The sequence below is a fragment of the Sparus aurata genome, chromosome 5, assembly GCF_900880675.1.
Source record: "Sparus aurata chromosome 5, fSpaAur1.1, whole genome shotgun sequence".
NCBI classification, from domain to species: Eukaryota; Metazoa; Chordata; class Actinopteri; order Spariformes; family Sparidae; genus Sparus; species Sparus aurata.
In genome coordinates this window covers 15915235-16488611 of record NC_044191.1, presented here as the reverse complement: position 1 = coordinate 16488611, position 573377 = coordinate 15915235, and the positions used below count along the sequence as shown (strand labels likewise).

The 573377-nt window shown below is 43.1% G+C and overlaps 8 protein-coding genes and 1 non-coding gene across 29 annotated transcripts; 5 read left to right on the top strand and 4 right to left on the bottom strand.

Moving 5' to 3' along the window:
• The first annotated feature begins 124448 nt into the window (after positions 1–124448).
• On the top strand, positions 124449–414699 carry fbrsl1 (fibrosin-like 1). 13 transcript variants are annotated; one of them, XM_030416270.1, is made up of 21 exons: positions 124451–124978; positions 125744–126054; positions 210589–210813; positions 256017–256118; positions 260728–260763; positions 308654–308683; positions 321793–321822; positions 377138–377186; positions 396834–397251; positions 397954–398213; positions 400344–400573; positions 403979–404029; positions 404231–404326; positions 405930–406001; positions 406282–406311; positions 406613–406684; positions 407461–407593; positions 409008–409091; positions 410326–410409; positions 411221–411497; positions 412202–414699. In XM_030416270.1, the coding sequence occupies exons 2-21, from the start codon at positions 125752–125754 to the stop codon at positions 413502–413504; spliced, it is 3885 nt and encodes a 1294-aa protein (XP_030272130.1). In that variant the 5' UTR covers positions 124451–124978; positions 125744–125751; the 3' UTR covers positions 413505–414699. The 13 variants fall into 13 exon arrangements, with proteins under 13 accessions (XP_030272134.1, XP_030272138.1, XP_030272130.1 ...); XM_030416269.1 differs by having other exon boundaries at positions 400344–400594; positions 409008–409085; XM_030416267.1 differs by having other exon boundaries at positions 400344–400594.
• A 13285-nt stretch (positions 414700–427984) lies between these two features.
• On the top strand, positions 427985–441175 carry chfr (checkpoint with forkhead and ring finger domains, E3 ubiquitin protein ligase). Of its 3 annotated transcripts, none has more exons than XM_030417931.1 (18): positions 427985–428138; positions 429052–429167; positions 430326–430425; positions 430653–430762; positions 430849–430908; positions 431007–431204; positions 432117–432200; positions 433226–433358; positions 433485–433639; positions 433779–433941; positions 434129–434334; positions 434573–434689; positions 435413–435496; positions 436040–436110; positions 436697–436784; positions 437740–437847; positions 437959–438031; positions 438259–441175. In XM_030417931.1, exons 2-18 carry the CDS (start codon positions 429062–429064, stop codon positions 438299–438301), a joined length of 1899 nt encoding a protein of 632 aa, XP_030273791.1. In that variant the 5' UTR covers positions 427985–428138; positions 429052–429061; the 3' UTR covers positions 438302–441175. The 3 variants fall into 3 exon arrangements, with proteins under 3 accessions (XP_030273791.1, XP_030273790.1, XP_030273793.1); XM_030417930.1 differs by having other exon boundaries at positions 433184–433358; XM_030417933.1 differs by lacking the exon at positions 427985–428138 and having other exon boundaries at positions 429070–429166; positions 430324–430425; positions 433184–433358.
• A 921-nt stretch (positions 441176–442096) lies between these two features.
• Positions 442097–464491, bottom strand: LOC115582447 (uncharacterized). 2 transcript variants are annotated; one of them, XM_030418424.1, is made up of 7 exons: positions 464286–464491; positions 453094–454070; positions 450563–450614; positions 448661–448784; positions 447181–447323; positions 444394–444627; positions 442097–443587 (listed from the first exon to the last, which is right to left on the bottom strand). In XM_030418424.1, exons 1-7 carry the CDS (start codon positions 464364–464366, stop codon positions 442901–442903), a joined length of 2298 nt encoding a protein of 765 aa, XP_030274284.1. In that variant the 5' UTR covers positions 464367–464491; the 3' UTR covers positions 442097–442900. The 2 variants fall into 2 exon arrangements, with proteins under 2 accessions (XP_030274284.1, XP_030274283.1); XM_030418423.1 differs by having other exon boundaries at positions 444394–444630; positions 464286–464490.
• Positions 464492–466536: 2045 nt separating this feature from the next.
• golga3 (golgin A3) lies at positions 466537–483160 on the top strand. Of its 2 annotated transcripts, none has more exons than XM_030417605.1 (24): positions 466537–466654; positions 467831–468131; positions 469479–469634; positions 471318–471430; positions 471854–472581; positions 472751–472859; positions 473190–473496; positions 473646–473848; positions 473942–474079; positions 474260–474421; positions 474527–474895; positions 475163–475240; positions 476385–476648; positions 476790–476884; positions 477239–477455; positions 478179–478322; positions 478531–478728; positions 478897–479013; positions 479271–479410; positions 479538–479670; positions 479943–480065; positions 480321–480485; positions 480950–481116; positions 481238–483160. In XM_030417605.1, exons 2-24 carry the CDS (start codon positions 467960–467962, stop codon positions 481428–481430), a joined length of 4491 nt encoding a protein of 1496 aa, XP_030273465.1. In that variant the 5' UTR covers positions 466537–466654; positions 467831–467959; the 3' UTR covers positions 481431–483160. The 2 variants fall into 2 exon arrangements, with proteins under 2 accessions (XP_030273465.1, XP_030273464.1); XM_030417604.1 differs by having other exon boundaries at positions 469479–469760.
• A 72-nt stretch (positions 483161–483232) lies between these two features.
• ankle2 (ankyrin repeat and LEM domain containing 2) lies at positions 483233–495789 on the top strand. Of its 2 annotated transcripts, none has more exons than XM_030417607.1 (13): positions 483233–483364; positions 485871–486383; positions 487743–487937; positions 488399–488583; positions 489158–489346; positions 489443–489565; positions 489921–489984; positions 490495–490670; positions 490767–490873; positions 490994–491184; positions 491457–492330; positions 492680–492811; positions 493728–495715. In XM_030417607.1, exons 2-13 carry the CDS (start codon positions 485882–485884, stop codon positions 493921–493923), a joined length of 2934 nt encoding a protein of 977 aa, XP_030273467.1. In that variant the 5' UTR covers positions 483233–483364; positions 485871–485881; the 3' UTR covers positions 493924–495715. The 2 variants fall into 2 exon arrangements, with proteins under 2 accessions (XP_030273467.1, XP_030273466.1); XM_030417606.1 differs by lacking the exon at positions 483233–483364 and adding an exon at positions 484476–484614 and having other exon boundaries at positions 493728–495789.
• A 74-nt stretch (positions 495790–495863) lies between these two features.
• pgam5 (PGAM family member 5, serine/threonine protein phosphatase, mitochondrial) lies at positions 495864–499603 on the bottom strand. Of its 4 annotated transcripts, none has more exons than XM_030417609.1 (6): positions 499093–499603; positions 498505–498677; positions 498176–498301; positions 497867–497961; positions 496796–496929; positions 495864–496409 (listed from the first exon to the last, which is right to left on the bottom strand). In XM_030417609.1, exons 1-6 carry the CDS (start codon positions 499320–499322, stop codon positions 496259–496261), a joined length of 909 nt encoding a protein of 302 aa, XP_030273469.1. In that variant the 5' UTR covers positions 499323–499603; the 3' UTR covers positions 495864–496258. The 4 variants fall into 4 exon arrangements, with proteins under 4 accessions (XP_030273469.1, XP_030273470.1, XP_030273471.1 ...); XM_030417610.1 differs by having other exon boundaries at positions 496796–496926; XM_030417611.1 differs by having other exon boundaries at positions 497867–497955.
• An 820-nt stretch (positions 499604–500423) lies between these two features.
• On the top strand, positions 500424–566922 carry zdhhc8b (zDHHC palmitoyltransferase 8b). The gene is made up of 11 exons (XM_030417608.1): positions 500424–500766; positions 552613–552734; positions 556284–556441; positions 557281–557453; positions 557618–557720; positions 558202–558293; positions 559567–559699; positions 560947–561052; positions 562150–562256; positions 562413–563479; positions 564012–566922. Exons 1-11 carry the CDS (start codon positions 500663–500665, stop codon positions 564142–564144), a joined length of 2298 nt encoding a protein of 765 aa, XP_030273468.1. The 5' UTR covers positions 500424–500662; the 3' UTR covers positions 564145–566922.
• Positions 566923–567430: 508 nt separating this feature from the next.
• On the bottom strand, positions 567431–572975 carry ranbp1 (RAN binding protein 1). Its single transcript, XM_030418010.1, has 6 exons — positions 572819–572975; positions 571199–571323; positions 570890–571047; positions 569784–569912; positions 569492–569560; positions 567431–568915 (listed from the first exon to the last, which is right to left on the bottom strand). Exons 1-6 carry the CDS (start codon positions 572831–572833, stop codon positions 568764–568766), a joined length of 648 nt encoding a protein of 215 aa, XP_030273870.1. The 5' UTR covers positions 572834–572975; the 3' UTR covers positions 567431–568763.
• Positions 569124–569252, bottom strand: LOC115582484 (small nucleolar RNA SNORA77). Its single transcript, XR_003984179.1, has one exon. It is a non-coding gene; the product is annotated as a small nucleolar RNA SNORA77 (small nucleolar RNA).
• Positions 572976–573377: the final 402 nt, after the last annotated feature.

Here is a 573377-nt window from a genome sequence, read left to right as displayed (position 1 = left end):
GACGCAGCCGCATCTCCTTCAGTCTGGGTGTCTTGCTACTCTGCAGGAGGGGTGGAAGGCTTTTGTGTCCTGGGGCCTGCTGTCCATGTAATCTGTCTATGGTTATAAGATGTTCACAGTTACAAATAGCTGCTTTTATTGGCATTCAAAATAGCTTATAAGGCATTAATTTGTTACACTTGGTAAATACTGCCACTATCAATGAAAGTTTTCCATTGCCAGGCCTTTACATATGAGATAATCCACTCTTTATCTGTTGTGAGTCTCCCTGGTCTGATCTTGATGGCAACTAAGAGGTCAAAAAGGTGCAATAAACAGGCGTGTCACTTCCTGCTCTGTTATTTCTGTAGCCCTGCCAAGTAGGGCGGTGTGGACATAGGTGTTATTTACACTGAGGACGTTGGGGACATGTCCCCACAGCTTTTTTTAAATGGGCAGTTTTGTCGCCATCATTGTTTGAAAGCATGAAAAACGTTAAACATTTTAAATGTCCTGCACCTCAAAGTTAACGTACAACTAACTTTTGTACACATGTAACTTTTACATTTAAAAAAAAAAATATTTAAGGGCATTTAGCAGACGCTTTTGTCCAAAGTGACTTACAGTAATTCATACATACACTGATGGTAGTGGCTGCCATGCAAGGTGCCAAGCAGCACATCAGGAGCAGTTTGGGGTTCAACATGCAGACCAGGGGAATCGAACCAGTGACCCTCCAATAACAAGACGCTGGCTCTACCCCTGAGACACAGCAGCCTACAGCACCTCAAAAACTAGCTGGTGCAGATTCCGGTGTGAAATAATGACAAAAATGTATTCCAGGACCTGGTACGGGCAGTACACTATTGACAAAAAGTAAGCAGTAGCCTGCAACATGTGAATGAAAACTCTAGTTGCTGTTCATTAGATAACAGATGTGATCAGCGTTTGCTTTAAAATCACATGATGATACATCAGATGGACGGATTGACAGGTTGACAGATGGTGAGATCTGATTGCGTGGCAATTAATTGCAGAGAATTTTTAAAGAATTATACAAAATGATTCATTGTGTTTGTTTTAGAATCAATAATTACGCACAAAATGCCAATTTCTACATAATGTTGCTTTAAAGATTCATTAATTACAAAGTAGCTCCTGATTCACTCAGTACCCGCCTCTTCCACACAATGTGATAAACATCTGACTTCGAAATAAACAACTCAAGCAGAAAAAATATATACATATTTGAACTACATTTTAGATGCATAATAAATGTGTACGTAAATGTGCGTAAACCTTTTCTTTCTTTGGAAAGTGGATCAGCTCGGGCCAGAGAATCAGGTAACCAAACGCGTTATCTCCTCCAGAGCGAACTTAAGGTGCCGTGTATTGTATTGGCTTGGGGTGATGCAGCACCTCCCACACGAGGACATCAGTTTCCTTTTTGGTGGAGCTTCAGTGACAGATCTGCTCTGCACTGTCTTCTCTCTGAGCAAATTGTCAGAACGCTGCTCTGATGCAGGGACATTCTGATAGGTACTGTATCGAGTCCTGTGCACCCACACTGTGCGCAGCTGACTGAGCTTTGCACCATGCACCAAAATAAGTGCTCTACCTGTTGGCATTAACTGCTTTTTCTTTCCAGAGAATGGGATTTTAAAATTGCAAATTTCCATTAAATATATTCAGCACCATTAACAAGCTTGTGAGCTCGAATTACTTTAAGCATTTATTCTGTCCCTAACACATACAGCAGTCTAATCCCAATGTTTGTAATGTCTCTTTTCATGAATGTATTTAGCACTGCAAACTGCTAGAACACACTTGGGACAAAAATAGCAGTGGATGTGGAACTAAAACGAATTACCCCGAAGCTCTACTGTGTAAAATCAGAATAAGCAATAGTGAAATGACTGCTGAGCCAGTGCTTTTAAATCCCGTGTTAATGGACAGTTTTGTGTGTTTTCCAACAAAACAGAAATGTTAACATTTATATTTCAGGTGTTTGCAGCTCATGTTTGTCATGGCAAAGGCAAATTATTCAAACTGTGGACTGTGAGTTAGAAAGCACATGTTCTGGCACATTAACGTCTGATCCACTTTATTGACATTGTACAAACATATATTGAACATCGCTACAATAAAACATTGTACTTGATTTGATGATACAATCTATGCTTACACGACACAATTGACAATGCTCATTCTTCAGTCAAAACAAGGATGATTTGTAGCCATCCACCATCTGTAATGTAAAACAAGGAAGGCGAGAAATCAGCTCAACCCATCAATAGTGTGTATAACTGCAAGCTTTCTCACACCTGACAAGTGCGGCGACTGACTTAATTGTCTCTTGTCAGTTAGGAGTTATAATTCAATTTAATAATTCAGTAATGTTGAGGGCTGCAAATCAAAACAATGAGCTGAAAGTTGCTAAAAGGCTTCATGTTCACAGAGATGGGTGACGATTACTTTTGGTTATGGCACTATAAGCAACCCTTTTCCAAATAAATATACTCAATTGATCCATTGTTAATATATAACAACATTTATTGGTGCAACTTACTTTACTGTCCATGAAGGTTCCCCTGGAAAGTGTGAAAATATAAAAGTTAATCATGTACAGGGACAAATTGTCACCATGCTGCCCAGTGGCCAGAATTAAATTTTACAGGATAGTTTCTGCAAAACAGCGATCTGTATACATACACTATTGACATTTCTGCAGTAAGTTTCATATTTGAATTACATGTATTTTAGCTTGCTTTAATGTCCAGAGGTGGAGGGGATAGTGGGCCAGTTACAAGGCTGCCAAACCAGTGACTGCAGTTCAAGACTGTGTTTTAAGATTTGTACATGTGAAACCGTTGGATGTTTTTAACGACGGACAACAGCTTAGCATTGGACATTTAGCATTTTGTCAAAAAATTATCTTTTCCTAACCCTTACCAGACTATTCACACAGCACTGTAACAACACAAATAACAAATGTAACCTAAAGAAATGTAAGTTGCGACATACAGTTTCGTCAAGTCTCTTTGTACATTGCTGACATTATTCTGCCGATTGGGTTGCTCCAGGGAGCTGAGCAGTATGAGCTGTGTTTCCTCAGTAAGTCTGTTAGTACACAGTCACAGGCCGCTCTGCTTTAGCTGGACAACAGCCTGTAATATCTGTCCCCAACAGACCCCTGCGAGTCACCAAGGTAGCAATTGAAACAGCAGTTGTGTGCCCTCTCAAGCTGATTGAGTAAAGCTCATTATCTTCAGCTGTCACAATGAATTCATTTCATCAGCGCAGCAGCTCTCTATATCAACTGTCTCAACTCATCTCATCCAATTGAATTCCAACCAGGTCCTATTTTTTTCTTTTTTTTTTTCTTTAATCGCTGACAACCTTGATGTTGCCGCCGTCTCTTTTAAGTAGATTAACTTAACATTCTCATGAAACCTGTTATGTCCTTCCCGCTGTGGCCAGTGTTGATTAACCGACTGTAAAGAGTACGTAACGTCAACAACCTAAGGAATATGACCTTTGAGGGAACAATTTCCAATATCCAATGCATAAATAACTCCAAAGTGACACAAGTCAATTGGTGTAAAAGCAACGATTTATCTTGCAGTCTGGTAACATAGGGAGGCTGCCAACACACACAACTACAGCTGTATATAGCATTTTTTTTTATTGTCTGTGCAAGATAACGCGGCGCATGTGAAACAAAAGTTGTTGCATTGTGCTTCAATCCTGAAAATGCCATCAATCCATCCACCCATCCATCCATCCACCCATCCATCCATCCATCCAACCAACCATCCATTATTCCTTCCATCTATCCATCTATCCATCCATCCAACCATCCAACCATCCAACTTTCCATCCATCCATCCATCCATCCATCCATTCATCCAACCATCCTTCCATCCGTCCATCCATCCATCCTTCGAACCATCCATTTTTGCTGCTTGAAAAAGTCTGGGTTATCGTGGCAGCTAAGTGCTGACATTCTGGAGGTTCCCATAGCATCTCCAAGCTGCTAGAGATATATTTAGTCTCCTGTGTGTTTTGGGTCTTCCCTGGTGTCTCCTCTCAATTCGGTATTCCCAGAATATCTCCACAATGAGGCAGCTTAATCGGATGCCCAAGCCGGCACTTTTTTATGCAAAAGAGCAGCGGCTCCCTTTTGAACAATTCTGTGCTAACCAAGGTCCTCCCACGTAGCTACTGACAGAACATGACATTGATAAAAGCCGAACATTTCCACTGCTTGTATGATTGATGTTTCCTTTGCAGTCACTGCCCAAATGTTGCGACCATATGGCGAAAGTGGGAAAATGTGGTTTCACGTTGAGTTGCAGCTTCCTCCTCACTACCATATGGTTGATCTACATTACAACACCTACACACCTGCAGTGACTGTTCAAATCTGCCTGCCTGCCTGTCTGACACTGCATCTCACTTATACTCACTGTATTTTAAGTGCTGATCTCCTGCCAACTGATTCAAATTTAGGAGGCGGGTCAGCACTTTGAAAGTAAAATGTTGATGAAGCCTGAAGTATGTCATCCGCCTATAGCAGAGGCCACCAAACAGGACAAAGGTCCTTGTATGATTTTAATCAATTAATTAAGTGATTTTTTTTATTCATTCTTTTATTTCAAGCAGACAAAGTTGAAAAGCTACTGTCCAAAGCAAAAATAACCGAAACAATCCCAATCTGATCTTAGTGCTACTTGAGTGAATGCAACATTGTTCACTCCTATGTTTCCACAGTTACTCTCGTTGTTCCAATGTTACCTGGGGATAGCGACCGGGTAAAACAGTCCCTCTCTCATGTTTTGGTTGTGCAATGTCAGATTTACTTCCTTTGTGCCATAAGCAGTCTTTAATTGCTCCCAGAAAACTCAAATGGCACAGTGAAAGTGGTTTATATGGGATACTGTAAATCCATATGCGGATAGGGTCATTTTTTCCACAGCCATTACACTGTGCAATCATTACTTGCTTCAGAATGATAAGTTAAACCAAAAGGGGTGTCTATTACCAGTTTTAAAAGGTAGCCTCATTGAGATCTGGATGTCTTTTTAATGAGAGAGCTGTGTACAAAATTGAGCATGAGCAGTTTAAGCTTAAAAAGACACAGATAGTTCCCAAACACACATCATACATTTTCATGTTCACGAAAAATCTTTACAAGTGTGATGATAAATATATAAGCACACCCTTTAAAATGTTAAAATGCAATCAGAGAATTTTACTTCATATTCCATTCATGCACCATAGTATTTGAACCTTTGAATCTCACATAATGGGCACTGGTGAATGAGAAATGTATCACCTGTGATGAAGTGCACCGCACTGTGATACATGGAGTCACGAGGCTGTTCTGTGGGGTAAGAAGCATGCATATATACAATATCATTATAGCCAAGCAAGGAAGGTTTTTTGACGAGCAGAAGAAAAACATGATTTGTTTATAAACAGAGATACAATTTTGACTTTCAGTTTGCTTAGTCCCCTGTATAACTATGGCCCAAATTTAAATACAGTTAACGTACAGGGTAAAAAGCCCGCTGACACCAGAAAGTGGCACAACGAACTTTAACTGGATGGTGCAACAGAGCTAATAAGCTATTATAACTTCCTGTTTTGAACCCTCCTGCTCTTTGTTACCTCAGAGGTCAACATTGTCATACTAGCTTGCTGATAGGCCAACGGGGCAAATGTGCATGTCAAGGTTCACCAAAGTTTAGCTCAACCTGATTTTGTCATTTTAAATGGTGGTGTGGTGCTGTCTTAGGAACCTATGTAAGTTATACTTAAGTGCACTATGTCTCTATGAACATGTAAAGGAACCCGGTGAGGGTATGGCTATTTCTTTTTTTTTTTTTTTCGCTTGCTACATTAGTGAGAAAACTGTAAAAAATGTTTGTAGGATTCAAGTCCTCAAGGGCATTCTGCATTAAACCTTTTTCATCAATATATAATGAACTATGGTGACACATTCAGGAGACAGCACACCTATTATTTGATTTGCATTAGTGGATATAACTGTTTAAACGGATGAACTGTGTCCTTGGCCAAAGGAACCACTACGTTGAAATGCTTTTTTCATAGAATCATAAACAGATAAACATTGATCTGTGGACGAGAGTGCGGCCAAAACCAAATATAGACGTTGTTGCCCTTGATCGATCCCCTCCCCCTACCCCCGAGTATCACAGTCTGCAAAGAGGTGCTCGTCTTTGCTTATCGCTTTGCCTTTTGTCACGGTGACATTGTCCTCACAGGAATGTGCCGGGAACGTGTGGGCGCTGCCTGCTAAGACATTTGTCACACCGAAACCAGGATCCATTTACGCTTTGATAACGACATACCCCTGCAGTGCTCAGAATGATGCAGAGAGGCAGCTCAGGTCTCCTTAAAATTCATGTATCATCAGTTTGAGCAGGGAAGAAGCATAATGGCTCTCAGACTATATCATACATCATTTCTCTTGAAAATAGCAAATGGGTGTCATTGGGGTTATGACTATTTCTAAAGTGCTTGATCTGTAAATGATGTGTCTACTGTCTCGCTTGCACACATAGCTTCGTGGTAAAGAAAGGAAGCAGAATAAATAGAAGGAATTTAAAAATCTCAAACAGGCCAAACTCGCACTATAGCTGAGCAATGAAAGAGCTTATGTTTGGGACATAATAAAACAAAACAAATCCACTAATTACACATTTTCAAATAACCACAATGACATGATCCAATGATAATTCTCAGCCATGTTTTATAATTACCAAAATTCTCACAATTTGCATTTTTACAGCTCTGATTTGATTCCTCTTGTCCGGAAGACAAAGCATGGTTTATTTTTAAATGTAGCAAAGACTTAAAGCATGTGTCTTGAAGGCGGTGTAATTCCTTTTCTTTGCTTTCCTCATCTCTTGTAGTTAAATGCTCTCCAACCAAACAGAGACTGGAAGCATTAGGAGAGAATACATAATGAAAAGCAGCCTAGGATTCCTTGATAGCTGTGGAACAAATGCCCCTGCTGGGCTTGCTAATGAGTTTAACTTGAGTGCTCAGCCATTTTCTTCCACCATCCACATATTAATTTCATGCAAATGGGTATTCGCCATGGAGGCCCCTGTGAGTAAGAACACAACATGCTTTCTTCAATTCCAATTTGCTGTTATCACACGGAAACATCCGGAGCATGTTTATTGGCCGTCCATATGTCACTTGGCATGTGGCGATGATTTCCCCCGGATGCATTAGTTATAGACGGACAGCCAAATGGTCTTCATAGCTTTTCTGCAGGCCGACTATATTCTGACCAATGACATGTTTTGACAGACAGCCAGCTTTCGTTTCCCTCAGACTTGAGGAGGTCTCAAACTGGCCAAATCCAGATTGCTGCAGGCTCACGCAGAGCTGCATGACCCCTCTTATGGGCTAATAATCACCAGGTAATTCATGCCTCTTAAAGAGGGAAGCAGCTCTGTTCAAATCAATGTCATTTCTTTTTCTCTTATCAGCGTAGTGTGTCTATCTCTCTTGTAAAGCCTCCGAGCAATAGAAAATGCTTTGGCTCTGGAGGGCGAGATCAATAGCCCAGGAAAGCCATTGGATTTCTCTAAACCCCGGTGTTGTGCCGGGCTTTTGATTGGTTTGTTTTATGGGTTTAGCTGGATAAGGGGTTGTAAACTAAAAGCTCCAAGCTGCTAAATATTACTGGGAAAGGCCAGCATAAAGACTCAATGCTCCAGAGTGCAGAATCAGCTGCAGATGGCAGATGTCCACTCAGCATCCAGGGGGTTAACAGTGACACTCGTGGAGGGGAGAAACAGACGGCATCAGCAACAATCTGGAGGAAATTATATCCATGGAAACTCATGTTATTGATTGGCAAGGAATGTTTTACTGCACACACGAGCCGTGACAGTGTCGCCTTTGGCATTAAAGTACCACTAACCTTGTAGAGGTTTTTTCCTTCAGAATGTGTGTGTGTGTGTGTGTGTGTGTGTGTGTGTGTGTGTGTGTGTGTGTGATGTGCGTGGAGGGGGAGATAATGACTGTGGTTGTTAGAAAATGAATCCATTTGCTCCGAAGGTGTGAGGAGAGGAGGCTTGATCAGTTACTCGACGCTTGTCTCTGTCTATTTCTTTCCTGAGCTATACTTATATTCATTCCCTTTTTGTGTCATATATACACAGGAGATGGTCAGGCGAGTGTACCTTACTATCTATTTTTAAAGCTATAACATATTTCTGCTCCTTCCATTATAGTGTAGATTAAAACTACATTTGTGCTACATGTTAAATTCACATTTATTTATTCATATAATAAAACACGTTGTTACCAATACTTTTCAGGTTTTCAATGAGCGAACATACAATATTTCCATAGAATAGTAGCATTTTCTTGGACAACTTTTCAAACTGTTGGCAACGCAAAGACAGCGTTAGCAGCATGGCTTCTGTCCTAAGCAAAACAAAAAAACAATTGCAGAATCTGTTTCAGTGGTTGTTCCACCATTACTTGGGGCTAGCAATCGCATATAACAATACCTGTTTTTTTACTGACATACTCTTGTGGTTTCTTTACCTTTAGATGTTAGATAATATCTTATCTTATATAACAACACCTTTCAAATCACCAAGGCTTGAGACACACTGGGGACACAGAGATTCCTACCTAGCCAGGTGTGATTTTGACTGATCATCATCATCATCATGTCTCTTTTACAAACATGTCTTGACAAGCCTGTTCTCACTCCCAGTGCTCCAAATACAGCTGTTTTTGTCAGTGGCCCTTTGCTTTTAACCCGTTTTGCCCCACTGGCAACAATTGTTGCCGAAGTGTATCACTGTCATTTTCTACTCATAATGAAAAATCTCTTATGCAACTTTTTCCACTTATATGCTAGTAGACAACTTAGACAAAAGTTTTGTTTTATAAAAAATTGTTTCCAAGTGCTTCCTATCACATGACATCATCTGCTTCCTGCTACTTCTGACTGAAGACATGGTTGATGCAAATCCTCCTGGAAAGAGGCAATTTTAATAAATTTCTTATGATTTTCCCCCCAAACATGTTTATAATTATTTAATCATTTAAGTCTCTAGAGTAACCCTCCCCCAAAAAATTTTACCTGGGATGAATATTTTTTTGTTCATGGGCTTATTTCTGTGAGTGGCAACAAAAGTTGCCAGTGGGCACATAGCTTGTCGCTAACTAAAGGAAAACACTGTCTGTAGGATTGCTCATAATTAACTTATTTCAAATTGAAGAATGATGTACAACGGCTCATTTTAGTCCTCTTGGAATACTCTTCCTAGCTAAATAAATTCACAGGTATTCAAGGCATGTGTCTATAGGATTTTTAGGCGGTCGCCACCCCCCTCATGGCCCAATTGTTGAAAAACGCGTGCTAAAGTGCCCTTTTGGGAGCCAAAACGCACGCTAAAGTGCCCTCTTGGGAGCCAAAACGAGCACTAAAGTGACCTCTTGGGAGCCAAAACGCATGCTAAAGTGCCCTCTTGCTAGGCAGAACACACTAAACTGCCACCTTGGCTGGTTTAAACATGATAAACTGCCCTCTTAGGTGGCAAAAATGTGCGCTAAACTGCCCTCTTGGGAGCAAAAACGCACACTAAAGTGTCCTCTTGGGAGCCAAAACAAGCACTAAAGTGACCTCTTGGGAGCCAAAACGCATGCTAAAGTGTCCTCTTGCTTGGCAAAACACAATAAACTGCCCCCTTGGCTGGTTAAAACGTGATAAACTGCCCTCTTGGGTGGCAAGAATGCGGGCAAAAGTGCCCTCTTGGGAGCCAAAACGCACACTAAAGTGTCCTCTTGGGAGCCAAAACAAGCACTAAAGTGACCTCTTGGGAGCCAAAACGCATGCTAAAGTGTCCTCTTGCTTGGCAAAACACAATAAACTGCCCCCTTGGCTGGTTAAAACATGATAAACTGCCCTCTTGGGTGGCAAGAATGCGGGCAAAAGTGCCCTCTTGGGAGCCAAAACGCACGCTAAAGTGCCCTCTTCAGTGGCGAGAACGCGCTGTATTTTCGCCCCTGCCCTTTGAAAAGTCTGTGCACGCCACTGCTGAGATGTATATCTGATAAAAAGGTTATTTTAAATAAAGAAATTAGTTCAAATTGTTTTGTTTTGAATTTTATACAGGGGGAACCAAGGTTTGAACCATGATCATTAGCTACCTTCCTGGGATGGTAATATCCATTGGTATCCATGTACAGTTTTATATATATATTTTTTGTTTTACACCCCCCACCCCCCTCCCTCTTTTTGTTATTATTCATTATGACTATATTATTATTTTGTTATTACTATATTATCATTATTATTATTATTATTATTATTATTATTATTATTATTATTATTATTATTATTTCTACGTTATTATTACGTGACATTTGACCTAGTGACAAGCTGTGTGCCCACTGGCAACAATTGTTGCCAGTTATAAAAATGCTATTTTCTTCAAAACTAAGTACAAAATGGAAAAAATAAATACATAACATGATTCAGAGGGACACTACTGATAGAATGATATGCCTTACAAATCTGGAAAAAATCTGGGCACAAATGGTTTAAGTTTGATGCTGTAGGTAACCCTCTGGCATCCCTCCTTGAAGTGCCCCACTCATACAGTAGAACAAAAAAGCAAGACAAATGTGAGTGAGGGTTGGTGTGGTTGGTTGGGTCATACATTTGACTTGCAGGCCGGGCTTTGCGTCCCGTGTGTGACCAATAGCCAAATTACATTTGTTTTTAAGTTATGTTATGTAAGTGATTTAACGTATGTTAAAATTATATTCTTAGTCACTTAAGTGAGGCGACTGGATGTAGATATTTTACGCCAAAGTATTATCCTTTCCCCAACCAAGTATTTTTTGTGCCTTAACCTCACCAAAGTCATGATATGTCATAATGTGTGAACCTTTTGTCAGCAAGCTTTATTTTGAAAGTCTCACTGAACATTGCGTGTACCCTTCACAAGCAAAACTGACTTGAGTAAGAGTGGTGTAGTTTGAAGCTTGAGGCCACTGACCAAGCTAATGTGTTTGATGAGTTTGGAGTGAGTTTCTTGAGAAGTCCTCACAGACAGATTCGTAATGTGAAATATTCTACCGTCCCCAAGTGACTGGTGACTTGAGCTGCAGAGGAGTGTTTTGCCACTTGTAGCTCCCACTACATTCAAAAGAGTGCTGTCATTTACTGAACTCATCATGGGCTGGTATCACAGCCAAGTTCACCGCTGACAGCAGTGGCTGAGTGCAGCGCTGTGCTCTTAAAGATACTGTATGTTAAGAGCTTCGCCTGTCAGCCAGAGTTAGGCCTCTATTGTCTTTTGGGTTACAGTGGAGAAAACTAAAGTCCACCATCAAATGTATTCAAATAATTCATCAAGCCCAACAGACACAGGCAGTTGTTTGTGAAGTTGACTGTAACTGACCCATTTAAAGGAATAGTTGAACATTTTGGAAAACACATTTATTAACTTAAGCAACTTAACTTAAGCAAGCTGCCAGCATGTCATTTTGGCATATCTGTCGGTGTAGGGATTAAAGGTCTCATATTATACTGTTTTTCATCAATTTCACACAGTTATCAAAGGTCCAACAACACTGTATTCGAAATTTACTGCCCCAAACCCATCCCTTGTCCTGAATTTCAGCTGTCTAAAAGTCACTCAAGTGAGCTCTACTGAGAGCAGGCTGTTTCTGTGCCTGCACCTTTAAATGCTAATGAGCTCTGTCTGTCAACGCCTGCCTTGCCTACTACATGCCTCTCTCAGGGAGAGGATGCGCCTTACGCTAGCGGTAGCATGCACTAATGTTTACGGTGGATGTATCGCTATGGCTCGCCGAGATGCTGTCGTTCAACCATACCAGTTTGACCCAGAATCGGACCCAGAAGGAGAGGCTCCTGAAGAAATCCAGACTCTGCGGCTGCAGCAGGACATCTCAGAATGGTTAGTGTGTCTGAATAATGTTACTTTGTTTGGTTGTATGTGTTCTTACAGTTACTACCATGTAGCTAATGCTAGCTCCTGCTAATGGTAAAGGTAACTTATAGTTCTTGTAAATACTATCAAAACATGGCAACACTTACCTATGGCTCGGGTGCACTTGCTGGGTCCCATATGGTTGCGACTGATCCTTTTACGAGGGTCACTCATCTCTTCTGTTCTTCTGTAGCTGGGACAGAATATAGGCCCTGATGTTGATTTATACAACCAACAACAGAGCAAATTGCGTGTCTAGCTCTGAGCAACGGCATTGAAACACTGCTATCTTACCACTGGACACACCGAACTCCACCTCGGGGATGAATGCCCCCCTCTTGGATATCTCAGGGGAGAGGGGGAAGTGTTTTCACACCGCATCTGACATTTCTTATCTTTCTTATTTCTTTTCTTATCTGACATTTCTGGTGTGCCTATTCTGTGTGTTGCATTGCTAGCTTCTTTGATATCTAACCAACAGCAATGTCTTGGACTTCTTTTCTTTGGGGTAATCTCAGGCTGTTCCAGCCTCCCAGCAGGTAAATTCACCTTAGTAAAAGTTATGTTATTAATGACAGATGAGGCAGATGTAAACACTTTGACATAACATCATGAAAAAGTTCAATTGTATCTACTTCAAAACTTTGCATTTTTTTATGCTGAAACTTTATGTTTCTTCAGGTTCAATTTTCAATTTCTCTCTCGCCACAACACTATGCATATGCTCTGGTTGGGTTTTGGCACGAAAGCAACTTGGTTAGGGTTAGGAAAACATAATGTTTCGGTCCCCACAAGCACACTGGAGAAGTCCTGAGGTAACGTTTAAATCACCACGTTGTGTCCCCACAAACAGGCATGTTTACAACTGTGAAACACTGTGGCCCTTCTACAAAATTGTGGAAATTCAGACACTAATTGCGGTCACCTGTTTGACATCGCAGTCACATTGTGGTGACGGGTGTCTGTAGCTTGTCACAAATGTTTGTCTGTTCTTCTTTTTGGCTTTTTGTTGTGATCAAAGTGTGATCAAAGTGTTAAGTCAACAGCTGATCACTGTTGAATATTTCATTGTTTTCAACGTTGTTGTTGAGCACCCTGTTGTTAAATGTCTGTCTTTATCTGTGAAATCTTTTTGCCCATTTGTCTTGTTTTACCATTTGTTGCAAGGACGTAGGTTTGGTTTTGATATTGGCGGGGTCAGAGAAAATCACAGATATCGAAATGCAAAGCGTTTGCAAACTACGCCCTGCTGGTAAGTTTGTAGTTTTCTGTTGGCACCAGAAGGGCAGGCAGAGAGTGAGGAGAGCAATTACACTCATGCACGTGCCCAGCAATTAATTCACATAGACTACCGGCATCTTTTAAAGTGGAAAATTTTCTTGCGTGCAGGGCTGTCACCATGATTACATAAATACTGAGGTCATGCATACTAGGAGAAGCAACTTCAAAAGGAATTAGAAAATATTGTTATTAAAAGCTTTAGCTGCCCAATGACCCAGTTAATTTATGAAAAAGTCCTGAGTTAGAAAGTGAAAATCATTTAACTTTTAATTTCATATTCATGATTATGGCTGTTTCTCTCAAAATAACGACTTACCATGGGAATATTTATTCATCAAGCTTATTTTTCATCTTATTCTTCTCTTTAACGGGCGGTAATGGGTAGTGTGACTGCAGCAGGTGGGCTGATTTTTTATTCAAAGCTGCTGCCGTGAACTGTAACTATTGTCATGATGATTGTCCCACTGTGAATATTTCCTGATTGACTCTGTGCGCAAAGCCTGGATAGGTCACATTTTAAATGACTATAGGTTCATAGTTGACTCAAGTCTTAAATGCAGTTGTTTGTGCAGTACTGTTTCTTGTTTTAAGCGTGTAGGTCAGGTGAAATGCAGCCCTGCAGCCCTCGCACACAGAGTGAATGACAGGAGAATGCTATGCATGTCCAGCTCATCCCATAAGCCTACTGTAACGAGTTGCGCAAGCAGAGCTATTCAGCTTTGCTAATGAGAAGATGTCAAACTTGGTTGAAAGCATGCCATACAACTAAGTAGTTTTTGGCAATTTGTAACTTTAATATTTTAACATTTAACTAGATTATGCAAACTGTGAACATTTTATATCCTAAGTTGGAGGAAAAAGTGGGGGAGACGTGCTCTGGTGTGCTCCATGAGATGCTCTTCTGACATTATTTGTCCCGCGGTGCGTAGAAGAGTTTTGGCGCAAATAAATTCAACCAGGATGTTGCTAGCTTTACAGCACGTCCACATTCATGAGCCAGTTTATCACATGTTAGCAAGAAAATGCAAAGCCAATGCTATTGTGGATTTTGGTTTAGGAAGGCGGGAACAAGATCTGTTAACAGTTTGTGTAACAAATTATTGCTGGGGACAATTTTTCACTCACTGGATATCGCCGGGGACATGTCCCTAGCGTCCCTGCCCCAATCCGACACCCATGATTTGTGGTTTTTGCCAAGGACACAAATGGAATTTCTGAAAGGAGAATTAATGAAACTAACCTTTAAAATCTCTCGTTCCTTCAACTTCTATGCCTCTTCCTTATCTTTTTCATTTCCAGCGTTTTCTCGGTATCTCTGTGTGTCTGTGTGTGCACGTTCATCCTCTTCATTTACTCCAGACTGTTGCATTTACTCTTACACAGCTCTGTGCACGAACACACATACTCACTGACGTGCACACACTCCTGCTCTCTTCCTTATGTTCCATGTTTTCATACATGGGAAACGCCTGATGCCCATTACTGGTTCGATATGAAGTTAACTAAATCACAAAAGCTTCATTCACCTCATGACTTCAAGAATTTGTCTTGATGATCATAGTCTGAACACACACACACACACACACACACACACACACAGACACACACATACAGAGCACAAGTGTAACATGACCTCAAAAACAAGTGGAGCAAATAAAGCAATAAAATCAGTGATGTAAGTGAATTGAATGCTGAGCATCATGCGCTCTGATACTTATCCTTTGTTGGTTACTGAGAGTCTAGTAGATTGAAGTTCATCCCAATGCCTCTCAACTTTTATTATTTCACGATGTTCACATCTGTCTGTCATCATGTCCAAAATAATGAATAATATACAAAATGCTTTTACATCTAAAGATTAATATCAGCCCAAAAAAAAACATGATTCAATTTTTAATTTCCATCCCTCCACTCCACACCTGCAGGTGATAGACAGCAGACTATCAGTATCCCTCCACACATATACCCCCATGGGATAAATGGGCAGCCTTGGACCTGCTGGCGGACTTTGTTCAGTGATGCGAGAATTCATTTTTGCAGCTTAGCATCGCAACGTGTTGATCGATTTCAGATGCCAACGTTGTCAAGGGCCAAGCTATGGAGTGGCTTGACAAGTGATACAAATACCTGGACATGTTTATTGATGACAAATTGAGCTTTGACCACAAGACAGAAGATTTGTGGGAATGGACACCACATATTGTTTATATTACAGAGGCTCGTCCGGGTCGATAGCAGCTTTCTGACTCACATGTTTTATTGAATGCAATTCTTTCCCGTCAGCTGCGGTTTGTAAACAAAAAGAGCCTCAAATAGTTGATCAAACTCAGAAGAGAAACTAGATGGACAGCAGAGTGCTTCATGTGATCCTGACACCAGCACGGTCATCAGTTATATAAAGTCAGTTATTTGTAAACAGACCTTCAGTCAAAACTATCAAAGAAGGAAGGCTGAATAGCAGCAGAAGAAGACTAATGTATTCAGTCGGCGGTCGATTTATTTTTTCAATCTTTCATTTTGATTCGATGGCAGAGGAGGAGTATAGAGGCGGTGTAGTAAATGTGTTGTTCGTTTTTAAAGTCATAATTTCACTCTATTCACCAAATGTCACACAGCACAACATGACGACAAAACCTGTGGAATATGATGCATGGAAGGGCGGTTTGAGATGCACCATTTAAAAGGGGCAATACGTAACATTTTTAGTTGAGTATATATAATTAGCAACAGAATGTGAATAAAAACAGCTCTTTTGACATTATGATGTCTATATAGTTTACTGCAGAGAGATCTACAAAAGTTAGCATGCTAACCAGCTAGCCCCAACCCATTCTGGAGGGCAGCTACAGTCAGCAGCAGTTAGCAGTTACTATGATTTTGAGAATGTTATTTGACAGGTGACCAGCTCTTACATATTGCACCTTTAAGCAGGGAAACATTTGTAGGTGTACACATACATGTATGTACAAGTGCTGAGTACCAGTATATATGTATGTGCAAGCGCAGCATTCCATTTTGGCCCAGGTGGCATCTCATAGAATGACAATGGTTATTTTTTTTAAAGCTATTTCACCTTGTGTCATTCACAGGATTTATTCCTATGCATGGAAAATCCATCAGATATCCCTTTGACAGACATATTTGCCTGTACAAAGCAATTTGTCATCACCCACCATTTAGTAATGTTTGCTTTCAGCGGAGAGACTGTGTTTGTTATTTTCAGTGAGCTGAACAAAATAAATCATTTCATCAGTCACTTGTCATTTCTTTGTGATTTGGTGAACGTCATGTATCATGTGAACATTGTTCATCTAGCCAGAAGACAAATTGCTGTCAACTATTGTGCTGCATTTGACTGGGTTATTTTGTTTATTTGTCTGAGGACGAGAAAAACATATTACAATTCTGGGTAACCACATTTTGTGTTTATACTCTCTTCTGCTACTCACTTTTTTACTCACTCTCATTTTCTAAATTGAAAAAACCCAAAGAAGTCAGAATGAACTCTCAAATCATCTGATTTTCTAGAATGCCAACATTTTCTAAAAAAAAAAGCTTTCCTTGGTCAACATTTTTAAATGGCTACTGTGGTGTGGGGACATATTGGGGTTGTGGCAAATAAAAAACCATGACAGTGGTTGATGGTGACTAAAACACCAACCACCATCCTGACCTCCCCTTTCCACCTGGCTACATGAGGGTCATGCCACTTCCTGCATTAGCAATGTGGATGTCATTTCTGGGATACTGGGACGATTCCTCACTTGCTCTCTTGTCATGGTGGAAACAGCATTTTAATAATCCTCAGACAGCTAAAACTGGATTTGTGGATTTTGCTGTTGTTGTTTGTTTGTTTGTTTGTTGTTGCCTTAATATCTATTTATTTGTTTTTTTTAAAGGGTCATTATCCTGTGTGCCAAATAAACGTGCCATTGTGTGCTGTCTGAGTGTTTGTGGCAGTTAATGAAATTTAAAACTGCTAATGAAATCTGCAGCCTGACTTAAAATGTAACCCTCCTTTAATACATTAAACTGTCTGCCTGGCAAAATTTTTAACTTCACCTTCAGTGTCACCTCATTTCTCTTTCTTTCTCTCTCTCTATTTTTGCGTGTGTATGTGTCTGTGCATGCATGTGCGCTGACCAGTCTCCCATTCATCTTGCAAGATGTTCCAGTCACTCAAATAAAATATACAGACATTGCTAAGTCACTATAAATCACAGGAGTAATCATAGAAAGTGATGAAATGGGGAAATCCAGGCACATCTAATCGATACCAATCGGTGATGGGGGGTGGGGGCATATCATTCTGGTTCATGGGATCTATTATGTGTGTGACATGAAAAATAGATATTATTTACCCCCTGTGGCCTCTGTGGTGTTATGCCCCTGATCTAGGGGAATCAGAGACATAGCATGATGTGCTGTTCCCCATTCTTCCCACTCCCAAGAAGGCCAGTGTCACAGGAACTTTTAAATTAAAGGTAGCGTTTTATTCTTGCTTCAGAGGGAGTGAAGGCCAAAACAACAAACACAATCATTCATCTCCCTGCCTTCCCTATACAAATAAAAGTATTAACCAAAAGACAAAATCTTAACTAACTCCTAAATTAGGGAAAACAGGAGAAAAAAGGGTTAAAGAAAAGGCTTCTCCCTCCTTCTGGCTACCACACACAATTCTCTCTTTTCACAAGTTACCAAAATACTCGGATCAAAAGTTTCACAAGGTTTCACAAGATGCAAAGACAGAATCCTAATCTAACTAAACACTGGTCCCAGTTGGATGTAGGAGAATGGTTGGAGAGGGAGACTGCAGTCAGCCGGTGGTTCAAAAAGGGCTCCTCTCCCGCCTCTGGCCAATCTTGGAGCAGCAATCAAGCGTCTCCAGCCAATCAGCAAGTCCAATCTGCTATCAATCATTCACACACACTCAGAGCAGACTGCTCACACACTTGGAGGAGGAGGGACAGAGCAGCATCATATATATACACACACAAAATAATAATGACCCAGGGTCATAACTGACATTCGCATCACTACTGACCTCAGCCTTTTTAAATCGAAGCTGAAGACACACTTTTTTAGATTGGCATTTAACTCTGACTACGATAGTCCTGCTCTTAGGTGTACTTATTTTGCCAGTTTTTTACTTTATGCACTTTTAGAGGGCCTTTAACACCCTGCAGCACTAGTAGAACTTTCTTGTGTTTTCTTGCAGCACTGTAGCACTTTCTTGTGTTTTTATGTATTGTTTTTATGTATTATTTTATTGCTTTGATGTAAAGCACTTTGGGTACCGTCTGGCTATTGTAAGGGGCTATACAAATAAAAGTTGATTGATTGATTGATAACAGTGGGCACATTATTAATGTGGGGGCACAACTCAGTGTATGCCGGGATGTGAATATACAGTATGAGTGAGATCTTTGAAGTGTGTTGCCAACAATTTGGTCCATTGTCTATTCTTTAAAAGAGACCAAGATGATTTTTTGCTTTGTTTTCTTTTTACTTTCCTTCAGTGTTTTACACATTTTCGTGCGCATGTAAAACATCTTGAAAACCAAAAAAGGTGACTGCACTACTAGAGGCTCCTCTTTCCCACTGGAAACACTGCTCCTGAAATGTCTCGTCAGTAGTCTTGCCTTTAATTCCATGACTTTGTGACATCACACCGCATCACAGAGACACACCATTTCATAATTCATGCCTTAGTTATGCATAGTCTGGAATGTAAGAATTAGTTAAGCCCATCTGCTCCGCTGTTGTCAGCAGAGCTGGGTCAGGCATGTGTGAACTGACCAATCAGAGGAGACATGGGGCTTTAAAGGGAAAGGAGCTTAAATGAGTGTTTCAGGCAGAGTGCTACATAAAGTGCTGTATTACTGGGTGTGTTTTTTGAGCATTTAAGCTAAAAAACGTATTCTAATAGTAACCTAAAAAAACTATGAACCTGAAAATGTGCATGTGTTTATTTTAAAACACGATTTTTAACAGTACAGAGCATTACACTCCTGCTGTGTATTGTAAGCCCAACATGATACTTAAGTATGTTGGGTATGATGTTCAGTAAAGTTGGTTCATCTTGTTCATGCTTTGATCTCCTACCTTACAAGTCATGTGAAGCAGAACTGAAGAGTACACTGAAAACAAAACTGGCTGACAGATCTCACCTTGTATTTTTCATGTTCCTGCAGTTACTGGATTCTCGTCTTGATCGAACATTCTCATCATGGAAAATGACATGCGATTCACACGTTATTCTCCAGGTGCCCATGTGGTCAGGGAATGCTTTCAGCACATACAGGCGTGAGAGTGGCGGTGTGAATGACCGGCTCGCAGGCTGCCGTGTCAGATGGACCATGGAGTCTGAGAGCAGAACGCAATTCTCACTGACAGCTTCTGGGATTGACAGGTCAGTGCTCCGGGGAGCACACGTCTGTGCATGTGCAGGCACATATATATGGCAAATCAATAGCACACAAGAATACATATAGACACACAGACGCACACACATGCACGCTCTCGTACTTATACACATAGGTGTACACACAGACCTGATGCTGGGGCCTTCAAATGAAAGACAACATGTCTGACTGGTGTAGACAGATGGCGACAAACAAAATGGACCCTTCACAGCGGCCTGGCGCTGTGAGACAGGGTGTTTGGCCACTGGGAGGCTGCTCAGCGAAGAAAAGGGAAGTGAGGTTGACATTTCAGCCAGTGTGACTCTCAAATTCATCAGACTATCTGAAATTCACAAAAAAATAAATGTCACAATATTTTAGCCTCAAACATTTTCAAAAGCCTTATCACCTCCGCCAAGGAGGTTATGTATTCACTAGCGTCTGTTTGGTGATTGTTTGGTTGGTTGGTTTGTCAGTAGGATTACACATTAACTGTGGAACAGATTTCCATGACATGGGTTTCAGACCAGAATAGAGCCACTTCACTTTTGATGTGGATCCCCACTAAAGGGATTTTTTCAGATGTTCTTTAACATTCCAAGATAAGTTGTTTTTCTGAACTGTTTTGCGCTGATATTCTGCATTATTTCAAATATCAGTATTGGTGGGATTTTCTTCTGATTACCAAAATATAATAATATAATTGACTTATTGTAACAACAAATAATATAATTATAATATATGATTAATAAAATGATATAAAATAATTATTTAACAGCTCCCTTTCTCTATCTGTAGTCACCCCCCCTCACTTAATGATCGGATCTTTGAAACTGACATAACATCATACGTGTAGTTGATGGCACAATTAAACAGGATCAAAGAAAATGATTTGTCTCTTCCCTTCACAGACACTTCTTTGTGGAAATAAATCCATGTGGGTCCATCTGAATAGACATGGCTCGCCTGTCCATTGTATTAAGGACTGACATGGAGAAACTGAATGGATGACTCGACAATAACTGAACAAAAAGACTGGACCTAAATAATAAAAGCCTATTGAATAAGGTGATGAGGTGCAGGTGGAGTGAGGTGGAGAAACACAGGTGTGGGGAATGAACGGAACAACAGGAGATACAGTGCAGGTGTGGAGTGAAAGCACAGCAGGGAGGAAGCACCTGGGTAAGAAATTGTAAAAATTGTGAATAACTAGACAGGTCATGTTAGCCGCCTTCTCATTTCTCATCACGCATTGTGTCTGAGGAGTGCTTCAGTGTAAACTGTAGGAAATGCAGTGTAATGTTGTAGCCCCCTTCTGGCTTGGACTTGTCAAACACAAGTGAAGCTAATACTGTTTAAAGGCATGCATTTAAAGAGCAAACTGATGTTACAGTCAACCTATTGTGTCTGCGCAGGTCCTGTACAGTCACCCTATTGATAATACTGCCTTTAAATGCATTATATCAGTTCATTAATAATCAATTTACTGGTTCAAAATGGGTGTGAGCTTATGTGACAGACTTTTGGAAAATTACACCTGAGAATTTTGGGAGATTGGCAGAGGTGGAGGAGTAGTTTGAGAAAATCATTGCATGTTGTATTTCCCTGTTCATTAAGTATTTGTAGCTGCACTGTATTTAGTGACATTGCTCTAAATCTTGCTTGTCTATCCATTTTTAAAATGGCAGCACCGGTTCGACCATATATCTAGTGCAGAGATTAAGGACGTGTGTGGCGATAAATACGGTCGCCTGCTTGTTAAAACATCCCTAATGTGGCTGGCCATGAATGTAAAGATGTGCATGTGTTAAAAAAGGCGTATTTCGTGGGGTGGGTTACAGCGTGTGCTGGTTGTCAGAAATCTCTCTCATCGCCTGAGCTTATTATCGCACATGACTCGGAGCTACTGGTAAAATCCTGTTACAGAATAATTATATTCATCACGGTGCTCTATGAGTAAATCTGGCTTCCATTAAAAACAGTGTTCCTGCAGCTGCTCACTGCGCAGTCGTGACCTGTCACAGTGGCACCGCGAGTCTCTAAAAGGTATCATTAACAAGGACATCTGTAATTTTTGTCAAAACCAACACATGGAAATTAACTCAGACTAGCAAAAAGAAATGCCTATGCCCCATATTTACTTTGACTCACTGAATAAATGTATGAATAGTCTGTGTACTAATGTTGTGGAGTTCACTAGAAAATTCAGTCTTTTCTGTTTGAATTGAGTCTAATCAGTTCAGGTTTAAGTAAGGAGGCATCATTTCCCCTGAGTGTCCTTTGGTGAATGCTGCTTAAAATCCATGCTAAGAATTTAAAAAATCAGATTTACTTGTCATCTTTTCCTTTTGGAAGTCGTACTGCCACTGGGCTCAGTCTAGAACAACGTTGCTTCAAAGAACAAACGCAGCACAGAGTTGACCTTTTCATACTCAGCCTGCTCAGCCAAGTAAAGTAGTGATTAAGTGTGCCATCAAAAAACACGACCCCTCATCTCTTTCTGTCGTTGATAGTGCGAGCGGTGACTTTGAAGCCTCCCTGTGAGTTCCCACTGAGCAATGTACCTGCTTCTGCAGAAGGTCATAAAAATCCTTAAATATAGATCAGATTAATTTGGGGCCGTGGCGGCGGCGAACATCAGCAATGTGACGTATTATCAGGAAGTAGGTCAGCTAATCAGGGAGCTGCAGGACTTTGTGGATGAAGTGAGGAGGGTGTTAATGCTGTCTGACGTGTGGAGTTTAAATTAGGGAAAAAGAAATGCATTTAAAGGAAGTAAATGTTTTAATTATCAGTGGCAAATGTGTCGTATTGACACCGGTTAAAGGCTGCAACTAATGATCATTTTCATTATTGATTGATCTTTAACATTTTCGACATTAAAGGGGCTCTGGGGACCCTCTGTGCTGGACTGGAAGCCATTCGTTCATGTTAGTGGACTAACATTAGCTGCTGTTGCTCTCTGCTAGTGGTCGCAGTGGGCACTTGAGATGAGGCACTCCAGAACAGGCATAAAGCCTCATCCCTTGGACTGTCGCGGTAAATCCAACCTGAGTCCATTAATCTACATTCCAGCAGCACTGAACACCTTAAACAAATGTCCACAGGCTTGAATGGACAACCGAGAGAGACGGTGAAGGTGTCATTTTCTACGTCACGTTATAATCTGCTTACTTGTGGTCAATAACGCAGTGATTGATGCACGTAAAATGCTACAAATAGTTACATAAAGCCCCTTTAATCAAATAGTAATCTTATTGAAAAAGATGACCTTACAGTTATTTTTGTTAAAAGACAAAGACTTGTCTCAGCACTACAATGCTTTTTTGCCACACATGGAAATTTGATAAATTTTTACTAGTGGATGTATAAACTTGAAGATAGTGGAGAAGAAAATCGAAAATGTCAACAGTTTGGCTTTTCAGCGGTGGCAGTGATAATCTGCTGTCGCTCTTTAGCCACGTGGCAGCATCCATCCCCCTTGTCTCTCCATCCCTTCCCACTAATAAAACTCAGTCACTGGCAGGGCAGGCAGCCAGTCCACACGGACCACCATGCGGCTGAATAAACCCCGGCTTATTGATTTGGTGGGGAAATTGTATTTTTCCAGGCCTATTGAGGGGCTGACTATGGAAGCCGCCACTGGATTAGAGGTGGCAGAGGGGGCTGTGAGAGTGAGAAATGAAATCCGATTTCCTGCACTGTTCAGGGCTGACTATCAGGAATATTTCAAGCTACGAGAAACAATCTATCTATCCGGTGTGGCGGATCCTTTTTCAAGATGAAAACGAGGTGTTTCTCTCAAGATTTGTTGCCTATCAGTGGCATAATTCAAGGTTCAAGTCTTGCTGTCGGAGGGTTAAGGAATCAATTTGTGTAAGAGTTCAGATGCTATTTGATTTGGAATCTCAAGGGCAGGCTACGGGGCTTGTTCCATCTCCACTGCACATTACCCAGAGTGCATCAGCGCGTCATTATGCCTTACAAGGATAGGAAAGAGGATAGGAAAAAACCTGAAAGAGACAAAGAAAGAGGGGGAAACAGCGATGGGAGAGCAATTGCGGGGTCTAGAATAGGCTCCAGTAATGGCGCCGTGCTTGCAATTGTAAATCCATTCTCCTTGGAATTCAATCACCATGAAACTCTGAGCTCATAGAGGAGGAGAGCAGAAAGGAGAGAGAATAGTTTTCCATCTCCATCTCACAATCACTGGACCACTAAAATAAAGCGGCTGGTTTTTTCTCTCCCGCCTCCCACCAGCCCGGCCTCAGGTGTCCAGACGTGAGGGGCTGTCGAGGTCAGAGCAGGGGGGCAGAGAGGGAGATGGGTGGGAGGTACATGGGTGATGAGGTGAGCGACCAGGGCAGGGGCCGAAAGGCACGGGTCGAGAGAAGGTCGGTTGGATCACAGAAAAATCCTGTTACACCTGACTGCTTCACCCTCCCCCCGCCTCGACCCCGCCCACCCAACTCCGCTTGTCCTTCATGGCTTCACGCATGGCTGACCAGTGCACAATGGGAGGCCAATATTGTGGCAGGTGGTAGGCTCAGGAATCATGGATCCCAAGGACAGATGTCACCTCTGTTTTCCGGTTGTCAGCGAAGGAGGAAGGTGCTGAAGTGGGGAGACAAGCATACATCAGACAGGCACGCATGCATTTGTATGTACAGTCGTCAATTTGCAAATCTTGAACAGGAGTTAACACAGGAGTGTTAGTGGCTGTGTTTGCTCAGAAGAGGCTGCGTGCTTCAGTTTGCCGCTTTTAATAACCACCGCTGTCTGTGAGACGTACTGGTTTTTGAAATGCCCACGGGAAGAGCGAGCACATAAGCGCCTGTTCATTGTTGAATATAAGCTCTGTACTCTGTCTACTTTTTTCATTCTACAGTGAAATGACTTTTTCTCTGACTCATCCAGGCTCTTTATCCCAACTGCTCTCTCTTCTCTCCCTGTGGTTTTCCATCACAGTTGGATTGGCTGAGTAAAGTCACATGAGATGATTTACGACACAATGGCAAGTTAACACAGGGGACACATTTTGGTCATTTTGCCAACAGGCTGGATGGCTTCGCTCTTCACCCCTCCTGTTTAATCGTTTCTCTTCTGCTGCATTTCCCCCTTAATTGTAAGTTTTATATTAATGAAATTGAATTATTAATACGGTTTAATCCAAAATGCAACTTTAGTAGTGCGGTGTGATATCCTGTCTGATGTGATTCATTCTTCACCAGGCCCAGCACCTACTGGTTACTGTCGCAGTAACTAAGCTTTCTCTTAACACAAATTACACAAATTACACAATTAACAATAATAACTGTGGAATACAGACCCCAGGGTTTAAATATGACCTGTCGCCCTTTGCTACTTATCCCCTCTCATTCTCCTCCTGAATACTGACACTTTTGAGCTGAAAAAGCCCCCCAAAAACTCTCTGACAATCATTAAAACAGTGGATCTATGATTACACACAGAGGCAAACAAAAGCATCTTTTTTCCAGACAGCTGTTAATTTTGTTTTCTTAAATGACAATTGTTGTTAGAAGATTTAAAAGTAGCAGTCTTCAAGATGTCAGTCCTGGTTGATCTGGCGACACCTTTAGTTACAGGTTTACACTACAGGTGACACAATTTTTGGGGCAGCAAAACAAATTAATTCAACTTATAGGGGAAGCCGTTCAATAATTTTCCTTTTCCCATCACTCAGTGAGCATGATGTCACGACGTGCGAAAGCAATGTGATTTGACTTAATACTGCACACAACACGGGTCTGTGAACTGCAGGACGTAGTGAAAGGAATTGCCTCGCTGAGAGGTTGAAGGTGTAGCCTGTCGCCTGTAGCTCTTCATCGAACGGCTCCGTGGCTTCTCCGTCTCTTTCCACTCCTCGTCAAACTGATCCACTGCCAACCAAAGCAGAATGAGACTGCTGTCTTGTTTTGTAGACATATGTATTCTTAATTAACGAGAGCAGTAAGTACATGACAGTCCTGTGACTTTTTCATCATAAAGTCAACGTGCGTTTCGCCAGTTGAGCGCTCTTTTTGCATTACAGTTCTTTCATCAGTGGACCAAAGGCTATAATAACCATTGTGTTACCTTCGCGACTTAACAGTCATTTTTTTTTAAATGTGCAATCTTTGATACTGTCTTTCTAAAAGTAGCTAAAAACTTAATGTGGTTAATGGCCTGTCCGTGATCTTTAAAAAAAAGTGTAAGCAGTAAGTTAGTTAGCTGGTTGTGCTAAAGACTGCATCTTCAATTAAAGCAGCCAAAGCACAGTTTAATCTTACATTCGTGCTCTTGCTTTTGGTTCTGTATAGTGAACAAAGACAACAGCCACCAAACTATTAAACAAACAACAAACACGTAGTCCAACCCACTGCACATAAACAGTATCAGTAACCCTGTCCCTGTGCTCCTGATATGCCCATTAACTTTAAAGGACAATGCCACGCAAATTAAACTCACCTCTAGGTAAGTTTTACAAATATAAAACCTCCAAGCATTAAAAATTCATAAAACATTGGTTGAGGTTTAGCCAACATTCAATTAAACATCACATTTGATCAAATGGTCTGTGTTGTTTCCTGTCTAGCACAAAAAAAACCACATACGGTCACCAAAACCTCACTGAACACAGACAAAATAGACACACACACCAGAGGAGGAATGCAGCCCACCCGCACCTGGTAAATAAAAGGTATTACGAACTGTTGACTCTGATTCAGAAAACCACACAAAGTGTATATTGTTTACTGAGGTAATTCTTAAAGTATGGTAATAAATAGTATCTATTTAGTTTTTATGGCATTCGGGTGCATGAGGTGAGATACGTAGTCAACAGCTCAGCCTTCAGTTACAGGGTTTGTACATCTTATCACATCTCGGCTTGTGTGCAGCTGGAAGGATGTCTCCAAGTTGCATCAGTGCTCTTTGTAGCGAGCGCGGGACTCTTGTAGGAGACGCCGAGGAATTTCTCAGATCTACTTAGATTCAGATTCGGCGCAGCTAAATGACAATAACAATAAAAAGAGCGGTAGTTTTCTCGAAACGCGGTTGCAGCAGAGGCTGCTTTGCAACGTAGGGATAAAGCAATGCAATGTAAAACCAAGGTAGCGGATGTAAGAAAAAAACAAGGGCAGCAACATAAAAGCCAAGCATCAAAGCAGGGTGAGAAAGGATCGTTACATGAAAGGAAATCTGCTAAAGGATGTATATGTGTATAGCTGTGGGGACAATACATAAAGCAACCTCTCTTTTTACGGAGAATTTGCCACCTTTTTCTATACGCAGTCGTAACCTCCTAATTGCTTGAGTGCCTGGTTGTTGACTATTACTTGATGTCCTTGTTTATTCCCTTTCACTGTTTCCACATTACATTATACGCAAAAGGTTAGATTGCTTTCACTTTTACTATATCATGAGCGAGTTATTGCAATAAGTCTTTAGATTGAGTTTCCACGAGGTTATTGAGTACAAGCGTATTGACCATGATTTGATATTTATTAAAAGCTGTCCCTGAATGTCTGTGATATTAAGGACAGCCTTCGGGGGCCTTTCAGAGTAAAAAAGACTAAATGGCATTTTGTTTTCACTCCGTGTCGATTTGCAGAACCGCAGGCCACAAAACACCATCATCGTTTTTGTTTTATTCCGTGAGAGGGGGCGGCAGGTTTGATGCAGCTAAGCATTTTTCTTCACACCTGAAGAGCAAATGAGTAAACAGGGTTTTTCAATTTGCTGATGCCATTGTACTTGTATTGCACTTTTCTGCTTTCAAAAGTGGTCGATTGATGAATTTTCATGCTGACTGAATGTAATATGTGCTCAAACTTCAAATCATTCTGTGTTTTGAGAAACTTTTGACAGTTTTGCGTTGTCTGGAGGCAGTGAGCCGATGCCGTGCGAGGACCTTGAGTTAATATTATGTCTCTTAACGTCACCACAGATCAATAATGTGAAGGACTAGCATTTACCATGGCATTAAATCTCTCCAGAGATTAGTAGGATCTTCCTGTCCTCTCGTTCATGGACGCCGATCTTCAATCCCAGCAACGGTTATTATCCCGTCACTGCTGATCTGATCTATAAATTGTATCCGAGCGGTTTCCTCAGGGCCGCCCCCCTTGCCTTTCAGCAGTACATAATAACACAAAGTACATAACGCCCCATATTAGAATATTAGAATCAAAATTGAACTAAAAAGGGGTGGTAGTAATAAAGCTACATCTCCCGCTGCGGTATATTTTTCCTTTGTTATCCATGCATCAGTGGGTTCTGCTCCTTCATTAGCATAAAAAAATCAAATCAGAACAAGTTGGAAAGAATATCAAAGCCTGGTAGCAGTGCAGAGATGACCAGTATGTACGGAAATTCAGGGAAGATTATACAATTATATTTATAAGTTAGTTATAAGTAGCCCTATGTACCGGCTGATAAACAGTTTGTGCAAAATGTGGCTCAGATGAAACGCTTTGCTATTAGATGGCGACTTTTGAAATCGCCTCACCGACTTTCACCAAGACGCCGACACCGAAACACGACCGTTTAGCATGTTTGGCATCAGGAAATGCTGCAGTCTGTTTTTAACTACCTAGATATCATGAAAACACATACAAAATCATTCAAAGACAACAAAAAAGACTAATCAAGCACACATGAGATGGTCAAACTATCACTGTAACAGCTATCACTGTCTTCGCAGCCCCAGATCTTGCCAGAACCAGCTCATCTGTATCTTCCACAAGCTGGTGCGGGTCCATAGTTTCTCAACTTAAGACTTACCATGGTCTCTCACATCCTTTTCCTGATGAAATTGCATAGCAAGGCCTTTCCTGGAAGACTTTGCTCATTGCATTGCTCTCGCAAAAGCTCCTTGAAAACTTTTTGCCCATCAAATCTATGCTGATGTGCTGCACAACAATAATTGCACTTAGGCTGTAACACTGCCGATGGTTCTTCCAGCATGAGAGGATACTTACAGCACTCAGTATCCAACCCTCTGCAGTAAATGCATGTCCTTTTGTTCTCCTGCATTATGGAAGGCAATTTGAATTCTGTTATGGCTGCAGAAAAGAACAGCATTTCCCCCCCAGGGTCGTCACGTTCGTTAACATTTCCACCATCACAACTGTCACGCAGATACCCCGTTCTTATCTGACACCAACTGCGACAAAATAGATTATCACGTTACTGTTACTGGCCGCACTTCTAGCTGCTTTTCGTCTCATTCTGGTTGTTATCGCTGCTTTGGGCTTTCTCTGCACACCGCTGTTTTTATTACCATATTGCTGGTGCAAACTCATTGCAATGCGGTGCCTGTAGAGGAAAAGTGCCGCCACAGAATGTAGTATGCGTCACCTGAACTGTGTCTATGGAAGAAACCTCAGGAAGAGCCACAGAGGAGGGATCCCTCTCCCAGGACAGGATAGATGTTGCACGTACAGAAAACAACAACACAATCCCAGTTTACAAGCTGCAATGACAAAATGTCTGGTACAAATTATAATATATGTAAAATGTGTGGACCCAGGAGACGACTGAGAGGGCCAAGGCATCGCCAAGTGGTGCCCGAGCAAAACAACCTCCTCTCCGCCATGGTGACCTGGAAGACAGCAGGCCACACAAGATGATCAGCAGTAAAACAGAAAACATCAGAGTGAAGAGGCATCGCATTTGACGGCCCTGGTTGGCAAGTAAAGCTGTAAAGTTATGTCGCTGTCTCGTAGGCAAACATTTGGCCAACGAGATATCGCAGAAAAAGGAAGACATCAAAATAAACAAAATAACGCACCCGGTATTATGAAAGTGGACATCTGAGCACATTTTCTGTTTTTATCAACTTTCTTGGAGGATTGAACTGGACAAGACACAAGCTGTGTGTAAAATCTGCCTCACAACAAGCCCGAACAACATTCAGTTAGCCGTTTTCACCTGAAGCTCTCGTCTGCAACTGTAAAGAAGAGAGGAAGCCCAGCTGATCAACCAAGAACTGTGGAGGCGCTGTCAACTTTGGCGGACAACTCTGAAGGAAGTGTGTGTGCAGCAGAGTCATGTTTGTGATGTTTACATGATTACAGCAAACTTTAGGCGGTTTCTTGAAATGATTGTCAGCTGCCTTAATCGATTATTGGTCATAATCATTAATAATACTGTATGAAATATATCGGATGTTTTTCTATTAACAGCTGTTTCAACCACTGACACGATCCGTCCTCAGCACAAAATGAGAGTAGGTTACATCAGGACTTAGAAGAGCAGATAAAGTAAACGCCAACTTGAATGATGAACTAAATAAACACAAACATAATGAATTGATTTTAATTGCGCTTTTGAACAACTGGCCCCACAAAATCAAACCAATAAGACTACCAAATGGCTACAATGTTATCAGTTGCTATAAAATGTATGTTTGTATCATATTCATTATATACGTATATTATAGATTCATTTTCTCTTGACAGTATTTTACATTTACATTGTATTTGTTTCCATGTCTGACTGTCGGTTTATACGTTTTTAATCAGTAAATTCTGAGCAGCGATTAATCGAGGAATGAGTCATCATCAGCATTCCTACCTATCCTACACCCTAGATGGATTTGTGTTTAGTTTTGGAATGTTTATGCACCGAGGTTGGACACAGAGATACGGTTGGTGAAAATATGCAACTGTATATATTGAAATAAAGAGAAAACATGTGCTAAAATTATATATATATATATATGTATATATATATATATATATATATATATATAATTATATGGTACTGGTGTAACTATCAAGACATTTGCCGTCAAAATACTTTTTCTTATGATGGTTTCTTTACCTATACGTCCGACACATCTCTAAAAACAGAATCCCTCCAATGCTAATAAAGGAATCTTGAATGTTATGTTTGTCAGGCTCGGCTGTCCTCCCTCCTCACCTGACTCATTCGGTGCTCCCTCTTACCCTCCGTCTGACATCGCTGGCAAGACCTTGACAGCTTTTTTCTCTGCCTCTCTCTTCCTTTGGCCACTGGAAATATGCTGGGAGTGGGGCCTCAGGGGTTCAGACACGGGGGTACACTGACAGAAACTCACCTGGAAAGACTTTGTTTGTGTGAACCGCAGTCGGTGCAAAAGGCTTTTTCTGGTCAGATGTCACCACACACACCTTCTCTCTGGAGACAGCGGGATGAAAGGAGACAGGGGGAGACAGAGACATTGAAAGGAAAGTGCGATCTGGCATTTACCTCCTTCAGATCAGAGGGTCTGTGATCGTCCTCCCACGCAGGCACACACACACACACACACACACCCAAACAGCAAATAAACTGAGAGGAACCTGTGCATCACAACATGACACACAGTGCCTCAAAGACACAAGCAGATGCGTAAAAACCCACACAACTCAACACAAACCCACACAGACAGAAATCACACACAAGTACACGAGCCACCTAACAACACCTTGGAATTTTAGGGCTAGGGTTGGTAACTTCTTTCAGAAGCATTTTTTGTTATATTTGTAAAAAATCTATGAACATCCCGACAGCAAACAATAAATCAAATGCTCTGACAAGAAAAATGAAAAAAAGAGTCCAGTAACTGTGGCTGCTGCAGGCCTTGAACAAGCCCATCCAGCCTGACTGAAAAGACTGAAGAGGTTACCTGTCTGTCTACAAGCACTCTGCACTCAATGTGGATGACTCCACTTAAGGCTATGTGGATATATTGCTAAAGCTATTAGCGAGCTAGTGGCACAAGATTGGCAGAGAAAATGCAGCAAACATTTTTCAGTACTACTGAAGTACTACTACTTTAACATAGCAAACTGGCTACTAACAAAGCTCACAGCTGGTGTTAGATAGTCATTGTCCTCAGCTTGTTAGCATTGTCGTCAAGGCTGAGCGAGCACTTGGCTGAACTAAATATCCAGTACAGGTAATATAGTCATTTGAGCAAAACGTGTCATTAATCCATACTCGAAATTATGGAGATCATCCTTGGACAGCTGACTGAAGTCTTTTCACTCCGAAACACACCTGAAACTCAATTCTGAAGCTGTTCTGTAAATAGTTTTCTAACAAATAATAAATGTAATAATTTGGGATTAAACCGGAATTAACAACTTCTGGTTAGTCCCACACAGCTCTTTAAGCCCTGCCCAGGTTACAAATATAGATGATTTAGTTGCTTGGACAGATAGTGATATTATCACTCATCCCTTATTGTTGCTGATGTTGGCATTGTGCCTAGGTATCTGTAAACCCAGTCTTGTTATCAATTCATTTTTGTTATTTTTTTTGTGAAAAATGGGCATTAAAACAATGAGACTTCCTATTGTTAGTTCTACTTTATAATCATTTTCAGGAAAAATGTCCTCGCGACAGATATTTTCATAAAACTAGTCGTCTGTCAGGAAACAGTCCGCACAGGTAAGTCTAAACCGGGGCCTTGATACACACATACACAGTCTGTTTGTTTCACACCTGCCTCCCTCCCCTCTCCCCCCCTCTCTCACCCCTCTCCCAAAACCCATCAGCTCAGTGTAAGCCCTTCTCCAGCATGGAGCCAAAGAGTCCAGTGATGCCAAGCTGAGCCCCTTAATAACCCCACAGCTCTCTTGCCTGTTCACAGTGCCAACCCTGCTGCGAATGACAACTAATATGATGGTGGGCCCCGCCGAGACATGTGGTCCACTTCCTGTAAGACTGGTCAGATGTCTATCAGCTTTACCTGTGGTGAGGAGGGTCACATGGAGAAGACTAGAGTCTATTAGAGCACTGCAGCACAAAATGACCGTTTTGTGTACCATATATTTGCCTATGACAACTTCGCAATGTAGTGCAACGAGCAGCCAGCATCACATATAGTTTCTTCTCAAACCTAGAATGCACCAAAATAGTTCATAATATAATATATCAAAGTTATTTTGCAGTGAGAATCTGTGAAAAAAAGAAGAATCCAGTTAGAAACCCAAGCACTGATCACTTCACACAAAGATGGCACCAAAATAAAAAAAAAGACTTAAACTCAAGGTTCATCACTTTGGAAATCATGTCCATTTGTCAGCACTGCGCAAAAAAAACTGCTGTTATTTTATAAAAGTGACTATATATTGAATATCTGCCTGCAGAGCGGGAGGGATTTACTCATCAGCTTCAAGGTCGGGTTCGTTCTGCAAAACCTGGAATAACGTGCCTCATCTCGCCTTAGTGGTTTTCGAACATGCCTGAAAGAATGTCATTAGTATGTCTGTCCTACAAGTAAAGCTTGTACGTCCTGAGGAAAGGATGAAAGTATGAAATGGGTTCAAATTTTTGACTTATTGTTGCTGAGTCTCGGCTGTGGGCAGATACAAAAGTTAAAAACAAACACAAAATAAAAACAAACAAAAAAACACAAACCTTAGGCTCTGTACAGTAGGAGTGAGGAGTAGGAGCATCTCTCCTCCATGTCCTCCTCCTTCCTAAACATCCTGTAAAGCAGCAGGGCTTGCGTGGTGATGGATAAGGCCGGAGTGCCTTAAAGGCTCTGTGGGGGCTGATGAATTCACCTCTCCTCCTCTGAGTGTGATCCGACCCCGGGCTCCGCGTGAACTGCTGCATCTCCACAGCCCACAGCGCTGCAGCCCTGTACACAGGGAACACGCAGCCCTTTGGCCGGTACACATGCACCTCCAGGCTAAATGCAGCCTTCACTTCACCACCAGGCAGTCACTCTGAGATTAAAAGTTTGTGTTTTTAGAAAACTTGCATGCACAGTATTTCTCATGCACAGTTGTTTTGAACTTTCCTCTTGATTTTCATTCAAGTTCTGTGACCGTGTGCCTGGTAATATGAAAAACTTCAATTACCTTGCAAGATGCCATGAGTTCAAAAAAACTGTTTAGTGTTTAGTGTCGGTGCTGCCAAGGTTATTAAATCAAAGTGAATTAAAAGAGTCTGCGGTCAGCGTTTTGTTCTCTGAAATCAGCTATCCTCAAAAAGAGTTTTATATCTTGTAACAATCAAAGTATAATCTATACATTTTTTTTTCTTTTACATGCTCCAGTTAAACATGAGACCTTGACTGTCGGAATTTTTCACCTTTGTAACAGGTTAACCCCCCCAAGCCTCCTTTCAGGAAGCCGTAAGCGTCTTCTTTCTTTAGGGGGCCACACAAAGGTCTCACTGGTTTTATAGGTTTCTTTTAATTAGCCGCTAATGAAGACAGGACAGAAATTGTTCCACTGATCATTTGTGCACATAATTAGATCAGGGGTTTTTATAGTGAGAAGCAGAAGGGAGGCGGGTAGCAGAGAGAGGATGGCTACATGCAAACAGACGTGTGCTGGAAGCCTATAAGCCGTCACGTGGTGCATTCAAGTGCTTCTCTTCAGCTGTCCAACAGTTACAAATAAAAAAGTTTATAGGAAAATCGGAACCAAATTGAATCTATCGAAAACAGATTTCTGTAGAAAGATGTTGCAGAAAAGGAAAAAGGTTTGGAAAATCAGTTGCTGGCTTCCATGCTCACCGCCACCTAAATATCATGTCCGAGCAAGTCAGCTATCATAGGAAATCCAGATTTTTCCCAGTCCCACCTTGTGTGTTGATTCATGTGGATCGCAAGATTAATGCAATATTTCAGACAGCGCCTGAAGGCAGCCACGCTCAGCAGTCTGCCCATTGTTGCATGACGATGGCAGAGCTCGCACAGCAACAGAGAACAGTGAGGCTGATATGAGGCTAGCTGACCCACGGGGTGGAGAGATGCTGCCCCCTGCTGACGTGGGCCGATATTGTTTATCCTCCTACATTTAATAATAATTGACAACACTCGCCCTGAAAAGCTGCTTATGTCAGAGACATTCCCGGGGACGGACAGTAAATGCCTCACTTTAATCAGCTGACGCTCGAGCTTGTGTGGTGGTTCTTCTGTTTAAAATGGAGAGCCGAAATGAAACTGGAAATATTTGGCACTCTGTGAAGAATGGCGGCAAATGACAGACTTTCAACTGTAATTTGACGGCATTTACATCTGTATCTGTACTAATAACCCCTATGCTGTATTCCCTTATCAGAGACAAAATAACCCCAATTGTGATATTATGCAACTGTTGTACTGATCTACAACAATATCTGCCATCAGTGAGTACTCACTTTGACCTTTACAGATCAGTTTGTCTGGAACTTAAATGGCACCGTATTGTAATATAAGTATTTGTTTAATACAGTTTTCATTGGGTCCAATAAGGAGGATACTGTATTGTTAGGTAAGTGATAGCAGATACCAGTTAATTTAATGTATATGATAGTAGACACCAGTACAGAAACCATCACTTATCCACAAGACATTACAAGACTTGTTTACCTCAAATTAACTTTATGGTAGGCACAATACTACTGACGTGATTTGATTTTGTCTGGCCGTATTGATTTGATTTATTTCTTGTTAGTTTTAGAGCTGATGATGAGTGTCGGAGTGCCCCTTTATCTTCCTCTTTATGTGCTTGTTTAAATATCATTATGGTCATTTCTTTATTCTAGTTTGATTTCCCCACGTTCATTTCCTCACTTTTACACCCGAGCATCAATTTAAAAATGAAAAAGTGTGTCTCAAAGAGCTTATCCTCGAGCTCAACATGTTTGAAAATGGAAGAACATTCATTCATTTTGTTAAACAGAGCGTCCTCAGCAGCTCCTAAAAGTATGCTCAGTGGCGCAGTCAGTGTTGTGTAACCACACCACCACTTGAGGTCAGTGTTTCCTTAAAAAACTGTTGGACATGTTTAGAGGTCGACAAGGAGTGCAGTTCACAATCTCAGTCAGGTATATTTAGTGGGTATTGTAATGGATTTAAAATTGAGGTAGGCCAGTCAGCTGAGGGTTTTGGATGTCTGTTCTGATAGATGCTGATACATATTTGCTTTAACGGCTGATGCTGATCACCTTTAAAGCTAAAATGATTGATATCATCAAAAACATCATTTGGAAACTATTCGGATTCACTAGATTTTTAGTCGATAGATGGATAGACAACTTCAACATTAAGAGGTGTGTGACTTTTAAAAATGAGAGTAACCTGAAAGGTCAGGGCCATACGTGACTCAAAACTAACCGCTGCACACACAGTTTGTTCTTTGCTTAGTCATAAAGAGGTCTGAGGATAACGTCACAGACACCACGGGAAAACATTCAGAATTGTTCATATTACATTCCGTACGACATCTGATTGTCTTTTCATTATCGTTGGCCCTAGACAAGGAAAAACATCCGTAACTGTGCTGCGCTCACTGAGCTTCACACAGCCACACGAATTCCACCAAAATTGAAATTCTAACAGATGGAGCCGAGTTGAACAGAATCACTGGATGTCACGAGTCTTTACAACAAACCAAACAAACAAAACGTAGGCGGCGAGTAAATGATCTCTCCTGTCCTATTTGTTTGTCTGCATGTGAGTCTTGCAGATGACAGACAGCGAGGGTTGTGGATGAAACGTTCTCATTCCCAGCCTCATTAAATCGCCCAGGAAGTGTGCGCTGCAACCCTGTGATACACCTCCACCTTGCAGCTCACCCAGCCTCCCCCCCCGCCTAAATCCTTCCACCCACAACCAAGCATGCAGCCGAAATGTTTTATTCAGTGTCATGTTCAACGGTGGCAGGATCTGCCTACCTGTCTGATGTTGAATTTGAATACACTTGACACTGCATTTTCAATGACATAGTTTTTAAACGAGATTAGGTTTGTGATGCCGTGTGTTTCCTCTCTGTGTTGCATTTAATAGCTTAACTAAACAGGGGAAAAAAAACACTGCTTCACAATTGATTTACATGCCAGTAAGGTGAGAGGATGTTTCACTCCGGCGTGGGAGAGGGCTAGTGACGGCTCGCTCGCAATGCTAATATGGCTCATCCTGGGCTGAAGCTGCTGAGTCCGTGTGCTTTTGTCAAGCTTTTACTGTGCTGCGCTTGTGCCAGCGCTGGAACTAGATGGACATTTTGGGATGGTGGAAAACCCCTGTTGTGCATTTTCTGGTCTGGCTGCATGTGCACGTCTGCCAGAAAAGACCACTTGGACAGAATCGCGTCCAAAACCTGGAAACTCTGCGGTGATGCGAGGCTGCAGGGACCATCTGGTGCTCGGAGGCCTCCCCTTGATATTTTAAATTAGAGGGGTTTAGTTACATTACCATGACACCGCAGTGTGCTCCTGCGGCCTGTGATTGCGGTGTGTCCTCACATCGGCGCTTCATGTTTGGCTCATATTAGCCCTGTGCTAACACACGCGGACACTTATACAGCATTGGCAGCCACACAAACACGGGGAGAGGCTCACCCACAGCCACAGGATGTTGTTCTTTCCAGTCAGTGATGATTTCCTGGAAGCCTAAGCGGCTGTGCAGCATCTGTGCAGTGTAACAGAACTTTACAGGACATCGGGGAGAGGGAGAAAGAGACATGCTCGACTTACTCTTCCTGACGCCCGCGTTCGCCGTGGTTCAAATGCAATCACGGGCCGTGGAGAGATGGCACAGAAACACAAACAAGCGGCCACTCATGATTTGCTGGCACGACGGGGTCGGCCGCACAACGCAAGTCAGCAGCTGCGGTCTCCTTGAATTGTGTAAGCGCGCTGTTTGGGTAATGTTCAGCAGCAGGGGCGACAGCGGGCGCGGCCAAATCAGCGCGGGTCTGCTGGAAGGAGAGCTGAAGCATGAAACCCCAAACAGCCCCATGTTCCCAGCAAACACATTTCACATTTGCATTTAAAGTGTTTGGACGAGGCTTTCTGCTCAAAAGAAACTTGCCCGAAAGTAACTTGATCAACAGCATCACTGGGAAACAGTAGCAGGGAGAACGAGGGTCAGCGCCACCTTACCCAGGCGGCAGCATTCTGAAATATCCCCGTAATCCTTCGGTCGTTATGTGGATACACACTACAGTTTTATTTTGCAATGCTTTACTCACCGGTTTTCTTTTTTTTTTTTTTTTCTTCATGCGGACCAAATCAACAGTCATATAGCCACAGTTTCAGTCTCACACCGGAAAACCACATTCATCACAGAATCAGGAAGTGGAAAGCAGCTCCCAGCATCCCTCTCTGTCTCGGAGAGGAAGTGGGTCAGACATACACTACAGTATGACCAGAGTCTGTTTGTGGCTGCTGCACAGAGAGTAGACACGCCGCTGACTCTGTTTCTCGGTAAGCTGTATAATCACGTGTGTAGATTTTTAAATGTTCGTTGGCCTAGTTTGGATAAGATACATACGTTCCAGAATAGAGCAAGTAAGATGCCCGATCCACCTCAAGGCTGTCACTTAAAATCTCCATTAAGGAGTCATTCAATTATTTGTCCATTATTGGCTCCTGAAAGGCTTATTTTCTCTAATATGCTGCAGCAGTTAGAATATTTTAATACAAATGAGCTTGCTGAGAGACTTTTTAGAATGAGTGCCAGTTCAGTGATTCACAACAGAGTAAAACAATTTGTTGCACCAGCAGCAGGAAAAACTAAAACGACACCAGACTAAGTTTCCCAATACACGCTCAGACTAATTGATCACTGCCTCTTTTTTTGTTTTTTTTTGTTTTTGAAGTTTTCAGAGGACGTTTTTTTTTTCTTCAACTCTGTGGGCCTGGTTCAGCGAAGCTCCTTAATGAAACAGGAAGAGAGGTTTTTTTTAAGTATTCGAGACATATTCAGGCTTGAGCTGGCACATCTCTGGCCTTCCAATGCACTGGCAGAAACCTTGCTTACTTGAGCTAAATTAAAGCTGCTGTAAATTATTATTATCTTTTTTTGATTTGATAGAATAAATGGTAAATAGCTAGCTGGATATTTCCAACAGTAAGCGCTGTTATATAGTGTTTGGCAGGTAACCCGTGTCTCCTCTCCCCCCTGCTCATGCAGTAAAAGAGAAAATACATTGTATGGTGTCCATTCAGGTCAGAGCACTCCATAAAGAAGCAGTGAGAGGACAGTGTGTTAACCAACTATATATAACTACCTGCGTGTGCCTATAAACTCTGGTGCTTCTCCACTTGAAAATACAGCATGTGAAATGTGTTTAATTCAACCCATGAGTTTTTTTTGTTGTTGTTCCAGGGCAGCTCTGCCTTTAGGAGACGATGTAGAAAACACTTAGACCTGAACATCACCTCACTCCACTACAGGATTCGTAAACACGCAACCTTCCGACTTCCTTGAATTCCCTTTATTTTACTTTTTTACCCCGCCAAATATTTCCCTCTCGTATTACACTGATTCGATTCTGTTCCCCCTGTAGTGAACATTTGCAGTTGCACAGTTATCCCTCCCCGCGTCTCATGTCACGGAGCAAAGCGGAGTGAACAGCAGCGATTTGAGTTTAAAGGGGGCCAGGGCAGAGCAGAGCATATAGAGTCATCACGGCACCAATGAATCTCTGCGCTCCGCCGGCCCTCGCAAACAGGGAGCAGCAGAGTGGAAAGGACAGCTCTTTTTCCCCACGCCTGGAACACACCACTGTGCGGTGAGATGCATGGCCTCCCGCGGTCCGCTACAGCTCCATTACTTAGCCGGAGAGTTTGCCGGGACACGACGTCTCCACACAGCATGTAGACACTCTCATTCCGACCCTATAAACCCGTGGAGAGGAGTCATCAGCGCACAGAGAGATTTACAATGGTCTAGCCCCGGGGCCCCAGACAGTTATAGATCCCTTTACCTTTCGAGAGCAATTTCACCGCAAATAGGATTAAAACTAATGGCGTTTGACACCAGCAGGTCCAGCACATTGAATCCATCGGGTTTTATCGCGCTGACATTTCAAAAGGTTGGCCTGTGTGTGCGGCAGGGGTGCTAGGAGATGCAGAGCTGGGTGACATATAGAGGACCCTTGGGACTCAGGCTTCTACAGCCAGCTCAGAGATGCTGACCCCCCCCCCCCCCCAATTGTGCCCCCTACCCAACCTGTTCCATTACAGCAACTTCACAGATATTAAAAACCCTACAAGACTACAACTCATAACACACCGGCGCACATTTTCCACTATAGTTTAAAGATGGGAGATGTTCTTCTTTGTCTGAGGGGTCGGGGCCCTTTGGCGTGACCACCACGCACTGAATATGGAAGCGGTCCCGTCAGCGGAATAACACTCATTATCTTGGTCGCGGGCTAAGTAATATTCTCCCCGTGTGATCTGTTTACTTCCTGACGGTAAATTAAACCGGGGGAATGATTTTCTTCCTCTTTGCCGTTTAATTTCAATTTGTATAAACAAGACTCTTCAAGGTCAGTAAATGAAACCGCCGTGTTTGGAATGTGAATGGAGTTTTGTTACCTCGGGGGATGCGGCGCTATTAAAATGTGCTCATTCAGTAGCATAGTACAGTGCTTGACCTGAATAACAATTTTCGGCGCCGCCTCACTTCATGCTATGACTGAGCGCACTCTTCTGAACTTCGTCTCTTTGTTTTTGGTTTTTAAACCGCGATGTGAAAGGAAAAACAAAACCCCGTCTCACGCTGTGATGTTGCATCAGCTATTTAAATACAATTCAGCCACGTCCTCGAAAATATCTCCACATTTATCCTCTCTTTATTTAAACAGGGTTCCCTTTCTTCAACTCTGCAAGCTTTTGCGCAGTAAATCAATTAAATTGTGGGTCAATCTTGAAACAGATCCCATACAAGAGGTTGTGAAGGAATGGAGAGCACCAGTCACACTCTATTCAGCTGAACAGGGTATATATTATACTAATAATTCCCTTAATTTGTGGCTACGTCTGCTGTAAAGCATTAAATCACGCTGCAGTCGTCTTTATTAGGATGTCCGGGCTGAAAAAGGGGAACAGAAATCACCAGCCGAGATTGAAAACCTAATTAAATTTACGAACAGCTCCGAGGCCTCCCTCACTCTGCTTTCGGCGCTCCTGTTCAAGCCTGTAAACACCACTTTTCAGAAATCATTACTTCAGCACACTAAACACTTTCCTCCCCGAGAACAAAGCGAGCCGGGGAAAAAAAAAGCGGGAATACATTAGCAGCAGAAATGAGATCATAAGCAGCGTTGGCGAGGTGGCTGTGAAATCACAAAGCAAGGATGAAATATCTCTGCCTGTGGAGTGTTCGGAGCTGGCAGAGCTGGCAGTTAGCTGCTGTGAATGATTGAACTAATATTTGGAGATATTAGTTCTGCTACATTTTCTTTGAGAATGAGCAGTGTGGCAGGTCCAGGATGACATAGTTTATGCGGCTGCTGGGATCTCTCAACCAGCGAGCGCTTCAAAAAATATCAAAGTGATGAAAATCACTTCAAAACCGCTCTTGTGTATTCAAGAGACGATTTTGCTTTTACATTTCAGACTCGGGCTCAGTGCAGGGCTGTGGACCCCGTGAATTTAAAATGTTATTAGCTTAAGTATTGCTGTAGGCTCGATGGCCCAAATATGTTGACACCCCGAATGTATTTTATCATTTCCTGTGGCACAACACACACACACACAAAAAACATTTTTACTTAAGTTTTCCTGGTCCAGCAGATCATTGTGGTTTTATTAGCTCTGGTTTTAATGTGTATTTTGTTAACTTTCTGCCTCCACCTCAATATTTTGCCATTAAGAATAGCATTCTCATCATGGCTGCTGTTGCATTAGTGTATTTTCTGATTTCTTTGCAGAAATATTTTCCTATATAGTCTGATGATTCCGTCATCTCTCTAATTTCCGCTATTTCATCTTGTATTCGCATGTTTTTTTGTGTTTTCCTTACCCCACAGCGTGTCTCTTGTGCTGCTCCAACTTGTGCTGCGTGACTTTGGCATTATCGTATTTTTCAATGAATATGAGCGGAAGAACATCCAGACCACTTGACTGCTACAAGATGTAAATGTGTTAAAAATACATTACCGCGCTATGAAAGACGAGCTCAGCCAAACACTGAGATAGAAGTCTGTTTGGCTCAACAAGTGTCAGTCAGCATTACAAGACATCAGTTTATTCAGTTTTCAGCTCACTAATGTGCCATACACATCTGAATGTAATGCCGTGAAATTGATCCAACATACCGCTCGTGTTTTTCTCTTTGAGACATGGCGGTGGATATCTGACTTGCCACAGGAGCCAAATGATTAGTAGGTAGGAGAAAAACAGGCCCCATGCTTCTGTGGCAGAGTGCCTCTCATGCACTCACACCAAGGTGGCAGTCGAAGGCTCTGAAGCCCATTTTGCTGTTAGTTTGTAAGTGCCATTAAGAGGCTCTTCGGAGATTTGCTCCCGATTTGGCTGCAAACAAACACAAAGCTGGGAATATGTGAAACATGCTTCCGTCTTAGCACTAGACAAGGCCCGACGGCTCCTTCGTGGCTGCGCACTGCAGGCTCTTCAGAGATGCGTCGACTTGAAAGAGGAGTTTTAATCCCCGAGTAATGACTAGCGGCGAACACGGGGCCTCCGCGTCATTATGCCGCAGCTCTGCAAATACCACGCAGCTGTCTAATGGCATCCTGGCAATGGCAACGCTTCAGCGAGAGTGAGGGTGTGTGGATGGCGGGCGAGCACCATTTACCATGCCTTCACATGGAAAACCATGGCTGCCGCTCTTCCCCCACGTGTACGGACACTTTCCTGTTTCATCTAGCGTAGAGGAGCCGCGCTGCTGGTAATTCATGCAGCACGTCTGGGAGAACAAGTGTTCCCATTCAGCTGCACCCACAGGGAGCTTTGTTTCAACACTGGTGGTTTCCTATCAGAGGCGGGTGCAGTTGGTACAATAGACACCAGGTGGCAGTCCAAGTCTTCTCTTGCCAGCCCCCCACCTACATCCCAAACGATGATGTAATCCTTTTCAGACCATTATATCACATGGCACAAACAGGCTCCCTGCTCCCCTCCATGTGGATACACTTTGATTTTCCAACGATCGCTGATACCATTATTGCGGTTATCTCGTATTCATAAGAAGGCTCACGGTGTCTCTTTAATGAAATCAAAGTCAGAGCTGATTCCGCTGCACAGCGCCGAGACAACCTCTCCCATCTGGCCACATACCCACCGACGCCACTCTCTCATGGATTTTTAAATATGGCTGTGACCTTAACAGTAATAAAAAGCAATTCTCACAGCACTAATCCTCTCCTCCGGTCTCACTAGCTCTTAACCTTTTCTGCCACAGAATAAGTGAACTGAGCTGTGAAGATGTGAATATGCAAACCCCCCACCACCACCACCACCCTCACTCCCCATCCTCCCCCCACCCCCCTGTAAAAAAAAAAAATCAGCACCTAATAATATTGGATCAGCGGCAGACAGATTACAGCAGGAGGAGAGCATCTGCTGGAGGGAGAAACAATATGACGGCTTCCTCCCCGGGGAGCAGTGGCTGTAAAAGACAATCAGAAAGAGACAGAGGGATGGAAACAACCGGGCTTTCATGGAGAAGCGTGTAAGCATCAAAACCACAAGTCCCGCGGGGAGGCTGCAGAGAGTGACGGGAGGGGTGTTTGTGTACCCATTTAATATGTATGCAACTCATTTACCTCAACAACACCAATGGAACAATGTCGTTTAGTCCCTATTCATTTGATATGAAAGGGACGAGACGAGGAAGACAAAGTGCAGAAGGAAGAGAAAAAAAGGAGGCAGCTCCAAGAGTAAAGGAAAGTTCTTGACTTTGGGTTACAAATCCACAAATCTAACCTGAACAAAACCCAAGAAGGAACACGGCGGAACACTGCTGAAAGAGAACATTTTGTCCTTTTCGTGTTGCTCGCGTTGAAGAACTGCGGCAGACATTTCCTATATAGAAAAGGGATGGGAAATAAGCCAGTTGCTTTTCATAAGAGGTCAAAGGTCAGAAGTGAGAAGAGGTTCCTGTTTCTGCTTGGCCCGGTGTGGTGGGAGGACGGTGCGAGGCTGAGAACCAGGGCATGACGCCAGCTGGTAATGGAGCATGTGATGTCAGAGCCGCGGCGAATGCACTTCACACGCTTTTTTTTTTTTTTTTCACTACTATTGTGCCGCAGAGGCGATCAGTATGAATGTGTGTCTGTTCAGAGTCACTCAGAGCAAGGGAGAAAAAATAGGGAACAATGTGTGGAACAGCAAGATGTTCAAGATTGTTTATGTAACAAAATGACTAAATTGTGCAGAAAGCTGCAGAGACTGTCTGATCCGAGGCTGCAGAACAGTACATGCCCGACTCGTACTTCAAGTTGTTTTTGAGGATGTGTCTTGTGGTTTGCACTTCTCTCTGAAGCTAAGAATATTCTCTCTTCTGGGTTCGTGCTGTAGAATAACAGATAAAGGCTGTCTGAGGACTGACTGGCACCAACTTCTACTTTTTGTTTGACCGGAGAATGACAGCAATCTCACTCTCTTGTCGACTTCCCGCTTGTTTCTAAACAGACTGAGAACAGTCCACTGTTCAGCAGATATGAAACTAATATACTGCATAATTTAGACGTGGAGTCCCTGACTATTACTTATTTAATCAGGGTTGAACCTGGATTCTTTCTGGACAGTTGACTTTTTTCGATAGCAACCTCCTCCAGCCAGCTATAGTGTGGCAGCTGTAATAAGGCGATGCACGCCTCTCAATATTTAGATTTCTACACACGTATAATGTCTTTATCCAAGACAGCGGGATATTCCCCGAACAGGACTACATCTAATCTCTCGTAAAAGTGAAAACATGCAGTTTTGAAAGCATGAACCTAACCCTCACACTTGAGCTAACAAGCTCTACAACGCAACTCATCTCCGGCTGCTGAGGCTAGGACGTGAACTTTTAGCCTCAGTCTTTAAGGATGATTTTATGCAAGTGAATATCCTGTGCATACAATAAAAACACTTTTTTACAAGATTCTGGGCCTGAAACAAGTCGGCAGGAAATATGAAAAGTCGCTTGAGACATGTTTTTTTAACCTGATGTTAGCGTAATTAGCTAGCTAGCTGCTGCTGATCATATCTGCCAGTGACAGTTGTCGGCCGCCGTCAAAATGGACGGTCACCAGCAAATCACACTGTGTTTGGGCTTACGTTTAACACTAAGAGTAACTGTAAGGCGAAATCAAGTCTCTGTGTAAAGCGCGCAGTAGCCTGAGGCGTTTATGATGTAATGTCGTTTATTTCCATTTCCAACTCAAGTTGTTTTGAAGCTTTTTATTTGATCAACAAATGAAGACGCTTTTCAGATTCCCGGCGTTTAAGAGCAATGAGTGATGGAGTCCTCGTGTCCCCATACCTTAAGCTGTCGAGTATTTGTAAATGCAATTTGCAGAATGCTAATAAGTTTACCTCAAAGTGTTTGAAGTGTAGAAAACCTCCCTTTATATATATCAGTGTCTGTGTATCAATGGCTTTCCCTCTCAGTGGGACTCACCACCCACAAAGGTTAATGAGCTTAAACACAGCTCAGAGTGAGCTCATTAAACAGACCACAGAGACCGGAGAGGGGAGCGGAGAGGGAAGACGGCTGAGGGAATAGGAATAAGCAAGAAGGTGGATTGTTGCTGCCACAGTGGCCAACTGGGAGGAAGTCGCTCTGTCGGCTAAAGTGATCTACAATGCAGCCAAAATGAAAGCCGAGACGAAAATGAACTGGCGTTTTCTTTGGGATGACTTCTACCTCAAACAGAACATAATCTGAGGGGGACTCATTCATAAGTAGGCAGGTTGTACCATCACAAACACGGAGAGTGACTCAGAAGAACTGGGTGCCGGCCTACTTGTCTCCTCTTGACTGTTCTGGCGCCACTGACATCAGAGCAGGAAGTGGAGGAGGAAGAAGTAAACTCTTTGTCCCTCACGATGACACGTCCAAAGCGGTTGAAGCTCAAACTATTTCATAAATAGAACAAAAACATGGTTAGTTGGTTGGATTCCACATAAAGCAAAGCACTCAAATCTACATTTCTCAGGACAGAATTTTTAAAGGGTGACAACGCACCAAAAAATAGTTATAAGTTGACATGCATTAGCAGAGGTGGATAATAATGTGCTTGTCGTTCATTGGATTCTTCTCAGTCCTTAAATGGAAGGATTAAAGATTGTGAAAACTGTTCATCACAATTTTTTCCAGAGCCCAGCATGACATCTTCAAATTGCTTTTTTTTTTCTCCAGCTAACAGCCTGAAGCCTCTTAATGTACTGTCAGTGATAACAAAGAAAAGAAGCAAACCATTCAGCAGAGGAATCAGCAAATTGCGGATATTTTTGATTCAATTAATCAACTTACGCTGCAGCTCTAGTGTCCACGCTTGCCTTTGTGCGTGCGTGTGTGGACAGCACACCTATAAAGACATACTGTGAAAATGCACATACAAGGTAAGATAGTAGCAGACTTAATTTTGTGCTGAGAGGACGGATTTGAAAATAATTAGTTCCAAAGAATAGTTTGACTTGGACTTACCAAAGGCTTACCGAAATAAAACTGTGATGAACTGTACTTTAATAATGCACCTGTTTGAAGAATTCTATTACTATTTCTGTATTGCATTTGCATGCAGATCGCAGCAGGGAACTGATCACACTGAATCATGTGACGCCATGGATGTAGAACTTCCTTCTGATTCAGGTCGCGACACGTACCGTATTAACGGACATGGATTTCAAGCAAGTAGCATGAAAGAGTGTGCAACCTATTCTAAACACACACTCTATAAAACGACTCCAAACCACTCACAGTATGTAAACCGAGGAGGCTGGGGATCTAATTATTGTTGCACTGTAGGAGAGGCTTTGTCCAATAATCATGGACTGCTGAGCAAATCAAACGAAAGAGTCGTTAGCTTGTAAATACAAGGTTGTCACTAATCGTTTTGGCTCCGTGTTGTTGCACAGCGCACTTTACAACTCCTCCGTGGAAGTGCAGAATAGTGGCTTCTGTTCATACCATCTGCAATACTGCTGCTTTTTGTTTATGGACTAATTAATTCTTTTTTATATTCATATTGACTTTTTCTACACAGCAGCTGACAGAATGTGACAGCTAGGCACTGCAGTGTGTCAGTGGTGGTGAAACAGGATGTTAAACAGACCCGATTTACAATGACTGTAAAAAGAAAAAAAAGAAAAGAAAAAGTTGTTAAGATCAAAATCTTCAAGCGACGTATCAAATGACAATGTGAAAACAGTGAGACAATGTGAGGCAGGCTGCCTGTAGAGACTGAGTCTGCAGCCCTCCATGGCTCACTGCAGTTTTACAGCAAGTTTTAGCTCGTTTTTTAACCATCCGGACTGCGACTTAATTGCTCTGGTTCACTTTCACTGCTCTCCTACGGTAGCAATATGGACTTTGTTTCATCAGGAGGTAGCATCAGTGTTCACAACTTGCTGCCGCAGCCCCAAAGTAACCAAGAAGCAGCCCAGTCGCTAGAATTAAATGTGTAATAACAATTAGAACATGTCGTGTGTACCATATTAACATTTCTACAAAACGTGTCAAATCAGATCTAACAACCCATACTTCTGCTCATGACCTGACTTACATATCGAGAGGTGGAAGGGGATGGTGGTGCAGTTACAGGTGAGACAGCCAGCGAGCCAGGGACTGCCGTACGAGGCTGCGTTTCAAAATCTGTGAGCGTGGAAACAATGGATAACTTTTGACAAGGGAGCACAGCGCTTTAACATTAGTAAGTGTGACACCACTGGGTAATTTTAAGGAGACCTCGGGACAGCCGTGTTCGTGGCAACCAAAAAAGGTATTTTATTCATTGCATATTGTATTTTCCAAACCCTAACCAAGTGGCTTTGAGCCTAAACCTAACCGGATCATAGGCACAGCATTGACACAAGTAGCAAGATATCGGTGGTGTGTAGAAGCGTACACTGCCAACATTTATTCTGGTAATTAGGTTGCCAAAAAATATTTTAGATTTAAAGGCTTATTGCTTGTTAAAGTCAACAACTGAAGTTCCTATTAACATTGAAATTACAAGTTCTTTAATCGTGAAATACTGTTTCTTGTATTATTCCTATTATGCAACTGCAGTGCATGTGTGATCTGAAAGAATAAAAGAAAAGTGAAAAGAATAACATTCTCCTGTTCCTCCTCATCACGTATCAGGGAGTAGAACTTGAGCAAGGTACTGAAACTCCAGAGGCACGAGGATGTGCGTCTCCCAGTTGTTGTTGTGGGAAAGCTGTATGAATCAGCCGAGAAATTAGCTGAAAAGGCTATACATAGCATTAAAAGAGCTGATTCTTTTTGGCTAAATGAAGGTCCTCAAACCAGCAATTAGCCCAGTGAACCCAATGAGGAATTTAAAACGGAGTAACACTCGACTCATTCCCTACGACGGACCCACACGAGCAGCAGCTGCGACCTTTCTTGTCCGGCCAGTACAGAGATAAATATGTTTCTAAAGACAGATTTGTTGAGCTATCCAGGCAGATACTCTATTGACAGATAGAGCTCAGTCATTAGCGGTATTCTGTTCAATGTCATGCTGAGCTGCAAATGAGATATTCTCTCAGCCTGATACTTTGACAGGATGAAGTTAATTAATAGGATCATTTCTGCTTTAATTTGAATTCTTTGACAGTGTGCTTCAAACTGAAGGGGTTCAAAGCGGTCGTCTAAATTGCCGAGAAAAGAGAAGACTTTATTTCACCGGTACAACAAATTGGCTGTTCAGGAGACATGATTCAGTATTGAGTCATAATCTTGTGGTTTTTATAGGATAGTTTTATGGTTTTTGACAGTTTTACCGTCCCATGGTGGCCTAAATATTATTAATTGACTGTGTTTATGCAGATATTCACTTGTTAAATGATTATCTGTATGTAGGGCACTGGTGTTACAGAACTGATGACGGTCCAACATCAGGACATCTCGCTCTAACTAGCATAAAAGCTCATGGCTAAACAATAACCACATGCAGACATATGCGCACGCCGTGACAGGCAGTGACCTTCCACGTGGGTGAAAAAGCAATGCAGCAGGTGAACAATGTCAAAGCCGGCGGGTGGCCGTCCGCCAGGGGTCAAAGGTCGCACTGTTTACTCATCACAGAGATAACCTGCGATGTGATGGCAGCTTAGGGCGCCTTGCTGACACAACAATAACAAAAGAAAAACATTAATGGCATGTGTCAAGCACTTTCCACACGTCAGAATGTTCCCTGTGGTGAAGAGCTCCCTCGCTGTGGGTTTTTCAGGAGACAAAAACAACATGCTCAACAATTTGGATGCAAAAAAGTGACTTTTCTTTTTTTTTCATTTCCTAAATTTATCCAAATTGGATTGGAGCCGCTTTTGTCAAAAGCAGCAGATTGGCTGAAACAGATAATTTACCGATGCTTGTCTCCGCTCATGTCACAGAACTTGTGTACTCTTAGTGCCTTGAAGTGATTAAAAAAGCATCTCCAGACAAGCAGAACTCTGAGTGTGTACACTGCAAGTTGTTTTTGTTCATGTTTTGCGCTAGTCTTTAGAATTCATAATGAATGCAGACAAAGTCGTAGCTTTGTAATAGAAACAGCAATGATAAAGCAAAAATGAATAAATGTAAGGAGTTTGGCCTCGGTGACATCAGACTGAGCTGTGGTATTAATAGTGTGGGCTGCACATCAGACTGTTGAACTTGTGTATGTACAGGACCATGGTTGGCCTTTTTGTTGGAAATCAAATATGATACATTGTGATGCAGGTTTGTTGATTTCCTGTATGTCTGGTAATCGATTACAGTACTGCAAGGCAGGGCTGCAACTAATATGTATTTCATTATCTATTCATCTAGAGACTATTTCATAATTCTTGTTGATTGTTTAGTCTATAAAATGAAACAGCTAATCAAACAGTTAGCTACTAATTTTCTTTAATCAACTAATCCATTCATCGACAAATCGGATTGATGATGGGATGCCCTAAGCCTACATTTTTGGTTTAACTGTGATAAAGTGTAAAAAAAAAACAGCTATCAGGAGCGCAGGTAGTCACGTGGTTAGAGCACATGCCACGAACGCAGTGGACCCCGGTTCAACAGCTATCACAAACTTTAGTGCTCCATAAATTTCATTTCTATCCTGTCCTGTGAACTATAAAGTAAACGTATCAACGTAAAGACATACATGGAACCAGGATAGCAGAATGTTGCTCTAAAATCATCCGCTCAGTAGGATACGGAAACTTCTCAACGGATTTCCATGGAGGATGCTTCTCTGCCCAGAACAGACCTCATCAACTTGTTTAAGTTTATTGAGGTGACTGCTGTCTGTGAATAAGTACAAGTTGACGAGGATCCCAGCTCTGGTGAGCTGTGGAGTTTGATATCGGATTAAGCTTGATTGCATTAAAGGGGATTGTTTGGCCTTGGCGGAGGTATGAGCTCTACTGAGTGCCTTCCCGTTGTTCAATCACTTACAGAAACTTACAGAAATGAAACCGTTCTCAGATCAAACAGCAACAATGTTCCGTACAGGAAGACAATCCCACCTGTTAAACTCTCGCTGCCCTTCCTCCCGTCTGTGGAACAGTTCACGCAGGTACGACATCAAAGCGGGAAACAGAGATGACGAGCAGAAACGGTCAGGGGGGGAAACCTTTGTTAAGCTGAGCGAAACTCAAACCAAAACCCTTACATATGTATTAGTGATCACTCCAACACAAGCACAAAGAGCTTTTCATGACTTCATATTCCAGGCATGCCTCAGTGGGTGGAAAACAAGGAGGAATCCAACCAGAGCGCAATCAATACCGCAGCTTTTATATGTTGCTGGGGTTTTTGTAGGGTAGTAATCTCTTTATGGATTCATCAGCTGTTGCCGAAAAGCCCCCCGAACCCCTGTCGGTCCGGTGTCCAAACTGCGGCCAACGGTAGGATGAAGACAAAGGGGGAAGGGGGAGGGGGGAGCACGAGGGAGGGCGCTGTGACTGAACTCGAAGCTGCAGCACTCCCCAGCTGTAACACAAACATCAGCACTTCTCCTGGGTTCAACTCCTAGGTGGTCCGAGGAGAGCCTTAAATCAAGTCTCCTCCGACAGACTTACGACGTCGACGGCGGAGGTATTTCACTCACGGGCTGAAGCTTGGATGTTGACTTTGCAATAGAGGGAGCTGTTAACAACCATCGACATAAGGACCGCAGACTCAAGGAATAGCTCCCTGGAAAGCCGCACTTAGCTCCACTTGCCCATTTTTCAAGTGCAGACTGAATTCTGTCATCTATAAATTTCCCCAGAAAGGAGCTGTTGTGTGTCTGTTTGTGTGTGTGTGCATGCGCTTTGGCATTTGCAGCAACTAGGAGGCGCATGCCTTTAACATACAGGATAATATATTCATAGGTCTATTTTACTCTCATGCATAACACAATAGAGATCCTCAGGGCTTCATTAGATGAAGACCAGCTGAACACACATTTACACACACAGGGCAGCATGTTCCGTAAACTGCCAGGAGAGCTCCACCAGCATCCACGCGCAGTCCAAAGACGCCGTGCGCCTTTGTTACCGCTCACACTGTTAAAGCTACGGGGAGAGAGGGGAGTTCAAAGTTGTCCGGTCTCTGCGGGGATGAAAGCGGCTGTCATGAAAGCACTGAGAGGACCTCATCCATAATGGATACAGGGAGGAGGTGAATTAACCAATGGGGAGAGGTTCTGCAGGCGCACGGTAACTTTTACAGATTTCAACCTTGGCCCATGTTTTTGCTGTCGTTCTCCACCATGGCGATTGAGTCAGAGCCATTATTTCAATACTTCCTCCTCTGTGTTTACCGCATTACCGTTCCTTTATACTTTTATCTCACTAATTACAACTGGCTCTGATTTTTACCCTGCAGATGCGCACAGAAAACTTGATGAATGGTGAGAAAGTGACCATTCTCATTTACACTGAGGTGGAAGAGTGTATCAATACAAGCAAAATACAACACGTAATGGAGACAGATTTAGTAAGTCAGTCAGAATGTATATGGAGCAGGTGATTTAAACAGCCTCTGAAGCCTTCACTCCACTAAAGAGATTGAAAAAGCAGCACACTTAAACATCCGGTCCATGCTGAGTGATGTGAAGACTGTAACATTCATTAAATTGATCCATGAAACAAACAGAAATACCCTGTTTGTCATGATTTCTGCATTGTTTTTGCACTGTTTGTACATTTGTCTTCTGCAATTTCATAATCCCACCTGATCTTCGATTGAATCAACACCTAATCATCGCATAATGGTAACGGAAAGTCTGTCGAGATTTGCACTACATCTGGATGGAAACCGCTGAGCAGCATGCACGAGAACCCAGAGACCGATTATTTGCACCTGCTGCGACATGTCAAAATGTCTTCTGTCAAATAGCTGTGTTGTTCCTACTATAATCACTTTTATACATCAGGGTTTCCTGCCAGGTATATCAGAGGCAGGCCACCTCGCCTTAAATAAGGAATACCTTAGCTAACATGATAAAGATTGGTACATTTTGTGAATCAGTTTGCTTTTTAGGGAAATCGCAAGAGAAGGCATACAAGGATCTGGCTGAAAATCAAAATACCCTGACCTCTGAAGCCCTTTTCAGCGCTTTATTTAATGACAGGATGTTAGCTCACATCTCATATGAATAAAAATGAATAACATAAGGAGAGTCTTAGATTATCACTGTGATTGTGCGATTGTAGTTCCCTATACACAGATATGATGTGACAACAATCTCCTTTGCATCTTCTAAATGGCTCATTCATGGCAGGTGATTAAACTGAGCACTATTGTGCATTGAGAAACTGCATGTATTACAGTGTCTAAGAAGGACCTAAGATTTAAGATTTGTGCAGAGTTGAACAGTGATTGGAAATGATACCAAGCCCAACCAGGGCCAGATGTTTAAATGGTGTTAAATTGCAGTCACATCAATGCAAAGAGGGGCATTTATTCGAACCAGGAGCCAATCACTCAGTCAAAATCAGCATTGGTTATGTGAAGAACATTTGTTCTAAGGTTGTTAAAGTTTGATTGTGGAGTTTAACGGAGATGGATTCAAATATTACTGTCAAAATGTCCATGTTGAATGCACAAGTAACTACGGTCAGGGAGTGTGCTCCTCGACTTACGACCCAGTTAGAGTACAGGGAGCTGCCCATCTGTATCTGAACATGACAGTCGTTCGATTATAGTTCTGGATAATGTCTATTTATCGCTTGATTCAGACCAGCAGTATCATTATTTCGATGTGCATGATCATAAACATTGTACAAGACCACATTTTTTAAATAAAAGTAATGATTCCTAAACTCAAAGTCAGTGTTTTTAATATGGCTGCTGGTCTCTGTTGCCCACACTATGATTCTGAGATCTTAAAATGAGTGTTATTTAGTTTTTTTTAAATAAAAATGTCCCTAGTGTGCCCTTCAGAAATGATAAGAGGAAGCGAAAGTACCACAAGTACTGTTTAGAGGGAATAACATATTCGGATGAGAGGTTTGCTCTGCCTACAGCTTGCAGCCTGTTTTTTTTTTCTAATCCACTGTTTCCACTTTCAAACTTAAAGGCATCTGCCAACGAGCCTCTCCAGGCGGATGAGTTGAGGTGCATTTGCTACCCTCATTATTTAGCCACAATTCCCCTAAAAGGTTATTATTAGCCGCAGGAAGGATGATTATGAAAATATGTTATTGTAGGGCAGGAAAGCCCTTAGGTCCTGTCAGTCAGTAGCAGGCCTGATGTTGTGCTGGCTGGAGTGCTGCTCTGGGTCCACAGCTGTGTCTTGTCTGTTGGCAGGATGTGTGTGTGTGTATGTGTGTGTGTGCGCGCGTGCATGTTTTCTGGTGTGTGTATTCTTAGTACGCGTGAGCGTGTCAACAATTTCTCTTGATCGTCCTCAGTATTTTTGAGTTGCACTCGTGTAAAAGGGTGTTAATGTGCTAGTTTGCGCATGGCTAAATGCATTGGGTTGATTGCATACGCTCGGCTTGTGCATGTGAATACCGTATTGTAGGAATGTGTCTGCGCTCTAATTTGGGTTGGAGATATTTCAGAGAGAAGGCCCAGCTGATTGGCTGCCTCTGCGCTGACATCACCAAAGGCTCTGAGGAGCAACAAGCTCGCCAGGATTTGTCTGTGACTCACGCTCAGTCTACAATCTGTAATGTGCCAGTTTACAGCACACAGTCAACAAACACTGGGCTTATATTATGTGGCACAATGAAGGAACACATGGATGAGGCTACAAAAGGGCCTGTGTGCCCATCTGTACATGGGAAATCATTTAATTGGCTGAGTTTATCCTCAGTGGGAGGAGCCAAGAAATTACTTTTCAGAGGGATAGGGATTAAAGGATAAATCTGGCATTCTTCCATATATTTCTTATTGATAAAAACTCCCATGAAAACATTAAAAATGCTCAGATTGTCTCTTAATAGTCTCAAAGTTTCATACCAAGTCTGTGCCTCTCTGCTCCAACTGAAGATATACATCTGTAGTTCTGTAGTTTTAAGAGATGACGTCAAAATCAGTTTTGTTGTTACCCTATTTTATAATGGGTGTCTGCTGATCTTATAAATACATTTAATGAAATGTTTATTAAATACGTATCTGACACAGATACATATTACGTTGTGATCTTGACGACAGGGATGAAAGATTAACCTTGAGAATGTGATTCCTGAAACGTGACACAATTAGCAGATGACTCACTCTGTTGGAGACATGCAACCCCATGTGAGTGCTCCTTTTACGTCATAAACAATCTTTGGCAGAGATGCACAGAGGCTCCCTGGATCGTTTTATTGGACAGTGATAGAGTTCTATGGCACAGAGAAATAAAGTAAATTTCTGTAACAAATAGGTGTCAGCATTTTGTTACTTTCATCTTTTTCTATCATTAATCATGTAGTTTGAAAGTCACTAACAGGCTACCTGGCCAAAAACACCACATTCTTGTGAAAAATACAGTATAGTTATGTAGATTTTACATACAGTAATCACAGAAAAGCACCCGTTAAAATGTACTTTCAGAAAGTGAATCAGCCTTAATAAAGATTGTAGACCAGGGATGCCCAATGTGGGGCACGCCAGATGTTTTGGGGTTTTTTTCTCAGCCCACTTTTTTTGTGTGAAAAATGCTCTTTAAATATGTAGGATCCTAATTAATGTTCATAATGAGAACGGTTCACACTTTGAGCAGGGAACTTCCAATCCAAAGAGCATTGTGCGTCTTAAAAGTACAGTGGGTGTTTGGCCCTCTGAGTAAAAAACTTTGGGCAGATTGAATACAGCATGGCTTTTTAAAACATGTTTTCACGACCATGAAACTCGTCTTGAATGACTCAGCAGCTACTGTATATACTGTAGTGCCTTCATCAAGCTTGATTGTCTGAAATTCTTACACCTACTCGGGCAATTATAGTTAAACAAAACCATTATTTCTGCTTCATGAACTGCTTTATCTCTGCAGTGGAAAGTGGAACTGCAGGAAAAACATTTTGTGATTATTTTTAGCTGTTCAGTCTAGCTCAGAATGTGTCTCTGTGCGTGCTCCCCACTGTATGTGCAGCACCATCTGCCCGCAGTATATGAGACGTCCTCATCGGCCGTTTTGAAACTTGGGAAGTTGGTTGCATGCCCCAGCACGGATACAAATATCTGCACATTTGTTTTATGTAGTGATAAAAGCGGCGATGCAGAAGAAGCCAAATTGTGTGCAGTAACTGCATGATGTGAATTTTCATCTCCCCTTTAGTCGACAAAAGACTGACTCAGTACCGTCGTACACAACCTGAGATACAAGAGTTGCAGCCGAATACTCTAAAAGGGTGATTTCAAAGTTCAAAACATTTCTGTGAAGCTGCAGAAATATTTTCCAGACTACATTACTCCACTTGACTTTCCATCAGCTTGAGGGTGACTTGATAATGACTGAATCTAAATTGTTCTGTCGAGCTTCCTTTCATGGGGAAGCAACAGATTGTTTATGTAGTTATGTCTTCATCTCCGCAGAAATAAAAAACGAGGGTAATTCAGGACTCACACACACGAGGCCGTGTCATTTCCACGCAGATTCGATTATGCTTTGGCGTAATAAGATGTAAACAGAACAAACCGAGATGACATAAAAAGCCTCAGACGCTCCAAAAATAATTTGTACAGATCGGTTTGCGAGTGTTTTAACTGAATGTCAAGCCTCATAGCGTCTCCTAATTTGCTACATAAGTAATCTGCTACTGTGCTTCAGTGCCAAGAGAGAGATGATTGAGCGGCTGTAATGATTTGTTCACATTCCACAGTTAGAAATCAAAAGCGGCAAAGGCTGGTTAAGTAACAGCAGTGAAAACCACAGTCTGTCAGCTGTTTGATACTTCAGAACGATGGTTTCATTTCCCCTCTCATTTATTGTTGTTGATGTTCATTATTCCTGGTAGATGTTGCAATATGTCGAGTGTGTCTCTCAAGGTCTTGGGTGTCACAGTGCCAGATGTATGACTGAATGCTGTTGATGGTGAAAAGGAAATTCCTCTGCCTTTTATGCATCTGCTGGACAAATTAACTTTGCAGACAGTGTTTTCTTATTGCAAGTTTTGCTTATGAATTTCAAAAAATCCTCTCAATCACTGTTCATGTACAAGTGGATTTTTTTTGGTTCCGTCCCTCGCAGCTACATACTACAGACAAAGGCTCTTTTGCCACTTATTGATGGCATGGAGTGGTTACAGTCATGTTCGCGTTTTGTTTTGTGTGTGGTCAGCTGCGTGTTGTTGTCGTCGCTTTTGCCGTGGCGCTGCTTGATAATGAGCCTCTGGCACAGAGCTGCTGTCAGTCTGGCAGACAGACAGGCCTTCACCCCGGTCACTGCCGCCTCATGCCATCTGGGTCCCTGCACTGACGGGGGAGGACAGGGACATGCCAGTGGGAGGACATGGGATAAGGTCATATGCACACTGGCCTACTGACTGGCTGACAGTTTGAGTGACTGACTGACTTGGTTTTCTGTCTCAGGGCTGGATCGGACAGGTTCGGTCAGGTCTGAGTGCTTTGAGTAATGCCAAAATGCATCAGGGGAGATAAGATCAGATACTTGGTGTCTGAGGTGTTGCTCATGACATGAAGATAAATCAACGAGACTAAGAGTCAACGGTCATGCTGGAGGCCCTGTGAGGCTCGACTCATGTGCATTGGAACTTTTGAGCTGAACGCTAATGTCACCATGGTAATATGCTCTAAATAACGATGCTTATGTGACAGTGTAACCACTATAGTGGTTAAAGAATGCTAACATTTTTCCATCAGAGCAAAACGCTAAGTATAGATTAAGGCTAATGGAGATGCTGATGATGATGGTGAAATGGGGAAAATGAATGTGTGTAGCAAATTTGATGGTCAGGCACTGATACAAATGAAAATAATCCATTGACAGTTATCCCTTTGTTTTCTCCTTCTTTTAACTAAGACTGGTGTTTGTTTATTTTTTAGGACTGACTAACCGGTAGAAGCAGGTACTTAGCGTAACAACGTCCTGCCAACAGCGGAGGCAACAACAATTCATTGCTCTCCGCTGACTTTGAAAAAGTGTTTTGGTGCTTCCTTTTCACTTTTGCCTGCTAGCAAACGACAGACAAATGCCCAAAACCTGCTGTGTGGTGGGAAGTACTTCCATGAAAGTAAAGAACTGGGGACTGCCTTTTCACAAGCTGCCATAAGCATAAGTATGGCTACATGCAGCTAAATACCTAACGAGCTTTGTTACTAGTTAACAAAATAACCAAGGGAAAGGGACACTGAGTGAGACCAACTATACTGAGTTTGCCTTTATACTGTAAAATGACCCTTTGAAATGATGAAATCTTCTGGTTTTAGGTAGCCACAGACATTTTTGCCAGCATTTTAACCTTTGGTTGTGTGCAGCGGTGCTGGTTGTCCCCCCCCCTCCAGTTAGCTCGGCTGTCAGATTATGATACATTGCACTCTTGCCCTATAGATTTGAAAAAAGAAAAGGAAGAAAAACAAAAGAAAAGTGAACTCCCTGGCTCTGATGAATGTCAGGGTTTGGTGTTGGCTGTGTGCAGTCTACTGTGTGCGGTGGGAAGTTAAAATATTAAATTGCCGAACGACAGCAGTGGGGACCAATACAGTAAGCTGTGTCCCATTGACTAATAAGGCTTTAAACAACTCCATCTGTGATAATCTACTAAGTTTCCACTAATGCGAACCATATGGAGCCATAAATCCTGCCGGAGACACTCAGCCTTATTTTGGACTGCATATTTGCTGACAACATACCACAGCACCGACAAGACACTCCGCAGCACGGCCCCCTCCACATCCACACTTCTCAGATCATTATGCAGCCACTCATGTAAACAGGCTTGTCCATGTAGAAATACTGCACAAGCACCGACGAGCTGACCTCAGATCTGTCATTAAACAGGGCTCTCCCCCTCAAGCCGAACCCCCACCTCTGCTTAATTATGCATGTGGGCTGAGCAATCAGTCTCCCTGTACGGTACTGTACACTCCATCGTGCTGCTTCCTTGAGCTCGCGAGCTGATTATGAAGCTTTGGCAGTCCAAGCACTTTGAATTATTTAAATCTCTGTTAAGCCTGCCGTACATACTGTATATCAATGGAAGAAATGGATTATGGGTTGACATGTTTTTCCTCTGGCTTTGCCCCCCACTTGCCTCTTCCCTTCGAGTCTGACAAACACTCCGTGCGAATCATAATTCAGTGCCTTTCAAGGAAATGGCAATTTTTCTAATTCCCCACTGAAGCATGTTTCACAGTGGATGTTGCTTTTAGCTGTATTGGGGTTGAGATTACGCTGTTGGATTAAGGATTGTTTTTTGTGTGTGTGCAGAGTCCTCACTCTGTGGAAAGGTCCAGTGGGAGACGTGGAGAGGGTTTTTGTGCACCCAGAAGGGCCCACCCTGGAGAACAGGGCTTTTTCCAGGAGGAGCCTTCACATGGGTGGGCCGCGGAGAGGTGATGGATCCCCTTTTCACACAAACCCCTCGGGTAAAGCGCACAATCAATATCCTGCTGTCTGCCTCCGGTGCCAATAAATGAAAACACGGTGGTGGAAAGAGATGAATAAATAAAGGGGGGGGGCACTCTTTTTTACATTAGGGGCGGGCTCGCACACAAAGCCGAGCAGATACTGCATTTAGAAAGACCATAATAGACTCTCCGTCTCTCAGCGGGACGCCTGCTGCAAATTTATGTTTGCAGCTAACAGATTTGTTCACGGAGCAAGAAACAAGCAGCATTTATTCAGTGGCGCGCAAGCTGGCTCAGATTTGTATAAATGTTTCAATTAAGCCTTGAGAAAATCAATGCCGTAACATTTCCTCGCCTGTTCCCTCCGTGTGCAGGTTTGCCCCGCTTGACAGCCGCAGCTTAGGTGTCAAGATCGGGTGTTAAATTTGTAAATAGGTCTTTTTCCTGTCAACTGACATGAAATTACAGTTGGGGCTGGGGGGGGGGGGGGGGGGGAGATGGGGGTAATAGAACAGAGGAGCTGTCTGTCAGGTGGGGAAGAGAGGGAGGAGGAGAGGCCAGAGGAGAGCGACGTGCCCATCAGGGTGGATGAGTGACAGGGGATGAGAGAAGCTCTTCAGTCCTCTGCCACAGAAATGAATTCACATCTCCTCAATTGCACCATTACTGGAGAGGGAGCAAAAGGAAAGGCTTTATGCGCCGTACGAGCAGTCAAGGGAAACCATGTGGGGCTTGCTGTGTTTTACTTATCCTTAAGTGCTTCATAATGGCGATAATACTGTATGTCTGCTCCGTTGTATGACTATGCTAATCCTGTAAGTAAGATTTCCCCTGTGGCAAAGTAAGTCTGGCAATAACTGTATTCACACACTTGTACTCTCGATCTGACAAAGAGACTCAACATTGTGCACAGTATTAGCACTTGAGTCTTCAGCAGTTATGTGGCAATATATCTATCGCTGTCAGATGCTAATGTGAAAAGAGTCGGAGCAGACAGATAGCAGTCGATGGAATGTTCCGACATTTTGATGTGCAGATACTTTGCACAAAAATATGAGATTTGTTATCGCCAGGGATCTGGCCGACACCCACCCGCTAGCATTCCGAGGCAGTGTGAACACGCAGAAGTTATTTGGTTTCTGTCGCCTCCATTATGACTCCCAATTTCAGCATATGAAATTAAGTCATTTCTCTGCCATCACTGGCACTCTGCCCAAAGCCACTGACAGTTTTCTGTCCTTTTGTGCCACGGAGCTCCGACAAGTGACAGGTGATCTATGGCTGCTTGAAGGCTGGGATCTAAATCTGAAACGAGCTTAGCCGCGGCTCGCGAAATGAGAATTGATAATCGAATGATGCTGAATGAGGGGGCCTGTCAGTACATTGTAAGGGAGCTGACGGATTTAGTTAAGGGAGAAGGAAGGCATGGCGGATGAATTTTGGCAGGATAAAGAATTGCTCAGCGCGCAGAGAGAAACTGATCCCCCTACAGCTATTTCTGATTTTCTTTGAGTGTAAACATGTTGGTAGTGTTCTAGACGGATAACTGAAGGGAGGACTGAGCATATTACGATCACATCTTTATAAAACACAACTAGACGGGTTAATTGTTGGCTGACCCAACCTCGAGGCCTGTCTGGTTCATGACTTTAACAGTAGAGTGTAGAGTGACAGCGATGATGAGAGACAGAGACATAGAGAAGGGAGATTTTACACAACCAAGGTCACGATCCAGGGTCAAACCCATAATGGTTGATGTGAACAGTTTGTGATTTAGCCCCTTTTATGTCGGTGAACCTCCACATTAACATTTCTCTTTGCTTACACTGTCTTTGATGCAGTCGGAGTATTAATCTCGATCTGTTGTTGTTTGCATGATTCTTCACAACAGTCAAAGGTACAATATGTGATGTTTCCTGTTGAGTTGTGTACTTACATTACCTTAAATCTTACAAATGTTTGAGCCAAGACAAATCCATAAAATTGTTCAAGGTGATTCATTAGGTCGCCTGTGAGGAAGTCAGTAAAAGTACCATAAAACTTAAATTCATCAACTCTTTCATGAAAATGTCTGCCTGAGGTAGCTTTTCATCGGATTGAATGGTTGTTTAACAATGAGGACAACAACTCCCATGATTCAGTGCTACTTCACGACATCATCCAACTACGTCCTTTGTTTGTTTTCTTTGATTGAGAGGCTACCTAGATGTGGACATTCCATACTGTGTTTAATACCAGGGTGACCATGAAAGTGCCTCTTTATGTGAGGAAGAAAACGTATTCCCATTTGGAGACAAACTCTTGACGCCCATGAATTAATTATAATTAAATATTAATACAAACAAAATTAATTAGCTTTTACAATGATTAAACCGCGAGTCAGTGAGAGTTTCTTACATTCTGACTGAGTCTAAATTGGCACGATGTCCACAGGGATTAAAGTTTTCTCAAATAAAAACAACTCAATAAATAAATAAAGGAAGATAAAGGGACAAACACTTATACTTAATTACTTTTTGAATGCGGCGTTATTTCTCATGACTGGTAAAAAAAAAAACTATTCTAGACCAGCCAATAACACCAACCTGCCTTTAGCTGCTTGACATGTTGCTTTTCAGTAACAACACGTCCCTGACAAAGATATTTGCTAACGTCAAACCATGAAACGAGGTTAATGTAACGTTAGGAAGGCCTGAGGATGTTAACTTCGTTCTCGCAGAATTGTGTGCAGGAATATCAAATTACAGTAAATTTTCCTGTTGTGGGAGGAATTTGCCTTAATGTCATCAATGACTTATCTGCTCAGTCAGTAAATTAGTATTAAGTATTTAATTAGTATTAAATAGTAGTAAGTATTTTACTGAACAAATTAGTAAAAACAGCTTAAATGCTTGAAATGTATAAAAAAAAAACACTAACTTGCCTTAGTAACTAAATCTAAAGCACATTTTCATTAAAAGACTAAAAATAAGTTGTGGCGAGGTTCCAAAATTAACAGTGCACTCAGATCTATCCATCATTTAATATAATTAAATAAATAATGATGTTAGATGTTTGACTTATGATGACCTCCTCTTCTTTTTTACTCACTGCTGGTCGTAATCATCATGAGCTCGGTTGATGACACCCACAACTGTCTCACGTTGCATTACAACACTCCGAAGACACTCATGACTCATGACACACTGTGGATATCATGACTGCCAAGGGGATGCGATATGACAGCTCCTAGTGCTAAAGATATTTTTGCTTTTCTTGGACCACGTCTCCCAGTGCCTCTCAGCGTCATACTATCTGCACTGTAGAGCGTTTTGCAGTGGTCAGGGAATTAATTGGAGTCCGTGTCTGTGCAGTTTTGTGAAGTCACATTTGAGCCTCGTAAAATCCCTCAAACTCCGGCGGAGAATGGAAACTCTTGAAATATTGCTCATGATAGTTGTGGGAGGTTTTTTCTCCCAAGTCTGTCAGAGAGCTGACCTCTCAATATCAGTTTACTGGTTTTCTAAACTTTTCTTTGGCAGGAAACCCCTCATTGAGGTCAGAAAATTCCCCATGAAAACTGTTTATACTATGTTTGAGAGTTTACAGTGGTTTACGGGATAATAAGGCAATGCTTCACAAATCACGGTCCCACTCTTAGCTGTTTAAACGACTTCTCATGCAGATACAGTGAAGTGTTGTAGTTTAAGCAGACCAAAAGCTGCTGGAAGCAGTTATGTCAGTCAGATATAATTACATTTATCTTGTCTGGTTTGGGCTTTTAGAGGGTTTTCATATTTAGGAGACTGTACTTAAGTCTGTTGATGTATCCCTTAATTCGAGAGTTTTGAAATCAGACTGCAGTTTGAATTATACTTTTTGTGCAAGGAAACATAAACTATGGAATAAAGAAACTACATCTATTGCATATTTTTTCGATATTCCATACGGGGAGAAGGCAGTTTTGGGACATATTTGTGGTTTGTTTCCCGTGGCAGTGGTTGACAGACATTTGAGAGCTGGCGTTGTTACGGTACGGGCAGCCAACCTCCACGATGCACCACCGGCTGCGCCACATCAATGGCCTGTATGTCCTCTGAAGATGACACTGCGTCTGTAAATTACTTTTGAAAAGCACAAGAAGAAACTTTTAACTGGTCAGGAAAAAGTCGTAATTTAATACTGATGACCTACATAAGCAAACAAAACCAACGTTTGCCAATGAAGATTTATTTTTTCTGTGTTCTTAATTATGTCTGGTTCAGGTAAGTCAGAAAAGTCTCAACATTTTTTATTTTTTATAGAACAAAGAAGTGTTACAAGACAGAGCAAAGTTTGCTTCGTTTGACCATTGTCACGTCATACTTATTCTTATGTGGTAACAAACAGATACATTACCTCATTACTATGCATCCTTTAAACAGTTGTGTTATAGTACTGTCGTTGCATCTTTCCTTTCCAGTCGGATCAAGATTTTTGTGACATGAGGCGATGGTGTGCATACCACTCTTGTCCTCAGGAGGCCACCTGAATCTCCAAAAAATGAAGGTCACTCATAGTGGCTTTGAATTTAGAAGGCGGCTAGATAGGCCAATTAGCCTCCGCTTGGAAAGTATCAGCACTTCTGGCATTTCTTCGACATCGGTCCTGCACACTTTGTTTCTATAATCATCCTGCATTGTACATAAGAGAGGTTTCCATTGTAATGTTAACGGGTCAGATTGTGGTGATAGGAGATGGGAGATAAGGCTACATACACAGATATACAAGATGTGTTTAATATCATTCAGCTCAAACTACTAAAAACTCACTTTCCAAATAAAAACAGGACAGTGCAGTAATACTTCCCATAAAGCCTTTCCAAACAGAGCTCTCGGGCAAAACCCCTCTTGCATTATCATCTTGTTTTATTGCTGCTTAAAGTGTTATGAGTATGCAGTGTCCATTCAAAACAACACACATACCACAGCTGTGTGAATCATAAGAATTGCAGAGCTCCTAAGTGACTGTAGCAATTCACAGCAGTGATTTCAGAAGAACCAAAGCAGTAATTGTGCAAATCTCTTTCCCTGGAAATAGATAAGGGTGGAATGATAAACGAAGTCGTTATTAATGCCTGTAAAGTGAGGCCATAGATTCCTATTATAGATATAATTTTCATATGAAGTGTTACCCGAGATAGTTATAATGTTCGCCGCAGTGATGTTCAGTGCAGTTCAGTGCCATTATCTTCCCCCATCATTCCCCTTCCCCTGAAGTACCTGCCCTTATCAGACGGCTGGATACGGTCCTGTCCTCCTCTGCAGTGTCGTTAACAGCACCCCTGTGAACGTCCGATCAATCCACCGGGGCTAGGAGGCTACTCCTGCTAATGGCTAATGAAAGGTGTAATTACAGCAGGTCAGCGGAGGCATTCAGACACAGAGGAGAGAGACAGTGACGAGTTCATTTAGATCATTAGAGCTGAAAAGTGTCTGCCTCGTTAGACGGCGAGTCACCCGCATTATCCCGATGATCGTCCTTTGTTTCTATTAGAACTGAGTGGGTGGCATTTGATGGTGCGGTAGATTGTAGAATTATGAGCGGAGAAAGGTGAGTTGATTTAATTAAAGCGAGTCTGCGGCGGAACAGGATTGTCAAGAGGATATGGAATAAATTCAGGTGTCAGATTCATAATGTTAGTTTCTTTTCCACATTTCTATGATTTCTTTTTTTGGCTACGGCTCGGAAAAGATCATTTGTGTCTAATTTATGTTTTTCACTGCTAATCCCCTAACACATGTGGCAAATGACATTCAAGCCGCATAATTGCTCATATTTGTCTCCTCACGGTTGTCTTCCAACGAGGGTTGCACTTTCCAGCAATTTCAAATGCCGCTAACAGCAGGAACACCTTGCCTCTGAGGGCCCCTGGAAATAGACCTGCAGCTGTATTTTTAGAAGGCTATTAATACCTCCAGCTAATTCATTTCAGCTCTCCAGGCACCTAGCATGGCCTCTCAATTATGGATGAGGGGAAAGTCATTGGATTCTCTGCGCTGAGAGGAAGCTGACGGTAGTGACAGGGCGCTCTCTGCAGACGCATGACAAACAGGCAGACAGCTGAAGGACGGGCAAGAGGATGAGAGGAGATCTGTGGCGCAGTTAAAAAGCCGGAGCTATGTTTAGATGATAACTATTTACCAAGTTAAAGCCGTGATTTTGAGACCGGATTGTCTTTGTGGGGGTCCAGTGGGCCCAGCAGTTGTTTTCCAGGGGGAATATAAACCATACTGTGACTACTGCACACCCACTAGTTCAACTAAACTATGTTAAAGTACTACAAAAACAAGATGTTATAAGATTATCTAATATAGGACAATATTATAAAATCATGTGGATGACAAATAGGGTGAGGAAGCGTTCTTCTTTCATCAAGGCTCAGACTCATATTTCATCTGTATTTTAACTGAGGTCCTTTTTCAAAGTTAATTTGTAGTCCCGAAAAATGTAGTTCCTGTTCAGTGATAATGCCTCTTTTGCAACTGAGATTCCTCAAAATACCTCATTATTCAAACTAATCCATTTAATAGTGGCGTTTACGGATCACTGCTATGTAACATGTCATGTTGCTTGCTGGTTATTTACCCTCAAACAGCCAAGACTGTCCTGTACATTGTAAGCTATGGGGTAACGCCAGCGATCAAGGCCGTCTGTGTGTTTGTTTGAATTCAGTTTAGCCTCTCAGTGAACTCAGCACTCACCAGAGACTCTGGATTTCCCTCAAATCAGCTGCAGTCAACATAAACAGTGGAGGTCACCTCTGTGGATTGCTGCTACAGTCAGGCTGATAAACAGGAGTGAGGATAAATCCCAGAAGGCAGACCAGCACGCTGCTGCTCATCTACAAATGTATGGTAATCCCTACAAAGGTGATCAAAATACTAAAGTGAATCTACTGTTTTCCTTTCTCCCAGCCCTTTCTGTTTGTTATTTTCCAACTGCTGTTTGGCTAAAGCATTCCAAATATGATGTCTGCCGGCAGCTAACACAAGATTGTATATTGACTGACACACTCCTCACTTTGTTGGTCTTTGTGAAGCTCAAACACTTTGTAAACATCAAAATGATGCAGAGGGTCCTGACAGCTTCTCATTTACTGGGAGGTAAAAGCAAACAGCTCATTGTGCTTGGCTAACTCAGATTATGAATGTTGATAGAGCTTATAAAACTTGAAAATGAAAAAGCCTTCTAGCAGCATTGATCCGTCCCTTAATGCAATGGGGGACAATTGTGTTTTGGGCAGCTGTAGTGACACTTTATTATTTGTGGCTGCGGTGCACTCTGGCTCACACGCTGAGATTAAATATATCTTTCTGCACTTTTTTAAGCTTACAAGGCAGTCTACAACGGTCTGCAGTCAGGTTGTAACTGCAGATAAAAGCATTCTACGAGAATAAAGAGCATTCGCCATGTGTGCCCTAACTAGCTGCTGGGTGTCATTATATATATCACTATATCATATATACAGTAACTGACATTCATATTACAGATGCCAGCTTCTTTTACTGATATCATGTAACAACAAAGCGTGTAGCTTGTGCATTCTGTCTGCTTTTGATGAATATTTAAGCCTCCAGACTTCACGGAGCAGTTTTATGTTTCTGTAACATCAAACCAAATCAGAGGGGGGTTATATTTACTCTATATTCACTTTCATCTCCTCCGCTTTATGAGGAATACAAAGGCAAAAGAGTACAGGAAGCTAAGTGCAGAATAACGCTGCCTCTCTCCCTCCTGGGAAAGAGTCGGCTGCAGATGAACCATGTTACATTTTTCACAAAGACTAAATCCCTCTGAACGGTTTCTCAGCTGGGCTCCGTCTGGTTCGCCACCAACATATTCATTACTCTTGTGAGCGACAAGGAGAGCACGCGGGTAAATTGGGTTTAGCTCCTGACCTTTGGGGTTTGATTAATGGGCCCTCTGTTCTGCAGCTCTATAGCAGCGGTCCGGGGAGCTGCCGGGTGCTGAAGGGGTGAAGTGACAGGCGAAGAAACCCGGCACAAGCCCATACATCCTCTATCCAGTTATTCATCTCGAGCTGAAAGGGCCGGACCTAGTCAAGGGCTACTGACCCGATCTGAGGGATTGCCCTTGCCTTTAGAATTCATCAAACTGGCCAACAAGGCTTTGGCAGTATTTTTATACGCCTATCTCAGCTTGTAATCTATGACAACATGTTCCAGAATGATTATTTCCCCGCACGATTCAGTTTTTTTGAGTGACAAATCAAGTAGCAAACCTCGGTGGCATTTCACGCGTTTTGATGGATGCGCAGATTATTTTTACATCACAAATTGTCGGCTTGATCGCCATTTAAAATATGTTGTTTGTGGCGTTGTTAAATTTTTTCCACGAGGTGTTCAGGGACATGCACACATCAGAATTCGACTGGAGGGAAAATGTGATTAGCCACGGTGCAATTTTCAAATCGAATTCATCTGACAGCATAGAGCAGAAAAAGGCAGCAGGCCCCCTTTAAATAACCCGGCTTGGCTTCAAATTGTATCTGCCACACATGAGGAATCAGAGACCAAGAGCCAGATAATCAGGTTTGCTTCCTCTGCCCTCATATTATGACAAATTAAAGAGGTCTGGAAGCCACATTTTTCCGAGCAGCGGGTTCTTAGCTTGTCATTAGCTAACAGACTGACAAATTGATTAGTATTGATCGCAGCCAAAGCCTTGCAGCAGCCTGCCTTGTCTGTGGTATTCTGCAAGGACCTGCAGCAAAGGTCATAACACATTCAGTGCAGACGAAAGGATTTCATGTGGCTTTGGGGCCAGGGAGGAAAATCTGCATGAAGATGTCATGAACTATTGGCTGAGGCAGTAAGTGAGGGAAAGAGGCTGTTTAGGCATTAGATGTAACAAATGTAGCTCAGATTCTGTTGATGCATTAAGTCGATCAGCTTTTTGTGCTCTACGTACGGCAGTAACGATTTTGTGTTCAAGTGAAGCTAGCTGTTTTTCCCTTAAAACGATCGATTTGCTTAAAATCCAATATGAATAATTCTAGTGCATCAATATATTTTGTGAATTCTGTCCATCCCTGTCTCTTTTGGGGGGAATTATTTGAATTAAACTATCCATCTGAATGTAGTTAGAGTGGATGCTCCAGTGGATAGTTTCATTTCAGCCTTGTACCGCGGCAACAAGATTATTTGTTAACTGTTGGAATTGTTTTACATGAAACGCATCGAGCGAGGCACAAGAGCCGGAATGCATAATGAGAAGCAACCAACGGGTCAAACGTACAAGTCTGCACACTAGCAAATGCGTGTTTGAGCCTTGTAACTGCACATTAACGTCAAACTCATGCGTGCAGTGCCTCAAGACCCCGCCAGTTAACAAAAAAACACTGAGGAACGGCTGTACATCTTTTTTCTCGACATGAACGGACCTAAGAGTAAAGACAATAGCTCGACAAGAGATATTTATTCTAAGTCTGTTGCCTTTTTAAAGAATAACTACAATCAGTGGTGGAGTGTTTTTTAGGTAAGTGGGTACACTGCTGCTTCTAAGAGCCTCCACCCACCTCCCCAATATGTGCTGTCAAGCCCTCTCAAATTTCGCTCTACTTTATATTTAATATGACTTCAAACTTCTCCTCAAACGCAAATACTGTGCTTTATACTCCACTACATGTATTTGGCAGCTTTAGTCGTTCCTCACTTGCCAAAGAAATGATTTGAGATTCAATACTTTTATTATTGCCATGTAGACACAGTTGATTGGAATTATTCTCAGTGACAAAACACAGACAAGAAAATCAGACAGTCTTTAAAGACATTAAAAGAGTATGAACACCATGTATCTGTAATAGGTCCAAATGATGATTTGATTGAACAGTGCACTCTCTCCACGTTCAAATGCAAAAAAACAGACACACACGAGTACATACAGTACATACAGTATACCTTAATGATCCTATCATGACTCTCACTGATTGTACAAACCCCACTTTCCTAAGTCAGAGTCCTATAATTAACCCACTCAGCCCAGACAGCTTACTCCACATGTGGTCTTTGTTGCCGTTACGTAAGATGAAATGACGGTCCCGGGGCGAGATTAATTATGATGTTCCAGAAAACAACGTTAGCACGAGTCGCAAAAGCCATGACATCACAACAGCATTATGGGGCCGGTTTGAATGATAATCCTAGAGCAACATTAATCATGATGTTCTAAGAATAACACCAACACGGCAAGATCAGACACACCAGACCTGCAGAGCTATATCTGCACTGTGCACTCAGCGATCCGCACAGCTATGTTTTCCTCACCTTGTGTAGTTCTGTACAGAGCCACATAGTCACGTGTCACATAGATACCACAACTACAGCTGTTAGAGATCCATTGTGGCACGAGGACATCACGACAGATATAAATGTGCATGTGCTGTGGAGTGCCGCTCACGGTTACTCTGCCAAGTGCCTCTTCAGATTGAACTCGTACAAAGTTCTTGGAAAGCAGATACTGCTAAACAGATTTATGGAGGAACAATCCTCCAGTCTGGCAAAATACTTGTTGTTGTAGCGTGTTAGATTCACCAATACATTCAGACTGCACTTTCTCCGGTAAACAGCGAGAGCAGCCCCGCTGGCTTGTTGCAGGTGCAGCTTTCATCGAGCTGATGATGAGGTTCGCTGGGCAGGTTAAAAAAAACGAGGGAGGCATTTTGGACCAGGCCTTTTTTTTTCTTTTTTTTTTCTCCCAGGTTGTCATGGTAACAGCAGCAGCAGGGCATTTTAGGACGTCGTCTCTGGCCAGAAAAGCATCTCCAGGGCTTGGTGTAATACAAGAGCCCAGAATGGGAATATTGAGACGCGTAAACACACAGAAGGAAGAAGAGGGCCTCAGAGAGGAGTGAGGCTAAACTACATATGAATGGCCATTTTCTGCCATCATTACCATTTATGACACACACCGTGAGTTTTATGAGCGGGCAATCATAGCATGCGCTGCACTGTTTGTGTATTTGTGTGGAAGAGAGAGTCTCGCAGAGAGTGTGTAGCGAGAGCGAGAGGCAGTCGACGAAATAATAATAAGAAAAACAGATCATTAAATTCTCGATTCAAATTTATATGCAGCACTTTTTTTCCCGCTGTATTAGCAGTCATGGAAACTGCGAAGAATTGTTTTACCAATTACGACAAAAAAATATTTCTCTGTTCTTTGAAAATATTTATTTATTCAATTAACTTCCAATTTATTTTGAGAGTACACAGCCGGCCAAGAACTCAGAGTCCCCCAGACCTGGATTATGCCAGATGGCAATTCTGGGCTAAGTGAGACAGTAAGAGACGAGAGAGAAAACAGAGAGAAAGATTCTGGCTCTCACCTTTATTCCTCAGATGAAGTTCATAATTCTGAACTAAATAGTGGCAGCTGCATGTTTGCATGTAGAATCCAGTTTCTTCTTCCCAAATAACTAATTTTAGAAGTTTTCTAATGTCTCCTTCTGGATCACTTTGAGGACTAATTACGGGTGTATCAAGGGAAGCCGCTGTCTGGAATACAGCTGTTGTTCATTTCAATTTGGCCAACACACACGGCACAGTTAGTCGCAGACGGACCAACTATTCAGATGAGACGCTAAAAATGAGCTTCCTCTTAGAAATGCAAGGAAAAATTTAAGGAACGATTGAATTTTCTATCATTGTGTCCTGCATATAACTATGCCAAGCACGCATGGGCTTATGAGAGGCCATAAATTCATACGAGACGGAGCCAGAGTGCAGCATACACACTTTCAGACAACAGACAGTCCTGAAAAAGAAAAACAGCTTCAGTACAGCATCTTTCACAATCAATCTTCAGACCATCATTGAGTCCGACAGAATTCATGCATCACTGACAGAAGCGTTTACCTTGTAGTGGGGGTGAGCAAGTACTTGGCAAAAATGAGTATCAGGGAATATATATAATGTACCTATTACAAGCATGAGTATCATCTGAGTAAAATGTGTCAATAGTCATACTCACTATAAAGGGAAATAGTAGCTGAAGCCAGCTGAAGTTAAACAATAACTGAGACTGTTCTTTTCCAGCTCTTTGAAACAAAAGTTAGCACATTTGAAACACATCAAAGCCAGCCACTTTGACGTTTGCTTGTCTGTATACCAGAATAATTCAAGGATTTGTTGAATCATTTCATGGAACATCAACTCTCTTAAGTTATCATAATTCGAGTGGTACGAAAGAAAAGAAATACACAACTAAAGACTTCTGGCTTCTAGTTAAACAAGATATTGAGACTCAGGCATTTTTTAATCCTGTCCTCAAACATGACATGAAATGACATCATTTACCAAGCATTTTTCACATTTGTATAAATGCTTCATCATACTGGTGATGACATTCCCAAGGTGTCCCAACTGTTCAAGACGTCGATCCAACGTTCACCTGATGCATAAACCAGGTCAGAAGTCCTTGGTGTCATATACAAGTGTGTTATCTACTACTTTCATGACATGAGAAGATCCTATTCAAGAGTTTACAACTTGTCTTTACAGCATTACGTTGATCAACCTAATTCTGATTTAATACCCAAATATATTTTACTCCAACTGCAACATAACATGCAGTTGATTGTGTGTTCAGATGTTCGTCAGCGCAACTTTAACCTTGTGGTTAATGTTAATCCTCCTGCAGTGTCGAGAACTTCCTCCTTTACTCGCCCAGTGATTTGCTGCCAAATTCTTTTTGGCTCCAAGTCAAACTTTGCTGAACCTGTTCCTACATTCAGCAACTGTTCTTCTTAGACCAGAGCCACGCTGTGACTACAAGAGTAATTTCTCTCTTGAAAAAGGAAGGAAAAAGTGATTTGATAGGTCATGATTAAATCCAGGCCCTCCCACAGAGATAATGTATTCCGCTTTGTTGTGAGCTGCGCTTCTGATCTCTAAATAGCCCAAAACCACACCACCACACAATGTTTGCCCTTTGCTATGCACCACCGATAATGGAAATACAGTAGCTCATATGTCGGAAAGTGACCACCAACAGAGGAAGACATCCCAACAGAATTTGAAATCTGAACCACGACTGCTCGACTGTAACATAAACAGTCTTTGTTTCTCAGCATGTTGTTATAAACGTTTATCAGCCAGCTTGTAGTAACCACTCTGAAGTTCACGATCATTGATCGTCAGCATTAATCATGTTGCAACTCTAATTCGTCCTATAGACTTTAATGCAGGGAGATAAAGAGATAAGTCGCTCTACAAATTGTTGTTAAACCCTTAGAGGAGATTATCCGTGTAAATCTGTCACCCGTAATGCCATCAGTATTCTCGGCTTGTTGTCAAACCGCATCACAATAGTAAACCCAAGTAATCCTGAAACAGAAAGGAAGAGTCTGTTAATCCCCATAATCACAATATTTACTGAGAAATTACAGCATGCTGAAACTCAAGAGCTGAAGCGTGTACCATTCTTGGCCATTGAAACCTTTCACCCAGTCTGTTGCTGTATATTCTGTAAGGCACAATGATGCCATCTCTTGAACAGCATCATCTAATAGAATACAGCAAAGCATAAAATGTAAGAGGATAGTGTCAGGCAACATGAAGGATGTATTTGGAAATGGTGTCATGAAGTTAACACAATCTGAAAGCATGCCTATACTACGGGAGACGTACTGAGACGGAAGGGAGATTCGCTAAAATTGAGGTTATATTTGTTCTCATATGAAATCATTCATCTCAACAGTAATTTGACAATCTGAACAAGTCTCTGCTGAGCTCCATTGTAGTGGCGGTGTCATTCAGAGACTGAACCGGGAGCTGCAAGAGAGATGGCTATGATAAAAAAATGACTTTAATGAGATGTGGGCAGAGTTTCTGATTCACTGCGTATTGCCTGACATTCAGATAAAAACCCATTTGACTGCAATACCTCAAACTACATTTTTACAAGCTCACTGAGTCACAAATTTTGGTGCAGGTGGAGTAGCTCCAGAAAGTGTTCCACCTGCATCGCATCATCAGTTCCAACTGTCTGGGTGAGAAAGAGAGCTGACCTTCTTCGTATGTACTGACTTTTCTTTCCGAGCTCATTGAAGAAGAACAATGTCTAATTTGTAACTGATTTGTTTAAGATCACCACACTGGTTTTATCCCGCTGATCTACAGGGGGAAAAAAACAGTCAAAAATGAGCGTAAAACATTGAGGCAGAGGCAAATGCTTTTACAGCAACCCACAGAGAGGCCACTATAAATGGTGTGGAAATAGGAAGACGTTCACAGTATTACAGAGGTCACCAGCATGACCACATAGAGGAGGAAACCTCTGCAGGGCAGATACAGAGGCTAATGTTGTAAGAGCTGAGCTGTGCAGTGTTTGGTGCCTGATAAACCCTCAAACTTCTGGATCGTATTCCAGCATCTGACTGGGACCAGAGTTTGCACTGGGCCGTTAATATTAATATGAGTTCTGGCCATACAGAACAACTGTGTGTTTCAAATGGCCATATGTAGCCTACATTTAACAGCAATAAAATGTGTGCAAAAAATCTGATATGATATGATTCGTCCTTCTTGCCATCTCACATACAATGCAGAACATATTGACTATTGGTGTGTGTTTAGAGCCCTTGAGGAACAGGGTGGCCTAGGATGCCTAGGCCAAGTACAACAACAAGCCATGCGACTCCGTGACTCGTGCTGAAAGGTTGAGAAAATTTGAACTTTTATGCCAAAACCGCCACCGAAACACAACATGGAGCGCAATAGAGGAGCGCATACCAGACGCAGTGTACCATACCAGGAAAACAATGTTTTTGCTGGCGACACATCTCTAGCGACGGGTCTCGTTGGGATCGGCCACCCAGCTGAACTCCTCCTGCCATTCTGGCTGTTGTCACGTCTTCTATTTCTTGAGGAGAGTCAGCTTGACACTTTTATGTGGTCTTTCTGGACTCGACTGCAGTGCGTGGTGCACCACAGCCTCATAAAACTGGCACAGAGACGTCTGCTTTCAACAGTTCGGAGTTGTGATAACTGCTTTCAAGCTGAAGGGCGGGGCCGTTGGTGGAGTATGTGGCTTTTGCATCTTAGGGCCATGCGAAGGACCCTTGTCCATCTATTTTCTTTTGTCAGACAGAAATTGCTGCCGGCTTGCTGGGATGAAGTCCTTGTGCAGTGAGAGAAAAAAAATGCTGCACAACTTAACACTCAGCTCAGCGCTTCAGCGTCTTAACAGCAGAGGTAAAACCAGACTTTGCCAACATCTTCACACAGGTCACACACAATGTGTTGATTCAATATGCTACAATTGAATTAATTTAATTATCTGGCATATTCCCTCCAAAATAATTAGGCAGCTGACATTTCCAACTGCTTGACAACTACACCAAGGACTGGGCAATATAAAGATGTTTTATTCTTTATATGTATATGTCATAAATGGTCTTTTCCTGGTTTTAAAGGCTGCATTTTCTGAACTTATAAACTGTTTTTCATGTTTTAATACTTACTCGCATGGCCATTATGACCGCATTATAGATGATTATCTATCAAAAATCTTGTTGTGTTGATATTTGTGAAAGAACCAATAGTCATCCTTACAATATTGTTGCATCAGAGGGTATTTGGTCAAAATATTGTAATGTTTGATTTTGTGTCCCAGTCCAAGCATTAATAAAGTGCTTTTGAGGAGTTTTAAAAACATGGAGATATATATCATTTGTCAAGATAGTGTTGAAATATCACAATTACATTTTCAGGCCATGTCTCCCAGCCCCAAGCACACGTGATATCATTATAAAGCAGGTACACACCCCATTTGAATAAATGCTAACTTAATGCTAATTGAGGCAAAGTTGTAGACGTCTTAATATGTAACATTCACAGATGGACAGGCAGACAATATTCACAGACATAAGTACACATAAGACATCAGGCAGTCAGAGCGTGTGTTGAGCACGTACGTGTGCCAGCAATCTAGCCGGGGAAGAGTTTCCTCACGATGGATAAATAAATGAATGTCCCCAGAGACTCTCCAAGGTCACCCAGAGAGCTCGGTCTGTGTCCCAGCTTTAAACTGAGACCTGCGGCTGCTGCTGCTGCTTGGGACATATCTGGACCAAACACTGCGTACAATACAAACTGCCAACCAGGCACTGTGACTGTGTGTGTCTATGTGTGTGTGTGGCACTTTTTTTCCACAGCTAAATAAACAAATCTGTGGAGTCAGTTCCCAGACTCATTAGCTCCAATCCTATTGGCCTCCCTGGGTCAGCAGCTATTATCTCAGTGGCTCGTCTGTAACATATTTTTTTACAGCACACGCTGTACAGTGTGTGTTTAGCTGGAGAAATTGGGGAGCAGAAGGCAGTTGAGGGCACACTTACAATAAACACTGAAGCAGCATTTTGCAAGTCATGTTTGAATGCCTGTAAACACTGAGTCAGCGTTGCCCTTTGTATTTACTGTTGTTGGATGTGTGTTAGTCGGAGATAGACCGGCCGCCTCACATTTGCCTCCAGTCAAGTCTGTTGAATCTATCTGGTGGAGATTAAAGCACTTCGGATTGACTAACAACAAATAATCAGTGGTGATTGAGGCATCACTGATCTGTTTATCTGTTAGCCTCCACTTCAGTTTTTTCACCACAGACGTCACCCACTCATTTCCAGCGCCTGAAAAATAAACACTACATCATTTTGCTTTGGTTAACCTTTATTGTTCACTCCAATCAAATTAGCCTAGCCTAGACTTTTTTTTTTCCCCATAATTAGCCCTCATTTCCATACGTGCCAGAGGCTGATCTCGCACCAAACGGAGGCTCAGAACAGACACTTGTGGAAGGAATGTATCAAGGAGAGAGGCGCCGCAGCCTTCGGCAATTAGCGAGGACCCTTCTGCTGGTCTGGATGGGAATGTTAAGACAGCACTTGATGAGACATTGCCACCGCACGGAGCTATTCACAAGTGAGACACCTCCCTGCGGGCATGTACACCACCAAGACAATCAACTGGGGGCTAATTCTCCTTATTTATCATCAACACAACAGTCGTCGGGCCTGAGAGCACGCTGTCCTCCTCGGGGGATTAGTGGTTGCAACTGAAGTAACACAAAAACATCAGCATCAATTAGTCCCGCTCTCCTCTCTGATCTGAAGCCGCATCTCTCGCAACAAGATGAAGCAGGTGATCCAGCTGATGTGTGTTTCTGTGTGTGTAAGCACGCATGCTTAAGCGTCCACCTGCCTCCCAACGAAGCCCCTCTCTCGGCAAGGCCACGCTAAAGTCCGTGCACACGCGCACACACGTATGCTGCGTCTGGTTTAATCCAAAACGGCACATCGACCCAAATGGCCGTGTTTTTGTTTCCCCGCGGCCCTCTTTGATGTTAATGTCCCCGTGAATTATTTATCTGTGTGTTCTCTTTGCCTTCTCCTCATGCTCTCTGAAGGAATAAATCAAAAGAGCGGGGCGCACACAGAGAGCAGACAGGAGGATTTATCACGGGGAGTATTGTTTACCGTGCTGACCTCCAGGCCCTGCTATATACACATATCTGCGCTTTGGAATCAAACAAGCACCTCTTCTCACGGGGGATGAAACAGACAACGCACGCACACACTGCGCTGCTCTCTTGGTGATTAAGATAAATAAATAAAAGACCTCTATTGTTTTTGCCTGTGGCTCCTATGATCGTTCTGAGGACACAATGTGTACGTTGTGTGACGACTATGGGTTATATGGAGATCTACTTCCTCTGTATATTTTATCAACACAGTTTGCTCTACATATTATTCATGGTGGAGATAATCATCGGAAACATTTTTGTCCTTTATATAATACCTGCAGATTTACACAAATACCAGGACATGCACACATGCACTGTCCCCATTTGACCTTTCAAGCATGATTCAAAAGCTGTTTGAGGGGGAAAAAAACATCTGCTTAACCTGCTTTGTACACAAATACAGGAAATATTAAAATAGTCTCTTCATGCCTGTTGCAGTGTAAAATGTTCTCTGCATTGCAGAGCATGTACCTGTTTGAATTCCATCAATCATCTATCTGCAATAGCAATCGAGATGAGAGTGCAACAATGGATTTTTCCAATAAAAATGTTATTTTCCAATAGAGCATTTTGTTGCTTGTCCCAACAGTTTGTTTTAGATGTCTGTACATAAATCCATCCTGACACAGCATGCTGTTTTCTTGTAAACACAAGCTATTTCCCATTATGCTCACAGTGATCACTGACAGCTCACTGGTATTAGAAATTTTTTTTTCCAGATTGGAAGATTGCAATTTCAAGCTCTGATGTAGTTTTACTGTTTTTTTCACAGTAATTTGGGGGGATTACTGGTCAGAAGAAGCAGGTATAGATTTAGTGCTCTTCCTACCATTGCCTGCATGCTTAAAGGCAAATTTCTATTATACAACACAGTTGTTCAATGAAATGTAAGCTGTAGTGCCTTTAGGCTACGTGAGAAAAAAAAAAAACATGGATTTTTTATACGGTGGATGGTTGAAGAAGAGTTCAGAAGTCTCACAGCCTGAGGAAAGAAGCTGTTTTGTAGTCTGGTGGTATGGCAGCAGATACTTCTGTATCTTTTGCAAGATGGCGGAAGGGCAAATAGACTGTAGATGGGATGGGTGTTGACTTGAAATGTCCTTATTTTTAAAGTTAAGTAGACATGTATTGTTATTATTATTTACTTTGGAAAATGTATTGTGAAGTCACTGATTTGTCTCAGCCTACTTCTGTTCCCACTCATCCTCTCTGCTATGATGTTTATGCTGTCATTACGGTGCAAAAGTCGATGACAATGTTTAGTTTGTTATTACTTCTATGAAGTTCATGAAGCATAATACCTCAAATATCCCTGTAATTTGATTGTCTTGCAATGTTTAATCGGCATTGCATCTCTGTTTTCATTGCTTTACAGCTGTAATGTCTGTAAATACTTTGTTTCAGTAATTAGCTCGTTCAGACATTAGCCTTGCTAAGTGTTAAGCTAACTGGCTTGCCTAGCTAGCTTGCCCTGTATTACTCTAAAAATGGACAAAGTGTAGTTGAGAAGAGACGGCTGAGGTCAAGATTACATTACATAAGTTTATGACAGTTGATTACGTTGGCGAAAATACAATACAACTTTGCTTGGGGACTAAATGCAGTTGAGGGCTAATTGATGTATTTAGGACACACAACACTACATCAGCTAACATTGGCTGCAGTTGAGTGTAAACTCCCCTGAAAACAAAGCGAATGATAAAGCTGCTAATGTTAACCCAAAATCAAGTTGTATCCAGTACCGATTTGCACACAGAAAGGAAGATGAACTACTACACATTCACAGGAAATGCTAACAATGGCAGCTGGCTTTTCAATAGATACACACCATTCAATCAATCCCTTTTGTGTGTAAATAAATAAAAACGACACCACCCCTTCAAACCCGTTAAATGTAGAGTATCACTTTTTCTACAGCTCAATGTACACCACTCCAACATGTAGACAAATCCAAAGCTTAATAGGCCAGCTGCGCCTACTTATGGATGCTAATCCTTGATAGGACTTGCGGAGGCTCGCAGTGACAACCCGACATGTTTTACCATTCCCTGAATCTCTTAAAAAGAGGTAATAGCCAGGTTGAAAAATACTGAAATGTCCCTTAGATATGATGGTTTGCACTTGACACGGCACATAGTATTATTTTTTTTGGAAAGCAGGAAGCTGTAGGTGATAAGAGACGAGAATCAAGATGAGGAAAGACGAAGTGAGCCTTGCTGAGATAAAACAAAATATATATGTTGTATATGTATGTATATAAAGCTCATATATGCTGATATGGTCTTTTATCACACTTTAGTAACATCATTGATCAGTTACCCCCCATCCCATCAGTTTGTGTGATAAACAGAGGGGAAACAACCTTTCCACGATAAGGGACCTCTCAGGCATTGCACGTTATTTAATGACATATCTAGAACAGCACTCTGTGGGGCGGTGAAACCTCCAGGTCTGTGGTCGTGACGCTACAGATGTGCCAGGCGGGCTCTGCCAGCAGAGTGGAGGAGAATAGCGGCTCATCATCTCACGTCCTGGCCTCCTTTCCGCAGCTCGATCTCAGACCAGCCGATCCCCACAGTCTAATTGGCCTACTTTAACACTTACCTTCCTGTGGTAGCCACTGTGTTGCTGTGTGCACAGTTCAGCTCCTGCGGGGCGTCGCTCAAGAATGGTTGATCCCAAAATGAGGCTTATAGACTTGACATAACCCTGTAGTTGCTTCTTTCTGTTATTTATGAATGGATTGGTGGCCTATACATATTTGTCCGCTGTCTGTATCATCTCTTCCTCAACTGTTAAATGTTTCCAAAAAGTCTCACATTTTGCAGGTTGGACAGAGATGAACTCTATTTCTGAATGAACTTTAGCTGTAGGAGAGACACAGAAAAAAGATGATGCTTCCCCGAGGCGACGTGCAGTGTAACTGTGTGTGTCTGTGTGTATATCTGCCACGCTGCCAGCTGCTGCTTGAGATGAGCTAGATCGCAGTAATTGGTCTGGTCCTTTTTGATATGTGCTTCTAGTATTTTTAGTCATGTATCAAGCTTGTCTCCTGACATCTTACAGTAGATCTTGAAGCTCTGCTTGAGAAATTCGTACTGCTCTTAAAACATTTCCATCCTCAGAGATTCATCGCTGCTTTAGAGCAGCATTTATTTTAAAAAATGCCAAGTAATCTGCAAGTAATCAGTACTTAATAAAAAAAAAAGACAAGTATCATGCTACATGCAACACATTTTTCAGATAACATTGAAATAAAAATGCATGTTATCAAATGAGAGTTAAGAATGCTACTTGGACGGCTCCAGAGATGGTGATGCCGGCCCGTTGGTAGATCCACCATTTAGGTCCAGTCTGAAACATCTGACAACTGTAGGATAAATGTCATAGATGATGTCATTTTGGTGACTGCCTGACAATTGAAAGTGCCATTATCAAAATCTGAGTTTGTCCAATACTTTACTTTGCACTGTACTATGTTTTGATTGTTATTGATCACATATTATCATGCTAACAAACTTTTCATGCTAGTAAACAGCATGTTAGTGTTGTCATGTTGAGCCTGAATCACGGCAATAGCATTAAGCACCACTGTGCTAAGTACAGCCTCACAAAGCTGCTAGTAGGGTTCGGCTAATGAACGATGGCGTCGTCCATTGCAGATGGCTAGGGTTAGGGTCCCTGACCATCGTGACATGGTGATTCAAAAGCCTCCCCACCGGAGAGCACAATTAAGCGGCCTGTCCCATTCGACTGGCTGTAAGGCAAGAGTTGTTGTTGTTGTTGTTGTTGTTGTTGTATGTGTTATGTGGAGAGAGGAAATGAAAGGAAATATGTTGCTGCTCAATGCACATGTCTCCATGTCACTTATAAACAATATTTTCTTATTGAACCAGCACATTTAGGCGAACCCAAGACACAAAGTTAAATTTGTGGCGGCAGTGTTTCTTGGCAGAGACGGTTTCCTGTGCTGGGGGAGACAGTTTGAGGTTTGCCGCAGAGCGATGGTGGGAAACAGTAGCGATACAATGGCGAACTCATGAACAGCTGCTGCCCTATGACAACACACTTTCTCAAAATCGGAATCGGAAAAATCGGAATCAACAACATCATCGTCCATCACTATGTTTCACTGTGGACTTCGTCATATGCCAATTCGGCAAACATCGCCCAACCCTAGCTGCTAGCGTGGCTGTGGACTCTTGGACCCAATCGCTTAAGGCCTAAGTCCTGAGCCCTCAATGAATTAGCATCACCTAGAAAGAGTTTGATAGCAAAAACATGCTATGCCCAATTGTGGGTTTGGGACTTCTTATTTTATGTTTTTTACTTGCCAAGGCACTTGAAGGATTGGCTGCCTGATTTGTATTTCTCACAGGTTCTTACCTTTCAGAATGAAGAGGTAACTGTCTATAAAACAACAAACATTGTTCACAGTTTTTTCATCCACTCTTGGGCTGCGTCTGGTTGTTTAATATCCAAAAACACTATGCAAATATGAATGATTCAATTCATGTGTGGTAATGTCTGCAAACCAAAAAAGTGCATAAAGGGCTCAAGAATCTGTGAGGTTAGCCCTAATGCACTTGTGTATCAGTGTTTGTTGACATAGACAGTAGCCTATTGTCTTGTTGACCTTGGTATGCAGTCCTTTAAAGAGTAAGACTGGTAATATTTTTCTTATTGTCAACAAATTCCATTCACAGACCAGAGCCAACAATGTATTAATCCAGCTCTAAATATGTTCTTAGTTCTTTACTCTTACTTTCCCGCAAGCAAATAGAACTCTCCTGATGGAGTTCAGCAGGCACATAGCCAAACTTAAAGTAGGTGTGGTTCATAAGAACATACGGAGCAGATTTTTCATTTTCTAAACACTTGTTAGGCCCTGGCTCACCCCGTGACACGCTTGTCCCCATAGAAAGGCACACTGGAGTTAGGTCAAAGACCAGGCCCGGTGCCCGGGGCCAAATTGAATTACTATGATTGCCTAGTCTTTTATAATTAATTTGCGAAGGGCTTAAGGGCCTTAATAGCTGTGAGGAGCACAGGCTTGAAGGACAAACACTAATTAAAAGTTGCCAAGGATCAGGAGTGTGCCGCGGTGCAGCATGACTTTTCTGTTGGAAAAGAGCTGATTATAATTCTGAACCGGGCCTCCACTGACTCTGCTATCATGAGAGTTCACACTTCCCCCCCATAGAAAACAGGGTGTGTATCACGAGTCAGCCGGTCATAATGCCAGTTCAGTGCAGGTTTTGACCAACAGTGCTGGTGTGGAAGGAGCTCCGGTTCGGAGCTCGTACATGTGATTACCTCATGTGGCAGATGCTGCCAATGTGGCACTTAACAACGCACCAGCTTGCCTTTAACAGGAGGCCTTTAGCAAATGCTCTTGTGCTGCTGAAATGAGCTCAGCACTGGAATTAGCATAACTTCCTGGATAACATTGACACCTACTAAGAGTTCGAGTGTTGTAAAACCAGGGTGACCCTTGGAAAAACGTACTGCCTTGTCCTCGTCTTTTTTGCCTTGTTTGATTGGTACATGCCTGACAGACCACATTAACATAGGTTGAAATAAGTGAGAACAAACACAGGTTATACACAGGTTGTACATCCATCTCTTCCACTGGATGGCTGCAGTATATTTCTAAAAAAGTCAGGAGGATGTAAAGGTTTAGGGGAGCTGTTGGTCCGGTTAAATGCTCCCATATTTATTCTCGCTGCGACTCACTGTCTCAGAGCTCACAGTTATAAAATATAACTTAGCTTACATCTTCACCGCAGGAACAGATTGCCGAGCTAATGAAAAACTCCCCCGGCAGTCTAGATTAACTTCTTCCAGGGTTTTGTGGAAGTCAAGTCCTCAATTGCCTTTCTGCCGCTGGCACTCTATCTCTTTCTTTTCCTCCTCTCTCTATTTCCTTTTCTCTTTTTTTTTCTCCCCCTTGCTTTCACCTGTAGAGTAGCGGCTGCTGTCTCCAAGGGGAGAAGGAAAAAAAAAAAAAGCTTATTGAGTCAATTGAGGCAAAGAGGAAATTAACAACTACTGGCTGGCTGGTTTTATTGTTTTGTTTGGAGACAAATGTGGCTATATCCTTGCCGGAGAAGGGAGGCAGTGCTCTCCCCGGGCGTTCTCTGTATTGCTTTGTTTTTTATGTGTACGTTGTTGTTGTTTTTTTCGTTTCTAATTGCTGTAGTTGCATTGAGTGCAAGCCAGAGCTTCAGACCTCCTCCTTCACACTTTTAAAAAAAGGTATAATGTAGTGTTTATATGACCACACAGGCATTCGGGATGGATTTCAAAAGCTTAAGGAGTTGAGGTGGAGGTGAGAATTAGAGTGGCAGTGTATCTGAGAAAATTGTTTTCTTTAAAATGTTGGTATCTACTATCTGCATCCTGCACACTGCAAATATCCACAAGTATGTTCTCATTTAATGACTCAATAATTACCTTAAACCTGAAGTGCACTGTGAACTTCCTACGCTGTCATTGAGACACTGAGCGAAGCAGCAAATTCCAAGATGAGGCCAGCTGACGCTGCAGATCTCAAATAACTTGAGCCAACCCAATAATTCAGTTATTAACAAAGTCAGTGTTTTTTATTTAAAACCATTACTCCAACCTGCCAGTTATGTTCTGGCTTTGAATCGAGATTTGGTTCTGAATTAAATAGCATGCAGGTATTGAATCAGGAGGTGAACACGTCACCCCAGACCTAATTTGTTTTCTTCTTATTATTATTTTTCAGCCTTTTCGTTGGCTTTATTTGATAGCATGGCTGGAAAGAGGCAGGAAACGGGATGAGAGAGGTGGGGATGACGTGCGACAAAGGGCCACAGGTTGGATTCCAACCCTGGGCCACTTCAGCTAGGACACTGCCTATGCACAAAAAAGACCCTTGAGGCGCCCATGAATTGATACCCACCAGCAAGCTGTTTGAATTCTGTTTGAGGAACCATTTTAACCCAGCATACTGTATCTCATCACCTTCTTGTACTTGTGCAGGCCAAACATCACCTTACCTGAAATTAATTAAACATTGGGAACTAGAGTTGGAAGTTTTCGTGGCCAGCAGCACAAGCAGGATCAGCAGCATTACGTTGTGTAGAAGTTTTTATGAGGTTATTCTATCTGCCCTATCCTGTAACACACTGCTCCTCACACAGTGTTGATGCTACACTGGCTTGTTTTTTGGTAGAAGCACACATGCCAACTTGTAACATAGTACAAAACTGTCAAACCTTAAACAATCTAAATGGGATACATTGGTCTTAATAATGTCTGTTAAAGCTAATGTTATCTTTTACATTCCTTATATATTTTGTTTTCTACAGAATATCGGGACTGTTTTTGTTCTCTTGATTGGTGCCCACACGTTATTAAAGGGGAGTCTTGGTTTTAGACCTACTCATTATGGTGAAAACAGTTATATCTTCTGTGGGGGCTGAGGAGAATTTAGCGGTTTGTGGACCCCGCATTAACAACCCCTGAGTGTAAAGGCACACATTTCTGGAGTGAATTACCATACTCCCTAAAACAGAGGTAAAGTTCTCATGGAGAGCTCTATAAAACTATCAGACATATAGGTCAGAGCTGCAAATAGCATATAATGTAATGAACCTTGTTTCGTTTTTCTTTTGCTGTCTATCTCACACGATCAGTTTATTAGATATCTGAACTCTATCGACAAACTCCAACAGCCATGCAAAAAAATCAGTCCTACCCATGTACTGCCCAATCAATTTTCAATAAGACAGCAATGCTTCTACATGGACAGGATGAAACTAGTTGTGGTCATGGTTTTGAATAGACTTAAATCTGGGTTGTCATCGAATGTCGCAGCTCCAGCTGGGCTGACACAAAATCAAATTGTGGTGCTTCAGTGCACTCATGCTCCACATCAACAACCCTGAGACATTTATCATTTACCAGCCTGCTGTTGACATATTAATCAACTGGTTTTTCATCAATATCCCTTATTGGATGTTGCCTGTCATGACTGTCATCTGAACATGAGGAGGCGTCAGCCACAGGAAGGCTTATTCGCAGTCTAATTGACTGAAGCCAGTTGAGATCATTTGAGGCTAACCACACTTTCTCACAATGAGGTTTTGATGAGCTCAAATCAATGGTGGGCTGTGGGAGAGTGTTGCATGTAGTGCTCATTAATTCAATCTTCATACATCCCAGATGCTTGAGTCAGAAGAAGAGGAACGGGAAGACTATTGATCTTTCTCTGGCGTTTGGCCAGACAACACAGTCAGTCTGTATTTCCAGTATTTAAAAAAACAAAAAAAAAACAACAACATAAAAATACATAATGACCCTCTCTAAAGAGCATGATGCATTTTCATCATCTGCAGGCCTGGTCGGCTCTAATACTGGCAACGTAATAGGAACTCCACCTCGCATTGAAATAATCTGCATAACTCGGGGGAAAATAAGTATTCATATTACTGTACAATGGGTTGAGAGATTTGGAAAGGCCATAATTTAGATCTTGTTTGTGCTCTCAAAATAGCATGCAGATGACTTTGTAAACACAGAGCCAAACCAGGAAGGAACAAATACCCCTCTCTGCCAACAGCTCACAGGAAGACTTCATTTTAGAAATGCTACTCATTTGTCGTGAGAGAAAATCATTACTGGAAGTTCATTATTTTTTAGCTTTTGAAATACAGGGCTTCCAGTCTGTAATGGCATTAGCACAGTCTTAGGACAACAATGGAGTGTCTTTTCTTTCTGTCCACAGTGAGCGTATCTTTCTGTTGTACAATAATCTGGCTCCTTGAGGCTTTCTTTCCTGGCTCTTCACACATCTGCACAAGGCGATGCCAGCAAGTGGAACTGTTTAAATTACCAAGGGCCTTAAGATAATATTTACAAAAGCAGTGTTGAAAGGAAACCTTGCAAGCCCTCAGGTTATTAACGGTAATTATGCTTCATAAACCCATGCCCTTCCCTTGCCAAACATACTTAAGGACCCTGCGGCTCTTATTTGAAGTTTGCGAGCTTGATCACAGTGAAGGGAACCATGTAGATATACAGATTAAGAGTCAGCAACATCCACCCACTTACCGGCTTAAAAGAGGACAGTGTTACTGGGTGTATTCAGGCACATCAAAGCCCGGTTGTGCCGTGAATGGAGTGATACATTGTCTGAGCGATGGGATGTGACAGCGCAGATACAGACTGTCGCTGACATGCCTTCCATCCTGGATTAACAGTGAGTCAGGCTGCGAGGAGTCTGCCTCTTCAATGTGCCTCTGGAAGCAAGCCAAGCTAGAATAACTTGTCCCACCCCGCACACTCCCACCCTTACAACATACTTCACTCTTTATTTGCATGAGGTTTCATAACTGGGAGAAGGATATGTTCCTCTTATAGTTCAGGTTTTGTATATTAATATGTTTGCTTGGAATGCATGAAAGTGAGAGCTAGGGCTCCTTAAAATGCTGGATGGTGTCTCTTGGATTCAGCTTAGAAAAAACTACCTTTACTGTGCTGCACATAAACCCCTTTTTCTTATGGTAAGAAAAACAAAATGGACCCAGTGACTGAAGAAACTAACAAGGACATCTTCAGTTTGGCGCTGATATGCTGGTGTTTAGAGGGTGATATTTACCCCCACATTTTCAGGTACCGCTGCAACCGCTGCTGTAAATGTCAATAGTCTTGCAGATATTTGGTCCTCAAACAAAGTAAAGGACAAATACAAATGTTGACCCCATGGTTGTCAAAAAGTCAGAGACAAACCAGTGTCTTCAGAATGTATCCCCTAGAGAAAAGACCAATCTCCAGAACATTGTGCTAATGCACATGTCTGGCTGCACCTGTTATCATTGCCCCAACACCCCTGCTTCATATGAACTGGTCATTGTCAGCCGACAGAGAAACGTCAGCAATACCAAGTACCAATTCCGATGAAATCGATCGGCTGGCTGCGCCTGAAATTCCCCACCAACATGTTGTTCAGTTTACTAAACCTGTTGTTTTGAAACCTCTGTAGTATGTGAATATCACACTATCCATTCTTTGATTTCTGAATCGATTTTGTATAACAAGCGCTTAACCAGCAAGCTCTAGGCTAAAGCATAATGAGAATTCCCATTAAGGAGGGGGGCCACCACAGCTGTGAGAATTCATACTCTGGGAATCATGAATGTCTGAATAAAATTCAATGCCAATCCATCCAATAGTTTTGGAGATATTTGAACCAAAGAGGTTGACTGACCCCAAAATGTTCTCATACCAAGATCCCTGATGCAAGCGTGGATAAAAATACTTAATAGAAACCTCAAATACTGTAACATTGAGTTAATTAAGTTAATCTCAACCGCAGTATTAAAAACAACATAGTTAAGAGTGAAAGTGCAGGTATATCTGTGAATGTGTGTGCACCTGGTCACATGCAGCTGGTATTTATCGACACCCTGTGAAAGAACAGTACACGTGGTTGTAGCCTCTCCTTGATCGCAAGTCATAAGTCAGGAACACTGCTACTGTAGATCTTTCTGTGCTGCGAGTGTAAAGCCTTGAATTGAGAGCTGATGAATAGGCAGGGAAGGTTCTTATCAGGGGCAGCTGCCAGAGTCATTTATCAGTGGAGAATAATGGAAGCGAAAGGAGATGAGTGGAGCAGTCGGCCTATTGCTCCGCAGTATAATAGGCCTACATATCCTCAGTGTCCTGGAATAACTCTGTATTTCCATTTCTGTCACTGCTGGCATTGTGTGCCACTTGCAGAACAGGTATCAAGAGCCAAGAATCTGCCATAAGAGAAAAAAAAAATGTCTCAGAACTCCAGGGAGAGTGTGTGAAAAGGGTAATTATGCACTTTCCACTGTGGTTGTTGTTGGAACAATGAATATTGTCTGAGGGGCAGTTTCAGAAGCACAGTCAGGTCATTGTGTCTGTGAGTTATGACATACGGTCAGGAATGTAGCCCGACTACGCATTCACACCCTAGAACAAAAACTGACTTAGAGATATACTTGAAATTATATGAGGAAAATATGTATAATAAGCAGGAAATGTAACCTGTGGCTAGCTTGATTGTGGACGTTGCTACCACAGAAAAAAGACCATGTAAAAAGACAATCAAATAAGGAGTCTCTGTCTGGTAAATAAAAACGTCCACTGGCACTCACTGAGCCGTTTTTTACAAACACATTTTTATACCATTTTGTTAATAATTTCATCCGACACCTCTGAGCGTTCCAAGTGCACAACAGTGAGTCTCATTCATCATCCAAACCCATTCGCGTGTGAATCATTAGTCGAAGGAAATTTACACACTTTGGAGGTGTTCGTCAAACTATAAGGAGCTCTGGTCTGCTCTCTGCAAACACGATTTATTCCTGACTCAGCAGTGACTCAGAACTGTCCCAGTGGTAAAGCCACAGTCTGACAAGTCCCTGCTCCTTGAGCTCAGTGAGTAGCTTCAGCAGCGAGCAAGATTTTTCTCTGTGTGCTCTTGGAACAAAGCTACCGACACATCCCCAGTGATCGCAGAGACATGCTTTGTGGTTTACATGTCCCCATGGCAGGCCTCAGGTGTGGATCCAGCTGCTCTCTGGTAACTTCTTGCTCAGCTCTCTCTGAGGCTGCCCTCACCTGCTCTGTGGTCTCCTATACATAATCCTATTAGTGACTTATGTTATACTTCTCATACACTTTCTCAATTTGCAATGGCACCTCTGATTTGGGGCGGTTCTGGATTGAAGTAGACCACCAAACCCGAAACCAAGGCAAGCTGAGACCAAGTCAAGACCTTTACCAGACCAGTGTCCAAACTCTCTGACCTCACTTGAAACTAACAATAAAATGTGGAGCATGCAAAGCATAAGCACCCCTCAAACTGATCTGAAACATCTGCATTAATATAAAAACACCCACAGAGGACTAAAAGATTTCTAAGTTCACCATTAGGAGCGTCTTCATAAAATGACCAACAGACACTGCAAAAAAGAAGCTAAAATCTTTTCTTCCAAACAAAACCAACAATAAACACAGAATGTATAGAACAATTATTCAGTACAGTATTATTAGACTGTTGCTTTTGTATATTGATTCATGATAAATAAGGTCCGCTGATAGTACTGAACATTATGTGCATTTTGGAATCAGAAACACATGCAGATTTTGAAGGTGTGTGATCGAAGGACCAGGCATTAGGTTGCTGACTTAATTAGTCCCTGTGTTTAATGTGTGCAGATGTGCTGACAGGTAGACAAACCATTTCATGGAGATCTACTGAGGGTTCGTGGTCCCAGAGAGAATCAAACTCCCATATCAGTGTTTGCACCACTCAGTGAGTACAGTTCAGCTGCACAACACTACAGACATGTCCTCTCATGAACTCTACTCTGAACTGAAATATTCCTGCAGAACAAAAGACGACTAGATCCCAAAGCCTCTTATCAGCGAACTTGCTGCCAGTCATGAGTTATTGCCTTGCGTCAAGAACGGACGCTATTGCTGTAAAAGATAATGAACACAGCCCAGTTTATATTTGATGGATTCATGGCTCCAGACTCCTGATGACGCCTGTCTGCACGAGAGTTCAGTCGCTGGCTTGTGATTTGAGATGTACTGCTTACAACTCAAGACGCACCGCACCCAATGGGAGAAAAGATGCCATCGGCTTATAGTCTTTGTTCTATCTTGCTTTGATTAGTTCGTCAGATGCTGTACAGCTGCGCAAAGCAATTTTGCTACATGGGAGGTTTCAAAGAAGAAGAAGGAACTAAATTAAAGTTTGAATTGTGAAGACAGCTGTGCAAAGAATTGTTGTGATGTGAATTGCTAAAGATATCAGAGAACATTTCTCCAAAAAAAAAGAAAATACCCTGATCGCATTCCTACTTCACTTTTCACTTTTAACGATGCCTGTTAAACCTGCAATTTTAGTTTTTCCTGTTGTGCAGTTGAACACTGAAGAACATACTCTTGTGTACATGTACCTGCAAGTGAGGCCATTAGTATTTTCCCGTAGTTTGCTTAATAAACTCTCCTCTGCCATATGATTTAGTGTAGCGAACCCACCAAGGCAGTCTACCTAAACACCATTAATCAAGTTCCTATGCACTAGCAGGGCAGCTATAAGTGCCCACTTATGGCTTTTCTATAGGAGGCAGAGTGGGCCGGGGACTGCTCTTTTGTAAGGAGACGACGGTCAGCTGGAGACTGCAAATGTGAACACAATAAATGGAACATAAACAACAATTGCGCACAAACACATTTCTAAGTGCACAGCAAAACACACACATACTCTCGCTCCCTCCTCCCGGATGTGATAACACAATGCTTTGAGATAATGGCCGCCGGCTGCTGCCGTCGTGGGCCTGCTGCTGCTTCATTGTTGCAGCCTCAGCAGCTCGCGCACGGGAGCCCCCTCAGAGGAACGGCCCATCGGAAGAGGGTCGGCTTTTCAGAGAGGCGAAGGCGACAGGCAGAGAGCTATAAATTAATGTATACTACACAATTCACTTATATTTCTCTTTCACACACATTTTTATCTTGCAGAACTCTGTAGGGGTTGTAAAGTATACCAGCATCAGTCATGTTGAGATGAATTAATAAAGTTGGAAGGTGAAGAAGGTAAATAAAACTCATCAAATGTCCCAGTTAGAGCTGCTATGTCAATATGCATTGTTCTTTTCTAAAATACGATATAAGTTATACATCTTACCTGCTGCCGGTAAGCAACTTAAGCAAGTTATTTTAGTGCAAATGCCCGCTCGTATTATCCCTTTCATAGCTTACCTTCTTACCTGTTAACATTTATGTTTCATAAACTGTGTCAGAAAGATTTGCTGTCAGGGTCGATAGAGCAGCATTACCATGGCATTAAACAATGACCAGCTACTAGCCATCATGCGTTTGAAATATTTAAGTGGCTGGTAGATATGCTTCACTCACCAGCCAAGAACCAAAGGTAAGCTACACATTATTAAATTCCCCATTCATTCGGCTGAAAGACAAAAAAAGTTCACCTTGCACCCTAAGTGTTTCACCGGTTTTCTCTCTAGAGGGTCGTGTGTTGGATTTGTTTTCAGGGACAAGTCTTAAAAGTTTGTATAAGTACAGGCAACCAGCTCAGTCAGTCATGATCAGTTGGAGATGTGTGAGGAAAAATGAGTGTTTCATTTCAGGTGACAACTATGACCTGAGGACATTGATTGATTTCTGTTTAGCTATGACTGATGAAGTCTTCATGGAAGTGATCGGTATTCATATTAAACCATTTGATTTGATTTTGAACTGCATTTTAATAATCATTTAATTGAGTTATTGTCCGGACACTTGATGTTCATCCAGTCATGGCCATTTATTTATGTATAATTTACAATGAGAGGTACTCCAGAGGCTCGATGTTAGTGATGGGAGGTGTTCAAATAGCTTTGATAGCTGTATTACTTTTATAACATGTCTGTTGAAATGGCTGGATTGGGCCGTCACAGATCCAAGAAGTCAGAAAAATACAGTTATGTTAGAAGCGATATTTTATGATGTTGTACAGAAAATTGAAAAAGGAAGGAGCTAAATAAGAGGAGTTTAAATTATCTTATGCAGCGGCAAATTGGTGTTTAAGTTTTTCAATTTCCCATGCCTTTCTAAATTGCAGCTGTACACTTTTCTGTCACTATTTTTGTTTTCAGATAAATGCCAAATTTGTGTGTTATTAACATCTCCTGCATCTCTCTGGTAGCCAGATCTACAACTTGAAGCTGCTGAAGATATTTATAAAGTGGACATCACACTAAAGAGCGTTACGGCAGCTGTGGGTCACGCAAGAATGAATACTGAAAGTCTAACAAAACTCGGTACCACCTGGACTACATGGTGAGTCTAACATTCAGTTTTTTTTTAAGCTCTAAAACATCCTCAAAACAAAGCAGTCGACCAGTCATAATGGGTTAGTTCTGGCAACGGTCTATAGGTAAGACCAGTGTGTCACATTCCTGGTCCTTTGGGAAGCCCCATAGAAACACATTGGTTTAAATCAGGTGTGTTTGAGCAGGTACACATCTGAAACATGCAGGGCAGAGGGCCACCAGGACCAGGATTGAAAAATACTGGGACCAGACCATTTGATTTTTCTCCAGAGCGTCGTGGGTTAGCTTTGTTTTTACTGACAGGTCTTACAAGTTTTTACAAGTACAGGCAACCAGCTCAGTTAGTCACAATCTATTGGAGATGTGTGAGGACAAATGAGTGTTTCATTTCAGACTGCAGAGGCTGCAAAGGTTTTACAATGATGACATTTGATTTTCTTTTTTATTTCTATATAGATATTGGGTGTTCCTCCAGCTGAGGGCCTTGATTGCCTTCTGCTTTGTTTCAACCAATGATCCAAAGTCTTCATGGAAGTGTGGAGTATTCATATTAAATCACTTTATTTTATTTTTAACTGCATTTTAACATGGTTGAATAATCACTTTAATCGTTGAGCAGTTTAGATATTCATTTTTTAAAAAAGCATTGAACATTGGTTACATATTTATACATACAGGATCATCTATGGTATCTATATTCTATCATATATGCATCGATGGATACTAAAACCGTCAAGGTGTTCATGAGATACTGCTTTCACAAGAATGAGGCATGTGTGAGGTCACTGTGACTTTGACCTTTGACCTCATGTGCGTTTCATTATGTGAATCAAACCAAAGAGCAGTCTGCCAGAGAATTAACCAGCCGACATGTCCTCAAGGGCAGAATTGTGAAGAACTGCAGTTGCCGCTGTCATCGTGTTTGAGCCTCAGCTCAATGCTGATAGTCAGCTGACATCTGTAAACAGTGAACCGGATCGTTGTTAATCCACAACATGTTTCATTCTCTGTAAATACTTAAGATATGAGGTGTGGGTTTTGCGGCTTCGGAACTTTAATGCACATAATTACTTTTTTCTGATGATCAGTTACTTATTCTTTTAGATAATGAGTAAGTGATTGACAACATGACTTGCACAATTCTATTGAAATGTGTGTATTACAATGTGACCTACATAAGGGAGTTAGAAAACCAGCATGCAGCCAGCATGAGCTAAAAACATGAAAGCCAAACTCGAAACTGTGCTTTTTGCCCCTGTTTTTAACTAGAAAACAAAGTTTGTTATACTGGGCTGACAAGATAATTAATATGTGATCACAAGGAAAGAGCTTGTTATCTTGAGATTACAAGATAATTAAGTTGTGATTCAGAGTTAACAGGGTTTAGACAATCTGTCCAGCCGTGACAGCTCTTGGCTTCTTGCAGTTTTGAAAGTTTCTCGTAATTGTGTTGTTCAAAAAAGGGAACAATGGATCAAAGCAGACTTATTAGAGGATCTCTTGGTTACAAACACACGAGAGATGAACCATACCCTATGTATGCCCTGTCTGATATGTGAAGGTGTGACTTGCCATTTATTCAAGATACCCTCTGAAAGAATTTACAAATGGGCTGTTTAAAAGCCCAAACACTCTTGCAGGAGAGTTTCTGTGAATAATGGCTGCAGCACTCAGGTTAAGTGTTCTTCTGTAGCTTGTTGTCTCTCAGGAGGTCGGGGCAGAATATTTTGTGTTTACCGTTATGCTTTCTACAGCTCTGCATTTCAAGCAGGCCTGTTTGGTCTATTTATTTATCTGAGAGAAGGCTGTTCAAATATATATTCACACACAGTGGTGCCTGGAGCTTTCACCAGAGCCATGTTGGGAGGGGATGTGCGCTGGGATCAAGGACAGCTCCTCAGCAGTTGTTGACGAAAGAGTGATTGTTATTGTTTCACTTTCTCCAATTAAATTTCAAAAGCCGACTGGAGGAATCAAACCATTGGCCTTCTGATCGGCAGTCTGCTTAAAACGATGGCGGTGTTCGAAAAATGAATCGTCGAGAGCTTTTTTTGAAGTGATTGCACAGCCTTTTGTTGAGACACCAGACACTCTGAACCACATGAGGCCCACTCATCCATGAACCGGTAACAGCTCTACATCATGAATACAATATGAACACTACAAAGGACAAACAAGTGTCTGCATCCGCTTACAACGCGGCTCAACAAACCGTGACAGTTCCAGAGGATGGATATCAGTCCACACGGTTGACACTAATAGAGAGCAGCGTATTTAATGGCGGCTATTAGACAAACCTTCTCTGTTTTCATCATAATGGATACTTTTTGGTTTTGCACAGATATTCTTCAAATAACAGGTTTGTTTTACAGATTTGTTCTGTTTCTCATTAAAGGGTAACACCACCAAATTTGTGTCTGCAGAGGAAGTTGCTTGTAATCTGATATATTGCTTCTGGTGATGTCACTCAATGGATAATTGCATTGTGGGTCAACTCGGTTCCAGTTTTTAAAACTTTCCGTAGTGTGTCGAACAGTGTTATAGGAGTGCAATGTTAGATCAGTGGACTTTAAAAAAAAAAAAAAACGGGTGCCTACATAACCCACAATGCAACTTAGCCACTCAGTGACATCACTGGAAGCAATTTATCAGATTACGTGCTGCTCGCTTTGGAGCCAAAAAAGATTTTTTACTACTTTTTTCCACATATACAGTTGTACTCCCCAAGACATGTCAACACACTCATGTGAAACTAGCGAAGTTGCCCTTTAAATATTCTGCTTTGATCGCTTGCTGTGTGACCTCTTCTGACTGGCAGAGACTTTTTGGACAAGATTGGGCACTTTTTCATTATAAGCACTTTTCTATCTTTCATATGGCTTCATAATAATGTGCTTTACAAATAACATTACCAGAGACACTCAATAAAACACCAAGTACAGATAAAGGTAAATGAAAAGAAAGGCAGAGAGGCAACTGAGAAAATGTAATAAAAAGGAATAATGCTTTAGAGAAGGAATTTGAAAAGCACCACAATGCATTAAGGAGATAAAAAATAATACAAGTAAAAAACTAATGCAATAAAGCCACAGTCTGTGTCATGTTAGGCTTAAAAAGAACTAAATCAGTTGTACAGGTAGCTGTGAGGCCAGGTGAGAGAAACTGAAACAGCTCTCATATTTTCATATCCGTTTGATCCAGTTATGTTTCACAGCATGTTGCTGGAGGGAAGTTCAGACGAAGGCAGGTGGGTGGGAAAGAAGTAACAATACTCCTGCGACCACTTTACTGAGAAGCTGCACAGCTCAATGTTAATGTAATCTATCTCACATTTAAAATGCGATCCCGACTCCGACTCCTGCTTAGGCTTGCGTCTCACTTGATAACGTCTGGAGATGTTTGTCATGCTTGAACTGCTGCTGCTCACTGCATCACCACCGATGCTGCTCACATACTGCCAACAAGGGCCCCATTTATAAAAACATGCTTGGATTCCTACTTGAACTTGGTTTTGAGATGATATGACCATTGTGCTGATGTTGATAAGTAAAAGATGGCCTAGCTTAAGCTTGTTATTAGAATCCCATTTGTAACTTACACATCTGTGATCTTCTTGTGACAATACCTGTCAGGGGATTCTTCCCCTTATATAATACCAGCATAGATGAAGGTTCAGCCAAAAATAGCCATGGACCAAAAGAGAAAATGAAACCTTATGGAAGACAAGATCACTACAATTGTAGAGGAGATGGAAGACAGGCAACACCTATTATTTAGTGGACTAAATAGTGGGCTGTCAAACGAAGCCAAACAAGCAGCTAAGGAGTGTGTCGCCAAACTGCATCACCCTCACATCATCGCTGACGTCAAGTCTCAGCTTTGCTTAGAGATAAGATCATTTCCATGGCAGTTTTACAAACATTTGGTTTTCTGCATTAGTCAAAATTAATTATAAGTCTCAGTTTCACGAATAACCCCTGAAAGTCTGGATGCAGGATGACATTATGTAAGACACCTTGTGTTTTTTTTTGTTGTTGTTTAGTCACCTGAATGTGAATGATGGCCATCTATGAAACACCAGGACCTTAGTTTCATAAACTATATTCAAATTTAGGAGTGTCATGGTGTCACGTTATGGACGTCATGGTTTGGTGCATGCAGTCACACGAAGAATACACCTGACTGTTACAATATGGCGAAAGCGTAAACCGATTGGCAAGAGTCAAATTGTTCTGATGGAAGTGGCTGTCATACACCTGAAAGCTGTTTTCCAACAGCTGTAGAACAACGAAAGCAAAAGACTCAATAAAACAAGTGGAAACACTATGACCTAATATGACCTATCTTAGCGTGTACATTCATGGTTTATTGCCTAATGCACCACCAAGCAAGGTAGAGCAGCTTTAAGCTTCTACGCTACGTACCTGTGAAGCGAGCTCCTGAATACCTGTGGTCAGCTCATTTAAAACGACACTTAAACCAGAACTGTTTATCTTCAGCTTTTTGCTAAATGCGATGTTCTCTCAGGTGGAACTAGGGGAAACAAACCCTGACTTCTGTCAGTGGTTATAAATAAAAGAACCACGTTATGTATTTGGCATCAATACATATATGTATTTTTTTCCTTTTTCCCCATCAACCAAACCCTCATACTGACTGCATATCTGCCTGTGTGGTTGTCATGGTGTTCCCATTTTAATTTCATCCTGTGCACTTTTGTGCAAAATTAATTAGGAATTAATTACATGCGTTTGACTTCACTGTTGGCTGTTGTTGGCTGCACATGCTGGTGTGCTCCTGGCTCCTATAGCAGAGAGATAAGAGTACTCGTGTTTTTTCTATCGACACAATGCACGACTCATTCTCTCCACATAGTGAACCTCATCTTCAGCTCAGCATTCAGGAAACATACAGTACATAATTCCAGACATTTAGTTATTTGATAGTTTGGCTACCTCATCTCATAGATTAGAACCACATGCCAAAACCCTTTGCAATTTCAGTTCATTTGCTGCTGGACATCAGTCGCATACAAATGCACCTAAATATTAAATTACATTTCAAACAGCTGTTTTTCCAGCTAAGGCCGTGATAGTGGGGTTTAAAATACCCATATATTCATACAAAAAAAAAAAAAAAAAGTATGTTTGTGCATGGCTCTAACAAAAGTTCTTGCAAACATTAACCAGCTAAATCAGTTTTAAACAGGCTTCCCTTTCTGCCCCCTTCCTGTTTTATAAGGCACACGGAGGATCTGGTTTGAGACAAGGAGAGAAAGAAAGTCCCCACAGTGTCAGTGTCAGAGAGGACGGACAGAGCGAGCCGGTGGCATCGCCAGGAATAATAGATGTGCTAAACTCCTCGCTGTCGCCTGTGCTCTGGAAGCCTTCTGATTCATAATCTCAATCATCATCATTATCGCTATCATCACCACTCTACTCTGACTGAGCTGAGGAAGATTCCTCACGGCTCTCTTTTTTCTCATTCACGGCCCTCAGAGTGCCAGAACTCTGCAGGCCGGACCTCTCCAGCTGATCAGAGGGCTGCGGCGCGACAGAGGTTTGCCGAATTAGCGGACTTCACTCCATTGTTCATCTGCAATTGACTGAGACCATAAAAGCTATTGGTCTTCTGGTGCTGCACCCTCAGCAGTGAAGGCTCTCCTGGTCTGAGGTTATGTGAGTTATAGATAATTGCGGTTTAAAATAAGTGCAAGATATATAAGTTCACATTAAGAATTGTATCGTATCAGTAAATAGCAAGTGTGGTATCTCTTCTGTGTGTTGAAGAGGCCACATTTTGCATCAGTTTAGGTAGGACTGTTTCTGAAGTCACTGAATCGAAACTGGAGGAGAGAAGAGTCAAACAGAAAGACAGAACACGAAGAACCCCTGACCTCCTCGGTTTATCCTCGCTCTGTCTCACAAGTGGCGTTTCAAAGTCATCCGTTTCTCTCTCTGCAGTCTCAGCTCGTCCCTGTGAAGAGCTGCAGAAACGCAGCAGTGTATGAATAAAAGAGTGGGAGATAAGCGAGAGGTCTTACTCCAACACTTTGAGGCCTTATCTGGAAACTACAAAACTCCGGCGCACTCTCGCTCAATTTTTCCTGCCATTAAAACACTCCAGTCGCTCGAGGACTAATATTCTGTGACAGTTCGTAAATTGTGGGCTGCAGTGATGGCTTTAATGTCCATAAAAGCTCTCGCAGTATTCAGGAACGATTTACATGCCACAGTTTAATGTGGAACTTATTATCTGCTTCCTCCCAGGAAGGACTTTTTACGCATTTGTTTGTTGCAATTTAAGAAAACAAGTTAAGGGAGGGAGAAATTGGAGAATAGACAAATAATCTGCATGGTGTCCTTGCGTTTTGTGTGTGTGACTCAAAGAGGATGTTTGGGAGGAGTAACTTGATGATTAGGAGAACAATAGATAAACACATACATATTTCTTCCTGTGAGCCTTTAAAGGATAAGTTCACCCAAAAGATGACATTTCAGACATTATATGCTCACTTTCATTCTGCCTGAAATTGAGTAGAAAAGTTGTAATTTACGCCCTGGACACACGATCAAACTCATTCACCACACGCTAAAGGTTGATAAAGGGTATAATTAATTTAGACTCAAAAATCTACGTTTCTTACAAATAACACCTTTGAAACAAGTCCCCATCTACTTCAGCTGTTATAGTGTGAATTTCTAGAAATGTTTCGTCGACTATGGAATTCCAATTTTTTGATTGAACTTATCCTTTGACATGAGAATTTGCACTGAATGCAAGCCTGCATGTGTACATATGATCAAAGATTAGCGAACATGTGTCATGTATGGGCAAAAACATGCGTCTAGCACGCGTATATACAGTACAAGGACACACTTACAGCACTTGCACACGGACATGCTCGGCTCTCCCATCATGATAAATACTCCCCTTCAAATAAAAAAGCAGGTAAATGCTGATTTTATGGTCTACATTCCTACAAGTTTCACACACATGTTTAAAACACATGATTCATCACACATCACGTGCGCACTCAGCCTTTTGAAGTGAGGCCATTGGATTGCAATGGAGACGCATTAAATTTGCAAGCAGGCAACTAATAATTCATTGGGATATTAAACAGATATACTGCATTCCCCTGCTTAACCCCTCCACCCCTCCATGACTGAACGTCATTACCGGAGCGACAGACCACCACAGCACCTCCCTCCCTCCCAGCCGGATGAAACCTTTTTTTCATTTTCCTCTCACTTCTCGTTGCAGGGGTTACATGCTCAGAGAGCAGGGGTAACAGGACCGGGTGTCAATGTGGTTTTTTTAATGGCGACCGACTGACCAGGACGCCAGTACACACACTTCTCATGACGCCAATTATGCCACCCCGAAGTCTTGAATGATGAAGTGATGGTGAGTTGTCAGTCTGAGTTGTTTACCCACATTTTCCTGACTGCTGACTGAGAGCGAGAAAGCCAGAGAAAAGCGCTGAGAGAGATGTATGCCTAAGCGCTGCACGTTTAAGCACACGATCCCCTTTTTGCAGTGAATAAAGAGCAGGCCGGTCAGCAGGCCGGGCTGCATTTTAATGGATCTCAAGCTGACGTTTTATACAGCTCATACACAATGGGTCCAGTGTGGCTGTAATACGCCCACAGTGTGCTATTTTTCAGCACTGGCGATGCTCAGCGGTGTGTACATTGGGGCACTGTGTATTGCGAGATTAAAATAAGCGTGTTCTGGTCTGCGGTCGTTCCTGCTACATCTGTATATATTATGCTACGTTCCCCCACAACGGGATGTTACCCAACCGCAGCAACAAACTGCAGGACATAGAGTGGTTTAACAGCGCACAATAAAAACTCATCCAGGATCATTTCACTGAGCGTTTTATTTCATGTTAAAATGTTTCAGACGGTGAAGCCACTCGTCCACTACACTGCCATAGCATTGGCGGCCGGGCAGGGAGTAGGAATACCTCAGAGTAATTGCACTTTCCTGTCCCTCTGGGGAAGTTGTGCTTTTGTTTATACACTACTTTGTTCACTGGAAGAAGACGAACGTTAAGATGAGGTTGAGGCAGAATAACAGGCCAGGTTCTGTCCGTGGATCCACCACCAACAGCTGGACAGATTGCCGGGTAATTCTCGTTTTCTGGGGACGTTCGTGGTCGCAGAATATGAAGATTACTGAGTGCAGTGCATCTCAGACCACAGAATTGTGGCTCTTTATATTATATTTCACCTGACTTCCTCCTTTGCTGCCTTAATAACTACCATGGCCACTAGAGGTCACCGCCTTACAAGAAAGGTAATGAATAAATAAGCTGCTTTTACATTTGACATATATGGTGTTTTTTTCTGATGAGGACTACTTGAAAATGTAATATGCATACTATTTTTATCATATTATAATACATTTAGACTTTTGTCAGCGTTTTTTCTTATGTTTAGACCGGTCAACTAGACTAAGTTCAAACTTCAGTTCAAACATCAGGGAAATTAGTTGTTAGGGACATCCCCAATGCTGAGACTAGCACCACTATGCCTAAGTACAGCCTCACAGAGCTGCTAGCTTGATGTCTTCAGCAGCACGGGCGAACAAAAATGCAGCGGGGAACACTTTTTGTCACAACCGGTTGAATATGTTCCGCCACTAAAAACAAAAGCTCCGCAGTCTGAGCTCAGCATCAGGCTGTGATAAATCAGGGTGGCTTTTTGAACGCAGCTGTAGACACTTTTGCCAGCCTGGAGGGTTGGGTGCTTGATTTAATGGCTTTACAGACTCAAAGTCTTTTATCAGAGGCTACAGTATATTATCAATGTGTCGATTCCTAAAGCATTTACTGTCAAATCTCTGCAGCAACCCACTTCACATTTAGTGTGCTATAGCGCTGCCCAGATGTCTCCACACTGAGCACATCTCATCATTAGGCTGCACATTACGTCAATACATGGAGAGAGGTTGGTGATAAAATATGAATGATAAGTGGAGGGAAGCAGTGTTTACTTAACTACATCTCTTCAGCGTCTCGTTAAAGGCAAATTACACAATTTCTTACTTTCTGTTTTACATACAGCACACTGTATGTTTGTCCTTTCAATTCTGTTATATAAGATCTGGTTTTAATTAGGTAGTTACACAACAACACCTGTAATCTCTTGTTCACGTCCTTGTTGCTACCGTCGCTCACAGCTGTGCTTTGTATCTTAACAGCTAAAAGCACATCTGATTACAGTAATCCACCCAGTATGGCATTAATATACATATAAGACTGGACAGCAGGCCAGGCTGTGATCTGTGCCCCGAGAAGGGCTCAGGGTTTCATATTTGTCTCTGGCACCAGACACCAGAGAACAGCTGCCAAGAGCTGCGTTGGCCTCATTGTAAATATTAAGAGGTAATTCCCTCGGTAAAAGGCAGCTGTAAACCATCTGCACTGCTGTTAATCACAGAGAAATCGCCCCGCCAACAATCTCAACATGCCTTATTCAAATTGCAGCACACGCAAGCTGAAAGTATTCACAGGTTTTTGCGAGCGCATACGGACATGGAGACAAAGTGCAGATTCACTACTTAATGCCTTTGGAAGGGAACAGTGAGCGTTTCTCCAGCTCCGTCGGCTTTATTTTTTACAGGTATACACACACACACAGAAGCACAGAAGTCAGGAGCGGTGTATTTATGATGTGTGATTTAATTTGCTGGCTCTCAAAGCAAGTAGATAATACACGGGGTTGGACTTTGGAGAGAGAGAGAGAGACAGAGAGGAGGGCAGGGAGGGAGAGAGCGAGCGAGGGAGAGGGAGATACTCAGGGGGTGTGGAAGTCCATTGTGTCAGCATTTTATCACAGCTGAGTAGCTGGAGGTTCAAAGGTCAATCCCATTCTGCTTTCAGCCACAGTCACCTTGCCATACTGACAGAGCTATCTAAAGCAACATTGACTGAATCAGACATCAGCCAACACTGCAGAAGCTCTTAAATGGCTAATGGAGCCGACAGACCGGCTGGGAATACAAACCAATGGATTTATTGTACATTGGGCATCGCATTGCCAGCAACACAAACTTTACACACTGTTTTACTCCGTGGTTTTCATGAAGTGTCCACAGTTTTTGAATGTATTTACATAGGTTTAGACTTTGTAACCCTTTAAACACGCAAGAAACAACAAACCTTGACAAAAAAACCAAACATATTATTTGTGGTGGTGGCCGCACATATATTTGGCTAAAAGTAAAAAAAAACACTAAGCAGTGTGGCTCTATGGATGGCTATGTTTGTTGTTTAGTTTGTAGTCATTATGACCATGATAGTATGTCATAGACCTGAATACTTACAGAGAGACAAAGTCCCACCACTTCTATTGCGCCCCATGGGACCTTACTTTTGAACTTCTGTACAGTAGTCAAAGGCACGAGACAAATATGCTTTTGATCCTGTTTCAATTGTGCCCCCATTTGGCTTGGCAATTCCAAAGATAATATTGCTAGTAAAGAAAGTTTGTCATGGTATCATTTAGTTAAGTGTAGAAAAGCGCTCAGTGAACAACATCGTCTCACTCAAAATACATCACCAACACCAACATGGCCGACGCCTTAGACGACTGACTGGTGGCTGTGAAGTCCTGCTGATTATGTGTTTTAACAGTCTTATACATCACTAGTTTCATGAAACTGCACCTTTCTTGAATTGAAATATCAACTTGTGAATTGACTAATCATATGTGTCAGTTATGGCACAGTTCAAACGTACATTCCCGTCCCATCAGTTTCGGCTGTACTTTGAGTTCGATGCTACTCGGTAAGTGCTCTTGCTGACACACTAAACTAAGATGTTGAACATGGTAAATATTTTACCTGCCTAAAATCAGCATTTTATCATTTTTTTGCCATGCTCATGTTTATCTTTAATTGAGTCCACAGCCTCATCAAGCAGCTACCTCTGAGTACTAATCTTGTTTCAGGCAGTAGTCTGAAGATATGCTAAATGGTAAGAATATCCTATCCAACCGGCGTTATAGGAGCTGTATTAATTTTTAAGAGGGGCTGTTATTCGATCCATTAGACAGTCATTGCTTTGAAGGTAAGGCCCAACATACACTATTCATTCATGTAGAGTAGTTATGATGAGTCGATTAAGTGATTAGTCGATTGAAAAAATATTAATCATCTTGTGTTTTGATAATCAGTTAATACTTGCATCATCTGAGCAAAAACTGCAAATGAAAAACTAAATGAGTTGGTTCCAGCTTCCTAAACGTAAGGACTTGTTACTTTTTTGTCATCCATATTAGTAGATGTCTTTGCTTTTTTTGTCATACCAACAGACGAAACTTAAATTGAAGATGTTTAGGCACTGGGAAAATTGAACTAATAAATTAATAACAAAAAAAAAGACTAAGAGCAAATGATTAATTGATTAATCCTGAACAAAAAAAGTACAAAAAAGTACAAAAAAAAGAATCATACATTGCAGCCCTACTACCATGAGTTTGGCTGATTCTTGTAAAAACTGAGGAATAATGTAATTTACAGTTACCAGTGTATATCTTTAAGGTTCAATAAAGTGCAATAAACAGTCTTTGTGGATGAAGCCATTAAAGAACATTAACAATGAAGTATGACTGCAACTACTGCTAAAAATAAAACACACACACAAGAAGAACTCGCGCAGGATCGAAAAGACAATACTGCAGGCCAATGTGAAATATTTATACACTGTCACTGTACTGAAGCTTCCAGTCTGCACATAACACAGAGATCAGCACATCGCACGCTGTACGCTTTCCATCTTTATCGCGCTGAAAGGTATCACTGCACTCATTCCATAATGGCCTTCATGCCTGACACATGAACAGCCCTTTTCCCAGCTAAGGTGTCCGCGCTGTCTTTTTACAGTACAGGGCGTACTCTGTAAGGTCCCTCCGGTCCCACAAACCTGCATGAGTAGAAAACCCCGGAGTTGTCATGGCAGCTGAACTGACGCAGGAATGCACATTACCATATTAGAGAGACAGAGAGAGAGAGAGCGAGAGAGAGAGAGAGAGAGAGAGAGAGAGAGACGGAGAGAGGGAGAGAAATGTATTCAAATGATATCATTTTTGCTTTGACGGGAGCTGCTTTGAGCTTTTATTGGCACAGCATTAAATCAAATTAAGGACTGAATTCAGACTTGTGAGTGACATGATAAAGGCAGAGAGAAATGTTGGCGTTGACTAATAATAAACACCAGAATTGATAGCGGGATTGATAGTTGGTTTGTTAACTTAATGTTTGCTTTTCAATAGCTTCTTTATAATATCACATCATTTCGTAAACATATTGCTTTGGCAGCAGAGGTCTCCGATGAAATACGCAACAATTGACGCGCACTTACATAGAATTGAAATTAAATGAACTGAATTGAACCGAGTGGAAGAGAGAGAGCGAGGGAGAGGCGGAGAGGCAGGAAGATGTGTGAGTACACTGAGGAGTCTGTTATGCTGAGGGCTTGTGCAGGGGAGGGCCCGAGCTGTGAATGCGGAGGAATGACAGGCAGGGATTAGAGGGGAGGTGGTGCCATTGAAAGGCGAGCTGATCCAGGGAGCCGAGCTGACACTTGAACACAGCCCAGCTGACAAGACCAGCCAGCCCTGCTGCAGTTCTTCTGCAGAGGCTTCTCCCCCACCACCAACCCTCCACCTCCCTCCAGGGACCAGCTGGGTTTGCGTTGGTTCATTAGTCGTCACTGTAGAGACCGATGACGCAATAAAACAGGATTGAAGATTACGACTTTGTCAGTCAAAGGTTATGAATCAGAATCCCAAGTAGAAAAATGTAAATCTTGGTGCATTGTTTTGACTTCGGACTGCGTGATTGGTCAGTGGAATCCAAAATGTTCCCCTATCTTCTCACGCAGTAAATGTATTCAAGTATGTTGAGAATGAGGCAACAGCCTCAACTTTAGAGGGTAGATGTATACCTTTATTACATTAAAATTAGCATGTATATGGTTTTTTTTTTTTAAATGTGAGTAAACCCACTCACAAAGGAATGGTTGACTCATTTCCCATTCCCTGTCAACTAGTTTGCCCTGCTGTTTTTTTCAAAAATGCAGCTGAAAATAGGGAGAAGGCAGTAGAAGTCAGCATATCATATTCCTGATCAGACCACTTCTAGAAGACATCACAACTTGTTTTTAAAGAGTCTTCAACATCTTTAATCAAACACAATTCGGCACTGACTGAACATTGTTCAAGCGCTACTTCAGCAGAGACAGATGCAAAAGTATTCATGTGGCAACAGCTTTAATTTCAGTGCGCATCATTGTAACGTGCCAGGAAACGTGGGAAAAGTAGCGTGTCCACCCTGGTGTCATGATTCCATCACAGCAAGGCACTGAGCCGATGAGTACAAGTGACTGCTGCAGAATCATTTGGAGTGCAAATGGATGTGTAACCTTTACCACTGAAGGAAAAAGGCAGATGTAAGTAGGTCATTGTCCTGTGTATGGAAGAGTTTAAAGGTGCAGTAAACGATTCCCGGGAAAGATGGCCGATTGAGTCTCATTGCCAGGTCGCCACGTAGTATTCACTTTGGTTGGTGAATGAGACTTGATTGAGAGCGTCAGTCATCTCTCTCCAGAACAAGGTAAAAGAACATTACAGCTGCTGCTGCATCTGACAAAAATAAAATCACAAAGACAACATCTTTGATGTGGTTAATGTGTTTCCTGCTGAAACAGGATGTTGAGGTGGCGCTCACATAAATGTCACCTGTGATACATTCTGTTTAGCTGTGTTTTTGCATGCCAACATGATGAAGAGCCAGCTGTATGTAATGCGTGAGAAGGACCGGGGTAACTTGTAACTAAATGCCCCTATAAGGCAAAGAAGAAAAAAAAAAAATGACGTTGCCAGTTGAAAGTGTTGACTGGACCGTCAAGCGGTAATGCCCTGCAAACTGCAGAGAGAAACTAGACATGTGTGCAGAAGAGGTGTCTGAAATCTACAGCATCATCAAGACAAGAAATGGAATAACCTTGTGGGGTGGGGGGGTGGGGCCAACCCACTCACTAGACAGGATGTTGACTAAAAGCGCAGCCTGGCAAACACCATCTCCAGATCCTTACTTTCTGCTTTCCCGCGATGTGAACATCATACTGTTTCCTGAGCTGGCACTTTATGTTATTTTGTTGGATGTAGATCATTCATTTGGATATATTTGTCTCTGAACTGGTCATTTTTAATAGTGTTATAGATAACTCTTCCAGTCTAGAGGCTAATGCGTGCCTGGCATCTTTCGATTTATGCTGGCAAAGATAGCGAGACATAACAAGAGACATTGATTGTAGAGTTAATGGTTCATTAATGCGATTGCCGCACATTTTATTAAATCGTCCATGTAGTGAAGAATCCTGAGACAATTACACAAAACAGTAAGTGGACACAATTTGCTACCATTACTATCGATAATTTACAACAAAATATATTCTGAGTTCATATTCTACACATCAGCTGTATTCTGCACTGCATTAGTCTCTCCTCTTGTACCCGATCCAATCTCTTTTTCAAAGGGGACCTGCAGTAGGCGGCATGATATGTTGGTAAATGGCGGGTACGCAAGCTGTTTCGGATCTGTGAGGTCAAGGGCTGGCTGTGCTGACGCCTGTCACACTCACAGACAGAACAGCTGGAACATGCTGCAGTCTCTCCATTACTTCAGAGTGTTCACGCAGGCATAATTGCTTAACTATCTGATCTCGGGGGCCTCAGCTCATAATGCCGCCGGTACTTTAATCAGATATGCGGCTCTTGAATGCTCGGCTCCCCACAAGGCTCACAGAAGCCTCTGCTTTCCGGGAGTTCCTTTGATTAATAATCCTGACAAGTCAGCCCATTACTATGAATTAAACCAGCACAACTGTATGTGTCATATTATCTCCAGAAGCAGAGGGGACATGAGACAAAGCCAGTGTCTTTTTTGCGCAGGAGGCTGATTAGGAAGCACAAACACCTCTCGCCTCCTGCTGCGCTGCACTGGAGATTGGCTTGACACTTTGATCCAAGGGCTTTCTCAAACACATAAACACACATACACACAGGCGTATACACACGTCACTGTGCAGGCCTTTGTTATGGTTGAGGTTTGATGAGAATCAAATGGGTGTTGCACTCAAAACACAAATACAAAACCACGGACATGTGCACGAAACCTTGCTTTATTCACAGTGTGTTTATCACAGTGTATGCATGCTATCCAAATTTGTACTAAAACTAGAGGCTGCATGCATATGTATACCTGTGGTGCATTAGTAAATATGTGCATCTAACTGAAGTGCACACACACACACACACACACACACACACACGCACACACCTATACACACACACACACACACAAACACACACACACACACACACACACTTGAAACCCCACAGTAACCACAGCTGCACATTGTATAAAAACAAGTGCAACATACAGGAAGAAAGGAGCACCTCCAATGATCCATCAATTCCCATCGGTTTGGTGAGAGGGGGATTTATTGACTGGCAGAGTAAATTCAAGGCTTACTCACTGTCAACACAACCCAAGAGGCAGTCTGCTGGAAAATCTAGTGCTATGGTGCCAGGTCGCTCCACATAATTCCCCTGTAGGGCTGCTGTCTGTGATGAGCCATGCTCAGTGTGGTTGTGTGGCTGCTGAAAGGCCTGTCATTACAGCTGCACCCTGTGGCAAGGCAGCCAGGTCCAATCCAAATAAGATCCCCTCCAACAACCCACCTTAACCCACTTATCAGGATAGAGGGAGTTGGTTCATATATCTGGACTGGATTTGGTTAATGTCTGTAACTGTAGCTATATACCAGCACTGCTTTGACCCGATATTAGATATCTTACATCCTCAGAAAGCACTGCTTGGATCTGAAGTTATAGATATGGTTCGGTTTCTAAATGTAAACTTTATGTTGGAGTCCTTTGGTATTGTAAGTAGTATCAGTCACATTGTTATTATAATTTTTTTTTTATCTGATTAAAGCTAGGGTCTGTAATGTTGTTCAGAAACACATTTTGTTTTACTGGGTGAAATGATCCTGCTATCCTGAGAGTAGTCAATACATTATGTATTCAGAAAAAGGAACGAAAATAGTCGGACCTCTGTGGCAGCTGTAGGACTGAGAAAAAGCTGACCAATCCGTGCCGTCCGACCCAGACAGTACGGATTGGTCAGATGCCTTCATGTCTTGTTCTGTCCCTCCCTCCTCCGGGCGTGCACACGTTACATTTCACTGATGCCGGAAATATTCAGCACACTCCTCTGCAGAAATACGGAGTTGCAGGAGAAGACGTTCATTTGGTTACAATGGCAGAGAAAAGGCAGCCAGGGTTACTTGTAACAGCTCACCCCGCTAAAAAGGCAAGGAAAAGAAAGCTTGAGGCAGACAAGGCTGTGACGAAAAAGGCTCTGGATAAAGAAAGAAGTCGGACCGAGTCAACATCGGTGCGGTGTTTGAGCGGTGGAGACAACTGGGGCATGTGAAGGGCTTGAAAAGTGATGCAGAGGTTGCTCTCTTTCTGTTGGACAGGTAATTATTTGTTTTGTTTCAGGGGGATTTGTTATTTTCCTGAAATATGTGAGGTTTGCCAACTTAGCTCGTATTAGCCCAATGCTAACGTTAGCTTCTTTGTGTGTTGTTTTTAGCCATGAGAATGGCTAATGAGTCGGCCCAATTTCCACTGGATAGGGGTCCGCTGCGTTGCGGCTCCGATCCAGTTTTGCTCCGCCTTCTGGCAATCCCCACTGGTTGCGGTTGAACTTAGAGGAGGTGCCACTTTCAAATCTTGCTAGCTCTCTTGCTAGCTCTCCAGGATTGTAGACCCTAGCTTTAATGCGTGCGATAAACTGCTGTATAGATGTCTACAGGTTGAGAGGCTTGTTACCAAAAAAATTAGCAAAACTCAAATGCATTTTTATTTTCACATGCAATTTACATTCAATCATCCATCCAAATGTACATTCACTCTCTCTTTTGGCCAATAACTGTATCTTTTGATGAATGTCAGCATTTTTCTGTATGATTTAGGCTTCCAAATGTCCGGCTAATATTGATCTGTCTGCTCCTATCTGACAAACAGAGATTAAACAGCCACACCAACATCTGCGTAGCTTTGTAAATGTAAATTTGGATTGTGCCAGACTCTGACAGTAGCATTTTGACTTGATGATGGTTATAGGAGTGACTGCTTGAGTAGCTTCTCACGAAACGCCTTTCTCTGCCAACAGTATGTCTGTGTGCATGTCTGCTTGGATATGAATAGATTTTTATGTATTTACGCAGAGTAAAACCATCTGTCACATACAGTTCTTTTTTCAATATTATCATCTTCATGCATCTCGTCGTCGTACCGTGCATGCATATTTTTCTCGCTTGCTCGGTAGGATAGTCGATCATATCATCGTGTTTTGTCCGCTTGGGATGGTCAACAGGTTTGTTGTAACCATGTGATGATGGTAGGAACGAAAATATGCCTGTTTGATGACTGGAGCTGCATCCCATCTGTTAGCGAATTGTACATTCAAACTCGGTGTGTTTGCATGCGGCATTACATAACCCCGTCGCTCATGCTGCGTTTCACGGGCCTCAGCTCGCTACTCGTCTCATTTGACTGCTTTTATGTTTGCCTCTATTCCTATTCTCCAAATGTTCCAGCGTAGCAAAGTACCAAAGTAACAAAGTGTCACACCAACACTGTAGGATGAGGCTTCCAGGTCGGCTGACTCAGACTACTGGGGAGATTTGACTTGCGTAAACAAACCTGTTATTCTCCCTTCCTCTGTCTCTTTCTCTCTCACACTCCCTCTCTCTTTGAAATCAATCAGCGATGGTCCCTCCACCCCCCCACTGATGGATCTATTATTAATGAGGGCCCTTAGCACTAAACTAAATTTAGTGCATAAACTCTACTCGGCGAGCTAGAGAGGGGGATCAATAGGATGGCAGGGGCCACAGCAAGAGTCTCATTTAGCTCTTTGGAAATGCAGGATGTGCGAGGCCTGACCCTGAGTGCAAATGTGCTTCCCGAGCCCGAGAGAGAGAGCAATAAAAAGAGCAAGAGGTTTTGACAATACAAGGAAAATTTCAGTGGGTCATTACCCTCCAATTGTTACCTTGTCGCTAATCTATATAAGAGATAGTGGATCATTGATGGGGTAATGTTTGCTGTAATTAGGTTTATACAAGCTCTGGGTTATTGCCTATTCAGCATAGCACTTATGCTGCATGAATCACATCTGATTTGTCAGTCCGTGTGACATTGATAGCGCTTGTCTCCTGTCAGGGCTGCGATTACTCTCTTTCAATATCACCGTGCTGTTCAATATTTAATCATACAACCATCTGAGCGGAAACGTGTGCATGATTTTCTCCATTAGATGCTCGCTGAGGAACCGCGTGTGTGGTGTTCTTGAAGGCCCCTGGGAACAAGTCAAAACACTGCAATTACAAATAGGCGCTTATTAGAGAAAACAAATGGGGATCCAAAGAATAAAAGAATAATTTGCCTCTTTAGGTAAAGAGAGAGCCAGCCTCATTATCTTGTGAGTTTGTCAGACTTCTTCAAGGGGAATGTCGTTGGAACGTAGCCACCAACCACGACAGTGCGGTTAGTAGCGCCGTGCTCGATGTAAGTTCAACAAATCTGCGCAAAACACCCTCACCAGCACAAGGGGGATCTGAGGTGACTGTGTGCTGGACAGCTCCCAGCTGCGTAAGTCAGTGACTACAACGCAGGACATTGCTGATAAAGGTGTATGCACATAATAGAGGCATGCTTGCTCAGCACGTCCACAACTCCCTGGGTAAATAATATTGTAAAGGTCCAGTGTGTAGGTTTGAGTGGCAGTCAGTGCTGTCATTGTAGATTGCAACCAAAGAGAACACCCTACATCTAACCTCTCCACTACAGTGGCTGCTAAAAACACAAAAAATGCAAAAGGTGCAACATGGTGGACAAGGCCACGCTCCCTCTTCGGATGTAAAAGGCTCATTCTAGAAACACAACTACTCCTGGATTCAGTTGATTATACACTCATGAAAACACAATTATGAATATTATATACATTTTTTGCCCATAGATCCTCCTGAGTCTTTCATACGGGACCTTTCACATAAGGATTTAGTTATTCTTAAAGCAAATGCTTGGGTGTAATCCTATATATCATTGGAGCATGCACAGGCCTTTTGACATGCTGCAAATATATAAATACCCCAAAACACAAATAAAGAGCACCATTAACAATTATGGTATGATAAGAGCAGCATAAAAAAAGGAAAAAAAAACAACTGTAATCCAGACGCAGAGACAGAGAAACATTAGATGAAAAGATAAAACTAGCAGACGGCTCGTGAGAATAATCACTTAACTGATCAAAAACAAGATTAAACAGAATGTGGTGACAAGGCTGTTGGTGGCCCTCTGCGAACAACCAGGCGCCTATTAGCTAGTCAGTAAAAATACTTTGTAAACTGTGTTTTGATGATTTAAATATATTGCCAGCAGCCTAAATACTTAATAGAAGACTGTCTCAAAGCCAAGGTGCTGCAAAAGCTTGATTTTAACCAGGACTCTGGCCTGGCTCTTGTTCGGTCTGCTGGGACTGTGGATACTTAAAAGCTCAGTGATGTAATCCAGCACCTGGCCATGTAAAACCTTGTATGCGGTAAGTACGTGGGTTAAAATGGATTCCAAGAGAAAATTGGCAACCGGTCCAGAGAAACTAAAATCAGGGTGTTATATGGGAAAAGTGTTTGTTTTTAGTGGTCTGGCTTCAGACTAATGCACAGTTTGAAGCGGAGCTACGTCTCTAACATACGGCAAGGTGTTACATTATACCAAGCATAATGGCAGTATTATGTTGTTAGTGTTTCTGAGGGACAACACTGCTCTGCTCTTGAAACATAAGAAATGAACCAATGCTGTCTTTGTCTTTTCATTTATTTAGGTGTTTTTATTTAGTTTTAGCTTCATGAGCTCTCGACTAAAGCTAAATCACGGTTCTCTACTCCACTTTGTTCTTGACGATCTGACTTCTGTCCTGTTGATCGTTATGACATTTTTTTTTTTTTTCATGAAAGGCCATCAAGACTTCATCTTTGTCAACTGATCGTCAAGAATCTAAAGCCCCTTCATCTGGTCATGAAAGTCATAAAGTGTATCTTGGCTTTTGAGCAGTGAAGCAAAATGCATGTCACAACAGGCTTGATGCGATGGAAAAGAGAGTGGGACAGAGTGAGTGGGTTAAATGGCACGTCTCCACTTCCTCATATTCAGACAGACAAACCAGCCTTGCCTTCTGCCCACGGGGCTGGCAGTAATTACAATGGCAAAATGCATCGCACAACCAGGACCAAAACGTGAAAAAAAAAAAACCCTGCAAGTTTTACTGCAAGTCAGTCTTGGGAGAGGAAAGCCTGGAACAAACTGTAAAAAAAAAAAAAAAAAAAAAGGAGACGGGGGACGACTGAGGGAGGTGGGTGGGGATGGGGGAGAGAAGTGATGATGGGGTAGTGAGGGGAGGGAAAAGAACCAAAGGAAAAGATTCATTTACCTGGCAGTGTATAAAACAGACGCAACGTGGGGACTGATAGTGACTGAAATATCAAAGCTAGTAGTCTGCTGGGTAGGCTGGAAAGTGGCTGCTGCTGCTGTTTGATCCATCGCACAGCCGCTTGTTTTTTCACTAAAAGCTTTGGAGAAGCCTCTGGGTGCCAGGAGAGAATTGAAGCAAGGTGGAGAATACATTCAGTATCTCTCTGCCTCTCTCTTTCTCTCTCTCTCTGTCAGTTTGTCTCCCCCCTTTCTCTCCCTCTCTGCCTCTCATCTTCGCACAAATTGTAAGAACTCCTTTAGGCGCAGCGGGATGAGAAAGTATGCATTGCTGGGACAGGATGCGTGAAAGCATTTTGCTCTGTCTATGAATGCACGTCTACCTGTTTTTCCTCTCAGATGCAAGTTTGATCTTAATCCCGCCCCGCCGTATCACAGACAAACTAGGGCTTCCTTTTAAAGGGGGAGGGGGTGCAGAAGAAAGAGGAGAAAACGATTTCTCCGTGGCAGATCTCTTGTGCTCGGAGGTGAATCGCATCTCAGGAGAGAGGAGATCAGTGAGCAGAGCCCACAGCCGAACAGCCCAGCTTTGTCAGCGTGTTTGCCAACCTGGAAGCCCACCAAATGGAGACATCACCGCAAACGGAAGCCGACGCCTCAATCTGTTGGACTCTATGCTTGTTGACTGACTTTGAGGCTGTCTTCGTCTGACGGACACGCCGCCGGACAAGCCGCAGGTCTTTTCTGCATCTGAGCAGCTCAAAATCAACCATCTTGATATGAAACACTCACTAAAAGCTGACCCATTATTGATTCTTTTCTGTCCGGTTAACTTTAATCACAAGGACGCGATGCACTGAAAAGAAAAGAGGCTCTCAATGTGAAGCTCCGAGGAAGCTAAAAACCATGGATTGGGCAACAGCAACATTTTTATGGATTTGTACTACTGATGCTTTAAAGCAGTCAGATTTAATGAAACCCATTAACTCCCTGCTGCTCAGTGGGTAGTCCGCTAGATATTGAGGCTGAAACATCTAAAAGCGCAAAGAGTGTATTTCAGTCCGTAATTAAACACTGAACATGAGCACAGGCATGTAAACACACACTCCAACCATATTCACTTGAGTCAGGGAAGTTTTGCTGGGGTTTTGGACATTTGAGCACTCCCCGGGGAGCCTTAGCTTAGGGAAGCTCATCGGGCTGCGGCTCAGAGTGTCTCTTTTTTCTCCGTCTTTCTCTTCCACCCTTCATCGTTTCCTCCCACCGGAGACCTCTGAGAGATTAACTACAGATCAGCTGGGAGATAGCACTGCAGAGACAGTGACTCACTAAACAGCAACAGAGAGAGGCACGGCGTGGATGACGTGCACTGTATGTGTGTTTGTGTGTCAGACAGACTAGGTTTGACATGTTAGAATAAATGAGTTTAGGATACACACAAAAGAGATCTTGTTGGATTTAGGGAACACACACACGATGCCTTGTTGGATTTAGGGAACACACATGATACATTGTGGGAGTGAGAGAACACATATGATGCCTTGTTGGATTTAGGAAACACACAAACACACACACACACACACACACACACACACACACACATTGTCTTGTTGTACTAAGGGAACACACATAATGTGTTGTTTTATTTAGGGAACACACACACAGTGTCTTGTTGTGTTTAGAGAATACATGCATAGTGTCTTGTTGGATTTAGGGAACACACACATTGCCTTGTTGCATTCAGGGAACACACACATTGCCTTGTTGTATTTAGGGAACACACACATTGCCTTGTTGTATTTAGGGAACACACATAATGTCTTGTTGGATTTAGGGAACACACACAACACCTAGTTTGATTGTGGAAACACATCTTTGACACCCAGTTAGATTTTGGGGGACACAATTTTAAAAAGTAAAATGTCACTGAAATGACTAAAAAAGAACACTTCGTATGTTCAGGTGTGCCTGCTGCAGTTGATCGGCTGCTCATCACTGAGTAAAGCTCAACTGTGTCACTTCACGTTATCACAAAAATAGACTACCCAGGAACAAAAAAGTATGATTGTTTCTTTCAGACTACTTTCAGAGCTGTAAGGAGATCCAAACTTATGAAGACTTCATTGCCTTTTGCAAATTTGTTACTTGCGCTGAAATCATCATACATTGTTCACACATGCAGCCTCCCCGGATCACACCAGTGTGATATTGTGCACCTTGAATATTTTCTACTTCCACAATCCAGTACATGAAGAGAAATGTCACACCAGCTTTGTCTGAAAGGCTACAGAAGTTTAGGTCCTGATTCGCTGTAGAATCTATCATTTATTCACTCACTCTGTTCAAGTGGAGATGAGGTACATTGCTACTTCAGCAGGTTGCCCGCCGCTCAGCCAATACATATTTAACAAGCTGTCTGCACCAATCTTGAGCTAAGGCTCCTCAAAATTCCTGTGGAAAATGGATTTGGTGTGCTGTGTAGGAAAAGTTAAACAAGCATGAAAAATGGATGAAAGGTTTTGACCATATCCTTCCTTGTATTTGGTATCATTAGAGAATGACTTTGCTTTACTCCGGGGCTGTAAATCCAGTTCTATTCAAAAATGAGATTCAATCGTTTGCAAAGAAGTAGCATTTACTCTTTACTCAAAAAAATGGGAGTAGAACAAAATCAGCTTAGCTTCTACAGACTGGATCCTCTATATTTTAGAGGGATTAAATGATGACCCCAAAGTAATGATTTATAATGGATGCATGCATAGCATTGCGGAAGAAAATCCTCCAGCGTTATCCAATCGGGCAAGAGGATAAACACTTTTTTTTTCCCAATTCACAAAAGAAAGCTGCTTAGCATAAGCATGCTGTTAGAAACTCCCTCCATCTGTAACGATGAAAATCTACTGTCACACATAATCAGAGATATTACATTTTGGGCCTACATAATTAATCAGCAAGTCAGTGAATAACTTATGATTCGAGCCATAAATTATATTTAGCCAAGTCATTACTAAGGGTGAACTCAAGAAGCGACTGCTTCTCTCACATGAAAGTAATATGCCGGATTGCCTCAGCATGTCTTCATTTATAAATCAAATTATCCATGTACTCGCGCACAATGTCTCACAGTTTATGCAAATCTTCCTGAGGTACTTTTTAATCATCTCTTCCGGTTTTTTTACAAACATCGTGTCTGAGTACACAGGGCGATAAAAGCCGAGGACTGAAATGTCTTGCGGCGTCTGTTTGCCTTGTACATGACCTCCTGTTGTTTGCACGCGACCTGTGAATGCCTCTAGCCCCGCGTGTGAATGCTCAGGAACGCGTTATGAATTAATGCAAATCCAGCTTGTGCAAATATTAATTTACAAGCTTAAAAAAACATATTCAGAATAACGCAAACGTTTATTTAGGTACACTTATCGCTCATGCGCCATGTGCATCTGCACTCCTAACGTGACCTGTCGGTACCAATAAGCCACAAGTGTAACTGCTGCAATATGTCGAGAGAAGAGCATGCTAAGGGCAACTGCTGATTTTATAGCCCCCAGATAAACACACAAGCATAAAACGTATATATGTCAGAGTTGTTTATATCCGCACCTTGTCAAGTGTAAGGATTAGGTTAAATTGACCCACAAGGACACAAAACAGAAGAGGGACTCAGATGTCTTCCTGATAGAAGTAGCGGCATCTAAAGCATCATGTTCTCTAATTTGCCTGCAGTGGATACATGCATGAAAAGCTCCAAGTCTCTTTACATGCAAATCCAGTCCGTGTCTATGAGTGTGTTTTATCTCGGGGGCTGCTGTTTGCTAATCAAGGAGCCTTGTGAAAGCCAAGGGAGCGTTATAAGAAGCCGGGCATAATACGCCCGCTCACAGCCCCTCGTTCCCCCTCCGTTTGAACACACGCTCATTTTACAGCCTTTTAACTTTCAATCTGCCCGCCGTTGATTTTCCATTCTTCCCACTCATTTGTTATTCAGCAAGACTCTCGGTTGCTCTTTGAATGGTTGCCCTGTATGAACACTTGAGGTAATGCGTATCAGCGCCGCTCAAAAAGGGCCGTGGGACATCTAGTTGTACACTCTGCAAAAAGCGTCAGTGATCGGCATCAAAGTAGAATGATGTGCGATCTGTGATGAGATCTATGTCTCAACAAAAAATTAATCCAGCACTTCACAACGTCCTTGCCAGCATCAAGGAGAGAAAAACATGAGAGAAAATCCAATGAGTCGCCTTTCTGTTCGCTCAACAAGTACTGTTGGCATGCCGTTGGTTTATAACTCGTGCTAAAGGATGGATGTAAGTAACTTGAGACTTTTTTCTTCAAGAGTTTTATAGAACATTGGACATCGTATACAGTGCTAATGGGTGTTTACGTAAAAAAAATGTGGATATTCCTGCATACGTACATCTACGATTGAATACTTTGACTTCAAGCAACAATATAACACTAGATGTATTGCTGTGTAGTCTCCCTCAGCTGATACCAATAATGGCAGAGCTCCAGGGTGCAATTATGTTTTTCGCACATGCACCCGAAATTCTGTCAGGTGCAACTAAACACTTCCACCGGTGACACTGGTGCAACCTTAAATGTAACAGTTTGTTTTTGACACATATTGAGGACATTTCTTGTTGAGTGGGTTGTGATTTAAATGAAAGAAAGCCTGTATTTGCATCTTTCATCCATATGATTTAGAAAATGTGCCAAGAGATTGAATTCATCTGTTGTATTTGGCGCACCTCAATCAAAAAGTTAGGCTCACCACTGTAGCCGCTGTAAACATTTGGTCTGGAGCCCTGTAATGAGCTGGTGATCAGGGTTATTCAACCTCTTTTAAATGCTTAGCGGTTAAACCTGCATAAATTAAAGAAGCACAATGATAAAAAAAATGGCCTTCAAACTCTCTTCAGGTAAAAAAAAAAAAAAACATGAAATACATGAAAATTAAGCTCTGTCATTGTTTCTCATAAGGTCCTTTATTAAGTGACCCTGGTTCTCCATCCACGCGTCCTCCAGACCTGCAGGATGGCTGCAGGCTCGCCTGTGCAGCTCCCTCATTACGCAGACAGACAGTCTTCTCCGCCGCCTGCCGTCAGCCTGTTTATACTGTCTTCTAGTTTACCCTCTCTGTTAACATTGTGCTCATACTGCGTAGCTGCAGATATGCGTGGAAAACAAGCTGAGAGAAGTCTTTCTCTCTCTCTCTCTCTCTCTCTCTCTCTCTCTCTCTCTCTCTCTCTCTCTCTCTCTCTCTCTCTCTCTCTCTCTCTCTCTCTCTCTCTCTCCCTGTCTCTTTCGGTGTCACTCCCTCATTTATTCAGGCGTTTCTAACAAGCGAGGTCCTGGGTGGGGAAGCCCTCCCCTGTGACGGTTTTGTCACATTGTGTCAGCCTGTTGAGTGCCACTGAGAAAACACCACCTCCGCTAATGTGGCATTGTGTGACACGGCCTCAGAGGTCGAAAAATCTGCCACTTGTGAACAGTTACAGGGTACACAGCCGCATGTTAGAGAAGGCCCTGAGTGAGACCCGGGTGAAAGTGAGAGGAGGGGGAGAATGGGCTTTGTGTTTGTGTGTGGGTTGGGGGGGGGGGGTTGTGTTTGGGGACTTGGCACAAGTGATCACAGCAGCTTCTGGGTTTTTTTTTTAGTTTTTTTTGTGGCTCGGGTGCTAATTGCAGCGTGACCGGTGGGAATACATGCCTGTCCCTCACAAAGCACCATTTAAAAAAAAAAAGAGACCACTCACATCCCATCAGTCTTTGCCTATCCCTGAGTTATTTACCAGGTTATATGCATTCAAACCGGGGTCAAGCAGGAAAAAGAAAAGCTGCGACAGTCACACACTCTCTCCTCAACTGCCTCTTTTTCTGTGAGACTTTGATACTAATCCCCAAGCAAGTAATTCAACCTTTTTCCTTGCCTTCCCTCCTCCGCTGAGCCATAGGTCACCCCACAGTCTAATCACTGGTGTACCCTGTCATGCAAATCATGCAAAAATATATTACAAAGTACTTTAAAAATTAATATTTTACATAATCCACTCCATTTTGCTTAAAGGAATGCACTGACCTTTGAGCAAATAAGCTTTTAATTAACTAAACTGTTTGAGGACTTGCAGATTCTTCAGTGCGCTGGTGGTTTCGGGATGAAAACTAAAAATTCATACAGAACTGCAGAGTTCAAGAAATAGTTGGCGATTTTGGAATAAGCACTTACTCACTTTCTCGGTGAGACTCAGATGACCTGGCACCTCGAAAGCTCAATCATTAACACACTGCACATTGTTTCTTCTGCACAGAACAGGGAGTGTGGTGTGGTTTATGGTTGTGCGGTAATGTGCCTGGTGATGTGTTTGCTAGCCTGAGATAACCAATCACATTTTGCAGACAAATATGAAAGTGTTATTGCTCTATGTATCTCTCTCAGCAGGAATGCAAATACTTTCAAAAATGTTGATCTATTCATTTAACACAGACACAAGCTGCTGTCAGTCCTCTCAAAGGCCTAATGCCTATTTGTGATCTTCCTGCAGCTTGTAAAAAAGCATGTAAGAGGATCATACTGGGGAACCGTAGGTGCGACTAAGTGTGCTGTGAGCACAGTCGTCTCAGTTATAAACTCAAATGACGTCCTCCCTTTATCTTTTCTGCCAGCCGACGGAAATCGAAGCACGGTTCTTGGGAACTATCGACCGCCTTCGGGGTCTTTTATGAAAAGCTCTGCTGTCACAACATCTGTTGATGCGATTTGGAGAGGCAGAGAACATTGTTACTTTAGCATCAGGGAGGGCATCAGACATCCAGGATCAATAAAAACCATTATGGCATTTCTCTCAAAATGTTGAGCAATGCCTGGAACCACAACAAGAAAAGTGGGAATTCCAGACTGAAGGATCTACGGAAGGGAAGAAAAAAAGGATAGAGAGAAAAAAAAGGCTGGGTACAGAGACACATCCCCTCGTGGCTTACAATAACTCAAAGAAACATAGCTTTTTATGATGACATTTAACGTGACATTTATCCACATCAATCTCGCCGTTCAATTTATTTCACTAAAATAGCCGGTCACATTGCTAATTTCACCCTGAATGATGCCTGTAATAAAAACCGTACTGCCTGTTCAAGGGCTGCCAATAAATTCAGCTCTCTCACCCTCACAGCTCTGGGGCCAATCTTTCTGTTTGATTAAACTTTGCTCCCCAGTGGTATGAAATATCCAAAGGCACTTAGATATACAGCCTGCTCTGTGAAACTATTGACACCTCGCTGTGTTTGCCACCAGTCCCCTGACTAATACTCTGTCGTTACCTCACTTATTTAAGTTGCTGACTTCCATTTGACTTTCAGCGATAAACTACTGTGAAATGATTCATTACTACCCGATGGCAGCGGCCGCGCATATGTTTACATTGCACATGCAATATCTGATGGGCCCATGCTAAGTCTTCCAGTCTATAAATAATCATCTGTGTTCAACATGAAACAAACAGCTGTTGTCTTTGAAGCGAAGATACGGAGCGCCAGCTCTGCGATAGGTCTAAATAACACGACGTGTGCAGATAGCATGCAGGGAGGGAAAAACAGGAGACATGAAGAGGGGGAGAAAGGCTGAAAAAGAGAGAGACGGGGAGAAAAGGGGGGGCAAGCGATGAAGGCTGCGTGTAAGGAGGCTCTCAGGCAGGGAGGATGTGTAAGCTCTGTCTGTGGAGTGAGCAGGTTAATTTTTCATGCGGTGGTTTGCTGGGCCCAGCCCAGGCAATCCTATAGCTGGCCACCGTTTCCCGGGAGAGAGCTTGTTGCTCGAGGGCCCCAGGCGGGTTTCTTGTTGAGTCTGCCTGTAAATTGCCACCAAACTAGTGAATTACTCCATGATGTGTCACAGAGGCAGACGAAAAGCCCTATAGGCATAGAGCCACCGACTTATGTTTTGCCCCGTAGTTATTCCTCAGTGACAGCCAGGACAGCAAATGGAGATGTCTCAGCTAAAATCCAACAACTCCAATATTCAAAACAGCTGGCTGCCATTTTTTTGCATTTGTTTTCTGATGGATTCAGTACAAGAGCGTGCTGCTTCTGGTTTAACAAATAACAGCAAATCTGGGGGAAATATTGGGATAATTTGCCAGCAAAACTGCAAATTTGAGACTTTTTCCTCCTAAAAGGAACACAGAGTGCCTACAGCCACATTAGCGGCTCTGTGGAGCTGTACTTATCTCACATTGACATTCTGAGCACAATGTTAAGACTGGCATGATAGTCATCTTAGCCTGCATTCCAATACCAATACAAACAAACTGTTTAGTATGCCAGGAGAAGATTTAGTATGTCTCAATATGGAGTGTGTGAGATGCAGTATGCCAAAAATACCAGGATATCCTACTACATCCGGTTGTATTTTGCAGCATGCGAGCCAGCATGCTTTTCTGGCTTTTCTGACCCACGGTCCATAGCCCAGTGGAACGTACGTCACATACGTCACTCTGTGTCACGCAAATATACACAAAGCCAACACAGAACACACATTTGTCAGCTCATTTGAAGTAGTATGTCTCAGCTGTATGCATGTTGCATGCAAAAGTATGTACTTTGTGTGGGCGGTTGCGGTACCTACTAAAAGATAGAAAAGTATGCAATTTGGAATTCACCCTCAGTCTAGTCCGTCAGCATGCTAGCAGGTGCTACTTAGCACTAAGTGAAGTACAGCTGAGGCTGAAGTGAATCGTTTGCAGGAATCTGTTAATAACCCAAACACCAAAAACCCAAATTTCGGTCTGATGAATAACCCCAATGAAAAGTTAATGCGCAGCCAAAGTGATTACAATCCATCCTGAGGGGAACATGAATGTCTGTACCAACGTTCATGGCACTCCATCAGATAAATGCTGACACATTTCACTCAAAATTACAAATGTCAGCGTCACGATGGTGCAGGAGAAAAGGTCAGGGATCATCATTCATCATCTGTTAACCACGAATGTACAAAAATTTGCAGTCCGTCATTCGAGCGCAGATGTTGGATAGTTCACAGAATACTGCAAGTGAAATCTTTGACTCACTGATGTCGCCGGAGGAAATGTCAGGGAATCACTAAACTCTCAAGGACTTGACCTCTCTGCAGGATATTTGTACCACATTTCACACTAACCCACTCAATAGTTGTTGAGACAAAAATGCAAACCTGCTGGTGGCACTGCCCAAAAAGTCAGGGAAGAACCACTCTGTTGGATTCACCCTCACCCTCTTTTTTAGTCTGGACCATGGACTGACACACCCACCGTGGGTGACAGACTAGAAGAATAATGGACTTACCTTGCCATCGCTAAAGACATGCCACTTACATGGCTATAAATGGCAGCAGTTGGAGAGCTGGTAGGATCTCAGGGGTGAACGTTTATCCAAGTAAAGACCAGGTTGAACCTGTAATCTTCCCCTTCATCTTGAGACCCTTGAGACGCATGTCAAAGAAATCAAACAAACTCTAGCAGCAGTTGAGTTTGCGGTTTCGGTTTTGGGCACGTTAATTTTGAACGGGAGAGCTAGGGGCATGACACGTTAGCATCAAAATCACTATTTTTAGAACACTAAGAAGACTCGACACAACATGAAACTTTGCTCGTAGCATCACCAGGGTCTCTACTCATGAACAAGAGCGGGAGAGGAGATGCAGCAGTTAATGTGAGTAGTTCAAAAACCTTCTTTTTCGTGTTCATGAGTAGAGACCCTGGTGATGCTACGAGCAAAGTTTCATGTTGTGTCGAGCCTTCTTAGTGTTCTAAAAATAGTGATTTTGATGCTAACGTGTCATACCCCTAGCCCTCCCGTTCAAAATTAACGTGCCCAAAACCGAAACTACGGTAAATCTTAAAAGTGCCTCTTTCGTCGTAATTATGCTTTTACACGAAGGTTTGACTCATATTCAATTCCAAATAAAGCCTTGGTTGCTTTTTGGCGAGAGTTTCGCTTTAAATGCAGGAAGAACGACTTCTTCAATATCTGCCAGTTAAACCACTGTCAGATCTTAGAACACCTGAGCGATGGCTACCACAACTGATGAATATTGTCCTGGTGTACTGACTGTGCACACATGATGTTGTTAGACCAACAGAGTGTATTTTTTTCAGGGGATTTGTGTCTTACAGCTGTCTCGTGTTCTAGTGTGAAATCTAGGCTTATTGATTTCTGTGGGGCTATGTTCTTCACAAAGGATACGGTGTGTACTTGAGGAGAGTTTCTTTTTTTCTTCATTGTTTCCTTCAGATCCATCACCTCTCAATCCTGTCTCTACAACACGCGGCGCACTCTCAGAACTGCCTCAATGGAAAGTAACCCCTTAAAAAAGGCGAAGCACCTTGACCCCGACGGCATCAAATGAATCCTTATCGCGGCGGCAGAGGCGAAGGCAAAGACAATTCTGCCGTTTAAGCGCCATAAAGGCATGACAGACTCCCTCCCCTCAGCTTCCAGCGCAGCCGGGGCTAAGCGTTTCAAAGAGACTAGTGTTTGAATGACTGCGATGTGGGAGCTCAGAGTCTGTAGCTATGGATTAAGCTCACAGCAAATAGTAGCATGGAAGAAACAGAGGTAATCTCTTCCCTCTTCTCCGCGGCCCTCTCACCATACCTGTCCCCCCCCCCCCCCTTTTTTTTTTAATCTCCTTACTGAATTAGTTCTCGCAAAGCTGCTCAAACAGAGAGGGGTTTATTCACAGTGGTTACAGAGGTTAAGGCAACACGAAAATGATAGCGCCTCGCGTTCCCGAGAGGTCCATTTCGCTCAAAGATTGATGTGCCGCTCACCTGGTTATTGTTCTCCAAAGCAACATACAGGTTGAACACGCTCGCCGCCATCCTCAGATTTGCTGCCCGGACAAAAGGTACACAAGGGCACTCTTAGCCTGAACGGCAGCCAGTTGTGAGTAGCGACAAAGTGTAACATCTTGATATTTGGGTATAGATTACAGAGTGTAACCTGACGCAGCAGCCTGTCATAAAAGCTTCATCACACTCGCTCACTCAGTGCAGCCCCTGGTTTAATCACCTACAGTGCTCTGGATAATTTACCCTGCAGCACACCACATTTGCATAAAAGTAGTTTCGCTTTGCATTTTGATGCATCGCCTCGCAGTTTCACAGAAGATTCTCTCGTCCATAAAAGAGAAAATTCCCACACCTGAACCGCCGCACTAACTGCCTAAATATTTCAGTCTGGCTCTCACAGCTTTGCTCTGCCCCGCTTCTTGTAACTTGCGAAGATCAAATAATGAGCCGGCGGATTCTTCGATGCAATATTTCACACCGGGCTGGATATTGTAATTCTCCCTCGGCTCGCAACACCTTTGTATGAGATCATTACCAGTAATCCTCTGATATTAACTGCTCATCTTCAGTGTCGCCCCCCCCGCCCCTCCCCACCAACACACACACGTCCCCATCTGACTCCTGCTAATGAGAGCTGCAAACAGTCACGATGTACTTTTCTCTTGTTAGGTAGCCAACAGGACGATGCAGGCCGCAGACTCCATAGGCCGAGGTGCTGCTCACGAGCTGTAGGGCAGCGAGTTCCCCTCATCTTAAATGTGTGTCACCTTTTTATCGTCACTTTTATTATTGTATTTTTCGCTTGAAATCCAAGATGGCCCCTGAGGTTCTGCCACGCGCGGCTTGACGTCCTCATGCACATGCTCCGATCGAGATAAAATAATCTTGGTTGGAATCAAACCTGGCACGAAAGATGGCAGGTCTGGCATACTCCCCTTTATTATTCAAGTGCGGGCAAAGAGAACAAAGTTTTCCAGCTCAGCGAGAGCTCTATGCAAATACGAGCTGGGCATTTACAAGGGAGGCACCACTTCCCCGACCTCTGTAACTCAACACTGTGCTTCATACGTTTCCTCCGAGCGTTACCTGTAATCGATCTAGGGGCCAGTGTCGGAACAAGTTGGAATATTAGTGTCTGGTGTTGTGCTTTCATGTGAATGTGTTATGTAATGCAGTGTTGTGAAGATGATAGACAGGGGAGGGCTGTGTTTTATCTTGTCCATCAGACACATCTACAAGCTGAACTTTTTTTCATCTAGGTTAACCGCTTTGCGTACACAGCGTTAATTGAATCTAGTGTAACTGGTGCCCGCGCGTTTGCACAACAAAGGAAACCGCACCAGTTCACCCCCCCAACCACCGGTCCAGAACACTCATGGCGACTTGAACAAGTGTCCGTGTGAGTGTAGGTGGAGTCAGAATGCAGCAGGGGCAGCGAAGCCTATCATGGAAATAATTGTTACACAATACAGTGATTATATAATGTCATTGCCCTAATTTCTGCCGATGGAGAGCAGATAAATTAAGCTGCGTGTTATGCTTTGCAGAGGGCTCCCTGGAACTCCCCGAGGGATCCCTGGAAGTCCCTATGCCAACCTGGCGCCAGGGGTGTGTGTGCGTTGTCTTTAAAACAGAAAATGAAATAAAAATGGGACACAGAGCAGGGTATGTATGGCAACCCCCATATTTCAAATATTTACTGTACAATCTGACAATGGCATCTAACTTTTCCACTTTGAGGTGCTTGTTGGCGGAAGAGGAGGAGGAGGAGGAGGAGGAGGAAGGGGGGTTGGAGAAGTTGTCAAATCCAGATAGATGAGATGTGTGAATGTGTGTGTGTGTGTGTGTGTGTGTGCGCGCGCCTGCATTTTCTGCCACTGGCAGCACAAACAGTCAGTGGGATACGCATGATGTGGCAGACAGACTTGACTAAAATAGTGCCTTGTGTGACAAAATGTGCCCAACAGGGAGAGAGAGGGAGAGAGAGAGAGAGAGAGCGAGAGAGAGAGAGAAAGAGAATGACCCCCCTCCATCCTCCTCCTCTTCCTCCTCCTTTTATTTACACCAGCCTCCTTCCTATGCTAAATTGCGAGCCAGAGGTGGCGGAAATACGTCAGTTTTCTGTGGGGTTTCTCTGAAGCTTGACTGTGTCTCTTAATTTTCGGATGAAGGGAATGAGAGGAAAGGGGGCGGCGGCGGCGGCGGGGGGGCATTTTAATCACTCCTGTCGCTTTAAGGACACTTATCAAAGCCTTCTTATGCGAATAGAGAGAAAATACCACGAGCCGCTGAGCAACTGAGCAGCAGCCGAAGGGGGGGGGGAACGGGACCGGAGTGGATTTTTTGTTTTTTGTTTTTTATAGGAAACTCAACATTATCTGAACTGGAATGGACCGCTTCATCGCCTCATGGAGTTTGATTACGCACTGGATGGTTGTCTCGTTCGGACGCTTCGGATCATTTAGGAAATATTGCGCATAAGTAGCTCTCGGACTTGGGATCCTTTCTCTTTTCTCTTTTTTTTTGCCCCCTGAAGCAACGCAGAGAGGAATATGGCTTAAAAAACTCAACGCGGACGGGATCATTTGCCTCAATCGGTAGCGTATACGTACTTGTTTATTTTATTATTTTTTGTTGGTTTTGTTTGTTTTGGACGGATAGTATCCCGAGCCTTTATTTAAAAAAAATATATAAATATATATGTGTGTATTTGACAGGCTCGGATCATGGATCGGGCTGGTGGAAAACAACAACGGGCAGCGACATGATTCCTCTGCGCCGTCTGCGGCATGCAGCGAGGTTCGGCTGTAGCGTTGCGTGTTATTATTCTGATGCAACAAAAGTTACAAAGCGGCCGCAACGCGTGGATCTCTAACTGTCTGTCCCGTTTTGCACCTGCATTGACGGACACCGCGTCGACATAGTGCAGATTCGTGACAAATATAAAAAAAACAAAAAAAAACGTGCGGATCCGCGGATCTTCCCCCTCTCCCCCTCTCTCTCTCTCGCTCTCTGCCGCCTGAGTGGGATACTTGAACATTTGCTTATCGTAATGGAGATTGGGGAGGTTCGTACTCAAGGTCATTGAGTGTTAGACGGCTTTATTTGCGTTATTTACACACACACATACGCGCACGCATGCACGCACACACGGCGCTATCTTTCGCGTTATAGCGCAGCCCGACAATCCTCGGTCCAGTGTGTGTGTGTATGTGTGTGTGTTATTTGTTGTTAACGCGGTGCAGCGAGCGTTCAGGCGAAGAGCGCCGACTGTGTGGAGTTATATTTATATTCCCTTTTTTCTTCTTCTTTTTGTTTTTATTTTTTTTATTTTTTTATTTTTTTATTTTGACACTGCAAAGCTTCCGACATGGATGGGAAATTGAAGCAGGGTCGGAGATGCCGGTCCAAGCGGGAGAGGGTGCGGAGGTTGCGGGAGGCAGGAAGCAGAGACGCCCGCAGCCCCGACCCCAACTCCTCGTGCTCCGACAGGGAGGGACACAGTCCGGGGAGGGAAGCCGCCTCTCTGCCCGGTAAAAAGGCGCCGCACCCCGCAGCCGCCGCCAGAGCCCCGCGTCCCCCCCGGCGGAAGAGACGCGAGTCCAGCTCGCAGGAGGAGGATATCATTGATGGATTTGCTATCACCAGTTTCATCAGCCTGGACCGTCTGGAGGTAAGGAGGAGCTGGGTCATTACCTGTTTGTGTTTGTGTGTGTATGTGTATGTGTGTGTGCTGCATTCCTCATCAGTGGAGTGGTTCTCAAAGTGGGGGTCCCTGAGACATCCACCCACCCCAACAAGACTCACTCACTCACCAGCAACGTGAGGACTTGTCTAATTTGTCTCCAATTTACTTGAGATGATGCCAATTAGACAGCGGATGAGGATGAGTCTTGTAATCATCTGAGAGTGTGGATCAGAGATGCTCAGATGTTCAGGGGCCCCTCCCTCCTCAAGGTGTCCCCTGATCAGTCCCTGGTTGACAGCTGTAGAGTTCAATACTGAGTGATGACCGGCACAAGGGGTTCTGGTGCCTGGTTCATGGAGCTGGATCCCTGAGGCGACAGTGTCTGACAACCACTGCAGTTTTTTGCAGGATCCTCCAACTTCCAGGCTCTGTGAGTGAGACGTTAATCATTGGCATTACATGGTGGTGTTGAGGCAAAAATAAACAGGTGCCGCCGCCGCTGTGTCACCCCTGTCTCCGGCTCGGATTGTTTTGTATTCCGAGTCGCCGGTGCACTCTTGACATCTTGCTCTTTGATAAACTGCCTATTGCACCGTTCATCTGTCACAGGCTGATACAACATGTGCTGATAACTCTGTCCTGTCATTACCCAGCGTGGTGTGTCTGATGTCAGTGGAATGATTTCAGGAAAAAAAAAAAAAAAGGAGGTTCTCTCGTGACATCCTCTTATCTCCTTTATCTCATTACGTTCCAAATGACAAATAAAACATGGCTCCCTGGGGGACTTCAGGCTGACTGACAAGGCAGGCAGCCTTGTTTTTTTTTTTCTTTCCATGGCTCATTCTGAGAATGGTCCCACTGCTGTAGCTGAAATATAAATCACCAGCTTTAATAAACATAGCTAACATATTACATGCCCAGCGAGGTCTGTATATTTTAAGATGATGACCTCATATGAAAGCCCATGGATCATACCACGGGCCACCTCATTCCAACGACAACCTCCCATGTAGGCTTAGCAGTGGTATTAATCAGTCCTGATTGACTCTTGCCTCCTACACAGTGCTTAGTAATGGTCAGAATGTAGATTTGTGCAGCAAGTGCGTGAATTGCGAGCCAGTTGTTCAACCTCAAAACATTTGGAGCCGATCATCTATTCACCACGTTCCATCTGTTGACAGCTTTAACCTGGCTGTGTCATCAGTGGGTACAGTGCTGTTCCATTAAGCTAGGCTCTACGTGGTGCTTGGAGTGGGTGTGAAAGCAGATGGTAGGACCGAGAGCAAGAGTGCCAGTGTGAAGTACGACTGCGTGAACCCCTCACCACGGAGAACTATTGTTATACTGTAATTGATTGTAAAAGATGCATAACAGACACCGCACACAGCCGTAGAAACTGTGGAGCTACTACGGATTTAAACCGTTACACCTCATGAACTTCTATGATAAGACCATAGAGCAGGGACGTGGACTCAGCTCTCTGTTTGGAAAGGCCTGCACCTTGACTCAACAGAAAATAAATGACTCGGGACTTGACTTAGTCTTGCAAGTTTAAAGACTCATGGCTTCACTTGAGACAGGTACTGCAGGTTTGCCCCTGAGGAAGGAAAAGTAACTTGACCTGGAACTTACCTTATTTAACAGGAATCCAGATGAACTTTTTACACTGTTTACACTGGTGCTCCTAACTATTTCGATTAAGTTGCACCCAATAATACATCTAAATTTCATTTCTTGGCAGAATGTTGTGATGGTTAACAGGAGTAAGGGTGCAGGTAAACATTTTTCTTCATGTAAATCACAGCACACACAACAGGAAATTGCATTAAGAGAACTTTTTAACTTGACCACATCTGGCACAAGGAAAATGTTAAGTGGCACCTGACAAGCGACCCAAACAGTCGTGCCCTGGAGCCCTGTCCAAGGACCCGACTTGCCTTGACTTGCTTTGACTTGCCTTGCCCGATAAAAAGTGACGCTGGACTTGCCTGAGACGTGGACCAGTTGGACTTGAGTCGCCTGTCTGCCATACAGGAGGAGGTTCCAGGTTAAACTCCCCCATTTAGTTCCACGGCGGTGCTTCCTGAAGATGAACTTGTAACATTTTATCAAGTGTGCGGAAAATGCGTGCCTTTGCCCCGTTCCTGTTGATTTGTGTGAGTGTGGCGCGCTGTGATGTCTTATGTGTGACTATTTATGCCCTTTGTGCTGCGAGGCTGCCATTTCTGACAGCTGCTGACTGTGAAAGACTTTGAGGGTGTCGCAGTGGCAAAGTGCTTCTCGCTGGCATCTTCTCCCAGCATGCCGGTGTCTCCTCGGCTGTCAACGCAGCGACCCTGCCCCTATCGACTTCTACGAATAATCTCATGCGCGCGCCTGTTTTGCTGCCGCTGGAGGTGATTTTAGTTCACAAGTTGCATATTTGTCTCCGCTGGCACCCTGTTTGTTGTCGCTTCTCTAAAAGCGTTTTCTCATCCTCTGCTTTATCCTAATAAGAAACGCTCCCTCTTTGTGTTTGAGCGGGAAGTTAAGTAATCATCACAACTCTGTTTTTACGCATTCAAAAGCAGTAATAGTTGGTCTTCCTCGAGAGCTGAATACATGTTCAACAAACACAGGGAAAAACAATGTGCGCCGCGTCAGAGCTTATGTTTCAAGGCAAAGCAAATGAGGCACGATGCAGCGCCATGTGAAATGATACTCACGTGCCAGCTAGTTGTTGGTAATTGGGCTGATTTGCATGCAAATGGACTGCGCTTATTAAATAATGTTGGTGAATCTGGTACAATTACACGAGGGGATGTGCACAGATTTTATTTTGTGCTTGATTTTCCAGAATTAAAGAAACATTTTGACTTTGTGTGTGCTTTATATACTGTGACAGAAATAAAAATGTGTTTTCAGTTAATAACCTACTGTGGGTGAAATATGTACCTGCCCACTGGGACCATCTCGCTGTCGGTCGTGACTCATGCTTTCACCTACTTACTGTACGCTCGAGTGGAGCTCATGACCTACGCTACCTGTGCTAATTGCTCATCAATTATGAGGAGGACACAGCAGCGTTTGGCTGGGGAATAGCTCTGACCTATTGCATCATGCTCTGGTAAGCCTCGGCCGAGGGTGTGTGTGGTCCCCCTGACCTCTTCCGAGTGACGGATGGCCCGCATGGTGCTGTTTACGTCGGGCCTTACTGTCTCATTAGCATTCTGCCAGCATCCATATCCAGTCCTCCGCGGGTTCAGTGAGCCCACATGGCCGACACACCAATATTTACTCTATATTGTTTCCTTTAATCTCTATCTAAGCCCCGTGCTGCTCTCCAAAGCACTTCAGGATGAGCATGTTTCATAAAATCCCTGTCACCTTTTGGGTTGCCGTCACCGTCATTTGGATTGTCCTATTTTAGTAACTTGTGCACAGCTGCCACTGTCTGTTCGTGAGAGCCCTAGGTTATGGTTTTTTTTCTCCCGCAGCACTACGACTCTAAACGCAGCCGGTTGGTCGGTGTTGTTGATATTCCAGCTCGGCGCTGATAGGATCAAGCTCTCCTGATGAAGGCTTAGGCTGTACGGTGGTCTCGCCCGCTCCCGTAACCTCTTTCACCACAGCCGAAAGCAATTTGTAGCCGTGGCCGCATTTGATTACGCCGTGTTTATTTGCTTTGAATCCCCCCCCCCCCCATTTCTCATAGGAAAGCCGCTTACTTACCTGTGCAAATTGACTGTACAAACACAGCCGTGCCGTTGTGTCACAGGCACCTTATTGTGATTAGAGAAAAATGTTAGGGATGATTCAGTGATGATGCAGGGAGGGTAAGCACAGTCAACCTGCTATTGTGCGCTTTTGCAAGCACAAAAGGAAAACCTAGTGTGTCCAGTTTTGTGGGTTTTCTTATGTCTTTCCAGGAATTAAAATTTAGATCAGTCACCATTCCTGTACTGCTCCCTGGATACCAACACTTGAAAATCTGTATAAATACTAGAATGCTTAATACTTCTCAAATACTTAAAAGCCGATGGAAGGAAGGCTTTCACCTGGCAACAGTGCTGTAAACTCGTTACGCTGTACCCGCTGTGGCTTAAACCCCGCAGAAGTCTCCCTGTGGGTATCGGACAAGTGAGCAGATAGTAAAATGACACAATTATCCATCTGTCACAGCATTAATAAGATGTTTGATTTGCTCCATTTGCTCTGTGAGTGACGTCGGAGTGGCAAATCCCCCCCTCGTTAATCCACAATCCTTCTGTTCATCTGCTTTAACATGAATTTACAGATTTGTTTGGGTTTTTCGTTCCGCAGCATGAGTTTCTAAATTCACATCTAATGGGGATTTAGGTTTAGCTGATTTAGTGATATTACAACAGTGTCGGGGGCAGGAAGCTGAAGAAGGCCAGGCGTTCGGACTGAAATGGGTTTCATATCTCTGTTTATCCAGGGAAGTTTTGCCAAACATGCTCGCTCTTTTTTCTTCACGACCCTGCTCTGCACACTTACGCTAATCATCCTCTGCTGTTGCAAAATGACGGTAAGTCCCTTGCCCCAGGGGAGCTTAACAGTAGTTGTTAAGGAAGCTGTGAGTTGCCGCTTCACTTTCTCCACCCATATTTTCCCCAGCTGGTGCGTGGATCTTAGCCCGCATGATTTCAGATACAAGTATGTGTCCTCCGATTTCATCACGGGGCCGACGACAGCCTCAAACTGATCACTTGTTCGAAACAATTCTATTTTTTTATTTCCCCTGAAATCACTCTTCACTCTTGCACCTCTACAGTGCAGGTTCGACCGCATTCATTACCGGGCATCTCATTGTTAGCACTCAGATAGCACCATGTGCGCCTTATTAGCAGTCATTAGTGCAGCTGACACTCAGGAGCAGTCCTCCGTCAAGTGACGACACTTCAAGTCAGAACACTATTTGCCAAAGACAATTAATAAGCACATTGGCAGCCTTCTTGGGGTTGTTGGGTCATAAAACCACATCTTATTGCACATTACCTGGCAATTTAAAAAAATGAATGCATTGCCTTACTTATTTACTGCCAGGAGCTACATTACTTTTGTATTACTCAGTGTTGATTGAGATGCATTGTCACCTGCCAGTTTACAATGTCCCATTCTGTCTTATAGATGCCACATACTGGCCCAAATCCCTACAATGATAAGGAGGAGAAAACACAAGCTCTTTTTTTTTACACTCTTCTCTGTTTAAAATATCATCCCACAAAGCCGACAGAAAAGCTGATAAAAAGCAGCCCAAAAAGCACTTTGCAGGAAAATGTTGTGGCAAGAACAAGCTTCAAAATGCCTCGGAGAATCAAAGCGGCACCATGTAGACTATTACTGCCTTAAAATAAAACTATATCTGTATATCAGACAGTATAGAAGAGATGGGACTCCCCTAACATCACCCAAGTGCAAGTAGTATGTACCTCAAAAATGACATTGATAGACTTGGGAAAAGACATGAACTGCATTAAATGGCCCAAACACACTCAACCAAACTCACTTGAATCTCTCACTCACCAGGCTGTGGTTTTATAGTGGATGAGTCCAGCTTCCTTGGCCTGTATTATCACTAAAGCAGTGGTGATACCTGTCTCAAATCTTTTGTCAGACAGTCTGCTCGAGACAGCCCGGGCTGAAGAGCCTCTCTGTGGTAGCAGTAGATGGCAGATAATAGAAGTACTTATGTAACACAAGTAATTATATTTAATTAGTAACTCTGTTAGTGTGACTGAATTTAGGAAAAGTAGTTACTGTCTGGATGTAACTCCAGTTCCGTATGAGTATGTGTATGAGCATAGATATAAATATACAGAATGTGTGTGTGTGTGTGTGTGTGTGTGTATATATATATATATATATATATATATATATATATATATATATATATATATATATATATATATATATATTTTTTTTTTTTTTAAATGTCATGCCTTTGTGCGTTGGACAATGCCTTTCATTTACACAGTACAGGTCCGTACTCTGTGGTAAAACCTACATGATGGACCAACATAGACTCAGTGCTTCAGCTTACATGAACTGTGTCAGGCTCAAGTGGGTTTGATGTAAAAACACCTGTCGAGTTCTGGTCGGGCTCAGTTACCGCTCTCTCTCGTCTGGTTCGGACAGAAAAATGCAGCCCGAGCCACCCGAGAGTCGTGTTGTCGGCCTCTGAGCTTGCACTTAAGTTTGTGGTTTTCCTAAGATTGAAAGGTTAGACGTACTCTCTGTCGGTTTACAGATACCATCTTTTCCCCCTCTTTGCATTGTGAGGTGTGTTTGATTCTGCACTGCGAGTGTAGACTATGATTGCAGGTTGGGTAACACGGTGCAAACTGATCCTGACACTTGAAACCACAGCAGGCGTTGCTGTAGTAAGATGTCTTGCCTCCATGGTGAGGCAGCAGATTTGTTGCAGGGGTTGCAGCAATCTTGCTTCGTGTTTTGTCTTTCCCCCAACGGTGATAGTGCTGTGCATCATATGCCGGCGCTGACAAACAACTCCGGCTTTAATTAACAAGGCAGCCCCCCGAGGCTCTGCTGCTCATTGGCTGACGCATCCCACGGAGAGAGCTTTCTTAATGCCAGTGGGACGTCCCCGGGCCCCGGCTCTCTCTAACTGTCACACGCTGTAGGCGACAGCATGGCTGATAAATGCATGGTCACATTCACGAGCCTTCCCTCTCCCTCGCACACACACACAAATACAGGACTGAATCTCTACTGTGCATCTGTCCGAGCCATCAACCAGTGACCTAAATATATCCACCAAAGGAAGGTTCTAGTGTGTTGTGGAAGTGTGTTCATGTGGATCTGGAAGCATGGCAATCACATTCTCATCCTCCTCTGAGACTACAAAACTAAACGTGTACTCTTGTACTCAAAAGTGACACATCAGCGTTCCCAGAGACAAGGATGATATCTTTAAATGGTTTGTTTTGTTCCTCCAACAGTTCAAGTTCCAAGATATTCAGTCTGCTGCCTTAAAAGACTAACAAGCAAATGCTAATATTAGAGAAGCTGGAACTATTGATTGATTTTTTTTGACATTTCTGCTCGAAAAATGACTTAATTGTCAACCATTCTGATGATTATTTTTCTGTCGATTAAAGTAATTTATTAAACAAATTATCTAATCTCTAAGTATATATGGTGTATATGTGTAAAGGTGTAAAGGCACTGTGGGTGGGCGTCACTTGGACCTTTTTAGATGCTAGTGCTGGTTTGACTGGATGTGCAGCGATACAAGAACACTGTGGTATTAAAATTCAGCAGAGACACCACAAGTGAATTGAAAAAGCGTGGAGAAAAAAAGAGTGTGCATTTGATCCCAGCTTTTAGTAATTGACAGTTTTGGAAGTCAGTGGTATGGGCACAGAGTATTGAAGTTCATAAACCAGCCTGCAAAAAAGCACTGGGCAGAAACGAGATGCATCTGTAATTTATTAATTTCGGAGGCTTTCAGCCAGCAGCACGGGTCTGAATTTTTTTTTTGGGATGGTAGCGGGATAAATGCATGCTGCGCCCTGAAGTGTCCTTTTTGAAGAGCTGTCACTTGTCTATTCTGAGGTATCACTCCACAGTCTGAATGCAGCCGCACATAAAAACCTCAAAAATAAGAGCCCCTTTGTTTTCGGGGACCGTGGCTGGTGAGGAATTGCTGAAATGTGCAGACAGAACAACATAGCTGACACATATTAAGTGGCGCATAAAAGCATGTGGGTAGCTGGTTGTAGGCATATATATCCATTTCCTGCTTGTCGTCCCGAGCTGTCTTCCATCTTCCTGTCTCAGTGTTTTCATTGCGGTGAATGACAGGATGTAATTACGCTGTGATTAAGATGCTGTCTCTGAGCCAGCGATAGATTAGGAGCCGCACTGTTAGAAGGTTCCCCGGTAATTATCCACTGCTGATTTGTCCCCCCCGCTTTGCCTTTCATAACCCCTCTCCGGTTCCTCGACTGCTTGATTAATGTGTGTTATTAAACAATGTTAACAAAAGACATTTCATTTGAGCAGTTCGAGAAAAAGAAAATTATTTGGAGATAACTTCATAGTTGTCATTCAGCTGAGGTATTTTCCAACCCCGTGATTTTGGTTAATATATAATGGCGTACTTGGCCGCAGGAGCTCTGTATGAATGAGTAGCAGACGAGGGGCTGTGAAGGATTTACAATGATAATAATGGAACCTAAATAGAGAGGGCACTCTTTGAGTGGCTCATTAAGTAATGGCTGTTTTTCCTTTTCAGTTGTGTCCTTCGCTGACAGAGCTGTGAAAGCCTGGCTTGCTTCAACCTTCACATCACTTGAAACCCTTTTCCACATTTTGTTTGCATGAGAGCGCAGGTCATTTTTTCCAGCCTTGCAGACTCATTCAGCACAAAGGTCTGTTGACTGGTCATACTGAGTTGTCTGACGTGGGGAAGTAATAATACCGAGCTTAACAATGCTGCCCCGCAATTTGCTTGGAGATGTTACTTATATATATGTATATGTATAGGCATTGACAGCCTTGATAGCCGAACGGTTACCACGCATGCCAAATGGGCATATTGACTTTGCGATGTCGCCAGTTCGCTTCCAGTTAGTGACCTTTGTTGCATGTCATACTCTCCTCTTCCCATTTTTGTGCCTGTTACTGTCTCTGCTGTCTAATAATTGTAAAAAACAAAAAAATCAAGGTCAGGACTGGTCTTGTTAGCATATTTCTCATTATAAGATTTTATCAACTGTGTAAACTTTCACTTTGTGGTAAGCCAATACCACAACATGTTACTTGGTTCAGACGTGTCAGAAAAGTCTTTTTGCACACTTGACCGCAGATGTTTTTTTGTTTTTTTTTTGTTTTAATTTACCACTGTGTATTTTTTTAACATTTAAAAAGTTAACAAGGACCGGAGGTTAGAGTCTAATGGTCAGTATACACTGTTGTGTGAACTGGCTGTGCCTGCTGTTTACAGATAGCAGTCAAGTGCTGCCCAGCAGCTAAGATAGAAAATAACAGTTGTAATATCTCAATTAAACTCTTAGTACAGCACATTTGTGCTCCACTAAATGTGGGCAGTAGAGTTTCTCCCTGTAGCCCCTCCTTGGCCAATACATTTTTAATAGTATAGTTCATGTAAAAAAAGTATAGTTCAAGTAAAAAGTAATCCCCCATGAATCAGAAATGTATAATAAGAACAGTAATTTTGGCTGTTAAAAAAAAGTGGCTACTGGATTAAATTGGAAGCAAGGCTGAGCAGCACCCTAGTATCCGGGTCGATTGTACATTCATGAGATACTGTCACTAAATCAAAACTGCAGTGAGTTGGATTTAGCTTTGTAGAAACAGATTCACTTTTAAGTTGACTTAAAATACATGTGTGTCAGTGATTGGCACAGTAAGGCCAGCGACAATTGAAAAGGGAACACTTTCTCACCCTATTTTTGGCAACAGTATGATTTTATAACGTCTTAGAAAATTGTAACTAACTCACCAGATGTACAGAAGGAGTACATTTATGCAGCATTTCCCTAGAAATGTGCTAGCGTGTCTATTCGACCCCATTCCAGCGGTCATAGCTCCAAAACTGGGTGCCAGGTGGAATAAAATACATAAAAAAAAACACTCTCAGACCTAAATAAGATCTGAAAATAGAGAAGTAAGACATTACAGGACTTTTAAAACCCCTACAACCACAACTACAATATACTATACAAGATCTAAGTTTGGATAATTCAATTTGGGACTTTAATGGTAAGCCTGGAGAGGATTGTGAAGCATGGTAATGCTGGCACAATTTTTTAAGTCACCCAAACACTGCAGATTACAAATCAGCCTCCAGCCCATGTGGTCATGTTTTCAAGGAGGGCCTCGTTTTTAAAGGCATGACTCACGCAGTCGTGACATTGCACGGAGTCTTGCTGCATGTTTTCTTAATAGATCGCTGTTGGTGTGAAAGCAATTAGCGTTAACAGTTGTTGACATGCTCTTCTGTTACCGACACTCGCTACCAACACCAGCTCTGAGGGGAATAGTCTTTATAGGCCATGTGATGCTGACAATAATTGCTCAGCACTCGGCTCCCCGAGTGAAATAAGATATGGTGATATGTTAGTTTGGTAATTTATTACAGCTCATTGTTTGCCGGTATGTTGATTGTATTCACAGCACTTAGCCCTTTTTCTTTGTCTGTGCGTTTATGTGTGGGTGCAGGCAAAGCCAAATAAGGCCCTGTTTCAGTTTTTTTGTGTGATAGCTTTGGCAGTCATATAACAAACTGTGGCCAAGATAATAGAGCTTAGATAAGAGGGTGGTTATGCAATGTGGAATTTCTCTCTTTCCCACTGCCACTTCTGCTCCATTCACTGTCTGGATGACATTTGCCTGACAACTCTGGGCTGAGCTGCCACACTCAGTTTCCCTCAGCTGAAATGAAGCACCTTGTCGGCCATCCACACTTTGCCCGCACGTACGAATCTGAACAGCTTTGTTTGGCAGGCGGAGGAGTTTGTCATCGCTGATATAGTGATGTCCTTTCACCTACAGCACGCCAGTCTATCATGCTGAACGTTGGATAACGGCCGATCATTGTTATCCACCGCCATGATAGGAAATGGGGGCTGTGGCGCAGTTTGCCTGATTCACTGTGAGATGCTTTAATTAATTAATTATTGTCAGATATCAGAACAACAATCTACATACAAAATATATTCCTGCTTTGATGTTGGAGGCATTTGGGCTAATTCTCCTATCCTGATTGTTCCATGTTGCTAAACTCTGTCGTTCTATTAAATGGGTATTTTCATTGAATATCTCATTTGTTGTAAACTTTATTGATAAAACATCAATGTTGTGACATTGGAGACATGTTGCCCTGGGAGATAAGTCGCAGAACAAATGCATTACATATGTCCTCGTAAAGACATTTCTTTCTCAGAAAAAAAAACAACATTAGCATAATGGAGTGTGTGGGCCGAAAGAGGTGAAAGTCTTTTCATTTTTCCCCGTAGAGAATATTAAGTGACTCGCAGTAGGAGCACTTCTATGACATGGATGGGCACGAGGCTCTGATTCTCTGATAAAGATGACTGAGGTACAAGCTTTTGTGCATCAAAAACATGAGCAGAGAAGTGAACTTCCAAAGTGCATTTTTAGAAGAAATATCCAATCATCAAGCTTGAAATTGCATTATGTGCTACTGTTAAAGCAGGTGAAAGCTAGCTACTACACCCGCGAGATATCTGATAATTTGATCTGCCGCTCGGTTTCTGGGTCAATATTGAATGAATTCAGGTTGTGGGTGGTGGAACGATTAATTGTTTTTTTCGCCACCGTTCAGATTCTGACATAAGACTCGTGGGTATCGTAGTGTTCGGAGTCATCTGCCATAACAAAATGACAGGCTAAACATGATTACTCAGAATTGAAGTAAAAAAAATAAATCAGAAATTGTGGTTTGACATAAGCTTATATGATAGTAACAATTTCTGAGAGCAGCGAAACAACTCTATGACCCTATTTGCAACTGACTAATGCATTTGTCTGACTCAGTCTTTGAAATGCATACTAGTCCAGAAGGAGGACTGTAGATTCCCTCCCCCCATCTCTTTCCATGAACACATCATTTAACAGCTTATACAAAGAGAAGGTCCTGCTGGGCAATATGACCTCAGATTAATATGTCAGTGTTTTGAGGGTATCTTATGTTACACCATACAAATTACGATATTATTATGTAATAACATCGCTTAAATCCAGGAGAAGACAAAACTTGTGCCATATTACGATATAATAACAATCTAAGACGATATATTGTATCCGACTGTATCATGGCAATTATATGATAATGATACATCCCCAACCCTCAGGAAAATAATTATTATAGAAACCCTCATACTGTACATTGTATTAAGTTAAAGTAAGTTTATTATTCTCTATTATTGTTATAGCACAATTGGAAGTAGAAGCAGCCGCAGCAATGGTTCCACCCTGGGTTTCAGTGGAGAATGTCTTGTGGTCGACATGCTGTTTTAGAGGCTCTGCCTGCCAAAGTTGAATTAAAGTGCAAATACTAAACCCTTCTGGATTCCTATTATGTGTTTCCTCGTCCTGGTAAATGTTAAATTTTTACCTCACATGAATATAGAACAATTAGAACAGTCTTGGAATCCAGGTCCCCCGTCTTGGTCAAACCTTTGTTCAGTGACTCAGACACCTGTCACATTAGCAATCCTTAAAAAGTACTGTGCAAGTCAGTGTGCTGGCTTTGCGCTTAGCAGAGTAATGCGAGAGAGAATGTGTTGGAGACATAATGGGATATATAAAAAAAGCATATGTAACACTGCCAATGTAGTTAAACCTGCAAGGGCAAGACAAGCTCCGTCACCCACAGCGAGATCTGGCAAAGGAAAGTACTGTCAGAGTTTGTCTCCTGTACTCTCCGTCCCTGTTGATCTCCCCACTTTCTTTTTTCCTTACACACTGCACAGACAGGCGCGTACATCCACCGATGACTTCTCCCTTTTTTTTTTCTCCTTTCCGTCTGCAGGTTGTTTACCCGTAGATCAAAGGCAGTAAAATGCATCTACTCCCCTCTAGCAAACAGGCCACACAGCTCATTTCAGAGAGGCCACTTTGTCAGCGCGTCTGAATCGAGGACAAGCACCTTAGAGCCAGGAGGGCTTTACCCACGGGCGCGGAATGAGATCAAAATTACACACAGACACACGCGCTCGCACTCTCGGAGCCGGAGCGCAAGGCCAGTTATTGAGTCAATAAAGAAAACAGGCAGCGTATGAGAGTGCGAGAACATAAACAGAACTCTGCCAAGCTACTGTTTGCATTCCACATCTCTTGAACTCGTAGCATACCAGCTACTCTAGCGGTGTGTAGTTCAAATACCAAGCTATTCATAGCCGCACTGATATTATTATTTGTCATGATGCAAATGTTTGTTTTACAATGGGAAACCATACACCAAAATAACTTTATGCAGTATTTCATCCAATATTTTGAAAGGTATTAATGAAACGTTCGACCTCAAAAGTAGTCACAGCATGCATTTCGTGTATGAAGAATGATACCAGCACTACATCATTTGTTGATACATCACCACACACTCTATGCGCTTGAGATAATGAGATGAGTTTGATGTAATTTGAAGAATTTCTATGGAATCACTAGAAGGCATTCATCAGAATTCAACATCAATTTCACTGCTTTTTGCTTGTTAGGTGGCACGTTGGTTAATGCTTTATTATACTGTTAGTCAGTTTGACTGATCCCAGTCGAGAAACGATCCCTCCTTTCATCATACAGAGGGCCTGCCGTGGTTACAGACCACGGTGCAGTAGATGTAACTCTCGCGAAAGCATGAACACGTATCGTACTGCAAGAATCTTTAATTAACCTTTGTGGTAAATTGTGTGGTATTTTCTTCGAACAACTCTGTGTAGACCCTGCCACGCTTTGCTTTCACTGTACAGTATGTAGTGAAAGAGCACCTGATGCTGCTGTCTGCAACAGGTGTGTAATACAGCAAATGTTAACTTGTATCTGCTAGTGCTCTTTTATCATGGCCGCCACTAGAAATATTATATACAACATACAAACCAGGACATTTTGTCTTACCAGTGTGGGTCTTAAGGGGGCTTTAGAACTGATTTGAAAAGCATGATACCACTCAACAAGATTGAACCTCGCATCACTCTGATGATTACATTTAATATTTCCACTCCTCTGAGGTCACAGCAGGTAGGCAGCGCAAGCCGCGCCGCTATCTGTAGCTACGCAGGAGGTTGCGCATCCGCGGTTTCCCCCCAACACGGAGTCAAATGAGATCCCAACACTTCGCAGGCACTTTGTTATCAGCCGTTAATGGGACACTTTGTGGGAATGAATACCTCCCCTCTCTTCCAGCCGGCCTTCCCCAAGGCTCGCTATCAGTTCTCCAAATGTGCCACCGGTGTGAAGCGAGCATGGGGGGTTGTATTCCAGCTTCCTGCTTAATTGCTTCCTGGCAGCAGCAGTAAGCTTGTTCTCAGTACATAAATCCTCCTATTTTCATTTATCTGCTCCAGGTGTAGATGAAACAATTCCCCCACTGGATAATCATATTTCCCCTTCCCGCTTGCCAAGACGCTGAGAGGGAGATGGAGGCAACCGGCCCCTCCCCCTCATACCCACCGCACACACTGTTGTCTGTGTGCGTGTGTGAATTGCTCTCCTTGGCGTTTCAATTTGCACAATAATACAAGAGGTGGGAAACGGTTACAGACAGTGACAGGCTACACCAAAGGGGGTGGTGGGTGCCAGTGTGTGTGCGTGTGTGTGTGTGCGTGTGTGATGGCTGGTGCCACCCAGAACAGAGCACCCAGATAATTTGCCAGTCATACATTTAATTAGTAAGTCAGTCAATCAATCAATCAGTCAATCAATCAGTGTGTGCACAGTAAGCTTGCATGCTCAGTCTTCCAGCTAGTTAATTCGTGAGTTAGTGATATCAATCAGCGTCATCGCAGGCTCTCTAAAATGGTAAATGACAGAAAGTGAAAGATTGAAGGATTTAATTCCAAAAATGTTATCTAAAATCCAAACTGTGATCGATTTTATGATAATGCAAATGGCACATTTAGTTTTGTGCGACTTGCTCTCATAGTTAAGCCTGTTGACGTGATCCTGGAGAAAGCGTTGTGATTTGTGCGTTGCCCCTGCCTCCCCCTATCATTCTCTCCTCTCCCGCTCACTGATATGGCATAAAACCGTGTTTTATGACTGGCAAAACAAGCCTGTATTTTCTCGTAGCTGCCAGTCACTTTGGTAGCCTGTGGCATTGCCTTTATCAGTTCTGAAGCCTATAAATGTAACTGAGGGTCACATACCTCTGGAGGCCTCTCCGAGCCTCTATAGCTGCAGGCAGGAATGTTAAAACCACGGGCAGGCTCGGTTTGTGTCTCTGCTGTCGTGAATTGAGATCTACTGCTGTGGATCCATGTGAAGGTACAGCTTGCTTCATGCAGTGCTTTAGGTGTGATAGAGTGCATCGCCATACAGTGCTCTTGAACATGTTGTTGTACCATCTTTATGTTTTACGGTTTAAAGAGTAGCAAGACTGTATTAATCTGTTGACCTTTCAGGGAGAAGGTTAATCATTTTCCCCTCCAGATCGTTGACAGCAGGATCAAAGTGGAAGCCAACACCTCCAAAGCTGCGAGGGATTCAGAGTTCCTCCTGAAGGGCACTTTAGCGGGTGCGCGGCCCACTTGACATTGTGACACGCTCAGGACCGTCATTAACAAATCCACTCTTACTTATTGGCCTTGTAACCAGATCCGTGACAGGAATCTCCAGCAGACAAAAGAGGCAAAAGTGAGCTAATGTGTGTTTTTGGGCCAGCCAGTAAAAAAAACAGCAGGCATTGTTTGGAGTAGAAGGCACAATGGTGTTTCTGTTCAAAAGGCAGCACAAGTGAAAGCTTGTCAGAGCGAAGGAAAGTGAGGGTGAGGAGACAGAGGGGGAGAGAAAAGCACGTGCTCACAAAGGCAACCTGTTAGAGGGCTGGCTCTGGTTATTTAACCTGCGAGGCACTGCTGTCAAGCTCACAGTGTGGAGTTTGGGCTGTTTTCGGCACTAGTTTCCTGTGTTTGCTATGTCTTCTTGTTTTTTTGTTCACTTATCCTTCTTATTCTTGCTCTTTAAAACTACAGCATAATTAATGTCCTCAAAGTGGACTTGTGTTGACCTCTTACTGGAAACCATGTATGTTAATCTATTCAATTCACCTGCTGGCTGTGAAAAGCCCATAATCTGATAAGAATCCTGATGTGGCATTTTTAACAGATTCAACACATCTATGCGTTGAGCACACATACCTCTTGTCTTTCCGTCCACTGTCCTGTGCTGAAGATTTGTAGAGGCCGTTACCGTTGCCCCTTATTGTGGATGGAGTCATTTACAGCTCATATAACAAATGGGCTGTGCACTTGTTTTAAAGTTGGTACATGAATAGTCATAAGTCCAAGAAAATGTTTTGACCTGGATGCACGTCCTCCTGCAGTGCCCTCAGTGCAAACTTTCACCCAGCTCTGTGACTCGTCAACCTTTGCATGCGTCAGCGGATTAACCTTGTTATGTCCAAACATGATACTGATGTTTGCTGCATGATTATATTACTTTTAGCATTGTTGGGAAGGAGACCCAGCCACTGTTACTGTCACCACTGCTCCTGCTTGGCTCAGCTGCTTCTCCATCTGTTTTTTTTTTTTTCGTCCAGCCTCAGGCAGAAGCCAGGCATAACTTTGTTAATACTGGGCTATCATTTATCTGTTTATAACAGGGTTGTTTACTGGCCCAAAGTCACATTACAATTGTCACATTAAACTGCAGTTCATTGTATTCACCAGTTTCTTCGGAAGCCTATGGGTGCTGCCATTTCTGCCGGCGGTTTCCTGTTTCCGGGTGCCTTGCAACTGCATGACTGACAGCCGCCAAGCTAGCCCAAAACAACTAGCGTTATGTCATAAACGCTGAATTGTTTTTAAAATGAGCTCAGGTACAACATGTGCCATTGTTGGTTGCCACAACAATTCACGAAAAAGGTTTTTTTTTCAGAAACTTCTTGTGTAGATCATCAACAACTTGGACAAACATGTCTGTGCCCTGCACCCTGCAAGCCATGCCGAGGAAGGAGGAACGGAGACTAGCGTGGCTCGCGGCATTAAACGGAAAATATCCCCCGAATAGAGTTTGTGTTTGCTCCTTCCACTTCGTCGATAAAAAGCCCACAGAACTGCACCGTGCATGACTACATGACTTCCCTAACCCGGCAATGCACGAGCAGCCGTCTGTCTCCGCGACTCCACTTTCCTTCAGCATTATCCACGCTGTGTGTTTAGCTTGATTGACGCTCTGGCTGGGCTCCACTGCTGCCTTCAGGAATATAAACTTGCTGTGTTTCTTCAGCAGTACTTTCCCTATTTTTTTACTGTGCAGGTAGTTGTATGCTTTTGCTGTGCTTTCGCCGTCAACACCTTCAGCAAATACAAGATGATTAACTTTGTAGATGTTTGCTTAGCAATAGTTTTACATACTCTTACACACCAAAATCTCTTTTTTCCCAGAGGCATCCACGAGTAGAATCTGTTCATCCCAAACATGTTTTCTATTGTGCTATAGGCTATGTTTACCCTTAAACCCAGGCAAGTAACTTAGTGGTTACTGTAGTACACCAGGTGTAATGGACTGAATTGATAGTGATAGAAGAATAGGTTAAACATCTCTGGTGAACAGAAGTTCACATTCAAGTTGCCCTGTTCTCAATGATGAAGTATGACCTATTGATACGTTGGTGGAGACATTGATTAGTCCTGCTGTGCCGTAGTGACAGATTAATGTTTCTTGCTTCTGCATGTCTTTTTGTGACCTTACGTTTCAAAATGTCCAAACTGCACAAATGCAGTTCTGTTGTCGGATATGAGTTGTATAACTAAAGGTTGTTAATACATTACTTCTGCTCTCCTGTTGTATAATAGAGCACAAATATCAGCAGGGGTAGCTGATTGCTAGTAAGTGAAACAAGATAAACAACTTGCAGTGCCCTGTCTCTGGAGAAAGCTCTTATACCAAACACATTCTTCAAACTTGGCTTTGTTCTCTGTAAACAGTATACTTTACCTTACAGGTGGTTATTAGCCAGATTGGTAACACTAGCTAGATGACCGATGAGGAGTCATATTCTCCCTGGTTTATTCCCTTGAAAAATATTTCTGAATACATTTTTCAACTCATAAGGACATTGAGCAAAAATTGACATGTACCAACTTAATGATTAATTCCCCCGCCCCATGACTTGATCGTTATAGTATTTCTGAATACTCACCTCTCAGTGAATGAGTGCTCTGTGCATGAAATGACAGACTCCCCAGCCTTAAATATTTTATCTTTTGCTATGGTATAAAGTGTCACAGACCGGCAGGGTTGGAAAACTTGGCATCACAGTAAATAATGTCTGCTTTTACATTTATCGTCTCGGCCAACCATAGACAATCAGAGCTGCATCATTCAGGTTCAGGTCCAGTTGGTATGTGAAACACAAACAGTTCACTGATTCATCCGTCAGGAATTTAGCATAGCATCACAGCATTCATTTTTTCTGGAAGCTACAAGGACATTCTGCGTCAAGCAGTTGAGCAGTTGCGGTAGTCAGTATAATTATTTTTAGTGGATTAATTGTTAGAATGATTGAAATCTGGACAGGAACCAGCCAAGGCTGTATGGACTTTACTAACCCTGCAGTGGAAATGCCTGGTTTCTTTACACGTTGTGTTTGTGGTGGGTCTGAGAGGCAGCCTGTCAAAGTTAATCAGCCTACAACGACCAGCTAAAAACAGACATCCTGACTGTAGTGTGGTTCACACAGAGCGAGAGACACACACGCACAAAGGCAAGCCAGGCAAACATGCAGCCTTTCAAGTACATGCGCATGTACTGCATGCATAAAAGATTAAAAAAAAAAAAAAGAAGAGCTGTGAACAGATTTTTCTTCCGCTGGCAAGTCATTAATGGAGGCACAGTTAATGGTGACTCTGACTGAACCTGCATAGATACAATGCTGTGCTACAGTCTTTGAGCTAAAGCTTCAATGGGATTGGATGCCTGAAGACATTTATTCAAACAAGATGAACTGTGGATCCCTCCTTGCTTCCCACCAGTTCCTCCCTGTAATGCATTGTTGCTGGAAGAGGAGATAAAAAGAGAAGGAAAAATCTTTTCCTCATTGGCTCCTATTACCTACACTGCCTACCAGGATGGTATATTTGATTCTAGTGCGAACTAGACTAAAGCTTTTATGTAAGTCTGGTTGGTGAAATGAGGGACACTTAATCTCAACTTTATCTGCTTTAGCAAAGTCAAGCTTTGTGGAAAATTTGGTCTATTGCCATTTCCACTGGCATAATGTTGACATTGGACATCAAAGCACCACTGAGAAAAAAAATAAGCCTTATTCTGCTGCTATACTCAGTCCACCGCTTCAGTCTGGACTAAAATGTCTTAACAACTGCTGGATGGATTGCCATGAAAGTTATGAATGGCATTAATGGCTCTCAGGGGATGACACTTAGCAACTTTGTTTATGTGTAGCGTTTTGGGCTAATTAGCTCGTTTTGGCATGCTAACACACGAAAGTAAGATGGTGAACATTGTAAACATTAGACTGTTAGCACAATCATTCTGTGAATGATACCATGATAGTGTCAGCATTTACCTGAAACCACCGCTTTGCCTAAGTACATCCTCACAGAGCTGCCTAAAGGTAATAGCACCCCCAAATTAATCTATGTCCTGTCCTATTTGTCAACTGTATTAATGTGATTAATAAATCAATGTGATTATATGTACAGTGCCAAAAATAGTTGTCTTCAAGTTGTTCAGGATTCCCACATGAATTAAATGTCTGAAATGTTAAAGGAGAATGAGCTGAGGCATGTACACATATGCAGCACAGTGGCGTCATTAATCACTCATTCACCTGGCATTGACAAAGCAGCACACTTTAAATGGTTTTAAATCAGTTGTGGCCTCAGAGCAGGCAGCCAAAGAATGGTCCCCATAATCTCCAATCCAAAGACTACAGTAAATGGGGTGTATGGCAAGGCTGCTGATAGTTCCTCCGCTTGTACATACATATCACCGTGAAATGGCGAACCATAAATAACTCTACCTACTGTGTTTGTGTATGCGTATCTGTATTTGTTTGTGTATGTAATGGAGCCTCTCCATCAGCCTCAGCTCCAGAGAAACAACCAGCCTGCAATATATGAAATGTCTCCTTGTGTTGTTGTTAATCAGCCACTAATTGGTATGCAGGCCAAGCAGGGGGAATGCTGGCATCAGCCCACGCTCGTAGGGACATAACAGAGAATTACACCCGTATCAAAATACCAGCAGAAGAGATATGGTGAGCCAATGTAATATGCAGATGTAGAGCCAGTAATAATGAAAACAATAATGAGAAGCTTCGAAATAATAGCTAGGAGTCACTCTGTGGACAATCAGACCTCTGTCAAGGCTGGATGATTATGGTGTTTGTTTATTATTTGTCACCAAAGATCATTTTGAGCTGAGGGCAGTCTCCAGCAGATTTAACCAAACTCCAGTGTTATTGTGAAAAGTCATACAGCCTCCTTTCTGATAACAGATATTTTGAGTACACATACATTTAGATAATTCTGCTCACAGCGGGTTCAATCATATCCATCATGTAGAATTGAGATTGTTATTGCTGGTGCTGTCAGATCAAGTCCTCGATAAAGGTGTCCCACGAGGGAAGATTTTAGCCCCCTTGCTGGTGACTGCTATTTATTTATTTCCAACTGAGCATTACTTACATTAATATGCTGATGATACCAACTATCGGCTGCTGCGAACTTGACACTCTCTAGAAAACAGACTGCTTTTCAGGACATTTAGCCCTCATTTATTCAAAGCCAGTTCTTCACACTAAAAAGACAAAACATGCATTTCACAAAAACGCAGTACGTTGAGCTTCTCACTCTGACCTCATGTTGAAAAAGTTGCTCAAGAATGGCAAATTTTATTGGGATTTTGAACCTGAACAGCGTTTGTTTCTGTTTTATCTTCAACAAAACTATTGTTGATGCTGCTGTCCCTACTCATAAACCATTAGAGGTTATTTCAGTGGATTCACTGGTCAGTTTGTTTAACTCATAGATTTCTAGGATTCTGAGCATCCTTAGTTGCACTGAAATTGAACAGCCAGGACACTGCTTCACAGAATAGGTTTGTCTAGAAAAGTCTGCCTACTTTTTAAGCGTGGTAATACTAAGCCTTGCATAATAGAGCTTGATTGCAGCTAGACACCCTACTAAACGAGCCGTCCTCTGGGTATGAGGAGAATCTACGTTTTTATTGTGAGTGTCTGGTCATTAGTTTTTGAGATACCTGGCTATGGACCAGAGGGCTTGTCTTGGGGGGGAATTCTATGCTGATGATGTTATTAGACTAATGGTCATAAAATTGATTGGGTATCATCCTGTGGGTACCACAAACTATACACACCAAATTACACAGCAATCTGGTCAGTAGATGTAAAGATATCTCTCTCTTGACTAAACTGTTTGCCTGATGGATGTTGCCCTCGGGAAGCCCCATCACCAGCAAGGGGGAAGGAAATCTCAGCAGTGTCATTTACCTGCAATTGATTTGGTCCGTTGTGTTTGATTGCATCATTACTGTGTTATTGGTCACTACTTTTTGTCAATGGGAAACCCTTCATCTGAATGGAATCTCCATTGATCCCTGATATATTATATCATGATACACTCAGGGAGGTTATCTGTTTCAATTCCGCAAGCCGACATCTAAACGCTGCTTCGAAGAGATAAAGACACCAAACAATTTTCTGATTTGGTATGTAAACCGGCACAATTAGCGATAACAAATAATGTCAGTTATGCAAAGCTTCAATTCAGCAAGATAACTACATGTATGCGTGTGTGGAATTTCAATGGAGCCCCTTACAATCGCAACAATAACAATTTGTGTAATGCTTTTTTTTTTTTTTTTTCGAAACTGTCACATAGTGATTTACACAGGATGAAATGATAAAAATAAAAGTCCATTACATTAGATGAAACTTTAATGATTCTTGTGGGGAAATTGGGTCATCACAGCCGCAGAGAACAGGATACAGATGAGAACAAGACAAATATGGAGCACTCAAGATGTGAGTTGTAATGTAACACATCATCCATGTTGAGATCAACACCACATTAAAAAGTCAATTAACAACATCATCAGACAATAAAAAAACATCTGCAAAAAATTATTTAAAACTTTTATAGTAAAAAGCCTGTTTGTGTGTCAAACATTGGCTTTTGAATCTACTGGGACAGACCCTTGTAGTTGTTTCAGGGTTTCTGTGGGCCGGTAGCTGCTGGATGTTATATGATGGGGAGGCCATATTGCTTTATGCTGTTACTGTGATCGTCTCTTCAGATATACAGGAGATGAAGAGCACTGCAGATAGCACGGAACAGCCCCGTGTAAATCTTTATTATCCCTGAAGGGCAATTTGCTTCACACCAACTCGAAATGAACACACAGCAGAGATGTAACAGGTACGCCACACCTCAACACACAAACTCCAGGAGTCAGTGTGTGTTGCAATATATGTGTGGAGAACAGTCACAGTCAGTATCTGCTGGTGAGAGCTGTGGGAATATAACATGATTGTGGGATGGTGGTGCATTAAACACCATGTTCATATCCGGGAGGTTTCTCATGCTGAGCTAGTGATCCAAACGGACGTTGGAGAATTTGATTATAGTGCTGAGTAAAGATTTGACACTGAAAGGGAGATTCTCGTATGTATAGACCTTGCCATACTTCTCTGTGTGTTTTCATGTGAATTTGGTGCCTATGCTTTGCATGTTTATTGTCGTGTGCCCAACACTTTGGAATCGAACAGGTCTTTGTCTTGACTTGCTCTCAACCCCTCAAAGTCTTGGTCTTGTCTATGTCTCGGTACACTTGTGGTCGTGACTTGTTGTTAGTTTAGGTGGCCTTGTCTTCAACACTGCTTGACACTGCTATATCTACTGTATTGGCGTGGGTGCTTCTAGATGTGTTTTGCATCACTCATGTCCAACTGAAGTTTTTTGAAATGTTTAGAGCTTTAAATCATACGGACAGTTGGTTTCAATTTTCTCATTGTGCAGCCAATATGTTTTGATGTTAAGTCGACAGAAGGCAGCTCATTTACAGTCTGTTTAGTCTGCTGTCACTGGATCATCACAACATGCTGAGTATTTACTTCAACGTTGCTTTGTAACAGTGGTGGTCCTGGCCTTTGGTTTTGTGTTCAGTTATGGCTTTAATGCACTTTTTCATTTGGATATCATTATGCTCATTTGTGTCACATCAGTATTTCACCTCTTCGGTGCTTGTGAGTAGAGGCTGTACCGACTTGAATGCAGTTTTTTTTTTTTTATAGTGTCGCTTTTGTTTCCCACGGTCTGGAGCACTGTCGGTTGTGAGCTATGCTATTTTGGAAGGAAGAGCTCATCTGGCTGGGGATCAGTTTCCAGACTCATGCTGGTAATGTGGGTTTGCGGCTTCAGTGGTTGAACTGGTGACTGGCTTGTGTCTGTCTGTCTGTTTGACTGACAACACTTTGTCGGTTCTTAATGATCTGTGTCGATGTAATACCTGCACAGCCATTATTTTAAATTAGCGTGCTTTGTTACATCGATGCCTTTTTAATCACTCAGGCTAAAACCAACAAAAGACGACAGGAAATACCTAATATATAATTTAGAAAATATAATACATTTAAATAGATTCCAAAATATGGTAGAGAGTGTTTATTTCGAGCTCCGGCACAGTAGACTGCAGCCAGATATACAAAACATGATGTCCTTTTTGTAGAATGAGTTTGTAATGTAACCACATTCAATAAAGTACTTTTCAACTAAGTGCTGAGGTTTGGCCCTCTGGCCTTACTTCACAGGATATGCCTTTGGCTGTGTCTTCAGAATCTTTCGCATCATCTGTGATTGTGCTTGATAAGTAACAGATGATATCCTAATCCATCGCTGCTGTGCACATCAACCCAGTTGTCTTGTCTTAATTTGCAGGTTATGTGTTAATAGCAGACTCACGAGGTTGATCCTATCATCATCAATTTCATTTCAGTAGTCAGGAAATATAAACTTCTGCAGGACTCAAAAACTAGTACTTTTTTGGTGCCAACTTTTATGTGACCTTAGGACTGAGAATCTGTAAGGGATGAGTATTTGGCACCCATGACTGTTCACATTGTCCGTCTATTTTTTACTCATTCTTAAATCAAACACACGTGATTGCCTAAAAAACATTCACAAAGCAACATTAGGTATGAGGTGAGCACGTCTGTTGTATATGCCACATAAGTTCTTGAACAGCTGCTCGCATTAAGACACTAAACATTTGAAAACCTCTCTTGTTAAACTACAATGATATCTCTGGGTATCGTTATAATATTTAGCTGAAGCCCGGGTATTGTATTGGCATTAGTACATACTGCAAAATTACCCAGCCTGGTTTTTGAAACTAATATTTTGTGAATAAAGCTGCTTAAAGTAGGTAAAGCCAGCTGCAAAGATTCATTGGATTTAACCGCCAGGATGTTATCCCTCTGTGGATGGATAAGTGTTTCATTGGGTACCATGAAACCATTTTTGGTGGACATCAGAGGTGGAAAATCTAACAGTAACAGTTGCCTTTTCTTTGCATGTGTGTGTTCATCTGGTTTATTACACAAACCTCAGTGGAATGATTAGAGCTTCCTAATCATCCCTGGAGAAAACAGGAAGAAACACTATTGAAGTCCCACCCTCACATCCTCCCTCTGGTTGTACTGAATACATATTTTTGATATAAATCTCCTACTGGCTGACAGAAGCCAGAAGCTCTGGTTGAAAATTTTAACAAGATGTTTCATCCCTCATCCCTCATCCCTCGTCCTTCTCCCTCCCTCTCCTTTACCACTTTCCGCCTCTTCCTCCTCTTCCATGTACTCTCTCCCATCTTGCATTCTTCCCCCGAGCGTCCTTGTCAGTGTCAGAGTCAGCTGATGCTATGGAGAAAAGAGGCGAGGTCAATAGTTTGTCTCCCTGCCTTATAAATAATGTGACTCAGAGGCTGACAGAATGAGTTTGGATGGCGGCAGCCGGGATAAAATGGCTGGAATATTTTCTTCACCACCAGCCCCCCCCCCCCTCCACTCCCCGGCTTGACTTGTTTAATCTAGGTGACAAATACTTGTCTGACCTTGCTGCCGTGTTTCTTCCCTGTTTGTTGTTGTTTTGGGGAGTTTTTCTCCTTCTCTGCCGTCACTGCTGGCGTTTTAGCTGAGCAAGGAAGTGTTTTCTTGTCAAAGAGCCATGTAATCGCATTACCCTCCACATGTGTTTCTGTTTAGAAAGTCAGAGTGTGTGTATGTGTGTGAGTGTGCATATGCTGTGTGGGCTGCTGCAGGAATTTCAATGCAGCAGGATTAGACAGACACACATAGGCACGGCGGCGCACTCTGCCTGTACGCGCGTTTGAAGCGGTTAGGGTGGGTATGTGAAGTGCGTGTGCGCTCATGCTTACGTGTTGACTTTTTGTGCACACACGCATGAACATGTCCGCGAGTGTTTGTGTTTACCGATGCCACAGGGTGCACACGCTCCATTGGGGTTTGAGTGTTACAGTCCACTGCTAGCTGCTACAGCCGGGGCCCAGGAGAGTTCTGCTGCACTGTAACCGAGCAGCTCAGGGGAGAGGAATGGTGGAGGGTGGGGGTGGAGATTTCCTGTGTTGCCCACGCTGCTCGGGGTGAACACCAGTGTCAAGCGTTAGGTTACAGGCTCTGCGTGGCGGTTGTGAACGCAGCGCTGCACGTTCACCAGCAGCAGTGATTCTGTCTGTGCATTCGTCTCAGGAGTACATGCATACAATCGTGCTTGCAACCATCAATGCGCCTGTGCTAAATCACTGATAAATATCAGTTTGTTTTTTTTTTATTTAATGTTAATATGGTGAGCGATTGCTGGCCAAAATTAAACTTTGCGGTTGTTGTGGTGGGATTTGTGTCCTGTCTGCATGCTGGTGTCTGTACTATGTCAAATCAACACTCTGTAACCTTGTACAATGTGTGTGTGTCTTTAAATTCTCATGCGTGATGCGTCTTCTCGTGTCACTTTCAGGGGGTTGCTTTTTTTCCCCATTAATATCCAGTGTGTTCCCCCTCCCCCTTAAATGTACATGTCTGGTAGTATTTTGGGATTATTTTTGCGCCCCCATTTTTCAATATGCAATCTTACATCATTAATATTACAACATCATTATTACCATACCGGTGTAAAAAAAAAAAAAAAAGGAAAAGCTAGAGCAGACAACACAAAACACTTGCTAAAGAAGTCTTTTAGTTAGTTTACTGATTTTACTTTCACTTGGCTTAAGTGCTGCACCTAAGCCTTGTAATGGTAGGGAAAGCCCTGATATCATATCAGTAATTTAACGTTATCGATGTTTTAGAAACATGACCTTCAGTGTGTGGATCAAGTAGATTGTGAAAAATGAGGTGTTCCAAGTCTGGTAGTCTCTAGTAGGTGTTGTTTCAATGTGTAAGTTACATATTTAATCAACATTTATCTGAGTAGAAGTTTTGGATTTGGCCTGTTATCAGTAAAAGGAAAGGACTCAGATCAGGATAGGGGCCTTGTTGAAAGCTTGTCAAGACATCCGGAAAACTTTGAAAAAGCAGCAGAGCCTCACCACCAAAGCTGCAACCAGGCAGTGTATGTGAAAAATGAAGGAAAGGGTATAGCTGCAGATCAACTACTGGTCTAAGCTCTAATTAAATGCAAATTCAGAGCCCACACATACTGTATGTACAGTGTCAATACAAAAATGTGTTCATGTTCCAAGAACCATGAATACGTAAATGCATGAATCCTTTCACACACATGAATGAATGAATGAATACATGTGCAAATGCTTTTACACATGTGCACACACACTATTCAAATCAAATCATTGTCACCAATCTGGCGGTCTCATTCAGCAGCAGTTCTGTGAGGCATATCATCACTCTCAGCCTCTGAACACCATCTCAGGGAAAGCTGCTTTGCTTTTCTGAGGGAAGAGCTCCCTGAGCCGAGTTTGGTGTCTGATTGAACATTTTCTTTTTTTTTCTTTTTTTCCCATCCCTTCCCTCTCTAACATTTTAGCAGTGGGGTTTGAAATGCCACTCCAGCTCCAAATTGACTCTTCAGGGTTCCTCCGCTTTTACTATCTGTCATTCAGCATTAGGCTGAAGGGAGAAAAAGTCGGGAGCTGCGCTCGCTGCCTGGACCCCGGAAAATAGAAATTGCTTTAGTGGAGCAAATTATACGTGTCATTTTTACCCATTCGCATGTTGCTTAATGAAAGGCTTTATTTTTAAGTGACATGGTGAGGAATGTTGTGCTGGTGGACACTGCATCCTCACGGTGTTCGGCAGTGGGACTAGCATGTGGTGTCAGTGGCCTCTCTTGCTTATTGAGCTTACAGGAGCAACCTCAGCTAATCACACCCGTTGCTACAGTATGGATTCCCATCAGGGTTATGGCAATATATTTTCTGCTTGTAGCTGCTGGCTCCTGCTCTGGTTGCACAGTGTGTATCACGTTGCATGATTCACACAGTGCCTCATTTGATTACAGGCGCCAGAAAAAGGGGGCCAGAGGCAGATCTGATGACCGTGCAGTTCAGGAGGCTCTGCAGCGGTTTCCAGGACATCCGACAGAGTCTCTGTTTATGGCTCCCAGCATAATGAACGGTCCAAAGTGTGATTTAAATGGGCTAGCCCTGATCCATCTAATTGCTCCCCACTCAGTGTAATTACAACTTTGTGTGCACTTTGCTTGGGATCTCATACTGGCAGGCACTAGCAGGGCCGCTGTTTTAGCATTTTGTTGTTCATGTTTCATTTCTCTGCGTAAGGAAACGTACTTACTCATGAGATAATCAGGCTGTTTTATGTAAAGAGACACAACTAAGAGACCTTCCTAAGTATGCTTGATTGCCTGTTCATACCGTTTGCAAATGAGCCCAGTGTGCCGTAGGGATTTTAACAGTACAATAATCATCTCTGAAAAAGATCACAGTATCCGGTATAACACAACTATTCTTATTGTCAGATACAATTAACCTCAAAGAACTGAAAACAGAAGGGTCTCATGGCTGAGCAAACACTTTGCTATAATTTCACAAAATGTTATACTCGTACAGACATCAAACTTGATGTGAACTTAAGATATAATTCAATAACACTAATGTGGTTGAATTCAATATGGTAGATACATAAATGTACACGATATACCACTGCAACACCAGGAAACTGTTATTTTGATATTCTTTTTATTTCCTTCCTATGGTGCAGAGAATATTCAGCTTGCAAGAACATTTTTGTACTTTCATCCAAAACCTCTCCTACTTTGTTCCTTTTTAGATTCGAAAACTCTCTTGGCGATACAAAATTGTCATAAATAGGTTGTTTCCATTTGAGGAACGCCACCTGTTCATGAAGAGGTGCATGCTTGCAAGGTCTGCTCATCAGCATACTCCCCCCAGTCATTATAGTACTTAAGGCTACATGTTCTGTTGCGTGTGTGGCAAGGTATCATTCACTAAAAAATAAAAAAGTGGACACACTGTGACAAATTTAGCAGTGTCAGTAATTTAAAAAGGGGGACATGAAACAATTGATTGGAATACAGCGGTGTCATCAGATCACTGCCGTTCTGTGACAGAGGAGATAGCTCGACATTGAGTTTGATGTTAAAAAAACGTCTGGCTAAAACAAAGCAGTCCATAACTTAGATGGGTGGTGGTGAAAGGGGATATGTTATGGAGATTACCAAGACATAATCATAGAGCAGGAGACAGTGTCAGTGTACAGTGTGAGGTCCAATGGAGGATTGTCACCAGCAGACTTGGTTGAAGACATTGTACTTACTAAACTACCATTTTCTCATTCTCATAAGTGTAGCTTGTTTTGTATGCATGAAATAGGGAAAAAAATAGCTACAAGTCCTCATATTGAGAAGCTGCAAACAGAAAGCATTCTTGATCAGTTACCTAAAGGGCCAGTGTGTAGGATTTAATGGCTTATAGAAGTAAGGTTGCAGATTGCAACCAACTGAATGCCCCTCGTCTGACCCTCGCTTATGGTGGCTGCTGAAAAGCCGAAAAAAATGTGGAAAGCCCTCTGTAGAGCCGGTGTTTGGTTTGTCTGTTTTGGGCTACCATGGAAGTGTGGCGTTACAACAGGGTGGACACACTGGAGGAGGACACAACACTGATTTTTAGTTTCAGGTGATTCCACGCGAATGAAGACGTAATGATGAATATTGTGTCCATTTCAACAGATCCGCAGATCCACGCTGTACCTTTTAAAGGGTTAACTACTGATCAAATTTTGCTATGAATTAATTATCAGCCAGTCATATAATTTCAGCGCTACTATTTTTTTCTGTCAAATGCAGGTACGATCTCCGCCTGAGGTGTATGTGCCTCTGTATGCCTGCTCCCCGCTGTATATTTATGAGCACCTGCGCCTGTGTGTCGAAGCCCTGTGACTCTGTGACTGTGTTGAGTGCGTATGTATGTTTATCCAGCTACGGATGAATGCTCCGGCAGGCAGGCTGCGTTTGTATTGTCAGCCGCGTCCCAGGAGACCTGCTCCTGGCAGGCGGAGTGTTAGTAATAGACTGATTTACCTACATACTGCTACCTAACTTCCCCGCTGCTCCAGGGAGCTACTACTGCTTGGCTGGCTGACTCTGACACTACACTCACGCATGCGCACATACACACACACACACACACACACACACACACACACACACACACACACATGCACACACACACACACACACACACACACACACACACACACACACACACACACTCGCAAACACTTCTCAAAAAGCAGGTGTCAAATACAAGTGGCACCTTTGCTATTCTGTGTCACCCTCTGGAAACAGCATGCAAGCATTTAGCATATTCAAAGTAGCGGAGGTGGTGTCAGTTTCCGAATGAGTTGTAAGAAAATGTCTCGATTGGGAATAATTGTTATACAGCGCCACATGTTAACAGAGTAGTTACAACAATCCAGCTTAATGCCAGCTTGTTGGCTTTCACTTTGCAATACAGATACAGCAAATGTGTTCAAATTTTGGCTGTGAGTCACCCGCTTCTTCCCCCATCCCGCTCCCCTGGCGGAGTTGCTTTGCTACATTTGAAGTCGCTGCACTTGGGGTGATGTTTGTTCTCAGATTAATCTAAGCCCGGTGGCTTTTGAGACGGCGTCAGATCGTTAGCGACGACTGTGTCATGTATTCACAGCAGGGTGGATGGAACACGTGTCTCAATTTGTCGTCGGGAGCCCGCAGCGGCTCAGTCAACACAGCCTTTCAGAGACTCCGAATCAATCAGTTCTTCTTATCTGATGCCCCTTCACTCAGAAAGTAAGAAAGAACTCGACTGATTTCACAGCTAGATTAAAAAGGATCCGTCACCGCTGAAACTTTGCACCAAATATACCGCATGCATGCAGAATACAGAGCAGCTCTTGTCCTAATATGAGTTTATCATTCAGTAGATGGCCCGATAGAAAGATTAACCCACATTCTGCTCGGTTCTCATACCAGAATTTTAAACTTTTTGCAATATGAGTATGAATTGGAATGGCACCAGAGTGCATACCTCTGCCAAGACACGGCAGTCCCAGTGTTGAAACCAGATGAAACCAGCTCAATGTCAATAGGTCAACAAGTAAAACCTGCCCAGTAAGAATGGATTAACAGTTAGCGAGTGTCATGGTAGGCGCGGCCCGTGGTATTTATCCTGCATTTTGCGAGCTTATCTTCGGAATGACAGGCGCTTCACCCATGAACTCCACAGCTGGCAGCATTTCAGCTTTCTCAAATGTCTGGAGATATTTTTTTCCTCCAGCAGAAAAAAAAAAAGGTTTACTGTTTTGCCAAAGCACGCAGAGCACACAAGCTAAAGTGTGGATGTTGGGAGAGCTTCATTTGCCAGCTCCGGTACGGGTAGCCTACTTGGCAGCTGACCCGTTAACAGATAATGAAGGTGCACCCCGCAAGTTGCTAATGTTCGGAGGCGCCCTGCGAGGGTATCATCGCTACGTTCAGCCAACACAAGCCTCATTTTGTGCAGCTTGAATTGAAATCTAAGTCTGCTTTTAGAATCAGATATCGGAACTTGGCTGTGTTTTTAGGAGATCATTTCTTGGATTCTGCTGCTAGAGTTAGGGTCACAACGGCTTGTCAAATTCAAGCGGGTGCATCGAGGAGCTCTGCGGTTCACATAGCGTATGTCGGTGTGTATGCCATATTGGATCGTAGAGACTCCGTTAATGGAAAAAAGATGCAATGCGACTTGTGGAAAAAAAAAAAGCTCTTGGATTAAATGGCCACGAGACATTTATGTATTTGATTTACTGCAGAACAGCAGTTATAGCGAGCCACATGTCCTTTTTCTGTCTGTAGCTATAGTTTAACTTGTGTTTTATTGTTGTACATTTACTCGTGATGTGTAAAGTGATAGAGGTGACCCACACACTGCTCTATACTCTTAATCCATTTTCTCCACTCACCTTTTGCCGATCTTGACATCTCCACAGCCACTGTCATACTGTATGACACAGGGAGCTGATTAGTGATGAGGAGGTAGATGTGCGCAGAGGGCCAAAGGGTGACTCAGAGGCTGTGAACGGAGTCAAGCAAAGAGAGGTGAGAGCTGTGTGTAGGAGGAGATGAGTGACTACGGACACAAAAAGGCATAGAGATGAGGACAGTAGGAGGGACGCATCGTGAAAGTCTGAGACGCTGAGCCGATACCATTTATTTTTCTTTATATCTTTTTTTTCCTTTTTTTTTCTCTTTGTGTTCCCCTTTGTGCCAGGAAAAAAAAAGGAAAACTTCATTATCAGAAAAAATAACTGTTGCAAAGTCAGCCAGCCAGCCATTCATTAGAACTTCTTTGAAAGAGCTCAGATTCAATCATACAAATTTAATAAAGGACCTCAAATATAACCTTCTTTCGCATTAATCAGATTCTTGTTTTTCTGAAAAGTAACCGCTTTCGAAAGTCTTTGTCTGCTTCTACTACCGGCTCAATTTTCCGTACTTGCCTAGCCGCTTAAACTTGATGGCAAAATTGATGTGACACAACAGATAAAAATCATCCACTGCAATCAGTTGAACACCATCTTAATTGGCCGATAGTAATCAACAAGGCGAATATCGGCCAGTACTGATGTTTGACTGAAATATTGGTGCGTCCCTAGGACAAAGCTATGATGAGGACAAGAAATAGTTTTTTGTTTTTTTTTCTAGAAGCTGATATGACACATTCAGCACTTACGCAATAAATTAGAAAACAACAAAATAACTAGTGATGCAGGACATGGATTCTTTCTAGCTGATGCTGATAACTGAGGCTGACACAGATAGGATATACAGTAATTATAAATGTTTGTCTTTAAAAATAAGTTCATCACCTGTAGTTATTTCACACATGAGGAAAGGAAAAGCTAAGATGTGCTGAGCAAACTCCAGAGCTCTGTGTTAAGACTCAAAGACCTTTTCCGTCCTCTCTGAACCCTTAACGGAAGACGGATTGTGAGATCTGCTTGTTCTTCTGCTGCTCTGTGGTATATCACAGACTGTAACTGTAAAGGGTGCATACAACCACCCACCATATCAGAGCTGTTAGATGCTGCGCTCGTTAAGTCCATTACAGCCGTTTGGCTTTACATTATTGTTATATCGGGCTGATTTATCGGTTCAATAGGTATCATGCATTCCTACAAATATCATTCTTACTGCCTCAAATTGAAAGGTGCAGTACGTAAGAACTGACGATAACGACCATTTCTTCCCCACCCCCCCCCCCCCCCCCCCCCCCCCTCCGGCTGACGCTGCACCAATACACTAAAAGTTTCTGGGAGAACCCTGATGTGTATGTATGTAAGATTCATTAGGAGTGAAATTAGTCAACGTACTGTCAAACTACTTTTTCTTCCCATTGTATTGATAATTTCATGGTTTTATGTTTTAAACTAAATTTCTTACATATTGCCCCTTTAATGATCCGTCTCCCAGCTTGCAGTGTTCCAACCGTCTGCAATTTGTAATTTAATGGATGACTATTATAACAAAAAAAAACCTGAAATAAGCCGTAAATCAACGCTCATGATGGTAATGTGGAAATGCATAATGTAGACACATAGCAATTTACTGTAAACTACAGTGTACCACCCAGCCAGAGGAGCAGGGGAGTGAGCAGCCAAGTCCTGATCAGTGTATGCAGTGTTAGGGAGCCCCGCTGCTCGGCTGCCTGCCCCGCAGCCCAACATCTGCTGAGCGCAGGAAGCATTTGAAGGATAATTAAAAGGACTGGCTTCCAACTCATTTCCCGCCTCCCATGGCTAAGCAGCAACATGCTGCTCAACAACAAGAACTGCAATTATTTTGGGAATTAAGAAGAGAATGCAGGAATACAAATATCAAATGTGTGCAACAAGCTAATGTCGTCGTTTTCTTGTTCCAGCTATAACAGATGCTTGATGTTTGTTTTTTTTTCTTCCTTTTCTCACTGGTGGGTCTGATTAGTCACCAGCCTATAGGGGTCAATGTGAAGGCTGTGTTACTCTATATGACAGTGGGAACACTGCTGTCTTGTGTGGCTCGCTCCAAACATGCAGTCAACTGGGGATTGATTTGTGAGCCTGGGCTCAGTGGCCCGTGAAGCCAGCTGAAGCTCACGGAAGGCGGTAAAGATGCACATTCTTTAGCCCTCAATAGGTTTTTTTCAAGGAGATACTCAATAAAGCTCTCCATCACTTTAAAAAGGGGCTGTAAGCACGTGCTTTGAGACGAGGGAAGAGAGTGAAATATCGCATCACCTGTAATGATGTCGGAGTTGCCTGGGTGGCAATAATGAGTGGGTGTGAGTATGAAGTGTCGGCTTGCGCTGAGTTGTTAATATAGTCTGGTTCAACAAAGGCTCAAGGCTACGCTTTGTCTTCCGAGCAAACAGTAATAGTGAGAGGAAGCATAAAACTGGTTTTCATTTTTAGAGGGTGGTTGTAAAGAGGGATACGTATAGCACCTTCCTCAACACTTGAAAGCTGAAGGCATTTATTGGACGCTGGCCATTTTCCGCAGCCATGCCTCTGTGAGCATTCACACGCTTCGAGAGTCTGCAGACATGTTGCTTCCTTATTTTTGTATTTATCTTGAAGTACTGGGACTTGTTAACTGTTAAAAACGGTCGATCCAGTTGTGCGGTAATTCCGCAGTCCAGCTCAGTGAGTGAAGTCTAGCCCCGGCCTGCAGCCCTACAGCCTGCCTCCTTTGTGGGACACCAGTCATGTGAATAGGGCCCAGAAAGGAGAGCCAGCTGTCCTTTTCCTGCCAAGTCATGTGCAAGTCACAAAGCGGCATCGCCACTTGAAAGAGAAAGCAATAATCAATTTTGCAGAGTTCGTTTCTGAAAGGCTTGTTTTGTTCTGACGATTTAGGGCTGAGAGGCCGGCAGTGGCGTTTGTCGTTTTAATGGAATACACTGCACTCTATTGTCCACAGCCCCATGCTGTCTTGCATGAAAGTCCATTTTTTGTATTTCTGTATAATCGCTGCGCATTTGAGGACTCTAAATTTGTGGCCGCATTATGTCCTCGGCTCTTTTGGCGCGTCAGTAAAGTGGTTTGTTTACCCCCCATTCTTCCAGGTTAAGACACTGGAGAAGAAAAACTTGCCTGGAACTGAATGCACTCTGACACTCTCACGGAGCAGAGATTTTCAGCGGGCCAGCAGACAGAAACCAAAGCTCTTTTGTTGAGCTGGTATCTGTAAGTATTTATGGCTGCCACAATTGGCTTTTGTTGGCAAACATGGAGCGCGGGGGGGGAGGTCGGGGTGATTTGCACACTGGCTTTAAAGTCTTCTATCAGAGCCAGGAGAGCATCACTCAGACGCTGCTGCTACTGGCTGCAGTGAGTAAGACAGGCTGGAACACAGCTTTTCTGTTTCCATGGGACATTGTTTATAGGCTGAGGATAGCCACTGCGAGCTTAGAGGGGCTTTCTTGTGCTGTGTGAGGCTGGTACATACCAAACGCCGGCATCTGCCTGCCTAAACTCCTCCATGTCTGTCACGTGGTCTGTCTTTGGGAGATTTAGATGTTCACACTCAAGTGGGAGCTGGTGTCGACCACATTTTCTGTGTCCGACACAGCAGACAAAAATACCACACGACCATGAAATGTTTAGGTCTATAGCTTCACTATTCTAATCACAGCTCTGACTCCTGGAGGTCTTATTATGAAATAATGCAGAGCTACAAACAGCGTTTCTTCTTTGGAAAAATATTTTAATTAGCAATAGCTGTGTAAATAATCCTTCGCCTGGTGTAATTACAGCTGGTGAAATCAACAGTTGCCAGATTTTACTTTGAATGGTTTACACCAAGTACACCCATACAACCGATAATGTTGAGTATGTAATACTAATAATAATAAAAAAATTTTAATCAAATCATTTGAATGCTGCATCCATTCAAATCATGATTATGATATAAAAACAACCACATGTCCAGCCAAGACTTACTGTATGAGAAATTTGTCCTAAGTTTTCTAAAGACTTAATTTTTGCAGCTAAAGCAATGTTACTGCTAGTTATTTTCCTTGACATCCTTTTCAGCTAACAGGTATTTAGTGTAAAAATATCAATCGGTCACCAAAATTGTTGTCAGTTACATTTCTACCGATCAACTAATTAATGAGGCTTTCAAGGACTTTGTTGCGGATGACTTTCAAAGCCTTTTTATGACCTACCCTTACATGTAGGCTTTCCTCCCTTTTTTTGTCCGCGTGTGGCCGTAAGGGGTTCACTGACCCGTGACCAATTGCCTCTATTTAATTACCGCGGTCGCACATGCTGGGTGTCTTTCGCTTGATGACACGGTGTTCCCGAGGGAGCATGAACGGGATCACACAGGTCAGTGTCTCAGTGAAGGTTGTCTCCCCTCCTCCGCTCCAGACATATGCCCTGGCGCCCGGGGGCCAGCTGGATCCTGTGAAACCACAACATACACACAACCAAATAAAATACTGACCTCCCTCGCTATGTCGCGTATGCCCTTCCCACCATTTTCACTCTCTTTGCCTCAATAACACATTGCGTGGGGTTCAGTTAGCACGCGTCACGACCTCCTCGCCCTGCCGCAGTCCCCGAGGAGAGAGCCTGGGATTGTGCTCGACTGCCCCGGCCCTGAAGATTTCCTCTTAGTGGGATGGAATGAGAATACACTCCGCAGCCCACAATGGCTCGATTCCAGGATGTGCCATGTACAATAAAGCTCTGCTCTGCTCAATATGATTGGCTCTGAGGAAGCCTCTTCGGAATTTAGTAATTGAGAGAGGGGGTGTAGTGGAAAATGTTGTGATTGCAAACTGTGTTTTTTTTTTTTTTTTTCCTGTAGTGCATGCTCCTTTTGAAAAATGGATCAGTTGGCCAAGAACAAATGCTGCCTCGCAAACCTCCACTTGCTTTTCAGCTCCTCTGTGAGAGACAGAGGGGTATTTTTCAAAAAGCTACTTAATAAAAGCTTGTGACTTTTCCTCCCCTACCCTTCTCTTCCTCTTTGCTGTATGTTATTGGCAAGCTTTCTTGTTTGATTGAGGAGGCTGTTCTGGAGAATGGCAGAGTCTCGTTCGACATGTAGGCAGACATGTTTCCATTGAATCACACAATGCAGTTCACTTCACTGAGTTTTTCTTTCCAGTTTAAGCACTAAGTCTCGCACAGCAGAGGCGACCCCCCCCCCCCCCCCCCCCAAAAAAAAACAAAAAACAAAAACCTGCTGAACCATCGCACCGCCTGTGGATTGTCAAAAGCGAGTCTGTAAATCTGCGAATATATGGCCTCGTTCCTTTTGACTCTTTTTTGCCGACTGCTGATTTAGTGAAATGCATATTTAATGCGGCGTCTTGAATGAGTTAGCCATCCCTCATCAGGTTCAGAAGCTCAGCTGGTCCTGCTCAGTGATTCTGCTAATCTCCTACCTGCTGAGTTGACCTTTTTTGTAGACCAAAGGCAGCTTTACACAGGCTAGCTCTAAATATATATATATATATATTTCTATATATATATATATGTATATATATATATATATATATATATATATATATATATATATATATATATATATATATATATATATATATATTTTATTTTTTATTTTTATTTTTTTACACTGCTCTTTTCATTTCTACAAACCTCCTGGTTGGGAATAACTCAGTGTGCTTAAAAACGTAGTGCAGCGAGTTTCTCTTTGTATTCTGGTTCAAAGGATAAAGGCCGTTATCAGATCTATAGTCGGGAAACATTTTTAAGTTGCCTAAGCTCCTAAGCCTAAATTATTTACTTAAAAGGGAAATTGTGCGGGTTTATCTGATTTTAGTTTAATGCAGCAGTTCAAACTGTTATTCTGGTTTGGTAATCTACGACATGCATTCATCCCACACACTTAATCTGCTCGGGCTGAATGTGGTATCTTTAGTCATTGTACAGTGTGATAGAATCTGTTACAAAAGACATGCAAAACGCCACTGTGAATCTTAAAATGTCAGATATTTGTAGAGACTCTGTTAGACAAGCTATGCTCTCATGAATAACCAGTGTTCACTCAGCACTTTCCTTGCACTCAACAAAACATGTTGTTTTGTTATCAGATGCACACAGCAAGTGTTTGTTCAGGTCTCCTTCTATTACACACCTGTTTTTGTTTGTTTGTTTTTTTCATATTGCATACCCACTTGTGCAATTTTTCATACTCATCCCAGGAGGCCTTTGGGAATGCCCCCACTGGATTACCTGTAGCAGTACCTCCTGTACAATCCTCCAGTGAAGCCATTATTAGATGGATGTGGAACAGAACCCTGACCGGACTAAAAAGTGTAAAATCAGGGATGCAAACTACTAAATAGATAGTAGTTTATTATTTGTATTGTTAGCCCAAGCTTCTAAAGGCTTAAGGTGATTTATTTGTTATACAACACAGGGTTGCTGAGCAAACTCATTCATGTGACACACACATACAGTTATTGGTATATATATACAAGTCTGTGGGAATTAAAAAAAAATTGATTCAGAAATTAGTGTATGAATTAGAACATGTCAGTGATCTTTGCCTAAGGTGATATCAGGTAGTCAGATTAGCTGTCATCATCTTAGGGTCAAGGGTTATTTGCGTCGGGATGGATATAAATAGCAGCAACAAAATGTTCATGATAATATGGTTGGCATCTTTGTATCAGAAGTTTGACATCTGGAAGACATTGTCCATTAAGTTTGACTGCTTGTGTGCACCAAGCATCAGTGAAGTAAACACGGAGTCCAGAGATCGGAACACACATCAACAGGTTGTGGAAGCTCAGCGGTTTCCCGGTGCTTCCATTGTCCTGCAACCAGACATAATAATCTATAATACTATATATATATATATATATATATATATATATATATATATATATATATATATATATATATATATATATATATATACATATATATGAATGTTGTTTTTGAAAAGATTTTCAGTCAGTGAGTTTAAATTTGTACCCAGTGCTGTTCAATCATTACCTGAATAAACTAGGCGCCCCGGTCTGCTGTTAAGAAGAAAATGTATCACACTCAGCCTAATCACTTACATTCACTGGGTTTTAGGCATTCGCACAAAGGTAATCTGTCAAATGTCATGTGCTTTGAGTTTTTGTAATTCATACAGTTTTTTTATGCAGCTGAGGTTGTTGTGTGCCGTCTTCTAAGACATAGCAAATCTCTGTGCTTGACACAGTCACTAAGAGACCAGATTGTTTCAGTTGTCTGTGTTTTGATGAGCATGAATAACTGAATCATCTTGGTGTCGTGAAGTGATTGGCCCATTTGCAGTTTTCTGCAAAGGCAGTTATTTGCAGCCTCACCGCTGATACATTCATTTATCGCTATGAAACGGTTAACTCTTCAAAAATAATGGATGAGCTGTTCTTGCACAAAGCAGCAGCACAAAGCGTCTCACTCGCTGGGCTGCTGGAAAATTACAGTCCTTCTCCAGAGCTTGTGTAGGTGAGCCTGAGGAGAATTTGTGGGACTCTTTCTTACCCCATCTACAGAATGAGTCAGCACTGAGCGAACTGGCAGCAGAAGATTCTTTCCTATAAAGCACCAGAAAAATGTTGCACAGGGCCGCATCCGTCTTCCCCTTTCATCCATTTGAGTCTGCCACACTGAAGTATGTGCTGCGATTCGACCTGTTTGGATTTGTCAAACGTCATCGATGAAAAGGATCCAGAGTGCTTCAGCTTCAGGAGCTTAATCACCTGTGGTGACTAATACTGTTGTGCTGACGTGCAAACAATGTTGCTGTGTTTTGTGTTCCCTTTACTGAAATGGACAACTCCAGCGCTTGGGTTTAACTAAAGAGCAAGACATTACAGGCCTGCTGTAGTTATATTTCCTTTTTCCAGAGGGGATTAGAGCAGGTGTAACAGTAGGCTTAGTCTAAGTTAAAGCAGTAATAGTAGGCTAATAAAACTAGGCTAATGAAGCACATTGAACTATGGTCTCACACACACAATTTTCTAACCTGGCCCATCATTCAGATGTATTAGTGCTGAACACACATTCTCTGGTCACAGCCTCTTCATTATGAGGATTTGCTTCTTTACCTTTTCTGAAATTATTATGAATGGAATATTTTTGGGACTTGGAACAAAACAAGACATCAATGAAGGTGACTTTTGGCTCTGGAAAGTTTTTGATGAGTAATCAAAAACACATCAGTAGATTAATGGATAATGGAAAAAAAAATGTTTTGTTGAATGTACCTTAATATCAGACTTCTGAATTAAACATGAGCCAGAAGTTGACCGCAAACACTGCTCTTTACAGCCACAAGGAAGGAGGAGATACTAAAATATCTCTTGTACTGAGTCAACAGGTGTAGGTGTTGTTGTGTTCTGGTTGGAAACTTATGAGTCATTCTCAGAAATGAAAACACTTATGATTTGAAGGAACGGGGCAAAACAGGGCAGCACTGAGAAACAGTGCTCAGAAACTCTTGAGAGGATTAAGTGGATGTGTCGCACGAGAGAAGACTGCCGTTTCACAACTTGAAATGTGTAGTCTGGAAACACCAGTGAGTTAACATCGGAAAGCCTGTTCAAGGCTGAGAGGGATCAAGATTGATGAACCGTTAGGTATAGTGCACGAAGGAGAACTCTATTAGGTCGGGCATTTGCCAATCAGAAAGTGTCATTGGGGTTGTGTATGAAGTCGTGTAAAAGGAGAAAATTACAGCGTGCTCCTCAATGGATCAGTGTCGGAGAAAACGGTGGCAATTGTGGAAAGATGGGTTTAAAAACGGAGAGAGTTACGCTTAATTGCAAAAATACATTTTGGGTTACAAAGCGGATTCATTACTGGTCTGTTGCATCAGTGAAAATGAAAGTTTTTCAGGTGAGACAGACTGAATAAGAGACCGGAATCCGTCTGGTGTAGCCGCTCTGCTTTGCATACCAGTTCTTGTTGTTTCCTGAGTGATCTTTGCACCAACTGTCACATAGTGCATACACCTATACAAATCCCAGTCTTGAAAATTTCAGCTCCAGTGCGCCGTAAAGAGCAGAAGAGGAAGAAGAAGAAGACAGTAGACGGCTTTTGGGGTGGAAGGTGTGAAGTCATTTATCATGGTTGCGGATGGCGGATGGGGAAGCTGGAGAGGAGGGGGGTAAAGAGTCGTCTCCGGGGACTCCTCCTGTGGCGGCTGTGATCTTGTCTCGGAGCAGGCTGGTTTAGGATAATAAAACCTTTACAGCCATTAACCGGGTGAGTCACAGTGGGCTCGTCCTAATACCTGGCTTGTCTGGGGCTCTGCAGAGACAATGAGATTGGACTGGGCAGCTACATACAGGCCTAGTCCGGCTGAGCTCCTCCAGCTGTCACTCATAGAAATAAACATGACCTCCTGACCCACCTGCTGGATTGTTATATTTGCCAGATTGCTGGCTTTGCCGTTTTTAAGCTGTGAAGGGCTGTAGGGGTTTGAGGCAGCAATGGTTGAGGTTCATGCCTAGTTGTTACAGACTTCACATGCTGGAAAGGAATGGACATTTCTGATAAGATCAAGTCTGGAATGAAAACAGCTTAAAAAGTTCAAAATCAGTGCGTAATCCAGATGACAGGAGTTTTATGTATGCCTCAAGGAGATGGCGTTTCTTTTTGGTTTAAGGATTTGGCTGATTTCCAAGTGAAAGAAGAGGCTGCAGTGGAGTATTGAACATTTCACAAGATGTTTGCACCAAATAGATACTTACTGGCTCCATATCAATCAAGATCAACGTCACAACAACTCACAACAGGCACTTACAACAGTATTACAGTATATAAAATGCAGTTTAAAGCTGAACTGTGTTCCAGTCCTCCCTCCGCAGTGGACTGTGCTTAGTACTTTGCTAGCTTCAGGACAGTGAATCATCCTTTCCTCCTCCCTGGCATGCAGCCATGGTGGTGTTGTATGAAAACAAGAAGCAGCTCTGGGATTGAGTACCCGAAACCACAAATCTGTACACTGTTTATTTCACTTTGAAAGTTGTGATGTGGAGAATTTTCAACAAGTTAGAGTCTTTGGTTTCAACCGGTGACTCTCGAGTGTGACCGCTGTAGCTGCAAGGCCACTGAGGTGTAACTGGTAATTAAAACTGGGCACAGTGTAGTTGTGTAACCGCGTCTCCTAGAACTGAAATGTATTTGTTAATACAATGTTCTCCCAGTTACGTTGTGCCGATAAACTAAATCACAGCCTGGATAATGTTTAGAGGGAGAATTTATTTCCCTGATTGAGTGAACACTGCACTTATCTACCACCCGTCTGTGGTTAGGTCCTGACATCACAAGTGCTTTGCTGAAGGTCAGGGAAAGATCACGCTGTCCTTTAAATGTTAATACACTTGTCTTGTTTTGTGATTTAAGTAACCGTGTACTTGTTCTGTGTCCAAACAAGATAATATGCTCCCTGACCTCACCCTAGGTGTGAGTGCTTAAACATAACCATGAAAAGTTCACAATTGCCCTCCACAAAGGAGGTCATGTTTTCCACTCATGTCCATTTGCTAATTGATTTGTTGGTTGGTTGGTTGGTTGGTTTGTCAGCAGGATTGCACAAAAACTACTGAAGTGATTTCCACAATAGTTTGATGGAGGGTGGGTCTCTGCCCAGAATAGACCCCATTCAGACAGATCCAGGAATTCTTTCCCACTTTCTTTATTTATGGAAATTTTATGGAAAAAAAGTGAGATGTGTTTAGGGGGTTGGTATCTATGAATGAGTACATTTAGATGCTGATTCTACATCTGGTGAGCTCAAATTATGGTTAAGCTGTCATGGGTGGTTCAGATTTAGAGTGATACATGGTGGTATGCGCTCTACAAGTTCCATTTTGGTTCTAGTCAAAAGCAATTGATTGTGTTGTCAATGCAAATTCTACAACTATGTTCAGTTTCGACACATTTTGCACTTCCCAGATCCTGGATGAAAGTCTGGTGCTTTTGCCTGGCCTTCCATCCACGATTTCCTCTCTATATAGACGTTTCTGTCTTTATACAACTTGTCCTCACTTTGTCTTTTGCAGACACAATAATTATAACATTGCAAGAGGTCACTGCCTAACAAGAAACATAAATATGGGTCGTAATGAGCTGTTTTTACAGACGACCTATGAGGTCGCTTTTCAGATGAGGACGGGCTGTAATTATATCAAGTGTGCAGTGATGCATCCGGAGCAACACGCAGCACAGCACAAGTCAACAACTTATAATAGATGTTATGATAAATCATAACTGTGGTTAGTATTATTAAATCATTAGAGGTAATTGTTTGGATTTGTGTAAAAAAAATGAGTTGCTCTTTGTCTCAATTCTTCATAGTCTAGTTCAGATTTTGAGGCTTTACATGCGAAAAGGAAATGCTTACTATAGAGGAGATTTATTTTGAAATAGATTCACAGCAAGATTCATACAAAAGGCAAGCAAAGTGAAGAAAAAAAAATCATTATGACAACGTTTCTCATGCCTGTTACATCAAATAATGCTACTTGACCCTTGTCTAACACCACCCAAAATGTGAGCAACGCATCTGTTGAAACAGCGCTCAGCGTTCGACACTGTGTTTTTACAACATCTCAGGGCTGCAAGTGGTTTTGACAGGGAGACTTAATGAGGTGTGACTTTGCCCTTGCTGGCATGCTGCCTTAAGATCTGTGTATACAGTGTGCTGCGATAAGATCTTATCCGGTTCAATTTCTTATCACCCTCATTTCAGCTGATAATCATCTGATCTGCCAGTAAGTCTTCTGTCTCAGCGGTAACAAAGAGAGCCTTAGTGTTGGAGACGTAAGAGGTTTTTAAGGGGGGTTTAAGTACGTTTTTTCTTCTTTTGAGGAGAGATACTGAAGTCCAGGGGTTATCAGTGGATCATAGATTTCAGATAATAGTGACTTCTTTCAGTTGTCTGTCTTTTTACATCTGCTATCCTATCTTCATATTAAGATCCACATTACAAAATCAAGCTACTGGGAGAGCTGTGTTTGTCATTCTTCCTGATTCATGGTGTGAGGTGAACACAAATAAAGCCAATACCAAGAGCTTGATTCTGTTGGTGATGTGCTGAGAGGATGTCCACATGTTCAGGTCTGCTTTGCCTGCTCTATGAGATGGTCTCCTCCCTGTACTCTATATTTAACGCCGGCACATTAAATTTTCAACATCAGCCTTGATTGCTTACATTGGGAAAGGCTCTCATCTCCTTTTGCAAAGATGCATCGCCCAGGATATCATGTCCCTCGCTGTGAATAAGACATGATTTTGAATTTCGATTGTTGAAACTGAGACAAAATAGGTAAGGAGGATGTGGGCAGCAGCGGCATCGCTCGGCTTATAGTTCGTTTCACGAGGTTATATTCAGTGGTAAGTTGACGGCCCGATAGACGAAGCATTTCGTGCATTTCAGTGTTTGAATATGACTTCAATCTGTGGATGTGTCATCTCCTCCGTCTTACATTTTTATCTGAAAGCGCTCATTGAATTATTTCACTAATACTTGTAACTTTGAATAAAAGAGAAAATATTCTGTGTAAAGACTTGAGCAGAGGAAAATTTATTTTCTCTGCAGAGTGTGAACTTCTCGTAGATTGAATCGCTTCTAATTGCTGTTTGATGAATAACCACATGAGCCACACCAGCACCAGATAGACTCAAGCTGCAAACTGCAACCTGGCTAGCGCCCTAGTTTTCTCAGTGTATTTAGCAGCTGCATGTGGCTTCTTGCCCTCTTGTTTTCTTCTTTGAAATTCAATTCTGAGTTGTTTTGACCAGATCAGATATGCTGCATTTTGAAGTTTTCTCTCTGCAGAGCCTGCCAGCTTCACTGTGGTTGTCGTCGCAACCTAGCTTCCTGGTGAACGCTGAGTCCAATTGGAGATTCAGGGATTGGGGTCGGGTGAGCGAGCGTTTGGCTGAATCCAGTGTAAAATACCCTCTTCAAATCTTAACCCATTTAAATTCTTCATCAAATGTTAGCTTTCAACATTTGCAAGTGAAGCTGTAATGAAGCGAAGTTAGAAATGATAAATCAGATGAAAGATCCAATTAAATCTCTCCTGATTGGTCCTAATTCACAACAGTTATGCTGATGAGCTCGAGATTGTGACGTGATGAGTGAGATCCTTTCACTTGTTGCGACTCACTGCACTCTTGGTCCTTTTAACTACATTGTCGGCTTGATGCAAGCGAGCCTTCTGCTCTGTGGGTTTTGTTGAACCGCTTACACACAAAGTTCATTCACAGTCATAGGGCGTTACATAGTGGTGCGTCTGTCACCAAAACACCTGTGCAGCTTCCTGACTGCATAGTTTAGAGTTGTGACACTATCGTTTAGACAAAAATCTGCTCACACACAGACATACTATCCCCTGGCACAGGTACTCCAAACTGGTTATGTGGCAGTTCCTGGAACAAAAGGTGTCCTGCGGACGGCATTTTGCCACGCTAACACACATCCACTAACGCGCACGCACACAGGCAGGGTGAAATTCCTCATAATAGATCATAGATAACGAGGAGAACTACAAGGTATGATTAGATATCCGGCCATCAGTGGATCCTGTAACTCAAGATGCAGCCAGATATCAGGAAGTTGAATGTCACAGTTTTCATTTTGTTTGTCATTAACGCCGCAAATGTGTTCACACCAAGCGCGGCTGATGAATTTATTCTGCCCTGTTTGGCTGAACCTGAAGTTGATTTGGGCTGCGACCAAGACTGCTGAACACTGGGAGCGACCCAGCAACTGCCATTTTTCTCTCTCTCTCTCTCTCTCTCTCTCTCTCTCTCTCTCTCTCTCTCTCTCTGTGTGTCTTGTCCTCTGTCTGTTTGTCTCTCTCTCCCAGTGGCTGACAGAACGCCACAGGAAGCTGCTGTCAGCTGCCTTGGGAGCAGCGTGAGCGATGCAGGAAGTGACCATCAATCCCTCCTCATTTCCTCCGCTCTGATCCCTGGCTGCTGGTTTTAGACGGCGCTCTTCCCCGAGCTGCACACCATCAATATGCACTAATGATAGGAATTAGCAATGAACCACTGGACGCTGACATTAAGCAGATCAACAAGATGCTTGTTCCTCTATTTAATGGTACATGGCAAGCTGCTAGGGCATAGGAGCTGCACCGTGCGCAGATTAGGACCAGATTGAATTAGCCGTGGCTGGACAAGTATGAGAGAAGCCTTTAGTGGTTTCTATGGTACAGGAGTACATGTGGTAAGGCTTAGAGGTTTGAACGGCAGAGGAAACGGAACAGAGTTAACAGTGGGTTGAAAAGCCCCAAGTGATCTGCAAAGCACATTTTTCCATGATCACCTCTTTGTCCTGTCTGTAACAAAGGCAGGAAACATCAGAAGTCGTCTGGTATTTTAAAGCAGCAGGGAGTAGCCTAAAAAACGTTTGGTTAAACTGCAGCCGCAGCAGATTTACATGTTAGAGCTTAGCTGATCCAGAGAATACAAGTGTGTATTTCAGCACAGGTACCAAACAACTGATAACAAATATAAGCTTTTTTCATTAAGCGCAGCAACATTTCCGTATACATACACAGCAGGTTCAATGTCTGAGCACAAATTGGCTACATGTAAGCTGATGATGTGAAGTGAGTCCTTCCCCGTCTCTGTCGCTTGCCTATATAAACCTGAGATCTGTTCAAGTTGTTTGACGCTGCTGGACTGTGGATTTTTTTTATGAAGTTTCTGGTTGGAAAGGATCTGACATTATGCGCATTCTCCTCCATTCAGCTAACAGAGAGCAGCAGTACTGTAGCTTACATTAGTTTAGAATTGAGGTCTGCAAATATTTAATGGCGACCGGCTTCCAACACAACGCAGAAGTCCCACAGAGCCCCTTCAACTAATGTTTGGGACATTTGAAATAAGATACACGGCACCAAATTACAGCAATTTCAAGTTGATAATAAGTCTACATTTTACAAAAGGTAAAGATGAACATTTCTATTCAACTGGAGTCATGTTTCTGATTACCTGGAGAACAATATTGCATTATTTATTCCCCTTCTATTGGACTCGACCAACTCCTGAGAGTTAGGTCTTGGCTCTTTACCTACTACATGTTCTGCTACGTTCACAAGCTAGCTGCTGACTTTGTCGGTCTGTGTCTTGTGCTTGACAGGTAGTGAACAGGCGATTTATCAGAGCCTTTCTCTGAAAGCAACCGCCTCGAAATGATGAGCGGTAAGAGTTAACTAAAACGACAAAGTTGTCAGCTGTGAGAACCAAAACGATCAGCTGAAAGACATTAAAAAACACCCCGTAGGACTGAGGGGAACTGCAGAGTCGGTTTGTAATGTTCATCAATACACGTGACCCCTTTAACCTCACAGTTCACTTGATCCTTTGTTTGTATAAAGCTATTGATTATCGCATCTTTAAACCAGTAAATATCGACTTGAGAAAGGTCCCATAGATAAAGAAATATGAGTCAGACAGTAGTAATGAAAATGGCAGAATAGCCTCAGTGTTTGCAAAGGATAAATGCAGTTCATGCTGTTTAGCCTATTTAGCTCATATCCATAGTCAATAATGAAAAGTGCTTTCTGAATAAAGACACATCTCTGCTCCTGGTGATCATGTCAGCTGTCATTCTGTAGCGTTGACCCCGTTCTGACCTGTAGCTGCAGAGGATGTTGTAGCCTTAGGCGAAAGACAACCACTGTGAACAAATTCTCTGGTATTTCTTTTTATTTAGTTTGCTTGGGAATTTCAGTGGGAGGGAAAGGCAGATGCCCTCCAGGCAAGCAGACGAGCGGCCTGAATGTGAGAGGGCGAAAAACTGAGAGGCATCGCTCCGAAACGGACAGTTTTCAACCGTTCAGTGTTTTATCATTGCCGAGTATATTGTGTTTTTGCTCATCGTTTCCTCTGACAGCCTCTTTGTTTTGTTTTCTTGCTTTTGCTTCATCCAAATTTGGCCAGATGTTGACCCTCTAGGAATGGCTTTAGCAGCTGGGGTTAATTTCTCCAGCCTTGTGTTATCCTCGCTCCCCTCCTCCAGTATGTTCTCATACTGGGAAGTTACTGGCACTGAACGACTCCCTCTCCCTCCTGTGATAAATATTGCAGCCTTTTGCCAGTCGAGGGCCAGACATTGTCAGGATATTGCTCTGCTTTTAGCACCAGAAGGACTTCCGCTTCCCGGCTCTTTGAACCAGGCGTTGCGAGAGACAAGAGACAAGGGTGTAATTGCAAGGGTGGAATGTGCTGTGCGCCAATTAATGGCAGCCTCCTTTGAAAAGAGGAGTATTGTAGGGGTGTGGATGACTTTCGGCGGCCATTGTTGCCCCCTGATTGAGGCCTCTTTGAGAGAGGCAGGCAGAGCTCGTTGAAACATCTTACAGCTGAGGCTTCGCGCTGCAGCGAGAACACCGAGAGCTCCAGGCTCTGGGAGAGACGTGCACTCAGTGGTGATGCTCGTCAAAGATACGGCCGGCACATCATTTCCGCTTCCCTCATTTTGACTTTCATTATTAGAATTGGACAAGACGCAGTAATTCACAGATGCTTCGATTTAAGTCTTTCGACGTCCTTTAACTTTTAATCAGGGGAGGATGTGTCATTTGAGAGGGAGCATTCTTTGAACCAGTTTTGTCAGCCTCTCCATCCTGCACAGCCGTTACATCACACGCAGCTTGTTGGGTTGAGTTTACATCTCAGACCTTCAAAGGTGATGCTGCCCAATTTCCTGTATTTTTTTTTTTCTGTTCTAGAGAAGACCTGTCAGTTCTGGGCGCTGCAGGAGCCCCATGAAAGCCTCACGACCCACATCAAACAGCGAGATCGCCACAGAGAACGTGTAGGCTGCTCTATAAACTTGCCAGTTGCAGCGTGAATGGGCAGATTGCATTGTTTCCTGAAATCACACCTATGTACGCGTAGCGTGTGAGGCTTTGAGGCTTGCGGGGAGGTTATTTCATATTTAAAATCCCCGAGCAGCATGAGGAAATGTGGGGTAAACATGATTTGTTTTCTTTGATATCTAAGGGATGATTGATGTGATGTTCTCTCACAGCGTCGCTCGGTTGTGTTTTGTGTAATTCATACCGGCTTTGATGAGTCAATGAAATATATCAAACGTATCTCGAACAGAGAATCCCGTCTGTCATCCCCAGTTAAGCCTGTCTTGTGTGAGTCAGTAGGTTACGGACACAGCAGCAGCTTGCTGTGTATCAACAGCACTTAATGTGAAAAAACTCATTTTCCTACCACAAGGGAAACAGTGCTGCCTTCCATGGTAGCACTCAAGACTTTCTCTGTGAAACCAAACATTCCTGTTGATGAATGTGGCTGCTGAGAGCGTGGGGCCTTTTCTTTTTTCTTTTTTTTTTCTTTTTCTTTCTTCCAAGCTTGCCATGCTTTTCAGTGTGTGGGAAGAGAGGAAGGAGGAATGTATGAACCCAACAACTACCTCCAGCCTGCCACGGCCTTTCATTACCCGGCTTGCTGAGGGAAAGGGGAATTGAAAGGTCTGTTCAGGAAACTCAGCCGACGGAAGGCAGACTACATGTCAAGTGAGCCGCAGCTGTTTTGTGGGGCAGTTGATCTGTTCTTCGCGGCTCCGTGAATCACTCTGCCTTCCAGCTATGATTTCAGAGCTGAGATGTATTTACAATTGAATGGCAATTGTAGAAAAAAAGGAATAAAGAAAAAAGTAATTTTTAAAAGATTAGAGCATATTGCTTTTAGTAACCCTAATCCACTTTATAGTGTTCCTCTTCCTTCGAAGGCTTTAAAGAGCTTATCGTCAAGTCAGCATGGACCCAGAGGAGAAAAGTGAACCGCCGCTATTAAGTCATTCAGTTTTGTCTTGTTGTAAAAATGAAATGTGCAATAGTTCAACATTTTGAGAAATGCATTTATTCACAGGGATAGATAGTCATCGCCCTGTGGCCTTCATTCTACATTTTTCTGATTAATGGAGTCTGGTTTTTTTATGCTCGATTGCTGATACAATAGATGATTAAAAAATGTTCAACTTCAGGTCAAGTGAGGCATCCTTTCTCTGTTTGTAGTCACCACCCTGTGATCTCACTCAGTGTCCCGCCTACAACACTATCTGATTGGCTGCTCGTCACAATTATTAGCCCTTCAACACTGAACAATCTGTTTCTACAAAGGAGCTTGTAACACACGTTATCAAGCAAATGTAGACAGTTAAAAGTAGAAAGTGTCAGAAAAAAGATATACTTAAGTAAAGCACCTCTAAATTGTACCTTAGTAGATTATAATTAGTTACATTCCATCACTTTGACACTTTGAAGATTTTTATTGTTTCACTGCAAATGTTTATTGGTTCCAGATTTTGTTTATAAGCCTCCCTCACGACTAAAAATCAGTGCCGGTGTCGGCCCTGAAGAATAACAATATCGCTTGATCCCTACTTATTAGCTTTCTTGCCAAGGGCGAGATGAGTAGGTTGATATCACCCTCACATCCGCCTGTTCAATGTGAAACTGGAGACAGGAGACCATTTGCCTAGCAGAGCTGTACAATATGGCTTGACAATAATACTGCAATTATAGGCAGTGGTTTGAGATTTTTGATAAATGATCATCAGTGTGGTGGACATAATGACGGGTTAGAGTGGGTAACGGTGTGTATGAGAGCAGTCTGGTAAGTTAAGATAAATGCATCACTCAACTGTAATACAGCCTTTATAACCAGGAAAAGAAGACACTAATGCCATATCACAACATCCAAAACCATGGACAACTTTGGACAGAGCCAGGCTAGCTGTTGCCTAACTGACTTAACATCTCCTTCACCTCCTGGCTCCAGCTATATACTCTAATTAATGGACAGATAAAAGATTTGTGACATCCTTCTCATCTAACATTCAACAAGCAACCAAATAGGCATATTTTACAAAATGGTGGACTATTCCTTTTTGTGTAGAGTTGATTGGTTTAGTATTTTGTAAGTGCTATGAGCTGGGTAAAGTAAGCCCCATTGTCATCATTTTGTATTTTCATAAAAATGAAGCCCTATTCACATCTGGAGCTGCCTGGAGCAGTGTCAACAGTGGGAAACTGTAAAACTGTTTTTATGGCAGAGGCGCAGCAGCAGCAGCAGCAGCAGCAGCAGCAGCAGCAGCAGCAGCAGCAGCCTGGTCACAGAGAGGCGTAGCGACAGGGCTGACAGGGATCTAGCTAACTTTAAAAGCTGTCGCGGTGCCTCCGCTCACGCTGCTGAGGCTCAGGCTGCCACCGAGAGCCGGAATCACCAAGCTGTCGCAGACAAGGGCATGTTTCACCGGCTGAGCTGAAGCAAATCCTCAAAGGGAGGATTTGTATGAAGGCGCCCGCTACATATTCAGGGCGTGCGGCGATTTGTTTGACTTGCCTCCTCAGTGTGACACCTACAACACCTCAGTTTTGTCTCTGCTTTATCGCCGGAGCGGCGCCGCCTGTGCTTCAGCTGTTTGTAAAAATTGTTGTGTGGATCAAATAATGAATCAATTAACAGAGAAAATGTTCAACGCATTAATTGACAATACGAACAATTGTTGGTTGCGGCCCTGTATGGCATAATCATGAGCTAGATTTTAAAATTACAGTTGATATTGCATATTGCACTGTAGCCGTGGACGCACAGACATCGCAGGATTACTTCTGATGCAGAAGAAGGGGATGATTGGTGATTGAAGCAAATTGCATCAGTGGTGTGCTAAGGGTTAATCCAGTCCCTAATGGCATCTCTTAAGCCGTGTAGACTAGATCAGTAACAAAGCTATTTGAGAGATGGCACCGTTTACTCAATTTGCCATCGTGATTGCTGAATGACAGTTCCCATATAGAAAAATGAAAGCACCAATTAATCACATTAAGCTACTTTCTGTTTTTTGCCAAGACAGAGAAGCTGTTATGCCAGCTCCGCGCTGGCAGCACTGTAATTAAATTGTATTAAAGCCAAAATACCGTGCTTTTTAAGTTGCGTCAAGTAAAGCGCCTCAATGTTCTCGTGTGATCCGAACAATGTCAACGCAGCGCTGATTAAAGCACACTTAGAAAGAGAGCTGTGTGCTTTGTTGATTCCTTTTGTTGTCATTAAAAAGCTGCGCTATTGCCTTGCTGCGGGAAGATTTTCATTTTCCCTTCTTCTTTTATGGACTGAAATGCCTGTGGCCTATTTTCAGCTAATGTACTCTCGGGTGCTGGAGGCCTTTTCTGTTTCCTGTAGACAATCTTTTTAGTTACACAGCCTTTTGCTCCGATTACACTGCTTCCACTCCGTCGGTATGATCTGCTGTCATGGCAATCCACTCTGCTTGATATCACACAAACAAAAGTCCCACAATGCACCTCAACCTGGAAAGAGAAAAACTCTTAAGGCTCATCAGCTGTGCCAAGCTTTTTCACACCCTGCCAGTGTCTGAACCCATCAGTTAACATATTGGCTCCACTTCCCCTATCATGTGCCTGATGTAAACTGCCAGCCGTGTGCTGTTAACTGTTGAAACATGTAAGAAGCTGGCTGATGGAGGAGATGAGCATCCTAAACAGACTGCATTATTAGGTACACAGCTGGAAGTGCCGCGATGGGAGCATAAACAACACTGTAATCTCCCCAACTTCAATGATGTAATCAGCGGTAAAAAACTGATGATAGCCCGCTCTGAACGAGCCTACTGCAGCGCCGGTGCAGTCTCGGTGATAGCGCCGTTGTTGTCGAGCCCGCTCTCGGTGTCGAGCATTGTGTGCTTCCTCTGCTGTCAGTGTGAAGAAAAATGCGCTCATGTTCGGCAGCCATGTGGGGCCACTTAGGCTCAGATAAATGGTTTGGATCTGGATTTGTATAGGTTTTGTGTTAAGATGAAGCGTATTGATTTCCACTTGGAAATTGTATAATGTTGTCAATTGTATGTGCAGTTGATAAAGGTGCACTACGCTATAGATTATGGGCCGCACTTCATCCATTTTCACCATTCCTTTTCTGTGTGTGCCAGCATCCGAAATGCAAATGCACAATTAATACAGTTAATGGACAATCATTTTTACAGCCTGCAGTAAAGCCTCGGCAGTTGGCGTGTTGTTTGGAATAGCTTTTCTTGGCGGCACGTCAGTGTTTAGACTACCTGCGATTGGCTGTTTAGGGGCCCACTGAGCTGTGTGGACAAACAGCCGAGTCTCCGATTAATAAGGGGCGAGCTGCAGTCTGCAGGCCCATTACTGAGCTCGTTAACCTGCCAGCTGCCCCTGAGCACACACACACACACACACACACAGACACACACACACACACACACACACACACACAGAGGCAGATAGACACTTTGCTACAACAGTAACTGTAACTCATCAAACACTGAATCGTGTTTGAAAAACATCGCGTTCCAGCATTCATAAGCATAAGATGAAGCAGAGATATGATAATATGCAATATTGTGCTTCTTTACTTGCCCATCAGTGCAGAGGCGTAATTGTCATTTAAAACATGAAATGTATTCTGTGTCGGTCTTGACCTGAATCCTTTTGTTCCCCCCTCTTTTTTTTTTATTATTCAATATGCTTATTGCCTTCAAGCTGTCTATAAAAAGCGTCTAATTTCCATCTTCAAGTTCATGTTATTTTTTCTCCATATTTCTCTTGAACATGAAATTACGGATCCTGTGGCATTTCCGTATGTACAAATCTATCCATTTTGATTTGTTTTTACGAGGAGAGCTTGTTTGGGAAAGCTTCTGCTTTTGCCGCACTAAACAGAAAAACAGTGGCCTTTGCTTTGAAGAATCCTCAGGAGCACAGGAAGTGATTCGTTTTAGGTTTCTGATGTGCTTGTACTGCTTGCTTTCATGCATATTTCACAAGTGAAGAGGAGCTCGATCTGCCGATACTATTAGAGAAATTGTCAGCTCGTATTAGAGTAGCCTGTTACGCTGACAGGTGATCTGAGAGGTAACCGATGGGATCACGTGTTTAATGTGACCTGCTGCTTAAGAATAAAGCCAAATGTTAACAACAACAATGATGAGAGGAAGACATACAGAACATTAAATATTCATAATTTCTTTGCCGTTATGTTCCAACCCTCATGCTTAGTGTAATACAGAATTGTATTTCAGTGGAACAAACTATGATGACTATAGTAAAAAGCTGCATCACCGACACCAACAGCTCACGCCATGTGTTTTCTTAACCCAAGCGGCAGAGCTGAGGATTCAGAAGTCTAACATTCACTTCATCAGTGTCTCACCGTGCTACACTGAGGCACTCTGCTCTACCAAGCCAATGCTGCCTTTTGATGGGTAGAGTACATTTGTGACGCTCGAGTTGTCAGGATGAGGGCGTGCACAGTTTTTATTCACTGTAGACCCGAGGGAGCACAAGTCTGGCATTCCATTCTTGGCATATCATCAGATAAATCTGCAGATATTATAGTGCTGCTGAGTGGTTGTGTAAATCCGCTCATTTCACAGCCTTGAATGTTAAAATATTGTACAGGCTTTTTCAATATTTGAGATTGAGTTGCTCTTATTGTTAAATAAGACTGTGTTACAGGAAAGGAGCCTACTTTAATTGTAGGGCAATTTAGGGCAGCAGGTTCAGTCTTAAAGTCTTTAGTCTGAATTGTTTTTGAACAACTGAATCGTTAAGTTGATTAGATATGTAATAAAATGAGATTATAAGATTTGAGTCGACTAAAAGCCGTTTGCCAGCAGCGAGATGCGAAAACGCAGTTAGACAATATGGAAACTGTGCACACGTCTTCAGATCTTCCATTGTCCATTCCATTGGTGTTCCATTGTCATTGAGCTCCATCTGATTACTTTCCCCCCGCATAAATGATCCGCAGCGGTGTGCACACATTAATAAGAACCCATGAAGTCAATTTATACGTTTCTGTGTGAATTCTTCGGGGTGAAATTCCCGTGCTTGATGTGAAAACCCTTTAAATCTGCAGTAGATTTAGTCAATGCAAAACTAATGAGTGAACATATTACGGTTGATGTGGGTAATATGAAACATGTCGTTATTCTCCTTCCACTATCGTATGCCTACAGCAGCATACAACATGTCTGTTCTTCTCTTTCTCCCAAACCTGTACAGTTTATGAGATGTGAAGCGAGTTCCTGCTAGTTGACTTCACAGGTAGATCAGCGCTATCCAGTTGTGTGCATCTTATCTCTTATACCGAACAAAGACATTTGTTTTGAACCTTTTCCCGACTCGTCTCCCCTGAACAGTTCATTCTTGCAGGAAAGTGTCAGTAGATTTCATCATATTTTTTTGTAGGCTGTGCAAACAGCCTTTGACATGATTTGGCGCCACAGAAATGTTTGAATGTCAATAGTGCAAATGAAGCAATGTGTTAAATACATTCGGAGATTCACACTCCGGGTTCAGGGATTGTGGTGAATACCAAATGACCTCCTTTAACAGTGTCAACAGACTCAACTGCGGTGTCGAAACGCTGTAGAGATAATTACTTTCTCTCATCTGAGGTGCTTTGATGAATGCTGACACACACGTCTGCTTACCCACTGTGTGTTTGACTCACAAACACTCTCTGTTTTGACTGCTGTGAGGATGAGTAAATAATTGTGCAATTTTCTTTTTTCGACTCCAGACTATTTCTTTACAACATGCAGGCGGTGGAAATTCTTCCAAGGTTTGCTTTAAAAGAAGAGGAAGTTGATACTGTCATGCTGCTATGTGGCCTGTATGTGGACGGCACTTTCACGCAGCAAATACTGTTACAGAAGAAGAACACTTGCAGCATGGAACAGCATGATTACCCAGCTTTCTCTCGATTAAGTTTCCATGACAGTGGAATGCGCGGGCCGGGGAAGGTCGCAGAAGAGATAAGTGCTACTTACCATATTCAGCGTCGTTTCAACTAGGTAATTATATTCAGCCGGAGACGTTTCTCCTCCCTCTCCCCCACAGTTCCTCTCTCTCTGTTTCTTCGCGGCTAGTTTAAGCGCTGGTGTTGAGCTTTAACAAGGCCGCTTTTGTCCCAGATAAAGCTTCTAGACAGCGCTCATCAGTGCAGTGTAAGATCCCTGCCCGCCGGAGCACAGAGCGCTGCCCCGGGGGCATCTTATCACTCTGCTGGCAATCACAAATACCCACTGAGATAGATGGGCTTCTCAGTTCTCTCTGTGGGGAGCCCTTCAGCTGAGAAAGATGGCTTCTCTCATTCTGCAAACACTTCTGACTGGCAGCTTGGCAGACAGACAAACATAAAAACACAGAGAGAAAGCGAGAGCTGACAGACAGATGCCTGCAACCCACACAGAGAAGTGCCGGGCACTCTCTACACATGCACTGACTGACAGATTGGCAGGCAAGATGGAGATGAAGGCCGACAGAAAGCTGACATATGCATATAACACACATGAAGATACGTTATACGGACACTTATACACACACGTGCGCGCATACCGCACTCCCACAGAACTGCGCGGCTGCATTCCTGCCATGTTTTTCTTGGAGCCTGTGAATGGCGACTCTACGCATGGATTTTTATACACTGTGTTGTTGCAGTCGGCACCTTTTCTGATCGGCAGGACATTTATGCTCGGCCAATGTGACTTAATTGAGAAGAGGATAAGAGTTGAGTGAATGTTTTAATCGTGACTATAATGTTTTTAGGGCAGCAAAAGTAACATTTACGCATCAAAATCACTATAAACGCGATAATATCTCACTGGAAAAAGACCTGAAATGTGAATGAAATAAATGATATCCCTGAGAGCAAACTACTGAGTGAAGTTGAGAACGATTGAGGAACACAGACATCAGTCAGTGTCAGTTGTCATCCCTCTGCTGATGTGAATCACTGTCTGCAGGAACCGCTGGCAGAGGAAGGAATCTACAAGAATTTGTCAAATTTGAAGACACCGGCACGTTGCAAACCAGGCTAAACACACTACGTACAGCACAGGCAGCTTTCGTTGTAGCACTCCGGTATCTTTTCTGTAGCAATAAGCTCTAGCTGGGTATGTGCCTGTGTGAAACACAGTGACAATTGTTGAGAGACTGCAGACAGAACATATTGAAATAAAATATCACTTTCTGCCTGTTTATGCTTGTTGAAGCTCTGTGTGTTTGTATGTGTAGCAGAGGAGAGGCTCCAACAAAGTATTATTATTATCATCAAATTACACCAAAATATGCAAAAAATACCGTGAATGAAAGGGTTACTTTGTGTCTTAACTGCAGGATGGACATTTGCATATAACACTGGGACAGATGGGTACAGCTTGTCGAAAACTTGAGACCTGATTTGTCAAGATATTGAACTGAAGTAAAGTACGTAATGTAGCCTTTTGGGTACTAACATTACAGCAACGTGTAATGCAGCTGAATATTTATTTCATCTTCGTCTCAGGATGTAAACACTGTAGTTATGTTCAAGTTCTTTGTGTTCATAGCTATGACTTGAAAATGAATGGATGAGGACTTGATGAAAGTGACGCTGAGAGGCTTAATTTTGGGGAAAAATATACGTTTCTGATCATTTTTTTTCATACTAATACTCTTGGCTCTTGTGTTTCGCCTATTTCTAAATAAAAGTACAGATAAAAGGGCTGTTAATGACGCATTCAATGATTTAGTCCAGGTTTTGGTTACCATCCCCAGTAATCACATTACAGCTGGATAATATGGCAATATTTACAATATATTGCAATATTTAGAGGCTATATGGCAGTGCACATTTCGTATTCTGACACCTTGAAACCTCAAAAACACAATAAATGCTAGGACTGGGGGACAATATCATGATACTTTTGATCAAATACCTCAATATTTATATATGCTTTTACAAAATATGAACACACTATCACTGTGATGAAGCCTTTAAAACCTGGAAGAGACAACCCGTATGCCATATCATAATATAACAATCACCAAAATCTAATCTCATATCACCGTAAGAATGTAATATCAGTCATTTCCCTAGTTCTCAATTACATAATTTCTTTCTTCATTATGAGGTGTACAGTTTTATTAAAGACCACTCTTCCATTTATATTTCTTTAACTCTAATCAAACCTTTGAACATTGTTTTCAACTGCAGTTTAAAGGCTAAAACCCAGCCAACTCCCCTCCAGTTAGTTACAACTGAAGAAGCCTCTTAGATGAGAGGTTAAATGTCTTCAAGAAACCAACAGGTCGGGTTGCCTACGATACAGTACTTAGATTTACCATGACCTCGATGATTGGGAACCTTCATCAGCAAACGTCAGTTTAAGCCAGCCATAATACCAAGTGCATCTCGATTGTTATCATTATTGGAGGAGGGCCAGTTCAGTTCTGTTTGGCTTCCTGTCAATGTCAAAGGTCATCTCACACACTCACCCACCGTGGTTGCTTCCGATAATCGAGACATCACCACGTATTTCATTTGTTAGTAAAATAACATGGTGCCCATGTCGTGTAATTACACACGCTACCTCTGTGCTGTATGATGAATGTATACTATTTAGTGCTTGAGGAGGGCAGATGGTCTGTTATTATGCTGTCAATGATTCAGGCAGAACAGACAAGCCATTTGTCTCCATATTGTAATGAGTCAATGTTTCGAAACAGTAATTACCTTTTCGACCGGTTGACAAATGACAAGAATAGCGGCATTCCAGTACACACATACACACACACACGCACACACACACACTCCGCAGTTTGCATAAACACACCCGAGCACACGCGTCTCAGGATGGAGCAGGGGTCGTGTTGACCTTTAACCCCCGGCTGTCACTTCGACATTGATTCTCTTCCTGGATCAGACCTCATTATGTGAGGAGCAGCCAGCCTGTGTGTGCTCCCTTGCACCCCCCCACCCCCCCCCCCCCCCCCCCCCCCCCGCACCCCGCACCCCGCACCCCGCACCCCCAACCTGCCATTGATATCATCTGATTGTGTTATGACTCAGATGAATTACATTTACACCTGAAATAAGCAGAAATCCGATTTCACTCTGTAAAACATTTAGATATGCTCGCATTCAGCCTCATACACTTCTCATCCCTCCAGAACTGTCATGAAAGTCATTTCAACTGTCTGATTTAGTTGATATAAGGCCACCTTTGCTTGCATTTATACTGGAAAAGGTATTTAATCCCATGCTTCAAACTTTATTTTCTTTTAAAAAAAAAAAGAAAAAAAAGAAAGAAAAGAAATAACCATTGAACTAGTTTCGCATAAGAAATCAATCTGTCTCTGAAAAATAAGATGTAACGAGTAAGATTGCTCCAGGAGAATAAAGGAAAATAAAACTTGATACTGGAGTATCCTGCTTTAACACTTGAGTCAAGTTGATTTACTGGACTAACCGATAAAAATGATAGGAATCGCTTGAGACAAAAACTTAGAATTGTCAACACAGAGATCTTTGGACGGGATTGATTATTTATATTTATTGTGGCCAGCGTGCGTCTGACCTTTTGTGAAGACAGTTTCTCCCTCACGACTTCAGTGAATCTTGTTCGCATCTACAACTGAATTTTATGGGCTTTTTATGGTTTTTTGCTCGGTCCAAATACAACCCAGTCGTGCAGTACTCCTCTTAAAGTCGGGCTTAACAAGGCTACAGAGACTCCCGGCTCTGAGTGATGCAGCCTGTCCACACATCAACACTCCGAGGAAAAGATAAAAAAGCTATTGTGTGCGTAACCTCCCCCAGAAAAAAAAAGGTTACATTTAAAGGGAGTGAATCTGGAGGATAGCGGAGAGTTTGCTTAAAGGACAGTCAGAAAAGCTGCAGTGTTTTGACTTGAGGTAAATGTCACAGTAATGTCAACTGCCTCCGATCCATAAAAAGAGAAGAGGAAGGTTAAGTTGTTTTTGTTTGGGGGTTGCTTGGTGAGTGGGAATAAACCATCAGGACAATGTCTTTTTTTTTTTCTTCTTCTTTTGGCTATGAAAAATAAAGTTGTTGAGATTGTGATTCGTACGAGCAGTGAATTATCGGCAGGATTTAGTGGTGGTGAAGAGGGAATTTGCCTTTTTGCTATTAACTTTTAGGAAGGTCAGCCGTGTTGGCAGCGTGCAATCAATATTACATGTTTGCTCTTTTTCGCTGCTGAGATCCTGCCTCCCTTAAAAGGCCGCCGTGTGTCCTGACATCCTCAGCAGCGGATCAGTCTTTGTTTACCTTATATATTTAGTATACAGCTTCTCTAGCACATTTTTCAATACGCAGGTGATACACCCGCCTCTCATAAAAACAGCGCCGGCTCAAATAACACTTTAATAGAGTCGGTGTTTGCTCTTCAGCCGCTTGAAATACCAGGGCCAAATACATTTCAACTGCTCTAAGATATCGGCAGAAAAATCTTTGTGTGATATATAGTCGTGACTCGGTTTTGTAAAGATTTGTCATTGTCACACAGATGAAGTTTTATAACTAGGTTCGGGAACAAAGACCACGCCTCGAACTCATCTCATTTCCGCCCGAAATATATTTAAGCGCACCCCATCCGTTCACTCCCTCTTTGACTGATTCTCTACATCCCTCCCTCCCATTCCCCTTCTTTCCTCGTGTTTTCTCTCTCTCATCCACATACAGGAACCAGGGGGCTAACGAAGAGATCGGAGGCGGCTCCCCCACTCAGCGTCTCCACACCCACTCCGTTCCTCCTGTTCCTCTCGCCAAACCTCCCCTTCCGTCCTCTCATCCCACCAGCTTCTTTCCCTTCCTGTCAACCCTCACCCGTCCTTCCTAAACCCCCTCATCCCTCGACCCTCGACCCCTTCCCCCATCCCTCGACCCCTACCCCATCATCCCTTCATCCTTCCATCCCTCGACCCTTTCCTTCCCAGCATCTAACATGTGTCATTATGCTTAATAAATCCCTGTTTTCATTCCATACAGCTTTTGGCGTGGTCTTTGTTAGTGAAACTCATTGTCGGCGGAGAGGCTGCCTCTTATTTATAGACCCAGCGCAGGGAGAATGCGTGTACCTCCTTAGGAATTTACAGCCATCCTTTAGTAAAAAGTCTGTTTGTCTTCTTCACACAGTTGCATGTTTGAGCTTCACTGTGTAGATGGGTCTGACACTAACAGATGTTTTTTTTTCACATTCACCCTAGACAGCTAAGTATTCACAACTTCAGATGTTCTCTTGAAAGAAGTGCGTGTTTCACATGCGGGTGTTGTAGCCTCAATGTTTCCAAGCTTGTAATGTTTCATCTAGAGTTGGTCAGCCAAAGAGCTGTTCAGGAAGTCCAGTGTGACCTACAGAGGTCCCTGATAGCTTGTGAAACTTAACCACTTCAACCACATTTGAAAATGCCCCCAAAAGCATCTCTTGACATTGTTACTGCAGAAACGGACCGGGGCTACCATCCAGGAGTCCGACAAAGGACTAGCCCAGAACTAGCTGAACATGTGCTTCATGTAATGATTTAATTGGAAGATTTTCAAATGGTTCATTGATAGGAGAGAAAACACTTCAGAGATAGGAGAGCTCTTACCCTCGGGCAGTATCACAGGGAAACGATCCCATCAGGACTGATGAACTATTTCTCGTCTTCAAAATGTCGAAACCTGACATTTGGAAATTAGTGTTAACAGCCTGTAAACTTTGGGTTCATCTTGTCTGGACAGTTCAGATCAGATCAACGCATTTGATATACTTTTACATCTCCTGCACTAGAAGCTCCCTGTGTGGCAGAATGTTGTATTCCGAACAGTCCTAAGCAAACACTCAGACAATTTGACTCAGGTCTGCTACATATGGAAAAACTATTTCTCTGGCTGCAGTACACTTAATGGCAGTTCTGCCCACGTCTCAATCCAGCTGTGTAGCATTGATTTGTGGGCTGAATCCCCAGCGGGGGTCAACTATACAGGTATTTATGATACCAGCAGCAGATTGCTATGAATGGATGACTTCCTTGGCTGTGAGAGGGACTCCGGGGTATGGAGGCGGGGTTACATCGCTCAAGCAGAATGTAATAGGTATAAAATGAGGTACTAGTCGGCTTAGAAATTTGGGACAGGATTGGCAGCGCCGGCTTTATACGGCAGTTTGAATATTAAGTCGCCGGACATGAGGCGAATAGACCTCTTAAAAATCAATGCCCTGATGTCATTAACCAGGTCGGGGGAGGCTGGGAGAGACTAAATGGATGAGGGAAAGAGCAGTTCTCCAGAGCGCCGGTGAAGATGTATGTTACACTTCATTTGATGCTGTGTGTGTGTGTGTGTGTGTGTGTGTGTGTGCGTGTGTGCGTGCGTGCGTGCGTAATACGCCTTTTTATAGACGCTGTAAAAAGTTTTGTTGTGCAAAGAGACACAAATCCGGGTCATCTGAGGCCTGGGCTTGTATTGGCAGGCTCAGACACACTGCGGCTGCCAACTTTCCCTGTGAAAACGTAAACAGACAGTCACAACTAGCACACAGCACGCTGATCCACTGCTCTGTGCATAATGCCCCGTGGAAAGACTGAAGCAAAAACCTGGCAGTGCGAGTGATTTGGAGGCTAAGGACGCATTTTCCTCCATATAAAGTGATTGCGCGGGCGAGAGTTTTCATGCAAGGCATCAAACTCCTGGCAGCCAGCGGTGATGGAGGGAATGTGTCACCGGATGGGTGTCACACCCCGGTGGTGAAGGAGTTTTTATGGGTGGGGGCCGCTTCACGCAGAACCTGCTGGGTCTGAGAGCAGAGCGGGATCGTAGAATACATGTGGTAGGCGAATATGTGAGCTGCAGATGAGTTTGAGAATTGATCTGAGTGTTTTTAGGGATTGTGCGAACACCCATGTGCCCGCTCTTGCTTTCAGTAAGCTTTACATCTGAAGCATTTAAAACCAAAGTCTGCCTTTGTAACAAAGCACCGCGGCTGTCGTTCTCGCCGCGCACAGGTCTTTACTGCCCTGCACTTGAGCGAAAGGTTCCTGCGGTTGCACATCCTCAGTTCTCTTCTGTCTACTTATCCCGCATTCAGAGGCATCCAAATAAAAAATTCATTTCTTTCAGTTAATTGACTCGCAGCGTCTTTCCCCCGGCTCCCTCTGAGTTGTGAGGCAGAGTCAGCTGTCAATTCCAGATTACGGCGCGCTGTTGTCGGAGAGAGGAGCCCATTGTGTTTATCTGCAGTGACAGCTGGCTGGAGGCAGCGGGGGGAATAGATCTGTCACTGTGCCTGGTTTGTCTGCGAGTTGGCATCTGCCCAGACACTCCACCTTTGGCTGGGCCGACTCTAGTACACCTCCGCTCCGTCTTTACTCACTCTTCTTTCCCTTCCTTTCGTCCTTCTCTCTGCTCTGATCTCCTCTCGGTGCCCTGCAGGTTCTCTTGGAGGAACTTTCTTTCGCAGCAGTAGATCTTTGCCCTCGGACCTGCGTTGGCTGAGGGCAGCTAGCATTGTTGGGTATTTGCTGGCTTCGCAGTCGCGCACCTTGTGATGTCCACATGCACTCTGACCCGTGTCGTAGAGCAAGTGTGCCAAAATCTCCCTTCCAGCTCGTGTTTGCCAATTACTGCTTTCCCTCCAGCATATAGATTCCCTAATGTCCCGCTGTGCAGGAGTGCCCGTTCGCTGTGATGATTTCATCATGCTAGCAGTCGAGCCTCAAAAGAAAAAGGCAGCGGGATGATTCACGGTTAGCCCCTCGCTCTGATTCCACTCTTAATTTTCACAGAGGGGGGCTCCTGTAATGAATCGCTGCCCCTGCATCAAACCTGCTCCACGGTCACACAGGGCGTCGTGGGGCTGTCTGATGAGTTGGCAGCTGTTTCATTTCCACCGTTTGTGGGGCTGGATTCAGCTCCCCTGTTTAAGTGCCGCGGGGCAGGAAAACTAGATCCCTCCGTTGAGGCTGAGCAAGGGTCAACACAGAGGAAATTCCTCTATTTGTAAACTCAAAGGTTTGTTTGTTTTTAGCTGATTCACTAAGCGCCAGCCGTCTGTTCACACTCTTGGAGCGGAGTTTGATGTGTGTCTCTTTGCTACTTGTGCTGCGTTGTGTTGACATTTGACCAGAGTGCCTCTGTAATCTGTTTTTCTCCTCTCGCTGCCTGTGAGCAGGAGCTGTATAAACATGTCCTTCCTCCACGGGAGGCGAATGGATCACTCCTCATTACAGGCGAGGCAGGGAGACGAGAGGCGCACAGCCACTGCTGCTGTTTTATCCCGCTGAGTGGAAGCAGGCCTGACACAGACACATGTACCATGCATACGTGCACTTTGACGCATACGCACAAACACACGACAGGTCACCTGGCAGGTGGTGCAGCATCTCGAGCAAGGTGCAAGATAATAACTGAATAATGTGAAGCAGTCAGGTTTGATGTTAACACATTTTACCAAGGAACATATTTGAAATCTCTATGAAATTACCCTCAAATTACCATAATGATTTTCTCAAAATTACCCCAGTATTATTTAATGATGATAATATTCTGCTATTTTCCAACAAGCACTTATTTTTATGTAGTTTCCAACTGGTTTTCGGCTTAACTTCTGTTGATGACACTGTTTTAATCACCAGCTAGTTTCTGTCTAACTTTCCGTCTGCAGACGACTAAAATGTTTCTGGACAACTTTTTTTCTGGCAAGTCAGTATAGTACAATTTGTTTTACAGGTCTGTTTTCTTAACCAAGTGCATTTTCACTTATTCACATCTTTTCAGCAGGTCAGTCCAACTTAAGAACAATTTTCCCCAACCTCCCTAACTCGATTCTTGATTATAAAGTTGTATTTGTCAGTTAACAGCAATTTATGGCGGCTAACAAGGAAAAATATACATTTAGGAAATTCGGTTAAAGCTTGATTGTTTTGCTGAAAAGATTGGTTGGTTGAATTGGTGAAAACGTTAAATAGTGGGTATTTGAAGGCTGTATGTTTTAAATTAATTTAGCATTAGCTACCAACTGTGTGCAGCAGATCAGGTGCAGTCTCTGTATGGGAACTGCAGCCTTCCTATTAAATAAAATATGTAAATGGTTAGCTCACAAACCCTTTTTCATCACAACCTCTCCTCTTACATCATTGCCACTTGCCTTGGAGTCGTGTTACCCATCTCAGTCCCGTCTCACCGCACCTGAGAGCGCAGTGACCATAGCGCCTGAGCGGGTGTCGTGGGAACCTTCCCAACACCTTGGTCTTGCATCGCTGCTCTGACACTACAGTAGCTGATGAGACATCATTCAGACCCACCGGACGCCTCAGACTGGGCCACCACTGCTGTACTTTTACATGCCCCGCTGCATGAGTGACAGGCCGGTTCCTGAAGGGAGGCAGCTTGTGGAGGGGGAGGGCTCACACTCAAGTACAGGCTTCCCCTAATAGCAGAGGTTTAAAGGTGCAGTTCGGTCAATCAGCAGCTTTAACTCATTCCTGTGATTCCTGATTGATGATGGCTGCTGCTAACTTGTTACATTCCCCTTATATCCTGGGCTCTGGTGTGAGATGATGCATTTGGATCAAGCTATTCCTTGAAACTGTTTGGATTCATACTTACTTCATATTCAGCAGAATAGATGGTATACCATTAAATATAAATGGGGTTTTTTGCACATAAATAGTTCAACTTGAAGATAAGACAAACTTTTCAAAGAACAAGTCACCATTTCTTATTTGTTACTGCTAGATTTCTCTGTAATTGGAACGTTGTATTGTTAAAGAAACTTTTAAAGTGCTCACTTTCTACTCCACGATGAGGAAAAGGTCTTTCACATCGATGAAGATGAAACTTTAATGATCCCTATTGGGAAAATGGGTCATTGGAGCAGCAAAATCATTTAAATAACCCAGAAAGTCGAAGGGAAAAAAGAATAAAAATTAGAGTTAGATGGATGAGGACGATTAAACATAACAGAACCGTGAATTGAGAACTTATTAGAAGAGAAAGTAAAGAGAATAGAATATAAATAATGACATTCATGCTCTTTTTGTGAAATAACAGCATAACATACAGTGTCTCTATTCTCTGTTGAGGATATGCACAGATGGGAATTAAATGTACTCCCAGATCTGCAAGGGGTATATAGATTAACTGCGTATGGATTCACAAAATAAGTTATTTAAACATGAAATAAATTACTTGCATGTAGACGCAAATGTAGAGGATCTAGAGATTTGTGACTTACCAGCTGTTAGAGTAATGCTGACCAGCCGAAATAAACGCGACAGTGTGCAGCATGTGAGATGAATTGTCCCTTTATCTGTCTGGGGAATTTTACCCTAACACACTAGTTCTTTTTATTCCAGCGCGTTGCTCGGCTTTCACTCTCACAGCATTTGTGTGGAGTGCCACAGGTGAAAGCTTAGTGAAAATTGAATGTGGGAACAAAATCAATAATGCACGAACCTTGTGGAAAATCCCGCTATAATGAGGCCATCTGCAGTGCAAACAATCCGTAGTGCTACTGTTTATTGTTATTTTTATGACTTCAAGGGACAATTGTGGATGTGCGGCAGGATCAGGAGCACTTTAATGTCTCTAGCCTCATTTCGACGCGACACTTTATCGGCAGGAACGCGTTCGAATCTGTTCTCAGCAAGAGGGCGCCCTGTTTAGAGGCACCTGCGACGCCTCCTGCTGCAGGAGAGACGCAATTTGGCTGTATGTGAATACAAGAGACCGACTGGATCAAACTACTGTTCCATCAATATTCCTGTAATACTCCGTCCTTATAAAATTTGCAGCAGTGTGGAAAACAGTCGTGGTGGATGGAGGTGGTGTTATAAATGTTTTAATGTTCATCCTACAGTAAGTGATCATCAGACATAAGTAAAGTGCACATGAGATGTGCCAGCAACCAGCACGGCGGCTGCTGCGCCTCGCCGTCTCTTTCTATCATCTCCAGTAATTATTTACATCCCTCAGGAGCGAGTTGTCGGGCTGCTGTATTTCCAGCCTCGACTGCGGGGATATCGCTCTGTGTTCTCTTTTCTCCTGACACCATTTTCATATCTCTCTCTATCTCCCTCCCAGCGAAATGGCCCGATGCCAAAGCCTTAGGTGGCACCTAATAGACCCCTCTCTCTCTCTCCCCGCTCTCTTTCTTCCCCTCAGCGCTGCCTTATACCTGTTAAACACAGGATTTAAAGTGCACTCGGCAGGGTGCAATTATACAGCCAGCGCTGTTACATCCAGAGTTAAACACAGCCCTCTCTCCGCTCACTTGTCCGCTGCAGGGCCGCTGCAGCCTGAGGGTAATTGTATTGCTGTCAGCCTTTAGTTGATGAGTTGCCAGCGTAATTGCTTTACGGTTTGACCTCTGGTTTTTCAAACAAGTGCCCCGGTCAAGGATCTGCGCCGGGCAGATGAAGGATGAGAGGGCTGGCGTATGCGTGCTTTTCTGCTCATGTGTGTTTGTGGTTGCAGGATAAATATGTTAGTCCTCTAATGTCTCCCCCTCCCCCCCAACCCACCATGCCCTCTGTTATTCTTTAGCGCGACTGAAAGTGCACTTCTACGCCTCGCTTTAATATCAGCATCATTCGGTTACGACGTTACGTGTATTAAACGTGAAGGGATTTGTCTTAGTGACAGCGGGGCAGAGGCACACCGATAGCAGTGCACAAAGAGGCATTTCGGTTCGAGGGCGACAGGAGATGACACGTGGCCGCGTCGCCGGACTCTGCACACATTACATTTGTTTCTTGACATGTTCTTGACTTGGGGGTTTTAATTTTCTCAGGAGTGACTTGCTTGTAATTCTGAACAGTCAGCTTGCATACAAGGTTTTGTTTTTTCTGTCTTTCTTTCTCTCTCTCTCTCTCTCTCTTTGTCTCTCCTTTATCATCCAGCTTCCAAATTGCGAGAAGGTTTAATTGGACCGCAACACACATCATTAATAGTATTAACAAGCTGAAGGATGTAACAGAATTACTCATTGATTTTTTTTTTCGGGCTGCGATGTGTCATGCTGTCAAAATGAATTGAGTTGACCAAATTACAAATTGTAAATCTATACTCTCTACCTGCCGGTGTTATTTACAGCCATCCGAAGATGGTTTCACGGAGAGAGGAGGTGTCCAAAAAGACAAAAAACGGAGTGCTGGGTCTATATCAACTGAGACAGCCTCGACATGAGGTGAATGCATGATGTCATTCTCAGACAGGCAGCCAGCCCCTTAGTGGTCAGCTGTCCTGCCTTCTCAGTTAAATGATGGATATGTTTCGGGGTAACCACCTAAAACCAGCATTAGTCATTTTTGGGCAGCGGAGCAGACATCATCACAGCACAGAGTTGGTCGTAGTGAACATGTCAGCAGTTACCAGCAGACAGGGAGTAGCATTCGCATGTTTCAGGTCATCTGCAGAGTGTAAGTCCAATATCCACTCTTCTTATAGCTCTGTTTTAGTGCTCTAGTTCCTCAGCTACTAAATGCTAGCCGCTATGCTAACCAGCTAGTCAGACAACCTCATCTGTAGTAATTATTACAGCTGAAAAGGAGGAAGTGAGGAGTAATAATATGAAAGTGAAAAGTCTGTATGGTGAGGAAGGTTGGGGAGTGCCAGTGGTGAGTTCTTCTAATTTAACTAACGTAGTGAAGTGACGTAAATAACGTAATGCAATGTAACATAGCTATGTTTTTAATGGAAGCTGCAGAAGTAACAAAGTGATTTTAACCCGAACCACAATGTTTCCTAAACCTAACCAAGCTGTGACTGTATGACAAAGAGCGGTGAGAGCAAACCAAAACATGGCTTCAAAACCCAAAGAATGCACTGAAAGACGCTTTAAATGTCTGTGGAGAGGGAGAACACAGTGATTCTCTGTTTTTTTAGCTAACATTAGCGCAGCCTGCTATAGAGCTGTAACCTCGTTCACTAGGAGTCGTCACGAAATCTTTAAGTCAGTGTTTTTCAAACCTGGTCCCATTGGCCCCTGCCCTGCATGTTTCAGGTGTTCTCCTGCTCCAACGATGGGCTCGTCATCGAGGTCTGCTGAAGACTCATAACAACCCGTTCATTTGAGTCAGGTGTGTTGGAACACGGATACATCTCAAACATGCAGACGAAGCATACATATATATATATATATTATATATATATATACATATATATATATATATATATATATATATATATATATATATATATATATATATATATATATATATATATATATATATATGTATGTATGTATATATATATATATATATATATATATATATATATATGTATATGTACATGTACATATGTACATATATATATATATATATATATATATATATGTATATATATATGTAAGGCTATTAGAGTTAAGTAACCTTAGGAAGACATTAGCATACAACAACTGAATCATTTTATTGGATTATTGTCATAATGAGACAGGTTTAATGGAGAAAAGGTGGTAGTCTTTATCTACTTAATCGACCTTCTGTAGCATTAGATGATTGCAGGATGTCATCATCAGACAGACAGCTTGCTCGTCAGTGTTCAGCTGTGATCAGATCTCCTCCACTCCCAGTTAAATGTTAGATAGGTTTTGGGTTTACCACTTTAATACAGAAACAGAACAATCACAGTATTCATCAGAAAACTCTCATGTTGTTATCTCCGTCGAAACATTGAGCTCTTACTCATGCCTCCAACTGTTCCTTGATAGAAGAAGGACATGCTCAGGATGAGCGTGGCCTGTCTCTCGTTACATGACACACACACACACACGTCGATGGGTGAAGGAGTAGGAGATACGGGAGAAATGCCGGCTCGTTGGCCTAGGAAGGAAGTGAAAGAGAGTGTTGGATGTGTCGACGTGTGTGGCTGTGTGTGTGTGTGTGTGTGTGTGACAGTAAGAGACATTGAGGAGAAGGGAGAGCTTCTCCTGTGTCTGTGTTTGAGTTTCTTTTTCACATTGTGCATTGCGTGGGAAAGGAGGAGGCTGCTGTGCTGTGCTGTGTGTTCGTGTGTGTGGACGGGTGTGTGGAGCAGGAGGAGGATATAAGAGGAAGTGAAACAAGTGCACAGACCACACGCACACACACGAGCACACAAAGGAAAGAGAAAGAAAAACAAGTATTTTTAAGCAAAACTGAAAGGAAAATCATGAAAGTAAGCTGCTGAGATAATGGAGAAATCAAACAGTGGAGGCGTGTGTGTCGCATAATGTGAAATAAGTGGCAAGCATTAAAGAACACGGGGCTGGGGGTTTCTTGATGGAAGCACACACACCAAAGGAGGCTTATTTAAATACCACGAATGCGAGTGCGTGCGTATGCAAACAGCGCGTCAGGCTCGTTTATTTAGCAAACAGTGTGACGGCATCGGTTCAGGGCTGACTCAGTGGTTCGGCAGCCCTCTGGGGTGGCTTTTAGCGCCAGCAACAGGAGCGCTTGTTTTTTGTTTGCCTCCGACATGATGCCTCATTCTCTCCGTGGCAGCTCGTTTTCCTCCCTGTCAAACAACATCACCGTGATTTCTCTCTCGGTAGCAGTCAGAATATTCAAACATTTAACATCCATTCAGATGACAGGCAGCACCTCTTTTTTTAACAAGGAGGTTCAGATGAAAATGATAAGTACCTTCAAGGACACAACAGGGGGTGATAAATTACTCAACAGCTAGATGTTTCTTGAAGCCGAGAGACTTTTAAAGGGGCAATAATACAAGTTTTTACTGGCCTGTCTTGTCATTCATCTGCCGCTCAGGGAGATTTACTGAGATTTATGGTTGTCTGCAGCAAGTTGGTCTCTTCTTCAGATTAAACAGCGGAAGCAGTGTTGTCAGGACTGTGAATGCACCAGTTCGATTGGGGTGAAATAATAGATGGAGTTTTGTTCTCGTTTTCAAGGAGGACTTACGAGAAGCACACACACACTGAATGGCCGTGACATGAATGCTTTCGAAGTTGATGCTTTCAGATAGGTGATGATTGTCAACCTTTGCTCTCTTCTCTCATTTTACAACAACACTGTAGTTTAGCAGCAATCTTAAGAGTACTGACATTCATGAATGTCTAGATCGAGGTTTCAGTACTGCTCATTTCAGTCCTTGTCTAGCCAGCCAATTTGTAATAAAAACGTATTAACTCTTACAAAATAGTTCAGATTTGCTTTGTGTATACATTTATACAACTACTAGCCTCCACTTCAGAACAGTGCAAGCAAAATGATGGAAAAACTTGTCCCCATCTGATCCACTACCAATGCTCTATATACATGTGTGTGCAAATGCGCTCAGCTTAGATTCTGTCAAGAAAAGAGCAGAAGGTCGTCTTCAGTGTTTGACAAATATTAGCAAAATATGGCAAAAACATAAAGAATTGCATAGATTGCACGGATGGGATATCTTCATTAGACAGGCTGCTAAGTACAACAACGGTGGTAGTAACTTTACGATTGATTGTTAATCATGAAAGAGTTATGGAAAACGCTGCATTTTCCATGTACACCATACATACATACATACATACATATGTGTATTACTTAAAGGATAAGTTCACCCAAAAATGTATATTTAGTCGTTCAACTAAACTAACCCTCTTAACGATTCACATTCCGGTGCCAAGTTTCCTTGTTATCAGTCTTATCCTTGAACAAATAAATTAAACCATCTTATTTTTTGCTTTTGTTCTTTAATTTAAAATCTCCTAGAACGCTTTTGTAACTTTAGCCAGTGTCCAATTATGCCACTAATATTAGATGCATCACATCCTAACAGCTGTTTACAAACTGTGTGGGCTAAATCACACAAGAAGCCTTGTTGTCCTGCACAATAATTCACTACATGTTCATGGCTGAGTAGGCAACTTGAATTAAAATGTGCAGTAATTAAGATCAGTGTATATAATTGAATAGCGACATCAGGTTTCCAAATTATTTTTTTCCCCCCGGACCCCATTAGCTCACAACTTCTCCCACTGGCTGGCTCCATAGCCACGGGGGGTTTCTGTGATTCTGTGATTGTGATTCTGAAGCCTTTTTCCTCATTTTCCAACACAGAAAGAGTGTCTTGGTTGATTCAGGAGTTGTAATTTGTCTCCAGGAAACAGCACTGCTCTTCAACCTACTGCCATCAACTGTGAAACATTGATAGTTTATAATGGCCCGGTGATGAGAGCTAAAAGGCTTCTTGTGGTGTTCACTGTGTTATTTATACCAGTCACACATTTTCTTTTAGGTCTTCACAATGTTACCTGAGGGCGGACATCATTTTTAGGGATTTATGCAAATATGAAAACAGTCTAGCTTGAATTTGAGATATTTTCAAGTTTTTTTTTATTTAGGGTTCAAGGTACAGGAATGTTCATTATCACCAGGACTAGAAAAGCATTGGAAGAATTTGTGTGGTTGTCAAAAAAAGGTTGTTTGCTGCTCTAACTGCGGTGATACGAGGCTGCAGGCAGATCTGAGGTTTTTGCTCCCTTGACAGTTGTCTCCGGCTGGGATTCCTCTGCCCTGTCAGCCCCCCGCGGTGTGAACAAAGTCGACTCCTCACACCGGTTCAGCTCACAGCAGGACGCGCTCAGACATTTTTGGCTGACGTCAAAACACCTCTGCCATCTCCTGAGTTGAGTCAGCGGCGGGGAAGGAAACTGGTTTTTGTATCTGTGTTTTGATATGGGTTTTGTAGTGAGAAGATGGAGAGAATGGCTGTCAAATTGTGAGTGATACAGACGGAAAAACAACGTGTTTGTTAGTATTCAAAAGCTTGCTGTTTATTGTTGTTGGCATGTTATTAACGTCCCTGGTGTGTTTTTAGCAGTTGTGCCCGTGAAAAACATACTCAACAGTTGGTACGGAAATATGCTGAGCTGATTTGTCGACAGTGTGAGGCCAAAATTACACATCCAAGGGAGTTTATTTGCTATTCCGCTCCACCAATGGGAATAGCTGTTGCCGAGGCAACACTTCCTCTCCCTGTTTGTGAGAGTGTGAGGGAAGGAGAATTCCGAGGAATGACACCCGGCTGTATTTTGGGCTGCGGTGTGTGGGCTGAGCAGCAGCGAGCAGGGAGCTTCCTGTGACAATGGGTGGGAGGTTCACAGGACATATTGGCCTCCGTAGAAAGCCTATTTCCTGTCAGGCAGTCTACTTAATAGTCTCTATTAAAGCCTGTGGGAGGTGAGAGCAGGGATATATGGTGATCTCGACTTCAAACCTCGAGAATCAGACATATTTGTATAAAAAACACTCTGTTGATTAGATTTGATGTGAACAACTGCTTGTGATTTAAAAGTGCACCAACCAGAGGGGCGATTCAGTAAGACAACTAACTAACTTACTGAACCTTAGCATTTCTTACTGACAATAAATGTATCTGTGCTGAAGTGTTGGCTCGACACCCTGACTGAACCAGAGCACAAACTACCAGAGAGACAGAACAGACACAGAGCCCGCAGGTGCATGCTGGGATGGCAGTTGTACAGGAGACGCATCAGCTGCAGCAGCAGCAAAGTGATCAATGGGCAGGGAGCGAGCAAGTGAGTTTGACAGCTGAAATAAACTGCTCAATTGGTGGCGGCCAACGCAACCGGTAGCGTCAGGCGAGGCAGAGCTAAACACCACTCGAGTCTTATCTGATGCAATGTCAACAGTACAGAAGTGGTCGCCAAAACTGCACTTTGTTCTTAATTCAGGCAATTAACAAATGTTTCCTCTGAAGGTACTTGAAATGATAAATGATCTTTGACTCGCTCCTCCAGTGTCCACCCAAAACAGATGACATCAATATAAAGAGGGCATTATTGAGGAGCAGTTTTCCATTTGAAATATCAAATGTCACAATATGTATGTATAACATGCCTAACAGGCAGGTGAATAGCATTGAGGTAATCGTAAGTATGCATGATCAAGTCACACTAAATTGGCTATTAGCAATCACATGGAAGAGCTTCAGTGTTTTATGACAGCCATGTAGTCTTGAAGTTAATATATGAAAATCAATTTGAAAAATGATTCTTATAAATAGGACAACATGTGTGCAAATCACGTGTCGCAGGAACCCACACCGTGACAGTGTGAAGGAATCCTGATCACACTCCGCCTGCCTGCCTGCCTTTATCTCGCCTTTTTGTCTCTCTCTTCCTGCAGTGCGGAGTGTGTGTGTGTGTGTGTGTCTCTGCACTCTTGTTTCTTGAGTGTTTGTCGGAGCTGTTAAACAGATTTAAAGCTGGTGTTTATTGTTGTGCAGCACCGCCCTGTTATCGCTGCATTCCCCCCATTCTTCTCCCCTCAGCACCCGCTAGCCAGATGGTGTCACTCCAGGAGCTAATTCAGCCCTCGCACATGTGTGCGGCACAAACACTCGCAAACGCACAAACACACTCGAGGCAACGCACACAGCTTAGGATTTATTGAGCTGCACACTTACACATACTCTGTCTGCAATTACTTTGCTATACATAAAATAACGGCGTGCAAAACACATTAACACAAACGTGTTCGCACACATACAGTGTAAACCACAGGAATATTTGGCATGCACATAGACAACCGCATAAAAATGCAAAAGCTCATATGCCACTCAGGAAGGCTTCATAAACAGATATGAATATTGTATGTTTTATATACACAGATGTAAACAAGCAGCTAGTTACACGGCCATGAGATCACTTAAAGGGTCATAAAAGCTGCAGTTTAAATCCAAATAGCTCACAAAGTACAGGAAAATGGTTGTATAGGGCAATAGAAAAGAGGGAAGGGAATGAAATAGTAAGAGGAGGCAGTACTATTATCACCTGCGACGGACACTACAGCAGCAGTGCCAGTCGAGAGAAAATCTTGCCAACGGCCACGGGAAGGCCAAACTGCAGGCTGCAAAACATCCTAATATTGGAGATCCTTCTTGTTCCTGCGCGCCCTCACACTTTCCTTTTCCAATCTGAATGCAGCTGATTTCATCCAACAAAACAATGGCCTCTGTCAGATGCCACAGATTAAGCAGTGAGATGGCTCGCACCTGTAGATTTATTTTTCACGAAGCCCGTCCCAGCGTTAAAGCAGAACTGGCAACCCTAAAGTCAGCGGGGATTAGCCGACAGGAGGAAAACTACTGGGAAGGGAAGCTACACTTACTAAGACTGACGCATGTACAAAGAGTGTCTAAACCAGATTCATCCTTTCAAGTGGCAGGAAACTCATTTTCAAAGCACTCAGTGTGTGCTCAAACTAAATCTAAGTGCTGAATCCTTACGTCTGAATAGCACTGCAAATAACGATTTTGTTCATTATTGATTAATCTGGAATTTTAATCAGTAGTGGTATCATCAAATGATTCATCGTTTAGGCGATAAAATGTCTAAATATTGTGAATAGTGAATACGCATCACAATTAAGAGCCCAAAGTGATGTCTTCAGATTCCTCCTTTGTCCAGCCAACAGTCCAAAACCCAAAGACTCTTCATTAACCGTCACAAATTACGAATAACGGAGTAAATTCTTTTAATTTAAAAGGATGTTTACTTTTCGCATACAGTTTGCTTGATAAATGACTCAACCAGTTATCAAAGTAGCACATAATTTTCCTTTGATCGCCTAATTGATTAAGTGACTAATCTTTGCAGCTGTAATCTTGAATGGAGTCATTGTCCCTTAGCGATGGCGGTATCTGAAGTAAAACATTAATAAGCACGCGAGTGCGTGGTTTGTAAAATATGAGAATGTTTGTTATGACAAAGCAAACTCTACAGAAAACATCAAGTTGTGGGCTTCAGACAAGTGTCATCGCTTTGAAGTTAACGCTTTTACCCACAGATCATCCTGACAGTTATTCCCACATGATTCAAATTCGGCATTACATGCACTGCTCCAAAACAGAGAAAGCGAGTGCAGCGACCAAGTGAACAACAGTGTGTGAAGCAGAGAGAGAGGGAGAGGGAAAGTGACAAAGTCAGAGGGGAGGCCTGCTGGCAGGTTGGCTCCTGTTAGCTGGACGAGGGTGCAGCAGCGACCCGACCTGCCAGGGATTAACACCTCGCATCTCCTGCTAATTCCGCCGCTCTCCCATAACACACCGCATGCAGCATCACCCTCAAGAAAACTAGCTTAGGCTCACAAAGGATTAGGCTTTTTTTTTTTAACCGTGAAGTCAAATGAACAGGAAAAATACACCGCATTGATTAACAAAAGGTGAAAAGGATGTGGTTCATTTAATCCTTGTGCTAGCAAATTATGCAACATTGATCACTGAAGAAATGTGTGCTTTCTCTTGTTCTCCGCCTGATAAGCTTCTTGGCACACAATGCTCTTTTCTCTCTTCCAGGCAATAGCCCTCTGATTATGTGCTTTGAGGGAAACAAGCAGGCCGTCTAAATGAGTGTATGCTCTAAGTTAATCAAAGGTGTGTTTGATGCCGCTGACAGCAACATTAGACGGAAGGTGTGTGATCCACCGTCTCTGCGGAGCTCCACGTGCGCGCGACTATAAAAGCTAGCCGGCGCTGCATGATTCAATCAATCCCATCTAAATCATGACAAGTCAGAGTGATTTATCTGACGTGCCAGGAGCCACGGCAATGCGTACAGAATCAGTCCAACAACTGAGCAATAAATCCACACAACCACACCTCAGCCAGCTTAAAAAGAGCGAAACGCGGGTGAAGTGGTGCGACAAATGATTCTGCTCTGCTGCCTCTACATCATGTGGAAAGATGAAAGCTGTGAACTCACTATTTGAATATTGATCTCCTTGGATACCGTTCACGTATAGAAAGCACCACAAACAGATGGTAGATACAACAACAACAACAATGGTTCACCTCAGCTTCAGGTACTAAAGGCTGAGGGAGGAATAGCCTTTGTTGATTAACTTTGAAATTCTGAAATCTGTCTCCAACTACAACACACTGCTGTTGCACCAACGCTCTCACGGCTGGGAAATGTGATGTTCAAACTTGATGTGTCAAAAAATAAAAGAACTGCATTTTCAAAGCCCCTAACATCTAAATGCTTTCTCTGTACATCATATGATGCTTGTTTATTTAAATTGTACTTTTTCCAACAAAACATTTATGCACAATTTGGTATTTTTGTGCAGCACCACTTTCGTAAATACAAAGTTATGTGATGTTAATCCAGCCTCATGCTACCGACTAACGACAAAATTAGATAGCCAAGCTAACATAACCTGAACCTGAGACAACACCTGACTATGACATGCTACTTGCTAAATCACTGTCCAAATTGCCTGACTTGGCTTATGATCATAAAAAAGCTAGTCGCCAGCTGATATTCCTCACTAGTCCAACAGCAACTTTTCCATCTTGGCGTCATTCCTGCAGCCTTAGCTCTTACCAAAATTTTGGTTACTTAATTGTTTGAACATGCCAGTTCTTCCTGGAGCACAGCAAATTCCAGTGCCAATTAAGGTCAAATCAGCACGTTGCGTGCCTTCAATTGTATATTAGCATTTTTTTTTTTTTTTAGATATTAAATCGTGGGTTTTCTGTTTCTGTGTTTGCTAGCTTGTGGTCCTCTCCTGGCACCCTGCCACCACCAACTGTCGTTCAGTGGAATAGCATGTAGCCAACAGTATGATGCCAAATTGTGCAACATGTGTGCTTGCACATTTGCCTGTTTTTCCTCATGCATGATAGCACTAAATGGAGACCCCACAAATGTAAAAGCGTTGGTCCACAAGGTACCTTTGCCTGCCCGGTTTATTGCATGTGGGACATTTGAAGCATCTACATCAGAATAACACACAGAAGATGATCTGATCAGCTAGTCTGCATTGTAGCTCTGAGATAAAACAAGTTTAGAGTAGACGTTTGTCACTGTCAAGGCATTTCTGTTTGGACCTAAATAGTGCAGGGAACTTATCTAAGGAGCTAAAATTCCCTTCAAGCATTCATGTTTATATTCCCACCACATCATCTAGTCTTCACGAAACGAAGTTGTTTAAATGCTGAATTAGCTCACACTTAAAATCCTTAAGTGATAGTTTCCTGTCATTTGAGGACAAAGTTGATTCAGTCTCTTTTTTTCACCGATGTCCAGGCTTTGCTGTTGTCACACTTTTTGGAGTAACTCAATTGACAGTGACGCTACAGCTCCGGCGTTGAGCGGTTGATAGTTCTGCAGTGTCGAGTTTTTAAGAGGCCCCTGTAATCTCTTTGTGGCACGACTTAATGTCGAGGGAGGTGTACCCTGCAGAGCTCTTTGTGTCTAAATAATTACTGGGCTCAGAAAGAAGAGAGTGCAGCGGAGAAAGGGTGATGATGTGCATTAGACGGCACCATCTCTCTTTAGCTTCCTCTCTCTTTACACACTCTGTCTGTTTTTCTGCACTCTGGGCTCCATTTGTAAGACTCTACTGCCTTCTGGTTTATGCATGCCTCATGAAGACCCCCCCTTTACCCTTTGCAAGCAACTTCAGGGTTGCTGACATTCCTCTGAGCTGAATGCATAAACCTTCCTTTGGGAGCTGAATGTGCTTCCACGGTGGATCTCAAGGCCCCGGCATAACTGCGTAAAGCCGCGCACTTTATTGTTGCCGACATGGAAACCCGTGTTGGATTTTATGCACTCATGCTCACACTCGCGCGCACACACACACATGGCCATACTCTCACACTCGCACACATGCTCCGGTCCCCATGTAGCCTGGAACAGCAACAAAGCTCTCCCGTACTGTTGCCAGGGTAACACGGTCGGGTCAGACCAGTCGAGCGGTCTCTCTTGTTCCAGGCTGAGCACCCCGACCCCCCCAACCCACCCCACCTCCCTCCACTCACTTGCACTGTCTGGGTTTCTGTTTCTCTGTCCATCCTCCTCATCCTCTCCTCTTTCCCCTTTCCTCTCTCATCACCCCTCCCCCCCAGCTAATTGTATCTTAAGCCACTTCTTATTCATGGTCACTGTCACATTTCTGCCCCAGGGCGGAAAATTGTAAAGTGAGGAGGATTCAGCGCTCTGACCACTTAGTCTAATTATGGTATCAAACAAAGGCAACTATATAAACTTTAACCAAAAAAGTCAAGAGACACCTGAAAATTAAAAAGAAAGGTCAAATGTCGTGTTTTGTTGACAATGCAGGTTGCAGTGGCGCCACATACTTCCCATGTAAAAGCCTTTTCCTTCACTAAAGGCTGAATGTGCCATTTTTACTGGCAGCAAAGCGTTTACTTTGCAATTGTTTGCATCAGTATTTTACCCTTTTCATTTGTAAATGGGTTTTTAATAATACAGAGTGTGATAAGGCTGCTCCATTATGTGTAGCAATAATTTAGTAACCGTTTCATAAAAGAAAAACCCACTTCAGGCCATTGGCATATGGAAATTATATCAGAACTAAGCCGTTGCTGGCAGACACACAGTGATGGATTACCCCTCTTCTCCTGCAGCTATTATAGATCTATTGTCAGAGTCCTGGATTGTGAATAAATGGAAATGACACAGATAGACAATTGAAATATGTTTATTACTGATACAACAAACAGACACGGTACGGCAGTGAGAGCAGGTGCTAACAAACATGCTAAACAAAATCTAATTGCTGTTTGGTACTCCGGCTTAGATGTTACAATTAACAGTGGCCAAAATCCTGGCACATACACAGTAAGCGAGACACACATGTTCACACCTATACCCACCCACACCTGTTTTTACTAACTCTAGTGGCCTGTGTTAAGTTTGTCTCTTTAACTGGTGTGAGCTGCATGCCTTCAATCTTTATTTTCAAGCTCCATACACTGGGTCACAGAAGGATAGCACATATATATTTACTGTAGGGGCTGGCTCCTAGTGTTATTTTCAGAGATAAAATAAGATTAGTTTAAAATTGTCCTGAAATGAGGTCACTAGCTTATATTTAGTTTATTTGTTGCTTATGCAAGGGAACATTTGAGGACACGCAGTTATCCTGATTCACTGTGAGAGAGAAAATAAAAGGCCTTTAACAAAGCCCATCATCTGCGTTCGCCCAAATCAAAGCCTTTTATATTTAATGTTATGCACAAGCTCAAACTGCTTTATGCCGATGTCCAACCCAGTTGCTACAATAAATGTCAGCCAGGTATGTTTTTGCAATAAACAAAAAGAAGTTAATACTGAACATTCTTTATGTTGCAACTGTGTTTGTTTATGTTGAATTTTCTTTTTCTCTGCTTATGCTCTGCTTAGGCTGAGACAAACGACCTGGTTGGGTTAAAAAAAACATCCCGGTTTTGCTTAAAATACCTGTTTTTGGTTGCAACTATCATGGATGGAGATGGTCCAACTTCGTGTTTATGGATGAAAATGTCTGCATGTCTTCCTAAAAAGAGACCAGCTTTTTGTGCCACACGGTCTTGTCGCCATTTGGCAGCCTTGTTGATTATAATAACACCGCCGCCATCCCCTCGACCTCCCAATGTCAAAGTCGGCTAATACGCATTTAACGTGAATGAGTTAAGTCACGTTTGCTATAAATGTCGACCTTTGACATATCTATGGTTTGAAGAAACGTCAATTGCTAACATTATAATCTGGCGACTGGGCTTTGATGCTGATTGTACACAGGGATGGATGAGGAGCATTGGTGACTCTTGGTTATTTGAGGAGTTTGCATGAAAGTCGCACAATATGTTGATACAACTTTCAGAGAGCCAGCTGCACTTTCTGCCACCCTAGAGGCTCCACCACAAGCCTGTCAGTGCTCATAAGTCACAAACAGCAGATTTTTAGACATTTACCCCTGAGCCACTTCTGTGACGCAACAGTTGAGCTTTAATAAAGAGTTCATAGATTTATGGGAGAGAAATGAAAGCGAGTGGGGACGTGAATGAAAGGTCACAAGATTCAAATGGACTTGAACTTGTTAGACTTGCCTGACACTAAGTTGAACGCGGCCTACTGAGATACTGGGATGACCTGGAGGAGCCGTTTCATAAATGATTCTTTAACCACAGAGCTGCTTCAGTGGACACACATTTCTCAATTTCACAATGTCTCCCTTAGGCGTTTAAGACTCTTTGCATGCCATTGATTTGAAAGGTGGAGGACTACGAGAGCATATTGGTGACTTTACCCAGTTTGTGATTAGAGGTTCAAGATATTCATAATTTACTCTGAACCCAAGAGCTGGCTAGAGTTGTCCCGAATGCATATTAAGAACTTAGCTCCAGTAGCTAATATCCAGATTACAAAAAGCAAAAAATGTATATCAATGGTAGATTTCAGACCCTAAAAGAAAAACTAATTCCAATTATGGATAACTACAAATGTTATAATAATGATGTTACTGGCCTATGATTTGCTGAATGCGAAGTCCTAGCTTGCGCACTGTCCAAACAAAGCTTTCTTTTCTGATATTGCACACAAGATGATCGTGTCAAATGCCTAAATAATAAGTGCGGTCCTCATGTATCATTGCTCTACCTAAAGCAGACGATAACCACAGTGACATCCATCAGAATGCTACTAAAACTACACACACGTTGATCACACCGCTCACCGCCGGTTTGTTTGCACAAAGCATGTATCTATTAATAACGAGGGGGAAAATTGCAAAATTGCAATCCATCTCCCCGACCTGCTTCCTTTGATAGACATTGACGGATAGACTGCAGCCTCAGCTCTGCCTAAAAGGAAGAAAAACCCTGCGTCTCGTTTCCTCTGCATCCTTTGTTGTCAGACTGTAGCTGCTTTGTTCTCAAACAGCTCTTTAACGATGGCTCTCCAGGTAATGAATTGTACGACAAGTGGGCTGCTAATACAGCCCCGGCCCCTTATGAGAAATTAATGCGTTGCCTTGCGAGGTGAGGAGAGCAGCTTTGAGCTGATGTGTGATGATGACATTAAATCCTCCTGTCAAAGCGGCGTTGGGCCGCGTGAGCTGGGTTATCTGAGCAACCTTTTGTCACGCTGATAAAAAATACATGATCATAGGAGATTGTCTGATAGTTGAACAGGAATAGAACAGGATAGACTGTCTGCTGAATTCATTGTTATCATTATGGGCAAAACTGTCACTATTCTGAGCTTTATACAATGGCCATCAAGAGAATACTGCTATTTAAAGCATTTTTTTTTTAAACTTTTAGAGCTCAGTCTTGACAGCTTTCTCTGATTTAAAACGTAGTCAGTTACATATAGTACAGCGCTTGAACCCGTAGGCTTCAGTCTCAAGATGGTTTAGCCTCTTGAGCAACAGCCAATGTTTCAGGATTCCAGTATAGCCAATTGGTATCTGGATATCTGGATATCCAGGCCAAATGTCTAGCCAGTAATTGTTTGCAGTCGCATTAGCAACTTGAGACACAAGAGTGGAGTTGGAGTCTATGGTTAATCTACACTCTCTTCCAAAATTGCTTTTAAGCCAATCTGTTTACCTCCATGCAACCAAAGCCCGCTAAAACGCGATAGGTCATTACTGCTCGGACTACAAACGGTGACCAGAACACTTCAAATACCAAAGTCTTTTCAATTATTTATGTACAGATTCTGGATTAGCTTGCAGATGTGTGTTTATAGAGATTACATGTTGAATCTGCCACCTGATTAAGTCTGCAGGTTAAAGTATACTGCAGGGCATGGAGGTAACTAATCTCGAAAAGAACAATAACTTGAAAATCTGCACGTTTCCCAACAGCTTCTCCAAGGAGGCTGAATTGTCCCAATTAGTTGAAAAAGAAAAAAAAAGACCCAATTCAACTACACATTTGTTCAGTGCAGCACAACATAATGTTTGTAAGACTCCTGGACTAGAACATTGTAATGGAGGTGTTTGTTTGAGTGGGTGTTTTCTGGATCTTCGGCCTCTTAAATGAATTTTTGGTGATTTTTCCTGGACTTTAAAACCTTCCTCCTTTCTGTCGCCCGTTTTTATTCAGTGCCTGACACATGAACACCTTCTGTCACGGAAGGTGTCATTCATTAGCAGTTATGGGGCTAATGTGCTAGCCATCTGCTAACCTCCCACCCCCGGAGCCAATAATTTGATTATTCATATGGAGCGCTGAGCTGGCTGCAGTCGGGCCGGGTGCTGCCGGCTGTGAACAGATGTTGAAACGTGAACTAGCAGCCCTCGGCCTTGAACTCCACGCTGATTCAAGCAGCGGTGTGTCGTCCTGTGCCATTCAGACACGCGGTGATCTCCACCGACAGGCTTTACCAAGCAGCAGCAAGTCACCGGCTCCACTCGGGCCTGATGAGATCTGGAAATAAGAGGCAGCAGGAGCTCAGGAGGAGGATACAGTTCAATCACTAGACACACAAGCAGGCAGGCGTGCAGGCAGGCTGGCTGGCAGCAGTGTTTCTAACAGGCTGGCAGATGTGCAAGTGCATCAATTTGTGTGCCTCTTCACCGTGACGTGTTAGCCATGTCCTTAACTTCACCCACACTGTCTTTGCATCTAGAGCGCAATTTGACCTCAACTCTGTGACTAATGTTCATGTTTGTGCTGTGTAGAATAAGATGGGAAGATGGATGGAAGGTAGCATTAGAAAATATTCCCATGTTTACAAATGAAGAAGAAGAACATCTTTACTTGATATCACATATCATGTAACAGAGAACCTTATACTATGCATTTAACCCAGCCTGGAGGAGCAGTGGGCAGCGAATGCATCTGGGACCAACTCCACATCTCAGCCAGTGCCTTGGTCAAGGGCACTGACTGGATTAAACTAATGTATATGTTTTTTTATCGTGGGGGGGAGGCACCTGGACCCAGAGGAAACCTATAGCGCAGGCCCTCCCCCAGCTGGATTTGAATGAAGGACGGTCATGCTGTGAGGCAACATTACTAACCACTGCGCTGCTGATCTTTCACATCAGTGGACACCACAGATGGCGGCAGCGAGTCGTGTTGCAAACGCTACCAAAATCAAAGGACGGTCACAAATATTAGCTTACATACAGGATGTGAAAATGTGCCTTTTCAGAGAATGACGATATGTGCAATTGTACTGCCAAAATCTAAAGCTGACAACACTTTTTCTGACAAAAGAGTACATCTGTACCTTTAATGACTAATAGATCCCTTCACAGCAGACATTTTGAAAGCAGGAAAAGCAAACTTGCATCTTCATATTGCATTTATTGTCCAAACAACTGTTAAAAAAACCCAAAGACTCTTTATGTATTATCATTAATGTTGTTTAAGAAGCTGGAACCAGCAAGTGTTTGACATTTTTGGTTGAAAAAGTAAACAAACAAAAAGTCAGTTATTAATATAGTCGGTGATTTATTTATTTTCAGTCGAATATTCCACTCATTGATGTCGCTTGACGTTATTGACTTAAACTGCAAGTAAGAAACTGGTAATTGAGATAACTATAATATTACATGCACACATGCATAAGGCTACATTGTGTCTCAGAGCACAGGGAAATATGGGCACTCGAGGATAAATTTTAGTATTGTGTGCACTACACCGACAGAACCAGCTTAGTGGATCACATGCAGCTGAAATCAAACGAACACCAGTGACAAGTAGTAGTAGCCTAATTACGTTTTTTTGTCTGTGAAATATTGGTCAGGAAGAGAGCTGGGGACGGGGGGGACAAGAAAAAAAAACATTGAGTAAGACCCCAGACGGTCGCAAATGGTGTTTGAATATTAATAAACAAACACCAAATTCCATACAGGCCGTAACGAAGCATGAAAGGAATGATTAGTTAAAGTGGGAAATTGCTTGGTCATAGTGTAAGTGTAGAGCAACTGTATTTTTCTCCAGTGTGTGTTAAAGCAGCACTTCATATCATAAGCTCATTATATCTGAGCCATAAAGTGATTATGGGCTCCAGTAAGGCATTGTTCTGCTGTTGACAGGATTAAAGATGACTTTAGAGGGAGAGAGAGTGAGCGTCGCCGCTCTCGGCTCGAGTGTTTGCTTGCTTTGTGTAAGCCAGCGGTGAAAGGGGCTGCGCGCTTGACTGTTTGCCAGCTGCGCCGCACCCTCCCTCCATTCTTTTACACATCCATCTCCTGACACTTTGTCTATCTGTCTAGATATCTGTCTGCTCTGTTCCTGTTTGAAGTGTCCTTTTTTCAGAGACTTGTCATCACCTGGTGTACGAATGAGTCAAGGATTTTAACAGATCTTGAGACAGTCAAAACAATTAATCGACCTTGTCAATCTGGCACTGAGTAGTGTGTGTGTGTGTCTATTGACTCGATCAAATTTGTCTTTTTTTTTTTTTTTTTTAAATGGGTACATTTCCTGGGCTGTGTGCAACAGGTTATATGTCATCCTCTAACACCGCCTTGGTGAATTCACATCCTTTTGATTCCGTTGTTATTGACTTTAAATCACTTTTAATAACTTGTGCACTGTTTTATTTGAACTGCTCCACTGAACATCTGGATGTATCCGTCCACTGGAATCTTCCTTTACACGCATACTTTATCATTTTTGGTGTCCAGATTTTTAATGAGCTTTCTTCTCCACCCTTGCAGAAGAAGACCGGAGTTGTGAAGGTACAGGAGAAGAAGGAGCGGTGGAAGGAGAAAAAGGTGGCGAAGCGGCAGAAGAAGGACGACGAGGAGGTGGAGGAGGAAGAGGAGAATGTCCAGCCAGTGGTGGATGCCCTGGAGAACGGCTTCCTCCATCACGCCCAGCGGGAGCAGGAGAGGATGAACGAGAGGCTGCTGAAGAAGACCTACTCCAAGAAGAACAAAATGGTCAGTGTATCTGCTTCTGTAGTGAAAGAGATGTCCGCTATGGCTTCTGATGCCATGAATGACAGAGGAGCCAATCAGCTGCTTAGGTGGCATATGGTTCCACTTTTTGTTGTGTTTGGTCTCAAAGTAAGAAGCAGTCTGTTCTCCAAATATGTATCTATTCATTCAGTACTTTAAATCGGCGGAAGGTGAGCAGTGTGGACAGGGCCTCACACCTGCTGTATGTCTGATGTTGCTTATTCTCGTGTCAGCAGGGACTTTGTACCAAAGTGCTGAGGTTATCATTTCAGTCCTCTCTATCAGTGCACCATCGAATCACATCTCATTTTTCAGCGCCGGATAAATTCTGTTTTTTTCCTCAAACGCTTGCTTCTTTTGTGAGCAGTGTTCTGCTGGGTTGTGAGGAGCCTGAGCCCAGTTAGTGCTGTCTGTCTCCTACTCATTTAGAAGGTGTGTAATTATGTTTACATTCAGGTGATTTTCATCCTTGTAACTGTCAGGTCATTGTCTCAAAGGACTGTGGGTTTGTTCAGAATCTTCATCTGTTTGAGGTTTTGTCAATAGGGCCTTTTTTAATCCATAGAGACGTCTATCATGTTGTGGGTTTTGCTGACTTTGGCACAAGCTTATTTTCTCTCGCTGCTGTCTAAAGTTTGATGGTTTTATCTCACTGTGTTTGGGTTGGTGCCAATAGTTGTGGCACTTATCTAAAGCATGTTGACTTCTGTGCCAGTAGTGATGATAATGTCCGCATGGGAATTGTATTTCCTCTACAGCACTTTCACAGTTCTAGCTGGATGTGTTAGTGCAAGACTACAGCACAGGTTTCTCTTAACATCCCTTATTTAGACATTAGTCATAGGGGATCGTAAAAATCTGTGTTTCCTTATGTGTTTTCTTGAAAAATGATACATTGAGTAACACCAAGTAAGTTATGATTAAATATAGTATGATACAGAAATGACTGTATCTCAGAAACAACTCCAATGCCATACAAAGGGGATAAACATTCATTTACACTCCCTCTTGTTTCTCAGAAATGCATTTACCCTAGTTTCAGTTGTCAGACTCTCGAACCCATTTAGCCCAACGTGCTCCTCCTTTTCATGCCTCCAGCGATAGCCATGGCCAGAGGCGCAATGTTTTCGAGTTGTCCATCTGTCGTACTCTTGTGAACGCAATATCTCCAAACTGCCTCGAGGAAATTTCTTCAGATTTGGCGTGTCCACGTGGACTGAAGGATAAAGTGATTAGAATTTGGTAGTCAAATGTCAAAGGTCAAAGGTCAAGGTCACCGTAACCTCACAAATCACATTTATTTTCATACCAATTGATTACCCCTCAATTAATCTGAGGAAAATGACATTTTTACTCACACAAATGTCTAAAATGATGATAAAATGATGAATGTCTCTGTGACATGATGTTCTGCAATGCCGTGGCTCATACAACTGCAATCTGATAATTCTATTTTTTCTCCATCCTGTATGTGTTTACAATATCTATCCATTGTTTCATGATGGGAAGCTCTTCATAAAACTAACATCTTGTAATTGTTTTCTTAGTTGTTACCTTGAGGATTTGGGTTAATATTCATTTTTGATAGCAACTTCCTTAGCTACGTTTCCTAAGTAGAGAGAGAGAGAGTCGTGAACTAAGTGTTGAATCCTGTGAGCCAGTGTAAATCTGATATATAGCATGTCAAATGAATGTTTTTTTCTGATTTAAAGGAAAATCAACTCATGAGGCCTGATGAATATGTGAAACATAAAGATTAGATGTCTTGACACTTTCCATGGCCAAGATTGTTTCCACCTTTAACAAAACAAAAACTCAAGTTATCCTGTAATCACCTTTTGGCTCTGGGTGGATGTCTGTCCTTGTCTATTTGCAAATGATTTTGCTTGTTTGATTTTATTTTTAAGGAAGAGCGATTTTGAATGAAATTCAGCTAAATTTGTAGAACAACTTTATTCACTTCAGTACAACAGAAAAGCTAGCACGCAGGTGAGGACAGATAACAGTAGTTTGGGTCAGATTGTCTGATACAGACTGTACTGTAGGTGCACCATGGGAGATTTGTACTTGTTTGTTTTGAGATTGTAGTGTTCTGTGAAATTCACTTGCTGGAAACAAAAGAGGGAATCAGACAAGTTAAGACAGTATCATGGGGAAAGAATTCCACAGAAACAGCTTTTTGAAGGGCCACACATCATACACATAAGCCACAAAGAGCCCTGGGCCTCCCAAACGTGTGTGTCTCATAAACAAAGTGTGTGTGTTGCCTTCAGGTGGGTTTACCCTGCCGCCCTGTTCTTGTTTTCCTTCATGACTACAGAAGTGGCTCTCTTGTTTGTTTATGCAGATAAAGGACTGCCAATATCCCCGGCTTCAAGCACACTGCTGAGCCCACAGACTCTGAGTCTGTCCCAGGGAGATAGCCCATCATGTGTTAACAGTTTGTTTAAATGGGCGGATGTTTTTATGCTCCTGTCCGAGGCCAAGATCCACCATAGTGCTGTTGAGGATAAGAGGGGAAATGTAGTCAGGAAGCCAAACTAAATAATGAGGCTATGTAGCCTGGAGGCCTCCTCCACAGACAAAAATATCTCTCTTAGATAAGATTTCCTGAGGAAGTTAACATGGCTGAAAATGAGTTTGGCTGTGATATTTAGTTTGCTAAGAGACGGTTAGAAATTATGTATTTAGCTGATGCTGTTATCCAGAGTGTAAGTGCAGCAGGCTGCAATTACTGAACCCGATCTACATTCCAGTCCAGATCATAACTCAACAAGCTGCTGTGATCACGTGGAAACTGAAGCTGACTTCCGTGTTTTACAGTAGCTTCATCTGAAGATTTACAACTCGTGCTCCAGAACAGATTAAGATTATGAAAGGAGCTCAAAACACCACAGGAGAACTGGAGCTGAAACATTTCTTTATGCCCCTACCCATCAGCATTGAGATGATCTATTTGGTCTCTAGAACATATAGTATGGAAGTAAAGATTAGTATTTGTATTGTATTGTATTGTATTTTTAGTTTAAAGCACCTGATCCTGACGTAATTTGAAATAATGCTTTGGAGGAACATCAACTAATGCACCAACCTCTGTAATGTAGTGTGTTTTACTGTCATCAGTCAAATCTGAGTATATTTTGAGAAATACAGAATGTATAGTTTATTTTGTCCGTTTACTTTTCTAAAGTGCACCCTCACCCCAGAAATGACTGTCGCATGGTCTTTATCAGCACGGCCTTATGTGTCAGTGAGCCATTGTAATGAATGTGTGTTTAGCACCTTGCAGCAGCTCAGAGGAAGAATTTATCCATGGCTCACTGGACTGGTTAAGGCACATTGACCTCACGTAGTTTCCAAAGTCCTCTAAAAACCACCCCAGTCCTGTGATCCATAGATAACTGGAGAGACGTCTCCCTGATCTCTAAAGTACCGCTGGTTAACATCGCCCTGGTGGTTTCTCCGTTGCTCTTGCTTAACTTCTAAACTCTCCAATCTTAACTTCTAAACTCTCCAATCAGTTGCTCTCCAATCAGTTGCTTACGTCAATCTTTTTGTCTGGCTGAAGCAATGTTTGACTGTCTAAAAAACAAGCGGCTGAGGCATCTTTTGACCTGCCCTGGTGTTAAGTTCCCTGGAAGCTGAGAATCAAAGGCTGCCTTTTCCCAGCCACATTATTACTGTTTTGAGAGCTAACAATTATGTTGTATTCACATGCTGTGGGAAACACCTGTTTCCTGTCATAATCACAGTGCAGATGAGACTGCTGACATGATCATGTTGCACAACTAATTAATTATAGATAATACTGTGAAATATGAAACAGTTGATCTGCACCTTTAGACAAACCTGGACCTCCTCTGCTGTAGTAAGAAGTGCGGTTGGTGTTTGAGCTGGCCTGTTTATTGAGATCACACCTGTCCACTCCCACTACTTTTGATCCTGCTTCCATAAGTCATTTCCAGAGTTATCCAAATCAAACTGGTTTATTTTATTTTAAGAGTGGCTTTTATCTCTTTTATTTCATATGAGCTTTTTTTTTTGGTGCCAAAAAGGGAAGTGGTGCATGTGTTGCAGGAAGATTGTCTATTTTTCAGTTTATCCCTACAAATATAGGCACATTTCTTGTGGTTAATGCGTTATGTAATAGATTCACTGTTTGTGAGTGCAGTTTCTGGGTCTCTTTTGGTGTTTTTATGAGTCTGGGTTGCACCATACATCCTGCAGCTATCGGGCAATTGTTACCCTATCTCCCGGTGCAGTTTACAGTGATCACAGGAGCAGTAAAAGTTTGACTTCAAAGCTTCCTTTTATTGTGGCGACTCTGGAGTGACTCTGTTAGAGCAAAAGAGATAGCAATAGATAGTTATCTATTCTTACTTTATCCTCAACCCCTGTGATGTTTTCATGCGCTTAAAGCCTCTGTTAGATGGGAACCCGTGCATATAAAACACACCCGCTACCAGATGGATGGGTCTTCGATGAGGAGCCTTTTGTGGATTCTATCTGCCACAGAAAACGTCCTTGGCAACGGCGCCTGCGGATTCTATCACAGTCATGCGGTTGTTTAGTATTCACAGTTGTCTTTGTTGGCATCTAAACGTAACAATACCACGTTCACATTTGCTCTTACATACATCCATGAGGACAAACTGTGGATCCTTTCATCCAACACACAGTAAGCAGATGGATGTGCACACATGAATAAAGACTTCTGCAGTAACTGTGGGAAAAGGGCAGCGCAGAGCAGCCATCTGGCCTTTAAGGCAGATGTTTACACGTTATGTCAGATCCTATTGATAGAACGCACTGATCGGCATGTTTACTTTTAGCATGCTCCCTCCACAACAGTCAGCTCAAGTACACTCAGAGCATTTCCTACTTTGTCATTCAGGCTACCCTCCAAGTGTCCAGCTTAGTTTTCCCTATCCAAATTTCTTTCTATTCCACCGTCTCTCCTGTCTGGGCAGGCTTCCCCAGTGCATGTCACACACTGTGATCCATAGGTGAGGTGATGTGTCGGGCTCCTCAAGGCACCCCGGGGTACCAGAAGCCCGCCGGAGGACAGGTACTGCAGTGTCAGAGCAGAGTTTGTCGCAGGGTAGCAGCACTTGATCCAATTAGAGGACTCAACGGGACCTCAGGAATGGTCGAGCATGGTGTGTGTGCACAGCATGGTGTAAGAACTGTTTTCTTGTTCTACGATCAGTCACACTTTTGTTTTCCTATCGGTCACACTTTCAGCCGTCAGCATTCACACATTGTTATTGGGAGCTGTTTTTGAAGGCCGGTACTTACACTGTCTAAACTGGGGCCAACAGTTTGTGCCAGTTATTTGCATGTGCCAAAAATGAAACAAAGTTTCACTTGATTTTTTTGTTTTTGGCATGGTGGATCCAGAAACCTACCACTTAAAATTCATAGTTGCGAAATTCTTTTAAATGTGTTTGTCCCCCCCTTAAAGGACCAGTCATTATCGGTTCATCACACAGCCAAAGTCACCGAAAGAGAGCTCCTTTAATCAGTCAGATTCAGAACCAACACATACTGACAGGGAAAACCATTGTCAAAAGAAGAAAACTAGACGCAGGAAGCTAAGCAGTGTAGTGCTGTAGACAGGATCAACGACAAAATGTGTTTTAGCCACCTCAGAAAAAGGACCACCGACTATATTCACCAAATATTTAGATATTTAGTTTTAATTTTCCTTGCTGTTAGAAAGCCCTGTCTGACAGAGAACTGAAGCCCCTACATCGCTTTCCCCGAAGCCACCAGACTACATTGACAAAAACACTGATGTTACTCCTCAGAACACAGCAGGAGTTGGTCTACTGCTGCCTCAATCTGTTAGTATGTTTGCGTTATTATGTGACTTCAGGGAATCCAAACTAACTCTTTAAGACAACCCTCCAACTAACCATCAGAGAGAGCAATATAAGTTGGCAAGGGCTGCCTGTACCTCATGCAACCCCACTTTAAAATAAGCCCAAACTATCCCTTCAAGGCTAATATCCATAACCCAAAACAGCAATCCGACCTGTGTTGTTGTTTTTATCGGTCACTCCCTGCTGTAAGATACCCAGTGAGCACCAACGAGGCTGTGACCTTCAATATGCTTCAAATGGGCATCATGAATAACACATAATGCTGACTCGCTCGAGCAACACACTGATAGCTACATACACATCACATCACCATCCCTGTCCATTAGTGCATTGCTTTACCGTGTGCTGCACACACACCCTACTAACAATGTCATATAGGAAAAAACATCTCTGGACACTCTACTCTATTATTCCAACCCCCCCACCCTCTCAGGCAAACCCCTCACTATCAGACCAGTGCCGCGGTCGTGATGCCAGCCATCCTGCATCGCCTTGTCGTACTGTAGCTGATTCAGGATTACCTCCCCTTCTTCATATCTAGGTGTGTTTATAAGCAGTAAGCCAGGTGGAGACAGATCAGATTAGCCAGGGCATTAGCAGTGCACTGGACCATAGTTCAGAGGCAGCCTAAGAGCTGCGATAGACGCAAGCGCACCACTGCCCATCGGCAGTGGGGCAGCAGTAACGGGCGGGTGATCGGGATGGCTGATAACGGTGGACTGGGTGTTATCTGGGGAGCAGCGACCCTGAGCGGTAGCAGCTCGGCTCAGGAGACGCCCGGCAGACATTATCTGTCCTGGCTAACGCTGCCTCCAGCCCATTTAAACTGGAGATCAAGGTGAACCCTCTCCACGATTGCAAATTAGTAACATTTACGTATTTTGCGAGAAAAATTTCTTGTTGCAGTCAATGCAGGATTTACCTGGATATATTCAAACAACTTAACAGTATCACCACATTGAATTTGTGTATTTATCTAAATACACAAATTCTAACTGCAGTTGAACTCCCCATAACCGACCACTTCCTCCTCTCATTTAATGTAAAACTCTCTCTCTCCACTACCAAGCTCCCCCGTCTCATTTCTTTTCGCAATATTAAGGATGTTAACTTAGATTCCCTCTCCTCCAGCATTGACTCCCTCATGGCCACTCAGAACTCACTCACCCTCGAACAGCTGGTTTCACACTACAAGACTGGACTCCAACAGATACTCAACTCCCTTGCTCCGCTAAAAACCAGATCTGTCTCCTTCTCCCTTTCCGCTCCCTGGTTTACCCCCGAACTTCGACTTATGAAAGCTAAAGGGCGACAACTTGAGCGGCTATACAGGAAAACTGGACTTCATATTCACAAAGACATTTACAAAAATCATATGTTACATTACAAGAACTGCATTACCCAAACCAAATCCAATTATTACACTGCTATAATCTGTTCCAACAAAGGTAACACTAAATCACTATTCTCACTGCACAAGAATATCACCCAAGCCCCAGAATCTCTACCATCTCACCTCTGTTCAACTGCTTTCTGTAACTCCATCATGTCATTCCTCAGTCAAAAAATCCAGATGATCCACCAACATCTCAGCTCACAAACCACCCTCAATGTCATATCCGAACTTCCTCCTCCTACCCACTTTTTCTCCTGCTTCCAGCTCCCCACCTCCGCAGAAATTTCAGATCTTATCCGCAAGTCCAAGCCATCCACCTGTCAGCTAGACCCTCTCCCCACGGTTCTGGTCAAAGCCTGCCTCCCTTCCCTGGTCCCTCTCATCTCTGCCATTATCCACTCCTCTCTCTCCACTGGAACTGTTCCTACACCATTCAAGACTGCCGCAATTACCCCAATTTTGAAAAAACCCGGTGCAGATCCCACAAACTTCAATAACCTACGTCCAATCTCTAATCTCCCCTTCATTTCCAAGATTCTTGAAAAAACAGTAGCAACTCAACTCCATTCTCATTTATTCAACAACAACCTGTACGAACAGTTCCAGTCTGGTTTCCGCCCTCTCCATAGCACAGAAACTGCACTCTTAAAAATAACCAACGACCTCCTCATGGCAGCTGATACTGGTTTACTCTCCATTCTCATCCTCCTCGATCTCAGTGCAGCCTTCGACACCATCTGTCACACCACCCTCCTCAAGAGACTGTCCTCCCTCGGTATCACTCATACTCCTCTAAACTGGTTCAAATCATATCTCTCCTGCCGTACTCAGTTCATCCAGCTCAAAACCTTCACATCCCAACCTTCCCCTGTCACCTCTGGTGTGCCTCAGGGCTCTGTCCTGGGGCCCCTCCTCTTTATCATTTATCTCCTTCCCCTTGGCAATATCTTCCGCAAACATAACATCACTTTTCACTGTTACGCAGATGACACCCAGCTCTACCTCGCCAGCAAACCCACTTCCAACCTCCCTCCCTCCTCCCTTACCGACTGCTTAACTGAAATAAAATCCTGGTTCACTTCAAATCTACTAAAACTCAACTCTGACAAAACTGAGATTCTTCTCATTGGCACACAGTCAACACTTTCCAAAACCGACAGTTTCCCCCTCATCATTGATAACTGCTCTGTTTCCCCCTCCCCACAGGTTAAGAGTCTGGGTGTCATCCTCGACAGTACACTCTCCTTCCAGTCTCACATCAATCACATCACCCGGTCTGCTTACTTCCACCTACGCAACATCAACCGCCTCCGCCCCTCCCTTACTCCCCATACCACTGCTATCCTCGTCCATAGTCTCATCACTTCCCGTCTGGATTACTGCAACTCCCTCCTCTCCGGTCTCACCCACAAATCCCTGCACAAACTTCAACTGGTCCAGAATTCAGCTGCCCGTGTCATCACCAGAACCCCCTCCATCCACCACATCACTCCCGTCCTACAGCAGCTCCACTGGCTCCCGGTCAAGTCCCGCATTGACTTCAAAATCCTTCTGCTAACATTCAAGGCTATTCACAATCTTGCCCCCCCATATCTTTCCAATCTCCTCCATATCGCCCCTCCCTCTCGCACCCTCCGTTCATCCTCCTCCATTCTGCTGACTGTCCCCCCTGCCCGTCTCACCACCATGGGGAGCAGAGCTTTCAGCCGCTCTGCTCCCCGGCTCTGGAACTCTCTGCCACCCGAAATAAGGAACATCACTACACTATCTGATTTCAAGTCCAAACTCAAAACACACCTGTTTAAGATCGCCTTTCTTAGTTAAATGAATTTTCTGTCCATTTTTACTGTTTTCTTCTCTTGTGTACTTTGTGGCTTAAATTGTCTTTGTTTACTGTAAGGTGTCCTTGAGTGACAGAAAGGCGCCTATGAAATAAAATGTATTATTATTATTATTATTATTTAGGCAACATATTATGTTTTTTTTTTTGCCTCCATCTGATAAAGAATGGTTTATTCCACCTTTTCTCCCGAGGGCCTACACCTTTAGCTCGCTTGACGATTATCCTGCGCACAATGTTGTGGTTGATGGAGGCACTGAAACACTATCTACTGTTGCACTTATAATGAGATCAGCCCTAAAAATGTGAAAACCTTGATGTAATTATAGGGTTGGAAAGCTTGTAAGTGGTAACCTGATAGAAGAGGCCTTTACTCCCGTTACTCAGGTTAACACTGCAATTTAACAAAGAGCATTATTAGATGAGTGGATAATGAGGTGTGCTGCGGAGGTGTCTGCAGGCGCATCACATGCGTGTGCTGAGCGAAAAAAAGACAGAGATGAGTGGAGGAGCGTGACTCGTAATAGACCCTGACAGATCAATTAGTTAGCTGCTTGTAACTCGAACATGTACGCATGATCACACGACGGGGGAATCGTGCTCACCACATCAAAGACAAAGTTAGCAGGTAAACACCCACGTGCCTGCACGGGAGAGATAAATGACAATATGAAAAGTCTCACACAGACACACACTATGATAAACTGAACGCTGACATCAGAAATTCCCTGGAGATATTAGTTGTCGTGCCTACTAGTTCCAGCTGTTGGATAGAATATGATCACTGAGGTTTTTTTGGGGTTTTTTTTTGGAATATGGGCTTTCTAGTATTGTGTTATTAAGCACCATGAAACCCACAGTAAAGCTAAGTGTAGTGCATTAGCTTTGACTACAGCTAGTGCAGGTGTTCATTTCAGTATTATGTTCTATTTATTTATTTTTTTAGATTTAACTATCTGTACTGTACTAAACTTTTCCAATTTTGGGAAAGGTCATAGATTATGCAGCGTTTTACCCCCAGCATGTCCATTAAACCACTTGAAAGGTAAAAAAAAAAAAAAAAACATGATCCTGTCTTCTCCCTATCCAAGTGGGTTTTGTGTTTAAATCTAACCAAGCCATAAGCGCAGCGTTGTGACGAGAGAGAAACTCACAAGTTTAACATTTGTGTTCTGCTGAAACATACCAACTCTGGCGATTGGGTCGTCAGTACAGAACTGTTTCATCTTAGGCTAAAGGTGGTGACTCAGAATGACTTTGTGTTGACTTGCAGTGACCCTTCCCTCAAAGGAAGACAAGTGGATCCAAGCCATGCCAGCAAAAACATCTCGACAGCATAATAGAGCCCCTGCTTTTCTCTGCTTTTTCTCTACGCACTAATTCAGGTTGGTCCTCTTCTCCTCGCCACATTCTGTTTCTAATGTGGTTTTACCAAACCAGCATGAATCATGACCAAAATTAAAGGCCACTTTTGTATATAAAAGACAAGTAAAACTGCAAATTAGGAATGTCTGAAATGAGTCACTTATGGCTTCATTAACTTCAATTGCTGACCCAGAACATCTGATTCTCTAGTCTACAGCACTGCGTATACCATAGTAGCATGAAAACGGGATAAATAAGAGAGTCTTATTTTCCCAGTAGAGAACAGTAAAGCCAGTTAATTGGAGCAGAGATCAGACGGGGAATGTTCAGTGTAGATGTAATGTGTCTCTATTATAAATGTTGCAGTAATAACACAGCTCTATTTATTTTTGGCTCACACAGGGCTCTTTTTTTCTTTTTTTTCTACATGAAATTCATTGTGAAACCACATGCTCAAGTTGTTGAGCAACAGCAGTTTTTGTAATCTAGTTGTTGGAGGATTCTCAATGAATGGAATTAAAAACAGACTAAAATCCAAGCGAAGTAAACTTCCCCCATAGAAAGTAATAAGTGAAGAAACAGAAAATGGAGCTCTGCAAATAAAATGCTGTGGGTAAAAAACTGTCACATATCTGATTTTTTTCAGATATCAAGGTCAGTGGACTTTTGTTCGCATTTCCCAGAGATAATTTTCCTGCATGAATAAGTGTCTGGGAGTGCGTACCTTTCCCTGTGTATGTTTGTAAGTTTCCTAAATGCCATCTATTTTTGCTCGGCAGACGGGCTGACCACAGTGAATTTAGTGTGAGGAGCCAAACTTGTTCCCATGGGTTTGCACTGAGACCGCTGGTGTTGACTTTGCCAGGCATGCCAGGGGAAGGCTGGGAAAGGATGAGGGAACAGTCCCACTGGTGTTGAAGTGGAGGTGGGGGGGAAGTAGAAGGATTTTGTGTCCACTGCTCCAATCCCAGGAGACGGTGTAGAGTTGAACTGGGTCCCAGTCTGCACTGGACGCAGATGGTGGGATTTGGAAAGTCGGTAAACTCAGAGACGGCACATATTCCAGTTCAATGATCGACTATCTTCAATACTAAACAATGTTATAGCAGACTTTCCTTATATTGTGTGGTCCTACTAACAATAATTCAATAGGAACACCAGTAAAATATAAATAAAATAGACCTCTCAGGATTTCTCCTCAACATCTGTCACCTCTCCACACCCAACGGCTACAGCCGCAGACCCACAGCACCTCAGACAGTAGAGAGAGACGGAAATAGAACGGGAAATAAAGGGAAGAGAATGACAAAGAACGGCCGAACCCAGACAACCCCAGTGCCCGCTGTGCTTAGCCAGGTGAATATTGCATGGGACAGTGCACAGTGATTAATGTCAGGCCATGTAAGGTGCTTGGCCGGGTTGCTGTACTGCAGATCTATACAGACACACACACACACACACACATCCCATCACTTTTAACAAGCCATAGTCATTGAGATACAGCAGGGCTCCTTCAGAGCAACCACTCTGGGGACAATTAGGTCTGGGAACATTAAATTAGCAGGGATCTAAAGTCATGCTCTGTCGGAGCTGGGGCTATTGCATGCTGGGATTGGACTAGGTAACAGAGGCAAGGAGAAAAACGCCTCTCGGACATACTGTGTGGTATCTGATGTTGCCATGCGAGGTAAGAGCGTTATTCGAGAGCAATTTTTAATTTTGTAGTAACAGTGGTGTGCAGAGGTTTTTTTTTCAGTGCAGTCATTAGGTTTTGGACTCAGGAGGCAACTGTTAGCCATAATAAATTTGTCAGGACATTATTTCTCTGTGCCTGGTTGCTGGCTAGTTGTGATGACTTTCTTTCCTTTTTTTATGTAATATATTAAAGTGGGACCTCCCAGGCTACATCATGTTCCGCTTCTGCATCTACGGGAGAATCTGTAGCTATAGCAACAGATGTATTGCCCCTGGTAGATGTTTAACTAGAGCAGACAGCAGGGAGAGACACTTTATTACACCTCCTGGTTTATGATTTACAGCATCATCGAGGTTTATATTACAGTAATGTTTAGGGAGCAGTTCAGAAATGTGTGTGCAAGGAAATCTCTCGCGCGCGAGGAGTCATATTCCTCCTGTAGCAGCCTTCTGTCATGAGCAGTAAGTCATGTGAAGTCAGCTTTATTGTGAAGCACTTTTATCAAACAGGCCTATCACAGAGGTCTTAAACAGGTGTAAACAAGGAAGGAGATCACAGAGGGTTAAAAAGCTGAACTGTGTGTGTGTGTGTGTGTGTGTGTGTGTGTGTGTGTGTGTGTGTGTTTGTGAGTGACTTTGTGGAAGTGCAAATGTGCACTCAGTACACCTGCATCAACAAGAAAGTCCTTTCCGATTCCTCGTCCTACTTGAGGTGTCAGAGGAAGCACACTGTCGCCTTGAATCAGGCAACCTTTGAAAGACACTGAACACCACAGCTCCGGGAAACAGAGAACAAAGTGTATGAAACGAGGTTACTCAGCCCAGATTCTCAGACTGTGCTGCCTTTCATGTCACTTCAGACCCATGTGAAGAAGAAGTCAGCTGATTTTGGCCTTTTAGTGAATAAATAAAAGAGATTTCAGATTATAAGTGTTATAATTATGATACGGTGAGGGTTTCTACCTGATAAAAACAGCTGATGTGTCTCATGTTGCATCTTAAGGTCAGAGTTTTGTTTGTTGTTTGTACTCCTTGAGTAATGTGACATGAGAAGCTGACATCATTTTTCCTGCGTTTATTTTCCGATAAACCTTCTGTAGGTGTCGTGTTTCCTCGTCTGTCACTCTGATGTTGTTTAGTACTTCCTGTGTGCCGGAGACAATCTCGCCTGGGAACACCAAAGGGGCAGCAGGTGTCTGCAAATGTGAAAGCTTCCATGCGGTGCGTTGAATCACCGTTGCAGTGGGACATTCACTAAAATGCAAACGCATCAGAAACAATCTGTCAGACTATTCTATTCAAGCATTGAATAGGCATCCTGAGTCACAGATTTCGCCAGTGTGAGTTAAATGTCTTAAGACTGTCTCTGCTGTTTCACTGATTATCACAAATTTCAAGGAAGATAACAATCTGAGAACACACTGAATTCTTGTACCTATTTGGCTTACACTGAATATCAGAGAAATATTATAGCCTGTATACAAAATAATGGTATCACCCTTCAAAATCACATATGAGTTCAACCCCGGAAGCACGACTGTAACTCAGCACTGTCAGGGGTCAGGTTTCCTGTGTCCGGAGGGCCGACAGCCGCTTGGAGCGCGGTGCCGTGTTACATGGGAGGCTTTAAGGACGAAGGGATCTGGTGTTTGTTAGGTAGAATGGAAGGTGGGTGGCAGTCCCTGAGCCTTTACTAGACAGAGAAGCCTCCTGTAGTCGTGAGAGCTCTTTTGTTTGCAGGCCTGTGTGTTTTGACAGGCCTGAGAGAGGCTAAGACAATAGAGAGGCCAGCCTGTATCGTGATGTGTTCCTGCAGCGGGCTGCCGCTACGCTACGCTCGTATTGTTCTCCACCGTCATTTACAAATGCCTCATTCTCCTCTTGTCACAATTCTATCAATTTGTTTTAGTTAATTAGTGCTTTAATTAGCACCTATTTAATTAGATTTCATTTAATTGTTGCCTGGCTTGAAGTGTGGTGTATCTCATCTACATGCCTCTGTAGTATTTGTGTGTGCTCTTAAGTGGGGTTTGTGTGTGCAAGCACACGGTATATATACAGTATGTAGTTGTGTTGTGTTTTTAATCAAGCTTGTTTGTGCATGGATTATTGTGTGTGTGTGTGTGTGTGTGAGTGTGTGATTGTGTGTGTCTCTGCATGTGTCTGTGTGTGTGTGTGTTTATGTGTAAGAGTGCAGCCCTGCATGTCTGTGATGAAGTGTTGCCTACTTGGCAGCATCTGTACGTTTAAGTATCCAAGTGTCATCTTTACCACTTTAACCCGTTTGGGTCACTACATTAATGGGGTCCTCCGAGTCCCCTGCCCCTGTTTTCATAGCCCCGTGCCTGGAGGGGGGTGGGGGATGGGGGGGTTGGCGACTACCAAAGCTGGACATTAACTCAGACGGATTAAATGGGATTAGTGGTGTCACTGAGACCGATGTGATTTTTTGCAGCCACAGCTTCCCCCTTCTTTCTTGCGGTGTTCACTTTTACCATGATGCAACACTGACCCCTGCTGCATTACAGAGGCACTGCATCCACACACATTGGATGTGGTAGATGACGCTGCGTTAACCCTTTTTCGATTGCATCGCATCGTCCATTGGGGGTCACTGTTCCCATTTGAAAAAGATGCCGGGAGCCCTCTCCTCTCCTCTTCTGCCATTTTGACTGCCTAATGTAAAGCGTGTCTGGGTTTGCAATATTCAGCCCAGGCGGTGGATCTTTTGCAGGTTCCATCAACATGTTTCCTGCAGCGTCTTGTAATGGATGCTTAATGTGGCTTCAAAATATTGCCATGAAAACAACGTCGTTGGAGATAATGAAATGCCGCCGGAACGCCGAGACGCATGTGTGGGTTGTATATGCCAGGGCCGTCGCTCATATTAGCTCATTAAAACAGCAAGGCGCACCGCTACACAAGGTCAAATGTATCCATATCAGTCAGAAATCTCCTGGCATCGAGCACGTCCCATGATTAGCATATCATGTAGGGAGAGTCTCTTTAACAGGTTGTGTGCCTAAAATGTTCAGACTCAGATTGAGGCTCCGTGCATTTTAATGGGTTGTGATTTAGGGGATATTGTTCAGACTTATATGCCTCGGAGCAGGCAGCATGTGTTTGGTTTCTTTTTTCCTCTTTTAAAGGCCATTCACACAGTAGCAATTGAACCAAGGGCTATAATTGTGTTTTCATGTACTATAGATCATGTCATTAGGCCCCTGGGTCTGCAGGCAGTTATATGATGACAGCTGACAAGGGGGTGCGGCTCCTTTGAGGAGGAAAAGGAGGGGGGGAGCTACTTGCACAAAAGCCACAATTACTTCCTGGACAGTCCCCAGAGCTCAGTGGTTGGAGTGTGTATGTAAAATGATGTGGGAGAGGACATTTGCAAAACAAAGAGAGGGGAGGTGGAGGAGGGTGGGGATAAGAATGATTGCTTTTGCACAATAGAGCATGTACACCCTGAGGCAGGGGGGGGTTGAAGTGGCAGATTGGGGGGTTGACACGCCCCCTAGCAGTCCCTGAGGAGCTGGATCCAGAAGGGGGTACAGTTCTCCTGGTCGACCCTTTGGAGAGAACAGGGTCAGGGTTCGTCCCGAGGCCCTGAGGGGAGGAGATGGTCCAAGGGGGAGGAACTCTCAGCGCATATGGGTGTGAAGCGCTCAGTATGTTCAGTCTGAAGTCACAGGTTCACTTAGTAGACGGGCACAGTTATTAATCTAGCATTTTATCTGCTTGATATCAGGCTCAGAAATTAGTGCGCCTAAGCTATTCAGATATGGTTATCTTAAGTAATATCTCTAGTAATACCTTTCATTATTATTTTGTGTGTAGTAGCAGGTGTCACATCTCAAAGGCCAGATTATTCATTTTGAAATGAAACTTTTGTCTGTCAGACCACCTTTGAGAACCAAATGACTCAGAGTTAGACACGAAGAATCTTTCAAAGGTACTTTTTTGACTCACACATATTAGATAGTGCACGGTGGGAAACATCAGAGAGTAATTGGAAGGCGTGACTCGTGATTGAAGTCAAAGGCCAGACCAGAGCTGTGACACCGAGCTGCAGACATAACAACATCACCAATTAGCAGTGCGTCGTTGCAATACTGATTGGATAATATCTGAGCAGTGCAGCGAGCCGTGAGCACGTTCTGCAGGGTCACAAGGCTGAATTAGCCTGGTCGCTCTCAGTTTAATTAATGAGCTGGTAATGGTAGTATAATTGCTCTTCAAAGCGAGTCCCCTCTGACACTGATGTAGAGCAGCACGGTACACACCAATCACGCTTTGGATGCCCTGGTCGGCCACCGCAAGCCTTCGCCAGTATCCCTCAAACTGCCAACCCCTGACCTCCGACACTGCCGCAGACACAGAGGGATACACACGACTCGCACTGGAGCGCATGAAATATTCAGCAGCAATTTCCCCCCACGATTGAAATAATACCTTGAAATGTTAATGCGCTCCAACTGCTTGTTTTAAGTGGAAGGCATCCCAAGGTGTCTGTGTTTTGACTGCACCGATACAGGGGGCTCCGTACTTAAACTGCTGTCGGCGTGAAAGTAATACGCTACACTGGAGAATTACCACAGTAAGCGCGTGGGTCAAGAGGAGCATTCTATTCTTAGTGCCAGTCTCCAGTCGCCCCCCCCCCCCCCCCCACGCGCACACACACACACACACACACACACACACACACACACACACACACACACACACACACACACACACACACGCTCACACACACACCCCCAAAACGTGTAGACACACATACATGAACATCGTCGTATGACGTGATTCACACACGTAGACCTGCATTCTTTCACAAATAAAGTTCCACACATATAGATATGGATGCACACAGAGAGAAAAAGTATATGTGTCACACACATAACATCGTACAGACAGATGTCACCTCTGACATTGATTTTCATTAGATTCACAATGGCTGACATGTTGACAGTTTCACCAGCATCCTTGCTTCTAAATGTGTCTATTATTGGAGGATTACACAAGCCCAGGGTTTATACAGTGACAGGCCATGATCTGATATCCACTGCCATTAGCCTGGCCTCACCCACTAGGTGCCTCTTCAACCTTATCCTGCCAGAGGCGCTGCGATGTTATCAGGTCCGGTGATGCCTCCTCCTCCACCTGATACACCCCGTGGATTAGTAAGGGACTTGCCGCCGGCAGTTCTGTGGCGAGGAAGCAATGTGGTGTGTCTGCAGGAAATGACATTGCTCAGTGAAAATATTAATGCTGCGAGCTGAAAAAGTTCAGGTATGAGGTTTGTGTATCAGGCAAATCAAGATTGTTTTTTTTTTTGTTTTTGTCAGCCAGAAGCACACACACAGACACACGGACACACACTGTTCAGATTTTCTTTCCGCTCACAGTCGGATTCAGTGAGCCTTGCAGAGGAACACACACTTGGCTGCACAGTTTCTCCATGTGCCTGTGCCCTTCAGACCTGACAGCAAGGCATTAAATATTAGTGGCGTTTTACGGCGGGTTTGTAACATGGTTATTCCAGTCAGTGGGCTTGCCTTCCCAGTGTCTGTGCCCACCGCGGGGCTTTGGTTTGACAGCGCTGGGGCAAAAAGCTATCTTGAGGGAGACCGACCTGCCTGCGAGCTCCGAGCAGTGAATAAACGCACTCTCGCACACACAATGTGGAAATGTGAGCATGAGTGGGCACATAAAATTCCATACATTGACATACTGCAGAAATGCGCCTGTATACAGACATACAGATGGCGCGTCAGACATGAACATGCAGCCACTCAATATGCTAACCCATACATGCCAAACATGCAGAAGCACATGCCATGTATGTACCACACAGGGGGTGAATAACTAGAATATCTCGACAGTCTAATGCAACAGCTGTGCAATGAATACTGTATTTTAGTTAGTTCAGCTTGGGTCATTATGTAATTAACGATGAATTGATAAGGTGATCAAAAGAAAATGAATTGCCAACCCTTTGGATATGGAGTACTATCTATTGATGTTTCGAGTTTCGGGTAAAGGAGTTTTCAAGCAAAAATGTCAGACCTTTGCTGTTCCCAGCCTCTTAATATAAGGATGTTGTGCTTTCATCATTTATGACAGTGTGTAAAGAGTCTTAAGGCTTTGGACTGGTGGTTACACAAATCAACAGGGAAAATGATGATGAAAAAATGTTATAGACTAGATCAGTAAATTGTAAAAAAAAATTATAATAATTTTAATTATCAGCAGATTAATTGATTATGAAAATAATCATTAGTTGCAGTCCTAGTCCAACCTTTACATAGTCAGTCTAGGCAGAAATAAAAAACTATGAATATTGTGTCAAATTGGAGATGATTTGTAATATCATGTAAATTAATTCCCTAGAGAAACATACTCATAGACTTAACTGAATATTTCCATTGTTAAACTCATTATATTTGATCATTTTCTATTGAGTTCCTGTTTATCTGCAGCCTTTACATCTCATTTAAAGGGATAGACATGACTACATTAATCAGTCCTGCACTAGTTGCATTTTTTATAGTTCAGTCTTTCCGTGGTCATTCGATTAGCAGCCTGGAGATGAGGGAAGAGTCCAGGCCTGGCCAGGTCCTTGCATGCTTGTCCAAAGGGCTTTGAGAGCCAAGTGCTGCCACCTTTTGTCTATATCTTGAGTATTTCAATTAACACCAAAACAGAGCACGACAAGGCACTGTGGGCAGGGCCAGCTGGGATATTAGTTAGCTATTCAGCGAGGATCGCTTGCATGTCTTGCCACATGACAACCTCACTGACACGTCTGGCCTTTGGGTGGCGCAGAGGGGTTTGTCGCAGCAAATGACAGTGACCTCCCCAGTGCCCCGCTCCCCCGCCACCTCCTAGTGGAATTGATTAGGCATAATTGGAGGGAGTCAGAAGCTGAGGCAAGTGCCGCTAAATAAATTTGGGTAGTGTTAATTGCAGATTCCAGTGTGTCTGTGTGTGGCAGTGCGAGGGGTAGAGAAACACTTAGCCACCGGCTGACAATGGAGGATTAATTGGACTCCTCCAATGAACATAATTAGACTGATTGTTGGGAGAGATAAAGCAAAGGTTTTATGAGTGCAGCAGCGCTGACAGTGCTAAGAATATCATCCCGTTTCCTCCGCCTTCCTTCCAATTCCCCTTCCGTGGTGTAGTCCCCTGTACAAAGTTAATGCTCCTTATTCCTCTCCTGGCTGTAAGGGAGTTGAAATCCCTGCTCACGGGGTTGGAGTAGATCACAGGTTCATGGTTACTGAGCCTTTCAGTGATAACATCTCTTCAGGGGAACAGTCCAATCTTCTTTTCCAGCTACAGTGCAGCCCCTTTATCCATGCTCTTTGATTACATCAGTTATTGAGCTTTTATTGGTCATAAATACAAAGAGCAAGAGATTCGTGCGCCTGATGGGGGAGTCGCCATACATCTTGATGATGAGAGGGATTCTTGTCAGCCGTCCAGGCCATACGAATCCAATTGTAGCCAGAGATCATTCCTGCTCCAAGTGGAAATTATTTGGGAGCCCGAGAGCATTACTCAGGCTTGGCAAGGACCATCGGCAGCAACAACTGGAGTGGCTTGTGGGACTCCGGTATCGCTCAGGGTCCCATCACCACCTCAGAAACTCACCAAACTGGAGCTGGGCTGCACAGATCTCCGACAGAGCCCTCTTGGATGCTGCCCAGGACTCAAACAGAGAGGAGGCCTCCAAAGACTGCTTCAAAGAGCAAGGCGGGAAGAGAAGAACAATACACTTGACAAGATTCATCAGCAGAGGTTAACCGCAAACGGCTGCATGCTAGCTGCTACTATAAATATGACATGAAGAAGATAAGATGAAAAACAGCAAATGGAGGAATCAAAGAACATGTCAGAGGCTTTCAGAGTCTACGCCTCGCACTCGGTTGGATCAAAGTTTGACAAGGCAGGAGTTGGATTTCCTGGAAAAATAATAGGTGATGAAAGATGGTCTTGAAACTGAAAGACAGTCTTAAATTCTTTTGAAGGTTTGATTAATTGACCAAAATTCAAAACGTATGTTCGCTGTTTGAAGTGAAGCATGTACAGTAGAGTCCCTAGATGACAAAAAACATGAGGTATGATTATTTCCATATCATGCCTCTGGAATGGGTAAAGTTGCCTAAGGTTCTTGACTAATGTATCTTACATGTATTGATCTCAACCACTGCCATACGTTGTGCACTGAAATTAGATTGCTTATTTTGTATTCTGCTCCGGCCTTTTCTGCAGAACTGTCTGTCTTGCATAGTTTAAAATACTCTAAATCACCATTGATTAACCCATCTTTAATTTAGTCTCATGCATTATAACACTACTTAATGTTAGTGATATATGTTAATAGATCTTTTTTTTTTCATATCAATATCAACATTTGTCCTCTGTTCGGTTAAATCGTGCTCCTATTCTCCTTTTTCTGCCCAAGAGCTATGGCAGCATGGGGAAAACTGACCTTAGTTGTTAAAAAAATCCTCTGAAATCTTCAAAGAACTGGAAACATCTGCACAAATGTTGTTTCCATGGACACCTGTCATGTTTCTGCCTAGCTCTGAATGGGAAAACAATGTCGGGTTTCTGACCTGAACCAAAGACTAAAAAAGTCAGCAAGCTTTTCTGACTGACAAGCAGGCAGCCTGGGGGGTTGGCTGAGCTGAGCAGGGCTGCTGAGGGCCGAGGGTTGAAGACCTTGACTCCTGCACTCGTGGTGTGATGGAGAGACTTGGCCTTCTGGCAAAAAAGAGACAGAGGCCTCTGCTCAAAGCCGAGGTACCTCAGGGAGACATTTTGATGCATGATGGGCGGAATAAAATAAAATGAAATGGGATCAACCCTAGCAGCAGCAGTTATTGGTGAAGGGGAGGTGGTTGCTGTAGCCCTCTGGCAACGCTCAACCTCAGGCTAGCTTTGCCTTCTATCTTCTATGTTTTACTATATGGAACTCCCACTGGTGCCCTGAGAGAAAACGGCTTGTTTTAAGATGTTCTGAAGAAATACTTGCACATCGACATATCCGTTTTAACTCAGCTGGGCATAAAATGGGGAAGTGGCTCCCCTTTGAGGGGAACTCACTGACCTTGGCAGGAAGTCTGAAAGAATACAACTGGTTTTTTGGCTTTAGTGTTTTCCTTTTGTGGCTTATTTTTAACATGCATGTTGGGTTTTTTGGTCATTGGCTTTCACTTCACATCTCATAAAGTTATCATAGCAGTATGTTCTAAGACAGTCATAGCAATAAGGTCAGTTGATCAGCATGCTTATGCCATTAACTCCTACCCTCGCCAAGACCAGTTATTCTCTGTTTTATATTAATTCATTTTGCTGGTAGCTACTTACGAACTCCGGGCTCTGTAATGCATCATGTTGTGCACAGTGACAAACTGTTTTCTTCATAGATACTTCATTAACTTGCTGTCCAATAGAGGGAACTACGATGGCACATCAGATCCAACTGGGCCCCCGTATCCTTTAGGAAATGTGTTTGCTCCCTTAGTGACTCATTCCACCAGAGCAGACTACAGAGAGGCATGGAAAAGGGGAGAGGTAGCGATCCAACGGCAACTCCACTGGAGGAGGCCATCTCATCATTTCATCTCACAAGTTGTTTTACCTTGGCCGCCGGGTGGCTCCCACCTGGCCCCAGTGGGGTTGTGACTGCTGAGGGTTGGCCGAGAAGTCATGGCCACAGATTAACTCTGCTATTTATGGCCTGAGCCCGTCTAACTGCAGCCCCAGAGATGGGAAATATTGCTCACTTAGCAGGATTACTGGGTGCCGTAATGCCCCAAAGGCCTGCTTTATGGCAGGCCATAAATGTTCCCAGGGAGAAGCAGCGAGAGTCGGATTGATTAGCGCTCCGGAGGAAAGTCGATCCGTTACCCACGCCCCACTGGGGAACGCTGTGATGGATGCTTCCGGGAGGTGGAGAGAGGCACTGAAAGGGAGGGGAGGGCACTTTGCTCTGCATCACGCCAGTCCTAGACATCCCCATAGTGACACAAGATGGAGGGCCCCCATTGCTTGCAGGGCCGCAGGAGGTTGTCAGGCAGTCACAGAGCTATAGCCCTGCTACGCATCGGCCCTTTGCCATCCCACTGGCAGACAAATGGAGAGGCGACCTTGCCACATGCTGCCATTTACCAAAGTCCCCCTTGACACCTTGCGTCCCCCAGACATCAGTCATTTCAAAAGATAGACCCCACCTACACCCCACACCCCCTCTGGGGCAATCATTTTCTACAGTAGAGGGTCTGATATATAAGCTACTACAGGCCCTTTTTACCTCCATTGGATGTCACCACTGACTTTGTTCAGTAATATGTTGCTTAACTTATTCTAACACAGTCGAGAGGCACAATTATTCGCTTGGTTAGGTAGCAGAAAAGCATCTAGCATCTACTTAAAGTAAAAATGATAGGTATTGAAATTGTTTTCATCTGGAGAGTCTATCGACACTGCAAGTGCATTCTCTCTGTTTAGGATGATGGTGTTGGTGGTGAATATGTCTGTGTAGATGCATATTTGTCATCTATGCATTGTTGTAAGATTTCAAACAGGACATAAAAGATGGATACAATGTTGTCATATTTTATTTAGCTATTTATTAATGTTACACTTGAATTCTGGAAGTTCTGTCATTTGGCCCTGTTGAGAAACCAAATTTCTCCATGCTGGATGAGGGCATTCTTTAAGATATCTGCTCAGCCGATCAGCACCATCACCTTCAGGTTTAGAACAGCATTAAAACTACCATGATATATTTACCGCATTGGAAGCATCATAAAAATGATTATGTTATCCTCTCTTCAGCAACGATTTGTTAAGGTGGATGTGTGTGACATCTGTGATACCTCTTTTAAATCAGACATCTTTGCTGTTATTTTTCGTCATGACCTGAAGTGATAACTCTTCAATGCTGTGCTGTGCTGTAGGTTGTTAAGCCTCCCTAATATACTTTGCAGGCTTGTAGTTTCCTAGCTTCCTAAAGCATTTCACAGCTTAGATGATGCTCCATAAAACAAGGAATGTGTTTTTAGCCCGGCCCATTTTTAAAAAACATCTTTGTAGCCTCAGTAGTAGTTTGCTCATAACTGATGAATGGCTTTCTGTTCCTGCATGTTTGCCCATTTGTACACATCAAGATTAAGATTTAGCATCATCTATAAATTAAGTGTTTAGCATCTAACAGCTTAGTTAACACAGCTTCTGTAAGAACTCAGTGCCAGAGGCAATAAATACCACAAAAATAACAGCATGAAAGCTAAGTGGTAGGACATAATGTACCAGCTATCTCTCCCCAGGTAGTACTGATTCCTTTTAACATGACGCTATGCTCACTACACCTCTCACCTCATCCTTCTGGCTCCCTGCTGTTGTTCAGTCTCTCTGACATGCCTACACAGTTGGAGTGTAGATGCCCTTATATAGGACTTTTACTAGCTTAGATATTTTCCAGATGCCTGACTTGGGATATTGGCTGCATGTGTGTGTTTGCTTTTGATGTATGTGATTTGAAAAGAATTGGATATGCGCATGTGCAAACGCGTACGTTATGCACATTTGCACATGCATGTATTATATGCGCTCACACAAATAGATATGCAAATACATGTGTAAGGTTGCTTGTATTCAGAAGAGCAAGCGATTGTCCACAGCATCAGCAGCCATTTCTCATTTTGTTAGGAGCGGCGGTGCATAGCACGATGAAAAGGGTCATCAAATTGACCTAACTGCTGATGGAGCGGCGCTGTTAGGATTTATGTGTGTCCTTTTCTGCTGTTTCGACTCAAGCATGAGTCTGTTATTTAGGAGCCTGGGAGCTTTGGGGAGCTCGCTTTTCCTTCTGATGCAAAGTCTCCATGACTTACATCTGCTATTGGATTACAACCAGAACCACATCAGCAGGTGTTATCACTTTGTTTCACACTGTGCCTGTCTGCCAGCTTTTGTCCATGTAAAAAATGTTGAGTCCTCTCTTGCCCTGTGCTGGCCCTAAACTTACATTCACTCACATTTATCACTTGCACAAGTTGGTGCAGTGGTTAGCACTATTGCCTCACAGCGGAAAGGGCCTGGGTTTAATTCTCAGTCGGAGCAGGGTCTTTCTGTGTGGAGTTTGCATGTCTTCCCCATGTCTGTGTGGGTTCCCTCCAGTTATCGTTTTCCTCCCATAGTCCGAACATACGCAGGTTCTTTGGTGTCTCTAAATGTTCTATAGGTGTGACTGTTTGTTTGTCTCTATGTTAGCCTTGTGATAAATTGTTGATCTGCCCAGCACAGGATAAGCAGTTACAGATAATGGGTGGGCAAGTAAAATTCAAATGAATTTTTAATGCTGTAGTCCTACTGCTTGAGTAGTTTCATAATGTGTGCTCTTCCTTTGTCGCTATGTGTGACACTCAAAGCACATGTTTTTGCCACCATGCTGGGTAGGAGTTGCTTTTCTTGTTGAACAAGTAAAATCACAAGAGAGAGAGGGAAGAAAAAAAAGCCTGTCACCCAGATAAAGCTGATTACAGTGCGTATCAGATACATGCAGATAATTATGGTCGTAATACAAATTGAGCAGCAGTCAAGATAACACAAAGCCTCTCCACCATCAAAAAGCGTAGCAGCTGATGAAGAGATAGCGCATGACGGAGCCAATACGCAGGAACTGTTTTTGGTTAAACAAAGCAAGCATGTCGTGAATTTACAAAGCATAGCACATGCCAGAAATAGCTGGTCAATGAGCACGGAAATCCCCTGAGTGGCTGCTGCCATATCTGAAGGGATCTGGACCTGGATCTGTAGAACCGTAACCAGCTTTTTACATTTAGATTGTCTCTGTCTTTTTTTATGCATTGTGGGAGGTTTAGTCTTGCCTTGTTGTTTATTGTGCTGTTAACTGTTGACTTACCAGTGCTAGTGTTGTGAAAGAAAGCACTCGGCTGGCAGCTATAAGCCCACAGAAGCCTGTATAAGCTTGGAAAAGCCTCTTTTTCCTCAGCTTACAGGTACGATGTATCCTTCCTCACACTCTGAACCGCTGTTATACTGCTGTTAGTGTTATCTTATTGAGTTGACAATGGCTGGCCCCATGTCATCACATGCCATGACAGAAAGCCAACCCAGGTCAGACGAGCGTGAAGCATGCAAGGTATGGCTTTACAAGAGATTGCAGATCAAAAGTGGTCACAGATATGAAAAGATTGTTAGATTGAGAACTAAAAACTTACAATGACATTAAAAGGATGTTTATAAGATGTCTTGGACCAGCTCTGGAGACATGGTTGTAATCCATCAGGGATAGAATTTGGACACATCCTACACAATGCAATCTGCATTTTCCGATGAAGGAAAACCAGTATCGATTTGATTTGATAAGGTCCATCAGATCAAAACCCATGTGGGATCATACCAGAGAAGACAAGATCAGATTACACTAGAAAATGAACCAGACTATATTCATTGAACCAATTGTTTTATGGCGTCAATTGGTCATGCTGGTAACAAAAGTAGACCTGTAAACAGAGAGTAGACCATAATCTTTAACAGGGCTACGATAAAATCACCATCACATCCATTTAGTTTATAACCTGTTTGGCAGGCTCATTGGAATCTATTCCATGTGCCAAATTAAACAAACCCAGCAGAGTGTAAAGGTAGTTCAATTTGTCAAGAGCATATTACTAAATGTAGTTCTTACCTAGCTGCCTATAAAGCTGAATAGTTGACTGACAACGAACAAATCATTATCCGATTAAACACTATAACCTCATGATTAGAACACATTTGATTTGATTATGTGATTAAATGCCTGTATGGTTTGATTTTACACCAAGCCATTGAATGGACAAGTTATAATCATTATACAGTATAATATGAATGCATTTCTTTATTTAGTGCCCTCACTGATGTAACATTGGTATTAGTGTGTCATAGACTTTCCCATCAGGGAATTGTTTGATTCGTGCTGGATGTACTAATGTTGCCAGATGACCTCGTAACAACATGACCCTGACCTAACTGATCCCACTAATCATGTGTCATAACAATAGCTAACTCAAATAGCTAACTCAGGGTTTCCGTTAAGCTCTAAATTGAGGCGAGTCACTATCTTTGAGATGCCATTAGCCTATATGCTGCATATGTCTGTAGTTGTAGGTTGTAGAATGTGGCTTTGTAGAACAGTTAATTCATGGTTACCTCTTCCCCATTGTCCTAGCACTGTTCTGCACAATATGTTGTTATAGCTTGTGAATGCATTGGTTTACACATGGCATGGCATTCCATGTTCATGTATCACATGCGTGAGCGTGAGTGACTCAGGTAGCATGGCTCTCATCTCTGCTCTGCTTTCCCTTTTTCAGCCTAGTCTGTCTTTATCAGACAAGCATGTAGTTCAGAAGTGTGTATTTATCCCTCACATTCATATGATAATTATGAGAGTTTTCTATACAAATATAAAAATGGAAATAATGATGAAGTGTCCAAGAGGTCAAAGGTGATATATCATAGATATATTCTGCAAAAAAAAATTCTGACATACAACCCTGAGGTGGTAAAACTCATTTTGTCTTCTTCGAATTAAAAGATGACAGTACTTTTTATTGTATTTTATGTAGTTTATATCCAAAAACAACCTGACAAGACCAGTATCAAAATATTCTATATAGCCACAGTGATGTGAACTGTGTGGAACAACCTGACAGGAAACAAAGAGGGAGACATTTTGCCTCACACCGCAGTGTTAATGCTGCTAAGCAGGCCTCAATGTGTCATCGATCTGACCCAGACCACCAGTCGTTCACATCCCTGTAAAAACACACTGGGGATGAAGATGTAGAGCAATGCGCCATGTTGTGTTTGCTTTGTTAGCTCCCTAAGGCCTGGCCCCCCAGCTCCATTTATCAGGAGTGTTTGCACAAGGGGGTAATTTGTAATATTCGCTTAGGGCTTTGGAGATAGAGCAGTGGGACAAAGGGTAGGAAGGAGATCAGCAGTTTGTTTTCGTTGGTCCAAACTGTAGTGGAAGTTTTATTTTGCAGCATTATTCCACATGGTTTGTTTGGGTTCATCCTGTCCAGTCACAAGAAAGAGAAAGGGCTTATGACTACATGTCACATGGAGTCACAAGTAGCTGACTCAGCCATTAATTACCTTTTTATTGATGTTATTGGCAACCCAGACTAAAAATGTCAAAGTATTCATAGAAACTTCTGTGGAAGTCATTAGTCATCACAGTCATAACATTATTAAACACTATTAAATTCAATACTCCCATGTTGAGCTGCGCAATTAATACAATTGTTGCAAATGTAATGTAACCAAGTGCAGCTTGGTTAGTCATTGGTTTTCATATAGAACGAGTACATGACACAACATCAAAGTGTACCGCTGAAAACTACTAAGTTTAGCTAAGGACATACAGCCCTGCACTCTGCCATTTAGAAACATTTGAGATGCTGTGTAACCGTGAATGCACCTTAATAAGACTTGACTTGCGAATCCATTTAGCACTTCACACTGTGGCAGATGGTCAGAGTGGATCAGGACATTTATCCTTGAAAAGAGAACATTGCCGTTAAAAGTTCAAGCCAATGTAGACATCGAACTTGGCCTGCAAGATACTTTGCAGTGTCACTTCTCTTTCGAGTAAGATGTGTTCTAATCTGAGCTGTGTTCTGTGGCTTATTCAAAGATGGTCGGTAACGTGTTGTTAGTCTATTGAGTTTCCTAACTACCAGATCTTATAATACCCACCTGTACCGATGCGCTTCAGCACAAGGATGAGATTTCTTAGATGTCTAATTAGGCTCATAAATGTTTTACATCTGTGCATGGCAGTAGTATTCACATATACATTCAGAACATGCTCAGTGCCTTAATTTGAATCTTAGCTCACACCATTGAGTATATTTTAATGGGAGTAAACGGAAAATGTGAAGTCTATTTTGGTCCATTAGGTAACGTGTTTTTTGTTTTGAAAATAATGTCCTCATTTTGGTCAGGTCGTCGCATCTGCCTTAAATATAAAGCATCTGTTGTTACTTTCCATACACCAACAGTATTCATACAGATGTATCTATGGTATTGCGTATTGTTTTGGTAAACAGAATACAACTGAAGTCATATGTGCCTGCATAGGGATTAAGAAATTGTTTCTTTTTTCTATTGCCATAAGAGGTCCCAATCATAGTAAATTTGCACAAGAGTGAGATGCAAGGCAGACATGGTCTCTGGCCTTGCAGCTGCTACAATATAAAAGGATGAAAAAAGAATGGACGAGAGTGAAGAATAAAAAGCCTTACTATCCCTGGAAGGTCAAGTAGATAGGCATTTTTACATTATCTCCTATATCTGTGACAATGGTTCTTGTAGAAATTCACTGAGCAGCAGTTTGATAGAAATCACAGAGAGGTAATGGTGGAGGTAGAAGTGGAGTGGGGTCTGATGGGAGCAGTTTTCTTCACACTACTGCTGGCCTATAGATTTATACGATTTGGCCCCACCAGCTCACCTGACCATATGTCCCCAGATGTATGGTTAAGTGTTTATAATCTTAAAGATAGTTGCTTGGTGTCTCTAAAAGGGGAAAGGTATCTACAAACAACTGAACACTCATCAGAGTGTGTGCCTCAGTGTCATACCTGGAACAAAATGTCAATACAGTCGTATGCTTTTGAAAAGTATTGGTGTGACCAGTAGCTATATTAAACCTGTGAGTTTTTTCAGTAGTGTGGGTCAAAAATCCATGGTTGGGGGTATCTGACCCAGGTTTGGCTTGAATTATGACAGGGCAATGCACAGGTAAATGTCAAGCAGCAGAATCAGGCTTCCTCGTCTGTTGCTCCCTCCCTCGCTCCATCCGTTCCTTCCACCACTGCTTTGGTATTGATTTAAGGCCAAATGTGGTCTCTGTAGATAGAGGGCTGGTCGACTGGCAGGTGAGGTTAGCTGTGATTTGAATAAAAGATAATCCTAGTTCAACAGCACCAGACAAGCCCTGGGGCAGATCAATCAAACTCTGAGACACAATAGTCCAAACATGTTTCAGTAGCCAAATGTACACGACTAGAGATGTCTACATAAAAGATTATGTTCCTGGAGGCATTTGTGTTGGTCCAAAAACATTTCCATTTCCATTCGAGGATCTCCTTTGTTCTACCGCTGCTAATTTTCTTCTTGTCTTGTATAAGTCAACCCAGACAGTGGGAGTGATTGCAATGCCAAAACCTTTGAAAGGAGAGTTACCCAAAAAATCAAAAGTACATGTTCTTGTTCCTCTTACCTGTGGTGCTATTTATCCATCTATCGCGGACAAAAGGCTAGCTTACCAAGCTAAACTAAGCTAACAACATTACAGCTGATCAGAGGACACCATTAACATTAACTGCCCCTGCTGTCATGAGCACAAACCTCCTGTCCCTAAGTAGATGCACACATCCTTCTGGGCTGTGATGTAGTTTGCAGATGTAGTTCAGTAGAAAGTTAATATAATAGACATTGTTGAGGGGTTTTTTTCTGTTGTTACTGAGGTTTTTTGGGCACTTGAGGACCACGAGCTGAGTGCTATCTAGACAAAACTCTAGATGGATGAAATAGCACTTGAGCTAAGAGAAAAAATATATATATTTTATATTTTAGGTTAAACTGTCCCTTTAATATGCATCTACCAACACATATTTCAATTTATTGTATTTTTAATTTCTGATTGTTTTGAGTTTTTTTTTTTTTTTTATAAAGGTATTTGAGATTTTAAGTTTACTTCTGAATGAGTCCTCAAACCAGGTTTTGCTTTTAGATAATAGCTTAGTTGTTAAAGGCTGCTGTTCATAAGTTTGTGTACTGATATTTTATATGCACACTTTTTTTTATTTATTTGCATGGTGAATTTATCCTGCTACCTCCTTCCGCTTTTGTTTTGACTGTTTAGCAGCTCCAGCGTCAGTAACAAAGCGAGAGGATCAGGACCCTTCGTCCTAACATTAACCCTTCAGGAGGGCTGGTTGTTTGGTCTGTATCGTCTAGCGGACAGATCCTCCTCCGCCATCCTCCAGGCCCGGGCCAGGCTAAGACTTTGAAGGCTAGCTGTTGAGATTCAGAAGACAGATGCCTCCTCTGGGGAGCTGACATCATTAGAGTGGAGAGCAGATCCCGGCTCCTCCTCAGCTTCAGCAAGGGAAAGAGAGAGTTAAAGAAGGATAGAGGGAGGAAGAATGGAGGGCGGGTTTAAGCAATGCAAGGTCAAGATCGTGGCACAATTACCCTGGCAGTGCAGTGCCCTGGGAGGCCAAAGCCCCTGACTTCTCACCCTGCCAAGGTCGCCCGGGCTGCTTCTCCAGACAATTAGCCTCCCAATATCCTCCTGTCATTTTCCACATTCACCTTCCTCTCCCTTCCCCTGGTCCTCCTCCTGTTCAGCAAGGCACTTCATATGCTGTATTTCCCATGCTGCAGACACTGTGTTGTCTACAACTGCGACAGCACATGTGTGTGTTTGTGAGTATACTTTACTGCCATCAAGTGGTGTCGTGAAAGTGGCTCACCAAATGTGCGCGCACACACACACACACACAAGCCCAGACAAAACAAATGTATATGATGGAGACACAAGTGACACATTTCTGTTTTCTTGGGTGTTGGAAGTGGCTGAGTGTCAGTCTGCATACTGTAACATATGAGTGTGCACTGCTGCGGGGGGGAGACAGAGCATCTTGAATATGGGTCAACGTTGGTTTTTGTTCATGGCACCATTTTATTGAAGCCAATGTGTTAAATGTGCTGTGTTTGTTAAAAAAAAAAGAGAACAGGTTGTCATAGAATTTGTTATCCAAAATGAAAGTGGATATCAAAATATCATTCCATGTTGCGGCTGTTGTCGAAGAACACACAAATCAGCCGGACAGCTGAGAGCTTTAACATAAATTATCCAGGGCCATACAAATGGATGCTCAACACAAAACAGATGTTCTGTATGAAAACAGAAAAAAATACCTTAAAGTTTTCCACTCTGGCAGCCGCCAAATATTCTCTTTGGAGCAATTTTCTCTTTGCAGTGAAAATAACAAAAGCCAAACAAAAACGTCAGACAAATCCTATTTTTTTTATCAAATTTTTCGAGAGTCTATGCAATTACTTGATTAGAAAATGTTTGTTTACATTCCATTTATATTAACTCAACCCATATTTTAGTTATAATAGCACAATATCACTTCGCAGTATGACATTGGCGTCGCTCAATCCCAAAACAAGAATTGTCCAACTCGTGTCAGATTAAGCCGCCATTTAATTAAGTCGTGTTAACTTCCGACACTTTAAAGTGGCACAGACTTTTTTTTTTTTTTTATCCCCCGGACTGTTCCATGTGTTCCCAGTCATGAGGGGATACAGAAGGCAGCTTCATGTGAGGAGCCTTTGCCAATTAGAATGCACAGTGAATCCGCCTGTAAGCTTATTAAATCACTATTATCCCTATTAACACAATGGACATGATCCTCTTCTACCAGCCGCATCCTCATTTTATGTAGTGTACATCGCGACAAGCAGCGCCTGTCAGATCATCTAATGTGGTGAATATGCTCGCAGACTCGCGCACACACACATGCGCACACTTGCAGATAGCAAGGCTCAAATCCTGGCACATGACAGCGTTTTGGAGGGATCATATAGATGCAAATGCAGCCATGTAATTGCACAAGCAGTAGATCTGCGCTCTCTAGGCTGGGTGCTGTCATGTCAACGGCTGATTCCATCTGCTTTTCATCGTTTCTCCACCCCCACCCCCCCACCCCCACCCCCCATCCCCCCCTGAAAGACCTGATTTCCATACCAACCCAAAGCTTAAAATCCTCTCATCCTTTCTTCCCGGCCTCCGCCTCCTCGCACTCAATCTCCTCAACCAACCTATCTCTTCTGGTCCATGCAGGAGTGACAGAAATGACAGCAAAAAGAATGCCTGTAACCAAACACGCAAATGACAAGGAGGAGACCTCCTGCTTAGTTTCTCTTCTCCGCTTCCCTTCTCTCCTTCCATCTGCTCTCCTCCTCTGAAGGTTCCTATCCTAACCTAGCTTCTTCTATATCAGACGTCTACCTTTGCTTTCAGTCACTTCTGCTGGTCTGTCTTCCTAGCCCTCTCCTCCATTTTCCCCTCACCGAGTTCCTCCTGCCTTTCCTGACCTCCCATTATTCTCAGCAGCCTTCATATTTTTTGCCTGTCAGGTGCGCGAGCTGCATGCTTTCTGCATCTGGGCTTATGGGGATTTAAAACATTCCTTATGCAGGCCTGCATCTGGAGATAGATAAAAGCCAGTGTGACGGCAGTGTGATGCGCTACCAATCTACCAATTTGCTGCAAGTCAAAAGAGCAATGATCCTTTGCTTGGAAAGAAGGACTCGGCTAGTGGGGATTGTGAGGAGGAGGAGGAGGAGGAGGAGGAGGAGGAGGAGGACAGTGCCAAGACCTTTTTTTCTGTGCTCATTACTATGATTAGGGTGATTGTTGCATTCCACAACTGAGGACTGTAAGGGAATGCAACTTAAATTGCAATTTTGATGTGACTTTATGATGTGACACTTTGATGCACACAGCATCTAGATCATAAAATTGGACACTGATAAAGGTTATGTTTTGGAGAGGTTAAACCTATTCTTGTAGATGTTCAGATAAGTTGGAAAAAGCAAAATTACAAATTGAGACTGACCAAAATCTTCAGAATAATGACGGTTGTTGAAAATAATATTCCTCATTACATGAGTTTATTTTCGCTCTTGAGTTTATGTAACTTAATTTTGTAAATACAAGTAAAATGCAACAAATTATAATCATCATCTAAATGTAAATTCTACCAAGTTTTCCAGTGGCCAGCAAGGATGTGTGTTTCTGTGTAGTGGGTTTTAGCTGGTGTGCAGCGAGTATACAAAATACTGTATAGTGTATTTTGGTTTTTATTACAGATCGGATCATTTTACCCGCAAATCCATGCTGCAAATTATGTCTACAAGTTTAACTGTAGACAGCAACACCCATTTCCACAACTGAAAAATTTGACTTTTTCTAGCAGGTGGAAATAATAACATTAACGATAGCTCTGCTCCATGAAGAGTCCCAGTGAGCCATTCTTGTGAGCCAGTATGCTCAGTACCATGGCCCAGGAAGTGAAAGACATAAAAAGAATACAGTCATTATTATGAATATCAACTGCACCTGTGTTTTTTCCTGCCAAAACTTGCCAAAATGACAGCCGCATGAAAAAGTATTTAGGATGTCCAGTATGTAAGCATGAAGCCAAATACTATAAAAGAATGTGTTAACATCCAATAGTTGTGTACGTACAGGCTTACATGTTAGCGTTTGTGATAGCTCACACACTGACAGACGCATCTCAACATCCAACGGCCAGTCAGTGTTGTAACAATAACTAGATCTAACTGTTACCATGTGAGCGTTAGTGTGCACGTTATGGTCTTTTTCATCCATTTGCAGCTGTTGTTTGCCACTCTATTCAAAGGATTACAACCTCACACTGTGCGGCTAGAAAAACGGCTTTGTTGGCATGTATAAAAGGGAAACGGTCATTTTCAGCCGCGAAGTACATGTTTGCATGTTTACATCCATAAAGTGTAACGTGGAAACACTTTGCACGTATCTGGACAGTAGTTGAGTCTGATTGAGTGTGTGGTACAAATGTGGAGAATGTGGAGAAATGTATGTATGCATACACAGATACGTACATTATAGTACATGCGTAGGTATATGTACGCATCTAGCATATACCAATATGTATTTTAGCACACACAGCATCCACATACATTGTTATATTCTGCACAGATATACATGCATATGCTACTGCACACACAACTCTTACCTCTCCCTCCCCTCCTTCATCCAACACATAACACTTCCTCCGAAAATTCACTGGCAGTGTGTGCTGTGCAGGCATGAGATAACGTCCCAGAAGTTTTTCAAGGGCAGGACGGGTGCTCAGACATCAGAGGGAAGCCGCGTCGAGCCGAAGCTGATTCATTACATGTGTTGCATCTGCCTCCCATTAAAAAGCCCAGAGCACTCTGGCTGTCTCTCCCGGTCTCTTTTTCTCACTCTCTGACTACAAACTACCTTCCGACTCCTTGCCTAGACCTCATCTCTTTAAAAAAACTCCCTCTTTCTGTCTCTTCTTAAAAAAACTCTCCCTCTCCTCTCACGACACGCCTCAGCTCCTAACTAAGTCTCACAGATTAGCTCCAGCATACAGTGCAAAGTTTAATCAATACAAGTATATGTGAATATTTCAGGATCAAAGCTCTCCATACATGAAAGACTGTTCCCATATGGAATATTTTTTGATTCGACCATTCTCTGCTGGAAAAGTCAAAATTTTTAACACAGATTATGAGCGTGGAGAACAACATGGCATCAAAAGACTGTGGAAGTGGTACATTTTCCCTTTATGGTTCCATATTAAACAACTAGTCGACTAAACACACTGTGTTCACATTATTCTCTTGCATGGTTGTTAATCAAGTTTCTACAGTCTGCTCTGGTTGGTCATTTTCTTATGAGCTGTCTTGGCTATTGTTGCCCATGCTAACTAGCATCCGATGAACATGTAGGCCTGGCCAATATTATATGACAGTTATCTCTCATCACAGAATATTAGTGTTGCCATATTGCTTGTCGGCTGCAAAGTAAGAATAATTTTACGGAAGACATGACAAAGAATGTTTAGAAATGGTTTTACATCGTTTTTTGGAAACTAGTGCAGTGCCCGTAAGAAAAGTGTATTCCTATAAAAAAGTGGGAGGTTAAGTAGCTTTTTCATGGATGGCCAAATCAGGCTGTGTTTGAAGGTGGGGCGTCAGGGATATTTAGGTTTGTTGTGAAATCCGATATTCCAGGGTATAATTGGCCGTTTTTTACTATTTTTGATTTTGTCATTATATTTCACCTTAAAAACTATTTACTTGGTGTCATTATTATCAGCACAACCTCACATGTGTGACTGTACAGTTATTTTTTTTATTTTGACATACTGTATTAACACAATGGACCTAAAATCACACAAAAAAAAACATAAAATCCGAGTAGAAAAAGTTAGATTTTTTTTACTGTGAAAACCACAATTATGTTTAACAAACCTTTTTTTTCTTTTTACTTATAATGCAAATATAAATTTTTGTTTGCTAAATTTGTGCATACATTTGAAACATTTACGAAGTTATATGTAACTATTTACATTTAAATGCAGGCAATGCTCAGGTCTGCCTGTGCTCCTTCCAGCTGAATGAAGAGCTGGACTGCCTGCTCCACATTCAGCTTCTCCTCATTGTTCTGACTCATTAAACAAAAAACCGACTCCACTACACACGAAACACACTACACCAAACACTACATAACACACTAACTACACACTCCAAACACGCTAAATGTCACAAATCTCTCAACTCTCAATATCGCTGTCCGACCGTCGTTGCCTGCCAATCATCCGCCTACGTCCCTCCCACAACTTCCTGTTCCTCAACAACCAAACTTGCTGCTTGGACACTTTAGTGACAAAAGCCCGTTTTTACCGTTTCTTCCGGCACCAGACACAAAGCAAACATGACGGCAATGTTTGCGAAAAAGCGTGGCCGACATTATTTACCCTAGGTCCGGTTTTGGATGCGCCGATGCGTCCGGTCCGTTGCCTTGGGTGGCTAGCGGCTAGCTACACACGAACATCCACAGATTCCGATTCCACTTTGTTGTCCGCGCGTCTCCGGATCTCCTCAGACCCGAACAGACTCGGTCCGGACTCTTTTAATCTCATTAATCCACAGCAGTCAGTTTAGATGCACAGAACAGAACAGAACGGGACCGAACCGCCGGCAAAATCCCGGTGCAGCTCGCGCCGCTGCAGGTATAAATCCACTTGTTTCTTCAGGTATGTCGTGGGCTTGAGCTCTGCAGTGATTGGCTCTGGTGCGCACATGACTGTGGTGGCTCCGGTTGACAATGCTCATTTGTAAAGCATTTATGAAATAATTTATTAACAGTATCATTGCAGTCCAAACAGATGCGAAATCGCACACCATTGAAACACGCAGCAGCCATGTTGTAAGTCTCAGGTCAGTCTAATCCTGATCCGCAGAGATATTTGACAAACACACACACACACAGACAGACAGACAGACAGAGATTCCTTGCTTTTATAGAGAGATGTAAAACGTCCTGTGCAGTACACATCTTGGTCACAATGTGTTGATGACCTAACAAAACATCCATGGCATTTCATCATAATGATAAGATATAACAAGATAACAATCAATGGGGATGAAAAAAGAAAAGAATGGTCAATCAATAAAGTATGGAAAAAAAAAAAAAGAAAAAAAAAAAAAAAATACAGATGTCTCAGAAAATATATGAAAATGAACAAGTAAAAGTCACAGAAATTTGAAAGGCTTATTTTTCCACTTTTGTCCAGGTGTGAAAAAGAAGCACACATTACTCCATACTGATTTTTTTGTATCTATAATTTTGGGAAAAGGTTACATTCCTCAGAATCTTGTGTTTCAGTTGCTATTTCCCCGTTAGTCTGTTTCACATAAGTCAGTGCTGAATCAATAGCTTGTTGATTAGGAAACACAGCACGATTTGACTCAAACATTCCATTAAAGAGCCATTTTCTTGCTTGATTAAAGAACACAGTCTAAAGTTAGACCGATTGGAACTTTCAGACTGTTCTTCACCTGCCTTTTTTTTTTTAATCACTTGCTCATTTCCTTTACTCCACAATCTCATCTTCAGTGTTTTAATTATGTCGTGGTGAATGATAGCTGGTTGTAAGGTGTGCGTGTGTGTGTGTGTGTGTGAGAGAGAGTGTTCAGCGGACTTGTTAAAAGGGGCCTTTTTGCGGCGTGTACGTCAGCCACAGCTGATAATTATTTCAGATTACATTAGAGGAAATTAAACATTTCTTAAAGTACGTGTGAGGTTGACAAAGTTATCAAGTGCAGTCGCAGGAGAGAGTGTGAATGTTGCACCTCCAAAAATGTCAGTTTTTCGACTGCTAATAAGATCATTTTCAAGTGTTAAAAAATAATTAATAGTGTTACAGCAGTTGAGCTCAACTGGAGTCTTAATACATGAATCAGTGTTACACAGTGGTCAATGATGAAAGTAACCGAGGGTGAGTGTGTGAAATATTAAGGACTTTCCTTATCGTTTATACAAATATGATGTTTTCCACATTAGCATTGGGCAGGCATTAGTTTTAAAAAACCTGATTACATCTTTTAGATATCTATAGTACAATTATTCCGCACTGACTCTAAAACGTAATGTCAGTAGTTTTGTGTTAAATTACCTACATCTGGTTTTGCTTATTATTTACGGGGAGCATTTTCTCTGATGTTCAGCCAACTCACGAGTTCAAGTTGTGAAAATCTGTGTGTGTGTGTGTGTGTGTGTGTGTGTGCAGTCAGACATTCTGTCATTTCGAAATCTGTCTGGACCGCTGATCTGTCTCACCAACAGACTCTTATCTGCTGATAAGAGTGTTTACCCGCCGTTATCTCTGTCCATTTAAGGGTTATGGAGTTGAGAGTCATAACTGATAAATCCTTTCCACGTGAAAACTGTTGCAGAATCTGTGATTGATGCAGGAGGCCTGCAGTTATTATGGTCGCAGTGTTGAGCAATGTGTAACGCTGCATGTAAGAGGCAAATTATATTGCACACTTTCAGATATCCGAAAGATACAAATCAATAATTTGGTTGAAATGTTGCTACTGTCATGGAAAAAAATGTACAGTTGAATGTTAATGCTTTAGTCAGCTTGGGCTTTTTTTGTTGTTGAAAGACAAGTATTTGGTAGAAGTATGTTTATAGTGACCCATCTTTGTAATTACTTCCAGCCTTATTGAATAAAAGCTTGCTTAAAAATTGGCAGGGATCACCACATAGCAGCCATTCATTTGTCCCTTCAATAGCAGCATTCAATTATTTTTATTCTACAGCCGCATTCATCATCAGTGTTCATCAGTGGCACTTATGAAAAGGAATGCCAACGAGGTCATGAAGTTGTGTGTAAACAGTATTGATTATGAAAGAAGGCGTTTTTTCGGCCTATTCAAAAGCTGTGCGCATCGCATCAAGCAAACTAAAATAAATATTTATGCTATACGTATATTGTTATTATAATAACATTTTACTTTCTTTAAGGTTATCACTTATTTTCTACAGCAGCTGTTCAGGGATTTTAAATATGTATGTACATTTTGTCTTTTCTTTCATTGCCTCCCCATTACCTTGAACATACTCTTGGTGATTGGAAGGTCTGTTGAGATGATCACGGCATTGAGAGACAAGGCAGCACATGCTTGAAATTGAATGAATATATATAATTCTCTCTCTTACTCTCCAAAAGGTTTTGTTGACCACTAAGTGCAAATGTGGCATTTCCAGCAGCCTGGGCCGCGACCTGAATTTGTTTTACCGCGACTTTGAATGTGCCCTCTCTTTTGAAAGCCAAAGTGAACTTTGACTTGCAAATAGTCCTGTTCGAGTTAGAAAAAATAAAGTACGACCTCCAAAGTGAACGCCATTTGAATTTTCCTTGTTAGCACACATTAATCTTCTTGCAAAATGCACTCGCTGCTTTCAACACTAATAGTGTACACAGAAATCAAAGCTGTGCATTTTCTCGCAGAGCAACAAGAGAGGAGTGAGATCTGCATAATGTTGGCTCCAAGAATGAAGAGCAAAACACAGATCCACAGCATCGCTCCCTTGCTTTCCTTCCAATAACATCATTAGCATTTTTACATCAGCGGCCTAATTGTTGTTGGTAGCGCTGAGAAATGCTTGCTTCGGAGTGGGAGTGGGGAAGGAGAGGAGGGGGCTGGGGTGTTTCTGCTGTAAGGCCTCGTGCTTATCAGTGCAGGGCAGATACTATTCCTATGGTCCTGGCTGACAGGTGAGGTGTGTGTGTGTGTCTGTTGGCCGTGGTTGTCAGTGAACCCCCGGGACAGGTGCTGAGGGATGAGTTCGTATTTGGGAGCAGGTGCACCTCCCCTGCCCCCCTTCCTCCTCTTTCGCCTTGTTCCCTCACTCCCCCAGGAGGCATATGGTGAGAGTGATTGGAGAGACCTGGGGCCCCGCAGGGAGTGCTCCTCTCCCCAGTTCATCTGTTCCAGACGGGGCCCTGCGGGACACTGGGGCTCCCCTGAGGTCCCTGTTGGCTGGGAATCAGGCCGAGTAAGCGGCTTCACGATCAGGTTGACTGCTTTGTTACAGTGTTGGGCGGTCTCGGTGGCCACCCCAGTTAGCTTAACACAGTGCAATTTTGTGTGCGGGACACATGCCGAATGGTTAATAGGTCACGCCCTCTAATTTGTTTGCTCCATACCTCATTTGTACGCAAGTGTTGCTTTTAATCTGCAGACTTGTTCCGTGTCCCGGCGTCATGGCTTGGAATAGAAATGTCGCCTCGCTGCGAATTCACAGGCTCATATTGGTGAACGAGCTTACAAATGTGATGTAGTCCTGAGTGCACTAGGAGGGAGAGTTATGGGGGCATTTTAGGCCTTGTATAATATGTGTACCTCTTTTATGTGGTCATTTATTATAAGGCGAGCTCTATGAATAATGTATGATTAAAAGGCGTAATGGATACACTGGGACTCGTCAAAATAAAAGCAAAAATCCATTTGCTCTCCCTGTAGTAAATCCACTAGCTTGTCCTTGGGCTAATTTCCAACTTGGGACTTGGTGGGGGAGTGAGTGCATGTCTTGATAGCGTTTTCAAGGGAGGGAGGTGTTGGTAATGCTGTAAAGTGAGAGAGAGAGGGAGGAGGAGAAAAGTGAAATGAGACATGGGTGAGGAACAAAGCCAGGAACACCTCTTTCTCCCGATGCCTCCCTCCTTCATCTCACTCTATCCCCAACTCGCTCTTTCTCTCCTCCTTCCCTCTCTCCCGTATCTGTCTCTCACCATCGTAGAGCTCCTTCCCCCTGCCTCCGAGCAGCTGCCACTTCTGAGCCTGAAGAAAATGAAGGCAGATGAATCAATTTGGCCTGTGGCCCTAAAGTGCACTTGTCTGCACCCCAGCCTGGGCGGGGGGGATAATGAGCCGATAGATTGAGCCGGTGCCGGAGCCCGCCACTGAGCACCGAGATGCCTTCGCCCGCTGCACCACCGGGCCCCCTCTCACATACACACACACATACATACACACACCGCCGATGCCTCCCTGAGCAGCGGTAGCAGCCTGTCGCTGGGTTAATGGGGGTGAGGGTCCTTTGCGCAGGACACTTTTCAGAGCAAATTAGAGGAAGGATCTGTATCCGTCCTCTTCAGCCCTCCCCACTCTGTATTGTCCCTCATCTCTTCCCAGCTCTGTGCATGGGAAGCCCAGAGAGCAGATTGGTAGCGTGGTAGTGCTGCGCAGCATCAAGGCAGCTAGAAAGGGGCGGGTGGGGAGGGGGCAAGGTCCAAGATCCTAGGGTAATGAGGATTGACACTGGGACAAGGCTGAGGCACAGCCTCCCTGAGCGCTGTTGACAGGTGACGGCAGGCTAGGGAGAGACGAGGCAGACTGAAAGGAGCTGGAGCAAGGAGAGGAAAAGCGAGGTCAGGACTAACAGCTTCTCTTATTCAAGGAGGAAAAAGGTGGGAGACCGCGCAGCCATCCGATGCCCCCTTAAAACCCCCTGCAAGGTGAGGGAGGTAGGATCAAAGGAGCAGGATAACAAAGCATCGCCCGCCAGCCTCCAGCCAGCTCCCTGCTGACTGAATACAGATTGATTGACACTGCAAGGAGAGTGAAGAAGAGTGAAAGGAAAGGAAAGTTAGCCAAGCCGAGCATGAACTGATGTGAACCACTACTGTCTCCATCGATGCCTTCACTAGCCCTTTCTAAGCAGGGGGGGGCCTCGTGACTTCACCCGGGGTTAGAGTTGTATAAATGAGCAGACCCAAGTCGGCACTACTCAACTTGGGGGGAAATTAAGATGCTGGAGGGCCCTTTGAAGATAATTAAAGAGCACAGAGCGGCAGCCTCTAGAGAGGGACTGCAGACATGTTCAATACCGAGACTAATGGAGCTAATTTCCAGTACATTATTCATGTAAAACACAGGCCCTTACTTAGCCATGTTTTTTTTCTACGTCGCTTCTCTCTATCGTCTTAAGTCAAACTGTCCCCCCACACACAGCGAGATTAAACACGTTCACTTGCATCCTGATTAACCTTGTCCCAGTGCTGCACGGGTCAAACATTCAGTGTAAGCAAACTCAATCCACACCAAAAATTACTATAACTCCTTTAACAGCCAGGTGGCCAAGAACTGCTCCCTCAGGGCTGCCCACAATGCATTGCAAAGGCATTACCCTGAGCATAGTGGAAAAGCATTATGACCTTGAACTGTGTCACCATCTCAGCAGAGACCATTAGCCCCACCCTGAAGCTCTCTAACTTGTCCTTTAACATTAATGAGTACACAAAAAAAGAAAAAACAACACATGAAAGCTTTACAGTTGGGAGCTTAGGGCCAATTAAACACCTCCCCAGACAGGAAATTAGTCCCTGCCTTAATCACAGGCAGTCAGGGTTGCCAATCTTTTGTCAGAGTTGGTGAAATCCTGCCTAGATCAATTGCTCTCCTGTCCCGTTGAACAGCAGCTCGGGGAACGGTCCTTCACGCTGCATCATTAACCTAGGCGGCTAATTAGACGCTGTGCTCTGATCAATAGCCAAGTTGATTGCTGACTGGGTAATGTAGCCGCTGGCCCCATAGGAGACGGAAACACTTTGGGCGCCTTCAGGAATTTGTCAGCATCACTGATGCTGGGTAAACAAAGTAATCAACTGCTGCACTTGACGGCAACGTGACGCTGACTGTACCTTAACGCTCTGTCTCTGCCTCCATGCCTGCCTGCCTGCCTGCCAAGGAGGATTGCTCTCTTTGTGCTCTCCTTGAGAGAAGGAAATCAAAAAGGCCACCATCTATTTTGAGATTCAAGGAGTGATTAGGCTGACAGCTAGTCGAGAGAGAGCGAGGGAGGCAGAGGGAGAGGCGGGTGGAGGTGGAAGTCAAACCTGATTAGGCCCACCTGCAGGTTTCTCTTCCTTCCATCTCTGCACTCTGATTGCTTTTGCTTGGCGGCAGCTCCCTCCTTTTCTCTGCCACACACTCACTCCACCCCACCCCCGGCCTGTCACTGTTGACCTCAGCGCACTGCTAATGCCCCTTGGCCAATCAGCATGCTTGCCCTGGCGGCGGCAGGGTAATTAAAAGGGAATTGTGTCTACTTGGCATGTGAGCTGGTGGGCACAAGGGTAGATAAACACTCTCTCTGCCGCCTTGCCTCCCTCCCTCTCTCCTAGCCAGGTGGCACCGTACAGGACCTGTCAGATTAGCTGATGACCCTTTTAATTCTAGCCCAGCCGGGGGCCATAATTGATATTTACCGGGAAAGGTTAATTGTAGCAGTGATCTGCTTAAATTACAGTGGAGATCAGGAGAAAGGGGCCAGCCAGCGCTAGTGCCACCGGGGGAGCTGCTACACGCAAACTGCTAGTCAAATGGATTACACCCCGCGGCCATCGCCACTGTAGTCCAATGTGGGGAAGCAGCGCGGGACATCGTGATTGGCTGGTGCTCCACCATCACACAGTCTTTCTTGCTGAGCTCGCCAACCTCCCATCTGGCTGGGAGTTTGAGTGCATGCCAACTGCAGGTCTTGATGGCCTGCAATAAAATAAGCCATCCATGTTTGCATTTGGGTTACCATGATGTGTGAGGTGGTGATAAATGCAGATTCGCCGACAGTATTTGACTATTTTGGTAATATGAACATTTGCATGATCATAATCCAATGGAAGTAAAATTTAATTATTTTATCTTCCTAAATGTTGTGTTGGTAAAGGTGGACCTGTCTGTTCACGTTTCATTTATGTTCCTTTTTTACTGACCTCAGGAGCATAACTGCCAACATTAGTAGACCTTTTCACCTCGCCATACAACCCTTCAAAGGAGAGCAATAGAATAAATATCTGAGAGTAAAATAACGTAACATTGGTCTTAAAGTCATAGCTCACAGTAAAGTTGTTCTGTAAACCCTTCAAAATGAACGAGAAGGAGGATAAACTGATTCAGCACTATGGTTTGCAGGATGGAGGCGAATGAGACAGGGAACAAGTCAAAAAAGTGGAAAGTGTTGCATCAAGCTGAGTGTAGTTTGGAAGCATATGTCTTCATCTCGGGACCTGTTTCACCCATTGTCTGCACCAAACTGAATGGAGTGGATGGTTTGACAGGCACAGGGACAATCGACCCACATCGGCCGTTTTGACCATGCTCACCTCTGCCTCTGGGTTGGGTTTCCAGGTACCGCAGCACATAATCCCACAGAAAACTGAGACTCTCCTATTTGATTTAATCAGTACGAAAATATGAGATTAATGGGAGAAATTACCGAATGGGAGAACAGCAGGTGAAAGGGTTAAAAAAAGCGAGACTCCTGCAAAAATCAGAAGTGTTGACAGCTGTGCTTGGGAGCTGTTTTTGGCCTTGCAAAGATTGCAAACAAATTCACCTGAGCTGTGATGGAGTGGAGTGGAAGGCAAATTCAGACAATATTCACCAGTGAATCCAAACTTTTTACTGATTCTATCTGTTCAGCAACATTATTTTCTTATAACGTATGTAGGCCAAGGTTAAGGTAAGAATATAATTACATTTTCTAGCTCTTGTAGCCCACTTGATGCTCGAGTGTATATGCTGGAACCAGGAAAAAAATTGGACGATGATTGGTGGACTTATAGAGTAATAAAACTGATCACGTTTTGATTGACATATTCTTTAAATCAGTCATATTCAACTGAATGTGCATCAGTCTCCTGAATCTGAATGACTATGTTGCACACAGACACAGTTTTCTTCACTACATTGTTGCTGCGGCACTCCTGCTGCTTGCTGGTATGGTTGAGGTTTGGGGTTGCAGGTGTTTTTGCTACAGCCAGTTCTGCTTTGCATTTAGCCAAAGCACAAACTGACTCCGAGCTGTGAGTCACCGCACCGACTTTGCCTTTCCCCTCAGGTTGAGAATAGAAAAACCAAGACCTATTGAAAGTCAGTTGACGCCATTGTGGTTATGCTGTATTGTTATGCATAGCTGCCTAACTGTGGGTGTTGGTATTAGATCCCAGTGAGTGACAGCAGATAAGATGCCGTCTGTAAACTTTAACTATCGTCCCTCTGGTTCAAACTTTGTTGTCCTACTGTCGTTTTACAAGAAAACGTAAGGCAGTCTGTGATCTTTTGATGTAAAACGGAAAGTGCTGGTGCTCAGTGGCTGCATCAGGTTTGATGCCCTTGTAATTTAGCCAGTAAAGTAGTCAATATACTTATGTTTGAAATAATTTGCATGCTAATTTAGTAATTTGTTTGGGGGGGGAGAACTATAACCCAACAACATGTCTATAGTAAATAGGAATTTCTTAGTATGTTACATTAAATAATGAAGGTAAGAAGGTTTGGTAACTTCTGAGGAGATTCATGCAGTAGCACCTGAATTGATCTCGTGAGGAGAATTTTTAATCAGTCCTACCTTTCATGCACATTTACAGGCAACAATAACTTCCCTTTGACAAACAGTATTAGTAAATGTTATGTTTGCTGCTATTATGGAACACATACACAAATTCAGAATCAGACTATGCTTTGGAAAATGTTCACTTTGATGTTAAGTACATGTCATTTGTTTTAAGCTGGCAAAAGGACACAAGCATGTTATTTTTATATATAACAATTTCGATTTCTTTCTCCCATTTTCTTACACTAATAAGCCACTCTTCAGTGATTTACAGTTACATCTCAGCAGCTTCTTTATGCCTCTCAGGGTGTAGGGTTCGGTCTTGAACATAATGGTTTGTTTCATGAGCTAAATACAGTGCATGACTTGACAGTGTCCTATTTACTTCTTCCCCCGCAGATCAAACCTTTGGCGCTGCGTCCGGTCAAAGTCAGCGAGGACGAGACGGTGCAGGAGCTCAGCCGACCACACAGGAGCAACTCCAAGGAGCAGCTCAGCGAGGTGAGTCCTTGGATGAGACCTTTCCCCTTTTCACAGACCTCCTACAGAGAGCCGGGCTATCCACTTTCACAGGCCAAGGCAGGGGGACCCCTGAGGTTGGATATAGAGCAGGCGGACGACAGCGGCATTGAGGCTGAGATCAGAGTGCAGCTCATGCAGTAGCTCCTGCTGTTTTCAGCTATCACCTCATAAATCCCCAGTGTGCTGGGTAAAAGACTGGTTGGCTGGCAGCACACACAGACAGGAAATTATTAGGCTGGTAACACAGCGTCACCTAGTTGGCCTGGCATTATTTAAAGCATGGCGCGGTTAAATGTAGACATGACCTAACGCAGTTCTGCCAGGTGCGGCCTGACCTCACCGACCCCAGAATGGAATGAGTTAAAGAAACTGTTCCAATTATCGCTGCGCCGGCGTCCATATGCCAGTCCATTTAGAAGATGAGTAGGTGGCAAAGGAAAATTGAGGCCAGGCATTCGTTCGGCATAAGGGATGAAATAATGCAATTTAGATACAGGGGAAGTAATGAGAATTTATGCAAAATCCCAAGCGGCTCATTTTAAATGAATGTAGAAATATGCTTCCTAACTAATGCCTGTCAAGCAGACCTCCCAAACCTAACTAAATTCAATCAGACTGCTCATTTAGCTGACGAAAGCAGGAGGAGAGGGAGAGAGAAAAGAGAGGAAGGAAAATGTGCAGCTTCCTTTTTCCAGCAGGGGTAAAATGATGGAGAGAAAAAAGATTTTTAATGAACTTATTAAATACATTGTTTTAAGCTATTCAGCATTTCAATTCAGAATCCAGCCTGATGAAGAAAAAAAAATAAAAAAATCACCCAGCCTAATTTTTCCCCATCTTCATCCTCTGTTCTCTAAGCCTCGCTGCTCTGTTTCTCTTGTGCAATGCCCCCCCACCACCACCACCACCCACCCCCTCTTCCCCTCGCACTATTTCTCTTGAATTTGTGTAAAAGGCTGTCTTTTAATGAAAAAGTCAGGAGGAAGAGGCGGGCTTGTCAGATAAAAGACCGAAGCCGCTTGACAGCTCTGACAGGGATATACGACAAGCACCGAGAAGTGGGGGGGCATGGATGAGGGGGGTGGTAGAGTGAGGGTGGAAGTGCTGGTGGTTGCGGGGATGGCGGTGGTGGAGGTTGGTGTGGGGGGAGGGGGGTTTACACTGTTGAAAATTGCACGCCGTAATCGTCAACGGTGTTAGATGTGGCATGTCTCTCTAATCTGCTGCCAAATAAACGGTGCACAGACGCTGATCGCTGTAGCCACGGCCTCCATATCTCTCCATCTCTCTCGCCTGTGTTTACCTTTTTCTTTCTGTCCGTCTTTCTCTCTCTCTGTGTCCGTCCTTCCCTCTGCTGCCTCTCGCTGTAGTATTCCACTCAGTAAAGGTCCTGGACATGACACACACACACACACACACACACACACACACACACACACACAGCGAGATTCCTCACCAACACTGTGTCACAGCCTCCCCTATATAATTCTTTTTTTTTTTTTTCTTCAGCTCCATGAAATCTCCGCCACCGCACTGAGAGCACTGCTAATTTTCGTAAAACACGCTCCACCACATCAAAGTGGCTCCCCAGCTTTAGGAGCTCTTAACTAATGATGCCGCGTCTGCAACGAGTAAAATGGATTTCTCTTGTCTTACCGCCAAAGGAAATAGAGACAAATGCGACATGTGGACGCGCCCGCCTGTAAAAACAGTCATGCATCAATTTGGAAGCAGGGGGTGAAAAAAAAAAATGAAAAAAAAGAAAAAATGCAGGGGATGCTGTTTGTTCATTGCCATGGTCGGGTCTTTATCTGTTTATTTTGACTAGGTAATTGTGCCTGCAGTGCAGCGGGGCCCCGGCACTAAGCCACACAGGGATTAGGGAGAGATGAGGTGGCGGAGGGGGTGGTGTTCCACCGCATCTGTGTCCTGCGGAGGGGAGGGCGGCAGTCGTGGTGCTGTCAGGGTCTCTAACACCCTCCTGTATCCACCCACACCCACCCACATGCACCCAAAACCCACCCAGCCACCTGATCTCCGTGCCACGGAGGGAATACATGCTCGCATCCCTTCTCTCATCGTGCTCCGACGGGCTCTGATTGGCCCGCCCCTTGGCCTCCCCGCAACGACAAAAACCAATAGTCTAGGTTGGGAAGAGATGGACAAGGACCCTCCCCTCTTGTCGCCATGTTTTTCTTTTTTCTTTCTTTCTTTTTTTTGTAAGTAGAGTGGAGGAGGGGGCATGGAAATGGGGAGAGGATTAGGGGGCGGATTTAGCAACATTTCTCTTCTCCGGGGCTGTTTAGTTAACCCTTAAATGCCGCCAGCATCCGCCCCATCCCTCTCGCCACCAACCACCATAACCACCACGCACACGCACACACACACACACACACACACACTACACACACACACATACACACACTCATCCTCCTCCTTCCCCCACACTCCCTCTCTGGGGCGGGTTCTTAAATCCTTTTGAAGTCCTAAGCGCTGCAGAAATCCATTGAGAGCCATGTATAATGGCTTTTAAGAGAGAGTGTTTAGCTGGATGCCGACCCTATGGCTTATGAACCGCTGGCGTTTTAATGGATCCCCCCCGTTCCCTCCCCTCTTTTCCTCCCTTCACCGGCACTAAATCCAATGGATTGTCCCTCATTATCATTTAAATAAGCCTCTCTTTCTGCTCAGAATGCTCCAAGTTGAATGAACTCTACATAGTAAAGCTAATTCCAAATGGCCTTGGCCTCCCACCACCTATGCACATATGCTCTCACACACACAAACACATGCATACGCACATGTATTTAAGTGCACTCACAACACGCACGCACGCACACACACGCAGACAACAGGCCACATTCTCACCGCAACACACTTTTGGCCCTTTTGTATCCACAGCTTTTGCCTTCTGTGCAGCTCTTCCTCCCCTCTCTCCTGGCCTCCTCTCCGGTCGTGGTAATGAAGGGAGCAGAGAGGTTGAGCAGAGCGGGAATAGCCTTTTGATTCCCGCAGTGCCTGCTTTCCGGTTCACGGCGGGACTCCACCCTAATCGTCACCACAGGAGCCGTCCTGCGAATCAGAGGGGCACGCAGGCGTTGATGAGGGCTGAGGCCTAGAGCAGGTGTGGGAGAATATACGAGGGGTTTTGGGAGGGTGCAAAACAAGGGAGGCAGTGGTGGCGATGGTGTGGGGGGAGGTCGTTTGGATTGAAGGTGGACCTATAGATGAAATTGGTCTAGCAGAAAAGTCCCCTCCAGAGACCAGGGGGGGAGAAATTGCCAATCTAGACGGAGGAATAAAAGAAGTGAAAAGTGGAAGTGGAAGGAGGGATTGGTGTTCGTGCTGGGCACTGACAGACAGAGCCAGAGTACAGAACAAAACCAAGCTTTTTTCTGTCTCCATCCTGCTCTTGTTCAGCATTTAGAGGAAAAGCATTACAAAACGCAGGAGGTGTTTGATGGGCCAAAACATCCCCCTAAATGCATGAAGAGATATTTGTCCCGAGTACAAAAGAAGCTGATGTAACACAAGCTTTGGTTTGGTTCCAAGATGTGACAGACGCAGAAAAACGAAGACGTTGAAAAACAGCACTTGATGAAGGAAAGTTTATAGTATTGATTACATTTTAGGGCTGAGTCATATTTTTAGGCTTTTGATATATGCTATAAATCGAGGTAATTTGGGAGCTCCTCAAAAGCAAACCTTTGGTATGATGCCCTTTTTTGGGGGGGCGGTTTTTATGAAGCGGTCTGGAAACGATCTCTTCTTTTTATATGAGCTATATTTTCACATAATGTACGTTGTAAAAAAAAAAATGGCTGTAGGTGCTCCTCTTATTAAGCGCTGTTTGTTTTGAGTGCAAAGCAAATACATTAAGAATCACGAGAAGAGAAAGCCAACACCTTCGGCTAGCAAGGTGCCTGAGCTGTAACTCAATCTCAAAGCAAACTATTTCTATATCGAGGTGCGTTCTGTCATTTTGTCGACTGATGCAAGTGATGCGTTCACTCCCATCTGTCTGTCAGTGTCAGATTACTCTGTTAACAGCTCAGAAGCAAGTGAAGGTAAACAAATCAATGGTGTCACTTGATCTTGACCTGCACTGTAACACATTACATGTATAATAAAACCACCAGAAGCATAAATAATTCTGTCAGCGGGGAAAGATCAGAACACGTCATTAACCATGCAGTTGCCTTATAAAGCATCCCGGGTCGAAGCAAAGAATGTACAATTCGCGCTGCTTTAAATGCATGCACGCAGCCATAGGATGACTCTTGTGCGCCATTTTAATTATAATTTTCCCAAATAATTAAGGTTTCCCCACTGTGTATTCCTATGGGGACTGACAACAAGTCTCTCAGCGGGAGGTGAGTGATTGTTTTAAGAGCAGGTGGCGCTCAGCTACCCCCATAATGGAGGCCGGAATGTGCGGGAGTGATGTGTGCGGGCATGGGTTACGTGGCGGGGCGGGTAAAAGGTTAACGTGAATATTGATATTAAAGCGGCGCTACTTCATCATGTCTGTGTCAGCGAGTGAAACGCTCCTTAAAGGTCATCCCTGTTCTCCTCTCTCTCTCTACAGAGTTCCACTCACTCGCTGTCAGGCCGTGGCTACTCGGTAAGTGGCATTTTCATGCTTCATAGCTTTACGGCAGAATTACAATCTCCAACGACCCGCTTTATGGCCCCGGCGCTCGACATTTTAATTATGTTAAATAGAGTAATGGAGAAATCATGATATTAGGAACATTAATTCTGGCTGACTGACTGATTAAATTGCGGGAAGGTGTCCTGCGCTACCTTGGCGAAAAGAGCCTCGTTTTATTGGCATCGATCAGCGCCGCTCGCCGGTGCTGCAATTTGGCTGTCAGAGTTTTATGTCTTCCTCCAGTGACTGTCAGTGGAGGATCCTTTTTGCTCACACATATGACAATATGCCTAAAAGCCTTGTAAAGGCCTCTGCATCGGTGCAATAAATACAATTTCTCATCGCCACAGAAACGCACGTACATTAAGATCCAGCGCAGTTAAACGTGATTTGTTGTAAACAACCGACTATGCATTAGCAGGAGTCATCGAGATGTGTTTTGTCAAAGAACATGCGGAGTGTTGTTCGAGGTAAATGTGTCAGCGAGGAATATTTAGTGATGCCTTGGAAAACGCCAACCCAATCCTTACAAACATACGCGAGCTCTCAAATTGTCAGAGCGGGACTATTTATATCCCTTGAAAGCATCTGTTGCCTTGCCCCAGTGTGTTTTTGAACCGTAAATTTGTGCTCTTCCCCTCCCATTGTTTCAATGATGTGTCTAGTCTCTGGGTAATAGAGACGGCGGTCGTTCTTTATGTCCTTTGCTTAAAGGGGAACTCGTGAGAGGAACATTCTTTAAAGTGTGCTACTTTTAGCTGATGAGTGGCATATGGCAGTTCTTATTGCAGCTTGGAAGCAATCATCCCAACAAACAAAACAACTATAAATGGTTTGTCATCGTTAATCTGCCTCAAAGGACTGCAGTTAAAGCGCTGAACAAAGCTTAACTTCAAAAGACCTTGATCTCTGTGCGATATTCTTTTTTTATTTTTTTATTTTGTTTTAATAGAACATGTCACATTCCTATTCCCCAGCGGCCGCATACTCACAGATGGATGAAAACAAACAAGACCTTCCAAAAAAGCTTGTGGAGCCCTTTGGCTCGAGCTGTCAGTTTGAGTCGGCAGGGAATGAGTGCTTTCTCTTCATCTGAAAGGAGGAGGATTCAGAGAGAGAGGGCAGAGATGGAGGTGGAGGGGGCTCGGTGGTGCTAGTGTGGGGGCGGGGGGCATTGTTCAAGCAAAGAAAAGTCCAGTAACGAGGGCAGGAAGTTTTACGTTGTCTGCCTTCCCTCTCTGGCTATCCGACGGCGCTATCTGCAGCGCTTTTAGCCTCTAGGCACCTCCTGGGTGCTGAGCTCTGACTCTCAATCTGCTCTGCTGCCGGGCCCGCTTGATTTCTGGGGTCTCCTTATCTGTAAGTGCTTCAGGCTTTACAGTATGATGGTTTCAAAGGGGGGGGGGTTCATGGGGTGTGGGGTCGGGGGGGGGGGGGCTCCAGGGAACTGCCAGGCAGAGGCTGAGTGGGTATGGGAGGAAGAGAAGACCAGGGGCTGGATAGAGCGCTATAGCTGGAGGTAAAGGAAGAGAGAGGCTATGTATGTGGGTGGAGGGCTTTTTATGAGGTGGGGAGGGGTTATGGGAGAGTCAGCGAAGCGGGCACAGAGGCGTGGGCAGCGCCACCAATAGCACGGGCGGAGCTATCTGCGGGTCAGCCCCTGGCACTGATCGCCATCTACTGCTCTGCCTCTCCACAAACACTCAGATAATCAAGCTGATGGATGGGGGCTGGTTATCTGTCACAAGGCACTAAGTGGTAAAAACAAGGCAATCTCTCCTGACAGTTTGTTTTCTGCTTCTATGGGAGATAACGCCTCTTCTTGTTTATGCTTCCATATGCCTCTCGTCTCATGTTGCCTGCCAGGCTTAAACGGCCTTATTTGAATGGTTTACACAAGAATGTAAGGGAAGTTTCATGTGCGTCAAAGCCAGACTCACTGTGTGTGTACTGGAAAAAAGCCCAACACACTATCGACTGTGTTAGAACAATTAAGCTGTTACATACAGAATGTATTATGTGCTGATTTTATTCATCCAAATGCTTTTTTTCTGCACGTATCGTACATAATCTGCACACGTTCTGCAGAAACATGACATCCCTCCTCTTTATTGGACCTTCATTTTCTTCATTTCATTCTTTGTTCAAAGATGAAGCTCGCAGAAAACTGAAACACATTAACAAAAACAGATAATATTTCAGTCCCGAGTGACAGTTACAAAGATGCTAACAGAATGCTAATTGAATTCAATTCCGAATTGGTAGTGCTTACAAGTTATATATCTAGTGCATTGCACAAACCAGTTTCTGCAGGCTTGTGCAAATATGTGTTAAAATTAATCTTCTATTGGCTGATAGTTTCAATACTACTACCAAAGGATTGCAGAAAAAAACATGAAAGTTGAGTTTGTAATTGTGCTGAAAATCCTGGTCATTGATTTATTGTTGCTAAGGTGAACACAGCTGAACAATGGAGCACTAAAACCCTTAACATTCTGTATCCATATACAGCACATACAGTCATAGGAAACTCATTTCAGTGTTTGCGTAGATTAGGCGGATTACTTTTCCTGTGTCGACACTGGCTGACACATCCAAGAAAATTATTTGTAAAAGAAGAGGCACATAAAGTAATTCAGGTTAAAGTCACCCATTAAACAACTGACATAATGATCTATTCCACAATGAATATATAAGGAATACTAGAACCATAATGGTACAATCATACCAGAAGTGACAGGAAGTGACTTGCTGATCTGTGTGATTTAACTGAAATGCCACTACAAACGTTATAAGGAAATTTTATTTGAGCTTATACTTGTACTCAACGTGCAAAAATGTACAAATAAACTCATTACATACATAAAAATACACATTAAATGATGAGCTCAAAACAAAATATACCTTGAAGTGTTGCATTTTGTAATTCTGTGCTAATATTTATCCTCTGTCCTATAAAACTACATTTACCTAGCAGGATTAACGACTTAACGATTAACTTAATGTGACATATTCATGTAAATATGATGTATTTCTCCATGTGTTGACATCGCTGGATGTGAAATCCCGTCCTCCCACCCACCCTCCCTTCTCCATTCAGGAGTGAGGGCTAATCTCTGGACCGTTGAGTCCAGCAGCGATATGTAGCAGCAGGACTGAGACTCGCTATCTCGCTCTCTGTGGAAGACTGGAAATGGAATTGTTTATCAGGCCGACTCTCTCCTGTCTGCTTTGTGCAGGCTTCATTATAGCCTCTGCTATGTTTGGGAGACAATATCTGTCCCTTGTTTCCTGCGCTGCTACCTGCTTGTTGTTCCACTGGAGATGGGCCTGGGCTCTGGCGATTTATCATCCTCTCTGAGGGGCTCCTTGATAAAGAACCCAACATCCCCCTCTGTGCCTGGAAGATACGGGGCTGCAAGAGACTGGGAAAATGTCAAAGAATCTCACTGCAGCTATCTGCCCATCCTGTCGCTACCCTTGGGCTGGATATACTGTATAGAGGAGGAGACGTTTTAGCAAAGCAAAAAGGACACACCTCTCTTTTTTTTTCAGATGAAGTGATTGAGCTTTGGTCTCTCCCTCCCCCCCATCTTTCAAAACCACCCCAAGGCCAAGCTCCGGCTCATGTTTTCACGCACGATAAAAGCATAGAGCTTTGTCTGTGACAGTATAATCTGACTAGTCTGTTTTCTGAGGGTTTATCTCTGCAATGTCAGGGAGTAAAACCTTAGCCGAGTGTTTGGATTTGAGCGGGAGAGTGCTCGGAGCTCTCAGACACACCCATGCTTTATTTCCCTGCTCGGGTTGTCATAATCATATTTAACGCTAAATGAGTCTACACTCTAAACAGAGCAGTCTCAGAGTCATTTGTGCATTCTTAAACAGCCTTGTTTAAATTGATTTGGCATTCACGACCTCCGCATTGTGGCGAATACACTTCCCTGTCTGAGTGACGAGGCTTTTACAAGATCTTTATCGAATACAAGGATTATGTCACTTAATTATAATAGAAGCCATTAAAAGCTTCACGCTTTATTTAACAAAACGACACAGATTCACTGGATTAAATGCTAAACACAGACTGAAAGGAAATTGAGTGTAAATTATATTTTATACATGGAATAATGTTTGACGAATATTTATGTGGGTCACTACACCACTGTGGGCATGTAGAGCTCTAACAGGAAGCTTCTTCCTCTACAGTAAGAAACCCTGACCTGCCTCTTTGTTAGCATCTCTTTGCCACTCTCTCTCTTGTGTTCTGCTTACTTTTCAGAGGGTTGTGCAGGTGTCTCCATACCACCGGCTCTGCACATGGTGAAAATTAGTGAAGGAAACCAAGAGCCCAGCAGGACTGGGCTGGGGCCCTGACATTGTCCTGGCCTTGGGGTGGGGCGCTGCCTGTCAGGGGCCTCTCTATGAGGGCTGTCCGCCTTGAAAAACCTATTTGTTTATCCCCGTGTGCGGTCCGGCCTCAGATCCTGGGCCCTGCTGCTCTCTGCGCTCTGGGGACCTGGGCTGTTGCCGCTGGCAACAGATAAAAATTGCTGTTAACCACAGCAGGGCCCACAACACATCAATCAACGGTTGTGCAGATAAAGGCTGCAGGCTTCTGGGGCCCCGGCTGAATGGCACGGTTGAAAATCCTTTTCCAGTGGCTGAGCACACACAGCTCTGGCGGTAGAGGCATGCTATCATTCAGAGTTTTCGGAGGGAAACTTCATTTTCAGCAACGCAGCTCAGGTTTTGTTCTAATGGAGGTGCATTAGAACGGCACCAACACAAAGGGGACCCTGGGAGAGGTCATTTGAAAAAAAAGGCGACACTGTGAATTAGTGTTGACCGGGCCTCAGAAAAACCAGCCCCAGCATAGTTCACTTGTTCTAAATGAACTCTTAATTGCTTTTGCCACTTGGCTTTGCTCTTAAGGCTGCTTAAAAGCTGGGACGTTCAGCTTCACCGCATTCCACATACCCCGTTTGTTAGGACTGAATTGAGCTCAACGATTGGAAATGGCCAGGAGGGTGTACTCCAAAGGGCCAAATTGGCATTAGTACGAAATATTTTTTCATCAGAGGTTCCTTCTAACCTTTTTTCAATCTCGTTCCAGCTCTCTTAAAGCAAACGTATGGTGATGACTTTGGTGCCTGGTAATGAAAAAGAACAATTCTGATCTTTTCTTATATTAAATCCAGTTAATGTATTCCCAGACAAAGCTCCATGCTATCACCCATGTTGGAGTAAGTCCAAATGAAACACAGCCTCTCGTGGGTAAAAGCATTAGTTTTATCCCCCTAAGCCCAGCCTTGATAATCATCACTCTTAGTTTGTCCTGGATGCACTGTCCCCTAACTCGCATTTGCCCCACTTTAAACAAATAGCCCTATAATGTAACAATCAAATAATGCTCCCAGGATTTGTTTACTGCAGGCTTTCTCCCCATTAAGTTTCACGGACACTGTAGACAAATAAAGTGGTAATTCCACTTTATCATATGTTACATATACCACAATCAAGCGGCAATTACATGCTCCTTCCATTTGTAAGAGCTCCCAATGCCGACGTGGATGTTTTAATGAGGGCTGTAATGAACGCTCAGGGTGTTTGGCAAGTCTCCGAGATGTTGCTGGGGCTTTTATGGCTCCCCATTATAACGTACAATTTGCATCAGCAAATTACAATGCTCCATATCATTATCCCGCACCAAGGCCCGATCATAAATTAGAGCTCCAATTACAAACATCTATCTGGGAACGGGGAATGAATATGATGGCAGCTCACCAGAAGCAGGAAGGAGGGAGTGAGAGCCTCCTGTGGATTGCGGGATGAGACTTCCATAGAGGTGTCATATTCTCATAAACCTCCCTTATGGGAAATTGATGCTTCCAAAAGAAGTCGACCGTTTTGGGGGGAAAGAACGTCTGCTCGTTCTGTTTTGGCAGTTCCATATGTCATATTTCACGGCGCGCTGCACATTGAACTTTTTGGTATTTTAATCGCTTTCCTTCTGCTAAACACAACACCCACTGACTTCGGCGGCTGACTGTTTCACACTCCTGATTCAAAGCTATGTTGTAAGCCTGTCCATTCAGCTGTGCAGAGGCAAGGCCTCATCCATTGTGTCTCAATTCAAACCCAGCTATGTCTCTGTCTCTTCCAATCTCCCTCTGTCTGACTCTCTCTCTCCCGCTCTCATTCGGCTTGATTATACACTGGAGGGAACATAATAAATCATAGAGATTTATCATGCTGCAGCTTATTAATTCAGCGCCACAAGTGTAATATTAGTCTGTGTCATTTAAAGAAGCAGGCGTTGCAGCATTGCCAGTGTCCCCAAAGGAATCTAGAGGAAGCCATTTAGTTTGGGCTGAACCTAATGAAAAAAAGGAGCATATTTCGGGGGACTTTTAATTTCCCAACATATGTCTTGGTTGTTCTTCACTCCTTCTTCCTCAAAACACACTTTACCTTCTCCGACTGATGTGGAGATTCACTGCCCGCCCTTCTCAGTTGTTGTCGGGGAAACAAACAGCGGCATACCTGTGATGGCTGTGTTGCCTGTAATCCGCGACCTGTGACCAAATCTCGAATGGAGAGGTAGAACAAAAGGCATATGCCAACAGATCGCTTCAGGCAGTCACCAAGCAGAAACCACCTCTACTGATGAGACAAAAGGCCTGCGGGTCTCCCGCAAACCCACAAGAGCTCCCCGGCGCCGCACAAACAAAGCCTGAAATTAAGAGGAGCCAGAGGCAGGCCCATTTCTACAGCAAAGCTAAAGTGTTCCTTCTTCATGGCCTCAGTGGATTTTCAGTATGGGATTGTAATAGGGCAGAGAAACGAAGCGACGCTTTGCCATTTTCAGTCACAGATTTTGAGATAGCAGGTTTCGCATCCTTTTTTTTCCTCTCTCTCTCTTCTCGTTTCCGGCTTTCGACATTCACACCTCCCACCACACTTTCTGGGCTAATTTTAAAGGTACTAAAACCTCCTCTTGTAGCCTTTAGATGGTTTCAGATGATGTTTAATTCATATTTTGTTTTGCATTTTAACCTTGCATATCTGTAGGATCAAACGCATCCATCTGTGCTTTTTTGGCTACACAAGCCAGAGCATGCACGATGACTGCGAGCCCTTGTTTGAGTTTTAGAGGTCATGAGATGAAGAGACTTTATTCCATATTCACAAACACCCCCTGGCAATTATTCCTCCTATCTTGAATGTTTCTATGAATCTATTAGGGTGAAAGCCCCCACCCACCTCTCCAACTCTACCCGCACAAGTACCTTTTTCCAAAACCTGTACAAAAAAGTTTGACTAAGTAGGTCATGTTCTGCCACTCGTCTTCTAATCACTCAACGAAAAGAACACGATTTCCCTCCGTCGGAGCCCCTGAGCCTCGCTCCTGGGATTTCAGCGAGCAACACACACTCATTTGATTTTCTGGCATATGTTTTCTCCTTTGCCTTTCTCTCGCTACGCCCCTCTTTTTACTTCCCTTACCTTGCATCTGACAGTACACAAGCAACACCTACCCTGCCTCCAACTTTACCACACACACACACACATACACACCACAACCCCTTTACCACCACCCCCAATGTCTCTCTCTCTCTCTCTCTCTCTCTCTCTCTCTCTCTCTCTCTCTCTCTCTCTCCCTCTCTCTCTCTCTCCCTCTCTCTCTCTCTCTCTCTCTCTTTCGCTGTCTTTTCGTCTCTCTCAGTGGAGAAGGTGTCTGACAGTAACAGCAGGTAAGGTATAAGATTACAGGAGAAGCAGGGGCAATTATACCTCCAGCTGATGCCGGTGTGTTTATGAGGAGAGTAACTGTTAATGACAGTGTTGTGGTTTCTCCAGAGGCCAGAGCACAGCTTAGGGAAACCTGCTGTTTTTGTCAGCCTAGCTTCCTGCTATGTTGTTGTAGATGAGGTTGTTTTTTGTTTTTTTTCCGTCCGCCCATCTGATTTTTGTTTGCTATCTGATTTCGTCTCTCTTTCTCTTTTGCCTCCCTGACACTGAGAGCCTTCAGTTTGGGCCGCCGTGTCCCTGTGTTGCCCTGCCTGTGCTGTGGTTTACACTCTAAAGCAAACAGAGGCACCAGACAGGTACAGGTTTCCTGTAATGTTCTCAGCTACCACTTGGGTGTTGACAGCGTTTTGCAAAAATATCGGTAGATACACATACACAGGCCGGTGTTTGCAACTGACGGTATCTCACAGTGGTTTTCGCCTGCCTCGCCACTTCCCCCCTACGTGCCTTCACACACGGCAGGCAGATCGCAGCGATTGGAGAGGAGTTTGTGTTTAGATAAGGGAGCTTAATCATAATTGCATGGGCTTTCTGGGGTCTAGCAGTGGCTCTCCCAGAAGCTGCCCCTGGCCCACAGCGAGACGTTTCACCAGTCCTTGGAGATATTGTGGAAATAGATAACAAATAATACATGTTTTTTTTTTTTTTAAGAGTACGTCAATGTGTTTACACCTCTGCAAATTCCACTTACTGTAAATTGAAAGCAAAACTGAGAAAAAAAAAAGAAATTGGCTTGTATATCAAACAGATCTGATGTGTGAGTGTTCTGTGCAGCTGTGTATGTTACAACATCTTTGTTTTTGATCTATTATACCTTTAAATGTGTTGTGCAGCCCTACCTCACAGTTGTTACTTGCCACTCCTGACCATATGTAAATCCTTATGCACTTCTGTCTCTGCCAGATGGTGCTAAGACACTATTTGTCTTTTGTTTCCTCTGAGGCTACACCTGTTGGGGCTGCATCTACCTTTTCTGTATCCTCTGACATATGTTTGCCAAAGTCGGACCTGTACTCTATTTGTAAAAATATAATTACAGTACTCTCTCTTTACCAGTGTTCAGATCTTACAGAAGCTGGAGATCAGAGTGTTTTTTGATGAATACTGTACATTAAGGCTGCACAATTAATCGCTAAGTATTCGAAATCGCAATACAACTGAAGTGCAAGATCCAAATAGCAAGAAATGTAATCATTTCATAAAGGTAAAATGTGTCACAAAACAGTGTTTTAATTAAATGTTGTCATCCATAACAATCATGAATTATATTGCAGTCGCAATATCTCAAAATAATCAGTATCACTTTTTAACCACATCGTGAAGCCCTACTGTACATGTATGTTCAAAACTTTCTGTGTCACAGCCACATGGATTTTTTCACATGATTCACTTCTTTGGATTTTCTTGCGGCTGCTGCGTTGATTAGCAGTACGAAACGCCCCTCGAACACATTAGAATTTAAGTTGGCGTTGTGGCCGTCTTGGCTCCGCTGTGACCCTCTCACTGACTGGTGAAGTTTTATGGTTTTGGCAGTCTTCAAAATGAAGGTTATTTTCCTGTTTCACTCATTGAAAGTCGTTTTGGATGGAGGAGTCAGCAAAATGCCAGGAAATGTAAATGAATGCCAGACTCACCCTCCAGTCTTCTGCCCGCGACAATCCACACTCCAGACCCCATCCACTGTGCCCTCAGTGTGTGGCTGGCCTTGGCCCCGATCACGCCGGGGCACTTGGGAGATTAACTGGGCCCGGCTTACTCACTCAGCAGGTTCCCCGACTCCCCTCCACTCATCCCGGCCCAATCTGCCAGCTAGCCTCCTGCTCCACCGAGCCATGGCAGCAGGGCACCGCAAGCCTGGCCCGCCTTCATTACGCCTGCCAGATGGGCTGAGAATTAGATTCGAACTCCCACCATGGAGGGAGGGAGTGGAGAGAGATTGAGGAGGGAGGAAGGGAGAGAGGTGGCAGAGGAGAAGGAGGAGGAGGGAGGAAATGTGTCGGGGGGGGGGGGGGGGAAGTAATGGTTTTTGTTTTCATTTATGTTGCAAGTTATTACATTTTAATGTAACACCCCTGGGACCTGGCAGCATTAAATGCCTGTTCTTGAATAATCGACACTAACTGCAAGCAAATGCTAGGGAGAAATGAAATTAGCGAGCGCAGCAATTTGGCACAGTGATTATCGGCTCCTTGGAGGCACTTCCTGATGATTTAAGAATGCTAACATTTAAGCAAGTCAGATCTCATTACTCTTCAAGGTTAAATCGAGCTGTGTCGGAGGGGAGGCAGATGCTTGATTGGAAATAGTGCTTCCTTGTCTCTCTGTGTCTCTCTTCATCTCACTTTGTTTATGCCGATGTTCCTCACTTTTGCGGCGGCTCCTCTGCAAGCGGGAAAGACTCTGGGCTGAAATCTGTCAGACCCTGATGACACCTCTGGGCAGCTCTTAATTAGATCAGCAATACTCGGGTTTCCAAGGTATAATTTCTCCTTCGCCAAGGATCATCGCTTGTGCCATGAGCACTGCTATGCTAACTGCCTCCGCCTCGCTCTGAATCTCTGTGTACCGCACATTCCCTTCCACACGGGCCCTCGGATGAACAAAAGAAAATAGGTACCCCCTTTTGAATCCACACCAAATGGGGAAGTGTTTATTACTTTTCAGCATGATCCACAGTTGTTCCTTTATACTGTATTTTTCTCTGCCATTCTACCTCGTTCAATGTAGGTAGAAACGATTTTCAAAGCAATTTCAGCCCTGGCATCTACTGGTCCACTGTTTACCTCAGCCAGCAATACACATCTGTTCCCCGCACAAACTTGATCCAATTAGGTTACACCAGACAATGGCTTACTCCTCCATAAGCCCAGCACAGTGCCAGGGGTCCAGAACAATACGGAAGTGTTTTTTTCTTCCATTACGGGGCGTCAGATCCTTTTAAAGGTGTTTACCCGCCGTCGATGTGTCAGCCGCCGTTTCCAAAAGGGGGCTCAGCTGGGGAAGTGATGGGCGATGAGGATAATGATGCGAGTGGGAGCAGTGCGGTGGATGCAGATGCACTTTACCGTGCTGCGTGTGATAAATCCTTCTCTCCGCTGCACCGCACCCCGCAAAGTTGAGGGACAGATGGGTCGGACTTTTATCTGCGCTTTTTTTTTTCTAAATGCAGGAGAAATCAAAACATTTTTCGCCGAGGCGATGAGATTTATTTAAAGGAAAGCAGGAGCAACAAAGCTACGTTGGGGAATACGTCTATTAGTTTTTCCAAGCTGTTGTTTTCTCATGCAGGGGGGAAAATCATTGCAAGTCAAATGTAATCATCCCGCCGTTGGGTTACGCTCCGTCTCGAATAATAATAATATTAGGTTGGGTCCCTGGCATTGCCTACATCAGACTCGTAATTTGAATTTCTGAGACACAAGTAAGAAGGCTGATGTTAATCACAACCAATCACCGATGTTATCGCTGTTGTTTTTTTCCTTGTTTATAACAGCTTTATCTTTTGGCACATCTTGAAATTTGGCAGCCTGAATTCATTATCGGCAGTGTTTCATGTAGTCAACAAACATGGTGTCTGTAATGTGGGATTCTGCTTCCTCCTACTTACATGCTGTGTGCACTGTACCGCATCTGATGTCTCTACATCACATTTTGTCTTTGTTGTGGCCAAAAGGATTTCTGGATTTTAACAGGGTTACCCAAGGCATGAGGAAAAAGCCTCTAAATTGTAACCAGGCATTTCCACATGAAACATTCATGCTTAAGTATGATTAGCAGAGATTAAGGTGGGTTTGTTTTGCCTCTTAGAAGGCCCCGTGACAATTTGGAAATGGATTGAGAGCAGCTTTCGCAAGCACAGCCTCCCTAATCCAGTGCCACGAGTTCTCACCCACCTTTGCTGAATTATTTACATTAAAGTTCTCACGTCAGCCTCGGAGCCAAGGGCCTAGTGGGGCTACGCGTTAAACTCCCTTAACCTCGAAGCAGAGGAAGCATGAAAAAATATTATGTTTAATATTTCCAAGACTTTCAATGGAACATGCTACACAGAGAAAGAGTGTTGTCAGCGCCACTTGAGGAGCTATTCTGCAGGTATTAGTAGACAGGAAATACTGTTTTGCATTAGGGTTGAGAGAGACTGTGCCTATTGTAATGGGAGCACTAGCTTGTACATTTTCTATTTCCAAGACTGACAGAATAGACAGAGTGCTGCGATCAAATAGTGGTCCATTCTCCCAGCCAGCGATGTGAATCCATCTCCTCCGTCCAAGCCATTCTGCTATCATGTATCCCATTTCCATATCGTCTCCCTATCATGTATATGAGATGGAGCCCTCCCATGTGCTGGATGATGTGATCCCCAGATAGATTCATTCATACATAATGATAAAAGATGGGTTTGGACAGGGCTACTTATTTGACAATCATTGAAGTGCCACTGTGATGGATGGTGAGGAGGACCTCCTCCCCCCTCCCCTCCCACCCCATAACGGCGGCTCCCTCTTCTGATCCCCCCTTATTCATTCTCCCCGGCCTAGCTCAAGGTCTCGCCTCACTTTAAAAGAGAAATATCAAATTGAATTAAAATTGCTCGCTCACCCAAAACAGAGGCCCGCGCGCCTTAAAAATCACACATCTGTTCCCACAATTCGTTGTTGCAAAGTCAATTCCTCCCTCTCTCTCGCTCTCTCCCTCTCCCTGACTCTCTCTGGGCGCGTGGTAATGTGAATTATTCATGCCAGCGGGGCCACGGCGTGCTTCATCATGTTAAAGTGCCCATGACATTACTGATGGAGCCACCGACGCCCCCGCGCTGCTAGCTATGCTAATGCATTTGGAAGGAGGAAAGAAAAGAGTTTGCAGCACCTCAAGGGATCAGGAGGACAAGAACAGATCACCTATTAGAAATTAGTACAGGGAAAGTTGAAGTCGCCAACGATCCCTAACCTTAAAATCATTTGAATGAGGAAACCAAATATTGTTTCAGATCAATCACAATGAAAGTGATGACGATACATGGCAGTTTGAGTCTGGATGGGGATCTCTCTCTCTCTCTTTCTCTCTCTCCCTCGTTTCCTGTCGTCTCTCTGCTGTCCCTTTCAAACATTAACACAGACATACAATGCCCAGAACATGAACAATGAACAAGATGTCACAAAACACATTCTAAATCAACTTCAATCTGATCACAAAAAGCAACTAATGTTTGCATCGGTCATTCGAATGCTAGGTTTTATTTTTTAGATAAGTCATTTATTAGAAAGTATTAGAGCTGCTGTAAGCATGTCGTCCTTTTAGCTAACTTCCTTTCTGCTTTGCAGTTAGCAGTTTCTCTATGTATATATATATAATCACCAGACATAGCAGCAAACTGGAGGGTCCTGCTCTCTGTGTGTTTACAAAAGGATCGCCTCTTTATGGAGTCCTCTGTCCTGATTGGATAAAGTGGGTAGGGATACCACAAAATGTGTTTTACTGCATTAGCATGGGGAGGAGAGCCACGGGTTACTGACCTAACACCCTATAACAGTGATTACTGTTGGAATACAGAGTTGTGTTCTGTTTCAATCACTCAGCATTGCTACAAGGACATAAAATGATTCATGCACTTAAATTATTTCCAAATGAATATATTGATATTTGGATTTAAAATGTAGTACGCCATGATTGATTATTCAGTACTTTCTAAGAAAGATCATTTGACTTGATTCAAGTAAATATAACTTAGCAACTAGAAACAAGAAAATTGACTGTATGCAGCATGTTGTTGCTGTAACTTATACACAGTTTCTCTTGGTTACATGTGATTACAATGGTCTTGTAAGTGACGGGTGCAGTGAGCCTCAGTGGGTTTAGAGAACCTCTGTCACGATCTGCAGGATTTGTCTGTTGGGATGTTTTTCTAGCTGCACAGCATACGGTTTTCTAAAAAAAAAAATCTTTTACTCCAATAAATAAACTCACAGAGGTTTAACAGGTTTCAGTCATTCTTTCTGCCGCCCACATTTTACCAGCTCATGCTGAGATCCAAAGTTTTTGATCACAACCCCACTTCTCAGATGGATTACCTCTCTGCTCGCTGAGAGAGTGCATCTCAGTAGGACCCTGGGGGATTACTTTATGTTAGCGTGCATCCATGCTGGGAGCTCGTGCTGTATTTATCGGAACCCTGAAACTCGATAAGCTTGCTAAAATTGTAAGTGCAAAGAATTAACTTTGATGGTGATATTGAATGTATCAATGCATCATTTTAGCTTTGGGAAGAATAGACTTGCACTGAATGGTGCTGCAGTGCACATAATGTGGGCCCACAAGGAGGGGCCATCTTTCAGCCCCATTTTTTGTCCTTCAGGTGTTTGTATTCATGGCTAAGAAAGGTCTGATTGATAGGGATTTCTAAACCAGCGGACTATCACAGCTCACATTTCTTCTCCATATCTGCTCAGCAGATTCATGCAAATGGAGGCCTCTTCCAAAATGTTATTTCTCAACGTTGTAAATCAATCTCGCAATGAGCCAGTACAGTCTGGCAGAGGTTTTTACACAAAGACAGCGAGCACAGAAGAGGGAGGAAGCAAAGAGAAAAGGTTGAACATTGTATGAAACATTTCCACTGTCAGTTTGTGTTAAACCGGCCTCCGATGTGCTCTTTGTGAAGCTTTTCTCGCCTTTTCAGAAACCGCCCGCGCGTCTGTAAAGGTGCTGGGCGAGATGAGCACAACTGATACTGTGGTTCCCACACGCTCTGCCTTCTGAAATTTCACAACCGATAGCGGTTACTGACAGCGGGGGCCTGATAAAATCTCACCTGATTAGAAAAAAAAGAGAGTGAGAGGCAGTGAGAGAGAGTTGAGGCAAGGCGGGTAAAAGCTAGGAGAGATAGCGGGCCCCATCCGATCTTTGAGGTTGTGTCTAGGTTTCAGTTGACACATCTCCGGCTGGCCCCGAGTGCACCACGCTCTCCACAAATGAGTGGGTTGAGTAAAAACTGACGCATTACAAACCACACTGGCATTGCTTTGTCTTCTGATTGCAAATTCGTGACAGAGATTCTTCAAGGCTGGTTGCGACTTTTTCCCTTTCAGATTCATTCAGAGCAAACCAGGTCAACACTTGGTGATCTTATCTAGCTTATTATTTTTAAGCTAAACACGCACATGCACATAAATTACATTTTGTCTTCCACGGTTAGTCATTGCGAGCCCTCCCAAATGTCACCTTAACAGTTGTATCTTCCGTTTGACTTCGTGGTGGATCACGAGGCAAACACACTGCACTGTGGAGAGAAGTGGGTACTCCAGGGGCCGAAAGATGAGCCTGGCCCCACGTAGGCAGTCAAGTTGCATGGCTCCTGGGAGCTGCTATGCTGAAAACTCAGAGATGCTATCACAGTCAACCAGCCGTTCTTGTTGTTGAGACGAGGAAGAAGGAAGGAGGGCGGAAGATGGCGTCATCCTGTTTGTTCTTTTTCTGCCATAGTCTGCCACGATTATTCTCTTTATCTCTGATCACCTCTGATTTAACGCGCCCCATTTCGTCGCTGTCATTCAAGCTGAGGTGATATGATGGAGTGTCTAAGTTATTAACTAACAAACACAGTGATTTGACTTGCGCGACAACACATGCGAGACATGACCCAGATGCTTTGAATAGAAATCGTTCCCAAACACAACACTCAACTCGGTAACATATTCACATTTCACAATCACTATAATTGGAGCTTTTTTTTTTTTTAAGTTTAAGGCTTTCAAATTTTGGTAAATTGACACATGTCAGGAAGGGTCTGCCCGACTCCCCTTTCCTCCTCCCATTAGAGATGCTTGTTAGCAGAGCTGCCATAGGCCCTCATCGCTGTGACGGCTCAGTCACAATCTATTACTCTGACTGGGAGCCTACGCGTCTTATAACTGGCACCAAATATTGGTTTTGCTGATAAATTCTGGAGAAAAAAAAATGCCACATTAATGATGAGTAAAATAAACAAGAGGCTTGTCGGCAGGATGTGGGTGGCTGTCCCATGGGAGAGGAATCTCGGGGATATAGAAATAGTTACAGCATCACCCAACAGGGGTTCCGCCACCTCCCCCTCACAATCTTTCCTATACTCCCCATGCCTTGCAGCCATCGAGACACTTGTATGGCTGTAGTAAGACAGCAAAGTTTTCATTTACCATCCACGCAGCTCCCACTCCGAAAGCAAGCCTTCAGGGTAATGTTAGGTCTTTTCATAAGTTACAAAGATGTAATTAGACAAATTAGCTCAGCAGACACTCGGGGTTGCGTTTTTAATGGCTGTGTGTTGCCTAGGTTGGTAATTAGCAGGCAGCCGCTGCTCCAAAATCACACATTGCACCCGAGGCCTTGCATCCGTAACCTGACAACAAGTAGCAGTGCGGTAATGAAGGCTTATGTATCCCACAGGCTTGGTTTGTCTCACTTGCCAGCCAGGTTTGTTGTTGGAATTCACGCTGAGCCACTGAGCAAATCTCTTGTTTATGTCCATGTATCATTTTCTCCCAGGTTGAGCAGGCCGTCCTTTTTCGGCACGGTGATGTATTCAAATCAAACGGATGTGTTTTTGCCTCAGAGGCGCAGACTTTCATTTGAGCCAATCACCTTTATGGCTCAATTCATCAGGGCCTCGGTCTACGTGTCCAGGTCTCTTGTTGTGAGTAGCACCCGGGGAGCCGATGAGCCATTTCCACACACCCAGCTCCTCTCCCGCTTTTAATGACTTGCCGATGGTGATTTTCACCGAGCGCCTGTTTTTTATTGGCTCGGAATAAATTCCCCTTCTCTCTGACACTAGACATTCTCTTTAAATTGGATCGAGGGGGCTGAATGCCAAATCGGAAATGACCTAGCAAAATGCAGATTAACTTGTGAGAGAATTTATTTGTCTATTTACTGTATGTGTCCATATTAAATTTGTGACCCTGTGTTTATCACAAATATGACTTAGCTGCGAGCTTTTCACTGCCGTTACAATGATGTTTGGTCTTCATATGCGGCATGAAATTGATTTTCTCTCAGTTTTCCATTTATTTGTGCACAACCTCAAGCATGAAGGCCTGTCTTTGCACTTGTGTAACATTTGTCACTATCTGAAAAGATATCACATTCATCTGCCACCAGTAGATACACTGAATGTGTATCATAGTTCACTTCATTCAGGTGAATTCCCCTATTTAGGCTGTTGTTGTCTTTTGTTCTGTTATCTGTTGATCACTGATGAGTTGTTTAAAAGGGATTTTAGAATAATGACATTGGTATTTAAATGTATATTAAAAATCTATACAAATAACCCAAACTTGTTAAAGCTAAGCACAATAAAAATAACACCATTAGGTGCTGTATGTAGGAACTATTGTCCGCTTGAACCTCTCACAGTCCCACTGGCTTCGTACAACATACTGTCTTTCTGTCCTAATTGTGGGGGCAAGTTGACACAATGTTCTGCCTTCACCGACGTGGGAAGGAGATGATTGGGAACAACGTGCTGCGAGTGGATAGCAGCACACATCCACAAGAGCTTTGTGGACCAGGGAGATAAGGCTGGAGCCCACAGCATGACAGGGAGACTGGGACTGGGAAATGGAGGACAAGAGACTACAGCCTTAAGGCCAAAAGACAGGCAGAGAGTAATGAGGGCCAGCTCTCACCGAGGATACTGCCCAAACTGCCAGAGAGAGGGGGGAGAGGAAAGGAAGAGAGGTAGAATAACAACCTTGGAGGGCAAATTAGCAGCCTCACCATAGTAGCTGACGTTGTAGGATGAGGAAACAAAAGGCACAAATGACAAGGAACAAATTTGAAGGTGGCTTTGAGTCCAGGTGCAGGAATCTGACCCCTGTTGGGAAAGGCACAATTACGCCAACACCAGAGTGGAATGCATGTACCTAACACCCTGCATTGTTTTGTCACAAAATAAGTATATGTATGAAGCTATTGTGTATTTGTGTCAAAATAATGATATGACATGATACTCAGACGTTAGCTGTAGTCACTGTAACAGAGTGTCAAAGGAACTATCAAATCAATTTGACGAAGAGGTCACTCGTCGCAATGAAGCTACAGAATTACCTGAATCTGCAGCTCAACTCAGCGTCAAGGACATTTAACAATGTATATTTGTCTTAATGATATGGACCCCAGCTGTCCATTGTTTGGTGCTAGTTAGCAAATATTAGCTTGTTGATACACCAAACTAAGAACTGATCATCCTCACACCTGCTTACCATCAGCATATTAACATTGTTAAGCAGGCTAGCATTCTAACATTTGCATTGAGCTCATAGCCACTCACACAGCCTCACAAAGCCACTAGCTTGTCTGTAGTCTGATTACAATGTGTGTTGTATCTGATTTTCTCAGATAGAACCTTATTTGTTTATTTATTTATTTACTTATTCATTCCTTCATTAATTTATTTATTTTTGTGGGGTATTTTCAATGGCTACAAAGTTGAAGCACGGTTAAAGATTCTTGTTGCACGTTTTTCCTTTAGGGTACTTTCCTGAGAAGGGGTCCGTGATATATTTTTTCCCACAATGCCCACTCCATTATGCCACTGATTGGCTTAGCCTGTAATTCTTACCTTAACCTTAACCAATCTCTTTTCTCATACCTAACCAGTCAAATCAGCAAAGGCGACGTGCTCTAGCGAATCAGAGAGTTGAGTGGGGTCGTGTGCTGAATTTTTTTTGAACAGACGGTACAGTAAGATGCCTTTAGCTTTAATTTCGCAGTATATTGTGTGGTGTCTTACTAACCTATACGTAGGCCTTTAGCGAATGACTTTATACCGTGATACAAATAGTAATCTGTCACAGGGTCAGTAAGAATTAATCAGACGCCATCTTAAAGGAAAATGGCTGTCTCACAAGGGCCATGTGAAGATCCTCTGAGGGCACAGTCTGAGTTGAAAAATACTTTTAATTTTGAGCATCACAGTTTCTCAGGCATGCCCCATCCATTATGCGTGATGCCTTTAGATTTCTCTAATGGAATTTTTCATCTCTCTCTCTCTCTCTCTCTCTGTCATGTCACATACACACACACACAGAGCTTTTCTGTGCTGGGCCTGCCTATGGCAGAAGACAATCATTTGATTCCAGCTAATAACCGGAGTTAGCCCAGAGAAAGGCATAAATGAGTTGTGGCCTCCCCCGGCTCCTCCTGCTGCCTGTCTGAAGTGTGAGTCGACTGAAGGCTCTCAGCTAGTCAGCACACTGTATGGAAGCTTATTGTGTCATAAGGGGCCAAACACTATGTTCTCCTAGAGGATGATGCTGTAACAAGGAAACCTGATAGTTTGACTTAAAAAAAAATATAGCCGTATTATTAACAGAGTAAAGTGGAAGATGTAGCCAGAATTTCAGTTTGAAAATGTTCAAAAATGACCAACATCAACAGAATGTGAAGACACAGCGCTGCTGTCATTATTTCAAGACATCTGTGTATTTACTGTGTTGCAATGCGGTCTGCTGAATTTAGCATGCTTACTAGCTAGCCCAAGGAAGAGAGCCAGGCTTTGAAGCCAATTAGACATAGAGGCCAAACTTTTTAATTACAACATCACATGATGCAACCAGGCCCAAAAAACTTTCTCCCGTAAGCTTACATTGATAAAGAAGAGGCTGTAAGATGGTACGTCACAGAACATACAAGTCATGTCACGGGGGGCCACAATCAGAAATCGATTAGTGTGGTCTCATAACATTTGGAAAGTCTTTAAGAGTAGACTCCCATCAGCTGAAAAGGGTGACTACTAGTTCCATGGCTAACAGAGCTAATTAGCTAACAGCAGATACCTACAGCCAAAGAGAGCTACAAAGACTGTGAGCAGCAGTTTGCTGTTATACTGCCCCCCACCATATTAATGGATCATAACATTTTTTAGATGTTGCACCTTTATGTATTTTCTCTGTGGTTTCACTGTGAGTCTAACAATCTTTTTTTCCTGAGAGATCAAATTTCTTTTTTTAGTTTTTTAATGGTTTAATTAATTAACTAACCTGCTTTAAAGCTCTCTTCTTGACAGGACAAGAAGCTTAGTTAAGTGTCATTCAGTCCTGTGAAAGATGTTTTGCAGGTATATGCACACAAAATAACACATACACTGCTGCACACATTTATGCGAACAAAGGGAAAATACGCCTAACCACATACTGTCCACACCCTCACACACAGCTACACGAGTACATATACTAATATAACATGGTCCAACCCACAGCCCTCTTTCACACAGACACACACACACACGCTCACACACATCTATATATTCTCAGTTAAAATGAAAACACTTCCTTGTTGACACGTTGTAGTGCTTTGCGTTCTGATTAGCGAGAGAAGGGAAGTGGTAATGAACTGTGAAAGCGCTGCTTCCTTCCATTTGGAGACCAGACATCAGCCCATTCCTCCGCTCTCCCCCGCCAAACGCCGTATTACTATTCTGTCCGTACACCGCTCCCAATTAACTCTGGCATCTCTCTCATCCCCCTTTGTTGATATTCAATGTAAGAATGACTATTTGCTCCATTTTCTCGGCACATTGGTGATGATAATAATCCTGGTTATGGATGAGCTGTGACATTATGATGCCCGCTGCTGTTATTCCCAAAGTGTTTGGCTGATTTTTTGTTGTTGGTGATGTTTGCCAATAAACCTTTTTGTAACTAGTCGTTGTCTGCTATGAAGGCTGAATGTGTAATGATAGATAGATAGATAGATAGATAGATAGATAGATAGATAGATAGATAGATATTCCACTTTGTAAGGCTGTTAGGCAGATTGTTTTTTTCTGCATTTATCTCCTCCAACCAAGGCAATAATTGTTTTTTTTCAGTTTCACAGCATTGTTTACACCCAAACATCTCTCAGCCAAAACTTTTTTTTTCTCTCTCTTTTGTTTTACGCAACATCTCGTTGTTCCAGCTCTGAAAAACAAAAAGTGTGAAATCACATTTCCCTTCTATCTCGCCTGTAGAATCTGCAATAACAGCCCCACCCTCGCCTGCCATGTGGATGCTGAGAGATGCAGTGTGCGTGTGTGTAGGTGTGTGTCTGTGTGTGACGGAGAGTGTGTATCAATCTTTTGTCATTTTTAATACTGCGGTCTTATCGGGAGAAATGACAAGCTCAAATGAGCCGACACGGCAATTACCACAGTGTGAATAAATGTGGGCCTGTGCATGCGTGCGTGCGTGCGTGCGTGCGTGCGTGCGTGCGTGCGTGCGTGCGTGCGTGCGTGCGTGCGTGCGTGCGTGGGTGGGTGGATGGGAGGGTCGGTGTGCTGGTTGGGTGGGGGCCGGAGGGGGCTGTCGGTGGTGGGACCATTTACAGCTTGCTGATGAGAAGCCCTGCTGTTCTCCTCATCACCTCTTCCTCCTCGTCTGTGTCTTACAACACACCACACACACACACTCTTCCACACACACATACATACACCCCAGGACACCTGTAATTAGGCAGGTAAGTGTCACACAAATACTCACATAATGGTTACAGCAATGTCCAATAGATATCTGCAGGCACTTGCAACAAAAGTAGAACTGTATTACATTATTAGAGAAAGTTAAACTCTCCAAAAGTAATTTGGATGGGTAAACTGTGTTGACATTTGCTTTTATTACTCACAGGAAACACTTGAGGCCAAATATCAATACAATAAACAGTCAATAAATAAAGCAGCTGAATTGCAAAGTGCACACATTTATGGGATTAAAACACACCAACAGGTCTGTGGTTCATTCTTAGCTTTCACCAACACATACACACACACATTCGGATAGATCCATCGTCCTCCAAAATGGGCGAGGGACACATCAACACAGCAAGAAAGGCCCGCAGAGGCCACGACATGCAGAGGGATGTGGAGGTGTCAAACATGGAAGTGTCAAACAGTGCCCACTCACCACCGCAAACCTTTCCTCATCCTCACAATGTGTATGTGTGTGTGTAGAGCTCTGGAGTATGTACAGTGTGTGTCCGTGGGCGGCTGTCACCCCTAAACAGCAAAGTTTCCAAATGACAGGGCCAGGCTATGACAGTTCGGCTACTGCCACCGGGCAGGTTAGAGACGGGAGCCTCCCTCCATCTAATAAGCCCCCCCGCCCTCTCTCTCTCTCTCTCTCTCTCTCTCTCTCTCTGCCTCTCTCGATCTCTGCTCCGTGTTGTGACTGCTTTTGACAGGACTCGCAGGTTTCTTGCTGTTTATTCCATGTGGTTTTCTTGCTACAACATGTCTGCGTTGTGCATTTTCTCCCAGCATGTTTTCAAGCTTGACACTGGGCTCTTAGTGTTTGTGTGTGTGTGAGTGCGCTTGTGCGCGTGCGTGCGTGTGTGAGTGTGTAAGAACAGGTATGTGACATTTACATATAATGTACATTTATGCAAATGCATTAAATTATTGCATTACAGTTGTATGTAGTCATCCAGTGCCTACACCACCTGCCAATTTTTATTAAGAAAAGTTGGCTAGATGGCCTTGTTACACATCATTAACTACCTATTGTAGATGTTTTTATATCATAATATTATACTACTATCTATATCACTTCTATTTTTCCTCTTTTAGCCTGATATTGATTCAGCTGTTGGTGTTTAGTGCTCACAGTTAAGGAATTTTCCACAATGGCAAAATCAGCAAAGTGCTTCGGCTCGCTTGTTGTTACAATAAACTGTGCGTACAGCGTGGCGTAATTCCCGGCCTTTAACTTTCGCAGGCTGGTTCGGATTGTGTTTTGAGATTGCGCCTCGTGTTGGTTTAATTCACAGATGTGACTTACTGAACTAGTCCTGGGATGTGTCATTGTGGGTTGGACGAGCAATCTCTCTCCTCGTGAATGGGGTTCAGTTTAATTTAAGGGCCTGCAGCAGCTCATCGATAGTTTGTCCCACAGCACAACGAGACGGAATTGGCAATGACGGCATATAGGAGCGATTATGGGTGATATCTTTATAAACATACCTCACACGGGAAGAGATGAAGATGGATTTGAACCAGAACGCACTCTGGGGAAATACGTCTGTGTTGTGTACAGGCGGCATGTTGAGTGAATTTCAAAGTGCCTGATGACCTCCAAGTTAATCCTTACCAAGGGTGTCCTGGTAGCTCAGGAGACTAATGGACACAGCGTGGATTTGTGACTCAACACCATGTAATTGAATCCACCTAATAACCTTTGTCATGTGTCACTGGCTCTCTGTCGGCTATTTTTCTTGTGCGTGTCTGTCTTATGTAGCTGTCTAATAAAGCAGAAACACATTATGAGGACGTCTGTTTATGGCCTCTTAGCCCCGCACATATGGATGGGCTGGATGTAAGGCTTCCACGTGGATTTATCTCTCTATCTTCTGATCAAACAACAGCGGCTTTATTAACCATGACAATCACAGACTCTAGCATGCACGTATGATGGGTCATGAATAACCATATTACCATACATTTACATTTTCTGGGTCCAGCATATGGCTTTAAATGCTTGTCAAACATAATATAATTACCACTTTTTTGGCTGTTTGCATATCTTGCTGAGGATTCCCCAGAGAGCTCCGCAGACAGAACCGTCACCAGGCTTTCTGCGGCTCCTGACACTATTGTAATTGTATAGCTTTATGAAGCTGTAGCTCACGTCACTATTGGTGTAAGCTGCTATCACGGAATTTGAGGGTAATGTAAATGCATTGGATGTGCTGCAAATGTGGCCATAAGAGAGCATTTACCTGTAATTAATCTTACTTTTAGTGTGTTTTCAGAGATATGTGTCACAATCTTATTTTCGGTTGGACATTCATTGGATTGATGGATTGATTTTATTATGTCAGGAGCCATCACGCTTGAAATCAACTAAATCATCGGCTTAATTAAAAACTAAATATCCTCAGAGCACCGATGTTGCAGTTAAGAGCCCATTTTTACTCACTGGTGTTTTTTACTCCATTCACTCCATGTTGTGTCTGTTTCAGGCCAGCTCAGACACTTACAGGTCACATTGTCCTCCCTCTGACTCCATCCGTGCATTCACACACCGCCAGACACCCGTATGCACACGTATAGACATTCTCAGACAAATACAACAGCCCCATTTCACAGCGCCCAGACAGATGGAAACCATTATTTGATTCTTAACTCGAAAGGAAATCATTTCATATCTAAAAAGCAAATTACCAGTCGTCCAAATATTTAGGGAATGAGATGAATTGAGACCTCCTCTTCTACGTTGGCTTCCCGCACGGAAACTCTAATTTGGGATTTAAACAAAGCTGGAAAAGGAAAATAAACGCGGGGCAGTGGGGAGACGGCCCTGCTGTTGACCTCGGTGACACAACGGGCGAGACGGAGCGGGGCAATTGTGGAAGTGTGTTCTTTGATTTTCGAGCAGGGCTTGCTCTCTGCACAGGATGCCATGTGTCAAACAAGGACCGAGGGCCTCAAAGGGGAGGAAGTGTCTCCTTTATGACACTTTGCAGTGTAACTGCCAATGCAGTATTTGCCAGATGGCCTGTGATGGATAGGGAAGCAATTCAATACACGTCATTTCTTGTTCCTTTTCCAAGGCTGAGCAGTCCATCATATTTACCTTCTGAAGCTGTTAGATAAAACTCTATAAAATCAATAATATGGACATTAAAAAATATCAACATACATTGAGTGAATTAATCACATTAGGTGGTTAACATGCTCAAGAACTAGGCTGTGTAATGAGTAGTGATGAGTAGTGCAATCAGTTCTGCAGATGTTTTTGCAGAAACAGCCATGCTGGGGCCATGGCTGTATAGATGTGACATCACAACCTTACAGAAGTTCTGACTGCTTATTGGAAGGCAGTGTTTCTGAACATGGCTGTATGCATTTCTCCGAGGACTGAGCATTTTGATGCTTTCACAGTATGTATATGACACCTATTCCTACTTTATAATCAATTAAGTCATGGAAATCAGTAAGGGACCATTAAAAAATGATGTGTGTTGATAGTAGATTTTAACATAAAGTGTTGAATGTCAGTAGTATCTTCAGAGTTGTAGCTATGTGACCAGTATATTCCCCTCTTTCTATTTATGCAACAGAGGAACATTTATTTGGCACCTAGTTGTTCCCTCTTCTTCATCTCCCACCTTTTGACCCAACTCATCTTTGATTATCCCCAAGAAAAATGGCTTCTTTGACTCCCGGGGAGCGCAGGAACAAAAAATGTCCTTGAGCCATTTGTCTTGCTGCTTTTGTCTCACAACACATCTGCACCGAGTCCCGTCAGCTTTCACCCCCTCCTTCCCTTTATTCCATATCTCCTCCCACCGCAATGCATCAAAACAGCTGGTTGTCTGTTTGTGGTCCATTCATAATCGTGTCTTGGTAATTAAGAGCTTTTCTATAAAATGATCGCTTTGTCAGGCTTCTCAGATGTTACCTAACAAGGCAGCCTACAAAGGTGTTAGTGTAGCGCATTCATCATTGTCATCCGGGGCTAATTACCAGCCTATAAATCACTAGTCTGACCTGGATCAGGCATGACTGAAAGGAACCAGGCTCTGTTAAGGTGGATCAGAACCTCAGCGTTCCTGCATAGTTTCCCTCTTTTAATGTATTTTAGTTTGAATCTTTGGGCAATAGAAATGTATCATTAACTCATTTGATCATACTCTTAGTTTTGTTAAATGATTAGCAAATAGCTTATAATCTAATTTACTGTTTGCATTTCAGGCATTTCTCTCCTTTTTCATTTTATTATACTGCAAAGTGAATGAGATAACATTCACTGCAGCAGACGGAGCTTAAAGTGTCCTCGCCCTGACTTTTACAATGATAGGAAGGTTAGGTTAGCACTGTGTTAGATTTATGCCGCCTTTCAAGCATCCTTCATTTCCACTTACTTACCAGATCAAGCAATCCCCGGCCAGTCTATAAAATCCCACAGCTTACTTTTCTTTAATTAAATGCCACTCGTAATGCTCCCGGTGCACCCCGTATATCTGCGGCCATAGCTGATGCTTTAAAAAGCAAAGAGCCACCTTTAATGCTGTGCGCCGTCTGCAGCTCAGCTGCACCGAGGGGACAGAGCAACCAGGCATCCATCTTAACAAGGTCACACCGTTTGATTTTTAATATAACGGTCAGTGCTCGGGCCCTGCGTCGCCCTTTGAAATATTAGTGCTCATTAATGATGTGGAAGCCGCCCCGCCCCTCCCCTCCTCGCAGAAACCCATCAGCAATCATTCTGTACATGAGGGTGTGCAGAGTCAGATCTGTGCTTAGACCTGCTCCCACTCACTGCCAGGGGCTGGCCAAAAGCCTGCTTTATAGGCCAGCTTTATGGCATTCATTATGCACACTTAACAGCCACAGTAATTCTCTCAGATGGGTTGGGGAAGTGAGGCGATTAGCTGTTGGGTCTAAACGTGGGTTGCGTGAGACTTTGACCTTTTGTTTTGGACATGAAAGATGATGTCTCTGCCTCATGCAGAGAGATTTCCTATCCGCAGTCTGGTCCGTACTTTATTATGTTGTTTATTATGTTATGTCGCTCCATTCGTTCATGTCTGCTTTAAAAATAATTACGTTTCATCAAAACGAAGCAGGCAGAGAAAGCATCTTATTGACGGCGAAGTTATGAATTGGATGCGGAAAAGATCGCGTTGTCCTTGTGCGTATACATTTTTGAACTTTGACCATTTTCCTAGAGGCTTTGAAAAGTGTTATTGCATTCCTCTATTCTGTTAAGAACCTATTCCAACGGGCTTCAAGCACAAAAGCTGAGTTAAAGTGATTGGAAGATTTTTTCACTTCAGATTGTTGCATCTCAGAGATGTAAAAATGAGGCATAGAGGGTCAGGGTCGAAAACATTTCACACTCCTACGCAAACAGCTTATTAGAGGCGAGCTTTTGTAGAGGGGTTTAACTTGTCGGTGCTTCTTGTTTTCCGCTTCCCACTCATTTAATGTTGTACAGCATGAAAAAACAGGGAAAGACATTAACAGCAGCACCCTATTATAATCTACCTCACATTGCCTTTGTTGTCCTAATTCAGAGCTTCAGATCATGTCGTCAGAGGAAGCATTGAATCATGACCAAAGAACGCTGATCAGTCTGCCACATGACGTGTTTTTCTTACTCGATCTCCGCAGGTTTACTGCCCCACCGCTGGGCCGAATCTTCCATGCGATGCGCAGCTTACGCAAGCAGTACACCCATAACAAATTACACCAGCACCTCCTCTCGACATGACTTATCCTCCTGTGTAGATGGAGATGCGAGACATTCCATAAGTTATTGTGCTGTGTGCCCTTGGAGCTGGCGGCATGTTTACACAACCCCTATTCCTCTATGCCTCCTCCCTGGCTCTGTTCCTAAGAGAGCTTTCTAGGTCAAAATCAGACCAGACCATGAGAACACGTTTTCTCTGAGCCTCCCCTCTTTGGATGCACAGAGTAACGGCCGCTGTCATGGGAAATTTAGGTTGTAAATCTACAGACGGTCACCTCATAAAGTGCGCTTGACCTCCAGGATGAGGAGGCTGAATGGGCCACGCACCATTAAGTTCACAGACGCCATCAGGATTAGATTTCAATGCTCAAACTGTATGTAGTCAGAACCAGTGGCACTTTGAAAAGTCACCAAATCACTGACCTGCACCACCGAGCAAAGCGATGTGAGCTTAATAGTTAAGCTCAGCTTTTATTGACATTGTTTTAGAGTCTTAAAGAGAACATATTCAACTGCACCAGCCCACAGCTGAGATATACAGAGCAAAGTGAGCACAAGCAGCGGGGGTGTCAAGTAGAGGTGAATTACTAGCCAACAAGTTTTTTATGGGCGACCATCAAACACTGTTGATCTCATGTAAAAATCGACTATTCACTTTGTGACCAGATGGAGTATGTTAAATGTGGTCAAGTTTTAGAGACATACACAACCGTCCGTAGAGACTTCTGTGTCAGTTGCAATATGTTTGCAAGAAAACCAGAGCGTGATTTACTTTTTGTTAAAACATGACAAATGCAAAATGAAGGACAAAAAAACATTTGTTTCTTTTTAAGCTTTCTCCAACACACACTAAAGTTTTGTTCTCTTCAGAAATTGTGGTGGTTCGAGCTTGACAAGTAGGGTTAAAAAAGGCCAGAGTCTGCCTTGGCGGTTCCTTTTTTAAGAGTCCCACTTAAGGTCTCTTTTGTAGCTCCAGATGTTTCATCTAGCTATTTATTTAGCTTGTGAACGGGCCAACAAAAAGCAGCAGGCATAATGATGGAGAGGCCGAAGAACCATGGTGACATTGTTGCAGGGCCTCACAAAAGATAGCTGTGTGCTTAATGTGATTTAGGGCTGGGGTGGGAGCGGGGGGACTTTATCGCCTTTGAGAGGGAGGTTACCAAATTGAAATGCAAATCTTAACATTTTGGAATTCATTAGGGTTGACACGGCCCCTTGGAACAACAACAACAAAAACCAAACGTGCATTGTTGAAGGGGAGTTGGGGGAGTTCTCTTTTCTTGCAAATTCCTTCTCTGAAAGGGAATGGAATGGAATGAGTCCGACCTTCTGACTTTGGTGTTTTACTGCGGTGGTGTGCTCCTCTAATTTCCCTGTAAATGTTGACATGAACATGCCGATCATCCACAGGCTTGCTAGCTGCAAAGTTCCCATATGGAGCAGGTGGATTATCCCCCCGCTGCACTGATGCTGCAGCATATGAGAGCATCTGCCAAGTAGTGAAGTCGCACGCTAACCCCTCTAGGTATGAGAAACAGACGTTTGAATTATGATGACAGTATGATCTGTCATAATTATCGAATATAAATGTTGTCTGTTGCGAGCATTTGCCTCCGTGTTTGACTCTTAACGACAACTCGAAGTTGCAGTAAAAACTAGAAGAAACTTAATTAAAAAGTTAAGGAGTTGAGGAATCAGATTTCTTTTGAGATGAATGCTGTTGTAAAAAGCTTTTTATGCTTTCTCATGCTTTGACAGTTTCTATCACTCAGTTATTCTGACGTTCTCACAAACAAGCCTGTGCGCAAATGTGCCCCCCCTTCCTCGCACACACACACTCGCACACATCTTTCACTGATGCACGGCAAGTCCTGATCTGTATCTCCCGCACACACTTCCCCAGAGAATTGATTAAAATCAGGGAGAGACAGGCCTTGAACATAGCTGCTTTTGTCTGAACAAACAAAAGGCTGCCGGTAATTGGATTCACATTGAGAGAGGTATTTAAAACAGTCTGATAACTAACACAAGCTGCCGACTTTTGTGGGGCATTTTGTGACCCAGTCCCCTTTATTGGTCTAGCCTTGCTCCAGCAGAGCACAGTTATGTCAAGCAGCTCCCTTTTTTAACCTCAGGGGACATTATTATGAGAAGTCTGTCAGTCAGAGGAGGTTCAGAGGTCTTTCACCGCCTTTTCCGCTATGGGCTCCTCCTTTTGGGGCACTTAAACGCACCATTAACTCACTCCAGTTTGACATCTACAAGTATTGGTTTTGCAGTGCATTGCGGATAAAAGTTCCCTTTCTGTTAGATGTTTGGTTAAATGCAACTTCAAGATAAAAACACAGGCCCTGCGGGCGGCTGACGTGACCTATGGGAGTGTAATCCAAGCAGGCCAAATACCACAAGTTACAGATAATTAAACCAGTGAAGGGCTGATTAGAAGCAGCGAGACAAGAAATCAATGAAACATGGCCAGACAAAGTGTGTCTGATTGTTTACATACCTGGGAGTGGGTGGTAGAGAGGGAAAGAGAGAGAGAGAGAGAAATGACTGCCATTTTACGTCTGGGTTTGAGGTGAACAAGATAGAGATCAACCCCCAAATGGCTGCAGTCAGAGGGCTCGGTGCTCAGGGGGGAAGCCACTGCCTCGCAATTCATCGCTCACCCAGACATAGACACTCCATTACGCTGGCTCTGAACCTGGATTGCATCCCATCCCAACCGTGATTGTCTTTCCACCTCCAACTTCCATCCTGTTGACGCTGGCCTCCCCGGGCTGAGGAGGCAGCCGGAGCTGACGGGTCGTGCTGAGTCACAGCCCGGCCCGCAGGGTCCTGGAGGATTAGACAGAGTGAGCCAAAAGTGAGCAAAGGAGTAGATGATTGCACCGAACCCTGAGAGATCTCTGGCTGCTCTAAGTGTATTTGCACAGTTGTCCCAGCATAGTGATAAAAAATAGTGGTGGCTCATAATCAGCTAAGGTATGTTGAGTAATGTTTTTGCTTATATAAGTGTCTTATCTGGGTTTGGCTACACATAATCGCCGTGTGTGTTTACATTGTCATGTTGGGGTGTGTGTTCTAACACTGTTTGCCTTGTGTGTCGGTCGTTTAAGGGCATAAGGAGTTCACCCTTGTCAAAGATGCACCTTGTACTTTTTCCTGATGGTCTCAGTTTCACGTGAGTTGATAACCAGTGTGCGAAACGCTGATGTAGAACTACGTTCCAGATGGCTATTCTTGGGAACCTGAACATGACAGTAATTTAGGGTTTACACACTTTGTTCTGGGAAAATGTTGAAAACATAAATGGATGAAAGGCAATGTTCTCAGTGACGTGGGAGGCAGATTAAAATCATTGGCAGGTGGACTTAAGTAACAAAAGAACAGGATTTATTTCAACTGACAGGGAATGACTTTCATTAAAGAAAATGTGAACCGGCTAGATTGCTGCTCCACAGACATGCGTTGCTGCCAGTGCTGAATAAAAGTCAAGTCAAGTCAATTTTATTTATCCAGCCCAGGATCACAATCACGTTGTCTAAGTGGGTTCTACAATCTGTACCATGAATGGCATTGGGTTTCCTCAAGCCCTTGTTTGAGTAAGGACAAGCTACCTCACAAAAAGCCTTGTAGCAGGCAGATAAAATGGAAGAAAAACTCAGGGAGAGGAGGGATCTATTTCCCTGGACGGACTTGCAGTAGAAGTCAATGATAAAATATCTGATACAGGTGGGTTATAAAAAGTGAAGGTTGTGGATCCAAGAGGACGAGTGAGCAGGTCAGTGTGTCACACAGCCTCCTCTCCACCATGGTGACCTGGAAGAGGACAGGCCACTCAAGATATAAACAACAAGTAAAGTGAATCAGAATGTATACAGACAAATAAATTGTCTGTACAAATATTGCTGCAATGTAGCTTCTCTCACAAGCACAGCAGTTCAGATTTTCAACGACTAGTTGTAACAGCCAATCATATAATTGATTTGCTGTACTCTAATCTTGACAGCTCAGACTTGAACTCTGAAGGCTGAATTGTGTGAGAGAAAAACAGTCTTCACTGTCACTTGTGTGATGCTTTATCGCAAAAAACACTAAAGGTATAAAAAAAAAACATGTTTCAAATTGTATCTTATTTTGGTTGGAGGAATACACTGAATCCCACAATTTGTTTAGAGGAAACTGGATCAGACTCTGGCTTGGTTTGATTTTTTTTCAACATACATACATGCATCTGAATTGAAACTGAATTTCAGCTGAGTATCTGATAAAGATTCCATTAATTAAGTCCAAATGCGTGTCTCATTTTGACACAAACACATGTAATGAGTCAGTCAATCGGTTTGTCTGCACTCTCCACACCCTATACTAGACAGAAACACAACATGATGAATATGTATGCCTCTGATTATTCTATGTGCATTATTAATTGCACCAAAATATCCCTCCAAGAGCATCTCATTAGGGTAGGAAATTAGTCAAAGCAAATAACGTCCGTAGTTGATAAAGCATTTTTAAACATCACCCACGTTTTCCTCTCTCGTTCTCTGAAGTTCATAAACTGCGCTGCGAATGCGTGCATTAGAATTAGTATTTCCTCAAACCGAGTTGACTGGAGAAATTGTGTGTGATTAAATATTAGCTTGAATATAATTAGCATTTATTAGCAAACTCTGCTATGGCAGATAATGAAAATCTTAATGAAATGCTTTGTTGAATTTTGTGTCGGGGGGGTTGATTTTCTTTCCTTTTCTTTTTTTTTTCTTCTTTTTTTTCCACAGATTGGCAGTCGGCATGCCAGAGTCCAAAACACAATATGTGTGCTTTTTTTTTGTATTGAGTTATTATTTATACAGCTGCTGTAATAACATCCGACTATTAGGCCCCTTCATTGAGACAGTGTTTGAGTCTGTCTGTTCCGTACAGCAGTGGGTTTAATAGGCTCCTCAGTCTGCTAGAGCTATTACCAAATCCAACACAGACCATTAGGCCGCATGGGCTTAATTGCACATTAATTGGATAATTAGTCCTGCACTTTGTTTTTCTCCCATTTTCTCACATCTTCTCGCTCGTTTTGGCAAGCGGTCGGTCATTCGCTAGATTTCCCTTTTGTCATTACGCTTTTCGGCACAGCGAGGAAATACAGAAGGTGGAGCGCTCATCCCGTGGCTGGAGATTTGCCGCGGGGAGGGGTCGCTCCACGTGGGTGGGAAGCCGAGGCTGAGAGGATTGATGGAGCCCTAGGTTGTCCTCCTCCTGTGCTGTCATGTTGACCCACAATACATGCTGTGTTTGTGTCTCCGCCAGCACAGAAACCAGGAAGAGGCATGCATAGTTAAATAGGCAACAACTCTCTCGTGCGCAAGGTGCATTATTTATGAACTTTTTTAAAGAGATTTTATTCATCCCTTCCTCGTATTTCTCCCCGCTATTATGTCTGTGCTTTAGGCGTGTGCCTCAGCACTCTCAGATTGCTACCATTAAACCCGGGGAGCCATCTGATGGAGTTATCAAAGTAAATGTTTGGCACATTTGATAGCGTTTGAAATATCCTCCTGTAATAAAGCTCTCCGGGGAGAGAGAGGGACAGGCTTTTCATGCAAATAGCCAGTTTTCCGATATCACACCGTGTCGAAATATCCACATTTATCTCGGTGCTGTCAACAAACACGCAGAGCACCTCCTGATACGGAGGCTGATGTTTGGCTAGATGGGAGATGGAGGGAAAGTGTGCGCCGTATGACATCAGGCCAGGCAGCACTTAATGAAATCATTATCTTAAATTTACAAGCAATGAATCGTACCAAGCTGCAGTTTGAGTTCAGTGCGGTTTTATTGTGCATATGGTATACATATGGAAGCCAGACAATTAGATGAAGATGTGGATAAAGAAGCACTAAATCACATATTAGCTTTGGAATGTAAAGGGTAAGAATGCGTCGTATATTTTCATATGCTGTATAAATGCAGACCTTGGGGGAACGGGGAGGAAATCAGTGCAAAGGGAAATGTTGTGATAGACTGCGAACCGCTCTGCTTTAATGAGCAAAGCGTTGTCGTCCTCTGCCAGACCCTGATAGGTCTCCCACTGATTAGACAAGTTAAAGCCGGGTCCTTTATTATTCCCAGGAGAAGCTGCACTTGCTTTTGTCTCAGTGATAATAATAGCCATAAAGTATGATCATTCCAAAGTGTTAAAATGCTCCGTATAAACATCGGCCTGTTTTCGTTTTGTTTATTATTCATCTCGTCCAATTACCATTCTAAAGGGGGAGTGTTTCTTGCCAGGCGCTGAGGGAATAGGAGATTAAAAGGCAATGAGGAAACATCTGTGTCTCTGCTTTGCCACAAATCTGCATCTCATTCTTACCACTGGCATCCAAATAGACAGCGCCTACAACGCAGGGAAAAAAGTGAAACACCACGGCGCATAGGGCTAGCGAATAGAGGGAAGGGTTACCATAGAAACACATACCTCACATGGGTTTATGGGCTGCATCCTATCACATGCTATCAATTACCATAAATCTTCTGGCAGCGAGGGCGGTGGTTAAGGTGCACCTTAGCAGTGAATGACAATGTGTTGATCTCCACATATCTGGAGAGATGCATCCAGGCTCTTTCAATCAAGAGGAAAATGGCTTCAGATTTAGCTTGTGACAATAGAAAGATGGAGAGCACCCCTAATGCGCTTCCTTTCATGAGCCTGTGTGCAAACAGATATTGAAAATCAGAAAGAGGATGCTGGCTGCCGTTTCCTGTATATTCACGTCATTGTGGAGATGAATGATTGCAAAATCAAACTTTAGTGGAAAGCATAATGCGCCGCAGCGCTATACATTTATACCTGATAATCTTTGACTGGGTGTCATCATGCTTATTCCATTCCATTCACTCGTACAGCTGTCTGCACATAAAAAGCCAGCAGTGAGAATTGTGTCAGAGCACAGCGGTGCATCAGTGCAATTTCCACAAATGGCATCTTTTCCCAAGCCCCCATCCTCTCGACCTCTGGCGCCGAGCGACGACGCTGAGAGCATTATCAGATGTGTTTGAGCAGCTCCCATCAGCTCGACCCCGGTGGGCGGTGCAGATATCGAGTGACCTTTTCCGCATGGCTCCCTGATATTAACGCAATCTCCCTGCCTTATTACCATGGGAACATTTCACAGAGTATTAGACTTAATAAATGACTTTTTTTTTTCCTTGGCTTCCATCTCTCTTCTCCCTCCTTCGCCATCTTTCTCCCTGATTTCTCTCCTGCCCTGCTCCCCTCGTCTTCCCTGCTCCTGAGCCGATAACCCGACCTCCCCAGGGGCCCGGCCTCCATAATCGCGTCAGTTCACGGCCCTCTTATTCCAGCAGAATTGCTTAATTGGTATGTGTTCTACATAACTGTTGGAGTATTAGACTCACAAATGAAGGTTAGAACCTCAGTGCTTGTAATCGACTGAAAGAAATTGATTTGTGCTCAGCTGCCCTTCTGGGACGAGACTTTATGGTTCTCTGAAGAAATGAAGCTTTTATAATTGTGTGTTCTCTCCCCCTCCACACCCTCTCCCTCTCCTCTCCCTCTCCCTCTCCCTCTCCCTCTCCCTCTCCCTCTCCCTCTCCCTCTCCTCTCCTGTCCTGTCCTCCCTCTCTCTTTTTCTCATTTCCTCCCTGCTACTGCTTTGTTGACATTCATCAGAAGGCAAGACACTGGCAATTTATAGGTGATGTGTCTGGTCTTCCATGTTAGAGTACACTACGTACATTCACCGGCTGTACAGAAGGTGTAGAGTGCCAAGCGGTGAATACTTATGTGCCTTTTTTCACCAACAGGGAAATCTAATCACGGCTCCGGTGCTCTGTCAATGGAAATGTGATTGCATTACGCGTGATCATGCGGAAGGCGTGAAGCGCGATCGTATTAACCAAACCTGACCAACAAGCATGAATTGTCTTATGATTGATCTTCCTGGATCGTTTGGTGCTTTAAGGCTTTGCATCAATACCTGAGTGTGTGTGATTAACAAGGGTCTTGTCACGGCAATGTGGCGGAGCTTCTTAAGTGGTCAGCAGGGAAAATGCTTAGATCTTTCTTAGTTTTAAGAGACACACCAATCACATGCATGCATTTTTGTCTTTGTTCCATCATGCAACAACTGTGTTTGTATTTTATTATATTCCATTGTATTCTATTCCAAAAGCTTGTATTACAGCTCTACAACTGTATACAATAGAGCTGCTGAAATTAATTGATGGTTGTCAACTAGGCGATTAAATTACTAATCGATTAATAGGATTTAATCGTTTTCAAATTTCTCAGATTCCAGCTTCTTAAATGTGAATACTTTCTGGTTCCCTTCTGGTGTGGTTCTTGGACTTTGATCGACACTGTAAAGTAAGTAGTAGTAAGTTGCTGCCATGTATGTTACCATCACTTTGACGCTTGAGAGAGGCAGGAAGTACGCTGAATTAAGGCATTAGGAAATAACACAGACTTAACAACATCCTTGCAAGGATGAAATCAGCCGGACATAACTCAGTTTATCCTGCAGGGCCGCCTCGCTGCCGCCGTCTGACTGGTGTCTTATGCATGACAACTCCCTCCGACTTAGGTGACCGTCGATTATTCATGCCTGCTTTCCAGGTGGGCAGACTCAGATGTTCTCGGAGCAGAGGTTTGCTTGACGCAAAATCACATTTCACGCTTGCGCTAATGTCAGCCGGCGAGTGAAGAGGAGTGAGAACTGGCAGGTGGTGTTTACAAATGAGAACACCCCAAACCGCAAGCCACCCTGACACCAGATGCTGATTTGATTATGGGGTGGCGTGTAAGAGAGTGTATGAATGTATGGAGCAGGTGAGGTGGTACGTTCAAAGTCGATTAAGTGAAACAGAGATGAGTGTCACCTGTATTTATTTATATTTTGTCCGACTGGAGGTGTCATCTTTGAGACTGACAAGGTTTTTCACAACATGGGAGTGTTTTCAGGGAGAAGTGAGGTGTGTTTTCTCACTACGGAGATGAGACCATGTTTGTTTCTGGTTCCTCCCGGGGCATATTCCGCCACGCGAAGTAGCTCTTTTTTGTGTTTTAGGTGCGATTGCACATTTACAGTGCTAGTTGTTTTTGTTGAGATCGTTTTAACTGAAAATTAGCACATTCGCGAGTTCAGCACTTTGGTGTATCTTATTGCCCTCCAGTGTCTTAAATTCTAACAATTTCTTTGTTTTCAGCATGTTGGCTCTTCTCAGTGTTCAGAGCAGCAGCTCTTTGAAACTATTTATTTAACACTTTTAGAGAACTTTAAAGAAACTGCTGTTTGTCAAGAAGAGGTTTATTATTATATCTAAAGCATCTCGTGGATCTGGCCTGTGACTTACCATCTCAGAAACTCACTCATGTTTAGCCGTGCTCAGTGATTGCCTGAAGGTGGAACCCATGGCAAAATCTGCTGCTGAATACTTTTACGCCTGTAAGTGACGTTGATATGATTGGAACAACAATTGCAAAACAGCTGGCACTGGAGCTTTGCTGTTGGAAGATGATGGCTGAGCGTGGTATAAGACCCTTGAAGAGACTAAACCTATGATACCATTTACACATTAAAAATGTCTAAAAATGACAAGACGCTACTCTGTGCTTAAATTATCCCAGATGTTTCCAAGAATGTTCACGAAGAAATCCAGAATTCAGATCAAGTAACCGGTGCGTTTCGCTCTGTCGCACTTCCTGTGAGTGAGGAAGGAAGCTAACGAACATGACAACATGATGAACAATAATGTGAAAAAAACCTTAAAGCGAAACTCTCGCCAAAAAGCAACCAATGCTTTATTTGGGATTGAATATGAGTCAAACCTTCGTGTAAAAGCATAATTGCTACTCACGTTAGCTGCTGCATCTCCTGCGCGTCGCCGTCATGGCAGGCAAAAAGTGTTGATCCCCGAGTGTGACCTGACAGGCAGGAGAGTAATGGTGAACCGCTCCTCAAGCGTGCCTGTCAGGTCGCACTCAGGGATCGACACTTTTTGTCTGCCATGATGGCGACGCACAGGAGATGCGGCAGCTAACATGAGTAGTTCAAAAACCTTCTTTTTCATAAACTCTGTGTACACAAACAATGTTCTCAATGCTCTTGTTCATGAGTAGAGACCCTGGTGAAGCTACGAGCAAAGTTTCATGTTGTGTCGAGCCTTCTTAGTGTTGTAAAAATAGCGATTTTGATGCTAGCGTGTCATGCCCCTAGCTCTCCCATTCAAAATTAACGTGCCCAAAACCAAAACTACGGTAAATCTTAAAAGTGCCTCTTTCGTCGCAATTATGCTTTTACACGAAGGTTTGACTCATATTCAATCCCAAATAAGGACCTTGGATGCTTTTTGGCGAGAGTTTCGCTTTAATACAGAACCTGGTCCAAGAACATTCCTGCCTGAGTCATGTCAGATAGATTTTTATCAGCAATGGTGGTCGTTCAATACATTTAGATCCCATGCTATCTCCTGTCCTGTCCATGTCTACGACGGTAACTAAAATCTAGGAGCTCAAACATCTCTGCAGGTGAATTTCTTAGCTAATCAATGATGTGTGGTGCGAGGATGTGCCTGTGCTCTTATAGCAATATATGCAGTAGGTTTCCAAAGATAGATAGTTGGGTGTACACCTGAATGACCTCTCTCATAGCCAAGTATAAACTATACATGAATGTTCCTTCTTCTCCTGTTCGTGGTAATTGCCAGCAAATGCAAATTGGGCTCTGACGGCGTGTAGCCGCAGTACCACTCAAAACTCGACCTTCTAATCAACTCTGTGTGATTAAACAGTGCATCCTAAGCATTAGTATTCCAGAGCCGGATCCTTCTTGGATCCAGGCTGGGATTATCCAAGCTCTTAACATCTTAGCTAAGCTGGTTAACACCTGTTTTTATTGACATCTGAACACCATCCGAGGCGCCCTGTCTTCCGTGGTTTTCAAAAGATCTTCTTTCGCTCCCTCCAGTGAGCTAGTCACTCCTCTTCATCTAGGCCGCAGCCCACATGAACGACTGTTTTTCCCACAAGTATTGGTAGCAGGTCAGCGGCTTCACTGTGCAGTTTGGGGGTAGATTTACATTGTCATAAACATTCTTAATGTGGCGCTATTTGTAATATGGCTACATTAGATGCGGATATAAATCACTGTTTTAAAAGCCAGTGACCTCAGAGTGATGTAGTTACATATCGTTATGTGTTTTTTGTCACTCCTAGTCTAGACATGAGCTACAGTTTCAAGAATCACATTTTCGCTCACATGTTTCAGAGAAATTTGCTGGGGGAAAAAAAAAAGAAAACAGGCTCTCTGTATTTGTTGAATATTTCCATTGGGGCCCATGTTTGCCCCAGTGTAACTGATGTAATATTCTATAAAAACCATTTAGGCTGTTGATACAGCCTGGGGGATTCTTGTTAGCAGTGTATGTGTAGACTCAGAGAAATCTTCAGACTTCTCTGTGTATGTGTGTGTCTGTTTCTAAAAGTCTTGCCAGGGTCAGTGGGTGGAACTTTGAAGAATGTCCCAGGATTTGTCTAAATCATGAGGTATGGATCCTCTTAAGCGTCGCTGGCATTAGAGCTGAGCTCTATCAATGTTTCCATTAACCTAAATTCCAAACCGGGCTTCACAACATGACCATATTAACCCTTGGGATTTCACCAAGCCCTTGATCCCTCGCTGTTTAGATAGACGGGAATGAATGGTCACTCACATTTGTCTGGCTACCAGCTATGTTTCCTGCCCCAGACGGGGAATTATCTGTAATATGACCCCGTGTTTATCTTTGGCCTTCATGTGGCCACATGTTTTCTGGTAATTTTTCCTGCCCTATAACTGTGGCAGAAGGTGATTAGGTATAGGCAGTGGTGATGTGAGATGATGAGGTATTTAGAGTGGACAAGGACAGCATCCCGATCTGTTCATTTTTACCTTTCCTCGATGCACAATAATCAGTCCGGGCTAACATTGCCGGAACGAGCGGAGAAGAGAAAGAAGCAAGTGTCTGCCTTCATTAGGACAAAGGGAGGGTGAGCAGGAGAGCATCTGACAAGCCAGTAACGCCTCATTGTCCCTGATCTCAAGTTTCATAAATTTCCACGGCTCTCGTTAAAGGACGTGTCGCTGCTGTCACCAGGCGCTAACTCGTTATCTCCTCGACGCCGTAAAACGCTGTAATTAACATTCAACAACTGTAACCGATCCAGCATTCTTCCTCTCTAGCCGCTAATTGCCACACTATTGTGCTTGCACATAAGTGGGCCCTTTTGTGTGTGTACTTGTGGGTACACATTTCTCTGGTTCATTTTGATTGTAAATAGAGGTGAGGAAGCAGTTCATCTGAGCTTATAGGCCAAAAGTGTTCACTTAGTTTTCCTTGCCTTAGTCGTTGAGTTTATACCTCAGTCAAAGATTCATCTAAATTGTGTTTTTTGAATGCCGCCCATCCAAAAGCCGGTAAATTAAAGTTTTGTCGGCGGATGCTTTTAGTACACTCCTCGTGGGTAACGCAACCTGTATTTTCACCGTTGAGGAGCGTATTGGAGGCCCATTTGTCGAAATCACAATTACTGTAATTACAAATTTCAAGGCAATGCCTGCCTGTGGTTGTGAGGCAACAGAGTGTACTATTATTTAAAGCGCTGCACCATTCTCCTTTCAGCCGTGCATAAGCGCCCCGTCTCAAATCATATCCTCCATCGCATCAAACACAGCCATCAGTTGGGAATGTATGGCTGTCACACTGCCATCCACTTACGGCGACACAAAGAGAGCCGCCGAGGGGGCATCAGATTTTCTTTCGTACTTTCCTGTACAATCAGCGGTGTCAACTCCGTTTTAGTGGGGAATGTTTTTGTTTTTCCCCATAGCTGCTCCTGCCTGACCTTACCGGAGCTGCAGCCATCACAACAAGGCCTTATGAATAATTAGCCTGGGTCAACTGATACTCTCTGGCTCGACACACCGCTGTCATCCACTCCGCCAGTGCGAGCCAAAAGCCAATGAACTGTGTGCAATTCTGCTCAATTGAATCAGTTGAAGTCGATGCAGCTTCTGTTATTCGAAGGTAAACGGCTAGATGTAAGTTGATACGGGGGCTGTCTTCGAGGCCAAGTGCAGAACAGGAGAAATTAGCAGTGCCACAGGGACCACGTTTGGAGACTTCCACGGTGGTCTGTCACAGATACGCAGTCACCTGGTGCGTTATCTGTATGCTGCCGGCCCCGGCATTTCATTCTCTAAGGGATTAGAGCGAATGCCAGGGTAGGGTTTCCGAGAGCCAAGACGGACCCAGGAGGACAAACAAAACCAAATGGTTGCATAGTGTTTCTTGTCCTGGTTTCATGTTCGGGGTCAGAGGAGATGAGGTGCAGGTGTCTGGGGATTCAGGTGTTTATCTATGGGTTAGCAGGTAGCTTTATTGTATGTTGTTGCTTGTTTCTTCTTGTTTTTTCGCTTTTTGGGGCTAAAGGAGTGATGTATTTAATGGAAAGTGTTTTAGCAAAATGTTATGTGAGTCTTAGAAGCAGCATCGTCGCTCCTTGGCAAAGTGTTCAAAGTGTTTGCGATCTGCTGACTGCGTACACCATAGCGAATGGTTTTCCACAATATCTGACATTTAGCGACCCCTCAGGCGTCTGCATTCACGATGTTTCTCCACCCATTTATCAAATTTGTCCACTGCGTATGTGCCACTGTGTTTATTTCACACAACGACGCTTCAGTTTGTGTCGGGTTGTGGCTTATGCCCCTTACATAGATAACTGGCTCTTGTAGCGACACACAGCACCCTTTGCGGGTTTCAGTGCTTGCACGATAAGCGCATAGGTTGTGGTTTTTCTCACATTTTCACAACGGCTCACCACCAACAAAAGTGCTGTAGCTGCAGAGTCTGAACTCTCACTGCCTCTCGTCCTTCCTGTTAGAGTTCTGTGGAAATTAACACGGACTTAAAAGTATGAGTTATTCACCAGAGACCTGACATTGACAATGAGAAAGCTTTTAAACACGTCGAACATATAAATAGGAAACATGTTTAGTTATTTGCCTTGCAGTGACCAGATCCATGACTCTGTTCATTAAAACCAGGCCTCAAACTCAGGCCACAGAAGAACCCAGCCTTTTTTTTTTTTTTTGTAAGGTTGTTTTCAGTGTAATATCCTTAGGCTCAGTATAGTATCGATGTCAGCTGACATGTGGTGAAGACTCAAAGACATGCCTTTAACTAAAGTGCTAAACTGTGCGCTTAATTCATTTTTATGCTCATCTTGCTCTCATTCGACTGCAACATCAACAAGTCTATGTGCAGTCTCCACAATTTCCCGATTAGACATAGATCTGGAAGAAAATTATATCTGACTTTGATGAGTTTTGTAGATAGGGAAGACTCTGGCAAGTTAGCAGAAAGGTCCTTTTTATGAGCGCCATGAACAAAGGCGAATTCATTCTCCTGAGGGTTTTGAAGCGGACATGATGGGAAGCATAAATAAGGGAAAGTGTCATCATATGGCTTCTTTTGAAATGAGATTGTTAAAGATAGATCTAATTTTAATTTGGGCTAATGTGAGGAACACTATCAGCCATTGACCGAGGGTGTCTTATGACTGACTTGATGTGCTCCGCTCAATGGTCTTGTGCTTTTACTCTGCAGTATCAACTCAGAGACCAGACCCGAGTGCACAAACAGGGTAATTTTAAAAGCTCCTGAACTAGCTGCTTGGTTCATGAACTTGTGCGCCCTTCCTCCTTCCATCCCTTCATCTCCTGGAAGCACAGCTATATTAGTATCTCCCAGAGAGTGTTAAGAAAAGTCTGCTGCTTCTGTTTACAGGCTATTCAATCACTCTAAGTACTAGTGGCAGACTGATTTTCTTGAAAACACATTGGCCACATTCCCCCCTGGCTCTTTACATGCAATGTATTTATCATATGAAAATTTAGAACTATCTGACTCGCCTGTTTTACTAGCCCTGTCCTAGAGCCGAGGCTGGTAAAACATTGTAAAATATGCGCAGCTGTCAGAAATGAACATAAAAATATCCCAGAATACCCTGAGATTTACACTGTGTCATAGGGAAGTGGTTACTTTTATAACACCGTCACACTGGAGATAACAACTCCCGTCTCACAAGTAGTGGTAAAAATGGGTCATTTGATTTCATTTGTTTTGTTTCTAGCTCTCGGTGACACACACAGAAAAACTACCACCACAGCACAACAATCCAGATGGGATAAGTGGCGGCAGTGTCAATTTGTTTTAAGCCTGCTTAGCATATGTAGCTGCTGGAAATACTGCAGTGTGCCACCTCACATCACACATTTTGTGTGCACGTAGAATGTCTTACGCGTGCGCGCGTGTGCCTGTGTGTGTGTATATGCTGCAGTGACCTCAAACCTGGCGACAGCCCCTGCTAACAGCTGGTTTTCTGCCAGTTTTTTCTGCAAGGCTATGAGAAAATTAGCTGAGCTGTGTGGAGGCTTGTAGCACCCTAATATAACATTAGGCAGGGTGACCGGGCGCACATGAGATTGATGACTGTTGTCTACATGACCGCACTTGGGCGCACTTTAGCATGAGGACCTCAATCTCAAGGTCATAGGTCACAGGTCACATTCCTACACGGATGTACCTGCAGCCTGCAGCCTGCAGCCTTAGTCTGCAGCCAGACTAAACAGAGGCTAACGTATTTTGTAATACGATAGCAATTAATCAAGTAAAGATTATTATAAGGGAGTGTTAGTGCCGCCTCTGAGAACTGTACATCTACAGTATCTGTCAGCCCACTCCCCAGAGGGATATGTTGGCATTGTACATTTCTGCAAACCATGGAAACATTAAAATCATTTCAAAATTTGTATAATTGGTGTCACATCCTATTCATATTACATTTATATGAGCAGACTTTCATGTCGGGAAGAGGAGGTGATGGTGGTGTGATTGTGCCAAGTGAGAGACCACTGTCAAAAACTGTGTTTTAACTTTTTTATGTTCTAAAGCACTGGATGGTTTTTTTGAGACCTCGGGATGATTTCCAGCTGTGTCAGCTGGGGCAACAACGGCAGATTGTTTTTGATGAGCCATCTGGCCAAATTGACGGGAGAAAAAAATACATAAAGACATTGAGACCATTTTATGCCATGTTTAAGGTGACAGAACCAGGTAAGCCATCGCACTATCTTCTTCGAAACCTAACCAGCGCATGAAGACGACATGTTCATAACATAAAATTGAAAATAAACATGCTACATATATAATGTAAAGTTTTAAAGGTTCGTAGAAATATACATTTCCAACCTTATTCCTGGTAATTGTGTTGGCTATAATCGGGACATTGTCAGTTTAACTCGTCACTGAAGTGCTCCGCTCTTTCATCATCTTTCATTTTTCTTTGTTCTCTCCGTCCCCCTCCCTCTAACCTGTCTATTTGCCCAGCTCTGTAACAAGGAGTATTCGTTCATCAGCCATGTTTAAACTGCAGACAGGATTAACTTGGCTAAAGACTTAATACACATGCACAGTCACCCCATGCTCTGTGTGCCGTTTCCAGGCCGCAGATCGACAAGCTGCTCTGTTAGGCTTCTCTTGCTTGTTCTCCGTCTCTCCGGGCTCCCCAGGCCTCCTCCTCCTCCATCGTCCTCATTTTGCCTGAATTAATTGAGTTCTCATTTTTGTGAGAACGCTCACAGGAGGGCTGTGTGAGGAGAGAGAGAGAAGCATGATAGGAAAGAATGCGAGAGACAGCGAGAGATCAGTGGCAGAAGCCTAGGGGGCATAGCTCTCCCAGAGGTAGGCACTCACCAGTTTCCTGGGGGACGGCGAGGCCCCTCTGCTGTGACTTATATCTTTATCCTCTCAATAGTCACCCCTCAGCACTTCAGGGAAGACCCAAAGGCTGGTGGTCAGGGTCAGGGAGAACGTGTTTCTTCACACACAAGCCCAAGGGAGGCGGCCACCTAATTTTAGCTCTTTGTGTCTGTAAAGCTAAGAAGTGGAAAAAAAGGAAATATGTCTGCTAAAATGAAAAATAAAAAGCCAGACAGGAAAGATTAACACGTGTCGAGCTATGTTTACTTTGCTGTGAGCTACGAAACCAGCTCAGTATCCACCTAACTGTTCAAACAGGTGTATTTAAATGAACTACGAGGAACTTTAAAGTGGTTAAAAACCAGTCTCAGTTTGATACTGATGTCTTAATACAACCTACTCAAGCAAACAAGACCATCAGCAATAAAATTGCAGAGTATGAGTTGAGGAGTCTCTGAGGAGTGGAGCTGCTCTGTAGTCTGGTAGTCTGGCAGCAGATGCTTCTGTATTGCCAGACGGCTGCAGAATGTAGCACTTTATCTTAGCATTGTTACTGAGCTGCATCGTGATGTTGGCTCATTATTAAAAAGACATTTGTTTGCTTAATTTCACCATTGTCATATGTCACGTGACCTCATTGCTATGCACCCAAAGAGGAAAACAGTATAAAAAATAATTTGCATCCTTGTTTCACTCACTTAAAAACCAAATGCAGGTGCTAGCCGGATCAAGATCGATAAGACAGGAGACGGGCGGTGCTCAGACAGCCTTTATCCACACGAGCCGCCAGAATCAACAAGAAAATCAAAGTTCCTTGTAGCTGTTTAAAGTGAAAGTACATTTTGAATAACAGAGCTCTCATTGTGCAGGGTTGGCTATGACACGTGACGCTCACACTGAATGCGAGCAAAGTAGGAGGACCAACGAGCAGGACATGGGATTGTACTTTACCTTATTTTAACTCGTGAAAAATACTCAAATGTAGAAATAGCAGGCATGATATGCACCTGCGAGCTCTACCTTGGCTTGAACCCTTTCAATTATGAACCATTACAACTTCTCCCCTTGCAATATTCATGCACGGGCAGATCACTCCTTCAGATGTCTTAGGTTGCTGTAAGTTGAGATAAACACTTGCCGAGTTGTAACAGCCAATCGCCCGCCTCTATTGCTCAATGTCACTGCCTTAGCACTCAATAATTCAAAGCTTGGCTGTAATGAGCTCCCCGTAGGCCCTGTCCCCTAGGAGCCTCCCCACTGTGCCTCCACTGTAATGTAGTTATATCTCATGTCAGCTTTCAAATCAATTACATTTCTATCTGATGGCTATGTAATTGTGCCTGATTGAGTTTTTGGCATGCCAGCCAAGTGTGTGGTTCCTAAACTCGAGCCAGTCAAAACAGGAAGCTTCATCAAATGAAACTGTATTTCATCCTGATTGAGGCTGCTTGCATGATAAGCACAACTGTAATTATGATAATAATAACAATAGCAATCTGTGTTTTCTCAGCTTTGTTGTTTTCTTTTTCTTTTTTGTATCTTTCTCTCCAGATGAAATTTTGCCCCAAGGACTACGAGAAACATTTGCTTTACTCAGGATGTAAAGGCTGATTTGATTGTTTGCAGCACGTGCAATTTGGCAAATTAAATGCAAAACATAATGCTTTTGCAAATCTAAGTGTCTGGAGTCTCGGTTAGCTTTAGTGCAGCGGACCGTTTTTCCGCAGGACTGCGCTCTGTCACGAGCACCGTAGTGATCTTTACATGTTGTGCTTACATTTTGTCAGACGTCTGACATACAGTGTAACGCTGCCAGTGGAAGTCAGACTGTACTTTGGCATGATGCCTAGAAAAAAGACAAGCTAACCTCTTACCTCCAGCAACCAGCTGACAGCTAAGGTCAGAGTACTATTGTTGTATATGTCAGATCTTTCAGGGCAGAATTGTATTTACATTTGATTGATGGTGAGACGGATGGACAGACTGACGGATGGATGAATGTACTCGTGGATGTTTGGATGAGTGGATGTCCGGACAGGCGGACGGATGGATGGAAGGATGAATAGATAGACGAATGCACACGTGGATGGAGGGACGAATGGAAATACGGACGGATAGACGGATCAACAGAACGCATGCCTGGATGGACAGAGGGAATACTCTAATGGAGTGGTATTGAGATAGATGAGGGGGAGGATGCTGTGGTTAGGTGCATCAGCAACTAAATAGAGATGAATTGTGGCCGCTGTCAGCAGCACTAAGTATAACAGACATAGTAAAGCAGCCTGGCTCATCCATAATCAGCAGACACAGATTGTCTTCATGCCAGAAGAGAACTTCTCTGGAAATAAAGCACTGAGAGCATCCACCAATCTGTCTTTCTATCCTCACTTCATCATCCCTTTTCTTTTTATATCCCCTTACTCTTGGTGTTCTTGCCCTTTAAATCTCTTCACTTGTATTATTCCCTCCTCATTTCTCTTCTTAAGGTCTCGCATCTCTCTGTCTGTCTGTCTGTCTCTCTCTCTCTCTCTTCCTCCGACACTGTCTTTTGTGTTAACAGCCTTCCATTTTTTTATTTCTTTTTTCTTTTTTTTTCTTTTTGCAGTGCGAGAGCCACTGGGTGCACATCTACAATCTTGCCTTTCATTTCATGGCTTCTGGAAATGGATGTTTTACTGCCTTCATTAAGGCATGCAGCAGTCAGCTCCGTGTTTTCCCTCTGAAGTTTAGCTCCATGAACCTCGCCATTAGAGGACATTATGGCCCCAGATTTCAGGGCACAGTGGAACACTGTATAATTTGATTAGTGTTATTAATCAAGTGGAATACCGCTCCTTTCGTCCCCATCTCCCAGCCACCCCTCCTCCTCCTTTTTGCCATTTCACTCCTGCTTTCAAACGCTTCAGACGTTCCCTTCCCTCTTCCTCCTCCCCTCAGCCGTGCACCTCTCCATCGTCTGTACTGCAACACACACACACACGCAGTGAAAATGACAAAAGGCCTTACGCCGTCCCTTTTAAAAACAATGATTTACCACTTGTTTTTTTTCCCCCTTCACCACCTCCACCTCTCTCTAACCCAGCCTACCCCCCCCCCCCCCTCTCTCTCTCTTAGCTCAGGACATAAATCAATTGAGATGAAAGTTCCATAATTGTGCTTGCTGGGAGGGATTTGAGCAAAATTGCGCTATGAATTTTTTAAAGGGAATTTTTACTAGCTGTTCAGCGAGACTTGGGAGGCGAAGGAAGGTGAGACCATGAGGATTTATGGGCCTGGATTCTTCATTACTGAAGTAATTTTCCTGCAAATGATAGTGCAGCACCCCAGAGGGGGGAGCGCTGCCCGCCTTGGAGAGTACAAACCTGCTTAATCTCTCGTGGAGAGAGAGCAGCTCAGAGCGCTAATATCATCTGTAAGCGACTGAGGCTCCATTTGTTCACATCTAAACCGCAGCTAGTGTATTTGTGATTCATAGTAATTGATTGCTCGGATTCGTTCCAAGAGTAGTTGTACAAGTTGATTTCATTACGATGGACAGTTTTGTTATAACTGGAAGGAATTATGCTCCAGGGTCGTCTTTAGGTTACTGACCTTTTCACAAAATATGCACATTTTGTCAGACATTTGAAGTTTTCCGTATAATTTGTCTCATTGAAAAGGCTGATAAGTCCGTCAGCTGTACATGTGCACTGCAGTAGCTGAGGGATTAATTGGACAAGACATATACTGTGTAGTCTATTATGAAATAAAGATGGAGGAAGTTAAGAGGAGACACTGTCAGATTAAACGGTACCTAATACTTTCTCATTTTTCTCTTTCCGTGGTTGACACCCTGTCATTTGTCCATAGTGTGTATGTCCATTCTCATCATGATTTAGATCTGCTTTGCCAAGCTGCCATATTGTTTCTCCAGCAAGGGTCTCCACCTTTCAATCTGCCTCTGGTCTTTCCTCCCCACTCATTTTAACCTTCCTCAGTCCAATATGGCTGACGTTCTGTCTCCATCTCTTTAGGTGCAGCCAGCAGCAGTGGCCCTCCTCAAGGTTAGTGCGTCCATGATGCCAGGTCTCATTCTTTATCCTGCCTGCCGTCCACTCAATTTTACAGCTCAGTAGCTTGAGAAGCAGAGGGGGTAAATCGGCTGCAAGAAGGAGAAAGAGAGAGAGGGGAGGAGGAAGGGAGAAACCAAATTATTGTGCACCCTGTCGCCAATTGAAGTGGATCTCATTCCAGGCACACTAACAACTCAAGACAATTAGTCACTTCTCACTAGGCCAGACCTGAGACTCACTTGAGGGCCAAAAAGAGGCGGGAGTAGAGGACCCACTAGCATGGCTAAGCACTGCAGTTACAGGAGAGAGTGGAGAGAGGGGAATCTTGTGGATGAAATGGCTCTGAGTTCTGCTGGAACAGCTCCTTCGGGCCTTTTGTGCAGTGCTGAGATAGAAATTGGAGTGTGGAACGTGGGATTAATGCTCTGATAAGTCATAAAGATCTGTACAAAACATTGCATCTTAAGAATATCTCTGAATATGAATGATTATTCTCTTTATGGGCAAGCTAAGATCGCATTTACTTAAATATGAAAGAATGCAGTTTATGTCTATATTCATCTTGATCTGCTGGTAAATGGGTTATGCATATCCCCTTTTTTATTTATGTTTTTGTAACATTCATCAACATAATGACAGTATAGTCAATAGTCTGATACATTCCACCTTATAGGCAGTCTCAGGCAGTTTGCAGCCAAAGATGCGCCCTGATGCTCCAGCCTCCACATGCTCCCGCACAGAAAGTGAAGCATGACTAAGGTGGGTGGTGCGTGGAAGATCAGGGAGTGGAAAGAGAGAAAAGTTTGTCCTGGGCCCTCTGCAGAGACGCAGCGTGACCAATTGAGGTGAAGGGGATGAATGAGGCCATTCACTGGGCCTAATGAAAGAGTTCCTGCTGGGCCCTGAATGAGGGTGGGCCCATCTGCACCACATAGGCGTGCACAAACCAGTGACCTCGAAAATTACCCAGGAAGCACTTTGGGACAGTCACCCCAGCAACAGGCTGGGGTGCGCATAGTAACCAGGCGCTTCAATCAGTGCCTGGCAGCTTCTTAAACAGAGCAAAGTTTTCTCTGTATTGAAAGAACTCTGTGTGAAATCAACTTCGAGGGACACCCTCCAGTTTTTTTTCTAAGGGGGGGAAGCTTCCAATGAATGTCCCATGTGAAAATGTCCAGGAGCTCTCACCATCTTTGAGAGGTGTGGGATGCTGCCTTCAGGACTTTTCCTGTCAGGGCACAAAGACTTGTTTGTCTTAGCTAAATATGTACATGCGCTGCCGAGCGTATATGCAGTGCTGTAACTAGGTTAATTAGGTTCAAGGGATGTATAGTATAGTGTATTAGGAGGCTGTAAAATAGATCCAATTACAAAGATTCCAGATAAGGAGAGATTCCGTCAACACCCCTGGGGACTGGACATTAAGTTTTACAAGCCTCTTCAAGGATCTGGTTCATTGGATTTCATCTGTGTTATTTGGTTTAATATATTCAGTCTTGATGAGCCAGAGGCATGCAGGTCATTGAAGTTCCATTCCTGTCTCCGTTCCCTCACGGAACTTTTGACAGCGTGAAATGACAATCCGCCCCTGCACGCATCTCCCACGTCAAAAAGTAATGAGATTGTGCTGCTGGAAATATCACTACAAAGCATCAGGCCTGCACTCGGGTCTGACTGCACCTTCAAACAGCGCTGCCTGCCAGCTCGCCTGCCTCGCCTGCCTGCTGAAAAAGAAAACGAACAAAAACAATCAGAATCAGAGACAGAGGAACGGCAAGGGAAGCTCCCCATGCTGAGACAAACGAACACGCCGGGGCCTTTCATCCTGAGAGTGATTAGCCATCCGAAACGTTTTAAAACCCCGCTTTGAGTGTGTTCCTCAAACGAAAGAGTTCCATTGAGGAGTGATGGTGAGATGTTTCTCGCTGGGAAGCGCCAGTGATCTAGTCTCTAATTGTGGCGTCGCTGACAAGGCTGGTGTGGCTGGGAGCTTTTTAAGCGGGGCTTTTTGCTACGCTCTTGTTCCCTTTCCTGTCAGATCCACCACCAAAGGCGCCAGGGAACAAAAAGGCCCCTCAGATTCTGTTCTTACATCCATCTGCCTATTGCTTTGTGCATAAATACACCCTTAATTTAACACACTAATAGGCCCTGATGCTGGCCTAATGTGACCAGAACGACGAGAGGTGCTGTAGATGCCGTGTCTAATTGCAGCTATGTGATATTATCTAACAAAATGTTCACACTGTACAATTGCTGTCTTCGTTGCTTTCATGCTCTTTCATATTTCATTGATCGAAGTCTCTGTGCTTCAGAGAAGATGCAAAGATTCTGACACATTGGCAATAGCGTTACCCTTCTTCCGCAGTATAGTGGGAACAAAGTCGCGTTCAAGGTCTTTGAGTGGCATTCACTAGAGATGGTAGGAGCTTTGTGAATTTGGCAAGGAAAACTTTTCGTTTCCTGTTCAGAAGCCAGGTTGTCGAAAGGTTTGAGGAATCGAAAAGAGACGGTTTGAAGAATCAAAGTGTCAGCGACAGGCATGGGGGAAGGGGTAGAGAGGAGAGGAAAAGGAGTGAAAAATCAGTATTATAACAACATTAATTGATGCTGCTGAGTGCCATATGTGACGCCATATGGAAAAGCTGCCCCAGAGGCCTGCTATAATAGACAGCCTGCAGCGGTGCACACAACTTGGCACATTTACAAACAAGGGACGTCCCATTAATATCAGCCACGCAGACCGAGCAGGAGACAGTGGGAGACGGAGTGAGGGGGTGTCAGAGGGAGGGAAGGAGGGAGGGTGCGAGGGAGGGGGCGAGAAAATAAAGAGACTGAACCGAGTTACCTCATGTTTTGTTTGGTTTCTATCTTTAGTCCTTTTTTTTTTTTTACTGCTATCCTCTCGCATCGCGCCATTATTTCTAGCAAATTAGGAGGTTTACTGTATGTGCGTATCCATATGCGTTTACAACCTCTGCTCCTCTCCTCCCATGGTTCCCTTAATTACAGTAATAAATGGCCCCTCCCTTCTGGGGTTGATCAGACCGCCCTCTGTCCGCCCAACTGTCACTCCCTCCGCAGATGCCCAGTGGTCCTTTCATCGCGCACACACACGTCAGCAGGTGAGGTGATTCATGGCACCTTGACAAAGGCGGCGCGAACGAGCTCTGTTTAACCTCTTGTGTGCCTAATCACAGGGCAGCTGTTATTTACTGCCGCCGTCCACAGTTTTACACCGCTTGGTTGCTCACAGCTCTGTCCCTTTCCCCCCACTGCAGTATGTCTTGTAACGGAGGCTGTGTGGATGCACGTATTCTGCGAGGAAAGACTCGCTGAAATTGACGGTTTATGGGTGGTATAAACACTGTTTATGTATTCATTTAAAGTAGAGTTAATGAGGTGAGTAATATGTGTATCTTCAGTAGTTTTGAAATCAAAGATATTAAAATGCACTGGGTAAATTTTTTGGGTAACAGTTCAGTATTAAGTGATCTATTAATTACGAAGAACATGCAACAAATCGTTTCAACACCAGTGGAGCTGACAGAAAGATGGCTAGAGGTTTGAACTCTTTGAGGTATCCTTTCATACTGTGGAAGTATCTAGTTTTTGTGTCTCACATGATATGGTGGTGTCACTGGTCCCGTGGGTGTGCCCCCGGGGACACGTATCTGTCTTGGCGGCCTCAGACGGCCCCGGTGTACGCGCATCGGCGTTGCGCGAGGCCCTCCCGACGTGCCCAAAGCAGGCGGGGAGAAAGAGAGATCCTCGTGAAGCGGAGTTGTCAGCCATTCTGTTGAGTTTCATGGAATGTGAGGCAAAACAAGAATAGCGTACAGCTGTTTCCTCCCTGACACAGAGGGAGGCAGATGAAGAGCAAAAGAGGGGAAAAAGAGAGAGGGAGGGAGGGAGGAAGAGGGAGAGAGAGAGCTCTCTGCTCTGTGATGTGCACTGATGTAGCTGCAGCTCTAGGTCAAACGCTGCCAGTGTTTTGTGTTCATCTTCGTCTCGTCTCCCCAGTGCTCCTCTAAATTATTCACAGCCCGAAGACGTGCAATGTGGCTGCCTCCTCCCTTCCTCTCTCCTCCTTCACTCTGCATCGCGCTCCGTCTCTCTTCTCTGTTTCCCGTCCCTTCCTCTTTCTCTCATGTGACGGCTTGTTTCAGAGGCAAAGAACAGAAGTTTCTCCTTGTGAGCTGGTTAATCCCCCCCACCCCACCCCACCCCTACCCTATCCCACATTCACTCATCTACCATCAACCACCCACCTTTCATCACTGACTCCGTCTCTCACACTCCTCCTTTCATCCCCGCTCGTCCCTCGCCTGCCTCTCCTGGCTGCCAGACTAGAGCCAGCCGCTTCCTTTTTTTTTTTTTTTTTTTTTTTAAGGGGGAGGCTGCCAGCTGTTAGCATCGACTCCTCAGTAGCCCCCCTTGATCTGTCTACCTCCCTCACTCTCCCTGGTTTCGTAGAATCTGTGGTTGTAAGGAGTTGGACTGACAGGGTGTTTTTACCCTCTGTTTCTTCTCTCATCTCGGTGACTTTGTGCTCATTTTATCTAGCCGAGTGGAGAGATAAACCTCAAGTGCGCACCAAATCCTCAGGCCAGTCGATAGCACTGATTAAAGATGTGCCCGAGAGTCATTTCACCTTTAACAGACTGCCTGTCCCGTGAAGGTGGAGGGAGCTGCTACTAGGAGGATATGGTGGGGCTAGGGCTAGGAAACACGATGATATACCCTCTATGACCATTGCATTTTATTTTTATTTTGCTTCGTTGATTATGCTGAGGTTATCGGCCCCCGTTATTGTTTGTGGGTGTGCGAGGCCATTGCAGACTAAGGTTGCAGCGATACCAGAATTTTTGAGCATTTATTTTATCCATAAATCATTTCACACTTCAGTTTCCAAAATATCCACTGTATCACAATATGGATCGATACCGCGATGTCATAGTGCGTGTACCTTGATAGACAGAGGTATTCCCCACGTGTCGAGGTCTGGTCTGAGCCAAACACACAGTGCCTCCAAATGTGTGTGCTTATAAACTGCCTGATTTTTTGAGACAGATTATTATTGTCATGTTAACTAGGATGATGCAAGTTTTAAATCCTGTTTGGACAGCGGGGGTTGATGGATGAGGTGTGCCCCTCGTGGCCACCTGAGGAGAGAGCGGAGCGGAGAGAGCAGCTGAATCCAGTCGCAGCCTTTTCCACAGGACCCTCATTTGTAATTCTGCACCCTGCCTACAATAACGTTTGATCATTTCAGAGGGGGGACAGGAGGTACGGAGAGGGGGAGGGGAGCTGAAGCTTTTCTCCCCCTCTCTTCACTCCCCCCCCTTCCCCAAACCCCCTCCTCGCTCTCTCGCAATTGCTGTCACCCAGTATGAATGCCCCCTCTGGCCCGATGACAAGTCTAGCGTGAAACGCTTGGCTGCCCCCTGAAATTAGCAGTAGAGCCCCCCGGCGGCACATGCTTCTCATGACCAGCACACAGTGGGCCGCCGCCAGATTCTTTTCATTATGGCTGTGGCCTGCCAGCCCCCTTACTCTACCTCCTTCTGCCTTTTCCTCCATCCCACCCTCCCTCTCCTCCTCCTTCCCCCTGTGCGTCGGCCAGAGCTCAGTAAACAGCATCTGTAGTGCTCATCACATTACTGTCATAGGGAAAAGAAGGAAGGAGGGAGCCAAGCTCTCTGTGGGTGTTGCTGTTATTTCTGTCTATCTAAGTGTCTACAGTATGTGATTTTGTGCGTGTGTGTATAGTATGTATAGACTCTACATGTTTCTGTGTGTTGGCTTGACAGGATTAGTGAGAGAGAGAGAGAGAGAGAGAGACAGAGAGAGAGAGAGAGAGAGAAAGAGAGATAGTAGTAGCAGTGCAGAGAGTGAGAAAGAGTGAGAGAGGAGGGGAGTAGCAGTACAGAGCGATGCCTGGAGGCTCAATCTGTTCCTCACTGAGCTACATCAGTGTTAGAGACGGCGGCTCGGGCCGCGGGGAAGCCTCCACTCGCTCCATCAAACTGTCAGGCAGCCAGCGGAGCTGCACAGGGAGACTCTCAGCTGCCCCTGGGGCCAGTTCAAGTCAACATCCCATTTCCTTGCCTCCTCGCCTAATTTCTCCTACGCCCCGACTTAAATTTCCAATGCCCAGTGTCTGCCGCTGCGGCTCAGCAGCACCGGGCCCGGGGCCATGTCAAAACACTAGGAGGTGGTGAGGGCTGCACAGGCATTCATGTGTGTGTGTGTGTGTCGCTTTGAAGGCAAGATAGCAAGCTAGTTACAGTCACACGGTCAGCAGAGACAAGAAGAAGCCGAAGGGAGCTTTATGAAAGACGAGGTGCAAAAGAAAAACATAAATCAGTGTTGGTGTATTTTTTTCCCCTCATTCTCTTTTACCTATGTCCCCATTTTTCTTTCACGACTACATTCATAACACAGTTGTGTATTCGCCGTCCCTCCAGGTTTCTGGCAGTTTTCTTCTTTCTCTCTGAGCTGAGTAAATGCTCCCCCTTCCCTCGTACATCTGCCATTACTGTCTGTTTTTCCCTCCGCCAAACTACTCCAAGGATCACACCGGCAGCCCGGCCTGCTCTGTCACTCCCCCAGCGAGTGCTGAAAGCAAAGGTTGAGGGATTTCTTGTTGGAAAGGACAAGGCGGTCCTTTAATTTAGTGAAGAAGGGGGACAGCTCTTCAAGTTTACCCCCACCACCATCACCATCAATCTGTCTATGCTCCCCCTTCTTCCTCCTTGACCTCACCGCATACTTGATGCATGGAAGTGAAACAGCGCTGCCAGGTCTCAGTGCTGTTTACATGGACTCTGGGTAATGTTAAAGTCTGCTTTGTTTGGCCCCAGGTCAGGACTATATCTTTCCTCACCCTGGCTTGATTTACATGGCTCCCGCTGACTCTTCCCTTAAGTGTGTCAGCTCTGAACCAGAGGCCTCTGTGTGTGTGTCTGGCTAATGCAAAGAGCATTTCTCAGAGCTTGTCTTCTTCAATCCTCCTTCACTCTCTTTCTCCCGCTGTCCTCTTTCAACGGGTCTCTGTGAACAGAGCTTTTGCTGAGGCCGTCTTTCTGTTTGCACAGACAACTCCGAGGTCCCAAGCTCAAATATGGTTTTACAAGAGAGCCTGTCTAGGCCTGGTCGATATCATTTCTACCCGGCAGAGCTTTTTCTCTCAATCTCATTCCCTCTGGGCCCTACATCTTCACTTGGATCAATACTTTCCTAATCCAGAGCTCCTAGGCTGACCCAGGGTAATCAGCTGACTTCCCATGCTGCCTGCTGGTGAGGTCAGGGGTCAAATGGCTGTATGGATTTGATCCTGTGATCAAATCACTTTGCTAGGTGGTGCTTTCAGATACAGCTTGTAGGGTCAAGAGCAATCACTTGCCTTTTTTCTCTCTCAGTGGTTGCGCTGAAGGCTGTGGGGCTATGTTAGCCACGTTAGCCCTAATATTTATAAAGCACCACATGTCAAGTTCAGCACTTATATGTTTACACGCGTTAGCACACACGCGCACAAACTTTGTAGTGACTCATGGCTTTCTGAGTTTGTGGGTGTGGATGCAACAAAGCATCCCGTTGATAAATTATGAAAGCTGAGTCGCAGGGAGGCTTCACCCATCAGGATAAGGCCAAAGAGATTTCCAGGTGTCCCACTGATGTTTTGGACCTGGCAGGAGGTCCCATAGCGAGACCCGAGGCTCTGCTTCCGCGGCCCATCAGAGTGGTCACGGCGCCTACGTACCCACACCTCATCCCAGCATCCACAGGAGGGAAATTGCGGGAGGAAATTGGTGTTGTTTCACCAGTATCCAACACTGCTTTGGTCCTCGACTATCTAAATGGACCATTACCCCCTCTGTGTGCGCTCACTCTGGGAGATCTGGGTTTGTCAGTACTCTCTCCCTCACAATCAGGGGTATCTCAGTCTATGTCCCCGGAGGGATGTCTTCTAAACGGAAGCCATTTTTCTCGTCAGTGCATTGTTGTCTTGTCACTTTATTCACATGGACAAGGGATCGAGTGTAGCTGCTGTTTCACTCTGTTCAATCAGGGACTTTGTGGCCTCTCTTCAAGTAATGTTTTTTCTCCTCACTTACCAGCCCAGTCACCAGAATAAAATGTTTTGCCATTTACAATTCTGCAAAACCACGGATAGGTTTAGATTTGTATGTGTCATATTTAACATGCCATAGCACGTTCTCAACTCATGCACGTAGGCTTACTGTCAGCTAACCGCGAGAGAGCTGGAGACAGCGTTTCAAAATTTCTAAGTGTGAAACCGGTGGATATTTCTGACAAGATGTTTGGACATTTTCCAGCTGTTTGTGGTAACGAAACTGCAAATTTTTCACAACCCATTTCCTAACCTTTATTAGATATTTTTTTTGTGCATTTAAAATGACCAGTCCATAATCACAGAGTACAACCCGCAAAGAATTGAACATTTAACCTAAAGTTACATAAAGTTGCGCACACAATGAAATGTTAAGTTGGAACATAACCGCTATTTGCAGTAATGTACATTGACAACTTTTATTCTGACAACTGGGTTACACTCATCAAGTTGTTGATTGAAGACATTCAACCACAGCTACAAAGCAACGTAAATATTGCTGTTGTCATATCCCAAACTGATCGATTCAGCGCAAAGTCGTTGCAACGTTGTTTTGGAAGTACTTTGATAGAACAGTTGTCAATAATGTAAAGGTTGTTAACGCTCTTTCTCTGCATCTGAATTTTCTGTCCATACGTCAGAACATGATCTGGTGGCAAAACCCCTTTTTGTTGACGTGAATATGAAACAGCCAGGCAAGCTTTCATCAGAAATGTTATTGTGAAGCACAAATACTTTTCAGCATATTCTTTTATTTCTTTGCTTTTTTGTACATTTTTATCTATCTTTCTATTTATTTATTTATTTATTTATTGAAGGAATTGACAGTGACACTTAAATGCCAGCAGCTCAGGCAGCTCTTATTTTGCCTATTTTTTCCACATTTCTTGCAGCGAGTACGGGGTTGCGATCAGTATTCAGACAGACAGTCGTTGACGCCTTGCCAGCATTTGCGTAGCCGGGCAAGTTCCTCCTCTGTTCCTCTCTCTATCTCTGAGGCAGAATTCATGGCAGACTGTCCTCCGAGTGTGACAAGTGGAACTGTGTGATTAATTTGGCCAGTCGTTTTAATGTGCTCCGGGATGCACGACGCTTATTGTCTTCCCCTTGCACGTCTATCGGAATCTGCCAGAGAAAATGTCCAGGAGAATCGAGACATCCATCCCTCCCTCCCTCCCTCTCTCAGTTTTTTTTTTTTTTTTTTCCTTCTCTTCTTGCTCCTCTCTTCTCAGCCCTGCCTCATTTCAGGGCTGAGCTACAGGGTCGTCATGGGGGCCAGCCCAGGTCGAGGCCTGGCTCCAGCCAGGGCCGCTGGCGGAATAAATCTCCTGTCTCTGAAGTGTTGAAAGCTGTGTAAATGTCAAACGCATCCGTCTGATGTGCTGGCTGAGGGGGGAGGGGGGTTTGTAGAGGAGGTGGGATGCTGGGAGGGAGGGTTGTGGATGAGCCATCCACTGAAGCTAGTCCCCTGTTACCCTTCGTAGCTGGCGGTTGCCAGGTGCAGATGTTGCTGCTTGCTCCCTGCCTCTGAAGAGCCCGCCAGTATGTTTTTTTTTTTTTTCTTTTTTTTTGTTTTCCCTTATTTATTTTATTTTTGGAGGGGGGTTGGGTTGTTTGGTTTGTGAACATCTATGAGAGACACAAACCTCTAGGGGCTTGGCTCCTGTCAGGCAGCTTAGTGAGCTGCATATCTCTACGATTTTAACAAAGTCCCCCCTGACCACCAGACATGCTGTTTAGGGAGCTTTCTGTTTGGGCTTGCAGATTTGCATTTTTCACCATTTGGTTATTTTTTGTGCGGGGGCCTCATTGAAAATCTTTTTTAGCCGGTGTAGATATTCAAAGAAGCATGGGGTGCTAAATGACGTGGCCCTCTTCTCACACCCACGCACTTAAAAACATGAGCCAATCTTGTACTTTTATAGGCTCATTGTATTCTTTTCTTTGACTCAGCCAAGTGCAATAGCCCAACAGGGCAATCGCATACAATACCGACAAAAACTGCTCTAACACTACCTCCATCCGTCCATCCCTTCATCTCTATAGCATCCCCCCTGCCTGTTCTTGCTGTTGTTTTGTTCCCCCTTTCCACCTGCCTCTCTCTCCCCTGCTGGGCTGTGTCTCTCTCTGTCTCCGTCTGAGCCGTGGCTAGTATTCGTCTTTACGCTCTGCTGCAGTGCATGCTTCTTGTAAAAGGATGAGCACCATGCTGTGCTCTTTTGATATTATTTTTCCTCCTCGCCAGCTCCAGCCTTGTGAGGCCTCATCTCTAGTGTCGCGGCTACCGCTGCAACAACAAGGCCAAGCATGCACCCGGGGAATAGACTGAACCAGTTGTTCATCTCCATCACCTTGGGTTTAAACTCGGTCCCGGGTAATAGAGAGCAACTCACAGCCGCTGTGAGATGGAAGTCATCCGTTCAGCCGCATGCTAAGAATACATTTACACCGCTTTCCTGGGGGTAGGGCGAAGTTGGAGATTGGATCAATTTTCTTCCTTTTTTTTTTTTTTTCCCGTGGATGTAAGATGGACGGAAAACACTGTTTTGAATGTAATTCCTTTCAGATAAAATGCCACAGTGCAGAAGTGAGGCGAAAAATGGCTGGTGATTACAGGTCTTGATGTGGCGCTAACAGAAATGGCTGACAATTAATTTGTCCCCGAATCCTTAGTCTGAATGGGGAATTGATTGACAAGAAGCCTAAGCCACTTTCTCTTGCTAATGCTTTGCACTCTGTAATGAAGGTCTGTAAAGCCCAGAAATGAGGGTGTGCAAACATTCCCCCGGAGAAAAGAAGACATGCTGCATAGAAATGTGGCCAATATTCCTCATTCTCCATTCCAAGTACACGTGGGCTTGCACATGCTGGTTAATACTAAATAGTTGTATTTTTCTCATTTTATTATTAGTGGTCATTACCTAGTATGGGCCATTTTCCCTTATTTGAGAGCAAGTAATCAACATGGTTTTATAAACGTGTACAACAAGAACACATACATAATGTTGTTGTTTGGCATTTTTCGACTGTCACTTTAATACAAATAACCACACTTTCAAACATATTTACACGAGCACAATACAAGGAACGGGGACATTTTTCGACATCAGGATTGCGAGGCAGCCTTCGTTTGCTTCCACACTTATTTTCTTGATGCTTTTGAAACGATAAACAACAATCACTTCAGCGAGTAGAGAGCCACATATTGAACATATCATTTCACTGTATTTCTCCTCCAATAGGTCCAGGTTGTTTGTCAGTGTCTTGCATAAGAATGCCTCAGTAGGAAACAATAGGAGCTCTTGCATGTCTTTGAGTCTTTATTCCGCAGATAGAGATGCAAACACGACAATAACGTAACTCCTAAGGGGTTGAGCCACAATGTTTTTCATGTAAAGCTTCTGCCAGCGAGGACTCCTGCTGTATCCCTTGTCAGAGCAGGATGAATCACAGAGCATGGAAGCCCCCCTCCGACTCACCTCTCCAGAGAGATCTTGGCCACTGAGCCCTCGCACTGATTACTCTCGTTACTTAATTATACATTTGGACCCACCGCACTCGCAACAAAGGGCCGCTGTGCCTCCATTGACCCAGCTCCCTCCTCATTGTGCACGGCTCTGAAAGGGAGTCAAACAAAATAAAGAGGGTCCACTTAAATATGTTGCCACAGGAACTTAATTGACAGATTGATGGCGTTTTTTCACCGGGGGCCCTCTCCCTCTCTATGTGGCTCTCCGCTTGAATTGCTCTGCTCCTCATGTATCCTGCTGTGAGGTCCAGTGGGACCGGCCTGCAGCTCGACCACTCCTGTTTCCACAACTTCACTCTCTATTGTCCCTCGGGCGGAGAGTTACCAGCCAGGAGCGTTTAGTGACAACTCAGTTTGAGAAACAGAAGCAAGGACGTTTTGATATAAGTTAAGGAATGTGGTTTACGTTTACCATTAAAAAAAAAAAATATTTCAGCTGGCAGGATGAGATGTGTGTTATGATCACAGAAGAAACTATCCATTGCGAGCCAGGTTTATTGATTTTATTTTAACCTCACACACTTTTTCACTGAAGTGAATGAAAAGATTCCTGTATTGGTCTGAGTTTAATTCTTTTTCTTTGTCATCTGCTATACAAATGCAGTCCATTTACCATTGAAAAATAGTTTTCTGTCTGTGAGCATGTCAGGAATGAAAGGCTCTGGCATTCTGTTTGTCAGTTACAAGGCCTCCTGACTATCTCTTTTTCTTTTTTTTTTTTTATTAAGGCAGGACCTCTTCTCAAGATATATAAGCCCGTTCATTTCATATTTCAATTGTAGATTGACTTGACTGGTGAATATTTGAAGTGTTAATGAAAAAATCATTTCACTTCTTGACTGAACAGATGGTGATTTGGCCTTTGGCTTTGCCAGACAAGGCAAATTTCAGAATACAACCTCCCTTATTATTTAGTTCCTTTATCCTCAGTGGAAGTCTGACATACAAATTAAAGACTGCTTTGTCACAAGGTGGATTCAAAATACCACACTTAATAGCTGCTGCGTTTGAGTATTCAGAGAGCCTGAGCTCTCTCTGTCCTTGAGATACTATCGTCCAATTTTAAAGCACTCTTAAAAGGTTAAATGACAAGCTGCAGCTGAATGCAAAGTCATTGAACAGACTCTCTATAATAGAACCCGGTAGTGTATAGTGTTATTCATTTTTTTCTTCTTTTGTAAATTTACAGATTTGAATTTGCAGCAGAAACAGCAGAATGGCGTTCAGTGCGGCTGTGCTGCTTTTCAAACATGAAAAACTCTCTCAGATTACCACACTCTCCTTTCCCTCTTCATCCTCTGCCGTTTGCGCTGAAAGCTGTCAGTGAATGAGCGGTTGCACACAAAAATAACATCTGCACTGATTATGGGCTACTGGGGGGAGCCAAATGAATAATTCCTTATATTTCATGTGTCTGTCTCTTTTCTGTTACAGTGTGACAGCGAGAGTGACATTGACGACAAGGTAAGACTGCTTTTCCTGTGTTTATTCACCCGCCACATGAAGTGGCTCAGAGTTGTGAATAACAAATTTGAGCTCTCAACTAAAAGGAGAAAGACAGTCATAGTGTGTTGTTAGCAAAAAAAAAGATGAGGGGGGAACAAAAAAAAAACACTCCGCCGGTCCCACCACTGTTGATCACCTGCATCTCACAGAGCAAAAAAGTGACAAGAAATTCAGCAGCACAAGAAGAAGCTGTTTTTCACTGTTACCTTTCTGTTTCCTGATGTAAAAAGATGTGGCATCTATAATATATGGATTCCTGAATATGTCTTGAATGTGCCTTCTAGCCTAGATCATAGTGAATGCTACTATTTTGCGGGGCACACACTGTATCAGCTCTATTTGCTTGTTTCTCTGATATACCAGAGAGCAAATCATACCTCCACTTTATGCCTTTTATTTATTCATTTTAGTTTTACATTTGAGCGTTTTGCGATGATGATCATCCTCAAAAATTGAGGTTAAAGTTTGAAAACGGGGCAAGTTGATTAACAAAGTAAATTAGGATCTGTTTAATATGGTGCCCTTTTATTTCTATAAAAGTGCAGTTTGTAGGATATGGCCAAAGTTTTGAAGTTATGTCACAGATGTGTCTACAATGGCAATTTTGTGCTGAAGTCTGCATGCTTACCAGCCAGCCCTGGCCTATCCTGTCTCATAACACCACTTTGTGCTTCTAGAGGGATTTGTCCAGTAGTAATATAAAAATACTGGACAAACTATGGACAAAACCCTGAAATATTTTGGTGCTCTGATGAGCAGAAGCTGGAGTGGTTGTTTAATTTTAATGTGTTTAAAACTGCTAGCTTTATCTCTCAAGCCTGGAAAAGACGACAGGTACATTGGTTTAATTAATTTTTGATGTGCTGATGATATTGTGCTGATCCAGTTGTGCTCTGGATCTGGTTTGGTTCTTTCTTTTCTTTTTTGGTGTCCTATAAGCCCATGCGGGCTGGGCATACACTGTATGCATGACACAATAATAAAAGTAATTCATTCATTCATTCATTCAGTATATTAGCTGTAGTTTCAGCCGGGAAATGTTTGCCACATTTCAAAAATCTCTAGTGTAACAGATGAAGAAAAAAAACTTGCTAAATGTTAAGAAAGGAAATATTCTCAATTGCCTCAGTATCTCATCGTAATAGGCACTTACACACACCTATGCAAACAAAACACAAACAAAATAAAACTTGACAGCGCAGTCTTGTTTCGCCCTTCAACAATGACCTCTGGTTTGATCAAAATAAACCGCCAGTTCACTGAGTGAGATGGGAAAATATCCCAGCTCTACACACCTTTTTTCCTCCGCTGATAATGCTCGACGCTGAGCCCGATTCCATAACCCGTGTTTCTGATGGGTCCACTAGTTGCCCAGCTTACTGAGCTAGCTAGTATATTGAGCAGCAGTTAGCAGTAACTGGTGGTATAGTGCCCCCTTATTTGTTTAGATGACCTTCAACTGGTAGCTGGTCGCCTCTACATTTTCTTTAAAGGGTTCAAATGTTTTACTAACAGTGGCCAAATGTCATTTGTATTTAATTTGTATTTTTTCTTTAATAGGCTCAAATGTTAACCACAAACATCATCAACAACTTGGTGTGCCCTTTAAAAAAACCTGCATATTATTTGAGCAGTGACATCATCAAGTTTTAACCATTCGACAGTTTGACAGATGTAGTCTATCAGTTTCACTTCTGTGTATTTGTTTATCCCCGGCTCAGAGGTGGTTGTCTGATGGCAGCCACCTGGTTACAAGATGAAACGCCTTTGGGGAACCTCACGCATTCTAATTCCTCCACAGTTTAGCAATTACTCCCTGGTAAATGAATGAGATAGCATGCCTAATCTCCTGTAAGCTTAGCTCCCAGTTCTGTGGAAATGTCTGCCGCTCTCCCTATAAATAATACATTGATAGCAGGCCCAATTTGCATTAACTGTAGCCTGGCAAGTCAATAGGCTTTTATCTCTTCATTGAAGCGAGAAGGAACCGAGGGCGCTAGCTAGTTGACACGACAGAGAGACGTAGCAGGCCTGTCAGTCTCCATACGGCTCCCTGGCATCACTGTGGGGGGCAAAGGGGGAAGTAAAAGTTGGAGGGAAGCTCTCGGAGTGTTTCCTTTTCAGGGTTTTGTTTTCCTTTCCTGCTCAATCAGTTACTCGAGACGTGTAACAGTTGTGTACAGTGTCACAAATTTTGACATAAAATGCATAAATGTTTGATAGTACGATATTGAACAACACTAGTGAAGGAAAGAGAAGAGGAAAAACAAGCAATGCTTTGTACAAACTCAGCGGTGTTGCCATGTTGTTGGTTAGGTGTCAGCCTCTGTCTGTTCAGTAAAATAGCTCCATATTTGGCATTTGGCACCACTTGTGTCAGCCAGTTTAGGTGGACTGGGATACAGTTCAAGATATGGTGGGCTATTAGACACACTGCCAAGTTTTCAGCTGTCTGATTGTTGAATTTTGTACCAGTTATTACACAGTGCGCTGTCAAGAGCCAGACTGCAGCTTCTCCAGTTCAGGCTTTTTTCTTTTTTCATTCACTTGTCATGATGTAGTGTGTTGGCTTTAACAAATGCAATTTGTGGATGTATTATTGGCTCATTTGAATTAGTACTTAAATGCACTATTTATTTTAATACCTAAATCTTTAATGTCAGTCCAAAATAATACAGTTAATGAATGATGGTTAGCAAGAAGAGTTGTAACCAAGGTTACAGTCATGTCATCAGGTATCTTGGCTTGTGTAAAACTTTTGAGTTTCACTCCCTGATCCTTTACTCGCTTTTTCATGTCTCTTCGAACTTTGGATTCAGTTCTTGGTTTTCACTCTCAGTTCTTACTCTTGGTATTGAGGGAAGTGAGCTTGGTGCTTAAAGGAGAGGTTAACATTGTTTCATGTCTATCTTAAAACAGCACTGATGTGTGCACTGAACCAACAAGAACCAAACGCATCAAACGCATCCTTAGAAAAGAAAGATAGATAAGTAAATATAAAGAAGTAAAATATCCTTAAGTCATCTCTGAAATCGCTACTGGCTAGCGTTATGTTTGCATCAGCACACAGTGTGCGATGCAGCATCCATGCTTAAAACTGCATGGCATTTACAGATACGTTAGATTTGTACATTTCATACATATCAAAACAATATTCCAACAATAAGCATCACATCACGTTCTCATTATATCTATATGAGCTGACTTTCATGTCAGGGAGAGGAGGGGATGGTGGTGGCATGATATCTAGGTGAGACGGCGGCTGAAAGAGAGATCAGAGTTAGAGCTGGCGTTTCAACATTAAGGATCAAACCAATGGATATGTTTGACGAGTAGTTTTTGACAATATTTTTAACCATAGCCCTTCCAGCTGTGTTTTTGGCAAGAGAATCCGCCAAGCCAACATATGATAATTGCCTAACCCTAACCAAGTAGTTTTTCTACCTTGACTAAGCCTACACACAAGTTTCAACATATCTGCTGTTTGCAGAAACATGAGACATGGACGATGAGTGTAAATACTTGAAAGCAAAGCAAAAGATATTTCAAACCTCTTACAAAGAATAGAGGCCTAAAGGTAGGTATTGATACTTTCCGTTGCTCTAATGATGTTAATGTTCATTTCCCAAAAGCAGATTTGTTGAGCAAAGCAAAAACTTTCATTGAAGGCCAACAGGAAATAGAACTAAATGGCAGCATATTTCAAAACAAGTATCAGTGTTGTGGACTCTTTGAAAATACACTGTTTATGTACATGTGTTTGCCAAGAGCACAAGAACAAAAGAACATCTGGACAAAGGCTAAAGCAGTGCAGACCTTTTTCCTTTCCTCTGAGACATCATAATCAAGTTGATGAGAGTTGTGAATCATCCATAGCAAATTGCTGACAAAAGACGAAGACGGGGAGAAGAATACTTTGACAGGCCATCACCAAAAGCAAGAAGAAAAAAAAAAACGATGGTGTAAAAATCGGGTTTCACGAGGAGAAAGACAAACACTGTCATTTGTAATTGCCTGCACTCAGGATAACTCGACAGCGATAATTTTCTGCAACGTTTTGCCGAAACAGGTGCCAGCTCCTCTCGTATCTCTCCAATGAAAACAAAGACTCCTTTCACATCAGATTACCAGCCACCTGAACACCCACATTGTCAGGATTTCACAGATTAACTTAATTAGAATATTGCTTCCAGGTGTGCCCCCAGGGTGCAATCAGTTACACTGTATTTGAATAAAACTGACGAGTTGCTGCCACAGCAAAGTCAGTTTGGATTGCTGCACCTTGTGAAGCTCGCCTGTATCAAAGCGGTCCCTGAGCTTGCATGCGGTGATGTGTTTCCAGAACATGTCAGACTTGAATTCTACGGAGATTGCCGGGTCACCCCCAGTTCAGCGCGAGGCTGCTGCGAGGGGGGTGTCCTTATGTAGATTGCCGCAGCCTTGAAGAAACAAGCAATCAGAATCTGGGTATTGTGTTCTCATCATCGCCGTTTCTTCTTGGGAGGCCATTTGTCTGACGTCCGGGATTACATGATGTTTGACAATGGCATGTATTCAATGCTGGTTCTTTTAAAAAAAAAAAAAAAAAAAAAAGAAACAGCTTCGACCTTGAATAGCCGAGCTTATGCGTGCACCACAGGGGAAAACCCACATACTGGAGTTAAGGATTCCTTATGGAGAATGTGTTTCTCACTGCCTTTTATATTAATAAAGCACCGCTAAGTGTGTTTGCGCATTAACCGTGCTAAATTAGATGTTTCTGAAGGAACAAACCACATGTTGGGTAAATTGCTTGGCAATACAGGAACTATTTGTATTGAAGTCTGTTTGAGGCCATGTTATGGAACATCGTTCATTCTTTATTCTCGGTCCAAATACTTTGAGCCACTTAAAGTCCCTGTGTGACTGTCAGTTGATTAGAATGTACTTAGATGCCCCAGAACACGTGGTAGCTGTTTAGTGCTTCGCAAAAAAAATGTGTTGAGTGAATGGTTGGGCTTGTGCAACGGTGTCGTCTGCGATAAGAAGACGCCTCGAGGACAGTAATTTGATATAATGAGATTTGTTATTTTGCATAAATCCTGGTTATATGTTTAGCTTATTTTGAATGTTTACTCGGGTCAGCTCTGTGAACTATGTGATAAATGTTTCAAGTGTTCCATGTTTGTTGTTTCATTTCTGGTCATAAGTGAAGCAGTTTGTTTGGTTTTTCTCCTTCATTATGATACTCTTTTGTCGCACATTTTAACTTTTTATCAAAGAAATTGCAGCATCTATGATTTGGACTACATCTGGCCCTCTTCTTAACACCAAGTATTATTCAAAGTCTCCAACCACGATAAAATCTTCTCAGCCCTCCTGCTCCACCTTTAATCTATCGGCCAACCAATCCTGTCAATCTCTGACATGTCGGAGATACTCCAAGTCAAGACGATCATTTTCTGTCATTGGAGAGGCAGGGAAAGAAATAGAGTGGGATTTATCCCGTCTCAGTTTGTTCATGCACTCTCGTGAAGTGTCATCCTATCTCTGTTAGGTCCCACTTTGCCATCCTCGCTGGCTCCTCCAATTTCCTCTGTATTCTTTCTCCTGTGCAAATAATACAGTGGCTGTCTGTCTGTGCGCGAAACGTTAGCATGAGCCGTCTGATATTCTCTGCAGCTCTTAACACAGTGGCCTCGTGTCAGGTGCGTTACCGCTGCCGCCGCATCGCCATAGCCACAGTGGAGGACACCCGGGTCGGCTAATTCTATTTGGTCCTATTTGCCGAGCAGTCACTCAGCAGAAAGTGTATCTGTCTCCGGGGGAGTCTCCAAGGACCATTACCACATCCTGTCTATGAGCTCTTTTATGGCTCCGGTGTACTCATCTGCCAGGGCAGAGCACAGGCTCTGATTGACACATTAATTCCTCCTCTACCCGCTTATCTTCCTGCTGTGTGCAGAATGAATGCCATATCACCGCGTCGGAACGTCTCTACCGGCTTATCAGTAATGGCTCGTCAGCTAATGGTATCCTCCCAGCTGATGTATTGGGGAGGGGTATGCCCCTGTGAAGTTAGCAGTGTAACAAAAAACAAGCCTGCTGCGGGGATTTGAGACATATCCGTTAACACCACCACTACCTTCACCACTCTATTCTTCCTCAAATCTCATCCTCCTCTGGTATTTCCCCTTTTTTTAATTTACTGCTTGCTCTCTATCTGTTTCCGATGCGTTCCCCTCTGCCGCCATCTTGGAAAAAAGGAAAACAGTAATAATATATATTCGTGTAGGTACATTGCCCCTCCCACATACCCCTCCCCCACCCCCCGCTGTTCTGCAAGACTCAGATTGGTCTCCAAGAGTCATCATATTCAATAACAAACAGGCCACCCACCAGGCCGCTGACAACCTTAACGTTTTTTTATGGATGGGAAAAATGGGCCGGCTTAATGTTTCGACACAAGTGATCATCCGTCCTCATCTCTTTAATGAAATTAGATTAAGTGCACCTGGGAAAGAGCTGAGAAAGCAGAATGCCTCGCCACCTCCTTTAATCTAAAACCAATTTGCCAGTAATATTCCTTTCCCCCCCCCCAGCTTTGGGATTCGCCGGCCCTGATTCAAAATGGAGGAGGAACGAGATGAGACCAGAGCTGACTGGTTGCATTCAGCTCCCCACAGGCACTGTGAAATTAGACCTGACACCGGCAACACAGGCCTTAATATGGAGATGTCATTTTTCTCCACTCGCTTTTGTCTTTCTCTCTCCCTCCCTCGTCCTCTCGTTCTTTTTCCTCTTTTTCTGTCCCTTCCTCCATCCAACGCAGTTTGAACTTCCTAGCAAAGCCTGACAGTTAAACAGAACAGAAAGGGGAAAGTAGGAGGTAACACTGTGCAACGTGAAAGTTCCAAAGAAACATTCTCCTTGTATTTCGATAATGTTTGCTTGTAAGGCCTCCAGTAAGTTTTCAGGGTTAGGGTTAAGATTGGAGTAACGCCATAATTAACTTTTTTAGAAAAAAAATGATAATGGCTTCCAGCTTTGTAGATCAGCCAGAAATAAACATCTCATGATGTTCCTCACATCTCTTTATTACCATGAAGCTGGAAACATTTATCTCTTTAATTTATATTGAGCTGTTTGCCACGTGCATTCCTGCTCAACTCCAGCTCATGTGTGCTCTACAGGCAAATGTTTTTAGTTTTTAGTTGTTTTTTTTTTCATTTTGTGGTCGTCAAGCGATACATCTGTTGTGCATTTGGCGCACAAGTATGCGGTGATCAGCGAGCACATTTGGATTTGTCTCCAAAGTGAAGAAGGATGCCCTTAGTGTTAGCAGAATGTGTTTGCGTACAAGCTGGGAGGGAAGTGAGTGTAAGGGCACACTCAGCGGTGAAAGCCCGCCCCAGTGCATGTTGGGAGGAAGAGGCGTGATGACAGAGAAAAACTTGAAGCTTCTGCAGGGCAGGCCAACAGACACAGCACACTGACATCAGCAAAGACGGCCTGTCACTAGCAATGCATGTCATACGGCAACGCAGGGACAGTCAACATGGCTGTGGCGTCATTGATGTGGCACCCAATAGCCCAATCCACATTCCTTCTTAAAGGTTAGCACTGATGTTGGCATTGCGGATGAAAATAGAAGGGTTGTGGCGAGCACAACCACGCAGAGGCCACTCAGAACAGGAGAGGTGTGAAAACATAACATGGCATCAAGACTGTAATCTTCTTTCACTTACTGCCTCCTCTCAGCGAAGCTGTTTGTGTTGGCAGAGAGTGTTAATAGAAGAAATAGTCATCCCTTTGTTCCATTAAAACCATAACACACACCCTGCCCCCCCATTTCTCAAACGCCGGGCGCTCTGCGAACTCTCTGGGAAAATCTTGTCACCGCTCAGCCGCGTTCAACAGCTTGTGATCATAGTTATTGAAGGACTTATTGTTGCCTCGATTAACACCAGGGTTCGGTGTGTGTTTTTCCTCCACCTCAACCAGATCCATTTTTAGAGGTGGTTTACCTCAAACACTGTTTTTTTTTTCTCACCTGAGAGCCCTGGTCCTGTAATAGGAGAGTTTTTTCAGCTGCAGCCAGGTAAAGCGCTCAATTGCACAATTTTCTGCCAGAGATCTCGTCAGTTCAATGATACAGTGATAGAGAAAGCATGGCATGTCGCATCAACAAGACAAGTGTTGAAGTATTACACCAGCTGCCGTGTTACATTTATCTTCTACAGTATATACCTGCAGGATACTGTAAGTGCTGTGTTTTTTTCAGACTTCCATATTTTTTTGATGGACCTGATGTTAAAATTTTCATCATAGGAATCCAAATGAAAGTACACAACTGCTTTCTTTCTTGCAGTTTATCAATATCTCCAATATGAAAATGGGATAAGATTGCTGTATAATTGTAAGAGCGCTGCAGATTTTATTGGTTGCCTAACTCCATCTACCTTTCAACATAATTAGATCACAAGACATAAAAACCTGCTTAATGTTATTAACCTGAAGTCACTTTATAAGTAATATGTTTTGAATGATGCAATCTTCCCGCGTTTCATGCACAACCACTCAATAGCAAGTAAAGCATAACACATAGCCCAGGGAGAAATATCCATGCAGTTGTGGCACAGAGAGTTAAACAGCCAGCTAAACTGACTAACCTCGTGTTCAGTTTGTTCACTATGTGCCAAAGCAGCATTGAGCAGAATTCAATGTTTTTCAAGTGGCCTGTGTTTGAATAACAATCCAAGCACAGTATACATTTTTCCACATGAGTAATAAAAGTTAAATCAACTCCATATTGGGTGCAGATGTTCTGTGGAGAGAGAGAAAAGACGCAAATGTTTTTGTGTCGTGGATGTAAGATTTGAGTGTTTCTGATCGTGCATAAACATAATGTCTAAGTGGGTTTTTATTCAATAAACATAGTTGGACTGTAATTACTTGCACATTTCTGCTGGCTAGAAATGCAAGACAGACTTTGTGTGCGTTCAGAGCTGGCGCACCAAGACTCGTGTCTGTCCCAGCCTTGGCTTGTCTGCACAAGGCTTCCTAATTCAAGACGACTTGCTTTTCCTCCACAACAAATGGCACATGCAATCAAGGATAAATATAGAATTCCCTGTTGTTATTAGGAATCAGTGCCATCGTGGATAATGTTTCCCTGAAGAAGTGCTGCTTCCTCTCAGGCCAGGAATACATCAGTAAATGGATCTTAGGCCCACTGTGGCTGTGAAAAGAATGTTTACAAAGCATCTATTCCCTTCTTAGACAAAGAGGCCAGTCAGCAAAGTAGTACCCCAGTCATATTTTTTGTAGAGATTTTACAAGGAAAACCAACCGACATTAATCATGAAGTCATAGGCCTTTGTTGTTTCTTCTCTGTGTTTTGTCTCCGCTTACCAATTATTTCCTACTGAAGCCAAGTTACACGACCTTGCATCTTTATAGAAGGGATCGTCTGCAGTCCTCATAATGGTGATGATGGACAGTAAAGGAAGTGGGCACGGAGGCTGAGCCGCTCTCCCACCCACTGAGAGAAACATATTCCATCTTTCTTTAGCTAACCACTTGAGCATCTCCGAATCAATCTAAACACTCAGATGCCTGTGGATGGGCTGGCGACTGCCAGACCTCAAGCCCTGCAGGCCCTCGCGTCACTCGGGCTCTGGAGGGAACTTTCCGTGGGCGAATGTGTATGTGATGTGGAAAGCCGAGAACCCCCGAGAGCACGCTGAGATCAGGCCCAAACACACACAGGGGCCAGCTGCCTTCAATTAAGCCCCAGCAACTGTAGTCCCTTATGCACAAAACCAGCCTGCTTTGATCTGAACCAGCTAAGGGAGAAGGTACACGGCTTGAAAGATTACAGGAGAAAAAAATTATTATTGTATCAAAAGGTGCGGCCATAAAAGTTAATGGGGGGATTTTTGGGCTCAGGGGAAGAGGGAAGCAGGTATTAACGATGGCTGTCACTCATGTTCATTTGCAAGTTATTTTCCCTTTGCCTGTTCACTGAGCTTTAATTAGTGGACACACCTGGCCTCTCTCCGAAGTTAACTACAGAACTCTCCCTGCCACTTTAGTTTTTATGGGCACTGAAGACCAATGCTGAGTCATGCGGGGCACATTGGCACAATCACAGCTGATATGCTTGTCAGTTTTGGGCAAAGAGATACTGCAGCTCTTGGTTATGTATGAGGTTCAGAGCCACAGACAGAGACCGGCATTATAACTGTCCCCGTGCCAAGCGCCACGGACGCAGGCGGCACGGGCATCCATTAAATTAATTTGACTTCATTAGTGCAGACCTGCTAGGCCTGGGGTGCCCATAGAGATGCCAGGGGGTGGGAGGTAGGGGGTGGTGGTTGAGTGGCATCAGCCGCTGTGCTCTGAGGAGAGCGAACACATGGCACTGACAGGCGGAATATGGCCCCAGTTCTTACACCGGGATGGCTGCCAAACAAAGGCAACATGCGTCACTGGCTTTAGGGGAGCTCAATCAACACCCGGTCGGAGCATTAACGCCATGCGCACCGCGCCACATCACTTGGGAGGCCGCGGGTCACTGGGCAGCCCGCTAGTCATGCGTGTGCACACTGCGAATATGGCAGCGTGATATGATACAGAGTCACTGCCTGCAGGTTAACCTCCTGCCATCACCTTTGTGTCTGCTGCCAGAAGCACTCATGTTATTAGATTACAATGGTCACATTTATCTCCAGTTAATGGCTTATAACAATGATAATGTTACAGCAGTGTTTAACTAAGTTATATTTGTTGTCATTAGTTTTGGCATGCCAAATAATGTTCGATACTCATATATAAAACTACAAAGAGGTTTTGTTTTAACTCTATTGGTGTTTTATATATATAATATTCTCAGCCCAGTTGCATTCAGCCACCAAGCCACTGATTCGGCATTCTCGTTATTACTTTTTGTTTCAGGAGGCGTGTCCAGTCACTTAACTGGAACCTGCATTTTCCATGGTAACAGGGTGCTAATCAATGTTCTTTGAGTGATTGGTGCTGCGTATCCTTCATTAATGAAGAGCTAGGTTCGCGACTTTATTAAGTAAATACCACTGACACTATTATTATCGCTCAGCCCACTCAGCCAATGCTCTAAAACCCCGAAAGTGCAGCTAGTCCGTCGGTTATTATGGTACTCTGTGGCTTGTCAGAGCATCAGAAGTATTACCCATAATCGTTCCCCCAGTGACCTCCTAGGAAACTCGTAGATTTGAAAAGCTAACACTGATGTTAGCCTGTTAGCCTTAAATTTCCCAGACCATGTTTTAAAGGGTACATAATCTATCCTCCACCAACAATTAATGCTACTGAACGCCCATCTTTGTTTTGTCCATGTAGAAACTAGCTAGCCAAGCGACAATTGAAGTGAGGCCGCCGTTGTCACGAATACAGGCCGTCTCTTGCATCCCAAACACAGATACAGGTATGATGGGATGAGTGTCAATTGGAGAATTAAATTTGCCCACATGGTTAAGTTAATATAAGCTGTGAGGTCTGAGATATAATAGGACATAGCTAGAATTTTCTAATACAATATGAATGGACATGCAGCTAGGACGTTGTTTTGTAGCGAGGCCCCACTACCTTAGCAGCACGTGTAACCTGCGATCTGTCAGTCCCAAGCCTGCTTCTGTGACCTCAAGGCAACTGCTGCCCACTTCTGGAGCTCTGCTGGGAGTGGTGCACCTGATAAATGTGAAAATAAATAAATAATGGGGGGCATTAAGTCCGGATAGTACTGGAAGGTAGCCTGAGGGTGGTAAGTGTTATGTCTGACAGCAGCGAACACTTTGATCAGAGAGCCCCGTCTGAAGATCGCTTCCACATCTGCACAGGGGGAACGAGCTGTAAACTGCCAAGAAGCATTTTAATGACAGTTGGATTATAAAATGAAAGAGGGCTCCAGATGGCAGGCAGTGCAGCGGCTGCGGTTCAGGGGGGAGGCTGTTTAAACTGCTTTTTTATTGATAAAATATGGGGTGAAAAATTGCGCAGAGCTTATTAGGCGTCCTGCTGTGATGTTGCTCAGCTGGCCAAGCTGTTCACCGTGGCCCCCGTCCAAACATGCCTCCATAAATTTTTAGCAGTACCTTTAAATCTGTAAGATCCCTGCTTGTTAAGTTCACCCTGGCTCACCAAAATCCCCCACACCGTATTTGTCCTTTGAAAGACTTGCTTGTGTCCTTTTTTTTCCATTTTGACCGGCTGGATGATGAAAGAGATGTTAGTAGCTCAGCACAGACCGAAGGAGGTTGGGGTGGGGGGGGGTTCCCGCATAGCGTGCTCATTATCAACCGCCAAGAACCAGAGTTTAGCCCTTAAACAACTTAATTTGTGCATGATTTTCATTAGCTTTACTCTCTTAGTGATAAAATGAGACCAGCCTGATGAATTCAAGACGCTGCGGCAGTGCTTTACAGCTAGAGTGTGTTGTTCGAGGCAGAAATCGCCACCTGGGCATTGACATTAAGTAACTGGCTGCAATGGTGACCATAAGAGAGAAACAGTTGAACAGATTGCATGAATAGTAATGTGCACAGAAATATAAGAGAGGTACCATTAGGGAAGTATAGTGGATAGTGGAAAGACAAGGGCTCGTTCAGTAATGAATTCCCTTTCAGAAGTGCTACCTTAAGGCTTTATAAATGTGCATGTTGGATAAAAGTCAGGATGATTCATTGCAGGGAAAAGCATGATAATTACAGTTATGTTGGTTAAATCGGATTGTCACCGTTTGAATAAGTGTCTCCTAGTTAATGTTACCTTACGCTAAATTGGTCTGGTGCACATCTTTGATCGGGAGCTTAAATTGAATTTGCTTGAGATGTTAGTGGGCCTGATTCAAAAGCGGGGGTGGGCAAAAAAATCATGGTCTCAATAAAAGACATCAGTGAAAGCAATCTTGACTCCATCAAAATCCATACATGTCACATGTATGCTTTTCTCTCCGTAGAGTGGGCTCCCTTCGGCTAGACATGCTGTCAGCCATGCTCTCACTACTAATTTAAAATCAATTTAAGCTGATAGGGTGGTTGACTAAAACGCTGTCATAATGGCCGAGCAAAAATGGACGCCTGTATTTTTTTCCCCCACCTTCAGAAAACGGGCAGCCCCAATTTCTATTCCATAACCACCACTTGAAGGCCGACCCGCCGTGCCCCTATTCCACCAGAGCACATCAAAGACAATTACTGTCGGCATCACATCAGCTCACAACTCTTGGTTTGCCTGTTTGTCTCGTTATTTAACTTAAAACTGCCGTCTCCCACCCGGGGAAGGTCCCCTCCCATCTGCCCACCCTTATGGGTTTACACACACACACATACATACATCCCCTTCCAGCTCAAAGAAGAGCGACAGGCAGCCGACAGCCTAATGGACTAATTTGTAATTGCGAATGAGTAAAAGCTGAGTTGTTGGACGTGTTATAATTTGACAGAGTGGCAGCTCTGAGCTGGACAATGAGGCTTCAACCGCACATCCTCCTTCCTCTCCTTCAAATGCTTTCTTTCTTCCCCTCCGTGGAGAATAGTCGGAAAGGAAGGTGATGGCAGAGATGCTCTCGGCACATTCTGCCTCTCAAAGCTTCTGGCTCTGTCATATTCCTTTTCTTTTTACCCCCCCCCCCCCCCCCCCCCCCCCCCCTCACATCCCAATCCCCCCTCCCTTTCTACCTTCACATGGATCCCATAGGATAGAATAGGGAAAGTATCTCTGAGCATTCTGATGCGTTTGAAGTGCAGGACAGATGGGAGGCTCGAGGGACTGTAAAAAATGAATCGAGGCTAGTAATAGGAGAGATGTTTTGAATCCTCTCCCCCATAAGTTATTTATCAGGGGCCCTTAGTGGTGGAGGAAGACTTCAGAGTGCTCCCTTAATGTAGCATCTGATGACTAGTAGGGGGGCTGTTCCAGGAAGTACTGCTGTAAAACAGGAGGGGAACATTAGCAGGGAAGTCTCTCAGGGCCCCGGCAAAGGAGAGGAACAACACGGAGGGCGGCTCTTTCCCAGCATGCAACACAGGACAGAGATGAGAGGTGTACAAGAAGATGTCCCGGAGCCCCCTACCAGCCAGTGATATCACTCGAGATACAGAGCATGACGTTCTGTACTACGATTCCCACCATGTTAGGCATGATTCAGCAGACAAGGTATTTCAAATAGCTGTGAAAGTAAATACGACAAAGAAGAAGCAAATGAACAGAAGGCAGCGCCTGTGGGTTACTCAGGTTGTCATTTACATTGTGACTCCCAGACCATGTCGAAAACATTTCTATTTTTATTTTGAATTAGCGGCTTTATTACAAGGTTTGTAAAAGACAAAGTAACAGCCAGAGCAGCCAAGTGAACAATCCAAATTAGGCTGGACAAGCTTGACAATAAGACACATGGAAACACCAAACCCATTTTCTAGGTGCTACAGTTTTTATTCAGTTTTCTTGGAGTCAGGCAGTATAGCTTCAAGAGGCCAACAGCAAGGACTAGTCTGCTGTACATAAGAGGACAGCAAAACGATGTGAATCGAGGCCAAGTAGTTCCGGTCTCAGTGAAAGCAAAAGATCTTTACGGGCTAACGATAATTTATGTAATCTTAAACAAAAATTGGAAACCAACCTATCCATCCTTTTTCCAAACCTTTTTAATGTTGCCACAGAATTAAACAGGAGGAACCTGGCTGACTTGGTGATCTAAGATTAGGCTTGTTCATTTTGATGAAACGTTAGCTAACAATTATGAAATGTTAGTCGTTAGCTAGCTAGTCTTTGGTTTTGGGGACAGAATAGCGTCTTTCACACGGTTAGGTTACCGAGGTACAGGTCCCCAAACAACACTTTTGAATTGTCTTCTTAACTTGATTTTCTTTTCCAACATAGACAAACCATGCACATAGCCCATTTAAGTTTAAAATTAAACGGGAAAGTTTACCAAGGCACATCCAGGCACCAAGCTTACTCAATTATTGTAAAAAATGGTCTTGACTTTGGGGGGGTCAATTACCTCATCAGATAATTCAACGAGAGAGCACTAAATTTGTAATCTATCTCTTTTTCGACACAGACGCCAACCTTGACCTTCTTTGGAGGATGGACTTTTAAAAAGCTGTGATTTTTAATGCAACCGCGAGCACCAGCACTGACAGATTAAAACTAATGATGAAAAAATCTTCACTGCCACAAATTTGACATATTTTGGTTTTGCCCTAAACTTGTGTTCTTGGCAGGTTGAGCTCATAGCATGATGTTTTTAAACTGTCCTTCAATATAGGGCGTAATAACAACGGATCAGTTCAAAGTGATGAAAATATAGTATTTTGAGACAATAAATCTAGTAAATATGCTAATACATATTTTTCGCTTTTACATTGTCTTATTTTAAATCTCAAAAGCATCAACAACAATGACTTAATATATAAACTATATATAAACTAAAATCAAATGTTCCCAATCCCTCAAATGTCAGTATTGTTTTTTTAATTATCCATATGCATCACATCTATAATGTTAGGTGTGAGCTTCAGTAACTGACTAATTTCTCATTTTAAGGACCGGAAAGCGAGACATGGGTCTCACCACCTTGAAACTCTGTACATATGCGATCACAGTAATGGGCCGAGCCAACCAGGGAAGTCTCTGATCACAGGAGACTAATGGCCTCTGAACTGATCACTGAGGCTAATAAAGACCAGCTAACGACATAGTCGCTTCGTTTGTGCTAATTGCTCTCCCTGGACCTCCGCCGTGGCCCGTGTCTCCCGAGCATCTGTCACCCGCCATATTCCTCGACACAGCTCAGACCCTGGCCTCAGCCTCAAAGCCGGGCACCCCGCCAAAAACAATTGTCCTCTGGTGTCCTTTTAGTACGGTCAGGTGTAAAAGAACATTGTGTAGGTATAGTATTTGTTTTGCCAGATTTACATGTTGGTAATACTGAATGTTTCCAGGTGTGGATAAGGAGCTCAAATTTAGATATAATTAAACAACAGTATTGTACTGTCTAATGCTATTATTATTATTATTGACATCAGTATTGACTTTATTTATAACCTCTGGAGACCATGCATTGTTTTATGATTAAGCCCGTAGGCATACGCACTCAGCCTGAGCAAATCAATGCTCTGTGTACAGCTAAAACAATATAACTGCCAATAAAAACATGCAAGGAATGCTTGGCCTAGTGAAAATAGTGGGAAGATGAAGTCACAAAGAAGAATACCAATGATCCACATTTGAGCAAATGTGTGAGCCTTCTTCGAGTGGTTAACTATGAGTATCTAAAGGTCAGTCTTTTCTGCAAAGCAGAATCCACAGTCATCATTCAATCATCACATCATTGATCAAGTTGAACTGGACTGAATCCTGGTAAGTACCCAGTGTGTAAGGGTCGCTTTCAACTGGACCAAAATCAAATTAATCGGAACTCCAAAATTTATCGGAATTTATCTTATTTACATTCACATCATTCTAACAGGCCTCGTGTTTAATCATATTGCTGTTCATCTGAGAATGTCTGTCACAATTGACACAGTTGTCTGTGCTTCGCTCTTGGCACATCGTTTTCTGGGCTGTCATGTTGATGAAGGTGATCTGGATGAGAGAGAGAGAGACATTGACAGTGGTTAGTGAGCCGCTGGTTCAGACACAGGTGTGGCACTATGCTCAGGTATCAGGGCTGGGAAGCAGGTGTGAAGGATTGGCTTGTCGTGGTCCAATTTCATCGGAAGTGTTCTGCTTGTGTTCATTAAGCAAGTCGAGAAACATTTAGCACATTTTGAGAACCAGCCATGCAAATCACACTTTGCAGCTGCCAGTATTTGTAGATATTTTGGGAATAAACCGTGCCGAAAATTGCTTATTAGAAGTATTTTTTCTCCATGAATGGACATTAATCATGAACAAATATTATGCTGTACAGAGTAAAAGTATGACAGTATCCATACAGTAGACAGACCACCGGTCAAAGTCGCAATTTTTTGACAGCATTATCATCTGATATTATGGTAAACACTGAAAATATGGGCAAACATGTAGTTGGTGCGATATTCCACCCATAATCTAATGAGTGTTGCAGTAAATAGTCAGCAAGGTGCAATATTTTGTTACCTTTGTAAAAATGACACTACTGACAATTGTTTGTGCACCTACAATACACAGTCTGGCTCTTAATGTTGGACACATCGGCCAAATCAAATCCATAAATAACAGACAATTTTAGGATTAGGTACGTTTTTATGGGGAGGCAAGGAGGCACCTTTATTTTTCACTGTGCAGAACATGTGATGCAGATGCAGCAGTGGCCATTTTGAAGCACTGACGCGTGGTGCGGAATTACAATGGGCAACAATTTGCATATCATTTCATGTTCGGGATATTAGATTAATGGCTTGTGACTGGTGTGATGAATACTAATTTAGCCTTAAATCATGTCACTGTTCAGACATCACCAGCCTGCCCAACAGGCAGCAGAGCAGCTGAGCAGCCACACATTTTATAAGGTCAGCTAACTTCCATAGCAAAGCTCCTCCTGTTCCTCATTCGTTCTAGCCGGTTTGAGCACTTGTTGTAAATGTTTGCTATTCCAGGGACTGTTGGATTCACTGTGTAGGATATATGGGCCCACCACAGGGGTTAATGCTGTCTCCATTTACCCCAGCAGACAGTAAAATCTGCTGATAGAGTCAAGCCAGGAGTAATGGCAAAACTGGGCCTGATGAAAATCATAAATGTAATGGTGCCTCAACCCCTCCCCCCAGTGGCCCCAGTTTGACTCCCAGCGTGTTGGTCCGTGGCGCTGGCAGCTTTTGTGGCCGCAGGGCCTAATGATGTTAATGTTGTGTGAAAAGGCTACGGAGATAGGTAGGAAAGCAGAGTGTCGTGCAGTGTTTTAATGTCATCAGGGTGTTTTGATACACCCCAATTGGTAGTATAGCGAAACAACATTGAGGGCATGGTTCCCAAAATTAAGGACACAAAGACCAAAATATTGGGTAGTGTTAATTTTGGTTAACCAGTGTAGAGTTGTTTGAATATATAAATTACTTTTATAAGAGAGTTAATTATCTGTCATTAGGTGGATGATGTGGCATATCACTGTCACTATCACATTCTGTTTGTGTTGCCGCTTAATTTTGTAACAGAGCGGTTTATTGGTGCTTTATCGGTATATTTTAAAAAATCAGACAAGGTTTGAATAGATTCAGAATACAGAAGCACACATGTTTTGATGCTTTGCTATCAGTGCCACTGTACGCTAAAATGTAAAGAAAGAAAACATTAGAGGCATGGCGTCGCCCAGTTCAAAGCCAGGCAGCTGAAGACGCAGCATCTCATCAGTACAGGGTCATTAAAAATTACTGGAGTGTACCTCAATAATTATAGGAAAGGGTTTTGAATCAAGCCATGTTTTACTGGTTGTCCCTAATGAGCACTTAGACTGATAAATATTCACGTTGGTTTGACAATAAAAAAAGCCATTACGAGCTAGTATAAGACGCTGCTATTGAACTATAACCATACTGTATTGGTTCACATTGTATGGCTCTCTGTGGTGCAGTAAAGCCTGACTGTAGATTCAAATATATAGTGATAATCTAATTTTTTTATTTTATTTTATTCAATTGCATCCAGCCATAATATCCATTTTGCATGAATTTCTTAATGTTATGCTGAAACACTCATTTTATCAGTATGAAGATTTTTTTTTTTGCGTATGCAGGAGTCCATGTGTGTGTGTGTCACTTCATACATTCTCCTGAGAGAAGATGGCTAGCCAGGAGTATGGAGGGAGGAGATGGGAGGGTGTCCAGAGGGAGCTGTTTGATTGATGTGTTTTGGGGGTAGAGGACGGTGGAGGGGGGTGAGTAGTTTTGACGATGAGGAAGGGATGGGAGCTTGATGGGACTCCGCGGCAGGAGGGAGGCAGGGCTCTTAGATGGGGGAGGAGGGGATGGGAGCTTTAACAAGCCCTAGATTGTTAGTGACAGGCAGATACTTCAACACTTAAAGTAGAAGGTTTGATTTAATCACAGAGCTGTCATTTGTTATTTGTCTGGCTTGCTCCACCGAGGCCACGGCTGATCAACTGCCTGGTCCCAAGAGAGCCCTTTTTCCCCCTGTAATGTCTAAATCCCCTGCACAAATTACAGGCCTGCACCACCTCCCATCCCCACCCCTCCACTCCCCCTCCCTGCTCTAATCCTGCCATGTTGAGGCTGGAGTGGGGGGGGGGGGGGGGGTTAGGATGGCAGGATGTGAGCAGGGAAAGGAGACAGGTACTGGGAGAGAGAGAGAGAGCGGGATGGAATGGCCTGAGGGCCACTAAAGATCATTAATAGGACTGTCAGAGAGGTTGCCAGTTGGTTAGTGTCTCATAAATAAGAAATGAGCTCCTCCCTCCTCACCCATTCGAGTTCATTAATAATGCCTGCTGTGGCTATTTTGTTGCATCGCACTTTGCGGGGAGGAGAGAGCACAATCGAGAAGTATTCAGGGATACAGGGCCTCACCTCTCTGCTGTTGTTGGTAATCCAATAGGACGGCTTTTCCAAATTAGCAATGAGTTCCCAATACCCGAGAGCAGAGTCAATTAATCCCACAACCAGAGAGAACTATCGAAGGGATTGTTGACAATGATGGAAAGGATGAGATAGACGTAAGGAAAATCCCCATCTAGGCTGTCTCACTATGACTATTAAAAGGGACAGTTCACCCGAAAATCAGAAATACGTATTTTTCCCCTTAGGTGGGTGGTTCATACTGTGTGAGTTGGGGGTTGGTTGTTAAAGAGAAAGAGGGAGGAAGCAGGTTCAGAGGGGTCACCCTCCAGGTAAAACCATTGCCTTTTAATTAGGGTGAAAGGATATGATTCTTTTATATAGGCCAGGGACCTGGGCACTGTTGAGGCTGATAGTAGTCAATGCCGCTCATTAACCCTCCCTCCCACTCTCCGCTCTCGACATGGCTCCATCTGAGAAGGCAAAGATAAAAGGCTCAGCCAGGTCACAAATGACAGTAGGGTTTCTGAGTTTCTGCTCTATATACTTGCTATTACTATTTTCTTTCATTCCTGTCACTCCTTCTTTCCCTCCATTTAAACCCCTCACTTGTTTTGGTCACCAGCATCAAGCGACCCTCTGCTTGTTATGGATTACCTCGCCAAGTTGAGCCACTCTAATGCACATGTTATGGTACATTTGCTGCTGCATCTCAGTTTCCAATCAGCTGATGGATATAAATGAAAAGGATAAATATCACTACTGCTTTCAAGAAACCTGAAAAGTAAACTGGTTCTCCCAAAGATGGCACTACAATAGAAGAAAACAAGCTGGCAATTTTTTTTACAGATTGCTCTTGGAAGCGGCAGCATCAGTTGCAACAGAAGCAATTGTACCTTTTGACCAGCTTTTCTTTCTTGTTTGTTATCTTGTGCCTTTAGTCTGTTGGCGAGTCCTGGGTTTACGACCCCCTGTGTCTTCTCAATGCAAAGAGATGTGAGTTCTGGTTGTTTTTAGACATTAAACACAGTCTTTTGACTGACATGGGAAAGGGAGCGAAGGCCTGACAGAGAGAATAACGGGAGGCCAGCAGCCAGAGAGCCATGATGTATGATTTTGTTCCTCCGTCTTTCCTGTTCCTGATTAGGGGCCTTTAAACCATGATCGATCGGCCCTTAGACCGGCCTCAAATCAAAGGCAGATACTGTATGTGCTGAGTGAGAGGGAAACACATGGAGGCATAAGAAACCAGTGGCTTTGAGGTGCACAGCAAGAGGTTGATTCACTTTGTGCAGGCCAGCTAGGGAATAGGATGACGCAGAGGGGGTCAGTGATAAAAGACTATGGCAGAGACTTACAAGCTGATGGGTAGAAATGCATGTCTGCACTCCCTGTCGGTACATGCATAGCTACAAATATAGATAAGCCCGACCTCTATCAGCTCCTCCTGTCTGTTTTGTGTTATGCTGTTGTTGACCTTGACAGTGCAGGTCATGTCTCAGAACAACAAGAAGGAGGCTCTATCTGACCCAGATGTTCAACCCATCCTTCAGTTCCCCACATTTTCCTTCACCTCATCCAGTCCGTATGCATTTCCTCCAACACCTCCCCTCCTCACAGCCTCCATCCACTTGAGATGAGCCCCGGTCTTTAAGGGATGAACGCACTGCAAACAATTTACGATGCCTTTCTAAGGAAGTCAGATCTTTTCTCCATACCTCGGGGACCTTTTTGTCTCCCCCTCTCTCTTTTGCGGCGCTGCCAAAAGAACATTCTGATATGTAATCTCTGGCTGGAGGAATGGCAGACAGACAGACACATGTGCACAGCGCACATTTGTTTTCCTGCTCTTGACCTACGATCGACTGTAGAGCTGCGGAGAGAGAGAGCAAGAGAAAGGCTGCCTTACAACAGATGGTTCTCCTTAAGGAGCTGAGATGAAACTCTTTGTGTTACAAGTGCTCTTTGGTCTTTTTTGAGACTCCAATCGGTTCAGGCTCCCCTGCTGGGCTTCGTTCCAATGTGCTGAGGCCAAATGAGTGCATAGACATGCATACACATACACACACAGTTGGGTATCTGATGAATGGTCTCACCTGTCTTTTTGCTTTAAGCTACGAGCTATTGAACTAACCGAGTTCCAGTCAAGGCTAGTAAATTGTCCTTGGCATTGTTCTGCAATCAGACTGGAATTATGGGCCTTGTCATTCAAGATTTTAATGTAGAGGACTATATATGGGGGACTATGAATTTCCTTAACAATTCAATGTAACACAGATTAGAGGAAAACAATTGGCCAATATGCAAATGGCCAATAAGTCATTCATATGGCTGCAAGTAATGGAAATTTGTTCTAATTATAATAAAGCACATATACCAATGGTTTTATCACATGCATCCGGGTCATCCAATGCAAGGCAAGTAACCTTCTTTAATGGAAGTAGATATGTTCAAAGAATTAGAGACAAGCTACGGAGTAATCCACTATTGTTATTAGGTTGCTCTAATGAATGATCACTGCACACGTCTCACCCAGCAGCTTGTTAAGACTGATATCTGGAGCCTTCCAACAGATTGATGTTGAATCTGAATAGGAAATGGAGTGCGTCTAGCAGCCGAGGCCTGTCTCAGAAGTGTGGGGAGGGGTGGGGGGGAGAGAGGAGCGATTGCATCCCCAGCAGAGTGATGGCATCACTTCTAAAAAGCGCACACGCTCGTGACAAGTAAACTGAAATCATCATTGATGTTATTTATTTTCAAATGTTCCCCGCTTGACAGGCGACATCTTGTTCGGCGCGCATCCCAAGGGAGGCCGCGGTGCTCAGCGCTTCTCGGCTCCATCACGCGCAGACAGCCGTTCGGTGCTGACACCAAAGCAGTGGGACTCACTAGAGACTTGCTCTGGAATTTGTCACAATCCTGCACCACACGAAGAAAACACGAATGCACTCAGCTCCTTGTTTACACACATCCAGATCTGTCGCGATGCTTGTCTCCCACCTCAGCATCTGCCACCACACTAGAAAACAAGAGATTGTTTGCCTGGGAAAAAAAAAAAAGAAAGTCCGTTAAAGATTAGATTTTTTTTTGTGCAAGATGAATGTCAACAAAAGTTTAATCCGTGGAAAGGAAGAGTGCGGCAAATGCCAACGCAACGACTTCCTGTCTGTGTCAGATCTAGACACATGGAATTCAGGAGTAAAATGATATGTCTGTCAAAGCAAAAATATTCAAATGTTTTTCAAGGCAAAATCTAATCACAGTAAATTGTTGTTATTAATCATACTTTTAACCAAATATTGACTAATGACCAATGCTAATCGCTGCATGTTATGTTAAGATCCATTTAATTACTCAATTTTTCCAAAGATAGTGCAAGGTTTCCTTTGCCAGTTTTCCACTGTAATCCATCACAAACACCATAGTAGCAGTTCCAACTACACAGTTCCATGCTACTAACAACGTGAGCCTGCCAGCCGTGCCTATCTCAGCACAGTCAGGCTCGGTATCCGTGTATATGTACGTGTGCTTGCACGTTTGTGTGTCTTTGGTAGCCTGGCCCATCCATTCATGTGTACATGGCCTCATTATCAGTCAGTAGCTGTCTGAGCTCAGGGGAGGCAGTGCAGATGAAGAAGCGAGCATGGCGGTGGGCAGGTAAACCAGCCATGAGCCAACACCAGAGCCCAGATCCCCCCGGCACAGCTCTGCTAAAGGAGTCCATTTGTCAAATATGCCTCCACCGAGGCCCGCCAGGGAGTACATTACTGGCTGGGGCCCCTGCAGGGATCAGTCCTCTGACTCCCAGCCACACTCACTCACCAGGCTGGCCGCCCAAGGTGCTTCCTACAGTCAGCAGTGACCAGCCCCCAGCCTGCACTCATTCGATTGGCTCATTAATAAAACAGCCCCCACCCGAGAGCAGAGGACATGCTCCAATGCTCTGGACATCGGTCTCTCCACCTAATGGGCCAGCCGGGAGAGGCCTTTGTCTGCACCCGACTCCCTCACATCCTTCAACGTGTCAGACAAGACAATGCAAGGAAGGATGGAGGGCTTTGACTGTGTAAAGCCCAGATCATGTTGTATGTGAGCCCGGGCTGGAGCTCAGTATTCACCGTAGACCTCAATGTGTCTTCAGTCTGGACAAGTGCCTCAGCTTTGCTCCATCAATCCCACTTAGCCTCATTTGGCCGAACCGCCTCGATTGTGTCTGCTCTCAAAATGATTATGGACTGGCTTGTATGTGTCATCACCATAAAACTATCTACGCATTCTGCACTGATTCGTACAACTCTTGCACCTCCTCCTACTTTGTTTAACCCAGACAGCCTGAATTTGGCTCGTTATTCTCTTTCTCTCCCTCTTCCTGTGTTGCGGGTTGAGCTCGGATAGAAGCTGCTCGGATTCACAGCTGGGCTCCTGGGGAAGAAACAAGAGTTTTGTTTGTGTTGTTATAGGATGTAAATCTAACAAGAGAGGTGGAGATCGAGCACTAAGGCTTATGGATCCCTCAGGGGTCTTACTGAGCCCCTCACTAAATAAATCTGAATTGAAAATACATATGGAGCTGTAAAGCGTTCGCATAAAGGAGCACTTGTTCTCCTCGAGGAGAGTATCAGATTTACTGACTCCACAGTCTGTCTACTGGATTCCACCCTCAGCACATTAACAGGGGGAAGACATGCGAGAGACACAGTGAGTGTACATAAAGTCCATAGACGGAAATGTTTTTGTGATGTATCAAGCCAGAGCCTGGCAGAAGCAGCTTTGCTTTGATACTCGTTTTTGAACCTCTGCGTGAGGTGGCGGTCTGCACTTTCTGGAACCCGATAGCTAGCTCTAAAATGAAACCTCCAGGGGACCTCAACCTGGGGCTGTTTAGAGAGCAATTTAGTTACCGCTATTACCATAGATATCTACTTCCTGTTTGGCGGGGAAGAGAGAGACAAGTGGAAAGTCCAAAATTGGTGCCATAATATCTCCAGACATAACTCAGGGGGAGAGGTGGCTCACCTCAATTATTAGCTTAAGGAAACAGTCCAGAGATTTATGAAAATCCCCAGGTGACTTAGAACAGCTCTAGTCACTTCCATATGTGACCCTAAGGGTGAGTGGTTGACAGGGCCCTTCCAGGCCGATTAGGCTCTCAGGCCCTAGCTGAGAGGCCTGCCTTGTTGGCAGCTGGGGGCCAGGGGAGCGTAGCCTCTTGAGCTCAATTGGTAAAGATCACAGATGTAGAGGCCCAATGAGGGCAGCCAGTTGCTGGGTCGCCGCAGCCAGGGAGGCCCTCCTCCTTGACACTGGGTTTACTGTTACCCTCAGTCCCTTGAAGAGGAAATAACAGAGGCGCCAATTAAAGCTTTAAGACATTAAATAAAAACCCTCTGTTGTTGCCTTTAAAACAGCCCAGTTAATGCTTGTTTGTCTTTACGATGGAACCCCAGTCAGCTGCCATCGCTCTGCTTTCTATTAAAGAGGGATCGAGTGGTTTTGTGTCGAGGTTTTTTTTTCTCCCTCCCTCCTTCCACAGTCTTACCCCTGCTTTCCAGCTTGTGGCTTGATTGCTGTATAAACAACCATTTTTATTGCTGAAATACATACTGTTAGAGGGGAGGAAGTCCTGCTTTTGTAGACTTTTGAGGTAGTAAACAGCTTACCTCTGTGAACATCTGCAGGCCATAATAAGTACACTGTCTGTACTGTTTAAGTGATTTTGCCAATCAGAATACATTCACAAAGCAAAAGGCTTTCCCTGATGGATGTCTCATGATGAGCCATGAGACATCCTGATGTTTGAAGGTTTTTATTTATCACGTCGAGATGAAATGAAAGATGCCTTTTCAACCCTTTAACATCGCATCTCCAGTCACACCCTGCATCTGTTTCATGATATATGCCAACAAAAACACAAAAATGAATTAATTTCTTTGTATTTCCGTATCCATTTGTATGGGTTTTTTTTCTCCCAAAAAAACATACGATGTGTGCTTACATAGGCTTGAACCAACCAATTTCCACCATTGATAATTTGAAAGCCGCCCATCAATACATCTTTGTTTTTAAGCAGCACAGAGTTAAGATTCTTTAGATCACTAGCAAGCAACAGCTTGGTGCGACGGTGTGTCTTCAGAGGTTTGCCGCCTAAAAAAGATTTTCACAGTGGACTATATGGAGCGCACAAAGGGCCTCGTCGCTCCCCCTCACGAATACTGCTGTCCCCTCGGTGTACATTGTCCTTCCTCCAAACGTTACATCCCACCTTACTATCTACTTGGATATACGTCACAAAACGAAAGCTAGATACTCTCAAAATGCTGTTTCAACGTGGCTTTAATAATCAAGCCAGTCCGGCAAACAGATACACTTACGTTTCTATTTCAAATTAAAGAGGCGTAAAGGCAGAGAATAGTAAAGACCTTTAAGTTGCAGTAAATCTAGAGTAGACCCCAACTGGAACTCTGGAATCCTCCCAAAGTCTAATCAAATCTTTTATACTTTATAGGCTGTTACAGTGGTTAGCTCTCTTTATTTATTTTTTCAATGTAATTTAAGTGATCTAATCTTTATTCTACCAAAGATGTGTTTCTATAGCTGTTTAGTAAGATGTCTCCTGTTGTATTTTTCTCCTTTCCTGTGTACGTCACTGCACTCTAATGCAGCGCAGCATGCATGCACTTAGTTTGGGGATTTCTGTGTTATTGAATTTAGATAACCTGTTAAGTCTTAGTGGACAGAGTTGCATTATCGTGTTTTGCCTATGCGTGAGGGAAAGGAAATAAATCAAATAAATTGCATTTATTTCATGTTTGAACACCAAGCACAGTGGAATTCTTTGAGTTTGGGCATCAGTTCATGGAATGAAGCTCGAGCAAAGCAGGAAGTTATGATCGACACCCCTGCAGCGGGTCTGTAAAGGCGCAGTGGAACAAAGGAACAAAAGACCAATATGAAACTAATGTCAAAGGCTCTCGGCTTCTGTCTCTGGAGCTGTATTGGTGTAATTAGCGAGGAAAGCCCTTGCCCTTGCGCCAGGCTTCTATCAACCCCCCATCCCCACTGGGGTCTGGCATGAGGAGGGCCAGGGCAGCTCACTGGGGGAACTGAAGGAGTGGTCGTTCAGAGTATGTCCCGAGGGAGGACGGGGTTAGATGTCATGGCAGGCCTGTGGCCAGATGAACGAGGGAGCTGTGATGCAAAGAGGCTTTTCTGGCATCATGACTGAGCTCCCTGAGCTAAAGTGCCTAATCCATATTACATGCACAAAGGCCTCACAGATTAGTGGACATCTTCATCAAAATGAATTAAAACTTATCAATTTGGAGGAGGCATATAAGTCTAGAGAGAAAGTGGGCTTTTACCCAGAACTGCTGAGAAGACATTTCCCACTAAGGTTCTTTATAGGTTAAGATATTCAGGCTGAGCACCTTAACCTCTGATGTGGAAGCCATTAGTTTGGAGGGCAAGGGTCTCCTTGCTAAGAATATGGGATTTAGGGTACTGACACACACAATTATGGGCTAAAATTGAAACCATCTGACTGGTGTTAATGTCTTAACTCATTTGTGGTGACTCTTTTCCACACTGGCTGAGGTCTCATAGCTAGTCTAGCAGTAAAATGTATTTCTTGTCTCTGTGTTTCTTCCCAAAGCCCTCACATACGAACTCAATACTGAGTAATAACATGGCCTCAGGCATGGCCTGAGTTGGACTGTACTTTATATAATAATGAGCTGTGATTGAATAAAGACAATTTACTGTTGATGTGCTGTAAATGGTTGAAATCTAATTTCAGTAATTTTCTTGGTCTCTTCATCATTAATTTGTCATTAGCTGGACAATATTCCAGTGGACGCCTCATGCTTCCAGTATAAAGGGGTTATTATTCAGTGAAATGCCAAACAAGAATACAACAAGGGTATTGTGTGGAGAGTGGCATGATGAAAAGAGGGATTCACAAGCTTGATTTGTTGGTTAATTCAAGTGCAAGAGGTTCATCCCTGTGGTGTCAGAAGCTTGTGAAAAGGCAGCAATATTCCAGCCGTGCCCCTTTGAAGTTTTTACACCGGTTCCGTCGTCTGCTTGATTTGGCAACGGTCAGATCCACAGTTCACCTGACTGCAATTAGCTGACTTGTGGTTTGTTTACTGTGAGTTTTCCAGGTAGGCTGGAGTTTTGAGTAGCTATGACGTTTGCCACCAGTTCAGCGAAAAGATCTGTGTAAACAGCTGGCGTCTCTTTCCATAATTAAATTTGAAATCCACCGTTGGAAATTTTATTTTGGATGATAATGTGATATTCCTAACTCGATTTAAACTCATTTACTTACTGTTGATTTGTATTTTGCAACGGGGACTTTTTTTTTTTTTGACGATTTCGCTTGTTTGAGGCTTGTTTCCTGCCCTGACTTGAGCTATTATTAGATTACTCAGCTTTTGTTGTCTATGCCACATCCAGAAACTAGACAGTTTCATGGACTCTATCATGAGAAAGTCATTGAAACTGTATTATTAGGCAACAGTCCATACACAATATAATAAGTTGAAAACAACATTTTGTAATCACTTTATATGAATCAGTAACTTTATCAACCATCCTTGTCTTTGAGCTTCTTTATTAGAAACACTCCTCTCGAAATCTGAAAATGGGCCAAGGTCACAGTTGTCCAGAGAAAGCTGCAGCATATCCTTTTTTTGAGGAAGGAATAGGCTATACACATCGAATGAAGAACACAATGTTCTGGTTCCATATCCCCTATGACACAAAACTGTGAATCAATAAAACTGCACAGGGCTTAGTTAATCTACCCACCACCATCTTAGCCTCTATTTTGAGCATGAGGGAAGCCGGCAGCCATTTTGTTTTCCTGCTCTCCTGAACAGCTCCTGCGAAAAAAGCAGCCGCCTGTGCATGGAGTTAATTAAGCCATAGTTTTAGAACCATAATTGATTAAATCATAGCGTCAAAATAGAAATTGCGGGGCCCCGGCAGCTGTGTCTTACTGAATTAAAACCAGTGGCATCCTCTGCTGGTGAAAGGATATGTTAATAAGGCTGTGAATGCAATCAGATTGTGTTGTTTTTGTCCTTTTTTCAAGCCTGTGCGCTTCTTTTTTTTTCCTTAACACTTTTCCTCAAGGGGTCTTATTATACACTTCTGTAACACTAGAGAGTTAGTGTGCAACACAGTGGGAAGCCAAAAGACCCTCCCCCAGTGCCCTTAAATCTGTCAAAGCATCTGCCTCATCCACCCTGGCAAATCCTTTGACGTGTGGGGCTAAAGAGCAGGCCTTGTATCATTCATGAATGCTGGTGGATTTCCATATCTGACACTACGCTGACTTACTGCTGGGAGCACTTGTGCCCAAATTCAATCCTCCACAGAGAAACGCGGCAGCATATGGCGACCGTGGAGACATCGCATGTGCACCACTGCGCTCCAGCACGAACCGTGAACAATCGCGCGCACGCACTCATCCAATTTCTTTTCATCCATTTTTTTTTTTTTTTTTTTTAACACGGAACAATCACTATGTTGCACACGTTCGATCACAATCTGAAATTGGAGTTTGCAGGGAAATATATACAGGAATTTATTTATTTATTGGATAGGTACTGTTTGTCCTGTGTGGTTTCCATCATCTCTCTTATTTATGCTCCGTCTTCCTCCTACTCTCTCTTGCTCTTTTCCCTGGCTGACCCTATCTCTGCAGTGCTATAGTACAAGGGAGGTAATGATGAGAAATGGAGTTATAATGCCAGTTGTTAAACCTCAGGCCGCACAACAAATGTGCTTCAGAGACCCTGCATTTGTCTCTGAATGGATTAGGTCTTTGCTCTGGTAACCCTATATTTAATCTCACTCCAGTCTCTGCTGGCAACTCTGTGTTTCTCATGGCAACAAATATTCTGTCATTTTCTCCTCCTCGCCTCTTTAACCGCCGCTGCACCTGAACTGTCGCGGAGTCTTTGTTCGTTCTTGATTATCTGTTGTTTTCTAATACAACAGGAATGAGAAGCAAAATACTTATCTTCTTCGAGGGTCTGTTTTCTGTGCGACTCGGCTGTGAATGTCAGACGTGCATTTAAAACAGCTGGTGGGGTTGTTCCGAGCCGGCACCTGGACACCATGGCTCACCTTGCTCTGCCTTATCACCTTTTAAGAGTCCTCCATTGGCTCGGACATTATTCATTTTCCCCAACAGCTCTGTGATAGTTATTTCGCCGCACATTGTCATGTGGTCAAGGGCCCGGTAATATTCCATAATGGGAGGTCAGATGATGTAGTCAATTTTTTTCTGTCCTCTCATGATAATTTTGTGCAGTTATAATTCATGCCTTTTCCGCGGCTGTTATGAAATGAGATTCACTCACAGCCCCCAGTGTTGCCCTCAAACGTTGAGTATTTTATTTGACAGCAACAACCTTTGACCATTTGATCAGGTGGTAATGGTATTTCCCTCAATAGTGCCACAGATTATATGGTTATTATTCTCAGAGAGCAGGAGAAGTCATAGAATGTTAATAAAGTGGCACCAGTCTGTATTAAATTATCAATGTGCATGAAAAATTCATCTCCAAACGTCTTTCATACTTTCTGAGTCGGAGCACAATTCACTTTTATCTTGTTAAAGGAGCGGAAATTTTATTACAAGGAAATATAACACTACTTGTTTTTCATTTTTCCGTTCCACATCCCAAGCAACGCTTTAGACTTGAGACAGCTCTGATTATTGCGAAACACTTTCAGCGTTCACGCATAATTTGGTGAGATCTGGTCGTCCTATATGCCCGCTCTGTGACTCTGGAGCCTAGTGACATGGCTGTCCTCTCAGAACGCAACGCTGCAGTGAAGCATATCAGAGGCTGTTATTGCAGCCACCCTGCTAAGTGCCCATAAATTACTTGCTAATCTCACTTCTCCAATTTCCATGTTTTGTTTTGTTTTTTTTTTTGCTTCGTGTAAATTATACCCTGGTGGAGACAAATCAGCAACAAGACCGCACAAGACTGCGCCTTCTGTTTTCATGTCTTCTAGACAAGAGCGGCAAAGTGTAGTTTTTGCTTCTGTCAATCTTCCGAGCAGCTCAGGAGGATGGAAAATGAAAGCTGTGGGTCCATAAACAATCGTGTATCAAATGCAGGATCTAGTTTGCACATTTTCTCCTGCCAGCACTGTGAAGAAGATAAAGAATGTCAAGGTGACATGTGCATGCTTTTGGAGGGAGAATAAAGACAGCAATGTCCTTGCTGATTCTATCAGCGGGAGCCATTCTTTACCTTGTTCATTGAAAGAGGGAGGTAGTGGGGGAGGAAGGCCGTGAGAGGGTGGGGGTGTAGGAGAATAAAAGCCAGAGAGAGCATAACATCCCTCCTAGAAATGCTAGTCTAACGCAGCAGTGTTATCAGCTCCCAACTGCTTTTCCGCCCTGATCGATCTGTGGTGTTGGGCAATGCAAATGGCTGCAGCTAGCCCTGGGTATTCTACCATCAATGGAGAGTAATTATCTTCGGCAACAACCAATATTGGATTGTTAAGCCTCGGGATAAGGTAGCCGGCAGAGCCTTCAAACAGTCACTCACCTCTGTGGGCTTGAAGGCTGATGGATGGATCAGCTGGGACTAGCTGCTGGAGGGGCTCCTGAGGCAAACTAGCAGAGTTACCAGCTCTCATCTCTCTCTGCCCTAGCAGCGCAGCCCTTTGAATCCCAGAGAAAATTCATTTTTAATGTGCCTGGCGGAGGGCGCTTTTTGTTCTACATCGCCTCGATCAATCAGGACGACTTTTCATGTCGAACAGGAACCTCCAGAAACATTTGCTACGAGGGCTTGATGAGCACAACTTTCAAGACGGTTAAAAAAAAAAAAGGGGGGAGCTGCCTGACAAGACTTACACATGCAGCAGATTCAGAAATGTGATTTCAAAGAGTTGCAGGCTGCATACAAGTGAAAATCCATTAGCCAGTGCCGGAATTCATTTCTTCATATAATCCTATAGAGCATTATCATTCGGTATCTTATTCAGTCGCTTGTACATCTCTAGAGCTCATCTATTACCACAAAGTCCTTTACTTTTAGTTGGGTCTCCTGAGAGTCATTCAAAGTGTCTGGCCTCTGTTCTCAGTAGCACTACTTGTATTCTGGAGTACGCCGGTGCTCCAAATGGATGACCTAGAAATGTTGTCCGTATTGAAAGATGGCAGTCATTGAATAAGGTGCTCATTCTCACATAGTTGGTCTATGCTACTCGAGCCCCCGTAATGAATAAATCATGGGACTCTGCAAGGCACTCTCCGCAAAAGAAATTACAATGTACAGCTGCAGAAATAAAATGGAATAAAACATGGCTGTGTTCCATTTTGGCGGTGACAGCCTATGTTGTGCCTCTCCACCATCATTACTAGTAATGGCGAGGATTCAAAGTAGACATAGCCGTGATGAAAACTTACAGCGTAGTTTCCTTACTATGGTCAGAGTCGAGTGCCTAGGACGTAGAAAAAACATCATAGCCCCGAATTAGCCGAGCTTATAAATTCTATATCATATGAGGCGTTTATCAGTCGAATGAATATTCCATGCTCCCGTGTCCACTGTTTAAAAAGATACATACTGTTAATAAGATCTGAAAACTCTTAGTTACATTAAAAGCATACACTAAATCCCTGCCAGCTTGAATTCTGAATTCAGCTACTGAGCTCATTTGTAGTCTTCAGGCTTTGGTATCTTTCACTCATATCATCTGTAATATTTCCACATTTAAATCATTAAAAGAGATAGGCTACCTTGTCAATTAACTTTTCTGCATGAGTCACATTAGACAGATTTTTTGGCAAAGGTTGTTGCTCTACATTAAAGACAAAATCTCCCATGATCACTCCCTTCTTCACTATGTCGTCAAACCACATATTTTGTGGTCTTTGTTTTGATGGAGAGCCCGCCAGCACCAAGCGTTACACAGTGTGTATTTAAAGGACTGTATCTTCCCCTTGATAAAGTCTCAGTTTCAAAAACGGAGGGATGAACATCCTTCAAGAAATACTGGCTTATAGCTACAGTTACATTTTCTCATTGTGGTCACACACTTCCCATCAACATCCGATGTGGAATAAACATATTCTTGCCTTCACTCGTGACTTTCGCTCTTAACATAACTGCTTTTACTGTACACGCACCTATTTTAGGAAGCTGTAGAGTAGGGGGGGGTATTGTATGCCAGATGCTATTTCCACAAGGCAGATATTTGGACCGGGCCTCTAGATCCACTCAGTCAGCGCTGGCTTACCTGAGATTAACTGTTCTCCTGGCCGAGGCTGGCAGCATTAGCGGCCCACTGCTGAATGGATGTGAAGCCGAAAAGCTGGCTGTTAAAGTGCTGAAGGACAGAAAATACACCCAACCTTTTCTCCCAGGGGTGATGTAGTGGTTAGACCCCTACCTTGGGAACTATATGTGGCCTTGCAAGCTTAAGATTGAATCCGACTTGAGCTTCTCCCATGTGTCCATCTCAACTGTCTCAAAAAAATGTTTAAGGGGTACCACTGGGAGCTCGTTTCTGGAAATGTTCTCAATCAGAAGTCGCGGGCTGCATGAACGGCGTCTTCCAACAATTTATCGCAACTGTGATGCGCACTTGGCATTTTTCAAAGCAAAACCTGGAGAAGGACACTTTTGGAGCCATTAAAATGCATACTCTTGCTTGGTTACTTGAAAAATGTTGTTGACGTTTTCCTTGAAAACCGTGTTTTTTTCTTTACTGGGATGAAGAGATGAAAGCAGATATTCAATACGACCCCTCGGGGCGATGACGCCTTTGTGGTTAAACATCCATTGTTTCCTTTCCTTGCATCTACGAGCCCAGTTTTCCCAAGACGTCCTGCTGATTTGACATCTGCTTTTCTGTTGCATACGTCGTCCTGGAATGTTTCCCAGGTTTACCGTCATGTACGTCCACCCTTCCCCCCCCCCCACACACACACAATTTTTTGGTCGCTGGCTCTTTTTCAGCTGCTTTTGGAGAGCTGTTATTTTCTAGGATAAACAAAGATCGCAGCCAGTTGGTCAAAGTCTAATTTAGCGGTGTTTAACTTTTCCCCCGTCGAAATCCGAACGCTCCTTTTTACTCTAAGCTTTGTGTGTTGAGGTTGGTGGGTCGATGTGTTTGTGTGTGTACGGCCCTATGTTTTGGAGGGAAGTCTGTAGGCTCGGGGATGACCCTTAATCACAGTCAGCTGGGAAATAATTACAAGTCTTGCATTCCTGACACAAACCCGCAGTATAGGCCGTAGCTCTCATTGTTGTTGCATGCGAGACGGTGCCTTTACCTACGGGGCAAAATGTGTAGATGCCCAGTTTTTGGGATGCATTATTTATCCATCCACAATGCTGTATTTATCATTCTTTATAGAAAAAAAAAAAACAAAAAAACAAAGGATTTGTTCCACATAACAGAGCCGCCATTCTCTCAGGGGTATCTGTGGAGTATAACACAGCATGGCAGAAAGTAAACACCAATCTTCTACTTGTCTCCAGAAAACTCCACAGGGAGGCGGAGTTGTAAAGGAGCCCCCTTACTCTGCCTTGGCATTGTGCAAGCATGAGCCTCTTTCAACCTGACTTCAATCATGGCTAAGTTAAGCAGGTCATAAGAGTGAACAGGATAACCACGGGGCTAACTTTGTAGGAGACGTCAAAGCTCCCTCCTCCTCCTCCTCTTTAGCCTCCAAGACTTCTCCTCTAAAGTACATTTTAAGAATAACATCTTCACTGTGGAAGAGGAGCAGATAGCCTTGCTGGGTCCGGACTGATGCCAATCCATAATCCCCAGGCTTCTGAGGGGTTTCAGGGAATCCTTGCATGCTGGAGGGGTCCATAGGGGGGAAATATTAGACTTTTTAAATGTTTTGCCCACTTTCACATCTCAGTATGCATCGCTGAAGCATGTAGCTTACTAGTATATCTAGTTGGTTATCATTAACATGGATTCCATTTTTTTTTAAAAAGAACAAAAATAAATGGTACTAGAAAACATGATGTGACTCAGGATGAGGTCATGTTTTCGAGTTTTTTGTTACCACCTTCGACGACTTCCCTCTTCGCTCACCGACATACCATCTAACGTTCCAGGAAGTTATTGTGACAGGCGATCAAAAGTGAACTGCATCATTACCTTGAAAAGAAACAACGTTTTTCTTTGAGTTTGAACAATGTTGGAGACATTTTGGATCATGTAAAAAAAATTTAAATAACAATAACTCGAAGAAATATGACAAAAATAGTTGTTCCTAGACATGTAATACTGCTGTGTGGTGTGTTCTGAATCTGGCTCATGGATAAGATTAATCAAAAAGCATGGTTTAATTAGTGCGCAATACGTTTCCGGTTCGTTTAATGAACTGTAATTAGACAATAGATAACACATCCAGCTCCATTAGTGAAAACACAGTACTGTGCTACATATCTACTACACTGTTATGAAACATGCAGGATGAAAATATGTTTGCATGCTTGAGTATAGTCTGTTGGAAGTCCTGGAAATCCGGTTCTAGCGGCCAAAAATAGAACAGACTAAAACAATTTAAGAGTACAGAGGGGAAGAAATAGATGAAAAAATCCTGGGTCCATTATTGGGAATAGTGTTAACAAATCAGATCAAGCCCTCGTACATTGATTGCTCTGGTCTCGTCCTGTCCTCATTTTCAACAGCTGCTGCCACACACACAGACACACACACAGACACACACACACACCCTGGCTGACGCGCAGCACAGCCCAGTCTCTCTCTCTGTTGCGCACGGAGAGCAGGTCGGAGAGGAGCGGAGCGCACTGCGTTTTTCGGGACTTCTCGTCAGACTAAACCGCGCCAGGATCTTGTGGATAATCGTCAGATGATGTCTCCAATGCGCGACAAAGCACCCGCACGGCTCTTGGATATGTATTCCGTCGCGTTTCCCGCCTGAGATCGACGAAACACTTTGGGGGAATCTATTGTGGACGATCTGTCATCGGCGCTTTCGCTATCCGATTTGGAATCCTATGAGCGGTGCTCGACAAAGATCCACTGTGTTCTCTCAAGGACCCCGACTGATCGCCTCCAGAACTTTAATGAAGTAAAAGAAACTGAATTTTTCATACCGCTTCCTGAAAGATTCTCGCCGCTTTTTTTCTTTCGAGAGACGAAGGGGCGAGAAAAAACATCGCCTCAGTGAAGATTTATTGTTCCGGCAGGTTATTCCGTGCTGAGAGTTTATCTCATCGTCTAACATTTGAACAATCCTTTTTTTCCCTTCCTCTCCAAACTGGATTTAACCCCCAATAAGGCTCGCTTAAATGTCTTTATGAACGCGTGTTCCAGTCTGGTGGATTTGGATACCCTCCGCGACCGATCTCAGCGCGTTTGGACTCGGTAAGGTTTCCTCAAATTCCAGCGATGCTTTTGTTGCTTTCCTGGGTTTTTTTTTTATTATTATTATTATTATTACATTTATCATGTTTCAGCTGTAATATCCTCCAACGAAGATTTAGATAAATATGCACAATCTTCGTTGAATTGAATCATTGCAATGTTTGAATTTCGTGTCCATTGTGAGGGTTTTTTGCTCTTATAGCCCGTCCCCGCCGGTGGCAGGCGCATTTTCCCTCACCATCGAGGCGCCCGCACGTATCGCAGGCAGAGCTGAGATGTGGTGGAGGTACTGAATAGCGTCCCAACTTATTCTTTATTTTTAAATAATAATTTAAAAAAAGAGCAAATAATCCTACTCGGACGTCTTTGGACTCTGAAACGGATGAAGTTCTAAATACTGACGGGTGTTTTGGGGAGTGGGGGAAAAAAGCATTGATGTACATTTTCTGTGAATATCCACATCATGTCTGCACCGCGTGTTTTGACATTTAAATGTAAGGAGGAGAAACGGGAGGTATGTCTGAATCTCCAGTTGCGTAATTCGGCACAACATCCCTTGTTACGCACATCCCTTTTTTTTCTTTTAAAAATCCTTCGCTGTTTTGTAGGTCGGCGTCTATTATCGCAGCGCGCAATGGGCTATTATCACGCCACCCATTCAATCCGCCACCACGCAGGACATTAACACAGCCTGAGTGTGTCCCGTGTCTGACTTGTGCAACCACGGGAGGAGCTGTTTAATTAGGTTTTCTTACCCCCATCGCGCCCAAGAATCTCAGCCATCAAGGTCAGCCTGGATCACATGTCGCCTGTTAATATTAGTTCAACACTTCGGCCTCTTCTAACACCAGTCCGTCACTTTGTCCCCCCCATCAGCACCAGCACCAGGCGAAGCGTATTATTGTTTATGAGTCCTTGCCTTTAAGAAGAATGCATTATAAGATTGCCATAATAATCCTATAGGGGCTTAGACGCGCGTCCCAATTGTAAGCTTATCGTGATTTGCCCTACTTTACGCTCTCCCGGGGTATTACTGTAATATTTCCATAGGGACCTGCAAACGTAGTGTTCAATATATATATTTATATATATATATATATATATAAAATAATGTTTTAGTGCCCTCCAGTATCACTGTAACATCCCTACAGTGGTAAACAGCATGCCTATGAACATTAGAAATATCTTACACTGTCTTCTGATTATCACAGTCTCTTCTCTGCAGTTGGATTTTTGTAAAAAGTGGATCTGTTGCACAGTTTTTAAAGCACACTCGCTGGTGGAAGTTGCTCGAGAGCGGAAAATATCAAAGAAACACCGTGTGTTTTGGTCTATTTCAGATTACAGTTGTTTATTTATTGTGGTCGACTGACAAAATATAGTTTGTTTTTTTTGCATCAACCAAAAATGCATTGAATGTATTTGATTTATAAAATGTCAAAATATTATCACTGAGGCTGGTGCTGTTAGTAAAACTCAGAAATTCAGATGGGAAATGTGGCCTAGAATTTTTCCAATTATTTCGGTTTGTATTTGCTAAAAGTCCCAAACCTTCTTCCCCCTCCCCGATAAGACCCACAGAGAAACGTGCCGCCTGTACTCATTGTTATGCTTGCCAATCACCAGTCTTTTACTGCGCTGCGGCTCCGGATAGGCTACATTTGGAAATGTCATTTTGTTCTCATCAGAGCTGGTGCAGAACCAGCAGTGTAACTGATGCGGTCAGTGATGAAGTCTCAATAAAATATTCTCAGTCCATTATCTCTCCTTATTGCCTGTTAGTTCTGCATGTCTTTGGCTTGTAGAGTATATGACATTGTAACACCAATCACTCTCCAACCTGATACTTCCACCACCTACATATTAAAATATGTATCTTTCTCCGCTCCCCGGCACCTATCTGTAATCTACTGCAGATGGGGCTCTGGAATTAGCTTGCAAAAAACCTCTCTTATTCCTATCTTCAAAAGCCCATTTATCTCTAGCGGAAAGCTGATAAGAGACAGGCCTGCTTGGCAAATGTGATAAGAGGGTGAAAAATCCTCCAGCTATTTGTAATGTAAGAGTTCAGGCAGATCACAGCTGGGGAAGACATGACAAACCCAGCATCATGAGACTAATGCCTTGTGCCCCCTGAAGCCTGGATACGAGATAGAGGAAGAAATGGAGATTTATTCTGGATGTGTGCATGAACTCAGAAATGGGGGAAAAAAAAAAAAAAGGAAAAAAGAAGCTTAACAGACATTCAAGAAAAATAGCCAAGCATTTGAATGCAACGCCATGTTCTCAGTAGTGACGACAGTGCCTAAAAGCTCCGAGCATTATCAGTCTGTATTGTAAAGCGACGCTTCAGGCCGCTAAGCTATTTTAAAAACGTTGTGTTGTCTAGCTTTGAATATGCAACAATCTGTGAAATAACACAGGAGGGGGGAAACAATGTCGGTTAAATATGTTGCTGATGCATTTAGGGTTAAAGCTGTGCTTAGGGAGGAACTATTCGAGAAAAAAAAAGAGTATTGTAAATCCCAACTGGAACCTGTCTAAAAGTGTGGAGCTAATCCAAATTGGCTTATACTCTGAGACTTAAGCTGCCCTCTGCGAGAAAAAACTCCAAGAAAATGTGGAAGTGAGTTGGGCCGTCGAATTGCAAAATAACCCACCACTCTTTCTGCTGACCAGTTAATGTCAGCAGTACTAGAACTGTGCTCAGACTGCGCTTTCCCTTTCTGTGCCTGGTGTTCCCTCCACCATACAGAGACCAGGTTCAACCCCTGGTCCTTGAAAATATTCACCACACAGCATTAAAACTGATGTTTGTTTGGTTTTTTTTTTGCTGCTGCTGATTCAGATTTCTGTAGATCCACTGGCAGAGCTTCACCCATGTCACACCGAGCATTGATTTGTTGGTGTAAATACAGGGATCGTAGCAAAACTAGAAGGATATATAAACTATATTTGTCGTAATGCATCAAGCGTATACATTTTTACATTATAATTCACTGCCAAGGAAGCAAGTAGTCCTCTCATTCACAGACTTATGGGCCACAGGAGATGTGGATTGTTCCGAGGACATGTCATTACTGTACAACAGATGACACATAGCATGTGATGTTTTTCATACTTCAAGGACACTCCCCGAGCTCCACCACTTGTGGGTCCACAGTGGGAGATGGAGAATTTATGCTTGTCCCTGTGGCACTTGGATCTACATCTTAATCCTGACAAGGGACCTGCCATAAAACACTCTCTCTACACCAAAAGCAGAGGGAGACTCAACAGAAGAGGAAGCTGCGGTGGAGCGAGGCGTTTGGCAGGCTCGTCTTTTAATGCACACTGCAGAGATGTCTCTGTTTTTAACATTTAAGTTATAAATAACGCAGAGGGCTGCACAAGGCCAGTGGCTGTAAAGGGACAGGGAGGTGTTGTCAAAACAAAATACATTTTTTCTCTCCGTTTTATTGCACGGCAGAGCTGGCTGTGTTATTAACTGTGGCGGACAGCGGGGGATTTATGTGCAGGTCCAAATGGAAGTGACCAGTGACCTTTCCTGTGGCGTTAGCCAGCTCTCAAACTGCCAGACAATGGACTGCTTTGACAATGAGCCGTGGCTCTTTGTCCCTCATCTCTTCATATGTGATGTTATTTCCTAAATGTGGGCATCTGCTCACTGCGAGACCTGGGGCTTGTGCCTCCGCTCGTGTTTTTTCTCTCTTAAAAAAAAAGAAGCAAAAAAAAAAAAAGACATTTTTTTCTCTCGCTCTCAGCTCGAAATGTCAACTGCACAAAGCAGCCATCCAAGGTCTTTTGAATACCTCCAGGTGCTACTGAAGTCATATGTCAGCCAGTCACTCAGTCAGTGGGTAATGTGTGTTTCATGCTCTTGGCTGAATGTGGTGAGCTCTTTGCAGAGGATGCTGAGCAACACAGCGCCTGAGAGGCAGGCTGGAAGTGAGGCGGGTCACGACACAAGGCCACAGCGCCATTACAAGCATTCTCCTCTGATGTTGTTATTGTTGACAAAGAGGTCCATCTTCACTTCAAACAGCTGCTAAATCCCATACATATTTCAAAAGAGCTCTCCCTTTAATCCCCCCAGTGCTCGTGCAATTAGCCATTGACGACAACGGCTAGTGCAGTTCATGATCTAATAGAAGAAGGAGAGACAGACTCGAGGTCCTTTTGATTCTCATCTACTGAGCATCTCCTGCTCTCAGCCTGCTCATTGGGACCCATCTCAAGGAGAGGTGGAGACACTTGAGTGAATTCCCCTTCTTTTGAAGCTGCCGACCCAGGTCAACCTGTAATTCTGGCAGCTGGCCAGTCCCTCGCCTTCCCCTCATCTCTCTCGCTCTTCCTCTGTCTCCATCTCCCCACCCGATTTCCAAACAGTGCTTCCCCGAGTGCAGGTCGTGTCTTTTGTTACCTTTATGAGGCGTAATTAAATGTGCACGGCGTGGCACAGTGTTTGAGCAGGAACCCCAGGCGTGCCATTAGCCAGATGTGGCTGCTCAATCCTTAATGATAGAGGAGCAGAGGCGGAGGAGACGAGCCCAGGAGTCCTTCATCACGCCATCCCGAGGTGTCGTGTGGGCCTAATTGCCCCATCGTTTTGTGCACCATACGAGCCCCCATGACACCTAGCTTCATGCATTCATTATGTAGTCTCCCAGTGCTACTTCAGGCTGTGGTGTTCATGTATAACCGGAGGTGGGTGGTACACTGCAGCTAGGCTTTTAGCCAGCAAGTATGATTCATGAGGGTAGTTCTTAACACCTTTGTTTTGAACATTGCACGCAAGAAGTGGGGTGATGTACTGTGTAATGCAGTGCATTAACAGTTTACAGTGACTGGAGAGGGTTTCGTTGTCATGTACTGTCATCATGTACTGTGAGAGGGATAAAAGGCAGATTTCTATATTCAGCTGCTGTTACCAAAGTTGCACGTCATTATTTGTGCTCATTTTCGGCCTGGGTCGTTAAGTGCAGAGGCTGTTGAGTTCTGTCAGTCCATGTTCTAACAGTCGAGAATTGATGTACATGTCCTTGGAAGAGGGGCTAACCAGGAGAGTTAAGAATCCACTTTTTCTAGAAAACAACCTGCCTGTCTGTCTCTGCCTGGGGGCTTTGGGAGTGCTAAGGGATCAGACTGACAAACGCTGACTGATCGGCTCACATTCACGCAGCGTCTCCTTCCAGCCGTGCCCGGGATCTTACTATTGAAAGTTCTCATATTTCCTCCTAAGCCCTTTCACTCGCAGTGTATTAAAACCCCACCACCCCTCTCTCCCATCTTTTAATCCAGCCCGCGTGTTTTTCCCCCTTAGTAAGCAGATTTGAGTCGGGAGCTTTAATTAGATGCGTCTTCTCCAGGATGCGGATGTGTCGGGTGGTCCGTGCGCAGCCTGGGGAGCGTTGGGTGGAAATGGGCCTACATGCCAAACATACGGCACCCTCGCTGGAAAGCAGGCCCCTTCGTTAGTGAGGAACTGACGAGCTGCCGCTCACATTTGGGTAATTAACACCGCCACAGATTGTGGAACAGCTGTGCAATTTAGCACTGTGGCAACACCAGCGAGTCAAGAGAGACTCTGCAAACAGAGGACGGCTATGAAGTAGATTCATAGGGCGCCTCACTCAGGCCTCATCCAAGCTCTCTCCAGTGGCCAAACATAATGCATATCCTTAGCTACTTGGCAGAATGGCATGACAAATTATTAAATTCACATTATTTAGGGGAATTTTAGATGATGAATACTTAAGCAAAACAGCAGAAAACTAGCATTGCAGCTTGAATGCTCGCAGACCGTGTGACACAGTTCTTTCAGACTTTCTTTTGTCAGTCTGCAGTCAGTATTTTTCAACACCTTTCTTTAAGTCATGGCCATGCGGAACAGCTTAGATCCAGCGTGGCTGCATCTAAGTTCTTTTTCCATGGACAATTTACAGCAAGGTTTTGGGGCTAGTCATCAGCCTTGTCTACAGTTGTGGAGAATAGATGGACCATGTGTAAAAAGCCTCTGCACTTTCTCCCCGTGTAATTTAAGTTGCTTTTCATCTTTCCTTTCTTGGCACGGCCTGGCTTGCCCCCACAAAACCAAATTATATGTGAGAAGTAATTAAAGCATCATGGTCTCCTTTTTGTTTCTTTTTGATTATAGTTAATGCGTACCATTCCGCCCTCTACTTTTATTCGCCTTGTTTTTTATCCCCACTGATCCGCAACATCTGGTTTTGGGTTTAACCGTCGGGGAGTGGTGAGAGTGTGGGGGGAAAAATGCTGGTACACATGCAGTTTGAGCTCAAGCATTTCTCTGTTGGTTTCTACCTGATTATTACTGAAAAAAACACAAACATCCTGGGATGTTTGGCTCTCCGTCAAGAGCTGAGCATTTCACAGTGACAGCCCAGAGACAGTCATTTGCAGAGTAATGAAGGCAACATGTCCGTATGTGATCAAGGCAAGCTCACATTTGTGTCATATTAGATAGTCAAATTTCCAAACAATAGGGTTTTTATTTATGGCGAGAGGAGAGCAGCAATATGGAGCTGTGTAGTAGAGTGTGAGTGTTGTAGGGTTGAGCCCTGTTGCCTCTCCTCTCCTTTCTCTGGCCTATCAAGTGTCAGTGACAGTGACATGCCCAGAGCTGTCAGCAGGCCATGTCCTGGCTCCGTGCTCCGTCAGAGAGTGAATGGAGAGAGCCCAGGGAACTTGTTAAATTTCTGCTAAGCTAGGCTATGCTGACTTTGACAAGAGACATTTCCTTCCATTCTCCTCGGGTCCTCTGCCGCCATCATCAACCACAACTCAGTGAGTGAACAGGGCAACGGAGACGAAGCAACGATAATAATGTGAAAAATGTCTATCTGCAGTAATGCCAGGTGAAAGCAAACGGACAGGCAGCCAGCCAGCCTCTGCAATGTATTCTGGGCGGCTGTCATTTATTTATCTATCTGCAGTGTCTTGAGAGGTGAGGAGAGGAGAGATGGCAGAGGCTTCGCTCTACCAGAGGGGGCTGGCCCGCTCTTGAGGGATAGGAAATATAATTGGGCTGCTCTCACTCTTGGCTATGGCACCAATCAGACATTTCTCCCTCCCCCTCTCACCCACCCCTGTTGCTTGCAGACATAGCTGAGGAGATGAGGCAGTGCTGGCCTTTCAGCCCCTGAGCAGGGACAACCCCAAACAAGACTTGTCACTTGTGCTTACAGTGGCATTTATTTGATCGGAGGAGGTTTTTCTTCTTTCCCTCCCCCCAGCCTTTTCCCCCTGAACTCTGCCACTGCCTCTCTCTCTTTGGCCTGAGCTGTAATGCTGGAAACCTGAATGCAGCTTGGCCGGGGCTACCCATGACTACTGCTGTGCAAGGCAAATGACTTTGCTGTGAGGGACAGGCCACCTGTTAGTGACAGGGTGGGGGGCTGAGCTGACAGAACAAGTGTAACTGTCAGACAAACAGGTTGAAGTCTCTCCCAGCAGGAGGTGGAGGGGGGTGGCGGGGCTGTTTCCACCGGCCTATCACCACCACATCAGCCCACACATGCCCGCTGCATTCCCCCACCCTGATCCAGTACCGGGGAAGCATCGCTATGCTTGCATCAACTACTGAAAGTAGAATTTGTCTGTATAGTCAGCGGGAGAACTGGAAGTGTTCTCAGACTGCCTGTTTGGTGTAAGCGTGCATGCAAGTGTGTGTGTGTGTGTGTGTGTGTGTGTGTGTGTGTGTGTGTGTGTGTGTGTGTGTGTGTGCGCTGTAATGGGAAGCAGGTGGTAGCATGGTGGTCAATAGTGTAGGTAGAGCGCTGAAGCTTGTGAGCACATCTGTTTCAGCTACTCTAATTGCGTATGGAGGTATTGATCTGTGGTGGGTGCCAGGGCGCTGTACCAGAAGGTCTTGCCTCCCCACACTGGCACGCTGCCAAGATCCTGTCAATCTTGCGTGTGGGTGACGGCCTGGGCAGGGATCTGAGCATTCGGAGAGCTGTTACAGGGGTGCAGCAAGGCGTACCCGGTCACCAATTACATGTGGCAGGGTGGCGTAGGGTGGGATGCCGCGCAGGTTCACGAGGCCAGCTGGGCAGCCCCTGCTGCGATGCACCTGAGCATGCTTAAAAAACATTAACGGTAGTAACAGTTAACAGGGCTGATAAAATATGCTAGTCAGGATCTGCGACAGCACATGGTCCTCTAGCAATGGCTTTTTGATCCTTCACCGACTGTGCCCCAACCAGTGTGTTGGAAACTAAGAAGAGCCGCATAAATACGTCATGACTTGAGCTATCACCCCAAACTCTCCTTCATCCCTGTGTGTGCAGCCTCGCAGCTTTTAACACTTGATTAAACCCTCTTCTCTCAACTAAATCCTCAATTATACTGACAGGAAAAGTGTCAGGAAAAGATACTCTGAGGGTTGTTCTGCTGTGGAACCCGCATTAGGGCTCATCTGGCTTCTGTCGACAATAATGTTCATCTTTTCATTTGGGACTCTGTTTGCACCGGCCTCAACTGTCCAACCACACACATCTTTACCACCGACAGACATGAAATGCAAACAGCCCCTTTTCCTATCCCTGCTGGATGAATAGCATGCAGTATAAAGGCCCTGGAGCCTGGACCGACTAATCCAAGGATTCTCTCAAATGTGAGAAAAGGCTGCTTGAGCACACAAGCTGCTGCCTTGGCTTCATTTGTTTGCATATCTCTTATTCAAATACAGACAGGAGCCACCTGAGCCAGGCTGAGTGTTTCTGGACGTGCAGATGTTGAAATGAAGTTCAAGGAAATAGAAATTGCTTTGGAAAAGCAAGCACTAGTATTTAACTGACACAGCTAATTAAACCAGTTATCAGCGCCGCTTAGACAATCAATGGCTGGAGCAGGCGTCCTTTTGAAAATGCTCACCATTTAAGAGGTAGTTTTTAAGCGTGTGATTGTCACGTTTGTTTTATTGACAGGAAGCTGGTTTAATGAGTAGATTCAGGACTGTGGTAATGAGCTATTTAACCTCACTGCACTACACATAGAATCAATCCAATGCATTATGTACAAACTCCGGTAACAAAATACTGGAAGTGAAAATTACTGGCCCCTGCATGTGACTTGGCGTTCTTTTTGCTCATTTAGTCTTGCTCATACGCTGAGACTCCCAAGGAAAAACAAAGCTTTTAACGAGCGCTAAGATATTCATTGTTGCCATCATGAACAAGCCCAGAAAAGGGTATCAGTGCTCCGGGGAATATTCTTTGCCTGTTGTTTTTCCTTTCCACTTGAATAATTTAAGGAGTTGCATGTAAGACAAAGTTGCATTCACTCGCTTCATTATATTTTAATCCAGAGCAAACGATGCTGTGCATACACTTGGCATGGCCGACAACTTTTAATCGTCCTCGCCGCGGTGATTGCTCATAAATCTGCCGTAGTAATGCACACACATCAAATATCTCCTCTGCACCCTGCCCTTCTCTTCTGTCCAGGGATTTGTGTTCAGATGGATGCCAGATCAAATTCCTCCACAGGTGTTATGTTATTATCAGAGATAACAGCCGGTGGGTTTACACAGAGTTCACCGCGGCTCGTAAAAAAAGAAGCCGAGCTCACCGAACAGACAATTACAACACATTAGTTTGTTATTATTGAGCAATTACTAGAAGTGAAGGTTGCTGCGAGTGTTCGGTAATAATCTGAACTGAGTTTAAGGTTAATAAAACTGACCTCTAGTCAAGTGCTGGACTGTTGTCACTCTGTGCACGGCACTATAAGCTGCAGTTATTAACTGTTTCCCATGCAGCTGTAAGAGTGCAGATCATTGTAACTGAAAACCACGAGTAACATGGCCCGTTGTCAAGGTCAGGTCACAGTGTGGTGTGCTAGAATGATGTTACACAGTAAGTGTGAAGTCTGAAGCCATAAGCTCTCTCACAAGGTCTCTGCAGTTGTCGCGTTGGCGTTAAACTAGCTTGTGCCGGACTCCCCAGAGGTACACAGTTAGCTCAGCAGCACCCCCTCCATCACCTCCGCCCGTACAGAGCAAATATCCTACTGTCATCGGGGTTATTTATACACTGCCACCCGCCCCACATTAAGGCACACATCTGGACTGTCAGTGACAGAAGAGCTCGAGCGCTATGCCATGCCACAAATGAGACGTGTGTGTGTGGGAAGAGGGGGGGGTCATGGCTCAATTTAGAGTCAAAACTCTGTCACGTACTGATGTCAATAAAAAGACAACATCAGAGTCTGAAGGATGAATCGGTGTGACACAGCAGTGGGCGTACTGTGGGCAGCTGAGGTCCACGTTCTATATTAAATTCCTGTTCTGTAAACTCGGAACAAAACAACACACTAACAGAGCAGACCTTGGCAGCAGCTTATATCTCACAAGTAAAAAAAAACAAAAAACTCTTCCAGTAGCAATCTCACCTCTCTGTGTTTGGTAATGAAATGAAAGTCTGTCCATTGTAAACACTACCTTATACTGGAAACTGTGACCTCCAACAAGCACCACAACAGCCTCCTCCTCCTTTTTATAAGGGCAGCTGAGCAGTGAAGGTATTTCTAAAGGTGACTTCCTGGGCATTGGATGTCCTGTCCAACCCTGCAGTGAGGCCTCAGGGAGAAGCTTGGGTTACAGCTGCCAGAAACCTGAGGCCTGATGTCTGCATCAGAAGTAAATTCCACTTAACGTGCCACATCCCTTTCCAACATGACCTGGGGGCTTTGGAGGTCTGAGACTTTTTATATATAGTGCATACCATGTTTGTTTGTGCTAGCACGGTGGATAGTGTGCCTTAAAGTGGCAAGGGTGGTGGTGGTGGTGTGAGACCGATGGGACATGTGGCAATGGGTGCCAGTCTTCCCTGCTCCATTTCCAGTTTTCCACCCCCCCCAAATCATTCCTCTGTAGGGCAAGTGGCTCTATTGATCCTGAGAGGCTGGCCGACTTTCACGGTTGCAGCAGACATATGAGTGAGATGCCGAAATGAATTCCAGAATTCCCCCTGCCTCATTTCAGCTGCTGTTGTAGTTTAGGAGAGATGCTGTTACTAAACCAGCATCAACAACTTCACGCCCCCCATCACACTGATAAACTGTGAGCTCAGCAGAGAGCCAAGCTGAAAGGTCAGGGATCACAGGCGTCTAGTGTGAGCACGGTGTAGGGTTTTGGGAGGCTGTGGGATGCAGAATGACTGGATCCCCGATAGTTTTCCCAACCCGGGGCTAGCTTTTAAACTCCCACTAGCATTAGAACAATATTTATTTGTGTTAGAGGGGAGGTGATTCATATTACTCAAAATCACTGGCATAGTACGGGTGAGATCTGCCTCTCGCTGCGCATTTTTTCCTCTCATTAAAGGTGTCCGTGCCCAGAGGAGCGAACCAATGCCTACCACACATTTCCTGTAGCGCCAGCTCTGCCTTTTCTTCTCTTTGTGTGCTGTCTTTCACTGCAGAAGAAATTTCAGAGTGTGTGGGCTGAAGCAAGGGAAAGGGTCACAGCTTTTTTATCGCTGCATTATTTAAGATCCTGTCGAGTTTGTTGTTTTCCCCTCTTAGCAAATTCATCCAAGTCAAAAGCTCAGTGCATTCTTAAGAGAGAGGAAGAAAGGAAGAAATGTAACTTGTGTAGCCCGAGGTGGGCTATGACTCACCTAGACATTGTTCAGATGGAGTGAAAGGAAAACAAGTTCAATAGGAGTTTCTATTGAGCTGTGCTTAAAGCCACCTTTCTCTTAACAAGCTGCAGTGAGAGGTGGTTTGCCTACCAAGCTTGCCTGCAGCTCTCCGCAGGGCGATTATGTCACGGCGGGCCAGTCAGAATGATGTGTATCTCTCTGTTAGAAGGCAGCTCTACTGCAGCAAAGGCTCTGACTAGGAATATTATTATTATCTCCTCCAGGATCCTCTCCACAGCAACAACGGTGCCGCATTGTGTGAGCTCTGGAGAAAGCTGTTTTTGAAATAATCCGCCTGTCTGTTATCCTGCCTCTCAGACAATAACATCCAGAAAGGTTTTTTTTTTTTTTTTCCCCTACTTTCCACCACCCACACTGACAATGGGGTAAAGGCTTCGCAACAAAAGGATGATGTGGATATGGGGACAGTGAGTTTCCGTGACCCCTCCTATCATACCTCTTCGCAGCTGCCCCTCGAGGGAGCCGGGATTTGGTTGTGGCTGTTGACCAGCCAATCAGGGTGCAGCGAGCTGTGTCTTAAAGGGCTATCTGCCATCTCTGCTGCTGAGAAGCCTGGAGAGCCGGGAGAAGCCACCGGTGCTCTGATCTATATCAGGGCCAGAGAGTAATGATGAACAGCCCCCTGATTCCACCGGGAGATTACCTGCGGCTCTTATCGCTGCCAGCACACATTTTGACATTAAAAAGCGAACGAGGCCACGCCTTTTCTAAAGTCAGCTGTGCTGCGCCGAACAGAGCTACTGTGATCTCCTGGTTATGTTTTCCATCTCCCGCTGCCTTTATCTCTCTGCCTTTCTCCCTTTCCCCATTTCCATTGTCTCCAGCAGGACTTAATCAAAGTACGATGGTTGTGCTACACTGACACTTACCTCACCCTAAAAGAGATACTACTAACTCCCTCTCCTGATGCTTCTCTTCCCCCCCCCCCCAATTCCCCCAAGCGTGACAAGGGAGGAGAGCCACGCATGCTTTTAAACCACTGAGCTCAGATCTGGTGTTGCATTAATTGAGTTAAATGGATTGCGATGGTCGAGATGATTTGTCTGTCGGCTTTTATTGCCGCAATTTAGACTGTGCCTCATTGCATTATGCCACTTAATGAGAGCCCTTCGCAGCCGTTTTGTCTCCGCTGGCATTAACATGCACAGGTTCACTTCACAGGAGAAAGTGGGGATGTGCTAGCCCTAATTTCCTGCAAAATGTACTTGATAATCAACTGATAGCACTTGCTCCGACTCTGTCATTGACATTTTATAAATGGGATTTCTTTAGTTTTTTTCCATCCATACCTGGTTCACACGTCCCTTTTTGTTACTGTGTAATCTGTGGGGTCGAAATTGTGATTTGTGACCTCCTCCCATCCCTGCACCCCCCCCCCCCCCCTGCCAGCCCTCCTCCATCCTTCATCGCGAGCCCTTGCAGGGAGTTTGAGCAGGTCCGGATCCTCTCCAGTGAAATATGCCTTGTCCTTTTTCCTTCATTTCTCCTTATCTGGTTAGTGCTGGCTGTGGGCCTGCTGAGGCGTTGATTTGTGACCCTCTCTGTCTGCAGCAGCGAGAGACTTTAATGCAATGCGTGCCTCTGCCCTTCTCCCTACTGATGAAACAGGCCCCTGCATTCCCCTGATAGACTGCTAATTTGTATACTAAACTGACAGGCAGCCGTGATAAGGGCTAGCAACTGCCGCACAGCCAGGGGAGGGAAGGGAGGGAAGGGAGGGTGCGGTAAGCGAGACGAAGGGTAATATTTTACACAAAGCTCAAGCCCCCCTGCTCCTCTCTCGGCATTCATTTCCCTGCGTCTGTTGCTAGGGGGAGAGGGAGCAGGAGTTGTCAGCCCTGGCCCTCTGTCGTACACACTCACATACACATACACATACGCGCGCGCGCGCACGTTATATATGGTGATGAAATCGCACTCGGGGCTAAGTATAAAGCGGTTTGTGTGTGTTTTGTGTGTGCGCAAGGAGAGACCACTCCATTCTACACAGTCACTATGGAATTCATTATCATCTTAATGATGCTCCAGTTGAGGCGAGTATCTGTTGGTTGACAGTTGCGTGGGAGGTTTCTTCTTTTTCCGTTGCTGTATATCCCATCGCGCTCGCTGGGGGTTTGCAGTCTTGCTGGCCCACACCTGTTCTGACAAGCAGGCGGTGGCGGCGGCGGTGGGTGGGAATTGGAGCTAAGGTAGACGCTGCCTGTTCCCTTCCCTGGGAATGCGTAGCACCGCTGCGGCTTATAATAAACGACCGCTCGGGAGGTCATTAAGTTTCTGGAACGGTGCGAGGACAAATGCAGGGGAGATAATTAATTTGGTGTCTCCCATTGCAGCCTGGGAGCTGTAGGCCCACTGTGCCTGGCTAATGCAGCATTTACTCTGAAAGTAGCTTTAGCGGACGACTGGGTTGAAAGGGTGGCACTGCAGCGGACTTCAAGAAAGAGGACCTCCTTTCCCTGCAGATATGAAAGGCTCATTCCAAGATAACAGAAAACACATCCGCTCTTAGTTTCAGGTGATTATACACCTAAATCAGATGCACAGGACCATTAAAAGAAAAAAATCGGTGGGTACAACCGTGAAAAGAGAGCAAACACACGACTTCAGGTGACAGTAAATGTGAAATTGGAAGGGAGGGCAGTGAAGGAGGAAGGTGACAGTGATGAAACACCAAGCAGGGAAGCAAATTAACAGTGTGTCTGTGTGTGTGTGTGTGTGTGTGTGTGTGTGTGTGTGTGTGTGGTAGGGAGGTGTGTCGAGTGTGGAACCATGGACGGACAAGTCCAACCAGGGTAATTGAGAGCCTGATCGCCCATGCCAGGATACATGCCCTCTTGCCCGTTTCCCTTCTTCTCCTCTGATTCTTTTTTCTTTCCCTTCTATCTTTCTGTCATGCTTCCCGATAAGTCTTTTAGTGCCATGTCTCGTCAGATCAATACAGCACAGAGTAGCTTTGTACTTTCAAACGGGACCATCAAGTGTCTTCTCCTACACCGAGGACATCTGACCCACTCGTTTAGCGTGCACCACAATGTACCGTGTTCGTTTCCTATTACTCCCTTACCCACAATTACAGTATATAAGAGGAAAACGTGCTTCTGGCTGTAGCTTTCACTGAGGGGTGTGAAGTTGATTTATACCTGCATGGATCATTTTGTCCAACTGATCATCGTTTTTGTACCGCCGTTAAATTGTTTTTGTTTCCCTTTTCAAGTGAGCGAAAATGTCATTTTGAAAAACTTGTCGGCCCGTGTTTGGTTTGTGGTACGTAAGTGTTAAGATTAGCCGCCTTAACACTTGTCCTACAACAGTCTGTCAAGAACATAGCATGCGCCAAATGACTCAGAACTAAATTGTAATTATAGTCTTTGCAGGCATGAGCCCACAACAAAGCCTACTGACAGGTTTCTTTGTTTTCACACTACAGCTGTTGTGATAGCACTGCCAGCCTGTGTAGAAATTATATCTCTGCCAGGGAGGGGGAAAGGCTTTTACCTGCTGTGCTGGGTTGGAGGGGGGGCTGTACTAGGAATTTAGCTTTATTTAGTCTGGGTTTACCTAACCTCTGGCTGCACAAAATGCATTCCTGTTTAGAGATCATTTGCTCAGCTCCAAGGAATGCAGGGCATGCAATTGGATGTCTCAGATCAAAGGTAGATGGACGGCCCGGGGATCGTTTGATATAAAGCAGGGGGTTCGGTGGGTGGGTGGGGGGTTTGTGGTGAGAAAAATTGGTCTCTCAGCAGTCTTTACTAAATGAGGTTAATTGAATCTAGGTAATTGCTGACCTTCCAGTCTCGGTGAAATCACAGCCTTAACTGATCAATGCCTTTCATAAATTTATGCCTGAAGGTCATTCAGTTGATTATACCGCCCTCCCTCGCCGCCTGCATCGCCTCGCTCAGACGGCCCATTGTGCTTAAATTAAGCGAGGAAACGCTTTAACACTGAAAAAAAAAGTGCAATTAAGCTTGTCTCAGATTTACTAAATTAATTAGCTTGCTGTGTTGTTAAGTAAAAGCGATGTGGACATGGGATTTTTTTTTTTCCACCCTGCTTCTTTGCTGTGACAGCAAATGCAATTTCTCCTCGCAGTAAATGTCTCACTTATTGCTGGCGAGGGGTTCTGCCTCTCTGCTCCCCCTCCGTGGCTCAGCTATTATCTAGAGATTTATGCAGCCAATAAGTCATTGGTGTTCAGGGAAGTTGGGGACTTTTTAAAACAAACAGCAGTGTAATTTGTAATTTGGCATTCCCTAAATCTGGGAATTATGGTTCTGCGTGTGGCTCTTTAGGGAGTTAGCACTCTGATGGTGGGTTTACTGGCCCAGCTCCCTCCCTGGCCTCCTTCTTTTTCTTTCTCCCCCTCATTCCTTTTACGCCTGCCGAGGAAACGGAAGGATTTCACAGCTGCTGAGAGCTGGGCCCCGGCTGGGCCCTATGACCTCCCTCTTGCTTTTTTTTCCTCCTCCCTCAGTCTCACTCCCTTTTTTCTCCCTCTCTCCAGCAGTCTCTTTCCTCAGGGAGCTCTTGTGTGGCTCAGAGGAAGCTGAATCATAAAGCATGGCTAATGAATAGAATAGGGAAGGAAAGCTGAGGCCCGCTGACGGCCCTCCAGAGAGGAGGCCAGGCCCCTGAAGCCCCAGGCTCAGATAGCAGACGGCCCCCTCAAAGGTCAGGCTTCCTGCGGCCCGCTCCAAGGGCTTTTGGCTTCCAGGCAATGTGGCTTGAATTTTCCCAATTTTTTTTTTAAATGGTTAAATTTCCCTTTTTCCTTTGGAAAACCTGGCCTTTGCTCCTCTTTTTCTCTTTGTCTGCCTCTCTTTCTCTCTATATATATTTTCCCTCTGTCTCGTCTTTCCCTGTGTGTTTTTAATGGCAGCCCGGGTTGCCTCAACAAAGAGAGTGTGAAGAATTTGTTATACATGACCTCTGCACACCACAACCGCAGGCAGCTCAGACTGCCGGCAGCACAGCCCCGTGAAAAAATGTCAACTTGACCAGCGAAACCCAGAAAGTTCTACAAAAACAACAGCTAGCCAAATCAGGGCTCTGCCTTGACATGCCTTTTTAAGAAGTGCTTTTGTAAGCTGGCCATGTAATTGTGGATTATACAACTGACTCACACAGACCTGGCAGGTGCAAAACACAGCATTAAAACCTAAATATTGGTTGTTGATGTTCCTTGGAATACGCTTGGAATATAAAACAACTCAGTGCACGTTCCAAAATGGCCAGAATAAGGAGAACTAGGTCTTCTTGGCACACGGTAAACACAGCATTTTCTGTTCTCTTTCTCTGGAACGTTATGTCTGCTTTGCTCTCTGGATAACCACTTTGCTCATAAGAATTGTTTTGAACTGCTGTGAGTTATGACATGACCTACCCTGTCTTTTTATATATATTTTTTTTTTGCTTTTTGCTTTTGTGACCCAGTGCCACACTAAGCAAGTCCCTGAGCCAGCTCCCGTGTCCATTTGACAAGCTTCATTTCATCCTGAGCCCATATTTTTCTTCTCGGGCCTCCAGGGCCGTGAGTCAAGGCTGAGGTTGTGCTGCTGCAGCGCTGAGGCTTGGTACTGGAGCGTTTAATGTCGTCCAAAGCTAACAAAGAGCCTGTGTTGCAGCCTGGCGCCCCGGTTCTGGGAGACTGAAAGAGGGCAATGCATAACACTCTGTGTTTTCCTCTATAGTCTACTGTAAGAGGAAACAGGAAACATCTCTATTCAGCTGAGTGTTCGCCCTCCTTTAAATGTCCCGCTTATCGAGACAAAACTAAAGAGGTGTTTTTGACCTCTTCCTATTATTGCAGATATAATCAGGTTATTGAACTACATTTAACACACTGGGTGACCAGTCTTTCTAGGAACAGTGTCAGTTATTAACCTCATAACTAATATGGTCACACTGCACTAGCAGAAATGTCACCACTTAAAATGTTGTAGAATCACATAATATCAGTGTGTAATAACCATTGAATGATTTCAATTTAAAATCTTGTGCTTAACTTGCAGTGTAGTTATATTACCACAGTGTGCGTGTATATATATGGAACTTGTCACTAAAGTTATATGATAAATATAGTGGAGTAAAAAGTGTTATATTGCATCCAAAATGTAGTAAAGTAGAAGTGTAAAGCATCAGACCCTGAAAATACTCTCAATACCCAAGAATAATACTTAAGTAAATGTACTTAGTTACATTGCACCCCTGCTGCTGTGTGAATTAAGGGAGTTGTTGAGAGAATCAGCAGTGTTGTGGTTAACGCTGAGCCGAGACATGAAGCACAGACAGACAAACACTGCGGAGAGCAGTAACACAGTGGCAGTGAAGGAGAAATTGGGAGGTCTTGGAAAGAAGAGGACGTCCTCAAAACACTTGTGAAGAAGAACTAACACGGATGCCAAGGACAGCCATCTGTGTTTACAAAATCATTTGCTTTCTCTTTTTGTCTCCGTCTCTCTTGCACTCACTCTGATTCACTGTTCATTCTTTACATATGCTCCCTTTGTGCCGCATAAAATACAAGCATGGCAGTTAAGGACACTCGGGCCCTTTGGTAGGAACATATGTTCAGCTCTTGCAGCTTTTTACAAGTGTGCAGAACCCAGATGAGAGGATATGAAGCAAAGGGAAACTGCGGCTTTAAACAAAACCCCTATATGGGTTGATATAACAGGCTGAGGAGGATTTTCATTGTTAATATTATCATCCGAGCACACAGTCGCTTTGCTCTGGTATTTTGCACAATATCAGGTTTTGTGCGGGTTTACTGCTATTCGGTCATAGTGTTTTAAAAATGTCCCATCTGGCCAGTGAACATTTTCATAAAAATGTACAGTGTGTTTTGATTTAAGTGGTGCTTGCCAGAATCTACATATCCATCTAAAGCAGAGAGGAAAATACCTTGCAGTGTTTAGTCTAGAAGTCTCCACTATCACTTCATAGCGAGATACCTTTCTCTGCCAAGTGACTCAACCTACATTTCACTGTGGTCCACCAGGTTTCCACTGCTCACTGTCAGGAACATCAGCCAAATCAGTAACAACTGTTTTTGACCCAATGAACGCTCATGTTGTTGACAGATCATCTGTTTACCTCCAGTATGGGCTGAGATTGTCTTTGATATTGAATTTGTGAAATGAGGATATTGCTTTTAGAGTGGAACCACATTCTATTCATGAGATATGTTATTTGATTCAAAATATTGCAGAACAAAATGTGATTTCTGAGCGGCAGCATGTATGCAGGAGCCTTTGTGTTCTAAATGCTGCATAGCCACCTTGCTGACTTCCTCCGTCTTTGACAGCATTTCTTTGGAGGGTTTTCAGGTGGCACAACAGTGCCACCTAATGTTACCTCAACAGGAAAAAGCCAGACAGGGACCTTCAGGTACAGAGGGAGCTCCTCTCGTTGGCTGATTGGGGTCTTTTGATTGATTGACTGCATGATGCTGTTCGACTCTTCCTTCCCAGCACTTGTGGCCATGTCTCTGGCTGAATGACCGTTTTACTCGGGCAAACCAGATGTGTGTCAGAGCTTGCATTAGTTTTGATGAATAATATTAGATTATATGATTCAGGGCTTTTTAATAGGATTGACCGAAGTTTGCCACTGATTCAGCTCATCAGACAAATCCACTAAAGGTCTGCCTTCTTGTTTTTCCAGGTGTCTGATGTAGGATCAGAGAAGCTCTTTTCCCCCACCACACCCAAAGGTAAGAGCCTGCTCTGTTTTCTTTCTGCCTCATTCATACTTATAACAACAACAACTGGGTTTTGCGAATGAGACCAAATCTCCCCTGCTTTAATCCTGCAGCTCCCATTCAGATTTAAATGTCAGTAGACATTAACAAGGTCTGGTGACTACATATGCATACATTTTTGCCTGGGTACGGAATAGCGTTTCTTGGACGTCCCCGCCAAAGGCTTAGCCCTCCTACATATTGGTTCATTAGAGGGGATTTAGAGCCTCCCTGCCACATGCTCCCACAAATGGGAACTTCCCTCAGGCAATACAAGCTCTCTGACAGCAGGCCTGGACCATAATGGATGCCAAAGGAAAAAGAGAGAAAGAGCTTTGTCAGGCCCCCAGACAACACAAACTCTGTGTGTGCGTTCACATATGCTCATATGAGGATTATAAAGGGCTTTTGCTTTTGTATGTTCATGCATGATTTTGCATGATTTGTGCTTTTTTGCATCCCGTTACAATTGCATACATGTGCTGGTGTATACCATGTGGGCATAGAATGTGAGCTGCACCTGCACATCCACTAAATGCAATGGCGCTCGCCGGGTCAGAGCAGGGAGAGGGGTGAGAAGTGTGAATGCGGGGAGGCGGGGAAGGGAGGGAGAGGCACGATCAGCCTACTAGTGACAGATAGCAGCATGCAGACCACGTCCCCTCAGGGCAGGAACCAGGAAGTAGGGCCATTAACACAACCAGAGGAGGAAGGAGGTGGAGGTGCAGAGGAGTGTAAAGTATGGCCATATGAGCAGGATTTGTGGGTGCGGGGGGGGGGGGGGGGGGGGATGTCTGCAGGACAGACTGGACAAACAGATCAGCACTCCTCAACTGGACTGGGTAAAAATGTCATTATAATAGACACCATGTCGCTGTTAACTGGGATGTCAGTTTTGTGAAAACAATTTCAGAGGTAGAGGTGCTGCTAAAATGTAGCACTCAGGGTCAAACATAAAGATGTTGTATGTAACTTTTCAATATTAAAATGTCTGAAAACGATTAGTCTTTTGTTTTATGTTCCGCTGACTTATTATTTACATTTTTCTAAGTGAGCAAACCCAGAGAAATCTGTTATTTAAGTCAAGCTAACAGCATGTTTCATTTGGTTGCCTGTCACTAGAACTCCAGGGGAAACATCAGATGATACGTCAGAGAGTGGGGAAGGAAGTTTAACATCAAGCGTGACTAAAAATAGCAAGAATAAAACGTACCTTGTATGTGAGCTTTTCTGGCTTTTGAGTCACGTATGTCGATTTGTATTGATGGTTGTTTAACAATAAAGACAACAACTCTTGTAATCCCACACTACTTCAAAACAACATCATTTGTTTTGATTGTTTTGATTAAGAGACCCCTAGCTGCACTGTCCGTTTAACTATACATGGATTATACATGAATTAGTATTACAGGGCTAGAGATTGTTGTAAAAATGGCTTTTAATGAGTTTTGTTTTTCATCTTGGTTTTAATTTGGATCGGCACTCTTCTGAATTTAACTTCCCACCTGCGTGGGAATGATGCAGAGATTGTAGCATCACTTTTAATCTACCTCCTGCCTTTTGATAACCACCAAATTAGTTGTGTTTTTTTTTTTTTTTGTTGACCTCTGTTTTATTTACCGCCACATCAGAACATGCACTGTGAAAGCTAGACTCCCTCTCAACAGCATATAAAGGTGTTGCTTGGTTTAACACAGTAGCTTTGACTGCTTAGTGGAAAAAACATGGCTGACAGGGAGGAGAGAAACCAGGCCCCGCCAGCCGTGTGATGTAGATGACCTGTGACCAGCGCTGGCTCCGTGAAACCAGCGTTCACAATGACAATGACTTCCAGACTTGCATGGTTTAGAAAACAACTAGACCGCATCCGACTCCATCCATCCTCCACCCGGCTGCTGGGCTACCGCTGCTGTCAGCTGTCAGGGTGTTGACTTATTTCCCTGCATGCCCGTACAGAACATGGCTGCGTATAAACATACTCTGCCGTGAAGAACTGCTAGTACGGGCGCATGCACAGACGTAGCTCTGCTGTCTTTCACCCACATCCACACGCTCAGACACCCCGTCTATGTCAGCTGGCGAACGAAGGCCTCTGTGGATCTTGCTAATGTGCACACAGGGATGAGGATTAGGACCGTGGAATTACATCCAGATAATCCAATCAGCGTCTCTCCTGATTGTCACACTGATCAACCAGATCCTGTTTGGAAGAAACAGTAATGTAGTAGAGGGGCACCAGATTAGAATTAGGGGTTAGAAAAGGGCGAGGCACCAAAAGAAATCAGCCGTGTGATGGAGTGATTTAGTGAAGGTGTTCTCACGCGCAGCTCGGCCGCCTCTTTTCTCTCTCGTTCCAGTGTTGATGACTTGTATTGTAGTGGATTCTAGGACCGTTGTTTTTCTGTATGTGATGTGCGTGTTTGTAACACAACGCGACCCACAGGCTGTTATCCTCCGGTTTAGAATGTGGCGTATATGTCCCATTACCAGCCGCACTCACGGTCCTGTGGGACCAATGAAAAGCCCGCTGTCCTCTGATCACCGGGCCTGTCGGGTTGTTGGCTGGGAGACAGTCAGACAAATGCACACACAAACATTATGGCCCACATAAATATATAATGCTGTGATGATGTTTGGCTTGTACATCTCTCTGGGTAGTGACTGTTGTTTCTTTTACCTTCTTCCTCGCTTTTCAACATTGTGCTCCTCTCTGAACTTTATTTCGGTGAGCTGTTGCGGGTACAAAACAGTTGAGGTTAAGTCCAAATTGCACACAGGCCCGCAGTCTGTCATGTTAATGAAACGGTTCAGGATTAATAGAGGAGAGGAAAGACCAACATTGTAATCAGCGAAGGCAGAGCGCTGTAATTATGCATACTGAACATGGTTTTGGGCAAAACCCAGACACCCTTGCTTTCTTTCTCTCATATTTACTTTTCGTCATCTCTACGTCGTTATGTCTGCTGACAACCTGTTATAGATGCAGGCTAACAGCGCTGATAATAGCACGAGCGAATAGTAGCCGTAATAACATAGCACACACTGTGCAATTCTCTCTGGAAGTTGTTACCCAAGAGCAAGCACAAGTTGTGCTGAATGTCTGTCTGTGTTGGTGGTTGTCAGGTAGGAAGATACAGCAAAGGGCGAGCATTATCTAACAGTTATTGGTTTTTGTTTATTTCCTGTCTTAAGCCTCCTGCAAATTATTGATTTCCTGGAGGAAGGCATGTTTAAGTAAAAGCGCTGTGAAGACTTGTGCTCCACTCTGGACTACTCTTATTGAATCGCAGGTCAGAGTTTACCGTTGTCACTTGCTGGAAGGCGAATGAGAAGCTAAATGTAGCTGCTGAGCATGTACGGGGCACCTCCACAGAGCACAGATAAACACTTCACTGGTTGGCTTTCTTATAACATTTCACATGCTGCACCTATGGAAGTGGTGGGGAGTTATCACCTAGCCGTCACCGGCTAGAAATATCGGAGAAGAAACACTTTGGAATCTGCAGCGACTGTGTTGAATGCTGTATGTGTGGTTTTTTTGAGCAATAGGTTTAGTCTAGGCAACGTCTATCGCCTCCCTCTCGTACCCACTGAGGTCCCGTTGTCCTAGCTAGGTGTTACCTTCCGTGGCGTGAGGATAAACACGTGTGGTGCACGGTCCACCAGACAAACCTGGGGCATCTTGGGATAGCCGGAGAAAGATTGGTAGAAAACCCATTTCTGAAGTGGATTTGTGCCCTTGTAATCCTGATTAATTTTGACCCGTTGTGCTCATTTTAAACAGAGCATTACAGTAAGCGTGAACACAGCAAGCTCCGGGGCGAAACCAGGAGCTTAGCGGCTTTGGGAGGCTTAGCTGCAGATGGCATTTTAAGCCGGACTTAATAAATTGTTTCCATTAAACTTACCGGCCCACACATACTGGATTAGACCAGTGGAACAAAGGAAGGAGAGAGCGTGCAGACGAAGGGGGGGGGGGGGGCACACACACAGACACACACACACACACACACACACACACAACTCCCATCATGCACATCTGACTCTGTTAACATCTCTCTGAGGCCACATGAAAAGGTGAAGACAGGGTTACTGCAGTGCTCAGGGAGATGGAGGCTTTTGGACACGAATGCAAAATCCTCGCACTTTAGTTCTCCTGCTCGTCAGGGATGTCGGACCAATTTGCTTAATTGACGCAGAAGTAAACAAACAAAAAAGATGCATAAACCATTTAGCTTGGCAGTGGATTTAGGGCTTATCCTCTAACTGTTTATATATAAACACATTACCAATGCTGTAGCTTAAGGATTTAGGATCTGCCCATACCCTCGCTTTTTTTTTTCCTTCCTATGGAGCCCTTTTACTCATATATCAATCTGCTATTGTGGGAAATCAATTCCTTATGGTAGAACCCCGCCTCTCCCCTCGTCTATCCTCAGCCCGCCTCCGCCGTACCTCCTTCCCCATCGGCTCATGGCTCGCTCCCTAAGCTCTCATTATGTGCTACACAGTCCAGGGTCCCCGTGTCGAATCACTAATCAACCACCCTGTCTGCAGGCCCGCTCTCTCAATAGATGCTGAGTGGCCTTTGTTCCACCACTGCTGTTTGCTGCATGTCAATAAAAAGAGCTATGGCCTCCTCCACCACCACCACCACCCTCCTCTTTCTACGTTTCTCTTCCGTTACCTGGGCCAGCCATAGCCACAGGCCTGGCCCAGCACTGCATGCTTCAGGAAAATGAAACACAGTGCTGGAATTGTGAATGCCAGAGAAGGGTGGAAGGGTGGTGATTGGAGAGGGAGCAGCAAGGTCAGGGGCAGGGGGGATTGAGGGCAGCGCAGGCATAGTGAAGTAGATGAAGAGAGCATGTTTGTATTCGGCCAGGCAGCTCTCCTCTGGCCAGGTCAGTGTAATGTATCACTAACCTCAGTGGCCGGCCCGACTGCTTGCAGCCTCTCGCCCATTAAATAATGAATGGAGGTTGACCCCCTGACCAACAAATCAGCTTTTTGCACCGACGTTGAATCAAGATGGAGTAGAGGTAGATGGAGATGGCTGGCTGGCTGGCTGGCTGGCTGGCTGGCTGGCTGGCTGGCTGGCTGGCTGGCTGGTTGGTTGGCTGGATGACTGGAGGGCAGACATGTTGTTGGAAAAACACAAGGGCTGCAGAGGCTTTGCGCAGCCAGATTAGCGAGCGCTGGAATTGAAAGCAGTCATCACCGCTGTGGAATCCGGGCCTGGTGAAGCTCACCTCCAGTGCCTACTGTGATTTGTTTGACAAAGTCCAGGCAGTTTGCAAGACATGCTTTCTTTATCAAGAAGTCCAATGTTCCTGTATTGACATAGCACTTATGGTCGAGCCATGGTGTTTTGGGGTTTGGGCACTCATTTTTGAGAGACACACTGTGTGCAAAATGGAGCTGGCGGTTAGTTTTGGAAGCACACAAGAAACCATCCCTCTTGCGTCTAACACCACCTCACTTTTTACCGAGCAGGAACAGCAGCTCATGAGTTCCCCTCATTTGATTCAAATATTAAAAAGGTAGAAGGCAGAAAACAGGAGGCAGATGAGCTGGCTCACACAAAAATACTTAGGAGGACAAAACCAAAGAATATCACTTGTTTCTTTATTAATCTTTGGGTTATTACTGTTCACAGACATAGGACAGTTTATGAGCTGGATGATTTGTTTTTGGAGAAAGGGGCTGATATTAATGCTCCCTTTATTGATAGTGCTAATGCTGTTTGTGCAGCCATCCCTGTCGGAGAGATGAAAATAAATAGGGGGAGCTCGGCGGAGATAAGACACGTGTTTAATTATTAATTGAGCCATTACTGACAGAGATTGCCTTTTTTGATTTAAAGCAGGAAGGCCTGCTTCAGGGACAGAAAAAGCAATTACAGAATTCCCAGCTTGCACCGCCGCTGCCCATCGTTTCACCGTACGCTGCGAGAGAGGAGTGAAAGGAGACAAAACACTCCCACACACATACACTCACACACATCCTGTTACGCTGCGGTGTGCCATAAATTATTTTAATTCTTCTTCAATATTTATAGCGTTTTAAATTACGATTACGTCGCCATGTATTATTTATGTAGAGTGGCAGGCAGTCAAAGGGACCGAGCCGCATTACCCATAATCCCTCTATGGCCCGGCACCTCGAAAAGCTGACTGGAGGGAATTGTTTGGTTTTGTGTGATTCAGGAAGTGATGTCAAGCTGCAGCAGCTCTTACAAGCGCCTGTTTTTCAAAGACACTCCTGATTTACTATGCACGGCAATTAGCTGGCTTGTAAAGTCATTGCTAATATGTCATGCTATCCCCGTGTGCACTCGGGGGCCCCTTTAGAGCACCATTATATCCATTAGAAAAGTGCACGCTCGGTGCAAAGAGCCCAGTGTGCATGAAATATTGACTTCGCCCCTGTTTGGAGTATTGGGTTGGTGCCGGTTGAGCTTCGGTCGTGACGCAGAAAACTCCCTCTCCCTCTTGTCTTTGTTAGCCATTACATGTCAGGACGCTTGACACCTGTCAGTCAGTCCTATCAGTCCCTGTCATCTGTGTCGCAAGCCCGTGGGTGGTGATCAGCTATTGTGACAGAAAATGGGAGTCACATTGAAGGGCCATGTGATTAGGCTCCATTGTGTGGCTCTGTGTTCATTGACTGAATATGGATTCAGCTTTAGCTGCGGAGAGGGAGCAATTACAAAATCACTAAAGGCCATGGGGGAGTTTTGAGGTAAGTTGTCAGGAGCATGAGCAGCATTTTGTTTGTACATCTTCAGTTTGTAATGCTGCAGCTCCCCTGCCTACTGTTAAACAACAGGTTGGCATACACAGACAGCTTCACAGCGTATAAGACAGAGTTAGGGATGGACCATACAGATGGATAGATACCTGATGATTTCATATTTTTGTATTTTTTTAAAAGAAGCCCCACACTCATTTATGTGCGCCTGAGGGTGAGAGAGGCTTAGATGTTATAAGCAAAGATGGATGATTTGATATTCCCTAACTCTAATAACATGTGTTGCAAACTCATAAACTGTAGCTCTCCTCTCTGAACCCTTGTGAAACATGTACTGCGCATTGCAATTGTGTTGTGTAAAAAACATCCACACTGCCTGGCTCTGGATGAGCAGGTCGACTTTATGAGCGTAGCAACAGCGAGCACTTGTTCTTGTTCTTATTTTCCTCCTTTCTCTCACTTTAAAGGTGCAGGCTGCCACCTACTGTCTTGGAGAGTGTGGATGCTGTGTTGTTATGTGAATGAAGCAGTCTGACTTTCTATAATCAGCTCTCTTTATCAGCTCTGTTTGCATTATTGCAGTAATCCATAATAATCTCCAAATTTCCCACACATTTCCAATGTTTTAGGCCAGTGCACCCCTGAGGCTTTTCGATACTGTCTCCTCAGTTCAGGTTCAGGTTAAAGGGGCCATATTTCAGAATTGACCACCTGTCAAACGTCACTCTTAACGAACAGGGAGAAGCATATCGGCCCAGAAACTGTAATTACTGCCAACTATAGCTGCAGTTAGTTAGTCAGCCCTGCAGCTAGCGGTCCAGACTGGGCGCTCAGAGTGGTGTTATGAGACAGGACGTGCTGCTCTGTAATACAACAAATGGAAGTCTTTGACATATCATCAAAACCGTTATTTCTTCTTGTGATCAGTTAATTCTTTGGATGTATTGAACCAAAACTCTTACAAATTGCTCCATTTGAATGATAAGATTTAAACTACGTGCGACCCTGGCCTCTGAGTGCTCACGATTCCCTTCACCAATCACACTATTAGCACATGTGTTGTTTTTTTCACTGTGACATTGACCCAGAGGTGAGACTCACACCCGAGCTGACATTTCTATTTATGCACCCATCAATTGCAAGCACACAGCAGGGAGAAGGTATTCTCAAGGCTGACCCCAGTTAATAGGTTTACTGTATTAAAGACAAAAGCTTAAGATATTAGTTGATATGAGGAGTTTTTTGGCTAAGCTCGATGGGCAAAGGATTCCAGAGTAGAGATAAATCACAAAATGGCTTCCACAAGCAAATCCCATTGACAGCAAATCTGCATGCTGAGCCCAACCCCTCTTCACAGCATCTTACTGTGGTTTAGTTCACTAACTGCTTCACTACAAACCTTGGTCTTAGCCATGTGTAGGGAGCAGATGTGTCAGCAGTGAGTGAGGAAATCAAAGACTTTAAGGCAGATAAGCTGCATCCCCTGCAGCTGGCTTGCCCAATAGAGAAACACAGGTTAATTCCCATCTCAACAGGGAGAAATCATTGGTTAAAATGTATGTAGGCTCCTTGTGTTTCTTGTTTTTTTAGCGGGGATAAAGGGAAGAATTTAGAAAGGATAACTCTAGAGAACAGTAGCTCTCATCACATCTTCTGTCTAATCTTAATCCTCCTCCTCCACTGGAGACACAGCCAGCTGCTGTGTGGAAGGCATTTTCATTGTTTACTTAGGAGAATACATGACCAGCGTCTTATCACTACTGTCAGGCCTGAAATGTAAAGCGTGTCGCCTGTGATCACTTGCAGGTTTTCTTGTTTTTAATCCTTTCTTCCAAGCTGCAGTCACTCTGCCAACGAGAGTGGGTTTTTCCTCCGCCCTGCATTTGTATGAAGATCCTCAGTTCCCCGCTATGTGCGTTTTAAGCTCATCTGTGTCGAGCAGTTCAGAGCCAATGTTGTTTGCAGATGAGGCTGTAACGCTCATTGACAAAGCCAGATGGTAGGCGATTGTGGCCAAACACGACGCTTGGATAATGTACAATCACTGGCAAGGGGACAGTCATCAGCCTAGATGGATATTACAAACATGCTTGTAATGGATTGGACATTTTGGGAAGCGGTTCACACAAGCTTATAAAGATTGGAAAACCATCGCCAGGAACAGAGCGGATGTAAAATGCTTCAGATTCCTTGACGGACAAGGACATCCGTGCATTAGAAGGACGTGCCAGAGAGGATTGTGGGGAGAAAGGAGATGAACCCAGGAAACAAGATCCCAAATCAAACAGTAATATCAGCCTGCCGTATAAAGTAGTTTCCAAGGATTTCGAGATGGGTGGTCTTCTTCTCCTGTTTGTTCAGTATTTTGAAGCTTCGTACCTTTGCCAGTGGTAGCATTTTAGCATCCATGTTTCTGTCAGTGGCTTATCAGAGCCAGTCTGTCTAGAGGCAATACCACAGGTTTGGACGAGCACAGTGGGTTTGTTAGAGGGGTTGGTTTGGAGAGGTTTGCGATCAAGCCCAGCTTTTAGCCTTGAACTGAAAGCAGTAACCCGACACACTGCTGAGAAAGGGCTTGTGTTTGGTCCGCTGTTTCACAGGGCTTGAGTGCCATTAATCGTCCTAGTGTTCTTTAACAGACAGGTTGGTAATTCGCGGAGACATGGGGGCCTCCATTTTGGGCATTTCAGGGAAGGTTTAAAAAAAAAAAAAAGAAGAAGAAGGTGCACAGTGTGGTCGCTTCCCATATTCAAGCGGTCATCTGTTTGGCTGTTGTTTTTGGCTACTGGTGAATTCCCTGCACTGGGCCCTGGTGGTGGGGCCTCTAATGGCCTCTGACTGACTGTAATACCCCATTCAGCAGAGCATGGGCTCTAACCTCCCCGGCTGTTGGGTTAGTGCTGCTGTGTTGAGGGGGTGAGCAGCAGGACTGGGATTTCACTGCTGTTTACTTTGGGACGGAGGGAGGGAAGTGGCTCCAATGCCACATGACCGATACAGAGCTCTACACAGAGCAGCATCAGCAGTATCGACCGGGGTTAGACTGATTTGAAACAAAAAGTGATGTTTTGTGCGATGTTGCTTGTTACTCAAAACATAGCTTCTGTGCGTTAAAGAAGTTGTTATTGGAGCCGTCTTTTTGTTGCGTGTTTTGCTCACTTTCGTGTCATTACCTGGCATTTTCCTTACCTGCCTCTGCATGATGCACTTTGATCATATACAGTATAAAGATCATTGTAGTAATCTTTTTCAAGAAACCCATAACATAAATTGAGGTCTGTAAAACGTGTTTTCTTACACCTAGAGAGGTGGTCGGGGCATCTCTGCAGAACTGCAGTGCCTCATTATAATGCTGTTTTGTCACACATTTGACCTTTAATAAAGAATTACAGCTCCTGTTGGACTTTGCCCAATTTCCATAATATTTAGATTAATAGTGCAGCCCAACGTTAACAGAAAGTGATTTGTGTAACTTCAAGCAGATCCGTAAGGTAACATCATACAGTGTTAGTGGTATACAGCTGTTGATATTTATATATTTTTTTTTTTTATTTAACACTCACCAGATTGCTTCTCTGTATCATATTGGAACATCTCTAAAATGTAGGCAATATCAATGTACTTTATCGTTAATATTATTATTACTACTAGACGTGGTTTCAGTTTTAGTGTTCAAAAATATGTCTAAGCTTTTGTTTATTTATTTACTAAACATATTGGCACAGATTAATCAAAGCCAGATGTCTTGTATTCGAAACAATCAGCATCTGTATTGGCCTGCAGAAAACCGCATCTGTTAAAGCCTAACAGTGAGAAATTACATCTGAAATTGTGGCTCCCTGTGTTTTTGGAAAAGATCTATATAAAGCTATCGCTATCACTAATGATACAGGTATTGACTCATCAGCTGTTACGTGTTGGGCAAGTGCTGAAGTGCCCTGGGCTCCCTATCAGCTGCGGTACACTGTATTAGTGTGCCGGGCCGGTGTAGCACTGACCTAATCCTGGTAGCAGGTGGTACTGGAGCCGAGGTAGAGTGGACATGTTTTTCAGGGAGGATGAGCCATCTGGGTCTTGATACTTTATGGTGCTTAAAACACACTCTCAAGTGTGACACTCCCAGCACTTACCTTTTAGCTGCACACAATAATCTAAGCGCTGGCTGCTAAAGGGAGAGAGGAGGCTTTCAGGAGAATTTACAGGGTTTGATGTGGTGTGGAGCCTCCGCTTCGACACGGATTCATGAAACAGTCAGACACACTTAGCGGTTTGATTTTGATTCCTCTAACTCTCTCACTGTTGTTTTGTCGTCTGCAGGCTGAAATATGTCGAGCAGAAAGAAAAGTGTGTTTGTTTTGTTTTGTTTCTCCTTTTTTTTTTTTGCTTTTGTGCCAGCCTGCCTTGCTCGACACTTTTTCTGGGGCCGTGTGTTGTTTTGTTTTGTCTTGTTGCTTTTTTTTTTTCTTCTGGTGTAGTCTGTTTCATCTCACGAACGATTTGGCTCGTTTCAGAGTCCAATTTCGCTCCTGTTTCACTGTGCAGCCCCCTCTCCTCACAGACATACTCACATTCACACATTTCCCCAAACTGACACGCCACCTTCACACTCCAAACAAATCAATTCTTCGCTTGGCACGCCACGGTGAAATGCGGCAGCTCATCGCAGCCCTGAAAACGTGCAGGCTGTTGTTAATGTTCCTTGTCCACTTGGGCTGGAGGAGGGCAGACCCAGAGTCTCCTACCTCTGTATGTGTGTGTGTTGCTACCTGTGTGTGTTGCTGGGGCTTAGTGGAGATGGGGGGGGTCAGTTGCGGGTTTAGGTTGGCAGCAGCCCCACGGGTCAGGATCCGGGCCTTGTCTCCATTAGTTTACCTGACACAACTTCCTGCCCTCTGCTCCCTCTCCTCACTCCTCTGCCTTACTAACTAGCCTCTCCCCCGTCTTTCTCCCTCAGTCTGGGTCACTTTATCCTTCTTTCTGTGCCATGCTTTCTCTCTCTAATCAAGAATGATGAATGGGGTGCAAGAAAGGACGGCAAATGTTTGCGAACCTGATACACCCTCCGATTGTCAGTCTTTTCCTGCGTCGGCTGTGGTGGAGAACATGGTGGTCGGGAGAGGGAGGGGTTTGAGTTTTAGGAGGCTTTTGTGTGTGTTTGTCTTGCTAAGCTCTGTATGAAAGCTATTTCAAACATCTCCACCTCGACCCGCTAAGTGTGTCATCAGCCTTGACATGTAATTCATCCACCATCCCCATCCCCCTAGACCAGAGAGTAGACTTTTTTAAAGTCTACTTTCAGATATATCGTAAGCTCCGACTGCTGCAGAAAAAAGGGCTTGTAACTCGTAAGAACACAGCTCTTTTGGCGTGTAGCCATTAGCGGGGAAAAATGGCAGCTCTAGTCTAGTCTTCAACAGCTGCTGGGTCTCCATCTGTAAGCCTAATTACCCAGCAGCACCCCAGGAGCAGCTCAGCAGCAGGATCCTCCTATAGAAGAGGCATTGATTACATCAGTGTGTCTATACAGCGTCTTCCCTTTGGGGGCCCACAGGGATGGGAAACTTAAGCGCAAGCACTTTAATGCACACTGGGGTACTATCTTTAGACAAATAGTCCACTAAGATCTCACCCCATTCCACCCACCTTCCCTGTGAGGGGAATATATATACCCTAGATCTAGAATCAGAGAAACTCTATAATTTGCTACAGAGTTTGTAAAAGGGTCAAAGTAGATTTTTAGTGGCCAAACATGTTTTTGGTCAGCTTTGCATGTATAGTGGAAGTCAATGCATCAAATACTGACACATTGGGATTGGAGGTCAGGTCAGTCTCCATCCCAAACTGACAGTATTTAATGAGTTGGGAAAGGAGACTCAAAAATCTGCTTTCTTACTAGTTGGACCTTTACCAATTGAATCAATAATAATAACTAGAAAAACTTCTAGCGTTTCTAAGTGTAGTTGTTGCAGTCTCTGTCGCAAAGACAACTGTTGGTAGCAGTTACCATCAACACAGGTTAATTCATTCATTCAGTCTATAATGGAGGCATTACAGTAGATAGAAATGGTACCAGGCTGCCATCCTGTCTGGATCGCCAATCAGCCTTCTTTTTCCCAGGAGATTTTGTGCCCGGTGGCAGACAGAAATTGCGGAGCTATAAGCTGTAAGAAACCAATCTAAACACGGATGTGTCATTATTCTGCCGCCATTACATTGTGCAAGCAACATTTATTTTATAACGATATGGTCTGTTAAAGCAGAAAACTTGTCTATTGCCAGTTAAGTCCCTAATAGTAAGCGTTTACAAAGCAGATTGTAAAAGTTTATTTTTATTGTATTATTGACTGAATTTGATATGCCAAACAATATAAATATACACACATATGTATGTATATATTAGTTTATTATTTGTTGGCCCTGTGACATGTACTGTGATGAACCATCAGCTCTGATCAGCATAGTGAAGATCTGCAGCCCCAGCCTGTAGTAACACGATGCTTCAACATGGAAACATGACGAGATGAAGAAATGTGGAGGTTGATTGACCATCTATTTCTCTGGCACTTGCTGATAACAAGATTTTTGTCTTTTCATTGGTGCCTGCTGTAGAACCACCACTTGGAAAAGCTAGCAGCCTCAGCATTCCTGGCTGTCAGACGGTTTTATTCGACATAATGAAAATAGCTGCAGTATTTGCATGAAACAGGTGAGCAGCTCAGGCAACTTCTTAATCTAAGCCACAGCTTATGATCCAGACAAACCGTAACTGCAAAACACTTAAGGAAATATGATATACCGACAAAGATTCCACCCCTTTCATGGCAGTTCATAACAACGGCTGCATATGTCACAACAGTGAATGAGGTATGGCGAGCGGTTAGGAGCTGTCAGCCTCCGATTGTTGCTTTGCTTTCTGAGTGGGGAGAGAAAATGGAGATGGAGGAGGAGGAGAAGAAAAACATGCAGGCTCTTTCAGCCCACTGTCATGCCACTTAGGATTTGTTGAAGGATTTTCACCCAGCCATTTCCCTTCCATTGAGAAGTAATCAGCACGACACTGAAAGATAATATTATATCCACTTAGAGGCTGTGGGCTTCATGCATGTTCATACATGAAATGAGGCTGGAAAGCAGTGCCTCTGTTTACATTGTTGAACACTCACTCCCCCCATTTCAGCTTGGACCTGAAGGTTCCTGGCTAAAGCTCCTTGTCTTTGTGTCTTTTACATCTTCCTCCCTCTCTCTTTCTCTCCTGCTTCCTGTCCTTCCTTTCTCCGTGGATTGTGAGCCAGTTGGTGGGGTAATAGAGGATGCTTTCCTGTGGGGCACCAAAGTGATGCTGTTCAGGCGTTATGCGAGCTTAAGTAAAGCTGACACGCTGCTCAAGAACTACAGCCCACACTGCGCTCTACGGCAGCCCGTGGAGAGAAGCTGAAAAGGTCTTAAAGGTATGAGAGACACAGGGAGGCTGCCACTGTCCTCCCACCACTGTGCTGTGATGTGGGAAGCAGGAGTTAAGTCCTTTATTAGAAGTGGCAGCCGTTGTCTCCAGTCACCTCGATAATTGCCGCACCACGTCCACTGGCGTAATCAATTGAGACAGCTGCCGCTGTGGCGTTCAAGTCCATCAGGCAGGCGTGTCATGCTAATTAATGAAATGATAAGGCTAGTGCTCGCAGCATTGCACAAATAACTCCTGAAGGCTTCCCTTCATTTCAACACAAAATTCATTCTTAAAGTTCAGATAGCCCCTCCCTCTCCCTGCCTGTTGGCTGTCTGTCCGCAGCAGCCTCGGGGTAAGAGCGGTCACCAGGGCTGGTGATGGGTCAGTGACAGTGAAAGGGGTCAAATTCCATGCTGGCAGGGTGGGCCGTGTCAGAGGAGCCATTAGACTTGAGCTTTTCTGTTGAAAGTTCCAAGATGTCCAGCGTTTTATTTAGGAGGGCCCAGTGGCACTGACCTCAGATGACCCGTCTGTGTTCATAAGAAGCTGAGACTGATGGCAGTCCCAAAGCACAGGAGCTCTGCTAGAAACAGCTCTGCAGGGGGGTGGGCCCTCACGGAGATTCAGGGACAAACAGGGATGTGTAGAGGTGTCTCGCTTCTCTGCAGCACAATATACCCAGGAGTTAATTAAGGGTTAACATTGTTGTGTGAGGCACTGCTGGACTGTATAAGACATAAAAGAAGTTGGATTGTCAACATTTAGACCCTTTCTTTCTCCCTCTCCCTTCTTTCCAATTTGAGGATGTGCTCCACGTCCCATCCTCAATATTGGCATATGTGCCATGAGAGGTGAATGGCATATGTGTCCTGCACCATATGGCTGCTGTTTGAATTGGGATCCGATATGCGCAGGAAAAACTGATTCATTCGGCAGCTTGAGCTGCAAGCTCTCTGAAATGAACATTAGGTTCTCAATTTATGCCTGGGCTTTGACTGTAAACGTGTTACAGCTTAACACCCATCCCCATTCTGCTGCCATCCACTCCTTTTGTCAGCTGCAACGAAGAGACAGAGACAAATAATTGAAACGTGCCAGCTGTCGCCACTCTTTAGCTATCTTGGCCAGCTTCCTCCTCGTCCACTCCCCCATTAACATCTCTGAGTGATTTGCGAAAACGTCGCCTTGGCTCCCCTCGTTACCAGCTTGGAGATGCTCGAGGCAGATTAAATAGTGTGAGGGAAAGCAAGCCGTTGCAAATTTCTCCTATGATTTTATTATTAGCACAATGATTCAACACTGCTCAGCCCTTCTGTTCCTCTCATACAAAATGATTTCGTTGAAATCGCCCCACCTTTTTTTTATGACTGAATACCTCACGGCAATGAAGTGTTGATTGGCAAGACTGCGGTTTCCTGCCTTCTGCCAGTATCTGTTATAGCCATCTTCCACAGTCACTCACTCGTGAGCTAAGCCTTGGCTCTGTGCAGATTGCTTGTCTAGAGAGGTACAAAAACCAAATCATTGTGAGCTCAACCGTCAAGTGCGGCAGAATATTCTGTCAACCAGAGCCAGCGGGAGACAGATCAAGGCAGCGTATATTTTCACATACCTTCTGCATCCTCCAACGTCTTTCAGCCGAAATGCCGCTTTATTTAAATATCTGTCTGTTCCTGTCCTTATTTTATCAGTGCCCTGACTGTTTACGCTTTGGCAATGCCATGAAGGGAGTGAACCACCATGTTTGCCTAGTAAATGAGAACACCCAGTGGCCTTAAGCTTCTTTTAGCCCCCGACCCCCCTTGTCGCAGGGAGAATTTGCATAGCCTCGTATCTAATCTGAAAGAGCTTTTTGCATACAGGTTATATTTCCCTGGCTGTTGTATGTGCTGGCATCGTGTCAGCAGTGAGCAGGTATTTTATGTAATACACTTATTTGCATTCACAGCATTAGTCTGCTGAGGGTTTTAGTTGGAAGCTGAATCAGAATATTCTCTAGGGCTCTCTTAGTTCATGAGGTCGTTGGGTCCATTTGCAGATAGCCAGGTGTGTGTTTAAGATAAAGTGGTTTGAAGTGAATGCTTTTTAAAGGCTCCAGTTTTTCAAGTCAAAGCATTTCAGAGCAGAAGTTTGCAGTGCAGTCCTCCAGGGCTTCAGGACATGCCCTGTGTCAACAGCCCATGCTTTAGAGGGATATCCTGATCACAGCGAGCAGCCACCTTACCCTTTATTGAGCCTTTTGTCCTGTTTCTTGGAATAACCAGCCCATCCTAGCCCAGCTATGGGCTACTCCATTCCAGACTGGTCCAAGCCATTTCAAACTGAGCCATCTGGCTGCGTAAAAGCCACATAGGAGCAGATCGGTGCCAGCCCTCCAGATGTTCCACAGGGGCAAACAGGGTCACAAGTGAAGGATATTGGAGGCAGTAACAGCTGTGTAGCGACAGTGTGTTCACCCCAGACTCCCCGCTGGACACATCAGTCATGAACAGCCAATCCCAGTGGACTGTTGTCTGTCTGCTACCTTTGTCCCTGTTACCCTCTTTTCTCCACCCCTTCAACCACCAACCCCATATCACTGCAAACCCCGGCACGTGCAGGGCAAGGCCCAATTCCCCTGAGTGAGCAGGACCACGGGAGCTATAAAAAGATCAATACTGGGATGAGATGTCATCTGGTGAGCAGACCTGCCAACACCCCCCTGGGGAATGTCCCTGTCCCCCCGGTGCACTAACCCAGCTAACAGGAGAGGTGTGGGAGGGGGTTACCCCCCACCACCGGGCTGCCCTCCAACCTGCCTGACTCACTCACACCATCTGCTCAGGTTTGCGGGACAGGGCTTCAGGACAACACAGTTTTTGTACGCACACTCGCATGGCATTTGTTTCACATGACTGCCTGTGGCTTGCCTACTGTTTCCCCTCAGTGTGTGATTGCAGGGAAAGTGTGTTCCATGTCCTGAGGAGAAGGAAGAACAAAACAGTGCAGCATTTGGCAGTTTGTTGAAATGCTTGACAGTTGTGCAGTTTTGCGGCAAGGGGACGGCGTTTGTTGAAAAACAGCAGTGATTTTCCTACATATAGCCCTTAGGTGACGTGTGTCAGAGAGAAATTCCTGTCATCTTGTTAGCACTACGTGTTAGTTTACACTTGAAAAGGCTGCTGCTGAAACACTTACAAAAATGTGAATAATAATCCAGTAGGTAAGTGTATCACTGTGTTCACTTTGCTTGACAGCCTGCTGTTTAAAGAACTGTCGCACAATTACTCATTATTTATACGTACATTACCGCTTCACATCCTAACATGATGCCAGCAGTTCTGACGCAAATAATTATTTGGAATTAAATATGTTTTTTCTTTCTCCACTAAATTTGCTCTGATGATCTGGCTTTGTTTCCGTCTTCACTATAATGAAGACGTCGGGGCTGCTGTGTTTGTGTGTGCTCATGCAGTATGCCCACAATAGCAGCTTTTTTTTTGGTGTGTCCATCTTCTGTTCCATTCGTGTGTGTCTGTGTGTGTGTGTGTGTGTGTGTGTGTGTGTCTGTGTGGGTGTGTTTGTGTCTGTCTTTGCATAAGTGTCCTAGCTTCCAGAGTGATTTTAATGAGCGATGGGCTGGTCTGAGCCGATACCTCCCTGCCTCCATTAGAGCCCATTAGAATCATCATTAAGATAACCCGGCGCTCGCTGTGGCCCTGGCTTCCCAGCATTAGTATTAGAAACCCCTCTCCATCTTCTAGTGGTCGTAGCGAGACTTCCTTCAGTATCACTTGCCTCGCATTGTGTCTGGGAGAACAGGTTGCCACGGCAACATCACCCAGCAGCGACATTTCGACGGTGGATATTTGCCTCTTCTTCGCCCGTTTGTCTGTCTGTGCCTGTCTCTCTGTCTCCCGCCTTCAGTCTTCCTCTTTCTCTTCCGCTTGCGGGAGCGAGAGCCTGACAGTTTAATCCAAATCCCAGACCCCTATAAACCAGGAGGTCTATATATACGCCCGGACCCCGGAATTCATTAGAAAATCGTGACACCTTAGCCAGCCCCGGTTCTCCCATAAAATGCAAAGAGCGAGGGAGGGGGAGCTCAGCAAATAAAAAAATAAAAGCTCTGCCCTGCCTTTTTATTGGTCTTTTTATGGGTGTTAGGATCCTTGAAAGATTAAGCAGGCTGTTAATAGGGACTGGATATTCCATTAGTGGGCTGCATGTCGAGTTCTCACTGGCTTGACAGCAGCTCCCAGCTCTTCTCATTTTTTTGTTACCATCGAGAGTGCCCATGGAGCTTTTTTAATTGAGGCACTAGTAAGCCTTCTGACTGAAGTACTGCCGCATCAGAGCTGTAGATTAGAGCCGCTTAGAGAGCCTCATCTCCACCAGGCTGTCTTCTCTCTTCCTCTGTCTCTATCTTTCTCCATCCGTGTGCGAACACTGTCTTTCTCTGATTTTTTTTTTTTCCTATGCATGTGATGTTCCTGTGCTCAAAATGAATTCCACCACTTTAATGAGCTGAGAAGCTATAGTCGTGTTTTAGCTATTTTAGCCGTGGCACTACCGTCTCCTTGAACTCGGTTTCTTTGTGGCCCATTCTGCTTTTCTTTTAATTTGGAGAGAAGTAGGAGATCGCCAAATGTCTTTTCTTTTTCATTAAGATTCACAAGTGCTTTGAGATTCTTTGTGTGTGAAAGGTGTCGAGATGCTGCGTTTTCCGCCACTTTCATTTTCCTGCTACAACAGCATATAATTACAGTCATTAAATTGCAACAGCCGGTTTCAAGTATGAAAAGTCGCCATTCAGTGGAATGCTGATATATAAAAGCTTCTTGTCTGTTGAAAAGACCCCTGATGAATGGTAAAGACAAAGTGATCGAGTTCAGAGTGCTTTGCTGTGGTTTTCCCAAATCTCCTGAAAGATCAGGAAGGGAGGACAGAAAGGCGCGGTGGCAGAGAGGCCAAGATAAGGGGCCACGATCTCCCTTCATAGCACAATTGAAACATAATTATTTCATGCCAGATTGTGTGCTCAGCAAAGCCCTGAATAGGGGCCGACATTTAACTTTAATTAGCTCTGATTTATTCATACTGACTGGATTGCGGGAAGAAATTGGATCATCTGATTATAGTCAAGCATGAAAATGACCTGATTAAACACTTAATGGAACCTAGGGAGAGGGAAACAAGAGGAACCTTGGGCAGAAGACACTGGGACAACATCGTAAAGGAGGAAAGGGAGCTACATTTAACTTATCAGTCATCATGTAAGCTCCTCTCTAAAATCTGTGTTTGGCTGTTATCTGATTTTGGCGTCAGGTGTTTTTGAATTAAATCAGGAAATGGCTCAATATCTGAGATGCCCAAATTTCGATCGATTAACTATTTTAGGTGTGGATGTTATTCTTACATTTCGCTGTTTCTTTTCTTCTCAGGTGTGCCAACGAATGAGAGTCCCGAGTCCAAGACTTGTAGCTCAGCCAAAGTATCAGGGCTTCAGCGCAGCCAGGAGCAGAGCAATAGTGAGGTGCCCTTCACGCCTCCCGTGCCCAGCCCCACCCCGGCATCGGCGCCTACGGGCTCCCCTGCCCCCGCTGCAGCGGCGGCCCCCCTTGAGCCCCCTAGATCGCGCCTCCCAACCCCACCTCCTCTCAGTGTCAAGAAGGAACACCATCCTCCACCCCCTGTCCCTACCCCTCCCCTGTTGAGGGCGCCACCCCACCCTCAGCCCCACCCTCCTCACCCACACTCCCACCAGGAGCCCCGCATTCTTCCGCCACCGCAGCATCACGCACGGCCGGTTATCAGCCACCAGGTGCATCACCCTCTGTACAGCAGCCTCCACGACATCAGGTGGGTTGTTACCCGGGCTTGTTTGGTGACAGGTGCATGGATGTACAAGACAGTGTAAAACCAGCCTACAAAAAACACACACAACTGATTGTACTCATACTGTAACTGTAAAGCTGACGTTGTGTTAGTCTATGTAAGACCACTAGAAATCTTTATGCCATTAAGGGATCACAAAATGTGTATTCAAAGAGCTTTGTGTTTACCTTTTGTTACCAGTGTTACACTACAAACGCTTCCACTTTCCTTTAACATGTTCCAGCCATTGCCAGTGTAGTGGAGACAGTACTAATAAAACAAAACTGCGGCCATTTCTAAATTAATATAATGAACACAATACTGTACAATACTTCATTCGACTGTTTCATGTAAATATTGATTTTCTGCCACACATACTCACAATAGGCAGTTGTCAGATTTACTGTTTTCCATTTAGCCTACACTCCAGTACATAAAGCACATTCACCTCATCCTCTCAGAGTCTGCTCCCACCCTATTTTTATTTCAGTTAGCTGGAAATTCATTCTCATGTTGTCAAAGTTAAGTGTCAAACATATTATCAGTATCATCTAGAAACAAAGTGATCACATACATGCAGTTAACACAGTCTGACTGAACACTGTATAAATGAATAAAATAGAGTAAATGTGTTCATTTACATTATTCAATTATCTTTTAATGGAGAATTGTATCTTGTTTCTTCAGTCACAGAAGCAGTCCAGTGGGTCTTCCCAAACAGCACTTGCCCCCATCCCCTCACCACCACCTCAGCGGGCTGCCGTCCTCGGCCCCCGCCTTGCCTCTATCCATTGCTAATCTCTCTACCTCGCACTATTCCTCCCTACGGAGCCCGGCCCATCGCCATTCGGCCATGTTCGCAACCCCAGCCACACTGCCGCCGCCACCGACCTTACCGACCAACAGTTTAGTGGTGCCAGGGCACCCCGCCGGCACCCCCTACCCAGGTAAAGACACGCATCTCACACTCCACATGGTAGCTTCAGTGGAAACACAAACTCTGAGGATATATGGTAGCTTAAAAAGGCTGTTAGTGTATTTTTGATTTAGTTAGTTAGTTATTTAGTTGACACATTTTTGATATTTCTTTATCAGAAGTGTCAGAATTTTTTTTTTGCTAGTTCATTTTAGTGTTGTAAGAATTAGTCAATAGTCATACTTGAATGAAAGCAAAGACATTGTGCTCAAATACAAGTGTGGTAAAAGTGAAAGTTACCTATATGAATAGTACTTCATTAAAAGTCTTAAAGTATCTGATATTGATATAATCTAAACTAGAAATAAAACTAAATTATACATATATTTACATATATCTATAATCTATGACCAATTATTGACCTGGCTGATTGCCCGAACAGATGTTCAGTATTTTTTTTTTTAATATTATTGTAGTAATCAGTGTTTTTTATTCCTACCGTTAATAGAATAAGTTAATTAAATAATTGTGCCTCTTTGTCTGTGATGCAGCATGCAGAGTGCAATATTCCAAGTACAATATTTGCCTTTTAAATTAGTAGTGAAGTGAAAGTATACAGTAGCAGAAAATGTACAAGTACAGTGTAATATTACGAATGTGTTCTTATATATGTTCATAATTTTTCACCTATTATCACAAAGTATGTGATACACATGTACACTAGTCAAGTGTGTATATGATTGGCTGATCTGGTAAGTGCTCATTTATTCCATCTTTTGTTTACTTATTTATCCTTTGATACGGCTCAGTACAGTATATCCAAGCATTTATTTAAAAGTATCTCTGATGATGCTTTCCATCATATTTTCATTGCTAGAAGTGTGTAGGTTTATTTCCTCTTTTATGTGTTAAATCAACAAAACAGAAGCAATAATTACACCAATGCACTTTACCATTAAAGGAAAGCATTTTTGTAAACAATGATGAAAAGACACCAATCTTTTAAGAGTGAAGTTGCAAGTGCCTATGCATAGTGAAAAGTAAATTGATAATTTTGCATCAATCTGTAAAGCACCGTATGTAACGCATGAGATTTTTTTTTAGTAGGACAGTAAGCCAATTAAAAGAGTTCTTTCCTAAAGTGTCAGTGTACTTCTTTAATTTTCTGACTGTAAATATCAGGATATTCAGTCCTGTTAGTGCAGCAGCTACAGATACCACAAATAACCTCATCGGTAATTTGAAACACAAGCAAATCGCCGTGGTGCAGCTCAGGCTGGAAATAAATCTGATTTAATTTTAAAAAGCAACAGTACGCTGCCTCTCCCTCAATCACATGCTTTAATGTTAGGTCTTATTTTCACTGGTGGAGAACATCATGCATCAATTTCGAAGATGGACTGTATTTATAGTAGCTTCGATTTTAAAAGAGTGATGAGGTCACTGTACAAGGGCTTGGATGCGCCTTTGGAAAATGTCAGCTAACAACTGGACAGGCATCACAGCTGGAGACATCTTCAGCGCACTGAAAGCAGCACTTTAACAGTCACATGTTGGAAAACTGTGCACTCAGTTGGCAATCTGATGCAACCTCAACAACCAGAATTATGTTTTCTCCTGCCAACAACATGTGATTTGTAACGATTTGATAATATGTTCAGCGATTTAATCAAAACAAGCAATTTTGGTGCTGCAATCGAAGGAAACAATTGTCTCCAGCGATGATGGGTGTCTCCAAAAATATGTGATAAATATGCCAGTTGTGCATTGACTTTCTAATAGAGGGCAAGAGTGTGTGTGTTTTCTGCTGGGATGACTCTTGGTTCTCTCTTGTCTTTAGATACCAGCCTGTTGATATCATTCAACCAACCAATCATGTATTGCCAGCCTCATTCGGGGATTCTGATTGGCACATTGTCACAGGCAACTCTCTTACCACCACCAATGAGTCCCCACGTAGAAAACCCTCACAGCATGAGCTGGAGAAACAGAGAATGCCAGGTGACTATCTTTCTTCTCTTCTCCTTGTTGTGAAGACTGACTGGGCGTCCGTGCCTTTTTTTTCTTGTGTCCCCCCCATTCCCTCTCCCTGCCCCTTTTATTTCTTTCTTTTTTTTTTTTTTTTTTTTTTTTTGGTTTTCCTCGCTCTCCTTTCTTACAGAGCATGACCTCCTGAGGCAGGAGCTGAACAACCGCTTCCTGGTTCAGAGTTCAGAGCGGGGCCGGGGGCCGTCCGCCTCGCCGCTGGCCCCCGTGTCGCTCCTGAGGGCCGAGTTTCACCAACACCAGCACATGCACCAGCACCAACACACCCACCAGCACACCTTCACGCCCTTCCCCGCCAGTCTGCCCCCGGCCGCCATCCTCACCCCGCCCACCGCACCCCCCATGGTGCGTACCCAAGCCAGAAATGTGAGGATAAGTAACAAAAAGCTCCCGTAACTTCCCACCCACCCACCTGTCACCCCTCCCGATCTCCTCTTCAATCAGCTCCTCCCTTTTTTTTTCTTTACCCCAAAGTACACCAAAAACATCCCGTAGCCGTAGAAACCCTTCCCTTCGAATGATATGACACTGATTCAGTTTGAATTTTGCTCTTTGAATTGTGCTGCTGCAGTCTGATGAGACGTGGGAGCATCACATCTGTTCCACTATAATAAGGACAAATGCTGGCTGCCACCCCCCTTTACACACACACAAACACACACACCAGATCGACTACTAGTTCATCCAGATACATGCTAGTCGCTGCTCAGAATGGTCGAGCCCGACTAAGCACCTGTATACTTTGTTCATCTATAGTGAAATCATATTTAAAACTGTACATCCATGATATGCATCACATTTCGTGGAGGCCATCTATGGACTGCCTGTCAAACAGGTTACCAAAGTCATGTAGATTATTCACCTTCTTAACTTTGACGTAGATTCTGCTACTCAGCATTTGCTCTGGGTGAACAAAGGGGAAAAGCCAAGGTCAGGCTTTTCAGTTGTTTGCATATGGATATGTTTTAAATGGTCCTAAATGTTTTCATTTGCCCACTCAACAAAGGCACCATCAAACAGATCTGTGTGTTTGTGAGTGTGTGTATAAAAAGGGTTCTACAGATATGTATATTTGTGTACTAGTTTCCTGCCGTGTGTGTGTGCCTGCGCACACAACTCAACGCCAACCGTACTTGCCAATGAGAGTTTTTAAAGTATTGCAGTCGGTCATATGACTTCATTGCGGATGAAGGGGGAATGACATCACTGCACAACAGTCTTGATAATGTTTGTAATTGCTTCCATGCTTTGACTGCCATCGAGTCTGGGAGGGGGGCGTTTGGGGGGGGTCAGCGCTCAGATTAGCACAGAGGAATAAAAGGTTATGACTTTTCATCCATCATTTCCAATGCACAGCATTCTCAAACAGTCGATCGTAGCTATTTGGCAACAGTCTCATAGATCTGATCCAGTCATGTCATGACCCCTGATTAAGAGCTTGTGCTCACATTAAGGCTGTGCTCCAAGATTATCCCCATCCTGTACATTAGAAATCAAAGCTCTGGTATTTATGGCACGGCCCCAGATAAGAATAGAGTCCGTGTCGTTATCTGGTCTGCTGTTCATTCCCGGCATGGTAGGAATTATATACAGTACACAGGCTGTCTTTGAAGATGAAAAGAGGCGATTTTCCTCGTCTTGCTAATGCCGGCATTATGTAGCCCATAATGTGCGTACCCCCCACCTCTTGTTGGGTCGTTTACAATGGAATTTGAGACTGCCATTAATGTCTTCTGCTGTTTTTTTTTTGTCCTTTTAATTGAAACTGTGTTGTTACTTAACTTGTGCTTTTTGCCTTCTTCCCTCCCCTCAGTAACAATGATGTTTTTCCTCTCTTTGGTGCATGCCTGGAGAGGCAGGAGTAATGATGATGTTGTGGTGTTTTTACTGTGTTGTCATGAAAAGGCAAACCAAGTATGGCCCAGTTGTGCCGCCTCTCTCTCTCTTCTCTCTCTCTCTCTCTCTCTCTCTCTCTCTCTCTCTCTCTCTCTCTCTCTCTCTCTCTCTCTCTCTCTCCATCCAGACACACCATGTCAGTTCAGCTACGTAACAGCAATTGGCTAATGGCTGTAATTAATGAAATTATGAAACCTCTATTTTTGTTTATTGTTCAACACCCTCAAGCAGCTGGCTTGCCAAATGGCAGCACTGGGTGTCTTTCCTGCCCCGCCCCCCCTTGCCCCCTCATGTCTTTGGACAATGAATATCCTTAATTGTTATAAGATGAAATATTACGCTTTAATTAGCCAAAGCTGTTTACTATAAAACTGTGACAGGCACCATAAATTACAAGGGCAGGAGTTCCTCCTTCTCCTTTTTTTTTTTTTTTACAAGGCCGTAAAGCGTCCAGATTCCCTCTCCTGGTGTCAGACATTAAACAGGCCGTGCCTTCAGAAATGCAGAAGAGCTGTTTAATGAGCTCGGAAGCTGGCTCGCCGTTTCCTCTCAGTAGGCTGTCTGTCTTTGATTTGAGCCCATTATCGCCCACAAACAAGGCCGCCAACACCATTGCAGCCTCTGCGGCCATTTTGCATGCAGATGTGAAAGGCCCCGCTTCGCCAGACGGCCCAATGACCTAAACAGCGTCTCCACCGGCTGCTTAGCCCAACCCACACCACTCCCCCCTTCAACCACCCGTGTTGCTGCACACGCGCACACAGAAACATTGATTCATAACCACTCATTTTGTGTAAACCCAAAAGGCCTGCCAAGAGGGCTTTTTGAAAACACTCGCAAAAAGTACCTGCAAATGGTTTGTGTATTTGCGGAATAGGAATAAGTTACTGTCACTTGTAATTAGCCTGTTTCGAAATAGAGAACCAGTATTGGCTTGCGAACAGACACACAAAGTCCCCATTCATACCCTTGGCAACGTTTTCCCTCTGCTCCCTCTCAGCTTACTGACTAGATTCCCATGTGTTCAAGACGTGATCAGAGACGTTTTCTATACAACAATGTAGTTTTTCTAAGGAAAATTCTAGGTCCTTCTGGTAAGCATAAGATCAACCACAAAAAAGGTTTTCCTCACATCAGTTCAGCTTGTCAAGGTTATATCATGCTAAGTTGTCCTGATTTAGCCCCTAATCACTGCAAATGTAATCTACTTGATTCACTTTCAGTGATAAAAGACAGACACACCAAAGCTCCGTGTGATCTACTATGATTTTATACACAGAGAATCCAGCTGTTTTTGACTAAATCTCTTCTGAAGTCTGGTTTTCTAACACCCAAAACAAGCCGTCCGACTCCCATATGAACCATCAGGACCTGTTAAAAAAGAAAGAAAGAGAAAAAGAAACCATAGCATTCACACGCAATTAGATTGACATTTTTACAAATTTTCCAGTGAATGGAAACAACTGGTCTGGTTCAAAAATGGTCTGATTCCCAAGAAGGGCCTCCACGCCCAACGTCTGTACGCTCAATTGGAAAATCATGCAGGCTGTCTTCATCTTGGCAGTCTGCTAAAGCGGTTGTATTGTTAGTAATTTAACTGCCTATCTGACCATGCAGTTTAAGTAAACCCATGACCAGTGCAAGCCAGCTGCTTTATCCCAGGGCTTATTATTCTGGATCAAAACCCTGCTTATTACCAGTTGCAGATGTTGATCATGTGTTTTGTTTTTGTGATGTAAACATAATGAGACATTGTTATTAAAGAAGGCTCTTGCTTGAAGGATTTTGGTGAAGTAAATAATTGTGTGGACTTTGTGGATATTTCCTAATCCCTTTCCCCCTTATGTCTTCCAGTTCGACAAATACACCCCCAAACTGGACAATCCATTCATCAGACATTCAAACGTGAGTTTCTTTTTTGTCTCTCCAGTTACAGTTTGTTATTTGCATTTGGCAAATCAAATATTTGACATATTTGAATGTTGCCGTGAAAGCATTTACTGTGGCCGTGGTTTCATGTGTGCATATGCTTGAGTCCTGTATGTATCTCTGTATGATTTTGTTTTGTGTCTTTCTGTGTCTCCCATCCTCCTCTTCTCTCCCCAGTTCTTCCCCTCCTATCCCCCCACCATGCCAGGCATGCCCCCGCTGCTCCCACACTCAGGACCCTTCAGCTCGCTGCAAGGAGCCTTCCAGCCCAAGGTCAGCCCCACATCCCTATCCTCAACCCACGCTCTACAAACAAGCAGAGAATTTAATTAAGATAGCACCAGCAACACAATTGGAAAAACTCCCTAGAAGAGCACACAAGGCAAACAAAAATGCTTAAATGCAAGTTGACTTTTTTGCTCTTCATGAAGTGACATGCCCTGAAAAATGCAAGAAGAGTCACATGTATAACATACTGTATCAAGCACCCAAGGTCATTATTATTTGTTGCTTGTCATTGTTTTTTTGGAAAAGATTAAAATAGATTTAAACAAATGAAACTATTTATTATACATATTATATAATTAAAAATAAAAGTTATATACATATATTTCTATACACCTATATATCCATAAAGCAATAATTCTTATTTTTCTGAGTTTATGTCTGCAGATATCCTTTAAGGGTTTATCTGTAGAAGAAAAAGACAGTTCAGGTTACATACTGCACTTGTACTACTATAGAACATTCAATATTTTACCATACAAAATTCCTCAGAGCCCTGTTCACTGAAGATGTAAATCGAGGATCCTAATACACATCACCCCATCCCATATAAATCCATAAATCCATCAGTATAACTCAGTCAGACTTGACTGGACCAGAACCAGGGTCAGTGTTGTGTGTGTGGACCTGAGGCCATGCCTAAGATAAAAAAGCGATGTCTGTCTGCTTAGGAGAGCAAAGGAGAGAAGATGCCGTGGCGATGGGGATGTGAGGGACGGGAAGGGGTGGGGGGATGTGGGTCTGTCTGGCAGATGCCCAGCGGCTGTGACCCGGTGTAAGCCACCAATCAAAGCTAGCCTAAATCCTCTGGCCCTATTCCCAGAGGGCTCTGTCATGGAGGGGCCCTTTTGTCAAAGGCCCCTCCAGATGGTTCAAGGAACGGCCTCATGCGCTCAAAGCCCCTGCTAAGTATTCTTAGAGAGGAGCTAGGGAGGGAGGGCTTGGGACGTGTTTGTTTGTTGGGAGCTGGTGGCTGAGGTCACGCTGAGGATCATCCATCCCTGATGTACAGTAGGGATGGATTAATGAGGCTGATCTAGGCACTTGCTTCGGAAGACTTAAAGAGGAGATCGGAGAGATCAGAGATGTGTTACTCTGGCATGGTGCCTGCAGCATCAGTGCAGTTCTATTTACTGAGGTCAGCCATATAGTGGCAGTCATTGCGGATTAGTGAGCTATAGTGATACTGACGGAGGACTTAAGGTTATAGGGATGCTGGCATCCCTAGCTCGAGGATCTTCTAGTGGATTTAAAACAGAGTTTCTGACATATACGTTGATGTAATACTGTAAATGCATTTTATCAGAGGACATTGAGGTGAAGTGAAGCCAAGGACTATGATAGTTATTTCAATGCATTCTCTAAGGTGCAAAATTACAGTTAAACATAACTATTCCTGTTTGTGCTGAGATATATGACATCGTAATACCTTCTAAAGTTGTGTTTGTCGTAGTTGTTTTTTATTTCTCTAATCTATAAATGTTATACATGCTGTAGATCTGATTGATCACCATGTATCTCTCTGCTCTTCTCTCTCTCTCTCTCTCTCTCTCTCTCTCTCTCTCTCTCTCTCTCTCTCTCTCTCTCTCAGGCATCCAATCCCATCGACGTCTCAGCACGTCCCGGAGCAGTACCTCACACACTCCTACAGAAGGATCCACGGGTAAGCATCAGGCCGACAGCATCCTGATCCATCTAGTGAAAGCAACGCGTGTCGTATGTACAGTATGTGTCTCATAAAAAGTTGTGAATGCATGTATTTGCATTGACATCTTTTGAGACGGAGCAATTATCATCATGTGGTCGCAGGCAGAGTGCCTGAGGCGATAACCCAGTATGATTTGAGTCTCCCAACACTGGCCATTTCTGAGCTCTGCAGAACAGCATATTTTGGCTCCTCATCTGTGTTGTTGGTGATAGTAATTGTCTGTTTGTCCATACAGATAACAGATCCATTCAGGACATCTGTTAGGGTAAGTGTTTGCCTTGTCCAATGTTTCACATCTCTGGCCAGGCCACAAAGTCTAAAACTGCAAAATTCTTCAACAATTCCTGATCATGGAAATGCAGGGTTTTGGCTGCATTTAAGGGTTAGCTTTGAGGTCTCTCTTGGGCTAAAGTCGGGGTTAGATTTTCTTAATCCGTTGCCTGGTTGAAAATTCGAACGAGTTCCCACTTTGTAGTTTGGCCAGAAAATCTTAATGCCAGAATCCATTTTTAGCTCCTCTACATCAAAGCCAGCAGGCTAACCTCAGTTTCTCTCTAAATTTTTAGAAACCTGGCAAGTGGTGCGCAGTGCATGTCCAGATCGCATGGCAGATCTACCACCACCAGCAGAAAATGAAGGTGCGTGAGATGGATAATGATGTCCTGCAGGAATCTTGCTGTCATGTAAACCCAGATACAGTATAGTGGTAATGGAGTAAGTGGGGGAAGGTCATGTCATAGCTAAATCTTTTTCATGAAAAACAATCTATAATCGTCTGTCTGGATACAAAAAGACCACGTGGGTGGGAAAAGGCAGATAACTAACAAGAAACAGAAGGCTGTAAAAGTTAATGATGATTGGAAAACCAACCAAAATTTGTGGCTCCTCTTATTAAGTGCTCTCGAAGTCTTCAACAGATTCTCAGAAATACAGCAAGGTCACATTGCTTTCGCATTAGGCTCTTTGCATGGATCCCTCTGCCTAAAGAGATCATAAAGTTACATATTTATATCTCGTTTTGGCCAAAATGCAACATGTGAACCTAGACAAAAAAAAAAAAAATGCTTGTCTGCAAATTCTCCTCTCACTGACAAAAGGATGGTGTGGCCTTGCCATGGAGATCCTCTGCTAATGCCTCTGGCCCAGTGGTGTCAGTTCTTCTTGGGCCCTGGACCCTGTTCCTAAGGATTTAGTGTCCCTAATCAGCTTACATATATTTGTTATAACACAGTTGGCTAGAATTGGAGACATGGAGCCTTTGTTGACGTATCTGTCGTCCTCTGATCTCTCACCCACTGTAGCCGAGGATAAATCCCTCTCACTCTGCTGCTGGAAAATGTTTGGTAACGTTGTCTACCGACCTAATTTTCTTTGTCTGTCTCCCCATCCTTGTCTCTGCCTCTCTCGACAACAGCAAATGCAGCTGGATCCTCACAAACTAGACATGAATGGGAAGCTGGACCTGTTCAGTCGACCCCCAGCTCCAGGAGTCTTCCCAGGGTTCCCTTACCCTCATGACCTGGCCCGACCCCTCTTCTCTTCCACAGGTCAGTGGGGTCTCCCAGTATCCAGTGCAGGGTGATGAACTGCACCTTCTGAGACAAATCGTTCAAAAAGCTCAAATAATCCCGCTTCTAAAGCCTCCCAATGCCAGTTTTGTCCTCATGCAAATGAGCGTTTATAGCCGCCTCTCCAAATTGTTTTACCACCACTGTAATGAAATGGCCTTATTTTTTTTCTTTCCTCTCATGTAATGTTCACTTAATTATAGTGCTTTTGTAGCAAATGTTTTGCCAGTGAAGGGAGTCAGATATGTCTATGAATATGGATGACTCTCAGTTAGGTAATTGACTGATTTGCCCTGCATTGGAGGGCAACAGAGAGGCAAACGGCCTTTGACTTGTAATTATGCAGTGGTGTGTCAGAGGCACTCCTGTAATTGGTTCTTTCATTAACAATTCATGGAATATGGGTGATGGTAACAGTGTTTTGTGAAAGGGGCCAGCTTGTTGCACAGTCAGGAACTGACCTCAATAAGCAACTACGGATTCACATCTAAACATGCAACGGCTGAAACGGAAGCAAAATATAAATTGCTAATTTTTTAATGGCATTATTCAGCCATCTCTAGCTTCCATGTATATTCAACATGTTTTTGATCTGTAGCAGAAAAATACTAATACGTATACACTTAATACGTTGATATTTCCTCGCATTAGCAGTTTTAGTCCTGGTTGACCACAGGGGTCAGAACTGTGCAGAAGCAATTTTGCAATTTTTTTAATGCTGTTATTTCTAGATCACAAACTGTTCATGTTGTTATTTCATGGTCACTAGATATTCAATCTGTTGCCACAAGAAAAAAAGAGTGCCATGACGTACCATTATCGATCATCACATTAGACTATGCTTCAATTTGACTTATTTATGAACAAACTTTACTGTGCCATTCAAACACCCACCAGTATGGCTACTTTCCTTTTCCTGTTCCCTGATGCCAACGAGGTGTATTTTGGTTGTAGCTTACTGGATTTGAAAACTGTTTATAACCTACCAGGTTAATCTATAACCTACAATTGTCAGCCAAAATGAAAATACCCTCATATCAACTTGTTCATGTGCTTTGCTTTGAAACTTTTAAACACCCTACAAAGCAGTGTGTGTATGTCACGACCCTCTCTTATAAATAGTATGAATTCGCCCTCCGATATAGACATGAGACACAAGATAGAAACATGAATTAATCTGTTATTAATCACGAGAAAAACAAATAATAAACTTGTGATCTCTAGGTAACGGCATTTAAAATATAATTACAAGCATGGTGCTTCTCAGCTTACTTAGAATTCTGTTTCCAATTAAGATAAATTACGGATCGTCTTCGCATGGCGAGTTAGAGAACGTACGACTCCCTGACTGGATGATAATAATAAGACTGTTTCATCGTCTCCGCTCTGATAGGCTCCGGGCACCCAGCTCCCTCTCCATATGGCCCCGCCCCCCACCCCAGCGGCTTCCTGCCTCCTAGCCATTTGGCAGGTAAGTGTAAGTATAACCCCCCGTTCAATTTTTTTTATTCATTTATCTCCTTTTCCTTCTCTCCCGCTCCCTCTCTCTCTCTTCTGCACTCATGTTTTAAACACATTACAGGCCACCAGGGTGTGATTTGAAGCCTAGACATTTTCTAGTTTTCATCCGAGGTTCATGTCAGGGTTAATATGGAGTCCAGCTGGCCAATTCTTGAATAAACTCAAAAGTTCATGGTAATGAAGAGCTAAGCCATCATATAATCAGACAGTATGATTCATAATACAGTCTTTAATAACTCTGTCTGGGGTTATTAAAGAGATGTAGCCTACCCAGTAGTCCTCATTTGTTTGGACAACTTATATGCTGCTCTACAGCATTTATGATCCTATCTTTTATGCTTGCAAAGTTGAATTTGTAATTCTTAGGAGTAATGGAAGGCAGTTAGAGTTGTTGGATTTACTTGTGTACTTAATTATTTTTTTTTGCATTTATTTTCCCACCATACAATCTGAGAGACTGTTTGGGATGTTGATTTCATGGAATGAGCCCTTGAGTCAATCCACTTTGTGCTCATAAATGCATGGTGCACCGAGGAGGAAGATGTAGTGAGCAATATTTTTTCCTGTCTAGGGAATTTATGTGTGAGGCAGAGGAGATTTTTCAATTGTTCTGCTGATATATTAACAAGCCCCAGAGCTGAAAATCCTAAAAACCCTAATCTGTTGATAAATTCTGCATTTCCTGATGGATTTTGCTGAATTAAAATGGGACTGCAAATTAACAGTTGATGAAAGCTGTTCACTGACTTCTCGAGGTAAATATTTGAATTTTTCCTATAAATTTGGAGGCTCTAGTCTGTGTCAGCGGAGCCCATCAGACACTGATTCCCCAGTTAAATCATTGTGGACTGTCTAGCCTAATTTTCACAGCCTCTAGTTCCCCTGCCCTACCACAGTCTATTTTCATCTCAGCTCCGACAACTCAAAACTAATTTCCCCATCAAACAGTGTTGTTCCACTAGCCCCAGCAGGGTGAGAGGCACTCCACTCGGTCAGTGGTAGTGAATCCAGCATCCCAGCGACCTGGCTACTGCAGGATTACCAGGCAGAGAGCTAGGGTGGCAGCGCTAAAAAAAAAATAAACCACAGCTCGCTTGTAAGAGAAAAGCCGAGTGGAACGGGTTGGTGTTGGGGTGAGCACCGCTAGCCAGCCCCCACCCTTTTGCTAATCCCTGTTTGGCATTTTACAGATCCTTTCAGTCGCTCCAGTTCCTTTGGCGGCCTCGGCAACCTTTCAAGCAGTGCCTTCGGAGGATTAGGCAACCCCTCGCTTGGTAAGCGCTGGCCCCCTCTCCTCCACCACCGCTCCCCCCTTCAATCTGGCCCCTGTGGCCAGTAACAGAGCAGAACAGGGCAGCGTTAGACCACAGGGAGAGCCAGGAGGGGAGGAAAAAAAAAAAATCAAGACACTTAGCTCTAGTTTCTGTGTCAAAACAGCCATAGCCCAGGGAAGGCCAACTAGGCAGTACAACACACAGCAGCAAACATCATCCCTGCCTCCACTTCATCCACCAACCATGTCCCAAACAGCCTGGCTTTAATCTGGCTGCGCTGCTGCCAACAGGCACTCTCAGGTCCGCTGTTTGGTGGCAGTTCATCAATTAATTATTGGACAAGCCCCTTCTGCACCACCATGGAGGGCTTTCTCTTCCCCCCCTGTATCCCTCTCTCTATGCCTTTCTCTCTTCTCTCCGTCCCTCCTATTTTTTGTGTGCCAAATCGGTCACCCTGTTGTGAAAATGGATGTGATTGGAATAGACATGCTGTGGAATGCTAAGGTCTCCCTTGGCTTTTCACAGCCCTCAACTCTAGAGGGCAAGTGAGTCTCCCCTGTTCATCCAGTTCAAAGAAAGGGAGGGGGGGAAAACCTTTTAGCCCCAAAGCAAATGAGTAGAGTTTTTTTTCTCTGGTGGGGGGAGCCATTAACCTCTAACTCTTTCAAACAGCTTCAGTGAGAGAACCTCCAGAGACAAAGACAAAAGCAGCTTTTGTTGTTGAGTCTTTCTCATCTTATGTGTCCTCAAGAAGGTTTTGTGCCCAATTTACTTACAGTGTGTCCCACGCCTGTTTCCCCCTCCCCTCCAGGGTCCAACAATATGTTTGGCACGAAGGAGGGGCCAGGAGGACTGCCGACGTTCGGCAGCCCCCACCACGACACCTGGAACAGACTTCGACGCACCCCGCCATCTTTCCCCACCCCGCCACAGTGGCCCAAAACCGCAGACGCCGAGAGGAGCAGTTCAGCCAACAGCCATGAGAGGGAGAGGGAGAGGGAACGGGAAAGAGAAAGAGAAAGAGAGAGGGAGAGGGAACGAGAGAAAAGAGACTCGTCCATCGGCAAAGAGGAGAAGGATAAGGACAGGTGAGTTTGAGACAGATGCAAATTCACTATTATTGTTTTTAAGATATTATTTTGAGGATATTAGCTTTTCATAGCTACGTTAAAAATAATCTGCAATAATGCAATTACTATACATCATCACAATTTAACATTTGACACAGGACTTCACTGTATTGTTTTAAAGCATTACGTAATTAGGTAATTATCTTCAGTTGTTGAGTGTAAGATACTTTACTCGAGAAATTCTGAGTTTTTGCATACACACAACAAAATAATCCTCCTAGCTACTCAAATACCTGATCACAACAAACACCAAAGCCAGGGCCCACAATATCATTCCCTTTATCAGCTCGCATAACCACATATACGAGATTATCAAGTTATCTTTGGACTAAACAAAATCACCCAAATCGCCTCTAAAGATAGGAATGTGAAGAAAAATGTGACAGCTCACCAGTCCATTAGTAGTATCCTTGGAAACTGAAATATATTGAATCCGTGATTCAGACAACAAGACAAACTAACAGCTGCAAGAGATGTTATATGTCAAAAAGTAATTGGAAATATCTTTGTGGATAATATTCTAGCAAAATGTAGGGGTAACGCATATGAAGGCAGTAAACATTGCCAGAAGAACACTAGATAAATCATACCTAAATACAAGCCACCTACAGGATGCTGGGTTTAACTGGCACTAACTCAAATGTTTTATTATGTCATTACAGGGATTCTGTAGACCGCAACCGCCACTCCAACCGTTCATCTCCGGCCTCTGCACCCGTCAGCTACCAGATCAGCAACCTGATTCGCTCAAACAGCCAGAACTCCAGTGATTCGGGTCGACATCACAGCGGCAGCGTGGACCGGGTCCGTGAGGCGGAGAAGGAGCTGCTCGAGCGCCACAGAGAGTCGTCCACACTGGCTGATGTGAAGGTGAAGGAGAGCCGTTCACCGGGCAAGGAGATGCTTGAGAGGAGATCCTCCGAAGACTCCATCAAACCCATTCAGCGTTCTCCTTCTCCATACTCCAAGGCAGTGATCAATGAGCAGAGCATGAAGATGGCAGGTGGGCCCCCACCTACACTCAAGGACAGCGAGAGGAAAGAGCCCCCGCCTGTGGAGCTCCTCCACAAGGTTAAAAATGACATGAAGATTAAGGAGGAGAGGAAGGAGGAGCAGGAGGTCATGGTGGTGAGTTCTGAGCCAGCTCCCCAACCACCAGCCCAAGTTCTTCCTCCTCACATCAGCCAACCTGGAAACCCACACCACCACCATCCACCTCTGCCCCAGCAGCCCCCTCTTCCCTCACCACGTGGCAGTGACATCCAAGCACCTGGCCTGCATGGTGTCCCCATGGCACACTCTCTGCCCCTTTCCATGAGTGGCATGCCCCAGATGGGCAGCCTCAATGTGCTCGACCGAGCTCGCATGGCTCCTTTCATGGGAGTGAGCCCCCTGGCAGGAAGAGAGCGACTGCCACACCCTGCCTTCCCTTGGGACCCACTTAGAGAGGCCTACCGCAGCCTGGACCTGCAGCGGCGCATGGACTTCCAGCTCAGGGCCGAGCAAGGACATCGCTTCCCAAGCATGTATGAACAGGAACGAGCCTACCGCGAAAGGGAGGCTCATGACTACTCTCACCACGAGCACCTGTTGGAGGTGCGCAGGGAGCATGAGAGGATGAGACAGCAGGCAGAGGAGCGAGAGCGCCTCCATCTGAGGGAGGAGCTGGACAGAGCACGCCTCCATCAGTTGCACCAGTCCCCTATGGAGGGCCATCTACCCCACATGCCCCCCTTTATGCCCCACCTAGGCGGCATGCCCTACCCTAGACTCAGCCCCTCCACAGGACACAACGGCCCTCTGAACAGAACACCCCCTACTGCCGCACTCAGTGCACCCCCGCCCCTCGTGCCAGCCGGCAGTGCCAGGCCAGCCTCACCCAGGAGGACTACCCCCCTCACTACCACACAGGACCCACGAGACTACTCCCCATCTCGCAACCCCAAAGAGGTAGAGGCACGGTAGCTTCTTAGAAAAGTGCACAAAGTCTTACCAGATGCACTCACAAGCCCCACTCCCCCAATCTGAAACCTTTTCGAACAAAATGCACTGCTCTTCGCCAGAGGAGCGCAAAACTCCCTAAGGGAAAAGGGTATGATTGTACAAATTAAAGGTGTGTACGGCTGATCAAGCACATGCCATGACTTTATTTTTAGTGGACTGGAGATGGAATAATGTCGGTAAAGAGAACACAAATATGTGTATGTTTATATGCGACTTAAATATTTGATAATTATTAATATATTAATCCAATCCCTTTTTTCAGCTTTGTGCGAAAAGAGAGGTCCTGAAATGAGTTTGTACATTTCCTATCCTTGATCCATGTATAGATATCATTTCTATGAATTTTATGTATTTTGTGCATTAGTCACGCCTTTTACAATATTTATCCCAGTTGATTGTGAGACATATCCATTATGACCCACTGTAAAAACTGGATTTTGGTTTCAACCTTAAGTAATTTAACCTCATGGTACCAGGATATCCTCAACGATGACAATGTACAATGTTACATTACCAATTTGTTATGTTCATTTGTTTTGCCTTTGAGATATGCAGATAAATATATATTATGAGGTCTTTGTTCAGTCTCTGTAAAGAAAACTGATGTAAATAACTTGTTGATATTCCTTCGCTGCAAAATTACTGTGTAAATTTATTAGTCTTTTTAACCATTTCTAGAAAAACAAAATTAAATGAAACATGGGGAATCACTTCCTTGTTGAATATCATGGCAACAGACAAGCCTGGCCAACTGACGGGAAGTGTGATGGGAGGGTGTTGTACGGGGGCCTAGAAGGATCATCTGCAATCTATGCAAAGCAGCACACAGCACCCTAATGAAGCGATCACATGGAGGAAGCAGACGATACTGGAGCAACGGAGAGAAACCTGGATTAACACGTGTTTATATTATCAATGAAATAATGATGGAATTATTAAAAGACTTCCAAGTCACAAACTGGACCAGCCCCGGACAGGAAAGAAGGACACTTTTGAGTGGGCGGCAAAAAGGACTTTCTCTGTCAACCTTGTGGTGTTGTGCAGTTGTTTTTCTTAGACTCTTGTATACAAAACAAGTAGAATTTTAGGCGTGCAAAAAATGAAAATGAACATTCATGGTTTAAAATGTACGGAATAAAGTTTGGACCTAATGTCATACATTTGTTGCTTGTCTTTTGTTACAGTACTCGTTGTCGGCGCTGACTGCAAGCACTGAATTTGTCTGTGAGCCAAACCCACTGAGTGCAATGTTCATGTGAGGTTGATAGGTTTGCCAATAATGCTTGTGCCTCAGTTTTCAGCATTTAGAGTATTTGCTCATCTGATATCAAGCTATTACTTTAAAATCACAAAGGCAACAGACTTGGCTGGCAGAGTAGCCTAAGCCATCAGATCATTTGACCATAATCTGTCATACATGGGCTGCAGAGCTCTTCTGTAGGGATCGATGAGATTGGGCCAAGGCAATACAGGGACGTACTAATAGGACATTGATTTTGTATGAAAGCAGGTTTTGAGTGTTTGTGTTGCAGGTAACCGGTATTGACTGGCAGCCCAGCGGCATATTGACCCGCGGTCTGGACTCATTAAGAGGAGCAATGCCTGGGAGGCAGGCTATCGGATGGTGAGGGAGAGGCTCCTCTTTCTACTCATACGCCTCCTCTCCTCATGCACACCACTCATCTGCTTTTCTAATGAGGCCGGAAGGCGCTCTGGAGTGGGCCGCGGAGGGAGCCCTGAGGCGCCCCATCCTGTTATTGACAAGACCTCGGCTGTGCTTGCCGCCTGTCCACAGACGGCCAATTCATCCTGATAATGCCCCGACTACTCATCTCGCTGCTGTGTGCCGTGAGACCCACCAATCCTGTCCCATGGTATCAGCCCATAATGACAGCGTGGATCAAACCGTGGCCAGGTCATTAGGGGATGTTATTGAAAATCAATGGCGCTCCTGTGTCTCACACACTCCAGCAGGTTTTTTTTTAAAAGGGCTCCTTGAAAAGACTGTTTGCCAGAATGGGGCTGGCGTATTGGGAAGACTTAAATCACTATCACTTTCAATTTAGGCTCCAAGTAATCGAGCCACATATTCCTCCGACGGGTAGCATCTGTCAGTGGCCAGCTTCACTTTAGGACTCTGTGCTTTTAGTCCTAATCATCTAGTCAACAACAGGTACTTAACCCCTGTACTTGTAACCGCATAGTGATTTTTCCTGTAACTATTATTTACCAAGCAAGCTTTGGTTGAAGAAAAACACACACCTTACATTTTCCCCCGACTCAATCACTCTGTCCTGTGCTCTATCCATTTTACGGCTGAGTGTGGAACGGCCCTCCGGAGATGAAAAGCTCCATCAATTTCACTCATCGTCTGGCAAGGTCAATTTATTTCAGCACACAGTCCATCATCAGATAGGAATCAATTGACACATCGCCTAGCATATCCAACCCAAGGTGGGTTATTACAGCTTCTGCAATTGTCAGCTTTTTTTCCAGGGCTATTCTTCAAATGCCCAGGCTATTTATTCTTTTTTTGGCCATGCGTGTTTATGATTTTCTGTATTTACTTGTTCATAATTTGGAACACATTTCCTATTTGATGGAACATTGTTACAGTGACAGGTCTTCATATAACAGCTTGTCACGAAAAAGCGACTGGGATTCAAGATTGTGGGTTTTTCTTTACACATTTCTCCACTATAATCCCAATTAATAGGATATGGTGGTATCTGAGGTAAGACATTGTTTTATTGTTCCGCTAATCCTCTTCATTTATCTGTGAGAAACCTCAATGCTGAGGGTTTGGGATTGAATTTTCATGGTCTCAAATACCTCCAAAAAGTACTTGGCACAGTGCTCACCCCAGATTCAGCGAACAGTGGGACAGGCCTAAGGGGCTTTTATAGAGCACAATGGCAGCTAATAACACAGTGCCAAGCTAATAAGATGGGCAACAAATGAATGGCTCAGTCCAAGCTCCTTTTCTCTCTTGCTCACTCTTCCCCCGCTGATAAAACATGTATGAAAGCGTTTTTGAGTCGCTATGTAGTGGCTCCCTAGACTTTTCCCCCAGCGAGGGCTAATGCATTAGTTCCCAGTTGAAGGCTGTTTTGAAATGGAGATTGGTAATGAGACGGGAGGCCCCCGCCATGATCACATTTGGATTGCTGAGGCCTCAGCCGGCCCGGGTGATTTGGGAGACCATGGCTCTGCGCGGAGTTCAAGCCCATCTCTCTGCGGGGGTTAGCAAACCCTGACGAGAGCCATTCTAAACCACTAAACTATATCTGAACTGTGAACTGAGGAGGAGAGCACCGAGTCAAGAGCTTTGGATCCCTGTCACAGCGCTCTTTGTCGCCTGCGTGTTGTTTTGACCACCTAAAAAGGCTAGCAGCATACATCCTTCCATGTTGCCATCTTTTTTTAGCCCTCAATGTCAACAGAGCGGCAGCTGACAGAAGCCAGGCCAGTCAGCGGTTAAGGAGCTGACTTGGAAACAGCCAAATGGTGTGAATTCCGGACCCTGGTGACAAAGTGCTGTCTAATGTCTTTGCACCTCTGGACCTATGACAAATATTCCGGCTGTCTACCACTATGGCCACGCAAGGAGACTAGCCAATTCGTCCTCGGAGAAAGGATATACTGTAAATCACTCACAGAGAAACCTCAGAGAGCCCCATGTGAGACAGGGAGGAGCAGACGAGAATTAAGGGAGATGGAAAAGGAGGAGGTCCAGAACAGCCACCAGCCAAAATAAGTTTTCCACTTTGATTCAATTTTGAGGATTTTTCCAGCCTTTAGTGGAACCTCACAATCTCCCACACTGGCCATATTATGTACACAAGCCATAAAAATGAATAACATTTATGCAGCTGGGTGCATCTGGCAGCGATAGTCCTCTCATTCAGGGAGCCACAGGATGGCACCGTGCCGTCACACCACCCTCTCTGTTCTATGTATGGGCACCAGACAAGAGAAGACTTAGGGGAGGGGTGGGTGGTGTAAAGGGAGGCTCCCAAATGCTTAAAATGAGTTTTTAAAAAAATAAGAGATTTCAAGGCAAATGGAGGCCATACGTGGCTGGTCCAATTTGGCACAGCCAATGCACATGATTAGCCGTAGAGACGTTAATCAAAAGTGGCTCAGTATTTGAAGGGGCGGTGAGAGGCACTGCCAGCTGGTGACAACATGGCTTGTGTGCACGGGCCAAGAGTGAAGTTTATTTGAATATGGATCTTGCCGTGACCGTATTTCTCCAGAGCTCAGTTAGCAGAGCGTTCCTTGGCTCATCACTGGGATCGCCTCAGAGCCGCTTGGCATCCAGGAAGGCGGAAGTTTTTCCAAGCCGCAGAATGAGAATTACGATTTAGTCCATCCCCTCTGGTGGTGTGGGCATATTCATAAGCATTTATTCAGTTTGACGCTGGCAGAAATGCAACACCTAGTTCTTGGCGTCCGTGTATTAGGATTTCCTTTCCAATATGAAATTATGAAATTGACAAAAAGGCTGTTTTTACAGCCTATGAATTAATAACACATTTAAAAATAAAACATCCTATCTTTCCACATAAAACCATGCTAGCCCCCTACTGAAAACACAGAGCTTAAATATTAAACTGTCAGTGCTCTTTCTGAGCCAGCCAGAGCTCACATTGGAATACGACCACCAGTACAGTAAAGCAGCAACAGCACAGCATCTGTTTTCAGCTTTGATGAGTAACAGGGTGTTTTTAGTTTGGTTTGATTTGATGAATTACCAACTAATTGAGAAATGTTGTGAGCTTGTCGATCAGGTTTAGGGTACATTCTGTTAGTTATCATTACTGTATTATCAAATAAGTGTTAAATAGATCTGTATTTCAACATTAATCACTGTTATTGAGTGTTTGGTCAATAACCCATGTATTCTCTCCCCCAGTCGTCCGGTCAAAGAGAAAATACATTTTCTGGTGTCCCTGCCCATTGTCCAATCAGGAAAGAGAACTCCTTAAAAAGACTACTGCCAAACAGTCCAAGCAAAGAACTGCAAGATGTGGAAAAGAGGAAATTAGCTCAAACAATAACAAGGCTTACAGCAGCTTTAACAGATACAGCTACTTTTAGTATTAGGTTTCTTTGCTCAGAATAGACAGAGGGTGTGCCCACGCCACAGTGTCCCAGGGCTTAAATCTGACCTTTGACCCTTTGCTTTTTTTTTGTCAGTGAGTGTTACATTTGTGCCTTAGCTGAACAAGTTCACACAGTGCTGATTAAGCCCATCACTGAGTTTGTGATGCTCCTGCACTGGCATACTAGTGGTGATGCATAGCAGCCTGCAGAGATTGGTTTGCAGAGCTGAAAGGCGGAGCAAATGTAGTACAGTAGGAGACATGGATGCAACAACTGGAATCAGGACACAGCGTCTGACGTGGAGCCCTGTTCATTCCTGTGAATGTTGCCCAGTGGCGCATGGCGCCAAAAAAGCTTGACTTCCCTATTATGAAATATCTGCGTTGTAGGGCCCATAGAACATGTGCAACCCAGCCGGCCAGGTTCCTGCATAGGGATAAAATTATTTGATTTGATTGATTTGAATGATTGTGGCAATTTTAAATGTTATTGGACCGAATGGCTAAAGTTATGACTGTAAAAAGAGTAATTTTGTGGTTGTTGTGACGCTCAAAAAATCAAGTCTCTTTGAGCCCTAGTGTGAAAAGCCACGTTATAAAAACACAGATCGGAAACAACGACAATTGCAAAATTACTTGTGTCTATGTTTCTTTTTTCACCTGAAACATGATATCCCTGTCAGTCAGTGCGGCATCACGTTCACAGATAGACACCGTTGAAGTAGTTCACTTCCCCTCGGTGTGTTAATGATATATGAAACAAATGCTCTGAAACAGCAGCAGTCACTATTAAGGCACGCATCATGCCTGTGTGAGGTTGTTTTCTTGATTCATACTTGCTCCTTAATGTTTCTTTCAGTGCAGGAAGGTCCACATCTCTGTGCACTGGGAATGGCCACTGGTTTTGTGACTGCATTTATGTCATCAGCGAGTCATAACCCTCACTAACCAGAATACAAAAGGCGGCTGTAATAAGGTGGAAAAGGGCAGGGGGATCATATTCTTCATGAAACAGGCTTCGACAAAGCTTCTCAGCATTCCAGGCCTGGCTTCGCCTGCCTCCCATGCTTCTTTGGAAATTTGTCTGGCAGCAAATACACTATGAAAGGCTCTTATCTCCTATCTGGGCAGCAGTTCCATGCACCAAGATAACAAACCCTATCTTATCTCGCTGTGTTCGTTAATGTCACAGCTTAAGGGGCTTGTTCTTCCACTTGCAATGGGGCTTGCAGAGCGGATTGTTTGCAGATTAGTCAACACAGGCCTCTGGAGGTCTTGGAGCACGTTCAAAATGCTTGTCTTGTCCAACAGACGTTCTTGCGTGCGCACATTGGCAGATTGGCTGCCTCCCGCTTTCCTGTGTCAAATGGCAGGAGTACCACGCAATGGTTGGTAGGCATCATTACACACAGTGAGATCTACAGTAATACTTATCACATCAGACTAGCCAGTCGTGCAAGCCAAAACAAAAAAAAATGTGCATGATAGCTACCCAAGGCCAACTTTGTTGTCAAATGTTTGGGGGATGACTTGTTATTATTCTGCTGCTGATTAGCCCAGAGCTCTAATCAGTGCTTCTTTTTCAAACAACATCTATTTGAGCTTATCAACCTAGGAAAACATTCAGCCCTGCAATATTTCATGCATTTTGTCCAGCGTGTGTGGCCAGATTCATGATCATCCCTTTGTGACACAAGAGACCAGGCAGAGCTCCATTGACTTCAGCCATCTGGCTATCTCACACAACCCTTGGCTACACAGTGGCTCACTCAGCGATTGATTGGGGTGTTGAAGGCCAGCTATTTAGCACATCAGAACAACAAGTACTGCTATCAAGCTGGCCCTTCTCATGCCTCGTTTCTGTGCCGCCCAAGAATGTCTCTTATCTCTTCCCTTCTGCTTGTTGGTTTAAGCCAGACAGCATATGCCCGCATTCCCCGTGTAATACACCGTTGTGCTTTTGGTGCAACCCTGACAGACTCACAGGTTGTCTCTGAGATCTGATGGGGGATGTAACCCCAGTGACGGTTGTTAAGAATTGCATCTTTAAAATACTAAAACCTGCTTCCACATTGCAGCCTCTGGGAGGAATATAACACTGGCAAAGCAAAAAAAAAAAAAAAAAGGGCATTTTCCTCTCAACATGCTCTCCTGTCGCTGCACCAAAAGACTGACGGATGAAAATAAAGCCCTGTTCCATATCATTAGATCCCGCTCTCTCACCTGATTACATTCATATTAGTGCCTCCATTCTTCTCCCATTATTGTTACTTCTGGTGAAACAGGCCTGATAATGTGCACTCACTCGCTAGATGCAAACCTGCTCATTCCCATCTCTGATCCTTTGTTGTCGGCGAATGGTTTTTAAATGAAAAGTGTGAGTGCGGTGTAATTATAATTCTGGGGGTATTATGAAATCAAATATCACAATGAATGTAATTTTATTTGCTTGTAATCTCTCTCACCCAGGCTAATAGGCGTTTTCAAAGGGCACGCTCGGGGGGTTTAAACGGCGGACCATCTCTAAATAGAATGGCTGCTCTGCTCTCTGGCTCTGTTCTTTTGTCTTTGATATGCAGGCAAAGAGCTTGACAGTCTGGGAGACGTGGGAGATTTGTCGGCCTGTGATCTCCATGCCTCTCTGACAAATGAGCGCCTTTGGCAAGGCTGCTGGAGGTACGGCTTCTCTGCCCTGCTGGAATCCTGATGAGACTTCACTGGAGCTGCTGGTAATGAAGTCAGGGCACAGGACCAAACTGCTGCCAGGAATGACCTTTAGTCTACACACATGCAGGTCATTTGGCATCCAATGAGTCAGAATCGCACATACCTTTATGCTACTGCATGTAGCACATTTTTCAGTGAGATGATACAAAAATAGACCAAAGTAAACTCCTCATAGCGTTTACCACATTTTAAAAAGCACATTTGAACTAAAAATACTAATTTAATTATCTATTCTGCTTGTTCTGTCAGTGGCAAATGGTTTACATTTTACATTTCCTGACGATCAGTGATGGCTGATGTTTCGTCCGTATTCATATTTGACTAGTGGGGTAATTTAGGATGCAATCACCATCCAGTCAATCTTCATTACACCGGACTCAAGTGCTCCACCAAGCACACAATTGCTTGACACTGATTTTGCAGATTCTTTCAGTCAATTCCTCATACAGTGTATGGTAAAGATATCTCAGTGTGAGAGTGAGATGTTAACAAATTATGACCTAAAAATTTGAATCCCTTGAGGATAAATGTTCTCATTTCAGCCCCACAGTGAGCAGGAAATAGCTGGTATCGATTCTGGATGTTTCAATTCCACACTGAGGAATCTCAAATCCACAACGCTCACTCATTGCAATCCAACATGGTTGCCTTTGATTTCAGCTTTCTGTTTCAGGGAGGCGAGTAATGATTCATAGGAAGAACAAGCACTACCCCTTGTGGCCCACTTGGCCCAGTGCAGCATGGGTAAATGGCACCTCCAGCTGCTTCTGGGCCCCTCCTGATAAGTTAACCTTGTGATAACATGCTAATGCCTGATTAATGTTGCCGTAATTAGACACAGCTTTTCACACTCAGTTAAGAGGACATCCTCCAGCAATTAGCCTGAGCCAGAGAGAGATAATTTCAGAGAGCACAGCAGAATCACGTTCCTCAGCTCGTTTCCATTCCCTCTTGGCGACATTAAGGTTTATTTTCTCATTATTTCATTTAATTACTCGTTTGATGTTTTATACAGCTGCCACAAGTAATCTTTGATCCAATTAGGAAATGCTGATTGACAGCGTGGGTGTGGGATTCAAAGACCTGCATTCAATTTGCTGTTGTGACCTTATCAGAGGATCTGCAGAGGATTCTGTGTTCAGCACTGAATGCCAACTAAAAATGTAATAATTTCCCTTAAGAATATATTCTGCATGGATGGCACACCTTTATGTGTAGGCGAGTGTGTGTGTGTGTGTGTGTGTGTGTGTGTGTGTGTATGTGCGTGTGTCCGTGTGTGTGTGTGTGTGTGTGTGTGTGCGCGCCTGTAGGTATGAGTCTGTAAGAAGGCAGCATGTGTTTGTGTTTTCTGCGCCAGACATCTAACAATGAGGAATGAACACATTAGTGAGAGAGGCCCCTGTACTCACCAGCCTCCACACTGCCCATTAATAATGCACTGCCAGGGAATAGATGGGGGTTTGTGGAGATTAGTCCCGCATTAAGGACTCGCTTGCTATTTCCATTAGAGAGACATGTTGGTCTTTCTTAAACAAGAAAGATCAGCCCACCTGTAATTGGACTATAAGATCCTACATCAAAATAGTCAGTAGTCCCACAAATCCAGCTGTGTGATTCCTTTACAATATCAGTAGTTACCAAAAACCTGTGGGATTCATTGTACTGTGTCTGTGGACATTTTGAATGCCGTTAATATGAAAGGGGAAAGAGGTTTTGTACGATTACAACAACTCAGATCACCCTGTGAAGAGCATTTGACTGCCCTGCGCTGCAAATAACAGATTTTTTTTTTGCTACTTGGGGGAAGCAGAAACAATTTGTGAGATTTACTGATATATCATCTATTTATAAGTAGCTTATATACACATCCAGCAGCTAAGCCACGAGCATTTATTTTTGGTCTCTACCAACTCTTTAGGGGAATATCCGGCTCCTTAGCTGCTAAATGCTCCACAATGTTCACCAGCGAGTTGCTAACTGTGCCTGTTTGGTGCAGAGCAGGTAATGTGCAGTGGGTTTTTAGAGCTGTTTGTTCATGAAAACTGCCTGCTGTAGCTGAAAATAACATCAGCCACGAATCAAAACAGTAAAGTAGTAGCAGGCCAAACGCTGAGCTGAAACACCATGTAAAGCCGAGGGGAGCTGTGAACGTAGATGATTAGGTTCATCGTCAAGGGAAGAGCCGCAATGTTTTCCACGTCAATTTGATAGACTATGTTGTTTTTGTTTTGTGGTTGTTCTTTTTCAATATTATGTTTATCAGATATTTCATTATTCTTTAATAAACAGAATCCAAGACCATATCTCAAAAAACCCTCTCTTCCATCCCTGATAATACAACAACAAAGCCAGAGCACAAGATGCAGTATTTTAAACAATTGCATAATTGAATTACTATCAGATAAAACAGGATTTATAAACACGAGTAAAATATGCAAAATGACCTCCTTAAATTCCTGCTGATATATGACATACATTTTAAAACGGATGTACTGTATAAATTGATAGCATATAGTTCAGGCAGAGCGATGAAGCAGTGTTTGAACTGGCTGATTGGCATCAGATGTTTTTCACAATCACAGGCTCATTCAGAAGTTGACAAGAAGCATCCATGTTATTCTTGCAGCTGTATGTTACAGCCATTATATACTGACATATCTCACTATTACTCTGCTGACACACTCAGCTGCAGCACCCTCCACCACCACCTTATGTGCAAAATTTGGGGTATTTTTTGTTTAACTACTTTTTTACGTAACATCTTTCACATAACTTTACAGGTGTTTAGTTGAGATCAAAGTAAAGGCTGAGTTTGAAGATTCATGTGATCCGAGTAAGGGTGCTGGAACTAGGGAGGCAGGAAGTAGGAACGAGGCTGTGGCTCCACCACTTTACACATTTGGCCCGCACTGTGTTTTTAAATTGCAAATCAGTGTAACCAGAATCAGAAACATTTTATTGATTCCTGTACATTACAGTTGCTACTTCTAGGAGAGAAATATCACACTATAGAGAGATTTGAATAGGATATTAATCAGAAACCCAGTTCGAATCATTTCTAGTGCAGCTGGTATTGTTTCAGTGAGCTGATATTCTAAACAGCAGTAAAAAATTCACACTAATTACCTAAACCATGTTTTCCAAGTGAATATCCAATTGTTTAAAATGACAATGTTTTTCCCCGGTCTCCTTGTTTATATCGATTCATTATGCATGACTAGTAGTGGTAAGTGAGAGGGTAAAAAGGTGAAAAGCACAAAACCAACATTGAATTGATCCACCTAACAAGTATTAATTAGGTTTTGAACACCATGCCCCCTGTGATTCTCAAACTGCAGTAGGTCCTGCACTGTGGTTTCTGCCTGCTGTTACACATCAATGGTGTATCTAAGTGGTCCATTAATCTAATACAGATAAATTTTCCAGATATGAACAGATAATGACCCGCAGGCAGATACATATGACATCCAAGTCGGAGCACTCTGATGGGGATGCTGAATGGACGATAAATGCTGTAGAGCAGCCTCAGCAGGCAGTCTTACCTCACCTCTGCCTATTTATTCATCCTTTTTATTTGATCAACTTTTCTTTTCACATTACACAGTTTATTTGTCGTTTAAGTTGGAGAAACTTTGAGTTCAAGCTGTCTTGATTAAGTAAGAAGAAGGTAAAACTCACTATGATGTCACTGTCGCCGTTAAAGTCTGAGAGGAACTTAATCAAGAACTGAAGTAATAAACATTATCTTTACTGCATTAACTAGTCATAATATTGTGATTTTACTTTAATGGTCACAAAAACGATAAAGTCATCTTCATATCAAAGAAGAATGAGTAACTACACCAACTAAGGCTTTATTGGTAACAGCCTCAAGTAGGGTCATGATTTAACTGAAATTGTAAATTTGAAAAAGATCTGAGAAATAAGGAGTTGGAAAGTCTTTTTTTCCTGTATTAATATGTATTGCCTTTTTTCAAAGAGTTGAATAAAACTAATATTAAATGGATGCAATTTGAATTTTCTTTTTAGTCTTTTTTGGTATTTTTTCTCTGAAAGCACTGACCTCGGAGAAGCAGTGAAACCTTCCTAACGCTGCTCCTCAGACTCAAAAAACGAAAAGAAAATCACTGTGAGGATGACAACAGCAGCTGGAAGCCCACAAAGTTTTGGGGGGAGAACATTTTCAAATGTTTCTTGGGATTTTGTGTTTATTTGTGGTATTTCTTGTTTATCTTTGTTTATCATATGATGTACATAATGATGTTCCTGAGTTATTGGCACAATAATCTCACCACAAGCTTTTCTAGACCCACATGTCCTTGAAAAAAAACAGATGTTGAATGTCACTGACAGGGCTTTTCATCCTTGTTATAAGTAGACAAAGGAAACTCTAGACAGTAAAGCAGCCCATCAGCTCAACTGCTGTTAGAGCCACAAGAGGCATGGTGACAGCAGTGTATACAGAGACCTCACTGTCTGTGGGATGGCCCCTGACTGAGGAGGAGATGGAGACAGCCTCAGAAAAAATAATCATCAATTTCCTCAACACTGATGATGTGAAGTGTGTGGCTGACCTGAACAGCGATTCACGGACGTCAGCCATTGTGAGAAATGCTGTGGACGCAACACTGAAGGGCATCAGCATTCCTCAAGAATGCACGGGCCTGTTGCACTACAACCTGCACATGGCTGGGATGCAACACACCCTGAGGGATCTGCAGGAAACCCTTAAGGGTTTAAGGGTAGATTCAGGCCGACGTATCTGCATTATGGCAGCGCCTGGCAGAGATGGTCACCCCCATGATTGAGGGAGGCATCCTCATGGGAGAGCAGTTTGACTTCATGAAGGTCATTGTAACATGTGGGACCACTGGTGTCTAGGCGGCAAACTTTACACATGTGGCCACATGAGCCTGGACAGCTGACCCAAATCCTCTACATCCAAACAAAAAGCCTCCTGTTCCCTCCCTCTTACCCTCTCCTCCATTTCTTCTTTTGCTCGCCCCATACACTTACAGAAGCTGATGTTTAAAAAAAAAAAAAAGATAAAATATTATTAATGATTGTTAAACAAAACAGAAATGCATTCAAAAAATCTTTATGTCTTTTACCCTCAATTCCCTTCAATTAGTGACCAATTGCAAAAACTGTCATTCTAGAAATTTGCCTGCAAGGGCATCACTTAATGTTATAAAGTGGTGACATAAGGGCTCAGATGAGCATATATAACAGCAATTCAAGACAATGTAACAAGGGTATAGTGTGAATTCAGAAGATTTTAGCTATGGTGGAGAAAAATCAAACCAATTTGGGCTCTATGGTCTTTAGAAGACTTGGATTATGCTGGAGCCATTTTGGAGCTAGTTTACGCCTTTGTTTTTGTTATTTTGTTTTTTAGAAAGTTCACAGTGTAGATTTGTGGAAGAAATTTTTATCAGAAGAGAAAGATCTTTAGTGACAGATTTTTACACCTAACTCTCTTAAATGTCATGACTGAATAAACAAACTGACCTTAAAGGACAACATAATTTCATACTGTTTTACTTTGTTTATATGTGGTGGAACCCTGCCACCTTTTTAGCTTCGCGCAGTGTTCTAGGGACCTTATTTTCCTCTGAGAGCAGCTTGTTTATTTAGTTATGGAAAAATTTATATTTTTGACTTTGTGTTATTACCTCATTGATGTTGAAATCTTAAAATCCTGAGTTTTAACTAAATAATGTCCCTTTAAGGTTTTAAAACAAGATCCCATCTACAGTAGTCAATTGAACTGAATTTCTATTTTTGGCAGATTATTGCCAAAAACTTATTAAAAAAGCAAATGTCTAATTTCCTTATTTTGCATTTTCATTTTTTAAATATATATATATATTACTATACTACTATATTACTACATATAGATAGATAGATAGATAGATAGATAGATAGATAGATAGATAGATAGATAGATAGATAGATAGATAGATAGATAGATATACATAGTAATCTGTTAGACAACATGTAATTCATAGAAGAATGTGGATGCACTGTATCTTCCAAAGCCGATTTTGTTGTTGTTGTTGTTTTAATTTCCCTTTACCTTACGTTTATTCAGTTTGTTTTCTTGTATAAAGCTAAAAAGTTCAATAAACACAATCTTAAAAAAATGTAAATAAAATATTGAGTCTAAAAAGCTGCAAAACAAATGAGGAACGTGTGAAAAGAGGTTTGGTAAATCAGGTAAACCACATGCAAACCACACATTATAAACATTTACTAAATGCTACATGAAACATGAAAAACAAAAAAATAGGTAAGTTGCTGTTATAAAAGTATACCACGTATCACAAAATGTGCACTCTCTGTGTATAACTCTCACTAAATACAGGTGCACTTGTTGCTGGCTTCAAACGTGTATTTTGTTATGACCATGTGAAACAAACTTCTTTGCATATGGTAATTGTGTTCTGTCCAAACACACTTTATTTCCTTTATTCTCTGGTGCAATAGCAGCAGTGTGTGCGTGCAGTTTATCCACAGACTGTATGAGATCGACCTGCGGACAGCGGGAGGTCATGTGTGAGGATGTCCGCCGCAGCACAGATGGAAACACCCGTACTTTAAAGCACGAGCCCACACCGCCCCTCCTCCATCAGCTGATGACGGTATATAATGTCAACCCTGAGCTTGGCAGGAAGTACAGCTTGCGCCTAGCTGGAACATGAGGAGAAGAAGCTGTTTTATTCAGAGCTTCTGGGACAAAAACACTCAGCTTTTGACGGTAAGATAAGCATTTAAGACTTGTCCGCGGTTACGGACATTTGTAGTTGTTGCGTTGTGCCCCCGATTAGCTCTTGGATACACAGACTGGTTGGCTGCTAACGTTAGCATTAGCTTAGTGTTACCATTGAGCGAAGTTGTGTTTGTCCACGTTATCTGTGATAATATCCCACAACACGTGCATTTTGTAACACTTTGTGAAGTATGTAATAGTTGACGGTTGAAAACAAAGTCAACCAACGGTTAACAGAGGCAGCAAACATCATTGGATAGCTAGTGAACTCAGTAAAGCTAGGTCTCGTTAGCAACTTTTGCTTTTGTACCAAATATCATTAGAAACTCCACCAGTTTAGTGGAGCCTTGGTTATTTCCAAGGTTGCATAGCTCTCCTACTATTGTTCATGATCATTTATGAATCTATACAGTTCACTTGTGAATTCGGCATACATAAAACACGATAAATGATCTAAGTTTTTGGTGTGTTTGACTCGAGACTGTGGGACTAAACATTTCTTTAAGATGAAGCTTATTGGAATATGCGCAAAGTACTTTCACTGACAATAGAAATGAAGAATGCACGTTTGATTTTAAGAAGAGGTTATATTATGTTTTATTAGGGTATGTCTGCCAAAGGTGTCTTAACATGTCAGATATGAACCCACTTTGCATTCTAACATCAGAATCCTGGAAACAGTGTTTTCATTTATAACTAGTATATTCTAATATTAGTAACTAATTTAATATAATGTCTCAGTAGGTTGTGATTTCACCAGCATACACTAAAACGTGAATTTGAAGATTAATTTCACTTTCTCTTTGCTACCATGTGCCCAGTAGTGTGTACAGTTTGTTTTTTGTTTTTTTTGTTTTTTTATATTTAAACATTTGCACTTGTTTCTCATAACTTCTTATAGAACAAACAAGATGGACAGTTATAAAAGAGGACGACCGTGGGGAAAGCTGGTCAAAGTGGACTCCAGTGAGACTGTCCTGCTGTTCAACAGGGAATGCACAGTTGGCAGAAAAAAAGGTGGGTTTGTTTCTGCTTGTCATGGAATCTTGTTTCTCAATATGTTGTTAAAACATTTTTTTTATCCTGCTTTAAAAAGTTGTAAACGTGGTGATGCCTATTAACAAAAGATAGTCTAGTCAGTAGACGTTGCTGTCAGTGTCTGGAGCCTTTATAACCTCCCCCTTGAAAACACAAAGACTTCTTTAGTGCACCAAACTTAGACAGCCCCTTGTGATGATAACAAAAGGCCTCCATTGAGAACATGTGTGCAGAATATTAAGTAGATTTTTTTTGTGTATGGGTTTTGCTTAAGAAAAGGTTAGGCCTATATTTCCCTCTGTGACTGCTTTGTTGTAGAGAGCTTTGGGGTCTACTTTTTTGCAATGCAAAGTGACTCATCTTAATTGGGTAGCTTATGTCTGGGTAATAAAAGTGTTTTTTTTTTTTTTTTATGTCATGAGAAGGTGAATCTGAAAAAGATACACATATTAAGATACGATAGTAGATCCTTTACCGTGGAAACTGTTAGATGAATAAAACAAGACAAAAACAGAATAAGAGAAAAAAAAAGTAAAAAATAATAAAGGCTGACACTTCATAATGACCATCAATGACCTTGTAATTTTACAGTTAATTATACTTTATATAATAGCGTTTTGACTGTTAACTAGCAATTAGATGTTTTTATAAACCATTAAGAAATTGTTAATAAACATCACTTGCATCTTTTCAATAAATGATTGCTTGAAATACATTTTAAAGCATTTCATTGTTTAATGGTGAAATAACAATTCATTCAAGTTTAATTAAAGATTCACCATTTATTGAGGGTTATTATAAAGTTTTACCTAATAACGACTTCACTATTTTCACATACAGATATGCCCAAAACTGATAATGGCACAGGATAATTGCTCACACATCTGTAACACACACATAGTGTGTAGTAATATACTAAAAGAGTATAAAGATATAATGACACAGAGATGTTGGAATGCACAGGATTCATACAGGAATTGCACATGACGGTTGTAAATATAAAGGATATTCTAATTGTAGTACTGTATTAATTATTATACTCTCTCACAAATGACACTAATAAGATAAAATGTAATCCATATTTTGTCTATTTAGTCTTGGTGATGCTTTACTGTTTTTTTTGTTTTTTTTTTCCAGGATGTTATCTGTCCTTTCCGGCCAACAAACTGGTATCAGGGGAGCACTGCAAGATTGTGCAGGATGAAGGCTCAGGACTGGCATGGCTGGAAGACATGAGGTACCGCAGTCAGATGTTCACCCATGAAAGAATTCTTGTGTTTGTTTCCTCATTCGTTCATTTCAGCACTATTGTTGGTTACAAAGAAATTCAACTAGGGTATGTTGAAAAAGTTCAAATGTGTTTGTAAGGGAGGCTTCAGTTGTAATTTTAGAGCTGTTAAAACGATCTGATTTACTTTTACATTGTCCAACAATACATCCATTTGTTTGTTTGTCTGTCTGTAGCACTAATGGCACGGTAATCAACATGTCCAAACTGGTCAAGAAGCAAACTCACATGCTGCAGAACGGCGATGTCATCTACTTTGTGTACAGGAAAAGTGAGCCAGAGCAAAGTGAGTTGTTCATTTTGTTCCCTATGAGAATGTTTATATGAATTTATTTCAAAGAAAGACAACATCTTCCTCCTCTCACCCTGTAGACATTGCCTACGTTTACCACTCAATCAAAACGGAACAGGCTATTTCACATCATAGCTATGGTAAGTAGTCGGCTAATTCCACTACAGCTCCTTGGTCGAATGCAGTTATTTTGATTCTGCAGATATATTGTAAAACCCACCCTTTATCTAAACTTTAGACATGGACAGGTTGGCCCACAGTCCTACACCAGTTCCACATTCAGAGATGTCTCTCTCCGTGGAGCCCGTAATGCTTACAAAGGCTCCTCGTGATCCAACACAGGAGGAACCTCAGCCCTCCACCTCTGCTTCCCACTTCTGCATTGAGAGCCCTACAAGTTGTGGTCCCATGGCAACCACAGCCTGTCCTGCCTCTGGTAGGTTCTCTGCTAAAACTCTGCTGATGAGGGGTGATCTATTGTGATGAGAGGGAGGATTTTTTTTCTTCAGCTTTCTGTCTGGAAATTCACATTGTAGATTAATTGTGAATGATTATATACAGTACTTCTAAGTTCAGTTGGTATGGGAAGTTTTATGTGGTCATGCAAATACCATTTCTTTGCAAGAGATGGGACTTCCCAGAGTCTCTGCCGGGTCTCGCGGTGATGAAAAGACTCCAGATCATGACTTTTCTGGCCAATAAAGAGTCCCACATGTAACCATTCTGTAAAATCCCAACATGTTGTCTTCACAAATTGGTTTTTGTACCTTTTTTTTGGACAGTGCAAAGCTAGCTTTTCGCCCTTGTTTTCAGTTTTTCTCTATGTAAAGCCATGTTTTCTAGCTGTAGCCTCATATTTAATGGACGGATTTTAGAATGTTACTGATCTTCTCTGCAAGCATATTTCCCAAAATTTCAGACCATTCCTTTAAAGACATGACAACATAGGCCATGATATTAAAGCCTAGGGCCCAGTATTTACTAGAATGGCATTGTAATAATAATGTTATTGTGATGGCCTAATTTCAGCTGGTATAGTCAGATTTCTCCAGCCAGCCTCTGTGTCCTGTCCTTGAAAGAAACCGTCCTGTTGATGTTGGTCTTGTTTATTGGGCAAAACATGTTCAGCTGAGGATCGTCACACTATCTACAGCCTGGTGTTTAACTGACCGAACTGTCTGCTTTCATCTAATAGTTCATTTGATATGACAAAGATACTATCATGAACACTGGATAGGACACATTTCTAGTCTTCACTGTTTCAACTACATTCTTACATCATCTATGTCCAGTATGTCAAAACAGAAACATTATTTGATCCTTGTCTGTTGTTCTTCGATCTCATCAGGCCAGGCTAAACATGCTTCCACGGAGCAAGAAAAAGACGTAGACAACATGGAGCCAGAGAGCAAGAGGAGAAAATCTGATGATGGTAAATAGCTTCTACCCTGAGAATAATCTGGTGTGGTGATTTTCACATTAGAGTGTGGGCCCTATCTTTGTGGCAGCACAATAACGTTTTACTGACTTTGAAATTTGCTTTTCTGGTCCATTTTGTGTCAAGCAAAATGTGCACAAATGAAGGCGAGGCAGGTGGGAGGTTCACTCAAATTAAGAATCTGAAGGGTATCGTTGGAATTTTGGCCGACCTTGGGCCTTAGACTTTACACTGAGATCGCACAGCTGCCTATGTTATTATATCAAGTCCAAATTGCAAACTAACCAATTTAAGACTTCCTAGCCAGTAAAAGTGTTTCAAACGTCAAAAACAAAAAAAGTGTTGTTAAAACAGGAATGCATGTATGCAGTTTGAATTCATTAAATAATCTGGATAACTGTTACAGTAACTACAGTACTTACATTCTTTTTGCTGTATGAAAAGCTTCTCATTCATTTCATTAAATCCTTGCAGCCTTCTGAAGGTGCACATGTTAGATCTGCAGCCTCAGATTAGAGAAGTGGTGCACCAAAGTGCTGTATCATTATAAGCAGCTGTTGACAGGGATTACTTTTGTCAAATCACATGCTAATGGTGACACACACCTTGGCAAAGGTCATCACTCATGACATTCTTTCCAACATTTTCAAAAAAAAACAAAAACGCAAACACTGCTGTATCACATTTTAGGATAGAGATAACCGTAATCAACACAACCTCAACATAACAATGATCTATATTTACCTTCAGACAGCCCTTTTGCACTTGCACTGCCGGCCAGACATGAACCAGAAAAGCAGGTGAGCTTAGAGACGCCCACACTGGTCATTGTGCTTGCACAAATATAACCTTTGTCTGTTACCAGAGCTTTACTTACAGCTTGTATTCCAACCCCAGAAACTTCAAGCTTTGCAAAGTTTTCTGCCAAAAAACCCAGACTCGTTGTAGCATGTAAGATAGAGTTATTGTGTTTACAGACAAAGATTACAATCCGGGTTTGCCACACACCTCTCATACAGAAGTGGTCAGCTCAACTAAGGGAAGTGCTGGGAGTGTTTTGTCTAAACCACCCATGGAAGGGACTAAAACAGACAAGATGGAGGAGACCCTGACGTGTGTTATTTGCCAGGACCTACTGCATGACTGTGTCAGGTAAGATCCCATGGACCTTGTCATTCAAACAGATGTCCAAGCTTAGGGGCTTGAAACACACTTTTATGTTTTCACGTTCAACAGTGCAATGCGAGTTTAATTCTGAGCCTCTTGTCTTTGCTTCAGCTTGCAGCCTTGCATGCACGTCTTTTGTGCTGCCTGCTACTCTGGCTGGATGGAGCGCTCTTCTCTTTGCCCCACCTGCCGCTGCCCTGTGGAGAGGATTCATAAGAACCACATCCTCAACAACCTGGTGGAGGCCTACCTCATCCAGCACCCAGGTTTGCACAGATAAACAATATTTAAATAGCACATTTTAAGAAGATTCAAGAACTTCTTACCTTGTACGATTTTCAAAAATGGTTTACCTTCCCAATGCTGACGTTGTATATGATTTGTGTGTCCCTTTCTGTCCCACAGAGAAGTGCCGCAGTGAGGAGGACTTAAAGAGCATGGACAGCCGTAACAAGATAACTCAGGACATGTTGCAGCCAAAAGTTGAGCGCTCTTTCTCTGACGAGGAGGGCAGTTCAGATTATCTGTTTGAGCTGTCTGACAATGACAGTGACTCCTCAGACATTAGGTAAACCTGTGTGATTTGTGATTTTGATTTAGTTTTAGTATTTCGATGAACGTTTTTATCAGTATGACAATCTGCAATAATACAATATCTTTACCTGGGAAAGTCATCAGGGTTGGAAACCTGTTTTTGCTTGTTTATTGAACATTTCTTCATGTGATGGTTTTCTTTTGCATTTTTTTCCCCCCAGTCAGCCTCTAGTGATGTGCAGACAGTGTCCTGGCTACAGGAGGGAGATCAGTCAAGTGCTGTTTGCCTCAGGTTCTAACTTCTGGCTCCCTGGTCTGCCAGCTCCCCCGCCTCTGCCTCCTTCACCCAAACCAGCAACTGACGAGGAATCTGCATCTGCAAAGGCCACAGGGGAGCAGCCCTCAACATCCTCTGATATCCCCTCAGGTGATTCTAAGTGTACATTAGATAAGAGGATCAGTAACTAATGTTAAACTTTTCAGTCAATGGCAAATTGCTAGGGACGACATTCTGTTATAAGCCTGACACTGTAATTCTTGCTTAATCTTACTGTTGGTGTGTTCTGTCATTGGAAATTGCATCTGAAAGCTTACTTAAGCAGCTGTGGAGATCTTCGGGCCTTCCTCCTGTCTCAAACATTTTTCTGCTCTCATCCTGTCTGCAGTTCCTCACGAGTACCGCTGCCCCCCTCAGGGCTGCCATCTCATCTGCACCTGCTGCCTCCAACCAATGCCAGACAGACGTGCTGAGCCAAACAGCCAGCAGGTTATTGCTCAGCAATGTGAGTGCTCCCAGAACTTGTTAGACGCTCTGTTATGTGTTTTTAAATTTATAGTTTAATTTCAACAATCAAACTGTTATTTTATTGAGGACAGTGAAATAGAAAAGGAATTAAACCTGCAGTGTGGAATTCTCGTTTCCTCCTTATGACGGATACCGTTGAGACATGCTCATGAAACCATAGGGACACCAAACAGATGTCAAAGAACTAGCAACTACTGAGGCTGATTGTTGTGTCGCCTCGAAAAAATTGCAATATAATTCTCAGCAAAGACCAAGGCCTGTGTAAGGAGAAAATAACTTGCCATACCACCAGGTGGCGGTATACTGTATCTGTTGTTCAGTAAGGTAGAAATTTATCAAATTTTTATCACTTTGCGTCTCCACTCTCAACCTCCTTTCCTGTCAACTCTTCAGCTGTCAACTGTTTTGCAAGGGCTTGAATGTAACAGAAGGTAATTTATATGTAAAAATATGGTGCTGCAGCTTTAATAAAGTAAGCTAAAATTAATAGATTCTATAAACCAGTCAGCTTCAGTTTAAATTTTGTTAGGCTCTTCAGTAGAAAGACACATTTAATAAACACGTGTTGAGTTATGCTATACATCGGCTAAAATCGGCTCATAGTTGCAGTACATCTTTGCCAGCCATTCACATGTACAGGTAGACAGTTGCACAAACCCCATGATATACCTCTTATGCATAATGTGCTGTGTGTTGGCAGGTGTGCTGTGCCATCGACCCTTCTGTCACATGTACTGGGGTTGCCAGAGGATTGGCTGTCAAGGCTGTCTGGCTCGATTCAGTGGTATGTATCTGTTTCAGCAAAACGGCCTCCGGGGGATTTCCACTGTTGGGCTTATTGCTGGGTCGTTGCTTTCAACAAGTATTGGAATTTTTTTGGGCTAGTGTCCAAATGCACATCTGTTATTTTGATGATTGTCATTCTAAAATTATAAGCATTATGTGTTTTTGACATTTAATTCTTGGCAGGAAAACTCATCAAACATAATTGTGTCGAATATGAATTAGGCATGAAGGTGTCAGACTTTAAGTAATGAAATAACAGGACACAGTATGAAATTATAAGCTCCATACACAGTGAGCAGTATTATAGGGTGATTCAGTGATTTTTGGTTCAGTGTCGGAGAAAGATACTTTCGACTCCAGCCAATGAAGCTCTTGTATATCTTTCACCACAAAAATGCAGCTCAGGAATACAAACTTACAATTCTAAAACATCCTCTATGCGATATGGCTTATTATGTATTTATTAGTGCCGCAGATTTATGTGTTATAGTTTGCCAAATGTTTCGTGGTTCAAATCCACCATTTTCTTTTTTTCCCCCAGAGCTCAATCTGACGAACAAGTGCCTGGATGGTGCGCTGAACAACAACAACTATGAATCAGAGGTTCTCCAGGTGAGACCATCTGAACATGTCAGATATTGCAATGATGTATTTTGTGTTAGTTTTTTATTTGGCTTTTAGAATGCATTACTTATTACAGTCATTTGTATTGAGATGATGCTTATCATGTCATGTGTGGTTGGTTCTCACTTAGTATTTATCTTCTTGATGCTCAAACACACTTTCAATCTGTGTGTCCTCCAAACAGCTCTTGCCACACTAAGCTAAATGAGCTCTCCTGATTTAAAAATTGTCAAGCGGGGCGCCGAATAGCTCAGTTGGTACAGCGCGCGTCCCATGTGCTGAGGCTCTGCAGCGGACCCGGGTTCGACTCCCGGCCTGAGTCCCTTTGCTGTGTGTCACTCCCTCTCTCTCTCTCCCTGTTTCCTGTCATATCTTCAACTGTACTATCAATAAAAGCCATAAAAAGGCCAAAAAAATACTTTAAAAAAAAGTCAAGGGCATCAATTAAAGCTTACACAAAACTCCAATTACAATCTAAGCTAAGGTTATAAGATGTTTGAAATGCATCTCTGCACCTAGTGTCCCATGTGATGATGATATGCTATTTGCTTGTGTGTTTTCATCCTTCTACCAGAACTACCTGACCTCCAAGGGGAAGTCATGGAGAGATCTGCTCCAGGAGGCTTTGCGGAGCTTACAGCAGGGACACTACCATCCGACAGGTGAGCTTTTAGATCAAAACCAGAGTCACTTTTATTATCAAGTAGCAGTAATAAGTACAAATTTTGGGTATTTGTACTTAACTTGACTTTTCCTTTCTATGCAACTTTCTATTTCTAATCCATTACATCTCAGAGGGAAATATTGTACTTTTTACATCACTACAATTACTTGAGTTACTTCACAGATTAAGATCCTTGTATACACAACACACAAAGAACTTACAAAATTTGACATTTTCTTGATGAATTAAAACACCGAGCTTATGCAAGTACAGCTAAAATCATGTGTTGGTTAACATTTCATCAATTTACAAAAAGTTTTACTGTAATACTGGATATAATTTTACATTTAAAAACATTTCAAGGTTCCAGCACCACAAATGTGAAGATTTGCTGCCTTTTTTAAAATTATTTTGGTACTTTTACTTAATTTAGCGTAATTTTGAGGTTTGTACTATTGGTTAGACAAAACATGCATTTTAAAAAATGTACATGTCACTCAAACCAAACCAAACAATCAAATCACTTGGTAGAGAAAACCATCAGTAGATTAATCCATAATGAAAATAATCATTAGTTGCAGTCAAATACAAAAGGGTTCAGCTCCACCTGAACAAACTACACCAGGAAAATCCTGCTTAATTAATGCATGTGTCGTACTTTTTACTCTCAGTACTTGAAGTACATTTTACAGATTATACTTGAGTATAATTAAACATAACTACACTTGAAAAACATTTTCAGTGCAGCACTTTACTCACAACGTCATGGTATAAAGTATTTTCACTGTGTGCATTTTTACTGAAATAAGGATCTGAATACTTCCTCCACCATTGCAGATACAACTGGAAGATCCAGTACAAAACTCGCAGCACATACAGGATGGCTGAACTAAAGCCCCAATGTCCTATAAAAAGAGAGAGTGATAATATCTTGTCCTTTTTGACTCTATCAGATTGTCGTGTCTCTGCTGATGCCATCTTGTGCTACTGCTGTGGCCTGCGAGCATTCAAAGAGCTCGCCTACAAGTACAGACAGAACATCCCTTCATCTGAACTGCCAGGTCAGGTTAAAACAATTGTTTTTCAGTGTTTTAGACAACTTGGATTTAAAATGACTTGCTGTTGTTGGGTCAAGACTCCATGTAATATCGTATATGATTTTCTGTCTTCAGCTGCTGTAATATCTCGTCCTGACTGTTACTGGGGACGCAACTGTCGCACGCAGGTGAAGGCACATCATGCAGTGTAAGTGTTTTTAATAACTCTGTTGAGACCAGCTCTGCCTGTACTCTGGAATGACATGACAGATATGTGGTGTGCACGCTGTTCACTTGCTTCACCACTAGAAGGAGTCCTTGTATAAACTTGGTACTCCTTTTATGTCTTCTGTTTGAAGACCTGTGTGTGATGCTTCATGTCAAGGTTTTGTGCACATAATTTATGTGGTTTTCTTTTCTGTTCTTTCATTTCAGGAAATTCAACCACATATGTGAGCAGACGCGGTTCAAGAGCTGAACGAGCCGAGTGGTTTGTTTCTTTACAAACGTGTCAAATTGTAGATAAGTAAGCATCTCGTAGACACAATCTCGTTACGTTTTGTCCATAATAGCTAACTGCCTTCCAGACGTTATGCAATAACCTAATGCAGAAATTACAATCAGTATCCATATACAATAGTGGCCAGTGTCTTACTTGACACTGGGCTGTGTGAAATCATGCTATGCACAATAACATTAAAGTTCAATGTTTACTAAAGGTTTAAGATGCTTTTTAGAGTGAAGACCTGTGAGGGCATTTAACACCAGCCTCCATTTAAATTTCAATAAATTTTGTCTATGGCTTATGCATTCATGTAGTCTACCAGGTAATCAAACACCGACTGTTTGAGTAATTTATTGTTTGTTAAAAGTGCTTCCTGTCCTCCAGCCTACGTGACAAATGTTTTCTCAGAGTATGAGACGCAATCTCTATGGATTAAGGCCATTTATGTTCGCTTACACATGTTGGTGAGCATGTTTTTTATAACAAGTCCTCCTCCAGCCTTGGCAGTTGAGGCTTAAAACACCTGATGTATATTTACGTACTTCTGTCTTAAGAGTGCTGAATGAAGAATCCAGGGCTTCCTACAACATCATACAGATGAAAAACATCTGTATCACAATAAAGTGATACAGATTAGCGCAGCAGAGCACCATTTTGGTGTTTTCATGATACAACCTTTTTAAAGTATATTGTAATGTAAAAATCTCTGACCCCTGAGGAACTTTCCTTTTTCAACAAGGCATTACTGTGTTCCCAGACGAGGGCAAAAAGCCACGTCCAAGCCCCATGTGCACCAGGGTAGATTCATAATCCCATGTGATATTTGTATAGGATTGGGAAGGGGATCAATGTGTACGAGGGCCTCTGTTGTATGCTTTGCTCTGGATAATCATCCCCAAGGTGATTAAAGTAGTGTAGAAGGGACGCTTTCTCAAAGCCTTGTAGTAAGGGCTAAGCTGTGATAAAAGCACGGATGAAAAGAAACTAGTCTGCACTTCAGTCGACCACTTATAGTTTAATACGATGAAGGTGATGTTCCCATTAGTGGCATCAGCCTGTAGGGTAGAGATTTGCAGGATACACTAGGAGAAGTAACGGTTGAGAGAATGGTGCCAATACAACACAACGGTATGTTCTGTTGCCATTTGTGTTTCTAGCTTACTTGTTGATAGAGGTTTTATTCAGATGTTTTGGAATATATTCATTTTGGTAAGATTTTCTCCAGTTCCTCAGGTACACAAAGCTGCTGGTTTTTTCTTTAATTGCAGCTTAACCATGATTGGTGGTTAGACGAGTTCTGTGTCAACATGTAAAAGCTGTCACTGCACAGTCATGTTGAATTTGATGACCTCTCATTTATGACCATCAGCACCCAAGTGTCAGTGAGTCCCCAGTGAGATCTGGTATTGATGTCTACTGTAAAAATAAAAAAATACGCCTTCGATTTTTGCGACTTGTTAGCCAAGTCAAATAAGACCATATAGACATTAGTTTGAAGAGGCCTTAAATATTGAGATACAAGAATGAAGTAATGGCCTTGATGTTTCCCTGTGTTTTGTAGAATCACTGTTATTGGCCTGTAGAAAATGCTGGTGGACGTGAAGAATGAGGGAGTAGAAAATGTTAAACGCAGGGCTTAGCTTGCATCCAGTACATTTAAATGCTGGTCCATTTCTCCATTTTTATTTAGTTTTTCAGTTGATTGTAGAAGAATAAAATAAAGATACTCAAGATGTCTGGATGTGTTTTTATATTGTACAGCCATGAGGATATTTGCACATAACTTGACTCCCACAAATGGAAAGTCTTCTTTTTAAGTCAGAGTTTGACATTTCAGCACTGGCTCATAAATATCTGATCTGTGGTCAAATGAGGAGTTTCATTCCAACTTTTATTATAAATCATCAGGAAGAGAATGCAATGAAAAATTATTTTCAACGGATGTCCTTGATAGTGCTTATTTTTTTGCTTAATGTTATTAGAAACATTAGCCATGGTGAATATAGAACTGGAATGTGTTGTTCTGATATGTAGCGCTTCATATTTTCTTTGTGAATGGGCACTTTCCTGGCCTCTGCCAGAGCTCCTGAGTTAATCTGTGGTGTTAGCAAGGTGGTTTAGGTGTATTTTTCTTTGTTTTGTGTGTGTGTGTTTTTTTTTTTTTTTTTTTTTTACCCCTTCAATCATGTTGGGTCCACACTGGCATTCCTTAGCGGCTCAGGCCCTCAGCACAAAACCGGTCGATCCCCCAACAGAGTGACTGAGTTTTAATTATTCCCTACCGGAGATCTGGGCACCCTAAGCTAACAACAGTCCCAAGCCGCTCCAATCAGGAATTGGTATTAAGGAGGCTTTGGAGAACTGCTTTGCATTCTCCCTTTGGTGGGGTATATTGTATACTAAGGCAAATATTTACTCACTTTGTGTGCAAAAGTCTGGACCAGGCTGCTCAGCGGTATGGAAGAGGCAGGTTTCTTTCTACCTCATCACAGCTCCCAGGAAGACGGGAGACTGGACAGGCATCAGAGTCACATTCACATCTGTTCACAGCTGGGATAGAAGTCCTGACTGATGCCTGTAAACTTTGTATGCAATGCACTATTTGAATAGATTAGATTATCTAGACCATAATCATCTTCTACTTTTGATCTATAGAGAAGCACCAGGCACATGCAGAAATTTTGTGAGGACCTGAGTTTGATAAATATGTTTGAGCATTGGATAAATGCCTCTTTACCCTGTATGTTGTATTAGCAATGCTAAAAAGTGTCTTTGAAATGCATCTGGATCTGATATGCTTGTTTATGTTAACAAATTAAAAGACCTGATTTAGATGTCTCTAGAAAACGACTTGCTTTTGTCACCCCCCCCCCCCCCTTTTTTTTTTTTTTTATTACTATTCCCTCCTGCTCTCAATACTTCACTTTGAGCATCACAGTGGAGAATGGTGTATGTGTACTAGAGGGCTGTTTTCATTGAGCTCACCTTAAAGGGTAACTCCAACTACTTTACACACTGAAGTGTGTTTACAGGTCTGAATATGTGAAAAAAAAAGTAGTATGTAAAGTATTTTGTGGCTCCAGAGGAAGCTGCATTGTAATCTGATATATTGCCTACAGGGATGTCATCTGGATGTGTTGCACTGTGGGTAAAGGTGGCGTGAAGTTTTGAAAAACCATCCACTGGTCAAACATTGCACTCCTTCAACGCTATTGGACTCACCATGGACATACAGCAGAATCAGAGATATTGTCTCTTTTATTCCATGCATTGGCACCTCCATTAGACCCGTTAACACACTTTAACGTATAAAATTGTTGGAGTTACCCTAATAGTTCAGTTCAACACAACTTTCTTTCGAACAAGCATTATGTGGAGGAAAAAAATTTTTTACTTATTCATAAATTAATCTTCTAGTGACAAAGGTTAGATGCAATTTTATTAAGTTAATTGAATTTTTCATCAAAAGCAGCATATTTGAATATGTCTTATAAAATAAAATTAAGTTACGCTGATGCACAGCTTCACATAACAGTAGCATATTAGCATATTATCCTGTTTTTCACCTCAAATTTGGCCATTTTTAAAAATGGCTCCGTCTCTTATTTCCAACATAGCTGAAGACCTTAACAGATGCTCAATCAAAAAACCCAAAGTCTAAAAAATCTGCACATTATCCCATCTTTTGGTTATAGTTTTGGCCCAAGTGTTTTTTGTTTTCTGTTGTTGGTTTATTTGTATTTTGCATTAGATCAAGGACACAACACGTGAGTGACATAGCCTTTATTAAAACTTTACATTAATTCATAACTCATTTTAAATACTATTGTGATTCCTAGTTCTTTTTTTTCTACATAGGTGTATATTAGTACTCTAAATGCTTTTACTTTATTCTGATTTCCCTTTTATAATCCAGCATGAGCCTTAAGAGTACGTAACGTAAAGCATACACTGTTGCAACATTAATATTTATGTACGATCTATGCTCTGCACAACACTTTTGGGTAATAAGTAATTGTATAAGCATTTATTAGCCTGTGCTAAAAAAAAAAAAAAACATTAACCACATGAAGAACCATGTTAAGGAAAAAGCAGAAAATCCGGCACAAGACAACTACAACAACGTCTATAATGAATGAGCTACTGACAGCAGAGTGCAATGGTTGGAGTACTATGATTGACTGAACAGTGAATAAATCTGGATTAAAAAGTGCTCCTAGAAGTTGGGGGTTGTGGAGTACTCACTCAGAAAATACTTGTCATGTTGTTCATGTTTGCAATAAATCATCTTTTTTTTTTTTTTTAAACATAATACCACAACAGTCAGTGCCTTGGCATAGTAAGCAGCATATTATTCCATCTTTGTCCAAAAACATCTTTATAAAAATAGAAAACAACTAGAGAAAGGAGAATATATTTGCCAGCAGGAGGCTACAGTATATGTAGTAATCATTTTGTAAAAGTTGATTTTCGGAAGTTAAAGACGTAAGTTATACATTTCACAAAGTGGCAGAAATACATAACTGGCCCACCAGAGTCCCTGCTCTTTTCACGCACTTAAAGCCTGTCTGGTCACATCTGGTTGGTCACGCTGCACAGCACTCTGGACTGACCGAGAGACGGCTGGCTGTCACTGACTGAGTTTGACTCGGTCATGGTGGTGAATGGACAAACCCCGCCTGAAACCTGGCTCCCCCACGGCCTCCACTCTGGTCTGGCCCTCTGGTTCTTGGGGCTGGTGCTGGTGCTTCCAACGACGGGCCACTTCCCCTCGTGTGTCCCCCTTACCGACCCATTCAGCACGGCGGGGGCAGAGGTCTGGTCCAGGTGCTCAGCCGGGACCAGAGGCTGCCGGTCCTCCTCCTCAGAGATGGCAAACACCGGCACACTGATGTGATCGCCCTCGCCTGGGAACTCGCGCCTCTTTCCCGGCTGGCCACTCTCAATCTGGGTGGAGGAAGAAGAGCTGGGGCTGGGTTCAGTGGGGGAGGCCTGGGCATGAGGAACCGCAGAAGCCTTCCCCGGGTCTGCTGTCCCGGAGAGCAGACCAAAGCAAGGCCCCGTGAAGCGTGAGCGCCGCAGGTTGCTGGTGGAGTTGAGACGCCGTTGCCTCTGGGCGGGCTGCGTAAGGGGGTAGGAGGCATTACTGATGGATGAGTCAGAGATGGTGCTGGTGTCTGCGTTGGCCTCCAGGTGGACATCAGAGAAGACCCTCCTGCTGTCGCCCCCTCTGCAGTCAGCTACCAAACTGGACGGAGCCTGAAATGATGGCAAACTATTTGTAGACCCCAGACGGAGAAGCACAGGTGTGATCAGTAATACTAAAGATGGCTCCACTCAATTAAAGTGACACAGTGAGCCATGCCACTGAGCTAGAATGCACACTATTAGGATCTTGTCATTTTTGGTATCTAAACAGAATGCAGCCATTTCTCATGTTACACATTAGACCATTGTGTTTCGTGCTAGGAGTAGAACAAAATGTCTGCAGTGAAAAAAGGCCTGTATGACAGAGGGGCCAGAGCTGTTCTACATCCCCAATACAACAGATACTATTGAGTGTTAGGGATTTCCTTTAACGATAGAAAATATGTACTGTAGTTAAGATGCTGGTGATTTTTTTTTTTAATTGAACAAAAAACAGGATTTAATAATCTGTTGATTCAAATGAAATCTCAAATGTTTCAAGACTGTTCTTAAAGGGTCAGGTCACCCAAACTACAAAAAAAAAAAAAACAAGTATTTTATTTATTCCTGGTGGTATCTACCATACAGACAGATTTTGAGATATTCATAACTAAGATTTCTACATCCACCTCAGTCATATGTGAAGATATCTTTACTCTCAATAATGCTGATAGCATGTTGTATTAATTATGTAAAATCAAAGCTATCGGCATCATTAAGTACAACAGGAAGTCAGCGAGAATGTTTTGTTTTTTGGGGTGAACTGACTAAGTAAGAATTACATTCCAGAGTAGAGATAATCTATATTGCAAACCTAAATGAAATTAACTCAGATGACTGCGACACACTCTAGCAACATCAAGGGTTCTAGTACTGACGCTGTCCACCAGCTTGGTGAAGGGGCTGGTGGAGTTCCAGCTGCACCACTTCTTGTGCAGCTGCGGCAGCGGAGGGAGGAAGTCCTGGAAGGTGCGTACGCTCCACGCTCTCGGCCTGGCACCGCTGCCGTCCTTGATGGACCTGCTGCCCGTAGTTGAGGTGTTGGAGTCTGGTGAGGGCCAGTCACCTGCAGGGCTGGGACCGGTGTCACTGTGTCTCAAGAACCTCTCCCGCTGCTGAGAGACACAGAATGCATAAATGTATGAATTAAAATGACCGACCCTAACCCATACTGTGAGCTCTGTTCCGTTGTTACAGAAGATTATACAAAGAGCTTCCTGAAAAATCAAAGGAAAATGTGTATATTTATAACTACAAAACAAAGAGGGGCTGGAAATAATAAATGTGTACCCAACAAACTGTCCTTTAACAAAGGTTAAAAGACAAGAGTGGCTAGAGAGGATAAACAACTAATTAGTCATGAAGATGACCAAACTATGTAAATAGCTCACATATCAGAGGTGGCATTATGCTCAAGCACTCAACTGCAGCTACGATGGTCATTGACCTGCACTGAGCAACAAGCTTGTTAGTGAATCACGCACGCATCTTTAGTATTGAGCATTGATGACTTGAAAGACTGGACTCAAGTAGTCACAATAGCGCTACTTTCTCTCATTGTAAATGTTCATGTAAAGGAAAATAGACTTTCAGGCAAGGTGAATTTATCAGATCTGTATGAATCAGACACCAAGAGACAAAGGTATTGAGAAATGACAGAAATTAGATCTCTCTTACCAAATAATAACATCTAAAGCGTAAGAAAAGCATTCTTTATTGCCTTGTCAGCCCGAAGAAGTATCAAAGCATGCAGAACATAGTACTTAAGCTGGGGATATTAGGAACTGACTGGCTGCCAGTCTGCTGACGGCACCTGCCGCATTTCCTCCTCACTCCTGAATTTCTCCCTGCACATTGTGTTGTGGACTACATTAATGGATTAACAAGAAGGAACTGGGCCTGATTAGCTTGGCCCGCTGAGTCACACAGCCAGCCAGCAAAGCACGTGTGGCTCACGTACCAATCTCAGTCATCATCTATTAAGTAAACTAAAGCTGTCAAGAGAACAACATGGGTTTTTTTTTATGATTTCAGCCACATTAGTGGTGTTGTGTGTGCATAGCTCTCACCATCTAAGCTGGACATTGCAAATCCAAACGCATGACAACTTGAGAGGACACCTTTCTGTATTGGGAGTAGTAAAGGTCGTATATGCTTGAGCAACCAAGAGAGGCTAATTGTGATTGACGGGTTGGATGTGCAAAGGCCACGTTATCCTTCCTGATCGGTCAGCTGCTGTTGATCAAGGGAGGGGGGAGGTTTTAGGGGTTGCAACCATCAGACAGAGAACGAGTCAAGATAATCCTTTGCACAGAGTCACTAGCAGCTAACTTTGTCTAGACAAGAATTAGCTTGGGGTTTAAATAAAATGTTCTTTTGGGCACTAAAGCCCCATGAACACAATGGCAACTGTTAGATTTTACACATGAGGTGAAGAATCGGCGACAGATCACATCTGCCCCCAAACTGTGGCTCTAAAGGCGACGTCTCCAGGCCCTCAAGGGGGATGCCTGGAGAAGCTTGACACACTCGCCAGAAAAAATAAAAACAAGTCTTGTAAACTTTGGACAGCGAGAAATGTACAAGGGCATTTTGATCCTAACTTCTCTGCCTTTATCTCATCGCACTGCCTACAGCAACGATTTTAAAGTCTCCTCGTTGCTTTATTGTAACAAAACTGAAGCTCTTTTTTATCAAATAGGGCTTAATGGCTAAATGCTCCTGTACATATTGTGTGGTGCTGGAAATACCACGTTAACCCAGACGTTGACCTGGCAATGACACTAAAAAGTCCAAATGGGCATTTTTCAGCGACCTTTGCCATCGTTAGCCCAAGCAACATTTCTCAAACATTATTTACATGGACGTCTGCATCGAGGACGCATACAGGCAGACCACACACTGTGTGCCAAAGCGTGCATGACACACACAAACACACACAATTGGAGCTGGGAATCTGGCTCTGTAGATAATACTCCATTAGCCTAGGCTGCAGAAAAGCTTGCCAGTCCTTCAAAAAGCTGCCAGAGCTGTTTTATGCCAACTCTTATTCCAAGAGAATACAAAAGAGAGCAGAGAAAAAAATGCTGGGTCCAACCGTTGCTTCTTCCTCAACACTCTTCCCATCTTTTTAATTATCCTCATTTCCCATTTATGTCCTCATAGTTTTTATAGTTTTAGACTGAACCATGCATATGCTAACAATGGTGTCAGCCTTATTAGAACACTGGGTCAATTCAAAGCACCGAATGCCATGTCACCTCTGATGTTCATTGGTTCAGGGTTCATTTCCCCAAAGTGACAAGATCACCCACTAAGTGTTTGGCCTTGAGATTAAATAGACAGTTTCACTGTCCACTGTGCAGCTTGTGCATGACAGGTGTCATGTCAGTCTTATGCACACCCCTGCAAAAAAAAAAAGGGTTACGACATACCTAAAGTCAACCTCATGGTGGCGTTAGAGAAAAAGTCAGGGGATCCCAAAGTCAGGATTCATCCTCTAGGGATGGTTAATGTCTGCACTAAGTTTCGTTGAAATTCCATCAAATAGTTGTTCAGAGATTTCAACTTGAACCAAAGTGGTTGATTGACTGACCGACACTGCAAGCAGTATCCTAACAAGGTAACATCACAGACAACGGTGTTGGCATGAAACCGAGCCTTACTGTATGCGGTGAGAAGGGTAGCCTGCTCGGGCTAGGGGCTGAAGATACAATGAAAACTTCATCCGCACCAAGGTCGAGTTCAGTCAGACCACTGCAGGAGAGGTCCACCTCTGCATTCTGGGAAATGTCACCACCAGCACTGACTACAGAACAAAAGAAATTAAAATGAAAATTCAAAGACAAAATATGTGAAAACACTGATAGTAAGGCCATTTTAGTTTAATTGCACCGTGACAGTGCTTGTCCATGAACTGGATTTCTGTTTAGGAGAACAATCGGTTGTTTTTGCCATTCTGGTCACGGGAAAGTGTAATTATATGCAAATGTAAAAATTTGTACATCAGTGTTTCACCACTGAAATGTCATCTATCCCAATAATCCACAATGATTTAACGTTGTCTACTTCTTTAAGTGAGGTCTGTAAGCAGCAGAGCTTATGATGCTGTACTGCAATTTAACTGGTTCACTGCAACAATATGCAGAGTAGGCTAATCTCAACTCTTCCACTTTTTATAAGCTATGTGTTTCAGTGTAAACTCCTTACACCGTGACTGGAGCACACACACAGAGGGGGACTGTACTCCCCTGTTGTTCAAACTACTCCCAGGCTGCCTTGTGGGTTAAATGCCACAACCCACAAATCTCTCAGCTTGGTTTCAGTCCCACTAACAGAGAGAGAGAGATTTGGATTGTTCCGGGATCAAGCCTGTGTGTGGCTCCAAAACGAATGCATTTTTCCTTTCCATTGAAAGGATGGAAACTCTACAGACCCACCCAGAGTCCCAAGAGGGTTCCTCATTTAAAGTAATATCTCACGACATATTTATAACACACGGGTGATTCAACCTATAACCAGTTAATGAAAACTTTTGACTCTCAGTGTTAGGTAAATCTTTCAGAGGGAAAAGTCCTGGAAGGCAAGAAAGATTTCCTGTTTTCCATTTACAGAAACATCTGTGTTTGGAAATTGTTTGGAATAAATGAAAGACTTGGGTGGTTAGCACGGGCACAGATAACCATCACTGATGAAATTACAAAGAAAGAGTACCAATTAGAGGTGCTCAACAGCAGAATATCCTATCCCACACTGTTTGATTGACAAGCAATCTCCTAAAAACATCACAGCAATTGAGGCACATTCCACAAACCCCAGGCCTTTCCCTTTTTAACGACTGCACTCAAACTTTATCAGATGACAGCGTTGCCAGGAAATGAATTAATGGCAGATTTATATTCCTGAAGGTGTTATTATCATTCCTTGAAATGATGTAGTTAAAAGTCTAAACACGTTATGTAAACATAAATCAAAATGATGACATCCACAGTAATGTGCAATTGCGGGCTTTGGGCTTGCAGCAATTCTGTAGTAGTTTGCAAAAGAACTGAGACCAACCAGAATAGAGAGTGCCAATATCAGCAATCCAATATATCAGTCTGTTCAGTGTGTGCATTCGTGTGTGCAGGTGTGTGCCTTCCCGACCTGTGTGTGGCAAGCTCTCGTTGTTGTTGTCCTGCTCTGCGGTCGCCTCCAGATTGGTCTGATTCTCAGCCATCAGCTGCAGCTCACTGACCTCAGCCCCAGTGTTCTGGACTCCCTCTGGCACCTACAAAACAAGCACACAGCACAACACCACTCAGTTTACCCACAGTGCTTCATCATGACACCAGCAGTACAAATATGTTCAGTGTTCCTAGAGGAAAGCTGCCAATGTCTTGCAATTGACAGGGACTCAGCACCAGTCAACACAAATTAATGTGTACATTGAATAAATTAGAAATACCATCCAGTGATTATTAATGTTATCTTGTTTTTGAGTTTAAATCACACTCATGTCTGCTTTTATTTCAAGAGTGTATTTTAAGTAAAGTTATTACGATGGGACCTTTAGTTAAATCTGTTCTCATTTGGTTCTAATTTCAAATTCTGTAATTAGGAATACACAATCAAAAAAAAAAAGTTATCTTTACCTTTGCAGACGTTAACATAAAGATAAAAAGAAACTGCAAACAACTCATATAATGTTGTATGGATCATTGTTGGAAAAACTGAGAAAATGTGCAAACATTTGCTCAACTGAATCAGTCTGGACTTTCTGTTGCCTTTGTTGTCACTGTGCATGTGTGTACTAGAGGTGCTCCTGCATCTGGCGCTCTGTAACACTCTATAGAGCTCTGTCTATAGCAATAACAGTGCAGGAGCACAGTTTCAAGAGGTGGATGAGAAAATATGTTTTTGTTATCAGGGCTACAACTTAAGATTATTGTCATTATTGATTTTTGATTATTGATTATCAGTACAGACCCCAAAGATATTCAGTTTACTATGTATGGCAAAGAAAAGTATTACATTTCAGAAACTGGAGGCAAATGATGCCTGGCGATTATTCAATTATCAAATAGCTGCCAGTGAATTTTCTGTTGATCGGCTGCATGGCACTAGAATTGCAAGACCCGCGATGGACAGTATTTATAAAGAGAACCAAAATCAATGGAGCAGAACCAGAGATAGTCTTTCATTCCATGCAGTCTTCATCATCCTTTGTGCACAATACAACTTGACCTTCCAACAGTTCACATCAGGGTTTCATGCATGTTTTGCTAGTAACGACTAATGTAGCATAGAGCCTCTAGCCTACAGCAGAGATGTAAAACAGGTTTGAAAGGTCTGGTGAGATGACTTATTTCTAACTCCATACCTTCAGATTTCTTTTAGTCTTTGGCCATTAACGACTCAAGTGACATTACTTGAGGCAATTTAGACAATACAAGTTTTCTGGATGCACAGAAGGCTCTATAGAACGATTAAAAGTTGGTTTAAACCAACTTTGGTGAAAAATGACCTGTTAAAGTATTGTGATGCAAGGGGTAATTGCTAAGACACAACTGACAGGGATTAGGTGAGCCAGCAGTCTTCAGTTTTAATGATAAATAGCCTCATGGGTGTCACAGAACTCGAGTGTCCTGCAGACATTTGTTGTGCATGATATAAATTGATGTGGAGAATCTAAGTAACACTAAGCACCAATTACAGGCGTTTACAAATCACTGTAACAAATTTCATGAAATGTCTCCGGCTTCATCATCAGGTTGATCAGCCTATGCTTTGAAACTGTATGACCTGATGTGAACCCGAGGTGGTGCGGCTCAGCGTGGAGTGGAGGGGCAGAACCACAACAGTTGACGGTGTTGGCTTCGGTGGGAAAGAACATTTAGAAAAAGAAGAAAAGAAATGTGCAGTGATCCCTGACAGAACTTTGTTTTCAGAGGAATGTCTGTGACAAATAAGGCAACAGAGTGAAGAAGACACGTAGGGGAGGAGAGACAGTGACACGGTGAGAGGGCAAAAGGAGAAATAATGGTGAGTATGCAGCGGCGTCTGTACCTCGGAGTTGCTGGACGCACAGGAGCTGGCTCTTTTTGGACACAGTTTGGGCCTGGAAAACATACAGTACCACAGCAATTCAGTTTATAATTACAGACATATCCAGAAACCAACTTTTATGAATGTCTGCAATTTTTTTCCCTTTCTTGGCAGAGTTTTCCCGAAAATAAAAACCCCTCTGGTGTTCACAGTTTGACCAGAAATGTAAAAAATCGACACTTTCTCATACAACTGTACTGGGATGGCAGCATTTTGAAATAGTAACCACCTCATTCGATATATAATAGCTGCAACATACCCGTGGCTGCTTCCCCCTCAATAGTCACTCTGTTGTGGTGCAGGATGCTGGAGGAGATGCGCCATGATCCCGCATTCACACATACCTCAGCTCTAGCAGTTCACATAGTGGGTCGGTACCGAGATGTTGTTTATATTTTGTCCTGTCACTTTTTCACTGCTGAGAGCTGTGTCCAGTATCTGTTTCCACTGACCCCACGGGTGGCTATGAAATATAAGATTTAAGACTGTACGGAACAGTTCGATGCAATGATGACAGACATTTCTACATTCTGTCAGTAACCTACAAAAGTCCAGTGGAGCCGTAACTGGACACTTTTACAACTGAGAAAATCACCAACACCACTTACCTAATTTTTTTTACCACGCATTCCTGTCCTGCTCATCAGTCCATATGAACCAGTGAAGCATGCAGAAATATTTGAGCGAGGTACCCTCTTATTAAAAATTACTCTCACAGCTGAATGAGTTCATTACCAGCCACGGGTCAAGTGAGAGCAATCCCTGCTGTGACTCCCTTCCACCTTTGGCTGTTTTCTGACCAGAGAGGACCTTGAGAGTTAATCTCACTGCTGCTTTAAACTAGCAAGATCTCGCCTAGCTCGCCAGGCTAGTTGTTTTCCAATGATTTCTGTGAGCTCGTTTAAATTAATAGGGGGAACAACCCGAATGAGAAAAGAACAGCCACCGAGGCCGCTCATGAGGGCTGACGTTTCTTGGGAAGGCATTTCCTAGCTTCTGAATGACTTGTGTTGTTCTTGCTAATTACACTTGCATTTTATTGAACATGTGCTTTCAATTTCCCCATCATTAATAGTGAGAACCTGTGGAGTTATTGCGCCTAGCAGATGAGCTGGAGACACTGAGCTGCATTTGAAATTAACACAAATCACATTAAACAGGGGGTGTTTCTCACAGCAAGCTCAACACTGCTGTTGACAGAAAAACCTTCTTGGATTCTGAGTCTACCCTGGACCAGTGTAAAACAGCCACCCTGTCAGAGCAGATAGAATTACAAACCTCCAAACTTAACCCCTCAGCTTGTGTTCATTGTCCCCTGGGATGGAAAAGAGGGAACAGCTTGTAAATTATACCTTTTGATTGTCTGACAATGCTGGTAGGACCAAACTCACATTGAGTTTTAATTCTCCTTGTTGTCCCTTCGCTCTCCGCCCATTCACTTTCATGCAGCCTCTGTGTTTTTGTGTGCTGGAATTGATGCCAGGTGCTGTACCTTGAATGCCCCGCTGTCTATGGTGAGAGTGCTCCACATCAAGGAGGCCGCACAGTTGCAGCCAAACCCAACTAATCTCCAAGGGTCACCACATCAGGGACCGAGGCTTCCAGCTGAGTCAACATAACAGAGTGGCGAGTCTGTATGTGCGAGCGTGTGCATCTGTATTTACTGTCAGACCAGCCCATTTTCATGCAAGGGAGAAATCAAAGACTTGTGAATTTTCTCAGGAGAGTATCTACTGAGGAACTCTGAGGGTTTATGTTTGACAAACAAAGCAAAAAAACAAGAATCCAAAGGATCTATCTGAGAGAACCAGATACTGTGTATTTACAAGAGTCTCGGTAAGAGCAGCTCTGTGAGGCTGTTTAAACACAGTGGTGCTTTGAACTACATACTCACAATAACAAGGATAAAACATGCTGATGTTTAGCAGGTACGTTTACCACATTAGTCATCTTTGTTATGCTAACATAACATTGGCTAATAAACACCAAACACAATACAACTAAGGCTGATGGCAATGAGAAACATCACTGGAGAACAGAAACATATTTGCTTTGCTGCGTGGGACTTCAAAGATCTGGGGATAATAAACCTCGTTAGGATCCATCCTCAGGGCTGTTTGAATATCTTTCTCATATTTCATGGTATTCCATCTAATAGTTAGGGATACGGATCATCAATGGCACTAAATCTGAAATATATGAATGTCTGTCAAAAATTTACAATTCAAGTATTTCCATTTTGAAGCTGTTGAGCTATTTTGCCCTAAAACAGAGTGATGGAATGAATGACTGTCCAAGATTATACAGCTATACTTTCATCCACAAATTTTACATTGTTGTTGCAATTCATTAGTGGCAAACAGAGGTCAATCTGTATTGTATTAGGCTGACTAACTGGTGGCTGCAGCACTTATCATCCCTCCTCCTTTTCTGTGTGTATTATTTTTATATTTTCTTTGCTCTCCTAAATGATCTCAATCTACTTCTGTTACCTGAACACGATGCAGAGGGCACTGGTAAGTATCATAGCGAAGAAGGCAGCTCCACTCACAGCAGCCAGCAGAGAGTCTACCTTGCTGGCTGTGGGAGAGGAGGCACGGCGCTCCCCCCCTGGCTCAGTCAGGTTGTGGTAGTGGAAGAGGAGAGCAAAGCCACGACCCCAGTGGGTGGTGGTGATGAGCTCCATGATGACCTCCACCATCTCCTGGCTGGAACCAAAAACCAGTTGGCTGCTTGGAGGCCGGTTGGAGCCACAGAACCTGGAGGAGAAGGTGATGAGGTCTGAGATGTAGAGGACGTCATGGGGGCAGGCGTCGAGCGCCGAGTGCTGGGTTTGGGGGCTGACAGCTGGAGTCTCAGTGAAGTGTGGTGGGGCAACAGTGGTCTCCTCCACAACTGTGCTTGGGTTAGAACTGGGGTTGATGTCTCCCCTGAGGTGAGGCGAGGAGGCGGAGTTGACAGCCTTGTCTCCTTGAGGTACAGCCCCAGGGAGGAGGAGAAGAGAGGGAGGAGGTGGTGAAGATGGGCCAGACGAGGCATCTGCAGATCTTTTGGCAGAATTTGAGACTTTGGCAATCTCCATCTTAGTGGACTGTTCCTGGACCACCACTTGCTTCACCTCGCCATCTTGGGAGGACTGCTGAGTCTTTGTGACGTCCCCTACACTCTGAAGCATTGGATCTTTAGCTGCTAAAGAAGTTTCATCCGCCGCTAAGCTGACGGGTGTGAACGTCACCTCTTCGTCCGCCTCTTCCTCTTCGAAATTAGAGATAGCAGAGTACTGTGAAGCGGAGTCATGGCTTTCAAACACGTCAAAGTCAAATATCTCAAGGATAAGCTGGTAATCAACAGGCACAAAGAACTGCCAAACACAGTGTGTCCCCGAGGAGTAGTTGTAGGGGAAGCCAGGGGACAGAATGAGGCCTTGGACATCCACCACATCCACCTTGGCACCACAGTCAAAGTATACCTGCAATAAGAATCATATTAAGTTAGTCATGTCATAATATACAATCTGCTTTGTAATTGATAAACTGCTACCATAGCATTTCAGTAGTTTCTCAGTCAGATCCATTATCCTTCACAGCTCCACCCCATCATCCAAATACACTTCTGGCTCCAAAAAAAGAAGATGGCAACAGCCGTAACACCATACTCATGGTTTTGAAATGGTAGTCCACGGAAGAATCTTGCATTTTAAGATTTATTTTAGGCACTGACTAACACCCCTGTCAATTAACATGATTCATAAAGGTCTACAGGTAAAGCTCAGCACAAATTCTGCCTGGGTTAGGGCTTTTGATTCCCGCCCATGCTAGCGATCATGCCATTCTTCAGCATTGTGTTGACCAGTATTATATAACACTCTTCATAAATTCGGAGTCGAGTCATGTACTCAGATAAGGGCAACCAAGCGATTAAGTTCTTTATGTCAAAAGCACCAACAACCGAGGTGCCTATCAGAAAATAATACACTCAACTTGAAGTCTGATTACTCACAGACGTAAACCAGCTTGAAACTGAACTATTCAACTCTGCTGTTCTGCCTTCTTTATCAAAGCCTGTGCTTTGCCTGTTTTGCCTGCTCGGGTAACCCTGGGGAGAGTATTTCTTCAAACATGCTGGCTGTAATTCTTCCCAGGTGTGTGGGGATGTAAGGGGGACCTGAGGCATAAGCAGAGGCAGATGTGTGGCTGGGCCAAGGAGTCGAGGACCAGACCTTTGTAGGGGGCCTGTGTGTTTATGAGCTTTCCTGTTGGCTTTGGTTCTGGACTGTGGGAATGACCCAGACTGGCGGACCCCCATGCCAGACAGGTAACAAACCAACAACCGCGGGCGACACTTGTGCTCTGGACTGGGCTTAAAGCATAAGAGATCACGTTGAGAATGCAGTTTAGATGGGAGCTGGGAAAGAGGGCAACAGGGATATGAGGACAGCTAAGGTTTATGGAGCCAGACAGGCACTTTGATTTCTCCATGGACCATCTATCCCCATCCGAAGGCACGCATCAATGGCATTCCTCAGTCGGTATATTTTAAGTAGCCAAATCTACTAGTAATTTTCAGTCACGACTAGAAGAGAGGACCACTCAGTCAGCCCGCCGGTCATTAGGATCAAACCAAAAGCCTTCTCTGTAGTTGATACAGCTGACAGTCTCACAGCCAGGCAGATACATGGAAGGTCAGAGGGGGCAACAAGGGAGGCACCATCTATGTAACTAAAGGAAATATGTGTCAACAGTCAGCTGGGTGTCAGAAGTTAGATGTTAAGACAAATTGTGATCCGAGTTCTGTTCTTATGCTGGAATTTCATTTAAAAGTCCAGTCAGTAGGACGTAGGGGAGTTTAGGGGCAAACGATTTGTATTATCACCTGAAACTAAGAATCTTCGTGTTTTCTTCCTGTTTTCGTTACTTTACAATGAGCCCTAGAGACAGCAGTTTCTCTTCCACAGAGTCCACCAAGTTGTACTGCCATATTTCTACAGTGGCCCACAATGTACAAACTAAACACTGGCTACAGAGAGAGCCTTTTCGTATTTATTGACCACTGGAGGGGAAGTTGAAACAAGGGATGCTCAGTTGGTTGCAGTATTGGTTAGTTACCTTTCCTACGCATATCTTAGTGGGAATGTAGTAATTCAGCGATGGTCTGCATCACCAAAGTTATTTTCATGATCTCACAGGTGTCTACTTTCTGTTCAGAATGATAAAATATTTGCCCAGGGAAAAACCAGTGTTTATATCTGATATTTCCACAAAACAAGCTGCTCCACTCTACTCTTGTGCTGGAACCTACTGTATGTCAAGTCTGCTGGTCGGGGTCTGCCAGTTGCTGGAACAGTCTGCGGAAATACCGCATTCAGATTTTGGTTACGTCTCAGGCAAACATTTAATCTTTCCGGGCAGACAGTAATCTGTTGGACTGAGAGAAAACCTCAGAAGGTATAGGAAGCTGCTTAAAAAACAACAACATTTTAATCCTCCTCCAAACATTTGCATACGGAATGCGACTGCATGCTGCTGAGACCAAATTACAGGACACATATACAGTGCTGAGGTCACAGATGGGGCAATGTTTACGTGAACAATACCACAGGCGTAAACCGCATGTTGCGTAAGACAAGTCACCAGTCTCCTTTACAATTCCATGAAATGCAAAGTGAAAGTATGCATCTAACCAAAAATGCTCATTTGTAAAACAAATCAACGAGCTCACTACAGGACAAGCCAAAGCCATAGTTTCTCCATTACAGTTACAAACAGTAGTGCTGACACTGACCTGTCTTTGACATGAGAGGAATGTTTCCTCACTCTTTTTCATCCTAAATGTGGTTTTACACTGCTAATTTTTAATATTTTAGCTAGTTACCAAAAGTCCCTCAAAATGTTGATCATTGAAGTACTTTTTAATGACTGTATTTGGCCGTTTTTCTCCATGACTTACATTTGAAAGCAATTACATAAGTGCAAGACAAACAACACTTGCAATGCCTTCACACTTACAAGAAATGAATGTGCTACAGCAAAGAATTACACGGATGACATTTGAACGGGCCAAATGCCATTCCTGCTGAGGTTAGAGAGACTAAGCCGATTTGGGGTTCACAGTGTTTTCAGCAGGGTTGCGCAATGAGGGGAACCACTTCACAATATGGGGGCATAACAGGGGGAAGAGAAGGACAGAGTGTCCCCTTTCAGGGTAAAAATGACCAGCAATGAGAAAACGTATGTTTGTGGATTTATCTTTGTCATATTGCCGCTTTGCTAGACTTTACTCAAACTCCCTTAAAGATGTATTTTACTCTAAAATAAATAAATAAATAAATGAAAATATGTAGTAAATAATGCTCATCTGTACATCAATAGTCTATGATGTGAAATCCTGTATCTGATGAAAGAGAACTGTGTCATGGACGGAGACTGTGTCATCTCTCCCACCAGGACGAGGCGGCTGGGAGGTCCCCAGCACCCTGGGATGTGCATGCTAGACTACACATGAAAGGGCTCCAAAGTGCCACTGTGTCGAATGGAAATGGGACATTCTTATAATGCCAAACATCTCAGTTCTGTTACATCACAGGCCGCTCCACTGGCAGGCCGCTAATTATTCAAGGATGCCTTTTCTCATGGCGGAACAATGGGCTGCAGTGCCGTTTTGGTGAGCCACTACACAAACAGGGAGGGAGGATTATATTTTAATGAAGTGATGCTAATAAGTACAAGGCAAGCTGAAAGTTTACATAAGAGCCGGCTGGGTCCTTGCGCCCCAGTTGTGCCACTGACAGGGGCTTCCCTGGACAGAAGTAGATCAACTGAGCACATAATTGTCTGAAGTGACTTGTTCAGTGAAACATCAGACCAGCTGCTGTCATTACTGAGAGGCCCCGCACAAACAGTATTGTTCTATCGTTGTCACTTTGCGTCAGTACATCCTTTTTTTTAAAGAAGAAAAAAGGTCAATCACATTCCATGATGAGGATCATAAACGTGTCTAACTACCTCAGAGGAAACTTTAAATTCTCTCGCTGATGAAGTGGAGCTGACTTGTTTATTTAGTACCATCATATTATACATGACTCATTATTATGTACAATCAGCTCAAGTTGGAACAGTGTTTAAAACGCAGATAAAAACAGAATTAAACAATCTGCAAACCAACTAAGCCCCAAGCCCATTCGGTAATATCGTTTAAACAATCAGTGGTGAACCTTGGTGACCCTTTTGAGGATACTTCTTTGCATTAAAAAACAATATGTTTCTTTACTGGTTTGAATCTCTTCCCCAAAACTACATAGTGCCACTATAAATATAGTGTCCTTGTACTATTTTGATTGAGTAAAAAGATTGTCAAAAACAGCAATTTTTGGGGGAATCAGGTTTTATAGCACTGCTATTATATTATTATTTCCCTAATTTAAGTTTCAATTTAAAACTAACTGAAACAATTTTAACCTGAATATAATTTTCTATGATAGACTGCTTATGGTCAGATAAGTGATAAACAAAAGCTTGTACCTAAAAGTTCATTAAGTCCTCTCTGTGCAGTAAAAAGGCGAGCATGGCAAAATAAACTTTGTCAGTTCACCTCTATCTGACAAGACAGTAGTCTGCAGTCAGACATAACTGTTGACTGTAACATGGATTTTTTTTTAAACCACCCAGGCTGACGACACTGCTGTGAAAACTCTGCAACACGAGCCGGCTTCTGCTGAAGTACTGTGTGTGTACTGGAGTACACACACACACACACACACACACACACACACACACACACACACACACACACACACACACACACACACACACGGCCTCTCATGCACAAACAGCCCTGGACTGGCTCATAAACAGGCAGGCGGGCCCCTCAAAAGGGGGCAGGAATCCTCACCAGCCCTGTTTACTGGAGGAGAAAAGTGACACTGCTTCACAGGCTAGCGCTTCAGCAGCAGCAGCAGTCCGCTCGGGATGCTTTACAATCACACTCAATTCCTCTGCTCTGGACCACCAATATCAGCAAATTAAAATACCATTAGCCTTAACTGAATCAAGTACCTTTTGACAGGGTTTGAGATTTGAGGGTAGATAGAGAAGAAAAATATACAAGAATGTAATGTAGCAACATATTTAATTTGTCAGTCAGCTATACATTAGATCAGCCATTAAAACGTGATTGATTCCTAAAAAAGGACATATTAAGAATTTATTATATTTAATTCATTTATCAATGATGGGGATCAGGCTAACCTGACCACACATTCAAATTAAAAGCTGAAGCATTTACCAAGATTAGAAGTGTCACTAACTGATTTAGAATGAAAAGTACTTATTCTGAAAATCCAACACATGATGGGGAATTTCCTTGATTTGCATTGGCGCAAGCGGATGCAGACTTGCCATACAGTAGTGCAGATTACACAGACCTGAGAGGTCAGTGCATGGGAAAATGTTAGGAACTGTTTGTCTTTTCAAAAACATCAGTTTCCCCTATCGTACCTATCATGAACAGAGGCATGCAGCTGAAAAGAGGCTAGAATGGGATTTTTTAAGTTTCGAGACAGCTGACTCAGCAGCTGCATCTCAATGTCAGCAAGATGCCCCGTGTGGTTTTATATTTTGTGCAGCTCCCTCCAAATGCAGATAGAAAAGCAGCTCCTTGAGGTCATTCTCCACAGCTGTGAGAAGTGCTGATACTCGAGCCCAGGATTTATCACATATCTCCCCTGTGATGTCAATGCCTCTCCTGGTGGGCTCATGTCAGTGGCTCTGGTTCAAGCCAGGGTGAGTTTACAAACAACTGGTGTGGCGGTCTGATTAAGCCCAGGCATTTCTAGGGTCGCCCACGTTGGCCACTGCAGCGCTGGCTCAGCACATTTTCATTATGGGTGACTTATGAAAAGGCCTCTTTGAGCAAATACATGTTCGATCGACATTTTATTTACAGGGCCGTCATGGGACGTTCACCGTAGCATGCTTGAAAAAGTGGAACGTTGGAAATTATTACCGCTGTGGTCGTCCAACTTGCACAGATATGTGACTGGGTGAGGGAGAGGACAGGCAGATGCAGACTCTCTCCTCCATGTCTGTGGTGTAGGACCTATTAACATATTTCCTCTAGAAAGAGCTGCTGATGCCGCTGCTGTGGTAGCTGTTAAACCTGTGGAGCCCTGTGGTGACCTTAACTCCACAATGGTTTCAAACGGTTTGGAGAAATCTTTTCCAGATTTTGGAATGTGATCCTGTAAATGCGTCCAAGATAATTAGTCTTTCTGCAGCACGTCAGTGAGGAGCCTGATTGTGTAGGCTGGGCTGCACTGTACTGACACAATTAAACTGCAATCAGTCAGAGTCTAAATGGACACAGCAACACTTCCAAGTGCAACCACAGCATCCAAATTGCCAGATAAGCATATCTTTATTGGAATATCATCTCCAGCAACACTGAACTACAGTATGTTTTTTGAGAATTGTCATGAAAGCTGTTAATTCCATGGCTATAAAAGAATCCGAACTGCCCTCTACTCCAAAATGTAGTGATTTATCTCATCTTCAGGGAAGATACAATGAAGCCGTATGTTAGGCTGTACATATATAATTCAAATTATCTAATTCAAATGTGTAGGAATGCAAATAACGATTGTTTTCATTATTGATTAATCGTTTGGTCTACAAAATGTCAAAGAAATCTGAACTGCTCATCACTGTTTCCCAGAGCCCCAAATCTTCAAATGGCTTTGTTTGTCCAACCAGTAAATCCTTTCATTTTAAAAGCTGGAACCGGCAAATGTTACACTGAAATTCACCTTAGCTGCTCTGATGTGTTAACTTAGCCCCATAACGGCCTCTTTCATCTATTGACATTACATTTCAGTCACAAAGCCAAGCATCTGATTACATTTTTTTTAAATAAAATTCAGGGCATCTTTATAAATCTTATTAGGGTGTTAACCAAACTCAGTGCTGTTGTAAAGGTATTTCAAGAATCTGCAACGACTATGCTATCCAACTGGATGAAAAACTGTTCCAACGGCTGCATGATAAGAATTATTTTCATCCTGTTTTTTCCAAGTTGCGACTCCATTTCTTATCCAGGGAGCTGGAAACAACATATTTCTTTATCCCTGCTTTGTTTGGGGAAAACAAAATCACTACTTGGGGAAAAAACCTGTCTCACTGTGAAGCAGATGGAAAGACTTTTTCACCCAAAGCAATAGAAGAGTCTGTTTGAAAATCAAGAAGTACCTTCAGAACAGTTTTAAGTCGTGTTTAACCAGGTTTTTCCAAAGGTGCTGGGTTTTTATGTTTTTCAAAATGGGATACTGAACTCTGAATGTGATGGTGATACATCAGAGGTTCATCTGGGGGCAAAAAGTAAATCCTCTTGTCTCAGGTCTGTGCTCTCGGCAGGCTGGTGTCTGTCCCCAGCCAAAGATTGTTTACATAAAAGAAGCCTCACTCAATAACACCTCTGTATAACCCCGGGTGGAGCGATTTTGGAGTCCAAACAACTCCAATAGAGTGATTCATGGTTGCTACAGATCGCTTAAAGGTAGGGAAGGGCGGTTCTGAGGAAAGACAGTTGAGTCTCATTCCCAGGATGTCAAATACAGACACTTTGGGTTGGTATTCGGTCTGAAATTCTCACCCAAAGTGTCAATATTTGACAGCCTGGGAATGACACTCAACAATTAACTATTCACAATATTAGAAGGACTTGCGACCTCCCCAAAAAAATCTTTGTGCTGAACTGAAACCTTTTAAATAGGAGAGTAAATCAAAGGCAATTTATGCCAAATTCAGATGTTATTTTGAAAGCTTAAATCAGCCATCACATTTCCAGCGTGCAGGATTCAGTGGCATTTCGCAGTGAGGTTGAAGACGGCAACCAGCTGAACGCCCCTCATCTCACCCTCCCCTACAATTGCTGCTGCTTTCAACTGAACAACGTACAGGTCTGCATCTGCAACCGAGTCGCTTTCACTAACTCTCTCAGTCAGACTCACTGCTCATCACTCTGTCTATGTCCCTATTCTATCCACCCCGTCTCTGCAAAAGTCCTACTGCGCTCCACTGACACACGTTGACATGTTTATCTTTTGACAGACTCTGTGTGCTTCTGTTGTCAGATAAACCATGGGAGGAACAAGTGAATTCACAGTTCACTGGGATCCTACAACTCAACTCAATTAGAGAGAAATGTCCCTTTTTCAAGTGAAAATAAAACCGTCCGAAAGACAGAGCGGTGCCGGAAAAACAAAGATCAAATTCACTCTCTCCCGTCCGCAGCGCTGGATTGTGGACCGGCAGACTTGGATGCCTCCCATTTTTTTTGCGAGGGGGATAGAATAAATTCCAAGCTTGTTTATGCTGTTCCAAAAATCAACTTAATACAAAAGGGGAGCGGAGGACAAAGACATCATTTACCGTGCCCCCTCAGGCAGATAATTGCAAAGATAGTGAGCACCCTATGCACACAGGAACTAAAGCTGGAGATGCTGACAATTCAATATAGCAAGGGCTTTTGTTGTCCATTTCCAAGAATTGTGCTGCTGAGCCGCCATGGTCCATCAGCGGAAGAGAACAACTCTTGACAGGTGGAAGCTTCTCCTTGATGACCAGACGGTCTTGATTTCCTAGAGATCTGTGTTAAGGATGCTATGCTATAGCAACAGCCACTGCCTGCATGTTGGACATTATTTTTCATCACACATAAACCAAAAACAGACAAAGATATGTGATCAGAAGACTGAATAGGTGATGCACAGTTTGGATCCTTTGGTTGTATGACTCCACAACAAGATTTGGCAGGAAACAAGCGAACATCCCCGTCATTTTTAGAATGCTGCGGCTTAGATTCAATTTCCAAGACCACAGGAATAACATAGCAGCTATTCAGCCTGAGACGCATTCACCTTTTAGACTGCCTTCCACAACAACGTGTGCGTGGCAAACAAAGTCGATGAGATCTATCTTTCCCCCAACAGAGACAGCCGACACTGCTAGGGATGCACATGACATGGTGGTGATCAAATTGCATTCTAACAAACGCGTGCACTCGCTGAATTAGACAGGTTTTTTTTTTTTTCTGTTCTGCACAATGAACCATCACTGTCCCTCGCTTCAGGAGCAAGTACTCCGCATCCCTGCTGCGGTCTAAAGTAAACATGATTGTTCCAGGTGGCTCACAATGTACATCAACAAGCCCTGTCATCCTAAGGTACATGTGTAGCCGTGTATAAATATGAAACCAAATAACAAGGGTGACACCTCAAGTTATGGCATCAGAACAACTTTTTAAACCTCAGCCAGTCAACTCGATATACAGCTAAGCCTAACTAACCTGCTGGCAGGAGCTCTGACTTTACCACAGGAGGAGCTAAAACATGTCCAACATGAATCACAGCCCGGTTGAATGAGAAACATGCCCGGGAAACAACCCACGACTTTTTGTGTTCCTGTTTTTATCAGAGAAACTTTTTTTGATCGCGAACCACTCGCATGTCAGAGGCAAAAAAAAAAAAAGCTTGGGAAATCGCCTCAATGAGTATGAAAAAGCACAACATAAGGTTTACATGCTCTCAATGTGGTTCCCATTTCAGCAGTTTGGACTCTGCATGCCATTCTCTGACTCTGTGCAGTGCAGTTACATCAAAACATCCCCTTTAAAGCCCCAGAGGATATACTGTGACACGTACGGAGCTGGGTACTTTTTAAAAACAGAAATAAAAACTTTACGAAAGTGTGCCTTCCATGGAAAAGGTGGAAAAGCTATTCAGCATGATGTAAGGTGATTAAAACAGTCTGGCTATGGCTAACGCTACAGGGTTTTTTTTTCCTTTTTTTCTTCCCCCACTGGATTTCACTGTTTTGGATTGTCAAAAAACACATGGGATACTTTAACAAAATAAACAACAAAACTGGACTATCCTTGTCCGAATGCAAAGATACATTTCAGTTAATTTGTTTTGAGCTTACATACATGACTCGGATGTATTGGCTCAATGTTTTGGACGGACACAGTTTCAAAAAACAAGACCATACTGTTAACCTCTTTATGACCTAATGTAGTTTGTTTCCTCTGTAACAGCCCCACAACCAGCGTAAGAGAACGTAATGTTACGCGATATTTTGTTATCAAACAGAGCGTGCACAAAACTCAACTGTAAAAATTGTTCATTTAAAGTTCATAGCTCAATGCCCAACTTGTTTACGCCGTAATGCGTGAGTTTGGATGTTTTTCGAAATAAAGTGGTCTCTTGATAAAGTCGGCATACATCTCATTTAATAAAAATCTTTCACAGTATTAAAATGTCACCTTTCAAACATGGGTTCATACGTGCCACTTCTCGCTGGCGCCTGCAACCCTGTACTGTATTCTGAAGGTACACAAATTGTTGACAATGCCGACGAGCTAGATTTAAATTTAAAATGCAGCTGACGCAAGAGCTGCCTTGTGCATCGGATGTATGCCGAATTGAATGGTGGTACCGAACCTTTCATAAAATAACTCACTTAAAGTCCCTTGGCGTCAGAGTGTTTGCCGAGAAGCAAACAATCGTTGAATATGAAGATTAACGAACGCAGTCCGTGGCTTGACTCTCTCCATATAAGTGAACACGGCACTCAACTGGGCAGGAGGTAAAGCTTGTGAATTATTGCCAGCTTATTGTCAGCAAATGTCAACTTACTTTCTGCGCAACGCATCCCATCACGAAGAGTAGATATGCTGTCACAAACACATGTGCCCCAAGCGACGTAACACAACTCATTTTCCTGTAATTGTTCCTGTTTTAATGCGACGCACAGTGAACCGTATCCCGCTCCTCCGCTTCCCTCTCATTCACCTGAAGTATCGGGAGCGCGCTTCCATCGTTCATGGGAGAACTCGAACACAGGACCAGACCCCTAGATAAAAACTGTCCTGTCGTGGCATGGAAGAAACAAACATTGAGTCTGTGAGATTTATTTTAAATCCCATTTAAAAAAAAGTTATTATAACAGTTTTGCATGACTGTAGGTCTGCCAGACCAATTCATGACCATAAACTTCTGTCATCAGGTCAAGTTCTTATATTTCTATAGCCTAATAATATTCATTCTCACAATCTCGCTGATAGTTAAGTCTTAAATAAAAGTATATAAAGGTTTTTGTTGTTGTTGTTGTTTTTGTTTTTTGTTTTTTTTTGTTTTTTTGCTTTAGTTTTACATTTCTGGGCTTAGCAATGCACATTGCTGTAACTGCTTTTAGCCTATTACCATATTCTTAAACATAAATTGTGCAATCAAAGTAGCTGTCTATGAACCAACATTTATCCTATTTCACATATTCTTTCAGAATTCAAAAGCAGTCTGAACAATAATTCATAAAGACTTATAGCCTAACTGTATTTATTTCTGCCTTGTTTGGATCCTAACTGTCGTTTCCATATTGTGTCAAGGCAGTTAAGTCTAAGACAGCTTTTAGTGTTTGTGTGCTTCCTAATGAGACATCCCCCTTTTTCATTTTTTTATATTCAAATGTAGATAAAAATGCACATCTTCTTTGGGGTTGAGTCTGAACCAGCCCATTTCATTTTGTTGAGTTCTTCAATGATCAGAATGAATACCCTACTTACATTTATTGACGTAAAGATAGCACACACAGTAACACCTGCACAATTCCCTCTGATCTGCTATTGCAAAATCATTTAGAGAGTCAGAATGTAGGCACCAAATCTCAGGGACTGGATTGCAAGATCCCCACACACACAAAATATCTTTTGCCAGTGACATTGAACATAGAAACGAAGTGTGGAAGCTCTCATGTCATTCTTGATACTGCCACTAGATGGCATCAAGTACGACAGTTTGTAATCATATATAGTGACTTTAAATTAGTCCTTTTTTCCTCCCTAAAATATTAAGCCATTTCATTGAAATTGCTGATTGAACCCTTGGCCTCATACTTTTATTTACACTAAAAAAGTGGGTCCTATCAGTTTAACTGTGTGTTTTGACTGGAGACTTGAATGTAATGGGATGCCTAAAGCTTTACACCTTTCACATGGATTGCTGTTTCTTGTCATCAGCTGTCTTATAGTGGGAGCACCTTTGGGGGACCCTGCATTGGATGGGTTCCATTAGTACCTTGTGTTTGGGCATGCTAGGGTCCTGTTGTGAATGCTGGTGATAGGACCTTCAAGGGTGTCCTTGGTTGGGATAGTGTCATGCATAGGGATATGCATGTACCCAGTTCAGTAAAGAGAATTAGCTTTCTTTTGACACATTTAATTGCACGTCAACAGCCAATAGTTGAGCGCATTCACGCATGGTGACCTATTTTTATGAACAATGTTATTAGAGAAAATAAATCATTATTATCATTATTATTGTTATTATTATAAGAACATTCTTACACACACAATCCCCATACAACCAGTAATAATAACAGAGTAGGCTGCATTATGCAATTCAACCAATTGTCCTATGCGCGACGACGGCAGATATTCTGAATAAAAGGCCAACGCAAATACCAGTATATCATTTTAACTCAAATCCTCTGTGTAATCCAGTATAATCCCATTACATTGAGAAGTGTTGTTACATAATGTGGTCCACATTAATGCAATTCATGCATAATATGAAACATATGGCGGCAGAATAAAACACTGGCATCATCAGCTTTCGAAAGGCACTTCTGGTGGCTGCTGCAGGATGCCACAGCAGAGAAGTAGGGCGCAGTTGTTTTTTTTTTTTTTTTACCAATATACCACATCCGACAGATCTACCAGTATTGTCCGTCCCTTATTATAGCTCGTGTTATAAATGTATCATTGCCAAATTCGTTTGTAACACAATCATCTCAAAGAATTGACATAACAGCCTTTTGTATTTGAAATGTAAACGCTGTCTGTTTACACATCATGGGCTCCGTTGTCTGACAAGCTTTACTTGCTCTTCCAGATGTGTGTGCGCCTTTCACAATACATCATAGGATGCGCCCTCAGTTTGTTTCTAGTCGGACAGATAAGGGACGGAAACCAAACAGCCACGTAGTGAAAGGCGAAGCTCCGAAAGAGGTGAGAGGTTTATTGTTCTTATGCACGTTTGTCGAAAATGTCATTTTATAATTTACACATGGGAGTTGTAACGTGCATGAGCGACGGGGGGTAATTCGTTGATTTATTTAAAATATTTGAGAAATCACTCTCCGACACTGGCGCTGGCGGTTCTAGCTAGCGAGTTAGCACATTTAGCTTGACAGGTCCCGTCGTAAATACATCATGCTAACGTTAGCTGTCTCGCTCGCTAGCATTCCGAGCTAGTTTCACCCGCCTGCCTTTTAGTCTTTCTTCATTGTCATTGGTTTTTTTTTAACTAGTCAGTGCATGAGGGTCAAATAACTACTTTCACATCGACGTTTGTTAATGTCTGTCTTGTTCGTATGTCCTCTGAACTGGTGACTCCGGCAAATGTAGCTACACAACACGGGAGTCAACGGTTAACAAGAATAGCTTGAGTGACAGATAGCTAGCATACGTTAACTTTAAAGATGCAATAGTTTTTAATACGATTGCCATCACCTCTTTGATCAGATAAGTGCATAACATCCAGTCATACAAGAGACGGAACTTAATGCCATACCCCCTTTTTTTTTATTCTCAAAATGCATACCGGCCCTTACCTGACGATACATGGCTACAATTTGTAAGCATGGCTTGTAATATTCCGATGTGTATGTGTGCAAATGCGGCAAACGTATACCAGAAGTAGTAGCAGCTGCTGTCACAATGATACTGATATTCTCCGCAATCTTATGGAAGTTAAAGCCTGCCAGTTGTAAGGCTTAGATTGAAATATCTGTGTGCTGATCGATACCGAGTGTGTCTGCCTTGTTCAGACTGTACGGAACTGATACAAAGAGAAATGTAAACCTGCCAGGTTTGGCCTGTCATATTTGCGAACAGAGATTGTTGTATACATTTCTCTGTCTGTTTAAGTAAAGGAATTTACTGTTATTTGCTATTTAAGCTATAATTAACGCAATCTACTTATCTACCAAGCCAGCTCGTTAGCCCTTGACTTGAGCTTATGTTTAAATTAAAGCAGCCTGTGTCGTTGCATAACATCATTACTGTCTAAAACAAATCCCTGCTGAGGAGCTACAATTTCATCTGTGATGATCTTTATGACGTGTCATCCCCAGAACTGTTAATTATAAACCCCATGCTAACTTACTGTTTTTTTCTCTTTAGTGTTGTCTGTGTTCAGAGGTGTTCCTGGACACTGACATGCTCCCAGACAGCCTGCCTCTTAAGAAGATGGCCCTGTGAGAAGTTCTCTCCAAACCCACACCAGCAGTATTGTGACTGTTCAGTTTCTAAATGGAAATGGATACTAACGAATCAGGAGCAACTCAGATGGAAGCTAATACTTATCAAGAAGCCCATGTGATAAAATCCAAAGAGGCTGACGCCCATACTGTGGAAGATGAAACACAATTGAAGCAACAAGGGCAGGAGAACACAAAAAACACAAAAGGGGATATACATAATGGTGAGTATTGATGCTGTCTCACTAACATACTATTAGGGTAGTATGTCTTTGAGTATGAGGGTGTCCTGAATGTGTGCTGAAAGCAAATCTAAGTGTGTCACCACACCAAGTGGCCAAAAGTTTGCTGCAATGAAGTGGCAGAGCCACAGTACTGTTTTTGTGGCAAGTATTGTAGCTGGCCTCAAACCCGGGCTGCTGCAGTGAGGGCAGGGCCTCTGCACATGGGATGCTCGCTCTACCAACTGTGCTAATGGGCGCCCCAAGAGTTACTATATCTTAGACAAAATGGCCAGGTGAATATACAAATATTCTTATGCAAAAGTTTCTGACACACGTGTGTGTATATGTAGCCCAGCATCAGGAAAGTAGTGTTGCAGTAGAGCCTTTTAGTTCTGTTTTAAAACAGAAATTACAAAAGGACTTTGATTATTTGTGGATCGAGTTGAAAGAATTTTTTAGGTTCATTAAATGTAATTTCATTTATAGCAAACATGGACTTGGATAGGTAATGTTTCATGGCCCCTTTTAAAAGTATTGTTTCATTTTGTGTTGTGTGGCCTTTTTGTAACATATTCCTATGAGAATGGCTGTAATTTGCTTGTTACCAATTCTTGCTCTCTCATCTGCAAAGTTCTTTACTCTTTAGGGCTATATCAGAATCTCTCTCTTTTATCTAACACTTGTATCCTGCCATGCATGACCTGTTTTTGGTGGCTACTGCAAGGCCTGGGGCATTCTATCACTCAATGTTACACAGCTCTTTGGACTAATGTGTTAAATAGCTGCACTAAATTCCAATTAGTTATCACCACAGGGGTGCTATGCTTATAGTATACAGTGGTTAATATTCAGGAGAATAGAAAATGGGGCAATATGATAACTGAAAATATATTTTTGAAGCTTAAATATTTCTGAAAGGTTGGAAGACGAGGCATTTCTCTGAAAACTTGCTTTCAAATATGATCTATTTCTCTATAACATTAGATATTCAGGTTAAATAAACAATGATTAAAATGAAAAGTCAGGATTGATTGACCTAATCCCTGAAAGTTTAAGGTGACACCTAAAACAAGTTTTCAGTGCATTTTTAAATGTGATTGCCTTTCAAGATGAGCCTGCATTGAGCCCCTTGCTACAAGAGCAGGTGCTGCTAAGGTGAAGCTTCAGTAGCCACATGCTACATGAGTGTTTCCAGCTCCATTTTTTCACTTAAACTTTTATAGCTTGACAAAGTTGCTAAGCCAGCTTGCCAGGTGGGATAACTTTTACTTTGCAATCTACTCCACAAATGCTTCTCATGACTAATTGGCACATTCCACGGGGCTTCTCTTCCTCCTTTCCTTTCAGGTCCTGTCAGTTCAGATGTGATGCCAAATGGAGACGGACTGGCAGAAGGCTTCGGTTCTGCAGGGGAGACCCACATAAATGGGTCCCTGCCTCCTACAGCCCCTCCCCAGAGCACCAGCTCCCCTGTCAACGCCAAGATCCACGAGCCCTCCGCAGGTGTGGCTTCTTATCCACCCATGATGCTAGAGAAGTCTGAGGGGGCTAGTGCTGAGGTCACGGTTCACACGGGTGATTCATTGCAGTCACTCAGACTCAGTATGCCTATGCAGGAGACTGAATTGTGTAAGCATAAACTCATGTGGAGTGAATGCCCCCTCTATACCCTTACATTTAACCTCATTTTACTGTGGGGTGGTTTTGTTGGCTCATGTCTGCATCCTTATTTAACTCCCTTGTGTTGTGTATTAACCAAACAGAAGGAATCAGTGGCAATTTGTTTGAGTTGTTTTAGTCTACCTCCTTTCTGCAACCCGTAGGCATTTGATTGCTTGGTTAGAATTTGGGGTGGGTGCTTAATTTGAAACTCAGTTTGGACTAATTTTGGAACTAATCCAAACTAATCCAAAAATGGCACTAATCCCTCTATTATTTTATGATTTTTCTTCATGTGGTATTTGATAGAGAGTTGCCTTGATTTGCAATTATGAAATGTTATATTTTTAGGCTTTGCATAAACTGTGGTGATTTTGTTTGGCTTTACCTTGAAACTCCCACACAGAACATTAACCTCACTGAACCAGTGTATATCTATACAATGCATTTTCTAAAAGTGCTCATGTAACTCATAGCATTATTGGCAAGACTAGCTCCATAGGTGATGCAGTTTTCCACGAGTAATTGGCAAATTTTTTTATGATCTAGGGCTCCAGACTAACTGTTCACAATGGTTGCAGTCGTGCACCTAAGTTTTTTTTTTTTTAGATTTAGCACCTGCGTATAATTTAGGTGAACGGAAGAGGATTAGGGCCACATGTGAATTTTTTTTTTGAGCTCTGACTTTAAAGTCAGAATTCTGAGAATAAAGAATAAAGTCAGAATTCTCTGAATTCTTTAAAGACTGACTTTAAAGTCAGAACAGAATTATGAGATTAAACTTTAATCTCAGAATTCTGACTTTAAAGTCAGAATCAGAATTCTTTATTCTTTATTCAGAATCTTTATTAAATCTTTATTCAGAATCTTTATTAAAGTCAGAATCAGATTCTGAGAATAAAGTTTTAAGTCGGAATTCTGAGATTAAGGTCAGGATTCTGAGATTGAATAAAGATAGAATAAAGAATAAAGTCAGAACAATTCTCAGTCAGAACTTAAAAAAAAAAAAGATTATGTGGCCCTAATAGTCTTCCGTATAGGTGCACCCAATAATACATTTAAAATGAATTTCTAAAACATTATGTAAATTATTTTTAAAAGGAATAAAGAAAGAAAGACATGTTTTTCTTTATTCAAATCACAGCACATGCAACACGGAATTGCTGTACCTCAGTTGTTTCAAAATAAATTAAATTTATAAAAATTCAGGTGCACCAGTGGGCCCAATGACAATGTTTAGTCGCACTAAGTGCCAGTTTGCAAATGGATACGTTGATATTAAAGCACCAATTGAAATATATCGGTCTATTGTGTTCTATAACACCCACTTTCTATAAATAAATTAGCAGCTGTCAGGTAAAATGGAGAATGTTTAACAGGCAACCTCGCTTTTATGCAATCATATACAAGGAAGATAATGCAATAATTTTTACACTGAATCAGTGATGTAGTGTCTTGTGTGTAGGAAGTGGTGTACTGTGTAAGGGAACATTTCTCCTACACGTCTAACATACATTTTCCCTCTAGCCAACCCAAAGCCTTCACTGGAGATGGAAAATGAGGAGAAGATTCGCCTGGAGGCACGCCGGCGTCTGGAGGAGCAACTCAAACAGTATAGAGTGCAGAGACACAAGGAGAGGGTGAGTGACTGGAGTAGCCGTTTCCTTTTAACTCGTCTTCTATTAGACTTCAAGATCCTCATGTTTCCTTAACCAGCTTCGTAAGTGCTTCAGTGTGAAATCTCTCCATTATACAACATTTTATTTAGAAGTGGTATGTACAGCGTTCAAGTTGTGCTTCATGCTTGATAGAGACAGCTTACATAGGCTGCTAAATATACTTTTTTTTTTTTAAATGTGTAACCCAGAAGATAAATAACTTAAGAGAGGCTGCAGATTTTAAATGTGAACAAATGCTCAACAATTTGTGGAAGTTTGTCTTCAGATTATATGTGTGTAATTGTTCTTTAGTCCTTCTCTCATAGCAATTTAGGATTTAATCCATGATACAGATTTTGTCAGGATAGCAGTACCATGTAACATTTATTTTGTACCTGTTTCTAGTCTCATCGCACCACACCCAAGATCAGGCCATTCAGCACCCTCGATCCAGAGCTCATGCTGCATCCTGAGGCTCTGCCCAGGGCCAACACTCTTGCCATGACCAAGGAGTATTCCTTCCTGAGAACCAGTGTCCCCCGTGGTCCCAAACTGGGTAGCCTGGGACTACCCCCTCCCAGGGAGAGAAAGTCCAGATCACCCCGTCCGAGCAAGATCCACTCTTTGGCTGACTACAAGTCTCCTGAGAATGATGGTGGAGGTGGAGGTGGAGGTGGAAGTGGAGTAACAACAGCAGACAACACCATGAGCTCCCTCCAGTCCACCATCAGCTCAGTGTCCACTTTGTCTGAGGTCAGTCTGATGTCTGAGGGTAACACCTGTGAAACAGAGGCACAGCCTGGTGCTTTGCACCAGGTCGGGGACAGTGTCTCAGAAATTGATGGCAGCGAATCAGGAACGAGGCCAGGGAACGACGGCAATGACAGTGACAGCTCGTCTTACAGCAGCGTGTCTACCAGAGGCACATACGGCATGCTCTCTGCAGCAGTGGAGAGGCAGCGAGGGCCCTACACAGTGGAAGGGAGGGAGATAGCCCCGGAGGCAATGGGTCAGTTCCCCTCCCTGCAGGAGGTGTTGCAGGCAGCCAGTGAAGAGCAACACCTGCTGGAGCTGGAGCAGGAGAGAGAAGGGACGGCAGAGCCTCGCAGCCGAAGGGACAGTTTCTCCAGCAGGTATTTTTCATAACCAGATAAGATGGGATCAGAATAATGACTATACACAGCAATTTTTGGTATGGTTTTTACTGCCAAATTTAAGCAAATATTCCACAGAGATACTATTTGATGTTAGTTCATTAAAAAGCATTTGAGCATGAAGCATGAGCGTTTCCATTTGTTTCAGTGTTTCTTTGGAGAGTTCAGTGATGGGCCATGATGAAATGCTGCAGGTGTTGAAAGAGAAAATGAGACTGGAGGGTCAACTAGAGTCTTTGTCATCTGAGGCTAATCAGGTAATGTAACATACTGATTTCTGCACTGATATTTTTTATTCCTTCTGCACAAAGCACTGATCCATTTATTGTCCAGGCCTGTGTGTTAATGTCTCAGCCAAACGGAATTTTGTTGTAACATGAGGGTTGATATTGTTGAGAGCTGTTTCCTGTCTCATTCTGTGCTCTTTGCCACAATACATACTACAAATTTAAAGTAATTGAACAGATCGAATTAGAAATACAGGCCTACCTCCAATAGAAAACTTTTCTTATAAATGCCTGGTACCACCTGCATTTGAGTTGATTAAAGCCCCCCTTAAGTGCTGACCACACTGTCCTGTCTTCTAGGCTCTCAAGGAGAAGACAGAGCTTCAGGCCCAGCTCGCTGCAGTGAATGCTCAGCTACAGGCCAAGAAGGAGGAGGCACAGTTCAGCCAGGATAAGCAGGGTGCCCTCACAACCGAGGTGGGCACGCTGCGACAGAACTGCAGCAGGCTAGAGAAGGCCATGGTGGAGCTCCAGGGTAGTCTGGAGAGCAAGAATGCCAGTCTGTCTTCTCTTAGCAATGACCTGAAGGTTGCTGAAGACCAGTACAACAGGCTAATGGGGAAGGTGGAGGAGATGCAAAACACTGTAGCCTCAAGGGACAATACAGGTGAGTGATGGGGGCCCAGAGAGCTGAGTGTAACCATAACCAATTTTTCCAATTGTGTTATGATTTATTCAGTCACCTAATATGAGGTTGGACAATTTTTTATTTTTTTTCGCTCTTGATTAAATGAGATATTTTGGTCACTTTTGCAGTTCAGGATTTGCGTCAGCAGATGGGTGGTCTTCAGAGCCAGCTTCAGCAGGTCCAGCTGGAGCGCAGCACCCTGCAAAACCGATTGAAGACATCCCAGGCTGAAATTGACTCACTCCAGCAGGTCAGACAGTGGTACCAGCAGCAGCTAGCCCTGGCACAGGAGGCAAGAGTTCGACTGCAAAGTGAAATGGCTAACATGCAGGTAAGGTTGATGTTAATTGGTTGGTTTTTATAGCAAAGCGGGAAATTTGAGAGACAAGAGGGAACGCTTTTGTTGTTTTTTTTCCTCTCCCAGGCTGGACAGATGACTCAGATCGGTGTTGTGGAACATCTGAAGCTAGAGAATGTGACTCTGTCACACCAACTCACCGAGACCCAACATCGCTCCATCAAAGACAAAGAGCGCATTGCTGTTCAGCTGCAGAGCATTGAGGTATACTCTCCAACATCCCTCTCTGAATTTATCCACTAAGGAAACACCCCACACATAAAGGTCATTATTCACTCAAGGACCTTTGATAAAAGTATGTTTACTAAATTACCAAAACTATTATGTATTGGATTTGTTATTCTTCTGATGGATTATATGTTTTTTACTGTCTTTGACGTTTAGGCCGACATGCTGACCCAGGAAGCTAATTACAAGCAGATCCAGGATGCAAAATCCATGGTGGAAGACGATCTGCAGCACAAACTGGACGAGTTTGAGGAAGAGCGAGAGCGGTTATTAAAATTGGCCAACACAGCCAGCACACTGGAAAGGGAACTAGAGCAGGTAGGCATGCCAAATGTAACATTGATTTGTTTCCCACCTTGTATAGGCAGTAAAATATTCATGGTATTCTGCTCTAAACTGCCTTTCACACACCGTCTCCCTTAGGTGAGGTTGACTCTTTCCCAGAAGGACGTGCAGCTGCAGTCACTCCAGAAAGAGCATCTGGAGTTGATGCGCCAGCTGACGAGCACTCAGGAGAACCTGCACACCAAAGAGCAGTCCATCAACCAGCTAGAGGCCCGCTACCTAGAGCTGGAGGCCCAGCTGGCCGAGCTGCAGACAGAGAGCAGCGCCAAGGACGACAATGTCCAGTACCTCCAGAACGAAAAGATTGTCCTGGAGGTAGCGCTGCAGGCAGCCCGGGCTGACAAGAGCCAACTTGACGAGAACGCTGAAAGGCTTGGAGAAGATGTTCTAGTGGCCTCAGATGTCTTGGATCAGCTAAGACAAGAAGTCCAGGTCAAAGCCAATCAGGTATGGAACTAGTGGAAAGGTTAAGACACCAGTAAAACTAAAGATAAAGATGTGAAAAAATAACCAGTAACCTAAAAGACATTGCTATTCCGTGTAGGCTTCATTATATTCCCATCTACTTCTCTCGTGACATGTTAAATTATGGTCAGTCAGTTTGTACAAAAGTTCAAGAACTGAAACCCAGTCAAGTGGCATTTTATTGTACATTTCTTTATCGCCTTTTCACCAATATGAAGTGAATAAGAAAGAACATTTGCTTTGTTACAGATTGAAACTCTTCAACAGGAAAATAACTCCCTCAAAAAACAAGCTCAGAAATTAAAAGAGCAATTCCAGCAACAAAAGGTAAGCCCTCTCCCTTGCTCTTATGTAGGATCATGTGCATCTCTCTCGTACTGGGTAAAGTTGGTAGAAAGCAGGGAGACATGTAGACTTTGCATACATTTATAATGTCAGGAATGTACCAGCTGGCTTTGGCTGATGCTGTCGTGGGAGGATGTATTGTAGAGCCAGATGGCTGTTGTCTCAGAAGAGTACTGGTTGACACGCCTCAGTGGATTTAGCAGTAGTGAAGGCTGCTCATTTCGCACTGACAGACTGTCATAAAGAGGGTGGAGTTTATTGACAGAATGACAGAAATGTCAATTGTATTCAGTTTCTTTCAAGACTCGAGTTTTTATAGACCCTAATGCATGAGTCTGCATTAACATTCATCTGAGTCCATCAAACTGTATTGAGACTGCGTCAGCATTCCATGAAAAGCAAAACATACGCAAAACAAAAAAAGTTTAGCTGCATTATCAACAATCTGATATGTCTTTCCACTGCATTTAAAGTCAATACATAAATGGTGTGTGAGGTACTGCAGCATGATTGGTGAATTACTTGTTAAAAGTATACAGGATACTGAGAAACAAGTAAGATGAGGTATTTGCTGTCAGCATTCGAAGATGTTTTGTCCATTTTTGTTTTGAAGAAAGGAAAGAAAATGTAATCTGAATCTGAAAAATGTGAATCTTTTTACTCAAATGCAGGCTCTTCACACACACGCACATCCATACCTGCATTCAAATCTGTAGTGCAATTTGAATGTATTTAATAGCTTAATAGCTCCGCATCAACTGAAACAATCTGCATCACAGCTTTGCTTTGGTGGTTTAATGTAAGATTTAGTAAAATTTCAAGTTTCCTTTTGTATAATATGTGTGATGCTGCCTGTAGGAACAAACAAGTTTGTTTGGAATGAAAAGCCTGTACTACAAAATTAGGGTACATTATGTGTGTGACTCTCCTTTTTGTGAAATGTATCTCATGCTTATTCAAGCCTAAAAATGATGCAGTGTGGGATTGAAATCCTGTTGCAGCTCTCTCGCCATCTCTGTATCTCCAGTAATTATGAAAAGTCTTTTACCTTCTGTCTCAGTCAAAACTCCTAAATAGGAGCCAATTCTCACTTCATTAGTCAGACACACAGTTATTGACTTTCCAGGTGATGGTGGAAGCCTACCGTCGGGATGCCAGCTCCAAAGATCAGTTGATCAGTGAGCTCAAGTCCACCAAGAAGCGTCTGTTGGCAGAGGTCAAGGACTTAAAGCAGGAGTTGCTGGCCGTTCAGGGGGAGAAGCAAAACATGGAGCTAGAGCAGGCCCGGCTTCAGAAGGAGGTGGTCAGAGTCCAGGAGCAGATGAGCAACATGGAGGCCCATCTGCAGGCCATTCAGACTGAGAGGGATCAGCTCGAAACCCAAATCCAGGTAACGATTAATAAGTGATACGTACTTTTACAATAAAAGTAAATGTTGATGTTTTGGATGTATTAAAAGCAGGTGGAAGTTAACTGTTTTAGTGTGAATCTTGTTGTAATTTCAAGTGTTTGGTTTTTCCTCCCACCTCAGACTCTACAGTTTGATCGAAGCCAGTTAGCAGCTGTAACAGAAGAGAACGAAGGCCTGAGGAAACAGGTGGAGCAGTTGGAGGGAGAAGCCAAAAAGTGAGTAATTTGCGGCATTAGAGGTTGTGGGAGCTTGAACAATTACCACAGTAAAGACTTGGACCATGATGCATATCTCTGTTGTCAAGTGCTATTTATACATACAAATAGAGGACATTTCTTATATAATTCCTCATCTCCACGTAGACATATGAGTCAGATCATGTGGTGTGGAAAATCCATCCACAGCATTACACACTGTGTGTTATTTGTACCTGTCAATTAAATGTGATCTTAAAGATTACAGTTTGCCACATCCTCTGTTCATATCTATGTATTTATTGTCTTCTGTAAAGACAACCTGATCTCTCCATGGAGATTTTTAATTTTCTTAATGTCTCATGCACCAAATAGGGCCATCTCAGAGCAGAAGGTGCGCGTGAAACGGCTGGGGACTGATTTGACCAGCGCTCAGAAAGAGATGAAGGCCAAACACAAGGCCTATGAGAATGCTGTGGGCATCCTGAGCAGGAGGCTCCAAGAGGCTCTGACTGACAAGGAGACGGCCGAGGCAGAGCTGGTCAAACTTAAGGCCCAGGTGTCAGATGGGGGAAACAGCCAGGCCTTACAGGTACTTTACAACCTGCTAGACCACTACAATTCACAGCAACAACACATAGTTTAGCAATGTTTTATGCAGTAAGCATAGGTAGAAGCCTCATAGTTAGATAAGTGTCAGCAATGCATCTTACAGTGTGGGGGCTCACATCCATTTACAGTTCTTGGCAACTGAAAGAAGGGTACAGTATTACCATTTTAACACCAAAATGAGCATATATATGCAGGGTTGTTTAACATGGATAAACATGCTAAAAAGAGGCAGTTGACCCCTTTCACATTGCGAAAAAACATGAAACTGTAGAAAGCAGCATGTCATATACCTTATCAGACTAAATCCAGAGGACATGAAACTTGATTTGCGACACAATTAAATAAACAATAGAGCATAATATGAAATAATTTACTTTTTCTTTATCATCACATGGTATATATTGTCTACTATAAGGTGGCAGGGATACAAGGTCTAAAACACCTGCTTTTCTGTCACTGAATATAGTCAAGAGATGTTGATCTGGCCAATGTCAAGCAAAAATTGGAGTAATATGTATCATTCTAAATTCAGGTTAAAGAGTATAAGCCCAAAGAAACAATTAACAAGATTTAAAAAAAACATTGAGTTATAGGATAGCATTACATCTGTCCTTGTGCTTGCTTCATATCTTTATCATGTAGGCACCTTTTGACATCTGCTAAGTGTCTATAGAAATACAGTGTGATCTTATTTGTCATCCAGGAGAAGATTAAGACTCTGCAGGCTGAGCTGCAGGTTGTGAGCAAAAGTAAGACCATGCTAGAGAAGGAGCTGCAGGAGGTGATCACCCTTACCTCCACAGAGCTAGAGGAGTACCAGGAGAAGGTCATGGAGCTCGAGGATGAGGTGAACATTAATCATTTTGTGTCCCCTTGTATTACTTCATTCAGGTTTTTGAACAGACCTGCTCTTTTCATCTAATAGGAAATTAATGTTTCCTATATTTTTTGATTTGATATTGATCCCAACCCTAAATGAGCAGCATGTTAACACTTCTGTAATCATTCGGTTAATGTATGCTATTTACTATTAATAACATGAACTCATTTCACAGCTTCAAGAGTCTCGATGCTTTAAGAAACGGATTCGAAAGTTAGAAGACGCCAACAAGAAGCTGGCACTTGAGCTGGAACATGAAAAAGGGAAATTGGCTGGATTAGCACAGTCCCACAATACACTGCGGGAGCATTCCAACATTTTGGAGACTGCCTTAGCTAAGAGAGAGGCAGATCTTGTCCAGCTTAACTTGCAGGTAAAAACAATGGTTTACATCTTATAATATTGATGTATTTTTGGATTACACCTGTGAATTGTTATGTTACCTGGATACCAAATTTAAAAAATCTGGTTTAGATATTGTGCATTTTTTATTTTTTTTATTTTTTATACGCCATTTCTTCACCTTTCATCTTTTTTCCAGGTTCAAGCTGTTCTGAAGCGTAAGGAGGAGGAGGACCAGCAAATGAAGCAGGTGGTGCAAACTCTGCAGCTTGCCTTAGAAAAAGAGAAAACCAAAGTCAAGGACTTGAAAGAACAGGTAGGCTATCTGAGCTGACCATCACCTGGTCATTTTCATTTTGCCTTTCAAATGATTCTGAAGGCTGTCATTTAGATATATCTGAATATTTATGTTGAGCACAAGGCACATTAGGAAGCCTTGTTAGAATATAAAGGATAGACAGCTCAAATGTTACCTGGATCAATTGTAAATCTACAGTAGTTTTTATCTTTAATCTCTGATGTGGAGCATTTGACTCAATTCTTTGGGTTGTAATGATGTGATATGTCCTTCAGGTGGCAGCAGCAAAAGCTGAAGCAGCCCACAATAGACGGCACTACAGGGCAGCCATGCTGGAGCTGTCAGAGATCAAGAAGGACCTACAGGCCAAAGAGGACCTGGTCAAAGTGCTGCAGAGTGAAGCCCACAAACTACAGTACGTTCATTTGCCTGATAAATGAATACATTGACTTTTGGCACTTTAAATCTGTTATATTGTTGCAAAATGTATATTTTTTATACATCCTACCACTAATTTATCACTGAATATGTCATACCCGCAGGGCTCAGGATGAGCAGCACACTCAGGAGGTTTCCAGGTTTCAAGAGGAGCTGTCTGAGGCCCATTTACAGCTCCAGATCCTCCAGAAACAACTGGATGAAGAACTGGCCAAGCAACCCCTCACTAACCAAGAGGTAAGGATTCTGAACAAGCATTAGACTAAAATATTTTGCTCATCATGACTCTGATTTAAATGTATTGATTCAGAGAAGCCTTGGTCGTCCTCTGATCCTCTGATTAGATCCATAGATAGAAGACAGTAGACATTAATTAGCCTAAATTGTGTATAACATAACATTTGACCCGGTTTTTTGTATCATGCTTTTGGTCTTACAGTTCAAGTCCATCACTTGTATTGTCGACTAATTTCAGTGACACTAATGTCTAATATTGACCACTTGTTCAGGTTGAGGACTTGAAGTGGGAGCTGGAGCAGAAGCAGAGAGAGATGGAGGCCCAAAAGCAGCAGCTGGAGATGATGGAGCAGTGTCACCACAGGGAGCTGGACAACCTACAGAGAGCTCTGCAGGCAAGTAGTACTTTATTGTAAAAAATGAACAAAACACTCCCAAGTATAGCTTATAACTCACCTAGAAGTTAAAAGGAAATACAGTTTAGCTATATTTGCAAATGTGCAGGAGTACTTAAAGTAAACAGTGTCTAGAGGGAGATTAAGAATGAAGTAAGCATTGTAGTTATTACTATCCAGTCTTTTGTGTAATTTCTGCCACATTCTCCTTTTCGGGAGGGTTTATAACAAACAAAGATTATTTCTATGTCTCAGAACATCAAGGTGGAGCTGGAGTCAGTGCAGGAGGACCTGAGCAGCACCAGGAAGGACAAGTTCATGCTGCAGGCTAAAGTGGGCGAGCTGAGGAACAGCATGAAGACGGTCCTTCTGCAGAACCAGCAACTTAAACAGGACCTCAAACAGAGCCGCATAAGGAAGGTAGGGAACATTATTTTTCTATGTGGGAACTTGTTTTATCCTGTGAAGGTTTGAGTGTCACTTTGCAGCCACAGCTCCTTAGATATTTTGAGCCAATGTCAGCCTATAACCTTGGCCTACTCATAAGATTTTAATGTTAAGTTGCTCTTTAATTGTCTTCTTTAGCATTAAAGCATTTTGAAAATTAGAATATTTAACATTACAAAAAATATCTAAAACACATTGTAACTGAAGTAACAAAAAAATAGTATTTCAGTATTTTTCATTTAACAAGGAAAGCAGTGAGTTCTGGCTGTGTACAGCTTTGGTGTACCCGTTAATTTCTGTGAGTAATGCTTTCAAAGCCACCACCCTCTCGTTAGAAAGATTTAAAAGGCTAGTGTGAATATAATGCCAAATAGGAAATGCCTGCTTCAAATAAATGACTAAATCCATTCCTGTAATGATGGTTTTGTCTGGAGCAGCAGCGCATGGAGCTGAAGAGTGAGGGGAACCCATCCAACCAAGTGACGCCAGTTAAGATCCCAGACTGCCCAGTGCCTGCCACCCTGTTAGATGAGTTGCTGAAACCATCAACTTCTGTCAATAAAGAGCCCCTCAACAACCTGCACAACTGTCTGCGGCAGCTCAAGTATGCCTATTGTTCAAACCATCAGACTTGGTTACATTATTGATATTTCTACATGAGGCTTTTTGTTGCAACTCTCCAAAGAATCCCAGAATACATTTAATGCTTTGCTTGTTTTTCTCAGGGAGGAGATGGACAGCCTCCAAAGGCAGATGGAGGAACACACAGTAACAGTACATGAGTCGATGAGCTCACTGACAAACACAGAGGAGGAACTGGCTCAACTGGGTCTTCAGAACAACATCTCCAAGTCATCAACGCCGCTTGACAACATGGTGGTGGAAAATAACAATGAAGCAGAACAGCAGCAATCATAACAGAAGAACTTTTCTCAGGCCAATAGAGGGAGAGTGGAGTTTTATCCACAAAGGCACTTTTCAGCCCCTTATTCCCTGTATCTTTTCTTAACAATTGCTGCCAACATTTGGCATTTTCCCATCAGCACAGAAGTGCTTTCACAGAGTAATACTTTGTATACCATGGCTTTATTCTTTCCTCTTTATTTGACGGTTGTTTATATTTTTTGTTATGCTATTGTCAAATTTATTTATTTTTAGTTAAGGAATAACAATTTATCTGACAGCCTCTCCAAGAGCCCCACCCCCTTCACCCCCCTCAGTTGTTATAGATACAAATACGGTCTAGTTGTTGATCTGTGGGGCCAGTTTTCCCCAGTTTTCCTCACTAAAAAGGATTTAGTCATCCACCTTCTCATAATAGGAAGTCAGTGTCCTTGATGCTGCTTAATAACGGCTGACATTATTTCAGAAAGTGTTTTTGGTAACAGAAATATACTAGACTGGCTATGAACTGTTCTTCCATTTCTTTGTGCCTGTGTACGAGTGAAGTGGCTCATCTATGATTTAACTGGCGTGGTTACACATCCACGTGGTTTCCAAGCAGTTATCGATGAATCATCATCTCTCCTTTCCATGAAGTTAAAAGTCATGCACAGTTGTGGTCAGTTTCTTTTGTATTGCCTTGTTAAAATGCAGTGTTTTCTTACATTTGTTGTAACCATATCACCTTGGGTTCTAAAACTCTAAAAACATTAATCTCAGTTATGTATGGAGGTGTTCTGTCTAGCATGGACTGCAGTAATTTGTACTAAAAAAAAAAGCCTTAAGCAATCTTTAATATGCTGTAAAGGACTAAGGTGGTGTGAATGAACGTATTATGCTTAGGGTGTGTGCAAGATGTAATGTTATATTGTATATGGGCGCAAATCCTTACTGAAGAATGGTTTATTGTAAAATAACTGGGTCACATCAACTGACATCGCACACTAGATGATCAAAACTGACTGAGAGAGAAAGTTGTAGGATGAAACTGAGATGTTACTTCTTCTAACAGCAGGTGCAATCAGATGTGTTCACTTTCTGTTACATTCGGTACATACTGTATTTACAAAAAAAATGACTACCCCTGAATCAGATGCTCTATTTGTTTTATGGCTGTTTCATGGGTAAGGGGAATAGTTAATTGTTTTCCAGAGGTTAATATATGAAAACACTTACTTTGTTGTATGATTGTAAAGTCATCATGATTATTTAATAGTGGAACGATGAAATGCAAGACTTTAAACCTTAACTCAGAGCAGATGGTAATTCTGATGCACTAACATGTCAGTGTATAGGGGTCATTGGGGTGGTACAGTAGCTTTCTGCATGCAACTGTGCGGCAGCTGCTCATTCCCGTACGAAAAAAAACAAACTTTCTTTTAACACCATTGTATGCTCAAGAATATCCAAAGGGACAATACGTAGTTTGAGGTGAATGCTTATTGAAGCAAATAACAAAAATATATTGATATACTGTACTGAAAAAAATATTTTGGACTGTATCTTCCAAAACTACCTTAAACTGTGTTTTTAGGTAGTATATAATAACGATTGCGAGAGCGCCAGGGCTCAATGCATAAACCTTGCTGTTATCTGCTTTTTGTTTTTGTTTTTTTTCAAAGGTTGGAATTGATTCATTCCTGTTTTAATATTTGTGTTGGGAGATGTGATTGTATTTATCATAAAATTGCACTATTCATCTGTCATAACACTGTGTGCACATTCTGTGAATGTTGTCTACAAAGCCTTTCTGGATGTCTCAAGTTCTGTCCATTTCCCCCCACATTTAAGCCGTCATTTTGATCAGGCATTATGTTAGACAAAATCGGGTCCTTGCTCTCTGCATTTTGAAACCGTAGCGGTGAGAAGACACCTAGCAGCAGCAGCAGCAGCAGCCGGGGAGAGAGGAGGTAGGCATGGCATTATTTAAAATTGTTATATTTTCACAAAAAGTGTACTACAGTTAATTATGATGCTTCTTTAGGGTGGTGTGCCCGGTTAGAGCAAAAAGCTTGTTCTCATTGTGCCAAACAACGTATCGTATTGCTAACCGGTGCCATGAGTGATTAGCTTCTTGCCTTGCTAACTGGCTAATGACAGTTAGCATGCTTTCCCAACTCAGTTTCCTAGATTGGGTCGTGTAGCTAATATTACTGTAATTTCTTTGCCTCCACCTTTTAATGGACGTTCAGGTCTGGTATAAATATATTGAGAATCGGTCTTGTCTTGCTGCCAGCTTGCCTCATACATGCCTTACCAAGTTGGCCTGCATGGATACGATTGTACCAACATGAATTTTATTTAGCTTAGTGTTTTTAAAAACATTGTATGATCACCAGTTCGTCATTTTCATGTGTTTTTTTAAAACAGGCCAAAGTGGTGTAACCCAAGATAAACCTTGGCACGAGTTAGCTAGGTTGTCATTTCCTTGGATTAGTCACGTCTGATAGGAGAACATAATGCTACATTCAAAACTTGGGGATAGCACGTAAATATAAGTGACGTACTCTAACGCTGTTTTAAGTCACTTTCTGTTGAATGTGTGAAAATAAAATCTCTCGTTAATTGTTGAGAGGCACAGGAACTTTGTGATTAACAAGAACAAGTCATGTGAAGTGCTTTTGTTTTGATATGGTAGTACACCATAAATGTGAAAAGCAGGTTGATATTCACAAATTCTAACTATAAATCCAAAGGAAACACAAACCAGGTGCCTAAGTTTTTATTCGCACGGACTAGCAAGTCATTTGGAGTGGTGTTTTATGATGTTATAATTAACGAATGTAGGCTTGTTACAGAAATTGGCGTAGTGTAGACGGTGTGCAGTGGTGGCGTTTTTCAATGTTATGTCACATACCGGTGTAGGGTACCTTGCAAATTATCAAATGCATCGCTCCTCGGAAAAATAATGAATAAATAGAAATGTATAATCCAGTTTGTGTAGCTGCTTTTCACCCTCAAGTCGTCTATGTTTGAGTTTTCCCACCGGTCGGGAATGCAGCGTGCGCCCTCCCTTAAAACTGAGCATGCGCACAACATGTTGTAAACAATGAGACTATTCCAGACCGTCTCAAGCTTTGTGTCTGTCCAACACTTTATCTGTGCAAAACTAACAACGATTTTCCACAACTCCGCGTGTATTAAATAAAAATGTTTCTCGGTAAGTATATGTGCACATTTGTTACCAAATGTCATCACGCACACTTGGATTTTTATCGGCATCATCACTACGAAGACGTATCAAATTTGTTACGTTACAGCTCGAAAACCCACCTCGAATGGCATACTTGGGCGTGACAGCATGCGATGAACCGACTAATAATGCCTTAATTTACCTAATTTTCTACATATTTGTACTCGTTAATATTCCTGCGCGAACTCTTTGCTTCACTCTGCCAGTTTAGATTTTCATCGGAGCAGTTTCCCTCATGCTAGCTTTGTCAGGCACACTCCCCGGCTGCTAAAGCTGACTTGTTCGTTAGCAAGCTAGCAAGCTAGCTAGCAGGTGCTAGTCTCACATTATCGGGGTTTGGTTCGGCTAAACTAATATGTCGAGTTAGTAATATGGGTGTATGGAACTGAAATGGTGCTGTCTTTATTGTATCACAGGGACTCGTAGTTGTGAAACACGGTGTTGCCATTGAACAAGCAAGAGCTGTGTAAAAGATTTGTGCCGCCTTCCTGGAAATACTGTATTTGGCATTGAAGGACAAGTGCTCACTTCTTGGTACAAGCGGCCCGTTTTACATTTTTACAAATGTGTGGCAGCTTGTTGTAGCATATAAAAATGGATGGCATTTACTGTATGGGCACGCAGAGCAATTCCAGGCTCTTTGATTGCTGATTATGGGAATTATAGTGGAAGGTAAAAACCTACTAAGATTGCTTTGTAATTTAATCTATGGTTTCACCAATGTTTTGCTTCCTGTGCTAATATTAGAGTTTGTCTCCAGTGTACAGTAATAATACCAAGCTTAATTAAGTTGTGTGTTCAGACGGTCAGGCAATTGGTAAAATTGGGTTGTTTTTATTCCATGAATTTATGGTTGATATTTGTGTGTAATGGTGGTGAAGCTGTATGGATGGGGCAAAAACACATCAGAAACAAGAAGACCTTCTGATACTCACCTGTCATCTTGTCGAAACATTAGTCTACCTGGAAGAAACTATAATTTTTTTTTAATTGGCATTCACAAGTATTGAAGAAATCATCCTGGAATAAATCAGATTTTGTAGCTTTGTTCAAGTATAAATTGTGAGAAAAATATGGAAATTATGATTCTTGATATGTGGAGTAGTAGTGGAACACGACAAAGAGACCAATAACAAGTATCACATATTTCAACATCAGGGTTGTTTTGTTTACTGACAGCTGCTTGTCATGATTGCTGAAGTGTAATGTTTTCTGTGTTGTAGGGAGCTGAAGCATGGAGGCGGTTCTGAGCAGGCTGAGGGGGCTAAGTGCTGATGAACTGCGCGAGGAGTTTGCGCGTGCAGGCGTCAAGTGCGGCCCCATCACAGCTACCACCCGAGCCACCTTTGAGAGGAAGTTAGCCCGAGTCCTGGCTGGACCCGAGAGCAGTGCCACTGAATTGGACAGCAGCTCATCAGCAAGCGTCTTGGGCAATGTGGCCGCTGTTGCTGATCATGGCAAACCTGTGTCATGTGCCACCTTAGCCGTTGCAACCAATACTGCTGCAACAAGCAGCAAGCCTACTGAGACTGCAAGTGAGGAGTTGGACTTTGGCTACGGAATAGGTCTCAACCCACCAGAGGAAGAGGAGATCTCAGCAAAGACGTCTTCACATAGTTTAGCTGAAGGCAGTAACTCTCAATTCAAAACAGAAACCTCTTCAAAGCCCGCACAAGCATCTCCAACCTTTTATTATGGAGTATGTCCACTGTGGGATGATGTTTTGGCTAGAAATGGTAAGAGACACATTTTTTGTCATACAGACTTCAGTGTTACTAAAGGTTTGCGAAAGTTACATCTCACCTCAGAAATAGTGTATTCAAAAATACTTTTAAACCATGACTTGACCTCCATATGAATTTGTAAATCCCCCATCATCTCATGAATAAATCCATTGGCACCTAAACACCTATACATTCGCACCAGTAAATCACATGGAGTGATGTTGAACACTTGTTCTCCCACACTCAAGATAAAAAGAAATTCAACTTGTTCATGTGACAAATTAGTTGATTTAAATGGTGTAGTTCTCACTATACTCAATTTTTCATTGAGGTTTTTTTTTTTTTTTTTTTTTTTTTTTTTATCATGTGTTTAATCATAGTGTTTATTGATTCTTTTGGGGTGTTCTGGTGGGGCAGAAAAACCTTTGATTCCATCTGGTGCGACTATTGGACGGAATTATATGCGATAAATATATCAATTTGACGTAAATTATCAAAACCAGTTTTGCCTAATCTAAAATACCCGACTACTGTGAACACTATTGTCTTTTATAGGTTAAACTTTTGGCTTTAAACCAGTTAGCCAAAACATTTAAACCACTGACAGTTGAAGTGAACAACATTGGGTCCTGGCATTCGTGTTAATGTCCTTTGACACGTAACGCCCCCCCTAAAACCACAGTAGGTGAAGTACAACACTCATGGCACAGAACTCCATTACGGCAGAACAAGTCTGACCTATGGAGCCCCCACCTTGCCACCCACAGGATCCAAATCAGCCACAACCTAAAAAAAAATCACTGACAGCAGTCAGTCATATTGTTAAGACGTTGTTTTGGTTGTTGAGTGTCTGTGGTTTTCAGTCTTTGGTGGATCGGTGTATACTGACTTGAGGCTAAAGTCCACCTTACGTTACCATGTTGCTTGTTTGTTTATTCATGATATCTTGATGTTGTTACTTTCTGTATTTGTTTTGGAGAGAAAGTTCCCATAAACAAATAAGAAACTGAGGTTGATGTAGTCTGACATGTATTTGTTTAGTGGATGAAAATGTGTTGCTATTTCTTTGGTGGTAGGTACCAGGGCATTAGAACTTCCTGGCTGCTCTGAAATAGAGTATTGATCCCATTAATCTTGAGTAACCACAACAATCAATGCTCGTAATGTTAATCTGACAGGGCAGTCTGTTATTGCAACTCATCCTCATCAGAATATGACTACAAGCTGACCCCACAGAAAAGTAAAGAACGCAAAAACATCCTTCAAACAACAGTTGCATTACATTTACAAACAGTAATGTATGTAACAAACATCATGAATGAAAATGGAAAAAAGCTGATTGATCCAAGAGTGTTTTTCCTTTGTCTGTAGAGAGAGCACATGTCTACACAGATAAGAAAGATGCCCTTCAAGCTGTAAAGATGATGAAGGGCGCCCGCTTCAAAGCCTTTCCTATCCGTGAGGATGCAGAGAAGTTTGCTAAGGGGATCTGTGACTACTTCCCCTCTCCCAACAAATCTACACCTTGTGTATCTCCTGTCAAACCAGGCCTCGTCATGGGTAAAGGTAAGTAGTTACGACGTGGACACAGAGCTCTCAGTAGAACAGCCCTCTGTTATGTATTTTATTAGAAGTCTAATCTAGGTCTCATCAAGGCATGGCACACTGATCTTTTGGGTCATGGTAGCAGGCCAATGCTCTCAGTAACATGCACAATAGAGAGCTGCAGGCTTGAAGTGAAGTGAATTGTTTCCTGTTGATAGAACGCTCTTTCTGTTATTACATTTGCTTGAAGTCATTTATTTGCAGTTTCTTCTTTTTTGCATAATTCTTGCCTTTTTGCCTTTAATTCAAGTGCTGATCATTGTAATGATGATGATTCCTCCTAGCCTTGTCAAGTGTAATGGTGTCTGAGATGTCATCTGACAAACATAAAAACGTAAACTGATGTACAGGGCACACCAGCCTTGAACAATATTTGGACTGCCTGTGCTTGTCCTTCACTCTCCTCTCCCTCTTCACACCAGACCACATGGAGGTCGATACCATCAACAGGGAGCGGGCCAACAGTTTCAAGAGCCCACGCACCCAGGATCTCACCGCTAAACTGAGGAAAGCTGTGGAGAAGGGAGACGAGGTGGCCTTCAGCGAGCTGGTGTGGAACAATCCACGCTATCTCATTGGCTCAGGTGATAACCCCACCATTGTGCAGGTGAGGACAAGTCACTTCCTTGGTGTCTTTATATTTGTTTATTGCAACTTTCTGAACCAGATTCATAAACATAGAATGAATATAAGGCAGCATTGTTTGAGGTTGTTATAGTAGTACTTTTTTAGTTTCTCAAAGTCTGTGAAAGCTTTATGATAATTATAAAGATGCATTACCTTATTCACAATGTTGTCATTTGCTTATATGTGAATGTCTTTAACATATCTGCACCAACACTTACAGCTAATGTCCTAAGATGAATAAGGAAATGACTTGATTTTTATGTGTGTAATGAATATTGCCTCTCTTCTTCTCTTCTTATCCGTCTTAAATTCAAAGCATTACATCGGTCTTTTGAAGTTAGTGTAAAACCTTAAAATTTGATGACACTGTTAAATAAATACCAAAATTAGTTTCTGAGACCCTGGGGCTTAAAAATGAAATGAATGTTGGATAACTTCAGCCGGTGACTGTAAGGTCATGCTGCTTTTGGACAAAATTATCCTTTCCTGTTGACAGGAGATTAAGGAGGATTACGTCCTGATCCATACAGTTGTTTGTTGTTTTGTCTGGTTAGGAGGGCTGCCGGTACAACGTAATGCATGTGGCAGCCAAGGAGAACCAGGCCGGAGTCGCCCAGCTGCTGCTAGACACCTTGGAGAACCCAGAGTTTATGCGCCTCATGTACCCAGACGACCAGGAAGTTATGCTGCAGAAACGTATCCGCTACATTGTAGATCTTTACCTCAACACTCCAGATAAGGCTGTAAGTTCTTACCATATGAGTTAAACCAGATTCAAATAGAAGTTGATGGGCTGTCTATTCATATTGTGTTTTGCTTTGTTCGTCTGTATGTTCCAGGGCTTTGAAACACCACTCCACTTTGCCTGTAAGTTTGGGTGCCCGGACATGGTCAATGTCCTGTGCTCGCATCCTGACATCGATAAGAACTGCAAGAACAAGGATGGCCAGAAGCCTTGTGATGTAAGGAGTTCTATTTTTAACCCTTATTTAACCAAGTGACATGCACACCGAATAAGACAAACAATATTGTTGTTGTGTTATTAAGTACAACATATTTCTGGTGTACTGCACAATACTGCTGAACACTGACATCCTGGCAGTAGTTACTGAGAGGAGGTACAGCTTTACAGCACTCAGGTTTTGAAGCCGTGACCTTTTAGCTTGCTTTTTAAATCTTTTGGCAACAATCACTCATTTCACATAGAGGGCTAAACATAGATGAGCATGAGCAAATTCTTTCCCCTGCTAATCCAGCAGCAGTTCAATGTTGTCAGCTGTACATATATCCACAGTTGTTCTTCTTTTCTTTCCACAGCTTATTTGTAGCAGGAAAAATAAAACTCAAGAAGTGAAGCAGAAGATAAGTGATTATTTAGAGGGTAAGGACACTGACATTTCTTAAACATTACAGGTTTTTGTTCATATTCTCTCCTGTTTTCTGAAGGACACATGCAAGGGACGTTTAATATTACTCACACAGAGAGCTGGTTAAACAGAAGCATCATGTTACATCATGCAGTTTGGATTTGACTGTGCCACCTCAGTCTTGCCTTTTCTCTTTCTGTCCTGTTTGTTATGGTGTTTGTTGTGGTGACTGATAGTAGCAATTATAAAACATCATTAGCAGGTAGGGGTGTCACAACTTCAGTCCTCAATCGAAAGGTGATCCAGATGAGCTCAATTTGCGATCATCAAAAGCGCCCCAAACCCTTTATTGATTTGCGTGTGGGAAGAGGGTTTAATTGGGACAGATTTGAGAAACTGAGCTATGTAACAAACTGAAACCCTCATTGAAAATGCATGTGGCCATTGTTCTGTAAAGTGTTGTGGATAAAACTCATGTCTATGGAACATGTAATCTAAACATGAAATTTTCGCTTGGCTCACAGATCGCTGCTATATCCCTTTGCTGAGGGCAGCTGACAACACCACCCAGCCCATCATTGGTGCTCTGTGGTCACCTGAGTCCTCAGAAAGTCTCTCGCTGACCCACCTGCATGCAAGAAGCCCTATGGATCCGCTGATGACTGTCACAGCCTTTGCTGGCCCACTGAGCCCTTCTAAAGCAAGTCATTTGTCAGATTGCCGGTCTTTGCTAACTCAAGTCCATCAGTGCATTACTTAAAACATTGATTAACCATACATCGTCCCTGTCCTGTAGGCAGATGATTTTCGACGGTCCTGGAAGACGCCACCCAGAGAGCGGGCGGATCATTTCCACCACATTCTCAAGTCAGATCCTGACCGTGGGGCAGAGAGGGTGGGCAGGTACGTCCGAATCGTAACTCCTCATATTGTTTTCATCGCTTTCTAAATGTATTCTCAAAAATGGGAAGGGTGATGCAACTAAACTTAATGCTGCCATCTGTAATTATCCTTGATCTACAGACAGCTGGCTCATGTGATGGGCCACCCGTGGGCCGAGTACTGGGACTTCCTGGATAGTTTTGTGGATCTGTCTTCAACTGACGGGCTGCGCAAGCTGGAAGAGTACCTTAGCAAGAAGGACTTCAGCCCATTGGCTCATGAAGAGGCTGGGGAGAATGAGACCAGCAACAGGTTCAAAACCCCCTCTCCAGGTAACTTCACCTGCTCTACATCAGGGAGGCTGCAAGTCCTGAAATAAGAAATGAGCTGCGCATTCACTGTAAATTCATTAATTCTTCCGGATGCATTTCATTAATTCTATCAGTTACTTGTTAATTGACATTTTAGTTTAATCAGTGTATTATTCTCAGATAAAGCCTCTTGTCAGATATGAGATAGACAAAGGCTCTTTCAAAGCTAGATATTCTGTTGCAATGAAGAATTACATAAAAGATACACTGTAATAATTCATCCCTGATTGCAGCCAAGCCCAAAAAGTTCTGCAACTCCATCTCTGTTGGTGCCTTCCTGGATGAGGGTGATGACATCAGCCTCGAGGAGATGAAGAACCGACAGAACGCAGCGCTCACCAGCATCACCTCCTCTGCTGCATCCAAGGACGGCCTGAAGGGAGCAGTGGGAGGCCGCGAGTTCCACATCCTTCCCATCGCACTGCATCACCGCGGGGCCGACTTGATTGAGACAGCGGCCGAGCAGGACCTTCTGTGCTGCTGCGATGACGGACTGCTGTCGCCCGGCATCGTCTGCAAAAATGGGGTGTGCTCCTCTTCCAGAGACAGGACTCACAATGGCGACAAGGTGGCCCCTCGCACCTCCCCATCCTCATCCTCTTGCCTGCTGTCGCCCATCTCCAACCTCATGGTGGAGTTCGAGCGCATGACACTGCAAGAGCCACTGGACAGCCCCACCAGCTGCAGGGAGAGGAGGAGCAGTGGTGGGAGCCGACACAGGGAGGCCAGAGACTCCTATGGCTCCCCTTCAGCCGCAGACCTGAACTCCGGGCTGAACCGCCTGTCTCTCGGGCATAGCAGTCAGGACAGTGAAACCGTGGAGGGGCCAGGCTGGAGAACAGGGGGAGGAGGGGCAGAGGAGAGGCGTAGCAGCGGGAGCTCAGAGGAGTACTTTGAAGCAGAGGAGAATCTGGAGGTGCTGGGCAGGACTAGGGGGTCAGTATCAGGGGGCCGCAACTTCTGTGCTAGGTCCAAGTCATGGGACCATGGGGGAAGGGACCTGAGCAGCTCAGGATCATCTGGGTCCTCCTACAAGTCTTTGGAGAACTCCAATGAGTTCCTACCCAGGACCCCACCGCAAATGAGAAGAGGACTTTTCATTGAAGGGTGAGTCAAGCTGGTGTCTCTGCAGAAGGCGTAAAATAAATATTGTTTTAGATGTTAAAAGAACATTTAGCTACTCAAATAAAAAAAAACACCCCTGATATTGTTTTACTATCATGTCACAATCTTTAGAGTTGATATTCCAATTAGAAATATGTAGCAACACCTGTCTGGTATATTTCAAGTCTAGAAAAGTAGCATGCAACACCAGCTGACAAACACTCCAGTCCGACTGCAATATGGGAAATGTGACTGTCAGCTAGTTCCAAAAAGGTTTGATCCCCCAACATGCAACTTACAATGACAATTATACGATAATCATACAATAGATTGATCCTGTGTCTCTTTACAGGGATACTCCAACCAAATTGGACAGAGAGGTCCTCTCAGCAATAGAAGGCATAGATGTCGATCCCCAGAAATATCCCAGCATTCAGAAGTGGAAGAGCACAATGAAGTCGTTCTCTGCATCAGACATGCACAGGTTAGTAGGCCCGGCTGACATTTTATTGCAATGCGTATCTCTCTATTGTTGTTCTGCTGATTCCACTTTGTGTTTATGATGCTGTCCTGATCTAAAAGTGTAGGTCTTTGGTCTCTGTTCCTGATTAAACCAGATTAACAGATTAAAGGCTAAATACTGTAATTCTTAGTTATTGTGTGGGGAAACAATTCAGTTGGAGTTCATTTTGTCAAAGAAATTCATGGCCTCTGCTGCTCAACTGTGATATCACTGACTGCATTTTCATGTGTGAAGTCTTCCACATACTGGTGCGTTAGATATACTGCGTAATTTATGCACACCTTAAAAATTGGAAGCAATGAAACATTATTCCAAATCAAAGGCATTTCGAGACATAAGGGCATATTTTTATAGTGTCCACTGAGGTTCTTAATACAGTCTTCCTACACCAGACTGAAATGATTTTGCTATAATAGTAAGTGAATAACAGGAGGATGATAGGTGCTGCCCTGAGAGAAATATTTTACTTACTATAGATTGTTATAGTCCTACATGACAAAAAAGAGGAGTAGGCACGGTTTGCACGGCTGAAATGTCAAGAGAGGTGTCTGGTGTGAAGAGGGCTGCATAAAGACAAAATCAGCAATCCCATCTCTTAGTGAAAGTGCAAAAAGTACCTGTTTATAAAATGTGCAAAAGGTGATCAAATGTGAACAAAAAGTTAACAACTGACTAAATGTCATAGGTCATAATAATGGCATCAAAATGTGAGGTATTTCTGCTTACAGAATGAATCTGTACCAGGTGCAGTAGGTGTTCAGTCACTTTTTTCCGGTGGGACCATAAAATCTATGCTAATTTTACCTTTTCAGTAATATTAGCTAAGGACCAATGCAGTGAATGTAACCACTTGCTGGTGTTGATGTTTGTTGTCTAGCTGGCCCAGCCCTGCGGTGGTAAAACCACGACTCAGGATGCAGCATCAGACCCCTGGCTCCCCGGTCAGCAGCCTGATGTCTCCCACCGGCCGCTTCAGTCCTGCCCGGCACGCCGCCTCGCCAGACTTCAGCCCCAGCCGTTACAGCCCTGCCAATGCTAGCTACATCCAGCGCATCCGCCTCAAGCACTTCTAACTAGCCACCAGTCTAACTGCCCTCTCCCTCCCTGTCTCCCACCACTTACGGCCATACCCTCTCAAAGCCCTAACCCCACCCCACGCCCTTCCCACAACTGCACCAAGGTGGCTACACCAGAGCTCAGAAAACCACACACCTAACAGAAATATGCACAAGTGTCTGGAAGGTTTGTATTAATGGTGTATGGTACTACTCCTATGTAATACAGAAATCCTCATCACGTTGGGTTGTGATGTACACTCAAGACTTTAAAAAGGAAAAAAAGAAACCTTGATAATTTATGTACTGTATGGGTGTGGACCATGTTGAATTGACGGTAATGTTATTTGTGGCAAGTGTGAAGCACCTGTATCATAGCCTGAGTCAACTTTTTTGAATATCGTGAGTACAAGCCGCACTCCCCAAAGTTAGGTCATCACGAAAACCTTAGTGTGGAATCCTCAACAGGATTCTGTCGCTGAAGATGTTTTTAAAAAAAGTAAAATGTCAATATTTTAAAAATTATTTTTTGTATGTTGGTCAGTAGCACAAACTTTAAATGTTTTTATTAATGGTGTTAAAACCGACTGCCATTTCCTATGTTTTCCTCAGTTCAGGAATTGCCTTAATTTTCTGAAGTGATGGACCGGTTCTCTGTCAGTTTGGACACTCTTCTCTAGCTCATATATAAAATATCTGGAAATGGTGACCTCACTGGCTGTGTCAGGCACAGATGATTACGGCAAACATGAGAAAAAACTGATAAGAATGAGAGCTTCCATGTTTTTATTTTGTTCTTTAATAAATGCATAAATTTTCCATCTTTTCTCGGTGGTTCCTGGACATGTCTTGACTTTTCCTTTCTGCCACTACAGGCGGCCTTATAATGTGCAGTTTTTTTTTTTTTAAATCAGAAATCTCATTCATTCACAAACATCTCCCACAGTGTGAGTATGAATGACGAAACATACCCATTACGTATGTTAAATTTGTCTTGTCTGGGCTAAACCTTAAATTCGCCCAGCTGGAGAATACCTTAAAGCTGTATTAAGCGACTTTCAACCACTAGGATGCAGAATGATTCCAAAACTAAATCAACAGTAACACAACCCTGATACAGTACCATCTATCGTATTATAGCTTATGATGGCCATCTTGTTAAGAAAACCTGCCTTACGCTTGCAGAAAACTCAACTGATTAGCGGAAAGCTGTACGAGTTGAGCGTTGGTTCCCAGTGGGATCGGCAGCACTCGTAAAAACCCTTTTCACGTTACAAGAAGTAGTTTGATTTAAGTGTTAATTTAAAAAAACTAGCGCTTAATAGAGCTTTAATGCCCAAAGTTATGTCACGAACCTCTTAGGTATTCAGATAGGCTTACAGTTAACTCATGTACACAGGGGCGGGTTTTGCAGTTCTCCAAAACATGGTGGAATGTGAATATGCAAAAATCTACTGGATCCTAATTATTTGTAACTTTGGGTTAAATTCATGAGGGCTTATCTATGTCTAGGATGAAAAAAAAGCCAATCATTCTGAATATTCAGATTGCCACTCTACTTAGGTCGAGAGAAACAAGTGTTCTGAATGTACATTTTTTGTGTGAACTAAACCTTTATCCGGGAGCACAAAACTACTTCACTGAGAAGATTGTATTGTCATCCTCGTGCTCTCAGGTGACAACAGATTTAATTCTGGTCTCTGAATGTTTATGAATGTGGAACTTTGCAAAAATGCACCTAAAAAACTTAAAACATGCTTCTTGTGCTTTTAGCATTCTGTGCTTTATTAAAAAAAAAAAAAAAAAAAAACTTTCATGGTGATTTCTCTTTCTGTATGTCTAGACCTCATTTGCTTTCAACTAATCAATAAAACATCACTCCTACTTTACTGCCAATATGTCTGGTTTTGTTTTTGAGAGAGATTTCAATATATTTTAGGAAAAATGTGACCGAAACAGACATTCATCATTTTCTTTTATTAACTACAGCTGCACCATACAACACATAATCCTCACTTCAATTAACTGTAATGAAATGTAGAGCTGAGAACAACATTTGCATTTACAGCAGCTATACAAATACAACTTTTTTTTTGGTTTAAAAATCAGTCACTTGTGTAAAAATCCCATTACATTCAGGAGGAGTTGCTATGCAGCTCTGAATCAGTTCTGCTGGCGTTCTATGGCACGGAGTAATCACAACCACAGAGTCTCTCATTACATTATGGTAGATCAATTACAAAATAACAACAGTAATTTTCAAGACACTTAAGGAGAAAACTGAGCTTTGACCCTGCAACCAAATGACTGGGCATCAGACTGAGTTCCTGAAACCTGCAGCGTTGTCAGGCCATCAGGTCCGTGTTAGCTTGTCCGGGGGCATGAATCCTGAATCTCCCAGAGTTCTGAGGGCCACCCTGCCACTAGGGCGGATTGTGAGCCAAGTGATGCTGCCGTTGTTCAAGCCCATCCGTAACCAGCCCTCTGGAGGAAACTGCAGAGCCCTGAGAGAACAAAAGATATGAGTAGCTCTGACGAGCATCTGGAGCTAGTGTATCTTTACAGGGCACACTTGATTTGTGTGTGACATGACACAGTGAGTAGTCTTTTGAGGGATTTTAAACCCTTGTTTTGACTAACTAGATGTACTTTAAGTCCCTTTTAACTACACACGAAAAAAGCAGTCACCTAGCTTCTATGGAGCAGCAAGAATATTTACATTAACAGGATTTTGTAAGAGCGCAATGACACATGTGAAGCACGTATTCAATCAAAAAAAATCTTATGAAAAGCAGTTGCCGCATAGTTTTAAACAATGGTTTGCAAAGCAAGAAGGCCACACTCTGGCTTCGGCCAAAGTGTGACCACCGAGTCGGCTGGCGACACAAACCTGCAGACAAAATAACGGATGACATTGGCATGACACACGATGATCTCGAAGCTGTCCTCCTTCTGCTTGGGGTCAGCACGGTGGATGTAGCGGCGGAAGGCTGCCTCAATGCGAGCGCCGTCTTCGTGGTACTGCTGGAGGACGGTAGAGAGGTTGAAAGCCACCTTTGTCACATGGAAGGGTTCTGATTGAACCCCCCAGTCAGTACAGAGTCAATACATGATATTGCTGTGCATTGTAGGGAATGTATGAAGAGTTTTCCTTCCAAAATGAGGCCAACTATTTGAAAATGTTCTCCTAAAAGCCTAATCAGCTGTGAATCACAGATGTCTGAAAATGGTTGTGAACAGCTGCACTGCTCTCTGTGGGAAATATTAGTAGTTACATTCACATTAATGATTCAATTATTTTTTCGGAGTAAGCCATTACTGAATAAAATGTTTACACGGGGTGTTGACAGGATTGTTACATTAATAATCCTGTTTCATGGTCTTGCAGCTACTATGTTCTGAGCTCGCTTTTAGATGAAAGCTTTGTTGGGTAAAAATTCAGTGACAATGCAGACAATTGCAGAAACAGTGTTGTGGTTACTTTAGATAACCCATAGTCAGGGACCCACTCTGAGCTGAAAGTTTACATTAGATTATCCAGTGACCAGGATAGAGTTTGTGCAAAGGAACACATTGAGGCTTTTTCAAAGGCAAAACTGTTTTGAAGAAAACTAAGACTACCTGCGTGGCTAGATATGATTAGGGTTAGTTAATCCGTTGGACAAAGCCAACCGTTTATGTCATCAAGAATAACACACAATCTACATACTCTCTATGCAGCAATAGCAATATTTAAACTCTAATACGATTACTCTTCAGCTTCTTAAACGCTGGCATTTTGGAAATTAACTCTTCCTACCACCATTCCTGTGGCAATGCACTGATGTATTGGCTGATTTTGCAGCTGTAAGCCTAAAGGAGCACTTGACATGACGCCTGCACAGACATGTGGGGAGCAAAAAAGTTACCCGAACAAGGATATTGCAAATACAAAAAATTGGAGCCTTGAGCCCACTCTCACCACAGCATCAGGCTTCCAGTGAGTGACTGGTGGAACTGGCTCGATGGGCGCACCCTCTCTGAGCAGATCACAACTCAACAGCTCCACTCCTGGACCCGTATGACATTTGGTGTGAGGGAGAAAATGTTAATACGCAATTGTGATGTTCAGCATCTCTGCCCCAGCTTTAAACAGAGACGTAAAGAATGTAAGAAAAATAATACCTTCAAACTTCATTTCAGGTGGTTTTCTTTTACTGATAATTCAAATGCATCCTGTGAACTCCCACACAGAGCATTTTAAAACCCCAGTGTGACATCCATCTACTACCTGGAAGGTGTTTGCTGATGATATTTGCAGTCTCTGTAGCCCTGGCCATGCTCGAGTGGATCAGAATGTCATACTTCAGTCCCAACGCTGCCAAACGCTGGCCTGTCAGCTCAGCCTGCTCACGACCTGGAAGTGGTGACACAACAAGTCATTAGAAATGGCTCGTCTGTCAGAATCTGTCAGGGGAAAATGTGGGTATAACAGCAGAGATTGTTACTTCACTGCATCACATGCATGCTGATGTAACAGCACTGAAGCTTGATGCAAGCATCAGTATATACTTGTGACTCCTGGTCAACTTTCAGATGACTTAATGGGAAATAAAGGACCTAATGGAGTGAGGATCCTCTCCTTGTCGCTGTTTCCACTCAGGTTGTACTGGGAGTGTCTGATGAGGAGGATGTTTCGTGTTGCTTTTGGTTTGCCGTTGTCCTGCTCTGAGCTGGGGTCCTCGGTTGCAGTTTCCTTCTTCTTCCCATTAGACAGTGCAGATGGGTCTCTCCTGAAAGGAGTTAAGACGAGGTTATCTTGAGATTAGAAGATTAGACACTTCGTCTCACATGGTTAACTTGAGGGATGGGGAAAATGGATTAACACAACTAATCTAATGATCTGTATGATAATTGTATTCATACATCTCGTTCTGAAGAACACTTTCAGTTTCCACAGCTATATTACACAGCTGACTAGCTTCTGATCTCATTCAAAACAGGAATTCAGTATAGCAGGATAGTAAAATTCGATCCAATAAGTAACCTCGCCGAGATCTACTTGACTTTAATCGTAGTGGATAGCCTGTTATTAAATTGATGTCTATTTGGCGTCAAAGTGAAAGGGGGAAGTGGAGGTCTGACAACATTAAGAGCTACGTTCAGATGATCAAACAGTGAACAGACAGCGAGTCTGGAGTCACGTACTTATCCCAGTTGAAGTCCCAGGAGTGTCCAGTCGGGGCTGGTGTGTGGCTGGCAGGTGTCCACGCTGGCTGCGCAGCTTGGAGGACGGTGAATCTCGACCACCGTCCGGCCGCCTCCCCGCGCCGCTCACCGAAGTATCCGCGAGAGTCGGAAGCGGCTGCCGCTAACACCACGACGGCAGAGCCTCCGGCGAAGCCGCAAATAAGTTTTAAAGTTTTTCTGTACGACATCTTGCGAGAAGGAACAACTACTGCTAGCTAATTAGCTGCTCTTAACTGCTCCACTCAGCTCTGCCGTTAACAAGGCGTGACGCTAACCGCCTCACAAATGTATGTCTTAAACGCTAAACGGCGTATGGCTGTCGACTCCACCGCCACCACGGGAAACTCAACACGCTTCTTTGGTTACAAATATCAACCAGGCGGCGGCTCTTACCGGGAAACCGAAAACACTGTCGGCACAAGAGATAGCAAGCTAATCTGAGCAGTTCGCCACAAACATCACGGTGGCTCGGCGGGGCCAAAACAGCCGGCTTTCGCCTTTCGCATAAATCCTGATTTGTGCCACACGAGGGCGCTCTAATCCCTGAATTCACTGTGGTGTAGACTCCGGGGTCCGTTCAACATGCAGCAATTAAGTGGGGCCAACTGTATGAACACACTGGTTTAAAGCCGAATAAATCAACACAGAATTTTATCAAAATTTAATTTCTTAGAAGACCGTCATGCTGCCCCTGCGTCTTCACATTTGATATTTTTACCATGTCTATGTTGGTGATAGATGACTGAATGAGTAAATAATATATTTCAACAACTTAACTTTCAGTTAAATAATGAATATTAGTATATATAAACCACGCCGAATTTAAAAGCTTGAGTTAACCTTTTGTGAAAGCTTCCATGGCTGCTTGATACCCGTGTGTATGCTTGTGTTCATGGAAAGCAACATTAAACTGCAGAATTGTAAATGAGGTTTGGTGCGGCGCGCTCTCCGCCGAGCGATCTCTGCACATTTGGACCAGAGCTACCGGCAGGGAAGCTCCCATAAAGAAAACTCAAGAGCGAGAGACAGTCATCTTAAACTTTAAGAGATTATCATATGATCAATTAATTTAATATGCAGTAAAGATCTTAAGAGTCCGTGTGTGTATATATATTATTTATTTATTTATTTTAAAGTAGGTTTTTGTATTCGCGGCATCTACCTGGCAAGAAACGCGCGCAGAGTGACTCATTCTTCCGACGAAATGCAGGAATATCGACATAACAGGTCCGATCATTTTCTTGAGGAGACGCTCGCAGGGTTTGCACAGGCTCCACCTTTTCAAGCGGTTCAGTGACCTCACCAGTGGGCTGGATTGTAAGGGTGGGATTTCCAGGCTTTCAGAGAGCGGCAGTGTATTCCTGCCTCTATCCTAGGATCTATGCGGCTTAAACGATAGCAAAAGACGGACTGTGGCTGTACCTTTGATAGCTATAGAAAAAAGGCCTATACACACTGCACACTGGATCCCTTTTCTACATGCGGACTCCAATCGGAATAAATAATTGAGGAATGTGGAAATTACAGAATGCCCAACAGCGCTGGAAAGAGATTTAAACCCACCAAATACATCCCAGTGTCCACTGCTGCCACGCTCCTTGTGGGATCGACCACTTTATTTTTCGTTTTCACGTAAGTTTTGCATCGCTTTTCTGTTCTCACTCGCTTGCACGCCGGGGCTTTCGTGCACTGTGTGTCCACTGATCACCCAGACAAGGCTGGATTTACAGCTCGAAGTTTGCATGGGTGGATCGAGTCACTTAGGTATATTAAGTGGATTTTAGAGGAGTGTATCTGTCCCAAAGGGGAATACTGGAAAAGGGGGGTGTAAAAGAGCCTGGTGATCTTGTCTTCATGTGCAGCATCAGACACATCGTTCAGACATTATACCTGCAACGGCAAACTTCCAATAAAGCACGCAAGTTTAACGCGATCGTGCCGGAGACCACAGCTTTAGGCCGCAGGTACTCACTTTCAATTGGAGAAATGCGCAGGCAGTAGTTGATACAATTAAAATGGTTGCACTGGCCCAGCAGGCGGCTGTGTTTGATTCACGCACACTCAGTTCGGGGTGGCTGCAGAGTCACACAACCTAGCCAGAGGCATTATAATCCTCCCAGGCTTGAGGCTGTCAATGTGGAGGTCCTGCAGGAGTTCCCAGCCACCATGTCTCACCTCATGTGTACACAGTCATCTAGTAATTTCACTTGGAGGAAATGAGGATTAAAGTGCAACCTCTGACCGGGGGCCAACAGGTCCCCCCTCAAAAGCACATATGAATTTAGTTCATGTGAATTTTATATGCCCTGACAAGCAGGTGGTAGTAGTTCATCCACACCAGCTGCAATCAGGATGATTACATTGTCACGCAGCCCGTCAGCCAGAATCACAGTCGTGCCAAGGACCCCCAGGTAGGACGGCTTTTGTCCCATCTGCTGAACTGTCCCATCCATTCACTCCATCTGATGAGTGAAGAGAGATAACAGCAGAGAGAGCTACATCTCTGGTCTGAATCATGAGTCCTACATTCATTCTTTTGCAGTGCTAGGTGAATGGATTATCAATGGGATCAATGCTTTGCTCAATAACGACCCCTGAGGGAGGGGGGGGGTTGGAAGTCATTTCGGGAACCTCCAACCTGGACTTAGGACTTTGGTGATACATCATCCAACCTTTATCCAAGGCAGAGTCTGCCAACAGAATAATGCTGAATGTGATTCGTCACCTCCAATAGTGCAAAAAGTAGCACTGTGGCTAATGGGAACGCGTTGAGTGTGAAGATGATGCTACTCAATTTGCATAATAAGCAATATTTATCATTTTCCATTTATAAGCTGTTGTGGATCTCAGGTGGAGTGTACCAATAAATCAATTACTGCTTTGTGGCACAATTCTGTGTTGGTTTCGAAAATGTGATTCAGTGTGTGTCATTCACGTGTATGAACAAGATTTGTCTCACCTGGATAAACGCAGGAAGACGGAGACAAAGGACGCTTTTAGCTGCACCCTGAGTGGGTTTGCACTCTGTCTCAGGTCAGAGACTGAGACTGAAGGAGACATATGGTGTCTGTCAGTGGTGTCGGCAGGTTGGATTGTAGCTTTAAAAATCCCAGCACTCCTGGCTGTTCGGCGAAGGGCTTTGGGTAAACGAATGGCCTGATGTACATACAAGTCGTGATTGAGAATGAATGTGTCATGATTTGATAAGAGATTTTGCATTTCGGACTAGCAGACATTTTTGTTGAATGATTTTAGTTCTTCTTTTGCTGGGGTTCACTTCGTTTCACACATTAAGGTTCACCCTCCAGCAGATGGTTCCAGGGTGAGGATTAAGACTTTACTCTGTTGCCCCTTCATTTCCCAGTAAAAGGTCCAGGGGATTCAGTCTCGTATAATTGAACCCCCTGGGGAGCAGTGAACTAGGCCATGCCTCTTCATTCTCAAACGCACATAGAGTCCATTATGTTGAACCCAGTCTAGTCTTGTCTTTGGCTTGAGTGCAAAGCTAGACATTTATTATTGCGAGCCAAAGAACAGTGGTATGCCTTTATCTAAAATGTATTAAGCAGAATTACATGTATCAAGTATAATGGTGGGAACGTTCATAATTTCTGTCGCCAATTGAGTTTGGCAGCCTCACGCAGGGTTAAAACTACCAGTCCCTTATATACACTCCAACAGCAGAGTGCCAGGCGCACAAATCTGTTTTTATTCCTTGGCTGCAGTATGTTAAAGGCCTCACTGTTGCCAACAGGCCACTTGGTGTCATATGGGCAATGGATGATGAGACCCGGGGCCAGCGCTGGCTCACACACACACATACTGTCCATGGTGTGTCACTGCGTTTGGCTTACTGACGCCTGACAGTTTGTGTTTCCCACAGGGATTGAATTAGAACACATTAGTACAGAATTATTTATATCTCTACAGCATGACCAAGATTCACCACAAAAAATACGGATGATAAATTAAGCGTTTAGTCATGGTTTGGCCATCATAATATTATCCCAGCCATATCAGGGTCTATAATGAGATTCTATTGTACAGTAGCTTAGACCCCGCGCTATGTCTAAATTTGTCCCAGCTCTGTATGGCTGCACTGACAAAGCTTTCTGTTACCTTTTAGTAGTTTCTTAGAATGGCTTCATCACTGCCCTTGACAGTATGCCAAATGAGTAACCTGCTCAGCAAACCGAATGTCCAGACGGGCTGTTATCATTTGTTGCTACGCCTAATAGCCCATACTTAAGCGTACGCATGGATAGATGTGTGGAAACTTTCAATTGATCATCTGGACAAGACCTGTGTTCAGCAGTTTCTGCGGACTGGAGTTGAATTATGAGAGGGGTAGTCAGTGATGGCAGTCGGAGCCAGCATGTCAGCAGGCTGAGAGCAGACCTGCACATGAGAACAGGCCCGGCAGGAATCTAATCTTCAGCTTCCACATCTGTTTCCTCCTTTTCACTGTATATCAATTCAATAGGACCTCATTCAGATCCTACTGAATGCATTGTTTTGCACTTGTGCTTCACTCAGAGGTCCTTGTAGAGATATGTCAAGGTATTTCCGAATTTGTTTAAGAGTGCAGAGTAGTCGAAATATGTGGACGAGGGGGATGACGACCATGATAGACTGTTAAGACAAGTGCTGCTCTTTTCAACCCTCTGGTGCACGTACGGCACCCTTAATGGTTCAATGTAGAACCATTTAACATGATTAGTTAAATACAACCTCTGTTTTTACTGTGTAATATTCGGGAAACTTAGTGGATAGCATAGTATGTGTAAGTGTTATCAAAGAAATAAAGATACAGAGACCGATTAGTTGGCATACTAATAAGCTAGCTAATGTTGACGAAGGTTCTCAGTCACCCAGGTCATGATAGTGCTGTATCTTAGGCGACTGGACGTTTTTCAGTTTCTTGAAGACGTTTCACTTCTCATCCAACAGGCTTCCTCAGTTCTAACTAACTAGAGGGGAGATGCAGGCTTTTAAACTCTGTGTGGGAGTGTCCTTACTAGTCCTTAGCTAGCTAATGCCCACGTCTTGTGTTTAAAAAGCTAATGCTAAAGAAACAGAGACATTTCTAAAAAAAAAACAGGTTGAAGAACTTGAGTTCGTTAATTTTGGATCACTGCAGATAGGCTAAAGTTTAGAAAAGCTGGTAAAAAGCTAAATTATCATCAGACGATAGCCTTCCGCTATGACATTTTGGTTCCTGTGTTCTGCGTATATGCTGATCACATGGACTAACCAGGATTAGCCCCCTTAGCTGCATGATGTTATTCTTCCTTCGTATCAAACTCCATTCACATTCAACACATGGTCACGTCCAGAGGTGTCCCTAATCTCACACTCAGCTCTCCCCACTGAGGTTGCAGCCCCCTCTGCGCTCACCTGCCCCCCCCCCCCCCCCCCGAGCTCGGCTGTTTCCACGTCTTATTAATTGAAGGTCTAAAAGCATAATTGAATGTTGGTTCATTGATCCTAATCCGTATCCTGCGTGTGATTATGTATGCTGAGCTGCTGTCGTCTTTTCTGTCAAGGGGTTTCGGCAAACAAGCTTGTAAACATTAATGCCTCGCTACTTGGTATTAGTGTCCATTAGAGCCTGTGTGCCTCCCTCCTGTGTGGCTTTGAGGCGTTACATGTTTGACTGTAGTTAAATGAATTGTTGGTTTAAGCCGCCCTGTTCATGCTCCATGTGCAAGTCAGCCCATCCCCGGCTGCTTGTTTTAAATATCGCTCATGTGATGCCGGTGCCGATTTGTGTTTAGTTTGTTTATTTAAATCAGCGATTGAGAATATATTTGAGATGTCGCAAGGGCAGAGAGTTTCTCAGGAGGAGGAAATTGCCAATTGAAATGTTATTAATACGCCCTAGTAGCTGTTTCAGTCTCTGTGCTCATGAACAAGCATCTATCAAGCCTAGAAAACCAGAGAATCTAAGCCTCCCTGATGTGATATTCATGTACAGCATACTGAGAAATGAGCAGGACTTTTGACATGGTGGCACAACCTTAACCTCCTAATAAGCTTTATACAAATATTCCATTGATTCCATTGAGAGTAGCAGATTTCAGCTTTTAACGGAGACACATTATGCTCATTTTGATCTTCATGATTTTAATTTGGGTTACTACTAGAGTATTTTTACATGCTTTAATGCCCAGTCAGTTTTCTCATACTGTTCAGTCCTGTTGCTGCGCTTAAAGAATGTCGTGTCATGTCAATGTGACATGATGAGTTAATAAAGGTGGGACTACTGACGACGACGTGGCATTTTCTGTGCGAGAGAGGAGCTGCTGTTGGCGCAGGCTTTGGACCTTTTAACTTTCAAGACCTTCTACATTCACAAGAGAACCGGCATCACACACACAAGGAAAGGAAAACCCAAAAAAATCAAATCAATAAATTATAGGTTTTCTTCAAGGCGAGCTTGTCACAGTCTTCAGCATGTCCTCTGTCATCACAAACTGTCACTGAATATTGCTGTTCTGTCATCACACACTGTCACAGCAGGAGGTTTCAGCCCCTCAGCTGAGGTGAATGAGGAGCCATGCTGTCCTCATGTCACACAGACGATAAAACTTTGATAAAGCTTGACTGAAAGTAGCCGACAGACGTGCAAGATCACCAGGGCCAAGATATTCCCTTGGGTTTATTGATAACGGTCCATGTTGCACAGTCTCCTCCTGGTTTGTCGAGATAACTGCTGTAATTTCTTCACTGGGGATGAAACCAGCAGCAGGTCGGCGCGGTGTGGCTAGCTTTGTCAGATTAGATAACGATGTAATTTCCTCTGTACTTTTCATCCATCAGCACCTCTGAGCGAGGGCCTGGAGATTGACAATTGAAGTGCAGGGTTGTGTCACCGCTGCTTTCAGAAAGTACTCAAGGAGATGGACAACAATGAACGGAGAACAGGTCTCATTTCACTTTGAGCTAGTGCAGAAGATGAGGCCACAGGTATAAATTGACCTTTTGTATTTTTAGCCTTTGTGGGTTCTGTTTTATGGTTAATTTTCATTCTCATTGTGGCTTGTGGTTTACCACAAGGCACGTTTCCGACCTGCAGGGTCATCACACGTTGTAAACCAAACCCCTCCTCATGCAGCTCCACAGCCTTAAAAGATAATACTAGTTTATTTCCACCAAGGCGTAGTTCCCATAAATGTGGCTATTCTGGCTCTATGGGTCTTTCTGCACTCTCCACATCCGTTGTGGAGATTCAGGGAGACAAGGACACCAGAAATGAGCAATATTTCTGACTGCGTAGGTGTCTGACTGTCTTTTTTCACTTTCGCTTTGAAGTCATCTACAGTTACAAATAGTCTCTCGTTGTGTTTTGTCTCATCGCCTCCTGTCCTGATTTTATCAATGCAGAAATAAAACTCCTTTGACGTTGTGTTTCTTTGATACCGTCATCTGAGACACCTTCTATTTAAATGCATCAGAACTGTGTTTTGTCTATTTCTAATATAGATCATCGCGGCTCAGAAAGTAAACTATAGTTATTATGCATTCGTCGTTTGTAAAGACTGGTCTGGCCCTGAGGTTCAGGGGCCTCAGGGCTCTTTTAGAGAAAGTGAAGGTATCCTAGCGTACTGTATGTATATTGTAATCACAGGTCTCTCCTTGGGGTTTTCTGGCATGATGTGTGTCTATAACAAGAAGAATGCTCTTTGGCCCTACTAGCTGCATGGTTCTTGGGGTGGTAGGCTTGGTTTGTCCGTTGGTCAGTCAACCATTTTCCTTCAGACTGAAATATCTCAACTATTGGATGGCTTGCAATGAGATTTGGGACAGACATCTATGGGCCCTACTGCGCTACTGCGCTAAATTGCAGCCTTATAGAGCCAGCAGTCTAGACTTTCTGTAGACGCATCTTGTTTTTAGTCTTCAGCGGTGGATGTCATTGCCAAATTTTTAAGCATCCTTAAGAGCAGCTTGAACGTCATGCAGCCAACCTCTGTGGTAGGATTCAGTAAATGAAAACCCCAGTTTCTCTGGAATACCATGAATGTTTTCCTCTCATTTGTAGGCAAAACAAAAAAAACTATTTTGGGAATGATCATCCAGTGAATCTGAGACAGTTGTTACACAAGCCATGGCTTTGATCAGTTGTGTAAATGTTGTACATCAGAGTGAAAATGCAAATAGAGATAATCCTGGATGGATTCCGTTGATGTTTATCTAGTATCAAACAGTGGAGACAGCAGGAGAACTCGTGGTTCTTACTCCAGCGGGAGCTCAACATGTCTGAATCCTTCTAAAATTTTAGCTGCTGACTGTTCGTACTAGACCAAGAAAAGTGTCTGAAACTCACAAAACTCATACGACTTTTAAATAGGATTCTTTTGGAGCAAACTGTTGCAGAACAGCTAACATCCAAGATGCACTCACACACAAACCAGTCCTGTCCGCTGTGGCATGGAACTGCTATATATCTGTCGAGCCAAGGTATGTCCAGCTGTTGCGTCTCCTCAGAGTTAAGCTGTTGAGTAGACATTCTCATTGGGGGGTCATGAGTCCAGCAAAGGTTACTTTGAAGACTCCTAGGGGGGCAGAAGAAAAATAAAGTCGTTAATTTTGTTTGTCTATTCGTGTTATCGCGATGATGGAAGTACTTTTGGTCTCACTTTGTGTTGACAGACCCAACCTAGAGGACAGTCAGTGTACAAAGGCAAACTTCCACTTAAAATCACCCCCCACCCCCCATCGATGTTCAAGTAGGCCCGAGCCGCAGATCGCTGGCAGAGCTTTCATACAGTCAGAGCAGTCTGTCTCCATCTGTATTGATGAGTGAAAGAGGCCCAGAGAATAAAAGGCCAAGTCTTCTAATCTCATCCTATCCCAGCCGCCCTGTCACTGCTTGACAACTAGGTTAAGATAATGCTGATGGATCCTCTTCCCTGGCTCATGACCGTGCAAATGTGAGCAGGGCGACTGCACATGCCACACAAACTGGTGCAGTTACATCGAGTTACAGGTCAAGGCAAGTTTTATTTGTTCCCTCTGTAATTTTCAACTAAATCCACAGATCTGTCGTCTACTCTACAAGCCCTTTTTTGATGATCATACTCGACACGTGACAAGCTTGTGGAGCTGTACTAAAGGGCAATATTTTCCTCCTTTGGACATTTGTGCTAATTTCCAGTAAAAAAACAAAACAAAAAAAAAACCCATCAGCACAGGACCATATGTCGGTCGAGATCATTGTTTGCACATTAGCATGATTTATCATAAATGAATGAAAGCACAAACATGCTAATCTGCAACAGCAGGTGATGCAGAATCCAAATTGTGTATCATGTTCTGAGCGTGATTTTCAGGCACATGCTGAGCATGAATAAGAATCAGTGTTTTCTAAAATTAGCCGGCCCGATTCTTGTGTTTTTTTGCTTTTTTTGCACTCTTTTGTTATATGTCTGGGTCAGATGAATTTAATACGCCTTGAAGAACAGGAAGGAAATGTATTAGATTTGACCGAATGTGTCATCTGTATGCAGGATCAATAGAGTTAATTCTTTTTCCCAGTGCAGCTCATGACTGTGTGCCTCTCTCTATGTCTATTTTAAGTCCATTTGGTTTCTCTGAAGCAGTGACTTTCTGGAGCTCTGGTGCTTGCCAGAAAAGTAAATTGTGCCTTGTGATGCCATAGTTGAGCTAAATGGATCCATGTGGACTCAGTGCGCAGCAGTGTGTGGGCGAAAAGTGCGGGAAAGTGCAGCGAGGTGCTCTCAGAGTTTGCTGTACTCCACCACCCTCCCACCAGCCGAATAAGCCCAGGCTGCCTGGAAAGTCTCCTCCTGGGGAACATGTGGGATTAATTTAGACCTCCAGCCTCTCCCTCCATGGGTGTCTCCACCCTTTTTCCCCTCATGTTGTTTTGCCAGAGAGAGACCATGACTGGTAATAAGTAGAAACAGAGCTCTATTTCTTAACACCCCCGGCTGGAGTGGCTTTCTGAGAGATCAAGGAGTCTGTGTAGCAAGGCTGAGGCTCCCAGTGTTTACAAGAGCGAAGCGGTGTCCATCTCTGGGACACAGAGGAAGACAGGCAGATGGACTCTGTGATTATAAGGGCAGGTCTTCCGAATCTTTGCCACTTTTTGAAGTGAGTGGTTGTAGAAGTCTGCGGAGATGAGTGGGCACAGCACACAAAGCCACAAACCATTCATCTGTGTAGTGAACCACCGAGCCACTGCAGACCGATGGAGATATCAACATGTAAGACTTAAAGCCACCATGTGTCACATTTTCCTGTGGTTTTAAAACTATTCTTAAGTCAATAGTTTTAGTGGGAATATGTAAAAATGCATATGAAATTGCAGTCAGTGAGATGTTTATTGATGTCAGCTGATTCTTACATTCGCAGTGGCTTTCAAGTGGCTATAAATGATATCTTTGTAAAAACAATGTATGATATGCCTCCATATTGTGACTGTCCTGATCGCACGTGCAACAACAACTCTGTCAAGTGTGACTAAACATTTCAGCGGTCACACGCGACAGAAAAACAAAACCAGAGCTAAAAGGAGAGTGAATATTGAATTTACATTCCCTAGATGGTCAGAAACATGACTCCAAATGAATGATAATGTTGCTCTGTACCTACCAACTGTAAAATATGCATCCGTTTGCTTAAGTTTACAATATCAATGTTCTCATTAAACTGTGGCAGCAGGCTTAAGTTATTAATGTCAGAATGCTGCCTACTGGACCTGTCATCTTTCCCCAGAGACAAACGATAACCCTGCAGGTTCAACTTCGCCTTCTCTGTCTTCTGCCGGATTTTCTAAACCTTAATTTGCTTATTTTACCTCAAATTTGCGTTTAAGCTTTTCATGCTCCATCTGCATCAGTAGAAGTTCTTTCTGTTGCCCGAAAGTTAACCCGTGCGTCGGGGAAGGAAACGCTGTTGCCGCTGGAGGAAGCAATTCTGGATCCACTGTCAAAACCCCTGATTCAACTAGTTTATCGCCCACAGCCTCTTAATAATGTTCAGCCAATTTAAGGAAAGGTTCTTTCGTGCATTTATCCAAAGCCTCACAGAAATAAACGCTTCACTTCAGCCAATTCAACAAACACACCATGTTATGTTCACAACGGCAAAACAAAAGCGGTTGTTACAGGTTTAGGCTGCTGTGATTAACATTGTGTCAAAAGAAAAAACGTGTGGGTAAGGGCTCACCTGTAGTGATGAGCCCACAGAGAATTGCTAGCAAAGACTTATATTCATAAGGTGTTCAAAAGTGGGATTGAATGCTGATGTTGCTCTGCGCCTGTTAAAAATATGGTTAATGCAGGTTTAAATGACTTCTACCGCTCTCATCAAATCAGTAAAAACTGATGTGAAATACAGCTGTGTCACTGGAGCCGTTGTCTTCACTGTTATAAAATCATATAAAATATATTCCGAGGCATAACACTCCAAGCTTGCTGTTGTGATACATCCGTTTGATGGAGGTGACTTTCTATAAATGAAAGTGTTCACTTTCATCTTTTGAAGCCATGGATCCAGGGGCTCTAGGCAGGTTTCTCCTCTGTTCGACATTTGGCCAGTCACTTTGTAGTTCACTGCAGAGGCTACCTTATACTGTCATGTCTGTCATACGCTGTTATTTCACACCTCTCGGGATGGTAGGCGTCTGATTTATATAAATAGTTGTAAGAGCCTGACCTGCCAAATGTCATGCACTTACAGATAGAAAACTCCTTTTTTTGTGCGTAAACATCTATACTTATAAGCACCAGTCCCTACAGCAGTACAGGAAGGTATTTTGCTATGACATCAGGGAATTGTTTCTGTTCTAGCTTTTCATTCTCGGAAGCTGTTTTTTTTTTTTTTTATGAAAGGACAGACAAACCCTGTTTTATACATTATGTAGGTCAGCATGTTGTGCATTAGCTGCTGTTTTGCATTTCAACTCAAGCTTTTATCCACCCTCCATCATTCGCTCTCATATTTGGAACTGTGATTGAACTCTGACACCACATATTTAAAAAAAGCATGTGTGTTGTTGTTAAAAACCCCATGTAAAACCCCAGTAAAGCTTCAGGTGGCAACGTACTCCAACCAGTTACAGTATAATCCTTATGTCAAATGTCTGTTTAATAGAATGGCATCGTGCTTGACAGGAAGGATATTTTGAAATTGGGTTAAATTCACGATGGACAAATGTATTCAGCCTGCAGGTCTTTACCATTCTCTGTGGATTCCAGGTCCAGTTCCACACCTAATATAAAGTGTCTGAGTGTGTCAAGGAGAGAAAATCTCACAGTTTGCATCTTGAAGCTTCTGATAGGTGCATGAACTCAATTTGAGCTTGTGTTTGAGGTTCCAGTCATCCAGATTTGTTTTATGTAGCTATTGCAAGACAGTAAAAGACACCCACTTATCACTCTGTGCTATTTTAGTACACAGTTTGACAGGCATTACAAAAAAAATATGTAGTGAATTTAGACTCCTGGTGGTGTGGAAGGAAGTTGTTGACCACATCTGCGACAGAGGCTGTACTCTGCCGGAGAGAAGCCAGCCAGCGCTGTGGATTTCCTCTGCTGCACTGTTTTTTTTGGCTCAGCAGTGTGTGAAAATCTGCAGAAAAGCCTTCAGTTTTTTGACTGTTATCCATATCCAGCTGATTAAGTCGTAGTTCTGACTGAAAAACAGGGACAGGAAGTATGACTTTGGATTTCTAAGCAGAGAATTCTTCACTTCTCACTTGTACTTCTTCAGAGAATGATTGTCAGCAGCATACAAACAGAGGTTTACTCCCATAACTGAACCGATAGCAGAACTGTTCCTCGGCTGTTCCCTTTTCTTCCATGTGATATTGGTCAGTCGTGCCACTTTATTTTGGTGAGCTGGATTGTTTTGTTAGATGACAGTGTGATTTTTTTGTCCTTGAATATGCTTTCCGTCTTCCACAGTGAGGAAGTTCTCTGTTTGCTTGTCTTGAAGGAACTGACCATTCAGTTCCATTCCATCCCCTTAACTGTAATTGGCCATCATAGGTCCCCAAAATTTCCCCACAATGTGAATCCATGTCCTTGGGCCTGTTGTGAGAGCAGCTTTCTACATTTAAAGAATCTTGAGGGGCTTTTTCCAAAACCAAGTACACCAGAGTGAAAGTGTTTTTGGATCAAACCACATTAGAGTTTAGGCTACACCACAACAACTCCAGCCAACAAATCAGACAGTAGAATTAGATTTGCTGAACACCTAAGACTTTTCCTTTAAAATGTCAAAAGTGAAAAACTAAACTAATAAAAGTGGGAATTAAAAAAACAAATATTGCGTTAGAATAAAATAAGTCCGATTTAATATTTTCCCATTTTGTATGATGAGTCTTTATTTCCATGTCTTCTTGATCATTGAATTGAGATATTTCTGTATGGCCTGGGACATATACGATGCTTTAACGTTTCTTGTAGCGCAATATGTAGCCATCAAGTTCATACTTCATGAACCCCTTTACAGGATTTTCTTTTTTAAAATGTGTCCGCTTGAAACATTGGCCCACAAAGTCACCCGCAGATGGCGTTTTCAACCAACTCATGGAGCTGACATTAGCTTGGTTTGCTAGCTAGTTTAAGCTTATTAAAGACAATGGCTGGCTAGAAATGAGAAGCCTGTTCTTGTCTTCTCCTGTCTGAAACCAAAAACCTATTGTTTGAATGGTAAATCTGTTGCCATTATCATTGTAAACGGCCTTTTTGCAGAGATGGGGAAGCTTGACAGGCGTAGCAGTGTATCTTGGGGGGGATGGGGCTTAGTGAACATTGTATTAGATAGACTGGATGTTTTAGTAAGGCAGTGTGCCATGTGGCTGTGCAGCCTTGAGTGCTTTGGGTCCTCTATTACTTGGAGGAACCTCATCCTGCCTTATCTGCTCCGGGGTGAGGATGTTTTCTGTTTGTTTTGCCTCTTGTCTCTTGGGAAGTAAATGAAATTGTCCGTCCTGAGAAGTGGGCTTGATTTTCTAGCCACTTGGGCTGCAGATGGAACCGCAGAGCCTGCAAAATACCAAAAGACCTGCAGCCAAGTGTGATGAACTAAAACAGAGCCACGCCACGGTGCCACTTTACTCCAGATTTGAATCTTAGTTGGAGTCTTTATCCAACCTGCACGCAGACAGTGATCTAATTCAGCGACCTGGCTGCGCCCAGTTAGTTCAGCTGGCTAAAACCATTTGATCAGAACTGACACCAACAGCAGACTTTGTTATCCTCAAAGTCTGTTGCACAGCACCCCACCCCCCATCACTGCTGCCACCATGCATTCTCAGCAGTGTGAATAATTGCTAAAGTCCTGATTAAACTGCCGTGGAACTATTAGCCAGCCAGCCAAATCCAGCTGATCCCTCAAATTGTTTTAATACTGCTCCCTGTTGACATCACCGCCACCCAGTGCATCAATCACCAAGTGTAGGAGCACACCTACTGCCCCTCAGGTTTAATACATCATAACTCACACACAATAATGGCTCTAAAAAAAAAAAAAAACCTCTTCAGTGTTAGCTGGTGCTGGGGTTTGACAGATCAATGGCGGGGGAACGCATCTTCAAGCTGCGTGTTGTGTGATGTACAGCGTCTGTGAATGTGCAGCAACAGCCTAATTTACCAGACAGCCCCAAGTGGGTCGTGTTGAAGTTCCAGTCAAATATTTACTCAGCTCAGTTTCTCAAGACCTCTCCCCTTCCCTCGCTCTGACACAAACTCCACTTCAGTTCCTCTCTGCCCACAGAAGTTTAATAATGCAGCAGTTATAATGTACCTCTTTGCATTATTCCCACGGGCACGCTGGCTTTTAGCATCGCTGAATATCGGGTAGGATAACCTGTGAATCTCAATTAGCTTGTTTCTATCGATCTTTACACAAGGCCATGCGCGGCTGTGTACTCGGTGTGCCCTCCTTAATTCATTTTACATTCCGATCCTGCTCGTCCTCCTCTGCCATGATTTTGGTGAAGATGACGGTCAGCGTCGGTTCGCATTGTCCTCGCAGCCGTGCTCACCTCTCTGGTAGTTCAACTCCAGCCGTTGTTTAAGGAGGCTGCAGTTGTGTGGGTTCCCAGTGACAAGTCCTTTACAAACACCTGCGATGACTATACTTGTATCTGTCACCCCCCGGGGCAAGATGCCATGACTGAGTCTCAGCGTTCAGTTTGTGATGAGCTGAAGATGTCTGAGGAGATGCATCTCATCTTCTCACTGTAGCAGGTTAAAGCTCCCCTGATACGTGCCTGTGGGTTTAGCCTGCCCTGCGAAATATATCTCGCTCCGTGTTAATGAAATCAGAGCTTATCTGCGACGGGCCCCGGCGTCCCTCGTTCCTAAGCATATTTCTGCCTTCACTAATGCGCCGGGTGCTGCAAATTGAGAAGTTCCCCCCTGAGAGTACGTGCAGAATGTTATTAGCGAGTCTTAGGTCTTCCCTGGAGACTTCCATCACATCTTAACTTTTGGGAGGTTTTTCTTTCCTGATTTGAGAATTTTAGTTTGTCAGATGTACTTCTTGGACAACTCAGAAAGTTTTATTGCAAACAGTTCTTTAGCATTTGTATCTATTTCTTGCAAATTTCTGAACATTTTAGTAAATGTCAAATACATTTTTCCAATGCGATGAAGCTTACTGTCTGCCAGTGTGTGCATTAAACAAGATATATTCATTGCATTTGCCGCGGTGTGCAAATTAGAACTGACCTGAGTGTTTCAGGGATATTTTAGGAGCCTCTGCGCAGGAACTGGAGAGATGAGCCACCGGGGAGCTGCAACTCCCATCAACAGCATTGTGATGGATTGATTGAAAGCCCCAAATGAATAGTTTTCCGTAACTGGAGGAGGAGAAGCAGGAATCTCAGAGAAACTGCTGAGCAGTCAGAAAGAACACCTGGCTCTGGGAAGCACCAGCAGCACAAACAATTGGTCAGGATAGTGCAAAAGTAGCAACGGCACAGCTGTCTCAACCCCAGAGCTAAGTAAAGACCCAAAAGCCTGTACGACGCAAGTGAAGCTCAAATGTCAAGTTTCAGCCTGAACCCTTGAAAGAAGTCAGCTCAGCTCTGTCAGTGATGGACAAGGAGTTGGTGTTGTTGTGTCTGGAGAGGCTGACAAAAGGTCTGTCCCACAGCACGGAGTGACAGGGTCTGTGACAACAGCTGCCCGGGAAGCCTGCTTTCATATGGCCTGGGCTGAGGTGTGGTGGCAGCTGGGGCAGCAGAGCTCTGGTACAGATATGCAGAGCTGAGGTTTAAAGGGAGAAAACCACTAAACCAACATGCCTGCCTGCATCCTGCAGCATCCTGTAGATTCCTACAAAATGATATTTTCTAAACCATCACTAATATAAATAAGAGTGTCTGTCTCACAATTTCAGGAGCCTGCAGTGATGTTAATCGTGTTGACTTTAGCAAATGTGTCTGATGCTGCTGTCTGCAGTCTGTAAAGTCTTAGTAATGCAAAATTTGTTATGGTAAAAAGCAGAAAGAGACTTTTCACATGGGAGAAAAACAAGGTCCGTACAGTGTACATAAAGATATCAATAGGCAGCTTTGTATATGTACAGTAGATGAAATATTTGTTCAGTTTAAGCTCTGTATCAGAATGAGAACATTCACGTGCACAAATAGCTTTTTTCCTCTCAAGAGCATAACAAAACACCAAGGATTTTATGTGAAGCTTAATTGTATTAATTGTGTGTAAGTGTAACTGTTTTCATGCCAGTACATTTCAAGCGTTCAGTGCTCTCATATAATTAGATTCCTGGCAGGGAGGAAACGCTTCTGAAGTGGCAGTTTCATCACATAACACCTGTGTGCAGTTAAATTAAAGGACAGGAATAACAGCATATTTACTCATATTTATACTATACCTCAGAAAAACAGCACGTTGGAGTCAATTTTGTTGGGTTGCTTCCCAGAGACTACAACTGTCCAATTTTCAACCAAGTACTGATACCAGCACTGTATGTACATAGAGATCAGAGGAGTATTGTGTCAGGCTGGAGTCTACCATGTGAATCGGGGCAACTTTAGGCCAAATGGCAGCAGAGAGGCAGGTTGGTGCTGCTAATAGACTCTGTGGGTCATGCTCCGGGTCACGTCCTCCCATCAAGACTTCTACTTTGGCATGACCTCGCGCCTTGTACACACCTACATTTACAAAGAGAAAAAAAACACATGGTGCTTTGTAAAAGACTTTGATAGCATTGGACACAAAATGCCTCAACAGACCTTGTTGTTTCACATAGCCTGTGAACTTGTAAGTGCTTTTTTAGAACAACTGTGATTAGCAAGGACATTACGCAGTGCTGTAGGAAAAGTGTTGTATACTGTGACCCTCCGCGCTTCTGTGCGTTTCATTAGTATAATCACTGTATAATCACCTCTCCATGCCTGGCGGGGTCAAACTTCAATGTGACTTAGCCTGCGGGGTTTACAGGAGCAGTCGGACATGTGATGCTGTCCGCCTCTATAGCAGAGTTGTGTTTTGCAGCGGTGTTTGCAGACATGCAGCTCCACCCTCAGAGCGGTGTCGACTAGGAGGGAAGGCTGCTGGTGCTGCCAACACATTTTGCAGGCGCTGTCGAGGTGATGCCTCGTGGTGCGCTTAATGAAGCACATGCAGAGCGAGCGGGCGTATTGATCTTCGCTCTCATGGCTTATGCATGAAGCTGGAGCTAATTATTTTCTGATATAATCTGAGACTATACATCGGAGAAAGTTCATGAAGGACTGAATCTTTTTTTGCCCTTGGTTCATTTCAGTAGCGCACACTCTTATGGTAAAGTTGATGTTCTCCGATTTAGTTAACGACATTTTGTGAAGCAGAGGTCCGGCCAAAGCTATATTTTTATATTAATAAGAAATGACTACCTGTGATATGAAAGGTGTCGCTCTTAGTGAAGAACCCACAGGAATTCGCCACCCACTTCTACTGTTCCCTATAGCTCTATGGCACATTTTAGGACCTTTCAGCTTATTGTTTTGGTTGTACGAGCCACCACTTCACGGTTCAGTCTGATCACTCTTATCCATCTTGTTTCCAGCCTTTACAAGCAGCTGTTATCAGCAAAAAGCTATTCTGATAGTCCCAACGTGTACACTACCTGCACAGCGCCAAAGAAGCCGGACAAAGTTAGTGACTAGCTTTTGAAAGTAGTGGAGTATTTGGTATGGAGAATGACATAACTCCCAATGAATGTTAATATTGCTCCAGTTTTGCTGGATGTGTAACTAACAACTGTTTCCTGACAAGTAAGTCATATATACCAGTGCTGGGATGTAACTTAAGTACATTTACTCAGATACTGGTATCAAAGTACTTGTACTTCAATTAAGTATTTCTATTTTAAGCTACTTTCGATTTTTAGAGGCACAGTGTTGTACTTTTTACATCACTACATTTGCCTGATTGCCTGATTGTTTAATTAGAAGTTACTTTTCAGAATACAAGTTTCCATTCCCTTCCTTTCAAGTGAAAACAATCTCCAAATGTGGTCATTGTGAAAGTATCCTGAATGGGTTGTTAAAATTGTCTCTGAGAAAATGACTTTTTAGAGATGCATGGTTCTCTTGGTGCGTTCAATTTGAACTTGGAAGGAGGAATGTCCGAGTTCCATGTTGGCAGATTAACTGGAATGTCCATTGAAGTTGTATTTCTGACTCGGAAAGTTGGGCACACCTCACCAACCGACCTTAAAAATGAGATGTCTGTTCTGCTCATCTGTGGCTGTGAAAGCTTTATTTCTACTGTTTACTGGCACTTCGATCTTATTTGTGCCTCAGTCTTAAACACAGCACTGTCCAACTGCTATATCTGGACGTGTTGCTCCGATGTTTATATGCACAAAATAATGTGATGTGTAATGCGCTGTTATCAACTGGTATCGCTTACAATGGCTAACATGACTGGAACTGGTATTCTGACTTGTTGAATTTGAATGCAGTCAACTCTGGTCATTCGTAGCTTCCAAGGTAAAATGAACACACCATCAGAGGACAGTGACACAACAGACATATGATGATCTGAGAGAAAGTGATGTGTTGCTGTAGATTTAATAGCCAGCTGTCAATAAAGTAGTTAAAAAGAGCTCAGCCTTAAACATTAACAGCAGTAAAATGAAACCTATACATTATACATTAATTGCTTTTACTTTGCAAGGTTTTTAATGCAGGACTTATTTTAGTATTTTCCCAGTGTGGTACCATTACTATCACTGATCATATTCAACCACAGAGTTGAAAACATTTCAGTGATGTGTTTACAGCTTGTTGTGCTGCTGGCCAGAAAATCAATTTAACTCAGGTTTTAAGATGATGTGGTTATTAACAAAAACAATGAAACATCAATGATACAGAGAGTCTTTGGGAAACAGCATTGATCCTCTGCGCAAATACAACTCTGATTGGCTTTGCGAACATCATAGAGACCGCAGCGGATGGTATCAGGGCTTCATCATTTGCTGTAACTGACATTTTGTTGGTCGTTTAATAAGGGGAAGAGATTAGTTTGATGCAAAGAGGTGCAGTTAAACATTTGTCCGTCACATTCTCTACAGCCAAGAGGCGCCACTTCACCCCTCCGCGCCAGGCAGTGCCTCACATCGAAGGCTTTCTGTCACAGGCTCGTCAATCTGTAACCGGCGTTTGGTCACTTTTGGCGCTCATCATCTGTCAAACGCTGTAACAGCGAGTGACATGTGTCCTCAGCTGCTCCCATGCCTCCAGGAGAAGAGCAAAAGTAACGTCTGAGTATGGACGTGTGACAAAAACGTCTGTATTTTAGTCAGAGGCTGTAATATCAATGCATCAGTGAACCAGCGTAGAGACAGGGCTGCTGTTGTCCTTATCTGCCCCGCATACAGACCCTTAATGCATGATAAGTGTGTTTACTGCTCAATCATGAGCAGTGTGTGTTACTGCTTTACATTCAGTGTTTGTATCAGAGCCCAGAGAGCCAGCGACAAGGGCTGCCATTCAAGCACTTCACTGTGCTCATTTACAATCTGCTCTCCACATTGCCAGGCTAAGTGGTGACTGAGTGAGGCCTATTTTTAACTCCCCTCCTGTAACTGGAGCACAGCGCTCTCTCAATTGAAATGGGTAATAGGGCTAAAAGGCAGGTAGTTTTCAATCAGCAACTATGGAAGAATAGTTGTCGTCATTTTACATCTCCCTTTTCCTCTTCTCCTCTTTTTTTTCTAGACAAGTGGCTCAGTTTTTTTTGTTATTTTTTTAAATTTAAAACAACAGAGTGGCAGTTCTGGGATCTTCGCTTTACTATGAATGTTGCTTCTGGGGGCATTTAATGGTTTAACTTGGCTTTGAGTCCCAGGAATCTCAGTAGCTCATTGGGCTCAGTGAGCTGGCCGCCTGCCAGCCCTTATCTTCAAACCATATCCAGAGGACATTTTTATCACTCTTCCATGTGTACAAACTCAAGTGCCTGACACAGCCCGGTCAGTTTACTGAGCAAACAGCTCTGATAAACTTTTTTATCTTCCTCCACTTGAACATTTCAGCCAACTACATCACGGGGTGTTTGAAAAGTGCAAGCCTTCATAAATCTAGGGACTTTTTTTTGAGGCATTTACTTCTTGGAGACATCACCAGATGTAATATTCTGTATTCACAGAGTTCTTCCTTGCATAAGGTCTAAGCACCTGGTGATCATCAGTCGACTTGTAATGCCTGGCTGTGGCTGTGACCTGTCTCCACTGGGTATGAATGGAACAGATGGGCCTGGAGCTTAAGTAGGGAACTAACTCTGCTGATGACACCTGTGCATCATGGAGTGTTTTTCGTGCTCCTGGTCCACACATGCACACACACACGCACACACACACACACACCCACACACACTGATCTCATAATGTAGGCTGAGGTCGGATCAGTCTCCGCCAGATGGGCATAATTAGTTCATATGACTGTATCAAAATGTCAAAAAATCAAAAAGTGTCATCTCTGCGTATTTATACAGGCACAGCAATCTGATTATCGTTTTTATATACTAGTACCCAGCACAATTCAACTTATACATTGGAGATGTTGGGTCTTAATATTAAAGGTTGAGGCTGTCATTATTCAAGATGTTTCTTATTTGAAAAAAAAAACCAGTTAGAGTAATTAACAGGCAAATTTAACAATGCTTCAGGCCATTCCTCATTTTCTTTTTCAACTTCCTCATCCCGTTTATCAAAGGCTCACTAATTTGCCTCAACAGCCGGGCAATGTCATTTTAGCAAACTTCAATACACATTTGCTGTGAGTGAACGACTCAGAATAAACTACTGTTCTCATGTGCATCATATAACAATGGGATATATATGGTAGTGCTGTCAGTTTTCAATAGAAATTTTGAATATTCTAAATGAAAAGACGTGTTTACCTTTGGTTCCTCGTAGCACAGATGAAGGCCTATGGCGCTCTTCTACTTTTGAACTGACTTAAAAGTCCTTTTAGAGAAGAAAAAAAAAAGAAACACTTGCTATATTCAGTTCTAACAACGAATGCTTAGATATCAGAAAAACCTCCACCAGCCCGTAAGTCATCTTTGCTGAGTCATGGCAGAGTTTACTGAAAATATCAGCATAGTATTGATTCTGGGATGCTTAGCTGGTAGCTTGTCAAATAGAGACAGTCCTGCATTAAGATGCTGTGATGCAGCACAGTTTGAATCAGTCTGAATATTCCAGACTTCCTCGTTAGCCTATAATGGAGATCTATTCTCCTTTTACACCTGCTGTGTTTCGGAGGAAATGGAGTGTCTTAGCAGCACTCTGTTGCTCTGGTGCTGCCTGTCTGTCTGATGCCAGGGTCTAATGAGGCTTGCATTATGCCACAGCTGGCAGAGGCCTTGTCCCAACACCGGATACTGACTCAGGAGTATCAGGGCTCTGCTGGAGGCTTGTCTCCTTCTTCAGTCCACTATCCAGACTGTTTCACTTTTTATAGCTTACCATCGCCCAACACACACACACACACACACACACACACACACACACATACACACACACAGCTGTCCATGTGCATGTATTATATTTACTGAAACTGTACAGCTATTATTAGCAATGATTTTGGTATTTCAGAGCTCCATCAAATTAGTTTCACAAAATATCTTAAATCTAAATCTAAACTCAAGGTCGTCTTTTTAGCTGGAGTTAAGATTTTTCAAGGTCAAGAATTAGCTTGAACACCAAGTGTGCACTAAGCAGTTTTGTGGAAGTATGATGTTTTCTTCAATGAGAAAGGCTGTGTTATACTTCAATATTAATTCAGCCTCCTCAGCGCACTTGCCTTCATAGTGCATCTGACAGTGGAGTTGCATTTTCATTGGAGTACAGGTCACTGTGTTTGACCAGTGTGTTATGTTTTAACTGTGTAGTGTCAGCATTACCTGCAAATTTCGTGTTCCTCACATGTTGCGGGTATCGACTGCTAAATTTGCAGTTCATGGAATTCGTCTCTCTGATACCTTAATCTGTCAAATTCACGCAGTCATTCATCACTAAACGATATTTTCTGCCCTTTTTTGCCATACTTGTGTCCTCAGACTCAGACTCATCCTCTAAGTTAGGATTTGACTCTGGCACACTACTAGGCTTGTCGGGGAGAAAATAACCCAGAGATTCCACCAGATATGTGTCCGGTGCGTTACGGCTCAGATCCAGTTTTGCAGTACCGCAGTTATAGACTCAACAACATGATGTGTTCCTGACCGAAGGATTAGAGGAAGAGGTTGTATTTGTCTCTTTTTTGAGATTTTTGTGCAAGTGGACAGAGCGGATACGCAGCGCAGTGGACCTGGTGGAAGTTAACCGCCAGCTCTGCCACACAGTGGACACTGCATAGTGTAGCGTGGTTCTGTCTGTTGTTCTTGCGGTTCTGACACAGTGGCATATGAGCTTTAGTTTCCCTTGTAAACACACCGACCTCTTCGGCCTCCTTCCTGCTCCTCTGCTGCTGCTCCTCTCGGGGTAACTCATCCTCCAGAGCCGCCCTTCACTGCCAGAGTGACAGAGACACTTCAGCTTTGACAGCCGAAGAGGTCAGCATGTTTACTGGGAAAACTACGGCTCACAATCACTATATCAGCTCCACTGCTAGCTGTTTGTTTTTAAAAAACAACTGCAAGAAAAACCCAGACACATTATCACCAGATCACCTCTGAAATTATAGTTAGCACAAACCAGAGGCAGAGATGGGTGGGTCTCGCAAGAAAAGCAGTCAGTGTCATTGTTTATTCCTCCAAAGGATTGTGTAGCTTTTATGTAAAAAGCATATATAGTCTGGAGTGTCTACAAATGGTATATGCCCTATACAGTACATTGTGTTTGGCTTTGAGAGGCTCATCCAATGGAGCTCAGTGGGAGGCTTATGTCCTGCCTTGGAAGGACAACATACAGGATAACACACTGCTGATGCCCACACCCCCACACGCACCTGCTCCAAGTCATGCTTATACATTTACACAAACAGAGATACACACACACACACACACACACACACACACACACACACACAGTTGGCAGGGGCTGGTTATCATGTATAAACTGAGTCTCCTGAAAAAACAGTGGCAGCTGGAGAAACTGGACACTGCTTTGCAAAGCAGGGTTGACCAGTAAAATGCCGCAGGTTGTTGTAACATTTTGTCCCATGCTGTATAGCAGCATGAATAAGATAATGTTGCTCCAAAGCCAACACTTTCACTCCTGAGAGGCACCACAGCAGTTCACATCTTCGATGTAGCACAGAGGAAATTAGGTTTGCTGAAGGGAGGGGAAGATAACAACTTACACAATATAAACAAACAGCAAGAGATTGACACTACAATTACAGCCTGTGTTTCCCCCTGTTGCAAAATAAAACCTTACAGCAGGCGTTTAGCTCAGATGATAACCTTTTAGCTGCTCCCCAATAGATTTTATTTCCAAAGCTTCAGCTAACCTCATTTAGAATAATGATATTGAGGCCTGGTAATGTCGGATTGTAATGACTGTTGTCACTGAAACAGCTAATTGATTGCGAGCAGCAAAAGAGTCGCTCTTTGTAAATTGGATGACTTTTAAATCATAGTTATTATTACCTTCTTGTTAATCTTCTGCTTTTCATTTAATAATGCATTGATTTACGTTTTCTTTCATGAGCCTGGGCGGAATTATTGCTGTAGCTAGTGTCACACCTGTGTGTGTGTGTGTGTGTGTGTGTGTGTGTGTGTGTGTGTGTGTGTGTGTGTGTGTGTGTGTGTGTGTGTGTGTGTGTGTGTGTGTGTGTGCCTCAGAGAAGCACATGTTATCTGCCACTTTGCATAAAGGCTATTTTCCAATACTTTTGTAAAGTCAACCTTCTCAGCATGAAATTGTTGCAGTTGGTCATCACGAGTGTCAGCAGGTTTTAAACAGCTATGTCCCCTTGGTATAGGATTGTGGTTGTTGTATTAGATTGACACTGCAGGGCAGAGGTGAGCTTCGAGGTGGATGTCAGAAGCAGAGTCAGCATCAAGAAGAAACGCAACATGCTTGCTGTTTGCTTTGTGCTAAACTCCAAATATAGGCATTTTAAACACAAAGCTCCTCTGACATATCTCACGCTGTGGCACCTAACGGCTTGAATAGACTGAACAAACACACACAGAGGAGTTTACAAAACAAGCTGTTCCCACACAATACAGGGGCGAGCCGAGGGCAAGGTGCTTAACTAAGGCTTCAGCATGTTTCTGGCTATGCAGCTGTGAGTGTGTATGAACTGTGACCTGTCACAGCTATAAAAAGGTGTGAAGTCATGGCAAGGTGACGGTGAATGCAAGGCCTAGTTTTCCCTGACTAATCCCTGCAGGATGGGACGCCAGGCTCCACATAATCACAGCACAGTGATTATGTCCCTATTACTGCCCATTGTATCAGCACATTCTGCCGCTTTATATAATATTATCTGCGGTTTAGTGGACGCTTTTATGCAAAGCACATTTCTGGAGCCACCCATACCAAATATGTAGGCACTCTCCTGGTGGTGTAATGTACTGCTTTTATCCAAAGTGCCTTCATCAGAGGGCATACATATTTAGTATGGTTGGCTTTAGGATAATGGAAACACTATCTTTGGCAGCATGAAAGCAGTGCAAGATAAGCCCACCCATAGTTAGCTGACAACATTTCTACTGGAACCACTTCAGTCCAGTTTCACCTTGTTGCCAGGCCCAAGAAAAGCATAGATCACCAGCCTTTAATTTAGCACTACCTGACTGCATTGACTGTGTGTGCACTACCCATTATACTAAAGAGGAACTTGTGCCAGTTACAGCAGCTGTTGAATCTTGGTTTAATTATAATGTGGTTTACTAAGTGTGGATTTACTCGTCACTAAATCTATACAGGTTGCACCACACAAACTACTTCTAAGAGATGGTTACAGAATGATTTCACTTGTTAACTGCCAGATTTAATTTTGAACAGGTATTTGAAACAACTGACAAAACCTGCTTGCTATTATCTAATTTGAAGATCTAAGTTTAAATCCAACGTGAAGTCATCCCAACAGTTTGTGGATTACTGTTGGGCATTGCCGTCTTGGGGTTTTTTTTAACCAAAAGGTACCATATTCTAAAGAGAGGGTGGAGCTGGGGAAGAGATCCCTGATTGAATCTGACTGAGATCCCAAGGACAAGCCCCTGGTAGCAACTTGTCAGTCATAAGGTAGCCACGCCCTAAAACATACCCTTCTTTATTGTCTATTTACTCTAAGTTGGGCCATAATTTGGAAATATGAACATCATTCTGTGTCAAAGAAGACTTGAAACTAATGATTGAGCCCATAAACTCATTAGGAAACTGTTAACTGAGGTATTAAATCAAGTTAGAAGTCTCCATTTAAGTGGTCTTTCGGCTTCTACTGTATGTAGGACGTAATGGTACCAGTGGTATCTTGTAATGTGTCATCTGTATCTGATTAATTTTAGGATTGCTGAAATATTGAACTGAGTCACACATCTGACATCAATCGATATTTTCTACTGTAGCTGCTGTAGAAAATGATATCATGAACACAACCCAATCAAACAAAGCAGGGTCTTTGTACAAGCTCTGGGCCACAGTGTAATCAAACACATTCAGAGCATCTTATAGTGGTGTAGTCAGAAAAGGGCTTTGCGGTACACAGACAACTAAATGTGCATTGATTACACATTGTTAAATGGCACTTCAGCAGTCTGACTCAAACAGGACAAGCTCTTCTTACATTTGGTGGCTATGAATATTTCACAGCCTTCAATGGAAAAATCTTTTTGTCTCTGTTCTGCATAAACGCAACAAGACCTCTGTTAGACCAGGAGATGGCTGTGATGATGGGACTGCTGTGAATTGTGAATTCAAATGTACTACAAGGAGCTTTTAACTGGTTATGAAACAGTCTTGATTTAACACAGATGCCTCTAATATGACCTATATCAGAAAAGAAGACTGGACATTTCTATATGGCATAGCACATACTGCTTTTGTACACAGGGGTTCCTTGTAGCTGCTTTTAAAAAAAGAAGAGTTTAAAGTCACAGCTTGAGGGGACCCTTTCATGTTAGATTGGTAGTATGAGATCCAAATCCTGGCATGTTGTTACCTCCACCAACTCTGAAAAAGTAATTTGCTTTGCTTCGTTAGTCGAGGACAGGATGGTGTCACTGCTGGTGGGAGATGGATGGCCGTGGAAGATGGCGTCCAATAAATTCCATAAATCACACCTAAATAATGTTAGAGGAAACTAGTGGCTGCTGATGCACTGATAAAGATAAATGTAGTGTGTTTCAGTGTAGCAGTTTACAAAGTTTTTCTAAAGTCACAGCCAGGCCTGACTTTACCCCCCATTAGGGTTCATTTAACATGTGTTTAAAGGCTAAAAGCAGCTCATTTGGTATTTAAGCAGCTGATGACTGATTTGGGTTTGTGCAAAGATGTCTCATAATAGCATACATCTTAATACTTTTCATCCCTGCTGTGTTGGCAGTGTGGTACCAGCATTGAGATTGCGGGATACTAAAATGTAACGTGGGTGATTTTTTTTGAGAAAAAGGTCACTGTGAGGCTGTTATATCACAAACAAATCTGCCTAACCTACTTTTCTAACAGTCAAATGTTTGTCCTTTATGTATTAATTACTCAGATTTGGTGCTACTGGTTCTCACAGGCCCCAAGTTTCCTACTGTGGGTTGCTGTTTCTGTGGATAATGTGTCCGATGATCGCTGTACTCCTCCAGTGAAAATGTCAGGACGCGCTCTGACCATAGAGCTATTCCGCTGTAGAGGAGTGAGACATTTGAGGCAAAGTCCTACTTGTTTCAGCGTCCGACGAATGTTCCCCCACCCCCTGGCATTAAAGTGTGAGTGTGCAGGTAGGTGGAAAGAGAGGAGAGGGAGGATGGCAGCAGAGGAAGATGAGACAAGAGGCTCTGTGTGTTTTCCTCGAGGCTGCGAGTAATCAGAGCGACTGCTTGTACCAGAGCTCGCCACTGTAGCTGTTCATTACCTGCAGCAATTGTTGTCAGCACTATGTTAATAGCTTATATTGATTCTCTTCGTCTTAACACTGCATTCATAGTAAAGTGAGAGAGGCAGAGAAAATCTCCCTCTTCTACTCGGCTGTTGTTTTCTCACCAAGCAATTTTCTGCCATTATTTAGGCAGTATTTGTTCTACACAATGCCTGTGTGCTGCAGCCGTGACCTCTGCGCTTTGCAGGACCGGGAGGCCATCAGATACTGATACTTCCGAGGACACCTCACAGCAATGGGCATAATTGTAATGATAATAATGTCTCTGGTTCTGATGACCAATATGCTTCATTCAACCGCTGACACTTGATAACCATCAACAGAAATGTCACAGATGTTTGATTACGATCAGCATATCCCTGATCGTGCTGATCAGTGAGGCGTAGGATGACCCTTGACCCCAGTGATGTGCATGTTCGAGTAGCCGGACCTCACTGTTACCTCAGTCAGTGTATTCCCACTAAAAGATCCAAGAGGAGGTAAAGGGCAACACACACCAGCCACACCATAAAGACAGAAAAGGGAGTCATGGTAACATAGATTAGATAGATAGAGTAAATATGGATATCGTTGTTTCTGGAGTAATGACGTGCTGGTGTCGGGGATTACACAGAAAACATTAGGCACAGGTGCTCTGACTCCAGCGTTGCCAGGTGCACGAAGGATTTAGCCTTCTGTAAATAATTGAGCCCTCTGTATCTATGATGTGCAATAGTAATATTTACATGTCATAGTTGAATTTTCTATACGTTTTTTAATATGGATGGTGGTGAGGTGCTGCTCCACCATTCCCACATTAGGAAGACTCCCATAGGCCTTCATGAGACTTCAGAAGATTCCCATACGTCGTCTTTAGTTTGTTGGTAGGTAGGACATGTTCTTGCTCAGGGTGCAAAAGTTGTAGGTGCGTAGTTTGCTCCTTTTTTAAATACAACAGGTGGGACTAACCAGGGAATAACCTATGTCACATCTCTGCTGTCACCTTATTAGAAAGCCACATGTTGCTGGACTGGTCTTATTCAATTGAAAGAGAGGGGGCTGTGTTTTTGACACATGGCTAAAGTCAGTCTGAACATGGCCCTGTGGCTAAAGAGCCGACACTAGAACCTGGCTCCTCTGGTGCAAATGGGGACGATGGCCCTGAGTTTTTGAAAAAGTTATCCAAGCCAGGGCGTGATTAGCACGTGTCTTGTTTCCTACGCTCAAAGAGCAATCACTCAATTTGAAGACAAAGCTGAACCCTTCACCTCGAGTCTTGAGGTCGCTCTGGTCATAATTGTAAGTTAAACATCTACGACGGCATACAAACGGCTGTGTGTAAAGTTGTAGTACTGGCGGTGGGACCTCCCACCCATGCCGTCCCAGTAGCCTCTTTCTCCTACCTGCTGCTGGGCCATCATATTTTCCACTGTGGGTTGAAGCAGCAGACTATCCAGGCCTAATAGAGCCTCCATTCATTCATTGAACCAAGGGAGGGAGGTGGAGGCTGCACCCAGTAAAGGCTGCTGTTCTCTCCTCCTCGTGAATAGGTGTGGATGTAAAATCTTCTGACTCATGAACTGTTCTGCGGCTCAGGAGAGACCGGCGCTGCTAATAATCCGGACTCCAGGGAGGTTATTTGGATTGAAGAAGAGAGGCAGCATTGTTGCGTGGAGACATGCAGGCGATGGTCTGTCTGTGGTCGTTTTTAATGAGATCCTTTGCTCACATCCGTGTGTTTACTGTAAACTGTTCCCGCCAGTTAGTTGAAATGCACCGATGAGCAAGGTGTTGCTCTGCTGAGGATCTCAAAGGAGCAAAAAAAGGGAACGTTACACTGCTGATCCAATATGCTTCAGCACAGGAATCCAAACAAGCCTCTTTTTTTTTGACTGGATCCCTGGTGTTACAAATTGCCTTCATGCATATGTGATTTTGGTCGTGCACCCTTTTGCCCGCCTCTCACTATATGATTAATGGTTCAGGGATGAGATGAGTGCCTGTGGCTGACAGTGGAACAATTAATACCCCACTCTGCTGCGTTTCTCTGCAGACAGAATGAGTCTGAGCCCCCCACCACCACCCCTCAGCAACTGTCAGAAAACTGCTGAACACAACGATCCAGGGTCAGTAAACAAGAGAAATAATCCTCTAATTAAATCTTTTCTGGCTGGAAAGTGGGAGCGTAAGTTATTTCAACAGTGTTCATTCAATAGTCCAGCCAGGTAGTGGAAACGGATGCAAAACAAATCTCAGTTTCAAAGATCTTCAATCACACAATTGACAGTGATATCTTGAGAAGGGCCAGCAACACACACACACACACACCACCGGCGGCTCTCTAAATCAGCCATAAGAGACACACTGTGAAGTCTCTACTCCAGTTGGCTGTCTGCCACCGTCACAAATTGAACGAGAATTGAATCTCCTCGTCTTTTTAACACTCACTGAAAAGCTGCATTACTTTGGCATAGATGCAATTTCTTCATATTTATTTGTTTTTGCTATGCCTAAAAAGGCCTATTCAATATTCCACATCTATGCAATGGATGCTATAAACCATCAACAATCCTACATGAAGCCAAAAGCTCTGCCTTCCTTCAGGGAAGCAATATTTCACTTCAAGAAATCCCCTTTGCTGATTCAGTCTCCTTAAATCTGATGGAAAATGAATTTAGTTCTTGCATGTCCTGCCAGAAGGGAAGTGTTTCAAGTCCAATAAACTGCGACATGTAAGGCAGAGAGCTGATAATCTTACCAGTAATAGTAAAGTGAGTAATACTCACAGTGGTTCAGCACCTGTACGTCAAGAATGCAACACTTTAACATCTGGAAATATCAGAGGGAGACGGAGAGGAAGGATGTGATTTCAGGTGATAGTATCATAAAGTGTTTGTGGAGTTATATTGAGATGCTGTTTTCTTTTTATGATGGGGGGGGGGCAGAGCGAAATGGAGTCATGCCCGGGTTACTGCAGGCAAGAGATGAGCAAGTATAGTCCTGGAAGTAGCAGAGCCGAGGGAGTGCCGAGTTGAACCTTTTACTCACTGAAGGATAATCGGAAAAGAAAAATTCTCATTCATTGGCGCCTCCTCTTGTCTGCCAAGACCAGGGGAGTAAGTGAAGGTTTTGGCCTGGAGAGTGATTTCTTTGGAGGGAGGATCAGAAAATGCCCTCTGCATCCTGTTGCAACAAACTGGGTCATGTGAAACGACTCCGCATGTTTCATCAGCACTGAGTTCACGGAGAGGAGAGTCTGGCTTTACATACGTGTTTGTCATACACTTGCTGTCAATTGTGGTAAACCTCTGCTTTAACTATAAATCCTCCACTCTCACATGTCCCTGTGGTTGTTCCTCAGGTTTTCACTTTACATCAGAGATTCAGTCCACTGATGTAGTGTCATGGGACACACTGATGGTGTCAGGCCTGATGTAGTAGTCACAATGAGTGCACTGTTCCGTCCGAGGTCCGGAGGGGAGAACAGGGTGGATCTGGCTCATCGTTCACTGATAGCGTTGCAAAAGGGGCAGAACTCAAGTTTCATGCTAATACAAACTGGAACAGAGCACAATGTCCATGCAGGCCAGTCAGCTGAGGCTCAGATGTTACAAACTGTCGGCACCAGGTTACTGCGGAGAGATGTGAATTCAGCACAGATTGAGAGTACAGTTAGTGGATAATGCATTCCAGATTAACTCCCGCTTGTTCAGTCCTTTATTGCCTTGATTATTGATTTATGCAGAATGTTGACTCAGCAAGCTAACATGCTTGGATTTAATTGTCATTTGACAGTCTGTTTAACTTTATAAATCAATTGAAGATGCATGCAAAGAGAAAAGCAAATACGGGTAATTATGCAAAGGCACGCTCATTTCCTACCTGAGTCCTATTTAGATGATGTGTGATTAAATCGTCAGTGTCTAGTTTATATAGTTTTTGTTTTTTTTACTCTCATGATTTTGCCCCTCTTGACTCATTCACTGTATTTGTGTGTCCACTGTCAGCAGACAGACCTATGGTAATAATCAGCACCTTTGATATTATATTGCACAGTTAATCACCGTTTCCCAGTTATGAATCCAAAACTTTTTTGACATGGCCTTGAGAGGGAAGATAAGATGTTTTAACCACGTACATATTTTTAAGTCTACTGAATCTTTGAGACGTTATCATAAATTGATTATTATTTGTCTGTTAGTTACAATTCAGAAGCATGGATGTGAGCCTTGTGTATCTGTCTGTGCAAGGTATACGAAAGGCACAGTCAGTTAATCCACGGGTTTATTCCTCACCCTCAGGTGGAACTTGGCCTCTCTGCTGTCTGTCAGTGGACGTTCACAGGGCTTTTTTTGTCACAGATTCAGCACTAGGAGAAAGAGCGCGGACACAATTTGCTGAGTGTTTTTCTGCCAAGTCATAAAGGGTGCAGTGCAACACTCTCCCTCACTGACGAGATCCAGTTTTCTTCGGCCCCAGGGATGTTGGTGTGGGTTTGACTGTAATAGGTCCCAACTCAGATGCTTCTTTTAACAGCTACACACACAGTTTTAGAGGATGATTTTAGTAAATATACTTCATAAAACCATCATTACAAACTTCGTCCAGCATGGCTTAGCTGAGTGCGTTGTCGTCATACTTTTTAATGGAATTATGGTATGTTAGATCCTTTTTTCTTGTACTGAAAATCAGGTACTGTACATGTCGGGACTGACTACAGATATTAACAGGCTTAAATTTTTTATGGCATCTTTGAATTATTAATTTATTGTTGCATTAAGGGATTTCAACCCACGTGTCGTTCTACATCTCTGGTGTTGTAAAAGTAACCTTTTTTTTTTATATTTCAGAGTCTCCCATTAGTTAAACCCAAGTCTTCAGTGTGTACCGACCCGCTCTTAGTGGTGAAATCACCAAGTCGGGCCACAAAAAGAAAACGAGGGCTTTTAAGAAAGCCAGGAACACTGTCCCACTCTCAGATACCCCCGGCCTTTCCCTTCTTTTTGTGTGTCGCAGAGCAGACGCAGCCCATGCATGTCACATTGTGCCCACAACAAAAGCCCCAGACGGCGCACACCAAACGAAATTCATATTTAGAAAGGTTGCGATTGTGCTCGTGTGAATGGCCGTCTCCCCATACTAGCCCAGGGGCCTGTCAACCTTATTCCCCCTTTAACAACATAACACATTTGGACTGCTACAATACAATTTATGTCTGCTCTCTGGCTCCTCCACCCACTTACAGCAATAGGAGTGCAGGGATTACTCTTTCTGCATTTTTCAAGGCCGAGTCCAGACCCCACTGGTTCTTAGAAGAAATTGTTTTCATTTCAGCTTCTCAAACAGTGCCCCAAGCGATTCTGCCAGAGTGATAGGAGAAACTTGGTGGTATTGAAAATGAGACAAATTGGTTTCTGGCCCAAGGGGAAAAAAGTATAATTAGCAGAGCTCAAACTCAGCTGCTTTCCTGGGAGCTTTGGTTTGCCGTAGTGTGCTTTTGCCATGTTGACCATGTACTCAAAGGGTGCAATCAATCTGTCTTGTGGCTGCTGTCAAAGCCAGGCTCGCGCCATATTGTCCCGTCACTCAGTGTCCACCAGGTGTTGCCCTCTCTGATGGGCCTCTCAGTTTTTCAGGAGGCCTTGAGGTAAAAAAAAATAAAAAGGGAGAGCCTAAAAGTAAATCTTGTAACCCCCCTTCTTTCCTTTCTCCTCCTCCTCCTCCTCCTCCTCCTCCTCCTTTGACTCAAACCCTGCTTTCATCCATGTTGCCTAAGCACTCTGGATGAACCTTTCTTATGACGTTTCTTCTGTCTGGGATCAACTAAATCTCCGCTCTCTGTCACTCCAATTGTTGATGACTCAACTTCACATAATAGCAATAGAAGTGCAGATGGTGCAGAATGATAGTTTGTTCAGAAATACTGTATGACTGTATCCTCTGCTTCATTAACTGCTCGACTGAAAAAAACAACACTTCCTCTGACATACAGACTGGGACACTACCACTAAGCTACTTATTAACAAGGTCCTGCTTTGTATAAGGCTTAAAATTGGATCCTAGATGCTTTGTCCCTCCTTATCATTGTTGCAAACTCTAGACCATTACATAAGTTTTTAACTCACTTTAAAGTCTTGTGAGGACCACAACACTTACATACATCAGTCCTTTTTCCAAATTCCTTTTCAGTGCTGTGTGCATTTGAAATGATCGAATGTGTTAAACCTTTTTTCTTTGGCCACTTGGGTAACATGTTTTTTTCATGAGTATGTATCCCACCTTGTGACATTAGCCTATATTTGGTGTCATCTTTCTGCCCACCTGAAGAAATCAACTCCAACACTCACCTGCCTTTTAGCTCTGTTCTGGTCCCAACCAACTCCTTGGGGAAATATCTGTCACTTTGGTGCTGAATGCACCACCAGTTACATTAAATGTAGTCACTTTATCCATTGTTATTATAAAAATATTTGTTAAAACAGTATTTATGGGTGGACTGTTTAATATTGGTAATCATCTCTAGGATTTACTGACTTGGACGTGGAGAAAAAGTTAGAATGAAGTACAATGAGAAAGTACCATTTCTCCATTGTATTTAAAAATAGCATGCTCAGTCAAGCACTTGGCTACTCTCTGCGAGGGAAGGGTGGTGAAAGCTCTGGTTTCTTAAGTGGTTTTCCTCATGCAGATTTCCACAGCTCATTCAGGACTCAATGCCTTTGTTTCCCCTGCTAATCCAGGAAAGACAGAGAGAGGGAAGAAAACCAAGGGGAAAAACACATACAGTGGAGAGCGGGAGAGCAGGGTTGGGATTCCATTGGGTGGATTGGAGAGGATTTTGTCCTTTAAATAGAAGCACCTGTTCATCTGGGATTAGTAGGAAGCAGAGCTCTATTTTGGTTCAGTCGGGATTCTTGCCAATCACGCCCTGGGTCCTAATGGGTGCCTGGGTGTGAAGCAGATTCCTGGTGCTCTCATTTGGGGTTATGGTGGGTGAGAGCTTGCTATCTGGGTTGACACCAGGACACTGCTGGTGCAGATGCTTGGACCAACTGGTCGAAGCTCTTTCCTCCCTCAGAAAATGCAGTGAAGACGCCTCAGAGTAAAACGTTTGCTTATCGCTGGCTAACAGCAGAAGTACCAATCAGTTCCCAGATGCAAATGCTTACATAACCGTGCTAATTACAAGTGCAACAGTGCTGAAAAAAACATGCATAATCTGAATGAAGGCAGGTTAAATTAAGGGATATGACTGGCCTTACAGGCAAGGTGTTGTGATAATGAGACAGGTTAAATTGGCAGGGAAGGTGTTAGTGCAGCTCACACATTAGAAGAGGTGACAGTGGGGTCAAATGCTTTGTAAACATTGACATGAGCATAATTGTGCTTAAAGGTGATATGCCGTTTGTAAGAATTGGCCATCCGCCTATCACCAGAAAGTTGGGGTGTTCACTCCGTCACTTCGATTTCTATCCCTTATTTATTCGCTTGCTCTACTTGCCCTCGGAGCAGCTCTACTTCCTATCGTTTTGGATTGAGTGCAGATTGGATGCTACAGTGACTCACTATTGCTTCTTGACATACATTATGGTTTTAGGAAACTGGATGGGCCAGTTCTAGCTAGTTAGCATGCTAACTTCACTAGATATCTCACAACTCAATACATAAAGGTCATGGACATCATGTCAAAATTGTTAAATGGATTCTGCTAATCATTTCAGTTAATTTTTTAATGTTTTGAAATAAAATCTTTACATATAGCTCTTTTAAAGGTGCAATATGTACGAATTTGTACGAAAATATGTACGAAAATTTGTACGAAAATTTGTACACAATATGTCCGAAAAGTTGTGAAACGTGTAAAAGTTATCTTAAACGATCAACAAAATGCGTGGACATAAAAACAGTTTTGACATTACGACGACTATGTATTGTGTTGCTGAGATATCTCCTAAAGTTAGCATGCTAACCAGCTAGCCCCAGCCCATGCCCATCTATGTTCTAGCAGTGTAAACACTAACACATCCATGATAATCCCAGCTCCCAGTCTGGACTGTTCTGCTAACTGGGCTAACTAGCTAATGGCAGCTACATTTAGCATTAGTGACAGAAACAAGCTTATCTGCTTTCTTGCTTAGAGTTAGATGAGAAGTTTGATAACCTGACTAATCCGCCTACCAGCACCTTTTAAGCAGACTAATTAAAATGTTATGATAAATTAGCTAAGTGGTGCAAAAATGTAAGCCTAAGAACTCAAATTTTAGATTTTAGCTGGGACCAGCGCAAACTGTCAAACTGTTCCTTAAGCCAATGAGGAAGTCAGTTTTTCATTTTCCCCCCATTGTTCATCTCACTTATGACTTTGAGCTTCCACCTTTCACCCAGGGGGGGGCTTCCTCACTCCTGATCATTGACGCCTCCTCCTTGAAGACAAAAATGGGTTTTCTGGTGTAAGTGTTATTTGGAAAAGATGACGGCAAGTGGAAAAAACTTCCCTCAGAGCCTTGATAAAAGGATGCACATGTGCACTCAGCCATACAGCTCAGCAGCTTCTCTATGGAGCCAGACACGCATTTGGATTCGCAACACGCACAGCACAGTATGTGGACACATGCAATAACCATGAAATATGGCTTGTGTTCTCAATGCATTTTCGGTGCACTCACACCTACATTTAGAGCTGTCCTCTTGTGAATTTATTTCCCCACCTTTGTAAGTTGTTGAGAAGAATAACCTGTATGTTTTCTAGTGCAAATCACCAACACTGTGCTCAGAAGGCAAAAGAGTGAAACAGCCAAATGTTTCTCAGCCAAACAGCCATATTTTTATACAACATGTGAAATGGATTTTTGGCCTGTTTCTATAAATATCTAGCTCTAATTGTTTTCAGGGTATTGGCTGGCCCCACCCAGCCTCCTCCAGGGGATTTTTTTTGGCTGCCTTCAAACAGACTCAATCACAGCTGATTGTACTCCACCTATAATTGGGTCAGCATGTATATTTATAGACAGAATCTGTCTTTCCAAACACATTAAACACTACGCAGAGCTAGTTGCGCTAAATGGCCTGATTGTGCTCTAAGTGAACACCTACTATTATCAGTTTTTCTCTCATTAGCATCCTGTAAAACGACCACTTAGAGATTCACCCACAATAAAACATCCAGGCCAGTGTCGGTTTCTGCGTTAGTCTACGTAGCAGGTCTAGACAATCAATTTTTATTCTTCTTACCTTCTCCGGGGGTTGTTCTCTCAGAGTAACAGGGGCTGATGCGGTAAAGGAGTGAATGCATTTATCTTAATAAAAGCCATCAGTCTTCATTCCAGCATGTCGCCAAGTCGCTACTCCCCGTGTTGAGCCTTCCAGCAAAAGATATGCCCATGAATCACTTAACAATACAGTAATGAAATCCCACACCCTTAATGTGAATATGTTGTTATTGTAAAAGCCTGGCAGAGCAGCCCTGTAGCCCCCCTTATTGAATCAGCGGTGACCTGACATCAGCGTTTATCCATGCATATGGTTCCAGCTAGGCTCCCGCTGCTCTGACTCCCCAGCTCTTGCCTGCCACTACTGCAGGGGAGCCGACCTCAACAGCCCCCTAAGCGGATCAGACCTTACATATTGCCCCACAATTTCATTAAGGGTCACCATTCACGGGGCCGTCAGGGCCATAATAAACTCCCCAGAGCAGATGGCACGACCCGAGCGTCAAGGGAGAGGCATCCAGAGGAATCCCCTTAATAAGGGGAAGTAGGCCAGCAGCAGGCGCTTTAGAAGATAACTCCTGCCTTTTCATGATATTCGCAAGATCCCTTGGTGTGTGAGTCAAGCCAGTGGAAACTGTAAATCTTAGCTTGGCTTTTCAGGGAGTCAGAGGGCAACGCTTTTCATTTTTCTTGGTCAAATTGCTGTGAAACAGTTTTAATAACCGAGCCCTCATCCCAGATATGGTATTTTACTTGTATAAATTTAAATTCTGATCTCATTGCACATTGAAAATTTGTTTTGGGACATTCTGAAAAGGATTGTTTCTGCTCTTACTGAGAGGTTATTGGTTGGTTTATTAGAATATTTCCAATTTGCCATTCACTAAGCCTCCGTTAGCCACTGCTGATCCACCCATCAAGGTTTCCATGTAGTTTACACTGACATCAATGGCAGATTCACCTCTAAAAAAAAATCTATAGTCATTTTTTTTAAATGGCAGACAAAGAACAAATTAGTCTTCTCAGTTCTGGCTAGCTTCTGTCAATTTTGCTGTCTGAAATGACCGCTGTAGCTGTTGATTTTATTAAGGAGCTAGCTAATTAAGCTAGTTTTAGTTTGCTGAGTTCGTTGTAAATGTCCAAATTAAGAATTTTTCCTGAGAACCCTGTAGGCAGGGGTCCCCAAGGACCAGGATTAAAGAATGCTGGGCTACACAATAAGAAAGATAACATTGAAAAATCACATTACCATGTAGAATGTTCTTCCCCATGATAAATGTTTATTACAATCTTAATTTTCACTGAAAAAACTATTAAAGTCATGATGATGTGATAATTGTTGGGGTCTCTATGAGCATCTGGACAACAAGATTTGTAGGCCAAGGCGTCTCTGCAGCACTACAGTATTTCATTCTAATGCTTTTTGACAAACATTTGACCTTTTGTCCAAACACTGCAGCTTCTGCGATTTGGATAATGCACATCCAGCAGATAAGAACTTTAACCCATTCCTTACCATTCTGCTTTTGTGCTTTAGGTTTTTAGAAAAAGCTAAAAATAAAAGACCTCATTCTGTGTACTGAGTTTGTCACTTGCACAGCCCCATACTCACTGCTTAAGCTTGTGGAGCAAGTCCTGCTATGGTTTGTTATGGCTGCTGCTGTGAGCTGTGATTTGACTGTCCTAACATACACTCAATTACATTTTTTTTTTTTTTTGCACCTGAAGTGATTTGTCTGTGGTTGCCTAAATTTAACCAGAATTTGTCAGATCGGGCATATTGACATTTGACTTTTCAACCATTAAGCTCCCCAAATTACCTCATCTCCTACACATGGAATAATCAATTGTGATTCAACCTGCTCTCCCTGTCTGTGTCACCTTTTACATTGCCACGGGGCACATTTTTAGCACAACCTTTTCTAAATGCCACCCATCAGTCTTATGTTTCAGTCAGCAGGTTTATAAACACGCCTTCGGAAAGAATGGGTTCTCAATTGAGTCTGGATTACAGAAGGAGCTCTTTATTTGGTTGGTGAGGCCTGGATGCTGTAACCGTCCCTCCGAGGGGGTTCAACGTCAGCGGCCTATATTTACATCTGTCCACTGGCAACACGTTTGCCAACTAAGCAAGTCTCACTGGGCAGTGGCGTGTGAATTGGCACTTGATGTGAAAGAACATATTGATGCCCTCCGTAAAGCGCTAACACTGCTGTAACATCAATTATGCAACCGCTCGGTGCTGGCGTGAATGTGCCCAGTCATGTATGTGCCATCATGCCGCTCTGTGCTCTGACTTGCTGTATGCTGGGTCTGAAGGGCTTGCATTGAAGACGGGTCAACCCAGTTTATTGACCCTCCCACCCTGTGTCTGTCCCTCTCTTTGTCCCCAAGTTCCCAGAGAACACTGGTGGGATTCTGCCCAGTGCTACCAGTCCCTGTCGCTAAAAGGAATCATTGTCTTGTCTTGTGGCGGCTCTGTAAATCAATGGGACTTTTTGTTCCCTCTGCGGCTTGTAGGACGTGAAGCCCCGACCCGTAATGACGTGTCATGATTGCGGCCTGCTGAGCGTGGATTCAGCAGATCATATTCGTGTGTCTCCTGTGCATTTTTGGAAAAGGTCGCGAAAGGAACAGCAGTTTGTCACATTTCATCCCAAAAACCGGGAGTTATCCAAACAGATAAGGAACAGGAAACCGTCTTATCACAGAGCTGCCATACTCCATCTCATCAGAGGTTTCCCATGCCACTCTTTCTCTCTCTCTCTCTCTCTGCGCCTTTGTGAACGATTGTGCCTGCTTTCCTCGGTCACGTGTGCTCATCCATTTGCACTGTACATATGGCCTTGTGTGTTTCTGCATATATTGGCAAGTATGCGTACTCTTGCATTTCAAAAGAGTGTGTGTAGAATATTCCCCCCAGCTGATATAGCTCACCTCTCATGCCAGATTAAAAAAAAAAAATCCCCTGTTTGACAATGTACAATTAGGATTCCTGCAGATGTGAAAGGGGCCACTGATGAGTTCCTTCAGCAGGAGAGAGGAGAAAGGGTTGGTGGAGGAGGAGGCAGAGGAGGAGTAGGGGGGGGGGGGGGGTGCTCTTCAAGGAGGTTTAGTGAAAGCACCAGCGTCAGCCCTGGCGCTCATGATGGATGAAGAGGTACAACTGAGAAAGAGAAGGGGGGGGGGGGGGGGAAGAAGCACGTTTGAGCTCAGACTGAAGGACAACTTGGCCTACTGAAAATCCCTCACTTCAGCCTGTTCAGCGATCACATCAATGCGGTGCAGACACAAAGGAACCAGGGATGGGGTTAATTCATGTTAAATCCATGCAATTCGGGAATGAAATTCTTTTGAAAGGTCCCAAGATGATTTTTTTTTTCTTGCCCTGAAAAGCTTCTGAAATCCGCAACGATGCTCTAATTCAATTCTCCTGTTTAAAACCCTGGAACTCTGTTGTGACTCAATTTACATTTTCACTGGAGTGAATATAAAGTTGCTGCTTACTTTCTGACATCAATAAATCATTACCACTTTAAGGTTTGCACATAGAAAGGAAGAAAAAAAAAAACAGATTTGCAGCCTATGCTGAGTCTTAACTGGATGTTGTGTTGCATGCCAGCTGGCTGGGTTTGTTGGGAAATGTGTTTTAAAGCACAAATGTTCATTACTGGTACAAAACAGGATTAGGTGGTCGTGTTTGTTGATAGTGGTAATTGGTGAGTAGAAGAGATGCTGCAGGAAGATTATGTTACCGTTGGACCCCCACCCTTGTTTTCAATAAGCTTAACTAACGTCACATGTTCACGCCTACCTCAGAGGCGGTTTTTGAAAAAGGAGGAATATTACGCCTCGGTTTTAGAAAGACAGGCCAGCACATTGCCGTCCTTACCTTGGAGCAAATGTGCCGCCTTTTCTATCTAAAAAGGGCTACTGTCAGACTCATTATAGATGTTTAAAAAGGAATGACTTAAATTAGAACCAGAGCTATTGCCTTTTTTATTCCTGGCACTTACATTACCCACAATGCAACTTCACCACAGAAGGACATTTTAGTTTAGGGATTACATGCAGTACCCTCTGGAGCTACCAATGGCTTTATGACCTGCAAACACATTTCAATGTGTAGAATTGGTGGAGCTGTCCTTCAATGGATGGACATCAGAGTGTATTCCCCCACATGTCAAACTAATTCTTTAATCTTTTAGAAACACTCGATAATGTAGCAAAAAATTGAAGCTAGCATTTTGACATCAGTTTGTACGAAGAGCGCACAGGGAAACAAAACCTGCCACAACTAGCACCTACTCACATGGATACCTACGCTAACCATAAATCTATTTTTGCCCTACAATGGTAGACATCAGATCAAGACCCAAATGGAAGCACATCTGGACATCAGTGGTGGGGAGAGCAGGTCTGGTCTCAGGCCTAGTCTGTCATAATACATCCAGGCATGTGGGCTGCCGTGGACCACCACACCACAAACCGCCCTTCAAAGTCTAAGGCCATGCACTGCACATGAAACACATGCACCATACTGTAAATAAAAAAAAAAGAAGAAAAAAAAGTTGACGAAGCTTTGAAAATCCTGTGAGGCAGCAGTGTTTCATCCAGTTTCCTGAACAAAGACTTCTTGTGCCTTTTTGAAACTATATAAAGCCGTGTGTTGGTTTCATTTAAACCAAAGTTGCATTATTTTAAGCATTTACCTTGCACGCAGATACATTTTGAGAGCATATTTAAATCCAAAGAAAAAATGCATGAAAAGAGCAATCCTTCTGTGTTTATATTTTAGCTGCGAAGTTGTGACACTCAGCAAATTGTTTGTCCATATTGCGCAGCAACACTGCCACCAGACTCCCTCATAGTGCACCATGGGGTTTTATGCAATATATATATATATAGATTCAATCTGACTGTGAATACAATCTCTTTCCACATCTGTCAGCAGATGCACTGGAATGGAAAGCACAGCGTTATGAGATTCATATGGACAATCACTTAAGATTAAGAATTTCATATCCCAGTGCTGGCTGTGAATTACCAGTAACATTGTGTGTAGGGGGAAGTCCAATAATGACATTTCACCATGATGTCAAATCTGTTAGAGGTGAGTGGAAGGACAAATCACTCCAAATGAAATAGGTGTTAAGCCTGGAGATTGGGTTTGACTGAGCACATGTGGGAGCAGACAGAAAGCTATCAGATCTAGCCAGCGCACGGTGGTGTGTGGGAGGAATTGATCTGAGTTGACTATTAATCAACTCGCTCTATCTGGGTGCATCTGACTTACTGTTCTAGGTGAACTGAAGTTAATGATATTATCTTCTGTGAGGCAGGACTTGACTGATGCTTAACTCCTCTCTGCTACTAAAGCAAGCATGTATGCAAAATTGTTTATATTTGTATATAGATATGATCATTAGCCGTGTTTCCATCTCAATAGCTTTCCCCAGGAACTAGACATTTTCTGAGTGTGTTTCGAGTGTAAATTAAGTTTTGGGGGCATTTTTTTATTTATTTTCTTACCACAAAATGTCCAAGCACAGGGGGTAGTACTTTCCAAACATGCAAGAATTTTGAAGTTGGTACCTAAAGTTCGCAGCCATTCTTTGTTGTCCTTCAACACATGAGCATTGAATTTCAGAAGGTAGTGCAGGGCTACTACAGATGAAGTGACATAGTTGCATGCAAAAATGACGTGCAAAAGCAGCTGTCGCTTTGTCTTATGTCAGTGGACTAATTTGCCTAATCTTTGCGTGTCTTTAGAGTCGTTCCTGGGAGTTAAAGCTTTGGTACTTTGGGTGGAAACACGTCACTGTTAGCATACTTCTGATGGCTGTTGCTGCAAGCCTGGAAATCAATTCCAATCAATCTACTGTTAAGCTACTTTTTTTTTAATATACATATTACACAGTGAACAATGAGCTATAAAAATAGCAAAACACAGTTTCTGGCTTTAACATATTAAGACGTAGTTGTCAAAAAAGTAGTTTTGCAAAATGTTAATGCCTCAAGGATAACAAAAGGGTACAATTTCCTGTCATACACTGTTTACAAGAAGATGCTTAGCCAACCAGATGGTGTAATTTGCTTAGCAGCCAGTTGATTATGTTTAAACACAAGCGCCGGTTTAATCAGTGATGACATTTAAAGACTGCACATCAACTATTAAACTATTATTACACAAACTTCTAAATCTTTTTCCAGTGATGCCTTAACATTGTGGATTTAGACCATGAATGGAAGGGAGACTATAGCAGAAAAAGGCATATTAGGCTTAGTTTCTCTTTGTGCGTCTACACACTCGTCTGCAGGATGATTCACAAAACCTTCAATGTCTCCTGCTATCTGACTTGACACTTCAGCTGTAAGGGTGGAGGAATATGTGTGGACATCTCCCCTTATTCTATTATACTGCTCGAGTCTTGTGCCATCCATCTCTGCCAGCCTCTGTACCAGCCAGCGCCTGGGTGTGTGTACATTAAACTGATTGATGAACAGTTCATTAGGCTGATGGGCTCTGCAGGGGCCAACAAGTATCCGGCAACATCATGTGGATTTAAAATACAACCAGATTTCGCTGTGGCTTGGCCGCCAACTGCGTCAGCACTTTAGCGTGACTCTGCAGCTTTTGTGATGGATTTTCTGCAGTGAGGAGACTTTTCTGACATGAAATAATTGCCATTCGTCACAAATTTAGCTGAGATTTGTTTACATCGTGGCTGCCGTTGTGCTACACATTTTATGGGTTAGTTGCGTGATTAAGTGGATTAGCAGGAAGGACATGCCTGAGCTGTGAAAACGACGCTGTATGCCCATCCCATTTAATCAGTGGGTTTTTGGAAAGCAGGTTGAGTGTTGTACTGTAAATATCGCCAGGACCAGAAGGCAGGCAAGCAGCTGATCCACCAGTAACTGCCAGTAGTGCCTGCAGAGAAGCAACATGACTGTACATAGCATGGTATGGCCCTCAAAAACCCTTCGTTGATCCCAAATCACAAGGCAGGTCTTCTACACACTGTGCTGCTCCCTATATCTGTGTGTTTAAGTTAAAACCTGGTGTGGCCTCGCCTTAATAAATCTTCACGTACATCAAAACTCTCCAAATCGCTCACACTGTGTCTGCTCCAGATTGAGAGGACTGCTCTGTTCTGTAGAGAGGAGAGCAGCTTGTGTGTGTGTTTGTGTGCTCGTCCAGCCCAGGCTCAACCTTGGCTTCCTGCAGGAAGTGAGAAGAGAATTGGACTGACCTCACTGGTGTGGATGGAGGCAGCTTGCAGATGGCGCTTGCAGATAAATAGGCATAACAGTCATAACTGTGTCGGAGGGGAGCGCGGTGGGGCGTGTGCTAGATGGTGGAGGGTCATTGTGCATTATGGCGCGGACATTAAGGTCAACGATTTGTCTCGCTTCTTTAAACTTGTTCAGGGCCCTGTGTTTATCTTAGTTTTACATAGTGCCTCTGTGTGTGTGTGTTAGTGTGTGTTGGTGTATCTGTCTACCATCTGCTGTATTTCTGGAGTACCTCCTCAGGTTTCAACTAAGTTCCTCTTATCTCTGTTTTTCTTAGAACTGCTGAGTTCACCGGCTGGGTGCTGCCTGGTAGACAGGATTTGGCATCGTTTGCCCTTTGCGTTACCATAAATCTGCATTTCAACAAAACGGACTCTGCCTCTGTCAGAAATATTTGTTGCATTTTAAAAAGGGATTTAAATATTATTCAAATCTTCTCATTGTGTTATTTAATAACAGTTGCTTGGAGAGATCTTGTGACACGTTTTTATGGATCCCACTGGTTTTCTTGCAAGATCCGCCCTAGTCTTTCTCTGATTGGTTTTCCACGCCTATCCCAAACTGTTAGCTCATAGCGTAGCTCTGGTTATGTCAGTGTTTTGAAAGTGTTTTTAGAGTTGAATGCAACACATTGTCCCATGTTGCATTTACTGTGCAACACTACTGTCCGGCGCCCAATTACCTCAAAACAGGCTGAAGCAGACTGAACAACTCTGTCACCTCTTTGAGTCATAACTCTTGAAGCTCCTGACAGTAGCCACACATGCAGGCCGCTGTGCTCCCGGCTTAGAATTAGAGTGGCTAGGAATGTGACACAAGGCAAGCCAACTTCTGCGGGCATCGCTTTCCCTCCGAATATACCAGCCTGGCAACCGAGTGAGCCGCCCCAATGGTTGTCCGAAGCGAGAGGCGTCCATGTCAGCAGAAACCACGCACTCACCCTTCCACAAAAGCCAATATTGGGTTTCATACAGATGCATATTTCAAACTGGCAGAGCTTAAGCCTAACATGCACACACAGAGAGGCAAAAGCTTGATCGACTGGGTCGACTGTTCTTGCACTTGTGGTCTAAATACTCAGATATTTATTGTACTTGTCTAGTTAAGCCTCATTGTCTTTGGACCCATAAGCCTCATTTATTCCAACTGACCCATGGCACTGTACTGGTTTCCAGTTTCCCACTGGGGGCCTTGAAAGACAGGCAGCACATGTGTCATCACCCCTCGGAGGGGATTACACTACACACCAGTCCACGCGACAAACTGTTTGTGAATGCATGCTGATGGGTGTTTTTGTTGTGCCGGTTTATAGACACATGTCACTGCAAACTGTTTTTCACCAGGAAAAATGATTGCCATTTGTTTTATTGGATTATGAGAGCAGACCTTGTTGATGTTTTTGGAGGTTTTACAAGCCTGTGTCAGGCATTTTGGGAGAGTGTCTGCGTGGGTGAGATTTGTGCTTTTGCAGATTTTTTGGGGAATAAATGGGGAGATTAACAAAGTGTGTGTGTGTGTGTGTGTGTGTGTGTGTGTGTGTGTGTATGTGTGCGCGTGTGTGTGTACTGTCTCTTAACTCAACAGAGAAAGTGAGTAGGAGGATAAAGCGAAGAAAGGTGACACTAACCCTCTCCCCTTGAAACATGCCCTTACAAGCAAACACACTTAATTCATTCTTTTCCCCTATCAAAATATTTGTTTTATCAGAGAGGCCCACTTTTGAAAATGTGACATCTGCTCCCACAAAATGCTCACCAACATTAAGAGGAAACTCTTCTGGGGAATTGAATGAAATTTTGTTATCCTTAAATCAGATTATGTTCCAGTGAGTGTTACAAAAACAAATTATTTTCTCAGCTAGTTAGCTGACCATTTATCATGCATATTTTGAAGTGCAATGTTAGATTTCAATTAATTTCTTGAGCTCAAATGTAGGCTATGTCATGTATTGGCTGTGAATGTAGCTTTGGAACGAAACTGTTCATTTAAACATGAGCCCCGTAGGTATGGAGCCAGACAGTGTTTGTAATAGTATCGGTGCTCACTGGGCTTATTTATAGAGAGATGTCATTTAGTGTGGTAAGCCGGTTAGACTACATTTGTGACCGAGGGGAAATCGAAATGTTTTTTCTCCATGGAACAGCTTTCCTGCTCTCCGCTTTCCACAGACGTAATAACGGGGGTATGAATACGTAAATAGCAAAAGGGCAGCGTTTAGGGGCAAAGCATTTTATTTGATTTCGAATGGACCTCTTATACAATTATGAGAATGGAAATGACATCGAGCTCTGAGCTGAAATGCAGATGAAGTGCTGGGTGCCCTGCAGCTGCACCGGTCCCTCCTCTGCTCTGTTGTCTTAGAGTGAAGTCAGCCGTTCCTCAAGGCTGTCTCCTCATCAACAAACAGAGCTGGAGTGGTATGATTTTGTTTTACCCACTCTGCTCATGCATAATAAACATTCAACAAATTTTAATGTCCCCACACTTAAAATCGAAAAATCTGTTTGGCCTTACTTCTCTCAGATGCCTGACCTTTTTTTGGACAAAAACGGGCTGTTTTCACACTCATCTGCTGAAGGTAGAAATATTCCCTGTGTTCTCCATCAATCTGAGTTCATCGTGTCTCAATTGTAAGGAATTTCTGCGTTTCTTTCTTTATTTTCATACCATTGTAAATTGTTCTGAATTGACTGTTTTGTCAGAAGTGTTGGTTCAATGAAAAAAGCACATTTGAACACATCACTTTGGACTGAACATGTGACCATTCACCCAAGTTCACCTGGAGATGAAAATTCAGTCGTTATCTATTAACCCCCATGCTCCACAGCAAAACAGTGTTGCAGCATTCTCCTAAACAACTGAAGGTGACCGGGACTTGTTCAAAAACGATAATGATTTTTTTTTTTTTAATTTTGGGTGAACTTAACTTAATTGAAATATATACTCTTGATGTGAATCTACAACTCTGCCTAAAGATTTCGTTGTTGTGCAGTTGGTGGATGAAAAAAAAGAAAGAACCCATCCCTAATGAATAACTTGGGGCTAGAGGAAATGGATTTCAGTCATGATATCCAGTCAATCTGTGCAGCTCTGACTCTGGTCTGACCCGCCTGCAACTGCTCTGCTCCATGCCTCTAGCAAACATCACCGCTGTCTGCACTGACAGCCGGCCTGCTGCTGCGTGTGCGGAATACTAAATGCCGTTTGTGTGAATGCCGAGCCTCTGGGATGCGTTTGCATCAGAGATCGGCAGCTCCCAGGAGAGCTTAGCAGCGAGTGATGCTGCCGTTCATGAATCCTACAAGGAGGAAAATACTATCCCTCCCTCTTTTTTTTTTTTAAACACACTTCCTGGAAGGGTGAGGCGACACCAGCCTTGCAACAGATTCTGGATGACTGGGTCTCAGCAGGCTGTCTTCAGGAGAACAGGCCTCCCGTGTGTGTGTCCCACTGGGTTCAGCGTTAATGAACTAAACAATGGGATGGTGTTCTCATCGTGTGCTGAATACATTACTCCAAGTTCTCCCAGTGGGTCGGTAGCTTAATTTGCTATTACAGGTGTCATTCACACTCCACAAGCATTATAGTCTGATAAGGCTTTATATCCGATCCTGATAATAGGTGAGCCAATGTTCCACAGGGAAACATTACTCTCCTATATTAAAATGTTGTTAGTTAAACTGTGCTGCCATGTTTCTACAACACTGGAATTTGTCTTTTCATTTAACTTCTAATGTTGGTATAATAGCCTACTTCCTCTCCAATTATCTTTCAAAATCAAGTTAGCACTACTGCATTTCATATAAAACTATAACTTAATGCCAGGCTGAAAAGCAGAGTGCACTGCCCAGTGTACTAACAGAGCCTAGAGTGCATTTCTACAGGATAAGGATAAAGGATAAAGGATGGGAAATGTAGGATCCACCTTTCTCAGAACTTTGCGCATACAACAGACTACAATTCAGAATATCGCCACCTGTGATGCAACAATTTTGACCTTTCTTACTTTTTTACTTTTGCGAGATCCCCCAGTTTTTATGTAAGTGGAATTCTAAATAGTCGGAGTGTCCCTTTAGACACAATATTGTGTTTTTCTAGATTGTATATAAAAAAAATTAACAAGACAATGAAACATGTTGAATCTTATGTCACTGAGCAGCGGGCCTGCATTCAGCTCCTGAATGAATCAGACACGTGTTGTAGGTATTAGTCCATCATCATTACTCAGACAGACTGGCATCGGGTGAAAATGTCCAACTTTATGTCAAACTTAGAAAAGTACCCATCAGTGTCGCTGCCAAAAGGATTGAGTCATTTTTCTCTTTGATGGTTGCCCTCCACACACAACCCTCCACCGCCCACCCTCCCCTCCTCATCCTCCCAGAGCTACTAAAAGAACAGATAAGAGCTACTTCAAAGGCCCGGCTGCTTTTTTCTGCTCCGATCCAAAAGCAGGCAAATGAAGGACAGGAAGATTTGAGTCGCCAAATAGCTTTCAGATGTGTAGCGAGCATGTAGACAGCTTTCAATGGTAGATGTGATTGATTATTGAAGTCCTATTTAAAGCTGCAACTGTGCCAACGGACCGATGCTTCCACCTTTAAAAAAACTCAAAGTTCGTCATCAAGCACCTAATTACACCACGGAGTGTTTCCCCCCTCTAAAGGTTTTCCACAGCGGTGGGGATTAGAGGCTTCATCTCAAGTGTTCCACACAGATTTTGTCTAATCAACGGACTCAAGCCTGTGTTTTTTAGGTTGATGGGCAATCAGAGTTTTTAGGACAGGATATGTGTCCAGCATTTTTTTTTTTTTTTTTGGATAGACAGCAGGGTTATGGTCCCCGGGAGGCTGGGGTGTTTTCCCCTTATCTTGATTCCCATCCAGAGACACCCCTACTGCTGCAGTGACTGAGAGAGCAGATACCTTGGTCTCTTTTTTCGTCTTAATGCCCGATGGAGCTAAGTGTGTGTTTGTGTCTTGTCATTGTGATTTATATGATTTCACTTTGCCTCAAGCGCAGATATCAGATGCAGCATCGTCGTCAACCACAAATGAGACTGGGGGCGCGAGAGTAAAAAGATACACAAGGAGAAACTGGTACCTGTAGTTTACAAGAAACGAACCCCAGCTGTAACTGGAAAATAGAGTTGTGACCGTGTTGACACAGAGCCAAAACAACATGCTGAAAGACACTAAAGCAATCCGTGGAGCTGCAGCGAACTGCAGTCTCTCTGGATTCTTCACTACGAGCAGCACCTCGAACATCATTCATAGTCACGTGAGGCATTGTTACTAAATCAACAGTGATTAGTGCAGCTTTAAAAAAATATATTGTGCTAACTTTAATGCAGGAATAAAAATTTATATTGCGTTGTTAGTGACATTTTCTTTCCCTGAAGGATCACATTGCCCTTGATCGTTTCACATATTCTCAGTTAATTATGATCAAACGATACAAACAAATTACATATTTGACAACATCCTGTTTCATCATCCATGTTTTTAATCTAAAAAAAATAATTTATGACTCAGAAAATTAAAATTCTGCAGTCACATTTTGCTGCGATTGCATTCAATCATGAAGCTTGTGTCACATTTTGAATCATAAGCTATTATGCCAACCTAAGAAAGTCCAAACTCTTTCTCACTCTAACAGTGCTAATGTATGAAGCAAAAGTGAAAGCTGCTGTGGGGACGCTGTGGCCTTTGGTTGCTGTGTGCCTCATGCGATTGATCCACCCGAGGTTAGTGAGGAGACAGTACTGTGTTGTTTTCGTCAGCCGGAGGAGCAAGCTGTGGATTATTCCTCTTTAATCCCTCAGTTTTACCTTGCTCCATTCCCGTCTTTCAGCAAGAGAGAACTGTGATTTCCATTTCTTTTTTTCCTCAGCATGAATTTTATCTTTACACCTCTGTCCAGACATTGTGCTGGGCATGTTCCAGGGGCTTTTGAGCTGGCATTTTAAATGCTGATTGGCTGGAGGATGACTGCTTTGTTACCTCTCCAGTTCCTGTTTGCAGGCATTTTAATTACCACAGAGAATTCAGGCCTTTCTGCCGCTTTGGCCAGCTTCAGGACTTTAAGCAAGGACACGACCAAACTCATTACATTACTGTACTTTTGGCAGCAGAAGCCCCTTCAGCTTAATAAACTTGGCCCCAAACTTTTCTGACAAGCTGGAGGCTTTTCTGCCTCAGTTGAGGTATCGCGGTTACACAAGCAGCAGAAGTGGCTTGTAAAGAGTGTTGATAAGCGCTCTGTGGTTATTTGTTACTCCTACACAATTAACCAGTGTCTGTGGCCTTAATCTGGCTTTTTCTCTGTCACATTTTCCTCCCACACTGTCTGCTCCCAGGCTCCGAAGATGGTTGCTGTCAGCTGCACTCCTCTTATTTCCTCCTCTCAGGTTTGAATGTATCACAATGTGGGCAAAATACATGAACCTTTTGACAGGCGAGTAAATTGGGATTCTGTAACATGGTGGAGCTGTGGGTTGTTGCTTTTCTTTGATCAATTATTAAGCGTTTTGTACCTTGTCTACTAGATGACAGGGCATGGCACTACTCAGGACTGTCCCATTGTATGAATGCCAATTCCACTGAAATGTACTTGGTATGGGTTGTTATCTTGGACGTGGAAAATGTGCCACTAAATTGGTGACTGAAACTCTATTAAGAGCATTAATGGCACCAAAACTTAAATGGCCAAACTTTTAGTTGGATAGACGGAATCTTTTCTTCCTTTTAGCGGAAAGTATGACTGAGATCAGTGTGAAATGTTTAAAAGTCCTAATAATGGTTGAAGTCGTAGTATGAAAGTGACGTTCCTTAAAAGGCTCAAAGTAGGTGTATATTTCGCTTGATAAGTGACGACTTTGACTTGCTGGCAGTGCTAGAGGAAGAGTCAGAGGGGATCCTCCTCTGGGCACCAAACATCTGTACAAAATTCCATGGCAATCCATCCAGCGGTTGTTGAGATACTTCAGTTTGGACCTAAGTGTTGGGTCAACATTGCGCAACACAGCTTTTTATTTATTTATTTTTTTGCCAGATAAGAAAATTATAGGCTAATTGCATCCACCAACAGTATTCTTTCATAATTACAACACTTAGCATGTGTTTTCTTGGCGATTGCCCAATTAAAATAAATTGTATTTCTGCCTCTAATTAGTTTATGATACGCTCGTACATGTAATGGTACTCATTACATGTGAGCTGCTTTTTCAAGTGACATCACTGTCGTCGGCTATAACCGGCTCCAGCACTGACATCCAGTGATATCTTGGACAAATGAATCAATCAATCAGGCCCATACCAGCAGTCACAAATCTGTGGACCAGAGTAGACTGGTCCTGAGCGGCCACCTCATCCCCGTTAGCGCCTTTCTATTCTCTGTCGTGGCTTTTCTTCAGCTGCGGCTCTGAATAATTCAACAAAGAAAAAGAGGACTGATGGAGCAGGAGATATGGATTGAGGGCAATCTTGGGAGCGTGGATGAGGAAATTGGCTTTTTGACGTCAGAATAAGCCGAAGTAGCGAGCTTCAGTGTGTTAGTGTGTATCTGTGACATGAGAGCTGGGTAACACATCTTCATTCTGACAGCGTTTCATTTCAAGAGAGATCGCACAAACAGTTGGCTTGAATGATGGCACCCTCGGAGGCACACAGTGTCTCGACATTTGAATCCAGGTGATTGAGCACGACTGTGTGGGTGTGATTCAGGTGTCGCCGCAGTTGAATATTTCACAGCGCTGAGTTATGACCTGCAGGCAGTGGAGAAGGTCAGTGTTGATGCAAAATGCGGGTGAAATTTAGAGGAGGTTCTCCATTGATAACCTCTGTGACTGCCTGTTTTACCAGCACAGGTTGTCACGAAAACGCTTTGGCCATCGTAATCAACCTTTAATAAATCATCTTTCATACCATGGTAAATCTTGAAAACAGTTACGCTGCAACTCTGCTGGTTAGTCAGTTATTGGTCATTATTGGCCCATCACTTACAGGACAGATTGTGCAGATATTCGTGGCCCTTTTTAGATAATGACTCCTACTGACATTGGTGATCTGGAACTTTTACATCTTCCCCACTTTGAGGTTGATATTTGTGGGTTTTAAGTGAAATGTCACATTAACTATTAGATGGATTGCCATTTGGCAAACACGTTTATACCTTCCTCAGGATGGCTAGGATCAATTTAGTGATATCTTAAAGTGGCTCTATGTTACTGTAGCAATTTAGTGTGTGTTCAGCACTTTATTACTTGCCATATATAAGTGGTTCTTGACATATCGTGTAAAATGATACTTTCTCCATCTCTCTCGGTTGTCTGTATTCAACCTGTGGATGATTTGATTAAGTAGTTTAATGCTGCTGGACTGTGGATTTCTTTTACTCGGGTCTGATTTTCGACAAAAGTCCAAAGGATGGGACTTGATGCACGTTGTCTAGTGCCTCGTCTTAGGCTTCTCATCAGAGAGCAACAGTAACTAACATTAGTTTAGAAATGGTGTTTGCTAACATAAACTTCAACCGACTTCCAGCACAGCACGAGTGCCACAGAGCCACTTTTTCATCAAGCTTATCAGTTAAAGGCCAAATACCTGCAAAATGGTCCCAGCACTATCAGCTGTGTTTGTGTTAATTCCCAATTAGCAAACGTTGTAAGATTGTTAACATGTAAATCTGCTTGACAGCAGTATGTTAACATTGTCATTCCAAGTTTGTTGACATGGTGATGTTAGCATTTAGCTCAACGTGTTACTTTGCATAGGTACAGCCTCTCATAGCTATATTTATGAATGCACTCAGTGACCTGTTTCTAGCTGGCGCGAAGTCAGACACATATCTAATACAAACGTCAATATACTCACCCTCTTGTCTTGTAGCTTGTGTCACTGGGTGGAGTTTGGACAAAAAAATGAAACTATTTAAAAGTGCACAACTTCTGCTACTGTAAATCGATTCAGTTCATCTTAGCTTACATAGTCATGTGGGCTGTGATCCGATGCTATATTTTTTATTCCCTGATCTGATGCAGGAGGAGGAAGCCTTGACCTTGGAGTCAAATGTATTATTTTTTTTATTTTAGGAAACAGCAGGCATTTTATTTTATTTTTTTAAAGATGATTCTAAAGAAGCCTCTCAGGATAAATATCAACACTTCAGTTAATTCATTTCACAGTAATTCAGAGTTATCCTGGTAATTTAAAAAGATTTACTGTACTATAAGGATTAGTGATTCAAGCTGGTTCAAGTTCTGGCATCCACTGTTAACCCTGCTCTGATTCTCTCTCTTTAATCACGTCTCCAGTTATGGCCATTGCTCTGATTTTGACCTAAAACTAATGAGAATAGGATGAGAGGGCGTTTAAATGTCACTGTAATACCATTTAGATGTGTGTGACTGAAGAAGCCTAACCTCCGCTGTCTCTTCCTTTGTGTCCCCAGGTGCCCCTGGTTGACAAAGGTGATCTCTCCCGCTGTGCCTCTCTACAATGGCCTGGTCTTCCTCTTCGTCTTGGCCAACTTCAGCATGGCAACCTTCATGGACCCTGGCGTTTACCCCCGAGGTTTGTACGCATGCAATGTTTATCCGACATCTTAAAATATTAGTACCTGTCATAATGTATGTGCCCGTAAGTATGAGTAATGTTTCCTCCCTGTTGGGTCCTCATGTAGAGGGCATCCTTTAATAGCACTACATTTATCAGAGCACCACTCAACCCAATGTCTCACGACTCCATTCTCCGCCTTACAATACATGCTCCACATGCAGGACCTGCTGGAAGTTACACAAGCCTTCGTACCGTGAGGTGGAGTCAGAATCGCTCAGCTGCTTAACCTTTCAAACAAGCTGTGCTGACTTATGCTCCTGATGCTGCTTGTTGTCCGCGGCACTATCTGGTTTAAGTGATGATGATTGAACTCGTCCCCAGGGATGTTTTGAATGCGCTTGTAAATGATAAGCACCTGTCTTTTGTAGAAGCTTCCTCTGCCCGTAAAGGCGTAATAATCATTAAGTTGTATAAAGCAGAGGTTATCTGCCTCGCCAGAGGTGACAGTGCTGCCGCTGCCCTGCTGGGTTTTATAGACTACTGAAGGATGTCGACTTATTTATATATTTATATCTCACAGGCAGCAGGCCCACCAGTAAAGTTTTGAACAGAAAAGTAAAGAACTGAAATAGTTATTAACTGACATCTGCTTAGAAAATCACCAGATCATCCAGATTGTAAAAGTGAGAATGAAAGGTTAGTGTGTATTGGGGATTTTTCCACATATGACGTAGGGCACAGGCATTTTTTTGTCCTTTTCATTTTTGGGGCAAACTGCAAAATTAGGTGACAGATGGGGGAGCTGATTGAGCTGAAATATCATAAAGTTCTGCAATTTTCACAATTCAGCAGCATTTCACAAAAGTACTGCAATTTGCGGAACTCAGCAGACATTTTCAGTTTCCACGGGTGGTTAGAAGGAGTTTTGACATCATGCAAGATCTCAAGACGAGGAAAAGATACTGGTTTAGGCCAAAATGGACTTCTCCCATGTGTACTTTTTCATTTCCTTTTCCTGAGTGGCAAACCTAGGACACCACAAAGTCATGATTAGTCAGGTGCAATGGTCTGTCCTGGAGCAACAACAATTATTATCTTGTGGGAACACCAAGAAAAATATAATTATGGTAAATTCTACAACACAATGACTGTAGTACATGTTAGCCGACTTATAAGTTAGCTGATCCAATATCCAATATCCACAGCCTTAGCAATCATAAGGTACTGGTCAAACCACACTAATTAAGACCGTAGCAACAAAATAAGTTGTTTGCAGTGGTGGTTCTGTCTAAATTACTCCCAACTCCTGTGCTGTTCTGCTCAGTGGTCATGGTCACGTCTCCAAATTACACTTTTTTGTTTTGTTTTTTGTCCGTATGTCAGGGTTGTTATTTGCCCATTTGTTATCAGACAGCCTTATTGGGTAGAAAAATGATGAAACTTTTAGATATTAATTCAAATTGTACCCAATGCTCAATTATGATTTTAGTAGTAACCAAAAAAAAAGAAGAAATGACAGCCTTAAATTATAAAAAGAATAGTTACTTCCATCCCTGGTTTCTGGACAGTTCAACTTTGCATCTGTAAGAGGAAGAATTGTTCTTTCAAAAGTTACATAGTGTTGCTATGTTGTATGTCCTCCTATAGGGCTAATCAGTGGAAGACCAATAACGATAACAATACCAAAGACAATAAGATAAAGCAGGTACTGTGCTGCTCTCAATGGGAAGGTCATCACCTTGCAGCGCAGCTCTATGCAATCGATGTGTGTGTGTGTGTGCGCGCGTTTGTGTGTGTGTGTGTGTGTATGTCCCACACACGTTGATGCTATTGAAATAATTTCAGTAACGTAGCAGATAATATGTCCTCAGAATCCTTTTCTCTCAATGAGATACTCAGCCTATCTATCTTTCTATCTATCTATCTATCTATCTATCTATCTATCTATCTATCTATCTATCTATCTATCTATCTATCTATCTATCTATCTATCTATCTATGTGTATATATATATATATGTGTGTGTGTGTGTGTGTGTGTATGTATATATATGTGTATATGTATATATATGTGTGTATATGTGACATACAGTTGCTACTGCTGTAGCGGTGTTATTTTAGATCACACTACCTTGCTTGGCATGACCTGCCCTACTCTGCCTCCGATTGGCTACATCCTGCCTGTTAAGTCCTGTGCGTGAGCAACTCTCACCAAAGATTGAACTGAAGCGAGATGTCTCACTCTGTAGCTTAAACGGAACATCAAGAAACAGTGTGAAAAGGCACGCTTCAACCATGCAATAATGTGTTTTTTGTTTGTAAGTATGTAAACCTATTCTACTAGGACCCCCAAATAAAAGTATGAACCTGAAAATCAGCATAACATGACCTCTTTAACCTACATGTCGATAACTGGATTAAGCCTAATCTTTATGAAGATTTAGACTGCACATCCACACATACAATACGATTCAGGTAGCTCCCTCTTCAATAGTAAAAATAAACAATAGTAAGTAAATAAGCCACAAACCAACAACTTCCCTGAAAGGAGGTAAAAATGCTCAAATGTGATTGTAATTGAACTGAACTGCGTGTTATTTTTGCAGAGTATATGTGCGCTATTTGAAATAGGCCACTGCTTTGTCTGCTGAATACATCTTGCATTTGTAGAGTAGAAGCTGTCAGAGGAGATGCAGGCGTAGCTGCTGTTTGTGTCTGCTGGTTTGGCAGCCGCTTTACCTTTAAAATCTATTTGAAGAGACTTGACAGCCATAATAACAGAGCAATCTCCGCTTATGGAAGTGTTTATTTCTGCGCTCTACCTTTGTTTCTCTCTTGCTTTCTCTTTTCACTCTCTCTTGCTTTCTCTGTGAGTGCATGTGTATGTGTGTTTGTTCTGCTACCTGGATCTCCCTGGAGTCATTATTGTAGTGTGAAATTATTTTTTTAGCTCTGTGTAGATTGTGTGAATGTGCCCTTTGATCATTTTATTTTGTACCGCGGCTCCAGAGCAAAACGCTCTCAGTGACTGAAAAAAATCTTCTCATAAACAGTTAGATTGACTGCAGAGGCACACTGGGGGCAGTGGAACTGCCGCTTGTACTCTCATACTGTGGTTTAGAGCTTATGTGCTTATAGAATGCTTAAGTTGAGCAGAGCAAGGCACCAACTCTGCCAGGGTCGGAGCTTTAATTTCCATTAAAACAACAAAAAAGCTTCTATTTTGATGATGTATGAGATGTGGGAAATTAAACAGCATCTGTTCTACATGAGTCACAGTGTGCTCAGCAATCAGTCTTAATGTTAAAAGCAGAGGGAATAGGTCATGTCTATAAAAATCTTCATTTCTCTTAGTATTTGCTCTCTCGGCTGACAGCTAACAGCAGGAGTGAGCTTCATTTAAGGTGCTCTGCTGTAGTCCCTGTCAAAAGGGATCATAAGTCAAAACCATTAATTTGCCTTTGTTTGTCACTCTTTTTTCCTACATTCCCCCCACATGCATATGTGCCCAGTTAATGTGCTTGTCTCTGTGTGTGTGTTTCTATATTTGTGTGTTTCCCCACAGCGGACGAGGATGAGGACAAGGACGATGATTTCCGAGCGCCGCTCTACAAGAACGTGGAGATCAAGGGCATTCAGGTCCGGATGAAGTGGTGCGCCACCTGTCACTTCTACAGGCCGCCACGCTGCTCGCACTGCAGCGTCTGTGACAACTGTGTAGAGGTGTGTGTGTTTCTGTATCTGTGTGTGTGTGTGTTTGAATACAACTGTTCAGAACAGAAAGACATTTTATGTGCAGTATTGACACCGAAATCTTAATATGCATCAAGGCTAGACTGATATATTTGGTTAGTATTTGCTTCTTATCAGCAGTCTGGTGCTGTTTGCATTGAGCATCATGTCGGATGTCATATATAATGCAGTTTGTACATAGTGCATATTTTGTTTTTTCTTGTTGTTTTTTTTTGGCAAAAAACATGAAATCTTTAAAGATAGTAATTATTGGCATGAATCGGCTTTTGGCAGCTTTAACTATAAAAAATTCTGTTATCAGTCTTGGCTTTCAAATCATAATTTTTGTCTCACAAATGTGCAACTACAGCAGAATTACGAAGGTTGTATTCCTGCATCCTGTTTTCTTCTACATTTTATTTGAAAAAGACTGAATGTGTGACCGTCTGACTTACAGTCTGTAAAAGTCTAGTTTACTAGAATGGCACAGCCAAGGCCCAATAGTCCCCTTTTGTACTCATAGTTACCAGCCACCTAAATACACATCAAGATCCAACCATTATTCCCAGATAAAATAACAAAAATCATCAATGTTTAACAAAAAAAGGAAATTCCTTGATTTGCTGCTTTATCTGTATCTGCACCAAAAGTTTATGGGGTCTTTTCTGGGTTGAGACCCATTTTCCGTCCAGGTTTTGTGGAAATTCATTCAGTAGTTTTTGTGTAATTCTGCTGACAAAGAAACAAATGGACATGGGTGAAATCATAACTTTCTTGTAGGTTACATGATTTAAACCCTTTTTATGAATAACTGTGTAACTCCTCCTCAGGACTTCGACCATCACTGTCCATGGGTGAACAACTGCATCGGACGGAGGAACTACCGCTACTTCTTCCTTTTCCTGCTGTCGCTGAGCATCCACATGGTGGGAGTTTTCTCCTTTGGCCTCATCTTTGTCCTCCACCACCGGGAGAGGCTGGGAGCACTGCACACCACTGTCACGTATCCTTTCACTGCTGGAAATCTCCCTGCTAACTAAAAAGACAGTTTAATCTTTTTAATCTTTCAGAATAATGTTTCCTGAGCTGTCTGAAGGAGTCAGTGCAGTTATTTTTCTTGTGTTCTCCTCACTTTATATTGTTGTTGAGCTTGACCTTTGTGTCCAGTCTGGTGGTGATGTGTATAGCGGGGCTTTTCTTCATTCCAGTCATGGGACTCACAGGTTTCCACATGGTGCTCGTAGCTCGAGGTCGAACAACCAACGAGCAGGTGAGGAGACACCGGCGTGGGGGCCGAGTGTACACACACAAACAATCATTAGCCTTGTGGTTTACCCAGCGAAAGCCAACAGAGCTGCTTCACGCTGACACACGTCCAAACATTCACACCTGGAGCTGCCTGACTGTTGGCACCTGGGCTTGCTTTAGGGCACCTTTTTGAAATTGTTTGAGACTCTGGTCACTGCAGTGCCTCACTTTCAGTCCCGCTGCACAAACAGTAGAATAACACAGTCCAATTAGTCTGTGTGGACAGAAATACATTAACCTTATTAAAGACAGTAAACGGCAGCACATACTGTATATTCGCATACTAATTATGTGATGCTTCAACAACAAGAATCATCCTCTTTGTATTCAAACACTGGACCTCTGTGTGTATATATTAACATGTGTGTGTGTGTACATGTATGTGCGCTGTGGCCTTGTCCTTCCTCTGCCGCCAACTCTAAATGAAGCGTTGTGTTCCTCAGGTGACGGGCAAGTTTCGTGGAGGAGTAAATCCCTTCACTAGGGGTTGCTGTGGCAACGTGGAGTATGTCTTATGTAGTCCCCTGGCACCTAGGTAAGATGCTTTATACTGTCACGTTTGTATGTGTGTGTATCATGCTTTTCAGGGTTTTTTTTTTTTATTTGTTTTATTCAGCTCACATTAACTCATCTTCTAATGATCAGTGATGCTGTATTCATGCACCTAACAGCTCAGGTTTGTGTATGTTTATGCAGATAGGTGTGTGTGCGCTAGGGTTGTTGTCCATCATAGCCAACGACATCCATGCCGTAGCACCGTCTGCAATGACAACACAGACGACAACATCGTGCGTGCGAGCGTATGCACGTGCTCTGAGGTAGTTGCGTAGGTGTGTGTCCCGTTCCAGCCTGACAGCAGCCAGCAACCCTGGGGGAAGGCAGATGGCTGAGCGAATTGAATCACCCTGTAGAACAACAGTTAATGGGAAACCGAGCGCAGACACACACACAGCATCGCTAAGACCCATAGCGGCAGTTTTACAACCCATAGGGACAAATCCCATTCCGTAAAAATCAACAGTGTGACTGCAGAGAGACAACAGCAAGCGGGGCTGAAACGCTGCGTTTACAGGCATCTGCTGTTAAGTTGCTGCATGATCCCCAACAGAAGGTTTATGATTCACCGAACCATTGACTCAAAGCATGTTAGACCTGACTGATATTGAACAGTATCTTTAAAACTTACAGCAAATCAGTAGCATAGGTTGATATGTCAAAAATATGTCAAGACCGCTTGGAAAGTATAGCACACAATTTACTCCCCAGGTTTTCCACACTTGCCATTTAACATGAAAAGAAATCACAGTGACAGCCCTTTTTAATTATGAAAAACCCCTGTAAGACACACTTAAAGGATTGTTTTTTTTTTTTCTGTCAGGAAGTTGTTTGAAATGTCTGTTTTAAACTGTGTAATGAGCCAAATGGGATTATGCAAAGCGCTCAACTAATTTCATCATCGTCCTTCGCACTGCTCGTCTCTGGAAGGCCAACATGAGCTGATAGTGAAGTATAAAGTGCAGTATATAAAGTAAGAGTAGAATACTGAATTAACATTAGCAACGTTCGCTGTTTTTGTGTAAATCAACATATTTTTCAATTTTTTTTTTTCCATTTCAGTTTAATATATCCAGAAAGAGTTTGTTCACTCTGTTACAATTTAAAGATTTCTTCCAAACAGATCACTGTTGTAGTAGCTGACGTTTCACTGCACATACTGTACGTCTAGTAGCCATAAAGACAAAGCTTGTGAACACCACCACCACCAACTTTTACATGTTTCTTCATGCCTGCTGCTTATTTTTCTGCAGGTACATGTTGGACCCGAGGAAAAAGCCCCATGTCAAAATTCAGCCCCCATTCATCAGACCTGACCTGTCCGACAGGCAGATTACCATCAAGGTCAGCGACAACGGCATCCACAACACCATCATCAGCTCCAAGGTAAGTTTTCAACAATCACTGAGGATTCCCTTGTTATTTTCCTCTTATTCCATCATCCAACTGACCTACATTAAGTCCCTCTTCTGCGGTATATGTAGCATTTTCTCTTTGTTTTATTCCCATAGTCTCATGTCACAAATGTATAGCATGGTGTATCCCCAGTTCTGTTTCTAGTTTCCAGTTGTAATACAGGCTCAGAAGGCAACAAATTAATAGATACAGCTGCTTTTTGAAGTCAGATTTATCAGAGAATTTCCTCATTGCTCAAACAGAACATTATTAGACACTTAATGTCAAAGCCAAGTGACTCATGTATGGGGGAAAAATACATTTTTGTGTATGACAATAATAATTCTAATAAAAACCATAAAAGAACAGTTAATATAATTTTATGATAGAATGCCTTGAAGTATGATGAAACAAACAGTAAAATCAATATAAAAGTAAGTCTAAAACAGTGTAATTTCTAAACCTTTAAGTTTCTAGAAGTTGACAATATCTCACCTCCTCCGGAAGCTCAGTCCACTATTGAGATTTTAATTGTACATTACTGACTATTAAAATAAGCTGTATATTTAAGATTCATAGTTTCACCTCCTGGTCAGCCATTGGTTTAAATTCATGCCATGTATTGTCACAAAAGTGCTTGATATAGGTCATTCATGGTCCTCAAAGGTATAGCAGATTGCTTTGTGCCTGCTCAAGTGAAGGAAAGCGTCTTTTTCCCCTAACAGTAACCCTATAGATTCAGTTATTTTCTGATGTTAGGGGTTTTCAAACTGATAAAATGAAATACAGGAGCGCAATAGAAAACTGTCTCTGACTTACAGAGGTTGAGTTGCATTGTAGGTAATGTAATCACCTGGAAAGATGAACATGTTGAATCAAAAAGAACATTTCCGCTGCACTGATTTTGCTCCTTATTTTAAATTCTCAGTCCAAATGTTACAGAAGTGCAATGCTAAATCAGTCATTTAAGAAGAGCAAATTAATACTATATTGAGGAAAAAAAATCCATCAAACTCTGAGATAATTTCCTTTCATCATTTCCAGGCCATTAGCCTCTAAAAAGAATAAATTTAAACTCAAGTAGAGCAGCTGCCTGGTGCAGCTTTGCTACCCTTAAACCATCTGTGAGAGCAATGTTAGTACATCCCCAACATAACGTGCACATGCTCTTCTCTTTTTCATCTGCTGTTCCCCCACCTGTTTTGGATGCTTCTGACACCCTGCTCTCCTCCCTGCAGTCCAAAAGCAGCCTGGACAACCTGGATGACAAAGAAACCCAGCCTCCGCTGCCACCCAAAGCTGACAGGTACAACCAGCTGAAAAACCAGCTGACCTCCAGCGAAGGTAAGAAACACAGGAACACAGTCCCCCTGTGTTCTCCAGCAACTAACTCTCCTGTCAGTCATCATCAATCCCATTTCTCTTTCCTGTCAAAGAGCAATTTCCCAGACTCTCTCTGTACATCACCAGTGTCCCAGTGTGTGACTCGGCTCTAGTTTAGCGTGATAAATGTCTATCCCAGTGGCAGGTCAATGGCCTTATTTATGCTGGGCCAGAGAATAGGCGTGATTTGTATTTGAGAGGCCAGCACTTTGAACTGAATCAGCACGAGATTTGTGGAACAGTGGAGAGATTTCAGAGTGAATCATTGCAACATGAATCACCACTTTTTTGTTGGTGTTGTATAGCAACAGAGCTCTGCCAACTGAATGGATGGGAGAGGAATACGGTCTAGAATCAGGACTAAAAAATGACTTACTGCCTTTGGAAGTAATTTAAGAGCTGTGACAGATCCTAGTTTGCACGGGTCTTATAGCTAATGGTTGTGTGTATTTTAAACTGTTTCATTCAGTAGTATATGTGTCAATAGTGTATAGTTTTGAAACTACAACAGCAGGTTCCCTCCAGTGGATCTCTAGTGTCATGGTGCATTATGTCAGGGAGTGAACACTTTCTGCTCTTCCATGGAGCTCTACCTCTGCTTGGTGGTACTTCAGAGTACTGCAGTTGGTCTAAATGCATTGCTCCCTGTATTAAAGCAATTTAGAGGACTAATAATGCGTGGAAGTAAAAGTTATTTGCATACCATTCAGAGACACACAAGCACAGGAGCAGCCACTTACTAAGAAGCACCTTGGGGTTTCAGGATATGCCCATGTATAAGGTAGTTTTTCAAGGATAGACATCTGGCTGTACTGTAACACTCACATTATATATCAGTTACACAATTGACTCCTTCTTTCCGAATACCCACCGTCTCCAAATACATTCATTCTTTGAGAACAGTGATGGTGTGAGTCTCAAGAACTCAGTCCCTCAGTCAGAGCTCGTAGGTCTTGGCTTTTCTCCCTGAAAGGACATTTAATCTGAGCCTGTAAAATAGTGTCATTTCTATTATCTCTACATTGTTAACTCTGCTCTTCTTTCTATGTGTGTTATAGAGAGTTCTCTGTCTGGTAAGACCCATCCTTCCACTCCAGCCATGTACAAATTCAGGCCGTCCTTTGGCACCATGCCCAAAGTCCACTACCACACTGCTGGAGAGAAGGTAAGACATGGTTTGTTTAGCACTTGTCATGGTATCATTGATTTTACGCTTTGATCAGCAGCTCCACTCTAACAGCCAGGGGTTCGTTGCCTGTTGTAAAAGCTTCAGTTAAGTTCCACTGAGATTGGATGTTTGATACTGCTGTTTGCTCCTCAGATTATCATGCAAGATGACCGGAAGACCTCGGCCATCTTGGAAGAGGGTGTCCGTGGTCATGACTACCGATCCGAGCCCAACCTGGACCTGCCGGAGTACACCAATGCTCCCCTCCACCGCACCTTCCAATCCTCTCCCCTCCAGCTGGATTCCGACCCCATCAACTCACGCTCCCTCAGCCTAAAGCAGGGTCACCGCCGGTTGGAAAAGGGCCAGCTCCCAGCCCTGCAGCCGCAGACAGTCACCTCCACCCCTTACAAGAGTGTCTTCTCGCCAAACACGCTCTCCAACCGTAATGGCAGCCTGTCTTATGATAGCCTGCTGAACCCCAGCATCTCCCCAGCCACTGCCAGCGAGTGCATGGCCCATCGTGGTATGCCCTCCATGGGGTTCCACTCGCCCTACTTGCCCACCAAAATGTGCCACATCCGGGAACCTGAGATGCAGAGGCACCAGGTAGCCCCCACTTACAGTCCAGTGCTGCCACCCAGGGGGGTAGGAAGGCAATCCCCTCACTCAAGGGACAGGGACCCATCCCCAGTGCGCTACGACAACCTCTCCCAGACCATTATGGCCTCCATCCAGGAGAGAAAGGAGATGGAGGAGAGGGAGAAGCGGCAGATGCTGCATGGGCGCTCCCAAACCCATATCTATGCCCAGGACTCTGGTGTGTTTGATGGGGGCTATGGTCTACCCCATAATGCTTGCTACCCAGACGGGCCTCGTGGCCCTGGCTCCAGAGGTCCAACACCCCCAGCTTATGGAGGCTCCAGGGACAACCTGATGGGGGTTGGGCTTGTGAGCTACGGGCAACGAACCCCTGTGTTGCGCCATGCTGGCTCCACACTGGGCCGTGCCCCTAGGACTTCATCCACCTCCCTGCACACAGATCACAGTAGCAGCAACAGCAGCCACAGCAGGGCCACTGTCCAAGAGGGCCCCTATCGCTCCCCGGCCCACCAGCCACACTCCCCTGCTATGCCCCGATCCCCCTCCTACTCTCATCAGAAACTCTCCTACATCAGTGCCCGTGAGAGGACAGACTCACCTCATCTGGGGGGCCCAAGGTATGAACCGTAACGTTGCCCCTGTGGGACTGCATGCTTTGTACTAACCCCCTGGGGACTGGTGGGCTCCCTCTGCTGGAATGGGCAGTAGTATATTAATCCTAACTGAGGCGATGTGTAGCATTTGTGTATGGTATTTATCCAACTGTTGTGTCCATTTACTCATAATAAGTACTGTCTGGTGTGAAATCTTACGTGTTCTGTTCTGATTTATTTGTTTGCCTTTCTAGTAAAATACACATTTTTGTATTATTTCACAAATGTCAGATGAATAAAGTTGTGTGGCTCCTGTCATTTCTTTTTCTTTTGCATGCTTTTCACCCTCTCGTCTGACACTCTCAAGCCTTTTGCTTCACTAACAAGTACACTTTCAAGCTGTCGTCCATATTGCTGTTCCGTTTCTACGTCATGTAAAACTGTCGTGCTCCGTGGAACTAATCTGCATGCTGCCACAACCTTTATTATTAAATTATTGTTTGGTTTTTGTTGCATCTCTTGTCATAATTTTCTCTGTTCTTCTCTTTCCACTCAGAGAGGCCATGAAAGTTAATGGGCAGATGGACTGCCACCCCAGTGCCCAGGGTGCCACCCTCAGCCCCAGTCGCCACAGTAATGTTAAAAAGGTGACTGGTGTAGGAGGCACCACCTATGAGATATCAGTGTGAGCAGGGGCACCGCATCCACCTCCAACAACGACGGCCACCCAGCTACCCAGAGATTCTCTCCTCTCTGTTATGTTTGTGAAGTCCAGTCAGGGGCGACTAGCACTCCCTGTTATGGAGTTATAATCCAATCAGAGGATCTGTCTGCTCTTGTGTGGGTCTGTCTAGACAAATGCCCTTGTGTGTTTGTAGCGGAGGGGTCGGTTGGCAGTTGATACCGCTGCAGGCTTTATGTATGAGGAGTGTCTAGTCATTAACATTTTGTGGCTCATAAGAGTGGACCGTCAACAGATTGTCAATGTAATTACTGTTGTCTCTCAGATGTGGTCATGAAGCGTACATTGTTCCAAATGTCACACACAAACGTTTTCTCCAGTAAGTGCTGAAGGCTGAACGAAAACACTACAGATGAATTAAACTCAGACATCCTCACCGCGGACCTCTGCGAGAAGACTTTTCTGTCCTTTCCGAGTCAATTGACCTCAAGAAGACAGGGTGCTTCACATTAACTTGTACTGTTCATGTCATCTACAGCATATATGGTGGAGTTGTACAGCTTAGAGAAGTGATGGAGGACAGATCGGTTAGATCAGCACCAAGGGCAACTGCATGCCACACATGATAAGTAAGATGAGAAGCTGAGAAAGGAGAGGAGAAAATCATCATATGTCTGGTGGCTGCATTCCTAATTAATTGAGAAACACTTGCTTTTAATTAAAAGTAAAAATAAACTTAAATCCCTTCTTTATCAAAAAGAAATTTCTCAGGAGTGAATGCAACCAGCAGAGATGCCAGTTGACGTTATTCACACATTAAGAATGTCTGCGTCTTTGTCTCAGTCAAGTGCAGATTTTCAGGGCTCGAGTATAGCTCGGCCCGCTTTCCTCCCCGTCACGAAGGTGCAGTACTTTGTCACAGGCTTCAGTTTGTTACAGTGAAGTTTAGTCGTGTGCTGGGCAGACATATTGGCGTTCTACAAGATCAGAATACCTCATCCCAGCGGTTCTCACGGAGTTCAGAACGAGTTCAGCCTTGCACAACCAAAACAACTTTTCTGTTGATGTTCTGTCTAAAAAAACAAAAAAAAACAAACAAACAAAAAAAACATAAATTTAGTATGCAAGTTAGGTTTGTGTTATAACCATAGAAATGGAAAAGTGTAGTGATACAACCCATCGTCCCACGTAGTTAAATGATAACCGGTCGCCCATTCATTATTTTGTTGTTTTTTAATCCATTTGTTTCCTTTTTATATACCCAACCTTTCAAAAACTATGTTTGATACATCTTTTTATACAGATAATTAAGCCTGGAACGGATGTTTTCTTTTGAGTAAAGTTTTGTGTTGATAAATTATAAATTCAGCAAATTCATGAGAAGTGATAATGGGTCAAATCCATGAAGTTAATATAGCTTGTTCTACCTTGCAGTGTAAAAAAACAACAACTTTGAAAACTGAAATGTTATTACAAGATTTGATATGAGGGAGATTAATATCGATGTCTCAATCTTTGGCTGGTGAACAGTCAGTATGTGCTGTACACTAGTCCAGGAAGGGGCTTTTGATAGAAACTGCCTTGAGATTTCAGTGCCAAAAGTGGCGACACACCCCTTAATTTCTCAAAGACAGTGACCATTTCAAAATGTCATAGTGACATCATGAAAACTGAAAATGTGAAATCAATTTGCAGCAGCTGTCTGGTACAGCTCTAGTATTACCCACCGCTCAGAGAGATCCAACAACTTTTTTTAATTTTTTTTCAATTTTTTTCCCTAAGTCCTCAAATTATGACAGTTATTACTGTTAACCATAGAAATGAACAGATATTATCAACCCGTTTTCATTTATATTCAGCATCATCTGATTATGAAAACCAAGGCAGAATTACATAGATGTGAATCAGTGGATTTGGTTCAGCAACATTTGCATCAAGAGTAAACCATTTTTGCCTTTTGAGATGAAAAGTTGTTTCATACACAGTGAAATGTGGTTAGTTGTTAAACTATTCTACACTCCAGGACATTCGAAAGCCGTGAGTGTTTTGTATCGAGCAACAAATGGCAGGAGTGACACTTACTCATTTTAACAACAGACAGGCCAATGTACAAGATTTACATCATCTTGCTTCATTATGAAATTCCAGGATCTTATTTTCTTCCCATTTCTGCATTCATAGCTTTCTTTCAGCAGAGATGAGAGTGTAAAGGCTGGTAGCTGTAGTTGCAACCTTCTGGCTAATATGGTCTCCCTTTTAAAGGTCTCACCCAGCTGCCTTAGCATGAACACAGTAATGTGAGGTAACACTCTATTCAAGTCATGTATTACTGAATTGTTAGAACTGTATCTGTTGTACGGCTGTGGTATACAGGGCTACTTAATAGGTAAAAGTGTAGCTAACTGGAACATTTTGAAGTACCTGAAGATCGTTAGCTGCTGAGTTGCCTGAAAATAGCCCAATGTATCATGACTTTCAGATCCCTGTTGGACCACATATCAAAACACTATCGATGTCATTCCTCTTTAAGATGACTGCCATTAATCCAATGTTCTTTTCTTTGGATGGACATCACTGCAGGTCAGGGACCATTCCTGACAGTCAGCAATGAATCTGTTCCGTCAGCCACAAGCTGACTCTGTTTTCTGAAACTCAAATAGAAAGTTCAATATGTATGAAAATATAGAATATACTATAAATGTACATGCGTTCCTATTTTTGTGAAGAGGAAATGTTTCCCAATGACCTGAGCAGAGTAAATAAAGTTTCCAACTCTTTGAGTGAATGCAGTGGTCCCTTATTACTAACAAGGATCGATCTGCACATGAAATTCATTTTCTTTACCAAACACCTGTTGACTGAGCCTATTGAGGATTGGTGGTTTACAGATAACCTGTCATATGACCTTGTTTCTACTCCTACAAACCTTAACACATCCTATTTTAATATGTAGAATGTCGGAGCCAAAAGGATTGATCAATTAGTTGTAAACTATTAAGTATTTTGTTAACAGATTATCACTTTGTATATGCACACTATGTAGTATGGGGGAAGACATTTTAAACAGAAACTCATTGTCTTCATAACTGAGTAAACACATGATTAAATACGGTTTCACTTTTTTATTCTGTGGTCCCTGCCACTTTTCTAGAGAACAGCTCGTTTATTCATTTATGGAAAAAAATACACACTCGAGTTTGTATTTATACCCCAGTAATATTGCAAACTTTGCAAAAGTTTGAATCCCTTCTCCAAATCTACCTCGTCTCTTTAAAAAATATTCTGATTCCAGCTTCGTGTGAATATTTGCAGTTTATTTACTCTAACAGTTCACTGAATATTTTTTAGTTGTGGAAAAAGCATGACATCTGAAGACATCGTCTTTGGCCTTTTTTGTTCCTCAAACCATTTTCAGACATGATCAAGCTTGATTGACAATGAAGATGGTCGTAGTTGCAGTCATAGGTGTACATTTTATCATCTGCGATCCAAGGAACCAAGTGACTTTTATATGAATGCAAACATGTGGTCTTTGACAGCTTTTATTCGAAGGTGGAGGAAACATCTCGAATCACTTGAGTGCAAATGAATAGTAACATTTCATCCATATACATGTATTTACAGATGCACTGGCACTTAGATGCGCTTTAGAGGCAAGGTTAAGAACTCAATTAGTGGAAAGAAAAGGAGAGGGTGGTGAGCACACAGATCAGATAGGGCACACTCTGTTACATACTGTATACTCTACATGCTTTAGGTCTGGGAATGTTATGATCTACAGAATACAAACTCGATTTTCTGGTGAATACCTTAAGTTAGAGCATGATGAACCGTTGACTTTGGACTTAATGGTTTTCACATTTTTAAATCAAAAAGGATAAAAAAAGAAAAAAGAAAGAAATGCTTAGCTAAGTGCATCTGATCTATCAGCCAGCTATCAGTGATCGCTGCGATCTGCAGCACACATCTGATGCCCCTCAACTGTGTGGAGTGGATTTCTCTTTTAGTCAGTCCCAACAGAACTGATGCAAGAAGGAACCAAGAAATAACTACTTCTACAAGGCATCCACTGACAAGTCTTCACCTTAAATGATGTTTCTATTTGTGGAAGCATGGACAGTGGACAGGGTTAGAAGGTCCACTGAGATGCATTATGGGATATTACATTTATAATGCACCTCCATAATGCCTTTTCTCTGACCCCGTGCTGCTAGCAAGCAGGCTACATTTTCCTCTCCCTAAAAACAAACTCTGCTTCAGAATAACAAAAAAAAAATAATAAAAAAAAAAAATACCCCAATGTGGGAATTATCACTATCACAAGCCTCTTTTCACAGTTTGTCAAAAGTAAAATTGAACTGTAGATGACGAGGATGGAAAGCGTGGCATTCCATGGTGCAGAAGGAAAGGGGGTGGAAGGGAAAGGGCTTTTTTTTTTCTTCGTAAATTCATGATCTTGTATTTTTTCCTCAGTGGCATCAAGGACTTGTGATCTTGAGGCAAAACAGATAATAAAAAAAAACAACTAATAATATGCAAGTGTCCAAATTCAGTTCATTTAGAGTCTATTGTAGAAAAGGAGGAAAAACTGATAAATTGAAGATCAGCAAAGCAAGTTCTTGGTTCTCAATTCTTCTCCTCAGCCTTCACCTCCTTTTTCTCATCTTCTTTCTTCTCCGTCTCCTTTTTGTCCTCTTCCTTTTTTCCTTCTGAAGCCTTGTCCTTTACAGAGAGTTCCTCCAGCTTCTCTGCAACTTTGTTTGCGCTATCAGTGTTGCCTGTGGCAAAAACAGTCAAATGTACAGTCAACTTAAAAAGCTATCAAAGTTTGAATGCAACATCCATGCCATTTTCACTTTGAAGCTCAACGCACTGTCTTTAGACCTCATCATTCAGCAACTACATTATGTTTATGATTCTAGGTTGACCGCCTTTTGCCATTGTGGTCATATTAGGAAAAAGGGTTAACCTGTGAGGAATCTAAATAGTAATGTAGCAGAACATAGTGACACCAGCCTTTCAGAAGGCCAGTCAAGTGTTACATACTGCATGTTCATGTAGCAGACAGAAAAAGTTCCAGGCTGGATTGAGCAGCAAAGAACAGAGTGAGTCTGCAGTCTACAGAAATCTTACCTAAGATGTAATGTTACCAATAGTTTGAATGTAATAAGATAGGGGCTCAGAATATAACCACCTAACTGTGTAAAATGGATTATTACCTCCAGATAACCACTGCACTCTTTGCTGAAGAAGTTGACATGTTAAATAATGTGATAAAACACTGCATTTGTAGAGAAACATTTATCTCTGGTATTTCAAACTTAAAATATTTCTTTGTACAAAGTTTTACATACTTGTTCCCTCTAGAGACTTTCTGATCTCCTCCTTGCACTCATCAAACTTCACCTTGAACTTCTGCGCATCTGTGAACACAACAAAAAATTTGCATATATTTACATCAATGCAGTATGACGGCCAATGCTGCATTGGCAAATGAGGAAAAAAGGAAAACCAATCACAACATAGCTGCTAGGCTCCTAAGAAGGAGAAAATGGGCTTCTTACAGCCAGTCCCTTTACTAATCACTATATAATCCAAATTTAACAGTGGTTTGTGTCATATAGGATTAGTAGTACAAATACTTACTTTCTGCATTTAAAAAGCGTATTGCCAGGAGTTCAGGTTTGGGGCACTCATCAGCATAATCTGCTAGTGTGTTCCACACCCATGCCCTGTCACTGCCAGCGTTAGGCTTCAGCTCCATCGCAGTTGTAACTGTAGTTCACAATGAGGGGGAACAAGGTTAACACACGGAGGTAGAGATATGAGCATTTACCACATAGGAGGAGGCTATCATGTTTAGAAGCTGCCACACTATTAGCTATACTGTTTGTGCTAATGATTAATTGCATATAATCTAAACAATGACTTGTTTGGTGCGGTTACATCTCTTGGCAGAACCACTAGTCAATATTTACAACATGTAGGAAAATTATCAACCCTGTTAATAGCAAGTCCATCACTATTCATTTTCTATTGTGGCTTATCCTTTGCAAAGGCTGCAGGGGGGCTGGAGTCAGTCCAGCTGACAATGGTTGAAAGGACAGGCCACCAGTCCATCACGGGGCTGACAGATGGAGACAAACAACCATTCACCAAGTTCAACAACAGTCACCAATTAACCTGTCAGTCTTTTCAGAGACACTTGGAAGGACATGCCAACACTCAGCCAGCCAGTGGGCTCTAACCCAGAACAGTCTGGCTGTACAGGTGACAGTGCTAACAATTGTACCACCGTGCTGCAACTAAAAGTCTCCTTATATTTATCTTGTCCTCCCTCTCAAATATTCAATGAAAAGCACTTATCGGTGCAGATCTGCTGCTCATGTTCATGTAATACATCCAAGTCAACCAGTGAACATAACCATCATATTCTGGGATGCCAAAGATAACTTCTAGATCAGTGAGAACACCAAGATCAGTAATCTCCCAGCTGTACCAGTAACTTGCAGACTATACTGGACCTCGCCTACAGTTAAATGCTTGTGGCCATCAATACTACCGACTTCAAGTTTCTTGCAGATATGCCGAAACATTTAAGTATCATAGGGGAAAAAAGATGGCGTGATTACCAGCACAGATATGCTTCTGGAAACAGCTATTTTAATTTGTATTGCTGTAGACATTTGTTATGCTATATTTGGTATCACAATATAAAATAGCAATGAGTTATAGTCGTCCACTTGACTCACTGTGATGGTTTGCACAAATCTTCAGGGTTCGGTCTCTCCTCATCAGGAGGCGGATTGTACCCTTCTCTTTGTGTTTCAGCAGCTTGACATCACCGGTTCCTCTCTCTTTCCACTCTGGTGGGTCGTTCTCGGAGGCAAAACGATATAGTTTAGCCCGCCTGGGAAAACATTGATATACTTCATTAACGGGAAGTTGCTTGTAGCAAAGACATCCATGTACTCGCTTACTTAACACCTCTATGCTAGCATGCGAAATGTACATCACATTACACTTTGTGTGATAATAAGGCGACAATTAAAGCAACTTACATTTTAAAGAGTTCCTCCTCATCTTCTTCTAATGTTTTCACATCCTGCTCAGGAAGGGACACAATGGGCTCAAAGTGGGGATCATGGTTAGAGTCCTCTACAGTGGTTTCATGGTCATCCTGTTCCTAAAGGAAAAAAAGCAATGGATGAGTTAAACTTTAGGGGACATTTTGCACGCATGTGTGTCACACTTTGTAATAAGTTAGAGTAATTGGGCATGTGGTATCTTTCAGTGTGATTCTTTGAAACTCACAGGAACAAAGTGACTTCTGACAACGGAACAACAGGCCATGAATGATTCAATGGAGGGATTTAAGGGCTCATTGGTTAAGTATAGCTTTTGTAGGGGACATTGGAAAAGCCTGTCGTAAAGCAGCACTGCTGAACACAGCATCTTTAGTTCTATATGGGGCTCCATGTTGATGTGTGTGTGTGATTAAATGTACAAAAAAAATGACTGAGGACCAAGATGGCTAGTTCATGACCCGTGATAAAGTGTGAAAAAGCCCTGAGTGAACAATACCATGACGTGCGATAAAATTAATCATTTTCTATGAGCAAACCAAGTTATAGCCTATTAAACTACTAGTTAGCTGCATAGCAATTTAGCTGTGCCCCAATGTAATGTAACGTTACGCCTTTGTGCCCTGGCTTAAGGAGGCAGGCTACACAACTGCTACTAACATTAAAGATGCAATACACCATAACGGTATACTCAGTTTAACGTGGTCACTAGCTTGACTGCGAGGTCGAGCTATTAAAAATCTGACTCTACCGCAACAGCCTTATACTTCGTTAACGTGTAAGAGTTGTTCAACTTTGTTTTTCTAAAGACAACTCATTGTGAAGTTCACTAGCTAGTCAACGAGGCCTTTCACTAGCGGGCTAGTCGAGAGCTAATCGTTTGGCTCTTTGCACCACGATGAGTGTCACTTACTACCACCGTCGTTAATTTGTCAGGAACTAAGGCGACATGTTTTTTAGCTAACTGCTACTTCATTGAACGTAACCGTGATACAGTTACGTGCCTGTTAATACGCAGTCACTGGCTCCAGCGGCTACTGATGCTAACATTAGCCAACTAGTGTTAGCAACTGTTGTGCTTGGCAGACAAAGGCAAGACACCCGGCTAACTTAACCCCGTTGTCTTTAGCCGACTGGCTGCAAGTAGCTTTTCAAAATATCCTGAGCAAATGACCTACGACTGCGATGGTTTATTGAGTCGTTAGGATTGCTGTGCCCATTGCCTTCCAACGCAGATAATGAGAGTATGGGGCTAATGTTAACATGCTGACTGGCTGCACACTTCACAGTACTTTTAAGCTCGTCAAAGAGCTGTGAAGAAACGCACAAAGGGCTAGAATTGAGCACTGAGAGCACTGAACATGTCCACATGTCTGTCAGAAAGTTCTCAAGCTTTTATTACATCCTACCGCCTTGAAAACACAGCAGTTAGCTCTCTTAGCATCACGAAACACTGCAGCATTGTCGGCATTTGTGGCTCGCAGCCTCCTTTACAAACTTTGGCACATTACGACATTCAAATCACCACGCCTGGCACGAAATTCCCATTTTAAAGCAAAGCTAATACATTAGATGACCTGAAATGCGTGACTTTACCTTCGGGTCTGCCATATTAATGTAGATGTTTGTAGATTATGGAAGTAGTTAGATGATTTGAAATCCCGGACTGGCCGCCGTGCTGCTCTCACTTCCTGCTACAGCTTTCGCGCGCCGAATTTCCTACGTATGCCCGCGCCCACATTGTGACAGCGCGCGCACCGCCTCTGTCGTCTCCGGGATTGCCTCAATCAGTAATTAGCCTCCAAAAAAACCATAAGCTCTGCTCAAATAATTTTAATACTAAAAAATCACAAAACATTTGCCTTTTACATGAGAGCAAAATGGTTTACTTATGTCCTCGCTTTGCCTACTTAATTATGCCAATCCAGTTTGACTTATTGTAGATAATAGTATTCATAAAATGTTGCACATGACCTGTGGCTGTGGCTAACACAAGTTTATGATGCTAGCACAGTTCGCTCAGCAAGATCATCTCCACGCATAGACTCCACTTTTGTGATATTCGAAGTGTTCATTAAATCGCTAGAAGTAAAAAGTGCTGTATCGTAGACAACTGAACGTGTTTCAGTTACTTGAAGACGTTTCACCTCTCAGC

Coding starts and splice junctions, on each gene's coding strand:
- fbrsl1 (XM_030416267.1), top strand. CDS start 125,752: ATGGATGGGAAATTGAAGCAGGGTCGGAGATGCCGGTCCAAGCGGGAG. Junction 260,764..308,653: donor TGTCAGGCCGTGGCTACTCG/GTAAGTGGCATT, acceptor CCATCTCTTTAG/GTGCAGCCAGCAGCAGTGGC. Junction 406,002..406,281: donor TCCTACAGAAGGATCCACGG/GTAAGCATCAGG, acceptor TTGTCCATACAG/ATAACAGATCCATTCAGGAC.
- chfr (XM_030417930.1), top strand. CDS start 429,062: ATGGACAGTTATAAAAGAGGACGACCGTGGGGAAAGCTGGTCAAAGTG. Junction 429,168..430,325: donor CACAGTTGGCAGAAAAAAAG/GTGGGTTTGTTT, acceptor TTTTTTTTCCAG/GATGTTATCTGTCCTTTCCG. Junction 436,111..436,696: donor ATGAATCAGAGGTTCTCCAG/GTGAGACCATCT, acceptor TCCTTCTACCAG/AACTACCTGACCTCCAAGGG.
- LOC115582447 (XM_030418423.1), bottom strand. CDS start 464,366: ATGAGTTGTGTTACGTCGCTTGGGGCACATGTGTTTGTGACAGCATAT. Junction 450,615..453,093: donor GCCCTCTGCATCGTGTTCAG/GTAACAGAAGTA, acceptor TATGTTTTCCAG/GCCCAAACTGTGTCCAAAAA. Junction 448,785..450,562: donor GTGCGTCCAGCAACTCCGAG/GTACAGACGCCG, acceptor CTTGTTTTGTAG/GTGCCAGAGGGAGTCCAGAA.
- golga3 (XM_030417604.1), top strand. CDS start 467,960: ATGGAAATGGATACTAACGAATCAGGAGCAACTCAGATGGAAGCTAAT. Junction 478,729..478,896: donor TTGTCCAGCTTAACTTGCAG/GTAAAAACAATG, acceptor TCTTTTTTCCAG/GTTCAAGCTGTTCTGAAGCG. Junction 479,014..479,270: donor TCAAGGACTTGAAAGAACAG/GTAGGCTATCTG, acceptor TATGTCCTTCAG/GTGGCAGCAGCAAAAGCTGA.
- ankle2 (XM_030417606.1), top strand. CDS start 485,882: ATGGAGGCGGTTCTGAGCAGGCTGAGGGGGCTAAGTGCTGATGAACTG. Junction 487,938..488,398: donor AGGCCTCGTCATGGGTAAAG/GTAAGTAGTTAC, acceptor TCTTCACACCAG/ACCACATGGAGGTCGATACC. Junction 490,671..490,766: donor GCCCACTGAGCCCTTCTAAA/GCAAGTCATTTG, acceptor CCTGTCCTGTAG/GCAGATGATTTTCGACGGTC.
- pgam5 (XM_030417609.1), bottom strand. CDS start 499,322: ATGTCGTACAGAAAAACTTTAAAACTTATTTGCGGCTTCGCCGGAGGC. Junction 498,302..498,504: donor GAGGATCCTCACTCCATTAG/GTCCTTTATTTC, acceptor CACCACTTCCAG/GTCGTGAGCAGGCTGAGCTG. Junction 496,410..496,795: donor ATCCGTTATTTTGTCTGCAG/GTTTGTGTCGCC, acceptor TTGTTCTCTCAG/GGCTCTGCAGTTTCCTCCAG.
- zdhhc8b (XM_030417608.1), top strand. CDS start 500,663: ATGCCCAACAGCGCTGGAAAGAGATTTAAACCCACCAAATACATCCCA. Junction 557,454..557,617: donor GCACTGCACACCACTGTCAC/GTATCCTTTCAC, acceptor CTTTGTGTCCAG/TCTGGTGGTGATGTGTATAG. Junction 559,700..560,946: donor ACACCATCATCAGCTCCAAG/GTAAGTTTTCAA, acceptor TCCTCCCTGCAG/TCCAAAAGCAGCCTGGACAA.
- ranbp1 (XM_030418010.1), bottom strand. Junction 569,913..570,889: donor GATTTGTGCAAACCATCACA/GTGAGTCAAGTG, acceptor TGTGAACTACAG/TTACAACTGCGATGGAGCTG. Junction 569,561..569,783: donor ACGCTTTTTAAATGCAGAAA/GTAAGTATTTGT, acceptor TTGTGTTCACAG/ATGCGCAGAAGTTCAAGGTG.